At 34.5% G+C, this 576,716-nt stretch overlaps 12 protein-coding genes across 14 annotated transcripts; 6 read left to right on the forward strand and 6 right to left on the reverse strand.

The window, feature by feature from the left end:
• The first annotated feature begins 28,731 nt into the window (after window positions 1–28,731).
• LOC106719247 (cytochrome b-c1 complex subunit Rieske, mitochondrial) lies at window positions 28,732–31,140 on the forward strand. Its single transcript, XM_014513533.2, has 4 exons — window positions 28,732–29,024; window positions 29,103–29,246; window positions 29,861–30,038; window positions 30,805–31,140. Exons 1-4 carry the CDS (start codon window positions 28,820–28,822, stop codon window positions 31,091–31,093), a joined length of 816 nt encoding a protein of 271 aa, XP_014369019.2. The 5' UTR covers window positions 28,732–28,819; the 3' UTR covers window positions 31,094–31,140.
• Window positions 31,141–33,852: 2,712 nt separating this feature from the next.
• On the reverse strand, window positions 33,853–146,815 carry LOC106719281 (protein spire). Its single transcript, XM_045686369.1, has 17 exons — window positions 146,064–146,815; window positions 113,282–113,319; window positions 83,092–83,215; window positions 72,057–72,208; window positions 66,475–66,678; window positions 62,764–62,936; window positions 62,571–62,634; window positions 62,247–62,361; window positions 43,135–43,262; window positions 37,907–38,024; window positions 36,507–36,615; window positions 36,093–36,237; window positions 35,569–35,715; window positions 35,293–35,394; window positions 35,067–35,201; window positions 34,729–34,922; window positions 33,853–34,647 (listed from the first exon to the last, which is right to left on the reverse strand). Exons 1-17 carry the CDS (start codon window positions 146,323–146,325, stop codon window positions 34,440–34,442), a joined length of 2,418 nt encoding a protein of 805 aa, XP_045542325.1. The 5' UTR covers window positions 146,326–146,815; the 3' UTR covers window positions 33,853–34,439.
• A 6,492-nt stretch (window positions 146,816–153,307) lies between these two features.
• On the reverse strand, window positions 153,308–167,435 carry LOC106719241 (tyrosine-protein phosphatase non-receptor type 23). The gene is made up of 21 exons (XM_045678187.1): window positions 167,133–167,435; window positions 166,853–167,055; window positions 166,130–166,452; window positions 165,750–165,923; window positions 164,855–165,141; window positions 164,151–164,341; window positions 163,849–163,993; window positions 163,005–163,236; window positions 162,244–162,443; window positions 161,647–161,779; window positions 161,311–161,484; window positions 160,667–160,813; window positions 160,375–160,461; window positions 158,795–160,300; window positions 158,168–158,655; window positions 157,946–158,089; window positions 157,731–157,859; window positions 155,643–155,821; window positions 154,921–155,105; window positions 154,231–154,353; window positions 153,308–153,635 (listed from the first exon to the last, which is right to left on the reverse strand). The coding sequence occupies exons 1-21, from the start codon at window positions 167,217–167,219 to the stop codon at window positions 153,382–153,384; spliced, it is 5,391 nt and encodes a 1,796-aa protein (XP_045534143.1). The 5' UTR covers window positions 167,220–167,435; the 3' UTR covers window positions 153,308–153,381.
• Window positions 167,436–167,638: 203 nt separating this feature from the next.
• On the forward strand, window positions 167,639–178,721 carry LOC106719240. The gene is made up of 20 exons (XM_045680193.1): window positions 167,639–167,789; window positions 167,853–168,121; window positions 168,213–168,319; window positions 168,456–168,620; window positions 168,736–168,900; window positions 169,162–169,371; window positions 169,788–170,188; window positions 170,388–170,716; window positions 171,144–171,288; window positions 171,378–171,518; window positions 171,982–172,236; window positions 172,853–173,059; window positions 173,675–173,854; window positions 174,475–174,607; window positions 175,147–175,238; window positions 175,401–175,537; window positions 175,776–175,933; window positions 176,893–177,035; window positions 177,912–178,019; window positions 178,448–178,721. The coding sequence occupies exons 1-20, from the start codon at window positions 167,757–167,759 to the stop codon at window positions 178,583–178,585; spliced, it is 3,516 nt and encodes a 1,171-aa protein (XP_045536149.1). The 5' UTR covers window positions 167,639–167,756; the 3' UTR covers window positions 178,586–178,721.
• Window positions 178,722–179,179: 458 nt separating this feature from the next.
• On the reverse strand, window positions 179,180–180,356 carry LOC106719260 (U11/U12 small nuclear ribonucleoprotein 25 kDa protein). The gene is made up of 3 exons (XM_014513547.2): window positions 180,147–180,356; window positions 179,919–179,990; window positions 179,180–179,767 (listed from the first exon to the last, which is right to left on the reverse strand). Exons 1-3 carry the CDS (start codon window positions 180,291–180,293, stop codon window positions 179,519–179,521), a joined length of 468 nt encoding a protein of 155 aa, XP_014369033.2. The 5' UTR covers window positions 180,294–180,356; the 3' UTR covers window positions 179,180–179,518.
• A 1,113-nt stretch (window positions 180,357–181,469) lies between these two features.
• LOC106719251 (probable ATP-dependent RNA helicase DDX46) lies at window positions 181,470–183,802 on the forward strand. Its single transcript, XM_014513538.2, has 3 exons — window positions 181,470–181,973; window positions 182,236–182,567; window positions 183,655–183,802. The coding sequence occupies exons 1-3, from the start codon at window positions 181,589–181,591 to the stop codon at window positions 183,739–183,741; spliced, it is 804 nt and encodes a 267-aa protein (XP_014369024.1). The 5' UTR covers window positions 181,470–181,588; the 3' UTR covers window positions 183,742–183,802.
• A 72-nt stretch (window positions 183,803–183,874) lies between these two features.
• Window positions 183,875–184,477, reverse strand: LOC106719261 (mitochondrial import inner membrane translocase subunit Tim13). Its single transcript, XM_014513548.2, has one exon. It carries the CDS (start codon window positions 184,394–184,396, stop codon window positions 184,124–184,126), a length of 273 nt encoding a protein of 90 aa, XP_014369034.1. The 5' UTR covers window positions 184,397–184,477; the 3' UTR covers window positions 183,875–184,123.
• Window positions 184,478–193,180: 8,703 nt separating this feature from the next.
• On the forward strand, window positions 193,181–239,634 carry LOC106719239 (patronin). 2 transcript variants are annotated; one of them, XM_045679168.1, is made up of 26 exons: window positions 193,181–193,473; window positions 210,128–210,223; window positions 220,714–220,929; window positions 222,486–222,668; window positions 222,917–223,161; window positions 223,305–223,396; window positions 224,168–224,302; window positions 225,605–225,772; window positions 226,037–226,291; window positions 226,378–226,704; window positions 227,037–227,156; window positions 227,456–227,649; window positions 229,427–229,486; window positions 229,937–230,010; window positions 230,224–230,509; window positions 230,776–231,000; window positions 231,083–232,006; window positions 232,101–232,337; window positions 232,434–232,635; window positions 232,936–233,010; window positions 233,368–233,457; window positions 234,679–234,786; window positions 236,283–236,474; window positions 237,436–237,718; window positions 237,890–238,065; window positions 238,118–239,634. In XM_045679168.1, the coding sequence occupies exons 1-25, from the start codon at window positions 193,354–193,356 to the stop codon at window positions 238,032–238,034; spliced, it is 5,052 nt and encodes a 1,683-aa protein (XP_045535124.1). In that variant the 5' UTR covers window positions 193,181–193,353; the 3' UTR covers window positions 238,035–238,065; window positions 238,118–239,634. The 2 variants fall into 2 exon arrangements, with proteins under 2 accessions (XP_045535124.1, XP_045535127.1); XM_045679171.1 differs by having other exon boundaries at window positions 237,890–238,060; window positions 238,113–239,634.
• Window positions 239,635–241,769: 2,135 nt separating this feature from the next.
• On the reverse strand, window positions 241,770–250,798 carry LOC106719242 (zinc finger protein 91). The gene is made up of 18 exons (XM_014513528.2): window positions 250,625–250,798; window positions 250,154–250,252; window positions 249,976–250,075; window positions 249,490–249,728; window positions 248,705–248,897; window positions 247,907–248,139; window positions 247,411–247,633; window positions 245,960–246,087; window positions 245,221–245,364; window positions 244,876–245,031; window positions 244,519–244,663; window positions 243,893–244,103; window positions 243,487–243,640; window positions 242,972–243,175; window positions 242,780–242,881; window positions 242,488–242,577; window positions 242,254–242,313; window positions 241,770–241,944 (listed from the first exon to the last, which is right to left on the reverse strand). Exons 1-18 carry the CDS (start codon window positions 250,757–250,759, stop codon window positions 241,843–241,845), a joined length of 2,718 nt encoding a protein of 905 aa, XP_014369014.2. The 5' UTR covers window positions 250,760–250,798; the 3' UTR covers window positions 241,770–241,842.
• A 584-nt stretch (window positions 250,799–251,382) lies between these two features.
• Window positions 251,383–253,439, forward strand: LOC106719244 (translationally-controlled tumor protein homolog). The gene is made up of 3 exons (XM_014513529.2): window positions 251,383–251,502; window positions 251,709–251,967; window positions 253,028–253,439. Exons 1-3 carry the CDS (start codon window positions 251,475–251,477, stop codon window positions 253,257–253,259), a joined length of 519 nt encoding a protein of 172 aa, XP_014369015.1. The 5' UTR covers window positions 251,383–251,474; the 3' UTR covers window positions 253,260–253,439.
• Window positions 253,440–254,578: 1,139 nt separating this feature from the next.
• On the reverse strand, window positions 254,579–466,353 carry LOC106719271 (leucine-rich repeat-containing protein 4B-like). 2 transcript variants are annotated; one of them, XM_045677985.1, is made up of 8 exons: window positions 466,001–466,353; window positions 408,128–408,170; window positions 381,180–381,236; window positions 352,747–352,800; window positions 309,659–309,718; window positions 262,483–262,542; window positions 256,571–258,022; window positions 254,579–256,486 (listed from the first exon to the last, which is right to left on the reverse strand). In XM_045677985.1, exons 4-8 carry the CDS (start codon window positions 352,753–352,755, stop codon window positions 255,995–255,997), a joined length of 2,073 nt encoding a protein of 690 aa, XP_045533941.1. In that variant the 5' UTR covers window positions 352,756–352,800; window positions 381,180–381,236; window positions 408,128–408,170; window positions 466,001–466,353; the 3' UTR covers window positions 254,579–255,994. The 2 variants fall into 2 exon arrangements, with proteins under 2 accessions (XP_045533941.1, XP_045533939.1); XM_045677983.1 differs by lacking the exon at window positions 408,128–408,170 and having other exon boundaries at window positions 256,404–258,022.
• A 56,337-nt stretch (window positions 466,354–522,690) lies between these two features.
• LOC106719268 lies at window positions 522,691–523,455 on the forward strand. Its single transcript, XM_014513556.2, has 2 exons — window positions 522,691–522,778; window positions 523,069–523,455. Exons 1-2 carry the CDS (start codon window positions 522,724–522,726, stop codon window positions 523,452–523,454), a joined length of 441 nt encoding a protein of 146 aa, XP_014369042.2. The 5' UTR covers window positions 522,691–522,723; the 3' UTR covers window position 523,455.
• The last annotated feature ends 53,261 nt before the right edge of the window (window positions 523,456–576,716 follow it).

Genomic DNA, 576,716 nt, shown 5'->3' on the forward strand with positions numbered 1-576,716 from the left:
GTGATACCTACACATAGCTTTTATTCACAATTATGTCCATTAAACATCGTGTATGCTATTAACCAAGGTAGCCAAACCAAGCGTATGTTAAATGTTATAAAAAACTAGCTGTTATCCTCGACTCAGTCCGCGCGGTATTAAAAAAAAACTTAGTGTTCTTACCTACGTCTTCTTCCAGATTAGGTTCTACATCTATGTCAAATATCGGCGAGATCTATGTCATCGTTCTGGAGATACCTTCAAACATCCATCCATCCATCCAAACATATATATATATATATATAGAAGTTCCGAAATAGTTCACGTAAGGTAACGTCTATACATCTACTATTTTCTAACAACACTTACTATTGTTAATCGTAGCTTACTTTTTAAAAGTTAAAAGACCGGCAAACAATTAAAATTCGAATGTTTTGATTTATATTTTGATCTAATTGAACAAAATCATCAAAAATTACGACAAGACACTTAAGAAAAATACATAACATTACATAATTTTCGTAAATAATAAAAAACAATAATTAAGTAAAACGTAAACTACGTCTGCCATTTTGTTAGTAAACATTAATATCAATTAACTAATAAGCGAGGATGACTGCGGGCAAAGCTCCAAACCGAGGGAATAACAAAACTAGTGCGTATTCAACAATATTTTATTTAATACTTTCTTCAAAATATTGTAAACCTACAATAAACAAGTAATTCATAAATATTGAAGAATTTACAACCATAAATAATCAGTCGTACAAAAAGTTTTAGATAATATTCGTTATAGAAATCGACTTTTCTGTTTTATTTACTTAGGACATAATGAGGATTGGAAATGAATGAATGTCTAGGCCAATTACTCTGAAAATAACCTTTTTATTTACAGACTGTATATGTTCTTTTGTCTTTTATTCTTTTAGATTAAAAAAAAACATGTATGCCAAAACATTTATCGCTAGTGTAATTGTGCAAACCACAAGACCGACTAACTTGACGATAAAAAATGTTTTGTAAAATTTAAAATGTGATAATATTAAAACTATATTACACTAATTGTGCCCAACATCCTTGGGTAAAAAATTACTATTCATTATTTAAAATAGCATCATTAAAAACCAAAAAAAAACAACTGACTATACATTACTCTATGACAATCGGAGCAGAATTACGAAACGAATAACATCTCACTCGTTAAAATCGATTCAGTAGTTTAGGATCCAGGCGGTTACATACAAACCTAATAAACACTTACACTGAATCGTTTTTGTTCGTTTGCTTGTAACTCGGAACTGACGGTGAAGGTTGACTTCTGAAGGCGGTGCCTATAGAAAAATTCGTAGTCTAAGTACGCACCTGACAAATGTCTTTTAACATGTATTTGAAGGATCACATAATATGATAGCGGATCATCAGTTCTATAGCGTAGTTTATGTAATGATTGGTTATATATCTGTGTTGTTTTAACTATATATTACATAAACGCATATATAATTAATTGTTGATATTATTAACATTGAGTTAAAGATTGATGACTTCTGTTAAATTTAATTTTTTCAGTCATACATTGAATAAGGTTATTATTTTTTTTTTATTTTGCTATTAACATTTTATATTTACATTTCCTTTAAAATCTTTTCCTCAAGTAAAATGTGAAATAAAAACTGTTATCCATTTTCCCACTAGCTTATCTCACAATAATTTGTCGCGTCTTTATTTATTAAAACGACCATATAATGTATTTTTAGTTGAGCAAACAATTCTTAAAAGTTTAATTAAATTGGAAAGACACGAGCTGTGTATCAAACCCATAAATACATTTATCATAACACACCAACATTTCAATAAAATTATATCAAGGGACAAACACGGGAAAATGCATCAACAAAATACCTACTCGATTGAATTGTAAAAATCACCACAGTAACGACTAACGATGACTTAAATGTGTTTAAATGCGTGCGTGCATGTGTACAAAGCAAGGCTTGTAGGCGAGACGCGTGCGGGGCGGACGGGGGCGAGCGGGCGGCGGGGGAGCGCCAGTGCGCAAATACATGATGCTTGCATACACTGACTGCCAAAGATCGCATCCAGGGGACAAGCGCGGCACGTGTAAGCGCAGAGACGAATCTGAACGGCCCTCTTATCTATGCACTTCGAACGCCGACGTCGTTCCGAAAACACGCATTTTCGACATTAAAACAAATCAAATTTAATGAAATTTTTATACTATTCGGACAACCATGAACCTACCTAATTATTGGAAGCTTTAAAACGACGAAAACGATAGTAATTTCGCGTAAATAATGCAAAAACTAAAAAAACGAATAGTGCGTATTAATAGCATTTTGAATGCGGCCCTGTAATCGCATTGACGATAACGTCATTCACGCACACGCGCGCGCTTTAGCCGAAATTCGTGAATGTATTTTTCTAGGTTGGGCATTAGTGTGCGTAGCGGTGAACGAGATGGGTATACGGGTGGAAGCGGTAGTCAGAGCAGGACATGCATAGCGTTATATAACGCATTATTTTTATAATTAACAGGCAAAATTTGAGAGATACGGCTGTGCGACCCTGGGCGCGGACAGCGACCTTACGGCGCACGAAAAATTTGCACAGATCAAATGTGGCCGACCTCGGGGCGACTGGTTGCACGTTTGTATCGCACAAACACAAACACGCACACAGACACAAGAGATGGGGAAAATTGTTGAGTTTCGCGTGTAGCCGCACGGCGCAGCGCGGGCTCGCACCTCGCACTCGCATGCAACCTCTATCGATCCTCTACCACCTGTGGCCGACACCGACATAGGCGTAAGCGACTTTGCCCCACTAACCAATTCAACATAGAAATCGGTACATTCTAATAGATTCTATAGCGTCCACGTGTAAGCTAGCTAAGGCTAAGGTCAATACCAAAACTAGGCTATTGATATGCAAAAATACATTTTTGAAAGTCGGAATGTGCAATTTTTATTACCTTTACAATAATAAAGGTCACTGCAATTAATTTGCTACCCATGTTATCTAACATTTATTACCTTAATAAAGACAAATTTAATAACATAAAACAAGATACAAAATAATATCTCACAGTACTGTTAACCTATTCCATAGAAGCGGCTAGGTAATTGATAATTCAAAGGGCCTTGTTACGTGTTACAATACCTGACGCTCGCTCACTGAATTTTAAAGCTCAGTCCACTCCTTTCAATCCGGCTACGATAGAATTCATTATATTGAATTTGTAATTTAACAATTTTTTTTAAATAATTATGACAATTATTCTAATAACCAACAGGTTCATAATTTTGTTAATTATTATAAAACTTAGTAATACTTCTACAACCTGTTGACATAAAAATGTTCATCAAGAGAGATTACTTCGAGACTACGAATGTGGCAGTTAATATTATTTTTATAGGCGTAATATTTAAGAAACATAATGAGATTTATCTTATATCTTTATAATTCGTCGTTACAATAAATTTATGATCTTATTAATTAAGAAAACCTATTAGTGTGAGCGTTGTAATAGAACAGCCTAATAGCAATTAAAATAATTTAAGTATAAAAATACCAATTACAACTTGTTTGATATAAGTAGATAATAGACTGGATTGGATAATTTAATTAAAAAAATGACAATTTTAAAAAACAGTCCACTTTTAACTAATTGACTCCTGAATGCATTCATTCATATAATATTTTCATTAGTTTGAGAATTTGCCTCATACAAATAAATCTCCCCTTTTATAAAACACTAGCTTATACATGCGACTACGACCGCGCGAAATTAAAAAAAATAGTAGCCAATTTTTTTAACATTATGTACAGTCCAGACTATGAACTACATCTATGTCAAATTTCAGCGAGATACGTACATACTCGTATGTACGTATATCGCTGTACGTATGTCGTATGTAGTCTTTCGTCAAAACTTTCGCATAAATAATATTATTGATAAATAAGTATCTTTATTCTAATACAAATACAACTTGAAACCAAAATATGGACGTGACATTTGACACGAAACTTATCTACGATCAAGTGCCTTATAATAAGCTTTGTTTTAAAAATAAACAACTGTGTTAATAGTTTCAATTACGTAACATAAACAACTTTTATTTTCTTGCTTCATGTAGATAACAGATAACGAAATTCCATAGCTCAAGAAACGGGATATGTATTGAAATTAAGTTTACACATTATATATACATATTTGTATAGCATGTACACAGATGGCTAAAGCAACAATGAGGAAGCTGACCAGGATATGGCAAAACAGAAATGTGTCAAATGCCACTAAAACCAGGCTAGTGCGTGCTTTAGTCTTCTCGATATTTTTGTACGGATCCGAATCATGGTCAATTCGAGCAGCCGACCGAAAGAAAATCGAGGCTTTTGAAATGTGGTGTTGGCGGAGAATGTTGCGCATACCATGGACAGCAAAAAGAACCAACAAGTCCATTCTCCGTCAACCAAAGATTAGCACGCGCCTATCCACTACCTGCTACCGGCGAGTCCTCAGTTACTTTGGCCATATTTCCCGGAGACAACCAGACAATCTGGACAAACTGGTTGTAGTAGGGAAAGTTGAGGGTAAAAGAGCAAGCGGACGATCGCCTATCCGGTGGTCTGACCAAGTCCAGACAATATTGGGGCTCAACATTCCGACCGCCGTGAGACAAGCCGTGAACAAAGCAGGAAGCAGCTTGTCGACACATCAGTGAAGGCACTTCAAGATGAGCACGACCTTCAGTAATGAAGAGCGCGAAGAAGAAAAAGTATAGGATAAATAAAGGCTAGCTCGTCCCATGTCGTATAAACTAGACATGTTTTTGTTTTAAATTTTTGGTAATGAAAAAACAACATTTTTGGTGACTGCAAATTTTACACAGGGTCAACAAAATTTGCTATCGTTAAAATACATTCGTTGTTTTATTTTGTTACAATCAATATTAAATATGACATGAGTTTTTCCAGCCGGGAACTAGGTCCTACTGACCTTCGTGGTAACACGTGTACGGAATCATATTTCGGGTAAGGCAAGGCTCCTAGCAGGTCCGTACTCACTAAATGAAAACAATTTTGTCAGTTAAATTTTTTTTTAACATTTGCATGTATAAGTTTGATGATATTCAAATATGTTCTACGGTGAATGTAAATGAAAAGTATCAAATTGATAATTAATTTTGAGAATGAATATGCGATTAAATTGTCTCAAACAATATTAACTTTTTACTCAATATTGTTTAGTTAGTTTGAACTTACTCAATAACTAATTAGGTTTTAATACCTTCTTTTGTTATATAGAAGAAAGTTTACATGTTGGTAACCTTGTTTATTCTATTCTTGTTTGTTAACCTGAGTTTTATCACCTAGGTTTACAAGATATGTCTTATTAAATAATTAATTAAGTTTTAAGCTCTAGGAACTAATAGATAAATCAATAATTATTAGGTATCCATCTTTACTTTATTATACAGTAATTAGTTATGCTAAAATATTTGCTATTCCTATTTTTACATTATTTATAATTTTCCTTCTATTATATCTATTTATAGCCTAGTCGTTTCGTATCAAAGTGTTAAATTAAAATAACTCTAATTGGCATAAATGTTCATGACGTTCTGTCATTTTACCGAAGTCATTACAATTAATGAAAACATTCGAGATGTCGCGCGCGATCTCATTGCGCGAGGCGATCTATGAACTTGTTCTACGTCCGTGAACCTGGCGACTAAGTGCTGACGTCATCACGCCCAAACAACCAACCAATTGCATAATACTAAGTAACGCCCAGTACAACATTGTATCTGTAGTAATATCTCGCTAGGCTAATGATGACGAGACAGGAAAACATTCGTGCATTACAAATGTGAGATGTATAACATCTTTAACAGTAGATATCGCAATCTGTAAGATATTTGTATGTAAAATACACCATAACAACAATATAGTCATTACTAGTAAACTCCCTCTTATACTATAATCAACTTTTTTTAATTCTTCGAACGTACGAGATACGAAACCCTTAAGTAGACGGAACGTAAGTAGGCGCTGCTACCTGAGGAATTACACCATGTTTCTGTCACCTCATTCACCTTTGGTTTACTTATAAATGTGTAACCATTGTGCAACCACATCGTTCATATGTTTACTTGCAGTGACGTGATGCAAGAACACCAGATATTAATTACTATCAAATTATCAGTAAACACAGACAAAAATATTGGTTATTTAAAAATACCAATATCGTAATCATTGAACGTGTCCTAAATAAATAAATATATCTTAGATATTGCTTGTTTTATTTTGATAAGTAGGCATTTCATCCTTGTCGGAGCAGTAATGTACGATATACCGGAAGTGTACTTACGTAACGAACTTGATATTCGTTGACGGTCACGGCTGCGAAAGGTCAAGTTAAGTATCGAGGCGATTACTTATCGCATGAATTAGATCCCATATTTATTAAATTTACACGTTCTATAATACTTGTACGGGTAAAGACTAGAATTAATAACGGAGGTCAAGAATGTTTTTATTGTTTTCGTTCTTAAATGAAATTAGAAGTATTACCAAATATTACTAATCCATGGTACCTTTTTGCTGTAATATATTTGTTAAATGTCTAACCAAACCAAAGGTTATTTATCCCCTTCTTCGTTTCTTCGTTCGTAGTAGTAGAAACTATAAACAACGGACTTATAATTAATCATAGGTCATAAATACATAGTATCTATATATATAAAAGAAAGTTGTGTTAGTTACACTATTTATAACTCAAGAACGGCTGAATCGATTTGACTGAAAATTGATGGGCAGGTAGCTTAGAACCAGGAAACGGACATAGGATAATTTTTACCCCGTTTTCTATTTTTTATTCCGCGCGGACGGAGTCGCGGGTAAAAGCTAGTATTAGATAAAAGAACTAAATAGATTTTTATAAAACAAACATTACAATGATATTTACTATCCTAATAACGTATCTAGATACTAAGATAAATACGAGGTAAATATCAATGGAGTGCAGGAAAGATTTACTGCTAATAAAGAGGTATTAAGTGCCATAAATTTTATGGCACCCGTTGCTCGCTCTATAAATTAGTTTTACTCTAAGCTGTAACAAGTGAATCATATAATAATCTGCGTATAGTATTTACTTAAAATATTCACTTCTGATTTCTAAAATGCGTTAAAATAATTTAGTTATTGAAACAAAAAGATAACAGGATACATTATAAAAGAATAAAGTACAATTTGAAATAGAAAATTATGAAGGGACTTTACAAAATGACTGACGGACAAGTCTAGAACCTAATCACCCTGTGTCTCATAAAGTCGCTAAATTTTGATTTTTTATACTAAACTAGCTCTTACCCGCGACTCCGTCCGCGCGGAATAAAAAAAAATGCACACATCAAGATATAAAAAGTTCCTATGTCCGTCTCCTAGTTCTAAGCTACCTCCCTATCAATTTTCAGCTAAATCAGTTCGACCGATCTTGAGTTATAAATAGTGTAACTAACACGACTTTCTTTTATATATATAGATATGTACTGTGGTTACAAAACCGACTCCTCCAGTAACTACTTAACCACTCACTGGGGCAGTTAAAGTATAATGAACATTGTAATCTATTTATATCTGTCTTTCGATGTGATCACTGTTCAAAATTAACGTGAAACATTTATATTTAATAAAGGATAAGTTTGTAGTCGCCTAGAGCCGTGTAAACATACCAACAATGTAATTATAATGATTTGAGTTTGGAACATTTTGATCTATCTAATCAATAAGTCCCTTTAAATTGAGACCTGCCCAAGTCTCGACGTTGCCATGGCAACGAACCCTTTGACAGAATTTCCCAGGGCCGCTACTTGCCTACGTCGATATAAATAGAAGTGTGTCGATTGCGTATTAAATTAAACATTCAACAGAATTTTCGATATAATGAACACTTCGTATAAAGCCAGTAAACAATAACGACACTAACATAAAGAGTAGGCAGGATGAATAAATCTTGATCATATAGTATTTAAATCAGGAATATCGGAAATAACATATTGCTATTTTAAACCTGAAATAAACAAAGAAAAAACCCAAGGTAATTCCCGTCTGTAAATTATGAAAAAGTTATCTATGTTAGAAGTATAAAGTTACCAAAAACAATTTCGGATTATACCATGTTACGAATGCATATTATATGGTATCCAGGAGCTCTTTAAACTAATAGACAATGAGCGTTTGTGTATATTGCGTCGCGTAACACTTCGTAGGCCTGAATACAAATACAAGTGCCGTTTCATATAGCATTGAAAGCTGTCATACCAATGCTCTTTCACGGGTCACGTAACGAACCTGATTTATAAAGGTAAACGCACACTGAAAAACTATAAAAAAACTGACATTTTCTATTACGCCTAAATAAGTGTTCTTGACCTTTTCTTTCAGTTTTTAAATTACCATGTGAGAAGTTTTGTCGAAAAATAAAATGATTTTGTGCACAGTCATTCGAATGTTCAGACAGATCAAGTCATTTCTTTGCTTCAAATACTTGCACAGACTATTTAAAATTTCGTCAAAATGAATAATAAAATTTAGTTATTTATCGATCGCATGAGGTTTTATGAAAGATGTAAATTTTTCACTGCCTTGACTCAAGAAAAAAAAGTCATCTTCTTAAAAAGAGATTATGTGAGATGAACGTATTTAACGAAACAGCTGTTTCGACAATCTCAAACACAAGTGTCAACTCTCGGTTAGAAGATTAGTTGTCTAGTGTGCGTTCGCCTTTACAATAATATATGTTTGTGATTTGAATGCACACTTTGCTACGGACGTTCGGGGCAAGCTTTTGCATATATTTAGTGCGTAGAAACCCAATCACTTGCAGAAAACTAACGTGTGCCCTGTAATAAAGTAGCAGTGAAACGAAAATGGTTGCCGTTCTATTTTGGAAACGCTGATTTCATGCTTAACAGAAAGTCTTTAACATAGTAGGTTTTATTTTTCACTATAATTTCATTAAATCATATATGAATTATCTATATATATAAAAGAAAGTTGTGTTAGTTACACTATTTATAACTCAAGAACGGCTGAATCGATTTGACTGAAAATTGGCGGGTAGGTAGCTTAGAACCAGGAAACGGACATAGGATAATTTTTATCCCGTTTTCTATTTTTTATTCCGCGCGGACGGAGTCGCGGGTAAAAGCTAGTTTTATATAATTAATATTAATTTGAAATAATTAAGTCCTCTCACGACAACAGATGCTTTAAAACGTATCACTATTTCTCTTGACGACTTTCGCGTCGTATCAGATGTAAATTAATTTATATTTTAATGTGAACTATTCGAAAATAGTCTTTATGTAGTTAAGAATAAGAGATAAGTTGCATTTTTCATGTTAATATAATCATTGATTTCAGGTTTTCGTGTTTTCCTACGTTTCTATTGAATCAGTATCAAATGGCAAATGATCTGTAGCTGAAATGATTGTGGAATATATGAATTATCGGAGCGGATTGAGTAGTTCTGGGTGAGGGGGGGCAGAGGTGGGCGAAGAGGGGTGAGGAGGGCTCCCCCCTCCTGCGCCTGTGGAGGCGGAGGTAGGTACGAAGTTCAGAGGCCCGGTGCTCACAAATAGCAAGCTGCGACTTGGCATTACAGTGTACTTCCCGGCCAGGGCCGCATCTGACGTTACATAGACGAAATATTATAATTTTTTTATACTTTAATATTATAATTATATTTATATTATATTTAAAATTTAAGACTAGCCATGAAATAAACCACTACTATTTCTTAATTATGTAAAAAAATTTAACAATAACTGATTTTTTTATTTTTAAAACCTAAGCAATTTTAGTTTCCAGAAGGTAATTGAGTATTCTGAACGAAAAATGGCGTTTCAGAATTTCAAAGGCGCGCCATTTCCAAGTAGTAAAAGAGGACGAGAATCAAACGCTTTTACCCTTCATCCAGTAGATCTGTTTAAAAAACGTCGTTAATATTTTGGGATACACGTGTGGGCCCATGTTAAGCCTCAATCCCTTTTCCCGTTTGAAAATTATATGAGCGAAAATATTATTTACGTATGTATTTGTAAATGTATAAATTTAGACATTACAAGTATTTTAATAATAGTATAATTTTTATAGCTCATTTTAGTGATCGGGTTAAAAATTACGATATTGGTGAAAAAACTTTGTTAATAATATAAAAATTATATATACATGTATAAACGCAAATAACAATAAAAAAGAAAATACCCTAGTACATTAATACGAGTAATACCATTGACAGTTACTGCTTAAAATAATTATTACTTACCAATGGTCACCGATCTATAGAACAAAGCAATAAAATTTTAATATATCTTTCATGTATATGCACAAGTTGTTTCACTAATTACCTAATATACATATAAATAAGCGAGTAAGCATCACTTTATAATCTATTCAATATATTAATATTGAAATAGATTATCACGTTACAATTTTCTGTACGTGATATAGAATTGTACATGATCTAATACGTGTACTTCATCGGCCTTCAGGTAAAGATTCGGCGTCATTGAGGAATTGAAAAGAACTTGAAATAATCGGAGCGTCGGTGGCAGGGCCAGGGGGCTCACAGAGGGCGGCGAGCGGAGGGCGGCGGTGTGCGGGGGGCGCGAGGGGGGCGTCACTATCGCGACGAGCGCGCCCACACGATCGCCATGGCTACGGCCGTTCGGCGTCGAGTGCGGCCCTGGGTGGCCTTGCAATGGAATGGGGAGGGCATTAGCCCCGTCTTGCACGCCGCTATCAACTCCGCGCCTGCCAACATTTTTGGCGACGCGTTTTCCTCTTTAATGTTCATTCTAGCCCAGTTCAGGGTTTTTGTTAGACGCTCCTAAGGTTTTAAAGCCCTTCACAATAGCGGGGCTTACTTCAATGACCTAAAAAAGTGAAAGGCCGTATAAAAAGTTAGGCTTCATGGGAAACGTAATGAAATTAACGTTCTAATAAATCAAACATTTTCGTTTAATTTCCAAATGAAAACGGAAATAATTAAAAAATTGCTAAAATCAATTTTTGAAATTGTTGTAAAATAAACAAAATATTCCGTCGAGAAAATAAGATCTAAATTATAAAATCAAAAAGTTGTTTTACAAAAATACACGTTAAAAAACTTTATAAAAATATTCAAGTGTACCGGAAAACACTAGTAGCCATAGAAACAGAGGCACACAAACAAAAAGCAAACGAAGTCCTAGCTCTGAGCGTATATTCAAGGCCGATGACGAATACCGAAATGCATTTGTTCGAGCATTACGTGAGCAGTTGGTTCAGTACTGGTAATCAAACAATTGCTTTTATGTTTATTGGTGTTTGACTAAATATCGAATTCAAACCAAAAATGAGGCATCATTATTATAGACTAGCTATACTTTTAGTACTCGATACTATTAGTTATATTTTTCAGCATTATTTCTACTTCGAATCTACTATTACAGCAATTAACAAAAATAATAGAAACTGCAGATACGTATAAAGAGGCATACGTAGCTGATTTTCTAAGACTACTCCAATGACGTCACGTTAGAAAACCTAAAACCTTATTTCAATGGAAAAAAGAGATGTCAGTCAATAGTTAGTGTGAGAGTTTCACCAGTAAAAAAAAAACAGTAAATATGGTAACAAATGAAACTGTTTACTTGAAAGTACGTGGACATACCATTTCGTGAATTAGTCATTATTAACAGTGGTAGACGTCAGCAAACACGTCCATTGCACTAATTGCCCGATACAACACCACGACCACACAAGACAGACGTCAAGTCAAAGCAACTCAGCATTTCGTCTCATGAGTGCGCGTGCCAGAGGTCCAAATGTATTCCCCTTTCCCTTCTTTTTACAATGAAAGGATGGGTAGGGCAATTGGATTTGACGCAAGAGGAGTCGCATAGGAAGGGAATATATGCTTTTTCTGTGTGTTCTCCCCTCCGTCAATTAAAGGTAGGCAAAGCAATTGCAATTGCGGATGTCTATAGGCAGCGGTCGTTTCGCTACTACGGCGTATTCCGATAACCGCTTCCTCGTTTGCCACCTAATGCTATTAAAAATAAAAATAAAAGAGGTCGTATATCTTGTGCTTTCTACTATAATAAACTACATGTGTGCTATCTTCGTTAGATCAGTGTCCTGTTTCCCCTAATGTGGTGATTACAGGTGGTTTAGTTCTCTTCACCTGTCATTATGCACCTGCGTCACTTAATTACTGTTGTACAATTTCTTTTCTTTTATCATAATCAACATAATTTGAAAAACCATAGGTAGTATTCTTTTTAAACATTTAAGGTGAGAAATTAGACGTTAGTCGTATTTTGAAGCTGAGCGTCCGGTAACGATTTTGTCTTTGCTCAATCAATTAAAAAATTTCAAATATAAAGTACGTTAAACAAAGTCACAAATGTAAAAATTCGTTTACTGGGTCCTTTACTGTCTAATACATATCATATATACTTTACTATCTAATATTTTCAGAAGTACATTCGTCATCGCCAGCTTCAGAACTCTTGAGATGATACTGAAATCTTTATATTTCTAAGAATCATCAACGGAATCGAATCGAAAAGAAATCATCGTAGAAAATTATTACACTTCTGTGTAGTATAGTTTACAGACTAGTTATTTTATTACTCTATAAAATAAAGTAATAAATTAAATAACTATAAAATTAATAACTTCCATAGAAAACAGAAAAGAGATTAACGTAGACTATTTACGAATCAAAACATTACATCACATACGTGCTCATGGAGCGGATCGGAGCCTATCCTAGTTAGGGTTGAACAGGTCTTAGTCACCCACGCGGGCCCAGTGTGAGTTGGTTGATTTTATGCACATTTTTTAAATTCTGCGTTGATATGTGCAGGTTCCACGATAGGTTTCTTTAACTAAACAAATAATTAGTTACTCAATATTTTAATACCTAAGAATGCATGTAAAATAAAACTACATTTGTACAAATACTACATTATTTAATAATCTGCTGATATTCAAAAAATGTATTTCTTCCTAACATATATAACAAATACGTTTGCTAGACTATTCGCGTGCCTCTCTGTGCGTGCCTGCTGCCAGTTTCCTTTGCAGCCGACTCTGCGGCCTCGTTTTCCAGACCTGAGTCTATAACTTATTCCACCCCTATACTAAGTGTATATAAACAGCGCCTACATTCGCACAATTAAGACTGAGCTTTATTCGATTTAAACGGTAAATATTTCTGCGTTAGCTGTGATGAAACTTTGTAGTTAGTTACTCTTTATATTTGTTTAAAAACATATAAGTACCAAGTTTTGTTATTATTTAAAATAAGCTGTGTAGCCTCCATACCAGTTGATACTGACTACTTCAAGTGGTCCTCTTATTGAAAATTGCGGTCCTTATACATTTGTTGAACCACAATTCCTAATGGCCCTACACATTGCTTAAAATCATCTGTGCATGGCGTTCCTAAAATCTGCATTAAAAATTGTGTATCGAGCTCTCATCAGCCACCAATATTTATTATTTTAAGTCCTGATAAATTAAAATATTTTCGTCGCGACTTTATGGGTACAACGTTTTGCTGTTTTCGTCGATGTGTCGTAAAGGGTCATTCCGCGTCGCGGCACAATCCCGGGCCGGTCCTGAGCACTACTAACCTCATTTCTTACGACTTGTAAGCTGCTATTGAACATTTATTTAGCTTTTTATTTTTAAACTAAACTTGGTTTATTCTACAATATTTCGTCGTGTATTTTAAAACGATTATTACGCACTTTATTGACAATGTTTTGCGTGATATTAAAGTATGTAAAAGCTAATAAGTATCCTCGTATACAGACCGTAAAAACATCGTAGACATACAGCTGTCGTACCTAGATGGAAATATTTAATACAGGGGAACATTTTCTCCAAACACGAGTAAAAAATATAAAGCTTGTAAATCATAGGACGCTTTAATTAAAAATGTAGTCAAGTCAAAGGGATCTTTTTATAAACATTAACTATATAAAAGTCACAGGGGATCTTTTCCTTTTGATCCTAGACGACAGATAATTTTTTTGTTAGGCAGAAATTGTTTGAAATTGAAACACTTGGTATGAGTTTTCCTCCCCCAGGAGACTTCGTGTAGGGGGAGGGGGAGGTAAGGAAACAATCCAGGCCGGGGAGCCTTACTCATTCAGGATCAAAACACGTGTAGACAGATAGTTGAAGGTCGCAACAAATTTAAAATATTAGCTCGCTTTGTACGTGCGTTATCGCGTAAAAAATTTCAGGTTACGAAATTTTTCCTTTAGAAATCTGATTTCTCAATGTTAAAATAATAGCAGCCCATAACCATTATCAGATTCACATAATTAATGTTCAAATTTACAAAATGAACGTCTTTCTAAGCCCACAATTCATATCTATAAAAACAAATACAACAAGTTTGCATTAAAGTCATACGGTCTTTAAAGGAGCGGTTCCACATTGCGTGATTCTGTTGACCGACGAACACGGAAAATGCATTGAGTAAACATTTTCATTGTCAGTTCATCAAGCCTACCATGACTTTAGTTAGAGACGTTAAATTAGTATCCGATGCGTAGCCATGCGTGATCATACGTAGAATCACAGACCATGGAAACGCGTCACATCAGAAACAAAGAGGTCACTGACAACGCATGCGCATAAACATTGTACACTACCGAGAGCTAAAGGCCAAAGGTCAAGCAACGCGATGCTCTTTTTTTTCAGTTACAGCACTGCAAAGATAATCAATATCCGTTCCGTTAATACCGTCAATACCGTGAACGTAGCGCCATTAACTTAAGTTATTAATAAAATTGAAACAACGATGGACATAGCAGAAATTTACACTCCTTCACTTACAGTTGCGTTTTTCTATGAGATTATTAAAATAAATATTATAAAAATATTATTTCTGTTGATCTTGTTGTATATTTTACGCTGACATTACAACTATGAAAGGAATGGAAGAAAAGTCCCTGTAAGGATATTACACATTAAATAATAAAGTGATAATTATCTATTATGCCTTGCTAAGTTATTTAAAATTCTGGCTGTCTAGCACCCTTTAAAAAAGTATTGTAAATTCAAATGATTTCAAGGGGTTTGAAGTTTTAAAGTCGAATTCACTACCGATGTCTGTCACTGCCAAAATCTATTACGTAATCTTTATATCTTACTAATATAGTTATTATAAATGCGATTGTTTAGATATACCTATATTGGAAGGTATCTAGAATTTGTACAGATATCGCTGAAATTTGACTCAGACGTAGAGAATGGTCTGGGAGAGCTCCTAATGAAGTTTCTCTAAATTTCGCGTGGACGGAGACGCGGGTGACAGCTCGTGATAAAATAAAAATGTAAAGTAAGTAAAAACAACATAGGTCTTGCGGCTATGAATAAAAATGTTTGTTGAAAACCGACTTAATTAAAATAAAGCAAGCTACATAGCGTTTTATTCAGTATGTAATGTTTACACTGAGTTATATAAGGTTGTTTGTAAAAAATACATTCTCTCATGTAACATAAATACGAGGCAGACAAAGATTCCATGAATCCTTGAAAATTTGAGCTTTCAAAATTCATGATATAATATGAAAGATGAAAATCTAGAACAAAACTTACGTATGTAGGTTTCATTGCATATGTTGGCGATAGATTATAAACTTTTTTAGTTTATAAACGTGTGATAAATTCATTGATTAGTTACGCTTACTTTTAAGTTCGATTAGTTTGCGTTATTAAAAATTATATGAGATACATAATGATATAGGAATCTTTAGTAAGCATACTTCATACTAATATTATAAATGCGAAAGTTTGGTTGGATGGATGTTTCGTCACTACGAATCTCCAAAAGAGCTTAATGTATTTCGATTAAATTTGGCATAGATTTGGTCTGGAAGAACACATAGGTAACTTACTAAGTTTTTTTTTCCGTGTGGGCGAAGTCGCGGACAAAAACCTAATACTTCGTTAAAAGATGCCCTTCAAAGAGTAACAAAGATCACAATGCCAAGGATTTTAATACTGGTTTTTAATGGATTTGATATTTAACAAATGACATTCAATTTCTCGGTCACTAGGAAAGTAAGGACATATTGACCTCTAAAAAGCTCGTTGTGTAACTGTCACTTTCCATTGCCGAAACAACCTGTAATCCAGGTAAATGAACTAGTAAGTAAAGATGTAGTAATTTTGTAAATAAATAAATAAAAATACTTTTGAAAAACATGCTTTTATTATGTTCTTGTTGATAAAAATAACTAAAAAGAAATAACCGAAAAGTGGATCAAATTTAATTTGTAAGATTTGATAACAAACATGGGGACAGGTGAAACTAAATAATAGCATATAATAATATAATAGACCAGGCACCACATTATTCTCCTAACAAAGAAGATAGTTTAACAAGTTGTCATTTGGACGTGTCCCATATTAGTTCTTTTATATCTCTTTTACCTTTAGGCAAAAATAACGTATCAAATTACAAAAGCATAATTAATATTATATATTATGAAAGTAGACAATTGAGCGAAATATATATGTACCTGTGCTTTTAACAGAATGTTTATTTAATTAAAGTCTAAAATGACCGTACATAAGCTATCAACTTTAGATAGATTAAAACGATGTGGAGTAACAAAAAAGAAAGCTTTTAATCATCTTAGCTTTTAATTCACAACGTTAGTAATTATGATTTTTAAAATTATCAATTTTCTAATATGTTATTCAGCAACGGTATGATTATAAAATCCATTAAATAAAAGCGAACAAAAAATATTTAGGAAAGCAAACTAAGCAGACTATAAAGAAAATGTATAACCGAAGATTCGCATGTTACCGTCACTGTCTAAGAAACGTCTGTGTTCATTCGGGAAACGCTTTCGGGGTCTTTTGTACATCAAAAGCGTTTACTTTATTAGATTAAGCGAAATTCGGTGAAATTCCCCGAATCTTCACACACTTTCGATGAATATCGGTGTGGGGATTTCAAAAATTGTTTGAATTAAAAGAAATTCGATCGACTGTTCTGAATTTCGAGCTTATTTTGTAATAAATGAATTATTATGGACCTCAGAAAGGGTTGGGAGGTGTGGAACCGTCTAGACGACCCAAAAGGACGGATTTTGATAAGGGTGTGTTGTCCGCGCCCTTGAACTTGCAAATTGCTTAAACAAATAAGCGATACTTCGCGCATGTCACGATTTTTTACGATGTAATAAAATTTATATACAAACAAAAACTAAATCACCTTATCTTAGTCTCTAGTAACAACAAATCTAGATGTATCAATAAACTGTTGCCCTTTAAAAAATATTAATAAATTCATAGTTCAATAATAAAAGCTTCAGATTACCGAGCCGTATGTCCAGTCAGAAATCAATACGAAAATATTGTAAAATTTATAATGTTAGAAGAGTTAGTCGAAAGATATCTATTGTTTTAACTTTACCCTTAAAATAATGTTCTTCTAAGACAAAGAGGAACAACGGAAACTAATAACATCTACAAGAATAATAACGATTATCAAAAGTTCAAAGTTCAATTTTTAATTGAATCCCAGTCAGTGCGCTACGTAAGTTTATGACTGCCCATATAACTTTATCGGAGCCAAATTCCAGCTCACCTACAAAAACAAGGCGGCACCCAGGGCCCGGTGCCGAACGAAAATAAGTTCAGCCAGTTCCTAAACAAAAACTGAAATAAACAAGGTCGAGGAATCAACGCCGCCGTCGCCGCCATAAGACCGACGGCCGTCCTTGAAATCGGGAGGGAGGGGGGTCCTTACAAATTGGGTTATTACGACGCGTGGGGCGTGGGGGGTCGCGGCGCCGAGGGATAGAGAGGGAAGTAACCGCCGGGGTAACGTGTCAGGAAGGTCAGAGAGAGAGGGGTATTGCGTGGGCGTGCTCCCGCTGCGCCACCCGCGGCACGCCTCTCCAGGAAGGACTCCCGTCCCTGTCTGGGGTTCCGGCGCCGATCATTATAATTACTCTCCAAGGTGAGCCGGGAGCTGCGCCACCGGCTAATCCAGCGGGAGCCCCGGCCTGCCGGTACCCCGCGCCTGCCACCGTCAACACTCGCACTGCTAACTGGCCACTATTAGAAATGATTAACAACTAATCTGTGATCGCCAGTTACAATTTAAATTATAAAATATCTCCTAACTTCGAAACTTCGAAAACAGGTGATATGACTTAAACTTAGTGACCAATATAGTTCAAGCAAGACCTGCTAAGTATAAGTCAGAAAGTTATCACAACATAACATACAATAATATATGAAGGGGCAGGAGGGCCTTCATCAGAAATCATCTTGTGCGAGTATAAAAGCGGGTATGTCGGCAGGTGGGTGTGAACAGATCACGAGTCCTTGTTGCAATCGCAGTTGTTTAATAAGGGTTAGGTAACCAAAAATACACAGTGGAATGAACACTGTAGTGTCTAACCAACGCGACATTAACTTAATTAAGCGGTAGATTTAATTTGTTAATTAGATGCTAAGCGATTCGTCGCAAGCGTGGTGCGCGGGCGCCGTCTCAAACAACACTGTTCAATGGCCGCCCTCACAACCATCGACAGTGACGCTTCGCTTGGCTGAAAAAGTCAACCAGTCATTTGACTTTGGCGGATACGCCGACACGGCCGGACTGACATTCGACCGTCCTCGGGCGATTCTCTGAAACAATGAACTGCAGTTGTACCTATTCCGTTCGGCATCCTGACGGACTACTCATTACAATCCTCATATGATACTTAAGACTTAAGGCGAGCGTCTCGTAACAATTAAGTCAGATGACACCGCCTTGTCACTCAACAGCATGTAGGTTAACTGTTCACAATCGGTACTATTGGACAGGTCAATCCTTTGGTGGATGTGACCCGGACGACAATATTCGTCTTACCACAATCTGCAAGGCATCCAGAACAAGTCAGCCAACACAAAGGGCTCTGACTCGGACGACAATATTCGTCTTACCACAATCTGCAAGGCATCCAGAACAAGTCATCCAACATAAATGGCTCTGACTCGGACGACAATATTCGTCTTACCACAATCTGCAAGGCATCCAGAACAAGTCATCCAACATAAATGGCTCTGACTCGGACGACAATATTCGTCTTACCACAATCTGCAAGGCATCCAGAACAAGTCATCCAACATAAATGGCTCTGACTCGGACGACAATATTCGTCTTACCACAATCTGCAAGGCATCCAGAACAAGTCATCCAACATAAATGGCTCTGACTCGGATAACGTTTTCGACTATGCACCGAAGATCGTTCACTATCACTATCACTAGATGTAGACGTATCCCTATTACGATCGGCACAACGCCTCCTCTTGCGAGACTCGTTTGTTCGCAGAGGTGGACTACCTTCCGACCTGCTACGCGATCTAAACCGGTTACGCATCCCGAGCAAATTTTAATTAAAAACGCAAGAAATTTGATTAGCGGCCGTTTGTTTTTTTTTTTTCACCCTCTTAAAAAGTAATTTGGAAAGCAGATAGTGGGCTGAAAGGCCTATCCCACTTCTGATGAAGGGGCAGGAGGGCCTTCATCAGAAATCATATTGTGCGAGTATAAAAGCGGGTATGTCGGCAGGTGGGTGTGAACAGATCACGAGTCCTTGTTGCAATCGCAGTTGTTTAATAAGGGTTAGGTAACCAAAAATACACAGTGGAATGAACACTGTAGTGTCTAACCAACGCGACATTAACTTAATTAAGCGGTAGATTTAATTTGTTAATTAGATGCTAAGCGATTCGTCGCAAGCGTGGTGCGCGGGCGCCGTCTCAAACAACACTGTTCAATGGCCGCCCTCACAACCATCGACAGTGACGCTTCGCTTGGCTGAAAAAGTCAACCAGTCATTTGACTTTGGCGGATACGCCGACATATAGAACAAAGAAAACAAAACCTAAAACGACCTATTAAACTAAGCCCACCTACTTTGTGTATCAGCAATCTATACTACTAAAACTAACTACTAGTAATAAACTTCTACTAAAATTGGAACCGCAAAAAGGTTAACTCTATAATAGTCATAGATAACAATGCAAACAAAGTTGAAAGTAAAGAATTTAAATGTTAGTACAGTCTTAATGAACTTATTAACGCTTCATTTAATTTAAGTGGGAATTGTTACGTTATCTAATAAAATCTGCAATAATTGTAACTGCATGTCTATTTTAAGTGAAAAAAGCTTTCGCCCTCGTCTTCGTCAGCTACAGATGGTCACAATTTAATTCATACAAGCTCACATATAAGTATATAAAACATTCATGTGTACATACAAAGTTTCAGCCAGCAAAAACGTGAAAAACAACATCTTGTTTTCCAAATCTCCTAAATACTTAAAACAAAACATTTTAAATTTCGCCCAAAAAATATTTGAACACTGATCGAACAGAAACAGGGCCTTGAAGTTGTATGTATTTGATTTCCACTGAGCCTACATTCCGATCGCAGGATGACGTCAACAAAGCGACCGGATTATGCGTGCGCGCTTAGCAACATAGTGCGTGCTTAGCGCAGTAAAAGGTCACATATAACATGGTCACAACTGATATACTATGCATTATGATAAATATATTAAATTGTGCGATATACAGTCTAACAACGATCTATGTTTTATTTATCTTTGAAGGATAAATTCAAAATACACAAAATGAAAACTTCAGTTCTCTCATACTCTAAACATTAATTTTATATAATACTGATTTCATAGAAAAAACATCAACAATCGTGGAGCTAATTATCTAATTTTTTCCCTACGCAGAAATACTTTAATTATTAATTATAATAAATCTTAAAAGACAGTAAAAACCTGAGCTTTCGATAGGCAGTAATGGAAGTGATGGAATGCCTTTATTGGACCGGTTTGCAGAATTCAAAAGTCGAACGAGAATTGGATAATAAATAACGACCGTTAGTGAATTGAGTCCCAGATGATATGTGTAAATTAATAAAAAATGAGGCTCAAATGCAGAGATAATTGATAGGATTTTGATTACATCCGCTCTTATGTACAGGTTTTTTATTCTTTTGTTCTAGATAGTGACGTAGAGAATTTTATCATCTCTTTAATAAAATAAATATGTCTAGTACAGTGATTCTCAAACTTTTTTTTTGTTGCGGCACATATTTAACGATTTCAAAATTTGGCGGCACACAAAAGTGCCGCGGCACAGTGGTTGAGAATCACTGGTCTAGTAGAAGAAAAAAGAAGTACTTCTGCTTTATGCATAGCAATCTTAGCTTAAGTAGATAAACGAGTCCAAATTTGCCTTTTAATCTTACTAATATTATAAATCTTAATATTTAGATGGATGGATGGATTTTTGTTTTAAGGTATCGCTAGAATAGTTCACCGGATCTTGATGATATTTAGCACAGATGTAGAATATATAGTCTGTAAGAACACATAGGCTACTTATTAAGTTTTTTTAATGCTGTGCGGACGTGGTCGCGGGCGACAGCTAGTACAGTAATAACTCTATGTTATCATTACTTATGATAATTCTAAATTTAAAAGAACGATACTTAAGTATGATAGAAGTGTTCTAAATAATTATATTTTATGTAGAAATTCGAATTGTGCCGTTTCGAGTCGCCGTTGAATTGTGTAAATAAGAAATTAATTCGAAACAGTTGAGCCGTGATCTGTTGGAGGGCACAGATAAAACAACAAGCGTCAGCCCAGCGTTTTGTGTTGCTAATAAACATTTCAATGATAATATTTATTTTTTGAAATACTGACTGAGTAAAAATGTAAAATTCTGTTGTAAACACAAAAAAGATGTGAATTTTGACATGGAATTCTTCACCAGGTTAAAATACCTACTCAAGTAGGGTTGACGACAGGCAGGCAGCCGGCCGTAAAAAATTAAGCCAAAACTTTAAGGTTCGTAAAACCTTGTGTGCCGACCCTAAGTGAGTGGGAAAAGGCCAGAGAGATGATGATGTTATATTACCTACTTATAACATGTTGATTGATGATGGTAACTACGTGTCGACAGTTAAAATAGATATTAGAATTTCATATTAAAATTAGCTGTCGCTATTACAGAAGTAACAAAAATTGTAAACTAATTTTTATAAAAATTAATTAACTAATTCATATAAAATATATTTAAGTATTGATGACCATAAAATTTTAAAACTATATAGGTATGTAGAGATAAAAAAAATATAAAACGACCTATCATAAATAAAAATAAATAATCTTTCTCGTTATACTCGTATATAGGAAATCTATCCTCATTGTTCCGTCAATATTCAAATAGGTATACAAGGAATAATTACTTAATTTTATTATAATTATCAATGCGCACAAATTAACAGAATAAAAACAAGGCCGTATATTAATTTCTACATTTAATGGCATATTAAGTTCGAAACACAAACAAATTATTACCAAGGCATTCCCATATCACCTGCACCATTTATTCACTCTGTTTTACCCAAGGGAATGAGAAGATTCACTTTTTATATGCAGGTGCCTCAAAAATGAAAACTTATGACACTACAACACGTTAGAAGACACAAAGGAAAAACGTGAATCACTTTCTAAAAAACAATTTTTTTTGTTCTTTAACTATATTACAGTACAATTGTTTACAAGATGAAATCATAGTCCATATTTTTTTTTATAAGTGAAGGGGGCAAACGAGCAGCGGGAACACCAAGGTGTTCATCGACGCCCATGGACATCTGCAATACCAGAGGAATCGCAAATGCGTTGCCGGCCTTTGAGATGGTGATACGCTCGCTTCTTGAAGGACCCTAAGTCGTACTGGTTTGGAAATACCGCCGAGGACAGACCATTCCACAACGCGGCCGTGCGCGGCAAGAAATTTCGCGAGAACCGCACTGTTGTGGAATGCCAGCCGTCCAGATGGTATGGATGGTACCTGGCGGTCTGTCGGGTCGTCCGATGACGAAACTCGGCGGCAGGAATCGTTCCAAACAGTTCTTCGGAACACTCCCGAACTCTTCCTCATATTGTCACAAACATAGATAAAAGATAGCTGTGTGCGCCTGCATTTATTACTGATAAGACTATTTTCTCAGTATAGTAATTAGATATTAAGTGATGACTTAGTTAAAAAAAACACCGTTGTTAATCAGTTACTTAATAACTTTATATTCTGTGACAGACAATACATCAATATATATTGTATATCAATATATAAGTAAGTTACGTATTTTTACTTGCTAAAGTTACAATAGACCAGTTTTACTCAAAGTGTGCTCCGCGGATCCCTATGGCTCCGTGAATTTATCTGGGGATCCACAAAAATAGGTCCGGATCATATTAAATAAAATACAGTGGTAGTACCGCTGTGATATTATAAGGTTTTAGAGGAAAAATCCGACAAAAGTTTGATATTACATATCTACAAACAGTTGGACGCAAACTGAACGAGCGACTCCGGAAAAGAAATACAAATAAATCGGGGTTCCATTTTTTCCAACCTAATAATCAAACTTGGAATTTAGGGTTCCGTCAAATATTTCACCCAAAAGAGTTCTTTAGCCAAAAACGTTTATGAACAGCTGCAATAGATTGATGCTAAAATGTGTATATGAAAATATGGAAGAAGTACATACATATAATAATCTCGCTTAGTTCACTCAACCGTCAATTGCAATGCTGTTCTTTGTCCGCTATTTCTAGACAACGATTTAGTCATCATTCAAAAACGTTAGCGTCACATCTACAAAAAAGTCTCAAATCAAACATGTTACAAAGAGCAGTGTACTAACAAAAAAGTACGGAGCACATTTAGTCTGTGGCTTGGGTGTACAGTGATCGTGTTTGTATAGGCTAAAATCTATAGTACCTATTTGTTAGAGCGAGGCACCGGCCAAAACATAGGAATGAAAATAAACTAACAGCGTCGAGGTCGTTTACCCGGCAGTGTTCTCACGCGCATCTTATGTCACGAGGAAGGCGCGCGCAGCAACATGGTGGAACATTTTTTTATATGCACTAATTTATACTACTGCAAAAAAGATTCACTTATAAAAGTCCTTATTTAATATGAGTGACGTACTTTTACAATTGCATATGTAGTCAATCAAATGTTATGATCAAAGAATTGCTTTATTTTAAATTTTAGAAAATATGAATACTTCCCTTTGTGAATAATTTTGCATCTTCATAGCTACGAAGCGCATTCAGTCTACGGACTGCTACGCGTGCATCGATGCATCGTAGATGCAGCTACGATATCTACGATAAATGTAGCAGTGCTACGAAACTGCATGTGCAATTATTATTTGCAACAAATGTTATTATTTGTCGCTACTTTTGAAAGGTTACTTAGTAAAAGTAAAGTCAATTTAAGATAAAATTATATTATAAAAGAATATAAACACATTTGATTACTATTAGGCGGGTTTAAATATTAAATTTGTCCAAAATACATCTTTTAATACCTAGGTTGTAATGGGACAAGTTTAAAAAATTATAAACGTGCACAACAGATGTCCCGATGTTAATGACTCCTAAATTCATGCAAAAAGCCTAACGTTTCTATTTCTCAGCTCACATTGATAAATTTTATAATGTAAATAATTTAAAGATACGCGAAAAAAAAAGAAGTGTTCATGAAAATTAGCCAATATTCGCGTGTGGTATCATTAACTATACCAACACATTCTCAAAAATTAGAATTTTGTATGGATTATTATATAATTTGTACCAACAAACTTCAGCGGGTGTATTCATTTCGATTTGTTCAGAAATTTTTGAATAATTTTAATGAAGTTCATGATGCAATTAAAAAATTATCAAATTAGAGCAAAAAGGCATTGTCAAACTAATAAAATTAATATTTTGGTAGAGACGGCCCTTAGTTGCTCTAACTTCCTTTTACCACTTTCGTTCAATAGCTGTTACTGATAGAGCTTAGAAAGCTTTTATTTTGAGATATAGAATATTTAAAATCAATTGATGCACTTTTAAATGTCATCTTGGTCAATCAAATTCATTATATCGAGTGCTTCTAAACATAAGGAAGTGCTTTTCATTGTAAAGTCTTAGTAGGAAGTAATTTTGAGATAATGAAATTGAATTTAAATAGATGGAATGTTATAAAATCCCTGTGCGGTCCAAAACTCATCGTTTGCGTTGCTATTATGATGTTACCGGTCCTAAAACTGGTTCTTTAGCCTTGGGCATGAAGAGGTTTCCGCATGCGGCCCCACCGCTATGCCACCTCATGTGACACTCAATGAATACAACTTTTTTTCAACAAAAATATTGCAGTATAAAACAAAAACACTCTAGTAAAAAGGTCATTAGAACTTAATTACTGTATATACTTATAAAAATGAACATAAAAGTACTCGTTTAGGATTCAAAACGTATTAATTAATTTTAATAAAGTTATCTTCAATTAGGTAATGAAATTAATATTTATTATCGAATTTATCTTACTCGAAATTTAAAAATTACTCAAGAGGAAACCGTTTTAACTTTAGTAATTGGCACTTTTTGTAAGCGGTATGTTAGAAGTTTATAAAAAGCAAATGTCATTTCTTAAGAAAAAAATATTTAATGTACTAATTTAATTTAATGTATACGGTTATAGCATAAAGGACATATGCTAACATAGAACATAGATATTTGAAAGTAATTAAGATAGTAAAATGTATCATTTTTAATTGTATCAAAATAGTTTTAAATATAAATTACACAGCAATTATTGCCTTACAAAAAATATCAGTAATTATTTATTTACATTTTGACACGAGATACAATACTGTGAACTCTGTAAGAGCCATTATTGACGATTCGTTTCACAAGTCACGTAATATAAAAAACGCAGACTTGAACTTCGCAGACAACTCGATGACGACAGGTGTCGGCGAAATGGAAAAGTTGCCAAATTACATAAAATGACCGATCAATTTGGATGACAGCCAAAAATTTAACAGTGAAAATTCAAGATATCAATGCATTGCAACTAAAACGAATGTGTAATTTTGATACACGGATATATTTAATAGTTTCTAGTCTTGGCTGTATCGTTCATTACTTTTGCCTCTTCTTATAAAACATTTTTGCCACTATAAAAAATGGATATGCTGTGTCTATGCTAATTGTTAAAGAATTCCGGCGCGCACATGACATGCACGCAATATGTGTCAGCCGTATGCGGCAATAAATTCATTGTGTAATGGGCATGCCGCGCTTCAAATTGGGGCGTCCCTCCCAAGAGCGCCCCGCGCATCGCTAGCCGCCATTATCTAAGCCCGCTCTATTCACTTCTGAAACCAGTGACGCGATCGAGATATTTAACTCTCTAAAGTCAACTGGAATTATAAATTAATATGTATTTTAATAACCTTGGAAAATATATTAATTAATTATTAATCTGCCTATGAACCTATTCACAGAAACGTTTAACATTTTACAGAATACATAATGTCAATGTAGACTTATTAATTCTCAATGTCTTCAATATAGATTTAGAGTTAATAATTTTTTATAGAGGTAGGCAACGAACGCATCTGAAATTGACAATGTCTATAGGCAGGGGTCGATTCGCTACTTCGGTGAATTCAGGCGGCCGCTAGCTTGTTTGCCACCTGATGATATAAGAAAAGCATAAAATTATTTTTCTTTTGGTTATTGTACATCACTATTCAATTCAAGTCGCATTTGACGAAAGTCCACATACTAGTGCCATCTAGCGACAAAATGCGCACACAATTAACGCACAAATGGCCGGTACACGTGAATACGAAGAATTCGTATAAAAATGTGCGTGACATGACGACACAGCGTTGGCACCGCGGAAATGACAGGCCATGCAAGTTAAGGTCGTTCCCATATATTATTAATTTATTGGTAGTTTAAACTACAGTGAACTTGTATTTTAAAGTGTTTATTTTAAATTATACCCCAAATATATTTGTTTAAAGTATGATTGAGTTCTTATTACTAATTTTAAAAACAAACCATTTTATTGAAAATATCGATAAAAAAGTTTATGAAATTATTAATAAATGTACAAAATATACTCTAGATACATATTGAGGAAGTTTAATTTTCATCAACATAATATGCAATGTGAGCGGACATAGGTACATACGTAGCCGGCGCACGCAACTGCGTTATTTATTGCCGTTTGCCGCGGCCGAACTACGGGCGTAGTTGTAGTTGTCAAGGATGCCCGTCTCTGTGTGCGTTAGGCACGTGCAGCGGCGCGTCTGTGTGCGCCACGGACACAAAGGTACGAAACGCAACGGTGACCATGAAATTGTTATATAACTATAGTTCGCTTGAGAATATCTCGAGGTCGCATGAATAGGTGGACATTTGAACATTAATTTATGATAATGGCTTTGTTTTATTGATATTTTATTTTTGTTTTGTTTTTATGTACTGTGGAGTGTTAAATTATTGAGATACTAAGTGAATTATCTGTTTTCTGTTTGTGCGTCGGTTATTGAGCTTCCCTAATTTGTAGGCGCATATACACATGCCAAATGTTACTAAAAACTTAGCTATAGCGATATATAACATTATTACATATTATGTATATTTTATAATAGCTTCATTCAAGTATAGATAAAGTTTTTCGTTTGAGATTGCACTAAGGCAAAAACTATGTAATTCAAAGTCATTGGCGTCAAGAAAATTCAACACAGCGCGGCGCCATGACAAACTTCTCAGTTTCACAGCCACAGTGGGCTTAGCACGAATATTTGTGACAATGGCCTTCGTATCTTCATCGTCAATTATTATGAGATTTATGATGTACTTTACGTTCGATCATTTCTTTAATACAATTTTTTTCGATGACAGTACGACAGCGATTGTCACAATTATTCGTGCTAGGCGCACAGTTCAATACGCAAATACGTGTAATCACTACTGAACTGTTTCTTCAAAAGGCAAGGATAGGTATAATATGAGCTGATGACATATTAAATACGGGCGACGACAGAATAGAAATAGTTCTGAATGAGGTAAGCGCCGGCTTGTCGTGTCACGTATGAAGCGCATCCGCGTCCTATTGTCAAATGTTTAATTTAAAATACGTCCATATTTAACTTCGACATCTTCAGTTGGAACATCAATGCCTTGGTAATTTTTGATTGCACACAAATAAAACAAATACTTGATCATAGAGTCCCGTTTTTTTAAATTATAAATCAATTCCTGTACATTTAATAGCTACGTTTAAAAAAGTGTTTTTTTATTACCAACTGTCAAGAGGGTAGTTTAATTAGTCTACTTGTGTGTAGTGTAAGTTGTACGCGTAAACGACGAGCAAGTACCTACTTACACGTAAACATAAAGTTGAAACGTGAGAGGTGTGCCAAATGAAAATTCTAAATCTCTCCTTACTATCAAAAAGGACAGGTAACAAACAAGGCAAACAAGTGATTTGAAGCGCGAGATGACACGCGGTACTTTTAATTTGAGAGTGCCGCAGCGCCATCTACATTAAAAACGGAAACTTTTCAAATCACAAATATTTCCTCCTAACAAAATGTTTTCACTTTACTTTTTAAAAGTAAAATTGTTGACTTCTTAATTACGACAGTAAATTGTTAATAATTTGTTTTAAAAATTCTTTGACAATTAATCTTTTCTTCTTTTTAAAATGTCTATGGTAAAAAAAAATTAATATGATAGCAACACTGCTATTTGACGTTTCATTACGAAACCTGCCAAAACTCGCACTCAGCGAAAAATTTATAGCAATTATATTGCGTAGAATATAAGTGTAGCAAGATGACTTCGGTAGCAAGGGCTGGACATTTAGCCCCATATTTCAAGGCTACATCCCAAGTGGTGGCTAATGGCTTGAAGCCCGTTGTCTCAGTCCTAACTCCCGTTGACAAACTGGTCGTTCAAACTCTCCCCAAGACATCAACTGTCCAATCTTTGCATGGAGCTCTGCCTATTCAGGGTTTGAAAGTTAAGCATACAACTAACCGTAAGTTAATCTTTATATTTTAATACCTTTCGATATTATGGGTGAAAATTAATGTTACATAACACATGTCATTTTCAGTGCCCACTCAGGTTCGTTTCGCGCACTCCGATATCGCATACCCTGACTTCTCAGCGTATCGTCGCAAGGACACCCTAGACCCTAAGTCGAAGGCCAAGGATAATGTTGACACCCGTAACTCTTTCACATACCTTATTGCTGGAGGTTAGTACATATCTAGTTTTAATTACTAATTTCACATAAATCTCTATTACACAACATGTTAGGTTAGTGTTACTTAGTCATGTAACTTCATTGCTATTTAATGAACATTAACTAAAAGTTCATATGACTATTTTTTTGCATAGATAACTAATTGTAAAGCTTTGTTACAGTATTGCAAGACTTGTTAACTTCTAATCAATGATATGTTCATAGAAGTAGTAAATCTATAGCTAATTAAGATTTGATGTCATAATTTCAGCAGAAATTTGTTTTATATTTAGTTTGATTTTTTAGGTACCACTTTATAACAATCTTATCTATGTATTGGTTTAGACACGCATACACAAACATTGATTTTTATTTAATTTATGCAGATCTGTTTAAAATTTTCTAATGGCATATTAGCTTTCAGTTTTTATATGAATATCAAACATAAATAAGCACTGCTATAACGAAGTATACACATATTAAGGGTTAAAAAAAACTTAAACTGTCTTTAGGGTAGGACTGCTATAAGCATTTTACCATATAGTACTTATTGTTGGTCCACTCGAAAACAGCATAATATTATTCATCAATCATAAATAAAATGTTTATTAATTGCTGCTCCTCAGCTGGAGGTGTGGCTGGAGCATATGCTGCGAAATCTGTGGTCACACACTTTGTGTCCTCAATGGCGGCTGCCGCTGACGTGCTCGCCTTAGCCAAGATCGAGATTAACCTCGCTGAGATACCCGAGGGCAAGTCTGTCACTTTCAAGTGGCGTGGCAAACCGCTATTTATTCGTCACAGGTAAATTTATTTACTTTAAATAACACTGTTCTGAAATTAATCTACAGATAACTTTGAAAATGAAATGATCTGGATAGATCCAGGAATCTATATAAAATTAATAAACTGTGATTGTCTGAATAAAAAAAAATCATATCAAACAGTGGTAGGTCTCACAACAACAATATTTGTTGGGTCCATGAATGGGCAGGGTCAACTGGTGCAATACCACCACCACAGAAGACAAGCGTTTCGTTTGATGAGTGTGTGTGCTAATTTTTGTCTGTCTATCTGCAAATCCATGTTTCTTGCGGAAGTACTTAAGCTATTTTTTTATTTCGTGCTGAAGAAGTGGTGGTTGAAGCGTAATAATAGCAAGTTTATCAATTTTTTTTTAATTCATTCCATGTCTTGCTGTCCCATTTGAGAGTTAATTTAAAAATCTCGAATTGATCCGCAGCAGTTGGTCTTGAATCTACTGTTGAAATCTTGCTAATTCTTAGTAATATTATAAATGTAAATCTTCCGATGGATGGATGGATCTTTGTTGGAAGGTACCTTCAGAACCGCTAAATGGAACTCACTTAAATTAGACATAGATGTAGAACAGAGTATAAGAATACATAGTAATTTTTTTTCGGGTTGGAAAATAAATAATGCCTTGATTAAACTCAACTCTACATTTTAATTATTAAAAGTACTACAATAGCCTTAAGTAGCCACAAGATCACATCAATGGATGACCTGAATGAAAGTGTTTCATTAATCTTGTACATTTCTTCCACAGGACAGCAGAAGAGATCAGCACAGAAAAAGCGGTACCACTTGATCAACTTCGTGACCCTGAACCCGACGAGAGTAGAGCCCAGGACCCAGAGTGGCTTGTCGTAATCGGTGTGTGCACTCACTTGGGTTGTGTGCCCATTGCTAACGCTGGAGACTTTGGTGGCTACTACTGCCCCTGCCACGGCTCCCATTACGATGCATCTGGACGTATCCGCAAAGGCCCCGCTCCCCTCAACCTAGAAATTCCCCCTTACAACTTTGTTGAAGGAGGTCTCTTGGTAGTAGGTTAAGCGATATTTATTAGACAATTTATTTAAAAAACATCATCAATAGTGATCGAAAAATAAAATGTAATGTGATATAATTTTGTTGTATTATTTCAGTGACATTTTTTTGTTTTTGTTAAAAAAATAAAAATATGTATGATATATTTAATCTTTTTTCTTAATATTATAATTTTATTACATCACTTCCTGCCTCACTCATAGTTAATTGGTTACTAAGGTTAACTATTTGTGTAGATTTTACATAAATTTACATTGTTGGATTCCCCGAGTGTGGTAGTTTCTAAATGAAAACTTAAGCTCACTTACCTTTTGGTAGGAAACTTAAATAAAACAAGCGAAGAACGATCTGTAATTTGTTTTATTTCCCGTTATTATTTCTTTTATATTCTACATAAAACATCTAATATAGACTACGAAGATTTTATATACATTCAAGATGTTTCTAACTGGGAATTCGATTTTAATAAGGTACAATTTCAATTCGGATACTATGTAAGGAGTGTAAAAAGAAGTTTTGGTAATTTCAAAGAAACATACAATTGAAAGGTTAATATGACTAACTAGGCCTTCTGGGAGTAATATTCAATAATAAGCAGATTTTTTTAGACCTAGGTACCAACCGATTCCACAGATTATATTACAATACTGACAAATAGAGACATTCAATATATTACCAATATTAGTTATACGAACACAAGAATTATTAGGTAGATATTCAATACAAAGATGACACCAAAGAAATCTATATTTACAATTAGGTCTCTGATATTTGGCAAAATAATTTAATTAAAACTAGGTTAATCTTAGAAATTAATGAAGAATAAGCAAACAGTGTAATTTCAATTTACATTAGAGGAGTGAATGCGAGCTGACCGAATTTCAAATTTAAATCATAAAACATTTAGCACCTACATATTTTCCCTTAACAAATACATAAAATAATAAAGGGTATTACTGATAGCAATTACTAATTTTTTTATAGAAAATGGTGGCAATCAAACGGTCACTTAAATTCGCCAAAATAGCGAAGTAGCCATAGACATCTCCGTTTGCAGATGCATTGCCTACCTTTTATCGACGTAGGAGGATATTAAAGCACATAAATTAGTATTTTTCCTTCCTTTGGGATGCTTTGTCTGCCCTGCCTCCACCTCCCCTTCCTATCACTTCTTTGTAAAACATGGTCAGAAAGTGGAAGAGGACTGAATTAGGGCCTACGGCACTTAAATTCATCAAATGAAATGCGGATATCATAAAATAGTGATGAGCATTTAACATTTTTTTTTCAATAGCTTTCATGTTACTGTTTATGGCAAGAATTCGCAAAACTTACTTACTTTTTACCTACTTCAAATAAAAAAAAATATGTGGCACATAAATATTCAATATGAAATATATGGTCAGCTCACAAATAGCACATACAGTTTTACAGTTACCTTATAAAAATAAATACAAATTAAAAAAAATAACCAAGTCTGTTTTTTCTATTTTGATCAATGCGTCGAAAATACGAGCAAGTGACATATTATCACCCGTACATCGACAATGCAACAGTGAATTGTAGTTATGGCACAGTGTTTTGAATTGTTTTATTTTATTTTTATATTAATACAACTAGGTACAATGAGAATAAAATGTTATAGATTAATGCCGAATAAATGCGCTCTCTTATGACGTCAGTTGGCTATCTATATAAGGTTACGGTATGCCTCGTTTAAAATACAAAATGCAATTTTAGCAAAATAAATGAAATTTCAACATTCAGATATATTATACATCTTTTAAACAACATTTATAGTAAGTTACGATTTTTTTGAACACAGAACATCGTGCTATATATTCAAATTGTAGACATATTTTAAATTCTATTATTAAGAAAAATATATAAATGTTTAATACATAATATATATTAAAATCTAGGTGACAAAATACAATCTTAGTAATTTCTTGAATATAATCTATTTTTTAGTTTAATTTATAGGTTTTTTTGTAGTTAAAGTGAGTTTTTTTTAGATGGCTTATTGAAGAAGGTTTATAAGTTTTTTGTGCGATAAATAAAAACAAATGAAGCTACGTATTATCTGTCAATGTCAAAGTCTTGTCAATTTTTTTTTCGTCGACGTGAAAATCAAAATGTACTTGGTACGGTCCGTCTAGAAACACAACATTAATTCTATACAACCTCGGAAGCTCTTTGTTAAAGAATTTTACTTTTTAGTAATGGAAAAATAAATATTTCTTGCTTATAGTCAAATTAATGTCTCTCCGTAAATTTTTACTAAGTGTAATATTTATGAAATCTCATTTAGTTTAAACTATTAAACAAAAATGGATCACATGTTAGTTGATAAAGGTCGCTTATGTTTGACAAAGAAAACGATTTCTTCGCCAGTAGTCAAGTCAAAAGTTAAAAGAAATCATTTTGATCTTAACATTATATGAAAAATAAATAAAACAATTGTACGGTATTGGTAACAAAACAAATCGATGTTTTAAAGCAATGATCAAAAAGCTTCTAGAACACAAAACTAATACCTTAAGTATGCGAAATAAATGTTCATTTGAACGAACAAAAAATCTATACTAAAATACCTCAACTGAATTATTGAAAAAGCTACTTTGTTGTTGTCAGATAACAACCAAGGGCAGTTTCACTGAAAAACAAAATATTATACGTTATCTATAACTATGTATTTGAAAGTTGTCATTTAAGTTTATTAATCATCCACACGACATTGCAAAAAAAAAAAAAGATTTGTCTTCTAAATTCAAACACAATTCTAATTTTAAATATATCCTAAGAAAAATATAAAAAAATACGGAGGGACTCGGGACACACATAATCGTGTCATTATAGGTTGCTGAATGAATGTTGCAGATTTGGCTAGTCAGGTTCAGTCACATTTTAGACTTGCAGTTGCCGATAGCACTACCGACTCGGCTGGAATTAAAAAAAGAAATATGCCATCATCGCGGCCACATCTATACTTCCGAATACGATCGAGTCTGTTCTCCTTATCAACAGTATGGATAGTGTCAATTTGAGATTGAAGTCAGAAAGGTCATTTTCGATGAACATTTTTCGGGCGATCAACCGCGCTTACTAATAAACCCAATTCTACGCCATCATTATAATCTTTCCACAATAAATTGACGCATACTGTCCGTGATACGATACATTAACTGACCAGATCCAACGATGCCACGGATGAGTTTGTTAGTCTCCGCAAAACAACTAACTCTGCAGAACTGGTCTGCGTTTGAATAGTTCCTGTTCGCTCTCCCGCGCGATCGTACCGGGCTCTATAACTAGTGATAATCGCTAACACTATGGGCCAGTAGACGGCGACTAACAGTTGTCGGTGTAGACTGGCGCCAGGTCGAGGGTGAGGTGTCGCAGCGCGCGGTCGCGGGAGGCGGAGCGCGCGGCTCGCGACGACTTGATGATCTGCAGCACCATGGCCTTGCAGTCGTGGCACACCGCCATCTGCACGCCGCGCAGTCGCTCCGCCGCAGACGCGCCGCCCGAACCCCGCCCGCCACGCGACCTGGACAGACTAATGGACGACTATCAGATGTAGTTCTTATAAATCAATAAGTACTCGTCGTATCTTATTCAGAGCGGTAAGTGGACATACCTGCGGTCGTTGATGACGCAGGGCATGCTGCCGGGACCGTCCACGGAGCGCGTCATGGCGCTGGGCGCGTGCACGGCGAGGTCCGCGAAGCCGAGCGCGGAGCCCCCGCGCGAGCCGCCGCGCGACCCCGGCGCAGACTGCGGGCACGCGCGCCGCGACACCGGGCTGCTCGGCGCGCTGCCCACACTGTTGTCCTGTACGCATATTCGTTTATTAACATTGTATACTTTTATTACCGAAGACTAAGCTACAGTTTTGACGTGAAATAAAAAATGATCCTTCGAGTCGGATAGCTATATTCTCGAGTCTAAAGGTATGATAGAGGGAAGAGTACTAACGTGGTGCTCCGGGGAGACGAGGCGCGAGACGAGGCTGCGGGGGAAGGAGGGCGCCTCGTCCTCTGGCGAGGGCAGCAGGGAGGGGCTCAGCAGCACAACCGGGACGTGCGCGAAGTGCTCCGTCGGTATGCGCATCTGTACAACAAGTAAAGATTCAAAAAATTTTTTTTAAGAAATAAGTATAGATACCATACCCAGTTATTATGATGGCATGCTAGAAACTCACCTTTGAACAACACTTTTGACAGACAGTCTTTTTACATAGCTTGCACTTTTGCCCCCAGGGTCCGAATATGCCAAATCTTGTTTTCAAACACAGGAAACACACCTGAAAGTGAAATTTCAAGAAAAAATCAATAAAAATTAATGAACAAGCCTTTTTTGGTCTTTTACTTGTATACTTGTATTTGGTAATTACTTTTGTGAACAACAAATTATAATTTTTGGCAACTGCTAAATTTAAAAATTGGTCAAACTGTTGTCAAAAAAAATGTAAACTCACTCTTCTCTTCTCCACATCTTCTTTGACTCTGCCCTCGGAGGGCAAGAACTCGAGCTCGGCCTTCGTGAGCACAGACCTGATGTGCACGATCTCCTCCAGCGTCAGCGACAGCCGGTCATCCGACATTATCGCCTCCTGCCATTGCTTCTGCACAACAAAAATAAATACAATGTTATACCGATTATAATAGGCACAAAATATTTCCACCGTTAGAAATGTATTGAATACCTTGCTCCATATTTTATTACGATAGCAAATGTATTTTTAATCGTATTATGAAAATATGATATGAGAATTACTTTGAAGTATTTAAAGGATGTAAAGCATGAAAAAAATTAGCTAAATATTTATTTAATGAATAATTAAAATTGGCTCTTTGTGTAAACATATGACGATAAATGCATGATATGTTATTTGCTGAGATACCATGCTAATGATTCTCATACAAACTTACCAAAAATCTTAATAGAACAGATAAATCAGGGTTGGCGATAGAATGTTTAGTTAGGCTAGCGTCTACTCACATGCTTGCTACTAGGGCTGCCACTAACCGACTTGATGAGCTCGTCCTGCAGCGAGGAGCGCGACCACGACAGCTCGCCGAGCTGCGCGTCCAGCTCGCTACTGGCCAGCGACGCTGCGCCCGCGCACGACGCACGCGAGCCAGGCCTGAAATACACTCTAATTAGTCTTGCAAACTTATCAATAGTTAACTACATTCGATCGTTTAATTTAGGTGTACCTTTAGACTCTTTTTTTCTTTAGAATCGATTTGAATTGTTCATTTTTAGAACCAATGATTGATGTATTATTTTTAATCTATATGTAAATTGTAATTTTAAGAAAATTACTTGAGCCTTCGAGCCAGATTTATTTAAACAAAACTGTATTTTCGTAGTATTATTATTAATAGATTTCTTAGTTTTTAAGCAAGTTACCTGGAGTGCGGCAGGGACTGTGCGCCGTCGCTGGGCGGACAGACGTGCGTGACCGTGTGTCGCCGCATGGACGCGCGCCGCGATGGACATTGCGTTGCCAGATCGTATGCTGCGTACCAAATAATCATAAATATACGGTACAGCAAAGATTTATATTAAATATTAGATTCAGACATGTGTATTAACAATACACATGTCATAGAGATTTTATGAATTCTTTTAAAGGCAATATTTTAATATGTAAGTATGCACATTCATTTTAATGATAGACGAAAGCGTGGTACGAAAATCGTTATAATAATTACTGATCTACCTACAAAAAAGTCTAACAGCTGTATTTTAATATGTTAAGAAGCATAGAAATGCAAGTAAAGCAAACATGATTTTAAAAACATTTGAAATATATTAAATCGTCCGTCTCTTTTTAATAGTGTACGTTCATATAAATAAGAGACTGTTTTTTTGGGTTGAAGTGTAGATAATTAAAAATAATGCAAAACATCATTGCTTTTTAAATAAAATTAAATTGCTATACAAGCCAATGTTTGTATAGCAATTTTGCATTTTTGATATTTTGTTTGCAGTTTTGTTTTGCATTAACTGTAAATATGTAAGATTATTCAGCGGATTTTATGTTACAAAGCACAAGAACGTGAATAAATGCGAATGTCGTGTACGGTCAGCGGAATATTTTACAGATTAACATGTATGGTCTTAAAAAACGAACTGTACGGGAAAACATCCAACATGAACAAAATTGTGGAAAAAATTTTACAAATCAGATAAAAACTCGGGGATTGAAAAAACTATAAATTTTAACTGAAAGAATAAGGCGTATGTTTTAAAATAAAAGAGTAAAATTATGGCACGACCCTTATCTATTGGAACCAGCGATATTGCAAGTGACATGTTACATTTTCAAACAACATGGATGCAAAAGAAAGGCAAAAGGCATCGAGTCATGCAGCCAAGTTTAGCAGTCATACACTCGAGCGTCTGGTCGCAGAACTGGTGGTACTCGTCGTGCGAGATGCGAGTGCGCGGCGGCGCGCGCGGGGGCTCGCAAGTGCCCACGCCGGATCCGCCCGGGACAGCGGTGGGAAAGAGCACGTCAATTTAGCCTTCTATTATCTTAATACTCTCCTCTTTAATTAATAACTTAAATAACATTAAATCTGAACCTAAATTTCATAAAAATATGCCTTTAATTTGTTGCAGTTTATTATTTCGGTGTATTGCAGCTTTGTGTCTTGCGTTAGCAGCAAGCGGTTGCACTCGTGTGGCAATTTCAAGCGATTTGCTGCCATTGCTCATAGACAATATAGATTACTTTGCTTTGTGTTGCCATCTCCATACCTAAGTTATAGCGTTACTTTGTTACAGCAAAGACAGTTTAGTACCAGTTCGCTTCCATGGTTTCGGAGCGGGCTGCTGCGGCGCCGTGTGTCGAGGGAAGGGCTGAGGGATGCACGTTTCCGGACTTATGCATGTTTCGGTGTCGTCTTCGTCTTCGTCGTCCTAGAAAAGTGATAAAATGAAGTTATAAAAACATGCATTGAACAAACTAATTTAAAACAGTTCCAACGGTTTAATACGACTAATTCAAGCTCGATACAAGTTAAGCGAAAGACAACAAAGAAGAATAATATTTAAATAAAAAAGGTACATAATAAGGTATGCGAACATTTGTAACTTCAACTTCGTCATAAATTGTGAAAGCGGTTAATGAATTAGTATGCGACGCAATCACTCAAGTAATTGCATTCTGTCTCGAGCAAGGGAAAACCCTTTAAACGAAAATACGGTGAAAGAGAATATCGAACAGTGAACTAGTGAACTTCGCATATCACAAAAGTACTTTCATTCTTTCTTTTATGTTACAAGGTGGCAAACGAGCAAGCGGGCACATGAATTCGCCGAAATGGCGTAGCGACCGCTGCCCATAGACATCCGCAATTGTAGATACGTTGCCTACCCTCAATCAACGAAGAAGACGCACAAAAAGAGAATATTAAACCTTCCTATGCATCTCCTCCTCCATCAAATCCACCTCCCCTTCCCATCCTTTCCTTATAAGAAAAGGGTGGGAAGGGAAAGAGGACTTAAAAATCTCTTTATTCAATTATAAATATATGGCAATATCTCACTGTAAGATTCAATTACGGAGGACAATTTGGTACATCCCTAGTTATCAGATAAATTAGCAAGCTTATTTATCTTTAATGCACCATCTGTTACACTGTTGGTATAACAGAGAAAGTGCATACCAAAACTTGTGAACATGACATCATTCGGTAAACATCCCAATTCGAACATTTGTGGTTATTCCAACGGAACGGTAATTTGCGAGTCTCAACAACCTTTGTGTGACGTCAATATTGCAACTTCAAAAAACTCAGGATTTTCCCAACGAATTAAAAATACGTTTTGAATCTTAAAACTAAAGGAAGAAAGTTAAAAATGTATCGTCACAAAGACGCAGTGTAAGGTAACGTGAGACAAATTGAACCTTGACCTAGAAAGAGTTCTAAGAATATCCGCTCTAGTAGGAAAATTTCTTAGGCAGGTTGTTTTTGATGCTCTACTAAAAGTGCCAATTAAACACTTATTAAAATTAAAGTAACAAAGGAAATAAATAACAATCACCTACTAATTTTTAATTATTCATTTCTTTCATCTTACTGTCTTATAAAATGCCAAAATGCTAAGTGTCAAAATTTCTTTCGGAAAAAATCTAAATCGAATAAACGCATAACGTTAAAAAAAAATAAGTTATTATAAGAAAGTGTAACAGTTCCGGTATCACGGTTAGTGAGTGGCCCTGTAATCCGAGCAACCGTGATGTTTCCTATTTTTTGCCACAGTCCGCCTGCGGCACCTCCATTAATTGAAACCCAATAATTCGCTCTTGTTCTACATAGAAGGGACATAAAGAGGAAGCTACGTTTTCGAATATTTATTAGGATTATACAAATACTTCTGTATTGACTTTAAAAGGAGAGGTTTGTTTCAAAGAAACTCAAAAACTACCAAATCAAAACTAAACGATGTGACACCGAAATGCAATGACTTCATTTTATTCTTGTTCTAATATTTCTAATTGTTTAAATGTCATAAATAAAATCGTTCCACTAAATAGTTAAAATCAAAAAACGTAATTCCGTGCAACAAAATGCGTATCGGCTACACAGTACATTGATTTGAATCATTCAATCGACATAACATGAAAATAATAACTCTACAAACAACACAAACATGAATATAACTGTACAAATTATTAACAAGAACACGCAAACACGATGTTAACGATGCGGCTAACCACGCTTACGAGTACATTGAAAATTAACTTTCGCTTCCAACAAGCAGTGTATCAATATATTTATCAACATACTACCGCAATCAATGGTATTTAATGGTTACTAAGGGAAATAAAAATTGAAAAATGGTAAAAGGTACTGCATAACCAACAAAGCCATAACACAGCTACTTTAGACTTGCCTCGTAAATATTTGTGCTAAAGCTCGTGATTTGAGGGTTGATAAAGTTCAAATTTCTGTCACGTCTGAAAAACTAGGGCACACTAACCTTGCGCGAGTTTGCACAAGTGTACCTAACTGTTTACTGTCAACAGGATATTTATGTGCCGTTAGAAGATGCTGTTCTTAGTCACTTTTAAGTACTTATACACTTGATAACATCCAAAGGTATTTATTTTTACATTCGAAGATAAGAAAAGCAATGAAATTTTAACAGCGTTTATTATTCTGATGATAGAGAGTACTAACTTTTGTTTGAATAATGAAGCAAATAAATTTAAGAACACATCGACGCTGGAAAGCATAAACGCTGTAACCCTTGAAATCGCGAATATGTTTTTCACACGTTAATAATTTTAACCATTATCAAAGGATAATGATTTTGTTATAGGTTAGCACAAACTACACAACATTGCTAAATACCGCATGCTCGTAGGCGTATCAGCTCACGAGTTATGATTTTTTGGCTCTCCTGTAAAGTTCATACTTTCGGGGTTACAGTGTTTACGCTTTCCAGCGTCGACATAAATAAAAAACTTCACAATAAGTATAAGTTTTAGAATTTTAAATAACGGGATTTATAAAAATAGTTTGCTAGGTATTAAAAAACGTCGTAGAAAACTTATGCCAGCATATTAATCTCTATCAGTTGGTTTCTGAGACCAAAATCTCTATTAAACATATCGTCATCCCTGTCATTATCTTTGACAAAACAGAGAGCAACATGTTTTAAAAGGGGGTTTTAGTCTCAGAAACTAACGATAGGTATTTTTTTAAATGCTTCAGTTTCATTGATAGTTATTAACAGGGACGCTGAGGCTGTGACCTCCTTTCGAAAAACCTCAGTACGATCTAGGTATTTAAAGTAAGCTAACTCTGCATTGAAAGTTGAAAAACGACGACCTAATTTCTTTGATTTGCTGCGTTGGTTTGAATTCAAATTCATTGTTGTAGCCGAAAACATCTATGTTGTAATCAAAATGCACAAATTGCGAACAAAATAAAAGAAACCGAACAAATTTATTAAATTTTCTCATAAATTATTCAATATACAGCTTTGAAGTAGTTACAGAAGACAAAAACTGAGATTTTTTAGAAATAAACTAATTAAAAAGCATAAAAATACGAAACGATACATTTCTTGGAAAAAAAAACTAGCCTATAACAAGAGTTGCTAGCTTTCGCTATCCGTTCCGGTTGATTGCTATTAAAAAAATCCTTTTATAAAATTGTATATATGATAACATTACATCATTAACTTTACCGTTATACTTATAAATATTCAATTATTCCCGTCACGCCTGATCGCCAGCACTGAAACGACGAACTTTTCAGACCCGGACAAAGAGGTATATCGCGATTTAGACTTTCAGAAAACGTATAAAAACTATCTATAGTACCAATTTTGCCTACCGGGTCAGATACATTTGTCAATCTATAAGCGCTCGACAAAGTCAACGACACAAACTCGGATCTTTTTCTATACGTCTATTAAAACCTCATTGCTATCGAGAACTAAATGCAATAAGGAACTGTTGAACAATCGACTGAGGAAGATTGTGTTCATCATAACTTGTACGTGATAAATCTAAATCAAAGTATGTAGTTACATTTGAGATGAAAACATTACGATACTGTTCCACTGTGTTACATTAGTGTGATAGGGCTCATTTAGATATAAGCCGGAATCGTACGAACAACGCCCGGCAGTCGCTTCAGGGAGAGACAAACTTATGTATTTCGCATACGTACGTCTCATTCATACGATTCCGGATTATGTCTAAATGAACCTTTATAGAAAAAAAATATTGTGTATTCTATAAGCTTTATGAATATTCCCCAACTTACCGTTTACAGCTCTACAAAAATAAATTATTATCTATGTTTTTTGAAACAGAATTAGATGATGTCAATTTGTTTTGTACAGTTGGTACGGGTACGGGTATTCTACAGTTAGACGATTACAGGGTCCAACCCAAAAATAAAATACGAGAATAAATCGACGTTATAATTAAAAAGCTATATTACTCTGTTTATACGCCATGCGATATTTAATCAAGGCAATGGCTTAACTCTATTTGTAACATAACCTTGTGCTACAAACTGATAAAAGGTTTTAGTATCAGCAATAAGCGTGAGTATCCAGTTATGTAGCGGCCGCATTTATGAATTATAAATTGCCCATAAAAACTATAAAACCATAGTAAAATTCAAGGGATAAGAAAACAACGTTGAACTATACTTTTATCATCCTGACCTCTTTGCATCTGTTTATCAATTTATTGGTGGACTGGGTTTGTTTCAATCAACTCTACATTGTTATATGTAAACAAAAAATGTTTTAACAAGTTACTTAGGATTATTTGACATTCCAATTTAACAAAGAAATAAAGATTTTTAATATAATCTTACTAATATTATAAATGCGAATGTTTAGATGGATGGATTGATGGATGTTTGTTTCTCCAGAACGGCTCTCGATGAGATTTGTCATAGATGTAGATCATAGTCTGGAAGAACACATACTTATTATGTTTTTTTAATTTTGCGCGGACAGAGTCGCGGGCGACAGCTAGTAGTTTATATTACTAAAATGTTCACAATCTCCTGTTTAATTTTCCTGAACTTTTAGTTAACGGAGCAGTTACCGAATCTAATCTATCCGATGTGAATGAAATGAATATCGATTTCGGAGTTCCAGTCCTTAGGAAACTTAATATTGCCAGAAAGTCATTCGAAACGGTAATATCAAGGGAGTATTACCTGTCAAAATGTTAGACGTCTACTCTACGAAAATATTGAGATGAAATATTTAAGTTATGCTTATAAGGCCGTGTAAATAAAGTAAATTCGCATGCACGTAATGTGTGTAAAATTTAGTGTGTTAAATTTGCTTCCACCTTAAGATCGAATATCGTAAAGCAAAGTGTCACCATAAGAGGTAATATCTCATACCTATGTATGTTACTATTACACGTTTTCGACCTAATTGCATTGTCAAATGACATTTCACCGAAATGGGTAGGAAATAAATGTCCCTGACTGTTTAGTGATGTCTTACTCTTGAGAGGAGGAATCATATCGTGTCTTACCTCGAGGTTGTCAAAGTCAACTTTGATGAGTCTGCGCTGCGGCGGCGCATGCGGCGTGACGTCACCGCCACCACCGCCGTTGCGCCGCACCTCAACGCTACCCGGCCCGCTACTCGCGCCGTTCGAAGCTGTTAACAAACACTTCAAGTTAAAAAAGTCTATAACAAAAACTTATCTCGTGTTCCATTCAAAATAATCTCACAATAAATTATTAATGTTTATTTTAATACGTAAATAGTGCCACTGAACGTGTTAATTTCAAGTGAGTGCTCGTTACCCGCCCTCTACAGTTATATTATAGTAAATTATTATATATCATACTTTACAGAGTTCTATCAGCATTCATATTATTAACAAGTTTCTGGTATGTAATCAAGTAAAACGCCACGCGCCCTGACATCTGACAAATGACAGGGTTGCGGCAACGATACAGCGGCCTTTTACTTTCCCTGTCCTTCGTATTCGCAGTCACGACCGTCCTATAGAGTGCGCTTCCACTAAACCGAAGCTAAACAAGTACGAACAGTGGACTTAGCAATAATATTTGTGACAATCGCCTTCGTATCGTCATCTTATGTCAAAATTGGTGTGAGATTTTTGGTGTACTTTATGCCCGCAAATTTTATGTCACAAATATTCCTGCGAGCTCTCAGTGGTTAGACTTATCCCTGCTTCTTTAACCGTTAGTTTACATGTCATAACACCTGTATTAAAGTATAATAATTAGAATATAACCATCTTATAAATGACTATCAGGGTGATGCACATTTGAAGGGAGTAAGGCGATAAAAATGTGACATACATTTTGAACAACAGGACTAAAGTTGATTACAGAATTATAAACAAGATAAAATAGATGAGTTAAATAGAAATTTAATTACATTTTCTAACTTGAGTTAGCTGATAACTACCTCTTGAGAAGATTTTTCTAGATATTCGTAAAAATATTTCATCCCCCTGTATATCAATGGATTGTTTACGCTTCACAACAATGTGGACACGCCCTTATTGTCGCATGCCTTTTTTATCGTTTAGAATAGATTACATAGCATGTATTATTTGTTAAATGTTTATGATGTCATCAACCTGCCCTTATCCCTATGGAGGGTCGGCACAGTATGTACTACTCCTCCATACATCTCAATCAGCTGTCATATCTGAATGTACCCCCTTCTTACGCATATCCTCTTTCGCACAATCCATCCATACTTTCTTTGGTCTTCCTCTACCTTTATAGCCATCCACATTCAATCTCATTACTTTTTTGTTTATATGATTATGATGTAATATTTAATATCTTTTCAACATCGCAATATAGTCAAAACATTAACCGTTTGTGTTACCATCTCGTCACAAATACAAAACCACATGCAAATAGAATTAGTTAAAATGATTTCAAACAGCAAAACCGCATACTTTAATCTAAAATACCACAGTAAATACCAATTACTAGTAGACTGTACCACTTTATATCAGCGGTCACGCGATTATTAATCCGCTGTCCTAATAGAGAGGTCAGTTAAGGCGCTGCAGCTGCAACGGTTAGCTGCACTGCAGTTTAAATGCGATAAAATATAAGTATCCGACAGTTCTGCAATAAAGCAGTTTATAAACCTGTTATGCGATTAATAAAGATATCAAGGATTTTAGATCGTATACTTGATCTGAAACTGATTGAAGTTAATGTTCATATTTAGAGCAGCAAGATTTTTTTAACAAATTAGTGGACATTGCTTTTGTTTTCATATTAATTGTCTACGACTTAAAATTTTCCTGGTACTTTTATATCATACTAGCTTTTGCCCGCGACTTCGTTCCCGCGGAATTAAAAAAAAAAAAGGAAACAGGATAAAAATTATCCTATGTCCTATTCCTGGTTCTAAGCTACCTTCCCACCAATTTTCAGTCAAATTGATTCAGCCGTTCTTGAGTTATAAATGGTGTAACTAACACAAATTTCTTTTATATATATAGATATACATTTTATGTATAGATATATAGATAGAAAGATAATAACATACATCATCAGAGACGAAAGTTTCAATTGTTTCAATTTTATCGCAAACATTATAAGCAACTTTTTGTCAGATTTAAGTGAGGTTTCTGAACCCAACATTTTGCTTCCATTCTTTCTAAATAGTTAATATGTATGTTATAAAATAAAAGTTTAAAATAACATGTTTACATAAAAATATATATAAATATGTTGTTAAATCATATCATAGTAATCATACTAATATTATAAATGCGAAAGTTTGGATGGATGAATGTTTGTTACTACAAATTTGCAAAACGGCTTAACGGATCTCAGTGAAAATGTAGAACATATAGGTATGAACTTAGTTTTATTTTATTTTCGCACGGACGAAGTTGTGGGCGTAAGCTAGTGAAATATTAATATGTGGAGTACTAAGAGTAGGAGAGCATAATACACTATCAGGATCTAATCCCAAGAGAAATAACCTCGAATTATACGAAGCAAAAGAATATAACACACCGTAACAAGGCTATAATAATAAATTGGCTTATTTAGACGATAGTTACATCAATAAGTAATGTGTATACAATAGAATAAAAATAGGGATTTTTAATCTTTAAACAAAGATGAATTAATTTTATTTATCTGTTTTTTTATTGTATTATAGTGTATTCAGCGACGCATGGTTGTTTTTTTTTATCTGTTGCTTTGTTTTAACAGACTGAAGTATAAACAATGGCGGAAACTTCGGACGTTTTACGTCTGCAGCTCTTCGTAGGAAATTAAAAAAGAAGCGATATTAAGTACGCAATTGTACAGTCTTGACAATAGAATGTTGGATGCTTTTTGTTACATTTAAAATTGCTGCTAATTGATTCGGGACAATTGCTGTCATTAGATGAATTTGAAATTTTTATTCCCAGTTGTAAAAGTTAAGTATTCGAACTTTAAAGATTTCTGTGGCATTCTCGGATTATCATCGAAGGCCGTGTGGCTGTAGGACTAAAGAACCGAAGAAAAATGCGAACTAATAGAGCTTGACTATGAACTACTGTGTTCAATTATTTTTATTTAAAAATAATCTGAAAATTATAAGATATTACATAAAATCGTGATCAAAATTTATTTGATCGGGGTCTAAACGAAAGGTCAGGCTTTTCGATTGCTATTGCGAACCTTACCACGAACCATAAACGCTATCAGCTGTAAAGTTTATATTGACATCAAATCAGTATACACATATCACGTTGGCTTCACTGAACCAAACAGTCAACGTGACATGTGCACTACGGTTACGTAAAACATCACGTAGATTTCATCACGTACCGGCACACTGGCACGCGAGTAAGGAACAAAACGTGCTGCAACGAATCCTTATAGTAATATTTGTTTACAATGAGTTTACATTACCGAAACATCTGTAAAAACATATTGTTGTCCCTATTTTTCCAAAGACAATAAAAATAATAACCTAAGTTCGAACATACATAAGCAGTGTTAACTTAGAGTTATAAATAAATAACTCATATGTGTGATATATATCGAACGAATTACACTTGTAAAGTACATTTTGTTGTTTTAAACAGAAACTTTACCTTATAAAGTTTCTTTAAAATAAGAAAAATCACTTCACATCATTTACTAGTTTACTATTAACCATAGACTATACTCTTTGGTAAGTAGCTAGCATGGAAATGCATTGAGAGATTATGATATTAACCTAATTAGTCCTACATGAATCAGTGCGAAATTGCATTGACAAAAGTACATGCATACAAAGACATATCTGTAGCATAGACGGCGCTATTATTTTTGACCCAATTGAGATGTTACTTTATCACAAATTTCATGTTTACAAACACTTATTTAAACAACTTTGTTATTTGCTATACAACACATTATCTATTTATCTATTTATAAGAGAATCCTCATATTAATCATGGTTGTAAAAGTGTGTCAAACATTACATTAATATTCAGTTCTCTATTCAATTCAAATGCAATTATTATATAAGTTTGACTATAGTAATTGAACTTTGCACTTATTATATTATATTTTATTTATTAAAATCGAAAATAATTAAAAAAATGAAGCGCATTCTACAATATTTGTGAAGATTTGTCTTAAAATTCGTAAAAAAATTAAAAAGATAAGTAAGTGTAAAAACCGAAACGCAAGTTAGTTTCTGATAAGGTTGATGTTATTACTTGCGTCAGATAGGGATGAAGGTGGGCGTATATTAAAATGACCCATGACATTTAAATCAAAGGGCGAGGGGTCGACAGGATGCGGGGGTAGAGACGGCTGCGGGAGTTGCTAGGTGCGCGGGAGGATAGGCTGTATTAATTAGTTTGCTGTGCGAAAGACCGCATGTCAAGGTTGGATAAATATTATAATCTAACGTTATATTTAAAAATTATAATTAAATATGCTTGGTGAAGTCTGTTCGCATGATTTTCAAATATAGCAATTTTAGTTATAACCGTGTAAGTCTCGACAGCAAAATTAATAAACTGGCAAAGCAATTAGCAGTATTGATTTTAATTAAATGTAAAAAAAATACAGTAAAAATCAACCAAAATTATTGCATGTTTATTGTAACTATACGCGGAGTGTAAATAATAGAGGCAATTTACATGCAGCAGTAGTATTGAGGCGTACGTTAGAGATTCGAATGTTGACCCGTGAGGTTTTTGTTGCAACAAAACGCGACGCGGCATTTTGACCGACTTCCGACTATTGCTCGGTTTGCGCTCAATTGATTAGATCTATGTAATTTATGGATTTTACGCGAAACTGAACGTGGGAATGAAGTGTAAACTACTAGACCTGATAGAATCACTTTTAGTTTACCAATCCATCTACAATTTATTTCCTGCCTTTGTGTAATTAAAAAAAATAACGGCAATTCATCTTGTCTACCTACATATCTTTCCAACTTAAAATTTTACCTATTTCTCCTAATCTATTGGTCTATTGCCATGTTTTGCAAACTTATGTAATTTTGGCAAAGCTAAGGCTGTTATAAAAGCTCTAATAGTTAGTATCGATCCAAGTATGAAACGTAGGTAATAATTTATTTAAAAGTTATGTATTCCTATCAATTTTAATAACATTTATCATTATTTGAGAGTAAAAAGTCTTTGTGAAATAACTTTCTTAAAATATCCACGTTTCTTTATAGAGTGAAAGTATTTTCATTCACTTTAAATTTATTTCTGTTCACCTTGAAACACTTGCGGCAACATCGTTAAAGTTATAAATGTATGTTTTAAGTGAGAATGTACGGACGGTTTTAATGATAATTGACTTATAAAAAAAGTAATTACATTATACTAATTGCATGGATTAAATGGGCAATCTGAAAACAAGAGCGTGAAATTAAATTGTAAATAAAAAAAAGATTCACCAAATTCTGACACCAGTTTGTGAGAGGTCCGAAACTCGGTATTTTTTAAATTGTATAGAGATTTACAAATTCATTTAAGTTTTTTTTTAACTTTAATAAAATAAAAAACGTACTTTTAGTATGTTTACCATTACCATAATCTGTTATCTATTTCCGTTTCATTAAAATGTCTAATGAATTTATCGAATATTTTTTTATTAGTATAAGTAAGTAAATAACTGTGCATTTGAATAAATAATACTTTTACATATAAAATACCAATGTCGCGATTACACGTGAAATTCTTTTACCTTAAAAATACACGACATATTGTATTTGTGTAGGGGTTCTCAGAACAGTTTCTACCGTTGTTATGGATGACTCATAACAACCATAGGGTTATTTTCCCGTACGTTACTCATGGACGTAAGTGTTATTTTAAATAGACCAATTTTTTTAAATTAATTTTTTTTTTTTAACAAAAATATACGTTTTACTATGATAATAGTTTGAGTACGATAATTACAGGTCATGGTGGCAGCAACGCTCCCCCAGAAGGCCTTGTCCTGTGCGACGTCAAGCGCGGGCTCCTCGGGGCTCCGGACCGGCTCGAGGAGACCCGAGACCGGCCGCGTGCCCAGCAGCAGCGCCGCCGGAGATACCCTCGAGCGACGCAGCTTGGATGATGTATGACACTGGCTGAATTATGTCTATGGTCTTTGTATTTTTCTTAAATAATATTTGCCACTGGCTGGATATCGAGGACCTTTGCCTTTTTTTCTTCGATTATGATTAACACTGGCTGAGCGACTCGCAGATTTTTCCTATTTTATTTTTAACAGTGATTTAAGTTATGTTGTGTCTTAAATTTTTTTCATTGACAAAATCATTGCTTACGGTAAGCTTAATGTTACGTTTTTTATTAGTAAAATTTGCGCGGGAAAATTATGTTTATACAAAAATATGTAAAAGTAAATCTCATTTTACATCGAAAAACAAATATCACTATTTAACAAACTAATTGTGTTAATATTAAGAAATTCGTTAAAAATTAATCACTTAAAATATTTTTTCTACGCTTTTTCTAATTGGTCCATCAAAACAACACAAAATGGCATTGACCTGCAACCGAGCCCTCTAGTAATGTCTCAAAAGCAAACACATATGATTGCACTGCGTCACTTTCGATTTATTACAATTAAAAAAAAGAACACATTTCTAAGCTCCTGTTGTAACTGGCACGTTGAAAAGGTAAATTCAAAAAAATAACAATAGATAAACATTAATTTTGATTTATGTAGAGCGGATGTAAATAGAAAGCGCGTGCTTAACTTGTGGCGATCGGCGCCATATTGGTTAAAACGGTACCCCAAGTTACCGCATGCGCTCTAACTACCCCAGAGACGGGGTGGAATTTCAAATGTCAGCACGACTCGGTGGATATTGTTTTAGAACGATCCGTTTCGTGTTTAGTTGAGAGTGAGCAAAACCGACGTCTTGTTATCTTGCAAAAGTATAGAATAAAAACTTTTTTAAACAATAAATAATAATATTTACATACATAGATAATGTTTGACAATTTTATTGTTAAAAACTGATCCTTTGTTTGACGTGATAGACCATAGATAACTATAATGATAAAGGTGACATTTCAAAAGCTGTAGTTTCTGAAGTATTGCCATATTACGCAAAAATACGAATCATGCGTTGTAGCAATAGTTAATAACATCGTTAAGGCTCTAATAACATAATGGTACACAAGTCCGGTCCGCGAAGCTTAAGGTCATACTAGACATGTAAGGTCAGGGGTTACAAGACATTTGTATAATTATCTGGAATGGTTACCAGGAATATGAGAATTTGTTGTATTCGTGGAAAATGTCTATTAGTGGAAAATGTTGAATTTCTTTTTCTTTAATATTTTTAATAACATGAAATTTCATCGTTTTAACTATTCATCTTCGAATTTTTTATATCTTATCATTGTGATAATTTTTTGTTAACAATAATTCTGGATAAAAATTTACTTGTTTCATGTACTCTCACAACATGGTACTGAAGCTGTATTGATTCGCCGTGCTCCTCTAGCTCATAATATATTTAATTCCTCTACATAATAACCGTGAAATTTCGCTGTCCTGACCATTGTATTGAAAATAGGGACAACAGACATCCCTATTTTTTCCCAAAAAAAAAAGAGAGGGAGGGTGATAAAATTTAAATGTTCGCTCGTTTTTTTTTAAATATCAACTACATTTTGCAATAAAGTTATTCAGGTCGAATGAGTTCACAAGTGAAGTTGAGAAAAAGTTAGTATCTGTAGGAAATATCGTTCTATTTAATAATGCAAGCGAGTTTCCCATCGTTGTTACGTTACAAGTGATGTTGCTATATCACTATGTAACGTGTTATCGCACCTAGTCATTTGATTTATTGATGAAATTCCCTTCTAACTGCCGCTATCAGAGTTTTTTAAGTGGGCACTAAAGGATTACTCTCTTCTCTCTCCTTCTACAACTGGACATATACAATTTTCAACCTGATTTCGTTCTTGGATTATTAAAAAAAAAAAAAATCAGTCGAATTGATAACCTCCTTATTTTTGAAGTCGGCTAAAAAGAGCGACTGATGGCGTAATTTAATAACTAAAAATTAATTTTTCACTACAATATCAAAATTTCTACTGTTATGTAAGGAAAATAAAATTATTTAATTTTTACACATAACGTTTAATAAATAATATAACAAAATTAATTCATAAAACTCACATAACAATAAACTTCATGATTTCTATTAAAAATAACGATATTCGTACATTGAAATTAAACTATTTAATTTAAATTTAAGTCTGTAATCTCATGCAATTACAAATGAACGTAACTTCCGGATAATAGTTAAATAGTTTTTTCAATTTGTTACGTCAATTTAACACAACAACCATATCGATTCCGCGTTACTACTTACTGCTAGTGATGGGATTTATATCGACAGCTAGAAAGTATCAAATAAAAATAAAAACAATAAATTGAGGAAAAAGACATTTATATAAGAATTAATAATTGTTAGATAATATCTTTATCATTATTCTTAAACATATCGTAATAATGTTGATACATTTTAATCGCATTAAGGCCACAGCGTGAAGAATTATAGAAAACAATACAGCGCTGTTACGCACCATGTAATACGAAAGTATATGGAACACACCATAAGTAGAGATAATATCAATGAATTTAATAACCAGTAATCGCAGGCAGAAGTTTCTAATCGGTCTAATTCATGCCTCTATTTTGTGACCTCTTGCTTGCTTTTGTAACTTGTACCATTCAAAATCCAAATTCACATGAAATAAGCAACCAATTCTCCCACAGATACGAGCCAATTTTACTTCATCTTATTTATATAAAAATAACTTTTTCAATAGAAGTGACGAAATATGAGAGATAAAGTAGAAATTCGATAAATCTCTTATCGTATGTCGCAACACTATTCTTCAATGTATCAAGAGAACGCGTTCTCCTTGCCCAAAGTAACTTGGCATTTACCGAGCACGTTCGAAACAAGTTTGTGATTGTAAACATGCTGCTATTTCGTGCACGCGACGAAAAACAATAGGGACGACTTCGAATGTCCCATTTTTTAAGATTTCTGCAGTTATAAAGTTAATCAAATTTAGTAAACATGTAGGTGTGAAACTTCATAATTGAGAAATTTGTGTCGTATAAGTTGAGAAGAAGCATATATAATAGACATAAGAAAGGAGAGCGAGGTCGGTACGAAGGAATATTTTCCTTATTCGATCAAGTAAAGCAGATAAAATGTAACAATTTCGTAAAGTTATTATTACGTATGTTTTTAAATGTTACTATTTTGTGAATTTATTTGATTTTTGATGCTATAAAAAACTTATCGAATCAATCAACGACTACTTTCAAATGACTTTGTCTGGTCGGTTGAAAATTGCTGACATTTGCAACAAGAACAGGTTTCAATGTTATTCGCTGATTTTATCATCAATTAAATTATATTTTTATATCTATAATCGTAAATATAACGAATTACTCTCCATATCTGTATGTACGTAAATCAAAGAAGAATTACGTAAGCAAAATCGTGGATATCATTCCATCAATCATGTAACTTTATTTCGCATTTGAAATTTAGAAATAAAACATCCTGTTAATGAAAATTTACTTATTCGTCAAATCTAAATACGTAATTAAGTCATAAGCTAAGTATAAGTATCCTAAAGGATTTCAATTTCCATTCCTATCTTAGGTTTATTCTTAAGGTAACTTAAAATTATAACAATCGGAAACATCTTGTAGCTGTCATTAACAAATAATACATAATTTATCGTCCAAACGAGACAAGCCATTATGAGCAGCGTTTGGCAACCACCCAGACAACGTCTCCTTGACCTGAGAGCTTTTTGCTTAAAGATGTACTAAGCTTGTATAGATTTGACCATGAAAGTAGAATATTCAGTCGTTTTTATTTATTAATTCGCAACTCCTTTGTTAATTCAGGCGAGACTTAATCGATGAACTAGTTGATTTTTTATATTTTTATCCGACGAATTAACTGTAAATTTATAATCGTGTTACATTAAATATTAGCTTTCTTGAATAACAATGAGATAGTGAGGCTTTTTTCTATATCCTAAAAATTATTAAGTAAAAATTATTAATCAAGGTTTAGTGTGATAAAGGGTAGGTAATATTACAATTAAAGGCTTCAGAAATATAATTAATATGCCTTTTTTATAATTTTTACTAACATAATATGAAAAAAGATATACCCATCGATTGTTAAATGAATTTTCACAAAAATTAGATAAACCAATGTTCATATAATTATCAATACAGATTTTTTATATTAGTCATCGTCCATTGATGCGTGCATTTTTTATTCTGCGGATTTTTTATATAAAAAGATTTATAATTATATCACGAGAAACATTTAGATGTAACTTTTTTGTATTGAAACTGGACCGATTGTGAAAATTCTTTTGTAACGGCAAAAGCTACATTAACACTGAATAACATAGAACACATATTACTAACTTTTTTTCCACGCGAACGAAGTCTCGGGCAAAATCTAATCTATGTATATAAAAGAAAGTCGTGTTAGTTACACTATTTATAACTCAAGATCGGTCGAACTTATTTAGCTGAAAATTGATGGGGAGGTAGCTTAGAACCAGGAAACGGACATAGGATAATTTTTAACCCGTTTTCTATTTTTTATTCCGCGCGGACGGAGTCGCGGGTAAAAGCTATTATCTATAAAGATGAACACTACATAACTTTGTTGAAGAAACAACTTGGTATAACATTAAAAAATATAATGCTTTCTTCTCAAAATTCATATCAAAGTGTAAAATTAAGAATAATTCATCGTCATTTAACAAAATAAACGATTTAATTTAACGTGTACAACACAATGGCCGGTCGCGGTGTTTTGATTCGAGACTGCAATAGTATAAAAGAAACATTGGCATTGTTTTCTCGAGTTTCAAGTGATATAAAAACATTCATTATTTCATAAAAGAGGCATTTTTCAATTTGAAAAATTAAAAAATTATTGTTATTTAAATTTGGATTACTATTTAGTTTCTAAAACAGGGATATAAAATATTTACTTGGAAGTATAAAAATTCAGATATACAAATTGCTACCGTTATAGTTTTTTTTCTAATGTTTTTGTAAATTAGAAACGCACGAACGGCCCAGTTGTATCTAACCGTTATTAGATACGGTTACATCTGCGTACACAGCTTACGTATACGCAGTAACATGTTGTATGACGTCATTTAAAGTAAATCAATACAGCTAACAAAAATATCTCGTAAAAAATTGTAATTACCATTTTATTCACTTAAAGTCATCGACACTGCTTCATCATCAGCTCACTATACGTCCCCACTGAAGGGCTCAGAGCCTACACTAAGTTAAGGGTGACTAGGTCATAGTCAACCACGCTGGCCAAGTGCGGGTTGGTTTACACAGTTTAATTCAATTTAATTGAATGAATAGTGTGGCGATCTTTGTCGATCTATTCCCAGCAGTGGGCAACATATTGCTCGATATTTTTGACGTCACATATTCGTGTAAATTGTTAACTTTATCATAACGATGTACTCGAATGTTTATATCGAATGTACCCGATATCGCGTCGCTTAAAATATAAATCGATAATCCTTCTTTGCGTAACATACGTCTATTTCTGTTCTTTCATAGATAAAGAAAGGGATGATATAATAAAAGTATTTTGTACAGTTGTGTGTAAACTGAGGGTTAAATAGGAAGTATTAAAAGAAGGTCGGTCGATGCTCTAGCTCTCAATGCACCGGGCTTCCGGCGTGTAATCCGCCTGCTGTACCAAGCCTGCCACTAGTTAACCCCATACTAATAGGTTTATAGCAGTAAGGCTTCCTTACTCGGAATGATAGACCTCGATCTAAGTTATCTGAGTGTAACTAAGTTAAATGCAATTAAATGGATTAAAAATTCAAAAGACTATTATCCCAAAGAAAATATGTTGCCTTTTTCATCCTTTTGACTTGAGAACGAATTAGTACGTTTACACTTAAGAAATATATTTTTAAATAATTAAATTACTTCGAAGTTAAAAACGTGTCATTCACGTTTCCACCGCCAAAACATAAAGATAAAATTAAGATTTCAGTTATGGAGATATTAATAGAAAACATATTGTTATGCTTTGATAGCGCGAAATTACAACCGTCAATTTAACTTGACCAAATCTCAGAGAGATTGTACACATTACGTGTGTGATACATACTCGTTCAATAGCTTTATTCCGATGTTATCTCACTACAATTTCCTATCATATCTACGGTGTTGTAATGCCCTACTTTTAAGTACAAATCTTTTTATGCGACGAATTGCTTTCACTATAAAAACAATCTATTTTCCTAGCACTTAAAAGTATTAATGCTGGAATTAGAGTAGCTAAATGGTCATTTAAGCCTTCCTTTAGTATAGATTCTTTTTACAAAATTTACACTAAGACTCTCTAAATTAACTAATAGTCCCAATAAGAAAACTCCGAGTACCTAATGAACTGGTGTAAATTTACTAGTTGTCAGTTTTTTCCAATTAATTTATCTATTGTATAATGTACGCATGATTTAACCCAACCGTCGAAATAAACAGTAACAAATTAACAATTTCATCGAAAGTTTTGCGAAACGATCCATTCTCACTTTTCTGATGAAATTGTTAGATTGTTTGTAAACGTAATGGTCCGCACAGACAAACAACTGGACAGATAAACTACGGATTTTATTATAGTGTCTGTGAAATTATTCTTTTTCTATTAGTTGCCAGTATTACAAGTGATATATTTCTTTCATTAAAAACTTTTTGTGGCCTCCTATAATAATGCAACTCGAGTAACTAATGCTATGGCACATCCGTTTAGAATACGGAATTAATTCAAATTAACGATAGTAGATAAAAATACGTTTATAATATATTTAAGTATAATTATAAATGTTATTACAACATGTGTATTAAATTGGCCAATTAAAGTTTAAATTGTCATTTGTGATATTTTCTAAGTTCATGTCAGTTTACCTTGTTAAGTGGGTCATAGAATGTATGAATATTAAAATATATCAGTTATATTTATTCCGTGGTATGTTTCTGATTTTAAGATGTAGTTTTATACATTATGTATGTTGGCAGTATTACGTGCTCTGCGAAATCGGCAATGTCGTTCTGAAGGTCACAAAACGACTGGATCTAGACCAGTTTCTTTTGAGTAATAATTTTAAAATTCAATATACATATAGAATTTTAAATAATGCTCACGTTTTCGGTGATACTTTCTAAATGTTTTATAGTGGCCTTGATCGTTTCGATTGTTCCAAATTGATTTTGCAGAATAAATTTAACACAAAATAGAGTGATATAATTATGTTTCGAAATTTTACTATTCTGCAAAGTTCTTTTAATCATTTCATGTTTTTAATTAACAACTCTTAGAAATAGCTGTCGATCTAATTTAAAATTACATAAAATATTCTTTTAAATAATTTAGTAAATGACATAACTTTTTCGAGAAAACGTTTTTTGGAGGCATTAATTTTACCTACTTGTGCTACCAAAAAATATATATGAATGAATAACACTAAAATATATGAAAGCGCTCATAATAAATTATGTTTTAGACTGGGAAAAGCCACTCAATATTAACCAATTACTGAAGAGCAAAACAATGTACGAGATAACATTCTAGTTAATACTATGTGCATTGGAAAACAAACTGGTGATTTTATCGCTTGTCAATCTAAAATAAACTTTAATACAACATAGATAAGATTTTTAATAAACAATCAAGTGTTATAAAATGCAATCCCAGAAAACTTCCTCATCTATGAAATTACTCACGGCTTATTTCCATGGCTAAAGTGCTCGTGATGCAGACACCCATTGTCACACGAAAATAGTCTCTATTTGTATAACAAATAAAAATTACACTTCGATAACTGTTTATAAAATTAAAACAGTTTTTTTCCCGAATAGAAAACAACAGAAATGTCCACCGTTATTCTCGCTATAAATCGAGTTCAACATTGATATTTCCAATAAAATCCGATTAGTTTTTTTTTTATCTAAAACCGGTACAATGAAGCCATATAAGTCACTCACTTCCGATAATTTAATTAAAAAAGAAAAAAAATTTAAATCAATAAATTGAAAATTAAATAAAATGACACTGATTCCCACATATTTTATTTGATTTTAAAACTAGTCTTTCACTATTCAGAATCGAATAAAAACCACATCCACTCGATGTGAAAGTCAACAACAGACTGCGGTGAAGGAGGTTGTGCGCTTTGCTTGACGGCCAGCGGCTCTCAAATTATATATTAAATAAATACAATTTGTTTAGAGATATTATGATAATTGAAATAATTAATTACGGTTTTTTTTTTAGGTTATAATCAAAGTCACGATGTTATTAAATTATGCAAAGGTATTATTGTATTTGTATAAAATAAATATAACATTCCAAGAATTGATCATAAGATTACGTTGAATAATTTTTTTAATATTAAACTGAATATTAGCACACTTGGTATATTCAAACATCAAAATTGGTGTAATAGAGTTAGTAATCGTGATGTAACTGAGATACACATAAATTCTCCTTTTTGAATGTGAAGAGTTTGACAAGCACTGACTTTTTCCTACAAATAATTTTCATGTACAATTTTTATAAAAGCTTGTGTTTCGTATAATTTAAATCAGTATTTAATAATCTTTTTTAATATTAATAAACAAGTAATTATAAAGAGTTAATTGACTTTTTTTGGCCTCGTGGCTTTTAAATCCACCATCCTTGTCATATTATATGACTTAATAATAAAAAAGTTAATTTATTTTATAGGCCATATTAAAAAGTTATAGATGGTCACAAAAATTACATTGAAAATTTTCAGCCTTCTCCACTTAGCCTTAAGAACATTGAATGTGTGAATCCAACTAAGGCAACCTTTTATATAATACTAGCTGTCGCCCGAGACCCCTGCCGCGCCCAGTAATAAAAATTAGTAACCTATGTGTTCTTCCAGGCTATGTTATATAGCTGTATCAAAGTTCATCAAGATTTCTTCTGAAGATACCTTCTAACAACCATCCATCCATATATCCATCTGGACATTCAATAGTAAGATTAGAGTGATACCTCCGATCAGATTGTATACGACATAGATAGGTCATCAACCGTCACTTCTTTTCTATAATATGTACTATATTTGAAAATCATTCAATATTTTAATTAAAATGCACGTACAACAAACAATAGCATTATTACTTCCTCTTCAATACATCCAATAACTCATTCTAGACTGTATTATAACAGCTTCTACAATGCTAAAAGGTAGTGACACACAATTACCATTCTTTAATGTTACTGGACAATGACTAGGTGATCTATTTAAAATAATATTGCTGATTATTTATAAAATAAACTTCAAATAAATAAGAACTACATTAAATTTAGTGAGGATCAATACGAGATGTTCGGTACAGTTCAGACGCTGAGGCGCCGCGCGGACCTATATTTTCAACTAAAGTCTATTGCGTAACTCATAACGTGACCTAAATCTAAATGTTATATCAGGAGATAGGAATACTTTCACTGCTTTGTCCACTTCCGTTAACTATATAGCTATATACATTGAACTTAGGGTAACAATGAAATTTTAGCAATCTGTTCTTACTTCCAAAAAGGTTTACAGACTCAAAATTATGTTTTAAAGCTAGCTTATTTACTATTTATAAAATAACTTTATTAAAAAATATTGATATGAAACCACAAAAAATAGTGACGCACTATTATGTCGGAAGTGTAGTCCGATCTTGTCACTGCAAGGTCGTGATGAAGTGAAGCGAATGTGTAAGACAATATTGCAATGTTGTGACGCAAAGAGATTTGCTAAGCGAAATAGTTCCTGCTCAAATACGATTAAGGCCACATAGAAAATATTTTCCTTATTAATTTTATGTGTCGTAAGTTATCACGACTCAAATACCACCTACTGTGTCTAGTCAGTTTTATTGTCCAAAACAACGATCAGAGAAACTCTATTTTCTGTTAATCGTTTATTAATCGGTAGGGGGTTAGATACTAAAGATGGATCGTAAATTAAAATAAATTTAAATAACTTTTCAGAAATCGAGCGTTAGTTTTGTATATCTACAAACTTGTACTGATAGATGTTTGAAGTAATTACTGTCGCCCGCGATTTCTTCAGCGAAGATTAAAAAAAATAGCCTATGTTACTCCAGCTCCAGCAAATGTCTCGTCAAAACCAGTCCAGTCGTTGCGGAACCCGGAACAAATACGGACTTGCACGTAGCACTTATTTGATGAAGATACAAGAAATATGTATGTTGTTAAAAATATTCCGTAATGATAAAGTATGTTTGTTTTTATAAAAAAAAATGACTATTGCTTTTGTTGCATGTTTAAAAAAATACGTTGCGGTTAAAATAATAAAATAGATGCGTTGTCCTGACACCTGTATAAGAAAAACATAAAGCAACCTATGAAGCAATTTTATGAAGTGACAATTGATTCTTTATTCAAATATGGATTTGTAAAAAACCACACTTATTGTTTTTAGCAACGTAAGAATTAAAAACTAGAAGTAAATAACAAAGGACCAACAGTTTTAAACATTCATAAATTGTAGTGAAATAAAAATATTAGATTAATAAATTGAATTAGAATAACTAAAATAAAAACTGTTTATTTGCACTGTGATCTGATGATTGCATCTTATTTAATTAATACATTGTCATCATTCAAGAGCTTTATCTATTCAATAAATTGCTATCAGAAATCGTGCAACCATTTGATAACTATTTAATTAAAATCTGATATAATATTTTCCTACACCTACGCAAATATACTTTGCACAAATACCAATACAAATCATAGAATTGTAGCGTATTATTTTCGTACAATTAATGTTTTAGCGTTGCTTAACGAAAAATCGATTTTTAGTATTTTTGTCTATCTGTCTGTTCGCAAGTCCCCGTTTTTTTCGGGTAATCTCCGAAACGGCTGGATAGATATAGACGGGACTTTGATTGGAAGGTAGCCGATATGTGCGGGAGTAACTTAGGATACATTTTTTAAATTCCGCATTGACAAAGTCACAGGCGACCGTTAGTCTAGAAAAAACGTCGCATAAATATTTGTTCAACATGTATGTATATTCGTGTTTAAATTGTGTATTCAATTAAAACAAAGGACGGCGTACTTTAAGCGTTAATTGTAAACATGTCCATCTTGTAACAAATTTAACAGTTTTATCTTTTTCCGTGCATAATGTTTGCTATTCCAATATTATCTCTAATTACTTTTTTTTGCTACAAGGTCATTATAATACAAGTAGATAAAAAAGGTAAAAGAGGTGAAAGTAGGAATAGAAAGATAAAAAGGTAAAGATCCATCTCATCCACAAGATGAAATATAGTAAAATATTTATAACATAGAGTTTTGTGACTAGTATACGTAATACTTAATAACTAGGCAGTATTTAGTAATAGTTCAGGCTATTTTGGTCCTTAAAGACTAGTGTTACAACACTAGGTATTCAGGCGCAGCACGATCTAGTTTCGAAACACACTCCACAATGGGGTAATAAATCTTATGACTTTTAGAACACCATATCTGTGCCTGCGTAAATAGCCGTAACACGATACATGCCATTTTTCAAGAGGACCATTTTTGTGTATTTTGGTCACGCTATAGTTTCGTATGTTAACATATTCCTTTTAAAATTTTGTGTTTTAAACAAGATATTCAAACCTTGATTTACAAGATAAAAAAGTCTTGTTTAACAGAGTTCGAAAAGTACAAAATCTTTTGACCCAAAAAACGAGTTGCAACATTATGCATAGGGCCCATCAATTATACAATATGTACATATATTTGTACATTAAACAGTTTTACGATTTCATGATTCGCTATTAATATAGTTATAATAAATTAAACTCAGGAGTATTCAGTTTTTATTAGCTGAAAGATCAAAAACATTATTTGCCTTAAACTAGACTGAGTACTGAACTCTTGTAAATATAGAAAACTAACATTATTTTTGATTGAATATTATTTCGAAGACAAAAATACATAATTAAATAAATCATCTACTGAAGTTCTTAGTGGTCTGATAGAAATTTTTGGTTGTATTTTTTGTTAAAAATGGTTAAGTTTTTCTTCTTCACCGCTTCAATATTTCATCATAAATAGTCAATATTCTTATACTACATAAAATAAATTAGCAAAAAGCATATAAACACTGAAGTAAATTCTTCTCAAAGGAAAAGAGGGTACAGGATTGAGGACTCCGGGTAAGGATTAGAATTCTGGAACAAGGGTTATAAAGTTAGTTGAATTCTTATCAAAATTGTAGATCTATGCATTTGGTTTCTATTTATTTAAAATAATCTATGACGCTAAATTGGTAGTTGGAGCGTCGGTGGCTCTGGGAATAGGTATTTGACTTGTAATCTGCAGGTCGTGGGTTCGAATAGCGCCATGTACCAATGTGTTTATCGATTTTAAATTTACATATGTACATTTATCCGTTCTTACGGTGAAGGAAAACATCATGTTGCAACCCGCACATATCTGAGAAGAAATTCAATGATATGTGTGAAGTCAACCCGCACTGTGCCAGCGTGGTTGACTATGGCCTAGTCAGCCTAACTGAGGGTAGGTCTCCGAGCTCCTCAATGGGGACTGGGAGCTGATGGTGTGATGGCGGTAGTATTTGTTAACAATATGCAAACTGTCGATATTAATCCGTATTGTATTTTATTTATACAGATTAATTATTAATTAAAGGAAGCAATAATGAGAAAACTTTCACATATTCTCTACCAAGTTATAAAACGGATATCCACAAATGATATAACAAATTTGTGGGAATTCGAACGCTCTTTAAGTTTAATAATAAGCAAATTCATATAATTTCTATAATAAATATACCGGATGACTACCGGACTAACCTTTACCGGTATTTCATATCGTGGGATAAAAAAATCTAATGAATGACACACGAGTGCCCTCTATACAAACACATTACAACTATTAAACGTATTTTACAAACGATAGATGGCGTTATAATACATTTACGAAGGAGATATGATAGTATCAAGATGGTTCAAGTATCAAGCAATAGTATATAGTACTCACTGTATGTGCGCGAGTACGGCGTGGGCCGGAGCGGGCGGCCGCGCTGGATGGAGGCCAGCAGCTGCTCCCGCGGAGTGCTTTCCCGTCGGGGCGGTGGTAGTTTACGTTCCGAGGCCTGATCACACACAAATTAGATAACATTATAATTAGTCGATATCGGTAAGCATTACGAAGTTAGTAAATCCACCATTCGATGTTGTTATACTCCGCTGAAGCAATATTTTGAAAATTGTATTACGACCGATTGTAAAAATATTTTGTTGTACAACATGTATAATACTATTTCTGTCGTGTTTTTGTAGTACTTAATGACACTTCCCTTACCTTTCTGAGTGGCGGCCTACTTCTAATAAATTCGAGAATCATTGCATGAGCGTCCTTCTTCACGCTGTTGACAAAAATACATCATTAGAAAATTTCTGTTATTAATATTTTATTAAATATTTTTTTTTTCACCGTTTTGCAGTAAGCAAAATGAACATAAATAAGAAATAATTATAGAAATTGTTGGTTTTACCTCTGAGGTATTGATCCGTCCACTTTTCTTAAAGTATACCTTCTTGACCTAATATCATCCATTAGTATTTCGTACGGCGTTAGCTCGTACTCGATGGGGGTTCTAGAATAGTTCACCTTCTTCAGTTTTACACCCATCCGCAACTCTCCAATCACTTGCATCCAGAAACGCGCCTGTAAAAAATAAATAGCAATAATCTGTAACGGATGTTTGCTATAAAATTAAGACAGGCGCTTTCAATGAACAACACAAAAACAACAACAAAAGATATGGTTTCAGCAATTACATTTTAAACGAAACAGTACATGCATCTTAAAAGGCACGATAATAACGAAATATAAAAAAAAAAACAATTAGGATAAATAAAATTGTTTGAAACAATGTTCTTTCCAGCACTGTTAGTACATACTTGCAAAGCTCTCCAAATCCTTCGGTTTGACTATAAACGAGATTAAATTTTGAATTATTCCAAAGTGTAAATTATTTTATCCTTACTTTGATGTTTAGGGAAAATTTTGAAGTGTCAACAAAGTTAAACCAACTTTAATTTCAGTAATAGAGATCATGGTCTGCTGGTTCATAAAATGTCAACTTACTATTTTAGGCCTTTTGCAATGTTCAGTGACATTTTAGTGTCCTATTTTATTTCACACGTGGTTTGTGATACAACGAGATGTCATTATAAAATGCTTTTAAATCATCAGATTACATTTTATAAATTTCATTAAATAGTTAATGATTGGTGATATGTTTATGCTGGCCATTATGTAAATACATTTTTAGTAATCAAACGAAAACTATTTCATTGCTAAAGTCGTAATTTTATAACCAGCCAAGAACAAATTAAAAAAAAAACATTCCATTGAGAAATAATTATTTTCTAAACAATAGAATATATAACATTTTTTAAAACATATTCCACTTTAAGCGTCTTCGTAATCGTCCGGAAAACATCTAAACTAACCTAATATAAATATTGGCGTACAAGGAATGTCCATTAGCGTCCACCAGGTGACTCCTGCGTTCACACGTTTAGCCATTTGAAATTAATTCACCACTGGATTCCTAGATCATTGTCCGCCATTAATACTACATCGTTCATTACAACGCACGCATTCGCGCGCTTTTCATAACCTATTACCTCACTGAATTTAAACAACTTACAACTATTTTTCCTTTGTTTTCGAATAGTATACCGTATGTTAAGGCATTAAAGTTCGTTTTTCCACTGCAATGTCCAAACAATTTGGATAGAAATATGCAGTACGCGTTATATAGTTTAAATTTGCAACATTGTAAAGCGTTTGGTACAAAACGTTTTTTTCGTCCTTGAATACAAATCGATGAGTATTTGCATTGCAGGGCTTTGAACTTGAGACATGTCAATTTGGAATATAAGACAACCCATTGCTACAATAGTTAAATTGCTAAGTGAAAAAATGTAGTATAATTTAATAAATGTATATAATAAACTAGCAATTGACACTGACATCGTCCGAGCTGAAATAAAAAAAATCTAATAATAAATATAGCCTACGTCATCCGGGAATAGTGTAGCTTGACAACCGTGATAAATTTTCAAATCGGTTCAGTAGTTTCGGAGTCAATTCTTATAAATAAGAAACAAACAATCTAATCTTTTATCTTTAAAACATTAACTAGCTGTCATCCGCAACTCCGTCCGCGCGGAATTAAAAAAAAACATAATATATAGCCTATGTGTTCTTTCAGACTATGTTCTACATCTATGCAAAATTTCATCGAGTTTCGTTGAGCCGTTCTGGAGATAACTTCAAACAAACGAACATTCATCCATCTAAACATTCCCATTTATAATATTAGTAAGATGTATAAATATCGGAAAATTTGTACAATTAAAAAACTTGAGAGGTGTCAAGGGACACCCGGATGGAACGAAGTTCCTTTCGATTAATTAGTAAAGGAACCAATGTTTATTCTATGAATAAAAAACTTAAGTCTTCACAAGAAGTACATTTTATTTCTATGAATTTTCGTTATATATTGTCACGTCGTTGCCATGGTGAAGTAGCGCTCATTCGTCTATAGCAAAAAGTGTCGTGACAACTTTTCGTAAGAATTTTTTCCGTCTAGCCCCCTTTCACAACGCGCGATAAGGAACTTCGTTCCAATAATATCACAATGTATAATTTAAATTATGTTAATACAGAATTATTCCATTTCATATTCAATTCCATTGAAACTTTTATTGCAACCACTTATATTACACTTAAGTCAAACTTTAAACATTAATCGACTACATAATTTTCATGAAATTCTCTCTATACAAGAAAGCACTCAAGCTATTTATTTACATCACCTCTTACGACACCAAAACTGGCAGGAAAAGTCGATGTGAACTTATGTCACTGAATTTGTACTAAAGTTAGAATAACTTATGTCTTAGCTTAACTTACACTAAGTTATGTCACAGATGATTAGCGTATTTAATTTCAGTTCCTATATTTATATTTGTTTAAACTATAATCTTTGTGAAACTCAACCACACGATATCTCTACAACTACTCGTACATATCTAAATCCAGTTATTTCATAATCCATAATACTCCATAAGTCAATGTACTCGTATAATAATGTCGTAACTTGTCATCGAACACAGAATTCCTGGGAAGCTAGTTAGCCAGGATAATTCAATCTATAGGGAACGTACCCATACTACGTGACCCGTTTATGGGGGGGGGGGGGCGCGGAGTCTTTAAAATACTACGGTCAGTCAAAGGAGGGGGGGGGGGGGTTCAGCTTTTTGTCACGTAGTCGATTTTAATGAGAGAAATCTCGTATTTTTTCGACCTATATTCGAATATAGCGCGGTGTTTAGCGCTTTGTAAACTCACAGTTGGTGCATGGTGTTGGTACAAGAAGTTTTATGTTTTGGAAGTCGTCTTTATTGCAGTCTTATGCAATAAAGACGAGTATGAGTCAAATTATTTTTTTTTTTCAATTTTTGCCTGTGAAATGATTAAAAATCATAATTATGAATTACTACGTGAAAACTAAAGGGGGAGGGGGGGGGTCTTGGCATATACTACGAATGGTCACCGAGGGGAGGGAGGGGTCGAAAAATCTTAAAAAATAGGTCACGTAGTATGGGTATGTTCCCATAGGTAATAATAAAATTGCAGTGTCAGTATGTAATATCGAAAAAAAACATGTTTCTGTCCGCAAGTCCGCCGTTGTTCCGGGTAATTTCTGGAACAACTGGCCCAATTTTAACGAAACCTTTACGGAAAAGTAGCTGATGCACGCGGGAATTATATAGGCTAGTATTTTAAATTCGGCGCCTGCGAAGTCGAAGGCTACCGCTAGTCTGTCATAAAATCCAATTAATCTATCCCGGTCCACAATCGTTAAATCCAGAACAGTGTTTCTCAGTATTTTTATGTGTCACAAATCTAAAGTAGATATTCTGCATTAAACAGTTTTGGTTTAACATCCTTTAAATCTGAGATAATAGTAGATACCTTTGAATATGAATGTGGATAGGTAGATCGGAAGGCCTAGGAAGAGATAGATGGATTGAGTGAAAGATGATATGAATAAGAAGAAAGTGATTTTTGACATAACGGAAGATAGATCTGGTGGAAGAATAAGCGTCGACCACACATGAGTGGGTTAAGGACAGATATATGGTGACTCCCAGTAACAGTTGTTGTTGTAGGAACCCAAACGTACCCAATCTGAGAACTGCAAAGTATCCAGATGGGTAGCGGAGTCCTCCGCGGCGCCCATGTTGCGCGCGCCGCCGACGCGCACGCGCGTCAAGAACGAGGCCAGCTCGAGCGCCTCGGAGAGCAGCGCGCGGCAAACGGCGCGGTAGTGCGCGCCCGCCGCCTCTCGTGCTCCTCGCCCCACACCGCCGCAGTGCCACACGCAGCGCTGCACACAAACAAAACCAAATTAGGATACTAATGACAAGAGGTAGACACAGAGGAAACAAACTCGATTTACGAGAGCAAAGGTGTATAATGTTCATTATACACCTTTGCTCAGATTATAGTAAGAATGTGAATATTGTGGGAGGTCCAACTATGCATGTGAGGCTGCAGCTTTCCAGGGCAAGACAGCAGATGGATACATCATTTGTTTCTTTTGCTAACCATACCAGAAAAATTACAAACAACGAAATTCACCATACATTGTAGAGAGTTGCTGTCCCTTTCTATAACATCTATACCAATATATAACTTTATAGAATCTAACCTGTACATCGTGAAAAACTACAAAGTGCAATACACTTTCTCAATGAAGACAACACAATTACTTGACATTAACAAGGCACAGATAAGATAATGCTATTTTTAAAATTAACAACGCCCTTTGTATTAAAAATATGCTTATCATGTTTACGCAAATATAATATTGAATCTGCTTGTTTAAGTAAAAATATACTCTACCATAAAGTTGCAATGAATCCGTGATATATTTAAACGAATCTCTTACCGCTAACGATGTGTGAACCCTTAATACAACCAAGTGTAGGCCACATTTCTAGGTTAAGCTGGATTTGCACAATTTTCTATGCAAGCTTTTAAAAGAGTTGGTTTTATATTAAACTAGCTGTGATCTAAATTATATTTACTGAAAAGGTATAACAGAAAGAAATAATACTAAATAGGATAGGACTAGAAATCTTAATTTTTTCTTGTAAATCTCAGTACAAGTGGTTTTAATAGGCGTTACATCAAAATACAACTGTAGCAATGTGCCTGTAAGACAGTGTTAACCTTTAGTTAAATATTAATGCGAACAGCGCGATATGACCCACATCTTGTACGCATATTGCGGTGAAAAGCGGACAAAATCTACCCGACCTTTGAGGCTATTTATATCTGACTGTACAGATAAAATAGGGCACTGATTCCTTTATACGAATAATGCATACGATAATTTTGCAGTCCAATGTATCTAAATACATTTTTCATGATATATCTGTACAAATTTAATGTATATTCAAACACTATCTATACATAATTGTACATAACAAATTGATAATATCCAGCTTTGGACCTACAAATTTAATTTAGGTTGTTATATTTGAATTGTTTGTTACAATCTTTAAAAAAAACTTACATTTGTCAAGGCGTACGTCGAAGTTCTATTGACACACGATCGTAATGCGAAATAGAAACTGAGAGCTTTTTGACGATTACCAGAATCGCTTATAGAAATCCTCTCGAATAAAACACGTAAAACAGTTAAAAATGAAATAAGCGATAGCAAACACAAGAAATAAAACATTTCAACACGAAGAAACATCACAAAACACAGATTAAAAACGAGTACATTGCAATGGACGCATTTAATAAGCGATTTTAGAACCACCCGCATTACGTCTATGTTAAAACATTTCGGCGAACAGATTATTAGAAAACGACAGATTATATTTTATAGATCTAAAATAGCTGCAAAAATTAAAGTGCTTTTTATTTATTTTCAATTACATAAAATCGACGTTATTATAATAATAGTTGTCGCCCGCGATTTTGTACGCGTGGAATTAATAAAAAACTTATGTATTCTTCCAGACTATGTTCTACATCTATACCTAATTTCAGTGAGATCCAAGTAGCCGTTCTGGTGATACCTTCTAACAAACATCCATCCATCCATCCATCCATCTAAACATTCGCATTTATAATATTATTAAGGATTAATAAATAATGACAGAAAATGTTGTATTTAATTAACCATCAAGGGTTGAAAATAAATGATAATAAATTTAAATACTTGAGCAATAAACGCAAATGATAGGCTATAGATAAACAAATTCATTGCGCTTTTAAATACACAAAATATAAGCCGAGTACAATGTCATACAAATGTATCAACATCCACGCATTAAATGCAAATTAAGATAATCGACACCTCACTCTCATTGCCTTAAAAGTGTTGTCTAGTCTGAATGATATAAATGTAACTAGTTTAAATCTTTACAACATACATATAAAATTGTCGACGAAAAGTTCTCAACTAAGTTTAAGAACTAAGTTTAAGAAAACTAGTTTCACTAATAACGATATATTGGTTAGAGATTACAGTACTGCTCATTAGTAAGTCATTAAATTGATTACACTGGTCTGCAAATTTTTTTTTTCTCTCCTTCAAATGTTATGCAGTTATCTTGTCTAATACAACAATACTGAACATAAATATATCATTCAAAGTTTGCTAGCACGTCTATATTCTTTGGGATGGAATTTTTAAGAAAAACAATTTTTTAATATGAAATTTTTATCGTTCATTTAATTACTTAAATAATGTTGGATGTACACTATTACACAACCTTTAAAACGCATATGACAATATCATTACTAGTTGTCAATCCCATTTTACTTAGTCGTTTTTTTTCTTTTTCATATTTTATAATGGATTTTCCTGATAAATCGACCAACAAAAATCTGCAAGTATTGCTTCGGACCATTTCCCGTTGTGTCCTCTCTATGTGCAAAATATCGTGATGAAACCTCTCACAGTCTTCATCAGATACTGTTCTGAGATTTGGTGCGAAAAATTTTAAGTGAGAGTGCAAAAAATGAATTTTAAGAAACATGTTACTTTTTTGAGCCTTGTAGGAAATGAGAAGTTCCTGTTTGATTTCCTGATAGTTCTGATTTTTTTCCAAGAAAATTTTGGCACAATGTTTCTACAAAAGCAGTCTGCGCCCTTTTTTCGAATTGATTTAAATTTATTTTAAAATTTGAGTCCTTCATAAGCTCGAGTATTTGAGGACCTACAAAAATTCCTTCTTCTAATTTCGCCTCATCCGGGGAAACTTTGTTTTCTAGTACTGAAAGTACTGGGCTTTCACAAAGTTTTTCATAAGACCCAGCTTTATATGAAGTGGTGGAATTTTTTCTTCACTAGGAACGAAAGGATATTCCTTTACATTTTTAGATACAGGAGACAAACTCAGAGAGGTTTTGATTTTGAAAAAAAAAAAAAACGTTCTTTGTGGTCAGCTTTTTACTATGTTGTGTTTGTCATTTGCGCGACTGTCCACTCACATAAAAGACCACAAAATTTGGTATTTACCAATTGGTGATTTTAACTGGACTGCAATGAGGACATCCTCCTTGCAGGCCAGTTAAAATTGCTAAAACTTTTAGACCAACACAAATGTTCTATGCGTATTGTGAATTTTTGATTTCTTGCAGTAATAACATAATATTCCCATATAATTTTCTTTCATATTCGCTTAAAAAAGCGTCAGATAATATTTTTTTCTCTCTTTCTATCACTGCACACCGTTTATTTGTGTGCAAATACAATCTCAACCAATTAAAGTTGCTTTAACGCGAGAATAACATAGTATAGTAATATTAGTATAGCAAAAAATCCCATAATTTCTAAAAATCTAAAATCAACTTAAAAAAAAAATTAGACGTGATAGCATAAAACGAAAAGCAGATATAGATTGAGGATGGTAAACTCTTTAAACGGATCATACTTTTATTCAAAGGAGGATTTCGTTGCAGACCAGTGTTATTAAAACAATAAAATAGAAAACATTCCGAAGTCAAAACTGTCCAAGAACGCGTGTGTGGGATGTACCTAATGTTTATTGGAAAGAAAGTGATATTAATGGTTTGTTTGCTGTTCGAGATGGAGTATATTTTACGTGAGCAAACTGAATTTATTTCATTCCCAGATTATATAAGAGAGGAAGTATGTTTAGTTTTATATTCTATTTAAACCTTTAAATAGAACCCATATCTTACAATTAGCAAAATATTTTTTTTACCCTGGCAACAATGGATTAACTATACTATCACAAAGCCCTATTTGAGGATGTTAAAGTATGCATCATCTGTGCACTTACCAGCTACTTTCTAAAGTCGAGATTATTTAAAATGCAGACAACTTTTCAAGATGTTGATTACTTAAAAACATTCTCATTTTAATGTCAAGAATATCTATGATACATTAAATATTTCAAAAGCAACATGGCCACCATAGTAAACGTACAATATTTAAGTCTGGAATTGCGCAAGCGATGAAACGTTGAGAACAAATTGCTTAGCATTAGAGGCCGAAATGCATGGAAATGCACTCTACTGATCTACTATCGTTTCATTTAAATACACATAATAATATGGATTCACTTAACAAGTCCATCGGGAGCGTACGGCCCGCGGCGGCTAATCTGACGCCAGTGAAATTCCACGTCACGGCGGTCGCGTGTGACGCAATGTCACGTCATATTGAAGAGTAATTTAGAGCAAGTTTACATGCACGTTAAAGTAGCTAAAGATATTCAACAATATAAATATAAAATCCTAGTATTTCTAACAAAATAAGTATGAAAATGCAAATTTTCAAAATGGCTTCTTACAGAAAAAACTAAAAGACTATTTTAAACAATTAAACCATTCGAATGAAGCACTCAGAATAAATATCTACTACTGCTACTACTTTCCTTATTATAAAAAAGAACTTATTTTTTACGTAAAAGAGTATGAAAATTTCAACGAATTACTTCTTTTGGTCAATTCCCCTTCTAACTTGATGAGATATTTTTATGACTGAAAAGGTAAGACTATTCACCTACTTTTAGAAATCATCTATATATTCCTAGTCTTCCCAACTTTGCAGGCTGCTGCATTGTGAACCATATTTTCTAACATAGTATTTAAATTAATGCCATGTAAACCTTACTTATAATATTTTAAGTCAACAAGAATGTTTCGAATTGTAAATACAGCCAGAAAAACACCATTCTACACAACATCGACTATAAATAATTGAATAATCAATGTTACACATATCCGGAGATAAGAAGGTGCACAGCATTAGGAAAAGACGGAGTTAATAAAATATTTATCGACCGTAGATATATCTGGCAGTGCCTTTCTTAATACATCTCGTATGCACGTGACCTGATCAATACTATCTGTTTTTTATCAAAGTTGAGTAAGACGATTAAAAATATAAACATGACAAAAAACTTAAAGAATTTTACTGTCTGTCAAATGTGAATCTAGATCATCCTAAGTATTGTAAATGTAGGATTTCCTGTCAATAAGTGCTTCCATTTAGTGTAGATTTAGTTTGAGAAACCAAACCAATACAATACGATTCTGAGTACGACGAATACGCCTCTGAACTTCAAAAAGGTCTTGGTATTATCTTCAAAAAGATTCAAAACATTGGATAACATAATGGTTGAAAGGCATAATTATCTAAATTTTGGAACAAGGGCCCTCCGACCTAACATCGTGCATTCATCCACTGGTCTGGTAGTGCGCGGTACTCACCTCTATAACATCTTTGAGCATGAACCGGCGACAGTGCGTGGTGCGGCGCGGCGCGGGCTCGGCATCTCGCTCGATGCCCTCGTCGTCGGTGTCGGCGCGCCCACTCTCCGACGTCTCCGAACCCTCCGACATGCCGCACTCCTCCTCCTCCTCTGAAACACACAACAAATATAATGGTAATTCACGTAATAAGAAAATAATCACAACTGTCTTAATCCTTATAACAATCCAGGAAATAATATGACTCGACCCTTCTCTTTTCAAAATCCGTCAAACTTTTAGGCTGAGGACGATCGTAATGGTACACCAAACGAGAAAAATACAAGCCAACATAAATTCAAAGCCTTGGAACTGCACTCGATAGACGATGTTTCATCAGTCTACCGCTGTTTTTAAATATCGAACTTTCAAATTAACATTTTTAACAGACAGTAATTTACATGCTAATTTAATTTGTTCATATTTCAGTGGCAAATTAATGAATAGAAACCGAGTGAAATTACCGTTGATATCGTAATATGAATGTTCAAACTGACTAAGACCTTGAGAGCCACGTGTGGACCAGTTCGTATTGCAAAGAGCTTCGATCACGATTCGCCACACTTTATTGACACTACTGTTGTAGGGTTACCATAGTACTGACGTTTCCTAGAACGATTTCCAATTAATCTTAATACATATTGTCTTACTGCTGAAATCAATATTTAATCCTTAAGATCGATCCGAAACTGTACTTTAATTATTTTGTCTATAATAAAGTACAGCTTTAGTAGTAGGAATGCGTGTTTGAAATGTGTTAGTTTTTCTTAATATCTAGGAGGACATTGAATTTGGTACTTAATAAGATTTTGTTTTTTGTGGTAACTCTATTAGTGCACGCAAAATATCGAAATGAGAATACGCAAGCGCACATTTACACGACCTATCAATACGGGGCGTTAACTTCATACTTGACATTGGTCACGCATCACCCTCGAGATGTATGGCGTGTCGATCGCGCAACCATCACACCGCTGCCAATGAACTTTATCATTTTCTCAACAATCCAACTATCCTTATAGGATGTATTCATTATGTTTCAAATTATTCCATTTTACTTATTTTAAGAGGTTCGCACAAATTGCGGAGTGACAGCTGGCCATTTACATCTTAAATAAACATACTTTATTTAAACTTCCCTCACCTGCTAAAACGACATTCACCCTTCCCATCAATTTCTTATAAGAAAATGGTAGGAAGAGGACTAAAATTTGACCTATTCACTTTCATCAGTCTTTCCCACTTCCCTCAAAATCAATAAATGGAAACAATTACTTAATTTGTAATACTGTTCAAGACATTGTAAGAAATATATATACAATGGTCAGAGTTCGTATGTCATACAACAATGGATAAGTGGTAGGCGCCGGCGTCAGCGCGCCGCGCGGCTGTCTTCCTACTGGCTGCAAATTGCCTAATCGACTATGACTAGCTGCACTCTGACTTAGTCATGATCGCCTGGTACTTTGTATTTACAATGTTAATATTTACTAAGTCACACTATTTTGTAAGAACACAACAAATTCAATCGTGACGTTTACGCCTAAAACTGCGAGAAAATATATTTGATAAATTGCTTCTTCAGATTTTCTTTTAAAAGTGCTCGTATGGGGGGAGGATTCCGACTATTAAACGTCATGTATAAAATCATGTCATCCCTCTCATCCTCTGAAGTAAAAAGACAAACAACAACAAGTTTGTCAATATACTTTTTCACTGCAAGATAATTTTATTACAGACAGAGTGTTCTTTCTTTACTCCAGTTAGATAACTGATATATACGTCGTGGGACCTTCAGTACCCGTTGCAAAGTATAAACCGTTGGCCGAGTCGATTGTAGTGGATTCCCAGAGATGTCTCCTAACGGAACGTAATTAGACGTTACGCACTATGTTAATGACTATCGAACAGTTAACGCAAACACATCAACACAACTGCACAAGTGCATTGCACAGTTGTGCGACATGATAACTTATAACTTTAAACATAAATTTTAATATATTAACATATTTTACAAAACTTCAAACATAACGGAGAGTAAGTTAAATTTTTTACATACATTATTATGACTGTTTACCACAGATGTAAAAAAAGGTGTTGAATTAAAGAAGGATAATCTTTAATATTTTGTCCTTACAAAACATATCATCTAATATATAAAATTCTCGTGTCACAGTTTTCATCACCGTACTCCTCCGAAACGGCTTGACCGATTCTCATGAAATTTTGTGAGCATATTCAGTAGGTCTGAGAATCGGCCAACATCTATTTTTCATTTTTTTTTTAACTGCGCGCGGACGGAGTCGCGGGCGACAGCTAATTTCTTTATAAGAGTACATATCAATCGAGCATGTGTGGTCTTCATGTGCATAAAAATACATTTACTTTCTCAATGGGATGAAATCACATAACGAAGAATTTATTGCATGTCGATACAGAAAAGATTTACAATAACTTACTCATGCGCATTTTGGGTTACAGTAAATTTTTCTTACGGCTTAATGCCAAAAAAAATATGATCTCGCAATATAACATATTGAAAGGAACATAAATCAAAATTAACTATACAATAAAATACTCTTATACTACGTGGATGACAATAATTGTGTAAAATTTATTTAAGTGTCCGTTTATTTAAAACTAATCAAAAGGATATTATTCCTCTAACTGTAAAGGCGAGTGTATATTAAACGTAGTTTAAAAGTAATAAAAATATTTATATATATTTTTTTTATAAGAGAAGGGGGCAAACGAGCAGCGGGAACACCAAGATGTTCATCGACGCCCACGGACATCTGCGATACCAGAGAAATCGCAAATGCGTTGCCGACCTTTGAGATGGTGATACGCTCGCTTCTTGAAGGACCCTAAGTCGTAGTGGTTTGGAAATACCGCCGAGGACAGACCATTCCACAACGCGGCCGTGCGCGGCAAGAAATATCGCGAGAACCTAATAATAATAATTATTATTATTATGCTTAATGTTAATACTTTATTACTGTATATTACCGTAATATATTAAAAGTTAATGTTTAATCTTCGGCAGCCGATCATTTCTATCTGCTTGAATAATGACAGCCTCTGAGAGAACCTTTTAAATCGTAACTTTTACTCACGATCAATTTCTATACCTCCCAGTTAATATTGAGTGCAGCGATATCTTGTAACCGTATAGTATACGGTATAGTATATATATAGTATATATACGGAAAGTACATTTGTAAATATCAACATTTAAGTAGACTAGCGTCATATTATGTATAACATATTGGGCATAAAGTATACAAAAAATCTCGTACTAATTTTGACATAATTAACAACGACGACACGAAAGTGATTGTCACAAATATTCGTACTAGGTACACTGTAATACCAACTTCAATTGTTAAGCAAACTAATCTTAATTATTTCAATAATAAGAGTGATACTAAAGATTGTATAAAAGCTAACAACAAATTGTTTTCTCCAACATTTGTTTTGTTACACTATAAAACTCTTATCATAGTAGCCAAAATCTTCTTACTTATTACAAGGCTTCGACAAATAGCATTAATGAAGGCGATAATGATTACAATTAACAATTCAAATCATTAAACCAACCACGTCGACTAGATTTGGGTATCAAATTAATACTTAATCAAGCAGCAGTCGCAACAGACGCCCACGAGCGCAGCCACGCGCCGCATTCTTCACAGTCTATGACACACAATGACACACTGACGTGTGACGAAACGAGCACGACGCAAATACAATGTGTTACAAGCACTGCTAAACTAAAACACTTTACATTCAAACCTTTTCATGCATGCAATCTGATAATAATAAATAAATAAAATTACTACTTAATTTTTGGAACGAAGTTCCTTATCGCGCGTTGTGAAAGGGGGCTAGACGGAAAAAAATCTTACGAAAAGTTGTCACGACACTTTTTGCTATAGTAAGTATGTTAACGACGAATGAGCGCTACTTCACCATGGCAACGACGTGACAATATATAACGAAAATTCATAGAAATAAAATGTACTTCTTGTGAAGACTTAAGTTTTATTCATAGAATAAACATTGGTTCCTTCACTAATTAATCGAAAGGAACTTCGTTCCATCCGGGTGTCCCTAGACACCTCTCAAGTTTTTTTTATAATAGAAGGTGGCAAATGAGCAATCAACCACTTGATGTCGCTAAAATAGTGAAGTGATTACTGCCATTGACATTTACAACAAATGAAAACGTTGCGGTTGTTGCCTGATTCCAGTCTTTGTTCCCAAAAAAATCGAAACTCATTTTAACGATAGATAACGGGAGATACGTAGTGAATATTGCTGTTAATTCAAAGGAATTCCAAAGAAAATAAAGGGGTGGTCGTAAAAGAATAACATGTTGATAATGTTAGTGACAGTGTTGGGTACACGCATTTCCCGCGAATTACGTGCAAATGCATCAATAGTGATGTCGTGATTTATATCGTAAAATACCTTTCTTACGGAGTTTAGATATCGATGCAATACTAAATGTTTGTATAAATCGATTAAATTATTACATACGTGACTTTTATGACTAAGGATACACCTTAGATAGTATCATAAGTAGGTACACAAAGGTAGTGTTAAAATAGTCATTGTAGTAAGCAAGATCGACCGTGAGTTACCGAGACCAAAATCCCCGTTTAAAACATATTATTATCACTGTTCTGTCAAAGATTAAGACAGGGATGACGATATGTTTCATACAGAGATTATGGTCTTAGAAATCCACGGTTAACATTTAATTTTCAAAATTAAACTAGTGATGTAATTGCAAGAGCTATTGAATTTAAAACGATAGATAGTGTATACTGAATCAATAAAGATAGCAAAAAGTTTTTATATACGGAAGAGAGATTAAGATTAATGGCCAGCATACACCGCGACAATGGACTAACATCGGAAATAGTTTAAAAGTCAATTTGTCGTCAGCTGGGCGTTTTCATCAATACATAACACTGCCGGCGATAAAAGGAAGTGGAGAAACTTAGAAAGGCTTTCATTAAATTGTAATCGACAGAGATTAACGAATAAAACCCACAACAAATGTCTTCTGGATAAGCTTTTTCAAAATGTAGTTTAAATAATATCTATATAATACACCATCAATTAATACTTTGAATATTTTTATTTATCATTTCACAATGATAATAATACTTTTCTCAACGTTCCATTTCACGCCTAACACACGTTTTTTTAAAAACTGTAATTCAAAATCTACTTATTTAATGTTACCATATCACGATAAATTCCAAACGTGAAAATACGATTATAATCTACACAAATAAATACAAAACATGCAATCCTAGTAGAAGACTAATAGATTACTTATCTGGACAGATATTTAAACGTACAATGTTATAGTAGACAGTTTGGCGTTTTGTATTTACATCGGTCTTTACAGAATTTACACTCACTCCATAGATAGCGAAGCGTTCACAACTTTATCGCCATACATTCAAATAATTCTGCAATGTTTAATTTAAAGTTGACAATGGTGGAATTTATTTCGCTATTATTTATTTTAGAACGCTTAGGGAAACTAACTCGGAAAATGATTACCTGTATATTTAAAGTGCATAATGCATTAAAGACATTTTGATAGTGTTTCATGAGCTTCACAATTATAATTATAATTATAAATATAATTATAATTAGCAATAAGAGGACGTTAGTAACATATCTAATAACCTTACTTAAAATCTACTAGCCTTCTAGTTAAATAAAAAAAAAAAAACAAAAACGGGACCATCTGCAAGCACTTCCTTTCGATTAAAATATTTTTTATCAAAATCGAACCACCAGGGGCGGCGTTTCGCAATAACACACATAAAAAAAATACAGTCGAATTGATAACCTCCTTCTTTTTGAAGTCGGCTAAAAATGCCCGTTAAATACTGTCGAAGTTAAACGTTAATACGAGGAACCAGTTACATTTAAAACCATAAAAAAGCAGATGATCATTTCTATTTTAGGCACACGTAGATTATGATCTGTGTCAGTATTTCCATACGAATAGCTCAGGGCGAGCGCCAGAGCTTCGGCCAAGAAAGGCGTGGGAACATCGCGGTCACTCTTTAGATCTGCGAATAAAAGCGGCCATGATAAAAGCAACGCACTTTCTTCTCATTTTTTTTCTAAGTTATTGTAATCGTGGCTACAGTTGCATATGATCTTTTTCTTGATTCGATGCAAATAATCTTGAATATTATAATAAATTTCTTTAAAAAATAAGTTAGTGAATAATATATAATAATCATGTATTGTCGAATCTAAGTAGATGATGGCAACAATAGAGATGTAGATGAAATTGTGAGATGAGATATCAAAACTACGTGCAATGCTTTCAATGAAACAACATTTTTTACGTTGACACAGTTCTTAAAATCCTTGAAATAATTTGAAATATTTATGTATCAACGTAAGTCATTGTTACTTAGCACTTGATTTTCAATAGCATTATAATTACTGGTAAACAAAGTCGTAGCACTTCGACATTCATTAGTTTAAAACAGATTTGTAGGAACTACTCACAATTATTAACAAATAGCTGTCACTCGCGACTCCGTCTGCACTGCATTAAAAAAACATAATAAGTAGCCTATGTGTTTTTCCAGACTATGTTCTACATCTGTGCCAAATTTTATCAAGATCCGTTGAGCGGTCTAACAAACAAGATCTAAACTTTCGCATTTATAATATTAGCAGGATTATCTGTTTGGGAACTCAATACCAATCAGTGTTCTCGTGAATTTCATACATTTGTAAAAAACTAATCATGTTACATAATCGAAAAAGTTACACATAGGTATCACACGTAGCAGATGTTTCCTTTCGATGTGTATTAAATCGCTAGAGCTATACAGAACGGCACGTCTTCCGTTGCGGGTCTATTATAAAGCTATAAATCCACCGCACCCGACTGTCTGTTCGTCTGTCGGCATGTTGCATTTCTTCTTGAACGAGGAAACCGTAAACGTGTCGCGAGATTGCAACTCGATTACAAAGCATAACGACTACGATCGATAAAAACTTTATAGAGAAACGTAGAAATCACGATGCGCTTTTAATGGACTATCACACACATAACGGCTAAAAAAATTAAATAGATTAAATGAAAAAATTCGTGATTATAATAAGAGATGCTTCAGGCATATCAAAACTGAATTAGAATTATAAGATACATACAATGACATACTGTATGTACGTTATGTACGAATTTTATTTTGCTTAAAATAAGAGACTGGTCAGGATCGTGTCAATAGTTCCACATCAAATAACTCTTACACATTTTCTTCCTTCTAAAATATTTTTCGCGTGACTGTACATAAGAATGAATATGACAAAGGTGGGAGGTGAAATGCAAGTGTGGAAAATCAACTATTTCATTGTTAAACGATGGGTGGCGCTTGAGTCGGTGTCGGTGCAGAGGTCAGACATAATGTGCCAACAGCTTTACTGCGATATAAACTCGAATAACAACGCCTTTAACTACACAAGTAATACGAATATAAGAGAAAGTGTACATTATGAGAACTTCTAAGTTTATTTATTATATTTCCTTTATTACTAAATTACAAACAAAGGTTCTTAGCTGACACCGCAATGATTTTAGATTTCTAAAACATTTAACCAGAGGACAAAGGTTGATATTGCATTATAAGATTTCTAGTTACGAAGAAATTTTAGCCGAGAAACAAAGAGGATTTTCACCTCATATTGTCGCATACCTGTTGTAGAATTAAATAGATTGTATAAATAAGTAAATTTTAATTAGTAATTAGGATAATATTTTTATCATTTTGATTTAATATTAAATAATTATATTCTCATATTTCGATTATTTTTATATTACAAGGTGGCAAATGAGCCTAAACACCGACCGCTGTCCGTAGACATCCGCAATTGCAGATGCGTTGCCTACCTTTAATCCTTACAGGAGAACGCACAAAAAGATGATATATCCTTTTCCTATGCGTCCCTGCTTCCATCAAATCCACTTTCCCTTCACATCCTTTCTTTATTAGAAAGGGGTGGGAAGGGAACGTGGACTAAAATTAGGCCTCCGGCGCGCACACACGTCAGACGAAACGCGGAATTGCTTCCACTTCACGTCTGTCTTCTATGTGGTCGTGGTATTTGGTACCTTTTGACCCGGCCCATTCATGCACCTAACAAATATTGTTATTGCGGGATCTATCACTGTTAAATGGTTTTACAATGTCGTTTTATGGTTCCTGCAAAAATATTCACACTAATTATTCCAATACAAATATCGAGTACAACTCTGCACAATTTTCACCTTATATTTCAATGTAAAATAGTGAAGTCTGAAAGGTGTACAAGTTGTTTTAAATTTATTCACTACTTTAATATACTGTTAAAGTGTTGGAGAAAGTGAAAATTATTATCCTATCCGCGAGGCATTTAACAATTCTGTCATTAAAGGTAAACGAAGTAGCTTTTGCGACAACTTAACACGTTGAACTTAAACTTAGGTGAGATAACAAGCCTACAATATTTATTAAAAGGATTTACATCACTTTAGATTTATTTACATTTGAAAAAGGAACTAAAACGTATGTTTGATACAGAGAATGCTCAAGAGAATAAAATAGCCGGAAGCTGTGAAAAACACAAATCCGGAGTATAGTTCCATTCAAACATATTGGCGGCTCGAAATATACGTATATTACGAGACTCTAAGCACAACACAATCTGAGGTTACAGAAGGATCAAAAGAAGTGAAGACTAATAACCTGGGCGCTCTTTTTCAATCACAACAATACTTTTTCAACAACAGCAATAAATCCACATGGCATCTCCAGGCATACCCTGGTTAACCAGGAGCAGTCAACAATTTTCAATCTCCTAATAGAAAAAAGGTACGTCTATGAAGATTTCCCGCAATTGTTCTTTCGTGTAGTTTAAATAGTGCTTGGCGATCCGATCTCGTGTAAATTAATTAGCAGTTGTGCGCTGCACGTAGCAATTATAAAACAGTATTTTCTAATAGCATTTGAAATTCGAATTGAAAGGAAACCTTGCACTAGCGTATAAATTTAATGAAGCCAATAAAAATCCTGTAAAAATTGCAATAATCGAATTTATGAAATACATACTTAATATATTATAAATACATAATTATATGTTCCTAAGTATGATTCAACAACTGATATGGAACATAAAAAATAAAAAAATTGTTGGCCAATGTTACGACTATAAACTTAGATCAAAATAGTAATAATGACAATAACTTGTATGACATTAAATTTAATTAAGAAAACATCAGTTCCCAAAGCAAAGATCAAGGGTCAAGACACGAACATCGATGTTTTCACGTCTATCGTAACCCTAACTGTAAACGAAAGTTCTTAGTAACCATCGACGCACGTCTTCCCATTCAGATCTCAGCATGGGACAAAATAAATCCAACATTCCAATTACACGCAATCATCGTTGACCATAACTTACAAAAAAACACTATCAAATCTATAGGGATATCGAAAACATAACTTAAACGTTGAAAGGGCAAAACAGTTAATATTTTAAATTTACCCAATAAATAACACCCATATGAACAAAAGCGCAACGCATCCTTGAATGGATTTTAAATTAATGGATTTAAAACAGGATATAATTAAAATAATTCAAAGACTGTCGTTAGTTAGACATTCGATCTCTGAGTTTTTTCAGCGAACATTGCATTAAATTAATATCTGCGTAAGCATCACAGTTTCTCAATAAGAAAAACGGAAAGAAATAAATCGTAATCGTACCACAAGCATGTACTTAAAAGACATATCTTTATCGCTTTAGATATCAGATTGAGTTTGGACTTTGGAAGTGTAATGACTAAAACATTGTTGATGCGAAGGATTAATTCTATCGAACATTGATAATTTTGACGTATGCTCAATTCTCAATTCCAAAATTCCCAAAAAAAACATTTCGTCGATTCTCGTCACATCTTCTAAGTTCTTCTAAATAAATTTTAAAACGGTAGCTAGTGCAGATTCAAATCCGTCACACAAATGCAGCGTTTGCGACAAATAACGTGATCTGGTGAAAGGTCATCGAGGGGAAAGTTCAAGCGGAGAAACCCGCACTCTCTGTAGGTGCCATATCTCTAACCACAAGGGCTATTCACCGTCCGTTACATTTCTTTCAATTCCCTTTCTATTACTTCAAATTGTCACGAATTTTGTTTTAACAATTTTTCCGGTGTTAAAAGATTCACTTATACAAGGATTTATTTTTTAAAATGGTAGAACGCAATAATAGATTTTTAATACATCAAAATCTAGTTTAGATGCGTAATTCTCCTCTGACTAGGTTTGTAAAAGTCTGCAAATAATAACTTTAAATTTAGAAGCTTACTGTTATGAGACGATTTCGTAATCAGTAAAGGATTAAAAATTAATAAAAATAATCAAATCTTTTATATTTTAAGCAAATTAGAAAACGGACCATGAGAAATATAGAACAAATTAACATGGAACGATATATGCTAAAATAAAAGTGAGCCTATCTTCAAAAATGGTGAAACGCGTCATCTTTGCAACAGTTAATCCGGTTACAGGGAGCACTCGTTATGACAAATCCTACCAACTTTGGACTGGCCAACGTTCGAAAATGGAGGGCTTAAATATTTACAGTATTAATGATGATCTACGATAGTGTGTAATAGCGTTTAGATGTTAGATAACTTTAAGGTAGATCACGTACCGTTTCTACATTGTAAATCGTAAATGTATAAAGCAGATAAAGCACTTTTACTTCACATTCGAGATTCTTCCAACCCAAATTCTTCCAAACCAGATTCTTCCAAATGGACCTACGACCTCGTAATAACGGCAGGAAGTCAAGTATTGCAAAAGGCCTATGTCCAACTATAGACTAATTAAAACAGTATTAGTAACTCGTTAAAAGTCGCTATTACTCCACTTGTTATGTTATTTTCATTTGAACTTACCGGCATCACACGCCGTCATGTCGGTGATGAGGTCTTCGAGATCAGGCGAAATGAGCCGCTCTTCATCCTCCGCGTGCGTGTAGTCCAACGCGTGGTAGATCACCAGCGCCAGGTTCACCACCATCTAAAACAAACCAACAATATTACACTTGACTTCAATTTAAACTTTATTGTTCTAAGTAAAGACTATCCTCGCATGAAAGAGGTGGACTAATTCCGTTTGACATCATCTTTGTCCATCTCTTTCTCTTCTTTTCCGTAGATAGATATTGAACTATTAGACTAGACTGATAAGAAAGTAAGGTTTTTCGCTGTACTATGTCGGTGTCATAGTCATCTTCTACTTAACAGCTAAATCAATTTCGGAATGTGTATTGTCATTCCACTCATAATCTCCGTAAGAAGATTTACATTCAATCGGATTTTGTGTTACTTTGTTTTACCTGATACTTGTTTAAATTCATTTGGTTTTCATTTATTTCAATGCATCTGTAGTCAAAAGAAGCACCCCGCGTGACTATCAGATGAACGAAACAGGGGTCCGGCATTGTATGTTATATGTTGGCCAACCGACCTCGCAACGCGCCCGTACGCCGCGCCACAGCAACGCAACACTGCACACCCCATTACCCGCTTTTGTAACAACTGATACCACCTGATTAATGATGACTGTCGAATATAAAACAAAAAATTAAATAACATCTACAATTCCATCCCCAACACCGTCTACTAATTCTACCTTCTAACCTAATACATAATGAGTTGACGATGACAGATCCATCTGTTACCGAAGTTTAAATGTCTAATCAGGAGTGAAAATTTTTGACGTATATATTACTAGCTATCGCCCGTGTCTCCGTCTGCGCGGCATTAAAAAAACTTAATAGCCTTCCAGACTATGTCCTATATATGTGCCAAATTTCATCAAGATCCGTTGAGCCGTTCCGGATATACCTTCAAAGAAATATACATCCATCCATCTAATCATTCGCATTTATAATATTAGTAAGATATAAATAAATACAAAATAACAGCATTAATAACTTAATACAGTCTTTTCCTATTTCCCAGCTATTCACATGTTTCTAGTAGAACAAAAGACGCCCAAAACATGTTTAGAAAACGGTAATATACGGTCAGAGTTTGCACGGAGCAGTAGGCAGATCAGGATAGAGCTGGCCGATGCTATGGTAACGCAAAAGGGGCATTGTATGCAAATCACGTGAGATATCGAATTCAGTCGTGTTGCAGCGCGTTGCGTAACTGCCACTCAAAGCCATAACAACAACATCCGATATGCAAGGTGTTTATACACCAAAGCTGTGACCAAGCGAAAAAATACTTTTCGTACTAAAATCTTACTAATATTATAAACTAGTTTTTACCCGCGACTCCGTCCGCGCGGAATAAAAAATAGAAAACGGGGTAAAAATTATCCTATGTCCTTTTCCTGGTTCTAAGCTACCTGCCCACCAATTTTCAGTCAAATCGATTCAGCCGTTCTTGAGTTATAAATAGTGTAACTAACACGACTTTCTTTTATATATATAGATTATAAATGTGAAAGTTAAGATGAATGGATGTTTATTAAAAGGTATCTCCGGAATGGCTAAAAGGATATTGCTGAAATTTGGCACAGATGTAGAACATAATCTGAAAGAACATAGAGTCTACTTATTCAGTTTTTTTATAATTCCGCGCGGACGGAGTAGCCGGGGACAGCTAGTTTTAACATAAAGTAAACTACGTAAATTTGAAGGCATACTTTTTAGGTATTCTGTTTACAACCACGCACTAAACTACAATAGAGTAAATGTAATATTCCAATTTTCTAAAATCCTTATTGGTTCTAAGATTGCACTAGTGTATAAACATCCTTAACAAACTTCGACGATAACTGATTATTAGGGTAATGCACGGGTTTTGTTGAGATATTGTTTAAAACACAATCAGATGATATCTAACTATTACAGCTAGGGTTGCCAGGTCGCCAAACCTACTAGCCGGACAGACCAGCCAGTTTGGCAGGACATTTGGGTAGAAGGGTCGGACACCCGTATTATTTAGAATTTTGTCTTAGTATAAATAGGTACACTCTTGTTTGGGAAATGTAAAAAGCCTAACAAAAGCCGGACAAGTCGGACACCGTTTATTTTGGCCGGACACGCAATCAAAAAGCCTACCTATGTCGGCTTTATCCGGACGCCTGGCAACGCTAATTACAGCAAATATTTTTCGATTATACTAGCTCGTTACGATGTTCTCGACTGAAAAAACATACTGACAACGATAAGAATCAACGCCTCTACATTTTCGAAGTTTTTTTTGTTCACCATCTCAAAAGTCTCCCACCTTCGTCTAATTTGAATATAAAAAATAAGATAATATTGCGAGATGCCGGATATTACAGCTTAGAAATAATTTAACATCATCTGCGGGTCCTTACTTTATTTCTTACTGTACTTAAGATGATAGATGCGATACTAATGCTCGTAAAAACATTGCTGTTTAACACTTATTGTGCTTATGATTCTGTCGCGGAAGCTATCTCCCTGAATTACCTCATTTAAAATCCTATCTCGTAGCCAATAGAGTTTAAAATGACTTGACAGTAAGTAAGATGGTCAGCGCATCATAAAGTTGCGGTTGTTGCAATTTATATTTTGCTTTGATGTGATAAAGTTTATTATGCTACATCAATGCCAAAGCTTTGATGATACCAACCGCACGCAAAGCACGTATGTGAAACAAATGGCCGTGGGAAGAAATTATGCTACGCGAATAGATTTGATATTATACGAGAATGTTTACGGAAACGACGACCGGTGAGGTATACTAATTTTAACCGTTATATTATAAAATCTCTTGTCATATTAAGTCTCTATCATCACTTTACGTTTTACAGTAAGTTTAATTACCTGAACTTGATATTAATCATAAATCTATGTCAGAAAAATTTACAAACAAAAAAAAACAATGGGACCCATCTGCAAGCACTTCCTTTCAATTAAAATATTTTTTTATCAAAATCGGACCACCAGGGGCGGAGTTTCGCGGTAACACACATAAAAAAAAATACAGTCGAATTGATAACCTCCTTCTTTTTGAAGTCGGCTAAAAACAAACATCATTGGACCGAAACGCGTTATTTGGTAGGACTGTTATTTAAATACAAAAAAAATACAGTCGAATTGATAACCTCCTTCTTTTTGAAGTCGGCTAAAAAGGATTAACACTCTCGTTCAAACACAATGCGATTAAGAATCTACTCAAATACAAGGTACACAAACAGTTATTTGTTTTACTTACAGAATAGTGTTCAACTAGAACAATCGACTAACGAAATGGTATTGCGTGCTTCACCGCATTCTCAACAGTGTCAAGATGAGGTTGTTGATACCCTCTCTGAGACTGTTAGCTGTTAGGCTAGAGTTATACAAACACGGTGCCCAAATGACCCCTGACACGGTAAGGAGGAGAAAGTTCAGCCTTACATTTGTACAAGTAGTAGTAGTTTACAACCTTAAGATTAATAAGAGAGAAACACAGAAGTTATAGTTAGTGTGTATGTATACAAATTGTATAATTTCTCAGAGCATTGTAAGGGTTCACGTTTTAATATGTGAAACTATAATATCTAAGATACTAAGGCCCTTCATACACAAGGCAGTGTAAATCTTCGAAAACCGGCGATTTTAGTCGCCTGGCGACATACGCAGTAAAACGTCTTGGAGGTTCGTACACAGTGCGCGGCGCTGCCATTTCTATGTGTTATCGCCAAAGACAGTCGCTCGCAATTTGTCAACATTGTCGTGAGAAAAGTCGCTGCAAAATGGCGGAGCAAATCTATACCATTGACATCTAGGCTCGCGTCCACGATTCAAAGTCGTGTGTACGGAACGCTTGCAACGCGATTCTCGCGACGCAACCATACAACATTAGATTCTACGATTTACATTGCCTTGCGTATACGTAGGGCCTAAGAGAAGTTATAATTTCGGTCCAAAAATATACACAAAAGCTTGGAGAACTAGTTTTGAATATAGGTAGAAGCCTAATGAGAATCCCCTTCCTTTGATGTTACCGCATTACAAATTCAAGAATATCGTCTTAGACTAAACAACAGTTTATCAATGCCATCAAAAAATAGCATCGCTTTGAAAAAACAATGAAAATGCTACAAATTTCCTTTGGCGCCACAGATTGTAACATTTATGTATCTTCATTTACTAAAATATCCGAAAACTAGCACAACCGAATGCTTGTTTACGTAACCTATGTTTTGCTGCCAAAATATTGTCCCAAATATTCCAACATTCCTTTGGTCGAATTCTGCCTTAAAGTACGGGATAAAAGTAAAATAGAACATTCAAATATTTCTGTAAAAGAATGTCGACTACTTGAAAAATGGGTACAAAGAATTCTTTCAAACAATTCAACTAAAAGAAAATCAGTATAAGTCGAAAGATGGCACATCTTTGTAATTGGTTTATATTTTAGAAGAGAAGGAGACAGGAAACCAAGATAAACTATGCTTAGTAATTTAATTAAAAAGAACCAATCACTAAATTGGTACCTTCAGGAAAATACTAAAACAACAACAGATCGTATCATCGTAGCCCTCTGGCAAGAAGCTCGCAACAATTAATTTGATTTGTCGCCCGTCCGCCTCAATCAATGAGACCCTTGAAGTACTTATAAAGGATGTTACTGTGTTTTCTATTTTACTTGAATTACTTTGCTCATAAGTGTTAGTATAGATATTTTATTCTTAAGTTACATAGTTTTTTTTTTTTCAATACAGTAAAAGTGTGATAAAAAGTAAAAAGTCTCCGAAAAGAAAAAAAGGTACGTTATTTGCCTTATTGTGTTTTCTTTGTACAGTTTGGTTTGACTTCTTTCTACTGATAGGAATACATGTTTTCTCATCTTAATACTTTTTAATTTTTTTTTTAATCATTACAAAATTTAATATAGTACACTATAGCAGTTCAAACACTCAGTACAGTATCGTTCATGACAATAAAAATAGGATGTACCATTCAACAACAAAAAATACATTTGAATAGCAGATAAATATAACACCATGGAAATCGAATCACGTTGGAAAAAAAAATTAAGTCATATCAATTATTTTCGTTTATCGAACATCCTGTAGTTAAGAATAAGTACTAAAACAATTTAATCGAATTGGCGCTCGCGTCGCCTCAGACAATTATCGTGTAAACATCGTTATGAAGAATTACGACACATTCAATTCCAGTACACAGATGTACAGACAGACAACACTACACTATGGACATGAATGAGACACACAACATTGAAGACAATAATTTGAGTATTTATTACAATCTACGGCATTCATTTTCAATTTATAAATAAAAAAAAATGGAAAAGAAATTGTCATCCCAATTCTTCTTGAGAAAACTCAGAAAAATGTCTTCGTGTCTCTTCCAACAATAGAAACTCACGTATAACATTTTTAAGCTTGCTTTTGTTTTTAAACTTGTGACATCAAACATTGATTCCACTTCAAAATAGTTTTAAATTAAATACGTAACTTTTGTACATCTTGTACTTTTGTATAAAATATTCAAGCAATGGAAATTGAATCGCACTTGAATGGTATTATAGACAGCTTATTGCAGTAACATGCGTAACGCTACGAGGATATAAACTCTATGATCTTTGACAACGCGAGGTCTCGGGACTTCCTAATTGAATAAACTTTGCGATAAAAGTACGAGTATGTTGCAATGTCTCAATATGCAATATATTACTTATAACTGAACTTTCGCTCGAAGTATGAAACTACAAAGGAAAAAAGCCCTTATTTGTCATTAACATCAAATAAAATGGGTTCATAATACAATGGATCTTATATATATAAAAAACATTCCGCTCCTGGGTCAGACGGGTAAAAACGAATATACATATGTACACAATTTTCAAGATCCGCTGCCGCCTATGATTTAAAACAATTAGGAACTAGTTCTCCAATGTGCAAACAACAAAGGCAGATAACGAGAGCTTAGTGCGTGCGACGTCGGCGTATGTCCGTTGTTAATACAAAGGTGAAACGCTCTCTCCGCACTGCAATTCTAGTGACGCAATGGATTATGCGCTTTGCTAATAATCTCAATCATTATATAGCATACATTTATTCGCTTTAATATGGGAAGGAAACTTTTAACAGTGGACGTTATGGGATATCACTCCTTGGAACATATTTGCAATAACATATACGACAGAGGGAACTCTTATAAATTAAATATTACCGACTAACTTTACCCAATCAACTGTACCATATTTCTTTTTTTTTTTTTTTTTTATAAGAGAAGGGGGCAAACGAGCAGCGGGAACACCAAGGTGTTCATCGACGCCCACGGACATCTGCAATACCAGAGGAATCGCAAATGCGTTGCCGGCCTTTAAGATGGTGATACGCTCGCTTCTTGAAGGACCCTAAGTCGTACTGGTTTGGAAATACCGCCGAGGACAGACCATTCCACAACGCGGCCGTGCGCGGCAAGAAATTTCGCGAGAACCGCACTGTTGTGGAATGCCAGCCGTCCAGATGGTATGGATGGTATCTGGCGGTCTGTCGGGTCGTCCGATGACGAAACTCGGCGGCAGGAATCGTTCCAAACAGTTCTTCGGAACACTCCCCGTGGTATAAACGATAAAAAATGCAGAGGGAACTGACGTCCCTCCGCAAGGCCAGAGTATCAAGCCGATCGGTAAGAGCTCGGTCATTGACGATTCGAGTCGCTCTCCGTTGTATGCGGTCAAATGGAAGAAGCTGGTATTGGGGTGCTCCAGCCCAGAGGTGCGAGCAGTATTCCATGTGGGGCCGAACTTGCGCCTTGTACAGTTGTAGGCGGTGGCCCGGCTGGAAATACTGCTTCGCCCTACTGAGCACACCCAGCTTTTTGGAGGACAGCTTGGCCTTGTCTTCCAAGTGACCGCGAAACTGAACGTCACTCGATATGTCAACGCCGAGAATACCGATACTGGCTGAGGCAACCAGGGGAGTGCCCTCAAAACGAAGATTTACGACAAAGGGTTGTTTTTTAGCGGTAATGGCGCACACTTGTGTTTTTTTGGGATTGAATTCAACGAGATTTCGTCGACCCCAATCCGAAACTTCACCCAGTAGGGTCTCCAGTTCAGACACAAGTTTGGTCCGGTTCTCATCGGCAGTAGCCCGAGAAACATTGGCACGGGCCGTGTACAGTGCGTCACACGTGCTATCGTCTGCATAACAATGAATGTTGCTGAATTGCAGCATGTCATTGATATGCAGAAGAAACAATGTGGGCGACAGTACACAGCCCTGTGGGACACCAGCGTTGATTGGTTTCGGGTCAGAGCACGCACCGTCAACAACGACCTTGATGCTCCGACCCTCCAAGAAGCTAGAAATCCAAGCGTCAAATCCAATCATTATCTTTCTAATATTATAAATGCGAAAGCTTAGATCGATGGATGTTTGTTTGAAGGTATCGCCGGCTCAACAGATCTTGATGAAATTCGGCCTAAATGTAGAACGTAGTCCAGAGGATTAATTCAATTTAAATAAGAGATAATCCTATCCGTTCATAAAGGAAGTTAGAAGGAACTGCATTAAGTCATAACAAAAGCCGACGGACAAAAGGAACAATCTCTCAGCGACTTCATTTCAACTGAGATGGGAACTCCCGAGCCGGAGCGAATGATGTAATAGAATTCAAGGGAGTGTGCGGCTGTGATATGAGTGTATTTAGTTAACAAAGAGAATTTACTAGGAGACAGTTACTGCCGCACAATCGGTAAATCGCCACTAAGGGAATCATAACTATCGTTAAATCTACATAATCGTGTAATAATACTGGTTGTAGTAGTATTTTAAAATTTATATTTACAGCCAGTTTGATTTTAAAGTTACAGTAAAACAAAGAGGCATATAAATAGAATCTGAGTGAAAGCAAAGAATTCCTACAACGTGCATAAGAATGGAATTAGTTACGAGAAAGGGCATTTTAATTAAGACATGATTATGAGAACTATTTACTTAGGCGACGAACTAAGCGTGCGAATACAAAACACTATTTCCGACAATGTTACATTTCTTCATTGGGATTCACACGAAGTTAGCTTTTTGGAGGGTAGCCAATTGATAGGTGAATTATAGGACAGTCTTACGACCTTTGAGCTGACATGATATGTATTTCCTAAGCATTGCAACCAGTTAAACTTGCAATGCAGCATGTTTAAGTTATCTATCACAGGACAGGTGGTTGCATAAACGTTGTACATGATACATCATTAGATAGCCTACAAGGAAAAATTATTATAGAAAGCTTGTTTTAATAGAGTGCTTAAGTAGTGATAGTTATACAACGCATAATGATCACTAGCATTTAAGTAGCGGTCAGTTTTCCGGGGTGAAGCCTACAATAAATTTGCATTTTTGCAATAGCTTTGTATGTCATTAAACTATAAATTGTGAATTTTATATTTCTTGACAGTTACGTAGATGTCTACAGCTTTGATCGTGTAAATGTGCGTTACATAAATTACACATAAATCGCTGTTAACATTTTTATTATTTTTTTTTTCAGACCTAATATCTTCCGCTCCTAAAACAATCTAGGCTAAGTATAGAGATTAGATATGTTTAACTAAATAAACGTTTTAACTAACGTAGTTTTAAAATTTTGGTCCAAAGTAATTAATTATTAAAGTTTAATTAACTTAAATGTACATAAATTATTAATTTAATTCCAATAATACAGTCACTTTTAATGTTCACAGACAAAAGCTTTTACTTTGGTAAATTACTTATGGATGTTAATTACGAATAGTATTTTTACTCGCACAAGCGTACACAAAATTTGTTACTGTTCGTTTCCACGATCTAAATGATATAACCATCTATCTCACTCTCTTTATATAAATTGAGACAGCTATATTTGAATGGATGATTCCGCAGTGGAAATTTACACTTAGATGAATTATACTCTTCGTATTTAAATAACTATGACACAGCGTTTTCTCATAAATCTGTTATTTAAATAATCCGATTTCTAAACAAGATAACGATGTTAATTACACGTTTATGTAAAAGTAACACTTTAATTTCATATTTACAATTAATCTTATAATTTTTTAAAAAGACTTTCGAATTACGTGAATTTTTAGAAGAGAGTAATTTTACTTTACAACTAATAAATGTATATTGAATGCAATAACATTTGGCATATCAGCGTAGTAAACATGTAAACTATTATTTTTTACATTTAATAATACTCTATCATAATTTAAGTTATGTAAAGTGTGGTTATTAACTTTTCACATAAACACCTTCTATTCTAACCGAACCTTTTTAACTTACTGTTGTAAAACTGTTGTATAAATAATATAATTTCTTAGATATGAAGTACAAAAAAACCTCTTTCGTTAGTTTTTTTTTTGTTATGGGCGGCGCTACGCCGCCCTCTCGTACTCCCCTGGCGTGTTTGGCCAAAGACATTTTCATTATTTATTTATTTCAAATCGCTTTCGTTAGAGTTACTTAACATAGTTATATCTTGATTAAACCATCGTCCAACTCTGTTGGCGAAAAAAAAACATCGTATTTTACCAACAAAGGATATTCAGCGAACAACGGAATTTCGCAAAGTTCATTCTATCTTTAGAGGCGGATGATACGATAGTTATGCAAATGACAGATCTGTAACGATTACGTAAGTTACCTGAGGAACGGACACCGCAGGGGCCAACTTAGATAATGTACGGGTCATACAGAGTTATCGTAACAAAGAAGGTTATACAAACAAAGGTCGAATTAGATTGCATAGCGATTTAAAACTCTTATTGAAAGATTCAAGTTGGTTGAAACGCTGTCAAATAGATAAATATCACATAATGAGACAAAATACACTGTGTTCAACAGATATTTTTGTATATAGAATGAAATTTATATTCACATTGTATTTATGCTTATGATGGCTATCTCATAGAAAGACATAGATTAGAAGTTGGCTCTTCGAGCTGCAAGTATTATTACATAGGGTGAATAAACAAAAATATGTGAAATAATGGCCCATTTATTGTTTCCTGGCGCAATATCCTAATAAAGATACCTTATTATTTAAGTGAAGCTTGGATAATGGCGTTTTACTATCGTCAAATATGAAAGACGGAGCTCCGGAATCTAACAATAGCCTACTACAATAAAATTATAAGGAGTCATGACATCGTTTTCACAAATCAGTTATAACATTTATATCCGTGGTCCGTGGGCGGTTGACGTTCCCACAGTCGTCGACTTGCGAACCGCCCACTATGTACAACTAATTCGTACCTGATAAACAAATGTCTATCACATTTAAGGTTAGAAAGCGAGAGTTGCCTTTCGCTTATATTGATTAAAAAAAAACAAACACGCGCAAAAAGTTCGCGTCTAATTTGAATTTGGAAGTCGCACGATTGCTTTATATGAACTGAAAACAATCTCTTTACATGAAAGGTAATGAAAAAAATATCATTACATTATAATTAAAAACAAATAGTACAGTTATATTTTTAACAAATTCAAGGAAGTTAATTCATATGTGGGCGAGAATTACGTAATGTAATCAAAACTGAAAAAAAATTGTTGCATTGAGATTTTTTGTTAAACACAAAATCATAACAGATTCTATCCACTTTCTAAAGATATAATAAGATTATTAATATCAACATGTACTTTAAACAATCAATTATTTTGGAAAATATAGTTAAGAAAGACTAAAGTCTACGTCTATCTTGTTAAATATACCATTAGATCTAGTTTTTAAATATTAAATAATCACTCTCTAACGTTACAACAATGACGTGCAGTTAAAAGCTCATTAACATTTCACTTCCGATATCAAGAAGTGAACGTATATCCTGTAATGATAGCCCGTAGGCAAAATTAATTACTTCGCAATATAAATAAAGATGAAGAAAGTTTGTTAATAAAATCCATTTGTTACATTACGCGGCATATTTTCATACTCATAACAAAGCAAGTGACTATAATCGTAACATGTTACATGTATGTATTACATAGTTTGTTTTGAACCTGTATTCCAACAAAAGACCCTCCTTATTACATTTCTAATTAGCAAATGATTTGTATTAGTAAATGAATGATTAGAAATGGTTGTGATAATTAAAAACTTTCGAGTCGTTCATTCAATTTGATATTGGTATCGCGCTATCTACCCGACGAGAAGATATTGGATGAGAAATACTATTAAATACGATACTAACAATTGTAGTGCAACTTTCACTATCTGTTCTCAACTCATTACAATAAAATCGATTTGAAATAATTAAAAATCTTTTGACTTTAAGGATATACATACAAGTTACTATGCAATGTTTAATATAAACATTGCACATTAAATAGTCGAACGTATATTGCGCTTGCGTTGTTTCGCGTGGGCTTCCCATTATGCGGCAAATTGAACAATAAGCTTGTCTCAAAAGCAAATACTAAAGAACCAATGGAAATAGCGTCGTTATAATTTTAAAACGTGAACTTTCAAAACAATTTCGATAAGTAGCGCATCGAGTTGGAGAACTATTGTAATGTTAAAGGCTACCGCACGAGAAATATTTTTATGTGAGAGTCAAAGGTTACAATGCAATATATGTCAAGTTAACTTTTACTTAATAAAGAAATCGAGGCAATACGTACACTTTGTGTTTTTTCTACAATAATCAAAATTTTAGCAAACATAATAAAGTCAAGTGTTACAATTGAAGTTAAACATTTAACTTGAATGACCCGTATTTATTTACTACTAATGTTCTATTAATCTATCTATATATATAAAAGAAAGTCGTGTTAGTTACACTATTTATAACTCAAGAACGGCTGAATCGATTTGACTGAAAATTGGTGGGCAGGTAGCTTAGAACCAGGAAAAGGACATAGGATAATGTTTACCCTGTTTTCTATTTTTTATTCCGCGCGGACGGAGTCGCGGGTAAAAGCTAGTTTAATATAAATCTTTGTAGGATATTCCCACTCATTTATAGATGATGATTGATTTGAAAGTTTACACATCTTATACAAATGAGCAAAGTAAGATTTAAACAATAGTAATGATATTTCACATTCCTTAGTTTGTGTCTAGATCAGACGCATATTGTACACTGTACACAGCATACTGTGGAGGAAGTCAATCACTTTCTTTTCAACCCTACACATTGTACTGCAAAAACGATTGCACCAATCTCTTAGATCGTTCTAACGTTCATTTCAAATCTGAGCACCTTGAAAATAAAATGAGGCTGCGAGCACACAAACAGCTATTTATAGTTTACGATTAAAAATACTAATATGAAATAAAAAAATCAAATGAGTAATAGAGCATCATCTTGCGTATCTTAAAATTTAAATTAGACAAAGATTTTCCAGAATTATCCAATACATTTTTACCATAACAAGCAAATAAAAAAATTCGATTTTTAAAATGATTAGTAACTAAATAATCAGCAAATTAAAATGACTCAATTTTTAGTTGGTCCAATCTCTTAAGCTGTATATAGAATTCAGGATATAGTTTTTATCTATAGTATCAAACATTGTTTATAAATAGCAGTTTGTGTACAACATGCTTTATCATAACCTGTTTTCTCCCGTCACTGGCATCTCCGCAACATCAATCACTCTCCAAATAAAAACACCTGATTTGATTACTCATCATTAAATGTATAGATTGTTCCTTACACTACGCGAGAGTAAAAAGAAAATCAATTTGCCGTTTAGACTATTATCAATTTTACTTTCTTATGTGCTGCTAACACACAACAGGCTAAGCCGAGGAGATGCTCTGAAGAGAATGTTGAATTACAATGCGAGAGAAATTTGTACATACAATAACATTTGATGTTATAGAAATTTAGATAGTACATATCGTAGATTCACTAACAGTGACGATTTGGACAGTGATTTTTTAAGCACAGAAAATAGTACTTTTCTTAGGAAAAGTATAGTAATTCATAAATTAACTTTTTCTAACTATTAATTTAAGGAAGATTTTCTGATACTTTTAAGTACTTTATATTTTAGTTTTTTATACATTCTTATGCATTGTCCAAATTTCTAACAAGGAGCAGGAAATTAAACCTAATTAATAAAGCTACATAGCGTTTAGACAACCTATTACTATCTACGTTTAGTTACAAATCTTACTAATATTATAAATGCGAATGTTTAGATGGATGGATGTTTGTTAGAAGGTATTTCCAGAACGGCTGCATAGATCTCGATGAAATTTGCCATAAAAGTAGAACATAGTCTGGAAGAACACATAGTCTACTCATTAAGTTTTTTTTTAAAACTGCGTGGACGGAGTCGCGGGCAACAGCTAGTAATCTATAAATTGATTTGCTCGTATAGATTCAATAAAATGTTTGTTGTCAGTGCGATCGGTACCTACAACACGGGAATGTGTGAACACTGAAAGGCACGCGTGACAAAACGACGGAAACATGGGAGGGCCGAGCAGTGGATTGTGACCAGTGCACTACTGTCACCCTGACATACATGTATATGTGAAAATTTATTGATTTATGCATCAATTATACTAAAAAAAAACTATATCAACGCAGAATCATTCATAACCTTACAAGGTAAAAACGTTACCAATTTTAAAAATTCTACATTTTAATTTCCACGTATCGTAGGCTTGATTTTTAGTCGCCAAAACGGTTCGAATACACAATTAAGGAAAAAAAACGAAAAGATACAAACATATGTGGACCTAGTACGAATATTTGACACAATCGACATCGTATCGTCATCGATCGTCATTTGTATTAAAATTTGTGAAGCCCGGGCGTTATCGGGCGTAAAGTACACAAAAAATTTCATACTAATTTAGACATAATTGACGATGACGCTACGAAGGCGATTGTCATAAATATTCGTGCTAAGCCCACTGATCAAATATATGGTCGCAAGATAAATAAGGGCATGCTTCGTGCTCCACAGACCTTGCTAGGGCATCAGAATTTCAGAAACTTCAATATTCGCGTGTGCCGCTAACCCAGTTGTTACCGGTCGCGGCGAGAGTTTCGCGCGAGATCAACAATAAATATGGAAAGTAATTTGGTGAAAGAATTCAAATTAGCGAGGCTGAAGAGGGTCGCGACTCCCGCACGTTATGCCGGTAGTGCCGTTATACCCTGACAGGTGGCAGGAGAAGCGATAATTGCACACTTTTACTTTTCTTAAATTTCTTGTTAAGCATTAAATATTGACAGCCTTGACAGTGTACGTTGTGTTAAATAAGTGCAACATACTTAACTGGCCCGATAGGAAAAGTAAATCTAAAACACATAAGCTCACAGGCGTGCAAATGTAAAAAAAGTGCCAAAAGATTTTATCGTACTATAGTGTAGTTGCCTTGTCATGTTTTGTGTTGTGTTATTGTCTATGCTCGAGTAGGTCTTTGGTATTTTAGATTTACAAAGTAATACCGAAGCTTACACGAGTATCTTATAAGTTCGCTTATTTGCTTCATAATCATACACAACAATAGATTAGAAACAATAATGTCGATCATCGCATAATTTACGTACTAAGGTCAATGACATCGGAATGATAATTAAAATATCTACAATTTTGTTTGGACGACTGTCTTGAACACGTGTTGATCAAATTAAAATTTTTGGAGATTCGATACTAGTTACTAGAAAATTCTGAGCGGTATAACCAATTAAAGATATATAAGAAAACATAAAACTGGTCAAGGTTGCGGGAGTATCCTGGATGCGGGTTGCACAGGACTGATCATCGTGGCGATCTTTGGGGGAGGCCTATGCCCAGCAGTGGGCGTGACGAGGCTGAATGGATGGATGGATGGACGGATGGATGAAGAAAACATATAAGAAAGAGAGCAATTGCGATTTTTTTATCTATCGTACGATGGTTAACTTTAGTCCAAGACCATATTTAGATTTGTAGTATTCAAAAATAGCTATGATATCATCGATTGACATACTATTTGCAAGCTTTAGTCAAACATACATTCCTAGATTATTTTAAAGCACGTGTGAATCAATTAGAAATCAACTTCATAAACTTCATATATTGATCATATAAATTCATTATTATTTGGGTCTATAAAAAGCTATCCCAGCGGCTACGTCCTCGCGGAGTTAAAAAAACTAAATTAGCCTATGTATTCTTCCAGACTATGATTTCCGCGAGATCCATGCAGCCGTTCTGGAGATACCTTCTAACAAACATCCATCCATCTAAACATTTGCATTTATAATATTAGTAAGAAGTAAGATATAATTTTAACTACCGCACTCAGAATGTTTAAGTTTATATTCTGTAAAAATCTACTAAGGACTGCCACCATTACAAAGCTCAAAAGCAACAGGTTCTTACCTCTTAAATCTCAAAAGTAACTTCCAGATTATTTTATTACTGCCCATTAGTTTTAGAAGAAATTAATTCAATTTAAAAAACAAATCTAAAATTATTAAAGCATCTTCAATAGACCGAATATAATTACAATTTCCGAATCAAACGTCTCGCTACAGCCTTTAGTCGTATAAAAAAAATTCTCACGTCTTAGTTCATATCTAACAGGTATAATTTAATTTGACACGGGTGTATTCTGTAAGTGTTTTAGGTCAAATATTATCCACGGTTATTATTCTATTAAATTGATGTCTTTTTATACAATTTTAAGAAAGGCCCATATTAACTTTTTTTAACCTCAACAAACGATACATGAAAAATACGGGTCTAAAATAGAAACAAAATCAAATATTTTGTGTTACTATATAGTTACTAGCTGTCGCCAGCGACTCCGTCCGCGCGCAGTAAAAAAAATCTAAATGGGGGGGGGGGGGGTATGAAAAATAGATGTTGGCCGATTCTCAGACCTACTGTATATGCTCACAAAATTTCATGAGAATCGGTCAAGCCGTTTCGGAGGAATTTAACCACAAACACCGCGACACGAGAATTTTATATATTATAAAACGAAGTCCTAATATGGTCAAAAATTATAGTCTACAATTAAAACTTGACTATTCATTTTTTATCAAAAGGTGGCAAACGAGCAAAATGCCACTTGAATTCGACGAAATAGCGAGGCGACCGATGCCCATAGACATCCACAAATGCAGATGCGTTGCCTGCCTTTAATCAATGGAGAAGGGGACGCACAGAAAGAGGATATTTCCTCTTCTTATACGTCCCCTCTCCCGCCAAATCCACTTCCCCTTCCCATCATTTTCTTATTAGAAAAGAGGACTTAAATTAGGCATTTGCATCACAATCACAGTTAAGGAACGTACGTTTCAAAGCCACGAATTCTATAAGATTTTTCCCACATTCCTTAGTATAACACGAACTACATCTTCATATCGATATTTTCAATTATATTGCGAACATTTATAAACCCGTTGTAGAAACAGGTCGATCGAATCGAGTACAATTCGGGTCAATCGATCGCCGACACCACTCCGCGTAGTTTATTTTACGCCATACGCCACTGTGACATACATAGGACGCTTCGGATGCCCAAAAATTGTTCTCTCCAACTGATTGCCTCCGGCGATACATTTGTAACCCCTACTACAAGTATAATCAACTCGAATGTACATCGTTACTGATTGCAGCGCCTGTCAAGGTTCGGAATACTGCTACCATTTTCATTTGAATTTATACAAAACATTTTACACCACTAATAATTCTTGTTTTCAAATAAACACTGCTATAAGTTGAATAGTTAGATCATTAAAAACCATGAGTAAAAAAATGCCACAAATATACCTACAAATTCATCCTTCCAACACAAGCCTTATATTACTTTTCCTAATTAAAACATCAAAATTTATCCACTAAACATTTCTTCATTTCTATAATAGTAATCAGAAAGTAATTGACGAGCGTCTTCAGTTAAACACTCATTTAGAATGTGCGTGCTCGGCGTGGTGTAACAAGCGCACGCGTCAGACTAGCGGGCACCGCTTCATTGCTTGATTTATTGTTTGTTGCTTGACATTAATAACTCATGCTAATACTTAATGAAATTGAAGCGCTTTTTAAAAGATAAGAGCAACCACAGCATTACATGAGAAGAGACAAAAATAAAGAATTGGTTAACTATAAAACATTTGCGAAACGCACCTGCAGATGCAATACATCACAATTAAAATGAAATGAACAGCTGATAACTGACAATGTCACTTAAAGGTCACAAGCATAAAAAAGTTCAGCCTCTTTAAGAGTAACAAATTATTTAACATTCATAGAAGGGCATATATTCGTATAAATGCGTTTGCTATTCAATTAAGCGCTACAAATAGACAAACAGACGGTAATTGAATTGGCGTGTATATGTTGTAATTAGATGAAAAACAGCGGAATGTACCAGGGTATCATCAAAGACGCAGGTGAGCCGAGCCGGCCGCAGTCGACTAGCGCGACATTCCGACGCATCTTGTCTCCTGCACGGGGTTGATATTTTAAAAACTTATATTATACTGAGGCCCATAGAATATTTATATCTAAGAAATTCTTGTGGAAAAAATTCGGTGAAATTATACATGTGCATAATTTTCAATTAAATGTTAAATTAAAATTCTCTAATAATGAAATCCATTTTACGTAACGTTGGATAACAGCGAGACCATATAAAAACATTTATAAATTGAGTAGCTGTCGCCAGCGACTCCGCCGTTAAAAAAACTTTATAAGTAGATTTTGTAATCCTCCAGACTATGTTCTACATCTGTGTCAAATTTCATCAAGATCCATTGGTCCGTTACTACCTCCGTAACAAACATCTATCCATTAATCTAAACTGCCACATTTATAATATTAGTAAGAATTTAGATTTCAGTAAATGTATCAATATAAGTCAGATGTGTTACTTTCTTACTAACATTTTTTTTTAACTTAATGTTATTTAATTACAAACACGTACATGGCAACCCTACGTAGAGTCTGTCATTTAGAACCCACGACACGCGCAAAAACTGTAATAACAACGATTACGCAGAAGGCACGTGATACATTCGATGTTACATTTGGTAATAGAACAAAAAATTATTTACGTAAAGATAAAAATAGGAATGCACCTGACTACAATGCACGTGCACTCTACCACTTATAGCCCTAGTTAACATTTATCCATATAAAATGCAAACAAAAACTGCTTCGTTTCTTACTTTAATATATTACTTGTCTATCAATGAATTAAAGTTATTACCATTAGCCCCCATTCACACGAGCGTTTTTTTTTTCACCGCGCGTTCAAATATAATAAAAGAATTTCCATCTGTGCTTATGGTAACGGTTTCAAAACGCGACGCTTTTTTATCACGCAGTGTTGCATTTTGTGTGCAGGGCGATTGGAACAAGAGTGATTTTAAAGCGTTCGTCGCTGGAGAACCGTCAACATCGAGTTTAAACGCCGCGTTACAAAAGCGCCCGTACAAATGAGCTCATGACCACATATCATTAGTTAACTTCGTTAAGTACACTTTAAAGGATCGTGTTTATTGTTTTAAGCGCGTTTATTTTGAAATTGAAAGCACATAAATGTGTACAGGGATAATATCTGGCTTTAAGTAAGTCTGGACAAGTATACCTATATTATATAAATAAAGTTTTTCATCGATCGCTACAAGACATACGACATAGGCTCGCCAGCATTTCATAGATACTCCGATAGCCGTGGCATAGACAAAAGGAGCGAAAATAGATGTCCGACGCGATACCTGGCGATACCATCGACAAGAGACGACACACAATGACCCGATAGAAAGTGCTTACACTGCCTGCAAATGCCAATACAGCGTAGTAATACCTTATAGAGTATCCATACATGCATAGAAAGTTTACAACACGGCCACAGTTATGGACTGATAAGCAAATTTCATATTTGTCATTGAGTACAGGACCTTTTATATCGTTCGGATCACCAGTATTTTCTTTGATGAAAATAAATTTAGCACAATCACAGTAAATTTCCTTATATCCGGGATCGTTTGTAAGTAATTAAAAAGCTATAAATCATGTTATGAAGAAAAGACCTTAATAAATATGACATGTCGATATGCTACAAGCTGGGAGCTCTCTGTAGATAATTAATTTTCTTCCGACATTTTCACTCAACCTAGAAAATTACCAACAAGCTTAATAATGCTATTTCCCGGGAATTCAATTTTCTATTATTATTACACACTAACGACATCTATATTTTTGTAACGGTCAAATTCAAAACTAATAACTAATTTGTAAACATATTTGACGTAACAAATTTTAATTCAATTCGATTTAAATGATCGTATCTTTAATTACTTAAACGAATGCAAAACAGCTGTAGGATTAAAAGATTAAAATATTTCGGTCAAAAGAAGTCATGCTAAGAACTCCAATATCTATTTTTCCATCAGTAAAAATTTCTTTATTCAGATCTTAAGACCTAGAAACACTATTAATCGATAAACATGGCAATGAATTCCAAATTCCAATAGAAAAACCAAAGGTTATAACAGTAGCTAGTTATCACAGAGACGCGAAAACCGATCGAACATTCAAAATTATCACTCAAACGCCAATAACCGATCGCGAACGAACTTTTAACGGTCATCCGAAAACCGGTTTTGATATTTCCAATCAAATATCGTCAATGGATACGACCGGTTACATCGGCATTTTAACAATATTATTATTACGAACGACGCAAATCACATATGACCACATTTACGTGTGACTACTTCATTCGGACAGGTTCCAAAATCAGAATAAACGGATTGTTTGAAATTGGTCACAGATGCAAAGTCGGTTAGAATGCTATAAACTAGACCGCATATTAAAACATAGCTTTATTACATTTGTTCAACATATTTCTACAATATTTTATTGGGTGGTTTATGAAATATATAGGTAAACAATGTAAGCATTCAAAATAAGAAAGATAAATAAGTTGGCACTAATTGATTATTTCTGCTAATGTTGGTAGCAATTACTTATTACCTTATTATTATAATTATCTTCACGCAAAATACGCGCTTGTCGTGGAGTTGCGGAAAACTGAGCCCCTACTACTAACTAACACTATTATAATTATTAATTTGTCATACTAATAGTTAAAAACAATTGATTATTAAATTTTAATCATTCATTATTAAAACAGTATTTTCTATAAGGTTTTGCCAAATACGTACTCGTACATAAAGCAAAAATTAAGTTGTTTACTTACAAAATAACTTAAAAAATCAGGAAAAAACTTTCACATTTGTCGCAAAAGTTGCCCACAAATGGTAATCAAGATTAGCATTTTTAATTTAAAGTAAAATATAATTTTATTCCTTAGCTATTGGGAAGTCACAAGAAGTGTGGAATACAGGCATCGAGGCGTAAACACAATTTATCTTTTTTTTTTAACTGAAAAGCAATCACGAATCCGGTGAGTTCTAATATATTAAGTGATGTGTAATACTCGTTTTATATATTACAGTGAAATTTCATTCCCAATACACTTGTATACTTGACTCTGTTTCTTCAAAAAGAGTGATAAGGGCGTCAATATGCTTCTTAAACCGTAGAAACCTACATAAAATGTTGCATTTTATTTAGCCCACTTCAAAAAGAAGGAGGTTATCAATTCGACTGTACTTTTTTTTACAATAATAACGAGCTGTTAATCTAGAACGAGCTAGAAGTGACATAAAGGTTTCAAACTCTCTACTCTAAATTTACATTATCATTCTCTCACACTGAATGAAATTTTTACAAGAAATTAATGTTGTTTCCAGATATATAAACTACGGTAAATGAAGTAGGAAACAGACGTTGCGGTTTGTCACTCGATCTGCCATGAGTTTATCCACGTGGACGACTGGCCGCGGAAACCACAGAGAGGCGGTTCCTGCACGTTCGTGATAAAAAAAAACAGTTTTACTTATATACAACTACATATTATATTGTATTAATATCAATAATATTTTACTTTTACAGCAAGGAAGTTAGAATTTTTTTTAACTTTAGGTACACTTAATGTCAACACCTTCTTACGGTTTGTTGTGTTCATTACTTCGACTGAATCATAATAATAAATAATCGAATTTTGATAATTTTGTAATATACCAAAAAACCTGTCGTCAGAATGCATATAAGAGGGCGCGGTGACCGTTATTAACACGATGTTCGAATGCGACCGCGATTTGAGGCTAACTGTGCCGAAGCCAAAGGTCTCCATTATAGAAGTATATTTTAATAAACGACACAATGATGTCGAAGTTTTGTTTCGCAGAAATTGAATGAAATTAATTTAATTAATAAGAATTGATGCTGTGATTATGACATGCATTTAATCCGATTAGAAATTGAGTTCACTTTAAGATTTATATAACACAGTTTTATATTTTTTATCTTTAGTCGATTATAATTGTTGCTTCATTGACAAATGAATAATGCGATGGATACGTTCCGATGTATGTACCATTATTAGACAAACTCTGAGAATGGTGACTAAGGCGACACTGTCTTATAGTTTCGATTCTGGCAATTCCAATTGCTGCAGCAAGAGATTATCGTACTTATTTCAAAAATCAACAGAAAAATAATCTTTATAGATACAGGTGAAAGGTGAAAGATATATCAGGGTTATAGACAATTTAAAATAGTAGGTACATCATACTTCATACTAATATTATAAATGCTAATGTTTAGATCGATGGATGGATGGATGTTTGTTTAAAGGTATCTCCACAACGGCTAAACGAATCTTGATGAAATTTGGCATAGATGTAGAACTGGCATAGATGTCTGGAAGATTACATAGGCTGCTAATTAAGATTTTTTTTATTTGGTCGCGAACGGAGTAGTGGGCGACAGCTAGTTAGTAATAAAACACTTCCATTTAATTGACTAAACGTCCCGCATGTCACCTATCGTTCAACGCTTTCCTTGTATCAGCAAAGTGAAACCTATAAATGCAAACACAATGTACTTATCTAAGCACAAAACGGGAAATTGTTGCCATAATGGGGGCCGCATAATTCTGTACGTTATCTCTTAGTCGGCATCTGAACATCTAACACTTGCGCCCGCCTATCTTTATGACCATGTGTGTCTATTTATTCTGCCTCCCGAGCGCTGAGAATTTTTACCAAATTAATCCGTAAATATGTGCAATCATTAGAAAATCTTTTCGCGCCTTGTATTCGTTGAATGACAAATCATGGAAGAAAACCTAGAAGCCTTTTACTTAAAAAAAAATCCTCCACTATTATTTCAATATATTTTCGTAGTAAAATGAGATAAAAAAATGGCTGTCTACCGATGGAACATTTCAATTGTCGATTTTCTTTCAATATCCGGCCATATTTAATATTAAGTCACTGCACAGGACAGAGGGCGCTGAACTTTTGCGCGCCAATAAAAAGCGAGCGGTTAGCCTTGACCGTGCGCGCGCGCCGCCCCGCGCTTCGGACGCGCACTTCATATTTATTTACTCTGTGCTGTCACATTCGCGTCAATGAGTGGCGGGAAAACGTTGTCTATTCATAACCTAATTCATTCAAAACAAACCAAGTTTTAATTAAAACTTACACAAATACATAAGATTGTTATTACGGAGCAGGTATTTTTTATTTAAATTACTTGAGCTTTAGTATTTACTATTTTAATTTTTTGTTTGACACCGATATCTATTACAAGATGAGTTAATAGATTTATTTGTAGTCAAAAGATTGTCTCTTTTTTCTTGACTCTTTGTTTTAATGATAGCTACAATTAATTAAATAATTTTTATAATTAATCCGGAAACACGTCTTGTAGGCTTATAAATAACGAGTCGTGCAGGTCTGCATTTACGCACGATCATTTTTTTTTAAATTAAACGGTCCAATTATTTATGAAGCTGCACCCAAAACCGAATATAAAATCAGTTTACACACCGCTGTTGTTCTTCTTTAAGATAGATTTTTCACAATAATATGTAATAAGAAATATTCAATTGTTCATATGAAAATATAACTTTAGTTAACACACTAGTTCGTTCAATCTGAATACATTTTAATTACTTAGATAAGTAGATTTTAATAGTGCTTAAATTAAAAAAAAGATTCGAAATCTATCTGAACTTGTAATTTGTAGTTGAAACAGTAAATCCGGAACAAGGTCAAGAACTGTCCCACAACAATTGGTCCGGACAATGTCTCAACATTTGGAGCTCTACATCGTGGGATTATTCTTGAAAAAAACTTATGACAGCATAAGCTAGTTCACATTTATACCGTTACTGGATCGCTGATTTGAATAACATTCGTAATGATGTTCTTGTATTCAACTTCAATTAAAATGACATTATCACTGCCGCCTAGAATATGGTTTCTGGGACAAACACATAGGAAATAGAACATATAAGATATCATTTACCTTCTTATCGTAGATTATATAGTTTAATAGTTAATGGAGTCACAAGGGCGAGGTTAATGTCATTCATTGAAACTAAGTACTCAATTAATTTACTATAAGTATTAAGCAATTGGCCAGCATCGTTAATTACCAGTACCTAGGGAAATGAAAACTGGACTGACCAAATATGCTCGACTACAGTATATATATTGCCATCCACTTTGCCGAGAACCGCACAGAGTAGAGACCCACCCAGCGTGAGAGGGTCGAGAGGAGAGGTCACGACCCTCAGGAGTGATGAAACGATGCGCAGAGAGAGAGAGGGAAATTACCTTTTTATTTATCATAATTCTCTATTAAACGATTCGCTTCACTACAAGCGAATATAAAATAAACCTGATTCAATCTCCTTTAAAGATAAAACAGTAAATAATAATTTACAAATCTAATGCGCTGTACAAGCTTCTACAAAGAAGAAAAACACTAACATTGTATTGTTTGAGCAAAAAAACTAGCAAACAAACCGGAACAAGTTTTTACAATCACAGCATCGCTCGAGCCAATTCAGTTTTGTTTTCTAATTACATGAATTAATGAACAAAACAGAGAATCAGATCGACCGGCGGAATGGTTACGCTTCATAAATCATGGCCGCCAAATGAGACATGACCGCAATGAGAGCCGGCACTCGCATTACTAGCTCCTACCATTGGCCAAATGATATATACGTCCCCGATCATTTCAAGGCTGATTTATCCGTTTTTCTACCACAACCTATCATAAGCACAGGGCAAAGTAACTGGTAACGTTATTATTGCGAACACTTGAGTCCATTAGCTTGGATATCATCTTGCTGCGTTGAATTCTATTATATTCTACCGCCATCTACAGTTTATCGTGTTTGGATTGATTTTGATAAGCGATAAGATTGTAGTTTATAGTTTGACACGAGATGACTGCGCTTATCACGATCGACAGTTTCCTGTATAATCAACAAACATTCCGTTTTAGAAAACCAGATTTTAAGTAGTAAATCTGTCGCATTTAAAAATAATATAAACAAATGGTAGTGGCAGCGAAATAAGCAAGTTCAATAGCGCCCCGATGTCGCGGTGCGTTTTAATTACTGGCCGCAAATAAAACAACTGCTTATTGTAGTAGAAAATCCAACACTATGTAGCAGGATATTAAAAGAAAACTACGTACTTTTTTGATTGATGACTTCTTTTTAAAATATAGAACTTTACATTTAAATCATACTAATATTATAAATGCGAATGTTTAGATGGATGGATGGATAGATGTTTGTTGGAAGGTATATCCGAAACGGCTCAACGGATCTTGATGAAATTTGGCACAGATGTAGAACATAGTCTGGAAGAACACAAAGGCTACTTATTACGCTTTTTTTTTAACGCGTCAGCTAGTATAGAAATAATGGAAGTTATCTATATATATAAAAGAAAGTCGTGTTAGTTACACTATTTATAACTCAAGAACGGCTGAATCGATTTGACTGAAAATTGGTTGGCAGGTAGCTTAGAACCAGGAAACGGACATAGGATAATTTTACCCCGTTTTCTATTTTTTATTCCGCGCGGACGGAGTCGCGGGTAAAAGCTAGTCTCAAATATATTTACTAAGGAATGATGGCACAATCACTGCGACATGACAACCATCGATCGATAGGAAGTTTGACCCGAGTACTGGAATGCGACTATTTTATGTGCAATAAAACTGCCGTATTCGTTTCGGCGAATGCGGAAACGATGCACGTACGAGCTTACGTAAATAAATAAGTCGCAGTATATGAGGAGGCAATCGACAGACGCGCCTTTACAACCTCACAAACCCCCAAAACGGGCCGTGAACATTAATCGAATGAAACGTACTAAACCAACCGTAGTAACAAATATTACACACATCGGAATTGAAGTCATATAAAGGTATAAATTAATGTAAAAAAAACAATATAGATAATTTAACTTTTTGCTATGTGTATTAAGATTATATATCTCCAGTATTTATCCATATTTCAAATGAAAAACTCTAGACAGCAAAATTATCCATAAGATAATGTTTCAATTTTCATTAACTGAACAAATTTTGTTAGCGATTCATTATTCCTTCGTATACGTTACTATAACTACTTTATAGTATACACACAAAACTCTTCGCGAAGAGCTAGTGCTCAGTTGTACCTGAGCACTAGCTCAGTTGTACCAAATTTTAAAGTTGAATACATATAAACTAATATGATTCGAACCCGTGGCCGCATTATAACGGAAGCAATTAAAATCCGGAAGCAATAGGTGTGACGGATGCAATGCGCCGTATTACAACACTAGCTTGCGCACTGTGTCAAAGGTAGAAAATAATGATAATACTGTTCTACAGAATGTTACGTAAAGCAAGGAAATAAATGCATTATTCTATATGTTGCGCTCGTTACCGCAAACTGCAGATCGAAGAGAGCTCAGTGGTATGGCTTCGTATGAATCTGTTGTAATCTTACTAATATCATAAATTCGAATGCGCCTCGTTTGTTAGAAGCTACATATCTCCAGAACGGCTGCATGGATATCACTGAAATTTGACATACATGTAAAACATTGCCTGGAAGAACAAAAAGGCTACTTATTATGTTTTTTTTATTTCGCGCGGATAGAGTATATGGCGGCAACGAGTATACTATAAAAGAAGAAATAATTATTTTAACAGGTTCCATGACAATACGATTGCACGAAAATGAACTCGAAAGACGAGTCAGCAATTCTAAACGTGTTAACAACTCTCCGCGAATTTAACGTAATTAAAACTAGGCAAGACTAGAGTTCCATTTTAAATCTATAGTAAAAATACTAAAGTTAAAAGCGAGTAAAAATATATACTAAGGAAACAACTAATATTACGTTAATGTAAAACAAAAAGCCGTTATCTCTAGCTAATCATATGCAAGCTCAACATCGATGTGTGTAGATTATAAAACAATTTCGCATTCGATTATCCCGTAACTGTGGCTGAGGTGGTCGCGAGCTGATGATTGCACTACAACGTTGAGTTTAACCAACTTATAAGGCTTTCAAACTATTTGATGCATTAGAAATACTAATTTAACGATGAAATGACGCTTGCAAAGCTTTTTTTAAGTTTAATTTACACAATAAGTGAGACATTTGCCCTTTTGATTATTACTATCAGTACCTACCAAGTGTAAGTTAATTTAAGGAAAAATTATGATCGTCTAACAAGAAACGTAAATGTAAAATGTAGTAATTAAAAAATATAGAGTAACTGATAGTTGCGAGCAAACGCCAATGCAGTATTATATGCAAGCATCCGATACTTGGAACACTAAAAGACTGTCAATAACGGTAAGGCGGCATCACTTGACGGTGTAGAATTGACGGCATAAGTTGACGGCATTAGTTGTCGGCATCACTTGGCGCTAATGAAGTGAAACTCGCTCAGTGTATAAGATATCGTTTAATGTGTTATTGAATATGAGTAGGCCGCGATTAATGTTAACATAACCGTTAACTTTAACATCGTAAACACTTTATTACACATCACTAAGAAAAGCTCCACTTTTCCAGAAGTAATCAGTGCTACTGGAGTAATATTAATCAAGCAAAAGCGGCTGACTGGCTGTTAAGATTAGGTTTAGTGTTAAATATCTAATTAATAGCTAGTTTGTTTGATCTAGAATGTTTTTCTATAAAAAATCCTCACAAACTCTGGAAGCAAGATAAGAGAAAAAATTACTATGGGACATGAAATTCTCACAGACCCACCCACATGGACAAAAACTCAATTAGCATATCTCACTTCCTGCATCATTAGGAGATCGTCAGGGCGATAGAGTCGGCCAATCGATTCACTTTCTACCGCATTCGTGCAAAAAGCAGCCCAACTAGTAGAGGCTGCTTCCTCGCATTCCTGTTCCCAGTGAAACCTTAACAATTTACAAAGGACCTCGCTTTCCATGCACATATAAGAAAAGTACATGATTTCAAATCAGCAGGGTTTTATTTCATTCACCGCATTTGATGTGATTGAACCCAGGCCGCCGGTATCCTTGAGCTGGCCACTTGATATTGAATACAAATATTGATATATGTGGTTATAAGTTATAATTACTTCATAATATACTATTTACATGTGCACTAACGCAGAACGTAAGTCGCATAGATTATTTGATATCAAATGATTTTATGCTAAGAGTTTTGGAGTCGATTTTTATTGACTACACTTAAATATTTTAATCGAATCTTTACCCTACAAATATAAAGAACAGAAGACTACTACTTACAAGATTTCAAATAAATAAAATATTACGTTGTCTTCAGAAATTAAATGATTTATATACGTTAAAACTTTGATAAAATAATATTATATAAGAGCAATAAATTGTATCATCCTACGCAAAAGTGTTTAAAAGAGCAAAGGCTGCCGTTGAGACGACTTGTCCAAGCCAAACGACCTTCCCACGACTGATACAAATTTGTCACCGTTTGAGTCAAGCGCACTAAAAGCTTAATGTCCTGCCCACCTTACGATTTAATACCGGAACTTAAGCGACGTTTATAGAATTGCTTCGTGATTTAAAACGTAGGTAAGGACAATTTCACGCGTTAAACATAATTTAGAGAAGAATGAAAGATGAATACAAGTTGTCATTTTACAATTCCATAAGTGTTGGTTTCCACTGAAGTGAAACTTGTATCAATTAACATTGTTGTCTCTTTTTTGTGAAATACAATAGAATAAAAGGGATGAGGAATATGTATTAACAAGTCTTAATGCAGTAGACTTTTAAGGTAACAAATTCTATGAAGACAGAGAAGAACTATTTGCTGTTCGGAATATGACACTTATCTAAATGAAGGCTTGCATATAAAACTTCATGCTACTGACACAGTAAGCCAGTTTAACTACGAGTAGATAAATTACGAATTAACAGTAACTCAGTAGCGGAAGTAGGTTGTAAGAAAGGGCCATCTAAATCTACATAAATAACTTAATGTATGCAAGTATGTGTAAATTTTCAAAAATAACTCAAATAACAAAGTAAAAATTATACAATATTTCTAGGTTTTTACTCTACAAGGTACCGTTGCGAACCATAGTTGAATTAGGCAACAGTCAACATGACAGATGCTGATTCCTTAAACAAAATCTGCGGTATACAAGCACTTATGTATATCAGCAGAACTGATACGTAAGGACGCCATCTAGCCATTAAATTAATCACTAAAGAAAAACCACTTATGTAATAACGAAGCAATAAATACAGCTAGATTACGTAACTTCATCTTATGTCACACAATCAATCATTAAAACCAGTGTCCTATTATATACTGCTAGTAAATAAACAAGTAATAAGTTTTTACCTAATTGTGACTTTAAAATAAATATCTAAGCATCTGAAGAATTATAATTTATTGATAGTCTATTGTTTTGTTTCACGATTTTTTTTCACGTAAGAATATCATCATCATCATCATCGTCATCAGCTCACTATACGTCCCCACCGAGGGGCTCGGAGCCTACCCCAAGTTAGGGGTGACTAGGCCATAGTCAACCACGCTGGCCAAGTGCGGGTTGGTTGACTTCACACATATCATTGAATTTCTTCTCAGATATGTTGCAGGTTGCATCATGATGTTTTCCTTCACCGTAAGAACGTCGGATAAATGTACATATGTAAATCGAAAATCGAACAACACATTGGTACGTGGCGGGATTCGAACCCAGGACCTGCAGATTGCAAGTCAAGTGCTTAACCCCTGAGCCACCGACGTTTTTAGAATATATTAGACGTCAGAATATATTTTCAACAAAAAAAAATTACCGTTTACCGAGCACTTAAATCAAAACTAGAAATAAGTTTTGTTTATAGTCCGAGGAAAAATTATGTTAGGTAATAAATTGTAAATGAATTCGTTTTAAAATAAACACATATCGAAATTAACAAGGAACCGTTTATGTTTACAGCCAACGCAACCGGAGTAATTAACACATGCATTTGGCATTAGCACTGCGAGATCGTTAATTTTGTTTATAGCGGTTTAGATGACTGCACAAACGAAATTAAACTTAACGGCACTACACAGACTCATTTAATGGTAAGTAAAGGCGCCTTTTAGTGCATATCCCCTAAACATACACTATAGAACTGTCAACAGTAATTTAGTTTTCAATATCAATATTATTTTCTCTATTTTAAAGTAATATAATATAGGATTGCACGACACAATACAGTTTATTGAAGGCCATATAAGAAATTATCTCAACTAACAGAACAGTCACACTATCTCCACAAAGCATCAGATAACTCCTTAATTAGGCCAGTGATACGCAGGGCTCGCGATATCTCTGTCCGTATCTAATATGTGGCAAGTACACTGTTGGTATAATTGCATAGCAAACAACGACCGCCCTTAGAACCTTGGATACTCTTCACGGCAGGTTGGGGATAATAAATCAAATGGAAGTGTGCCGCGGTGTTACAATTTTCCTGTTCGTATTTCACGACTGGACAGCTAACCGTTGCTTTGGTCTTGTCTTTATTCAATGTATCTGAATGTAGAGTATTAAATTGTAACAAATATATGCTGCTGTTGTCAAGAAAAAGCAGTAAGTACTAATCACTTTTCAAAGAACAGCCGACAAAGTCCGCGACCACACGTCGCGGCATTAGTGTTATGTTTTTGCACTTTAATAAAGTAATTTAAGTTAATGATAATACGACAAAAACGTGCGTACCTGCTGCTCTGACGTGACTTCCTCTCTGCTGCTGTCATCTGTAACAGAACAGGGTAATAAATTAGATATATGTCACATAATCCACAGATTATAAAAGTACTAATGACATGAAAACTGTTCAAAATATTATAAACTTCTTTCCAATATCTAAAAAATAAGATACATAAACGTGTCTATTTTAGCAGCATAAATAATTGGAAAGTAATACATACGAGTATTTAAGTAAGTAATTCCATAGATACGTTTTATTGAAATAGCAGTAGTAGGCATGACATTTGATTATAGAAGTGACCTCTGTTATTGTTTCCACAAGAGCCGAAACAAAGTGATTCCCAATTATTGTTCGAGATAATTGAATTTGTATAACCTTAAGTGTGAGAGTGAACTGTACTCTCTGTATTGTTTAATACTCTGAGATGATAAAGTTTTTGGATAAAGTTAAAGTCCTCCAATAACAAAAAAATATGTTTCTAAACATAGTCTACAAATCGTGTGGTGAGCATATTACATTATAGTACATTTAATTTGCGAGTACTCTTATCTCACTAGGACGGCCGAATCACAAAGAAAATATAGTTGCTACAAAACACAGTAACTAACTGGTACCCAATTCACTCTCGTTTCGATCTACATGAGAAACACCGGTTGCATCGTTCCAAACGATTGCTCAATCGCGTCATCGCATAGAATAAAAAGATTACATCGCATTTAACAATTTCCTTTAGTCGACGCGACGTCCCATTTCGAATGACATGTAAATAGGCCCCCGACGTCTGAATAAGCATGACACATGTCGCAGACTTGTCAACAAGGATTGTCGTGCGATACCAATAGCAGGGGTACTGAACCTTTTGGGGCACAAAATCAACTTAATAACGATTAATGTGTAAAAATGATAGTGACAAACTATTTTTTTTTAACTTTTAGATATTGATTTTAGTCAAGTTTCAAACTTACAGTAACGTAAAGAACTTCATTACATCGGTGATGTTCTAACAACACTTTAACATCTATATTGGTTTGCCGCCCCTGGCCGTACCTTTCATCGGGTCATTGACCTCGCAATCCCGTGAACAATTTTACGCTTGTACACATGACTACGGTGTAATTTAGCGAGACTGTAGTCATCCGAACTGTCACGCCCGTTACTGCATCGCTTGTGTTTTGTTTTAGTTATTACTGCATTTTAATGCGCGCTCACCGGTATTTTAGACGCCTCATTTTCATCCGACAGTTATGTAAAAAAGAAGAAAACTTTAAACCCTTAAAATTATGCTATAAAATCTTAAAGTCCGCCATACTTAAAAATTTATTTCATTCGTCAAATATTTAGAAGTTACGTAAAGATGCTCAAAGCGTAGGAATGTCCTTTTGTTAAAAAAAACAACTTGGAAATTCCTAGTTAGACGTAATTTCAAAAAAGGAATTCTAAGTCACAACACATAAAGTTCAGTTTAGGATGCATCTTAATGATTTGGATATGCAAATACAGGGATTATTTAACAGGCGACTTTATTTACAAAGTGCATTCACCCCAGCAACTGTCGTGACAGGCTCATCCCATCCCGCTGTTGTTGACATAAAAGACAAATTAGCCCACTAATGCCTTAATTAAGAAACACAATTATCATCTCTTATAAAGTATTAAGATAAATATTACAATGTAATAAATCACACAATATTGCATTCGAATTAGTTCGCTAGGTTTCTTAAATTAAGACTTATTCATAATTTTCAGCGAACAATAAAATTGAATTTTCCGTAAATTGTTAATTAAAATGTTTTACAACAATGCAAATGTATTAACATATAGGTACATACATATTGGCACTTAATTAATGAAAATATTTTATGTGTATATTCGTGACTGTTAACAAGAATTTAAATAATTTTGCAAAACTGACAAACAGTCGTACATCAAACTGTCTTAACGGTTGCGTGTACGGGAATTCAAGATGAAGGTAACTTGTAACTTTGACAGTCAAGTTAACAAGTAACAATATTCGCGTTACAGTCATAAAGTGCGCGGCTAATTCGCAATGTAACGTCTTCGGCGTAACATTTCGCGTGGTTTTGCGAAATATCGCATACCGTTCCGTTAATTTAACCACAGCGGGTCACTGCACCCCATTATCTCGAAACCTTTGCGTGTTAAATATTATATCACGCGTCACATCGTATCTCGATGTGGGTCGTTTCAGAAATAGCTTGGACGCATTAAATAGTGTTTAGAATGTGTTATAAAATGTTAATGTTTGAAAGACTTTAGACTTTGTATAAACTCGTACAAGTTTTCACTGTCAAAACACTAGTACAAATTATTGATGTGACAGTTTTGTTAAGAACAAGCATGACAATAAATGTAAAAATAACTTCAGACTTTCGTGGTTTTTACTAATATACTGTTCGCAAGAAATGGGATTCTTACCACGATTAGGCTGTTTGAGCTCCCGATATTCAGTCAACCCGTGATCATGGCGCATCCAACTGTGCCGAAATATCGGGACCTCAAACAGCCTAATCGTGGTAAGAATCCCGTTTCTTACGAACAGTATATTAGTAAAAGTAGTACATCGATACTTGGATGTAGAAGTCTATACCATTGGTTAGTTTGTTCATATAATATCTGGGAAATATTACTTTAAATCGAGAGAAAAAAACAATTTAAACCTTTAAAACTAAAATGTTGTGCACTTTAACATTGAAAATATATCATAGTATAAAACAAAATGAATTTAATTGACGTAATTATCAGTTGAACGAATTGTTTAAAAGCCCACATGTACACTATTTTATGACGCGATATTTGCGACCAAAACGTCGCTGTATTCGGTTACATTATTTACTATTCATAAGTAACTAATTGAACTGAAACATTTTTATATCTCGTATTTACATTGACATTATCAAAATTTATGACTCACAAAGTTTCGGCCATTTTTTTTAATTAACAAATAAAATAGTGAACAAAAATTTTAATGCAATAAGTGGTCCTAGAGCCAAAAATAACTTAAAAGAATAAGCTAAATATTATTTAATGTACGTTATATAATATAATTTGTATAAAAAGTCCATATTCAATGGAACAAAAACGTATCAGCACATCAACAATGTCACAAAGCACGTGGCCTGCCTTTGTTGGCGGTTTATCCACTTTATATATGTTTCGTCCAGTCTGCGGTCATCAGTATATTTTACACTCACATTTTATCAACAAATGTATGAAATATCATCCAGCACATTCTGCGGAAGTGAGTAAATACAGACATCGATAATATACTATGGGCGTAGCATATTCGTTATTATTTACCAAATACAGTCCTTTGATAAGCTAGAACTGGAACAGAGAAAAACTCTATAAGCGAGAGTCATTGTCCGGTCCCGACGGATGATATCCATATTCGAAAAACTCTGGTAAGAAAGAAACCTTTACAAGTGAAGAAAGATATTACTGTCCCTCGGACTCTCGCTTAACCAGGTTCAATGAAAAAAAAAAAACAAAATGTAAAATATTATAAGTATTTAATTGATGAATCTGTTTTAATTTACTTTTTTCTCTAGTAGTTTAGATACCCATTTATTTATTAGTAAAGGTTAAGTTAATAAGAAAACAAAAGTCAACAACCAATTGGCAATAACGCACGATTCGAATCCGGTTTTAAAATTTATTCAAATGGGGAAGGTTCTTTTTTAGCAACAGAAACAAGTTTTATTGCAAAAACTTGCTATCAAAGAAACATATACATTGTATTTATCAATTACGGAAGTCACAGTGACTAACAGAAAGTCTAAGACAATATATAACTTCGTTTTTAAGCAAGATTACAGTCGGTTGTCATGTACAAAAAACAATCTATCTGTAAAAAAAAAACAGAGAAAAGTGTAGTCAAACTCTTAGAATAACCAACGCGACTTGCATTGAACATATAAGTAAAATATTGATAATTTGATTAATACATTGGTCGACGTAGGACATAAAACATCCAACAGTTTTCTTCTCTCTCCATAGCTAAGGTAAATACAGTCAGCAACAAACACACTATATTTCAAAGCATCGCCTTGGTGATAGCTTATCAAGCTGCCTCGTATCTGCCGTGTACAGTTGTGTGCACAAGCTATTTTGCAACATCAGTTTTGTAAGCTGTGTAATCTTAAACAAAAAGCGTTTGCAATTTGTAACAGTCAAAACATATAATTTCAAATGTAGTAGAAAAGTCAAACAATTAGTTGATTAGTTGTAGAAGTAATCTAGGTATACTGAAACGAATCCCTAATGTAATGTAAAACAGAAAAGTGAAACATTTTGAAGATAAACACTATGAAGTAGATAATATGAGCTTTTACTTATCAATATTTAATCTCTAACGACTAGTTTCCTAATATTTACCATGTGTATTTTCAATTTTTATTCATCAATTTACTTAATATTACACTATTTTTTAAACAATACAAATGGAGAACAATAAATCATTTCATTCTCATATTACATTCTATTACAATACAATTACAGTTTCATATTACAGTTGAATTTGTGGCGGGAAAATATTTACGTTTCCCGCCATCGTAGACGTAAGCAACGATTGTTTGGCGCGCGACGTGAACGTGTCAAAAACAAACTGTATTGTCGTCGGAGTGCAGTCACGTGTCACTGTTTCCTTACTAACGATCAACTTACTGCTGAAGTAAAGTTCACCTAACGAGCTTTAGCTACGAATTTTCAACTAATAGCTAAACTAAAGCTCATCTAACGCGCTTAAGGTGTATTAATTATTTAGAAAAGGGATTTCATTATATATATAGGGGATATATAATACCAGCTTTTTGACCGCGACTTCATCTACGCAGAATTTAAAAAGTGTCCCAAGTGTTACTAAAGACTATGTTCTATATCTGTGTCAAATTTCAAATAGATGTGTTGAACCATTGCGGATTCATCGAGTGAATATATAAATTAACTGAAACTGTACACATTTCCGGGATTATAGGTAGCCTAGATGTTCTTCCAGACCATGCCCTACATCTATGCCAACTTTCATTGATATCCATGCAGCTGTTCTGGAGATACCTTCTAAGAAACATCCATTCTTTCATACATACAAACATTTGCATTAATAGCATTAGTAAGAAGTTAAAGAAGAAGTTACAAGATTCATAAAACTTTTGAATTTTGAGTGCAAAACAAAGAGAACATTAATTAGCTTGACAAAGTTTAGTTTTTCATACAAAAAGGTAAAAACTTAAATATCACAACTGAACAATCCAGTAGATTCAAAACATAACAATGTAAGCTCCAAGTGACATGCTCGTTTGCCGTTTTCCAATTAAAAAAAAATATTTGATATTCTGATATATTCAAAACATTAACCAACTAATTACGGGGACAGTGTTTTGCAAGCCGAAGCCGAAGTGAGCACAGGCTGCGCGATTGTGATAAGATAAGACTGCGCGGGCGCTGACGGGGCAAGGCCGTTCTAACGACCTTCACACTAATCGCACATTGATTTTAGAAAAACACTATGTTCATGCTCATACAACTGTATTATGCAAAAACAGTGGAAAATTTCAAAAAATCATAAGTAAAAAAAACGTTCCTGTGACTACTAGGTTTTTATCTATATTAACGACTATAATAATTAATTAAATGATCAAGTTACGTACAACTTATTACACGTCATAATCATAGTAGATTATTTTGTGAAATTAATGCCTAGAAATGTTATACTAAGGTTTGAAAATTTAATATTTTTTGATAAAAAAGTAAAAGAACGAGGAAATCATTATAAAGAAAGTTCACAATTCCCGCCATTTTGTAGTTGTAGAATTTATAAAGCACAATTTCCCGCCGTTCCGCGACACATTACAACACTTATGACCGACACATTATCACAATTATGACATCTGCCGTTATCAGTTAATTGCTGCTGCATTCTAAGCCACAGATAAAATATAAACCTTTTTTTAATATATTAAATTAACGGTTAGCCTATTGGTATCCGATAACTAAAATGTTGTTTATAACCTAAATATAACAACATAAAAATAGACCAATTTAATTTCGTTATCATAAAACAACGTACTCATAAAATTAGTCGAAACCACGTGTTATCGATTATAATCAACGCATTAACATTAAAAAATACCGCTATTTAAACAAAAATAAAATCTAATCGCACTTAAGTAAGATATTATTCAACTGAGAAAATATTGAACTGTAATAAAGAATCAGATTTTGGAATGCCGAAAATTTTTCGTAAAATCATTTAGAAAATTCTTCAATAAAATAAAGTGAGACAACCCTGATTCATGTACCGTGGAGATCATAATTTCTACAGGCTTCCGCTCTTAGGAGAAGCTTCGAAAGTTAATGGTTATGTGACAGAGCGTCGAGCACTGAATATAGGCCGCCGCGGGGCGAATGCTTTCTAACGTTTTGCAGGAAAGCTCGGTCAGCTAATGTAGTGCTTGAAGTCAGCTGATTGAGAGGTTAGTCCATTTGTAAAATTGTAAGATTTCAGTTAACGTATTATGTTCAGAATCTTAATGCCTTTTGCGTTTGAGCAGTAAAGATAATTACGGACGATTTAACACAAACCGATAGTTAGTGGATCACTGACAAATCTAGTGGCATCAAACCAAAACCAAGAGTTGTCTGCCTTTCAAAATATAGTTTAAAACAATGATTTATTACGTAAAACAGGAAAGAGGTTCACTTCACACTATTCACGGTAACAAAAATAAATCTCTTATACCTCCCTATTCCATATGAGGATGTTTATTGCTTAGTATTGGTTAAGACAATGCAATTTTAATGATGTTACTGAGAAATCTACGACAAGATGAAGAAACTAAGCAATTTAAAGTCTGTTATGATTTAGTAACGGAACGTCCAATTTCAACTGATGTCATTTAGTAATGATTGTGGATCCCACAGCCGGACTGTTCTCGTCGCTTACACAAACTAGGGTCACTTGCTCATGCGAGAGAAGTCACAGATTACAGTCGCCCTGGGCAATCGTGCGCGCCTCATTTTCTAAACGCCGAAAACGAATAATGAAATAGCCATTCTATTGGACTTGTTATTTAAATATTCAGAAGGGAACAACAACGCTAGATATGAAAACCAGAAAGCTTGTTCAAGCAGTTTTATAATGTAGTCTAAATGTTAGACACCCATTAAGACTCATTTCAGGCTACAAAAATGCATTCCGCTATGTCGCTTCATTAATGCATAATGTTGCACAACAAAAGAATAAATGCATAGCGATTCAATCATTGTATTATTTACAAGTATAATACGGTGTACAATTCGTCTAATATATCAAGAGTTGTGCAACCGAAACAGATGTATGTATGATGTATGGACGGTGTTATTCGGCAGAATTACATGCGCGTATCTAATCTGTGATATATTGAGATATAGCAATGATAACGCGGCGTCATTAGTCTAGTGAAAAAATGAATAACACCATCCATTTAACTTTATGCAATAGACACGGTCTGCTTACGATGATAATTCTGCTTTGAGCGTTATTTAGCTTGTAAAAAGTAATCGAACTTCTCATATTTATAATATGTCATGCACAGACCTAATGCAAACCTCAATAGATCAAATCGAACAAGAAAAGACGAATCGATAATTGAATCATAAAACGTCAGAACAAAACACTTTATTGAACACTATTGAGCCGAGGAACGAAATCGAAAACCGAACAATATCGGAACTCTAATAAGGACATATCGTGAAAGTGAGATCGGCCGAGTAAAAGATCGCGTCACGACGATTGAACGTTGTTGATAAAAAATAATATTAAATGAGGTTTAATAAACGTTTAGAAAGTTGCAATTTTATCATTAACTTGGGGTCAGCGCCGTTGTCGAAGGGAGACATGCGCTTCCACGATACCGCTCGATGCAGACAGTTGCAAGTTGCAGACTTCAGTTAACATTTTACGAAAAAAATTTAAGACTTTTATGATTTGTTCATGGCTGTAGCATTACTCAAAGTTGTAGAATTACTCGAGCATAGTTCTGATCCACTAACCTGAATATATTTCAAAACATAGTATCCACACAAGTCATTTGATATATCATGTCAAAAACCATCGATTGATCATCTATGACCACGACTTTTAACCATACTAAAAAATTTAAGACAACATTACTCAGATAAACATGAACACGGAACATGTAATTGAATATAATAAATAACCCGACACTAAGTACTCACGGACGATCACAAAGAGTTGTTTTGAACTTATAGAAAGCAAAATGATTTGGTGTAGTAAATCACACAAACTTGTGTACGTACAGTTTCACCCATTAAGGCGAGATGCGAGCCGTGGGTCATAATTTCAGATGCGATCAATTCAAACATTTTTGGAGCGTACGGACAATAGCGGGGGAATAGATAAAAAATATGTAATTTCACCGAGACGTCCGCTGATCGCACGGTGATTGCTTGCAATGTAATAAACGAGCGGGAGCCAGCCTGCTACGGAATGTAAGCTTTTATTTTTAACTTTACGATGTGGACTTTGTCGCATAAACTACGATATTTACAAGTGCTCACATAGAAATGACATCTACAGTTAACGGTAACAGAAAATTAAAATATATCTCTGCTTCAGAGGTAGGATATACCAACATAATAGCAGATTTTATATAAAAACCATTGGCGTACCCGGGGACGAAGTAAGAAATCATTTCAGTAGCACACAAAACACTGTGGCAAGTTTTGCAGACCAGAAAGATACCTATAAAAATCTTAACTATACGATGTGTATAGGCTTATATTTCATGAAATATATGTGTGACCCAAAAAGTTGAACGCAATAAAAATCACATGAGTAAAGATAGTAATAAATTTTGTAGGTATTACAAGTCGTCTGCCTTATAAAATGTACAAGCTATTAAATAGTGTCAGGTAATCAATACGTAAACAGAAATATTATATTTTTAGAAAGTTGTGATGATGGACATTTTGAGGTGATACCTAATTGAGTTAAGGAGGTTAAAATAAAAATAACCAACAAAAAATGTTTGAATTTTTATAATTAATTGTATTTCTAAATTTAGGAGATGTAGTAGAAATGGATTAGGATTAGTTGACGTAACTACTACTATGGAGTAATGTAGTTCAATGATAGGATTATCGTAGCGTAATCGGCACGTAGAAGGATTTTACATAATCGGATTCAAGTTTCAGCAGGCGCTATGGCATAAATGAGTGCATTGATGGTCTGTTGTATTTCGTATGCCTACGAAAAATATAACTTCCCATGATTTGTATCCATTCTTTTAAAGAACTGGTACATAATTAAACCTTCTTAAATTTTTCATCAAATACCAATATTGAAATAAAATTAATTTTTTTTTCAATGAAAATCAATATTTGAATGCATTGAACTCTCAATAAGATGTTAATGAACTTTGCGACTAACAAGTTCTGTATGACAGGGCTTTGCAATATAAATGTTCCTACAAATGTTCATATACTTGTCGTTATTTACGTTAATGTATGGCTTGAATTTTACAACCGATCAATTAAAGCCGGACCGAGCGTTAAGACAAACATCTCTGTAATTTAATAAGCAACGTCTTACATTGTTGCATCTAACATTCCTCGACATACACCGTATATTTAATAGCTATTTGCAAGATACTATTCGGATAGAAACATTTTAACTATAAATTATTGCAAGCATTTAAATTAACCAAATAAAGTAGTGTAGTTGTGGCAGTTCTGAAGTATAGAAATATTAATAATGAAATTGGAAAGTTGCAAAATTTTTCTGAAGAACGAGAAAAAGCTTATTCGTATTCAGAGCGTCTGAAAAAAAGAAATAAGGAGATGATAAGGAAAATTTTAAATTAAATAATTACGTCGGTATTTAATTAAAATCCCATGAATATCTTTAGAGACTTTATCTCTGGAATCCGGCGTACACGTACCATATATTACATACAAAATACGAAACCCAAAACATACACCGAAAATAAAGATAATTATCGGCGCACTTTCTTCCAAAGTGAGTTCACATTTCTTGTAGTTGGTCAACTTTAATGAACATTCGAATATCAGTACTACCAACATTAAACCAAAACACAGACGACCTCAATGAGAATTAAAAAAACTCAACCGTAGTGCCAAAAAATTATCAGATTTTATAATTGAAGTGTAATTTTTTTGTAGGTGGTGAAAATAAGAAAAGAGATGTGTGCGATGAAAGGCGTCCTGAATACTGTTAGCTCAGTTCCTTTGCTTTAATGAGTCGGAAGCATGTCTAGGAGAAACTCGTTGATAGCGCTTAATTGTAAAAAAAGTACAGACCACCTAATTACAGTCATCTCTGTTCTAGAGAGAAAACGTATAATGCTTATAGTATAATTAAATTTGTCCATTTTTATGCCTGTCGATTTAAATTAATTTATAAGTAGTAGAATCATTGAGGAAGCAAAGACAAAAGAAGCAATTGATAAAAGAAGATATTGTCGGAAATCATTATAATCTGGCCGAATACGAAATTAAGCTGTTGTTAAAACTTAAAAAGTTTATTAATCTAATATCACTCTTTTTAACGTACATCAGTTGTGAAACAGCGCGATAAAATAAAACAGTTACTTTTTATAATTGTAAAATAGCAGATGACATGCGATTCGATAGCGTAGAACGGAACGTGACGTGAATTGGCGGGAAAGGCAATGACATCACTCTTTGATACTTAATTCAAAATCCGCAGGTGGTACGCATTGTCAGTCGAATTTGTTCTACAACAGCAAAAAAACACCGCTCGCATCATCTGAGATAGCTTTTCTGACACTATTATTTATTACCATGCCTTGTATTACATAATTATTATTATTAAGTACAGTTTTACATGGATGATAAACTAAGTTCCTGTGGCCACTTACTCGTTTGCCACCTTGTAATATTAAAAAAAAGTTAACAATTTCATTGCTTTCAAAATGCCTACTAAGCTTGTAGAAAAGTAAATAAATGACGACATAAGAGAAAATACTCATAAATTAAAATCGGCATGTTACCTGCGCGTCCAAACATTAGAGCTAAATAACAATAGTGGAATACATAATGCATCAGAGCGGACACAATGGCACCTGAGTCCCATGGGAACTTTCGCAGGCGAGGGCGTTCCGCGCCACGGGACTGATAGCACCCTGCATCTGCTCGTTAAAATGACTCAAGATACCAGCCACATTGATTAATATCTTGGATTTTTTATTATCTCACAGATACTTTAAAAAAAACCGTATACTAAAACTCCTTAAACATTTTCTCTTCAAACACTTGTGATGCTAAAAGCTTCAGAGTTACGGAAAGGATAGCTGCAAGTTCAGTGCTTACAAGCGTTGATTTGACGTTACTAATCCTTTGTGTCAATAAAAACAATATATCATTCCTATTATAATCTCAAGGTATTCAATAACCTTTATAATGCTATCACATACATAAACGTCATCGTTGACGTAAACAATATACTACTATACTTTAAAATTATCAATCGAGTATCGCAATATCATAAAACAGTGTCAAGTGCAATCCACTCAAGTGTTTTGAACCAGTCGTACTCCTCAAAGACGTGGGTGCAACGCGAGACCCACCGGCTGCCTAACCAGGCCGAGTGGGTTTGAAAGCGTGTCCAAAACGCAACAAACTTAATATCCGTACATTATTTTGACGACCTTAACCTTTTTGGTTTAGAAAAAGTAACGATTTAAATGTACTAGGATAATATAGCTATACTAATACTATTTTGTTAAAAATGTGTTGACAACTTTTAACTGGTTGATTGTAATTGAATAATAACTTGATGGATAAATTGATTTCACTTATTTTAAACGATGGTAGAAGAACATAGTTTTAAGGAAACGAGTAAAACAGAGTAAAAATAATCACTTAAACTTTCACAGATGTAATATGTTTAAACAATCACATCGAAGCGACTAGCATTAATGATTATCCAGCGAAACGATACTAAGCTACGTGAAATCTAATGAACGCAAATTATAGACAGCACAGCACTAAAGATACACTTACGATGCAATCATAAAATAATCATGTAAAACCATATAATCAAAACAAGCAATAAAACGAGAAAATGTATTAGTTTTACACAACCTCTTAATAGAACTATCTCCTTATATATTTATAAAAATCCTTTTAATAATAATAAAAATTTAAGTACAGTACAGTACATAATAAAGGTACAAATAACAAAAGTGCATAGTAAGCCAACTTTTCAGAGCAGAATTTTGTAAAAAAAAAATGTGAAATCAATTTGCTCTAATTTACACTTGGAATCTTTAACCATGATGGCCATGTCTTAATCGCAGAAAAGTCGACATTGACATTGAGGCGATCGGCCGTGGCGATCGCTGTGTAATTATAAAGCTCGCGCAATCTGTCGCGACTTGGCTTATCTGACAGCCGGACTGAAGATCGCCGGCTAATGGAAGACGCATTTACAAATAAATTAAAACAAAATTCTTGGCCGTAAGTGCGATTGCAATGAGACTAACACGTTATTTTTGCTTATTCATATGACATAGCTATATAAAATCTGCAGGGCCTGATATTCTTCGGAGATCCCGGAACCTTCTCTGATTGCACTCGAGGCTGGCCACCGAGGGGGTTTTAGTGGGTCAAATCCCACATAACCCTGTCTTCCCCCCAGAAGGCAGGGTATCTTTCGAAGATTTCCCCCCCGATACCAAAAAAAAAAAAAAAAAGGGCCTGATAGATAATAATGTAACCATAGATTTGTTAATTTATGAGGCTCTTTAACCACTATAAAACTATTAGTAAAAGACCACTACCTAATATCACAGTTCAGACAAGAGGACGTTAATGAAGAAATGCATTTAGTATTAGTGTGGAGACTATAACAAAGATTCTTTACATGCTTTATAAAGTCCTTAACGAAGTTCCGAGACGGATAAACTCAATTGTAAATTATAAGGATGAATTAATGATAAAGTAGTCCGGTGCAGACATGATTTACAGCCCTCTCGAGACGCTGACGCTTCACGAGGGCTCAATTCCGACGGCGGGATGCTCTTGTTTAAGATTTATATGATAACCGTGTGAAACAAACATACGGTTCATTATTCTCAAATGTCATTTTTTTGCATCTTACACTGAAAGCAGTAACCGTCTGAGACAATCTGTCACAATAACAACATTTAAACTGAAGGGAAAAAATTATGCGAAGACTATCATAAATTCCAATTCGATTGCACTGGTGAATAAGAAATCGAATACGAATATAGAATCGATAGCTTAAATAATAAAGAGTTTCATTATCGATACCGTTATGTTTGGCGGGCGGTCGTAATATAACGAAGGGCTGGCTTCGGCGCATCGAGAGCCACGATTTATCTAAAAGACAAAGCGGCTTACCGTTATAGCCTCCACTCGAGGCCTCTTCAATGGAAAGTAACACAAGTGGAACGAGAATTACAACCGCTAATTGAGGCTATCACCCGTTTGGGATATCGAATAATTAACGACTGTCAAAACGTCGTAAACTTTGCGCTTACAATAAGCACAATCTGATATATCTTTGAATTAAAGCACAGTTATAGACGTGTTGCATCAGACTGTGGTCTAGCTTTGAAAACAGTTTACAATCTCGATAAAATGGAAAGAGGTTTTTAAAATACTGTCTCCAATCCAATATTCGTTTTAACCACATTTCCCTACTACTTTTTTATCTATTTTAAAGCATTATCCAAGATTTTATATCCTCCTAAGTCTTTAGATTTATACGACATGTAAAATAACTTATCTGATTTAAAAAAAAAGGTATTTAATGAAACAATTGAAGTTAAACTTCAATAGCGACTCAGTTTTAACTTAAATGTTAACATTTATCATAAATCCATTTTCCTAACTGTACTTTGTGTTCAATCTAATTTTGAATACGATGACATTATCAAGGTTGAATTATCTAATGTTATGTTAAGCTGTTATCAGTGTTGACTTCACAGTTACTGATGCGTTACGACTTACGTAGACAAAATAGTCAAGGTCTCAATCTCAACTCTTTGAATCAATCAGGGCTGTCAAAAATAGAAAACACTGATTAGACAGTAAGTTTATACATTTCGAGAAAATATTACACTGTAAAATAAATAGTTTTGAACTAAACTATTGCAAATTATCATATTAGGGAGTCTTAGAATGTAACCGTGGGTTTCCACTGTTGTAAAAACATTCCTCTCATTCAATTTTAAAAACAGAAGTAAAGATATAAATTTTTGTACATGTATTTCGTCAGTGGAGAGCAAAGCTTTGCATAGACAGCCCGCATGCGTGCCGCTCGAGCGCGGCGTAAATACAGCGCCATGGAGATTTCACGGCCGATTGGTTCGGCGGCAAAAAGCGCCCGAGCGGCGGCGATTGATGTGGCTTCACGACTCGCGACAACAGATGCTACGAGGTGTCGCCACACAAGTTCACTGTCAGATCCGTTGATAGAGATATGGTAAGACATGATAATTGAAACTATGTAACTATGCCTCACTCAAAGCCATTATTGGTCCCATAAGACTTAATAACCATTAAATGGTAATTCTTGGGTAGTAAGTAACATATTCCCGATTATGTCCGTTTCAATATTTTCGTATTTTTCCCCAGAATATTACAAGGGTCCGGTTTCGTATTTAAAGTTAAAAAGTTAAAAAAATATTAAAAACTCTTCACAGATTAAACATAAACGTGCGTGAAATTACGCATAAGTTACATTTATGAAATCCATATCCGTATTACAGGATGTAATAAATTTATTGTATAATCAGCTTTTCTAAGCAACGCTACGGTAACCTGGAATCTAGTTACAAATAAGGAAGTAAAGATTAAGCTTTGAGTTATAACAATAAATCGGTCACTGCCGATAAACATTATTGAAACTGCGTGTATTTTATACAAAATTACCGTATTATCCTTTACGTGGGAATCACTAAGTACGCCTTAACAAAAACTCAAGAAAAAAGCAAAAATTACGAATGCATTAAACACATAAGACAATATTACTCATAAAGTAATCTTAGTTTGAAAAACCAAGGTTTAGCCATAATGATAATCGAAATTAAAGAAGCTTGTATAAAAAGCACATTTACAACAATTTAACCAAGGTTCATTGATTAGCTGAATAAATTCGTATCGTGTAAAGTATTCTACTCATTAAGTTTTTTATTTTAAGCATTAATACAACAAAAATGATGGCTTTAGTTAGTCACTTAAAGAAAATGCCGTTCAATAACTTTTATATTTCCCTTCGTATTATTAAGCAAAAAAAAATTAAGTTACTAAAGTGGCTGCGCGTAACCATCACCGTGCGGTCGGCGGATTGTTAGAACATCGAATTACCACAGTACGCGGCTAGTTTACCGGCCGCACGCTGTAGCTACGCGCCATTCTACCTGCATCTTCTACATGCTGCATACATCGATTGTGATCGAAGGTGATTTGGACAAAAAATTTAATATGTGAAGATAAAAATTAACACTTGAAGCCTTTCATTGGTCACAAAGTAACAAGATCAGTAATGTCCATAATCAACATGTATCTGGTGACTAGAGGCAGATATAATCCCTAATATCAGTAAAGAGTATTCGCTACAAAACAGTTACTACATAACAGTTACCAGTTGGTAACAAGCATTGATCACATGAATTCTACTGTCCACCCACCGCATCCAAGGCCGGCCGACACCCACGACCCACTTACGAGAAAGGAGCCCATTGTGATACTTTATGTTGCTACAGGCGATGCATTGCAGCTAACAACCTCGACAACCTGCCCCATTGTGTGTACTGCTCGCAATTAAGACTTATGGTCGATGCTTAGTGAAGCGATAGCATCTACTAAAACATAGACAAGAAATATTCATAACTTTAAACCACTTATTAAATCAGAAGTCTAACCGGAGCATTGTGTATGAGCTCGGCTTACAAAATTCTACAATAGAATCTTAATGTATCGTAGAAACCTATCCAAAGAAATTAAGAGACCCCAACAACGAACATATTATCTGCCAAAAAAGTACTAATGCTAGAAATTGTGTAGAAGATGGACAGGAACATAAAAGAAGATCCATCTAATCTACTAAGAAACACGCAGGTACGTGTTACGTGTTACGCAGACCTACGGTATAAGGTTAGAACTTAGAAGGAGAAACAAACTAAAAGGTGGGGTTAAAAAACCAATATTCATAAAGTAATAGGAGTACCTGTTCCTAGCTGTACCTTTAAGTCAATACAGTAAGTATTTAATACAATAATCATCACAATTATTCAATTAAATTGTTTTAACTTTCGTGAGACATAATAATAAATTAATTAAGAACGCACTGAGTGCGAGACGCGATGCAACCGCGAAGTTCTCGAAATAAACACTCGCCCTTAAAATGGACTCCCGACAGGTCCGAAACTAGTCGGTGCCGTCACCGGACGATCATACGTGAGCCGTTCTTAATTAATTTATCACAATTATTCAGTTATAATATACTACACATTGTATAGCATTTACGGGCTAAGTAATATAGGGAATGGTCATTGCTTGTTGACTTGTCATATAGGTTGTAGTAACCAAAGTCGTGTGATCCGCGGGGTGCTAATAGCTCTATACGTGTGAGGGGTCAGGGTGCGCGGCCTTGTGAGCACGCTCTGATTGCGTCGCGGCGCGTGTTTATCCGCCCTGTCGTGTATCGACTTGCAATGCATGCTACCAATATGATATGCATTATATTGTAATAAATAAGACAGAATCATTTTAACTAGTGTAAGATAAAAATTTGTTACAACTAACAATTCTTTTAAGTTTAAATTAAAAATGACGTAGAATAATAACAAATGGTGCATTCCAGAAAATTGTCAAAAATACTTTTAAACAAATCTTATAAAAAACTAGCTTTTACCCGCGACTCCGTCCGCGCGGAGTAAAAAATAATAAACGGGGTAAAAATTATCCTATGTCCGTTTCCTGGTTCTAAGCTACCTGCCCACCAATTTTCAGTCAAATCGATTCAGCCGTTCTTGAGTTATAAATGGTGTAACTAACACGACTTTCTTTTATATATATAAGATAATAAAGCTAATGTCAAGATTTTGATCGATTACACTTGGATAAAACACTTCCAAATTATCCCACAAATCTTCTGACAACGGATCAGGTTTGTTTCCATTGAGTTCGGAGACAATCTGTCGTGACGCACGAGATAGTGTGAAAATCAATCGTGATAAAACCAACCGCGGTGTCAGCTCGACGTGTGATTTCCGCATAAAGAACATGCAAAATTGCATTTTAAAACATAGAGCACAATAGCTATTTTGCAGCGTAGCACAATTTGATACTAAATATAAACCACTCATCGCACTACAAAGTACTTTGCAATGTCTTAGTTATTAATGTTCCAAGTTTTCAATCTCTCTTTAGAGATATGGCAGAAGTAAAATTATCCTGAGGCATACAATAAGGAATAATTCCGAAGCCTCTTTATACAAGAAAGATGCCCGGTAGCAAAACTTCGCATATAAACTATAACAATTTTTATATACTTATCTACACATGTTTTTTTTTTATGTCACAACCCAGCACAACCCGGCGCAATTACGAAATCAAACCAATCTCATTAAAATTATCATCGTCCCATGCAGGCAGGTTACGTGTACTTAAATTATTAACAAACGAACCCGGAGGCCTATTTAAATTTCTTACTGATTAAGATATGTACACTCCGCCGCATTGAATGAACAAACGTTCATAACCTTGCAAGCAATACTGACACCAAACAAGATAGATTAGAAACTAAAATAGAATGCCCTGTGTTAATTCATAGAAACGAATTTGTGTTTCACGTTCAGTGGCCGCTACAAAGTCGATAATTCACGAATGAAAACATAATTTGTCGAAGAAATTATGATTGTAATAGCGGCGTTTAAACGAGAAAAACAAATTATGCTCGCTCATATTACAAGATTCAAACTTTATGGAAGCACGGAGGTCAGTTGAGAGTGCATGTCTAAACAGGTGGGTGTTATGCCAGACGGCCATGCGTGCAATTATACGCCTCGTTTGCCAAATCCCAAAAACCTAAAATTAAGTACTACCTAGCATTTCGTGCCAAAATTCCAAGCCATAAAGTTTGAATGGCCCTATACTCAGTTCGGGGATCCGTCAAGTTTACGGTCGAAACATTTTCAGCGGTATCTTATATCCGTTTAGAGAATCATTGTGCAAACGCAACGTGAGACGACGTCTTTCAAAAGAAATAAGACCATTGTGAATTATTTAGGAATAAAATCATTCAGGATTAGGCTAGTTTTATGTACTGGCCAGTAAATTCGATCAACAATCACATCACATGGAAGCGAAATTTGTAGCATGATTTTGATAATGTATTCATAATATCGTTCATTATATTGATTATAAACATCGATGCGTTCCTTGCCATCAATTTGTATAAACTCCTCATTACACGGATAACACGAAAACGTTACCTAAGCACTGCAGTTCGATGCCACCCGTTACTTTATGTTACGAGTACGTGCAATGCCAACAGTTCGAGTGATTAATTTTGACCGATCGATTTATATTAATTGGTGCATCAAAAGATATCACCGGCATTAAATTGTCTTGTATGACGATGCATAAAATACTTCAAATAAAATGTCCATGGCCACAGAAAAAGCGACCATATTGTAAATCAATAAATCATATTTCAGGTTGCTTCTACCAATATCTCTTTAAAAGCTCAACAAAAGCAAACATTTTGAGATTGAAAATGACAGTAGCTATTTCTCACAACCATTGATCAGTGCAAACGGAACTAACCACATTAAGTTCAAATATAACAAGCATTGAATGTCAGCAATAAACAAATATACGAGTGTTTACTCTCAAACAATCATGATATCGTGAAGTCGTGTATTCGGGGTTAGTGTGACGATGAGCCTAGTGGTTTTAGGTTAACAAAACACTACGGACGCATACTACTGGAATAGTTTCCACGGATACTTTCCGTTTTTAAAACTAAAGCAATCAGATTGTTTTGAATTAGTACTTAATTTGTCTAGATTTTATAAACGCAGTAGCATTTGTCGAAATTAAATAATCTTTATTGTACATAAATTTATGATTTGGCTTCATTTCGTAAGAATGAAATCTCTTGTGTTACAGAAGTTAGTTCTCCAATATTCTAATTACATAAATTAGTTTACAAATAACGCATAAATATATATTTGACCCCATATATATTTGATTTGAGGTTATGTAACATTAAACATGTAGGATATAAATGTTATTTCCAAGTGGTTGGATGACTCATCAGAAAAAAAAAATCTGAATAAAATAATTTTTACCAAAAAATAATCTAACTAATATTATAAATGCGAATGTTTAGATGGATGGGATGTTTGACTGTATGTCCAGGACGCCTCAACGGATCTTGATGAAATTTGGCACAGATGTAGAACATAATCTGGAAGAACATTAAGTTTGTGTTTTAAGTGACAGCTAGTATGTAATAAAAAATATTTGTTACTCTCAATAGCAATGATAGGAATTAAATAGTCTATGTTAGAAAAGCATGTGAACTAAACTTTACTTACACTTGGCATCTTGGGACCTACTTCTCCGCCATAAAATTCCTAATTAAACAAGAGATGAATATATTGCGGTCACAAGACAGTTGGTATAAGCTGACTGACCGATAAGATAACTATTTTACGAGAAATGTTTTGCAATAATTAAACACACCTCAGGTTACGACTGGTCGTATATTTTTTTATTATAAACAGATAATGCTTCCAGTTTACTATTGCAAAAATCTAACTTGTACACATAAAAATATCTGATTAAACTATTCGGCTCTATTACGTAAAGTACTAGGCAGACAGAACATAACTTCTATTTACAGTTCACAAATATAATTTTAAATAATCTAGAACATTATATATAACTTAACATAGAAATTAAAAAATGAAAGAAATCGAACAGTGGTAGATCCCGCAACAATATTTTGATGGGTGCATAAATGGGCCGGTTCAACCGATACATTACTACGCCCACACAGAAGACAGGGGTGAAGTCCTAATTTCGGTCTACGTTCCCTTCCCACCCTTTTCTTGTAAGGAAATGATTGGAAGAGGAAGTGAATTTGGCAGTAAAGGGGACGCATAGGATCTGTGCAATCGCAGTTTTCCATGGGCAGCGGTCATTTCGCTATTTCGGCGAATTCAAGTGGCCGCTTTTTCGTTTGCCACCTTATAATATATATAAAAAACATTTATCTTGTAAAGAACAGTAATTACAAATAGCAATAATAAAATAAAACTTACAGTGCACTATCAAAAAATAAACAAAACTAAGATAATTGCAACAAACGTAAATAAAAGCAATCTGTACGATTCCAAGCACGTAAATTAAATTCAAAACGATTGATAAATATCTTGCACCTTTCTTTTCATTCTACTTTCACTTTTGAATGTATTTTTATTATAATTGAGATTTCGAATAGTTCATATAAAAGTCATCCTTTATTATCTACACGGGGCTTATTCCGTTTACTGGTCTTGATTTTATTACTAAATACACCTTTAAGAAACTTTCTTTTAAATAACTTTCATTGGAGCGATTAACCTTAATTAATATATAGTATTTAAATCCAATAATCACAATAAATATTTTAAAAGCACCTGTTTTATTTGTTTACATGTAATTTGATCCTTCTCGATTTATTTTCTTTTGAAACCGCAATTGCTAATTGATGTTAAAAAAAAAACATTTAAATAAATATCTTACCAATATAAGGAGGTATCTCCGGAGCAGCTCAACGGATCTGATGGCTCTTACGAATAAGGGCCAATGTGCAAATTGACAACTTTTCAGGAGAGGCTCTCAAAGTTTCAACCATATAAGAAAAAACGCCGCTTCGCCCTTTTACTTCAGCAAAAAAACACGTTAACACATGTTAATGTGTATTTGTGTTTAGTGCATGTTGTTAACTAAGCTAAGTCGTAGCTTTTAACATACAATGTAAAAATCATTAATTTGTTACTTTGGCCCTTATACATAGAACCCACCGATATAGAACACAGCTTGGAAGAACACATAAGTTACTAATTTAGTTCTTTTTAATTACGCGCGGACGAAGTCGCAGCCAAAAATTAGTATCTCATAATTTAATAAAAATAAAACATATACAATTGTATGATTATATGTGCATTTTACTTGTTACAAGGTAAAATGTAAAACAGTTAATTTTCTACGAGACTTAAAAGATATTTTTCTAGCATATCATGGTGTTCGTACGAAAAAAATTGCCGTATGTTTTCTATAGACGCTTTCACCACTCGTCGAAACGTCAATCAAGCCTAGAAAAAGGTCTAAAGCAAACGTACTTGCAACTAATAAAAGCAGAACACGAAGGCAGTAAAAAACTGTGTATCGTCTTCACATCCAACATGGATTGTTTTATATGGATTCATATTGCAGTTATGGATACTTTAACACCAAATGGATACTCGCTCTGCCCATAGAAATCTACTCTGACTTATAATTTACGGCCATCAATACTTTTTTATAAACATAAAAGGCGAAATAGTTTCAAACGCACGTAGTCTTAATTTCTGTGAGAAAGACTTACAAGAAGAGGTTATGTATGACACTTTTTAATGGCGTCTCTAACCGACACATCTCTCCCATCTTTAATCATAAATGTTCATCTATCTTTCCTAATTCAAACCCCTAAAATATTCAAACCTTGCAAGTTCTCTTTTACAGGTCTTCCTATGAGTTCCTAGTACAAATCTTCTCTGAGGGTATAGTTAATTTACGACTTCTGAAGTAAATCTAAGAAAGTCGAGATCAGCTTCTTGTTTGTTTAGCAAAGAAAGTAATCATCCTTTAATGGAAGATTTTAAAGTAAAAAAACACTAACGCCTTAATTAGAAATATTCCCTCTATTATCAACTATATTTTTCAGAAAAAACACCTTCAACGCATGTGGTCTACTTAATTCGATAGTATTAGAAGAATATTTTGTACATACAATTGCTTCAATCTTTGTTTATTAACTGCAACATGTCCGTCACTATGGCACCGCAATCGATACAGTGCAGTAATTGGCCAGAGTGCAAGGGCGCTAGTCTCGATCGATACTGTATTCTGCAATATGTTAACCTAGTACTATATACCGAAAAACATATTTCTAATTTATTCTTTTTGTGTTGCCACTACCGAAACATTTTTAGAAAAAAATATTGTCATCAACAACAAGTTTTCTCACAGTGGAAACTGATGATTATATAAAACTAGCTTTTACCCGCGACTCCGTCCGCGCGGAATTAAAAAATAGAAAACGGGGTAAAAATTATCTTATGTCCGTTTCCTGGTTCTAAGCTACCTGCCCACCAATTTTCAGTCAAATCGATTCAGCCGTTCTTGAGTTATAAATGGTGTAACTAACACGACTTTCTTTTATATATATAGACTAGCTTTTTCCCGCGACTCCGTCCGCGCGATATAAAAAAAAATAATAGAAAACGGGGTAAAAATTATCCTATGTCCTATTCCTGGTTCTAAGCTATCTGCCCACCAATTTTCAGTCAAATCGATTCAGCCGTTCTTGAGTTATAAGTGGTGTAACTAACACGACTTTCTTTTATATATATAGATATATAGATGAAGACAGTTGTTTAGTGATGTAAGAAATCAAAGGTTCTGGTTGTCGATTCTATTTTCTTGTAATCTTGTTTAATGTAATCTTTGAGACGTTTATACTAGGCTTAATTATAATACTGTTTAATACTATTATTGCGAAGATTTTGTCTCAATGCTTTTTTACTAAAGATTACTGGTACATGTTCCAATAATTTTATACAAATACACTTCCTTTCTAATCTAATCCTAAATCTACTCTCTTTTTTTTAAATGAAGTCGTAGTTGTTATTTATTCTAGTTAACTATTCTTTAAAACCATTGCCGTAAATCCATTTAACGCACTTTTACTTTTACGTCTTTAGAGTTGTTTTAAAGCGATAAAGCATACCTATTGAGTATACATTTTAACTTTTATAATAATACTAGCTGTAGCCCGCAACTACGTCCGGGTAGATAAAAAAAACTTGACATGTAAGCTATGTGTTCTTCCAGACAATGTCCAATATCTATGCCTAATTTTATTAAGATCCTTTGAGCCGTTTTGGAGATACCTTCTTACAAACATCCATCCATCCATCTATCTAAATATTCGCATTTATAATATTAGTAAGATTTATTTCATTCATAAAGAAAAATGTGGACTAATTTGCGATAAAACGAGATAGAATCTATATCTGTAATATATCTATGCATAGGCAAATACACATTTTATTATTACTCTATACAAAGTATGAAACATCGAATTTAATATACACTTTCATTAGCAAGCGGCTCTTCACCATACATCATACAGCTTCAAACTGCAAGGACTGACGTAAGTAAAGTCCCGAGTGCGCGGGATGACGTCACGAGGGGTGTTAAAATGTACGGGATGGGGGCGAGGGCGAGGGAGGTGCGGTATCGATCTGCCGACCTTGAGGGACAAGGACACTCCCCGCTTCAAAGCTCACTGCAAACTCTGCCACGTTCATGTTGTCCTGGTACTTCGCGCGCGGTTGGGGAATAACTATGACGTCATCGTTTCACTCGAAGAACATTATAAAGAGAAGTAAGTTAATTTTGTTTTCAACCGGTTTGAACATTCTTAGAAAAATAGGTAATCCTATTGCCTTAATATAATTATCCTTTCATAGAAATTGAAGTAATGAATTCGTAAAACAATAACAAATTAGTACAATAACTCGTTAGTCTCTCATTCAAGTGCCTCCGATTTAAAAATCCGTTAATAATAATAATCCACTATTAAAGCCTATCCGTATTTGTATGCCTGGTCCAATTTAAAACAACAAGTTAATAATTATTCACGGTTCATACATAAAACATACATTTAAATATCATTTTAAAACAAAAAACCCGTTGATCGAAAAGCTTCGCCCACACACGACCTTCCGCATATCCTATACGTTGCGTAATGTAGGGTGGAAAATGGGTGGAGACCAACTGTTGCTTACAAACGACTATTTATATATGAGCCGTTATGCGTTAAAATAATTTTTAGTAATGCTAAATACCTCATTTAATAGAAAATCATCAATTTTCTACCTAATTGATTAGTAATATTATCATAAAATATTTTATTTACAAGAACATAAATAAAATCTTTTTATTGTTACTTATCAAATCATTGAATAGCCAGGGACTTATCGAGTTGTTAATTTATTAATTCAAAATGTTTCGACTTCTTCAAACACCATCAAAGGTCAGTAATGAACGGTCACAGCTGATTGACGTCCCAATGCAATTAAATTGTGAAATTAAATTACGTTTGCATTGGACAAGCACTTTTATTTGTTAGCATTATCCAAGGGAATGGAATTACATTGATTTGGTTGGCACAGAAATAATAATGACAACTGTTTTCTCAACATTAGATTAGATTTCTATAGAAGATTAATATTTCTTTAAAAGACGCTCAGTTGGCCATGCACGAACCTTGTGACAAACGCCATCGTATCGTCAACAACAAAATTTGTATTTAAATTTATGCAGCGCCTCCTATCGGACGCATTGTACACTAAAAATCTCATACTAATTTTGTTATATTTGGCGTTGACGATACGAACCCACTTGATGGAAAACTATCCCTAGCATATCAGTCAAAATCTTTCATGAATTCACGCGTTCTTATTTTAAAAAATGTGTTTATTACTAATAATAATAACGCTACAAAACATGTTATATCTAATATATAAAATTCTCGTGTCACGGGGTTCGAACTTGAACTCCTCCGAAACGGCTTGACCGATTCTCATGAAATTTTGTGAGCATATTCAGTAGGTCTGAGAATCGGCCAACATCTATTTTTCATAACCCTCCCCCCCCCCCATTTTTTAACTGCGCGCGGACGGAGTCGCGGGTAAAAGCTAGTTACACTGTGTAAATCTATAGGCCTTTTGGCCAAATGCACCAATCCACTCGGCAATACTAAAAAGCTTTTGATGTTTTACATGTCGTTTGTTTCGTAATAAACATCAAGTCGGTTGTTTATTCGTAAACAACCTTCTGTAAGCCTAAAACGTACTGAATCGGGTGATTTATTTTCAATTTGTACGCCTACTATAAATGTTCTGGCATAAGTACTCCAAAAAAACATAGTTATGAACCTATGAATTATTTATTAATTCACAATTTACGTTATATATTTAATTTGTTTAAGTAGGTACTATCTTTAAGTATTCTAACAGTCTGGGGCTTTGGAGCCCAAGACAAGGAAACCATCAGATTTTTTTTATATTTAAACTTTAAAACCTAGTTGAAATAAAAAAAATATAAAGACCTTATAAGCTACTTATAAAACAAATAAGTTTAACAATATTTGAACGTGCAGGGTGTGGGTGGAACGTGAATATGTAAGTAGTGACCAAGAGGCACGGACATTTGCAGGGAAATTATCACTTATCGTCATCTAACAAGCAATAAAAAAGCCAAATGTAACCGTATTAAGGATTAAATTCGTGTGTGTCAGCCATATTCAAATACACAAACAGGCTGTACCAGTAATAAGAAATTATTTGCTTCAACAAAGAACGTGAAACAAAACAAAACTTTTGTAAACAATCGAAGCCTTGGGGGCCATCACTAAGTATATATTGTTTCTATTATAATTTCTGCAATTCACTGGTTGTTGAATTCTTACCACAGAGAATAAAGCATGTGTTATCTACAATTGTTTATTTTGTTGTACCTATTTACATTTATATCTACTGCTAGTATAGTATTGTATTATCTGAAATATATATTTTTTTTAACATACATTTTATGAACATCTCAACAATGAATTCTCTTACAATTTACTTTTTTATCGTTCAAAAGGTGTAAATGAATTAAAAAAAAAACAATCAACTGTAATATTAATCAATTTAGAGACGTAAGTCTGTCAAAAATAAAATATTCTCAGCCAATATTCTGCAAATGAAATATTTATAATTAATTTTTTATTCCCACTCCTTGTAATTTGATCACGTAAATAAATATCAAGATGGGTTTTTTCCTTTCAAGTCATGTCTAAGAAAAAGTATCAAGAAGTTTAATCTTAAAAAGCAATCTACAATGGAGGAAAAGACATCGTGACCGCATCTGCTGAACCACATTCCGAGTACAGGCATAAACAAAGTTTATGCGAATTCAACAAAACATTTGAAGATCTAGATATTTTGTTTCTTTATTTTCTAGGAAAACAAAGAATACATGAATTTTGCAATACCATAAAAAAACCTAGGACTAAACATAATTAAGAAAAAATAAAATGTTAGAATTAACTGTAGTCCAGGAATTTTTAATGTAACTTTCTTCGGAAAGTGTTAAACCAACACAAGCTCTAAAACTATTTTCGTGTACAAAATGATACGTCGCCCGTTACTACATCTACCTGTTTACTTGAATGAAGACCATTCTAGGAAACTGTTCCACAGGTAGTAAAAAGTACATCATAAAAGCAGGGGTTCCAAACTACGGTCTACTAAGGATAATATTATTAGACGGCATACTACGATACGATACCTGTTCTTTGTATTGATGTTTTTAATTTATAACACGTCTAATCTAAAAATGACAAACATTTATATTGTAGTTTTTTAATATCAATAACCATGAGAGGACCAAAATTCTAAAGCAGATTGTGTGGTCTATGAGCCAAAATGTTGATGACCCCTGTCCGTGAACTATAAAAAAAGTTTAAAAAGTCCCAGAAGTTTCGATTCCATTGTTGCCCGCACGGTCCGTTTTTTCAACGATCGGAAACTGCTCACTAGAGCGATTTTATTTATTAGCATGTCGTAAAAAGGATTCCAATGTAAATAAATTTTTACCGCCTCTAACAGAAAGACCGGTATGTATATTTTTGTTACGATTTATATGTAAATGTGATTTAGGGTGTGGAACATGTGCAAATTTGTAGTGAAATGACCCGCATATATCTTTATATTCCGACGTAAAAAATATTGATTTGATTCTGTGGGTGATTTTTATTGTTTTGATATTTATGTTCGTAAATGTTTCTTACATTATCAAGCTTTAGAACACCATTTATAATTAGAATATATAGAACGCATCATAAATAAATCATACTAAACAGACTTCCAGAAAATATAACCTTTAAAAAAAATAATCAATACATACGCGTACGAAGGCCGAAGGCATGTATGTATTTATATGAGGATATTAATTGAGCTATATAGATAGTCGTGAATTTTAAATAAATGTTTTGATTCAAAAGAATTAAAAAAATAAATGTCTAAGCATAAACCTCTAAAAGCTTGTTTCAAATACACGTTCCAATGTCGGAGGACCGGTTAGCTATTTGATAACAGTTAATATTGATACGATTTGCATATTTTTGTCCCATATATCGATTTTATTAGTGTATTAGTTTCCTCGGTGAGATGGGAGACAAAGTCTCGCGGTTTTGTGGAAATAAAAATAGAATAGCAATATTGTTTATTGATCTAAAAATTGAATCGTAAAAATCTTTGAGTGTTTTATTGTATAAATGAAATAAACTTTATCGTTAAAAAGATTTATTTAAGGTTTCATATCAATTTTGTTTCAGTGCCTTATTCTGTATTCATCACAGTAGCCGAAAAGATGTTGGAGAGTAAGATCACATTTATAAACATAAAACGAAACTCGTATGGGACGAATTTAATACAGTATGTTGTATACAACAAGTAAATATATAAATTGAAAACTTATAAATACATAAGATAGTATGGTTTGATTTATATGTGAACTACAATGCGTTAAAGGGTTAAGGATTTAGAAAATTAATAAAGAATCCATCCATTTTTCGGTCGAATCCAATAATAGTAACGAACAAAATTATTGCAAAATACCCATATAGCTTATATTATATACCATCTATAAGTCGTTAACTAAGTTATATCAATATTAAATTGCCGTGAAGATTATTAAAAGTTTATGGCAGATACGTGATACATTTTATTTGTGAAGTCACTCGATTTTGTATAATTCAATTGCAGGGAAATGTCTATAATTGGACTTGCGTATAATTATTTTTATTTAAGACTAAGTACACAAACAAAACTAAAGAGCAAAGCCATATTGACCACTTTCTTGATTAACAATAATCAATCGTAATGATGTGACGTCAGAGATAATAAACTTACTGAATCATGAATATGATAAGTAGATAAATGTAAACCACCAAAAATAGAAATACATTTATCAGACTGGAGTTTCAACTGAGTGATTTTAGAGTTCTAGACTAAGGTCAATTCTTCTCGATTTCAAATTTGTTCAAGTCAAATTGAAAATTAATGAATAAACTTTGAATTTCTTTGGTATAAATTTATTAAAGTTGAACAAAGTTATTTATAGATATAACGGTTTTATTACAAACATCACAAAAATTATCTTTTTTAATCTTCCCAAATTACATTTAAAATTGAATACTGAACGTTTTGCAATCCATAATACAATTCGAAATTCAAATGAGAATTTACGAAAAAAAAATCGGACATTGTAGTCTTCCGGATGAGGGCGAAGCATTTCCCACGCACCAGTCTGTCGGAGAAACCTCTGATACTCTGACAGAACAATAAGCGCTCCCATTCATAACCACTCCGCAACAAGCGCAAAAACTAACCACCAACATGTACGAAACGACGAAACTTTGAAAAGTGGTACTACGTTGAAGTAAAAGCTGTGATTATCAGTAAAAATTTTCGTTATTTTTTTTTTTTATTAAAATAGTTCATATTATTTAATTTAAGTAATTAAACTTTTAGGAAACGCGTGTGGATTTCTATTAAAATTATTTAGAAATCGTCATGTGCAGCAAATGCTATTGTTCTCCGCGAAATGCACTTTGAGTGAGAAAATAATTGAGATAATACAATTTTCTTTAACAAACGAAAACGTCGCGACTTGACCCTAACTTGCAACTGAAAGTAGCGGATACTTTTATTTCATTCGTTGCACAAACAAATTTGCACACTCACTCTTATCGCATTGCTGAAATTAGATAAAAAAAAGAAAAACGCAATAGACCGAACTAGTCCGTTATCTTAAAACGTCAAGAAAGTAAGATTATGTCAACAATTCTGGTTTTGTAGTAAATGTAATAAAGTGGAAAATATAAAAATGTATAATAAATACATTTGAGTATGTATCAAATTAAAGGCAAATTTCTAAAAAAATCACTATTGTATATTAAGACGCTAATCAACACTTAAATCGATTTATGGTTAAAGTCTTCTTAAACTGGTTAATCTTTTATAAGACATTATTTGAAACCGCGAAATAATACCAGTCCCGCTCACTCTATAGAAGAGCTTCTGATGGGTTCAAAAGTCAGTGGCGATACTGGATTAAGTGTGAGCGCAGCCGTTTTAGCTATAATAGTCTCCTTGATATTGTTTACTAATAAAATGTTTTTAAAATGTGTTTATTGGTACAATGTTCCAAACATTTTATTACAATAGGTTATCAATTCAACAAATTTGTAAAGAACACGGACACGACAATTTGTGTTCGATCATCTCGATGTACCGATTCATAAATTTATCACCAATTGACGCTCAGGGGTCTACTGCTTCATATAAATTGACAGGTACTAAATTCACAGAAAATAGGCCAACTGACAATAAATATAGCGCACATGTTGTACATAAATAGTCGCAACGCTACCGTGCGACCACACAACAAATATTAGGAGAAAAAGATCAGATTTCAAAGTAGACTTAAATAGACAATATGGGATCACATTTAGTAGTAATTATGCGTAAGAATTTCGATAATAATCATCACCAACGTAAACTAGTTCAAATACCCAGATCAACTGTATTTCCTTTATATATTGTTATTGGACTGAACATATAACTAGAATTTAGTAGAACTGTGCCAAGCTCTCAATACATAGAAATAGTCGCTGGACATTCATAGTTGCTGGAACTATTTTACAATACGATATTTCTTAGAACGCTTGTTACTAAGTTGAGATTTCGTGAGAACGAAATGTAACTAGGTACATTGAATTTATGGATGTTTTAAAGCACAAACAAAAGTACAAAAGTGCACAATAATGTTGAGAAGAATCTATTAATTTATTACTTGCCAGTGCGACAATATCAAAGGGATGTGTATTTTTTTTAATCTGTGGAAGACAGCCGATGTAGGTTGAGGGCACGTCAAGACACAAGGTCGTTACTGGTGGTTATACTTAACGCTGCAGACCAACCGTGCAGTAATCGCATTTACAACTTCTTTTTAACTCGGTTTGTTATTAATGTTTTATGTATTGCAAAGCTATAAAGCAAAGATTTATACATTAACAAGTAGAGAAATATGTATTAATCACTTTTTGCATTCGCAATATAATGAAGCACTCCTGTCTCCGCAATTTGGGACAGTAAAAAACTACAGCTGTAAGCAGAATAATACAATCTAAGACGAATTTAGAACTGTTCTATTTATTAAGATATTATCTAACATATACAGTACTTTTCCATGCATAACTTTTTACACTTAATTTCCATGTACAAAATAATCAGTACACTCAAAGTTGTGAAGTGATCCTTGTTACATGTCATTTTCTAAGATTAATTATCTAATATGCACACTTATGCTACAATAACGCAGTAAATAATAACTACTTGTGATTTAAACTCATATTACGAGTGTCTTATATAATCGTAAACTTGAGTTAGTACATACATAATTCTTAAGACGGCGCTAACGTAGTGATCAAACGCAATTTAAAGATTTGATTGTCGCTGATTCGATTCAAAGTTTGATTTTTCATGAGTAACACGATAACAAAGTCAGGAAGAAAACTATAAAAGAGAATATGGCGTATACAGATAACTTTTAAAATTTATTTTTAAATGTCTTGTGTATTACGAACGTCATCAACCATTGAAAACTACGGTTGTTAGGTCAACAAAGAATATTCAGAAACTTACTCATTTATCCTGTACATAATATATAACTTTGACTAACCGTGGGTTTCTGAGGTCAATATCCCCTTTTGTTTTCTATATTTTGTTAAAGATAATGACAGGGATGACGGTATGTTTTATACAGAAGTTTTGATCTCAGAAACAAACATTAAATCTATACATCGTGGGTGGCATGTTCAATTTGATAAATTATAAAAAAAAACGTAAATCAACATACAATTTTTATTATCTAAAGGAAAATCATACCATCCTGTAGTCTCTAATCTTAACCAAGTACTTGACCTTAGATACAATAACCTTAAACACCGTTTATGCAAAACAAAGCTATAATTAAATATGACACAATCGCTACTTTGACCATAAACATAATTAATTTTTAGTAAAAGGACAATTTGGAAAACTTGTTAACAAATTTGGCAACAATATAATTTTTCGCAGTCCTAATTTAAAACTTCGTGAAGGCAAAATGTGTTCTTGTCTATATATGATCTCAGAATAACAAGTCTTTTGTTTTTTTTAAGAAAATGGCTAAACGGGCACCGTGAACACCGAGGTGTTCAACGACGCTAATGAACATCTGTAACACCAGAGGAATCGCAGCTTCTTGAAGGACCCTAAGTCGTAGCGGTTTGGAAATTGCGCCGATGTCTTGACAGTGGATAACCAAGATTTATTTTTTGGGCATATTTTTATGAGGGCATAATTCAAAATATAGTCGAATATGGATAAGCGAGAAGCCTCTATAAACGAGAGTTATTTATTGATCCCAGGGAACGACCTCTATAAGTGAGTAACAAGGGTTAGAGAACTTCAATGAGCGAGAAAAATATTGCAGTCTCTTAGACACTCGCTTATCCAGGTTCGACTTTACTTAGATGTAGATCGATCTTTATGACGAAGACCTGATGCACCGACCCCATATGAGTGGTATATCTATAGGGAGGTGATGATTAGATGTATTGAAAATCATCCTTATAACGTAACAATCGAATAAATTTAGAAAATCATATCGCAGATCCTCGCAAAACCAATTAAAATTAAGACAAATATAAAAACAATTAAATTTAATCATAACATGTATTTAAAATGTTGCAATCTGTTGTATAGATACTTACTTATTGTGCAATATACCTGTGTACGTGTATCAGTTTTGCTCAAGTTGATATCGGTGTAGTCGTATGGGCACTTATGTTTATAAAACCGGTGAAATCAAATTTAGATAAACATATTCTGTCATCATTATAATTAAATGCCAAATGGACCACAGGCCATGGTCATTACATTTAAATAAGATAATAAAAAAACATAACTTATTCAAATACATCATACCTATTAATATTCAACGATAAACGTAGTATAGAGAAATGGATGATATCATTCTCATATCGCTAAATTGTTTATAAAAGATTACTTTTGTATAGTTATAGAATAAGTTTCCCGCATTTTTATCCTAAATGATAGTGATATTCGTAAACATATGTTCGCCCACTTCACTAGACATGGAAACTTAAAGGCATTTGGGAACTTGGGTGGTAGATTTTACCAGCAACCTTATTATCACAAGTCACATAACTAAATAATGTTATTTTTAGAAAATACCGATAACATGTATCTTTATAAAACCACATTAAAAACAAATACATTAATAACAATTGGTAAATTTCATTTGTTTGTATCTGCTTACCTCCTGGATGCGTGAGCGTGTTCGGATGAACGAAGCCATCTTTGTGCAGCAACAGATGCCGTGGCTCCGTTGCCAGGTAACAGGTCGAGCCATCAGCGAGACACTTCTGGAAACACTTGGCGGCCTGATAGAACAAGGCCCAAGCGTACTCCTCGCCGATGGTCGAGTTAAAAGCCTGCAGAATCTGCTGGAGATTTAAGCAATCGTAAGCGTCCAGGGAGACATCGGCCCCGGACGCGCCGGCACTCTCCTTGCGCATCATTGCGCTACCCGGCCGATATCGGTGGCATTCTAATGTTTACACACTGCAATATATGCACAACACCGGTCAATTTTGTTCACCATGAATTTGTTCTATTTCACGCGGCACTGTAAATTTGTGATACGGATTATTGAAATTTACGTTTACATCAATACACTACGTGCTGAAATGTCATCGCGTCCACTGAAACGTCACTGTCAAATTGTTTTCGTTTTATAAGTGGGTGGTGTAAAAATTTATTTCTGATTGTTTTGCGTAGTTGAGATCGCGAGAGCGCGTGCGCGACCGCTCGCTTGACGAACGCACACAACGTACATTCACGGCGAAGGCTCGTGCCGGACTGGCGGCCGGCGGCGAACACGGGCTCGCTTCTCCGCAACCTCCCGGCTCCGGATCCAATCCAAGATGCTCTCCGTCCCTACCGCGAGTCCGGAGCGCATTACTTCCTTCATCATTACAGCGCTACACCAACACTGAACCACTGCATTGCTGGTAACCGTAGTAATGCAAAATTTATTTATTATTTTATTGAAAAATGGCAATAGTATGAAGTGCTAAAGACACACTAACACAAAAAATCACTAAACTTAGAACTTCACTTAAATCACAACTTTCCTTCATAAATCACAAGTACGTAACGAAACGTACTGTATCCTTACACTTGAAATTCATAAATGAAAAATGGCAATCGCCTTTCAATGCTGATAAGGTAATTATTGATATTGAACTATTTTATTAGAGTTTATCTTATCAAATTGATTGAAGTCCACTCTTTGATAAACGGACAGTAGCACAGGATTGAAATAAAAAAAAACAACTCATTTATTCGTTTTTTAATTATAATACATGTTAACATTACAACACAATGATCCATTATATAATTTAATTATTACATATAAGTCCAAAAGTCTATACGATGTTATATAAATGATTATATGAATGATAAAAATTTGATTTAATACTGCTGATATCTTTTGAAAACAATCTTACTAGATGCCGAGTACATTGTTATAAAATTAGTTCATTCTCATCTAGCCTTTATGAAATAATATACATAATTATAACCTAGCTAATAATATCTTTATTTTATCAATACGTTTTACATTATAATAATACACTTGATTTTATTATTAGTGAAGAAGAGAACTTAACACATTATTTGTTTCATATAAGCTTAAATAAAGACAGGAATGTTAAAAAAATAGATTCAATAGACAATCCTCGTTGCAATTTAACGACCGTAAACAACAAGAAATTAATGTAGAAGTGTGTCGTGAATGTAACCATGGGTCTATTTTTCAAAGAACTTTTTATGTCGGTTTTTTTATAGAAAACTAGAATGAAAACATATGTATTTGTTTATGTGTTTTAGTGGTGGAAACACACGGTATTACATTTTCATTCCAATGTTTTGTTTACGTAATACTCAAGAAAGTCATACGATAAATTGGAATAAAATAAATATAAAGTTGTGGACTTTGCCATCAAATAAAATTTAGCAACAAGAACTTTTTGTTGAAAATTACGATTTAACGTAACTTATTATTGTTGTAAAAGATAGCAAACATTAGAAATATAATGAGAGTGAAAGAGACAAATACAATTTCATCTTTCAAATCCAATTTCCAAGGATAACTTACATGTTAAGATTTTTTTTGGGAAATGCAAAATTGCAATATTTATTTTAAATCTTTCAATTCACTTGAATTCGAGATAAAATACAAGTATTGATTGAAAATATTACAACAGCATTAAAGATGAGCTGAAACAAAGGATTTATCCTAATACGATGCACTTGATAATTGTTGTATATGTAAGCGCATAATCTATGCGCATTGACGTACGGCTGCTGCGTCTGCCGTCAGTTTGACAAGTACGCGAATAAACCAGTCTGCACCAAGCTAGCGGTCGTGTCATTACTCCCTATATCTAACAGTGGCGACGAGGATTCGAAATACCCACTTATGAAAATTAAAAATGGCAGTGTCGTATTTCGGTGTTTTATCGAGTTTCGATCATAACGTACATACGTGGAAGGTGTACAAAAGTCGCATAACGTTGTGGTTTATTGCAAACGATATAAATCACTTAAATGATGCGGCGGGAGTGAAGCGACGCGCTATACTGCTCAGTGCGCTCAGCGAGGGTACATACAAGCTGGCAACGGATTTGGCGTTGCCGAAAGAGCTGCAAGATTTACCCTATGAAGACATCCTGGCCCTCCTCGACGCGCATTTTACTCCGAGACACATCGGGTTCAGCGCGCGGCATAAGTTTTACTCGGCGGTACAACAACCTGCAGAGTCGCACACACAATGGGCGGCGCGGCTGAGAGGGTTGACGGTGAATTGTGGCTTCAGCAATATGGAGGAAGCTGTAAGGGACCGCTTTGTAATGGGCATGCTGCCCGGCATCGAGAAAGAGGAAATATATGGCAAGGATCTGGCCAGCCTGCCTTTGTCCTTGGCGGTGGAGCTGGCTGAGAACATCAAATGCGCGCGGGCGAGTGTCGCCTGCGCAGCGGCCGCGATCAGCGTCGGCGCCATCGCACCTACGGACGCTGCGGGTGATATCGGACAATACGGAAAGCAAAGTGTCAGTGTAATCAGTAGTAAAAGGACGAAGCGCCCCGCTTGTGGCAACGTTAATCATAAGAGTTCGGAATGTTATTGTTTTGATTCCAGTGGTAATAAGTGCAACCGAAAGGTTAATGTAAAAAGTGTGTGTAGCAAGGTTAACCTGTGTAAGGTGGAATCAGCCGAGACGGACGAGAGCGACGACGGTGAGTTGTATCATATCCGTTCTTTCACGGGGGAGCCCATGGTGGAGTATATTGAGTTGCATGGTGTTAGGTTAAAATTCGAAATCGACAATTATTTCGGAACCCAGTTATAAACGCCATTATAGTAAGGTATCTCTGTGTCCATCGAAAAAGAAATTATTGGGTTACACAGGCGAAAGGATACATTGTTTAGGTGTTATGTCTCAGTTGCCGATATCGTATGGCGGGGTTACTCGCGCTATAGACGTGTACGTAGTACGCGGCGGAGGTCCCGCACTTCTCGGTAGGGATTTTATTTCGAAATTCAATCTGGAACTTGCACCGGTTAAATATTGTGGGTCACCTACTTCAATAGAACAACTTCAGGCTCAGTATTTCAAAACATTTTCCGACACTTTAGGAACTTTTAAAATGTATAAAATTAAGTTATTTCTGAAAGAAAATTCGCAACCGATTTTCTTTAAAGCCCGGCCTATAGCGTTCGCGCTTCGAGATAAAATTACCGAAGAGATTGATAGGTTAGTCGATTTAGGGGTGCTCAAACCGGTAGAACATTCTGACTACGCGTCTCCGATCGTGCCGGTCTTAAAGAAAAACGGTTCCGTTAGGATATGTGCCGACTATGCCGTGACGATAAACAAACAACTCGTCGTCGAGCAATATCCCCTGCCCACGGTTAACGAACTATTTTCGAAGTTGCACGGCGGCGAACAGTTCACCAAGTTAGACTTGTCGAGCGCGTATAACCAACTATGTCTCGATGAGGAGTCACAGAAGTTGACGTGCATCAATACGCATCGGGGTCTTTATCAGTATACGCGTCTCGTTTTTGGGTTGTCCTCCGCGCCAGCTATTTTCCAGCGTGCCATGGAAACTGTACTGTCAGGGTTAGACGGAGTATTGTGTCTCCTCGACGACATACTCGTTACCGGTCGGAATAGGGAGGAACATTTGAGTCGCCTAGGTGCCGTGTTACAGAGGCTCGAGGAAGCCGGCCTTACATTGCAGAAGGAAAAGTGTGAATTTTTTAAAGACGAGATCAGTTACCTGGGTTATGTGATCAACAAAAATGGTTTAAAGAAATCGCCGGAAAAAGTTAAGGCGATAATGGATGCACCTAGGCCGACTAACGTAAGTCAACTTCAGTCATTTTTAGGCCTAGCGAATTACTATCGAAATTTTGTACCGGGCGCGTCAACTATACTAAGTCCCTTGTACGAATTATTGAAAAAAAATAGTAAATGGAAATGGTGCAAGGTCCACTCAGACGCGTTTCTTTCCATAAAAAAAAGTTTAGCATCGGATTCGGTACTAGCTCACTTCGATCAAAAGGCTAAACTTATTTTAACTGTGGATGCGTCCCCCACAGGCCTCGGCGCGATATTATCGCAAGTAGGAGGGGACGGTGCCGAGCGGCCGGTCTCGTTTGCATCGCGCACGCTAACGCAGGCGGAGAAACGATACTCGCAGATTCAAAAAGAGGCAACGGCTATAATCTTCGGAGTGCGCCGCTTCCATCAATATTTGTACGGTCGATCGGATCCTTTTGTTTTGCGAACCGATCACAAGCCTTTAATTAGCATATTTGGCCCGCATAAAGGCATTCCAGAAGTGTCTGCTAATAGGCTCCAAAGATACGCATTATTTCTCAGCGCTTATAACTTCAATATAGAATATGTTCGCAGCGCTGATAATAGCGCGGATTATCTATCGCGCGCGAGTCTGGTGGGGGCGAGCGAGCGCGGCGCGGGGGCCGCGGAAGCAGGGGGCGCGTCGTGCGCAGACGCTGCCGCGGCGCTGTATGATAGGGCCGCGTATGTTTGTTTCGTGGTGGACGGAACGCTACCGATAACCGTTAGCGAGCTGCGACACGAAACATCTAAAGATGTGATATTGTGTCGTGTCGTTAATTACGTTTTAAACGGATGGCCAATTAAAATCGCTGATTTGAAATTAAAAATTTACTTTTTATGTCGCAATCAGCTGTCAGTAGAAAACGGCTGTTTAATGAGAGGACATAAAGTTGTAATTCCTGCTTCCTTACGTAACCGAGTGCTAAGTGAATTACATACGTCTCATTTGGGCATAGTAAAGACCAAGGCTGAAGCTAGGGCTAGGTTTTGGTTTCCGGGAATCGATGATGCAATCGAAAAATTTATAGGATCTTGTGAGGTGTGTAACAAGTTGAGGCCGTCACCGCCACGAGCTAAAATGTCGCCGTGGAAATATCCGCCTCAACCATTCTACAGGGTGCACATTGACTTCCTAGGTCCACTGAATGGTCGTTCATACCTGGTGGTCGTAGATGCGTATACGAAGTGGGTTGAGGTATACGATACGAATACTAGTACAAGTTCCAATGCAGTAATCGAACGGTTATACGATTATTTCGCGCGTTATGGACTTCCTAAAACGGTCGTAAGCGACAACGGGACCTGCTTCGCTTCACAAGAATTTTCGAGCTTCTGTGCAAGTAACGGAATTACCCACCTAACGTCACCAGCTTACCATCCCGCTAGTAATGGCCAAGCGGAAAGTTTGGTTAAGGTGGTAAAGAAGGGAATTAAAAGTAGTGTTTTGAGTAGCCGGACAGCAAAAGAAAGTAAACTACGATTGTTGAAATTTCTGTTTGATTATCGCAACTCAATACACTCGACCACGGGCTTCTCTCCGGCTGAGCTGGTGTACGGGCGGAAACTCAGGTCGCGATTGGATTTATTGGATCCCAGAACACCGCCGTCGTCGTTCGCCGGCCTCACTGATGCTGTAGAACGCAAACAGCGCTCGCAAATAGACGCACATAGGGGGAAAAACATAATTTATTTTTCTCCGGGTGACCAAGTGCTATACAAAATGGTTACGGGTAATAATCAAAAGTCTTCGTGGCTCAGAGGGACTGTTATTAAGAGACTCGGGAAGGTATTATATGTAATACAAGACAATACCTCTTTATGTAAAGTTAAAAAACATAAAAATCAGTTGATGTGTTTCAACGGGTATAATTCGTACACCTGGGATTGCGACGATATAGCCATCGGTAGTCCTGTAGGACAGACTTCCTCGCAACAGCCAGGTGTGGCACAGGACATTACAGTAGGGGCTCAGCTTCAGGGGGAGGGTGAAGAGGCATGTTCGCCTCCGGCCACGCCGCCACTGAACCACCCCAATGTCACACTGACCAGAGGGGTTAGGCGCCCTGTGTTGTTGGATGAGGAAAGTTTTAGTTAATAATGTTTTGTCAAGTTATTGTTATTCCAACCATTTTTAATATTGTGATTTCTTATTTTATGTGTATGTATTGTTTTGTATATGTGTTAAATATTGTATATTACATCCATCTAGGGGGGAGGGATGTTGTATATGTAAGCGCATAATCTATGCGCATTGACGTACGGCTGCTGCGTCTGCCGTCAGTTTGACAAGTACGCGAATAAACCAGTCTGCACCAAGCTAGCGGTCGTGTCATTACTCCCTATATCTAACAATAATGTAGAAAAAGATTTGATTTTTGTGACGATAAACAGAAGTGTCGTTAGTCGTACACATGTTGGCTTATGAATTTTTTTAATCTCGTTATCTCTGTTCTTTTCAAACTGAATAAAAGGGATAACAATACATTTTTGTTGAAGTGTTTCGACAGTGGAAATACACTATTCGAAGTTGATTTAGTATATTTTGATCAGTTTTTTTCTCATATCTATTTATAACTTGAAGACTATAGTTAACGCAATAAATTTGCATACACGCTTTGACCTTTGGTCATGTCTTTGATCAATGTACAATTCCGTAGAGTAATTAGAAATCCAATTACGTACATCAAAGTCTATATTTAATGATAATATCTCATAACAGGTAAAAACTATTATATTTTGCTGTCATTAATACAGATATACTGAAGTACTAAATGTTTGTTTTTAACTCTACCACGTGTTGCGTGAATACGAAAGAAATGTATAGATGTGCTTGTAACATTTGATCCCAAAGAATCACGAACCTTTTATCCCACTCACCTTTAATACATTTAGCTTTTCTTTATTTATATTATCTCTTGGTAATTTATAATTAGCTCATAATAAAGATGAAAAGATATTACGTAAGACGATGTCCATATTAATCTTATGTGTGGATACGTCAAAATTCTGGGATAAAATTCCTTAAATTAAAAATTAAAATACTTTTTTTTTATAGCCACGCAATAAATTTACAAGTGAAATTTTGGCAAAAAAATCTTTATATTTAAAACATTATCACATTTATATGGACAAAAATCATTATCACTTTTTCTTTAGGCTCCAGAGTGGGTCTAGGAAATTGAGAGGGTCCTTCATATCCCCGCTCTTAAGTCCGGGAGACTGTCGCATCTCTTCGAAGGACTCCCGGGAGAATTTCTGCACGCGGGTAGCGGTAGCATCACTAGCTGTAGGGGTAGTGTTCGCGGTAGCCGCGGATATAGCTGCGGTAGGTCCTCGCGGTAGTACACCCGCCCCGCTTTGCAGTGATACCGCTTCCCCGTTGAACATTGTCGTACCTGGTAAATAATAACTTAAATGTGGATTTACACTGATTTAACATATGTTCGGAGACAAATAAATCCGTAGTGAAATTCCACGGTTATCCATCCATCCATGTATTTTATAAACACATCAAAGTCGTATAACAAACAACTATGTATAAACGTAAACTATTCGAATCACGAAATCCGCCGTCAATTTTTAAGTAAACATCAACAGCGAGTTTGTTGTTTTCAAAAACATCAACAATAACACGTTAATTCGGTGATAAGTTAATTCAATCCAACTACTAAAGCAATTAGCAAATCAAACATGTCTTTAATAACTTGTTTTTATTTTAAATAAACAACATCATTTTTATGAGTGTCGTCGGATTAGTGAGAGTCCAAAGGTCCGCGATATTTTTCTCGCTCATAGAGGTTTTCTCTTACCAGAGTTTCTCGCTTATGGAGGTTTCTCACTCATCTAGTGTCCAATTATCCAAGTTCGTTTGTATAGTACCAAAACACAAATTTTGCATGTGTATTAAAAAATATTTTATTCCAGTAATAATTATTTTGTAAAGACGGTTTTAATCAACAAAAAATCGATGTAAATGCAATAATATCTTACCGGAGCAGAGCACACCTTGCGCATAGAAGAGGACAGTTTTGTAGGCGTCCGCCAAGTATTTTGTATCCTCCAGCACATTAGTGCGGTGCTTGTACAGATTTATACACGCACTCTCCAGTATATCTAAGGTGAAATAGAAACATACTCGTACATAACAAATCAGAATATTTCCAATGCATATAGCGGCATTAGCTATAGCAGGACTAGTCCTAATGTCGTAAGAATAAACAATCTATTAAAATTCATGTAAAAGTTAAACAAATATCATTCTTTTAGAAGTAGTAATAACAATGGTAGACGTCAGCAACAATATCAGTTGCACGAATTGGCCTCGCTCTGTGAAATACCACGACCACACAGAAGACAGGCGTCAAGTGGAAGTAATTCCGCGTACAGTCTGATGCGTGTGGTGTTGGAGGCCTAATTTTAGTCCTCTTTCCCTTCCCACCCCTTTTCTTATAAGGAATGGGAAGGGGAAGTGGATTTGATGGAGGAGATGCATAGGAAAGTTAAACATTCTCTTTTTGTGCGTCTCCTTCCTCGATTGAGGGTAGGTAACGCATCTGCAATTGCGATTGTCTATGGGCAGAGGTCGCATCGCCATTTCGGCGTATTCATGTGGCCGCTTGCTCGTTTGCCACCTTGTAATATAAAAAACTAATTTAGAAGTAGTAGTCAAAGCTATGTTACCGCACAGTCTGACGTCACCGGCGCGCACTTGACACATAGCTACAAGTAGTATAGCGAGCAGTGCGCTGCGACCTGCGCCTGCGCCGCACTGCACACACGCGCCGCGCAGCTGGTTGCTCAGCCGGCCAGAGAATGTGCTCGCCAGCACGCGGTCACACAGCAGCACCAGCGGGCTGCATGATATTCTGAACCACAAGTAGAAATAATGTGAGATCAGAAATCAAACTGTAGACCAAATATCTAGAAGGCTCGAGATATACAGGACGTACATTAATGCAGCACGCAGATGACCTTCAGTCACCAAAAATGGATACCCAAAGTACGAAGACTTCATAATATAAATTCAAGTGTAAAATATACTTTAGCTTTTAATCGAATAAGTTTGATATAGGGTTCTTCATCTCTATAAAATACTAGCTGTCGCCCGCGACTCCGTCCGCGCGCAGTTAAAAAATGGGGGGGGGGGGGGGGGGTTATGAAAAATAGATGTTGGCCGATTCTCAGACCTACTAAATATGCTCACAAAATTTCATGAGAATCGGTCAAGCCGTTTCGGAGGAGTACGGTGACAAAAATTGTGACACGAGAATTCATTTGGTCAAAATTCGATAGCTTTCAAATCATAACTTGGATAAATCAACATAGTTAGTAAATAAAATAAAACTTCCTAAGTTAATTTATTGATAAAATTAAACAATCAAGTCTGTTTTAACAACACTTACTTGGCTGGAAACACATTAATCTGATAATGAGTGACATTGAGAACTGTTTTCCCGTTGCTGAGGGCCAGCTTCCTCTCCGTCCAGTGCACGGTGCAAGTCACATCCTCAAGGCTTACCCTCACACCGGCCAGGTCTAGGGATTGGCCCTTTGCTGTTGGCCAGTATGATATGCCTTGCATCTGACACCAAAAGAAAATAATATTAGGTCCTTACATATGAAATTGGCGTTTTGTATGGGAGGAACAAAAAGTCGAATATTTTTTAATATAATATATTTAATTAATCAAAGTATGAACCATTATTTTCTATGCACTTTTGCCATCTCATAGGTAGTTCATTGATCCCTTTACTAAAAAAACCAGTCGGGCGGGAATCAATAAAATCTTTGAAGGCGATTTGGACTGCCCCATCGGAGTTGAATTTTTTCCCTTGCAAGAAGTTATCCAAATTTCGAAAAAAATGGTAATCTGTTGGAGCAAGGTCCGGGGAGTACGGAGGATGTCTTAGACTTTCCAATTGAAGCTCTTCTAATTTAGTAGCCGTCTGTTGCGCAGTGTGTGGTCTAGCGTTGTCGTGAAGCAGCAGTGGCGTGGAGCGATTGACCAGCCTAGGTTGTTTAGCCGCTAGCTTTTCCATCATGGTTTGCAATTGCTGACAATAGACATCAGCCGTAATAGTCTGGCCAGATTTGAGAAAACTGTAATGAACAATACCGGCACTAGTCCACCAAACGCTTACAAGTAACTTTTTTGGGGTTAATTTTCGCTTGGGGCAGGATTTGGCTGGCTGGCCAGAATCCAACCATTGCGCTGAGCGCTTCCGATTATCGTAAAGAACCCATTTTTCATCACAGGTAATGATTCGGTTTAAAATACCTTCATTATTGTGCCGGTTTAGTAATGTAACGCAACAGTCGACGCGCGTTTGCCGGTTTGCTTCAGTCGATTCGTGAGGTACCCACCTTTCAAGCTTTTTACTCTTCCCAATTTGCTTCAAGTGAATTAAAACAGTTTTATCACTAACATCGCAGCCTGCAGCTAACTCGGACGTGGTTTGCGATGGATCCGCTTCCACAATAGCCTTCAACTCTTCATTATCAACTTGAGTCTCAGGCCGTCCACGGGGCTTGTTTTGCAGATCGAAATTTCCAGAACGAAAACGTTGGAACCAAAAACGAACTGTGTTTTCTTTTGCAACACGACCGCCATACACATCATTCACCCTTCGAGTCGTTTCCGCAGCACTAGTGCCACGGCGGAACTCGTACTCGTAAATAATGCGATATTTTAAGTTCTCCATTTTGTAAAATGAGTGACGCAAACAGAAAAAAACAGAAGAAAAAAAACAAATGAATGACGGTCATCGAACCACAAATACATGAGTCTATAGCTGTACAAATTTGAATTTGGAATTCCTTACCAAAGAGGAGAAATTCGTAATTAAAGTGGCCAGTACGAAAAACGCCAATTTCATATGTAAGGACCTAATATTAAAACATCCCAGACTAAATATAACTAACGGTCGACCTAAACTTCGTAAGCGTAGTTATTTAAAAAAAAAGTTGTCTATAATGACAGACCAGCCAGTTTGGCCGGACATTTGGGTAGAAAGGTCGGACACCCTATATTATTTAGAATTTTGTCTCAGTATTAATAGGTACACTTTCGTTTGGGAAAAGTAAAAAGCCTAACAAGAGCCGGACAACCGTTTATTTTGGCCGGACACGCAATCAAAAAGCCTACCTATGTCCGGCTTTATCCGGACGCCTGGCAACGCCATCTATAATGTACGATCTATCTTCCCAGCAAAGTCCCTTCAAAGTCGGTTTAGCCGTTTCGAAGATTACACGTAAAAAATTCGGCCTTGCGAACATATAGACAGACATTTTTTTTTCGTTATTACATTAATATGTACAGTTTTCTTTGATAGGTTTATTAAATTGCAGTAAAAAATAACCACTTAATACATCAGTTCGAACGTCATAAACCGCTCTAGAATACAATATCGTTTACAACGACTGAATATTTGTAAAGATGTTGTTATAACCGGTTATGTTGACAAATGGAGAAGAATTTTAAGTCTACTTACCTCAATCTCACTCAACAAGCAAACTACGCATGCAATCTTGTATTCGAGAATTGCCTTCCAGAATGTTCCGGCATCATTTTCCGTCGGACATTTTGAAATCATTAGAGGTATACACCATGGAGCCAATTGCTGTGAGAAATCATATAATTTTAAAACTCTGTACCTGTTCATATGATTTTAGACTTTATTTATATGATGTATTAAGTTTAAATTACCTTATAATAAGAAGCGTTGATGTACGCATCAGGATCAGACTTCAGTACGACTCTCGAATCGTCAAAAGGTGCAACAACAGACGCGATGTTTCCTTCAGAATATTGCATCGCAACTGTTTTCGTTCGACTCATGTTTTCTTTCATCTAAAAATGTATAAAACATTTAATTTTGCCATTGAAATTACAAAATTTTAAATAAAATATATTAAAAAAAACACTAACTTGAACATCCTGTAACATCTTCCATTTAGCATCCAAAATCGTAACACCCCCAATAGTTTTATTTGTCAATGAATCAGTCATATTATGTAATTGTTTCACTTCCTGAGTGAATTTGTTCAATAAACTTGGATCTGAGAATATATCTTGTTTCGCTGGCCTTTCTATGGTTTCTTCTTTAGGTACTGGTTTTGAGATTGGTTCTGTTTTTGGCACTACAGTAGGTTTTATAACAACTTTATCTGACACTTGAGGCACTTTTATTTCAGGCATCAATGGCTTGTAATCCACATTGAAATCTATATCAGAGAGTAAATCAAATGCAGTCGGTTCAGATTTCACTTCTGGTTTCACTTCAGCCTGTTTCACTTCAGTCGGTTTCACTTCAGTCTGTTTCACTTCAGGTTCCGGTGCAACAGTTTTTACTGTTTCATTCTGTTTGTTCGTCTCAATGTTTTGTTCGATTGGTGCTTTCTCTTTCGGTGGTGAAACTAAAAAGGAAGAAATTTAAATATAAATAAAATGCAATTTATTTTTAACAAATCTTTATTACTATCTATTTTTATGTTACAATAATTTTGGTTAACTTTAATACAAATATACATCCAATACAATGTTACAATATCTTACCTTGATTATCAATGTAAGTGACGTTTGTTCCAGGAACAACTCCTGACTGCATATACGTGGAGTGATTCATTTCTGAAGTGTAATTTGTAACTTCTGGAAAGTTCTGTTGAGGAGCTACATTGAGCTGACTAGCATTAGGCACTTGGGTATTTTGATAGCCGTAAGGATGATTATAATATATCTGAGTATTCATCGGCTGTTCATTAGAGACTTGTATCTGAGGATTGTCTGAAGGTGACTGCACTGTGTTACACACTCCTGCATTAGTGTACATCGTTTGTTGATTCCAATTTGGATCTTTTGCCGTTAACTGAGGGTCCATATTCGTTTGCTCCACACCTCCATAGTTGGAATATGAATTTTGAGATCCATAATTGTATTCGTAGTTGCCGGTGGAATTGTTATAAGTGTAACCCGGATGATTTTGATAATTTTGATCCTGGTAATAGGTACTAGGAGTTTGATAGTTTGGATCGTTCGAGGCATTTAAGCTGGTAGTATAATTCTGATAGCTTGACTGAATGTCCATGGAAGATAATGCTTCTCCAGTGACGTGTGACTTGATTGGTTTGTCCAAAGCGTCGAGTTGTGAGAGCGAGGTGTTGTACTCTGGATTACCCTCAGCGGGGACGTTGTAAGGATTAGAGACGGTGACCGGAGCGGTGACCACACAGGTAGTAGACGTAACAGCGCTCTCCGCGTTAGTATACATGTAATTTTGCGGCATGCTTGCTGTATCTTGATATTGGGTACCATAAGCACTGGATACATTCGGTTGAACAGTTTGTGGATACTGGTTACCCATTTCTGCGGTATAGTTATAATTCAAACTATAATCTGAAGGCAGTTGTGAGGAGACGCTGCTAGTTTGGGAATCCTGAGGCGCGTGGCTGTACGTGGCCATGTTGGCTGAAGGCACATGTTGGTACTGCATGGTGTAAAACGTTTGGGAATATTCGTTGGGCAAATTGCCGGAGGATTCAGATTTGTTCGGTTGATTGACAGGTGGTGTGACTTGCATCTGGGCAAAGTTCGCCGTCAGCTGTTCTTGATTCGCCGAATTATACATTGACATACTATCTGGTATTGGACCAGCTTGGCTCACATACGGATCATACACATTATAAGATTGCACGTTCGCGTTCGCGTTCGTGTTCGTATTCGCTTGATTAATGTTTTGATAGTTAACAGAAGCTTGAGAATCTGTGACGATTGTAGCATTATTGTTAGTGGCGGAGTAATAAGGGTTCGTATAAGTCTGCGGGTCTGCCATTTGACTGGAGTACTGCGGCGGTGTGTAAGAGGTATAGCTATATTTGGAGATATCGTCTATCGGTTTGTCGATGTTTGCTTTGCTAGCCACGGGATATGCGTACGTATGTTGAACGGCGTAAGGGTCAACTTCGCTCGGTGCATACGGAGCGCCGTAACGTCCGTAAGGATTTTGATGCATCGCTGGTGGCATTACTACACCATCTGGTAAACTCATTTGTGTCATATCCGTAGCTGAAACAACGTAAAGAAATTTATTATTTTTGTTTTTTTTTTACTTTTAAATTTTAGACCTTTATAATTAGTACCTTCAGATCCCAAAGGCGCGGGTCTCACAGTAGTGGGATAAATAGTTTCCGGATAATATGTATCAGCTGGTAAAGGTTCAACTTGGGCTATAACATAAAACCAAAGACAGAACACTTTTTACAACTTATCACTTTTAAATAACCAATTTTAAAGCAAAAATAATTTTAAATAAATAATTAAATTTCAAAGTAATTAAATAATAAAGCATGAAATTGTTACGTACAAACAAAATTACTTGTTTATTTCTACTTTCCGTTATTATATATAGAATACCTTTGTGTATTATATTACCTTGAGGAGTACGACTTCTCGCCAGACCACGGTTCTTCATATAAGGCAGATAATCTTTAAGTTTTGGTGTTGCTGTAGTACTCAATGGTACAGGTATCGTATCTGGAATTTTTGCTGAAGCAATACTTGCCGGTGGACCACTGGCAGCTATAACATTCAAATAAATAACAACAGTGCTTTAATTCTATTGGAATTCTAAATGAATGGGAAAGGGGAATAAATTTTTAAGGGAGAGGACATACAGTAAGGGTACATACAGTAATGTTACTGATGTAGATGTCTATGGACTGTTGCCTGTTGCCACCTTTTATTATTTAAAGTTGGCAAACGAGCAAGCGGCTGAAAGCAAAGCAACCGTTGCCCATAGACATGCGCAATTGCAGATACACTTGAATCAACAGAGGAGGGGATGAGAGGAGAAACGCACAGAATGAGAACATTTCCCCCCTACGCGACCTTTCCTCCATAAAACGGGACACACATTCATCAGACTGTACTTGAAATTACTTCCACTTGACGCCTGTCTTCTGTGTGGTTGTGGTATTTCACTGAGCGAGCCGGACCATTCGAGTAACAGATGTTTTCCACCACTGTCAAACCTTCGGTAAAATAATGTAACTTTTTATGTATATATAACTTTATACCTTTATTGTTCTGATTGGCGAGCATCTGCTGGCGCTCCTCCTGGAGCACCTGACAGGTGCTGCGCAGACGAGCCAGCAGCTGCGTAACATTGTGCGACATCTTGCGATAGAACTCCAACCCCTTCTGAGACTTTCCCAACAGTTCCTCATACGCGTCATACGATGTCACCAGAGCTATATAAATCAAACATACATATATACAGTCATAAGAGAATATATAATCAATACTTGACAAGTCTATCCTTTCTTTAACCTTAAAGACCAATTTCAATTTCTAAAATCTGAACTTTCCAAACAAAATGAATGTTTGTTACAGTCAATATTGAAGTCACTGACCATTGATAAGTCCGTCTCTCTTCCGCAGCACGTCAGCGAGCAGGCGACGCGACTCCGCGTACGTAGCGTACAGCGTCGTCAGCTTGTTGATTATGTTCTCCTGCGCAGCTAAGTTCTGTTCTATTATTTTCACCTAAAAACAAGAAAAATTATACTCTAGTAAAATTTACATGTTTCCTATAATATTAAGTAACATGCAAAGTTTTTTGAAGTCGGATCCTAAATATAAACAACCTATAAGTATACAAGTGTATTGATTTAACTAGTTGTGATACGAGAGTATTTAGCTAGAAAGACTTCTACGAAAGGAACATAGATCCCTTAAAAGTATTTATTTTTTTATTAACATCATTATCATCAACCTGTCCTTATGCCTATGGAGGGTCGGCACAGTATGTACTCCTCCATACATCTCTATCAGCCGTCATATCTGAATTTACCCCCTTCTTACGTATATCCTCTTTCAAACAATCTATACATCTTTTTTTTCATGTGTAATATTAAAGAGCTAAAGCAGACGAATACACGAAAATAAATATATTATTGTCTTTTTTTTCTAAAGGGAATAAGAGATGGCAATATGTTGGTACCGGTTACCTTTGGTGCGTGTTTCTCTATCTCCTCGCGGAAGATGTCATCTGCGGAGTCATTGGTGCGCGCGAGCAGCTTGGCGGTGACGTCATCGGCGGTGAGTGCGGCGCGCAGCTGCTGTACCAACGCATCTCGCTGCGTCTGCATCTCGCGCGCCTTGCCCACCACTCGGCGCATCTCCTTCATTGTGTCCCGGTCCAAACCCTCTGCACGAAACATTGTTTAAGTAAAGCTCATCGTACACAAGACAACGTAAATCTTAGAAACCCGACGAGTGTAGTCGTTAAGCGACTTACGCAATACAATTTTATAGAGGTACACGAGTTTCAATATGGCGAAGCAAATCTAGTCGTAGTCGCTATGCTACTGACTAAATAGACGACTCGTGTAAACCATTCAACGTTTAGGGTACAGATCGCGCACAACACAATCCTATAATATTAGTTACGAGGATTTACGTTGCAATGTGTATGAAGGGCCTTACTGTTGCATTGCAAACTTAATTTTCAAAACCATTCAATAGTTTCTAAGTTTATAAGTTAACTTAACATAATGAATGGTATGGGTAGTCCTAGAACTTGATTAAATAAAGATATGATGACAAAAAATAACAAATGAAAAAAATCCATCCGGTGGCCGAAAACTAGTGCGCTAACCTCACATAACTTGAATGAAGACAGGAAGATAACTGAATAATATATTTTAAAAAAACATCAAATATAACGTTGAGCTTAATTAAATAAAGATAAAAAAGTTGCATTACATACCAATATTATCAATACTGGGTATCTTAGCCTGAAGTACATCCAGAGGCTGTGACAACAGTTTCAAATTAGCAATGTGTAGAGTCATCGCCTTGTGCAGCACTTGATTGCTCTCATTTGTCCTCGTATGAGCTTCTTGGTACTTGTGGAACTCTCGGGAAATCTCAGTCTGCACTATCGATGGAGGACGAGGACCCATCACTTTCTGGTATTCTTTTTCTTTTAATGTCTCTTCCTGAAAAAAAAAAAAAGTATACATCTAATACTAAGACATAAATGGACTGGCTATAAGACGTAATATTTTGTGCCTATTTGATTTTCACCATATTGCCGCTGATGGTAGTGGTTTATAGCGGTGGTGTGGGTACCAACTTATAATATAGATAAAATTAACTGTCACGTAACATTAACTGGCGCGTTTAATTCGAAACATAGCAAAAGCTGTTATATCCAAGCAATCGACGTTACTTAAACACAGTGTTGGTATTGATTTCTTTAACTAAATCTACCTTTTTCCTAAATTCTAACTTAATCTTTCTGGATACTAATGACCGAGTGTGATAGTTAAATTTATTTAATAACACACTATATAAAGAAGACATATTAAAGCTATCTTATATCTTATCTATATATATAAAAGAAAGTCGTGTTAGTTACACTATTTATAACTCAAGAACGGCTGAATCGATTTGACTGAAAATTGGTGAGCAGGTAGCTTAGAACCAGGAAACGGACATAGGATAATTTTTACCCCGTTTTCTATTTTTTATTCCGCGCGGACGGAGTCGCGGGTAAAAGCTAGTTTAATATAAAATTTGATAACATTTTTATGTAACAGAATACTTACTTGAATAATTCCTTTTATCTCGGAAAGTGAATGTTCAACATCACTGATCACTTCAGCCAAATTGTTCATTGAGTCAACTAAAGACTGAATGATTTCCGTCTTTGCGTTCATCGCCGCACATCTGTCTACTATTTCTTGAGGTATCCTAATGAAAAAAAAAAATTAGCTATACCCTAAAATAAGTCCTTCAAATTTCCTTATTTAGAAAATATTTGATTATTTATTGTTGCTAAATTAAATTAGCTACTAATGCACATCTCAAACACACAAGTAAATTAGAATTAGTCAGTTTATAAACTTACTTCTGATCAGAATCGAGTACTTCAAGCTGATCTATTTGCAATGAGGACATGAACTCTGTCAGTTCAGTATTCTTGGCGTCAACTTGGCTGACGACCAGTCGGAGAAGTTTGGCCTTTTCTTCAGAGTACAATGAGGCTGCCTCGTGTGCACCCATCGGTACCAACCTACTGAATATGTCCGTACCAGAGATCTGCAAGTGTAAATGTTAATGATGAAAGTGTCAAAGGTTTCTTGTACTGCATAGACCTACAAAGACCTTGGGGCAATTTTTTGATATTGACAGGGCCTATAAGTTTTTAGGGTTACCAGTGAACAAAAATTTCCTAGCTACTTCCAAAATTTGCCAATTTTAAATAAAAAAACAATTTGCAAGTTAATCATTTGCAACTTTAAACCTGTGTGCTTGTAATACTTACTATTTTTTATTTTTTTTATTTATGTATGCAGTACATCAAAATAGATTCCCATTTTAAAACTTTAGATTTAAAATTACATATCTGGCAAACTGGATGATTTATATAATTTGATTTGTGAAGATAGAAACCACAAAAACAGAAGTTTGTGACACAAATTCCTAGGAATCAATTTAATAAAGGAAGATTTTTATGTCAAAAAAAAATAAAAATATGTGGGCGAAAAATAAAAAATGATTATATATACATATACAAAAGTGTGTGCACTAGAATAATTTCAATTTCAGTACCTCAGGGTCATTAAAATTGATAGGCACAGCTTTAACAAGACAAGCCGGCTTCAAATCCATCAGTAAATCTTTTTCAGGCACTTCCTCGTGATAAATAAACTCATTTTCATTCTTAGCAGCCTTTCTCTTCCCCTCGACAACATCATTAGTGAATGTCAATGCTTCTTGTGTCACTTGCACCGGTTCTATGTATTTAGCCAGTTTTCTCGCTTCTGCAAGTTTGTCTACTGACTGTTGGTAATAAGCCACTCTTTCTCCAAACTTCTGTTGTTCTTCTGCATTCAGTCCTTAAAAATATTATATTCATATTTAATAGAGAGAAATAGTAGATCCATGTCCATGCTTCATAGTCTAATACAGTGTTTCCCAAAGTGGGGATAACGCTTGGGGGCGTTTGAAACCTAGGAGGGGGCGATAAGAGGCCCAAAAAATGGGGGGCATTGAAATTAATTAAAGTAATAAAATTGTGGTTTTTAAGTTTTAGGGCTGAATAAATATTAGGGGGCTCTGAAATATAATTGATTTTCAAAGGGGACGGTGAAAGATATAAGTTTGACAATCACTGGTCTATTAGCTTGAAGAAAGTCACATAATAAACAATAATATCTTATCATACTAATATTATAAATGCGAATCTTCAGATCTTAATGTAATTTGGCAAAGATATAACATAATCTGGAAGAATGCATAGGCTATTAATTAATTTTCTTTTTGATAAAATATAAACAAACACAATTTAAAACGGCTAAAATTAAATCCATAATTTATTTTACATCACATTGTGATTTTTAACATGATAAACTTATTCACAACAAAGACAAGACGCTGGCATAAAAGTAGCTTACATTTGACGTTCATATCTTATCAAAACACCTTTGTTATAGATGATTCATACCTCGATATAAACAAACTATGCAGCCAATATATGCTGCTTTAAAAGACAGGTATCGGTGCCACTGGTTGTATAGCTTGGTTCCAATTATTTCATGAATATTGTCCGTACCAGTTGATGGTCCAAGATGAGCCAAGGAATTTTTGTAAAATAATAAAACTTGAGTTGCTACCGCACCTGAAATCATGATTTTAATTATGAAACAACATTATCTAAACTAAAACCTTACAATAATCATAAAAATATATTAAAACAAAATAAAATAATCTTTTGGTAAGATTTTTAAAATTAACTCTGCAAATAATTAGACAAATATTTTTAATCTATGGGAAACTTAAAATGTACCTAATTCAGAAAACATACTTAAATCAAATCTTGCTTACCAATAACACTAGGTTTTCTGGTATCCTGAATACTTTTATTCAAAATACATTCTTGGGCCTGTGCAAAGCATATTTCTTGTAATAGCGACAATATTTCGGATGATACATCAGCACCAGGTGGCTGAGGGAACTGTTCTTTCAGGTGACTGAACGCCCAAGCAGCCTGCTGATAGTGGGTGCAGGCTGCTTTCAAACTATCAGGTGTGGTGCGTGCCTCCGCTGCACCTAACTGAGTATGGAGTGCACCAATGTTGTATAAGATGCTTGCCATCTCAAACCTTATGTCGGCTAAAGAGCAACTCATATTTGCATAAAGGTCCTTCCTAAAATTACATAAGATTCATTAAAACCTTTCGTTAAACATTGATAATTAATTAATTAAGGCTACTCATTCATATTATTTTTTTAACTTAAACATTACTTTATTATTTATTGTAAAAATATTGCCTTTCTTTAACATTTGAATTGAATCTTTGTTTCTTTCAACAATAGTGTTTTGACAACAGCCAAAAAAAGGTTTATTTTAAATGTAATGATGTAGGAAAAGTTTGTTTCATTATATTTACATACTACAATTACAATCTTCTTAGAATCTTAGTTGATTATTTCCCTACATAAAATGTGATGCAACTCATACAAGCATAATTGACAATTCTTAAGTAGGACAACAAAAAAATCAATATAGACATATTAATAATCTAATTAATTTAATTAGTTTATTACCAAGCAAAAGTGCATGCGACTGGTTGACCTTTTGCCATTGGAAATCGGCTCTGCATTGCCCTTAGCTGACAAAAATATCGGTTCAGGGAACTAAGACCCACAGCGTCAATAGTTGCTCTCACAGCGGCCGATCGCAGGCCTTCCAATTGATGTATTTCGTTTGCATAGCTATCAGGATCTTCTCTATACGCTTCTGCTATATACTAAAATATACAATGAATATAAAAACAAAGAACAATGTACTGACACTACACGAAAAATAACAATACTTTCAGTTTACCTGTTTTAGTTTAGGTCCAAAATGAGTATTCTCGGGGCTTACTTTCAATTCAAAACTGATTAAAGGTAATTTCGGGACCGCCTCCATGGTTCACCTTGTATTTAAAACTTGATTTTGCTCTTTAGATTAATTGAACAAATTTCATAAGTCTGGAATTTGTAATACCTAGATTGCTAACATTTTTTGTTTGGGAGAAAATGATAAGTGATTAGAGATGACAAGTCCAAGTTTACAAAGTTATCGAATATCGATAGTCTTTGTTGGACCTTCGTATTCATTGTTGATCCAATGTGAAATGCCTCGATACAAGAAAGTAAAGGAGAATTAATAGATCTTACACAATTTTAGATAACTGTGCGAAAAAAATGTGTTATATTACAATTTTTTAGTTTTTTGAATTTTTAAATAATGAAAATGTCAAAACAGATTATTAATTTCATTCTGGATTTATTTTTGTTCCATCGTAATTTTTTGTCTGTCCTTCCCATACTCTTTGCGCCGGGTTTTTTTGACAAGACGCTTACGAAAGTAAATGTTACAAAATAAATCAAATAGCAGAAATAAAAATTAAAAGCCATACTACTAGAATATATTATTGTTAGAGAAGCGTAACATGCAGTAAAAATGAAGCTTAAAAAGTTAAAAGCTGATAGTGAGGTAAGTCGAGACGTTTGTAAACAAACATGTTATTGTTGTTCTGTAACACTCACGCTTTTATAGGCCCCTGTACAACCGGAGCCTGTAGTGCCGCCTCAAGCAGAAATAATAGAGGCTGATTTATACAAACGATCATACTTCGGTCCCGATGTTCCAACACTGGAACTAGAATGTTGGGAAGAGGAATTGTCGGAAGCGCAACTTCAGGCTTATAAGACTGCTGACGAAGAATATAAGAGTATTCAGAACAAACTTGACGATATAGTTAAGAGTACGGGTGGTGAGATTGTGTACAATGGTGATCAATTCACCGCTTATCAACTTCTGGGAAAGTAAGTATTGTATTTCGTTTCCCTGCTGAAATAGAAGAGTTGAGGATTAATATGGAGCTAACATTACACTGTGTATTTGTTCTCATTTTAGACAACCTGTATTGAAGGATTTGGAACGACAAAGTGCTGAGATTATCAGATCCAGATCTCGTTCCCTTTCTATCAGCAGGGAAACTCTGCCAAAGGGTGGAAAAAGAGGTATGAAATTCAGAAGCTAATATTATAGTAATATTTTATTCATAAGTTATTTCCATTTTTTCTATTGTTATATACTATTCTTCATTTTTAGTTTGATAATATATGTTATCCTAATATTTATATGTATTTGTTGTAGGACGCCCCCGTAAAAACAGAGAGGAGGATCGTGATTATTCACCATCATCCGACAGAGCTAAGTCACCTGAACTTAAACATAAGAAGAAAAAGAAGGACAAAGAGAGGAACAAGGATAGAGAAAAGGACAGCACTAAAACTAAGGACAAGACTCTGGCACCTTCCAGTATGTAGCACAATATTTACATTTATATACAGTACCTATTCCTATACCTATTTTTTTAGGCTTCTGTAATAATATTGTATGAGTTGTTATACAATTTTTTTTTATTTGTTGACAGATGTTCATAGCGTGGTTACAAATGTTAGACCATCGGAAGCGACAGCTATTGGTGGCTTACTAACTGGCAGTGCTACAAAAACAACAGCTATTGTAGATCTCACTAAAGATGATAGTACTAAGAATGTTGCTGATTCACGAGAGGTGTCATTTAATAAACTACAAGGTGAAACATAATTTTATAAAACTTTTGTGTATAACTTAAATTGAACAGTTGTACTATTCAAATGTAACTGACTTGTGAATAATTATTTTAACTATATCATAATCATACCGAAGTATAAATAGTGCGTAAAGTGACGTATGAAGGTTTCATTTTTTACTTGTTCAGATTATGACAATCATTTTTAATAATGCAATATTAAAAATTTTGAGATTTTAGATAACTATGACCTTTTATGATAATTATTAATGTTTATTCTTAAAGGTAAAACATTCCCATCTCTGGTTGTGGTTGCACGACCATACCTACGCGCTAAGGAAGTACCCGCACCAGCTGATCGGGCCCTGCTGGATAGTAAGGTGAAGTCAGTGCTCATTCATACACCTATGAAGTTCACCGAGTGGCTCATACAGCAGGGTTTGGTGCGCTGTGAGCAGTGGTGTGCTATACATCCCGGCAACAAGCTTAAACTCGGTTAGTACACCAAAATTTTGTAAAATAAACTTTTACATATGTCCGAACTTAATATGGCCATGTTGTTATTATTTATGCTTTTGTTGCTACATTTATTTTATTTCCCACAACAAATCTAATAATAAATATAGCCTATAGCACCTGGGGATAGTGTAGCTTCCCAACAGTGAATAATTTTTTCAAATTGGTTAAGTAGTTTCAGAGTCTATTCAATGCAGACAAACAAACAATCAAATCTTACTTCTTCATAATATTAGTTTAGATTGTAACTTTACTACAATTAATTCTTAAAGTATAGCATTAGTGTTTGTTTTAGCATTTTCTTACTGTGGGTTTCCACTGCCTTTGCTCGTTGTTTTAAAAAATCAAAAATAGGAGTATATTTTTGTACATGAAAACTTATTTTTTTTTTTCAGGGATGTACTCGGACGTAACTAAATTTCCTTATTCCGGTGGCTATGTATGGATATCTGAATGTTGTCCAACTAGATTTGTCTCTGTATTTTCAAGTTCTATCTTCGAAGGCGCTACATTCCCACCCAGTGTACTACTAAAATTAATTTACCACTGGGCGTGTCAAACTAACGTACAAAATGTAGTACAATGGGTAAAAGTTGACAATTTGTACGTAAAAGGATTGTTCACGTGGCTACGAGCCGTTTGTACATTGGCTGTACATCAACATATGGGATTATTGGGTGGTGCTGGAAAGAAAGTGGAAGTAGGTGTTATATCACTGGGAACAACGAGCCACGATGGCACTCAGAGGCAGGTCAAAGTTGAAGTGTTGGGTGTATTGGATCCTGTTGATAAATTGGTAAGCTTACTCAAACTTGAATTTCTATTTCCATTCCCACCATTTTCTTATGAAAAAAGGAAGGGATGGTGTAGTTGCCTTGACAGGGGAAAATGCTTGGGAAGGTGAAATGTTCTATTTCTATGTGTGCTATTTCGTCGCATTCAAGGTGGTTGCTAGCTCGTTAGCTACCACATAATATAAAAAAAATCATTTTCAGATCCGTCTCCGTGCAGTAGAACCTTTAGCGGAATATGAGAAGAACTATAAGAAACGTTTCCAGAAGATTCTAGAACCTTTAAGCAATTGGGTGCATCCATCTTCAGTTATACTAACAGATCTGACTGTGGACAAAGGAACTTTAGTTTCCATGGGTTTCAAACATGTTGTGCAATCATCCACACATTCGGACCAGCCAATGAGGAACAGTAACGCAAATATAATGGAATACTTAAGACGTATTGTACCAAGAATGTTCCAGAATACATTGTCACTGTTATCCAGACAAATTATACAACAATTCTTGGATGAACTGGTATGGAGAGAGAGGTATGTTCAGAGTACACGCTTAGGTAAATTAGTTCTAAAAGATTCGAAATTTTATTTTGTAGAAAGCCCATCTTTTATAATTCTTCATAATATCCTAAATATTTTCTTTATCAAATGACTAGCTGTCGCTACCGACTCTGTTTGCGCGGAATTAAAAAAAATTAATAAGTAGCCTATATGTTCTTCCAGACTGTGTTCTATATCTGTGCCAAATTCATCAATATCTGATTAACCGTTCCGGAGATACCTTCAAACATCCATCCATCCATCCATCTAAATATTCGCATTTATAATATTAGTAAGATAATTAATATATTTTATACCTAACCTAGTTATTTAGCTGCTCATAAATTTAAATGAAATTTATTAACCAACTTCAAAAAGGAGGAGGTTCTCAATTTGTATGTACGTTTTTACTTGCTATTAGGTTTGGCATATCACCGGGGCAAGCATTTGACAACATAGTCCTACATATATCGGAACAAACTAAATTGGAGGCGAAGGAGCCTATCACGGTGCGGCTCAACAGGATCGCAGCTAATCCATTTAAAAACTGGAAATTCCTCGGAAAGGTATAACTTATAGTCAAAATAAGAGTCAAAATGTTATGTCTATTGCAACATTTATAACATATTTTTATAATGTCGTATGTCATCTGCAGAAAAAAGACACAGAGCCTGAGCCGGAGACTGGACGAGGAAAACGCGGGAGGAAAAAGAAAGAGCTGTCACCACCACCTCCTCCTTCGAAAAAGAAGAAGAAAGAGAAAACTACATATATAGAGGATGATGATGATGAAGAGGTTTGTTAAATTAGATTTATTAATGAACCAAAAAAAAACTTTGTATTTTGCTTGCTTGTGCTTTATATGAAAATAATCAAATGTAATATGTTGAAATTAAATGCTATAGGTAAATATTATACCATTCAGATCAAAAGCTTCCCAGTAGTTTAAAAACAATTAGATAAATTTTTCAAAAATTCAAAGGGTAACAAACGGTCACCTAAATTCGCCTAAATAACGAGGCTACCATTGCCCATAGACATCCGCAAATGCAGATACATTGACTACCTTTAAACAACGGAGAAGAGGACGCACGGGAAGAGCATATTTCCCCTTCCTATGCGTCCCCTCTTTCGTGAAATTCACTTTCCCTTCCCATCTTTTCCTAATAAGAAAGGAGGGGAAAGGTAAAGATGACTAAAATCAGGCCTCCGGCACCACACTATTCATTTTTTTAGTGTTGTTTATTTTTTTATTTAAGGTGCCTTTAGCCCTTCGACGTACAAAGATCAAACAAGAAAAGAACAAAGACAAAGATAAGGACAGTGAGACGGCGGAGAAACCTCGGTCGCGTCGCAAAACTGCTCGCTCATATGTGGACGATGAACTCGACGATGTACCACTCAAGAGCATCAAGAAAGAGATCAAGCAAGAAGAGACCGTGTCCCTGGAACGATATTACTTTGGACAAACAGGAGGCAATGAGGATATTCCAGAAGTTTCTATCGCTGTAGAGGTGAGATACATTTTTATGATTTATATCAAATCAAAGCAGGCAATTTATAATTAAAGTACCAAAAAATTTGTGTCATGTGAAAGTGAAAATGTTAGTAATTTCTTTAATGTTTCTGCATAAAGTAAACTGTTTTTATGTAACACAATCTAAAATAGACAATAATTTATATCTAGATCGGATTTTACCCGCGACTCCACGTGGAATTAGAAAAAGTTTGTAGTACTTAGTAGCGTTATGTGTTCATCCAGACTATGTTCTACATCTGTGCCAAATAACATCAAGATCCATTGAGCCGTTCTGGAGATACCTTCAAACATCCATCCATCTAAACTTTCTCATCTATATCTATATATATAAAAGAAAGTCGTGTTAGTTACACTATTTATAACTCAAGAACGGTGAATCTATTTGACTGAAAATTGGTGTGCAGGTAGCTTAGAACCAGGAAACGGACATAGGATAATTTTTACCCCATTTTCTATTTTTTATTCCGCGCGGACGGAGTCGCGGGTTAAAGCTATTTTATTATATTTTTATTCTTTACGTAATTTCCTGATTATTATAAGAAAAACGTCATTAAGGTTGCCTTCAATTTGTAATTTTCTATGTATTCCAGTGTCCAGTGTGTCACGTGGAGTTGAACGACGCGCTGTCTCTGACACGTCACATGTTCGAGCACGTGTCTGCGGGCGAGGGCGCGCTCTGTCCGTACTGTCTCACTCGCTTCCCCCACCACGAGGACCTCACAGTACACCTCAAGCACAACCACCCCCTTGACACCAAGTCGCCTGAACTCTTCACATATGCATGTCTCATTTGTGAGGTCAGTTGCTTTTTATTTTTTAAGAGATAGCAAACAAACAATTGAAATAGCAAAATGACTCTTCAGATTGCAATAAGTTAAAATAATTAACAGAAAAAAGATTTCCAAAAGTCCAAGTCTTTTCTTAATAAAGATAAACATGCATGTTACCTTTGTATATTACTTGTACTTGCGTATTTTATTACCATATTATCTATATAATACATTTTATAAAAAAAATAACAAAATATATTATATAATAAACGCTGAAAGCAAAAATATCCCTAATTTTCGCAACACATTTTGAAACTAAATTCAAAATCTACTAGTATTCTAGTTATTTAAAAAAAATGGGGCCCATCTGGCAGCACTTCCTTTCGATTAAAATAATTTTTATCGAAATTGGAGCACCAGGGGTGGAGCATCGCGGTTACACACATAAAAAAAAGAAAAAAATTACAATCGAATTGATAACCTCCTTCTTTTTGAAGTCGGCTAAATAATAGTATACCACCGGCTGCGAAATCCCATAACTCAAGCAACCAGTGAGGGCTACAGAGACAGGAACCTCCTCACTGTGATCTATCAGGTTCCTAATCCAATTAATTATACTAATTGTTAATATTTTTTTGTCAGGTTCGTTTCGCAGCAGTGCTAACACTAGCGGCGCACATGCAGAAGGCGCACGCGCCGCACGAGCTGCCGTACGCATGCGCGGTGTGCGACTACCGCGCGAGTGCACATCGCGCCGCAGTGGACCACTTCGCAGCACGACATGCGCACCACGCGCGTCTGCACTGCCCACACTGTCTCAAGGTTAACTCATCATCATCATCAGCAGCAGCAGCAGCAGCTCATTATACGTACCCAATGAGGGGCTAGGTGCCTACCCCAAGTTAGGGATGACTGAAAAAAGAAATGTTTTCATTATAGATAAATTGAACCAGTTTTTGATTAATTTCGTAAATTCTACTGTAACTATAAGACTTATGAAAAATAGCCGTCGTCCGAAACTTCGTCTGTGCAAAATTTTAAAAAAGACTGTCACTACATCTGTGCCAAATTTCATCGGGATTCGTACAGCCGTTCTGGAGATACCTTCAAACATCCATCTATCTAAACATTCGCATTTATAATATTACACATACTAATTTACTAATAATATCAATACACAGTTCAAGAAAAAGTTATAACAATGAACAGTAGTCGAACCAGGATAAGCGAGAATCCAAGGATATTTCTGTGATATTTTACTCGCTTATAGAGATTTCTCTCTAGTCCGTCCGGACTGGACAATGATTCTCGCTTATATAGGTTCATCTATACTTCTTCTAAACATTCCATTTCATCTCCTAGTCGTACACAGTGATATCCCATGTCGTACTACGTCAGGAGACAAGCAATTAATTATATAACTCAAGTTTATTATCCTGCAGATGATCACAGTGTACGCGGACGGTCACGAGTTATCAGCTAACGTGTTGCTGTACATCGACCACCTGAAGCTGCATCAGAACAAGGATCTAGAGATCAGCTGCAACAGATGTGTGCTCAAGTTTGTTCATCTAGGTAAGTCACTAATATACTTATTAATTTTATGTATAAACTAATTGTTGTCTGCGATTCCGTCCCTGCGGAATTTAAAAAAACTTATTAAGTAGCTTATGTGTTCTTCCAGACTATGATCTACATCTTTACTAAATTTCATCAAGATCTGTTCTGAAGATACTTTCTAACAACCATCTATCCATCCATCCATTGATCCAAACATTCGCATTTATAATATTAGTAAAAGTATTGCAGATGTCCATGGGCGTCGATGAACACCTTGGTGTTCCCGCTGCTCTTTTGCCCCCTTCTCTTATAAAAAAAATTAAGATAAACAATAACATTTACACTCGAAACTGAATTAGTGAGATTCTAAAAGACCGCGTTATTTTTCTCGCTCGTAGAGGTTTCTCTCTTACCAGAGTTTCTCGCTTATGGAGGTTTCTCGCATTTATATTAATCTTGGCCAACAATAATACAAGTGCATTGTGATTATAAAAAAAACGAAAATAAAATCATTTTATCATAGATTATTTTACAAGTTAACATATTATTTGCAGGTCAATTGAAGGAACATCAAGTGAGGGACCACATTACAGTGGAGGATGCGATGCCGCTTTGTTCTGAAGAACATTTGATCAATAAACCGAAAGTAAGAGAAACTTTTTAAGAAATTAAAAGCAATATCCTACTGAAATACATAGAAATAGGAGGTATTAGGTGTGATGGGGCGAAGTGGGGTCACTGGTCAACGCGCCGATGATCTTAATCCGCTAAGATATTTGAAAATAACTATACATTATTTTGTGTACAGAACAAGGCTCGTCCGCCAGTGAAGGATTCAACGAGCCACGCTATCAGTGACACATACGAGCAGCTGACACTGGTCCTGCCCGAGGGTCTGCTCTGTCGCGAGTGTGACATGCCACTCGACAGTGACAAACACTTCTTGTATGTAAACATTGTCTTGTCACGACATTTTTATACTGTCTCTATCCAAAAGCAATTATGTGTGTTGATTGATCAGTAAGATCGGTCCAACGGTATTTTTTCCCGTTTGATTAAGTTCATAGAATCTAGTGTTTACCGTTGGGTCGTTAGGTACCAGCAATTTATGCAGTGGGTTTTTTTACTCAGTAATCACCCTCAATTCTGAAATGATTTTTTAGAATTAATTGTATGTTTGCAGAGGTTATACGAAGTGTAGCAAGTGTCCGTACGCGACATCTTGTTACCGCGCCATGCTGAATCACAGTGGCTGCTGCGCTGGACCACACTCGCTGGAAGATGCACCGCGCGCTGCTCCACACACTACGCACTGTCTCTGCGGATACCATACTCATATTGGTCACTATTATTCCAAATATTTATAATATCACAGTTATATTATTTAAAAACAACATGATATCTTACTTAACAATAGGAAGGATGTGACAAATCTTATGAAATCTTACATAGCGATAGTAAAAAAAATAACAGACGATTGATAACAGCCCATACACACTGGCGCCACTTACTTAGAGCTTTCAGTTTTTCTACCCATTGTTTATGAAATAAGTAAGAAAGAAAAAAACATTTATTGCCACACCAGGAATATAAAATTTAAAAAAAAAAGAAAAAACACATACATCAAGGCACAAAATAGTGTGACAAAAGGGAGCCAGTTCAGCGAAGCAGGGACAGAGTAAACTGCACCTGCTCTGGTTTTGAGCTTTACAGAGAATAATATTAATATACTATATAACTTCAAACTTTCGTGATTTTTTACTAATATACTGTTCGGTAAGATACGGGATTCTTACCACGATTAAGCTGAGGTACCGATATTTCGGCACAGTTGCATTCGCCATGTTCACGTGTTGACTGGTGTTGTGCGGTTGTGTGAAAAATATTAAAGACGTATCGGTCTACCTTCTTTTTGATTCGGTGACCACTACTACTGTCCGCGTTCTCATTGCACATTAAGTCCGCACTCGATGTTATTTATTGTTGTCGACAAACTACACTCAATGTGTCTCAAACAGTCTAATCGTGGTAAGAATCCCGTTTCTTACGAACAGTATACATACTAATAATCTATATATATATATATATATATATATAAAAGAAAGTCGTGTTAGTTACACTATTCATAACTCAAGAACGGCTGAATCGATTTGACTGAAAGTTGATGGGGAGGTAGCTTAGAACTAGGAGACGGACATAGGATAATTTTTACCCCGTTTTCTATTTTTTTTTTCCGCGCGGACGGAGTCGCGGGTAAAAGCTAGTATATAATAAGTGTTATATTTATATGTATTGTTTAGGTACGGACATGTTGACACACTTGTTGATGTGCGAGCGCAAGACCGCGTACAGTTCAGAGGAGGAGGCTCGCGCTAACATCCTCAATGCGGAAGAGATCGCGCAAAAGCCTTCAGCACCCGCTGACAACTCACCTCTTGATACTGTGAGTGCTATCAACAGTATTACATCTATCTCTATTTGGTACTGGAAGCCTAATTTTAGTCCTCTTTCCCTTCCCACTCCTTATAAGGAAAGGAAAGGAAGGGGATGTGGATTTGATGGAGAAGATGCATAAGAAGGTTAAATATTCTCTTTTTGTGCGTCTCCTCCTTCGTTGATTGAGGGTAGGCAACGCATCTACAATTGCGAATGTCTATGGGCAGCGGTCGCTTCGCCATTTCGGATTCATGTGGCCGCTTGCTCGTTTGCCACCTTGTAATATAAAAAAATACTACCTAGTTTATTATAAAAAATTACATAGTGATGTCAAAGTAAAAGTGGCAGTGTCAATTTTGTCCGACAAGGAAGGTCAGATAGATCTAGTGGGAATAAGTCAAACTAAATTATGACAGCTCACTAGCGCCCCTCTGTCAATGTTAAAATATGTTACAAACTTTGTAGTTGCTGTTGCTGTTAGCTTTGTACTGTAGCTGTCATTTTATTAGAACGAAGTTTCTTATCGCGCGTTGTGAAAGGGGGCTAGACGGAAAAAATTCTTACGAAAAGTTGTCACGACACTTTTTGCTATATCACCATGGCAACGACGTTACAATATATAACGAAAATTCATAGAAATAAAATGTACTTCTTGTGAAGACTTAAGTTTTTTATTCATAGAAAAAACATTGGTTCCTTCACTAATTAATCGAAAGGAACTTCGTTCCATCCGGGTGTCCCAACACACCTCTCAAGTTTTTATTTTTATGTCATTTACTATGCCTAAATAGGTTGGTTATTTATTCTGACAAAACCAACTACAGTAGCAACGCTGTGAAACTCGCAGTTTTGATGTTCTAGTCAGTGTGTGTTATGTTGTCAGCCGTTGGAGAGCTTGTCATCGATGTCAGACTACGCGCCGCCTTCAGTACTCAACACCCAGCTCTCGCTTGATGACCTCGCACCACCCTCTGTGCTGCAGCCTGACCAGGTCACACATCATTAAAATAATTGGCAAATAGTCCTCTTGGTTAGGAATGTGTCTAATCTATATATATAAAATGAATCCCTATATCCCTTGGTCACGCCATCATGTGAATGGTTGGACCGATTTCACTTTTTTTTTTCTTTGTTTTTGTCAGGAGAAGGTTCTTGACAGAAAAAATTTAAAAAATTTAGATGAATGATGTTTGTTTGAAGGTATCGCGCAGAAGAAGTCGCTTGCGACAGCTAGTATGCTTTTCTAAATAAAAAATGAAAAGGAAAATTCTAATTTACTCCATTACAATCGCACTCACGAATCGCTAATTCGTCATTAAGGGTACCTCTTAATGTAGAGACTAAATATACAGTAATGGTGACTGTGAAAAATCTCTTTTATAAAATCATAGTTGTATATAAATAAACATTATATTTTAGCATGAGCCTGAACGTTTGGCGGACGCTTACGACCGGCCACTAGCAACACCACGCCGTGAGGAGCCGCACTACTCGCTGGGGGACTTCGAACCACTACCGCAGGAGCCCCCGCCACAGCCGGACTTTGAACAACTGTAAAACATAACATAGAACTACTCTGCTGCACACCCTTTGATAGATTCAGTCCATAGAATACATTTGCCTTTACACTTTAATAATACATATTGGAACGAAGTTCCTTATCGCGTGTTGTGAAAGGGGGCTGGACGGAAAAAATTCTTACGAAAAGTTGTCACGACACTTTTTGCTATAGTAAGTATGTTAACGACGAATGAGCGCTACTTCACCATGGCAACGACGTGACAATATATAACGAAAATTCATAGAAATAAAATGTACTTCTTGTGAAGACTTAAGTTTTTTATTCATAGAATAAACATTGGTTCCTTCACTAATTAATCGAAAGGAACTTCGTTCCATCCGGGTGTCCCAACACACCTCTCAAGTTTTTTTTATTTTACAGTTAAATTTGCATGTTAACTATATTAGATGGTAATGTATTTTGTAGGTCGAATAACTGAAGATATTTAAACAAGTCAGGTGTTAAACAATTTATAATTTTCCTTGAAATTCATAGGAATACAGTCAAATGTGCTAATTGATTTTTTTTTATTTACAATTTTATTTTATATTTTAATATAATTTCTTCCATTGTAACATTATATTGTGAAATAAAATTATAAAAATATTCCTTTGACGACTAAAGGCAAGACATTTAATTTGTAGACTTTTTTTAATGGATAATTGCAATCAACAAATATAAAGTTGCTTGTTACAAGGATAATTTAATCTCATTGAGATACTATTTTACTTATTTGCAAATTGGTTTTAGAAATGCTTCTACAAAGTAGATAAGCAGTAGAATAGGGGGTAGATAGATTTGGGATAAAAAGTGGAAAATATGTTTTTAAGAAATTATAATTTTATTTTAGTTTATTACAAATGTAACAATTTTATAATCACAATGAATTAATCAGCTTCAAGATTGTTTGTACTAACAATAAACATGTTTTAAGAATAAATGGTGTTTTTATTTTTTTTCCGTCTCTTCTTGAATGTTAATGTAGTTTTATTGGTTACACCGTAATCTTCAATAGGGTTTGCATTATTGTCCAATATTATACCATCAAAACTTAAGTTATAAGTCTTCCAAATATATTTCCAAGATATCTTCACTTTGCTGCCAATCCTTTTCTGATGTATCTCAAAGTGTCTGGCAATTGCCTTCTTTAGATCACCAACACTTGCTGTTTGTGGCACCTGTAATAAGAAATATGTTTTATATTCAATTTAAAATAATTTGTAAAAATAAAAAATGTGATCAAAATAAGAACTTTGAATATTTAATCAGTCAAGGTTCTTAATTTTATGTAGTAACAAAGTATGTTATAATCCAAGCTAGAGTACTTACAATGACTTTTAATGCAGGTTCATCTTCTCTAGAAATAAAAATCCTTATTGACTGGCCATGCTCCACTGCTATCTATAAAATAGATTTGGGTACATGTTTTTTTTTTTTATAAATTACTCAACAGTATTCAAAGGCATGTACATTTTTTAAATAAAAAATTAAACATGAAATAAGTTAATATTACGATAATTACAACACTGGCTTAATCTACCAAAAAAATCTTAATACCTGTGACAAAATTTCTTCTATAATAATATCTGAAGGTAAATCACATAATAATGAATCATAATTTAATAGTTTGAAAAGAGAAGATTCGGTAATTTCGAGCAGTTCGTCGTGTGATACGCTGTGTGCAACAGCATCAATTTCATCCATTTCAAAGATTACCTTTTATTAAATACATGACACGTAAACGGCTAGTAATATACGTTCTTTGTAATATTACAAACGACCAAAAAGTAAAAAAAGACATTATAAAAGTAATATAATTAAAACATTAAGTCAGAGAGGTTAAAGAATTAAAGAAGAGGAATTTATGTATAAATGTAATGAATAAAATATTTACTAAAAAGAGGACACGGATTAAAGTACAAAAGTAATATAATAACGCTTCTTCTTTTAATGAATATTGTCTCTAAACCCCAAAGCAGGGTCCGCCAACTTCGAACGAAAAACAAGAAACTTCACACAGAGACAATTTTGTTGTTGTGTTAACTGGGTTCCTTATAATTTCACACATTCCGTCATCGAGGCCGACTATAACTGGTCGCTGCCCTAAGATGTTTTCCATTTAACGCATGTTTGTTTAGTTGTCAATTATGCTTAGGAATTTTCATTTTAAAAGTATTACGAAATTATACATACACACATGTTATTCATCAAATATTGTAAAAATTTAAATAGAATCAGACAAATTACTTAAATAATAAACGTTTGCAGTATATTTTGAGCCATTCATTTTTATGCACTCTGTGCAACCGTCCACACAAATAGCGTCCTTTGTCTTGCCAGCGTACGAGATTTGGCGCCAATTGGGCTACTCGGGATGGGAGAGTGTAACTTAATCTTAAGTGTAACTGGTTCTCATTTATGCTACTTGCGGGACAAGGACAATTAAATAAGACTAAGGACAATAAATATGTGCTGAATCTTCAACAAAAGTAATTAAATGATTAGTTTACTTTACGTGCTGGTAGAAAAATGTACGTGTCAAGCGAAGCTTACTCTAGTACGATTACAGTAGTTGCGGATAGTGTTGACGGTAAAAGTCTTAAGTTTAGTGGATGCTTTGGTGTTTTTATTGTTGACAGCAGATGAAGCAGAATCATGCTAATTAAACACCGGCATATGCTGCTATGATTTTAAAATTACATTTATTTAATCCTAAGACCCGCTTACAAATAGAAATGTTATTAAAAACTACGCTTTTACTTATGAATAGTTTTATTACTACCTTTAGGTTACCTCAGCCATTTGGCTACTCAAGTTGTGAAAAAGAGCGATATAATGTTCAGAGTTTTTGGCAACACTGGCGTCCATTCCATACCATAAACGTCAATACGTCATGCTATTTTAGTTTCATGATTTTATGTAAATGTTGATTTCATTTCAATATTTTATGTTGAATTTGAATTTAAATAGTTGCATATCGTATACAGAAATTTATTATTATGCCACGAGAAAAGAGTCGATATCGGGACAAACGTAGTACGTCCTGTAGTTCTGAAGAGTCATATGAAAGAAAAAAACTTAAATCTAAACATAAAAGACGTTCAAGAGATCGTTCGGAGTCTAGCAGTCATAGAAGAAAACGATCGACTTCACGGTCAAAATATAAACGTCGAAGCTACTCACGTAGTCCTTCCAAGGAACGTTACGAGACAAAGTCTAGAAGACGATCTTCATCGCGATCCAAAGTGAAACGCTCGAAACGATCTCTATCTAGAGAATATTCCCGCTCAAGATCAAGTTCTCGGAGTAGATCTAAGTACAGCAAGAGTAGTAAAAAACATAAAAGATCTCAATCGTCAAGCAGTCGAAGCTCTTATGAACCAGGTAATTTCACACTTTACTGTCAAAAATTAATGTTATTCTATAAGATATAATGTTTTTTCTTTAAATATTAGAAAATTCGCTAGAGGAAAAAGTAGCAATTGCTACATGTTGTAAGCATTATGTGACTAGCAATAGACTTAAGTTTTAAGTCACATTCTTAATGATTTATAAAACAAACTAAATCTCACAACAATTTGCTACAATATATTAAATATATGAATAATTTATCATATCTAAAATTTTCATTTTAAATTATTTCCAGAACATCCAATATCCTCAAGAAGAACAAACCTAGATGACACAGAAATAAAAGTAGAAAAGGCAATTAAAGCTGCAGAAGCTGTTGGTTTAACTATGACAAAGATACCAACTTACGACTTCAAAGACATAGAAATTAAAGAGGACATGCCAACAATACATGACAGAAATTTATTAGCAGAATTAAACAGCGACAGTTTCATTCCAAAGTCATTTACATCAACGAGAAATAAAAAGCAATCCCAGAACATAGTGATAGATTTGAATTCAGAAACAGTTAAAGTCCCAGAATTGGAAATTAAATTGGACAATGATGATTCAATTATAAATTTTAATGTGAGTTTATTTTACATTTATTTTCATCCTTGTATGAATCTGTTGTCAGTTAGTCTACTAACAGTTGTGTTAACAACAGCCATACGTTTACAGTGGTGTAGTGCGTCGGTGGCTCAGGGGTGAAGCACTTGACTTGCAATCTGCAGGTCCTGGGTTCGAATCCCACAAAGTACCAATATGTTTTTCGATTTACATATGTACATTTATCCAACATTCTTACGGTGAAGGAAAACATTGTGATGCTGCACATATCTGAGAAGAAATTCAATGATATGTGTGAAGTCAACCAACCCACACTTGGCCAGCGTGGTTGACTATGGCCTAGTCACCCCTAACTTGGGGTAGGCTCCGAGCCCCTCGGTGGGGACGTACAGTGAGCTGATGATGATACATTTACAGTAATTATCAGATATCTTAGTGGCTCTAAACTCCATACAAGTTGCCGTCCCAAACACAATTTTAAGTGTAACAGAACATAGCATGATGCAGGGAGAGGGTACTGCACAGCATGCTGATTACCTTTGACCGCCAAGATATAAAAATTTACTCTTTTTTTCACCTTTATTTTATTTATATAGTTTTTTCTACATTTTGAAAGTCACCCAAAGAACAATGCTCATTACACAATCTTTGTTTAAGGTCAAAACTAACTTGATCTTACACATACAAAATGTAAAACTGTGCTCATAATCATTAAGATTTCAGATGACATTAAAATTTATTATTCAAATTGTGTTAGCAACCCCAGTTTAACCCTTTCACGCTCAAGGGAATTTTTCTTCACTTCTACAAAAATTATTATAGATTGTTCAATTATTATTTAATCAACATTTTTTTTTACTGAATGTCAAAATAAAACATATTTCCAAAGCAGCAAATGTGTTTGTGAACGAATAAATAAAAAAGAACTGTGCTAAGCTATTGTAGCTAAAATATTGTGTTGTATTGGCATATTTAGTCTTAGAAATCTTGTGGTCCTGAAAGGGTTATTAAGTATTTACACCTAGAAATTAGTCTGTAGACCTGAAGATTGGTTGGATTGTAAAATCTATATAGCTTTATTGTCATACTGAACTTTTTATTTCAGGAAATACCAAATGAAGAAGAACTCAAAGAGATGTGGGTGAAAAAACTTTATCAATATAGGAAAAAAATGTTAAAAGGTGAAATATAGAGTCCATCATGTGTAATCATTTTAAAATAACTATGGACTTCTACATTGAAAATCAATGTGGTGAAAAAAATTACAAACAATATGTAAATAAATAAATTATATTTTTGATTTACAACACTAGTTGTGGTTTATTTTATTAAAAATTTCATTTTTAATGCTCATTCCCCATAAGAAAAAGAAACAAAACTGTAGTGATGTTTAATAGACATGTAAAATTGTCTTCAATAAAAGAATATAGTGAACTCAAACTATATTACTTTATTATATAACACAACAAATAACCAGTTGCATATAACTCACAAGTGAATATTGCCCAGAAACTACTATTCCTCTCTATTTACAGAACTGTTTAGAGTCATCACCATTTAAATGCTTTATAATTTCACATATTGTTTCTTTCTCGTTGAATACGAGTGCTGTAAGTCCGTGAGACAAGGTTCCATGCGTCCATGTACCGGTCCATGCACATCGCAATACATTTTTGCTCCGAGCTATCCAAAGCTGTACCAGGTTTGCCGATACATTTTTTAAAACACTTTTCAGACATTTTCGTAAGAAGCTCTTGAGCATTAGCTATTGCAATTTGTTGCTTGACTTGGTCCATAAGCTCCTCTTTTTGTACTCCACTCAATGATCCAGAAGATAGAGAATCCATATTTAATGGATGATTTTTCTTATTATCAGTTAAATAACTGTTCTTGTTATCTTTGTACTTTATTTAATTTTTAAAACCAGCCCAGTAATTTTTCTAACCTCAATTCAGTTTGTGTCAAAATCAAAATTGACCACAGATAATGAAAATTAAAAAAATATTAGTTGTATATAGATTAAAACCAGTAAAAATACAAGAACAATATAAACCTTATACTAAAAGGTGTAATTTAGAAGTTGATGTTATAAACTTAACTTACTCTCAAGCGAAAATTACAAGACTTTCACATTTACAATATATGGAATTTGATGAATGTAATGTTCAGTACTAGCCTACTATTCTTATTTTTTGTCGTTGCAGTATTTTGGTCGCAATGTATTCGGTGAATCGATTGAAAAGCCCAATCGTCCCTTTTTACCTATAGATGCATGAACATGATGCAAGGAGACGTCCACTTTAGAGTCTTTATCTCCTTATGTTATACATGTAAATTGTATAGTACGATTTTCTTTTATTTAAACCTTGTGAAACGTTTTGAATTGTAAGCTAGTGTTAAATACGACTAGAATTAATTTAAAATCTTATCAAGGTCGTTTTTTAACTTTCAAGTTTTTTTTTTATATATCTGGCCGGCATCGTTATAATCCTTTGCCTATTGCTAACAACAAATGACATTGACAAACAAGTAGCTATTAATGTCAAATGTCAAAGTAAAATTCAAAACATCAACATAAACACCTCCGTGAAGTTGGCCCCCTCACTTTCATTTTTTTAACTTTTTTTTACGCAAATCGTTTGAGAATCGTTTGAGAGGGTTTGAGAGAAAAGAAATATCGTTTGAGAGTTCCTACTTTCTCCGTAAAAACAATTTCAAATTCTAGTGTTAAGTTGGCCCCCTCTCTTTACTTTTTTTTATTTTTTTCAATGCGAATCGTTAGAGAGTCGTTTGAGAGACATTAAGAGAAAAGAAATATCGTTTGAGAGTTTTTACTTTTTCTGTAATAAATATTTTAATTCTGGGCATCGAAAGTTACAAATCGATTTTCTTTTTTTTCCTAATTAAATATGGCAATCATGCACATGGACGTTTCAAATTTATTGTGTAGGTAGAGAATGGTAAGAGAGTGATTGAGAGAAAAGAAAAATCGTTTGAGAGTTAATACTTTTTCTTAAATAAATATTTCAATTTCGGAATCGAAAGTTACAGATCGGTTTTCCTTTACTCCGAAATAAATATGACAGTCATGCACTTGGACGTTTCAAATTTATTATGTAGGTAGAGAATGGTAAGAGAGTGATTGAGAGAAAAGAGAAATCATTTGAGAGTTAATACTTTTTCTGAAATATATATTTCAATGTCGGAATCGAAAGTAACAAATCGATTTTCCTTTTTTCCGAATTAAATATGGCAATCATGCACTTAGACGTTTCAAATTTACTGTGTAGGTAGAGAATGGTAAGAGAGTGATTAAGTGAAAAGAGAAATCGTTTGAGAGTTGATACTTTTTCTGAAGTATATATTTCAATGTCGGAATCGAAAGTTACAAATCGATTTTTCTTTTATTACGAATTAAATATGGCAATCATGCAATAAGACGTTTCAAATTTATTGTGTAGGTAGAGAATGCTTAGGGAGTGATTGAGAGAAAAGAGAAATCGTTTGAGAGTTAATACTTTTTCTGAAATATGTATTTCAATTTCGGAATCGAAAGTTACAGATCGGTTTTCCTTTGCTCCGAAATAAATATGGCAACCATGCACTTGGACGTTTCAAATTTATTGTGTAGGTAGAGAATGGTAAGAGAGTGATTGAGAGAAAAGAGAAATCGTTTGAGAGTTAATACTTTTCCTGAAATAAATATTTCAATTTCGGAATCGTAAGTAACAAATCGATTTTCAAAAACTTACAAATCTCAAAAATTTAAATATTTATTTCAGAAAAAGTATTAACTCTCAAACGATTTCTCTTTTCTCTCAATCACTCTCTTACCATTCTCTACCTACACAATAAATTTGAAACGTCCAAGTGCATGGTTGCCATATTTATTTCGGAGCAAAGGAAAACCGATCTGTAACTTTCGATTCCGAAATTGAAATACATATTTCAGAAAAAGTATTAACTCTCAAACGATTTCTCTTTTCTCTCAATCACTCCCTAAGCATTCTCTACCTACACAATAAATTTGAAACGTCTTAGTGCATGATTGCCATATTTAATTCGTAATAAAAGAAAAATCGATTTGTAACTTTCGATTCCGACATTGAAATATATACTTCAGAAAAAGTATTAACTCTCAAACGATTTCTCTTTTCTCTCAATCACTCTCTTACCATTCTCTACCTACACCATACATTTGAATCGTCTAAGTGCATGATTGCTATGTTTAATTCGGAAAAAAGGAAAATCGATTTGTTACTTTCGATTCCGACATTGAAATATATATTTCAGAAAAAGTATTAACTCTCAAACGATTTCTCTTTTCTCTCAATCACTCTCTTACCATTCTCTACCTACACAATAAATTTGAAACGTCTTATTGCATGATTGCCATATTTAATTCGTAATAAAAGAAAAATCGATTTGTAACTTTCGATTCCGACATTGAAATATATACTTCAGAAAAAGTATCAACTCTCAAACGATTTCTCTTTTCACTTAATCACTCTCTTACCATTCTCTACCTACACAGTAAATTTGAAACGTCTAAGTGCATGATTGCCATATTTAATTCGGAAAAAAGGAAAATCGATTTGTAACTTTCGATTCCGATAGTGAAATATTTATTTTAGGAAAAGTATCAACTCTCAAACGATTTCTCTTTTCACTTAATCACTCTCTTACCATTCTCTACCTACACAGTAAATTTGAAACGTCTAAGTGCATGATTGCCATATTTAATTCGGAAAAAAGGAAAATCGATTTGTTACTTTCGATTCCGACATTGAAATATATATTTCAGAAAAAGTATTAACTCTCAAACGATTTCTCTTTTCTCTCAATCACTCTCTTACCATTCTCTACCTACACAATAAATTTGAAACGTCCAAGTGCATGGTTGCCATATTTATTTCGGAGCAAAGGAAAACCGATCTGTAACTTTCGATTCCGAAATTGAAATACATATTTCAGAAAAAGTATTAACTCTCAAACGATTTCTCTTTTCTCTCAATCACTCCCTAAGCATTCTCTACCTACACAATAAATTTGAAACGTCTTAGTGCATGATTGCCATATTTAATTCGTAATAAAAGAAAAATCGATTTGTAACTTTCGATTCCGACATTGAAATATATACTTCAGAAAAAGTATTAACTCTCAAACGATTTCTCTTTTCTCTCAATCACTCTCTTACCATTCTCTACCTACACCATACATTTGAATCGTCTAAGTGCATGATTGCTATGTTTAATTCGGAAAAAAGGAAAATCGATTTGTTACTTTCGATTCCGACATTGAAATATATATTTCAGAAAAAGTATTAACTCTCAAACGATTTCTCTTTTCTCTCAATCACTCCCTAAGCATTCTCTACCTACACAATAAATTTGAAACGTCTTAGTGCATGATTGCCATATTTAATTCGTAATAAAAGAAAAATCGATTTGTAACTTTCGATTCCGACATTGAAATATATACTTCAGAAAAAGTATCAACTCTCAAACGATTTCTCTTTTCACTTAATCACTCTCTTACCATTCTCTACCTACACAGTAAATTTGAAACGTCTAAGTGCATGATTGCCATATTTAATTCGGAAAAAAGGAAAATCGATTTGTTACTTTCGATTCCGACATTGAAATATATATTTCAGAAAAAGTATTAACTCTCAAACGATTTCTCTTTTCTCTCAATCACTCTCTTACCATTCTCTACCTACACAATAAATTTGAAACGTCCAAGTGCATGATTGCCATATTTAATTCGGAAAAAAAAGAAAATCGATTTGTAACTTTCGATGCCCAGAATTAAAATATTTATTACAGAAAAAGTAAAAACTCTCAAACGATATTTCTTTTCTCTTAATGTCTCTCAAACGACTCTCTAACGATTCGCATTGAAAAAAATAAAAAAAAGTAAAGTGAGGGGGCCAACTTAACACTAGAATTTGAAATTGTTTTTACGGAGAAAGTAGGAACTCTCAAACGATATTTCTTTTCTCTCAAACCCTCTCAAACGATTCTCAAACGATTTGCGTAAAAAAAAGTTAAAAAAATGAAAGTGAGGGGCCAACTTCACGGAGGTACATAAACTACTATTATTTGGGGTCTTTGGGGCAAAGAATATAATACTCTCTATAGAGAGAAGAATGACATGTTACATACTATAGTATTATAACTTTGGTCTATACGTTTATACTACTAGCGCCATAATGGTCGCCCATATGAAAAAATAAAACGCGGGAATTTTGAATATACGTTTAGTATTTTAATTTATTTATAGTTAAAAATTTATATTGGAAATTATGATTATTTTGATAATTTGGCAAATGTAAGATTTTTTTAAAGAAAGAATAATTTTAAAATGAAATAATCATTATTTCCAATATATTGTGTTAGTAAAAGTTATTAACTTAAATTAGTTAAAGGAATAATGAAATGAAACAGAGTAATTTAAAATCATTTATTTAATTAAATTTAGTTCCCGATTTTTTTTAATTAAGAATCGCTTTAAAGATATAAAAATTATTGATTTTATTATGAAATCACAATTTTCATTATAATGCAGCTCATTATTGTGAGGCAAATTTGATGGTGAAGTAACCTGGAAAACATATTTATTATAACTCCATTTACAAAAGTATTTAATTAACCCAGTAAAGGTATATTTCAATTTGTATACATTATATTAGTTTATTTAAAAACATTATTTTATGCCACACTAGTAATTCAGTAAACTTAAAGTTTAGGAATACAGGGATTCCTAGATTTTAGTTAAGACATACAAATCTTTAAAAAAATTATATTGAAGTTATAAGCATTTGTCAGTCGCTCAACTTTAAAAAATGAACAAAATTAAATTATTACAATTATTATATTAAATATTAAAACATTATGGCAATCTGAATTTTAAGATGTTTAGTCAGTTATTGAAAAACTGTTCTTGCAAGTAATTAAATATAGTAAAATAATAACAACAATAATACTATTAAAAGAAGTGAAATACATACAAAGGCATTTTGGTCCATTTCCACTTGTTGTTTCTTCTGTATATGCTCATGTGAAGGTCCTGGTGTAGGTGAAACCTGAAATTTTGTTAATGTGTTAAAATATATAGTATAGTAAAGTTTTATAAGATGGCTTGATTTATATGACATAATGTATTTTTTTATGATTCTGACCTCTTCTCCTAATCACAGTACATTGAATAAGTGGAAGATCTGGCTATTTTTTTTATTATCAATTATTTATTCTATGAAACAAATAAAACCTAATTACATATTATATCTTATGTCACTCCCACAACTGAAGAAATGTGCCGAAAAGTTAGACATAAACTTGAGAAACACAACCCTTCTTTGGCAGTCAGCTAGAAAAATTTTTAAACATACTCAATCCTTCAAAACATTTAAGGTGAGCATTTAAATACAATAATTAAAAATACATAAATATTATTCACAATCATAACATACCTGACTAGAAGAACCTGGTATGATTCTCAGTTTTTCCAATATGGGCTCAGAACCAATAGGTATGGAAAACTTGTTTAAACGTGTTTTAGATATGTTAATAAAAGATTCTTCTGTAAAATGTTTACTGCATAGCATTTTGTGGCTGGTATGTAATTTTTTTTAAAAATCTACATCAGTACAGTTTTCTTCAGGGAAACAGAATTCGGCCCAAATGCGGGATCTGTAATAATAACAGATTATCAGAGACCGAATAAAAGAAATCTTGTTATATCAGATTATTACTTCGAAGCAAAATGTGGATGGATTTTTTAAAAATATTTACCTTAAAACTGTTTCAGGGTTTCCATTCCCAATCTTAGGAAATCGGTGAAAAGTTAAAGTATGATCTTTTGCTAAGGTCACTCCACACTTGACACATTTTCTGTACTGATCAGACATGTTAAAACTTAAAATAATAATGAGGTCAATATTTCACTTATCAGAGTCAATATCTCAAAACTTAAACACTCGCGTTATTAGTTCAAAAATACAATGCAATATCAAAGATTTCGGAACCATACGAGAACACGTTTTGAAACAAATTTGAAAACTTATTTTTTTAACGGTTATGATTTAAAATTGCCATTACTACATTTTTTTGCGATGTAGATATAAGATAACAAGTGATCGTATATCTTGATTTATAAATACAAATGTAAGAAATAAGACAATTAATAATAGGATTTTTTTTAAATCATGTTTTCTTATTTTTAATTATAAATACTTTATTATAATAATAAAAGGATGAAATATTTTTTTTATATGGCAAGTATAGCTTGGACTATCGCGAGCGAAAACGGCATAGATATATGCTCTATCTCGTTCATATTATGATGGTGATGAGCAGTGTTTTCTCAATTGTAGATTAAGTATCAATTATAGGTGCTATAGTTTAATACAGAAATAATCGAAATGCGTCCAACGTTGTGATTGAATAAACGTTAAAAATATATTTTGTGTAGTGCACTTGCAAGTGTTGAGCGTGTTTAGTTGGATCATTGACATTGTTTCTTTAGAAAATTTTGAACTCGTCGCGTTTGATATGTTTATGCTTACATTGTGTACCTTTAGTAGACCCAGCAGATGGATTAAACGTTTCTGATGTTTTCAAATCTATGGAGAGGCAGGAGCGAACATATGCCAACATGGAGGCCACAGATACTGTGGACACCAAACAGGTGAGGCCGATATCATTATAATTGCCGGTTGATCGCAGTTTCCCTTCTCAGCGCACATGTTCTTTTGACAAATATTATATTAATCGTGACTAAAGCTGTTTAATAACATTTACTTCATACTCAAGTTATTTTGATAATCGAAAACAATTTTACATCATTTGGTGACATGTTATGATTACCAAATAATAATCGTTAAAAACGACATTTGGAGAATTTAATCCAAGTAATATTATATTGTCTGAATCATTAAATAAAACCAAGGTGGAGTGTGGGTGAAGTAGACTGCAGCCCACACTGAGGCAGAATAAATTATCAGCATTAGAACATTGTTATGAGCCATACTTGTCAAATGGTATGTGTGGGGCCTCCTTTTGTCCATGCACCTTATGTGGCTGTTCATAATTGGCTTTCTATAAAAAAGATATATATATTATGTCTTGATAAGTTGTCAAGAATTTTTCCTTATTATATACTCTTATCTTGCATTTTTGAAACTTCTGCAACTTGATAAAAAAACTGCATTTGTTTTTTTAACATCACCACATATTATTTTAGTTATTTTTAAATATTCAAAGACTAAATTCACCTGTCAATTTTTTTTTTTTTCCCGTGATCCCCCGACATATTTGGGTCGGAGACTTTGTTAATCCAGTTTTACATTTTTGCCTTAAATTTTACTATTTTGTTAAGTTTATTAATGCTAGTTTGTAATGGTGCAAATGTTGTGTGTGGTGCGGCCTGTCAATTTATTGTGATTGATAAACTATTTTGATTTACACTTATCAAATCGAAAATAAATATAACTGTTCAAACAAGATTAAATAATGTTAGGCGAGCTAGTGCTTGTTTGCTTCCTTATAAAATGAAGGGTAAAAGTCTGAGTTAGTAGAGTTACTAGTTACCTTATGTAAGATAAGTATGTATTTCTAACCTTGCATCATTTCCAAATAAAGGTATGGCTTATCAAGAAAGCTTTGTATAGCTTTTAAGAATTTATTAAATGAAAGATTAGTGTGTTTATTGTAATGTTCTTTTTTTCAATTAAATTTAATAGCTCAATTTAGTTGTAATATCATATTTTCGAAATAATCACTTTTATTTTTTATTAATGCTTTAAAATTTGTTATTGTATTAAGGTATGAATTTAACCCCCAAAAGACTTATGTAAATAAGCCTGATTCTGTCCTATGATAGGGAATTGTGGGAGTTGAAAAATAGGGACATAAATGATTTGCATTTATGAATTCATACTCATGTTTCACATAAACACATTATCCTTTATCAGTTGGAAAAATTATATTGCAGAAGTTTAGAAAAGAATTAGGCTCTAGTTTATCACACAAAGGTAAAACAAATCAATACAGAAATCTCACACAATATTTGGTAAGGTAAGAGGCAAATATGTTTATTTACTTAAACATAAAAATAATTACTTAAATTAGTTCCATGATCAATATAGTTGTATAGTGTGTAGTAATTATATTGACAATTTGTTAAGTAATTTATATATTTACTTAATAACTTAATGCACTGAAATAAGTTATTCCATTCAATGTCTACAAGTCGTGCTTATTATAGGAATAAAAAATAAAATTTGATAATGAGGCTAACTTTAACTTATTACTGATGTTTTTCTTTCAAAAACTTTATTTTTTAACATTATGATCTAAAACATTTTTTATATTAATATGATTTCTTAATTATTTTTTAAATTGACCATGTTGTATAAAAATTATTAAATATCTCTCTAAGGAAACTTCTACAGATAAATAAAATAAATAAAAACAAACATCAAACAGTCCCTTTGGTATTGTCCCATTTAATTACCATGCTTTACGAAACTAATATGACGGAAACGCACGACTAACAAATCTGTATATCATCAAACAGTGGTCTAACGCGTTGGTAGGGGTAGCGGCGACGCCGCAGTTTAACGGCGGGCGCGAGACGGCGCGCGCGCAGCCGAGAACCGCGCGGAGTTATGTGACCGTACCAGTGGTGCTATTCCTCTAGTACCAGTTGTCTATTACTTTTGTGTATCAGTGGTCTTCTACTGCAGTACCAGTGGTCTAGTCCATAATCAATTAGTTAATTGTGTGGTGCTGTGCAAAATATGGTAGCTATGGTGGCCTCCGCGTCTGGATACGGTACGCTGCGCCGTTTCTTGAGCGCGCCCGACGGTCAGGGTGTGGATGTTGGGGAAGTGGCGATAACTACTTCGGTTGCTGTTTCGGTAAGAACCATGTTGCTGATTGGCTATGTTTCAAAACATGTATACGTTCGTAACATTAGAGAATGGCAACTAGCGATGATTGTATGGTTCTGAATTCGATTAAAAAAATATGGTAATTTAAGTTTTTTGAATTATGTGTAGGACCATGAATACGATACAAAACTAGTTTAAGTCTCATGAAATAGTTATTGGATTTTAATTAAATTATCAAGTATTTGTGTGTCGTATTGTATTACTATAGACATAACTTTCATCTACAAGGAATGCCGATAATGATGAAACTTGGTTGTGTTACGAAGCTATGTCGAATATCGATCGATACTTGGCTATTTAAAAATCCGATAACACACCTTAGTTTGCTAACAATCTTGAACTTTGCGATAAATTAATCGACAGCTTTGAAAATAGTCATCGTTTTTTTTTTAATATATGCATAGTTAATCTGTGAACTGTATTTCCTTGATGTTTGTATCTAACGGAATTACTGTTGGTTTCTAATAAAAAACATTCTATGTATAAAACATAGTGTCATCCTTGTCAATATCTTTAACAAAACAGAGATAACAATATGTTTTAAACGATGATTTTAGTCTCAGAAAACCATTCTTAGTACTTTAGTTCATTCAGTACCCTTTTAATAAAGTATAAAATTTGATTAAAGTGACATCTAGTTCCTATTTAACAGGACATGATCGCATGTATTCAGAAAATATGGTCTCAGAACCCCACAATTAGTTAGTTCATTTAGTACCCTTTTAAAAAGGTATAAAATTAGATTAAAGTGTTATCTAGTCCCTATTTAACATAATATGATCACATGTATTCAGAAAGAATAATTTTTGTAAAAGTAAATCTAAAGAATGTATATTTTATCACATTGCCCGTGAGATGAAATCCGCACGCAATTACTGCTGTAAATTGTTAGAAAGTAAGTCGTTATTACATCTAATATAAATAATATTATAATAACTAAATAAGTTACCAACGAAAAGCTCGACCGATGCGAATGCTCTGAAGCCGCTAATAAATTTCTAATTCGGTTAGTCAGATCGTAAAGTAACGTAAAAATCGATTCATTTCTTATTTAACGCTTAGTCCATTGCCGGCGAGGTTTCAGGCGGCCTGTGTCGAGCGATATTTGATTATTAAAAAAAAACTACGGCTATTAGACCGCTGTGACCGGCCAAGACGGGGTCGTTAGCCCGACTTTCCTTTTTAAGTTGGCGCTCAGAAACGTTCCCATCGATTTTTATACGTCCTTGTGTCTCGCGACACATGGTGACCTCCTACATAGTTTTAGTTTTATTGATGATATCACCGTCATCTGGAAACCGGGATCCGCGATGGGGAGGGATTGATTGCCAAGGTTGGCCCAACAGACCGTGGCAACATCTTGTATGCACGGCTCGTTGGTTGCCCGCGAAAGGAGAACATCGCGCCACTGTTTGCCGTACCACATCATAACGCTTTACAGATATTTGCTCATACCAAGTTTGATCGAGTCAACAGGTAAATTAAGTGTTTTAAAAAAATGAAATCTGAGCGAATTTATCAAATATCTTGTATCAAGACAGTAAAAGATCTTTAAGGTTATTTTTAGAGTAGTCAAAATTTTTACGTCAATTCGCATATTTGCTAAAGCTTTGACTTTGTAGGATTTTAACGTAGAGAGAAATTTTAATTATGCCCAAGTTGGCTTCGTTTTCTCAATCAGCTCCAGTACTGCAAGAATAGAGAACTTGGGAAACTTTATAAGAATTGAGGAAATTGGGGTACATGTTATAACTTGCACTGAAATGATACATAATGCGATATACAGATTATTATTGATAAAATATTAAATTTCTTCTAAACAGAGCGATACTAATGATTGTTGCAGATTCTTTAACGGTATTGCGCGGTCTAGACGTTTTTCTGGTTAATAACAGATCAAGACAATTTTAATTTTATTCATATCTTGTAGCCCATTATGGATTCGGAAGTGATTTTACATATAGTATGTAAACTCCAACTTCATAACCATAAAAACATGAAACCCCATGTGCTGTTTTTGTACTAAAAATAACTTTTTTGATTACACGATTGCGTTTAGTAAGTGAGCGACCTTTATTTAACCTTAGTTTGATATATACTCTTTCGCCATTACAACACAAGTTTTTTGTAGGTATTGTGGGGTATTTTATACATGTGTTTAAATCGAAATCTGAACCGAAATTTGGTTCATAGAACTGAAAAAACGGCCCGAGGGAATCATAAAACTAGATATCGTAATAAATTTCGCGTAGTGAAAACTTCGCCGGACCAATACAATTGTTATAATGAAAACGTACAGACTACTCGTGTATAACTATTGTTAGACCACCTTTCCCATTGTTTCTCAACACATTCGATGAAACAGCTCTATTTTGTATTGAACATTTTGAATACTTTCATAATTTATCACGGCCTTATCGAATCCACTTTCAATTTAAGCTGAAATTTAATTATTATTATATCGCGTGCACACAATTATTTTTATACCCATATATATTGTTTCGTAATTAACTAAAAAATGTTGGCTTTGTGATCTCTAAAAACCGCAATTAAAATTTAAAGGAATCGCTATTATTATCAGTTTTCGTTCGTCCATAAATTGACTACTTGAAGTAGGTAATGTACATACACTATTGTTTTTGATTTTCGAACTAAAAGATTTTTTTGAGGTAAACGTACAAAATATATAATATATTTAATGTTTATTCACATACAAAGCCTTGTCATACCATTTTTGTAGTGTATATCCTGTCTGTCCATTTCTCTATTAAGTCAATTTATACTGAACTTCCGGACAAAGTTATAGATAAGTCATATTAAATGCGTGATCGGAATTACGGGAAACGACATTGTTTGCTGTAGGAATTCTAATTATATGGAATGTCATTGAAATTGGAAACTTGTTGATACAAAGACTTAGACTTTATTTTTAGATCAACTTGAGTGAAATTAATAATCCACAAAGAATGTTAATATAAATATAAGTTTAAAAGATATTATTTCATTTACCTTTCGTTTTAATCCAAATAAAATTATGTGGAAATGAGAATAACCCGTCTAATTTTGTCCCCGACAAATTACTTGCGACTGACGAGAGAGCTATTTACTAGTTACTTTTCTAGTCGATATGGTAACAGGTTGGATATTTTAATTACTTTAGTATCCGCACGTTTGCGTACATGAGAAACATTTCTATGTTAGCTCGCTAGCGAAATTATTTGTTACCAATGAAATAAGTATCGATTAAATTGGTACATATTAGAAAGTTCAAAAATATATTGATGCGGAGATGGACTTTAAATTGAAATTTACTTCTGTGTAAGATGTTACAGAGTGCCGTGCCCTGTTAGGGCAATACTTACTTACGACATTGGTATTTTATCTGTACTTCCGCCTACTGTTCCGTACCACTGGCCCATACTATGACGTTATGAATGAGCAAGGTACAAATGCTTTGGTATATTTTACTTGGCCTTGTAATGCGGGTGTTAAATTCGCCGTATCTCCGTCTTCATTCGGAACATCTGATTGTTTTGATGTGTTTTTGATTGGCTCCCGCCTTGGTCTCCTTTTTAGTCCAGCGCTTCGCTAATTTACGATGCCTACGTAATGTGAAAAGGTCTCTGACGACAAAACGAAGAAATAAGTGACGTTATAATAGATAACTTTATAAACGAAACGCCTACATTATTATTGTTATTTTCAAGGTTCGATTTATCTTTTAAACGTGAATGTAAATTTGCAATAAATAACGCGCTCACTGATGAGATAACAAACCGGTTAAGTTTTTTGTGAATATCAATGCTGTTAAAATATTTAAAACGTAAACATATTGATGATTCTAGTTTAAGAATATATCATTTGTAAAATTGCAAAGCACTTATAACTCAGAAATAAAGTCTCTAATAATTGATTTAAACAGCCACAATAACAAAAATTTAGCATCAAAAAATATTTTAGAAGATCTAAAAATCATGGAGCAGTACCATAACATGTTCTAAGAAAGTTGATAGAACATACGAGAACTGATACTTGCAGTTCTACGAATGAAATGAAAGTATCAAAACATGGCGACAGTCAATATTAATGTACGAATAATCATAGAGTACGCAATCGCACCAGCAATCAAAAATTAGCACCGCTTTTAAATCGCACAGAGGGTGTGAAGATTGGTGATAGAAGACATGATTCCTTTAATAATTATATGTGGGATTATCTTCGTATCTTGGGGTACTACTGTTTTTATAACGTCAAAGCTTAATCATTTCGCATGCTTTTTTAAATAGATGCCTTGGTGATGTAATATAGAACCTATCTTGTACTTTTTAAACTTTAAAATCTTATGTAATTAGTTGATGAGTTAAGAGAAAGGCCACATAAGAAGTACATATGGCTTTAACTTTCATTTGTTTTTCTATGTGTTATACATAAATGTATGTAGTATATGTGTACTGAGAATTAATAGTTTTCGTTTCGTGTGTAGCATTCGAGTGATCTGATGTTCGGTGTTGGGAACTGTTATTTCGCATCACTTCTTTTTTATTTTTGATGCCAAATTACTAGCGTCGAGTTCAACGAACTATGTTGCCGTGATTTATGTTACGTACAATTATTTCAAAAATGGAGCATACTTTTATGTGAAATATTCCGTTTGTAAGGTAGCTAAACGGGTTATCGTGATACTGTTTTGAATAACTTTAACCGGAATTGTATATAAAATATTAAAATTAATGTGATTGGATGTAAATTTCTTTGTTGGTTGATAATGAAAAAGTATCTGTAGTATACTTTGTTATGTAATTTGATGTTATTGGTATGTGAAAGTCTTGATTATTTGATAAATGTATATGATAATGTCGATCCATCAATGAAGAGCGATAAGCTTAAACAATGGAATATTTGGCTTTATCAATGTTGTAACTAAATATAAAAATAATATTGCAGATGCTTATTCAATATGGAAATCATAAAGATAAAAATGCGATGATCTTTATATTAAGACGAATGTTTGAATAGTATATTACATACTAAGATACTGTTTGTGACAAACATTTGTGAAATTGTCCAATATTTATCAAACGAATGACCGACTATTAGATTAGTTTTGCCGTGTTAGGGAATGACACGCAATAGTGTTGTAATTACATGCCATGTCAAGGCTTACAGTTGGCTTGACAATCGCATGGGAAGGTTTAGTTGGGACTTTAATAAGTTCATCGTTTCTCATATTTATTTCTCAAATATTATGTCATGTCTGACCTTGACGTGATTTTAAATGTCAGTAAGTCATCGCGATTTGTCGTTTTTTTGTTCTTTTGTTTTTTTTTAAATGTTTGTTATTTGTTCATTTCCATTTTCACTCCACAATAGTTCTAATTTGGTGTTAAGATTATTATAACAGTAGAACGGTGTTATTTTGTATTAAATAAGCTTGTCTCTTTTTACTATCATGTTCAAAGTACGTGCGTGAACGACATTAGTAGGTACCATAAATAAAGTCAGTGGTATCTATGGAATAGTAATTACTTGTTAAGCATTTATAAATTTTCTCAGTGATTTTCCACGGCTTTGATTAATGGAATGCACAGCCTCTTCCTATATCTGAAGAATCTAATATTATTATTAAACGTAATAGTAAAATATGTATATATGTAAAGACCTTATTAAGTTGATTTAAATTCCTTTAAGTTAATTAGCAGTTTTAAAATTACTATGTTTAGATTCTGATGAATAAATTAGTGTCGTTCCAAACCCCTAGTGAGAGTGGATAAGAATCCCTTTATATATCGATTGTCTTTTCTTGACAACGGACCTTGACGTAGGTACTCATCAATACATTGCAACGTATCAAATCTAATTAAAATATACTTCTAATACTAATCTGGTACACTATGTCAGAATTTAATATATCGCAATTCATATAATTAGAGAAAAAAATATTTTATTATAGTTCAACAAACAGCGTAGAATGTAGAGAGTAGATGACTGATACTGACTGTCATTTTTATGTGAAACGAAGACTTATGATCTAGACTACTTAATGTATGTCAGTTTTAACAACTCTCCACAACATGACGAAGAAGTTTTTGTGCGATCATAATGTACTGACCGTCTTTTCTTTTAGATATGAACAGATTTTCTAAAGTATTATCTGCTACAATATTGTATATATGTATGTGAAATAATAAAATGTAGTCTAAATTGCTTAGAAGATGTAAAATTACTTGTGGGACAGGATTACGTGAGTTCAAAAGAATGAAGGAAGGTCGAATTGATATCTTAGGATTATGCGGTGTATCCATAATCTCTGCCTACACACCTTACAACAAGCTTGATATAACAAATGCCACACGCGTTTTAATACAAATGTTATCATTGTTTAGTTCTTCTTTATATAAATTCTTTAAAGTAATAAAAGAGGCATGATTGTTGCTGATTAAAATTTCTAAAGTGTTTTTACTTTCACTCGATACATTTACTTTTTGTAGAGCCTTGTGCGTTGTTATCGGATGTTATTTTTTTTTATCTTGACTGCTTGTTCTGATGGCTGATGTCACTGTCTAAATATTATTGTTCTCAAAATGCAATATTTGTCTAGTTAAAGATATTCTTTGAACAGAAAATGCCTAGTGGACTTTGTTTGTTGAGAACACTATTATACTTCGTTAAGTGCGTATTATTATTATGTTTTTGTATACCAAATATTGTATTTTAACTTCAAAATCAAATTTTTCAGATTGAGACTTTAAAGTTGAGTAAGATTAATGTTATAATAGTAAAGAATTTATAAAACCAATTATATGTTCCCACGAATAAATTTTTCCTTATTTTTGGTCAGATAAAAACTGTTATACCTTTTTGAAATTTTGTATTATTTTGATTATTACTTAAATCTAGGATTAGTCATTACATTTTGATTTTGATAAATGTTCACGTTTCATTAATTAAAGATGGTATTGCATTAAATTTCATACAACAATGTTCTATACAATGATGTCCCGAGTGTCTATGAAATAAAATAATCAGTTATTTTATCAATGGGAAGTTTAGGTATTTATCTTTCTGTACGTTCATTCGCGCACGTTAGTAAGTCAAGTTCAAATTCAAGGTTCCGCGGCATTTTGTCTATTGTTTCGTTTTTTATTTGTAATCTTTGAGAGTATCAAATTGAGTGCAATGTGACGAGAATGAGTTATTTCCACTTGCTTCCTAATTTGGTCTCTTGTTTGTTTTTGTTTGATGATTGGCTTCGGGATGAGTCGATATTGTTTTGTTTGGATGTTTTTAATGTAGCTCGTTTGTTCGTTTGTCTTTCATTTAATACAGCTTGTTAACATATAAATTTCTTTAAAAATCTTGTCACCGAATTCCATTAAGAGCAACTATTAGGGTATATGCAAAACTAAGATATTGTAAGTTAAATATGTATTGATTATGAATGTTTTACTCAGTCGAAGCATTAAGTACTTGCAGAACTGACTCTGTTACAACTTTTTACTAATACACAATCAATGAATTACGAGGAGCTTGTATGTGTGCGTGATCTAAAACAAATTGCAATACAACTAGGTTGTGGGTCGTGTTGTTGATAACAGATGCGATAAGCGAACTATTCTTGCAAGGCACAACGCACTGTTTGTTCGAACATTGAAAGCCTCCTTGCGATAATATGACTTGTAACCTCTGTAAGAAATAACTGGGCAATTTAAAGAATGAATATTTTTAGCGCTGAGTAAAACTATGAATATTATAGTAGAAATACTAGGAATAAGCTTCCTAGCAGTAGCCGGCTTCATTTTCGTAATTAAGCTTTTTTTTTTTAATTAAGAGATGATTTAATTAAAGCAAGTATTATCCGAAATTGCGTTATAAATATTTTTAATAAAAAAAGAAAAAGTTTCCTTCAGTAATATACTTTTAATTGCAATAACAATTTAATTTCAAGTACAAATTGGTCTGCATTTATCATCATCGTTCCCTGGATTCTAAACCGAGTGTAAATGTCGTGTTGTCCTCGTTTCGTATGTCTAGGGCCCGTGGGAAATCTTAGAACCGACCGGCGACCGCCTGTATAAAGGGTACAGAACTCAATGCTTTAGAACTTACACATGAAGGACAAACGGACAGTGTCTTGTAATTATGACAATACAGGAGAAAAAAAATCGATCTACCAAATAATAGAAATGTTAAACATGAAAAAAATAGCATATTTCAACATTGAAAACGTATCTCCTGTAAACTGGTCCTACACATAGTATACCACAAATAAGCGTTTACCTAGTTTTTTACTCGATTCCTGTAAAACCCGATACCTGGAACTGTTTTACGGCATCTGTTATTCGATGTCACTTGCCAGCGTCTTTGTGTACACTTTGATTTAACATAGTAATAAAACCTCCACGGTGGGCAGGTAAATTATTTTGCGTGACTAACCAATTTATTTTTGTTGTTCATCCTTTTCGAGACGTCCTCAGTGAGACAGGAAGTGGTCGGATAGTCGTGGCCATTAAACTCGGCCAAGTTTGAAAGATTTATTTTAGTCTCTCTTACGTTATGTGCATATTTGAGAATATTTTCTTCCCGTAAATCGTATGTGATATCCTTAACGACCTGAAATCATATTTCACAGTTTAAATGGTCTCTTATGGTAGCAAGTATTAAGTCATTGGCTTCTAACTTTGCGTAGTTCAATATAAACAGCATTAGGAATCAACATATATGTAGTAAATGGATTAAGTAACTTGCATACTGCTTTGATACAGACTTAACGGTTAAACATGATACGTTAATATGTTCTTTATTCATGTGAAAATATGTTTAAACCGTTTTGTTTGATTATATTTTTCTTTGCATTTATTATTAAAAGTTGTTATAATGTGTTTTCATCGCCAAAGAATAATGCACTTCAGTAATCAAAGGAATGATTCCCGCAGTTGCTCGATTTTATTTACAGTTCAGTCATTAAGCGTAAAAAGCTTTATAGAAACGTCGTAATTTCTTCAACATTTACATTCTTGTAAAAGCCAAGTTTCGGTTAACCTCAGTAACACAATCGTAATCTTTAAATCATCAGTATTTCTTCTGAGGCATGACGTAATTTGTGTTATGTCTAGCATACGGTAAAATTTCGATTGATCGATCCACCGGTACCCATAACAGATGTTACGAAATGTTTGTACTGGCCGTCCGGTTCCTTAGCGAGGAGAAACATCTCACACTTTCACCATCACGCACCAACTGGGTCATTCAACAACGGTACATCTGAAAGAGAATATGCGCGAGTACTTTCATGAATAATTTCACTAAAACCTTACACCTGTGATAACTCTTGAGAAAAATAACAAAGAGATTTTGTTATCAATAGGATATGTTATCATTCACGATTTAAATATAGGATTGTTTGGCTCTCTGATAAATCTGTTGGTGATGTAATGCGATGATATAGAACTAAATTGTTAATAATTGAATAAACTGTTTGATGTAAAGGTAGACTTCTACAAAAGGCTAAGTAAAAATTCACCGATGTGGGTGCAAATAAGAATGGATATCTTCAATAATAGCAAGTAATTTTCATTTGACGTTGTGCTTACCAAATACTAAGATATGCCTGTGCGTTTTGTCCGCGTGGGCCTAAAGGTCGAATATGATTTCTTGTCGCTCGTATCATCAAATTCTATCCTTGCGACAATCATTTAATTTGTGTCAAGAATAAAACAATTGTTATAATTTTTTGGCCTCGAACTTGAAGACTTATGCGTCCTCGTCTTAAGGAATAATTAAGGAATACCATCGATGCCGTTTTGAGCACTGACTGATCCTTTTACCAGGTATTATGTTGGACGGAGAACAAAGAATAGTAGATATGACATGTGATATATTTACACGAAAATATCTCTATTATGGTCTAACTCTATACCAGATTTATTTTGCGATGTCAAAATGTTGACTAAGTCCTGACTTAAAAAAGTATCAGCTGTTTGAAGACCTCCCAGAGCATGTTCATGTCGTTGTGTGTATAAAATTGCAATGTCGTCTGCTACGCATTACCAAGTCAGTGTCGCATATTTGCCTTACAATAATGTTAATCTTCGTCTGAGGACGCGTGGGCTTTATATTTATAGTTGACGGGCGCTATGACATCATCGAATCGATGCTTTGACGTTTTATTATATGTTACCTCATTGTGTAGTTTGTGAAAATTCATTTTAAGGGATTGATTGGTTCCTTAAAACTATAACTAATTTAGGATTAGCTATCGCGCCTAAAAAAAGCGCTAAAAAGTAACCTTTGATCTATCTTTGAGATATCCATTTTTAGTGAACTAGTAATAATACTTTTTTGATAAGGTGAATCGAAATTAATCACCGAATGATGCAGAGCAGGTCTAATATAATTCCCGACTTCCTTGTCGAGCTAATTGCACTGCAATTAGTTCCGCCAGCCTCGAAAGTTGTGCCCACTTTGCTGTTGCTGCCCTTGACTCGAGCAAGAGATTAACCTGAATAATACTTCCGATATTCATCTGTATGAATCAGTTTTCATGTAACAAAGTCATGAATTGTTGTGAAATGCGTTTTTTTGATAAAGTTGGCAACTAAGTTCTCATGGACGATAGTGATTATTATTTTATATCATTTAAGATTTGAGTGAGAAATATCTTGTTACTAAACACCAGACGCTGATCGGTCTCCATATGGTATTGTGACCATTTTAGGTGCGTGTAATAATGTATTGGACCTGTACCACAGTACTCCAGTAATGTTTTACCTTCGGCCGCTTGTCCGAGTCGTCCTTATTCGGATATGCGTTAATCACTTCTTGTTCCCTTTAAGTTTGTTGCTTTATTGACTTAGGATTTTTTCTCGAGGATGTTATTTGACCTTATCAAAATATACTTGTATTAACAACAAGTTTATCCTCTGGTGATATAATTTGCAAGAAATACAACATCAACAACATAACTCACAGTAACCCAGAGGGGTAAGCAGAGACCACGAACCTCCATTTGGCGCGATCCTGACACATCTGTTTTGCTTCTTCTACATTAAAATATTTAAGCATACATGCACGTCCGAAATGCAAGAAAAGTTCCTTGATAAACGGTCGTGGAGTGCTAATCGCCATTTTTAAACAATCGCAACGGCCAAGGTTCTGCCCCGGTATCAGATACGTTAGAAAGATGGATGGCAGAAAAGACTTTAACCGCATTACTTGTAATATATTTGCTCGTTAGAATAATAAATATAATGTTCCATTCATAAAGAAGAATTGGCAAAGTAACCGTAAGAAATTATGAGATTTCTGTCGTACCTCCGTAATTATGTAGGAATAAAAAGTTTCACATCCCATATCTTCCCAATTAATTCTGACGAGGGCTCACTGGACCACATCTCTGCGTGTCTGACTTAGTTTATTAGTGAGCGTTAAAAGTGTTTACTTCGATACCGTGAAAGTAAACTTTTTTTCTATTTAATTATGTATTTTATTAAATAAATCTAAGGCTTTTGTTATAGTTTGTTATTGTTATAATTTTTTGTATCTTAGTTCAGTGCTTAGATTATGTAATAATAATATTTTGTTCGTTCATTTTTCAATTCTAGCTGCTATCTTTGTTATTGCTGCATAATAACAGTACCCGAGCGAGCCAGCTTAGTGCTAGATAGCTACTAGATAATCATTTACAGTTATCGGATTTGTTATTATTATTACGCTTCAATTTTGCCACTTGGAGTTCTAGTTACTCGAACTGTTTGTAGTTTTGTTACTCACGTGAATTTAACGAATCTGTTGCAAATTATTGTTTGTTGGAAATAAAATCGTAGAGAATAGGTTTAAACAATTTAAGCCAAGTTAGCCAAGTTTATAACTGGTTAAATTTTCGTTGTTAAGTGATTAATGAAAAAAGTTCAGTAAACCAATAGAGCTTAGGCATTTGTTATCAATTTTCTATGGATAACAAGGTCTCATTATAAGTAAAGTTTAATATAAGCAATTCTGAGAAATTAAACTTAAAGACGAGTCATTGAAAGTATGTTTAATTCGTATTTCGATTTAAAAGCGATGATGTGGGCGTCCGCGTGGGCTTGACCTCGCAGCGTGGGCAGGTGCTAACGGGCCACCGTCGAGCCTCACCAATGCCTGTAATCGTCTGGTACTGTTCGTAATCGCCTGTTACCGCTTGTTATCGCTGATAACTTAGTTGCTGACCGTCGACCTTATACATACAGCTATCGGTAGTTGCGATACCTTTGTAGTTAAAGTAGAAACTCTAGTTTCAATAAATTATTTTTGGCTCAACGCTGGAACCAATTTGATCTGTATAGTATAATTTAAGAAGTTTACTGATTATTGTTCAAGTGGTTGTTCTACACTGTGGTCAGAACTCCTTTGTTAAGTTTATCTTGTACTTATTCGCATTTAATTCCTTAACGTCGCTCTAAACTAAGTAATTGCTGTAGTAAAATTGTTTGAATATCCTTCGAGTTGCTCTATACGGAAACTACGGCTCCATTTAATTCATGCCCCGTCTCGCTGGACGCAATGCAGCTCGTTGAATCACCACCGCCCGAGAATTTACAGGGTTACTTTGCAAATCCGATACCATCTAGACCGCACATCGCCTTTTGTTAGGTCACTGCACTCTATCGCTTTTGTTGTTTGCAGTCACATAGTAATTAATATAGTGTCACAAGGAATATGTCGGGAATTGATTTGTAAAAGGAATATCGAGTTTTTAAGGCTTCTTATGACTTCTAAATATTTTATTTTCAGCTTCTCATCAATAAAAATAAATGTTTATTGGTCGTCTCGTCGTCTTTTATATTAATGTCCACAAGACGATAGTAGACAGTTGAAGAAGTGTACTTTTTCCAGTATCATACATTGAACTTTGATAACTTTAACAGCTATTTAAACATATATATGTTATATGTACTTCAGCATTCCACTGTGGCATCTCACGTGTTAATGGGTGTACGGGAGAGAGTGAAATGTTGTGGTCCAACGCCCCGTTAATTGCGTACACTAATTAAACTGTACGAATTCTGTGTAGAGAGTGCCCTGGCCGCTCCACTTGCCATCGGTGCTGCGATTGCAGCTTAGCGCATGAAAGTATGTACTAGGAAATGTGAATGTGTGTGTATGTGAAGGAAACTATTCAGACGATATCAACGCGCGAGCTTGTCTGTGTTAATTTAATTATTTTCTTCTTTCTTAATTGTTAATCACCTTTATCTTTATCAAAATAATGTTCTAAGCTTAATTCTTATCTCATTAGAGTTAACTAGGTAAAAAATGTGGGGATAACAGTTTTCAACGATGTGACAGGTGGTGAAGCCGTAGCTCTTTATAAAAACATTGTCCCGATCCGGAGTTCCCAAATTAAGGCACGTTGGTATCGTGACCCTCAATCGTATATTTTTACGGAAGTTGTATCTTAACATGACTACGGACAAAAAAGTAATGCGTCTCTAATTTTTTAGCGGACAAAATATTATTCAATGTCTTTTATTAAATGGGATTTTATTATTTTATGAAACAACAACTGAATTTAGACTTTTTAAATTTTCATTACCTTTTCATTTAATATTATATATTTTACCGACTGTGAAGAAACATACAGCGAAAAAACGTAGTGAAAAGGATTCTATTCACATGTCTTGAGATGCCTATTCAAGCATCTTTCTAGACACCATTCTTTACAGGAGACGACACTTTGCTTAGATAAGCCTTAAGCTTTGCACAAGGGCTCCGTTTAAAATCCCATTTGAACGGCAGGCTTATGTTTTTTTAATCTAATTCGAATGAAATAATTTTACTATGATAAAAAAAACACTGGAATTTATATCATCCTGTATAATGTTATTCAACAAACTTATACAAACTGTATAAAATTAAACAAGTGTTACTCTCCGTAGTGTTTATATTGTGCGTAATTTTTTTGCTTGGTCAAGCGAAAAATTTAACAGTCGGCTAAAACACTAATCGCCTATTCATTGATGCGTGTTCACACTTATGTTTATTGTTTATGTTTGCGTTCTCACTGATTACACTCGCACGCCTAGCGCCGTTGAGTGAATCAAATTGCTTCGTTGAAATACGTTGCCGATTGCTGAGGTTATCGAGTTGGAGGTCATAGGTTCGCATGCCAACTAATTTGGCTGGTTCAACGATGTTCTTTTTTTTAAAAAAAAAAGTAATACCCTTATTGTAACTGAAGGTCAGAGATAAATTTCTGGTAGAGCAAAAAGTAATATAGGGTAGCTGGTAAAAGCCGGGATGCCGTTTCTGGCTTATCTTGCAGATTAATTGCAATCTTATGAATATTGGCTGTGGATAGTTTTTCCAATGGTACATTTAAAACGAAGATTAATACTTAGTCTTTTCCATTTTGATCTGATTTCATAGATTGTACAACTATAACAGTTTAGTATGATGTAGTGTCGCTGGTGGGTTCATATTCGGTAATGTCTCCGCAGCAGAGTGCCTATTTATAGTCAACGGCATGCGACGGCACGCGGACGACCTTTTTGCCTTATAATTCTTCCGGTACCTTACACTGATATAACGTTATTGATTATTTGTTGTAAGGATATTTCTTAAACAAGAATAATGTCGTTAAGATGTAGTGGAAATTGTCGGTGTAATAAAATATAACTTTAATGTCTTCAATGTCAAATGTAATTAGTTCTTTTACAACAAAAAGCCATCATTTGTATGATTGACGATCGGATCTATATAATATATATAATATATATCATAATAATGTATTATATGGAATTTAATTGAAATTTAATTCCCCGTGTGTAAGTATTTTTCAGCAACTTAATAAATGGTAAGCGCTAGAGAAATGTGAAACCTATTAAGATCTCGATAACAGAGAAATAAAGAAGTGTAATTGAAATCTGTGCTATGGCTTCTTAATCGCTAAAATTAATATGTTAACATGATATATCATGTGCCTATAGGCAGTACTCGTATATTCCTGTAAAATGTGGAAGAAGTGAGAGCGCCAAGTAATCTCTTCTAAAAGAAGGGCTGCGGGCGTGAGTTATGTTGTTGTTATAGTTAGGATGAATAATTGGTCATTTATCATAATGCCTAACTATACGCATTGCAGCAAATATAAGCAATCTTTCCTGTTGTTTATGGACCTTAACCCGTATCGATTATTGTCAATTAAAGTTGAGTGTGCGGGCGATCACAGAATATCGCCTCGTGTCGTGTGTCCTAGCCTAGACTAGCACTACTAAGATTTCTTTGATATTGAACAGACTAATATCAAGGGTATAAAACCAACAATGGTTATGTTCGTCGAAATAGTGAATTTTACAAGCCTCGTTAGTACTACTATCTACTAATCATGATTTTCTTGGTCAAAACACGTACAAATTATTTTGAAAAACAAAGTTAAAGCACTCAATATTTTGTATATTAGGTTTCATGTTATACAATTAATTTACTAAAATTATATTTCCAAAATTAGAAGAGCAATAACACAGCGAAGGGCTCCGCACCTGTTACACTGGTTAAAATTAGCTGTGGTTATTTGTAACATCTTTGGACACCTTCTCTCATAAAATATATCTTTGTATTCACCAAATAAGAGTTTTAATTTAGAAATATAGCATTTTTAGTAATTCAGGAGTGGAAAATTGGACGCTGGCTACAATCGAATACTTTCTCGAAACTATTTTCTTTCACTATAACTTATTTACAATGCATCTTATACGACGTATTAGGATGTAGTTAAGTTTGAAGATGAATGCGTGCACAATGAGCGGACGCGGCCATAACGCCAGTTCACTATAATTGTCAAGCGATGTCGATGTCGTCAGTAGCCATTCCACTGTTGTTTATAATACTGTTATCGGTAACAGATCGTTAAAGGCTCTATACCACAAACAATGCACCAGCTGCTTTAAAAGCAGGTGCAACTGCAACTCATGGAAATATAGTTTAAAGCTCCTTAATCTAAGTGTATAAACATAATTATGTTACTATGAAATGAATAATTTAATGTAATTTAAATATTTCTATGGTGTATATTTCTAATATGAAATATACATAATGTATAATGCTTTGAAATTGTAGTACTAATGTAGGGATAATTTTTAAAATAAAGTTTATATAGAGCAGTCGAGGAGCGTGGTATCGTTTAGAAAAACCAACTAACTTAATAAACTACTTATATGTGTAGTAGAAATCCTAACTATCTTAGAATTTAATATGTGAAGTTGTAGTACCGTAAGTGCGTAATAGCATAGCAGCTGTACTAGACTTGCGGACAACGCACGTGCGTCGTGTGCCCCACTGCGCCAACACACGCAGTCTTATCGTGAATTAATTTATATTTACTCACACAATGTGGTAAATCTACTTACTTAGTGGATTGAATGATTTTTGTTATACATTGTTATCGAACTGACTGTGTTAAAGTTTATGTTTGAAAATAGTTCACGGAAATACTCGAAGTTATTATTAATATAAGAATATATGATCGTATATAACTTAAATATGTTGACGTTATGTATGAGTTCTTACTTTAATGAACAATGTGTGTAACTTGTAGTTGAATATTGAGTATTATCAATAGTCTTAAATGTATGTTTTATTGTTACAGTCGAAGCAGAGGGCATCGATTAAATGGCTGCTGTCCAAGGCCTTCAACAATAGGGTGCCGGAGAATCTGCAGGAACCCTTTTACAGGGATCACGAGGTCAGTTCACTTCACCATAATTAATTAAAAAATTATTAATAGTCTGATTGACTTTTATATCATATAATGTTTCGAAGAACAAGAATCATTCATACTGTTTAGAATGGAACATACATACATAGATATAAACCGGGATATACATATATAAGTATGTGTGTTTTATGAAGTTTTGTGTAAATATTACACGGTAACAAAAATCTTATCGTTATCCTCAGCTAAAAAGTCAACATAGATAAAAGACCATTGCTCTTAAATTCACTAAACTATTTCTTTGTTTTTATTTTTTTACTTTCGCAATTTTGTAACAAAAACCATAAAATGACAAAACTATTGACTTACATAAACTAAATTAAGAACTTTCATTATTGTTGTTTAAGTTTAAGAACAATATTCATTTTTTATATTACACGATGAATACGTTGTACATTTCTGGTTACATATAAAAAAGTAAAAAACATTTTGCTCTTGAATAATAGAAAAGCAGTCGAAGGGACCAGCCGGCTCATTGGATATACACACCTTTTCCTGCGCCCCCTTTGTTTTTGCGATTCTATTTTTGTTCATTGAACTTTCAGCCGGTTTGCGGATCAGCTTGAATAAGACCCTGCGCTAGTGCTATTATTATAAATACAGATCTAGAAAATTTATTATTTCTTATGTTTTTCACTTGATTTAAGGTCGTGACCACAGGTGGGCACAGTTAATCGAAAAGTTAACTTCGTTAATCGTTAATTCGTTAATTAAAAAATTAACTTCGTTAATCGTTAAAGCGTTAAATTTTCGAAAACTTAACGCAAGTTAAAGTTAATCGTTAACAGTTAACCATACCAAAATTGTACATACTAATTTCACACTTATGTAGCGACACATGTTTAAAATAGTAATTTGACTATACATTTATAGAATGTACACATTAGTATTAGAGACAAGTATGAATGCATTATAGTATATTTCATTACGAGTGCGGAAAGCCTGTCATTGCAAAGAGTTCCGACAAATGTCTACCCGAGCCGAGGCGCAGCCGAAGGTGAGGGTTGACAGTAGGAACCAGTTGTAATGACAGTTCCGCACGTGTACTAAACAACTATTTTAATACGGTTGCGAAAAAATTAAGCAATTTATTAGAATAATAAAAAAAAAATACAGTCGAATTGATAACCTCCTTCTTTTTGAAGTCGGCTAAAAACACAATAAACTCAACTAACTAAAATGTTTGAAAAATGGCGCCAACCGTAAAAGATTTTATATTTGTTTTCTTCACCCATTCTGGGAAGGCAAAGGGAACTATGCCCAAACGGCCAAGTCTTCAGAAGATTATTTTTATCAATATGAAATGAAAATGAAATTTAATGAGATTAAATAAAATGAAACCTAACCTAATTCATTGAATCAAGTCATTAAATCTGATATTGTAACAAATTAGGAGCTTCTTTTTTAGAAATATTTGCATGAATCATAAAAACTTCAATGATTTTTTTTTTGTAAAAACTTCGCGGTTGTTTTTTTCTTTTTAAAAGACATTATTTTGACAGTTGGGAAAGAGAACGCACGAGTTTGTGAAAAACTAAAGAAAAAGCACGAGTAAAAAGTGTTTTAATACAGTTGCTCAAAGAGTGGCGTATTGCAGGGACGAAGAGCGTTCGGAATGTGGACTATTACGTACTCGTGCTTTTATATACTCGTAATGAAATATACTATTTCGAACCTTCTTTTGATTTTGTCCTGTTGGTCACGTCTTTCCCGGACGCTCTGATGCATCACACTTGCACGCGAACTTCACATATATCAATTATCAATTCGTTCGTTCACCATTCGAGTCGCCGACAGTCGCCCAACATAGTTGAACTTACGAGCGTGGCGTGGCGCGTAATTTAAACAAAATGACAACACGTCTCCAAGTTTCTAATTTAACGATTAACGGACTTTTATTAACGGAAGTTGAGTTTAACGGAAGTTAACAAAAGCGTTAACACTTTTTGAAGTTAACTTAAAAGTTAATCCGTTAAGCAAAATGTTAACTTCGTTAATTAACGATTAACGGATTAACGAGTTAATGCCCAGCTCTGGTCGTGACATTAGAACAAAGGTCATTAGAACATCATTTTTTTTTCTACATATTTGATTTTGTTTTTTTTAATGTTAAAGAGTAAAAACCCATATTGTGTACACACAAGTTAAAGTATTTAGTTAAATGTTTTTGTATAAGTTGATGAACCTTAATAAACGTTCCCTATTGGCAAAGAACATCTGCTCCCAGTCAACGTCCTTGAAGATTGACCCCGTACTTGTCTCAATTACAAGTATACCATTGTATCGATCTCGCCAGTTATATGGGGTTGGTGCTCACAGAGACACGGGAATTGTGAAGTTAGTGTAATGTTGATAGTGTATACCGGACCTAATGTTTCGTGACCAATGATTTTAGAGTACGCCCTCTTCATGGACAGAACGGTTGGAATTTGCGTGTCCAAGGTATATTAGGTTGTTAAAATAATATTATGTATTTTGTTGTTTTTATGGATTAACCTATTATTTTTTTTAAACCTTGCCCTAATTTAATTAATATTTCGTCTTTATAGTTTTTAATCCTTTACATCGTTCATATCATTCGTTGCTAAGGCTGGTTTTACAGTCACGCGTTTCGGCAGCGCCGTCGGAGCGCGCGCGCTCGGATATGTATTGGGCTGGTTTTACAGTCACGCCGCTAGACGCGCCGTTGGACAGCGCGCTGTTGGACAGCGCGCGTTTGAACAGCGGTGCACCAAAAAACGACATTAGCACGGCGCGTTTCGCTGCTGTGAGACAGTCGTGTACAAACAGATACAAAATGAACGGCAATGCGGTTAGAGTACTGGCTATTTACTTTTTATGGAAAAAAAGGCAACAAAAACGTCGAAGAACAGTAGGTGTTGATCCTTATAACGCTACAAGGTTACTGAGAGGCGAACACGTAACATCTTTCTCTGATTTACGAGAAAATAGTTATAAATTTTATAAATATTTTCGCCTATCAACCAGCAGTTTCGACGAATTACTGTGCAAGTTAGAGTTTTCTTTACGAAGATCTTTATTCTTATCCTTATAAAATTATTCTTATAAAAATCATCGGCCGGGTCCCATAAACATCTTCTAATTCGCACTTCGTCAATTACTCGACCCGTATCGATGTGATTCATTTTGTACACAACAGTACCTAATGGCACGTCTCAACGGCGTGAGACTAAAACGCACAATGGCCGTAGAAGCGCACGAGCGGCGCGCGCTTCGACCGCGCCGCGCGAATAGGACGCGTTCAACGAACGGCGCTGCTCAAGCGCGCGAATTTGAAACGCTACTAATACCCCAATACATATCCGAGCGCGCGCGCTCCGACGGCGCTGCCGAAACGCGTGACTGTAAAACCAGCCTTGGGGTATTAGTAGCGTTTCAAATTCGCGCGCTTGAGCAGCGCCGTTCGTTGAACGCGTCCTATTCGCGCGGCGCGGTCGAAGCGCGCGCCGCTCGTGCGCTTCTACGGCCATTGTGCGTTTTAGTCTCACGCCGTTGAGACGTGCCGTTAGGTACTGTTGTGTACAAAATGAATCACATCGATACGGGTCGAGTAATTGACGAAGTGCGAATTAGAAGATGTTTATGGGACCCGGCCGATGAATTTTTCCACTGGAGCTATGGGGATGCGACGTATGCTGGATCTTCGTAAAGAAAACTCTAACTTGCACAGTAATTCGTCGAAACTGCTGGTTGATAGGCGAAAATATTTATAAAATTTATAACTATTTTCTCGTAAATCAGAGAAAGATGTTACGTGTTCGCCTCTCAGTAACCTTGTAGCGTTATAAGGATCAACACCTACTGTTCTTCGACGTTTTTGTTGCCTTTTTTTCCATAAAAAGTAAATAGCCAGTACCCTAACCGCATTGCCGTTCATTTTGTATCTGTTTGTACACGACTGTCTCACAGCAGCGAAACGCGCCGTACTAATGTCGTTTTTGGTGCACCGCTGTTCAAACGCGCGCTGTCCAACAGCGCGCTGTCCAACGGCGCGTCTAGCGGCGTGACTGTAAAACCAGCCTAAATTATATTAATGTCTGTCCCTATCTGCCCTTTACCTTTTGACACAATGCTCAGAATAAACCCTTTTAATAACTTCTGAAACTGTTGACTGACTGAAAACGGAACTGAAAATTTCAAGGTAAATATAGTTGATAATTGGAATTGCGATAAAAGTTAATTTCAGATCAATCCTTTGATGTTACAAGTTAGTACACAGTTCAGTTTTTTTGGTTTATTTTGATATTTGGAGACCAGATTAAGAACAATCAAAGAAGTTTTATCAATGTCAAAATATTGCCGCTGTATCTCTGTAAAAATGTTGTTAAGTATTCTGTACAAAATTATTAATATTATTTTTTTTATCTTAAAATGTAAAATCCCTGGCTTACACAGGACCAGGATCACGTTTATCATTACCTCTCAACGGCGAATAACCATGTATCATATTAACAATTTAACAAAATCTCTTATTTACTTGGTTTTAAAATTACAATGTTGTTTTTAAATTTAACTACAGCTACTATCAAAAGAGCATCACGAGTAGTAGCGTCTTTATTTTAATTATGCTGTATGCTAAATATGCATAATTCACTTTTTTTTTGTATGGAGTAATTAGTTTTTTTTAGCATCTTTGTAACTACATTACTTTGAATGTTAACTCGTGAAATTGAAAACGAAATATAGTCATGATTTAATTTAAAGAAATCATCAAAATTACTACAAAAATGCTAAATATTGTTATCTCTGCGTTTACCAGTAGAATTGAAATAAAGGTTTTGGACAACAAGGAATTCCATCCGAAAGAAAATCGCGAGCAGACGACTTTTTATCCCATTCATCGATATTTTATATCTTAAAACTCGTAAAATATTTACTTGCTCCTAATTATCTTTCTTGCATACATTGTGTGTGCCTAATTAGTTTACGATTTCTAACCATTATCACGTGTTTACTAAACCCCATAAGCCACGGCGTTATGCATCGTCGCCGCAGCCACGAATCGAAATAGCTCCTAATGAACGTATTTCGTCTGATGCGAGCTGCATACAACTTTTCTCACCGGAAACCTAGATATCGACCATTCCGAATACGGAGTACCAAGACGATAAAGTCGAGAATCGCTTGCATTGTTTCATAGCAAATGCAGAATTAGAGTTTCTTAAAAATAGACCATGCCATTTCCGTCTTGAGGAAATATTGCTCTTTTGTTCCTTTCTGAATTCGATGGTGGTTTTAGGGAATTTATATTCATTTGCAATTATAGATCAAGTTGTTATTTAAATGTGTAAGCATAATAAATAATAGCAGCTATTTAAAACATAAACAAAAGTATAGAGCTTTTAGTACTAAAAATAACCAAATAAAACATGTTAATAAAAGCACAATAAAGTAGGATATGAATCGAAACGTATCATAAAGTTCCGATATGTAAGTAATGGAAGTGTATTTGTTTTTTACGCCTTTAATATGTAAAAACAAACAGATTTATGCAAAACTTTCGTTTTATTAAAGAAGAAATTTTTATGAAAATTTCAAAAGCGACTTTGTAAATATTATGTGACCATGTTAAACGCTAACAATCAAAAAATAGCTATATATGCTATTATACGATTAGTTAAAATATTAACATCATATTTTATATTTACTTTTTCGTGTACCGTTTGCATTGCAGTCATTTGTCATCAGGTTTATTTACCTAACGAAAGGCAATCGATGGGGGACAGCTTTCAAATGACTCGGATATCAATCGGATTACGCATTTGTTGTCAGTGACCCAAAGCACGCCAATGAGTCATTTTTTGACTCACATTAAGTGTCATAAGCATCAAAAAATATTTCCTTAAAGTACTAGAATCAGCATGATAAAACAGGGAGACATCGTGGTTTTATTAATAAAACTCACCCAAAGATGGGTTTTTAAAAACCCATCTTTGGGTGAGTATAATTACTACTGTTAAATTGTTTACCGTATTTTGATTTGCCATTCATTAGTTATTTTGTCACTCTTTATTTTTTGTGTAAATCTGTGACGTGTGTTCTATTATCTGTGTGCGTGTAAATGTGTATTCATTTTTTTTTCTTTATTAAAATTATAATTAAACTTCCATATTTTATTACGAGGCGCCTATACTTATTGCTTTACTCTTAAACTAAATGGATTACCTTTGGATAGTGAAACGATTGTTCGATGAAACAGTAGCAGTATATTTGTCGTTTACTATTAGGAAAGTTACTTGAGTACAAAGGATGGTTTTAATTAGTACAAACAAGTCGTTGCCACTTTACGTCGTATATCTATCAGCGGAACAAAAAAAAGCGGCGTGTGTCGGATGTTACAAAGGCGAGCTCGGCGCCGCGTCTCCTTGACCCGCGCGGCTACACCGCACAACAAATATGCCCTTCTGTTTGTTATTTTTTTACATCTCAGATGCTCCCTTAGGGCTGAACGAAAGTAAATAATGATATCTGAACATTGTCAAACAACAGGGGGAGTGAACTACAGAATCAATATCACTTAATCTAATCGATGGTAAGACAAATTGATAATTTTATTACTATCAGAATGGGTTAAATGTACTGAATAACTAAGTACCTATATTGATTTCACTTAAACAAACAAGAGTTTACACTTACTGAAGCAGTCTGTGGTTTACTGATTAATTGAGATTCAATTGTTCCTTTTTTTTTAAAAACCAAACTGATAAAGTTGAGAAAGCGGTATATTATAGGTGGTTTTCATCAATTGACAAGTCCACATTTTAAAATTACAATACATCATCTCAATGAAACCGGTATTTCTTGTCAACCGCAAATCAATACTGCCAACCCTGACACGACACTCGTCTTAATTATTCTTAGCGGGACACGCGATACATCTGCAGAGATTTATCTAATTGACACGTACTGGTGGCTTTATTACATATGACTTAATCTTAAATGTCGGGATTAGGGCAATAGTTTATAAAGAAGCAACTAAGAACTGTTGTATCCAAATTTAGTAAATGTTTATCCAAATCGTCGTCATTACCTCATATATGCATGAACTCATCTAGGGGTTAGGAGCGTACCCAAAGTTAGGGTAACTAGGACATAGTTATCCACAGTGCGAGTTAGTTGACTGCACATCTTTGAATTTCTTAATTCTAATTTTCCACTATACCATGACACATGTCCAGTTAATTTATACGCGTTCATTGACCTATAGTAACATAAGAAGGCCGAAATTTAGGAAATTCGATAAATTTTCACCGAAATACATTCACGTTTTAACAGTCGGTTGCATAAATTTGACAACGCGACCGATGCCGACCAATTGTTCCAGATTAAAAGTGAGAGTGACTATGAGGTCGTGTGTCGGATAAAGTGGGCCGTGTGTAGGGTGACCAGACGTAAGCTACATCTTTTATACAACTTTGACAACTACACCTATTAGGGGCATAATGAAGAAAGTGTCATCGTTTACACTGGATTACACAATGCACTACTGGATTAAATGTTTAAACGCATTGCGAAAGTGATGGAATATACCGTCAAAAATCATTTGCAAGAAGATTATTTCTTAATATTTAAATTGGTCCCTTTTCTGTATAACGTTTTATAGAAAAGTAATAATTACTGCATTCCTTATCAAGGAAATATTTTGAATGTGAGTAATACTGCAATAAGAGATAAGATTAGAAACAATACAGCGAAATAAAATTGGTCAGAATCTTAATAGATTTCAAGTTATCAGTTTGAAAATTTCTAGCAATGAAGTCACGAGATATCATATGAGGAGGGGATTGTATTACGGTCAAAGACTTTAGTCTTACACAGTAATATGTATGCACGTAGTACTTAGGAAACCTTTTTTAGGATAATGTCCGTGTTTTTCTACAGTAAATATGGTCAACTCAGTCATATATCATCGTTTAGTCTTGTTTAGCACTTCATGGTCAATGAGATGTTAATGTAATGTCATAATGGGCGAGACAAACCTGTTTATTGTTTACAAGCGGCCCACTAATACTTTATTTGAGCTCCTTTTTATATCTGTGACCAATTTTTTTGGTAATTCAAAGTGCATAAGTTAAAATGTGCTTAATTTAACTTTGTTTATGGTCAGTTAAAGATTTATACCTTGTCTGGATATAGCTTGTACAAAAAAAGCGCATCTTACTGTTAATATCCCATCTACTCCTTGTATGGCATAAAATTTTAGTGTAATAATCTAGTATATCTATATTTGTTAAAAGTATGACCGTCCAAATACTACTGTTGTGACGTAACTTGTTGAGTACCAATCTATATAAATATTACTTTGAGATAGGCTTAATTAACTTTCATTGATTACGGAAGTTGGTCGAGCTTTCACAAAGTCTTGCCTAATAATATAACAAAAAATATGAAACCTACGTAAGCTGCTAAAGTAATAGACAAGCGATCAGTCCCGGCATAGATATTTGAGTGGTTTTTTTTTTTACAAGCTTTTGTTTGTCTCGATGTTTGTTATTAATTCTTGCAAATTAAATTTAAACCACATACCAGTTACTGATTGAGCTGATATTTTGCACAGTGTGTAAATCGTGTGGAAATGCAATGTTATGATGATATGGTGCTGATCTGGTGATAGAGCTAGAAGAAGGTGGCCATAGGAATTTCGAAATGAAATGACACAACCACTTTGAGTTTGGACTCGTTTGAATTGTCGACTATCTATTTAAAAATTTTAGTATTTTTATTTTTTAAATATCCTTACAATATAGGCTATATTACTTAGAAATTAGCACTCTAAAGACAAAAGAAAAATGAAACCGGTCCATTAGTTTTCAACATTGCTCGTATGTCTAACTGGGGAATCCAGGCCGACGACACTTGCAAATATTTGAACAATAGCGACGGACACGTTTACGCAAATGTAAGACAAGTCGGGTCACAGTTTACATATGTACTTATGTTCCTTTATTTATTTGTGTTTTTACATAATGTTTGTTGTCACCGGTAATACATGACAATTGACCTCTTGTATTGAATGTGATAATATGCCCATTAGCTTTGCTGATGTCTTACCAATATTATTGTTATTAATTATTTCATCACTTATATTATGTACTATCTATGTTTATTGTTTGCTGTACTTCAAGAAACTATAGTTACGCTCTGTCTTAACATGTAAAAACTAAACTTAAAAGATCAGTTATAACTTACATATGTAGCCGTTAACTTTACAAATATTTGTACAAGTTGGAAGCAAAATTCAACACCATTCGACTTATTGATCTGGTGTTGGCGCAACCACTATAACCGCAGCGCTAATTTATTCCTATAGTAGCTTTATATGTCTAGAATATTTATACTGATATGCGAATCTAAAATAAAAATGTTGACTTTATAGATAACTAGCTGTCGCCTACGACTCCGTGTGCGCGTAATTAAAAAAACTTAATAAGTATTCTACCTATATATACTTCCAGACTATGTTCTACATTTGTGCCGATTTTCATCAAGTTGATTTTCAAGAAGGTGTTCAGCCGTTAGGCATATACCTTCAAACAAACATCCATTCATCCATGTATCGATTTAAAATTTCGCATTTATAATATTAGTATGATTTCAAAGTTTAATAAGTAAAGTTTGCTTTAAGAAGTTCATTATATGTCTAAAAATTCTTATGACTTGACCCAATGAAACGTGACGTCACAGATCTTGATCGACTATTTTTAAATCTAAATTGTGAATGAGCTTTTTGACCGTGGAAACGAATTTGGACAACCATGAATTTACCTATCAGGCTACGATTCAAAACGTCTATCGCTCAATCGTAAGTGCACATACTTAGGCATTAATCATCTGTTCATATCGATATTTACTTCACGTATAAATAAATATGCGATACCAGACGATTACTACGAACTATCGGTACAAAATGAGGCTATGCAAAGTCTGTGTATGCTCGCCACCAGGACGACATAACCACGTGGTGTTAACTGTTACAAGAGTCGAGGTTTGTTTAACAAGTGATGTAACGTCGCCACGCCCTAGGCCGCCGCTCGGCACGCACCTTAGTACCTCAATGACGCAATCTTTGTCACTCCTACTGTACTTACTCGATAAGTGAAACAACTGTTTTTACATACCATTCGCAGAATAGAAAACAAACAAATACAACTAATTGATGAGTAGTAAAAGACGCAAGTCCTCAAACTTTTCAATTTAAAGACATTTTTCTATTAATATATCGACTCAAAGAACTTTATATGTTGGAATGACTTCACCATAAGTCTTACGATCTTTGTCGAATAATAACTGATAACATCTGTCTTACTATTATGCAGTATGCGACTTAGTAGGTATGCCAGTAAAGAAAGCTTAAACACAAAATTGACGACAAAATCAGATCTAAATAAAACTTCACATAACTACTTTGTATAACTATGTTTTTAATTTTTCCCTTTCAGGATCAGGAGCATCTTAAGCCGCCTATAGTTGGGGGTCTGGCGAACGCGGAGCTGTACTGCCTAGCGCTCGCCAACATGTACTCGGACCCTAACTACCACAGCCTGAGTCATTGGAACATCCTGCAGACGCTTGCGAGGAAGGGCGTTCCAGTGCCAGACCCCGCCGACTGCGCGCTCACTGAGACCGTCCTTATACAGACCAACCCCTTGAAAATGGTGAGTGAACATTGACTTGTCCTGAATAGAAAGATTGACTGACATATTTACATGTTAAGCAAGCTGAACAGCCTATCTTTAAATTGGGTCATAGAGTAACAGACATAGCTTTGTGTCTAGCTTTGACCTATACATTTATTCTTTGCTATATTATAAACCTGTAGGTTGCTTGCGACAAACATTCAATGAATCACATAAAAAAAATAATGCATCAGCTATTTTTACACGCAGTTAGTATAATGACCTTTCAGTTATGATAATTTTGCAATTTCTTCTTTGTAAATGATATTTGTTAACTAGAATGACAGTTGTTGCCAAAGTTCCAGAGATCAGATACCCCTTCATTTGCCTCCATGCAGATAACAAAAAATATAGGTTTCGTGAAACTTTTTTCTTATTGTTGGAATGTTTATTTTAAATTTTAGTTGTACAAATAGGTTAAATATTTCTTATAAAGCTGAGAATAAAGAAATCTACAGCCATTCTTTAGTTTACGATCAATTCAAAGGCGGAACCACTTAGCTTTATATGTGAGAGTGTAAAATTACTATTAGAAAGAAATGGCCAACAGTCGGCCATTTCTTTGATATCCACTTCTGCACAATGGACTTTAATTGAGTATCGGTCTCTTTACTTATTTGTATGGTTACTTAAGAAATCCTAAAACAAAAAGAAATATTATTCTGCGTTAAGTAATCCGGTTAGAAATTAAAAATTCTTGTCTAACGTGCAGGATCGTTTCGAAAATATGATACGAGTGGTGATTTATTTTGTAACACTTAAAATCAATACACAATTAAAGATAATTATTTATTGTATTTACAATTTAATCGAGTACAAATAAATCGAGTTTTGTTTATAAGTACATCGATTTTATTTTGTAATTTCCTCAGTCGCCGGTAACAAGGATATCCCTATTTATTTAACTCCCGTTCAATAAATAAAGTGAAAGGCGTGTACTAAACAAAATAAACGCTTATTCTGAATTTATTTGTATTGTTATTGGTTTTAAACAAACTCATCGTAATTTTGCTTGTAGCAAAATGTTCTGTTCGTACCGATAAAAAAATAAATGAGACCTTCGTGAACAACATTTTGTTAATTATATTTTGTTCATTTGTTCATTAATAATATATCTTTGATTAGTTGACATTATAATTTAACAGTTATCTCCAGGTATGTACATATACATACTGCATATATTATGTGTATCGAACGGTGCGAACTGAACAAACTAGTGTGGGCAGAGCCTTATTAGGCGAGCGAAAAGCTGTACCGTTTGAATCAATCCACCTTTATGGTCTCGATTGAAATTTAATATGACATCTATAAATCCGTAACACAAACTTGCCTCCTTAGAACTTTGAAAACCAGAATTCCTTCTTATTATATTCATGGTCCTAATATTGCGGACAATTTTTTTTCTCATGCCATTATGTCCTATGCATTTCATCGGTGTTGAATACATGGGCGTTTGATAAAGAAAATTAGACAACCACTTGCTCAATTATAGCCTTTATAAGTATGTGTTCAAGGTTTGCATTTGTACATTGCAGAGTGCGCACATGTGTGTGATGGAAGCGTTAATGGTGCTGTACGCGCGGGAGGTGGTGACTGGTGACCGGGTGGCAGCCGCCGTGCAGAGGTTCGGTTTCTCCCAGCAGTCAGCTATCACTGGCCACGAAGACGGCCTGCTCACGTGGATCAATGCGGCCTGCGCGGCTCTTAACAATGCTGAGGTAATGTTACTTCGTTAAGAACTTTATAGGTATATTAGCTAGTTGTGTGCTGTAGCCGTCATTTTTTGTGTTTTCAAATAGCAAAACTTATAGCAGTATTTGTTGATTGTTTCTGATTTCTTTACGCTTTCTTACGCTAATGAAAACAGGAGAGATCAATAATATGTCTTTGTAATAACTTTTAAACACACAAGATTAATAAAACGTAATACGGTTTAATTATTGCAAAGTTTTATTGCGTATTCCAGGATGAATCTTCAAGTAAAGTGCCTCCTCTGCGGTCGCTGCAAGAGGCGTGTGACGGCGCGGCGCTGGCCGCACTGATATCGTTCTATTGCCCGGAGGCGCTGCCGAGGTCGGCGGTGCGCGTGGGCCGCATGTCCTCCATACACGACTGTTTGCACAACCTCATGCTGGTGCGCGACTTCTGCCGCGATCGTCTGCCGCATGATGTCTTCCATATGATGCCCGAAGACGTCGCTTATATGCGCGGGTGAGTTTGTTTTGAATTACTGCCGTAGTGGAGGAGATAGACTTACTATTTTAATATTGTATAAGATAAATTTGGGTTCATGAATACAACATGAAACAAACCCTTTTAATTTTGTATTTAATGAAATTATCATCTATTTTCAGATCAATGCGTCAAAACTTAGTAGCGATGCTCGCTGATCTGTTTAATTTGCTAGAAGTGCATCCTGTGAAGTCAGTCAAATATCCGGGTATAGGTAAGAAGTTGTTTTACACTGGCTTCCCTAACATTTTATTTACTGATGTTGCATGCACTAGAACTCTAATGGGAGTATGTGGTCATAATATCAAAGGTCCTATGCCCACTAATTTTGTTTATATACCTTTATAAATAAAAGTGAATAATCGTGGGGTGGTCCAAAACGCTTTTTGTAACGCAGATGTAAACATTAGGCAAATCCGGGCTTTGTGGTATACCATTGATTTTGGAGGAACGTTTTGAATGGACGCAATACTTTTATTTGCAGTATATACTTTAAAGAATAATTATTACTATGTTATATCTGTTTTAAGTTAGATAATATAAGGAGGTAAGTCTCTTTAAGATATTACGAATGACGTAAGAATGTCGCTTTGCTGAATACCTATCTCATTCTATATCAGGTCACCCTGTCTTTTTCAAAAATCCCTAATCACTTCGATAATTCATTCACATTAATATCGATTGTAGTAAAATATCTGTAAATTAGCTAAGTACAAAAATTAAATGTTTGGTATAGTGCTCTGACAAGTTGTCAATATTATCTAAATTGTATTCATGGATCGGTATGCGCTTCGACATTAACATTCTGTCGCTAGTAACTCGCATCGGAACTCTGCTCTGAATGCATATCTCTGTGCGCGGGCGTCGCGTTGGTAAGTGAAGGCAGGGTGACTGCGTGTCAGCGTTTGCCCGTACGTACGTACGTGCGTGCGTGCGTGCGTGCGTGCGTGCGTGCGGCTGAGCGTGCGTGTGCGCGTGTCCGCAGCGCGCGCGGACAGCAACGCCCACGGCGTGCGTCACAAGCGCTGCCTGCCGCCGCCGCCGCCGACGCCAATCCCGGATCTGCGCGCGGACGCCCACGCCCACGCCCACGCCCACGCCGCCAACACGCCCCTGCCAGGTACCGAGTGTCGTGCTCTGTGTGTCCCACTCCCACTTCACATCGCTGCGGTACCAACCGCAACAAATGACAACCTACTGACTTATTACAAAAGAATCAGTCAGTAAACAATATTAAAACTATGTCAAAAAAATTTGTCATTTTATAGAAGAATTAACACATTAAAAAAAAATACAATCACATTACGAAGAATTACAAATGGTTGTCCTTCTACGATTGCAATCACAGGTCAGTTGACACCCCGAAGGTTTTTTTATATTTTGATCGTATGCTTTCTGTTTAGAATTAGCCTATTTGTATCGCCATTTAATTTAACAATGTCACAAATTCGACAGCGCTTCGCTTATTCTACACAACATTAATGCTTCACTGATCAATGCTGTGCATGTGTAACGGCTTTCTTAATGTTTTAACTTAAATTCATCATCAGACGAGGCATATCGGAGTTCTGACATTATGCCCTCAGGACTCCCAGGAATTTGTGATTTAATATGTATTGAAGTCCAATAATTTTGTACATTACGCTCAAACGAAGTAACATTTTAGAATTCATTAGACGTAACATGAATCATTACTATTTAATATAGTGCGACCATTATTTTTTGTCTATTTTGTATCAATTCTTTTAAGTGTGAATTGTTAACTTGTCTTATTATTTTTTCTAGTATCATGACTACAAAATTAGAATTATTACATTCATATAGAAAGTCTTAGTATCCCCTTTTTACATATTTAGACACTATATACATTTTAATGTAATTGCTAAATTGTTTTACTATTCTTGTTGTTAGGTACATATTTATTTATATTCATTGATCATAATAGAGTAGCCTCATTATGTATTAATTATATTGAACCTTATTCAGCTGTTGCTAGAGTTGAGTTTACAGTGCCGCGGAACATGCTTTAAGCGCACGTTTTTTATACAATTGATTTTAAACACATTATCGAAGTTAGTTTTGTGTCGAGCATTTTGCTAGTTGACGTGTTTTTAAACGAAGTACACACGCTTCAGTTGCTCCAAAATTACATTTATCATTAGCAGAGCGCATTTGATTTTGGTCAAAGTGCATTGCACTTATATTCGCCGCAATTTGAACATGAAATTTGTATTCAGTGTGAAAGTTAAGTATTAAGAGCACAGATATCGTTGCAAAATAATAGATGAGTGTGGCAACTCCAAATGCAATATATTACATATTAATCGAAGAAATGACTATAATCGTTTGTCATTTTAGCAGTTACAAGTTACTGTTATTGAATTTTGAACTGTATCGTAACTTAATATGATCGTGTTTGCAGTGTCACGGTCGCCGTCAGCGAGCGGTGTGCGGGGCCGCGCTGCGGGCAGGTCCGCGTGCTCGACGCCCGAACGTCGCAGTATGAGTCCACAGCGCGAGGAGTTTGTGGTACACAGGGGCCGCGCTATCACCACACTCTCGGCACTCGTACGACGTGAAGACGAAAACGGTAATATGCAAAAAGATTACTGCCGCTCTTAGAGGTGCTAGTTGGATCGGCTAGCGTTAGGGAATTTAGGTTTTCATGCAAATTCTTCCCACAGTTTACTTCCTATATATTCTATTTTATAAAGGTTTCAGACATGCTCTTTATTCACAGTCAGTATGAAAAACTTCAAAAGATAACAAAATTTCAACTGTAGTTTAGTAGTTTTATGTATATAAAAGTATATTTTTAATTGATTGAATTTAGTTTTAATTGAATTGTATACAGCCTACAGTCCGTACCCGGGTGTGGGGGTTGGGGGGGTGGCTGCAGGGCGGCCGTCATCCCGCGGGCCGCGCGAGTCGTTCGCGGGGCGGCGCTCGCGGCGCTCCTCCATCTCTGACGACAGCCAACTCACAGTGGAGAACTTCGGCGGCTCTCAGGACCGCCTGCACTTCGCTGGACGCAACCCGGAGAAGGAGCTCGCCACTGTCACCTCCGCGGCCGCCATGACGCACCAACGCAAGATATCCGCGCCCGCTGGTAACTTACTAATTTTATTTTCATATCTTAGCTAACACCTTTGATAGTCCTAGATTGGATTATTTTTTTGTATGTTTCGATTCCAGGTCCTATAGACTACAATCCTCCTCTCCGGTCATCGAGACAGGACATCCGAGGTTCAATACAGTTCTTCCACGAGGACTATCAGAATGGTCAAGAGGAGCGAAATAAAATGGAGCGGCAGCACTCCCAGCCGCAGACCACGGAGCAGTACCATCCTATAAGAAGACAACTCAGTAGTGACACGATAACAGTCAATCAAACCCACGGCATGAGTTACAAAGGAGGAGGGGATGGGTATTACCTCAATGATAGGGATTCCACTGATGGAGATGGATCAAAAACAAGCTTTGCAGATCTCAACAAGATTAGGAGCAACGGTGACCAGCAAGGTTTGTGTGATCTATATGGTGATGGTTTTTGTGATAACATATTTGTCAATGGTGATTTATATAATGTAAAATCCACAGAGTCTCAATTAAAACCAGAGATGATTGATGTCCAGTTTATTTTCAGTTAATTGTTTATCTTTACTCTGAGATCTATTTCTTATGACGTGTTAACGTTTATCACAATATTTCTATGTGCAGTAATAACACGCTTCATAGATAACAAATGTGCTTTGTGCTTTTAACTGTGACCACATATTCCCATTAGAAAATCAACTCACCGACTAACATTCTTGTTCTCCAATGGTGATTAACCCTTGAGTTGTGGTCGCCAGGGCTGGTGAAGATGAAGGGCGAGGGTGAACCGGAGCGGCGCAAGACTACCACGTTCTCGACACCACCACCAAACACCACAACTTGGCAGCAGCACTTCATGCAGCAGGAACACCAGCCCAGTCAGTTCTCATTTGTGTCTATGTCATTTGGTGTATTATTTGTTGGTTATGGCAAAAAACAAGCATTTTCGTTTTTTAATGTAATGTTTTTTTATGTGTTTAAATTTTGGGTAAAGCAGAAACGCTTTATGGGACCTCACTGGTATGTTGACCACATGCTCCATTTTCTTAGCTTTTTTTGAATAAACAAAACCTTCGCTTGATGACCAAATATACGATAGTCAGAACAGACTTTCATCAGAAAAGAGAAGGCTTAATATCATGGATACATTTGTAATATATGTTTGTGAACATTTCAGATGGGGACGAGGTGTTAGATGAGGCGACGTCGCCGAGCGGCGGTCAGGCAATGGCGGCGCAACTGAACAACATCCGGCTGAAGCTGGAGGAGAAGAGACGCCGCATCGAGCAGGAGAAGCTGCGTATGGAGGTGGCCGTCACACGTCGCAGCCAGCAGCTCGGACAGCAGGCATTCCTGCAGGCTGTCACCAGGGTACGTACACGTACTCCGACATATACGTACTCCAACGTACACGCACACGTAACTTCACATATATGTACGCACACTTTAACGAACGTATAGGTAAATTAAGATAATAGCCCGCTGAGGGAGCCGCTACTATCAGAAAATACAACACCTAAAGTACAAAAACAATCTAATGACACTTTTTGACATTGACAGGCTGGCATTAGAAAGCTTTCAGAATATAATTTCACTTATGCCCCCCTGTTGTTGACTGGCAAATCTGAACTTAGTTTTGAAGGTCTAGTCCCATATGCAAAGTATAAGCGTCTACACCGATTTCATCGTTTTTACGCGATAAACACAAATAACACAATATTAGTTAACTTTGGAAATACAGTATGCAAGCGTGAGTTGTGTGTGTCGTAGTTAGAAAGTTGTATTTTGTCTAAGGGCACAAATTTTACTTTGCAATATTATCTTTTTGGCCTTTGTTATAATTGTTTTATGTATTTGTGTGTATGTTTTTGGGTTATATGTTTTATGCATTATTATTACAGAATAAAGATGTCACATATTTAATATTTTTATTATATTTTCCACAAAATTTTTCTATTTTAATATTATTTAAATGTTTATGTCTATGTTCACACTTTAACAAATTACACACCAAAATGAAACCCACTTTTATAAAATAATTTTATAATAGTGGGTTATTAATTGTAACTAACTTTCACACTAACATATTTGTCGCAAAACGTAAAATATTTTTTTTTCTATTCAATAGGATGCATTTTTGCAATACCAGTTGGCCTCTTTGGTGAGTGGCCGGTACAGACAGTATATCGTCCTATTTTATTTGCCATAGCTCTTTACAGATCCGTTTTATTTTTTTCGTAAAATTTGAATTCCAGATCAAATTCGCTTACACAGCTTTCATCAGAGTATTTAGAATATCAATTATATTAATTTTAATATGAGCAATATTTAGTTTAAATCATTATTTCGTCGTCGTCGCAATTTCATGTGAATTTTTTGACAGCAATTGCAGATTATAAAAACTATATGCTTAATTTATGTAGGATAAGATAGCTTAAACATTCTAAGATACATTTATTAATATCTAATAGGCCTTTAGTGATTCATTTCATTGTCATATCAATATTAAAAAATAAAAAAAATTTAATAATTCTTCACATTACAAATTTATTTTGTAATTTTTAGCATGAAAATAGTCTTTTTTTTTTGAAGTTTTTCTCTTTTAAAAAGTTAATTGTATCGTTAATTCAGTAACGATGAAAAACGCTAATAAATAGCTTTGTATTTTTTTCGTCTTTTTTAGTCGTAAAACGTGATAAATACTTTATTGTTCAAAACTAAACACTCATTGCAACAGTATACATTACGTTATTTTCACTCGCGACATCTAGATTCACCCGCGGCACTACGTTACAAGCTTGAACGGTTATTAATTGTATATTATTGTACTATCGCCTTATAATTTATAAGTAAAATCACAAACAAGCAATGCTATAATAAATCTGCTATACAATACTGCTTTTAAATAGCTAATAGGATTGTCTATATTTGAACAGATGTAAAACGGAGTACTATTAATAACCGCTCATAGCTAGCGACACACTCGGTAACATATTACACTAATAGCATGTTTTACGCGGCACACGTACGTTGCGTGCGCGCACAGAGCACGGGCGTGCGCACACGCGTGCGCGGGTGGCTGAGTGCGTGCGCGTGCGCTCCGTACGCGTCATGTTTGTTACGGTGGAGGTGCACGGGCGTGTTGCAGGGCAAGGGAGCGCGCACGCCCGCTGATGATGACGGCAAGGACGAACATCACAATAGACAGGTAAATACGTCACGCTTTCACATCTCTTGCATTGTTTTTGACAAAAAAAAGAGAACAATATGTAATAAAAGTGTCACATCAGTTGAGTTCTTAACGTTTTTTTTTTAATATATTAAGTATACAGTTATTAATGTATTTTTTTGGTAATTCCAAATTATATCAAAAAATTCTGTATGTGCATGTTGTGATAAAAATGCATGTTTGAACATTTCGTAAATAATTTTGTTCTGTATTTTTGTTTGGGTATTTATTAGTTCTTGTGTTATGTTTTGTTTAATGTATATTCGTTGATGACAGCTGAAACCATCCAATTCGTTATAATTTTGTTAACTTGTGATTCAATTTTATTCATGTACAAATTGATGTCATTTAGATTTTTGTTACTTAATGTTCTGTACTTCAGAATGAGGTATAAACTTCAAGCAAATAATATCAATTATTTATTTCCAGGACATGGTTGTGGAACCCCCCGGCCAGTCAGCTGAGAATGTGGCCCTGGAGCAATACCAGCAGTCGATAGCTAAGTAAGATACAATTATACTGATCGAATATAATGGAGGAATTTGACTATAAACAATTATAGCTCTAAAGCATCGTAACTGTTGACGGTAAAATTGAAGAGGCAGGAATATGACATGTTAAAACAAGTCTTAAGACTTTATATAGCTCTATTGTTCATACAACTCTAGTATATGTGTGTAACAACAATCGCCACAATAAGTATCTAACCATTGCAGAATGAACTCTAGCCTGCAGGATATACAGAGTGACATCGCCCGGCTGGCCAGTCAGCAGAGCCAGTTGCAGCAGCAGCAGCAACAACAGCACCAGCAGCAGCAACAGCAACAGCTGCAGCAGCAACAGCAGCAACTGCAACAACAGCAGCAACAGCAGCTGCAGCAGCAGCAGCAACACCTGCAGCAACAGCTACAGCTGCACCAGCAGCAAGCTAAACAGCTGTTCCAGCAGCCGCCGCCTCAGTCGCCCTACCAGCAACAGTTCCAACAAAACATTCCACAATTGGTGAGTAAACATCGCTCAAAGTTATGAAATTTTATGTAAATTATTAAATTTGTATTTTGCTTCGACTTTAGGCAAACCTAAAGCACTAATATCCAACCACGGCAAGCTCTCTACGCTTTCTATGAAAAGAAATATTGAAATGGCTTTTACTAAATCCTGGCATTACAATAAATACCTATTCAATAAAAATGTAATAAACAAACAACTACCACACATGTGTCTTTGCATTGTATCTACGGCGCACACTAACCCTTGCGGTATTACAGCACAGTCAGTTCAGCTCGGCGCACAACGTGTCGCGCGCCAACACCACGCCCGGCTTCGGCTCCACACCTCACATAGCGCGCGACCTCTACACCTTCGAGCCTGACGACCAGCCCCAGTTCTACCTGCACGACACTCCCGCACACCCGCCGCGTCGCACCTGGGCGCAGCACGCGCAGCACGCGCAGCACGCGCACCACGACAACACAGAGCTGCGCGGCTGGCAGGTATTCCTTACTCCCCGCTCGTCATAACAATTTAAGGTGACAAGCGCTATATTGTTTAAAATCTTAAAATTGATTATTCCAGCTCCATCAACAGCAACAGCAGCAACAGCAGCAGCAGTACCCGCCGCACGAGGTGTCGCAGCGCACGTGGCGGTCGCCCTCCCCGCAGCCGCCGCCCGAGCGCACCTGGCACCCGCAGGGCTTCGTGCTGCACGACCGCACCAACCAGCCCTTCCCCGTTCATTACAACAACGACCGGTACCAGAACGGCACCGAGAACATTCGAGAAACGCAAAACCATTTAAGCTACACTGTGATAAACCCCAGCCACTACGTGTCCCAGTCGCCCCCCCCGGCGGCCAGCCCGCAGCGGCGCTCCAACACCCCGCAGCGGCAGGGCTCGCTGCCCGAGGTCTCCCGCAGGCCCGAGCCCGTCAGTCTGCAGCAGCTGCAGGCCCCCGCCCCCGCCCCCGCCCCCGTGCCCGTGCAGCCGCCCGACGACATGGAGCCGCAGAACATATCGTTCATCGGCAACGCGGAGGACGACGCGCTGCGCCAGGGGATAAACAGGCTGAACATATCGTCGGGCACGCGGACGTACCGCATACCGTCCCCCACGCGACCCTCGCTCAACAGGACCTCCTTCCAGCACATGGAGCAGGAGGAGAGCGAACAAAACGAGAAAGGCTTCTACATATCGTTCGATAACGAGCAGCCGAAGCGACCGAAGCCGCCGCTGCGGGCGAAGCGGGGCTCACCGCGCAAGGAGCGCTCCGCCGCCGAGCTGAGCCCCGAGCGCAGCCCCGAGGACACGTGGGACGAGCGAGAGGAGCTCGCGCCTCCCCCGGCTCAGGCCCCGGCGCAGGCCCCGGCGCCGGCGCACAGGAAGACGGGCGCGGCTAGCGACGTTTCGCAGCGAATGGAAACGCCGCCTAGAGAGCGCCCGCAGCGCACCGCCAACGCCGAGCCCGCCGCGCTGCTCATCGGCGAGCTCAACCCAGACCCCGTGCGTATATATTGTTACTTTGCAGACATTTTAAACCGTTTGTAGTGAAATGTTTAACTACGAAAATAACATCTTATCAAATTGTGTCTGTTAGAACTCAGCGGAGGAGATGGAGCGCAAAAAGGAGCGTATAATGCTGCTGTCGCTGCAGCGGCGGCAGCGCGCGGATGAGGCGCGCGCGCGGGCCGAAGCCGCGGCGGCGGCGCGGCGAGCGCGCGAGGAGGCCGCGCAGGAGCAGAAGTTGGCGCGCAAGGAGGAGCAGGCGCGCCGGCGCGAGGCCATCCTGCAGCAGTATAAGCTCAAGAAGGCCATCGAGGAGGCCGAGCGGGAAGTACGTCTCTATGACCACTTGCATATGATCAATACCTCGTACTTGGAAAAATGTTGCTCAATTATTAATAATCGTTTTCACTATTGTAAATTGTAGGGTAAAGTATTAGACAAGAGCGAGTTCATGGAGACGCTGAAGGGCGGGCACTCGCAGGCGGGTGTTGGGGGCGCGGGTGGTGGTACACGGCTGCGTGGCAAGGCGGCGCGCGCGAGGCCGAAGACCATACACGTGGACTCCGGCGCGCTGCACGCAGCTGAGGGCATGCTAGCCAAGCAGCCCTCCGCCACCAACCTCTCGGGTATACCATAATTTTTATGACATTTCCTCATACTTATTGATGTCGCTCTTTTATCTTTGTCTAATGAAATGTACATTATATTGCACTAGATGTTTTACTTTATTGCTGACATTAAAAAGTAACATAACCTAAAACTCGCAATAACTGGCAATTAATAATATTTACTAGTAGATGTTTTTATTGTTGTTTTTGGTATGTGTGTAAATAAATAACAAATTGACAACCTATATTAAACCATGCCCCTCCCTCTATGCGCATGCGTGTGCGTGTGCGGTGCGTGTGCGGTGCGTGTGCGTGCAGCGGGCGGCACGATGCGGCGCGACTACTACCGCGGCTCGCAGGACAGCCTCGCCGAGCGCGCTGGCCTCTATAGAGGTAACTAATACCGCTATAATCTTACTAATATTATAAATGCGAAAGCTTAGATGGATGTATGGATCGATGGATGTTTATTTGAAGGTATCTCCGGAACGGCTCAACGGATCATTATAAAATTTTGCACGGATGTAGAACAAAGTGTGGAAGAACACATAGGCTACTATTAAGTTTTTCTTTATTCGGGCGACGCCTAGTATTTAGAATAACCTAATTTAGTAATGGATAAAATATATTATGACTAATTGTGAAAATCCACTGAAGGAACAATGTATTAAACACGATATATTTGTAACATGTGTCAGTAATTGTAGCTTCTTTCATTTAATTCTAAAAGTTAGTAAAAAACATTTTCAGAGTCTCCAGTTGAAGATCGGGGCGGAGTCTCTCCGGGGAGTGCGTCTAGCGGCGCCCTGGGCAGGCGGGGCTCCTGCAAGACCTCACGAGGTCAGTATTTCTACAGATTTAACAACCCTCCGGCCCTTTGCAACCCTCGTACCTTAAGACTATATACTTGCAGTTCTCTCAACTCCCTAAGGTTTGATCGTTATTATTTTATATATTGTTATTTAAAAATAAAAAGGAAAAGTAAAAAAAAAAATTTTATATAACTAGATAATGCTAGTCTAAAAATTACAACAACACTTACGTAAAACTTTGTAAGTTAATTTAGATTTTAAAACAAAAAAAAAGTCGTAATAGGCTATAAAAATTTATGTTCGCGGAATATGATTTTTTTTCGATATTATATAGTGACTACAATTTTATTAATTGTATGGATTAATTGGATGGAGCTGGAAGTATTGGTCTGTGCAAAAATAACACAGTGTTCGCTTGTCTACCCCCTTTCTCTTTTATTTAAGATTTGATCAGAAAAATTGCTTTTGAAGTGGACATTGATATTAACTAAGATACTTGATTGATGATATATAATTTCAACAAACTTATTTTTAATTATTTAATTTCAACAAACTTATTTTTAATTGTTTAATTTCAACAAACTTATTTTCATCAAACAAGTTTCTTAGTTCAATTTGTTTTGATCTTTAAATATTTTGAATCCAATAAGAAATTTTCCAATTTGAGTCATATTCTTAGACTTTTTGGATTCGGAATATTTATCTTTTTTTTTTTAAATATGATAAACTTTTTGTAAAGTTGTACAAAAAGTTTTTTAATTACATAGATATGTTTGTTCACGTGTGTTTTGAAGTGAGGTCGCACTGTACGAACACACGGCTCGATATCCCGCAGTCGATATAGAGCGCTTCTTTAATTTTATTTGTAGACGCTTCGGTTATATTTATTATTTGAATTGGTTTATTATATTTCAGCAACGCATAGAATTTGGTATAGAAACACTGAAAAAAAAAAATTACGCTTTTATACCTATTTTATTGGCCATATATTTATGTAGTTTGCAATTTCAACTAAAATCAATTCGGATGGTTTATTTTCTTAGCTTTATCCAAAATTTTCGAACTGCCTTCGCCCCTAGACCTTCCGCGCATTCGGTTCCCGTATTGTTATTGGAATGAGAGAATGCCTTATGGATTGTATTACGCCATAGAATTAATTTTTTTTTGCGACTCCGATACACCGGAGCATGTTGGTACTGGACGCGACGCCTGCATGCGACTGCGCTCACATTTATAGGAAACATTTCAGAGCGAGTCAATGACGAGGCTCAGTCGGCACGTGGAAGGTCTAAATATTCCACTTACCAGAGTAACTTTAAGGCGGGGAGGAAATCTAGCTCTCTTATGAACTTGTGCGGTAAGACATATTGTATGACACAGTACGGCTTCTCTCACGGCCGCGCCGCTGTCGGCCACTCGCCTTGCTGCAAAGGGTTCTCATTATGTTGCTGACCTCGCAGGGGACCTTCCTATTTATTGAAAACAACACTTCTCTAATATGCAACGAAAAAAATCTTTAGAAATATTGAAATCTAAATGTCTTATATACATTTATTTAAAGTATTGTAATATTATGTACTGTTTAATACTGAGTACATAGTTTGAATAGAGAAGATCTCCTAAGAGCGTACTTTCTTGTCTTGTGCACATCTGGTTATTTTGGGTTACAGGCGATTTTGTTATCTATATCTAAGGTTGCGGTATATTATGTAAAAGATTATGTTATATATTATATGCATGTTATATATATATATATCTTTGGTGTTGGTGTGGCATCGTTACACAATAATAAAGTCCGTATTCGCGTTTATAAATTACACAAGTATTTGCACATGTAGTACGAAATATCCTTTACGAAGCGTTTTTTTTAATGTTTCGATTGTTAAAGAACTTTACTATGTACAGCCAAAAATCTTTATGCATTATGTAGGTAAAATAGTTTTTTTTTTAATGTCTTTTATCGTTCTTCAATAATCAATATATCCACGGTATACATTGCATTATATTTTGGATTAATATTTTATCTTATGTAGAATTGTCGAAATTTCTATTTTATGTAAAGGATATTTATTTATTATAAATTTAATTAATAAACATTGATTATGTAGCATTAAAATTAGTTTAAAAATTAAAACGAAATTGTTCAACTGTTTCGTGATACTGTGGCAATAAGTTGATGGCTTGTTATGTTCAGTTCGCCATTTTGAATTTATTTTGCGTTACCCGCTAAGTAGTCGCTTTGCTCGACTAGAAAATTTCAGTCAATAAATCTTGTATTTAATTTTAGATTTCGATTGTTTATGATAAAGAGGAATATTTGATTTTTTTTACAAAAAAAAAAAAGATTTTTGGTTAATATTTTTTTTTTAAATATAAATTTAGATAAAAAAGTAGTAAATTATATTTATAAATAACTTGTAAATATATAATTTTCTTCTACTAATTCTAACTTTATGCTAGTTTCTAGTATAATCTAATTATTTACAAACATACAATATTAACTGGGTACACGTTATGTTATTAATATGCATAATTTTCTACAGCAAATGTATTAAAACAAAGTGCTAAAAAAAACTATTCTTAGAATATGTTAATTTAAAACTGAAAAGATTGACAGAGTTGTCTATTATAGAAAGAAAATGATTTTTTTTAAATAACCATCTTTAGGCCATTTAAAGTAGTGGTGGTGGGCGGAATTTATTGACAATATCAACTCTACAACAAGACATAGAATATAAGTATAGAGTAAACAGAGATCGATGAGAGATAGCATAGACAAGGATGTGTCGTATGTGAGAGTAGGGCGGAGGGCGTAGGGCGGTTACCGGTTAGATAACGTGGGAGGTTTCCCAGACTCGGGGCTGGGACGTGCGACTCCGCCGCGCAGGGCCGCGTCCCCGGCGCTGCGGGCGCGCGGCGCGGGCTCCCCGGCCTCGGGCCCCGGCTCCCTGCCCGCGCCCCCCACTGCCATAGGCCGCCGTCGTGCGCCTCCAGACGACGCCTCAGATGTCTCCTCCACGCACTCCTCCATCATGGACTACTCGGGTAAGTTTCTTGTATGGTGAGTTTACTTTGCAATTAAATTCAAGTTCATACTTTTGATATGTAAGAAATAGTTGTTAGCTAGCTAGTTAGTGTGTAGAGGTGATCATTTTGTGTATGATGTTTTGATGATTGTAAAGACATTAGTAGCGTTTGTTCTGAATTATATTGCTCTCGATACTGAGCTAGATCGAAACTTATTTTACAACATTATTCTCAATAAAAAATGTGTACTTTTTAAGGTTCGCTATTGCAATTTAGCAGATAGATTATAAATAAAACTTACAATTTATCAACTAGAAGACTTAAAAATCACTTTTTAATAAGTAAACGTGCACAATAAATATGATCAATGCTACTCCTAGTTACTTTGTTTAAGATCCTTTTGTACATTTTGTTCTAGAAGCATCCAATCGGGAACGGCGTAAAGGTTCTTTGAATTTCTTAGTTTATAAAGTAGGCCCTCACGACACGCGCACGTTACGCGCACGTCACGAGACCGCAACGATGTCATGCCAAACACCACAGACTAGATGTATACTATAAGGCATGGTTTTGTGATTGTCAGCTAACCAGTTTGCGTTTGACTACGGCTTACGACATCCGCTTGTTCACAGATATTATTGTTTTATTGTTAACACATCGCAGTATCATCAACATCATGCGATCATATCTCTCAATACATCAAATGTGTAGAATTAAGTTATTTTAGTGTTTAAAATTGAAGTAATTTAACAAATCATTTTAGCAGGCACCGTTTTCATTATGTCAATTCACTTTTTAGTAGGTATTTTTTTTTAGTTGATACACAAATGTTTTTAAAAGCACTCAAAATTAAATTTACAACAATACAAACGATATCTCGAATAGATCACAACACATTTTTGTAGATAAACTATCATTGATATAGTTTTACAAACATAAAATAACGGCCACACGAGGTAAGGAATGCCGATGTGCGCAGGTCCGAAGCTGTACAAGCAGCCGACGACGAAGTCAAACCGCGGCATAATGCTGAACGCGGTGGAGTACTGCGTGTTCCCCGGCGCGGTCAACGCGGAGGCGAAGCGGCGCGTGCTGGAGGAGGTGGCGCGCTCAGAGAGCAAGCACTTCCTGGTGCTGTTCCGCGACGCCGGATGTCAGTTCCGCGCGCTCTACTCGTACTGCCCCGACACAGAGCTCGTCGCCAAACTCTACGGCACCGGCCCCAAACACGTCAACGACAGGATGTTCGACAAGTTCTTCAAGTTAGTATCCTTATTGACCTCCTCCCAATATAGTGTAAATTTATAATCACATCAATAGGTAGCGCTGTTGTCAAGTTCTAGGTAATGAAGAACAGTAGCAGTTTATATTTTATGCATGGTAACATTTGGTGGACTGCGAATGAAAATTTACTGTGATATTTTTTTGTACAGATACAATTCGGGCAGCAAGTGCTTCTCGCAGGTGCACACGAAGCACCTGACGGTGACCATCGACGCGTTCACGATACACAACTCGCTGTGGCAGGGCAAGAAGGTGCAGCTGCCCAGCAAGAAGGACATGGCGCTGGTCATCTAGGCCGCTCCGTCCACACGCCCCGCGCCCCGCGCCCCGGACCCGGCCCCGGCCCCGGCCCCGGCCCCGCGGCCCCGCGCTCCGCGGCCGCACGCACGCTTTACGAGACAAACGCTTTTATTAATAAGGTTATCTAGTCGCCGGCGGCACTCGAGTCAAGCCTTCAGTCCTCGGCTAACGCTTCGTAGGACAACACTGCCAGGGGCCGGCATCGATCACGCGAATCCTCGGAAGGGACCCGCGTTTATGTCGATCAGCTCTCCCCAATGGTGTTTATGGTTCTGGATAATTGTTATAAATGGTGATGTGTATGGATCGAAAATGTTAGGGATTGTATGAGAATGTATGGTGTGATAGCTTTACCGGTGCGCGCAGCTCGCGACGGAGCGGCCGCGCGGCGCCCGAGCCCTGCGCCAAACAAATGTTTACTTTGTATACAAATTATATTACATCATATTGTATACATGACAGAATTACTAATTTTAGTTTATATTTTAATTAAGCCTAGCGATTGAACTGTAGCTAACTCGAGCAATAATTCGATTTCTAGCTGAGGCTAAATATTTGTATTATTTCAAAGAATCACAATACTTTTAAGTTTTGCGTCACGGTCACAAACTGGACCTGATTAAGTGGAAAATGTATAGTGTTTGTTGTTAGTCTTTCCCGTTTGGGAAAAAGCGAGATGGTTCATTTTAAACTGTTTACGCGAACATTTGACATTTACTTTATTGAATTTGTGTTGTGATTGTTTAGTGGCATTTCTGTCTGTTTTCTTCACTCTACGATCTCTTATTCGTCACACAGTCGTTTATTTTAGGTACTAAGCGAAGTTGATTGTTAAATTTTTATTTTACCTTGTTAGGTAAATCGCTTCGCGCTATAAGCTCATTTATTTCTTAAATCATGGCCTAAAACCATATAGTTTAAGGAGTACCGTGTCTCAAAAGTCAAATTATTTTAAAAATTTTACTTGGTCAGGTTGTATTTTATTACTTTTTTTTTGTTTATATTTTCATTTTTTTTTTCATAATTGTTTTAATAAATCAGACATTGAAGCAGAAATGTATGCATTAAAAAAGACATTCTTGTGAATAAAATAAATTGTCATCGAGAGATTGTTAAGGCAAGTGAGACATGTGGGAGTGTTTGCCATACGCGCCGCTCGCGAGGGGGGCGCTGCTGGCGGCCGTTCCGTCGCCCCTTAGTTAATCTTATCCCGTTAAGTAACAACTTCACAAAACTAATCGTGCTTACTTGTTATAATATTTAACTCGTTAGTGATAATTTCGATTGACTGGAGCTGATTTTAGCAATTGCGTATATTATTGTTTAGAAACATTCATTTAACGTTACTGGAATCCCATTTTTTACCGCTTGTATAGCTAAAATAAGACGAGGCACATTTTACTTGGTAATTGTCCTGCCTTACTCTGTACATAATTGTTTTTTGTATACAGCTATTTATTAAAAGAATGTTAAAAGAAAATTGATGAATATCATTATTTCATTGTTCAATGATCGGTCATCAATATACTATCGATAGTGTACGCTATGCAAATATATTGTATTCATAAAAAGCATAACGAAATAATATTGAATTTCATATTATTATTGGGTTTTTATTTCATACCATTGAACTAATGCTTAAAGCCCGGTTTACATTATCCCAGTCCAGCGATTGAATGCATTGTGCTGTATTCATCGCTGGAATGGAATTAAAAGCCTGTCATTGCAACGAGACATATGTCTACTGTTGACAGTCGGAACAAGTTGTAATGACGGTTCCGCACGTGTACTGAACAACTATTTTTAAAACAGTTGCGAAAAAATTAATCAGATCACAAACTTGTTTTTCTTTGAGTAAACTCGCAAAGAAAGTTTTTGGAAAATGGCGCCAACCATAAAAGAATATAAGCAGGGATTTTTTTTCTTCACCCATTCTGAGTAGGCAAAGGGAACTATCCCCATACAGCCAAGTCTACAGTAGATTATTTTATTGATATGAAATGAAATCTAACCTAATTGAATCAAATTATTAAATCTGATATTTAAACAAATCAGTAGCTTCTTTTTAGAAATATTTTGCATTAATCATAAAAACTTATGTTTTTTTTTGTAAAAACTTCGTGGTTGGTTTTTTCTTTTTAATAGACATTATTTTGACAGTTGGAAAAAAGAACTCACGAGTTCGGAAAAGGTAAAGAGCTCGAGTATGTAATAGCCCACATACCGAAAGCTATACGTCCCTGCAATACACCACTTCTTGAGCAATTGTTAAAAGAACTATTTTGCTTTTACGAGGGAGTTATAATAAAAACAAATTCATTTTTTAAAATCATATAATTTAATCTTTTTCACTTGTAAGTATGCTTTAAAACATACAACAGCCATTGATTTTAATTTAAAATAGCAAATAATTATTGAAATTAAATTAAATGGACATCCGTTTAATTATAATTAAAATCAGTGTTAAAAATAATCATATTATGCGGCAGATATTTTTTTTTTATTGTTTAAATTATTTAAAACTATTAAATGCTTAAAGATACGTAGTTTAGATGGTAACTATCATAATATCTCTTGTTTTAATTGTATTACAATTATTTTCATCATTTATTTAAAAACGTATTTTCAAATCAGCATATTATATAAAAAAAAACATTAATAGCCAATACAACAAAAATATGACAAATTACAAAAAATATCCATTTCAAGATGTAATTATTCACTTATCAGTTATCAAAGCGATAATAATCTTACGAAAACAAAATTTTAGGACATTTGTAATTAGATATTTATTGGTATATTGTATTGTGGTTGTTGATGGCGCTAATGTTTTTTTTATTTCAGTTAAAAAAAATTCAAAATGAGTCACTTAAAATCGGATTAATTATTTTCTGTGTTGCCAATAATAAATATTGGTAGGACTAAGTCTGCGACCAGGAAATTTGCGAACGGTCGGAAAGAGGCGATGCAATCAAAAGTATATATAAAAATTTGTTATTTTTTTTCAACTTCGTTTTCAAAATGATATATAATTTTATTACTTTTGTCACTAAATGTAAAGTCAATTTGTGATAGAGGGAAGGGATTGGGTCCTGAAACACAGAGCTTTGTCCTATTTCAGGAACTAAGACTCCCACAATTGTGTTTTAGTGTTAAAATAAAGCAGATATTTTTATCCTCGTTCTGCTTATTCGCTAATTTCATGGCCGCGGTCTAAGTTTAGTCATTGACACATTTAAAAAAACATAAAAAATGTACAATCTAGCTAACTAGTATCTTAATATATCTAAATTCTTTACACATACAAATTGCAGATGCGTGTTATTACGAAACATTAAATAATCATTTACATTCATGTTTTAATGATAAAAAAAAGTATAAACTTTGCGACTATGCGAAAGCTTATTTGAGCAAATAATACCAGATAGGTAAAAGGAAAAAATAATGTCAAAGTCAAACCAATATCTTTTTGTCTTAAATTTTAGATATTAGATCACTAATGACTAGTTTATTTTTTTATATAAAAATACTGACTTAGCTTATTTTGGCCGATTTAAGGTTTTGATTAACTTGGTGTTTGAAAACTGCAATTTGAGTAGACTGTAACAATTTTGAATTTAATTTATGAAAAGTTGTATTTAAATTACAACAATCGAGATGAAATATCTCAAATTATATAAAACTGCTATCATAAATATTTGAAATGTAATCTTAATGTTAGAGATTGGTTTGACAGCGACTTTTATATGAACTTAAAGTAAATTTTTAAACAAAATAGTGACATTTATGTGGTTGTATTAGTTTACACGAGGGTGTAGTACTGAGCGAGATTTGGCGCTGCCTTACTGTTGACGCTCTTCTGCAGGTTCAGTTGATGCACCACCGTCTCCGGGCCCAGCAGCTCCTGTACAATCAAAAATATATTTATAACTATCAGTAAATAAAGGAAACAGCAATTGCTTCACTCAAACGTCGATAAATGATCTCTAAGGAAGCCTCTTAGTGTAGTTTTCTCATAATAAACATCCACTAAGGGAGACAACAGCAAGTCTGAATAGGAAAGTTGTAAAAGGAAAATACTAGTACAGATAAATTTTGACTGCAATACGATATGTTAAAAATGTATTTAATTCGATAATTACTAAATAATCTGGAGTTAAATATTTATTTTTAGTGACTTCGGCCGTTAGATTTTAAAGAAAATCATACAAACCTCTTCATCATCGAAACCATTGATCTCTACAGGTATAGTTTGTCCGTCCTGCGTAACAACCTGGAACAATAAAATAAATATGAATGTAACAAATAAATGACATCCAATGATCCCAGGTATAGAGCTTGTCAAACATCTTGGCAGCTCGGGACATCGTACAACTGTACAGAACACAATGTTACGTATATTTTGAGCTGCCATGATATTCGAAAACACCTAAAAGACGTAAGTTACCTGCAAAGACTTGCCGTCGGCGGATGTGATGGCGAGGCGAGTGCCGTCCTGCATCGTGAAGTGAAGCTGATTGCCGTGCTCGTCCGTTACCTGTCACAAATATACATAAAAGAGTTCATACATCAAAAACATTGTTTTTCATATATCAATCAATATTTTTCAGATAAACAGATTTGAATCCTGAACTTTTCAAGTGGAAACCTATTGTTATGTAAACATTCCTTTATCTTCCCTTAGTGAAGGTTTCTATAGTAAATCAACATTATGTAATGAACATGAGTGTAGTACTAACGGGTAAATGTTCCCTGTGCTCATTGTCTATGTCGGGCTGCAGGTCCAAGGATTGAGTCAACTCGCTCTGCGTACCCAACAGCGGCGTCCCTGAGTACAGCTCCTAAACAAAAACACAATAATTATAAGTTGTTATTACAAACTAATAATACTCCATTATTCAGTTTACTGATCAGTGATCACATCTTGTTACCTCTGGTAAATGCAGCGAGGTGGAGGGTTCGTCCACGTCGTAAGCTATGTACACGACGCCATCGCTATCACCACCCAGCTCGGTGTCCAGCTGCACACCCAGCTCTGCGTTCAGTTCCGCGTCCAACTCGGTCTGGACGCCAACTCCAGGAGACACCGGCTCGCTCTCAGACACCAGCAGACTTATTTGCTTCGATGTCTGTATCTGAAAATAATATGAAAACTATTCTATAGTCTTAGCTTAATGGCTGAGGAATACAATAAAAAATCACACTCACAAAGTTGGGAGAAAGGTTTAATTTATTACGAAGCAATATATTTATCTATATATATAAAAGAAAGTCGTGTTAGTTACACTATTTATAACTCAAGAACGGCTGAATCGATTTGACTGAAAATTGGTGGGCAGGTAGCTTAGAACCAGGAAATGGACATAGGATAATTTTTATCCCGTTATCTATTTTTATTATGCGCTGACGGAGTCGCGGGTAAAGGCTAGTTTATTATATAACATACCGGTGGTTTTTCAGATGCGGGGATGATCTTACGCAGGGGGCGCTGTGGGGGGCGTTGTGGGGGGCGCTCGGTGGGTACACGACCACACACCACACACCGCGAGCCCCCGCCAGCCTCACGCACTGAGCCGCTCACTAGCCCGCGCGATGGCATCCTGAACACAATAACATATGACTAAACAATCACATATAAACCTGTCATTAAAATTTTGATTGCCAATTTAATAATTTCTACATTCAGACACCTTTAATGGACGTAAGTAGATTTTTTGCGGCTCAAGGTCACATATCTGTTATTTTGGGTTTGTAGACGTCACCCTTAACGCCTATAGAAACAGTTCCGAATAGCCAAATTGTGTCACCTAAAAATGGTTATGCTCATGTTTTCTTGAGTAAATCGCAGGTACCTGTAGGAGCAGTGTGTACATTGCGCAGTGCGGTCGCGGTCAGGTCCATGTCGGCGCAGATGCAGGCGATGCTGTGACGAGGTGGTAAAGCGACGTGAGCAAAGCGCACACTGGTACGGCTTCTCACCAGTGTGTATGCGCTCGTGCTCCGACAGGTTGCCCTTTTGACTAAAGCTCTTACCGCACACGCTGCACTCGTATGGCTTCACACCTGACAACATAGTTACGACTGACCGTGAAATTAACCTTTTCTGACATATTTCCCTATAATGAAACAATATTACTATCTCTGTTCATTTTTAACGCAATGAAAGTGATGTCAAATATAAATTGACTGTTAAATTATTCAAACTTTCGTTAGACGTTACCATTAATCAAAATAGTAAACGGCTAAAACACGTACATTTGTCCGGTGTCGGCACCGACTAATTTCGAACCCATCAGGGGCCCTAAATCAGAGTGAGTGGGACTGGTATTATTTTGCGGACGTGACCCGTCGCTCTCTGACTCACCCTGATGAAAGGCCCCAGATGGGCTCGAAACTAGTCGGTGCCGACTTCGGACATATGTACGTGTTTTAGCCGTTTTCTATTTTAGTTAATAAATCGACTAATTTGTTCTTGTACCGGTGTGCCAGCGCATGTGCAGAGTGAGGCTCGTCCTGTGCGAGAACTTCTGCTTGCAGATCTCACACGAATACTTCTTGATGCCCGAGTGAAGCATTTGGTGATTCGCCATATTCGCCTTCGTTTTGAACGATGCATTACACAACTGAAAAAAGAAAACTATCATAAATTTGAAAGAAAAAAAATAAAGTTTGACTGACTGTGATTTTCATGTTAGCTCTAGACTTTAACAGGAGAGGGGATCTCATGTGTAACCAGTCGGAAAAAAAATTGCATTGGTTCGACAGACAGTAGTTATGTTAGAGATCCAGGGTTCAGTTTCTCTAGTGCCCGATGTGGTGTAGTGGGTGTTCTGACCTTGCACCTGAAGGGTCTGAGCTGCGAGTGCACAAGCTGGTGCCGCTGCAGCAGCTGCTTGTGCCGGAAGTGTTTGCCGCAGGTGCCGCACACGTAGCGTTGCTCTGCATGCGCCGCCTGCTTGTGGTACACCACTGAGGATGGATGACTCAGCACCTACAAACATGAAACATAACTTAGACTACATTCCAAAATTTTAGTACTACTTGTTCAAATAATAAATAACAAAATGTTTATAGAAAACGTGTATTAATTTTTGGCAGAGAAATGTACGTTAATTGAACCGTTCCCAGTTCAAGTAACCGGAGTTAATTAGCTAAATGAAAGTTTAGTTAGTATACGTACCTTCCCGCAGAGATCGCAGGCGTATCCCTTGCCGGAGAGCTTGTGACGACGATGAGAGATGCGGTGAAGTGACAGAGAGCGCGGGTAACCGAATGCTGCACCACACTCCGCACACTTGTACGGCTTCTCACCCTGATGCACCGCCTGTACATTCAAATATATCAACTGTTAAATAAAGCTTTTCATTAATTCTTTAAGTGAATTTAAAAATAACATTTTAACAGTGGTAGATACCGCAAAAATATTTGTTGGGTGTACGAGTGGTTCGGGTCTACCGGTGAAATACCACGAACACACAGAAGACAGGCGTGAAATGGAAGCAATTCCGCGTTTCATCTGATGAGTGTGGTGCGGAAGGTTAATTTTAGTCCACTGGGAAGTTCACATGGGAAGGGCAAGTGGATTTGACAGAGGGGACGCGTAAGAAAAGTACATATCCTCTGTCTATGCGTCTCCTCCTCTGTCAATCAAAGGTAGTCAACGCATTTGCAATTGCGGACTTAGCCGGTTTCAGGTGACTGCTTGCTCATTTGCCACCTTATGATATATAAAAAAAAATTCAGTCGAATTGATAACCTCCTTCTTTTTGAAGTCAGATAAAAAAAATATAAAAAAAGATACAAATCTTAATATGTACTAATAAAATATGTACTTTTTGTGAATTTAATTATGTTTCAAAAACATTTTATTTAAATAACTTATTAAACTAAAAATATAGTAATCAATCATATGTTATCACCTTATTATGCATCGACTTTGCCTGTCTACTGCTGAACTCCTTGTTGCAATGATTGCATTTCAGTTTGGTCTTCACGTCCCCCGCTGACACTTCCTCATCTCCATTATCTGCTACTGGACTACTTTCCTCTGTAAAGTTTACAAAAATAATATAATATTGAATGGTTTAAACCAACAAAATTAATTTCTTCTAATATGTTTTACTATGTTATTTATAGTCGTAACATAAAACTGAAATGAATTTATTTATCTTACTAATATTCTAAATGCAAATATTTAGTTAAATGGATGGATGGATGTTTGTTACAAGAAATCTCCAGAATAGCTGCATGAATCTCGATAAAATTTGGTATAGATGTAGAACATAGTCAAGACTTTTTTTAATCCCATTCAGACAGACTTGCTTGCGACAGCTATGTTTTATAAAATACTAGCTTTTACCCGCGACTCCGTCAGCGCGGAATAAAAAATAGAAAATGGGGTAAAAATTATCCTATGTCCGTTTCCTGGTTCTAAGCTACCTTCCCACCAATTTTCAGTCAAATCGATTCAGCCGTTCCTGAGTTATAAATAGTGTAACTAACACGACTTTATTATCCTTACTAATATTATAAATGCGAAAGTAACTCTGTCTGTCTGTCTGTCTGTCTGTCTGTCTGTCTGTCTTGCTTTCACGTCAAAACTACTGAACCGATTTAAATGAAATTTGGTACACAGATAGTCTAGAGCCTGAGAAAGGACATAGGCTATATTTTCACGCGAAAAAGGGGTTGCAAGGGGTTGAAAGTGGGGGTGAAAGTTTGTATGGAATTATCGTCATTATTGCAGTTAGAAGCTTGAAATTTATTTTTAAGGCAGCTAATTTGATATAAATAAATATGAAATAATTTTTTTGTAAAAATTTTACCCCCAAGGGTCTAAATAACAATAGGGGATGAAATTTTGTTTGGCAATATGTGAGGTTTTGGTGAATGTTTTGTTTAATATGTTTTGCTATTACCCTTACCAATATTTAGTCAAGAGCCTGAGGAAGGACACAAGGCACATTTTAACGCGATAAAGGGTTTGTAAGGGGTTGAAAGTGGTGGTGGAAATTTGTATGGAAGTATCGTCAGTTTTACAGTTACAAGTTTAAAACTTATTTTTGTGGCTGCTAATTTGATATAAATAAATATGAAATTCAACGTTTGAAAAACTGTTACCCTCAAGGGTGCTAAATAAAAAAGGGGATGAAATTTTGTTTGGGAATATTTTAGACATTTGGCGCGGTCCTGGCACACCTCTCTCTATGTTCTTCTACATCCATACATCAAATTATAGCACGTCGGTTAAGTAAAATAATTAGCCTTAAAAAAATTCTATCCGAAGACAGAATTTCACGCGGACGAAGTCGCGGGCACAGCTAGTATATATATAATTATATAAGATGACTGAAAATGAGTGAAAACTCACCAACTTTAGTTTCTTCAACTTTAACAATATCCTCATTATCTTTTTTCTTTGTCGCTTCACTAGTGACCGCTGTGGTTGTGTTTAAATCTGGTAACACTTCAGGTGCTTGTGTCTGTGTATCGCCTGTTACAATACTGTCTACATTCACTATGGATACTGTGTTACTCACAGGTTGAGTTGTTTCATCAACATTTTCCACAGTTTTTTCATTATTTCCAGATTTCTATAGATAAAATAAAAAGATTATAAAACCAATAATGATTGTTAAACTATATAATATTTATAACTAGCTTTTACCCGCGACTCCGTCCGCGCGGAATAAAAAAAAATGCACATAAGATAAAAAAAAGTTCCTATGTCTGTCTCCTAGTTCTAAGCTACCTCCCCATCTATTTTCAGCTAAATCAGTTCGACCGATCTTGAGTTATAAATAGTGTAACTAACACGGCTTTCTTTTATATATATAAATAAGAATGTAAAAAAACATAAAACTCACTAAGCACTTCTCACTAGATTTAGAAACATCTTTACACTGCACTATATTCTGTCCGACATGCTTGGTCTCAGTCTGGTGATCACAGAAGCGCAGTCGAGTTGCAAAGGTCTCGGAGCACTGCGTGCACTGGTAGAGCACGGGACCGTGTTGTGCAATGTGTGACATATAGCGACCATTGCTGGAGAACATCATGCCACAGATCATGCATTGTTCACGCGTCTGACGATGACGACCTGGAAATACATATACATTGATTTTATAATGTAAAGTACATTAAATATGAATTTTAATTATGAATGTTGAAGGGTATCTAACAAGATTTGGCAGAGAAGATAGGAAGGGCAAATATATATTTCTGTTCCTCCTCTATTGAATAAAGGTAGGCAAAGCATTTGCGGTGGCTCCGCTTTTTCGAATTCGCTTGTTCATTTGCCACCTTATAATATGAAAAAGGTGGATTGCGTTAAAGGTTTCATGTTTAAATACAGAATGATTAATGTAATGACAAATGATAGATTAATCTGAAGAACAAAAACTTTGTTTTTGTTGATAAACTAGTCTAAAAATAGACTAGTCAATGTACTAACATGTGTTACATGAAGGGACATTAATGAAAACCCAGAGACTAAGGACATATTATAAAACTAAATGCCACACAGCTCTGTCTGTGCATTAAATTAGTCTTAATAAATACCTAATTTTCATTAAATTTGTTGACAAATTGTTTGTCCAAGGGACATTTAGGTTTGTGAAACTCATATATAAATATATCAATACATCCAGTATTATTAAACTTACCTTTGGGGCGTCCTCTGCCCTTTCCTTTCAACACAACAACTAACTCTCCAGACTGTTCCAAGTGTCCTATCACTTGAGGTTCTTTAGTCTCTGGTACTGTGGGTGACTGCTCTACACTTACTTTCTTTTCACTATCACTGTCTTCACCATCAGTCATCCCTTCTTCTTTAAATATTCTCTCCAATTCTTTACCCTATAAGTCAAATGTTTATAATGTTATTTACTAATCTTATTGTACTATTATAAATGCGAAAGTTTAGATGGATGGATGTTTGTTAGATTTTATATCCGGAACAGTATAATGGATCTTAATGAAATTTGGCACAGATGTAGAAAATAGTTTGGAAGAAAAGATATGCTACTTATTAAGTTTCTTTTAATCACAGAGTAGGTGGCGACAGCTAGTATACAATATGTTAACTATTACATACAAAATACAAAGGTTCACCATTCTAAAGATAACAAGGCAACCTCAACAATGATAGAATGCAACATACTTTATAAAAAAAAATATTTTTGTAAACTTGAGGTCACCCATTGTTTTATAAAAGAAGGGGGGCAAAGGAGCTGCAGGAACACCAAGATGATCAATGACCCTCATGGACATCCGCAACACCAGAGGTACTGCAGATGCCTTGCTATCCTTTAAGGAAATGGTATGCTCGCTTCTTGAAGGTTCCTAAGTGGTATTGGTTTGTAAATACCGCCGAGGACAGATTAAACATTAAAATCAAAGATATCAGATTACTATTCAATGTATATTTATATATTTACCAAAATCTTACCTGAACCACTTCCTTGAATCTTGTAGGTGTCTTCCTTCTTCTCTTTCCAGCTGTTCCATCACTATCATTACCCTCATTTTTGGACTTCTCTTGCTCCTTGAGAGCATCTTTCTCTGCCAACTCTTCAGGGCTCTTTTGTGTTTTTGGAGGCCTGCCCCTTTTTCTTTTAGGCTTTTCCAAACCAGCCACTTGAAGAGATATAGGATGCTCTAACTGGTACACTCCATTACCAGTGTTTACTGTAAATTGATTTTGACTATTGCATAATACTAAATAGCATCTTACATTAATACATTGTGTATATGAAAATGTAACCTAAATAACTGTTTAAAAGTACTGTTTATAACAATAGTAACTATTTAAGTTTATAAAAAAAATCAAGGTAAATTTTTTAAACCACCTTAAATGAAGAATTAAATATTTTAGGAGTTGAAAGTTAATATAGGAAAAGCAAGTTTGGCTTTTTTGACATTTAAGTACACTTACTTTCATAAATTATTTTTTCAGTTATAATATCAGGTTCATTGGAGGAAGTATAGGACTTCTTGTATTCTTTCTCCCTTTGGTAAAGTTCTCTTATAACTTTCTGTAAACAAAGTCACCTCTCTATATATGTCTGAAAATGTGTTATTTAAAATATAAGAAACAAGTATAAAAGCTTTACCTGGCCATTTATTATCAAATTCAGAAATTCCACCGAGGCTTCCAGCTGTATTGTACATCCAGGGCAAATCGTTCGTGGTAAATGGCCATCATCTGAGACCTGTATTATGCATAAAAATAATTAATGATGGATGGTTCAATTCAAATTCAAATGGAAAATAAATTATCGTAAATAGTAAACAAATTATGTCAAATCAAATTTAGCGGATATGGCGAGATGTACAAAATGACATTTTAATCCTCTCTTAAAACAAATTCTCTTGTATATGTCTAAATTAGAATATTACGGCTTAAAACAGAAACAAATTCTAAAATATAAAATTATAGCTTACCAATTTACAACTATTTAGTGAGAAAATAAGACGAAATAAATCATAATAAAGATATGAAAATGTTAACTTCAAGTGAAAAGGCAGCCATCTTAAGAAATTCAAAGTCAACACAATTCCAAATTAATTAAAGTGCTGCTTACCTTAATGGGTAAATATGTGTTAATAATTTCACTGAGATTTTGGCCATTTTCTTCATTTGAATATAAAAGATTTCCATTATCATTTTCTTCTCCGCACAATCTGCAAACTGTGGAATTGTATAGAAATACTTCCATTTTTCTTAGGTTACATGTCACGCCATCTATGTCCGTAAAAATTTATTAAACCTCTCTAGTATTCCTTTCAAACAGAGTGAACTGTATACGTATACATAGGTACAATAGTTTCCATACTTTACTGACTTCATAAAAAATCGTAAAAATGTTAAAGTGACTTAATTTGTGCTAGGCTATTTTTTAGTTACACTTAAAACTGTAGGGTGCCATCGGGACGTATGACTGTAAAAAAACCAAAATGAGAACTATGCTACACATAGTAGTATATTAAAGTATTGGAATTTGAAGTTGTAAATGAATTCTTTGAGTATTCGTCTCGCACTATTTCTAAGCGGACTAGGCCAAAACATACTTTTCAATTCAACGCCAACGTTGTATATTTTTCAAAGGATGAAACATATTTTTTTTTATTATTCTTTATAGAAAACAAAAAGTTAGCATGTAGAAATTACGGAAGTGGCGTGCTTGTAAATATATATTTTTTAAAGAACTGAAATGTTTTTTAAAAAGTTGAATTTTCTTGCATTTTACCAATATCTGATTTCGTTTTTTTTAATCAGTGTTTATTATTTTTAATCTGTAAACTGATATAGATGGCAACATTGGTCCTTTTTAAAAATCCTCTCTTTCTTTTTAAGCCCTTTCCGGTGAAGTTCTTGGGGCTGGGAGCCGTAGTTTCGGTTTTTATTATTTCAATCGCCTTTAATCCACAAATATGAGAATTTATAAGGACATTATTACCGGTAAATATGGTTTAATTGATGCGGTGAATATATTGTGCATATTATTTTAGTGATAAATGATAAAAATGTCAAAGTGATTGTTTTGTGACATCTTGATCAGTGATGTATCTCACAATTTTATGTGTAATTCTGCCACATAGGCAGTTAAGACAAATGCTTTGTTGTATTAATAAACATTTTGTAACATGTAATTGTGATTGTTTTAGGTGACGAGATGTTCTCGGACACGTATAAAATAAAATTAGTTGACGAAGTGATCTATGAAGTCACCGGTAGATTAGTGACAAGATCACAAGGCGACATCAAACTTGAGGGCTTCAACCCCTCTGCTGAGGAAGCAGATGAGGGCACCGACAGCGCCGTAGAGAGCGGTGTCGATATCGTACTGAATCATAGGCTAGTGGAAACATATGCCTTCGGAGACAAGAAGTCCTACACATTATATCTTAAAGACTATATGAAAAAGTGAGTGTTGTTATATTAATATGCTTAATAAGGAGAAAACTGCAATGTAAAATACAGTGTCAGAGTGAATGAAGTAAAAGTTAGTGCACTTTCTAGAGGGCTTAAAAATCTCTGTACAAACTACATTTCAGTGCAATTTTTATGAAGATGCTAATACTGAAAAGGGTACTAATATTGTTACTGGATTTTTTACTTTGCTTTTGTACTAAAAATGTCGTTTTAGGAACCACAATGTACAATTCAATTTTATTATGACGTAAATTGTTAAGGTTTCTTATAAAGTTCTTAGACAGAATTAATGATTGAGTTATTAATATAAACGCAAAACAAATGTAATTTCAAAGTGTTGTCAGATGTACACTTTGGTGAAGTTAGGCTTAGTCATGGCCAGACAGATTTGTCGTGGCATGTTTGCTTCTCAGTCATGTGTTAATTAGTAAATGTGATAGTAGATTTTTCATTTCTTGTCTATCTTTTTTTCTCTTAATTATAACTTTTTTTTGTGCTTAGTTATGAAATAAGATGTCCCAGGCAGGTTTTCAGTAACTTTTAATTTATATGTAATTGAGAATGGCCTTCAGCTGTCAGACATTGATGTTCTAGTTCTCGGGCATTGAAAATATCCTTGCACTTGGTGATTTTGATTTAACACTATTCAGTTTTTTAAATGTATTGTTTTTGATTTTTCTTTGTAAGTGCATCATCTAATACCACTGTGTGATTTATATATCACTCTATTGGAGCTTTTGATGCTATATCAAATAACTTTAGTGAAAAAACATTCATTTCTATAATGTTTGTTCATGAAATAGAGATGACATACAAATTTAGTTTCATAACATATGGTGTTTTAAAATAATCTAAAACTGGTACTTTCATAATATGTTTCTATTATGCGGGCAAGGTATTACAGTAAAAGTATAAAATCTTATATTTTTTATTTTATATAAATACTTCAAATGTAACTGGTTTTGAAATGCCACATCACCATAAAGATTGGTAAATGCTTGTTGTAGGCTATGTGTATTACTTATAAATTTTTTGTTTCTTTAATTTTCAGATTAGTTGCAAAATTGGAAGAGAAATCTCCTGACCAAGTAGATGTATTCAAGACCAACATGAACAAAGTGATGAAAGACATCCTAGGCAGGTTTAAAGAGCTCCAGTTCTTCACTGGTGAATCAATGGATTGTGATGGCATGGTCGCCATGATGGAATACAGGGATATTGATGGAGTGTCAACACCTATCATGATGTTCTTCAAACATGGCTTAGAGGAGGAGAAGTTCTAACCGCGGCTCTAATATCACTTAGGCAAAACTACTCATATTCCAATTTTACAACACCGACGCCTAAACTCATTTTTATTTATTTTTTGTGATCATGTCTGCATTCTGCTGCTCCCTATCACAAGGCTGAACAATTTTGTAAAAATAAATGTTGCATACTATAAATAAATTAATCTACATTTACTTTGATAGTTTTATTGACCATTTTATGTTTTAGACTCATTAGTAGAAGTTACTGACGTGTTCGTATGTGTTGTCTAAAAATTAATAATTGCAAATACCTCTTCTTTTGGTGCTATTTGAAATGGTATTCGGTACCGCCAAAATGTTGAAAATTTTATATCTACTAAGAGGAATTGGATGGCCGAATTTGACAATAGATGGCGCTGTTATGTAGAGATTGAAGTAGTTAGTTACTCTTGGCAATAGATGGCGTTGATCTCATTAGTATAATATATTTTTTCTTGCTCCTTGTAAAGGGTTCTTAAACCAAAAACCATAATTAGTTCATTTGATGTAGTTTTTGTAACAAGACCCGTTACTAAATACTACTACTATTAATAATTTATATCAAGTTATGTTTTATTCGTTGGCTGTGTACCGCATCTGGTTCCCATACCACAGAACATCTGGCAATGCAAATGAAATAAAACAAAGGGTAAAATTTGAGGTATGTTATATTTATCAAGTTTGTATGTATGTAGGTAATAACTACAATAAAGTACAGAAATGATTGATGCCCTATTACAAATGTGAGTACACTAACCACAATTTTCCATATGTATTTATTACTTGTATACTTCGTTCAGCATCCACTAATGCATGCCTTAATTAATTTAGTCTTTAATTTCTCCGTCTTCACATTAAAGTAAAAATTTCTTTTAAATATGTTTTATACAGAGATTTTTTTATATTGAGGTTAACAAAAATTGCCCATTAAATTTGACCGTTCCCCAATAATAATAAAAAAAACTAGTTGTAAAAAGTATTGATATTAAGGAAACATTATCGTAGAATTAGTAATGATTCGAGTTCGGCATAAAATTAAGATTTTTTTTAATTCTCACAGTTTGAGTGTGTTTCAAATTATATACATAAATTTATATGTCACACTGAAACACAAGAACTTAATACCAAAGTTGGTAAAAAATACTTTATAAAATGAATAAAAAATTATTTTATGTACGGGCATTAACTTTTACAACTTTATTTATTGGTGAACGATCAAAGATAAATCACATATTGAAATTGTTTTGATACATTGAAAGTAATTTTATCGTCATGTTACAATAAAAGTTGGTAAATGTAGTTCTTACCGCGGTACAATACATTTAAAAATTAAATATAAAATTGTGCTTAATGCATGAACTTACAATTTATTAAGTAGAATTAACAATGCGTTCATGAGGTCAATAACAGAGTGTAAAATACTACTAGAGTTAACCTACTATCAAACAAATATACATTATATTACTAGTGTATACAAAGTCCTAATTTGTTTAATTCGACAGTACTGGTATCTAATTGGCAAAATTAAAATATATTTATTTTATTCTGTATGTATCTATGATTTTAAATATTTTTTACATCTGGCAATACTTTAATAAAGGCTTTCCCCTAGCAGTACACCATTACACTCTAAGGATTAAATGACAAAGGTTAATAAGTGTTGACAAGTGAAAGTTTAAAAAAATACTCTATATTAATATTGAGCATTACGAAGTGATCGAGACGTGACAAGATTGCAAAGTGGTGCTAAGTTCATAGCTAATCAATATGACCGGGGTTGCCACTGCCCAATGTTTCATACATGTCTGACTTCTCTCTCATTCTCTCAGGAATAAATGAGATAACAACATGTTTCGCAGTGGAAACTCACAGTCGGCTTAGTGTGGACAATAACAATAGATGGTAACAGAGTCGCGACATCTTATAAGTTTGTCAGTCCGAATAGCAAACAATACAATATTGGAAAAAAGTATTTTACGATTACTTTAGAAGAACAAGATCGTATTAAATTTTATAAATATCTCAATATAAATATATTTACATTCGTTAATTTCTAATATACTTTTTATATTGGTGTCTTATTTAATGCTTATCAAGTCAACTATAAATAAAACGTTACATTAATAGGTTTTTCTTATGGAATGGTTTTGTACAAAATCAAATACAATAAATCCACCATTGTGGGGAAAAAACAAAATCTAAGATCACATGATTAAAAGACGAAGAAAAAAAAATAGGGGAGGTGCTTACTTACTGCCACAACCTCCTTTATCTATGCTTATATCGACTAGCCTGTACATTGTACGATCTCGGTAGGGTCGGCAGAGCACAGCCGCTGCGGGCGCGTCGCACGAGGTAGAGGTCCCCGTACGAGGCAAGCGCATAGTGACAGACCTGCACACGCCCTGCTTCTTACCCGAACCATTTCGTCTCCTGTGAAAGTCAAACTTTCAAACGCCTTCTCGCTCCCCTTACATTTCATTGAAAAATAGATCCCTCCCTACTTAATTATAATTTACAAATAAGGTACTCTCTTATTAAAATCAAATACGATTCAGGATAGTCCTCACTGGTCATACGTACACCGGACCCGTCACACTAGTCACTAACCGCTCTAGAGCTCTACGTCCCATCACGACTTAGTTCATCCATAGAAAAACATAATGGAATGAAGATTTATTGCTAGAATTACAAGATCACAAACGGTTAAAAAAGTTCTGTACGCGCACTCAGCAGTTAAAGGTGTTGGAGTGTGTGCAGGCGCGCGCGTACTCTCCTGCGCGCCCGTAGCCTTCCGAGATGACGGAATACTCCGGCTCGCTGTAATCGGGCACCTCTCGCTCGTACTCCCGCTCTCGCTCTCTGTCGCGGTCCCGCGGGAACCCGATGATGGTCTCAGAGTTGCGCAGGTACCCGTTCTCCTGCTTCCTGGAGTAGCGGGTGTCGAGGTTCCGCTGAAAGTTCTCCGGATGGCAGACGACACCGTTGCGGTTGTTCTTCTTATCCGGCAAGGAGCGGAGGGAGCCGTTGTTGAGATGGTGTGCCGGCGCGCCATTGTTGAGCGTCATGGGCTGGTGCGGCGTGTGTGCGCGGCCGTCGCCGCCGATGTAGGTGAACCCATTGGCGGGCATAGTGCCGCCGCCCCCCGAGCGCGGCGGCCGGCGCGCGGAGCCCTGGCCGCCAGACATAAAGAACACGCTCGGGGAGGCGTAAAGCTCTAGCTACAGTTCCGTCACCGGTATAGTCCTGAGGCTGGGGGTGTGCGGGGGCGGTGCGGGGTACTGCGAGGGGTGGATACCGCGCACTATACAGTCCTCCTCAGTCGATATCGGCTTGTGATATTCGAGGTTTTTGCGCCCCTTGCTCCATTTGTAATCCTTCAGTTTCTCTTGCATGCTCTTCCGGTATCGGTACATTATGAGGACAAGGGTCGCGATGGTCGCGACGCAGGCCACAACGACCACACAGATGATGGTCTGTTGCCGGGTATCATGCACGATGCAGCCCAAGTCTTCGGCGTTTAACGTCTTCAAGTATTTGTCCTTCAAGTTATCGGGGCTCGCGCACTGGATTTGGGTGAAGTTACTCTTGTCGTTTAAAAGCTCTTGTAGCCATCGCATGTGGCAGTCGCACACTATGGGATTATCATTCAAGTCTAGTTGTCTTAATTCTTTACCTATAAATACGGTTTCACTTAGCGTTACTATAGCATTGTCTCTTAAAGAAACGTGCTTAAGCTTCGGCAAACCTAATAGTGTACAATCGTCGATAACCGATAATTTCTTGTTATTGGCTATTATGACGGTTTCCAAATTTACATTATCTTCGAAGGCGCCTTTTTGAACGCGTTCCAGTAGTGTAGCGCCGGTTATGTCCAAAAGTTTCAAGTTCTTGAGACCTTTAAATGAATGGCTTTCTAATTCTACGAAATCGTTCTGTCCTATGTATAATTCTTCCAATCTCGTGAGACCGCACAACTGCTGCGTGGGCACCACATTCAATCTATTCCCTAGGAGATTAAGGCTTCTTAATCCCGGTAGACCTCTGAACGCGTTCTCACTAATATTTGAGAGTCCAGCTCCGTTCAAATCTAGTACCGTTAATCTGTTGAGACCGGCAAAAGCGTCATCGGGTAGGGAGGAGAACGCGTTCAAGCCGACGTGCAGCTCGGCGAGACTGCCCAGCAGGCTGAAGGAGGGCGTCGGCACCGAACTCAGCTGATTGTCGTCCAAGTAGAGTATCCTCAAGGCGGTCAATCCGGCGAACGCTCTCGGCTCTATTCTAGATATACTATTCTGGCCTAAGTTTAGTTCTTCTAATCTCGGCAGCGTCGTGAACACTCCGTTATTGAGCTCCTCCAAGTAGTTTCTTTTTACATTAAGAACTGTCAAAGAGTTGAGCCCTCGGAAGGTGGTGTTGGTGATAGATGAAATTTTATTGTTGTTCAAATGCAACTCCTGGAGCTTGCGCTGGTAGGCAAAGCTATTTGTGGGGATGTTGACGAGATGGTTGTGCGAGAGGTCGAGGTGTTGCAGCTCCGCGTAGAACTGCATGGAGCTGTCGATCGTTTTGATCTTGTTGTTGCGGATGATGAGCCGCTGTATGGAGGGGTTCAGGGCAATAGGCAGGACATCCAGCCGGCTCTCCTCGCAGACCACCACTAGAGTGTCGTCGTTGCAGCTGCAGCCGGCGGGGCAGTTGGCGAGCGCTGTCGCCCCGCTGCGCCATGACAGCAGCACTAGCGATACTAACACCACCTGGAACGTGATCACAAAATACGTTAAAACGTGACAAGCACACAATGCTACTAATAAGAATGTTGCAATGTAGAATACACTACAGAAATGTTGTAAAGGCAAGGAAGATTAAAAGTTACTCTGCGCATCGAGTACAGCTTCTTTCCAGTTCCTATTTGTTCGTTACTTCACGAGTTGGAACATATAGGTAAATAAATCGGTTCTACTTTTGAGCCACATGTAATCTAAAGTTAAAAAAAAGAAAACATTAACTGTGCATTGAAATATTTTGTACAGATTGTAAAATATCTATTACAGTCACGTTGTCATTAAATCCGGAACAACAGCGATGTATTAAATAAATTGATGACCTCTCCATTATAAAATAGTAGGAACGTAATGTAAGTAAGGCGAAGGAAGTACGCCGGGGCGGAAGCAAAAAAGATAAATAGAGTGATATTGGAATGAGAATTTTGCGCAGTTTTAATTTATTAAAATGTACTCCGGCGAGGCGGCCGCGGTAGCTTCTTTCCTTCAAAGACTCGGTACTTTTATTACGTTTTCCGCTTTCAGCAATTAGTGCTGAGACGCGAGCGCCGACTTGATTTGACTACGGAGTTGTAGAAAGCTCTTAATGCTGTTAAAGCGCGACTGTAGATGGATGCAACACCAACAATCTCTTGCTTTACAAAGAAGCGACTTTGCAGCGTAAATAAGTTTACAACAATCGCACAGAGCAGCTAAACGTAAACTCAATTGCAAATCCTAGAAGACATCGACCATCTAGGTAGAGCTGGTACTTAAAACTAGCCAATACTCGTCTTTTGAAGACTCTTTACTTTTAATGAATCTTACATTTTTTATTTATGATTTCAGTACTTTTAGTTTAAAAAGAATAAATGTCCGATAAATATACTACGAAGAACGGGAGCTTTGACTAAAGATGTATTGATGTTTGGGCAATGATTAATAAAAGATATACACAAAATTGCACAAAATGTAATTGTAAAACAAAATATATTATAAAAGCATGCGTCTGACAATTGGCCGCCAACCGCCAGACACGTAAGTCGCGTATGTCAGACTCCCTCGTCATGCGTCAAGCACGATCGTTGGCTTTACGGATATTTTTCGACGCGTTACTGTGCGCATATCCATTGTGTCTACGAGCTGATAGTTTGGTCTGGCACAAATCATAATCAAAATCCTATATGCAGGTCATTCGCAAACAGCGGTGCGCTCGTTTCGCCCCCTGTCCCGGCGAAATTTCCGCTAAAATCCAATAAAGTGACCGGTCGGGACGCTCGCTCGATTCCGACGTTGTTTTATGAACGTTGCAATGTTTTTTTAGGATTAATCCGGATCCTATATCCGTTACTACGAGGCTGTGGGGCGTCGGGGAACTATTCCATTGGTTATTGGATTTCTATTCGTAAATTATTGAATTACTGACACTTTGTTTGCTTTGTCGTTAATCTACGTCCATAGAAAAATATGGGATATACAATAACATAATGCACAAAGGATTCTTTAGTCATATTTTCTTCATTCCTGTAATAGATTTTATGAACAAGGATAATTTAGCTTTAAGAGGTCGATGAATTTAATAGTTTTACCTATTCTTGACAAACTAAGCAGGAATCAAATTTTACGTCAAATTGACTAAGATTAAAATAAAAAATAAAAAAAATTACTGATTTATCACATGATTCCTCGACATTACTGATGAGTTTCGATGCCCTAAGGAATTATTATAAGAAGATATATATTGTATAGTATGCGGTGTTCAGTCACGAGGCGCCCGGGGCCGGCACAAAGCACCAAAGCTCACAAAGAGGCGTAAAAACGTGATAGGGCGCTCGTCGACGGCGGCAGCGGATAGCTATGCAAATCATTCAATTGCGGCCATGAAGAGCGAACAACAAAATGTCCACGCCACACATACCTCCGAGCTGTTTCACTTAATAAAAATGTTCAGATAGTTTATCAATTAGATATATTTATAATAGAAAGAATAATTTTAAAGTTAAATTATAGAATCGTCAAACTAAAGCAACTTACACCTATCTGACTGGAGGGAGCTATTTTGAACTCCATGTGAAGCAGTTACTGTGCAAAAATATTCCCCGCTCTTCTATAGTTAAAATACTAACAATTAGAAAATTCAAACAATTTGTACGATCGTCAAATTTAACCCGTTCGTGTCGGAAATCGTAGGCTCTTTATTCAAATTTTCGAATGAATTCTAGGGGATGTTGATTAAAAATGCGAGCGTCGGACGCGACTAGCGGATGGACGCCTGAATTACAAATTGCGTTCGGAAATTGGGTCGGCAGACATTTAGAGTAATGTCATATTGTTATTAAAATCGTGTGCCGCTCAAGGGACCCGGTTTTTGGTTGAGATAATTAAACGACTCGACTGAATAATTAATGAAATTTCAAGTTGTACCAGTACAAACTTCTAGTTACGTCTAAATCTAAAGTACCTAAGTTGACAGACCATTAAAAACACAGATTAATCTTAGTTAGTCCAACCGTAAGGACACGTAAGTGCTATTATGTGTCATTTTAGTCCATTTTTCCATCAATTTTTTTCCTTGTATAGTTTGCAATTGCGTAATTGGTTTGTAGGTACGCATAGTAATTCAACTTGTGTACTAACTAAGGTACATTTGCATGGCTACATTTACTTGACCCAGTTAGTGGGGCGTACACTCAGGTGTTCAGAAGTGGGCCGTCTGTCCGCACATCTCTACGTCACTACCCATCAATCATATAGTTAATTAATCGAAGAACTCTTGAGCGTGCAGCGCAGCTCAACTAAGACACACTTCATGAATATACCAAGTGTGTAATCATTAGTATTGTGTACTATAATTACACAACTTATTTTAACGAGTGTGTAATTTTTCTGAAGATTTAAAATTCGATTTTTAAAGTTACTACTGTAAGTCCGAATAAATCATACTGTAGTTTTCAAAAATAATACACTAAACAATATAATTTTTTACACCGTAAAAGGTGAGTATTGTAACCAGTGACTAGACTAGATCGTTCGTGGGTTCCGCTGGCACGAGCCGGTGCGGCCGAAAAACAATTTTAAACAATTCCGCCTCGAGCTTTCGATGCGGCAAATAAAAGTGCTCGCCGCTCGCACTGACGGTTTCACGCGCTATTAGATGCCGCGTTAGGGTTGCAACGTATGGAATATTGGCACGAAATCATTCAAAAAAAATTTTTAATATTTGATAATCAGTTTGTAAACCGGAAAATTAAACTAGCAAATGATCAAGTTTATATAAGCCATACACTTTTCATCGCTACTGGAACTTTGATGTTTTCTGTAGATGTCAAGAATTTTGATGAAAACGATGCGACAGCATTTAAGGAAAATATTATTATGCCTCTGTAAAATCTAATTTTTTTTACGATGAAAGATAAAAATTTTTAATAATTTTATTAGGAAGCAGTGAACTTTTTGATATTAGGAAATATATGTATGTTTGTTTAACTAATGTGAGTGGTTAAACTATCCGTTTTTTTATTTCTTGTAGTGTTTCCGATCATCGTTGATGCAGCAGCCCTGTGATTATCGAAACGCTTCATTTGTGCGCGACAAACGTCCGCCAAATGAGTGGCATTATGTAGATTCTGTACCTGTGCGCATTCGCGCGGCAAACGTCCCGCAATCCGCCTCTTAATTGCTGTTCGCGCGTAAATACGCGAATAATTCGAGTGCAGCTTTCGTTACGCCAATTATATCGACAGATTCCACATCCGATTACGTTCGTATTGTCATCCGATGTGTAACTGTTATTAGCGCAATGTATCGATGTTGATATCGATATTTATTATCGATATTTAGTAAAGATGTAACCTTACTTTGAAAATTGAATCATTAAATTAAACGATAGTATGAAATACGTTCGTTTTAAGTACGAATAATTTATTACCGCTGTTAAAATGCGATTCCCTAAATTCTAAATAACACTTTTGAAATCAAATTAATAATTTGAATTGAGAAAAGTTAAATATTTGTATATTGTATACGTAAACATAAATAATGGGAAAGTTTACGATTTGCCAAAACGGTGCTTATAAATTTTGCTAAACGTTTAATGTAAATTAAATGGCAGAGTAGGTATTTTGTTCCCTGGAAAAGGATTAAAAAAAAAACTGATAGTCTGAACAAAAGAGCGAAGCGGGTTCGTTACTAATTAATAGAATCGATAGGCTATTTCTATTTTAAATAGCATTTGCAATTTATTTATTCTGAGAATAGTGAATAAGCGTTTAAAATGCAAATTATGCAAGATGTGAAGCTCTAGCATTGTTTATTTTGCTGCTATCGAAGTTATCTGATTTTATTACAAGAAAAGATAATTTCATTCGATAAAACACGATAAAAAATAACTATCTTATGATTTGGCTCTTTTGTTTTTTATTTTGTGGCATTGAAAGTTAATATGAAAAGCTTACCATGCATGAATTTGATGTGACGAGCTGAGCGATTTGTCGTACTAAGCGCAGTGGTGCCATCTGTTGAAGAAAGAAACGCACTCGTTATATATTTGCTCGAAATTACATTATGAAAGAGCTTTAGCGGTAAAGATTTTTTTTTTTAATTGAATCCATAATTCAGATGTCTTTAATAGAATCAATCACGCATCGCACTTGCATAAATATAATAAGGCATTCGTAAAAAAAAAAACAAATTTCATAAAAAAAAACGAAAACAAACGTCAATCACATGATGAAGTCGATTACGTGACGATGAAAAGTCTGTCAGTGAATAAAGAATTTAATAATAGTTGGTTGTTTCACGAAAGGCAATCACCAGTGGTCAGGTAACGGTAGGAACTTTACATATTATATGTAATCTATTATACGGAATGTTAAGAAGACAATTATCATGTTACATTATTGATTCTTAATTTTACTCTTTAATTAGGGATATAGGATTTGAATGACTGTTCCACAATTATGTACACTTCTGTATGCTTGTCGGTTAGATTTATTCTTTAATATATCAATTATCTTTTTAATTTATGTTTCTTTGAACTTGAAAACTCGTCTCAATTTTCCGAGACAAATCTTTATCATTAAAATCAAAGTCTAAAAATAGGAAGCCTAGAATATGAATTTAAAATTAGCCACTCGTAATGTTAAGAAGTAATAACTTATTTTTTATTTGAACATATAATTCCCATTTCCCTCACTGACAAGCTTCGAAAGGCTCAAATGGTCGAAACGAACAAACAATGGTCCTATTAATAGAATCCAAAGTAAGGAAATATGAGCGCACATGTCGGCTTCCCACAAGGCGTGCGATTACGCTATTAATGCGGGAGCCGTGTTTATAACGATTTCATTATAGTGCGCACAATTTGACATAATTGCGGAGGGTCGATGCGCGGGGTCGGGGAGCATTTGTAGTAGATTATAACATGGGTTAGTCATAGCTTGCAATTGCACAGATGGTGCATTGTCTTCATTACGTGTGCAAAGCTGTATTTTAACAAAACGTGATCGTGGTCATAATTTTATCCAGTAATACGTTAATATTTTCACTGAATTTGACTATAACAGTGACTAACATTGATGACAATTTGATTCAATGAATAGAACACGACCACTAACATCTAGTGACGTATTTGTTTGTAGAAGGTGACGGAGATCAGACCTTAAGTATACAAACTATTGAGCAACCTTTTAAGGATTTACAAGGTTGTTTTGTTCAATAGCGTTATAATGCCGGTCATTTGAAGCATCTTGAAGTGAACATCAAACAGTCATTAAGCGGCCTGAAGTATCAGTGGAACGAGATGACGGCGCCGCAGCCTTTTGTTTTTAGATAGCTCGCCCCAGCGCCGCAGCTAGCCGACTGAACGGCAACACTGCCGAGTTGTCAGCAACTTTCAGTTGGCTCCAGTTTGCGGTCGCGTCGCCGCCCATTAGGACAGTGAGCCGGCGGTATTCTACGCTAAAAGTAATTTGCGACGTCACTGACCGCTTCCCCGACCCGCTATTTAGAAATGCGAAACAAAATGCGGCGGTAATGACGGCGCTAGTTTCGCTAAAAACTAAATGCTTCTCGCCATTTCCCCGAGTTCGAGCTTAGTGTGGGCGTGAGACGATTTTATTTCCATCCTCTTCCCTTTTAAATGCGACATCAGTGTGCTTTTGTACTTTCTATTTAATGGAAGTGTAAGTTGTTTAAATTACACCTTTGCTCTCAAACAGAGATTAGTGTGATTTCATTTAATTGTTTAAAAAATCTGATTTTCTTACACTAGTATTTCCACCGATTTTCGAAAATATTAAGATCACAGGAGGACAACATAGTTATAGTACGCAATACTTTTTTTTATACCATTTTGTATTCATACGCAATGAATGCAGCTTCAAGGAAAAAGTACAAAACATAGGGCGTTACGACGTATCAAGATCCATTCACGTTCATTGGCCCAGAAGACGACGTTAGGGCAGATAAGAAGAGGAAATACAACATTCTATTTGCCACCCCTACATTCCAATTTATTTTGCTACTTCGCCCCGCGATGCCTGATTAAAGCCACATGCCTTTAGAATTTGATATTCGGCGAACAACTCGGGATTCAATTTCGGCTGTCGGTTCAGAGGAGTCAAATTTTTAGCTCGGATTTCTGCTCAACGAACAATTTCGAGTCGTTCTCAGACGTCGAGAACACTTTATGGAAAGCCTTTATAGGCTTCTATGCTGCGAGTAATTAACAAACAATATATGACCAATTTAATTAAAACTAAACTCTACAACTTGAAGTTTGTGGCGTCATAGTGTAGAAATGCACGCTCTTTATTAACACAAACATACATCTATTTTTTCTACAATAACCATTAAGTGTATTCATGTAGTTGTGAAAAGAAATGCAAGTAAAATTGTCAGTCAAATTACATTACATAAAATAACAAAAGTCAGGAAGTTCTTACTCGTAATGTACCAAATATAACTGTATCGATGATAAGAATAAAGCTTTTCCTTTGCGATATCCGAAGTAAAAGGATCTCTTGTATCAGTTAAGTGGCGCCTTGTAGCCGCTGCCGGGTCATCGGCCACGGCATGACAAAGGTTACGGAGTGACAAAGGTTACGGCCTCAGAAGCCCGTCGCTGAGAGCCTATTGTTTTGCTTCTCACACGCTTTAGGTACCAGATAAAGTTACTGATGTTGAATTTCCTTCGTTGTTTGCGATGGTTTGGTTATTAAGAGCGTGTGACCTATAAAAAGGCTTTAATTAGATAAATAAAAAATGATGCGACGATATTTATTCATTACCTTATTATGTATATTATTGTATATGTAAAGAGTTTGAAATTCAATAATAAGTTGTGTTAAAGAAAAGTCAAAAACACCAGTTACATGTGAAACTGAGGTTAAAAGCAGACGTCTCCTTCATTATGGTACACACACGACACGCTTTGAAATTAGCACTCCAGGCAATTCAACGAAATTGCATTTCCTTGTTTTAAATGTCGGTAAACAATTTATGTAAAACGGTAAAAGAACGCGCAAACTTTAACGCTACTTCCCCTTGGATTTTCAACCAGTGCTGCGAGAACGATTTTTTTCTTTTTCGGTTAAAAAACGTTAATTGCGCTCCTTCTCGTTACGGCAAAACTCTTTTGAGCGAAATGGGAAAAGGAAAATCCGGTGTAGTAAATGAAGTTTGTTTAGCGGGGGCCATTCCGAATGCCGCTACAAAAGTAGTTTGCCTAAATGATATGTTAAACTTTAAATGTTTTGTTTTCAACCCTAACGTGCGTCTGAAATTGAAGTTCGGAAATAAAATCCAAATAATTAAGATATTTAAAGGTCTCAAAGAAATAAACCTGTTAATCCACTATATGCATAATATATGTCGTTATATTTAGATAAACCGATCACCACACCGCTCCATATATAGGAATGAAACGTTTTATTCGACGATTAGAACTGAAGCGTGAAAAGCAGAAAATACCTGAGCGAATTGAGCATAAACTTAGCATTTTGTAGTTATTTTATCACGCCAGTCGCGTTTAATGCGTGCTGGGACAATTCCGCAAATTAACCCTCCCTGGGACCTTGGATGTGATCCCTAATTTTCAGATACATCTGGAGGAATAAATAGAGAGGATTAGGGACGACGTGGGGCGCGTAAATAACTCGCGTCGACTCGAGGGTACCAGGATAGCATGAGATAAGGAAAGTGTAGAATTGCCCGCGCGCCGCTATTGTCCCGTATATCTAGTTTCCCTTTTGAGACTTTAATACTTTTTCTTTAATACATTTTTAAGGTCTGTAGAAGTGTGCATAAAATTATTCTATTTGTCTACTATGATTAATATTTAAGTTGATATTAAAAAATATAATATAATAATTTAAGTTTTTAATAACGTATTAAAAGAAAAATTTTACATAATAAATATAAAAGTGTTTAAATTAAATTTTAATACTCATCTGTAAAAATGTTGTAAACTGTAATAAGTTATTTTTATGCTATATAAAAATAAATAAAAAATTTATCTAGCTAAACTAAGATTGAGTAAAACAAATGTTTTCGCGTAAACTACGAAAGTTAAAAGTTTTATGATTTTTATACGACTTAGAGAGCGTCGCAACAACTAATACATCTCTTGATCAAGTCTCAAGATGACCGTAAAGTCTGATCAAAGATAAACATATGTTTGAGATCGCTTCGAATAGTTTGAAATGGCGTTTTCATACTCGTATAGAACGGTTTGAAATAACCCTCCAATAATATTATCAGTAGTCATACCTATACAATGTGTTTTGTAACTCAAGTTTTTTTTTTAGGTTTGTTAATTTTTTTTTTAGTAATTTTATCAAGTTTGTTCCAAACATTAATGCATGCACGCATTTTGTACAATGTCCGCAAACTTTACAGTAAAGCTCACTTGGGGGATGACATGAAAATGTACAAGTTGGAGATAATGTTATGCCTCCCCCATTATAACTACCGCGCATATTCCGCTACTAAAAGAGGACTATTTTAATATGTAATTTTGGTCCTTGGAGTATAATGTTTTTAAAAGCTTCTTACTTTAAGTGCGGCTTGTGGACCAAAGGACGAGCTTTCTAAATTATGTGTCGTAATTTTTTTAATATTTCTAAATTTTCATCTTCACTCTAATATTAATCCTTTTTAATTTTTTAATTAAAAATATTCCAAGATTTCAACATTAAACAATAAGTTACACGGCATTTTTTTTTAATAATTATATTAAGGTTATCTTTTTGTGACGTTTTATAAAAACATTATCAGAGAATAAAACTTACTACCTTGTTATTGTATCTCCGATGTGTATCGAGAGCGTTGAAGTATCATCCGGGATCCGAACCCAAGATAGTTTCCAGTGTGGGCGATAAGCCCCCGTTCTGACGGATCCCTCAATATAACTTGTTACTTCAAGATTCCAATTAGAGCGGATTCTAATGAAACGTAAAACTTTTATAGTAGAACTTTCTCGAAGATAATTTGCAATTTCGAAAGAAACTTTCGACCGCGTCGGAAAGTTATTCCCCATTCCATATATTGGATTTTATTAAAAATCTTTGTTTAAACTTTAAGATTTTAAAATTTTACTCAAGATTTGATTCATTTTAAGTAAGCATATCAAGAGACGAATAAAACCTCATGTAAAAATTACAGTGCAATTATGAGTAAACATGTGACCAACCCGCACTTGGCCAGCGTGGTTGACTATGGCCTAGTCACCTCTAACTTGGGGTAGCCTCCGAGCTCCTCGGTGGGGACGTATAGTGAGCTGATGATGATGATGTGACATCATTAAAAAATGGAATATCAGCTTTTAGAGTTTTACCTTTAACAAGTAACTCAGTGTCTTTTAGTTGTCAGTGTGGGGCTAGGATATTTTTAATTTCATTTTACCTTGTTGTTAAAAATAAATAGGATATAGCATTAACAATAGAACTCTGGAATTTAGCCGTAATTTTGTACACATTCGATTAGAAATTCCAAGGCCAAGTTCGTAAAAGATCAACAAAAGACGAAGCACTTCGGGAGCCCACTTTAAACAGCCGGAACTTTTAATTGTGTTCTACCTTCCCTTTCCATTGCCGCCTTAATTATGCCGCGTGTCGATTGTAAGGGGGACTTGTAACTTAGTTGTGCGGAGTTCAATTTGGTACTTTCTTTTGAGAATAGTTGCCAAGTGTTTCTGTTAGGTGCTTCGGACCGGGGGTTATGGAGTAAGAATATAAGGGAAGGGTATAGATTTTTAGACACATATGTAAGTAACAGTAAGTTCCTTAAATAATAATATCAATAGATAATATTACAAGGGTACTTTTGTATTCAACGTATAAACTCAAAACTTAATGGACCGATTTAAAAAATTCCTTTGCCATTAGATAAATAAACAATTACTGTGTTACCATTTAGGCTATAACATCATCACTAGATTTTTTTTAATTCCGCGCGATCACGAAAAGGTCAAATGCCAGTGTTATATATAAGATGTACATTTTGTGGAATTCTTTTTAAGAATTAAAAAGCTACACCATACAATTCATTTTCATTCTTAAAAAAAAAGAAATATTTGTCCAAAACATAATCCAAAGATTTACAGAAGATTTAAAATAATTTCGTTTTTTACGCTAAATTTATAACATAGGTACTACGTCAAAATGCTTATGTTTTATTTCATTTCAACTTCATTCTTGTTCAGTGGGGAGCGCCATATCTCTACCCTTTAGGTTCAGTAAAACCCCCATCGCATACATAATACAGGCGGGAGTAGAAATACTGTCTACGACACGGTCGTGTCATTTCTAAGCCACAGGTTTATGTCGGGGACCCGCGGCTCTCTTGGGACAACCCTACCTCACTATACGGGGATCAAAGTTTCTTTTATTTATAAATGCGTTAATTTTTCGAATGTCACAGACAGGGTCCCATCTTACCCCATATAAAGGTTCGCTCTATTGTTTTCATTTTTATTGTATATTTCTGAGCGGAGATTATGAAATGTACTGGAATATTGGGGTATATATTGCACACATTACGCAATACAGTTACTTTTTCGTAGTTCATTAATTATTTAACATTTACATTCTTTTGTATAAAAATTATTATTACTTGAAGTACAATTATTTCTAAATCGATAATATGTTGTTTTCATTAAAAAATAATGAGACAATGCCTTCAAAAATAAATATCTGTACATCATTTGTAATTCGTTTGACAACAAAATCATTATTTTTATTAAACAGAATCATTATTTCTATTAAAGAAATCATTATTTTTATTAAAGAAATCATTATTTTTATTAAAATAATTCTTGTCATTCACAAGTATCTGATTACAAGGTAAATGGGTTGTAATATTATCAAGTTTAAGCGTTTTTTTGACCACAATATCGAAGGCATATTTCATTTAGACGTATCATAATACCGTGTCGGTATTTGACCCGTTATATTTGATGGCGGGTTCAAGGGAAAGGTCTATAATTGTGATAAATTACCTTTTATCCGTATTCTGAATTAGCGGCAGCCTGCTCTAATGGTCGTCTATAGTTCACAGAGTGAAGGAAAATCGTATTGAAGGATTCCTTTTATTCCTTGAATGAATGAGCCAATTCACCTGGACTCTAATTTAGGGATTGATGTAAGAGAAAATATTTTTAATAAATAAGAATCGGTTATATTACTTTAATCTTTTATGTTTTTTATATAATACTAATGGTTGTACCGTAGCTAAAGGTTGTGTTCGAATTCTCAGCTTTTATTAAAAACAATTCAATCAATTACATATTGTTTACGTTACAAATAATGTTATTTTGTAACAACACAGATATTATTTAGGAATTTTTTTTTTTTGCATTTTTTTATTACTTTGTGTCTACTTCTACTTAGTGGCACCTTTACAAGAAGCTTAAGTTGTTAGTTTGATATTGCATTTAAAGATGTTCAGATCTCGGCCTGTTTTTAGACGACTTCAAAAAGAAGGAGGTTAATCAGTTATCAATTTGACTATTTTTATTTTTATGTGTGTTACCGCGTAACTCCGCCCCTGGTGTTCCGATTTTAATATTTTTTTTAATCGAAAGGTAGTGCTTGCAGGTTAGTCCCGTTTTTTAATTAATTTTTATAATAGTAAATTGTTCTTAATATGTAGGTGAATTCATTAGTGTTGTAAGACTTCACTGCCATTCTATAGTAGCATTTACGTAACAGACGCTGCGTCTTGTATCCGTGTGAGACTGGAAAATTCGTTACAAGCAATCCTCTTAAATTGTATTATAACTAACTAGCTGTCACCCGCGACTCCGTCCGCGCAGAATAAAAAAAAACTTAATTAGTAGCCTATGTGTTCTTCTAGACTACGTTCTAAATTTATGCCATATTTCAACAAAATCCATATAACTGTTTTGGAGATACTTTCTAACAAACATCCATCCATCTAAACATTCGTATTTATAATATTAGTGATACACTATCAACTTATAATTTGTTTTATTTAATTGTTAAAAAAAACTGTTATTTTATACTTTTTTACTGAAACTGTTCTAATGGTCACAATGTGTACTAAGTTAAACAATTGTTCTTATTTTTGAAAAATGTACTATTTAACTTGAATTAGATTGTCACCATGTGATAATCTATATATTTAAAAGAAAGTCGTGTTAGTTACACTATTTATAACTCAAGAACGGCTGAATCGATTAGACTGAAAATTGGTGGGCAGGTAGCTTAGAACCAGGAAAAGGACATAGGATAATTTTTACCCCGTTTTCTATTTTTTATTCCGCGAGGACGGAGTCGCGGGTAAAAGCTAGTAAGTTATATAATACATGTTATATTAGTTATTATCATTTTAAATATATAATTAACATCTTTTGTTAATTGTGATTGTAATCATTTCATAATATACAAACGCAATTAAATTAAATTAATGTTATTTTGCATAATTTGACAAATTATTGTTTGTTTTGTCAATTAATTTCCATAATTGTGTTCAATTATTAATGTATTTGCCACAACGGGGTCAATATGGACTTTGTGTGAACGTCTATTGTAGAAATTGGATCTTAATAACTTGGACATAGACATTAATTATGTGTCAAAAACACTCCTGTTATCCACTAAAAAAAAAAAACAGATGGTAAATATGTTTTTGTACAAGTCTTATTGTTATCTATGTTTTGTCAAAAATACAGAGATTTTGGTCTTAGAAACCTACGGTAAGTCAAGTAAATTGATTCTGTATGTTTTTCCCACATCTTGGACACTAGAAAATAAATTACATATTTTGTTTTGTGTAATTAAATAATGGAAACGCTGCATACAAAGTATAACTTTATAAATATCAAATTAAACAATAATTTAGTTTCAAAAACTCAAAAGACTATTCGATATACTTCATAAAAGTAACCCTTGTTACCATTTGTAATAAACTATGGTAATAATAGTTGCTCTCTTAAAATAAGTGCATATCGAAGTTGTGTTTGCTATTGAAATGTGAACCCCATTTAATGTTTCCGATTCGGGTCAACTATGTTGTTTTAACGCGATTGTGTTTTGCAATTGTTTTTGCGAGTATACTGAGTGGTATATTTAAATATGTGTTTAGTAAACATGTGTTTGAATTTATTTTAACGATTTAGCTAATATTAAATAGTAGAGTAATCGCTGATTAAAACTTAAATTTTAAAGTTGAAGATCTTTCTAGAATCTTTTTAGTACAAGTCATAAGAAATGATTTTTAATAGAACGAAATAAGAGCAATAAATGTCGATTAGTTGTTTAATTTGAACCCCAAAGGATATTGTTACTTTAAAATACAAATTTTTCTTATGAAAAATAAGTAACGGGAACTGGGGAGCCTGGAGGGTCGTCTACAACTCGAGTCTCGAGTTCGGGTGCGGATTATATATTTTTTTACAACCGCGGAGTCGGATTTTTTTAAAATATTTGATGTCGACCTTAGGGAAATCAGATGTACAGTACAACTCTCAGCTCTGTCTGTCTAAATGAATAACTTCTATGTAAAAAGGAAATATAATCTTTGTTTTTAAGAGACTTGGGGCAGCGCAAGAAACCTCATGTACAATACAAGAACGTATTCTTTTAATTCGGCAGTAAGACATAAAGTTTAGAATGTCGTAGCTCTAAGAAGTTTGAAATTAGTATTCTAACCATAAAAAATAATTTGTGAACTGTTTATTACTTAACGTAGTTTAAAATTTCAATTACAACTGCTAAAAAAAACTATAAGCGGTAGCAATGAATTAATACTACGTCCAAGTCTCATTGAAATGTAGAGGAAAATGTGTGAACAAAAACTGTTTGCAAGAAATGATATTGTCAAGATGACCAAAGGTAATAAAAAATCTAGAAGTTTATAGTAAAATGTACATTCTTATTTTGTCCTTTCCATTTACTATCCGTAGCCCAACTTTCAAGGTTTGTGGGACAAATCGTGACCGACCGCGTCGTCTCTTACAATATAAATGAAACAGAAAAACTGTCATCTCGTTTGTTTTCTTGTTACGTCTGCGGCCAATTTCGATGAATCGTTGTTATATTGCCAAGAAAAAGTCATATCATATCGAAAAACTACAACGAGACGACGCCATATTGACGCGTTGGAAACTTTTTTTGTCTCGTCCAACAAATGCGTTGGATAAAATCATTCAGTGGTCAATGTTATGTTAGGATATTCATTTTTTTAAGCACAATTGTCATAAAAGGGTTGCACGAGAATTTTCTATAATAATAAAAAATAAAATCTCTATTTTATATCGAGATTTGTATGATATATTTAAATGTTTATAGTAAGTTGTTTATGTTTTTAATGGAAATAGACGTTTAGAAATTCATTAGACAAAGCTTTAAATAAACAATTAGTTAGCGTTTAATTACAACTAGTGGAGCAAAACATTGTTTATGTTATTAATGGATGAATACCACGAAGACAATGCGCCCTAGCGTCACTAGAAAGCAACGCGGTTCCGGAATTCGGTTGCTTAACAACTGGCTTTTAATTAATTTGATTGCTTCTATATATTCTACACTCAGTAAGGATACGTGGCTTCATTGTCAATTAGAAAGTAGTAAAGAAAAATTTATATTGAGTTGGTTAAAAACAAATAGATAAAGGAGTAGTACAAATTTAAATTTGACATCAGTTTTTTCTAATGAAATAAAACAATTCCAATTTTAAAAATAAAAAATAATAAACAAACGCATCATGTATGTTCATAAAAAAAAATGTAATTTCAAAAATCGAACGGAACGCGTTCGTAAATCTCGAAAATTCAATAAACGCATTCGTTCCGGTGCCGACGCGGACGTGTGATAGTGATTTTAATGTAGCTCATGAATAAATTTGACGGGCAACAGCCGAAGTGATTTTAATTCAATATTGATGATCTGTTGGGCCGTCTAGACGCTGTGTCTGTTAAATTAGCTGCTCGTTGTTGATCTGTGAGACAATACGTCGTCTAGTGATCTTTGTGAAACCGTTGCGTATCACTGTGACAGATTAAAAATACATTTGACACTTCTAAATAAACGAAATTCTAAATAAATGAACGTCTAAATAAAAAAGTAAAAAACATAAGTAAGTCGGGGACAGAAAATATATTTTTTTTTTCGATTGTCATATTTTTATGAAAAACTTCAAGTATAAAGCATTCCTAGAATTACCCGTCGTGGCCCAAATATTATTTCTAAAGTTAAACTACGCACAGTTCCTAGAACAAGAATTTATATACTGTACGTATGCAACAATGGCCATACCTCCCGTATATTTCTCAGTACATACATTAGTGTAAATATGTAAAACACAAACAAACACACACACAGCTCAGTTATAATTAATTCAATATACGGCGCGGGATATGCGCTTGCATCGTATACATGAATATTAAATTGCTTAAGAGATAAAATGCTAATTCCTAGATGCATATTTATTGGTGGAGTGAATTAGAGGGCAGATAGCGCCTCTGCGGGACCTCAGCCGCTCGATTTGATCGCAGATTTACATTCTCACATGAAATGTTTTAATTGAATGAGTGGAGATAAGCGACTCTGGTACGGGATCGCTTCAATAATTAAATGTTTCAACTAAATTACATCCGATTTCTATTTCGTAATACGATTATTCTCAAAGGTTTAAGACCATTAATTGTTAAGATTAGTAATGTTAATGAAAAAAGATTTCATACTAACCCAACATTCATTAATCTCTTTCGTTTTCTAGAATCTAAAAGTACTTTTTCATAGGCAGCTTTGTTCATTGTTTCTAACAAAAACAACTGATTCCTAAAATGAAATGTTCTTTCTTCATTGTTTATTTATTTTCGAAAGTAATATCTTTACTGTCTATAATATGACATCAGTATGCAAAACAACAAAACCGCACCTCATCGATAGGTTAATTTGCAAAATTATCGACAACCCAGCGCACGTCGGACTCGCCGCTTAAGTGCGGACTCCGTTTAATTATTGTAAATGTTCGAGTTAGGCCGCTTATTTCATACATATAATAGTGCCGTTTATAGATTGAAGTTAAATTATTATGTTGAGTTTTTCGTACAATGATAACATCGAAATTTAATCATAAGTTTATCAATAGCAGAATAGGTGCAATACTTTTTTGTTGAGAATTTGAATGTCTTCGAAAGTTTTTTTGGAAGTTGATCCTTCGCGAAAATGTCGATGCTGTAAAGAAAACTCCAAGATTGTGCAATCAAATGTTCCACTATTAAAATCAAAACCAGTAGAAATGGTGTTGAACTTACGAGACCGGAAGCGGGTAGCGGTTCGCACGACCGCCGCGTCTTGAAAGATTTCAATCTTTCATTTAATTTTAAACCTTTCTGCAATAGGCATAAGGTGTAATAGTTTTATTCGTTATAATCGTTAGAACCTTTGCCGCCTTCCAATGCTATCCGCTAACGAGTCTGCCAATTAAAGAGACGTATTTAACGGTCTTCCATAATATCTCCCGGCAATTCTAAACTGCAGCCAATTTCAAATTAAACGTGCTACATTTGTCATTGATAGAGTTTTTTTAATATTATTTTTCTTGGTTGAAATATTTAAACTGCCAAAACTAACAACCATATTGACAATGTATAATTTTACTAAGTAAGATTGCATGTTTTTTTCACTCTAAAAATATGCTATCTAAAAATTTTGATTCAAAATTTAGTAAGCAGAAGTAGATTTGCCGACCTGTGATTTTTCTTAAAAAGTCTTCGCTGTAAGCCTTTTTCAGTTCTGAAACACTTTAATAAATTTTACTTAAAAGCAGGCTTTTTCGCACCTGAACCGGGCTCTGTTTTAAAACGAATTTACCGCCTCTTTGTTAGTGAGCTACGTGTCTGTTAATTCGTTTACTCTTTGCAAGAAGGGAGGAGGGCTAATGGGAGGGCTTTCCTCGCAATTAGCCGCAATTAAGATACTTCGCGGAGCATCTTAGGGATTCACTTCTTGTATCGAAGTTGAATCAATTCTAGCGAATTAATAGATTGTAAATTCTCTAGAGTCGGACGATCGAATTGTTTTAATAAACTTCTCTTTGCCAAACTTAGCTTTAGTAATTCGATACGGGTTGAAATTCAGTCCGAGCTTTAACAGAAATTTTAATGTTTGTTTTGTTTTGTTAGCCGCTCCTAAAGTGTCAGTTTAAGGAGTAGGTATCAAGTTTAAAGAAATACTGCAATTAATTTAATTAAAGCTGCGATAATATTTCATCTAGTGCTGGCTAATACACTTAGTAAAGATGTAAAAATTAAGCGGATTATAATTGCAGTGGTTGTTTAAATTTTTATACAATGCGTTTGAAAAGCAATTGAAATTGTAAAATAAATTAACAACCCACGCTATACGACTTTGCCGCGGTAACTTTATCACAATGTTACATTAAGCTTCCTTGTCCGTATTATCGACTATCGACATCCCTAGTCGATCGATAAAGACGACTTATTATAATTATGTTTGATAAAATCGACATATACCGCGCCGCCTATCGCTAGGGCTGAGCTTTATCGATAAACTCATGGGTGGCCGGACCACCCGAGCGATGTCAAATGTTTCATTTTCAAGATCACCACTTCAATAGAATGACAGTTGACGTGTTAGTTTGTAACAATAGGCTCATCTCAGATTGAGATACTTTATGGTTCATCAAATTGTCGGATACAGTGTTTAGAGGTGAGTCAGAGAATTTGAGTTTTACGAAGATAAGAGTACAGTTGTTATATTTTATCTAAAGTATGTTATAAATTGATTTTAAGAGATTTGAAATCTATATTCTATGACATAAAATGTGTTTTTCTAGAAGTTTAATGCGTTGTTCCAAAGGTTATTTTTCGTACATATTGACTTTATTAGGGGTAATTTGGTATATTTTGTTTAATAGTTGTAACTTGTCAGGAAGTAATTAAATAAGTTAATCTTATCTTAATCTCTTATACAATAATACCAACTACAAGCTGCATGTAGAGTACATTCAACTTTCTCTAACTTCCTAATAGAGCACGAAAGGGCGCTTAATTTACTTGAAATTGAAGCAACCCGCTGCAAGTTTGAATCTGTTTTGATTCCTAAGAACATAGCGTCTAAAACTAGGTCAAGTAAGTCGCCATTGAATTGCAAATACTATAACTTGCTATGTTAGGAAGAGCTTAATGCGCTGTGACGTAACATACTATGTTACACTTACTAGTCCGCTTTACGAGTATAGCTTAATTAATGTCTTTCTACTATATTATCTTTAGAGCTTATTTTACCAAAATAACAAATGTTATCTCATAAATGATATGTTAATTGAAATTATTTTATAATCTACAATTTTACTGTCCTTTTCCTATACTTCTAAACTTTATTTCTATTGTTTTTCGTTATATTTAATTCCGACAAATGCCTTTTATTTTGAGTTAAATATGATAAGGGTTGAGTTAAGCGATAAGGTTATTGATATGAATCAGGATCTATTATAGATCCACAGCTAGTCAAAACAAACGAATGGAACAGCTTCGAAACTCTATAACGCATTATCTTAGATTTCTCGAAGGCGCTCCTTGTGGAATAAGTTGTGGTACAAGTGATAAACGCGATTTAAAATATACAAAACATAATAGAATGTACCTATAAAATGTTGTGAAAGTTTTTGTTCAATGAAACAATTTTTTTTAAAAATTAAAACGGCGAAATCGTTGACGACTAAGATTTCCAATTACAAGAATCGTTCACAGCGGTATTGCTTGTCTAGTTCTTAATTCAGTGCCAGGGGTCAAGCATGCAATTTAAAAAAAAATTATACTTTAAATTTAAACAGACTTAGCAAAGTACATGCTGGAATTAATCGATGAAAATATTATCGCTAACGCTTATGAGTTGAGGCAAGGGGTAAAAGGCGTGATTTATGCAGGTGCAGGCCGCAATCACGCGGCATTGTGTTGTGGCCGCGGTGAGGTATGGGGCTAGATGCCGCGACGCCGAGGCTACCATCAGCTTATTATACGCTGCGGATTTATTGCCCGCCGCCTCACCGAATGAGAAGCTTACGGCGATTTGCCATACTATTGTTAGAGTTATATATTGCTTGGATAATTCTGGATGAGATAATTTCCTTTTGTACGTTGAACTGATCCGAAAGCTTAGTAAGCGTTTATATTCAACTCGGAATTTACTGAAAAAATTTGACGGTTTGACTTTTAAGGAAGTTGAATTGAAACTCGGCTTCTTAGGTTAAAGAATGATCCGAGATATTCACTATAAAATAATCCAATAAATTCTGAGAGCAAAAATTCGATTGAAATAAATTTAAAAATATCTGCTATATTTAGTATAATAACGTTATATATCTGTTAGTCATTACGTATTCTGTGGCGGACCAACATATGGCTTTGGCACTAGAAGCACGATAGGCACGAGGGTTCCGGGGGTCAAGGAGGCTCGGGAGGCGGCGCGGCCACGCATGGCATAGCTCGTGCGGAATACCTCAAATCGCAGTGGGATATCCTTCGCATGCATACCTCTCCGACCAAAACATAATCTGCTGACATCGAATACGATTGTGTCTAATATAGAATATCAAGGTGTTAAAATTTGACAAACGGTAATGTAACGCTTTGTGGTTATTACGCATTAGGGTATCAAAATATATATGTTTCTCTATTTAACAAAAATTTGTAAGGATTTTTGAAAAGACAGTTGACAGTTGTTTCGACTTTCAGATTTATCATTAGATTTCATTTTAGTCATCACATTTCTTAATTCGATTACGCTTACGATCGATACATCGTCTTCCAAACCATTGTATATTTTATTGCCAACGTTTAGACTAAAATATGTAAGAGCTTACGTCATCGGTATTTGTCTGAGTGAAATGTACCGTTAATGTAGTCAGATTACCGGGTTGTGTGATAGCTTAATGTTGGTAGTGCTTTCACAGAAGCTGGCAAATGTGTCTGGGATTGGTGGTGATTAGCGAACGAAAACATATTGAAGTGACTGACGGGGTGTCTGTGAATTATTCAGGAAGTATATTCATCTAGAGTTGCAGCATTTACATAAAGTTTTAGTGTAATGAGTAAACACTTAGGATGAAGCGAATTCGTCTCTGGCGAGTTTCAGCTAGAATCCTCGGTGTTGTTTTTACGGGATTTTATATTTTTGTTGGATCTGGATCTGGTCTGGTAGGTACTATTTCCTAATATAAATGGGTTACATAAGCTATATGAAACAAAAGTACAAAAGCTCACATTACCTTTGTTAATGTAAAAAGTACCTATTTTAATGAGCCAGATATATTTGTCCAACTATACTAATTTTGCGCTGACTTGCAATGAAGGTCATATAAATAATTAAAATTGTGTTAAAGATTTACACATTGAATAACGTTTTTGTCAATTTTCAATTCGACGAACAATCAATTAGACATCTCAGGGTTTAATGGATCCGGATGTCGCTGAGCGGTGATCGATCACGTTCTAAGTACATTAAGCACCACTGCTTGGAAGATCTACTGCTGGTGACTGGCCTCCTGATCGATTGCTACGAATATGTTACCTTTTTTAGTTTTTAGGGGAAACGAAAGTCCCCCACGTTTACACGGAGGGGACATTTATTGTATAATGTGAAAATAAAATTGTTTTTTTGCGTAAATTAAAGATTCGTTTGATTTTCATTTTGGTATTAAATAAATCTAAAAACAAGTCTGTATTGCAAATCATTCGGAGTTTATTTTAAGTTTTTGAATAAAGTATTAATAGTTACGCTTTCAATGGTGTAGATAAAAGCAGTTGGATTTTATAATGCATTTTGCTAATAAAATTTTAAACCGCAGTCTAGACTAATATTTTTTTTTTATGTAAAGCCTAACGAGACATTTATTATTACTATAAAATCGGTTAGGCTTTGTTACTATCTATAATGTAGTCATAAAAAGAAGGGCTTTTATGGCCGTGGGATTTATGTACAAATTACGATAAATAGTAATCTATTTTCTTTGTTAATAACAAAGTACTTTGTTAAAAACAAAAACAAAAAATAGGCGGAATCAACTTTGAAACAATTATCCATCGTTATTTTAATAAAGTTTTTTTTAAATTTTTATACTGTGAGAAATTGAGCCAAGTAATAAAAACAAATGACTAAACAATATCGCGAGGAAACAAAAAAAACCCAGAATTAAATAGAGACAATTTTCAAATTTCGAATTCATTTCGCGCACAATACAGCCCGTTCAATGTAATTCGTTCGAGCCCATTTTTCCACCAGTTACTTTGCGCAACCATTTTAACAATCAATGTTGCCAGCTCGTTAAACGAAAATTCGTTTAACAAGAATCGATATAATACAATTCATAAAATATAGATGATGTTATTTCGATAGCGAATGGCGGCGATTAAAATAAATTTTAAGTAGCGAAAAACAATCGTTATAAAACTACAATAAAATGTTCGATTTGCAACATAGTGCGTCAAACAGAACGCGTAAGTGACGTTGTCACAGAAACGTCACTGTGACATAACGAATGTCAATTCATGCTCACAAAAAAGTTTTTATATGATAGAGCCACACATGGCAACTTGTTGTAAGCTATCTGTAAAATAAAAACGTTTCGTACAATTTTGCATTCATCAGTGTAACGTTTCTTATTATCTTGGATTGTTATCTTACGCATTAAGCTACTTACCGTGAATGTCCACTGTCATAACACTAATAAAATATATGTCTGTTTCATCAATATGTAATATGTTTCTATACATGTCTTTCGTTTGTGGAAATGCACGATATACGTAAACATATGCGTAACAATGCTTATTGTAGGCGTACAGCGTAAGAGGTGTTCACGTAATGGCTGATACATGGCCGTTAGCGTGAGCGTTTGTTTATTCCGTCTCATCAATTTGGTAAATAATTCAAGATTAACACGAGTGGAGCCCGTTCCGTTTCCGTCGTCACATGCGGGCGCGTAAATAACTCAGTGCAGACGTGGCCGGGGTGCTCCGACGAATTTTAGGCGCTTGTATTGTGTTGGCTAAATATTTGGAACGCGTCTAACTTACACTAGCACGTTTGCCTATTTACATTAACGCTCGTAAATTACACAATGAAGGATAATAGGTAATTAGCTTGTGAGTATATAATGATAATTTTTAAATACATACAAATTTCAGTGACTACATTGATGGGAACTGCAATGTTCAGTCTTAATAACAATAGTCTTAGTAACGGAAATTGCATTGTTTTCAGCCAGTTTTATAGCGTTCAGCGGGTTTCGGGATGTTGTGCCTATGTGGTTACGTGCGTATCGTGTTTACATACAAGTTGTCTTAAACTTGCTGGTTTTCGTGACGTTTAAATTCTTTGAGATAATATTATATCCATGTATGATCACTCAATATATGACGTAACATCAATATTACGATGTAATGTGACGTTACCGCATAAAAGGAAAATGCGTTTGACTGAGATGGATTAATCGCTAATGGAGCAAAGAGAAGTCGCTTTACGTAATTCCCTTTAGTGCGAAAATATGTTAAACGAAAAACGATTACATTAGTAAAGATTTTTATTTTTTTTAAAAACAATCAATTCTATGCGGTATTTTAATGATAATGAAAAGTATTCAACGTGCTGTTTAATTAGATAAATCAAAAGCTAGCAAAACAAAAAGGTTGATCTTATAAAAAAACTAGCTGTCGCCCGCGACTCCGTCCGCGCGCAGTTAAAAAAAAAATGAAAAATAGATGTTGGCCGATTCTCAGACCTATTGAATATGCTCACAAAATTTCATGAGAATCGGTCAAGCCGTTTCGGAGGAGTACGGGAACGAACATTGTGACACGAGAATTTTATATACAGTGAAACCTGGTTAAGTGAGACATCAAGGGACCTGCAATGTCGTTTCACTTATAGAGGTATTCCACTTACCCAGTGTCTCAGATATATAGGTATAAATAAATATCTGTCTCATTTACAGAGGGTTTCATTAATAGAGGTGAGAATACAGGTTATTTCAGTTATACATAAAATAACGTGTTATGTATGTAAATGAGTTTTAATAAAAAAAAATATAGTATTGGAATTACGTGTGGAATTTGTGGGTAGAATAAGAATGAGTAAACAAACAATGTTATCTCAGTTACAGAGGTTTATGCATATAAAATTTACTCGCTGTCTCAGTTATAGAGGTAACTATGATGACAAATCGAAAGAACGAATCCCAGATATAGAGGTTTACCTCGTCCCACTAACAGAGGTAATTCAGTGCCAAAGTGTTGGGACCTCAGCATGAGTTCCAGTTATGGAGGTTTCTCACTTATCCAGGTCCCACTTAACCAAGTTTCACTGTATTAGATGTTTAGATTATGAATTACTGGAGTTCATTCTTAATTTAAAAACTTTATATTTATTTTATTAATACTCGTACTTAATTGATAACTATTACGTGTTTTCTAAATAACAATTTTCAGTTATTAGCCGAGTTTAATAGAGCATAGAGTATTTATTATGAACGAGCGACATCGGCGGTGTTTTATCTGACGTTAATTTATTGGCAGGGACAAGTTGTAACTGCCGTTTAGATGTTATACATTATTAACTACTAGTAATTTATATTGAAATTATAATGAAACAAATTAGAAGACAGTTGATTATTATTTTAATTTATTAATTTAAGCAATTGATACAAAATAATTTTATCTACATAATTTGACGTAGCAAGAGTTTTTTTTGTACCTACTTTGACTAGGGATTTTAAGATTTTTTACTGGTGTATATGAAAAATGTGTGAATTTATTTCGTTTATTTAAAAGTTTAACTATTTATTTTTTAGACAGAAGTTTTGAGAGTAAGCAAAGGTCGTAAGGGTAGTTGTGTGTGGGCAGGGCAGATCAACTCTAGTAATGAAGGGCGAGTTGGGCCCGTATCGCAAACTAATGCCCCAACACTTATAAAGATAAATTGCCACTCCCATTTACGGTGTTGCGTTTTGTATTTGAAATGGGGTTAAAAGGGTTTTTAGTTGGGTAATAATTAATTGGGGTGTTGTTAATATTCGTAGCAAATGTGGTAGTGTACTTGTATTACGTTAATGCATATGACTGTTGTGTGGTTGGATTTAATATGTGTCAGAGATTATCTCGTTCTTTATGTATATATATATATATTATGACGTAAGCTGCTCTGTTGCAAAAAACTCATACAAACGAAAGAAAACAAATGATTTTTTTGGCGTAAGCATTTTGCGCGATATTTCTTTCACCAGTGGTCCGAGATTTTAAAACTATATTTTGTATGATAAATAAAAAATAACCTTTCCTAATGGATGCCATATTTTATGTATTTGTGCTGTTCTCCCTCGAGTTCGTCAGATGTTTGTCTGTTAGTTTATTTATGCAAATTATTCAAATCAATTCCAATGCCTATATCATTACTAGCAGAATAGCTGAACTAATGTTTACTTTTCACTAGAGTAGCGGTATCGATAAATGTTTGTTCTTCAGCTTCTCGAAAATCCGATTGCATGAATCCATTCGGTTCAGTTCGAATCCGATATCCGATAATTTGAACTGGATTCGAATACAGATTAAATTTATTTTTGTTCCCACATGTGTGTCGAGTCTGTTGCATGCCAGTAACGATTTCTTTTACTCTAACTTTCTTAAAAGATTACTTAGGTACGAACAAAGGTATAACCCGAATGTACTTCTATTTTGCTAAGACACGAAAAGGACTTTCGGACACTGTGAAATTGATTGTGTTATTTCCTTACGTGAAATGGTCTTTTGTCTTAGCCCTGTAATTGATTTCAGAGTTTAATATTTTTGTGGATTAAATTGTTATCAATCGAAGCAAAGTTTATCCGGAAGCTACTCAAAAATACCACTCAGGAGAGTACACTCGACCAATAATATAAATAATAAAAAGTTCCATGATAAAACTTTTCAATACAGTTATTGAAAGTTCTATATTATTTATGAATTGATTCAGAAATAATAAATAATAATAATAAATAATTTTAAAACGTCCAGAGAACGTTATCATTAACAACAATCTCCCAGATCTATCATCTGTTGAAGTTATATCCTCATACACACTGCGGCGGAGGATTATTGCTCCGTTATCGGGAGCTATCGGGAGTGGATAAATTACTTTATTACATCCCCCGGGAACCCTTTCCCGCCATTGCCGCCGCGGCGTGATGGAATTTCGTCGCGCTTATAAGGTATTTCTTTTTACTGCGCCATTATTTTCAGCAAACTCCCGTTGGTATGCAAAATAGATAAACAAGTTGATGTAAACGGATTCGCGATAGCTTCACGTGAAATGTGAAGGTATCGATGCTCTGTGGGCTTATTTTCTTCGCCTTGGTTTTATAGGACGTGCGATATTGGAAATTTAGTAACCTAACCGTGGATTTCTAAGAACAAAATCTTTGTTTAAAACATTTTGTTATCTTCGTTTTGTCAAATATTTTGACGATACGTTTTATAAAGAAATTTTGGCCTCAAAAACCCACGGTAAGGTATCAGAATATATATGGCGGTTAGCTTTTTTTGATATATTTAAAAAGTAAAAAATTGTACTACATATTTGATAATTATTTTTTAAGTTTAAATATGTCCTAACAAAGAATAGTAAAGAATTGCTTTGCACCAGTCGATTCCGAGAGTGTTTCCTTGTTTTATATACCTATTTAATATTGAGTAGATATATGTTCATCTGCAGTGTTAAAGTACCTACGGCAATTGTATAATCAAATCATAAGGACGTTATCAAAAGTCCACAGAAGCGAACTAACCGACTTAATTTGAGTTTGCCCCCGTCTTGTAATATCCTCGAGTAGCCCATTGTCGAAACTCACAAACTCTTTAAACTAATCATTTCCCTTATGTATAAGTACGAATTGAACTATATTTGCCTGCCACAACAGTTCATTGTTCGTGGAACCACAATGGCAATTGGGGTGTTGATGTGTTGTAATCTAAGCTTTGTGTACTGGACTTAAGGTGTAATACCGTTTGTGTTATCCCGACTAAAACGTTCTCGGGGTGCGCTAACGATAATTCGCATCGCCATTAATACTATGGTGAGCATTGAGCGAGAATTGTATAGGAAATGTTGCCGGCGTCGGAATCCGCTCCATGGTCACCACACTCATCAGGACGGCTGTTAATCAAGACTGAAGTGGCTTTATACTGTTAGAGCAGTCCCACACCAACACTACACAACGCTTTATATTGTGAATACCTTTAACGTCAACTGATCTCAGTAGTTTAATAGATTTAGACAATTATCACTTTAAGTTTTAAAGCATTATTATGAATGAAAACGAACGTTTTATTTAGTTATATGAAATTGAAAATAACTGACCAAATCCCAAAAATATATTACAAATTATCATTCTCTTTTCTACAATTCCGTTCTAACTCATATTTGCAAATTTAGATAAAACAACAATAGTACAACCATTGTAATAAGATATCTTACAAATTGCACCGGCCAACAACTAATGCATTTATCCCATTTACTGTCGCCCGGTGCAGTGTGGCACAGTCCTTACATTCGAGAGCCACAGTTAGTGTTGGGCCGTAACTCCGGCAAAGTTCTCTAGTGAACAATATTCGCGGTAACGATTATTGCCTCGTGAATATCTCAAGAAGTTGCAGCGTTATTGTAAATTAGCATCCAATTTTACGACGTAATTCTTAAGAAATTATCGCGCCGTTGTCTCGTATTGTGGCAATGCCCTAGTCGTAACGATTTCCTTTCAATGTTTGCACTAAAGTATGAGATCGGCTCTTTTAATATATATGTAAGTATTTGAATACTCTTGCGAGTATTGAAATTTTACTTTTTCTGGTATGTACGTGTTTAGTAAAAAAGTGTAAAAAAACATGCGACAGAATTAATTTTTGGGCACAGTTTAACTTGTTTCCTTTGTTAGCACTCGACGCAGAGACAATCTATATATTCTGTTAACATTTCCCTGGTATTTATTTTACCAATAAAAAAGTAACAATTTTGCTGCCAGTCAAAAAATATACATCGAACGTTAGCCATACGTGTGTTTTATTTGTTAGCGAAATTAAACGTTTGCATTTCAATGCTTCGAAAAAAAAAGAGCACCAATTTTGCTATTTTTTTTTAAATCAAAAACGTAATAACTGAATAACTATCGCGTCGAATTCCGTTATCAAATTGTTTATAAAAATTTCTTTTGCAAAGTTTTTCGAATTTTTTCCGAACTATCGATTCAATTTATGAATAAAAAAATAACGTAAAAGCAACGGTAACGAGACAAAAAATCCAATTAGGCTAAAAAAAATTCATAGCTCGTCATTGGACGTCGAGCTGAGTGAATGGGAAAGCTTTGTGCTTTTAGTTTACAGAATGTAAGAAAATGTCTGCAGCGTTTTGTATCGCCCCGTTTCCTGAGGCTTCCTTTCAGCGCCAACAGTTGGCGGCATTTAAATTAAGGAGATTTCAACTCCACAGAGTGGAATTTTATTTTTACATTGTTACATTTTTTCGTTTGTGAAAACATCTTTCTTATTAAATTTCAAAGAAATTTCTAGATACAATCCACAATAATAATATACTTGTATATAAACAAAACTGTTTAATGTTTAGAAACGATTATTTCGAGTATATTTTTTATGAAATATTATTTCATTACTAAATAAAAAAAGTATTAAAAATCAACACTAAATTTGAACTTTAACATTTAATCTTCAATTTTACATTTAATAATCTTTTAGAGAAACATTTTGGAAGCAAAATTAATTACCCGTCGTATATGTAAGTGATAACGTCTCGCTTCGCTTCGTTTCGTTTGCCTCGTCGCTGACGGAGGGCGCTGGGAGTAACGTAATGCTAATTAATCCGGCAAAAATCTGCGATTCAAATCAACGGACCAAGGGATTAGTTATGGGGAATGGTTGCGGATGTGCTGTGTAGGCGAATTGTTGATATTATCTTAATAGGATGGGCAAGATTTGTGGTCGTAACAGGGGAAATGACGGGTCACTGCAACTAAACGACTTTTATATCGATCCTTTGAAACATTGATCGCTTTTATGAGCATTATAAGCTAATTCTTTACAGTGCGATTGAAGAATATTCCTTAGAGAGTAGATTTAAAAATCCGTTACTTTGGTATGCTTAGCGTTTAATTAAACTTATTAAAAATTACTGGATATAAGCAGAAAATTATTAAGAATCTTGATGAATGACAAAATAAAGTCGAAAGTCTAGATTACTGCTGACATTGTAAATACAACAATCAACAAATTGATAGCAATAAAGTGTAACTATTTATGACCAATACAAACTGTATACGACCAACATTAGTTTGACACGGGTGTAAGCAATGGTGGTCGTGACAAGGGGGCACGATACCTTTCTCAGCGCGTTGGCTTGAACTTTGACCCATTTACAAGGTTCGAACGTGCTCCGATGACGTCATTGTAAATGTACGTATGACAGTAAGGTAGCGAATTTTCTTTCACACGACTAGCACAGCTACTTCAAATCTTTTCTATTAAGGTGTTAATATCTTAGGACCTTTTTCAATAATCTTACTAATATTATAAATGCGAAAGTTTAGATGGATGTTTATTCGAAGGTATCTCTGGAACGGATCAACGGATCTTGATGAAATTTGGCATAGATGTAGATCATAGTATTGAAGAACACATAGGTTACTTATTAAGTTTTAAGGCGACAGATAGAACTATTCATGTAATCGTAATTCTATGGTCGAAACATTTCTCATGTAGTAATCTGTCTATTGGTAAATTGTTTTATAACTCTTTAATATTTTATACTGCTGTAGTTGAGGTAAAGAGCTTCATTTTATAATAGTTAACGATATGTACGTGAGTAACACTAGCATTCGCGTTCCGCACTCAGCAACCATGTCCGTCGATTGGAATTCCTAAAATGATTGCGTTGAAATTATTCAGATTCATATTTGATAACATGTTTAATCGTGTGAACGTTCCGTACGGTACACGTGTAGAGACCGGACGGGTAGCGATTTATTGCCTACATCCGATTACAGGTCGGCTTTTCTGAATGCACTTGCATCTAAATAAATGCAACGAATTGTACACTTTACTTAAGTTGACAATAGAGGTTATTTTCGCTTATAGTTGTTACATGATTTGTCAACCTGGCAACATTAATAGATTTGACACATAAATAGTTAAAGTATCCGATATTTCCCACAGTCTGTAGACATTCCGTCTGAGATATATTAGCGAGTTTCATTCGATTACATTTATGCTATACATTGATGCTTTTAGAATTAATTAAGCCGAGGCTCCGCTAATGGTTGTTACGGTGTTATACACTCCGCTGTATATCATGTAGAGACACCAAAAATGTTATGTATCGAATATGTCTTGTTTATGGTAATTTTGATGTTATGCTACCTTGTTTTTAATGGATTTAATGTGTTCAAAGTTTACTATACTCTCAAATTGTCGTACAGGGAAATATCAATGACATTTATAATTTAAATGATAAAAGCCTATATGCTGTTGATATTTTTAATGACCTTGAGTTGACAATTATATCAATTAACGAAAGGATAATTTGCCAGATTTTTTAAACGATCGTCTCTTAACCGTAGTGTGAGCGTAGACTGTAAACCAAGATAGGTTTCCGTTGAAGCGGTCGTAGATCAAATTGCGAGCGTACGGAAGTATCGACAACAGACCACAATCTATTTAATATTATAGTCTGTGGTTCTTGATTCGATTTGTTGTAGATTTGTCAGAAGTTTTATGTATTTATTTTGTTAATGTTAATTCCTTAAATTATTATGTATTGTGACGTGATACTTGTTTACATTCGTTAAAACGTATCGAATAATCTCTAATGCAATAAATCGATATAAATTTTGTCCGTAATCGTAACATCTCTAGCAATCAATAATTCGCAAACCGATGTTCATTCAGGCTCACATCGATTATCTTTGCGTACATTACCTCGTTGTAATTAACGTCCTCTACGAGCGTCGATGTCGACACAGACGTCGGGCGAGGGCCCAATGTTGGCATAATTGGTGCGCACGGCCCTCGAGATATCGACTCGAATAGAGGGCCCGATTGATTAATCGGACGCTTGTCCGCTCAGGATCGGCCGACTTAATTGAAAAGTCAACGTCTCGATGCCCCGTCCGATCGATTATTCGATACGAGCTGTCCTGCTAATTTATTATTTTCTTTGTATTGTGTAAGGCTGATTAACATAATGGATACAGGTCGCAGGCTTTTGTAGCATCAGAATACTGTATATCAGTTAATTGGAAAACTTAATGTTTTTATTTTTATTTCTGTCTGTTTTTTGTAGCTAAATAAAATTTTAACATTATTAAATTTTTGTGATGGGATATCGTACCAAGAAGTTAAACCACTAAACTGTTCCTAAGTAACAAATGTTGATAATTTGCTTCTAGATAGGTGTGCAGTCTCATTCGCCGGTTCAGATGGTTAACTATAATAACGATTCTTAATTGAAACAAATGATTGTTTTGATTTATGAGCTGATGCGCGGGAATTCCTTTCGGTGTTCGGCTTGCGTCGGTGTCGAGCGCAATACGCCATTGAACGGCGAAGAAGGGAAGATTAAAGCGATAAATTTAACACATTACAACAATAAAACAAGGTATCGTGTTTAATGAAATATGCATAAAATTATTAACGTCGATTATACAACAAGAGAGTGTTGGAATGTACGAAAGTTGTATGAGGTACGTCGCAAAAAGCGTGCATTTTACGAGTGCAATTAGCGGTTAGATGACGGCGCCGGTACAGCAGTTCCTGCGCGGACAATGCACAAGTGACCACAGCCGCCATTTTGTGAGAATAATTCAACAAGATTCGCGCGTAATGGCCGAAACTTCCGTCCGCTCAGAACCAACAAAGGATGATAGTTTAAATATTAAAATAAATTACATACATCGAACCGTGTTGACTCTGTTCTTTGTGGACACTGTTTGCTTTTAAACTTTAACATGAAATTCGCGAGAATTGCATTAGTTTTTATATAAATTGTAGCTTATTGAATATCATTTTTTAAAAAGAGAGAAATAATCTAAAAAAAATCGATGAACTTGTACCCTAACATCACTTGAGAGTTCTAAAAAATTGTACTAGTAAAATAGTATTTTAGGAATTATTGATACACTAGCATTATGTCTGCACAGAACTAAAAAAGGGCAAAAAGTATATCTTGTGATTTTTTTTTTTTTTTTTTTTTTTTTTTTTTTTTTTTTTTTTTTGTGACTGACGAGCCACTGTTTGCCTTGAAGAGGCATTTACAGTTCCACCGGGCTTGAGGTGGCCGAACGCAGATGGCGCTTAGCCTTAACCTCGTTAATTAGCAACTAAGCTCGAGGGCTCCCTCAGGAGCCTCGGCTCGGGCCGTTACTTCAGAATTATAACCGGATTGGGAGGTCACCGAGCTCTTAGGTCGCTTCGGTGGACGCTCCATGGAGTGACTGGGCTCAAGGGCCCCCGAGAGGGGACCTCGGCTTGGGCTGTCACTCATTACGCGTTTAGCATTCCGACTCAAGGGTGCCTGAGAAGGCCGAACCTCGGCTTGATCGGTTGCTATTATCTGATTACTATTATTATTATCATTAATATATTTAACATTACTACCACTTCGAAAAGCGTTAGCGCTGGGAGAAGAAGTGGCGGAAGAAACTCCAGCAACGCTTCTATCATTAACAGGAGAAAACCTGCCTGCTATGAGGCCGTAGCGCGAAAATGATTTCCGCAGTCGACAGCGACTGCGGCGTGTGGTCTGACTGCGAATTTGTTTTACCCTAGCCTGAGCGACAGTGGTTGCATCGTCTTGAAAGTCAAGAACGTGCCTAGGTCTACGATGATCATGTTTAAATTTACCGAGCGGGATTGGTTTATAGGTGGTCGCACCTACAACTAACGGATTGGGATGACCGACGGCGGAGTCAAAATAACGACGCGACGCCAACTTCAGGTGTTGGGCTATGGTAGGCAAGTCCAAGTCTATGTGTAGATCGCTGTTGCGTACGTACCACGGGGCCCCCGTGGCTCTACGCATGAACTTATTCTGAATCACCTGAAGTCGATGTATTTGTTTCGGGGATATGTGCGCGAATACCGGACTAGCGTACGTCATGACGGGACGAACTACTGATTTATAAAGTGTCACCTTATTCCGAAGGGACATTTTGCTCTTTTTATTAAATAGCACGTAGAGACGACCTAAGATGAAAGCCGCGCGGTTCCTTACCCGGGTCACGTGAGCGGAGAAGTTGAGTTTATAGTCAAGGATGACACCTAGGTACTTAACTTGGACTTCCCAAGGTATTGGACTGTCCATGAGTTTAACGGGTGGGAGATTACTCTCTTTTTGGCGTGAAAAGTAGAGAGCCGCGCTTTTGGTAGGATTAATTTCGATTCTCCATTTCCGAAACCAGGCACCAAGGATGGTAGCTGCGGACTGGAGGCGTCGACAAACAACATCAGGCTTGCGACCTGATGTGTAAATGCAGGTGTCATCGGCGAATAAAGCTAGTTCTACACCGCGTACGCGCGGGATATCGTTGGTGTAAAGAGTAAAGAGCACTGGCCCTAACACCGAACCTTGAGGCACCCCGGCTCGAACGGGGTGCGCTTGGGAGCATACTCCCTCGACGCGGTAGCGAAACGTACGATTACTAAGGAAGTCTCGTATTATGCACACGAGACGGTCAGGTACTCCGTACTCGTATAGCTTGTATACAAGCCCGTTGTGCCATACTTTATCGAACGCTTTTGCTACATCGAGAAAGATAGCTCCGGTGTTAAGGCCGTGTTGACGTTTGGCAAGTATGTGCTCCGTGATGCGGTGCACTTGATGAGTACATGAATGTTTGGTACGGAAGCCAAACTGTTCAGCGATGGGCATGCCTTTCGTGACCATGAAGGTACGTAGACGGGCTAGATATCTTGTGATACTCGACACTATGTTATATGTCTCTGCCAAATTTCAATAAGATGTAAAGACACATTTGTTCCAAAGCTTTATTTACATATATATACATAACATCACCTTACTAGCTAGCTGTCGAGTTCCCACTGATTGACATATTATCCGCCTATCATCGGACATGCGCAGTTAGCCTGCGCAGTGGGGAAACGCCACAGTACCCCCCACGGTGTAAAATGACCCCTACTTAAAGAATGTTGCGGAAAGAGAAAAAGATAACGTAACTTCTTAATTCAAAGAGGGAACATGATAGATGTTATGTCTTAATGGGCAATTTAAACCGCACCTTGCGACCTGAACGTGATATGTAATCGTGAGTGTCGCTCATCGGTGATGGTTGAGATGTATGTGAACTTGATTGTGGAATACATGTAATTAATTTTGAGGGGGAATTGACAGCCGAAGGACAATGAAAAGAGGAAAAAGATAAAGAGTCTGGTGTCAAAGGCTCTTCAACATACGCCGGTTTGACTCGGTCTAGACTAACTTTTGTGTTCTTGTTTCCGATTGTAATGACAATATTCTTATCGTCCCTGCTTACAACTGGATGTGGACCGGTATATGGTGGCTTCAATGATGTCCTCACTGCATCATCTCTCAAAAAAACGTGAGTTGCCTTGTCAAGATCTTTAAAAATGAATGGTCGTCTTTCTGAATGATGCTTCGCCGGAACAGGATTTATGTTGGCCATGTGACTTCTCAGCTCTGACGCAAAATCAGTGACTGAAGGAGTGTGTGTGTTAGGTGAAGGAGAAATGAACTCGCCGGGCAGACGAAGAGGTTCTCCATAAACGAGGTCTGCTGTGGAGACTCCAAGATCTTCTTTTAATGCTGCTCTCATTCCAAGAAGAACCAAGGGCAGCGCGCCATACCACGTACCTCCATGACACATAAGGGCTGCTTTGAGCTGGCGGTGAAACCTTTCTACCATTCCGTTCGCACAAGGGTGATAGCTAGTGGTACGGGTTCGGCTGACCGAGCAATATCTCAGCAAGGCGTTGAATAAAGACGATTCAAACTGACGACCCTGATCCGTAGTAACAGTTGCAGGAACCCCAAAACGAGCAACCCATCCAGCCATAAATGTTTCAGCAACCTCCTCCGCAGTAATGCTTTTCATTGGCCACGCCTCTGGCCACCGAGTAAATCTGTCAACTGCGGTGAGGCAGTATCGATAGTCCTTGTTGCTCGGCATGGGGCCAATTATGTCCACATGGACATGACGAAAACGGTTTGTAGGAGTTGTAAATCCTCCTGTTGGTGTCCAGGTATGCCTGGACACTTTGCTGCGCTGGCATGCTATGCATTCCTTGGCCCATTTCCTACAGTCTTTCCTCATAGCTGGCCAAACGAAACGGTCAGCAACTAAACGTGCTGATATTTGCGCGCCTGGATGACTAAGATTATGGATCTTATTGAAATACTCACGACGGAAAGAGGGCGTAACAAAGGGACGTGGTTTGCCAGTGGACATGTCGCAAAAAAGAAATAAATCGGAATTTGGTATGGAAAATTTTTGTAATCGTAACGACGAATTATCGATGGCATTTTTGATCTCTTCATCCGATTCTTGTTCTTTAGCTAGAGCACGATAACTATCATCGAATGAAATAGACTCGATGCGTGATAGTGTATCGGCCACTATGTTTTCGGCTCCTTTAACATGAACGACATCTGTCGTGAATTGTGAAATGAAGGACAATTGATTCAGTTGAATCGGCGGAAGCTTTTCTCTTTTCTGTTTGAAAGCGTACACCAGCGGCTTATGATCGGTATAAATGGTGACATGATGAGCTTCCAAAAAATGCCGGAAATGTTGAACACTCTCATACACTGCAAGAAGTTCACGGTAATACGCAGGCCATTGAGTTTGCTTCGCGGTCAATTTCTTACTGAAGAAAGATAGAGGCTCCCAGTGATCATTAACTCTTTGTTGAAGACATGAACCAACTTGCATTGCAGAGGCGTCGGTAAATAATCCAAGAGTGGGATTAGCGACAGGGTGAGCCAAAAGGGTAGCCTTGCTAAGGCTATCCTTACAGTTTTGAAACGCCAGTTCTAGCTCTGGAGTCCACGGTACCGGTTTGGTTCCAGTGAGCTTCGAGTCCGTCAGAACATTAATGAGTGGCACTTGCAGCTCTGCAGCATTTGGGAGGAATTTTCGGTAAAAGTTTATCATGCCTAAAAATCTCCGGAGACCCTGTACAGTTTTCGGTAAGGGATAATTTTGAAGAGCTTCGATGCGCTCCGGAGGTGGAAATGTACCATACCTGTTGATTCGATAGCCCAAGAAGGTCACTTCCTTAGCTCCGAAGGAACATTTCGCTGCATTAATTACAACGCCGTAAGCGGTTAGCCGCTGGAATAAAGTTCTTAAGTGTTCTAAGTGCTGTTCTGGGGACTTAGAGAAGACCAACACGTCATCGACATATGGGTAGCAAAAATCGAGTTCCCTCACGACCTCATCGATAAAACGCTGGAATGTTTGCCCTGCATTTCGAAGGCCAAATGTCATGAAGGGAAACTCGAATAGTCCAAAGGGCGTAGTGATAGCTGTCTTGCAAATATCAGCCTCATTCACCGGCACCTGTTGATATGCCTTCACTAGATCTATTGTGCTGAAAATATTGGACCCAGCTAAGCTATGGGAGAAATCAGCTATATGCCTAACAGGGTACCGGTCTGGGATAGTCCTAGCGTTAAGCGCTCTATAGTCTCCACAGGGTCTCCATCCGTTCTCTCCTTTTCTGGCCATATGTAAAGGTGAGGCCCAAGGACTTTTCGATGGCCTAGCAGTCCCACACCTTACCATATCTTCAAATTCTTTCTTAGCCGCGATCAGTCTGCGAGGAGCCAATCTTCGTGGACGACATGAAATCGGTGGACCATCTGTTGTTATTATATGATGTACAGTATTGTGTTTAACTAGTCGTGGAAACCCAGGAGGTCGGGTTAAGTCTGGAAACTCTAGAAGAAGCCTGGAAAAGGGTGAGCTATTATCCAGGGATACTGATCTGACACTAACCTGATTGACATGGGCGACTAATGCAGCGGTTGACAGACTAGTGTTGCCATCGATGAGCCGTTTTTGACGAAGATCGGGAAGAAGATTATAGTAACTTAGAAAGTCTGACCCTATTATAGGTGATTCAACATCGGCAACAGTAAAATCCCAAAGGAAACTACGGCGTAATCCAAAGTCAAGACGCAAGGTGATACTACCAAAAGTTTTAATAACGCTGCCATTCGCAGCAGATAGCTGGTAGCTGGATGTTGAGCGGTTTGTAGATTGACCGGGCTGGCGGGAAGACATCGTTAGATGGCCCGCAGCATTCAGGTGTAGGCAATGCAGGAAGGCTTCTTGAGAATTTGCCTGACCTTGAGTAGCCTCGGTCGCACCTCGATGTATTCGTTAGCGCTGACTCCTTTTTCAGACAAAAAAATCGGTTCAGTCGTTTAGAAGATCACGTCGGGGTCACCACTAAAGACACATTTGTTCCAAAGCTTTATTTACATATATATACATAACATCACCTTACTAGCTAGCTGTCGAGTTCCCACTGATTGACATATTATCCGCCTATCATCGGACATGCGCAGTTAGCCTGCGCAGTGGGGAAACGCCACAGATGTTTTGAACAGTCGCAGAGTTTTCAAGTAAACATGTAAATCAAAATTATTCCACGGCAACCGTACACATTTCCGATGTTCTACATCAGTACCGAATTTCGTCAAGATCCATTAAAACATCCTAACATTCGCATTTATAATATTAGTGAGACATAGTGCCTTAATATATACATATATCACACTCGCCAAGAAAAAATATCAACTTATGCTGTAAATAACGAACAGTGTTAGTAAAAGACATTAAAAAAACGTTAAACAAGCATTTCATAGTGGAGTGAAATTAAATTTGATCAATAATTACACATTGTTTGTTCAGCAAACCCCAAGGGTTCGTGCGCGTTGATAGGCTGCCGCGGGGCGGACGTTTTCTTTTTCGATTTTGAGGCCGTAAATTACACGCACACACGCGAACACGGCAATAAAGGGTTCTTTACGGGGCACGAAACGGAACGGAGCAGCGTGTCCGATGCGGCAAGAGCTCTCAACAATACGTTAGTACACAGAGCAATACTTCGGACAGGGCTGCTGCTTGCACTTTATATAATAATTATAGCAGGAAAGAGCAGTAAACAAGAGAGGCTATAGCTAGTTAAGTAAGATTGATACCAGAGAGAAGAGAAGAAAGACTAGTTAATACTGTGCATGCCATTAACTTTAGCACGATTTCAAATTGATTGTAGTAAATAAAAAAAAAACATTTAACTTTTTAAATTTAAATTTCAAATTGCGAGTTAGAGGCACTCAAATAGTTTAAATGAATTAACCTGTAGTTGATTTATCAATTCAAATTGAAAAACAAAAAGTGATTATTTCGTGCCAACCCTACGTGCGCGGCAAATAACTTGGGTAAATTCGCGGGCAAATGCATCAGGCACGTTTCCAGACGACGACGCGACACGACGCTACAGACTCTATATTTTAATGTCGTCTGGAATTTGTGTTGCGGTACGCACGCCGAGTAATCCAATAAACGGACATCGCATATCATTATGTTAAAAACATATCTAAATTTGAAGCGGAGGGTTAGCCGGACGCCATCATGGAATTCTGAACGTTTTTAATCATAAAGACATTATTTTGTATATAGACTTTGTTTTTTTATTTTAAGGTTACATACATTCTAATAAGATAAATCTGACACTAAGGGTTATGTCTCCTTTTACGACACCTAAAATATATATTCAACCTTCTCGGTATCAACCTGTTGAGTCAGTATTAAAAGATCGATAAAAATACTGTAAGAACAATTACCGAAGAAAACAGAATTAATCCTAAATTACGGGCTAATTTGGCATCAGCAAAAAATGTTGGCTCAGTGGGGCAAAGGTGGCGGCACTGGCGCAGTGCCACGGCCCGTTACGGTCACTTTCTAAGACCTTTGCCGGCCCAGCTCGTGTGGGGGTGCCAATTAATATTAATATCCTACTGGCACACGTCCGAACACGTAATTACCCCGTGGAAACGATCCACGCTGCACGAATTTACTATTAAAAGCCATTAAATGATTACTTGTGTTTTTATTTGCTTTTAGATTTTGAGGGAAGCTATTTGTTTGTGTTTATAAAAATGGGTTCACTTTATGTTAGGTCAAGAGACTCTATAATTGTCCGAATTTTAATCTCTTTTTAACTCTACCACGATATATACAAAGGAGGATGTATATTGGCAAGTAATTTGTTCCCTTTTTATTATTTTTCCATGCTAAGTAGACATCTTAAATTCATTCGGGCCTCGCAACCGTAAAATATCAAGTTATTTCATTGGAAAGCGTTTTTTTTCTTCCGTTCTACTAATATGTTTTTTATTATAATATAAAACGAAGCGTTCTGTGTTCCCTTAAGTGCTTTTGGCACGGCTGAATTATTCAGTACTCAGTAGGTCGTGTGGTCAAACTGGGTCGAATCTATTTGTTTTGTACAACCTAACGTTTTCTATAGTATGGATAGTGCGAAGGACACATTGACCGAGCATCAGTTCTATAATGCTTTCAATACGTGCACACTTTATGTAACACAAGTGATAAGTACAATAGCAACAAAGACATTTAGGAATATTTAATTAGATATTATTTTTGAATCATTTTGAATGGCCATTTGTCTTAGTAAAATTAGAATATATTTAGTGGTCAATTTAGATTGTTAGTGTAAACGAAAAATAAAGGATCCGATTTCCATCGATTAAAGGTAGACAACGCATCTGAAATTGTAGATGTTCATGGGCAGCGTTCGATTCCACCACAAATATAAAAAAATAAAATGTGCAGATATTCGAATTTTGTTCCAATATTATAAATTCAAGCTTTTATTTTCATAAAGTTTTCGTTCTTACAGCAAAGGAAACATCGCATTAAAAAATCTTAAGTATCATTCGTTGGAGAGTGCTGCCTCAAGATACTGGCTGATATTTCTTTTTTTCAAGAATACAGATTATCGCCGTATTCTTTGGCGTAAAAGATTGAAGTGCTCGTGAATGTACTTCCTTTTCAAGGTAAAATCTTGATTTTAAAATGTAGTTTCCAAAAAAATAAACAAATTTTCATTAGGTTACATGTTAGAAAGGGGTTTTATTTAGATGCTAAATTTAAAGTGTATTTATTCCTATCTAATGATAGTTCAAGCGCATCATGTCGAGTGTACGAGACCGTGAAAAGGGTAAATTTGGATTGGACAATAAAAAGTTATTAAGCAATTAAGTTAAATAAATAACCTAAAATAACATCGAAGTTAAATGTTGGCTTCAATTTAATTCTTAAAAAATAATTCAAAATTTGTTATAGTCGAATTCACGACCAAATGCTATTGTATATAGTAGAGGACGTTTATTTACTACCTTAATGAAATGTTATTTAACGCTTACAATGCGATGAGGTCGAAAATTTTGTTACAACAATATACATTAGGGAGACAGTTTAATTCTTTGACTATATACTCGTAGGTAAATGGTATACAGCGAGTAGCATCGGACACGTACGTGATATGTGAAGCTCGCCGTCAGAATTTAAGAGCTGGGAGGAGGTAGCGCCGGCATGACCTTATCGGATCGGCTCTTTATGGCTCATATATCAAACTAATGACCTAGGAACAGATAAGCATTTTATGACCTCACCGCGGCAGACAGCGCGGCGGCCGTGTGAACACGTCATCGCCTAATTATATCAGTTTACAGCTAGTTCCTGTCAGGATTTATAGCGTAGGGAATACGTTTAGTAACCCGAGTAAGATCTAGGCAATTATTTTTAACGAGAGGCTCTTCTAAGAGCTGTGAGTAACTGTGATTGGAGCAGAGTGTAATGATTTGGTTTTATTGCAATTATTCAAATCGAAAAGAGTACGAGTATAATCACAAAACTAGCTATTTTTTATTATTATTATTTTTTTTTATAAGAGAAGGGGGCAAACGAGCAGCGGGAACACCAAGGTGTTCATCGACGCCCATGGACATCTGCAATACCAGAGGAATCGCAGATGCGTTGCCGGCCTTTGAGATGGTATAATAAATGCGAATGTTTGGATGAATAGATGTTTGTTTAAAGATTTTGTTAAAGATGTAGAGTAGTCTGGAAAAACACATAGGTTACTAATAAAGTTTTCTTTTAATTCCTTGCGGGCGTCAGCTAGTTTGATAATAGTCTTAAAAAGTAAGCTAATTTATTGTTTTTTTTTAATATTCTGTACTAGTTAGCCAAATGAAATGAAATCTATTAATTCAGGATGTTTCTTGCAATAATATCACTTTGAATAGTGTCAGTATTTTCTGAAGAAATCTTTTGTTACAAAATAAATTCGTCGCGGTATCTAGCTAATTAAGCGTGGTTATATTTTGAATAATTTATGCAAAAACATAAAGACGTTGGGCTCAACATTTGCATTGCTAATTCACGATGGCGTGTCGCACTGGACACAGGCTGATGTGCCGGAGGCGGGCCCCGGGAAAATATTCAGACCGCATTGTGTCATCTCTTGAAACATATCATATTATTAAAATTAAATTTCGATTTCGTTTAAACGATTGATTAAATAAATTCTGCTTGACGTTAATAACATTCGAATCGTATTAAAATGATCTGTCTGTGATGAGAAATTCAGTTTGATTGCATTTTCGTGTATTAATATTTTTAATTTAAATATGAGATATTATTTTTTCTTTGTACAACATTTAATAATTTCGAATCCGTTACCATGATAATAATCCGAAAACGGATAATAAATTGTTGGTGTCTGAGACTAAAATCCCTATATAAAACATATCATCCTTACTCTCATTATCTTTGACAACAGTGATATATTAACTACATGTTATATAGAGGAATTACAGTCTCAGAAACCATTGATGAATCTCGTATTATTTTTCCATAAACTGTAAATTAAATAAAAAAATAGTTAAATGATGAATAAAATGTTTCAGCTTACATTAAACCATTAAATAATTTATGATATCTAAGATCTCAAATAAAAATTATGTTAAATTAAGTTTTCATTTGAAAAGTTGTGAAAGCACAAATATATGTATTCCGTTTATTGTGTGTTCAAGTTGTGCAAATAAATTCATAATGCAGAAAAACTGTACACAACTAAAAAAACTGTACTTTAGACAGTAAAAGGGGATTTGTTTCATTAGAAAAACAGACATAGTGTAAAGAGTATCGTCACTGGAGTCCATTAGTTTTTGTGCTCACTTTGTTGTTCTCTTGCTGTTAATTTTCGCCGGAGATTGCATGAAAAACGTCGAGTCCGGGCTAATCGAGTAACGATTCTTTGTTTGATTTGTTGTCGATAGGGAAACGAGCGATTTAGGTCACTTCCTACGTTACAAGAATTACATTTTTTTAAGATAAAACTTTAAAGAAATTTTAAACGACTCAATATTATTACCATTTGATTACAATTCACATAATGTATTTATTTAAAAACAAGGTTATACAAATTATAGATGTAAATATCTATCTATAAATTGGATTTAAGGTAAAAAAATATTTATTTACGGAGGCCATAAATTCAATTACAAATCATGTCAAAGTAGAAGATAATATGAATTGATATCATGAAATAATGACCGAAATTGTGAAAGGTACAATTACATTGTATCGAATAAACGCCATAATTATAAAGCGACCCCGAAGCAAACGAACCCTAAAGAATTAATAATTTGGATAAAAACAAATAGGGAATTACGTGATATTATCGTCGTCCCTTAAAAATAAACGGAAATTTAATTGGGGTCTCACTTGCGTGAGTTGGAGTGAAATTAACTGTTAAAATAGAACAAATATTGTGATTCCATGTTTATAAATTAACAGTTATTTTAAATCACTATTTATATAAAATGGACTAGTGTCGATGTTTATAATTACTTTTACCTACTTTTAATAAAGTTTATCTTGTCACATCACAGAAATATACGTACACCGTTAATTAGCATGAGATGGGGTGGAGCGATAGTCTTTAATACTGACGTGAAAAATGTCATACAAATGATGTAATAAAACCAGTATCTAGACGGTTATTAAAACTCTATTTCAAATTTTATGACATACATTCTTCTTCTTCGACTTTTTTAAGTTGTTTTTTACGATAACCAAACTTAATACGTGGTTTCTGTTCAAGCAACCGCTTCAGGTCTACAAATGCGCCGGAATGAAATTGCAAAATTTTAAACGACGAAACGTACCGAAAACTTAGTCCGCAGCACAATGAATGTTTGTTGCAAAATAAAGCAAATAAGCGACGCGCACTAAGCAGCCATTTTGTTCACGCTCAACGCACACAGCCGTGCACAAAGGGGTGTATTCTAGACACCGCGTGCTCGGCGATCGCACTGTTTACTCTATCTAAACAAGACTAGTGTTGAAATTTTCGTTGTAGTTTTATAAAATAATCAAATGAATTCAACAAAACAATGAGTTCTAAAAGAAAACAGTTGCCGAATAAAGGACAAGTATTTAACGTTGTTTTTCGCTTGAAATGATTTAATAATTTGCCTCACTAATATTAATATATTTTATAACTTGAAGTGAATAAATTTTCGAATATTGTAAGTTCAAACGAGTTTATTATTTAATAAAAAAATGCAAAATTTTAAGATTGTTTGTTTCAAAGTCCCCAACATTAGATAGGCCTTGCATCAAAAATACATAGGCCTAAGTTACATAATTTCATAACATTTAATAAAATTAAATTTATCCATTTAATACCGTGCGTAACACATAGGGTCGGGGTCCCATCTGCAATTAACAAGCTACACGAGCTAGCGTGAGACAAGGGATTTATAAAGAATGTCGCACGATACACCAGAATACACTCCCGTGGTTTCATAGTTTATGAAATAGCCGCCCCGAACAAAGCGGATAGAACACTCGGTTCAACGTTAAAATAATTATTAGTAAAACGGTTTGTTAATATAAATAATTTTATTTCAATTGGGAAGTTTTTATAACTAGTTCAGGGTTTATAAATACATAATTAAAAGTAAAAACCATAGGCAATAGACTGGCCTTTAACATTTTTAAGATTTTTTTAAGACGTTCAGCTTTAATTATCCTGTTAAAGAGTTAAGTTCTCAGAAATTTCGATACACGTTTTCATAAAATTCTTTGGAAATTAAACTAATAATGGATGTAATAACTAAAAGCTAAAAAGGTACAAAATAACAACCCTTTCAACAAAAAAAGCACACGCTTACAATCCTCGTAACTACAAAACTTTGTAAAAAAAGCGCATGTAAAGTTTAAATTGTTACGGGTCGTGTTTTTACAAACGACAACAGGACGGGCCAAGCCTAGCAGTGCTTATCGTGGATTATACATGAACATAGCTTAATTTAATTTGCGATATGCGGCAACGGGACGTGCAAAATAAACGGATATAACTGCGTTTGTTACATCCATAACTCGATTTGCTTTTGTGAAACACAGGATAGGAGCATGGGGACGTTTGTGAAAATTTATAGCGAAATCAGCTTTGCATTTAAGACACTGTAAGAAAGATGGCTGTTAATAGTCACTAAGGAACAAATTAAGTGTTGAATTAGTTTGGAAAATCTACCATTAAATCGGTCGCCTGTGACTTCATCAGTGCAGGATGTAACTTACAAATATACCGTCAGCTACCTTCACGTCAAAGGACCGTAAAAATCGGTCCAGCCGTTCCTGAGATATGCAGACCACATTGTATTTTTGTATGATTCTGGTTCCTGACTTTCACAAATAAAGAAATAAACATAATAAGGTCCTTAGAAATAAATATTATGTATTACATAATAAGGAACATACATGTGTGAATAAAACTGGAGTATATGAGGGTATTGCAAATAAGACGACACGACAGACGAAAGGTAAATTCAAATTACAAGTGTCATAATGACATTAACGCTTTCACAATAACTTTGCAAAAGCATGGGGAAGTCTTTGTTATGTGGCGACGATTTACTTGAATAAACATGCATCAATATTTTAGTTGTTTCTTTTTGTTTTAATATAACTTAGAGATACTTTTATTAAAACAAATTGTTGTATCTCTTTCTGAAGAGAATGAAGGGCATGGCATTATAAAAATTGTCTATTTCATGTTTAGAAATCTACATCTAATATATAAAATTCTCGTGTCACAGTTTTCGTTGCCATACTCCTCCGAAAGGGCTTGACCGATTCTCATGAAATTTTGTGAGCATATTCAGTAGGTCTGAGAATCGGCCGACATCGATTTTTCATTTTTATTTTTAACTGCACGCGGATGATGATTTCCGATTTGTAACTAGCGTAAAATTCAATTTACTTTCTTGTACCCAAAAAATGACTGTGTTTTTTTATCAGTTATAGAATCTTTAGAAGGCGGGCGCGGGCGACGTATAGTCGAGCGCGATGTTTGCTGAGCTGTCGCAGGATAAATACAATCATGTTTATATTTATCGTGTTCTGTAATAAATAAGGAAGTAATGCTTGTTTGTAACTTTGAAAATGGCTACAGTAAAATGCCTTTTGCATAGTATCATTATAATTAAATGAACAAATATTCGTTGTTAACAAAAGCTAGAAAAATGTTACGGGATCATGTCAATTAAAAGTGGTTGTCTTATTTTCTAGTATTATTATTAAACGTTAGTGCGTACGAATTTAAAATTTGAACGTGATATTTTTTTGGAATGCTAGGCGTCATATAATTTTATTACAATCTCTATGAAAAAAACAAGAACGGAACTCTTTTCGCACAAATAAGCATAAAATGTAAAAAGTTTAAGTGAGTCATAAATCTCCTTACCTATCAAACGTTCAGATATTTGCAATTCCCACAAATGACCTGTGTAAAGCGATCCACGGGAGGTGCAATAACTCGATTTGCGAATAAATGGCTTGGAAGTTGATCTACAGCGTTCGTTCTTCTAACGCCTGCGAGAAAAGTGAGAAAATACTATCGGTATCTACATTGCTACATTACGTTCACTATTCAAATTTACTTTACTATTTTAAATCAGCAATGTATTTATGTAAATTTTAAAATATATCGTTTTCTCAAAAATTACTGGATGGTTTTAATTTTTGGAACGAAGTTCCTTATCGCGTGTTGTGAAAGGGGGCTAGACGGAAAAAATTCTTACGAAAAGTTGTCACGACACTTTTTGCTATAGTAAGTATGTTAACGACGAATGAGCGCTACTTCACCATGGCAACGACGTGACAATATATAACGAAAATTCATAGAAATAAAATGTACTTCTTGTGAAGACTTAAGTTTTTAATTCATAGAATAAACATTGGTTCCTTCACTAATTAATCGAAAGGAACTTCGGTCCATCCGGGTGTCCCTTGACACCTCTCAAGTTTTTTTTTCTAACACATTCTTTTACATTTTGATTTTCGAACGTAACTCGCACACAAATGAAAATGGTGGCTTAACTGTCAGAAAGATTATTAATGTGCGCACCAAAAGTTTTTCACGTGTCAGATTAACGATGGGAATTGTGATTCCGCTTTATTCTGCGACAATTTTGTATCAACGTGACTCAGATAAGAATAAATAACAGAATGTTTTTGGAAAAACTTTAGGCCATAAATCTTAATAATCATTATACGTCTTTATATGTCCGAGTTTCCTCCTTTTTTAATTATAATATTTATGGTTGTCTATAGTCGGAGTTTTCATACTTTTATTTTAATCTTAATACGTGCTGTTTGAATTTTGGCAATTATCATGATTTATTACTTATTGAAAATAACTTAGTGTTTTTTTTTTTGCTATGAGTAAAATAATTTAGGTCGAAGAAATTGTAAACACGTGTGTAAGTGTGGCAACATTGCGCAGTTGCAAACAAATAATTAATAGCCGTTTGTTGGGCGCGAGAAAGTTTAGAACATCTATCAAACACTCGTCTGTTGGCTGCCGGCACAAGCGGACGGATTTTATTACGAGACGTGCTTTATTAAGAGATGTAAGTTTGGTTCAACTATTAACCTCGCACTTGAGGCATAGATTTCATAGTCATATAATTTTTATAGACATTTAATTTGTTTTAAACATAATTATTACATTGTTTAAAGTGCCAAAAATATATATATCTGTGTGAAAAAGTTTCAATATTATATCCAAAGTTATGTTTGTCAGAATGATTTTTTTGCTAAAATAAGGATTCCTAAATATTGGTACATTTCGTAAAAAGCGGTTTTATCTTTGTCCGCGTCTGTTGCAGCGTATGCGTGGTATTTGCTTTAAATTCTATTCGTGCATTCTTTTGTCCATACAACTGTACAGTCTCTGAAAAGCGTAACGGTGTCGGGCTTAACTTAACTTTAAAAGAAACAAACATGCATTGAAATAGGTTTTGCCATTTTAAAAGCCTTAGCATTGTTGTACCGACAAAAATAATTTGTTATACTTTCCATTTTGCTCTATGATACGAATATAAAACCTAAAGATGTCAAACCCGACGCAGTGCCAACCCTATGTATTTTGCGAAAACATTAGAAAAGATAAGATTAAAAAGGTACGTTCATTTAAATCTTATCTTTTAAAACTTCAAGATCCTTAACACTAAGAATCTAAGCACGTTTTAATTTGTAAGTTTTGGGGCTTGATGACTGCACCCCCTGGATGCAGGGACGCCGGCGTGTGGAGGTTGTTGGGGAGACTCCCTTCGTGACCGGAATCCAGATCGGGGCCATAAAATCTGAAGGCGGGGCGTTGCCTTCAGGAAATTAGCTGTCACACTTGGTGCCTATTAACACTTCGTTTATATTCGGGTGCTGATTAACCGCGCCTTGAACGATGCGGTCGAATGTCCGCCTGTCTTTTTTAATTGACACCTGAAACCTGATAGGTGTACTAGTGGAAATGAGCTTTTATGTTAAAATGAAAGGATTTATTTCAAAATTTATATTTCGTTTTAATTTAAAATTAAAAACCAAAACAGGTCTAAATAAGGCTTAGGCCAAGAAAAATCTAAAGAAGTGTGTTGTGTAATACATTACATCTATGCTTACTCTATAAACCTTGGTTATTAATTTGATAAAATAACAGATGCGGAAAGTAGAACAAATTAACAAAACTGTGTCACTGAATTGATACAAAATAAATGTTTGATATTTCAATTCGATAACCAACCATAATTGTACGAATTGTACTCATTTTTTATTCATGTAAATAGCGGTTTGACAAAGAGCATTATTATCAACTATACGTTGAATTTTGTTTTTCAATTTTGAACAACATATTAACATCATAATTTGACTAAGCCCTCACGCCTTTTTTGATAATTTGACCCGTTCAAATATATAGGTATATTATACCGCGGATGTTTTTCACTATTTCATTATGAAAGTAAGTGAAGATTTTAGTACTTCTTAAATTATTTATTTTATTTACCGTAGAAATGTTTGCATTTCAAAACATCTCCATCAATTTTTACGGTCTGAACGAATGAGCCAATGATTCGAAATCGACATTTTATTGCTAACTTTATGATATACGAGCAGTGACCCAGATTATTTTATAGTATACGCCGGTAAAACTGTCCAATTGTCTAATAGCTTTTATATTAACAAATTGAAATATTTTACCGTTTAAAATCTGTTAAAAACTTTTACCTTTCCTTCAACTTTTATATTTACTTCTTCAAGTAAAATATATTTATTCATATCTAGCGTTTGACAGATACAGAATACTCTGACAGGTATTTTCTATTGTGTAAAATGATCTTTTTATGATTTAAATATTATTATGGCCGCTCCAGACCCTTGGTGTTAGCTACAAACAGCCACAATCATCAAACACGTGCCAGAACCGAACACAAACAGGCATCCCCACGTTTGTCGAACATCCTTTGATTTGTGGCGAAAAACCGCACGCCGATCATTGGCACAAACAGCGAACACCAAACAAAAACGGGCAAACACCAATATACACGTCCATGTTTGTTGTTTGTTATTCGCTGTTTGCCAAGCGTGCGTATTGGACTATACATTCATCAGTCTTATAAGATGGATTACTAAATTACAAGCACTATTATTTATTGTGATTTTTTTTACTTTTTCTTTGTGTATCATTCTCAGAACTCGTCAACTTCGCGCAAGCTGTCGTCAACGATAGTGATCTTAGTTTACGAGGAACTGAGAAAACTTCGAGAACAACGTGACGAATTCTCGGTTCCAGAGGGAGATTACAATAGTAACTGCCGATGCGGGCGCTACTAAAGTGAAGGGATGAAACTAAATCCGAAAAGACATAATCCTTTTGTGTGATTCTACGAATTAAGTTTATTAACACAAATTTTCTGAGAATAGATGTATTTTTTACTATTTAAGTTTCTTTGACGACAAATTAACATTATTAAATCCTTAACTTAACTTAAACTTAACGATGGCACAAATGGTCGTATTGTTTTCAATAAATATTTTGGAAGTAGTTTTTTTATAAAAAGGCGTTTGCTTTAAATATCCTATCATAAAAATAACGACAAACACTTAAGTTTCTTCAAATGTACCTGAATTTTTGAGGAGACGGAAAATGCAGAAAACAACTTCTCAAGCTGTATTACTCGTTACGGTGGTAAATTAAGTTTGCGCGAGCTAATTATGAGTAATGAGTTGTTTTTTAGTGCCACGAGCGATTCCAGATAGTGATGTACGTTCTTAGAAAAATGGTTTCGACGACTTTTTGGTACGAAAAAATATTATTAATTAAGTGATATGACGCATGAACTTAAGTCCAACATGGCGGACTCTGAGGAGTTAATTTTAAACGGTGTAGAGATAAAGACTTAAAAGGTCCTAGGTTAGGATCAAGTCTAGATATACACAATGATGAACTTTTTGCTCTCTATATTATTCAGCAAGAAATGTATAAAGAACATTATTTCATTCAAAAGTAATTTTTAAAATTCGTCAGCCGAACAATCGTTATTAATTTTTTGTCTGTGTCCCATCACTAGACTCGTTTAACTGCCGCTGAAGGCTGTAGTTAATTTTTACTTCAGTTTCGAGTTCTAGCGTTTCGTTTCGCGATCTCGTTCTGAATCTAACTTCTGTTTCAATTAGTTTCCTCGCAATTTACAGAAACGCCACTCATATTTTCCTATATAAAACGTTGGTAACTAGATGTACTAGGGGTTTTATAACATTTTATGCATAATTATTACTTAATTATTTCCAATTTCAAATTGTAGACAGCGAAGTTGGTAATCAGATTTATATGGTTTCTTAACTTCTTTTTAAATTTGTTTTATTACAACGAGGAATGACCATGGAATGGTAATAGGTAGCCTACCCCAAGTTAGGGGTGACTAGGTCATAGTCAACCTCGCTGGCCCAGTGCGGGTTAGTTGACTTCGCACATATCATTGAATTTCACGATGCATCACGATGTTTTCCCTCACCGTAAGAACGTCCGATAAATATAGGAGTACATATGTAAATCGAAAATCGAAAAATACATTTGTACATGGCGGGATTCGAACCCAGGACCTGCAGACGCTTAACCACTGAGCCAGCGACGCTCTCTTTGCGTAATAGTTGTACCTAATTTTGAACATTACTGACTCTAGATCTACAAAGCAATCACTTAGTACGCAATACTTAAAGAATCTATTTATTACGCACGTATTCAACTACCAATGCATTCAAGAATTTTAAGTGCTCGTTAATCTGCTTTGTAACTAACAATTCTCGAAGCAAAATAAAACGTGGCTAACTTTAAACTTTGTTGAAAAATATTCAACATACACGGAGCGCGACAGCTAGCGGAGTTGGTGAACTTTTTAGAGAATAAAATAAAAATAAAAGTAGAACAAAATAGCGTTTTGGAAGTTCGTTAGAGGGCGCGGACACCGCATGGAGGCATGGAGGTTCAATTAGAACAAAGAGTCGAAAGGAAGAGTTACAAGTGACCGCTCCGGGCAATGGCGACCCGACCAATTGTGGTGCGCAGTTTTTCACGTTCCCATCGGCCGTTTTATGGAGATGCATTTCCGAAGTTCGACTTTTACTGGTCGATGTTTGACTTGGCTTTTTTGTTGGTACGCCCGAGGTGGTGTTGAACAAGAAGTTATGGTCACGAATGCACTGTAGTATACATCGTTATGTAAGTCAGTTTTACAGTTGATAATTTTTTATCGCAATCGAAAGAATTGTTTGAAATGCAGAATAGAATTTATAATTACAAAAACAATTAAATTAGTCTGTGGCAGAAAGATATAATGTTTATAAATTCCAGTGTAGTTTAATTAGGCTATACTTGGTATACCTTTTTTTTGGTATCCTGGGGGGGATGCTTGGTATACCTATGAATTATTTGGTGAAAAGGTGACTAAATCATCATAACATTGTTCGAAGTACACACGTGACTAAAGTCCGTTACAGTAAGTTCTAAAGGCAGCTATCTCAGGCTTACGTATAATATGTTAACACATGTCACATGTACATGAAATTCAGTTTACATGATGTTCGGTAATTAAACGTGCTTGTAACTATAAGTACGTCGGCACAGAGCAATTAAGCTACAGACTCTGCAGGGAGCTTTCCACGCACTGCAACCAGCTATATGTGTATTTATTATTAGTTTGCTCTGTACATTGAAGAGCTGTTATGGTTCTTACTACACGTTTACGTTTGTTTCACGCGAGTTTACTTCGAGATTCTTTGAAATGAGCGTATACAACAATGGTAATTTGTTTAACAGAAGCAAAACGTTTAATGCATTTTAAAATTTGGGTAAGATATTTTGAGTTTACTTATTTTTTTTTTACCAACTACACTTTTAAGATAAAACAATCATCTTTATAAATGTATATTGAGCAATAAAATAAGTGTAGGAATATTATCACATTGTGGGATTATCTCGAATGAAACTCGCACGATAAGCGCAAACAAATAGTAAAGGGCGCAGTCCTGTCTCTCACACATCCTAGAGCCTAATTAGTGCAGTTAGTTAGTGAGCTGGTAATTTTAACGAGTACGCACGGCTGTAGAGTTCTTAGCGAATCAGACACTTACCGTCGATATTCTAAAGGCTGTGCTTTGCGAGCAGGAACCGTGCGAGCCTCTCACTGCGCCCTGTGAACAAACATACAGATGTTCTGAATTAATTACATCACGTTTTGTTTTTAAATAAAATAAGTAATATGGAATTTTTATGTAGGATACGGGAGCAAACAAGCAGTGGGTTCGTTCGCTGTTCATGAACATTCGTAACATCAGAGGATCTAAAAAAGTATTAAGATGGTGTGAAAATACAGCAGAGAAAAATTAAAATAAAATAGATATTTTTTTCCAAAATTATAATAGAATCTAATAAAGACTCTTTTTTGTTGTCAATAACATGCATTCAAGTTTTATTAGTAACTTGAAACTGACAGGTATTTTTTCCTATTTTAACCTCTGATCAAGAGGTTAAGTACAGAAATACAGTAGAATCATTCAAATATATAAAATAAAATTTTATTGAATGCAATAATATTATTCTCTGTTATTTATTGAATACATAAAAGTTAAGTAGACGATATAGAAATTTTTAATTGGAATATTTAAGCTATTGAATGTTAGGGCGTGGGTATTATGATTGGTTTTGACAATTCTTGGTTAGACGGTGACGCGGCGGGGTGTGCAATTGCTTCATAAATTCAAAGGAGAATTGGCTAAAAGTGCTTTAGAATTTCTAGATGTAACTCGAAGTAAGTCTAGTATTTTTTTTATCTTGTTAAAATAACAAAATTATAAATCTAAATTTTTTACTATCTAATAAACTTTTTATTTCATTTTCTTAAATTAATTTTTATGATATTTGTTACGTTTTAAAAACATTTCTCGAATGGTTTGATTTCACGACAGGACAATTTCGTTTACTTACCTCCCAAGGCTGCGATGTATAACAACAGATTTCTGTACAGAGAGTGTTTAATTGTTTAAAACATTCGCATTTATAATATTCGTATGAAGTAGGATTATCTTACTAATATTATAAATGGGGATGTTTATATGGATGGATGGGTGTTTGTTTGAAGGTATCTCCGGAACGACTCTACGGATCTTGATGAAATTTGGCAAAGATGTAGAACATAGTCTGGGAGAACACATAGGTAAGTTTTAAATATCAGGCAAAAGCTAGTTGATAATATAAAACAATATTCGAATTATTAAATGTGTGTCATTTAAATATAATTAATAAATACTGATTATGATATCAAAATAACAGAATGTTGAAATTAAAACACATTATTGGAAATAATGAAATTTTATTAATTCAAATACGCAGTTATATCGTTAAAGTGATTGGACAATGGGCAATTAGTTAGTGAATTATATTCCATGATTGTCTTTCATGTTATATGGATTAAAATATTTTATTTTAATAGCTTCATATGAAGCACACGTGTGTTCTTATAGTTTTATTACAATTGAAAAATAATTAGATACCAAAATACGAATAAGTATTAATGTACACAGTTCGTAGTTATTAAGCAGTTAAATTAATTATTAGTGGGAGGTATTTACCATTTACTTCTTTTTTTACCAATCGTTCATACAAAAACACATTATCTATGTCCCTCTCATTCTCTCTGAAAGACTGACACTTGAAATCCGCAGTAAAGATATGAAAACTTTAGGACCGCATTTGGCACTTTCACTATCTATGGTTCACCATAATGTATAAAACTAATTAGTGAAAGTTTTTAATTAAAAGCAAAACTATAGAAATGCAATAAAGTATAAAAGTGTTTTGTACTAAATGTTTACGTGTGAGTGTACCTCTTGTTGGGATGCTGCAGGAGGTAACGCAATTTGTAGTAAATAGGATATCGGTTCGTCGCCATTATCTCGGTGCAATGTGCTTCTACGAAATGACATTAATGAGTTAGTTTAGGCTGCCGATACACGGACGTTTTTGACGTAGCTCTTCGGTGCGACGTGAACAAACCACGTACAAGATGGCCTAACGATATGTACATGATATGAACTGTCCACCAGATGACGCTGTGGAAACAATCTTAATGACCGAATCAACATATTAAAGCGAGCGCAGTGCTCTAGAATGGTTAGAATTAATGAGAAGTAAAAAAAAGAACCTATAATAACGGAATCTTCCGACTGCCTACAGTAGGTCTGTTTACATTTTTTAATGATAATCGGATAAGTTTAAACACCAAAATAGTCGTACGACTTTGTCGTATCGTGAACGCAGCTAGCTTATATGTGAGTAGTTGTTATTTTGCGCACTATTGTGTTGCATACCGCGATATCGTTAGTGGTCTAATTAATTGGATCGATATTGACTACGCGACCCGCGCCTGCAGCGCCAGCGCTCCGTGCTGGCACACTTGAGGTGAACGAAATTAATTTCGGCAATGTCAGTTTATCTTCCTTATAATGCGACCAAATATAATGTCGTTAGTACAATGTAAATTTTTTAAGAAAATACAACGGACAAGTGCGTGAGTGTTAAGCCGTTTATATTAGTTTACAATTAGTTTGTACGCAGCAGTCTATGTCGTTAGCTGCTCTGTGTTTGTTCCAGAAATTGATTTATAGCAGTCTATGTGTTTACAGGTGCTCTGTGCGGCAACAGCTTTGCAATATCTATAGTTGAATTGTTTGCCTTGTGCTTTGTAACCGAACAAGGATAACGGGCGATGCAGACTTAACGGTCTCGTTCGTACAATGTAGAATTTATTAGAACCAGTCTGCAGGCGTTTACATGAATTGGAAAGTCACATTTTTTAAGAAAAAGATGAGTCGAATAATGCTTCATTTAAAACCGTTTCTTTACATTTTCATAAGTTACAAAGGAACTAGTTCTACTTAAAAGTGTAACAATGAGTCCTGAAGAATAGCAGCCGTACAAACTGCGACGTCGCTCCGAGCAAATGTAATTACGCGTTGTTCGGCCCAGCGGATAGCGGGTGGAAGTTAGCGAGGAGGGGCTAGCGGCTAGTGACAACGCTTGTCTGCACCAACAATATACGTTTTGTTTTAATTCCGATTATACCAGACCTGTGAGTATAAATACAAGGCGTTGAACACTGCTGCAAAGACTTGACGCGACAAAGGAGGCACCGAGATGGTTTCTAATTACGAGCGAGGCCGTTATGCAAATCGGGGGTCGGCGGCGAGGTCCATGTCTCTAATAAACATGCACAGCACTTGCGGTCAGACCGCCAAATTGCTTTCCCGCCGTCCCGCCGCCGTTCCGCCGTGCAATAAAACCGCTCCAATTGTACTACCTACTCTGGACAATTAGCGCTCTTTGATCGAGCTTCCAGTTTTTTTCAGTCATTTTGCTTTAAAATCGACTAATTGTTTTTTTAAATTTTAGAACGGCAGCAAAGGATAAAAGGCTCGCTGCGTAATGCGGTAGGAGTTTGAAGTACGGCTTATAGATTCTTCGTTTTATTTTTTAAACACTCAAAAAGCAATCGAAATAAGACCCGTTGAGACCCTTTTCATAGGTTTTATGGGGTAATTTGATTACGACCTTTTATAGCGAATAGTTGAAAAAAAAACCGAAGAGAGCTTATTTAGCTTCACGGGAAATAACGAAAGTTTGAAGTAGTTTATGAGATTGTTATTTTGTTGATATAAATTTATTGGTTAAGACGTTTCATTCAAAACATAGTCGGAAACGTGGATGCTGCGGCGGGCCTGTCGAGCTATTACGCCGTCGGAAGCATTTCGAAAAATTGTGCTTGTGTCGTGATGTGACCGCATCCGAATCTAGGCTAAAAGCTTCGCTTAGTCGCCGCTGGCTCTAATATTTCTATGAAAATCCAGACCGAGGACGAGCTGCGAACTAGGTTACGATCTCACTTCAAAAAATCCTGTGAAAATTTTGAAATGTACGAATGTTTTTTTTGTTACTTTTTTACTCCGTTTTTAACAGCGGCTCGTAAATTGTGAGCGCTCAATTTTTATGGCGTCAAAATAGTCGGGACGGGGGACGAACGTTGGAGCGGAAAAACGTTCGTTTTTCACTTGCATTGGAATTTTTCCGTTTGTATTGGAACAATTTGTGGTGAGTTTTGTTGTTGTCTTCACTGTTCACAAAGGTTGCGAGGGCGTTGAGGTCCTCAATACAAAAATACATTTGTAGCGCGTTTGTCATGAAGTCGTTACCGGTATTGAAATCACGAGTAAAAAGTATCGGTATTCTGTCTTTACAAAAAACTTTACAAATTCACTTTTCGATTCCCACTATTACCCGATACATTTTGAATCGTTTATTTCTCAACTTAAAAATTATTATTTTCACATGAAGACGAACATGTAATCTTACTAATATGATAAATGGGAATGTTTGGATGGATGGATGTTTGAAGGTATCTCCAGAACGACTCAACGGATCTCGATGAAATTTGCCATAGATGTAAGAGAACACATAGGCTTCTTATTTTTTTTTAATTTAGCGCGGACGGAGACGCGGGCGACAGCTGATATAAAATTTATTTCATTGCAATAAATGTATTCACTTAATGTCCATCATGCGTCAGCGATTTATGTATGTAAAAAAATGTTCTTGGTAAATCAGTCACCATCATCTAAATATCCATATATTCACGTATCATACCAACATTTTAGTGAGAAACATAAAAATTGTTGGATTTTGGATTGGAAATTTTAGTATTTATAAAAGAGCACTGTCATAAAGCATTTAATCAGATTATTTTCTTCTGAACTAACTGGGCTTTTCCAAAACACAAACAAATATAACTGTGACACAAAATAATAGAAAATAATTTGAATGGACATTGTTCTTTGTTGGCGATGCGGTGACGTTTGAAATAATATCAAATTCATACGTAATTATACGAAAAGGAATATTAAAGATGCGGCAATAAACAGCTAACAATAAAGTCGCTAATTTGCTGGTGTATTTAACATTTTCACTTGGAATTATTTATGAAATTGAAACTCGTTTCATTAAGCTACAATGAGCTTATGAAATGCTATATGAATAATTAAAGCTTCCTTTATATTTATGAGGTAATTTTATGTAAAATTAGACTGTGTGTTATTATAATATCGTTCCCTTGCGGCACGAGAGAGCGCGGGTCTTTTGGTTTTGTCTTTTTATAAAAAAAACCTAGCTGTCGTCCGCGACTCCGTTCGTACATATTTAAAAAAAAACTTAATTAGTACCCTATATGTTCTTCTAGACTATGCTCTATATCTATGCCAAATTTTATCTAGATTCGTAGAGCCGTGTACTTTTAAACAAACATCCATCTATCCATCTGAACATTCGCATTTATAACATTAGTAATATTCTATAATTGTTCTAAATTCAATTTTTGCATATAACAAATGAGTAAAGACTCACATTTGAGAAAAAGCTAAAGTTTTTGTTTTTATAAAATATTAGAAAAGCAATTATTTTACAGTAGTCAGTAAATTATAAGTTTTTATTAGTCGCGGTGTAGTTTAAACGGTTAACCGTCTGGTAGCTAATTGTTATATTGTTTAAGAGCTCCGTTACAACCACTTTATTGTTCTAGTGTTAAGATATTAGAGTTTAATATTACAAAGTTTATAGCAACGATGTTAAATAGGGTTTTTCAAGCGTCGCCTGTCGCGTGCTCTTTATAGGAAGGTTCCGTTCAGTAATATTCTTTGAGGTCGCTTTTCATAATTAAATTATGATATTGTTGTATTAACAGTTTTAATAAAACTTTGTTAGTATTACCCAAGTTTTTTTAAAGGTCTCGGGAGTACGATGTTTACAGTTATAATCGAAATGTATAAAAAGTTATAACATAAGAAACTTTTCCAACATATCGTTACGAACAGCAGTAGAAAAAACCTTTCAAATCCTTGAAAGAAATTACACAATTCGTACGTTTTGTGCGACTACTTCCTCGAGAGCTCATTCGAAATTAGCTAAAAGCTGTGCAATTGTAATGTATGGAAAAGGTGAGTGTAAAAGCACCTTTATACAAGAGTGTCAAAAAAACAAACGCAGTTCACCCCAAGGCGCGTTTCGAGAGGTGCCTGCGATTGCAGCTGAAGTGTCGCTCGCGAGCCTCCGACGTCTGAAAAGCCATTAGAGCCCTCTTCTTTTAGAACAACCATGCACTTTGTCTACATCGCCCCTCGCCCACCCCCAAGTCGGAAGGCTTTATATGTATTGAGAGCGATAATTATTTCTTTATACTCTATATCACTTATCTTCCAAACATTAAAAAATATATCTAAGGCATCAAATACATTGCGTTTATTTGTCTTATGATTGTCTAAGTCATGCTAAGTTTTGTTCATTATAAATTACACAAGTAAAGTATTTTATTTGTACAAATAAAACAGTATCTTATGTATGTTTTGTACATAATAAACTTTTCATCACGTTCCAATCACCTGACATGTGGTCAAACACCAGTCCCTGTCCAGTTCATCTGTGGGCCTAGCAAAAATATTTGTGACAATCGCCTTTGTCATCATTGTTGTCGTCATTGTCAATTATGTCAAAATTTGTATGAGATTTTTGGGTGTACTTTACACCCGATAGAGGCGCTGCACAAATTTTGTCGATGACGTCACGGTGGCGATTGTCACAAACATTTGTGCTAGGCCTGCTGTTGACGTTGAAATAAAGAAGCGTTGAATTTTGTTTCATCATTCCCATCATAGGTCCATATACAAAAAATAAACAATACGTCACGTCCGATAAAACAATTGACTGCGTTGATGAATCGCCTCCAACCATGAAATCCCACTGCCCTAATATTTGTATCACAACATATTGTTGTTTCTATTTTTTTAAAGGTATGAGAACATGTTATACCAGTGGAAACCAACAGACATTCATATGAAGGAGCGAAATTGTAATTCCAGCCTCGAATTAAGTACTCACGTCCTAATATTTTCTCTCTCATCGCCATATTAAATTGGTCTCATTACGGTCCTACATGTTCTGCGCATGAAGGAATGAAAAGGCGAATTTATTATAACTCTATGTTTTAATAAACGAATTTAACGCTTGTGTTATTTAGATTTTATATAAAGTAAAGTAAAGTGAGCTGGTAAAGTGGATAATAATATCGTCTATAATTATTTAGCTCCTCTGCTAAAATTATTAAAATCTTGTAAATTACTAGTAGCCACGTTTCAGTAAATTATTAAATGATTTTAGCTAGTCCTTAATACCTGTTCATTTAAATTAAAGTTTAAGTTTATTTTTTAAATAATCAATTAAATTCAAAAACCAATCACCAAGCGAGAACGTTGACTTGAATATTTTCCATTTCGCATCTGGGTCGGACATGGTCTAAAATCTTAAACATTTTAGAACACAAGGGGCCTATGTTAACAGCACATATATGAGAGACGATGCGGCGTAGCGTTCTAAGATCATGAATAATTATTTATTTTTAAGGCTTAACATATAATATGTTTCGATAAGGTAATAATAAGAGTGTACGAGTAGTAATAATTCTTTGTCCGGAAGTAAGATCAGATCTGTATTTAGGTCACCTGCGAAGCCTCATTAGGAAGGCTGCGACGTGAGTGCAAAGGGTATATTTGGGTTGATTAATTTATATGTTATCTTACTAATCCAACTAATATTGTAAATTCGAATGTTTGTATGTATGGATAGATGGATGAATGTATGTTTTATAAAAGTTACCTGCAGAACGGCTCAGCAGATGTCGTTGAAATTAGGCATAGATGTAGAAAATAGTCTGAAAGATACATAGACTACTAATTAAATTTATTTGTTTACCATTAAACAGCAATTTATCTAATTATTTTGCATATTAGTGTCATGTATCAAACAGGTATATTTTTAACTGAAGTTTAGGTTTTGTACATATAAACTAGTCCGTTAAATTTACGAAAAAAACTAGCACTTTTTTTTCTTGTGAATTATAAAAAATGGAATATAGCAGTCCTTTAACGTAAAGACAAAATAATTTATGTAACAAGATTATTTTTAAATCCGTTTAAATGAGGATTATTCAAAATCGTATCAAAGAGGCGGCCATTTTGCGATAAAATACTGATAAGGCGCGGTAATTGAAGCAGTAAAGAAGATCAAGAAACCATACAAAACGTAGGGGCTTCGATTGCGAGACGTCTTTTTTCGGTCGTCGGCTAAAGTGGAGGTTTAAATTTAAAGGAGAGCTCACACTATGTACAATTTGACACGATAAAAACATTTAGCAGCACAATCACTGCAAACATCCTGAAAAAAACCACTCTTAACTGTGCAGTGGTTGTAGGTTATAGACATACCCTAAAGTAGAAATTAAATGTCTTATTTTATTCTCTTGTCGTTATAACTAAAATTTCATCACACCTTAATGTAGGAAAAGTCGAGGGGCGTTCGTGTACAACACGCGCGGAGTTGGCTACGGTTCAGAATAGATCTGAGCCAAGTGGACCGAGCTGGGGAGTTATGGCCCAGTAACATGGAGTTAATCGAATGTGCATGTTTGATGTTATTTAGATACAACAGTTTTATTCTTAAGGTTGTATGGACATGTAAAATCATGTTTATATCGTGTTCTAGAGATTTTTCATAAAAGAGACAAAAACAACATGATGACGTTAAATTTTAATATAAATATTACTAATATTATAAATGGTAATGTTTGGATGTACGGATGAATGGACTTTTGTTTGAAGGTATCTCCGGAACGGCTCATCGGATATTGATGATATGTGGCATAGATGTAGAGCATGGTCTGGAAGAACACATAGGCTACTAATAAAGTTTCTTTTAATTCTGCGAGGACGGAGTCGCAGGCGATAGATAGTATAATATAATAAATGCGAACATATAGACGGATGGATGTTTGTTTGAAGGTATCCAGAACGGATGTATGGATCTCCATGAAATTTGCCATAGACGTAGAACAGTCTCGAAGAACACATAGGAAACTCATTAAGTTTTTTTAATTACGCGCAGACAAAGTCGTGTGCGACCAGCTAGTCTTAAATAAATTGCTCTTATGTAAACCACCAAAGTACGTCATAATGAATACTATAGTATATTTGTCTCGTTCTAGCCCTTGTGAGATAGTGAGGCATAAATCACGAGCAGCGCTGGGCTGGACAGACGCGGGCCGATCTATTGAACGCAACAATGGTCTAATGGCCCCTTACATCAGGGAAGGCTCACTAAATCATAGGTCACTGGGGCATTATTGTCTTGTTGACTTCACTTAATAAATTTTCTTTAGACATTAGCGCAGATTTCTCTAGCGTTTGATTCTATTATATTTGTGGACATCGCAATATTATGTAATTAAATAATAACATTAAATCGTTAGTTATAGAGGAACTAAAGGCACGAGTGGTAATTTAAGATAATTTAAGGCGAAAAGGAACAAAGGCACACACTAGAAGGAATATACATTTTAGAACAATAAAAAGAAGAAAAATATAAAATGTTCTAAGTTTAAAAATATAAAATTATGAATAAAAACGTATACAAAGAGGTCCGTTTGTATCGGCATTATTAGTTAAAAAAAAAACAAGATTATCTTGTTATTTATACTGTCCGTTAATCATTCTTTCTGTTAATTTCCTAGTACAATTTAAAATTTGTGATAAAATAGCAACATCAATAGCATAGAGAATAAATCGATCAAAGTCGGGGTCGTAGTCGATTGACTGGGAATGTCCGAGTACCGAATGTATTGGTATATCGAGCTATACTAGTACGCTCACAGTAGTTGATAGAATAAACCTTATCTAGAAAAGATACAGATGTTCCCGATATACTAAATTAGGTCATATACAAAGAAAAATAAAAATAAAATTTTCTGCTAAAATTTATATACTACAGGTTCTATCTCAGTCAAATTTGACATGATGGATCGTGTCCCTGTATTGTATGAAGGAAAGTGCTACTAATGTTCTCTTTATTACACACTAGCTATCGCCCGCGACTTCGTCATCAAAGGAAAAAAGTAGCCTTTAATTTGCCCGCATGCACCAGTTAAATTTAAGCGATAATTACCAATAGTCTAAGAGCCCGTGAACCCCAGACCTTCGTTATTTTATAAAAGCTGAAAGTTTGTCAGCGCATGCTCCCAACACAGGTAAGAACGATGGACTATTATGAAGTTTGGGTTACCGTGGCTTTGGCAGGTAAACGGTACTAAAGGTGTGTAAAATACCGATCTAAATTCGTCAAATTATAAAGTGTGATTTTTTGGTATTACCTTCAGAATATTATTAAAAATCACGTTATTGATTGCCAGACACTTAACATCGTGGCAACCCCTTGCCAGACACCCCTAATGTTCATGAAATTATAATTCTACTTATGTTATAGTATAAAAGCTGATTTTTATATATAATACTTAGGTAATAATTAGATGATGTTTCCTCATCAGCCAGACATTTTTGATAGTTCCAACCCCTTGCCAGACAATGATGTAGGGTCGCTGTAGGAGCGAGCGCGAGACAGTATATGTATGGTGGGTGCGAGTGAGATGGCGAGATAGGTCTATCGCGATCCCTCAATAACAGATTATAAAAAAAAAACCAAATAAATAATACTCAAAAATTTAATTAAAAATATATTAATAACATTACAAGTTATTATAGAGCAAGAGCCCGTGAACCCCAGACCTTCATTATTAGTATAGTCCGGTCGCGGAGCACGAAGAATTTCGTACATTGAACTCGCATTACCTGTCTCTGTCACTCCCGCGTAAATACAATTAGTCTCGCTCGCACAGAAAGAAAGGCCGCCGTCCTCAGGGATTGTAAACTTTTAGTTTGTTTGTTTGCATAATAAAAATTTTATGGGCTCCGTTAGAAGGATTACCGAAAAGGTTAATTATTGGATAGTTCGAAATGAACAATCGAAACGAATATTTGAAAGACGAAAGTGCAGGCATTCATCTATTTTATTGCCGGCTTTCCGATAGTTACTTTTTGGTTTTAAAATATTATGCAAATGAATTCTTCACTTCTCGAAATTGAACAATAGAGCAAAGTAACAGTTACTCCGAAACAGAGGAATCGGATTCTGATTTTTGATTTTTTATTATTAGATACTTGTCTAGATTTTTATTACTTGTATTATTAAATCTAAATAAATGATTTATATAATAATATTAACTATATTTTATAAGTTGGTAATTTTTCTTTCTCCTTCAAATAATTCATGTAAACCGCACTAAATACAAAATAGTTTGTAACCTCTGTCAGTAGGTAAAGAGGTCATTGTACGAAATTCTTCCTGCTCCGCGACCGGACTATAGTAGTAAAAGTAGTATCCATTTCAATGGAATTCTCTGCATATATTCTCTCCAATGAATCAGTATATAATTCATGTAAATGGAATTATATACTGATGACAGCGGCCATTGTTGATAATATCTTCTTCTATGATGCTACAAATTTCATTGAAAGATTCTTGGTGGTACTCTCGATAATGATGCCAATCACTTTTAACAGATATTTTCGCCAATGAAGATATTTTATTATTAAACTGAATCCTACAGTCAGTGTGATAGTACATTTTCGGATTTGCAATACTTTCCAATCTACTTAACAACTCATTATACTCTTTTTGATTTTCAATGCTAGACATTATACGAGACTGAAATTGGTTTTTATCACCTTCATGGAGTGGAAGCATTTTTGATCTCTCTTGTCTCTTTTTTTTATTACAAAATAAACAATTTTTTTTTACTTATACTGATTAAAATGACTAATGACTTATGACTGATGAAAAAATATTTTACCCCAGAACCTAAAAATTCTAAAAAGACTGTTGAAACAGAGCAAGAAAAAGAGCCATCTAAAGACGTAAATATATCAACAGACGATTCAATACCAGGTTCATCGCATTTGTCTGAGTTAACTGTATCACACCCACCTTCAGCTTCTCAATCAACAGAACTTCAACCTTCCCAGGCAGCTGTGGACATTCGCGGACTTGAAGAAGTGAGTGAAAATGCTAATGCAACCACAGAAGTAAATAGTTCGATTCAAGTGATACCAGTGTTGATATAAGTAAAAAAAATTGTTTATTTTGCAATAAAAAAAAGAGACAAGTGAGATCAAAAATGCTTCCACTCCATGAAGGTGATAAAAACCAATTTCAGTCTCGTATAATGTCTAGCATTGAAAATCAAAAAGAGTATAATGAGTTGTTAAGTAGATTGGAAAGTATTGCAAATCCGAAAATATACTATCACACTGACTGTAGGATTCAGTTTAATAATAAAATATCTTCATTGGCGAAAATATCTGTTAAAAGTGATTGGCATCATTATCGAGAGTACCACCAAGAATCTTTCAATGAAATTTGTAGCATCATAGAAGAAGATATTATCAACAATGGCCGCTGTCATTTATTGATTCATTTACATGAATTATATACTGATTCATTGGAGAGAATATATGCAGAGAATTCCATTGAAATGGATACTACTTTTACTACTACTAATAATGAAGGTCTGGGGTTCACGGGCTCTTGCTCTATAATAACTTGTAATGTTATTAATATATTTTTAATTAAATTTTTGAGTATTATTTATTTGGTTTTTTTTTTTATAATCTGTTATTGAGGGATCGCGATAGACCTATCTCGCCATCTCACTCGCACCCACCATACATATACTGTCTCGCGCTCGCTCCTACAGCGACCCTACATCATTGTCTGGCAAGGGGTTGGAACTATCAAAAATGTCTGGCTGATGAGGAAACATCATCTAATTATTACCTAAGTATTATATATAAAAATCAGCTTTTATACTATAACATAAGTAGAATTATAATTTCATGAACATTAGGGGTGTCTGGCAAGGGGTTGCCACGATGTTAAGTGTCTGGCAATCAATAACGTGATTTTTAATAATATTCTGAAGGTAATACCAAAAAATCACACTTTATAATTTGACGAATTTAGATCGGTATTTTACACACCTTTAGTACCGTTTACCTGCCAAAGCCACGGTAACCCAAACTTCATAATAGTCCATCGTTCTTACCTGTGTTGGGAGCATGCGCTGACAAACTTTCAGCTTTTATAAAATAACGAAGGTCTGGGGTTCACGGGCTCTTGCTCTACAAGAAAGACAGACAATTTCGCAAGTGCTACAACAAAATTATATTCCTATTTAGGAAAATACGAAGTGTCGTAGTTAGGTTAGAGACACCCGGCCTTTATTGATATTTATTCTTATCACAAAGATGATTTTGAGAATAGCACTCACAGAGTGCTGAAACAAAATCTTACAACACGGTCTTTTCAACAATACACTTTCATAAAAGTAACTATTTAATAATGTCAAATGGTTTCTCCTGGTTTAATTTATAAAGTAAAATGTCATGCAATTAAAAAGTGTATGAACTTGTTCTACCGAAAATCTATTTCATATCTATCTAATACTAGCTTTTACCCGCGACTCCGTCCGCGCGGAATAAAAAATAAAAAACGCGGTAAAAATTATCCTATGTCCGTTTCCTGGTTCTAAGCAACCTGCCCACCAATTTTCAGTCAAATCGATTCAGCCGTTCTTGAGTTATAAATAGTGTAACTAACACAACTTTCTTTTATATATATAGATATGACATCGAATAATGTACCAGTATTTATATTGAAGAAAAAAATGGAATTGAAATAAATTACTCTAGTACCTATTATGTAACATTTATCGAATTTCCTCAAACTCTAAATCCACTAATAGCCAATATAAAATACAAGGAAAAGAACTGTGGAGAATTGCTTTCGAATCCTTAGCAGTTTAGGATACGTCTATTAAAGGAAGAGAGTATTATAGAGCGGTGAGAAGACGATTCTTCGGGTATCCCCTTATAATTTCTTTTTGATACCGGAATAAATCCGGACTCGAGAAGTTAAATTACATGTGGCTAGAGCGGGATATCGAGATCGTATCGAGTGGAGAATAAATCCCGGAGTCTTCGGCGGCCATATTGGATTGTGGAGAAAGTGTTCTCTTAAGTTTCATTAAACGATCGCGCCGATACCAGCGCGGGTGCGGCGGACAACTATCGCATAAATCGGTAAAGTCCCGGAAAAGTTTGAGCACACTTGATTTAGTAGCGGATGGGGCTGGCTTTAAGGAGATTTACTTATAATTTCAGCTCAGTCTTAACTTGGTGGTGATTTATATTGGTGTTGTCAAATTAGAAACGTGCAGTAAACCAATATGTAGCTATTTAAATTTTCATATCAAATAAGTTCGGCCTTTCGTACAAAGCAAAGTAAATCTTCGAAACCCAGCGATTTTAGTTGTTAAGCAACTCATACAATACTACTACATAAATGTTCGTATTCAACGCGCGTCGCCGACTTTCCTATCTGTGATCGTCAATACAGTCCCTTGTAACCTGTTTGTCAAGATCGTTGTCGAAGTTGCTGTGATGTTCATGATGGCAGAGAAAATCTATGACCGAATCGACGACTGATGTCGACGATTCAACGTTGTGTGTACAGAGCGCGCGCAACGCGATACTCGCGACACAACCATATAGTATTAGTTTCCACGATTTACGTTGCCTTGTGTACGAAGGGCCTTATATACGTTTAATTTTTGCGATTGTTTTAATTATTTAATCGGTAAGTAAACGAGAGGATTTAAACAGTTCCACAGTTCTACGAAATACAACTAACTTAATCAAATTCCTAACCGCACAAATCCTGCATAGTTAGAAACAAGTAAGCTCATAGAATATAATAGTGCCCCATATTAGACGTTTGATCCCAACTCACTAATAACAGCTAAGCCCGTCTTATAACGGATTTCTGTTATCTACGATATACAAATACCGGTTCCGAATATTCCGAAGTACGTCAGAATTGCGTCTTGGTTGAAATCTCCCGGCGTCAGATCCCTCATTAGAGCAACCCTGCGCCTTACTGCTATCGTGTGACGATCCGGTACGAGCCTACGTCTCAGTTGTAAACCCAACGCTTTTGCCTACGGAGATATTACACGAGCGGAGCGTGTAAGCGTTTATGATTTTAAATGTCCTTTACAAAAATTTCGTAGTGGGAGAATCTCAATTACAAATTATTTATTTTGTAAAAGTGATAAATAAAGAGCGAAAATCAAAATGATGCATAGACAAGAAAGAACGAGTAGTTTATTTCAACACATCTAAAGTAAAAGAAACGAAGGTAAAGTAAAACAGCGAGGAAATAAACCACGATTACAGCACTTGTAAAGTTTCATTCAGATCCAATAGGACTCTTATTTTTGAATTTTGAATCTTATCAATGGCTATAAGTCTACTTATAAAGTATTAGCTTTTGTCTGCTACTTAAAGCGTCAAGAATTAAAATAGTATAAATCTATTGTAATAAATATAGCGTACGTTACTCATTGATAATGTAGTTTGATAATGACAAAAAAAATTTTTGAAATCGATCCAGAAGTTTTTGAGTTTATTCTTTACATTCAAATATACAAAACTTGCCGCTTTATAATGTTAGTATAGATGTTTCATATTTACTGTCTGTATCAAATTTTTGTGGACGAAATCGTGACTTACCTGAAATAAAAAAAAAATTACATTACTGTAAGTACAGAATGGTTTATTGAAACGTAGCTTTTAATACTAAATTATTATATAATCACTAATAGTAATTTGGCAAACTCTTGGGATTTGTAACCTTACTTATGAGAGAAATGCGATGAAATTCCCGTGCACACGAGAAATGTAATTATATTTAAGTTGAAATGCGAAACGTTTCCCGAATCCTTTGCCTTAAAGTTGATTACTGAACGTATTAGTGCTACATGTTAATCAAATTGAGAGCGAAATCTGTATTAAAATCTATTGGAATATTGCATTTTAATAGATTTTGCTTAATATAACATATTTTGCAAAAAATAATTATGTCGAATTATTTATAATATTATTATTAAAATTTCTAAAAAAATGGAAGACTTAAGAATAATGTCTCTAGTTTGCGCGTTTAAAGATGCTGAAATTTAGCATTTTTATGGAGCATGTGTTTATTTTATTATCTGAATAATTTGACAGTGGTGGCAAGCAGTCTGTTGCACGAATGAACTGGCTCACGACGTATACCACGACCACACATAAGACAGGCGTGAATTGGAAGCAATTCTGCATTTCGTCTGATTAGTGTGTGCTGGATGCCTAATTTTCGTTCCCTTGGCCTTTCCACACTTTCATTTAAAAGGAAGAATGGGAAGGGAAAGCGGATTTATGACGGAGGAATGGACGCCTAGGGAGGGAAAATATCCTCTTTCTATGTGTCCTCTTCTTCGCCGATTAAGGGTAGGCAACGCATCGCAATTGCGAATGTCTTTGGGCAGCGGTCGCTTCGCTATTTCGGCGAATTTAGGTGGCCGCTTGCTGGTTTGCGATATTATGATAAAAAATACTAATTGAATCAGATTGACTTTACAGATGTATCTATTAAACAGTTCGTGCAAAAAGAATTCGAAATGAGTTGTAGCAGTAAAAGCACTCATTAAACGTTTAGCACGAATCAAATTGCAAAAGAGGTTACGACCGATTCCGGAGTACTATAAAATTTTATTCGTAGGTAAACGTTTTCCTCACCGGGTTTGATACGATGTTAGAGTTAATTGAAGCGAATGAGACTTCACGAATTGATTTCGACGTGAATATTGGATCTTGATTAAAAAGGTCTAAAGGGTTATTTATAACTTTATACAGGAACGTTGATGGATTTAATCAATGTTCCTCAAAGGAATTATTATTACATCTTTTCGCAAATCATTTCAATTGTAGATTTATTTAGTACTAGTTGTCGCCCGCGTCTCCGTCCGCGCGGAATTAAAAACGTAATTAATAGCCTATGTGTTCTTCCAGACTAATTTCTACATCTGTGCCAAATTTCATCAAGATTCGTTGAGCCGTTTCGGAGATACCTTCAAACAAACGTCCATCCATCCATACATCTTAACATTCGCATTTATAATATTAGTAAGATCTACATATACTCGTAAGTTAAATGGAATTTGAGTTTCTTTCATCCCACCGATTATGACTCATATGGAAGGTCTAAGGGTGGTAATAATAATACAATAGGAAAAGACATCAGTGTTTTAGATAACAGGAAACTAAAAGTAACTTTGTCATATATTAAATTTACAACCATCTCATTATGTACGTCGTGAACAAACAAAGCAAATTCCATCATTGATTAAGCGTTGCTCCGTCTAAGTAAGGATCCTAAGTCATCAATGTACCCACAAGCTGCAACTTTGAGCGAAGTTTGTTGGGCAAACACTTGTATGTGCGATGTACACCTAACTTTGTGCTTGACGAAGAAGTTAAGAACTTTGGCTTTGTGGTTAGTTATGAAGAGACTAAAAGACAATATGAGACTATAGTGCTCTAAGGGATTTAGCTTTTATTTATATTCCTCTTTCGTTCATGTTTGTCCTCCAAGGTATAAAGAAGTTAGGAGAAGTAAATATTTCTAAATAAGAAATATTTTCCTCTACATTATTTGTCTATTTATTATCCTAAAAGTTTTGTCAAAATCTTTTTGTGAAGAATGTTTAACTGAATGAATTTCGTGTTTAGTAAATGTGTAACCCGTAACATATCGCCGAATTAAAAATCAGATGAACTTTGGTTAGAATTTCGATCTGGAGAATTTGTTTCATATCGTTAAATCTACTAAAACAATATAGTACGCACATTACACATGATTTTTAGTTAATTCTGCTTCTTCTCAGCCACGTAACGCCCACAGCTGGGCATAGGCCTCCCCCAAGGATCGCTAGACGATCGATCCTGTACAACCCGCATCCAGGATACTGCCGCAACCTTGACCAAATCATCGGTCCATCTTGCTGGAGACATGCCCACGCTGCGTCGACCTGTCCGTGGCCGCCATTCCAGTACTTTGTACAATTCTTATTACTTAATTGAATAATAATAATTAATATCGCGTCGGCAATTTATTTGTTCAAATGTTTGTTTTGCGCCGTGACTAATCTGGTGATGCATTTGACTTATATCGTATACAGAATTAGTGTCGCGTCCGCGCAAATGTATGCACCTATTGGTATTAAATTGTTTGTCGCGCTTCGGCTAACATTTGTAAAACGTTGTTTATTAATACGACATCGTGTTAAACATATTAATGTTAATTCATTTTAAAGCCATTGTGATAGAGACATGCAAATGTTTGTTTCCAAACACACTGAGGAAATTAAATTGTATTTAAGTCGGTGTCTGTATTACTCGATATGAACTAAATAGGAATTTATGTCACAGTTTGAGACTAAATATTATAAATTTGTAATATATCTGGCCATTTAACTATCGGAAAATTGAGAGTTGAATTATCGATGTTTTGATGTTTCATAATCAAATTCCGACTTTATACATTATTTCTGCAAACGTTATTAAAATACACTTAAATGTTTGTGAACAAGTAAATCGTATGATCTCATATAATGAAGAGCTATGTAACAGTATCTCCTTGTTCGTCATGAAATATTCATGAAGACGAGTGTGAGATTGCTTTAAAGACGTTGAAATAAATAAAACACTACTCGGGAATCAATTACGTAAACACCCAGAAAGCTTTTTATCTCTAACTCTAACTGGGTCGTATGGAATATACTTTATAATGTATAAACAAGTCTTTTACGAGTAAATAATGTAAAAAGAATAAATAACATGATAAAGCTCAAAGAAAATTACAAATATACTATTTATTAAATTTTGATATAAGAACGCGAAAAAGAAACAAAAAAAATTACACAGGACATCTAAACAAAAAAAAAAAAGTAAAATAAATGTCAATAGAACTGAGAAAAAAATAATAATATTTGAACATATAAGACATGACCATAATATCATGGAAGTTAACGTAGAACCAACTCATGATATTCATAATAAACCACTAAATAAACAATTAAACATCATAATGTTCACGTTCGTGAACATGGCGCATGCAACTGTGCCGAAATATCGGGAGCTCAAACAGCCTAATCGTGGTAAGAATCCCGTTTCTTACGAACATTATATTAGTAAAAACCACGAAAGTTTGAAGTTATATAATTAAACATCAATAATACGACGGTGTCTCCTAAACAATCCACATGACTGCGATTCTGGGTCCGTAGTTCCCACGGAGGCGCTCTCGAGGAGGTGTGAGGTCAATAATAGGAGGTCAAATATTTGCAGACGCCCAGCCTGCGGGCATTTGCCGCAGTGTTTGCCCTCCATTGAAGATTTACGCGATACATATATTATATATGTACATAAGCTTAGGGAAGACCGATATTTACCACGAAGGGAACATATAATAATTAGGTATATTACATAAAAAAATTAAAAGGATATATTGTTCCGATTTGCGCATTCCAATAAAATTAACTGTCTAGCACAAAATACGTGGTACATTTTGCCGGACGCAAGTTTCGGCAACTCGACACCGTAAGCGGCAGTTCATAATAAAGTGTCGACAGAAAGAGAACTCAGGAGGACGTCCGGAAAAACTGCCGCGCGCAGGTGGCAACTATAAATAACGGGGAACTCGAGAAGAACTGGTGCTTTTTAAATTTCTCTTCGTCCGATCGAATTGTTTTAATGTATGTGATAGAACAAATATTTATTGGAAAAAATAATAATATGAAAACAAAGTTGAAATTAGTTTAGGTAAAAACGAATTAGAACATTTTAACGAGATTACATGCTTCAAATAAGGTTTAATAATGTTAACATTGAAGCTCAAGATTATCTATAGACCCGAGGGTAACTCATTTATTTCAATAGCATTATCAGATAAGGGCATATTTGAGACCTGAAATCTGGGTTGTAAAAGCCGACGCTACGCATAGAATCAAAGTGTAAGATACGGGGATTGTCGAGGGGCTGTTCCCTCGCCGAGCACAAAAGAACGAATTCCCGACTAAATGCCAGGTGCCCGCGCGGATTAAGCGGGATATAATAAGCTGGAACAGAAATCCCCGGATTCGAAACGAACTTTTCCGAACAATAGTCACACTTTCGGGCACTTGTCAACTCGCATAATCTCGCTTTACACTTAAAATTCCAGGATAAAAGCCGCGCCAGTCCGCTTTAATCTGGAAAGAACCGGCCCGAACCAGTCCTAACCGGTTTATTGTAAAGCCGCCGAGAGACAGCCGTTTTTTCCTCGGCTAATAAAGCCAAGCCTTAATTAGAGCAATCCCTGTTGACAAAAATAGTTTTCAGTCTAGGTATTCCTTTTTAATATCTATAAAGGAATGAAAGCCAGGAAATACTTTTTTGCACAGTACAGGAAATTTTTCAGTTTTAATATTTGAAACTACTGCAACGTTCGTTACAAAATCTCCGCAAACATTTGATATCGCTGGTTACTTTATTTAGAAAAAACTCAATTCACTTTGGGTAAAAGAAAATTTCTAGAATGTCAGACATGAAATGAAACTTGAACCAAATATAAATATTAATACGTAGTGTAATACAAACCTAATACTAAGGACGTTTATATTCTAATTAAAGTCGAATAATGAGTAATCGACAATGAAACCCTCGGGCGGTTTTCTGCCAATTTCCTTTGTAAATAATACACAAACGATACTGTATTTTGTGCCGCGGGTTACCGGAATTAACTATTTCGTCGGGTGTTATTGTAGGAATATTAATGCTGTAATATTCCGTTTGTAAGTTCTTAGCGGAGACCAGAAGCGGGGATTCGAGAGGGGCGCCTGTTGCCTGCCTCATTTGCATTTCACTGATTGATTATTCAATCGGACAGCCGCAGCCATCTAACCCCCCCCCCTGCCTCTCCTACTTCCCGCACCCTCTACGTCCCACTGCGCCACTGGACATGCTGAAATTGATTCCTATGCTAATGGAACTTATAATGTCCCTTCCAATTGTTATAAGATGATTAATGCTACTTATTTTAATTTAAAATTCATATCTCTCATAATATTTAATATCTAGGTTAATATTTAAAATGTAACGAAATATAATACAAAAGTCTGTATTCTATTTCGTTACGTTTCAAATATTCCATTTATACGGTTGATAAATTGCTATATTTATTTCCGTTCATTCAAAATATTCGAAAACTGGCAAACATTCGTGCGATTCTAATTTCGAATTCTCGTCTGTCGTTCGCGCGCTCGGCTGGCCATCGTTGAACGCATTGATTCTTGAGGAACTCGGGCCAATCAGCGGCGGGCAATATGGCGGGACGCGCTTTTTCAATCATCCGCCCGTCGTGATGGGTTCATGAAAAATTTATAGGCCAAACGTAAGGTTGCCATCTGTGAAATAGAGCTTTACGCGAGAAGTACTTCAGAGCGCCATCTTAGCTATTACGTCATATGTTATGACTTGTACGAATATATATTATTTAAATTTCAAATGGTTTAATAATTTATAGTATAATACGACGAAACTAAAAAAAAAAATATTTCTTATTGTTAGAAAACATTCATGATTATTCAATACTTAAAAAAATATTGAAATTATAATTTATTATATATAATTTAAAATATTTTTTTTTTCAGCAAATCTTTTAAGTCTCTCGACTTAAGTCTCCTTTTTCGTTCAATTAAAGTTTTGTATTATTGAAAATTCGACATCATTTTTTAATTTGTTCTGTTTATTTTCTTTTTATTAGAAAATAATATAAAACTTTTTCTAGTCAAAATAAGGCAGAAAGCGACAACTTTAATCATATATCAGTCTTAATGGCAGTTGAACGAAGCGAAAATGTTTAATAAAAATAAGGGGTGGTAAACCTTTTCGCAAAATAATGGAGTGTCCGGCCACTCTCTCTGAGCGTCGTTAGCAGACTCAAAACTTCGCGGCTTCGAACAACATTCGGTTTGCGTTCGGAATCCGTAATGATTAACGTTCCACGCTCCTCGCTTATGATTGTTGTTTCTGTTACTTAGGGCTGCCGTGTTTTGTTCCCGCACAGAGTACCCATTTGTTTTCAGATGATACTGAGCTGTGGAAACAGCTCTGTTATTTATGCGACAAAATATTTGTAAAACTCGGGTACGTTTTACGTTTTTAATTAATATTTTCAATATTATTAATATTTTGCTATGGATTGAATTTCAAATGCAGTACTCATAACTTCTGTATGAAGATTTAAATATGTATTTTGGATTAACTAAATTTTATTATTAACTAAACTTCTTCCTGTGTTAAAATAAAGACCTAATAAGTTGTGAAAACATACCATGTTGTCTTATAAAATTAACAGTTTGTTTCATTATAAAAATTAAAGTATACCACTAGGTACGGCGGTAGGTCGCATTTGCAAACAACGGACGAAAGAAAAACAGTATACAATAACAAGTGGACGTTACAAGGTATCAGCGATCGTCGTCGTGGCCACGTTAATGAAGAGTTAATCCGCGCCGTCTCTGCAAACGCGACAACAATCGCGCTGTTTGCCGAAGGCTCCAAAACATTTGCCTTGGAGTATCGTAAGCGTTCCCTCTGTAAATATTGAAGCAGCGTGATTGGAGAATTGTTTACTTGTCTACCGACGAATCTAGACAACGTGCTGTTGAACTTTGACAGTCTAAAAAAGTACACCTTTTGTATTGTCAATATTTCAAAGTTACTTAATAAATTTAACGGATTTATTTAGACATGAAACTAACAGAAAAATGGTGGAAAAACTGTAAGTCACTTCCCTAAAGCTATAAAAGCACCGAATGGAATTTAAAATTAAATAAAAGAAAAGAAAAATTATCCAATCGAATAAAATAAGTCCGTAATTGGAAAAGTTTCTGCAACAATTTCGCTGTACTTTATGTAACTACGCGCAAGTTCTAAATTGAAAAGTTGTAATTAAAAGAGCGGGAACTTAATTCAATAGGGCAGGTGTGCGGAGCAAGGAATAGGAAATTAATCATAAGCGAGTCGATAGAACGCCAGATCCAATCGAAAGGATAATAAAATCAAGCTCTCTAGAAACACTATACCACCTTTTGCGATTCTATTCTGAATTTGAAAAGAAAATTCATATTTTTCCTTTCAAATTTTTGACATCTTGTTAAGGATGTGTTGACTTACATTGAAGCATTTTTGAGCTTTGCATAAAATCATTTTTAAGTTGGTTTAAAATTCTAGAGAACTTTCACGGAACGAGTAAAAATTTACTCATTTGATTTGATGTCTTCTGGAAACATTATTTAAAAAGTATTTAGTCCGTATTAACATGCTGCTAAAATGAAAGAAACAAAACACAAATCTTGGAAAAATGTTACTAAAAAAAATACACAGTTGTAATATATATGAAAGTAAGATTTAAACCGATAGGCCACTATCAAAATTGCCTCTAGCGAATATAACGACAAGCGTTTGGGAGCTACATCAAAAGTCCATTTCGGGGGCAGCAGCAATAAGTCTTGGTCACAGATATACGTGTATTATCAAGGGAAATACAATTTAGCTTGAAGATTTAGTAGATTCGTTAGATGAAATGTAAAACAGGCTACTTTATTTCTGCCATATGTTTAGTGAGATTTTGTCTCAATCGTTTCTAATATAAAACAAGTTTACTCAGTAACTTTATTGCTTTCTTGGTATTCCGTCTTTGAAACATCGTACCATTCAGTATTGTAAAAAAATCTTATTTACTAGAACAAAATATGAAGTTATTTCATTCATTTTTCATTTTTCCAATTCAGAAGTTATTTCTAATAGCGCTAGTTCCTCGGTAGCCGACCTCAAGATTCCAACCTTTTGAAATTCAACGATATTTTAATGGCCACTATTGGGTGCTTCGATTGAATTTTTTTGTCACCTCCAGGTTCCGTTTTGTTGGCTCTCGATATTGCTTCGATTTTACTGTTTTTTTTTCCTTCCTTGAATGATAAACACAGCTCCGTTTACTACCGCCAGTAAAAGTTTTATTCAACTTTTTGCGTTTAATGTTCTTTATTGGAACAGGAAAAACATTTTCTGTTATTGATATCGAATAAAAATAGAAAGGTAATTATGTTTGTATAAGACGTATGTTGTTTAGTCTACGTTACGTAAGAAATTTTAAATAATTCTGCATTTTAGTAAGCAAGTAAATATAAATAATTTGTACGTCACCGGAACACCAGATCTTCTAAAGCGTCAACAATTAATAATAGTCGAAAGGTTACGTAACAATAGAATAAACGAAACATGTGGTAGGCTACATTTTTTTTACATTAATGCATGACGATCGAATCCCAAAAACAGTTGGAAACCTCTGAGCGGTAAGATACAGGTAGGCATTATCGGGTTATCAGTCTTAATCATTAAGCAATGTTTACGTTCAATTTGGTATAATATATAACGGAAACGCGATAAACATACATGTTATCTAAGTTCGGTACTCGCTTACCATATATATGTAAATACGAACAAACATACATCGGAATTAATTACAATCATATCGTGCAACACATTTACATTCCATCACAGGAATCAGAATTTACGCTTAAACATGTTTATTTTGGAATCTATTTTGTGTTTTGGACTAGTGGTTTGATTGGATATGTAAAGCCGTATCTACATTTCTATCATAGGGCGGGCCATTGCCTGTCACTGGCACACGATACCTGCGCCCCCCGCGACGCCCGCGCCCTCTGTGCCTATATTGTTAATTGAACTGACATTTCAAATACAATATACCCCGTATTCTATTTTCAAATTTAAATCAAAGTGGAACGATTTAAACGCTTCAATTCGCAGGGTTTTAACATCAATATAATTTTTTTTACAAGTGGTGGTATTGTTTAATTTTTTTTATTTTATTTTAATAGAATCTATATTTTCACGATAAGTATTTTAGTCAATTTGATTTTTTACTTATGTCAATGAAAATATAACATATTTCAAATATAACACCGCCGTAACAATTTCGCTTCAATCCCTCAAATTAAAAGTATTTCTCATCCATCCTTCTAAATTAATATTAAAACCTTACTAAATTCACCAATGTTTTTCATCTTTTCTTTTGTAAAATATAACGCGTAAAAAACAAAGAGATCTGTGTTATATTATTCAATTACTTTCTATAAATTCACAAACAGAATAATGAAAAATGTTTATTTTATTTTGCAGCAAATGTAGAGTCGAATAAACTCAGAGGTTGCTACTCGACTTTTACTCTGGACTGACAATGTTGCTCGCGGCGTCACATTATGATACTCTTCAGTCGAAACCCTAATTAGAACCTAAAAATGTAGGTCGGAACGTAACTGCATAAAAAATCTGTGATAATTATTCTTTCGCTTCGTACCTATACTTTATCTTCTCTGAATTTAATTACATATTTTTTGAGATGTAAACTTAACTTTATATATCTTATTCCATATATCACTAAGGAAAATACCATTATCTTTATGTTGGCAACATGTTCAAACTATTTGGTCATTAATTAAATTTTAAGGTTAATACAACTTAGACTGTTCTTCTATTGTTTCTTATTAAAAGATCCTTGAATAAACATTTTTTGAATTTAGAATCGAAATATATTGACATATTAAGTGACTTTTCTTATCGAAAAGTGTTTCCAAAAGTTATTCAGACCCGTATCGTAGCGATGTTTTAATAAATATGATTTACATAAGAATAGTCGTTCTCGACTCAGAATACACCCGTCGTATACACCTGCTCTCTTCTCCAGAATATTTCAATAAAATAAAATATTATTGTTTTGTTTTGACATTTGTATCTTTTTACACGAACGTCTACAGATCGATGTATTGATAAGAAGTAAATTAATAGTATTATAAGACGTTGGTATCTGTAGGTATATTTGAATAAAGGTGTAAGAGACATGTATGATTAAAAATAGTATCACTGATATAAATAAAGCCTTTTGTAGATGTATAGTGAGGTTATTATTTTTTTTTTCATAAAAAAATTCAGATGAATTAAGTTCAGATAATATAAAATAGTGTAAGCATTTAATTAGGTATCGCCCGCGACTCTATCTTCATGGAATTTAAAACAACTTGTAGCCTATATGTTCTTTCAGACTATGTTCTACATCTATGACGAACTTCAGCTAGATATGTTTAGCTGTCCATCTATCTAAACATACTCGTTTACATTGTAAGAATTGTTTTATTCTTTCTCAAGCCTAGCTATAAATCAAGATTTCTTTAAAAATTTTTTTTCTTTTTGTTTTTACCTTTTGTTTTATATCTTGCAAGTTTTTGATCAAAACAAAAAGTTATTGTTTTCTTTTAACAATGGAAGTGAATCGATGCGATAAGTTATTTGGGTCGATTAAGATGTTTTGTTGAAATTAAAAAATATAACAGAGATCGTTTTCTATGTTATAATAATGTGAGTGTTTAATAACATTTTCAAAAACAGCTTTCAACAATATAAGTCGACTGTATTAGACATTTGAACGGCATTTATAAGCAACATCACAAAGAACTTCATTTCGTATGCTCAAATTACTCTCACTCTTATCTAAAGACTGTTTAAGAGATAAGATACTAAATTCGACAAAGAAACATTCGGAGAACTGGAATTAATATCGTTTATAATAACATTTAGTATATCTCCTAAAGTCTTTAGCACACCGCACCAAAAGCGAACAGGAAGCGATACGAATTTTGATATAGAACTTAGAAAAAATTGTTTAGTTTTAACGAGGTTAGCAGATACTAATAATGCAACACATAATCTAATATATAGTAAACAGCATTTTGATTTAAATTTTTCTTCCCGTGTGCAGCAGCTTTGTATTCGCTTCGCCTTCGCAGTAGTGTGCTACAGGTTTAAATTAAACGTGGCCGTTGTTTTATTCCGAAGAGAGGGTATAACAGCGTAATCACATATTTGGAGGGCGATTTCATTGTAATATGAAAGCTCTTTGTGGTGATAATCGTATAATAAATATACAGCCAGCATCTAAATAGGGTTACCAATTATTTTTTTTCTTATGATCGCAATTACTTTGTATTATGTTTCATTATTACATCGTGAGTGCCGAAAAATATTTAACCTAATAAATAACTAACGAGAACGTACGAAACTATCATTATATCACGATTTTTTTACAAGCAACTAAAGGAAAATTAGAAATTTTTCGCTGAAAAATAGTAGATAAATAAAGACAAATTTAAGAAAAATAAAGAATATTATAATAAAGAAACTTAGTCGGTTTATAAGTTAGCATTATTGTCGAAAGAGAATAAAATATAATGCGATTAAAACGCGTAAATGATACAATGTTTTTATACAAAAGAATTTAACTTTAAACTTTAAAAACAAAAGCTAATTCCCATTAAAGAATTGAACTCGATAACAAAGCGAGAGAGACCGTTTCTAACTGATAATTTCAGAAAAAAAAGGTTCCATCGCATCCCGGCTTACGGCTTGCGAAATGTTCGCTTATAAAAATAAAATCGCCGTAAACGCCCCGGATAAGATAATAGGCGACAATTAAGTTAAACAGAGGCGGCCAACATAAACGTATCGAATGTGGAACGTATCGGAGCTATTCGCGAAATCGGAACGTATCTTAATTAGAATTTAAACGTATGCCGCTAATTTATAAATTTTACCGTTGGTTTTTTCTGCGTGTTTTGTTTAGCTATTTTTAACAACTAGTGTAAAAAGTGCAAGAAGTTTAAAAATGCTTGTTTTAAATTGACTTAACCATATTGTTGCTATTTTTACGCTTAATCATTATTTATTTATCAATAAAATTATCTAATTGTGTAAATCAATGTTCATAATAATTAAAAAAAAAAATTGTTTTGACAACGAGTAACTTAAAATAGTACACATATTAGATAACGATTAGTTGATAACTTCTTTTATGCTTATAGATATAATATACTAGTTGTCGCCCTCGACTCCGTCCGCGCGGAATCAAAAAAATAAAAAGTAGACTATGTGTTCTTCCAGACTATGTTCTACATCTGTGTCAAATTTTATCAAGATCCATTCAGCCGTTCCATCCATCCATCTAAACTTTCGCGTTTTATAATATTAGTAAGATTTAAGAATATTATCATCTGAATCAAAGCATCTATATCATCTTCTATATATCAATATTATTAGTTTATCTTATTTCCTCTCTGTTCGTCCATCCGTCGATAAACGATATCGTTTCCCCTTCAAATTCAAACGCAGTTTAATTATAAAGTGAATTGGACAATAGATGTATCGCATCAATCTCGATTGAGACAATCGTACGCACAGAATGACGGACGTGTGTGAAGTCCACACACAGCGCACGTGCCGCTGGTCAAAGCTATACAAAGCTATATAAAGCTATATTAGTAGAGGGTCCGCTCTCAAGGGATAGCGTGTGAAATCGAAGCTATTATTACACTGAAAGCTACGTTCTCCTAGTCTGCATGTAATCTAAAATTATCGTTTTAATTGAATTTCGTTGAAACTTTATGTATAAGTTAGCGTAGCAAGGTTTACACTGACTTACTGACAGTAGATTACTAATTATTTCTTCTTCTCAGTAGTTTCAGTTTTTCTAGATTGTTTGTGGTTGTTAAGGAGGTGCCGTGACCCCTTTTAGTAGATGACTACACTCTTCCAAGACTGCAGTTTTTTTGCATATATGTATAACTTCCAAGGGGATGTCAACTGACGGTACCTATGATAACGTACTAGGGTATCGTTACATTTATTACCTGTATTCTTCTATCATGCTAGTATGTTTGATGTCTGCCTTGATGCTAGTAAAACTGCAACTACAAACATCGGTGTGGTTTCATTTTAAAATGCAAATGTACATACATTTGTGTAACATTATCAAACAAATGTTGTCGTACAAAAATAGAAGTTTTGGTATTAAAACTGATTGTATAATTTGGCTATTTCCTTTTATCATAATAATAATAGCTCACTATAAGATGAATATTTCTAGCGAGAACATAAATCTCTTCACTTAGAAACATTTCGTCTTTAAACAGACCGGAGATTAAGTCAAAAGTTGTAATCAGCGTTAAAAACGTTGAACACCTCTGGTCGGCGGGGCAGGGGGCGGAGGCGGGTTGATGCCGGGAACTAAACTTTAATCCATTGTTTAGCGGAGGATTACAGCGTCGCTTATCAACCGCGGCCGGCAGACCTCGTTTTTCCACGTCTAGTTTCAATTAACTGTCGGTTAATTCCGGTGCTAAGTGCGACTTAAGTCTCCTCTTAATTAATACGTTGTATTTAACCTGAGGATTAATGTAAGAGCGACGTCAGGTCTCCTAATTACCACTCTCGATTGTGTTAACCCAAATAAACGACGTTATTTATCATTGTGAAGGGGTTACACCGTTTAGAACTGCCATTAACCAGAAGGTATGCACGAAAGTCGCGCGCCTGTTGAATAGGTGCCTGGCACAGATCAATCTTTTTAATTGGACAGAGAGCAGGTGAAAGTTGCACGCAAATTCGAGATTCCGTCGAACAAAGTTCTTGCCAATTAGGGCAAAATGTTAATAACAAGCTCTCGCAATGTAAATGTTTGGATTAGTATCGGCTATCGTTTGAGTCCAATTGAGGTATTCTTCGAGATAAGCTGAACATTAGCAAAACATCGTCATAAATTTAAGCTCAATTTAAACAAACAAAATGTTTTAACATTCAATTTTAATCTTTATTTGTAACCAAGTATGATTGATTTTGTATTTTCAGAAGAACTTTAACAGATCTGTATTTAATCCTCAAACTGACATTGTTAATTACAACCATACAATTTAGATATTTCAAAAATCTGCGAGTTTCGGAATTCGTATTATCAAGTAGCAAATCAGATAAAAAAAGGTGCAGATAAAATTCCTGAAGAAAACCGCAACGTATCAATATATTTAATTAGAAACGGACTAAAGTAACATTGTAGCTCTTCTGCAGCGTAAAAAGGGCAAAGCATTCGATTAAGAGATGCGATCAGTCGCAATACAATCAGCATTACCCGGGCGCAGCTGCGGAACCCTAAATTACGGCCCGCTTAGCTGTAACGGAGGGTTCCGGTCAGGGTTGCCCTAAAGAACAATCTTCGTAAACACACTATCCGTAAGAAATAGTTTTCAAGTCAATGTTAGGCTGTAACTTTTAGTAACGCGACTTCCTTTACTAGTTATGTGTTAAGTTGCTCGATTGTTTCTTCGGAAACTTATCAATGTTATGTGTTTTGTTGAGATCTGTATTGTTTAATTGTAATATCAAAGAAGTCGTTTGATCGTGATAAAGTTTTAATGTTATTCATTTTTCTTACTACTTAATGATAACTAAAAAGTATGTGAAAGTTTCAACAAACTCTGTAATAGACATTTATCTATATAACTTAAGTTTGACGAAATTCTTAATACAAAATCTACTAGTCTTCTAGTTATTAAAAAAAAAAAAAAAAAATGGGACCCACCTGCAAGCATTTCCTTTCGATTAAAATATTTTTCACCAAAATCGGACCACCAGGGGCGGAGTTTCGCGGTAACACACATAAAAAAAAATACAGTCGAATTGATAACCTCCTTCTTTTTGAAGTCGGCTAAAAAAAAATAATATACTAAATTTTTATAGTAACGTAATTCTCGACAAAAAATATAAAAATCATCCCAAATTATTGGATAATAAATAATCTAGCAACCCTATTTAGACACCAGTGAAAAAAAAGAAATGCGAATTGACAATTTAATCTAGAGAATTGTTGGTGCGGCTGAGCGGGCGTGCACCGCGCCTGCATCAACGGTTAGATAGGTACCATTCAGACTGCACTAGCGGGTGCGGTGGCGGGCGCGGGCGCTCGGGTCTTGGCGTCTGCGTATTCACAGTGGCGATCGAGCTACGAGTGTCATTGCACATGTGATAGGTCGTTCTCAAACTTTGCTACGTATTTAGAAGACATGGATGAAGATTTGTTTTTATTAATGGAAAATTCATACTTGAAATGGAAATTTCAATATATGAAGTTTGGCACACTCGATTTAAATAAAGGAAGAGAAAATTTTGGAGAATTTTATGTATTATACGCTGATTTACGGACGTATCCGGATAAATTCTTTGAATACACGAGACGACGCTTCGGCGGGTGAATCAAAATGGTTTAGAACCACACGCGTAGTCGCCTAACAGACGCTATATCACTGTGAACGATACGGGCGGACTGAGCCATTAGAAACTCCCGCGCCATGCGCGCCCGCGCCCGCCTCATGAAGACGCGCAGCTCGCGGGAGCACTGTGAACGCAAATGGCGTCTGCATACATTTTGATTTACACGCGCCCGCGCTAGCACCCGCGCCCGCCGGCACTCTGAAAGAGTACATACAATATATACGTATGTGTCTTTGTTAAGTTTATTCGAGCGTAAATTCATCATAATACACGAAGATAAGTGCATCTTTCAAATACCGACAAAGAGAAAGATGTGTTTCTTTTGTTCTTTACAAATTATATATTACTAGCTGTCGCCCGCAACTCCGTCCGCGCATAGTTAAAAAAACTCCATAAATAGCCTGTGTGTTCTTTCAGACTATGTTCTACATCTGTGACGAATATTATCAAGATCTGTTTAGCAGATCCGGAGACACCTTCAAAGAAACATCCCTCCATCCATCTATCCATCTAAACTTTCGCATTTATAATATTCGTAAGATTAATAAATAAATAAATTATAATACAATAAGAGAGAGTTTTGAAGTAGTTTTGTAAATTTTCTTCGAAAAATATTGATTTTTCCCCTTGAACCTCATGACATGACCTTTTATAAAAAAAAAACAAAAAAAATATTTATTTCAGACCATTATCAGTCCATACATTGTTAGTAAAGTAATATTTTATACTGTTTTATTAAGTACTTATGTACGTAAAACTTTGGTTATTCATATTAAAATTACAACAATTTTAAGACAGGTCACAGTGGTACTATGTATAGTATACAAATATACTTAACACTTTAACCTGCGAAATAAATTCCACCATAAAAACAGTACGTTATGGTACAAAATTTAAAAACAGCAATGTTTAGTATCTCTGATATTCTTCAGTCGCACGCATAAAGTTAATAAATAAGTAATAAAGATAGGAGTGACTAACGAGTCTTCTAAGTAACGGTTGATCAAGCGACGGTAAGCCACGCATTAATGCGTGGTTACCGTCGCTTACATGCCTTCTTTCCCACGATATATACTTAGTAAATTATACCGTAAACGTCAAATAATTATTATATCAGTATGATCTGAGTTAATAAGTTATTCCATTATTTTATTCACAATCGACAGAAATTAAAAAAATATGTCTAAAAATTTAATTCAACTACATTTTTAGAATCATAATATTAAACATCGTTAATAACAACTCGTTGTTATATCACTTTCACCATTTTCTACAAACAAGTAACAAAAAAATTTGTCAAACTAAGAAATTATTGTATTTTAGATCCGGTTCAAAGATAATTTTTTTTAAAAGATACAGTGAATGGATAACAAAAACTTTAAAAAACAAACAAGGAGAGATGGGCAAAGCAAATCATCAATAGATAGCCTTGATTTTAAGCATCGGTAACGCCTTTCGCTTTTTTGTTAAAAGAACAATACAAATAAGATCTCATTTCCACTAGCACGACTAACTACACGCGACATAAGCGAATATGCAACTTTTATGATCAATCTTCTTACTATCCACTGGTGCGACGGATATAGATCTCTATATGCTAATCACGAACAGGTATAAACGTACGGCTATTGGCTTAGTGGAAAAACTGCATTACATTGTCGTGATAAAATAATCAGCTAGAATCTTTATATTTTGAGAAAGTCGACCTAAATTTTATTCATTGTTCCTAATGTTGCCAAGGTACAAAATAAATATTGAACTTAACGAATGCTGTAGATAACATCAGTAATTATTAGTTACTAAATTAGTTTATCGAATCAGATTTCTAAAGCGAAGATATTTAAAAAGAATGAAACCGTAGTCATGTGAATGTAAAAACATTTTCGACACAGAATCTTAATTTATTACGATCCAAATATGGAAAAGTTGTAAGTGCGTTTGATGTAACACAGAACATTTCGTCTTTATAATGTAACAAATGTTTATATTTGAGGGATGTACGGCGGAGCACACGTGTTTCACAATAACACCGCGATCAAAGACCCCGCCTGTCTAAACTTATGATTAAATAATAATATGTCGGTTGCGGCCGCGTTATTTGCGGTCCGTAACTCGATTTTAATGGAATATTTCATTGTGAAGTACATTGTGAATGCGGTTTGCAAAACGTTGCGAGATATACGCGCCGTCGCTGTTTTCCATAAATCTGAATTATTACGTTCAATTTTCCGTGTGTCAACAAAAATATAATTTCATTTGGTGAAGGGGAAATTGGGATGAAAATTGGTTATTTACTCTATTATTAAAGCTTTTAGTGAAATTAAGTATAAACAAAATGTAGCGAATGGAACTATATGTAGGTGAGTGCACGCCGCGCCGAGAGATGACAATATTTACTTTTTACATTTAGTTCTCTATGGTTGAGTACACTGTGTTCAGAAGACGCCTACAAACTTTTTTAAAGATAATATGTTTTATACAATCAAAATTAATAAACGATTCTCGCGGTTGATCTTGGTGAAATTTGGCATGGATGTAGATGCCTAGGATAGAAGAAAACATAGGCTACTACTTAAGCTTTTTTAATTCGGATAGTCATTAATATATTAAATGTACACTCATGATTGAGAAAGCTATGGCAAAGGTTCTAATCCTGTACAGAAGTCCGATCAAATATGGGTCCTGTGAGACTACTATGTAACTGCTCATGTTAACTTACTGCGTCAATATTGAATCTACAACACGTACACAGCTGTCTGTGTAAGTAGAAGTGTAATGCACATCTGTGCAATGCGAGAAATGTACAATCAATATAACGATTGTTGTGAGTAACGCAATAAAGGAAGCGTTACGCTTCAGGGATAGCAGAAGGGTTCGTAAGGATCCCCTTTCTTAGCGCCCCTTGCAGACAGTAGCATGTAAACAAGCGCAAATTATCTAAATATTACATGTATTGTATTGGAAATAGCAGTTTTAGGTACAGACCACCCTCGGGGTGAGTATTTGGTATTGTATGATTTAAATTTGCACAAGTTTAACTTTTCAAAATTATAATATTTTGGTTTTTAATACTTATATGACAATAGTAAAATAAACATAACTTCGTACAACTGTTTAAATAATACAGTTTTAATAATACATAATTAATAGTTTATCTTTTTTTAAAGTAAGAAACAAACAATCAAAAGAATAAATCAAAACATATATTTTTTTTTTTTACAAAATAGTAATATAAAACCAAACATTTTAGTACACTATTCTGACACATATAACCCTCAGGCATTTTCTTGGGAAAAAGGGATGTTTTTAAGTAAATACATGCAGTCAGCGCCCTTATTTTTTCCTTTAGGGCCAGGAAGTATTCGTTATCGAGCACGCGGGTTGACGGAGGGTCAGAGCTCAGAGCCGCCGCGGTCGCTGTGAGGGGCGCTACTGCGACAGATGCGTGATCCCTTGAGTATCCCACACAGGGTATTAAACAACAGATATATTTTACAGAATTTCAACCACTTTGAATTAAATTAGTTACCAGTCTCAAGGTTTTATGTGACAGTTAAAGTAAATGTCCGTAATATTTGGTGACAAATCTAAAAACGAGTTTAAAAAGTAAGTTGTTATGTATGAGACGATTATATAGAGGTTATTGTATGAATGTAAAACATTGGAAGAGTTGTTAAACTAAATAGAAACCATTTAATTTTTACCAGTAATAAAGCTTTGCATGATAGAGTATATAATTATAATTGAAACAACGATCATAAATAAAAAAAATGTTAAGTAAAGAGACAAAACGATGTGCGAAATCTCTGCTGGATTATTGATCTGTGTCAATGCAAACAAGCAGAGAGAGCTTCATTTGAGAACGATTCGTTTGACGCTAGTTGCACTGTGACTGCACGAGGGGAGACATGGCCGTGGGTCCGGACACAATTTGGGACTTGCAGAACGATACTTTACGACGATTAAATATATTTATGGTAATCTTTACGCTCTCGAGTGGCAAATCGAAGATTTCTGTCGAGATTTATCTTCTTAGGGTGACTTAAATTACTGTTTTACTCGTTGGTAACTATTTTATGGTATTTTATGCCTAATTCTTCAGTCAGATTTTTTTTCTGGTATTTAAACATGTCGAAGCTAGTTAGAATAAGACCAACTTAATTTAAGCGTCCGTTTGTAAATACTTTATTATGAATTATTATCAACTTATGAATCGAAACAAACTTTTCACAATTGTAGAATGCTTTGCGTGTTTTTTCAATGTATTCGAGAATATGTTATCGGCTTGATGAATGAAGCAGCGTTGTGAGGGTTAACAAAAATGTTAAGATAGTGATGCTATCACCGTCAAGCAATTTGTCTGAGTAATTTATAGGCAGCGGCTTATAATTAGAGATATCTCTGCGGTGAGGAAAAACGGCGTGTCAGCGTAGTTATCTTGACTACTGACCCGCCCCGTCTTCCGTTCATGCAGGGTTGGCCGAACATAGCTAGATATTTACATAATAACGGACTGTATCAATCAAATATACGCCTGCTGTATTATTAAAAATGTGTAAAAGTAATGTGAATGTAAATTAATCGGAGAACATAGAGTCACATTCTATTATTTAAGTTTTAAAAATTCTTGGTATTACTACGTATTTGATAAAGTCTGTCTACAAAAAAAGATTACTAGTTCAATAACTATGTACGGATTAAGCTTAGCAAATCATACCTAATTTAATTTAATTGTAAAATTCAATTTTGTCCTAATAGTTGGTAACCCTGTTTAATCCTAAACACGTATCTGATTAATTAATAACCTGCACGTTTTTCGTGCAGTGGGACAGTTAATTAGGCAGGCTGCATGACATCGGCCGACGCCTACCGAACGATGGACTGATATGGCTACTTTTTAATTAATTACTGCTGCGTCAAAACTAAAGGAAAGTGTAGAAGGTAAAATAGTTAACGTATATGCAGATTGCAGCGGTATTATATTTAAAGGGTTTTACTTGTACCTAATGATACAGCTTTTGCTATTGACACATTTGAAATATAATATTTTTTTTTAGTTATTTACTTTGTTAAACAGCAAAGAAGTAAATTTAAACCGGCCAATGTTATCCTTAATTCACGTCTTGTCCTTGGACAAAAGCCTCCTCTAAAGATTTCCATTTCTGTCTGTCTCTTTATTTGCTTTCCTTAGTTCCTCTTTCCTTGTCGTGAGTACCATTCTGTAACCACTCTAGATAATTTTTCATTCTTATTTCTTGGCGGAATTTGGGAAATTTGAAATAATTATCTGTAATAGGTAAAATTCAATCACATTACTAAGGTGGTGTGTTTACATTAAACATAATACCCATATAAACTGGCCGGATAGAAAAACTTTTGTTTTTAAGAGACGTAATATTATATTAATAAAGTTTAAAGTAGCAAAATATACCGCTATCTGACTCATGCATGTGTGCGCTAACAAAAAATGAAGGAGCGTTCACACTACTTGCATGTGCTGATTACGTATACATGTCAGGTACGGAGCATAGTGATGCAATATAAACAATCCTTTATAAGAGTTAGATTGTCTTATTCTAAGAATACGAGTAGTATCATAAAGTTGTTATACGTGGGTGAGGCTCTGTACAGGTGTACACGGAATGAGTCAATTTGAGTCGTGACAACGAATCGAATAATGATTCAATAAAATATGAAACATATAAATTAAATTAGTTAATTACCTCAATGAAACTATGAAATTATATGAAATCATGGGATCGGTCAGAGACGTTTCCGAGACGAAAACTGTGTACTTGAAATACAATCCGAAATAAAGTATTCTATGAGGTTTTTTGTTCGTAACAAAATATCTGGTAGGGAAACACTCGCAAATCGTTTTTAGCGACGCACCCCCTTACCCGCTACTTCGCTGTTTACCTCTCTCGGATTACTCGTCTCAGTTGCGACGTAACTCTGCACATGACAAATAAAACTAGTTTAGAATCTACTCCGTATCAATTTAGTAGCAACATTTTGTTTGTGTTTACTTTTGAAGAAGATTTTTAAAAGCGCTTTCTCGTTGTTTTTTTTTTTGTAAGAAACATTTTAAAGTGCTATTCGTTTGAAGCGTGAATGCTTTTAGTGTTCAATTTTTTTAAGATGTTAATTATTATTCTAATCACATTATAACGCTTAATTTTAGTTAAATATTACATCATAAAAGTTCCTATGATGTAGTCATAATCTATCGTCTAAATAAAGCAAACAATAATTTGTCCCCTTATGCTTTCTTAAATCATTGGGCAGATTGATGAAGTTTTTGTAAGCAGCACAAATAAAATTTGTACCCTAAGAAATGGAAAAAATACATTCTTTTCTTTTTATATAAAACGTTTTCCATATTTTAAAATATTGTTTGATATTTTCATCAAAAATCATGTATAAGTTATAAATTTTTAAAATCACTCACATGTTTTAAATAATTCAAATATTAAAACTGTGCCAGTGAACAATTTTATATTTGCATTCATTGCTATATAAATGAAAGAGAACATACAGAAACAAAAAGCAAACATTCACTATTCTTCCATCTGTATCGAGGAACTAATTACGATGAAACCTCTGCCAATGTACCTTTTTCTTGGATTCTCTGAAACGTAGAGGCCACCTTTTATTTCCGGAAATGAATAGTTTCCACTAAAATGTCGGCAAATACGAAAGTGATTGCCTTTTCTAAATAAATATGTTGGTCGAAAATATAAATTTAGTTTCTATTTATGTAATAATTAACCATTACATTTGTTAATTATTTGGAGGACAATATAAATCGAATGACATGTCAAAAAAAAGTCAACTTTCGTTAAACTTTAAATAAAGTAGCAATATTCTTTCATTCTATTTCTGAGCTGGATTCTAGTAATATTTTAAAGTAATTCCTCTTCATAGTAAACTTGAAAGCTTTATTAGATCCGGTATTTTCTTTCCTTTAGATATAGAAAAGATAGTTCATAAAACCGATGATCGATGGGAAAATATTTTTAGAACGATACTAAGAAATATAGTAAAAATAATTTTTAAACGCAATACCTTGCGCAGGCTAGCTTACAGGACTTTGATAATCTAAAATTAAAATTCGTGGAAAAGAGCTCATCTCTTTTGCGTTGTTCAAAGGAAAAAAGTTACCAAACGAGCGTGCGGCCATCTCAAAACTGCAGTCACTTCGTTATTTTAGCGAAGAAGCAATACAGCGACATCTGCACAAAATTAGAAAGATGCGCTGTATACATTTAATTGACAAGTTGTCAACTAGAATTTAAAAGTCTATAATATATGCTAGCTGTTGCCCTCGACTCTGTCCACGTGGAATTAAAAAACACTGTTCTTCCAGACTATGTTCTACATCTGTGCCAAATTTAATCAAGATTCGTTGAGCCGTTCCGAAGATATCTTCAAACAAACATCCATCCATCCAAACATTCGCATTTACAATATTAGTAAGATTTAATAGTAACAAAATAAATAATGATACAATATTACTTCGAACAACAAGTTACCAGCAGATCAAATTTGCGTCCGTTGGATTACTAAACCAAAAAATATAACTAATCGATTAACGATTACACAATTTCGCACGAAGATTTTTTATTAAAGTGCAAAAAGTTATTGTGTAAACAATACAATGTTTTTGTTATCTTGACCTTCACAGCAATACTAAGAGCAATAGACCCAAATAGACATCTTAATTTGCCCGTGCTAATTGCCCGCCCCTTGCCCGACCGTGTCCGCAATATCCGCCTGACGCCGGGCGCACGATGACCTGCACTTGACATTCGGAGCCCATCGCCGCATAGATATTGCGAATTAACGCCTAACTGCCTTTTAACAGGCTCTCTTGTGTTAATTGTTGGAAATCAAACGATTGTTAATTACTGATTAAATGTTATTATCAATTGCTATGCACAAATATCAAGATTGAAGTAAATATAAAAATTTAAATTGAAAAACTTATTCATATTGCAATATAATATTTTAACGAGTGACGATTTTTATAATAGAAGGAACAATCTGCGAACCCCTACTTTCATAAAAACGTTAGTCATACGAAGAAGGCTTTATTAATACTTAATATCAATTTATACGCTTGTTTAACTTTTAAGAAATAAGAGCATTTTGTACAACAGAGTTTTAGGATGATTCTCGTTATTGTGCGCGATTCTTGTGAAATTTGAATTTTTAGCCGACTTCAAAAAGAAGGAGGTTATCAATTCGTCTGTATTTTTTTTTTTTTTTTATGTGTGTTACCGCGATACTCCGCCCCTGGTGGTCCGATTTTGATGAAAAATATTTTAATCGAAAGGAAGTGCTTGCAGGTGGGTCCCATTTTTTTGTTTTTTTTTTTAAATAACTAGAAGACTAGTAGATTTTGAATATAGCTTCAAAATTTGTTGCGAAGATTAGGGACATTTTTGCTTTCAGCGCTTACGTAGGCTAAACTATAGGACCTACATAAAAATGATGTATGGCGAATTGTAGCTCTTTAAGTGTGCTAAATAAAAGTCAGCGATAGCATATATCTATCTTTTATAGTTTTCTCACAATAACCATTTTTTTCTTCAGAAACATCAATTAAATTCATGCCCTATTTCCGACGCTATTATTCGAGTTCAGTATTAACCCTTATGTAAATAAACATGTTCATTATCAAGAGAATTTAATGTAGATTATATTTGCAATTGAAACTATATCATTCTGTCTAATAGTTTAGGAGATATCGTAAGAATAAAATTACGCGGAAACGAAAAATGCTACATGAAAAGCACAATTTTGCTTTCTGGACTTACGTAGGTCAAACTATATGACTTACATAAAAATGATGTCTGGAGTAATTATAGATCCTTAAATTTGCTAAATAAAAGTCTTCGGTGGCATATATCTATCATCTATGGATGTCTCACAAAAACCATGTTATTGTGAACAAACTTCGATTAAAATGGACACGAAAAACAGCGCCGTAAGCTTACGGCACTATTATATTATATTCGATATGAATCCTTATCCAAATAAATATGTTTTATGGCAAGAGTATTAAATGCAGATTACATTAGCCTTTAAACTATGTAATTCTGATCAATAGTTTGGGAGATATTAAATAATTAAAAACTACGCGCATTCGAAAAATGCTAGTGCGGCGCGCGGCTGGACCAAATTAAAGGTACGCTACGATGTATTAGTTCGGTAATTTTCAATTTGTATACCGATTTTGATAATTATTTCATTGTTTAAAGGATAAGTGGTTATCTGCTGCATTCTAAATTAGTTTTTGAATTGAAATACACACATATCAAATAGGAAAGTCCTTTTCTTTATTTGTCTTATTTATGTCTTTATACGTATTAACGAAATTTGTAATTGAACTTCAAATTCACTAAAAATTGTGAAATAAAACAAAAATTTTAAGAAAAAAAAATAGCCGACTTCAAAAAAAAACAATCTCAAACAAAATGCACTGAAAAGTAACCTAGAAAAACCAATTTCAAACAAAATACACTCAAAAGTAACATAAAAAAACAATTTCAAACAAAATGCACTCAAAAGTAACCTAAAAAAACCAATTCAAACAAAATGCATTCAAAAGTAACATAAAAAAACAATTTCAAACAAAATTCACTAAAAAGAAACAAAATAATGTCATGAAAACTCTCTAAACTCTAGTAGTTGCTCTCGTTGCGCTCTCTAATAGTAGGGGCTCAGTTTTCCGCAACTCCACGACAAGCGCGTATTTTGCGTGTCTCTAAACTCTAAAGAAAGTTCTCTTCTTTCTTGTAACATGTCTATATTGTATAATTATTGTTATTTTGGAGTCGGTTTCGGCCTAAGTAGGGACATAAACGTAAGTATGTCTAATACATCTCAAATATAAAATGTCATCTATTTACTTCGGCCGACACCGACTGCGAAATAACAATAATTATACAATATAGACATGTTACAAGAAAGAAGAGAACTTTCTTTAGAGTTTAGAGACACGCAAAATACGCGCTTGTCGTGGAGTTGCGGAAAACTGAGCCCCTACTATTAGAGAGCGCAACGAGAGCAACTACTAGAGTTTAGAGAGTTTTCATGACATTATTTTGTTTCTTTTTAGTGAATTTTGTTTGAAATTGTTTTTTTATGTTACTTTTGAATGCATTTTGTTTGAATTGGTTTTTTTAGGTTACTTTTGAGTGCATTTTGTTTGAAATTGTTTTTTTATGTTACTTTTGAGTGTATTTTGTTTGAAATTGGTTTTGTAATCCACGTAAGCGTTAACAGCGGGAGGCGAGCGTTTTAAATATTAACCAGTTCCCGCCAAATAGCGCCTCGACGTTTATTTTCGTAAAACAATAAGCAGATGGCACAATAAACGGATGACGCAGGCTTGTCCTCTCGTAACATTTTTCTAAACATAAACATTAAATAAGAATTTTTAATTGTTAACAGCAACTATTGTAGATTAGGAATTGTGTTGGCGCCATTTTGTCGAGTTGCGCGGGAAATATTGCAATGTATAATGTTGCTAGAGAAAAATATCTTGTATATATTAATTAATTTTATGGCAGAGATTTTTAGCTAAATAATTTATAAAATATATAGTTTTATATTCACAATGTATGATGTCGTTGTTCTTTATTTCTCTTGCGAGAAAAGAATATTTACTATTGCCAAAGTATTTGCTTTAAATATATCCACATTCGCATAAGTTACAATAGACTGGCCCCTAAAAATAAAATCAAGCAATAGAAAATTTCTTAAAACATTAAAAAATGTAATTCTTACAAGCCTACATTACAATTTGTAAACAGAATATTTATTGTGGATATTAAAAAGTTTTAATAGTAAAAGTTCCATTACTGTCCTAAAAGTTTTATTCAAAATTGGCTCTTTCGTGTTTTATATTTTTAGCATGTGTGGCCAAAGTAATATTTAGAGAATTAGAAGCGAGAATATTTGTGTAAATTCATGTCACCTCTTCGTTTATAAGCCGCTCGGGAATTTATTATAATAAATTTAAATAAAATAGCAACGGAAAACCGTGCCGAGAACTTAACGGCATAGTCCGAGAGCGTCGGCAAGTCAGGAAGGAAAGGTTTCCAAAAGTTGTACCAAAAAACCCGAAAATTAAAGCCGAACATTGTGTTTCCGTCGGTCGAGGGTCCGCGGGGTAAATATTATTCAGGCTCCGTCTTTTATTCCCTTTGTTTTACACTTTATTATTTGCGGTCCGAGCCCACCTTAGACGAGGCGTGACCGCCGACGTCCAAATTAAAAGAACCAGCACCCGGAACGAGCCGCTCCGGACACGGGGACGCGAAATACGTACTCTGTAATAATTCCCGACGAGATATTAAGCTTCCACTTTTCAATACGAAGAAACAAAGACTTTAATGTATCAGATGCGGGCTTTACGCAGTTCTAATTGACGAAATTCGACAAACACAAAAAGTTTTTGCACGCTTCGTGGAGTGGAATTGTACGTAATTAGTAGGACCGATTCGGGCAGGGGAAGTAGCTATCCGTTTCGTCGGCATCGTAAAGACGGAATTTTATTCGAGAGAATGCGTTGCCTCGGGCCTTTATGAAAACTGTCCCCTCCTTCAGCGCGGATTCTGTAATTTGTGCTCCTCAAGTGATTCCTAAGGACAGTTCACCAGATGGTGCGATATTGGACATTCGAATTTTATGCGTCAACCCTCGCCGGCGACGTTTCATTCTGACGGATCGTAAAACGAGGAATTCGTCAACGAGGGAATATAGACTACGTGCAGGTCTGGCAGGCCGCAGAGAACGACGGGAATGAATTCCAGATGAGCCTTTATTTATATTACGACGGCCTCTTGTGACCTTTGTCGGGCAAGAGATGTCAGCCGAGCCTACTGTTTTGTTTTGTTTTTATTAAGCCATAAAAGTTACTACAGTAAAATTACTTGCAAAAGACGAAAAGATTCATGTTCTTAGACTTAAATATGTAAACGTTTGGATCAATTCAACTAACACTCGTATTAATTGAACCAATTCAAATACCAGAAATATTTTAAAGTTAACGACTGCCTTAATTTAGGTAAACTCACCGTTAACATGTTGAAATCCTTTTTATTCGAATGTAGTTTGTCAGCATAGACGTTCTGAAACAATACAAGTTATTGTATTAGACAAGTTAAAACAATCACATATTTTCCAGGAGGTATCTTAGAAATAGCCATTTAGGAACTGATCTAAAGCAGATAGACAAACTGCTACAGTTAAAGGCACTTTGTACTTAGTGTGTAAATTGTTTAACCCTTCTTTCATACTTATTTTAAGGAGACATCTAGACAAAGATCAAACTTTATCAGTCGAAGTAAGTTATTGAAAGGAAAGTATTTTATTAGGTCAACCCTTTCTTCCCAATCAAGGCAGGAATTTGTCAATAGGAGTGGGGAGATGTAGGGGTGGAATCGGGTCGCTTTGTCAGAGCAATTGCCTGCGACGCCGGCACCTGAGCCTTTGTACAAATGTTGCGAACACATGCCTGTAATATATTAACCCGCTTCAGACACGAACGAGCCTCGCTCGGGGAAAACGAAAGGAATAATGCGAAAAAGTATGTTATTGTACGTGAGTATGTTATACTCTATAATCTTGCACGAAACATGGTGCTGTTCTAAAAATGTTTACTTCCTACTTGAATTTAACAAGGTAGGTATTAAAAAACGATAGACGTGACAATTTTGATTGTATACGATTGAAGACGTTGCATTTGATGAGTAAGGTGCTTTAAAATTTTGGTTCTCTCTTTCGTACAAAAATTCTGGTAAAGGGATGTTATTTTGTTTTTGAGTTTTCGTTTGTCTTCTGTATCACATCCTGTAATTGTCATATATGTGTAGGTATAAAATTATTGTGTTTGAGCTTTAAAATGTTTTAATTTCTTCTGCCTAATACTTATTTAAAAATATACAAAAAAGAGTATATTTTGGACCGTGTACCACAATAAATAAATACGGTCCGTCCACGAGTGCTGGCGGTGGACGCCATAATTCATGGTCCCCCGCGTCGAGCGAGGTCCGGACGTTTTGTACATTTTGCGATGCAGCGTGGACACCCGAGTGTGTCGTGTCCGCGGTTTTAGACGATTTTAATATTAAATTCTATTTGCTCCTAAAACTGGGGAACGAATTTTGTGATAATATAATCGCATCTTTATGTCAGTTCCTTGTTCAAATATGCTGAACCTTTTTGAAAAATTATTAGGATGTTAACCAAAGTATTAGTATTCAAATTAAAAAATCTACATTTCTATTTATGTCTATGAAATACCCAGGAAGATAAAGTTTGTAGGTACATAGTAATGTAGCAAGTAATGTGTCGTCTGCAATATTTCGTTATAACAAATAAATTTAAATACAAAATGGACCATCAAAGAGAAAACGCTTTGCGTTACAATTTGAGTACTTCAATCTACATACGAAAAGTACGACTCAAGCCTCCTATAAGCCAGTTGAGTAAAGTCGACGTTGAGTAAATTATTCGTTGAGCATTCTGCTCAGGTATTAGCAACTGACAGCGCTTGTTAGATACTATTAGCGCAACACGGGGTATTTGCATGACAAAGGCTCCGACGGACAGGTTTACTTGAGTGTTGGTTTTCAGGGTATCGCGCATTAACTCGTATGTGTAAGTAAATGAGATGAGAATGTAAAGGCTTTGTTAAACTTCGCCTTGTCAGGAATATATAGTTACTTATTTAAATTATAATAATAATATATTTTTAACCTAAAATTCGGAGTTTTACAGATGAATTTCAATCGCAACATGTTAGAAATCTTTTATAAAAAAATGAACACATACATAAAACTATGTGTTTAAAGTTGTGTAGTTTTAATAACAAAGAGAAAAAATGAATAAATGTCAAGCATTTCTTATCTAGCAATAATGAAACAAACCACGTCAATACACTAGTAAGCAACAATAAAAATTGTTTTTATTTACCTGACCCAAATTGTTACTTTATGAATTTGAAGAAATTCGTCGCTTCGACATGTTACTTTGTGTGTGTATTATTTCAGTGGACAATTCAATGGAACAAATTAATGAATTGAATATTTTTATTGAAGTACGGCTGGGATATTTTATAGTACCTTAAAGCAGTTTTAATTTTATTTATATAGATGGTGATTACGTGGCTGAGAAGAAGAAGAAGATGCTTATTTATAGATTCAGAGGTAGATAAATTTACTTTGTCACAATTTTGACACACGCTTTCTCCATTTTTCTATCGGCGAATTTTATGCATCACATGCAGTGGCTATTCACGGTATAGCTCTACTTACTAATTAATTACTGTTCAAGCTAAAAAGTTGAGTAAACTTTTTGAAACCAAACCATTCGTAGTAATAGGTTAAAAGAATAAGGCTCCCATTACCATAATGCAGTAACGCATTAAGGTTGAGGTCGTTATTTAATGTCTATCCAATAACATGTGAAAGATATCTTCGTATTCATGGAGATCGCCGCCACAGGCTCTTACGTGATTGGTCCTGCCCTTTTCCCTTCCGCTGTATGCATCAAACGCCTCTCACACCCTCGTCAGCTAAGAATCTTGACCCTCTTTAACCAAATGTCGATTTTAGATATAAATATATTGGGTATTAGCATATCTTATGATCAGATTTTCTTACGTCTGATATTTTTCTAATCTGTTAAACTTTAGTGTGCAAAACTGCTTTATAAATCTTTTTAAATTAATACATTACATAAGTTATTAATCGTTTAATTATCCTTAATACATAAAAGATACTATTGCCCGTCTTTTTATTTCAACTCAACATTCAACAATGCGTCACTGCGTCACAAAAGCTTTGTCCCTAAAAATAAACACGCTTCAGTTATTCATTGCTTCAACCTTTACTATTTCCAAACTAATTGCCTTAGACGTAGCGAAGTCTAATGTAACTTGGAACAGACCTTTAATGCTTTCATACTTGACTGATTTATATTTGTCTCCGTCACCGCAAACAAATACATCTTCAGCCGGGTGAAAAATGATGCGCCGCAGAGACAGTGCCGCTAAAATTGTTTCTTGTCCGCTGCAGGACTACGGACCCTTGTGATAATAAACAGAAACTAAGAAACGTTAATGGTAATGGAAGAATTAATAGTGAAGCTGGAGTTTTTCTCGCCGTAAATAAGAAATATAATCAAATTAGTTTAGTTGTTAAACAAAACAATGCTGTCGGAAGATCTGCTACTGTTTAAGCTTTTCGTACAGGAGGTAACGTAAATTTTCAAAACTCAGATTATAAACTTGCGTCGTGACTATCGCTCCAAACCCACAACGTTGAATCGTCGACTCAAGTGGTCTATTTGGTCAGTACAGGCATGGTGATGAAATGTATACCCTGCCATCTTTAAAATCGCTGCCACTTTTCTCAAGAAAATTTTGACAAAATTTTAAGCCCTTCTTATACAAAGCATCGTAAAATATTCGATATTTACACACCCGGCGATTCTAGTCGTTAAGCGATTTACGCGATATATTGTTATGGACACACACATACACAGGCTCACGTTGTCAATATTTTGTTCTTAGTTCCCCAAAGCCAGTCGCGGGCTACCTGTTTGTCAAGATTGTAATACACCCGTTGTAAGACAGAAAACATTTCTATATTCCGAGATATTAAAATAAAATCTTTAAATAAAACAGTATAAAAGATAAACTAGAAACGGAACTCGGAGCGACATCGCCGGACCGAGAACATATTTTAAACGGGAAACATTCCATCTTTCCATTTCCGACCAACCTTAGGAAATTCTGTAAATTGCGGTGATATTCAGATATAACGGCGCTAGTAGCGAGACAAAGGAGTGGGCTAAGCGAAGTAGGTAAGCCATAATCTATTAAGCAATAATAGGGATATAGCGGGGAGAAACGCGGGGTGTAGCCTAGCTCGCGACTAATTGGCGGCGAACAAAGGAGCTCACACAAAGCTGGATGGAACCCGACTAAAGGAGTCGAAGACATCTTTATACGAAACGGTTTATAGCACGGTACGGTATATAATCGTACATAAACGGCCTTCGTTCCTTGCTAAGGATAATGGTAAATCTGAGGCGTTCGCTTGCTTACCTCGACTACCTACAAAGATATCAATATTGTAAAAGATAACATTATTTTAGAATATAAATTGTTGAACTGAGAATTATATTAAATTGTATTAAAATGTTACCACAAAAATAACGAACGAAATTCAGACCGCCCACTCGCAAATTGTTGTTTAGTTAAAGAAATCAGGTTACCAATTACCAAGAATTTGAATATTTGTCGAGAGACGAAGATTGTTTTGCATCTTTATAACATTTCTTATATTCTAACAGTAAATTATGAAATATTATTGAAGACTTACAATTTAGTATACAAAGAAATATACATTATTTTGATAGAACGATTGTCCACCATTGCGGGCTCTCATAAACTTTGCAGAAATATCTATACATATATATAAAAGAAAGTCGTGTTAGTTACACTATTCATAACTCAAGAACGGCTGAATCGATTTGACTGAAAATTGGTGGGCAGGTAGCTTAGAACCAGGAAACGGACATAGGATAATTTTTACCCCGTTTTCTATTTTTTATTCCGCGCGGACGGAGTCGCGGGTAAAAGCTAGTAGGTTAATAATCAGAATTCGGTGAGTTCCATTAAGTGTGCATAAATTATATACAACAATCAGTATGAACCACTACAGGAAACGGTATGATTATAGTATAATCTAGTTATAAATCATGGAATTGCTTTTAGCATATCGCAGCAGGCTTGAAGATTACACGCCTCTGTTAGCGGTGTGTCGGTAGTGAGGAGTGCAGTGGATTTGCAATCGAACTATAAATACGGTACTGATGCGAGTGAGTCAGAAATATGGGTATGGGCATCGAGCGCAATTTTATCATCCGACTAAGATTGCATCGCACCTAAACTAACTATAATACATGCAGGTTAATGTTAATGTTTTTAAAATAAAAAATATAGTGATTAAGTATTTCTGCTCTGCAGTTCACTAAAATTAAAACTAAAGTTTTTTATTGAAAACAAACGTTCCTTTAGTCTTTGCAAATATTTTATAATTTACCAAGTTTTGGATAAAAGAGTTTTAAAATTAATGTATTGATGTAAATAAAGTAATCATTTAAGTATTTATTTAATACATTTACATGATACACAGAAACAAGAATTACGTTGTATAAGAATGTATGACAAATAAATAACATTAACGAAGGAAATGCAAGGCAAAAGGCATTTGATTTACACACAGCTATATAACATTTTACTATACATACTAAGAAAGCCTTTCCACATGCTCGTTCATTACAAAGGTAGCTCCATCTGGCGGAATGCAAGTAGACCGCAGGTGTTCTCTGGGAGTGCCCATTCCATCGGCACATTCAAATATCTCCGTAGCTTTACTGCGCGGGGATTCGAAGCGCATTCCGCCTGTGTTTTTACTGAACCGTTAGGAACATTGAACATTTTATGCACCGTTCTATCGACTTTATTGAGTTGGAATTAATGAGATTGACAAGAAAATAATTGGAGAACGTTACAATTTAATACTTAAAATGTTACAACCAGATAATGCAATGAAATAATGATATATCAGATCCAGTGTATAGCAAGAAGGTATAGTTACGATAATGAAACGAAGTGTACGATAAGAATCTATTTCATGCTTTGAATGAAACATATCTATCGTTTAAGGTAATCCAGAAGAACGAAGCGAGAAATTAAAAAATTAGAGACAGTAACAAAAACTAAATTTTATATCTATCCAATTGAGTTGAATTGAAACAGTGATCTGATGCGTATTAAGGAGCTAGGTTGTGGGAGGGTTTAACCCGCGTGATGCGTAACAACTTCATTTGCTCATGTGTATGCCGGATCCGTCTCTAGCTGGACATAAAACGTCCGTGTTCGCGGCAATCCACTCACCGAGTCGCCGTCGGCAACTTGCCAAACGTGGAATTGTCGTGGACCATTAAAATGTTGCCGTTCGTTCTCCGCACTCTCTATTGTTGTTTAGTGCGCATGCAGCTTTATTTTCGTGATTAGTCTGACTACAACTTATGGAGTGCCAAAAATTATTTTCTTACTTTGAATTTAGATTCAGTTATGGGTAGATTTTTAGTTGAATTCTTTTGGGGTTTGAATTGACTAGAAAAGACGAAGATTTAGTTTAGCTATACTTGAACAAAATAAATATAGCAATGAATTCAAAACTACTACATGCATTGTGTAACGTTACAGCCACATATGAATTTCTCAAGAGATTTATCGAAATAAGATGCACAGGTTGGTTTACAAGAAATATTATATACATTTTAACGTCAAATGCATCCTCAATTCTAGCGAGAAATATTTCATATCGACGCATTTTAAATGTTATCTACTTTTAAAATTCTTTCTTAATATTTTAAAAAGTTTACTAAATGTTTTTTTTTATATTTATTAAAATTGTTGGTAAATTAATGTTTGAGAAAAATAGAAGATAGTAATATCAAATCTAATGAGAAACATGCAACAAAACAAGATGTAATATAATTACGAAAATTGCATTGAAAAAAAAAAGCTAATTTTTATTTTAATATTCATAAGGTGTCTGGAAGAAAGTTCAATTTGTCTACAATGCTATGAATACATTTAGTTAGCTTTTATAATCTCTAATGAGATGGCTAAGATACCTTGTTTTAATGATAATAACAAAGAACTTGCATTCTACATTTACATGAAACCAGACTTGACAAAACTAATTTCGTTGATCAGTAAGCTAGCCAAGCAAGACAAATTAGACATGGACTGGTTTACAATTTGTTTTAGTTCTGCTCAATTCATTTGATAAACGACATGGAGAATGTATTTCTAAAAATCAAGTTCAGCTATAGTTTATTTCTAGAGCTGTCTATCAGAAGTTATTATCATTTATTGCTGTTATTTATTGAATAAGCATTTCCATTAAATTATTTCGAAGACAATTCTATAGAAATTGAAATAGCATGTTCCAATAGCAAACAACAAATCGCATGCTTAATGGAACACTGACCCATTAGTAGATAGGTCAAAATTGAGTTACGTACAGATTTAGGCTTCTTTTAGTCCCATCTAACGTATCCCGTATAAATTACGCCGAAATTAGGCGTTTTTGAGGCTCCAGAAATATATAGGTCTGTTTCACTCTTGAGAGATCTCACATCAAGTATTCGTCGTACAGCGACTCATGCCAGATTGTGTCAAACGCCTAGTGCAGTGAGATTAATATTTTATTTTTAACAAAGACCCAATCGTTATTGAGACTGTTTACAACAAAATTCTAAGGTAAGTTTTATCAAATTGTGTAATCTTATATAGACAAATTAAATTTAAGGTCAGTTTACTACAAATTTTATAATAAATTACGTGAAACATTCAGTTATAAGCCAGTTTTCGATTGAACAATATCATATTTTTCGAGACCTCTTACAAGTTAAATCAGTTTACTTTCAAAACGTATTCACTATTAAAGATAACAGTTTGACATATTTAAATATGAGTCTATTTACTACAAAAAACATTGTTGTTTAGAAGCCGCAATAACAGTTGAGTCTTTGTTTTATCAAAATTAATGTATTATAATACATTAAATTTTCATTGCCTGTAATTAATTTCTTTGAAGTCACTGATTTTTTATTTTTTTAAATTTTTGATGTGTATTGGAATCTCGGCCAGATTGATCTACAAAGATATTATATTTGTTAGTTACAAAGATCTTTTATTTTGTCGTGTATGACCAATATAAGCTCAAAGTATAAATATTCAAATATTAGCAACCCCAGAAATTGTAACCAAGTGTTCCATTTAGAAATAGAAGGGCAAACTGTAAGAGTATGCAAACCTTTTTTCATGAAAGTATTAAATATATTAGATCGTGTTATACGTACTGTCAAGAGCAATATAAATGAACATGGAATTTTAGCGCAAGATCTGAGAGGACAGCACGGCACTCATGTCAGGGTTGACGAACAACTACTAAACGATATTAAACAATTCATCGACGCAATTCTAAGAATGGAATTCGATTATATTAGGCAATATTCTACTCGTGAATACATTGATGGTGGCAAAACAATTACAGATCTTTTCAGAAACTTTAAAGAAAATCAAAACAGAAATAACAAAGCAGCTGGAAGATATTGCACGTTTTATAAAGTATTTACACAAGATTATAACATATCATTTTTTCGTCCCAGAAAAGATCAATGCGATCTATGTGTTCAATACTTGAACTCGACGCCTGAACAAAAAATATTGCTACAAGAATCCTACGATGCCCATTTAGAAGAAAAAACGTTGAGCCGCCAAGAAAAATACAATGATCGCTGCAAAATAGACCATAAAAATAAAGGTCTTGTGTTTGATCTGCAAGCAGTTTTGCAATCTCCTAGGGGAGATACCTCAGCATTTTATTACAAATCTAAATTAAATAGTTACAATTTGATAGAAACGATTTTAAACAAAAAACTTGATGACCACAATATAAAAAAATCATATGTCGATGAGTTTCTTCTGGAATGAAACGGATGGTAAACGCGGGGCCAACGAAGTCGGGTCCTGCTTACTAGAAATTTTTAAAAACCTCTCAGCGGAGACATCAATTAATGACGATGGATGTAATTTGATTCTCTATTCAGATAACTGTGTTGGGCAAAATAAAAATAAATTTATAGTGTCACTGTATCTTTATGCAATTACTCATTTAAATATTAAGTCCATTACTCATAAATTTTTAGTAAAAGGCCAAAACGAAGGAGATAACATTCATAGCCTAATAGAAAAGGAGATTAAAAAAAATTAAAGTCTGGTCCAATATATACCCCTCATCAGTATATACCCATTATTAAAAATGCGAAGAAGTCTGGCAAGAAATTCTCAGTTAATGAATTTGAGTCAAAGTTTGAGTTTTTAAACTTAAAGAAACTTCAAGAAGATTGGGGTGTTAATTTTAATAAAACTAAAGACGGATGAACTGTATTTTGGAATGAAATAAAGGCGATAAGAGTGACCAAAGATATCCCTTTTTCATTTTTTATTAAAACTTCGTATAAAGATAACGAATACCAGGAAGTGAGCATCAGAAATAGAAGGAAGAAAATGCTTCCTCTGTGTGACATCATGCCAATTAATGTCTACACTCAACGGCAAGAACTAAGCGACAATGAAAAAAAATATATCTGAGAGATCTATTGTCAAAAAATTTGATTCCAAATTTTTATTCGGATTTTCATAACGCAATTATTTAATTTATTACTAATCATTACGAAATTAATTAAAAGACAAAGTACCTTAAGTTTAAATATACGAGTAACAGCACTACTAGTATTACATTTCCTCTAGAATTTAGATTCAAGTTTTTGTTTTATTTTTTATAGAGATTTAACTAAAATATAACCGAAGTAAATTTAATTTTAAGAACAAGTTAAACTGTTTTTCCTTGCTCTTCTGAAAGATTCTGTAATAAAAAAATAATTATTAATAAATTATAAAGAAAAATCAATATTAAGTTTATTTATGGTCGGCTAATTTGAATAAAATGACCCAATCACAAAATTTGTTTTTCTAAGTTAATCAAATACAGACTAAATACTGAATTAGTCATAAAAAATAATAACTTGTTCAATCTAAGACAGACTTAAAACTTATTGGAACGTTGGAATTTTAAAGTTTTGCTTTACTTTTTTATAAAAAACTGACTTAACTTTTAATGTACTTTTTAGATTTTTTTTTTAAATAGATAGTAATTATTTTCGGTGTTTTTTTTAATCATATCTCATGAATAGTAAATTATACTTTAACCAAACAATGATTCATAAATTATTCATGGCAAGTTTTCATTTTATCAGTTATAATGTATGATGAATCCTTATATCAAAACCTTTTTTTGCGATTTCCCAACAATCGTGTTTTTTGAGTTAGGTCAGTATTCCATTAAGCATGCGAAATGTCTCCCCGAAGAGAATAAATCGTAATATGGGATAATGAATCGTTACGAGCCGTCCCTTGCAATTTGGACGCTTAGTTGAATAAGAACTAGTATTCGAATCCACATTATTGATGGCTCAAACAAAGTGGACGAGCTATGTTAGTCTTTTGCGTTTTCAGCGATTTATTATAATAAAAGTCGATTATAACATCGCGTCCGCTGCGGGCCCGGATATTAAAGCTATCGGGCCGTAAATTAAAAAATCCGGAAACGGGTGTTATTCTTTTGTATTTATCGCATTAGGCCGCCTTTTAGGGGAGTTCCCGAACGTCCGGCGCAATTTGTTCATTAGCGAGTGTTGAAAACATTCAAAGGAATTAATTGCATTTCGAATGACCAATGATTTTTCGTACAGTAATAACATTAATTAATAAAATTTTCATGTAATGGATTGGATGGATTATAATTAATTATTATTATATAATTAAGCATTAAAGCGGTACATATGAATCTATATATAGAATTTTAATCAAAAAACTATTAATCTGTTCTGAATTATTGATTTAAAATGTTTTAATTAATCTTATAGGTAACATTGTAATATTATTTTATGCGATTTGATATTGTCGGGTTTAATTTAATGTTTTGAAATTGATATTTAATATATAATTCATTGCAATGTGATAAAACAATTTGTTCGCATCGCGAGTTACGAGCATGTCCACCCCCCGCACTCCAGTGAGCGAATGCCACATTATAGCGAGGAAATGCAGACGGCACTCAAAATGGTCGGGGCGCGTCGGTCGCGGCACGAACTATGAAATTTTATGCATTACCCATCTCCCGCGGCTGCTGTCGGCTGTCTGGTGCATGCCGGGGAGTGGGGACAGGGCTGACAACATTTAAAATTTTATTATAAAATGTAATACGTAATCATCTTACATTGTATTCGAAAGTAAACAAAATATACAATTTAATTTGTGTAAACCAAATACGAAAGAATTTAGTTAAAAGTATGACTACAACTGATAATTACCAACAATGAATTATTGTATATTGTGCATTATAATTTCTTTAACTTTTAACTATTATAAAGTGGGAACATTTCATAAAAACCTACATTTGCTTTCTCAAAAAGATATCTGTATTTTGCAGATTTATCAACCCTACGCGATACTGGCATGTCAAAATAGAGTTTGCATTCGGAGACAAGCGGTTTCGACAAGCAACGGCGGAATGGTGTTATATTTGGGCCCGTTTCGGTGACAGCCAAAGTCGAATGGTTGTGCCGGGCCGGGGGATGTTTAACCTTTTGATGGTCTGTGGGGGACGCGTCTCCTATTTTGTCATCTATTCGCTTCGAAAATGAGTAAGGCTTTTGTGTATTTGTTTTCGTTTTCCCAGATTTCCAAAATAGTTAAATTTTGAAAATTAAATAATACATTTTAGAGCCTGTCAGTAAAAGTTTTTTTTAGGTCAACTATTCACTGGAAATAAAGACAAATACCATATAAATCTTAACATATCTTACTATTATAAACGCGAAAGTATAGATGGATGGATGGATGTTTGAAGGTATCTCCGGAACGGTTAATCGGATATTAATTTGGCACAGATGTAGAACATAGTCTGGAAGAACACATAGGTTACAATTAAGTTTTTTTTTAAATTCCGCGCGGACGGAGTCGCGGGCGAGAGCTAGTAAAAAAAAAAAAGGAATTGTTATACACATCAATAGAACATAGTAATAGTTACGTACATATTATTCGAAGCACATTGTTATCACACGACACATTATTATATTGTGGTACTTTATGGAAATAAAACAGTTACGAATTGCTCAGACACAATATATTGAAGCCTTTTACATTCATGTGACAATTTAAATAATAACATTTTACGAGTCTAACTGACGGCGATATATTTAAACATTCAATAATAAAACGTACATTTTGCGAATGATTCTGAACAAGTTTATTTTGAATATAGAGGAGTCTAAAGTTTAATGTGTCTAGACATCTAGATGAATCAGTTTATCGTTTCACTTATGTAATTAGTGAAATCATTGAAATAAATAAAAGGAAAGGGAAATAAATAGACATCTATTACTGTTGAATTTACTCAGCGTACTCATCGCAAAGTTATATTCATATATCTGTTAAGAAATTATAAAACAAATTGCATTTCAATTGTTTTCAAAGACAAATCGTAATAACATGTAATGCTTTTAAAATCAAATGTTCAAAGCCTCTTCCCCCACCCTAAGTCTTCTTTTCAATTATTAATTTCACAACAGAATTTGACGACATTATGGTGATGCGATGTATTAAATAAAATAGACGGGGTAAGGGTGAGTCGATTTGCCCGCCTTCGCCGATATTGCGTCGCGTCGCTTCCAAAGTATTATTTTATTAAAAATCGTCGTAGCAGGTGAAAGACAGGGTCACAGTCTCTGCCGAAGAATCATAATAACTGAATACCAATGGATTGTATTGAGATTTTTCTCACCGCACTCGTTATATCCTCGTCTTATAGAGTCCTCTTTATTGATCAATTCTGTCGTTCGAATGAAATTATTTTTTCACAGTCTTGTCTCGATTGTTACGAGAACGCTTCATTGTATGCGAATAATATCAATATTTTTATTCTATAATGGTCCCTTTTGACGTAAAGCGTTTTATCACCCCCTGAGAGATACTTTCAAAGACGATTTCACATTACTTTATTCCTGAACGAACACTTCGCTAATGTTTTTACGGTTGCTAAGAGAATCGTAAATCGGTCTTTCGACCAAATAACAAAGTAAAATCTATTGTTAAACAAGAATATATCAATTCAATGAAATTGTAAATGCCTCGTCAAGCCTATATTTGGATGTCAACAAAATAAAAAGTTATCGTAGAAAACACAAAGTTGTTTCACCATTGACTGCCAAATGTGAATATTTTATCAGATTGAGAGCATACGAACGCACTAGAGAACCCCCATACATTTCCTTACATACCAATGTAGCGTAAATTCGCAGTCAACGTACAAACTACACAAAACGCACAGTTTATGGCCTACAAGCCAACAGCTTAATATACGGTAAATTGTATCTAATGTTGCACGCATTGTGGGAACGTAGACTGGATTCACACGTTTATATAGCTCGCAATTCACACCTGCGCTGCGTCCACAGACCCAAGTCATGTGACATACGACGTTACCGCCATCTTGCGATGTACCTTCAAAGGTCTGTGTTTGTTGTAAATAGACTTAAAGTTATGTATTATGTACAACATTAGACTTTCGTCGTTTTACTATAATTAAATCAGAAGTATGTGACTCAAGTTATTCAGATGTATGTAATATTTTTAACGTATGATCGGGAACATATAAAAGCAACTATCTGTCGCCCGCGACTCTGTCCGCGCGCAGTTAAAAAATGGGGGGGGGGGTATGAAAAATAGATGTTGGCCGATTCTCAGACCTACTGAATATGCTCACAAAATTTCATGAGAATCGGTCAAGCCGTTTCGGAGGAGTACGGTGACGAAAACTGTGACACGAGAATTTTATATATTAGGTAATCGTAAGCATATGATAAATGATGTGTTAATGGTAAAAATCATTGGTACGTCACGTTTTATATATGTTGTACTAAATTATGAAAGACCATATTTTGTCTTATAGGTTTTTTATTGATATATAATTTTATAATAATTTTAGTTATTGTTAAATATTTTTGATATTGTCAATAAAATTTTATTAGGAACACTTTGTCTGTCACAAATTTTTCATTTCAACTTTTCAATAGGAACTGCCAAAAATATACAGAACATAAACTATATGCAAAATTCGGACATACTGGTATCTAATCTCACTTTTAGTGGCAGAATCCGATTGGCGGAATAAAATATGACGACAAAACCTGCTGCGCAGTAACATTCCGCTCGATATCGATAACTCACGCCGTACGTCACTATAAATCAACTAGACCTTCTACGATAGTGATGCCCACGTCCACTAACAAGATACTCGATAAATATTCTAATCTTGCACGGTTCGTTTGCAATCCATAAAGTGAAAGGTAGGGTCCGGTGAGCATTTTTAGACACGGTAATATATTTTTATCTAAGTAGATAAATTGTTGTTGATTTAAATCAGTAGGTTTCTTGATAGCGACCATTTTAAGTTGTCGTAATGCAATTTCACTTTCCAAGCTCCTACTATTTTAGACACCACACTTTTAAAAATAAATCCATTCATATATAATTTAATTCATAATAAAACATATCTAAATTGGCAAGGATATCTTCAATATAAGGTATGACAGAAGTCAACAAGGCATAAATATTTCCCCTACCCTCAATAACATGGCCGAATAAAGTTGAAACATAAAATACAGAAAAGATAGACATGATGTTGCATGCATTGGAGAAGGGAAGTGACGAAGTTCGGCAATAAACGGAAAGCACCCACATAAATATGAAGCAACGGTTATAAAATGAAATACTCTCGCGCGCAGCCAGTCTCGAAAGTGAATGTCTGTTTATGATAATGTTTTCTTCGACGACGGCACAGAAACGACGGTATATATTTTAATGGTGCATTGTAAAATATAGAAATATGGGCATTTTCGATATTTCCTTTCTATATGCTGATTTTCTATTTGTTATTTGGTCGTATCTGCGGAGGATGGTACATTTTTCGGATTCGCCCGCGTCTGTGTTGTACGAACGTCAAACGCATGTACGTTTCATTCAAGATACATGTTAGACTTCTATCTATAAACTAGCATACATTTCTATTTTGTTAAGACTTATTTACAATTCTTTACCGGAATTTTCGCTCTTACTGTATAATTATAGTAATTTCATTTGATATTAATATGCAACAGCAGAATTATTTTTCAGATTGATGCAATATGATGAATGTGTTGAACTGGATTTGCAACATGTAATGAAGCAAGCATAACTTAGAAGTGTTACTTTGAGACATAATTAGCATCTCTATGAAGTACTAGAGACATCAAAGAAAATAATTTAACTATTCACAAACCTTATACAACAGATAGTTGTGAATATAAGAAATGTTTAAAATATAATTGCAAATATTAAGAACTGACATTACTTGATCCAGTTGAATTTTTATAACATCGTGTGACCTGATTTGAAGAATTTTGAATGGAAATGGTTGATTAAACCGATATATTGCAAATAAGACTTTAATAGCAACGCCTTAAGACGTATCGTATCTATTTGCGATAACTTTTTAAAATACTAGAGCACAGTAATTGTAAGTAAAACGTGTATTCGTCCTCTTCATATTATATGATCAAATTTCATAAAGTTGTTGTAATTTGTGGATCTTGGTAATACAATTCTTTGGAAAATGTGTTATGAAAAGTAAAAATATAAACGAATTTTACTCTCATTTCTAAGACTTCTATGAAACATATAGAATTACCATTTATTATATTACCTCAATATTGTGTAGAGAAGAATAAAAATAATATCATATTTCAATACATAATGTTTTTTGTTTCTTTTTACATCAGCCAGTTCTAAATGTAAAGAGCCTAACTCTTAACTTCATAAGCAATCGCGAGGAATAACTGGTCATGATATTTAAATACTTGTTATATTTTTGCAAAAAAAAATGTATATTTTTTATATTATAAGGTGGTAAACGAGCAAGCAGCCACCTGATTCGTGACTGGTTAAATAATTATTGATATTTTATCGTAGTGATTATTGCTATTGGAAGAGAAATAGCAGAGGTACAGAAATTTACAACGTTTGGCGAAATTCCCAGTCGTGAAAACAATGCGTAGACTACACAGTTCGAAGAATTATGCAAATATGCGACAGATACTCGACACAGTAATTATTTTCATGTTTATTCAGAACTTGATAATAGCAAAATGGCGACAACTATTATATCTTTATCAAGATATCGTTAACCGTAATTATTGTCAATGTAATTGTAAACAAAGTTGGTTTGAAAAAAAAAGGTTTTTCAATAATATTGCTTCGTATAGCTTCAAATAGCGAAAAGCCATCGTAAAATTTTAAAATCATGTCTATTGCAAAAATTTACCAAATTTTTGAATCGTCGGCAAAATGTTATCTTTAAAAATCTAAATCATGTTTTTCTTTTTCTAGTCATACGTCCCATGTTAGTAAATTACTTGGGAATTCATAATTAATTGACAATATATTAAAATATGAAAGCCTCTCTGAGTTGCTTCTGTACAAACGCTGTAAGCTAAGCATTATCGCGATTAAACTACGATTGATTTACATCCATAGTTTGCCAGAGAGGGATAAGTTTGTGGTAAACACAATCAAATTAAATTCAGAACTCCGCTTTGGGCAAGAATAACAATCCGCTAAGAATGCTCCAGACTTGATACTTGCCAACTCCTTGCCTAACGGAAAAGTCAATTTGCTATCCAATAATATGAAATTCTCATTTTGCAAGAACTTTGTATTTTAATTAGAGCGATATTCCCAGATTTCCTTCTAACATTAAAGCAGATTACACAATGCAGACAATGTTATTAAAGGCGCTAATAAATCTTTCTAATATTATAAATGCGAATGTTTAGGTGGATGGATGTTTGTTTGAAGGTATCTGCGGAAACGGCTCAACAGATCTCGATGAAATTTTTGGCATAGTTGCAGATCATAGTCTACTTGTCTCTAGAGTAGGTTGTGGTCAGCATGAGGGTTAGTTCTGGAGTAGACGATTTGTTTCCACCGAGTGCGGTCCACCGCGTCCTTCACGACCGCTGATCAGATCGGTGAGAGGACGTGTGATCTCTTGCCGTTAGCGTTCCCGACCACTATAAGCTTCTCTAGGCTTTCGTCTCCTCTGGGCATTGTGTGAGAGTCTCTGCGAATTGTGATAGTCTACTTAGGCCATGCTAATATATAGGCTACTTATTAAGTTTATTTTTAATTTCGGGCGGTCGGAGTCGCGGACGACAACTAGGTACAAATTAAATATATTTTGTAGTTTATGTCACAACAAAACAAACATTAAATATGAATAATTTTCTTTGAAATATCGTTTACTTTAATGAGCTGCTTTGAGACTTAACGAGCGATTTCAGATATCTATGTGGGGCATCGAGAACTTTCCAGTTATGAAACTAAACAGCGACGTTAAATTTATAACGACTAAATTACAAAAGCGGGACCACAAATTATGTTATTCTGCAAACAACATACGAAGGTATTGTATAGAAATAAAATATGAAAGGAATTGTTTCAGTACTTAAAAGTACTGTAAAGTAAAGTAAAGTATCACAAATGATGCAAAATTTTACAACATAAACGCTTATCTCATTTTTACAAAACAATAGTTAAAGAATCAATTCATTGATCTTCGATTAGTAAAATGCATGTCACTCATATAAATGAAGAAGCTTAAATATAATCATGTTAGTGAAAAAACAGCAATCAGTAGTCTAATATCAAAACAGAAGTAAAACATTTATGAGCATACAGCTTTATCAATAAGTGCAAAAGTTTCCGAACCACGATATCGCAAATATTAAAAAACATGAAAAATTGGAGGCAAGCCAGTTCAGTACGTCGCGTATTGCATACGTACAGACTTTTATAGTTTTTACAGAATCGCAAGAGTAATTTAATACGGTCCCGACGGAACGTGCCTAACAATGTGCATTTGTTCGTGGACAATATTAGGTCCTTACATATGAAATTGGCGTTTTTCGTACTGGCCACTTTAATCACGAATTTCTCCTCTTTGGTTAGGAATTCCAAATTCAAATTTGTACAGCTATAGACTCATGTATTTGTGGTTCGATAACCGTCATTCATTTGTTTTTTTTCTTCTGTTTTTTTCTGTTTGCGTCACTCATTTTACAAAATGGAAAACTTAAAATATCGCATTATTTACGAGTACGAGTTCCGCCGTGGCACTAGTGCTGCGGAAACGACTCGAAGGGTGAATGATGTGTAAGGCGGTCGTGTTGCAAAAGAAAACACAGTTCGTTTTTGGTTCCAACGTTTTCGTTCTGGAAATTTCGATCTGCAGAACAAGGCCCGTGGACGGCCTGAGACTCAAGTTGATAATGAAGAGTTGAAGGCTATTGTGGAAGCGGATCCATCGCAAACCACGTCCGAGTTAGCTGCAGGCTGCGATGTTAGTGATAAAACTGTTTTAATTCACTTGAAGCAAATTGGGAAGATTAAAAAGCTTGAAAGGTGGGTACCTCACGAATTGACTGAAGCAAACCGGCAAACGCGCGTCGACTGTTGCGTTACATTACTAAACCGGCACAATAATGAAGGTATTTTAAACCGAATCATTACCTGTGATAAAAAATGGGTTCTTTACGATAATCGGAAGCGCTCAGCGCAATGGTTGGATCCTGGCCAGCCAGCCAAATCTTGCCCCAAGCGAAAATTAACCCCAAAAAAGTTACTTGAAAGCGTTTGGTGGACTAGTGCCGGTATTGTTCATTACAGTTTTCTCAAATCTGGCCAGACTATTACGGCTGATGTCTATTGTCAGCAATTGCAAACCATGATGGAAAAGCTAGCGGCTAAACAACCTAGGCTGGTCAATCGCTCCACGCCACTGCTGCTTCACGACAACGCTAGACCACACACTGCGCAACAGACGGCTACTAAATTAGAAGAGCTTCAATTGGAAAGTCTAAGACATCCTCCGTACTCCCCGGACCTTGCTCCAACAGATTACCATTTTTTTCGAAATTTGGATAACTTCTTGCTAGGGAAAAAATTCAACTCCGATGGGGCAGTCCAAATCGCCTTCAAAGATTTTATTGATTCCCGTCCGACTGGTTTTTTTAGTAAAGGGATCAATGAACTACCTATGAGGTGGCAAAAGTGCATAGAAAATAATGGTTCATACTTTGATTAATTAAATGTATTATATTAAAAAATATTCGACTTTTTGTTCCTCCCATACAAAACGCCAATTTCATATGTAAGGACCTAATATTTTCTGTTGATCGGGACGTTGCAATTATTGTCGCTCGGCCTGACTTCCTAAAATACGTTACGTCCTTTTTATTATTTTATAGATATGTTGTTTGTAGTTTTTTTTTAAATAATTTATTGTTTGTTAGCGGTCGCCAGCCACTTCGTCAGTGCAAAAAAAAGTAGTATACCCGCGTGCATCTAATTTCCAGTCTAAATCGCTTCAGCCGTTCCGGAGAGTAACCGGAACTAACGCGGCCTTGCGGACATACATATAGATTCTTTCTATCGACGATTGCAAAATTTGGTTTATCGTGACACGGTACACTCCAATAGATGTATAGATTGGTCAATTGTCAATTTGTATTGTTTTACCGTAATTTTATATTTTACAATATTTGAAACATTGTGATAGAAAAACTTAAACTTTTAAAGCATTTCTTTTTCTTGATAATGTTTATATATTACATACTTCTGTTATTCACTAATTTCAATTGTTAATAATAATAATGAACACTAATCATTATAGAAATCAATCCATCCTTATGTTCTTTTCTTTTAAAATAGCTCTATTAAAATGAATTGAAATCAAAACTGTTGCATGATAGTTTGTAACATTTTGTTAAATAAAAAGTGTTTCTAATTGATCTGTATGGAGGCAGGTTGTATAAGTGAACCATTGATTTTATTGGCGCGGTGTTTTAAGCTCCGCGGCAGCTAATGGGCCAATAAGCCAATTGCATTTGGAGCTCGCTGTCGCCGCCGATGTTGCACAGTTTAGGTCGTGACAAAATTGCTTGTTTACTTAGTGTTTATATTTATCAGATATGATTTTTTTTCTTAGTTGTTGCTATTAAGTACTTGTGGATTTGGTTTGTTTAATGAATTAATAAATAATTGGAAGTTAGGCATGTTAACTTTTAAAAGTCAACAATGAAGTCACTCTTCATCTACAAAAATCAGCGGTGTGTATGTCTCTGATGTCGTTTACAACATCGTGCTATCATAAAAGGAAATTCATAGATAACTGCACGAGAGAACTATGAAAATTGCTTTATAATTCCCATACATGGTGCATGCATGTTAAAGCAAATGATGTTGTAGGAAACATTCCTTAGGCATAAAGGAGTAAAACGTTCCATGCGACCATTATCAAGGCTATTGTACACTCACCAACACAAATCTGTACACACTTTTGCCAAGTTACAATCCTTATGCTACGACGATAAGGTTTAAAAGTTTTTGTCGTAACACTTGTGTAAGTGAGTGTACGATACAAAAACTTAGCTTGAACAAGGGGCGCACGTCACTGCAGACTTAATCGCGCCATCGGTGCAATAATCGCATTTACAGCATTTTCCGTTTTATAGAAAAGACGTTTATAACCGATGTTCTATGCATTAAAAAAAGTTTTCAACGTTTATTTAAGGATTTAAGTTGTTTGATTTTATAATCAAAAATTTTACTTCGTACTTTGTTGTAAGTTATCGTTGCGATTTACCGGATAATATATTTTTCTTTATGACACTATATCGTCTTATGAATTTAGGCGATTAGAAATTGTTTAATATTAATATAATTGCTGATTATTAAAAATTTATTATGATTAATACTTTTTTTTTTGGAAAGAAAAGACAAACGTGTAAGGAATTCGAACTTTAAAGAAAGAAAAAAAATAGATCAGAGAAAAAAGAAGAATACTAAAAACAAATAAATGATTTCATACAGGTCTTTAAAATTATACGTTAAAATGCGTTTATTTCATTTTATGAAAAAAAGATGTAAAAAGACATAAAATTTAACAATATTATGAAATGGAAATGTCATTTCCGTTGTGAGTGAGAAAATAAATTGGACGCATCGTCATTATCCCAACGTCCGCTTTATTATTCACACTCTCCATAAACAGATTACTCGTAAATATAAATCACATTGTAATATGTTTGTAAATTTTCAAATAAACATTCATAAATGTACTCCCAATAATAAATTTCTTTATTAACACAATAATATTAATAATCTGAATGAAGCAACTTTATAATGTTTATTTATTTTATTTAATATTTACTATATTTCGTAGCTTTATTTGTGCAGGTATTCAATTTAAGAAAAGAAAAGAATAACTTTGTTGTCTCAATTTTTTTTATTATTTTTATATATATCTTCTTAAGCAAATATCCTTTATTATTGACTCTTAATACAGTGTAGTTATAATTTAGTAATTTTATAATTCGGAGGGGCTTAAAGTAAAGCTAAATAAATACTTTGATTCTAGTGCATCAAATAAAACAAGCGTAAAATGCAATGCAAATCTGTTATCGCTACTGTTTGAGAGAATAATGGAGCTAAAAATTATCCAAGTTTTGTATTAAGGCCGCCATTAGAGCTCTCGTATCCTGCTTGAAACAATATGTAAGCAAGTCCTAGTTTCGGAAAATTTTGCTGCGAAAAACTTTTCCCCGCTCAAGTTTTCAACCCAATTGCGCTGAAATACCGCGTTCTAAAGTACTGTTTGAAGCGTCAGCAGATTTAAGATACGAAATAAGAAAAGAACTCATATGTTTTATTTAAAGAAGTAAAGTAACTAAAAGTTATCCAACTTATTAACATTTTTACAACAAGTTTTCAACATCTTTTTCATACTAATGAACTGCTTTTGCAACCATTAAATGTACCTGTGCATGTTAAAACTGATGGTCCAATGTACCAGTTGAATTTGAAACACATTGATTATATTCCTGACAAGTCGGCACATCAAAAGTAAGCCTGTACATTTAGGAGCATATTACTGGAATATGTTCTTAACTGGTTAATCATCCTATGTGACCGTATTCTTGGTAAAAGGTAATTTCGTAATGGGTGCCTGATTAGACTGCGAGCTGAACTATCGGCTCAATCGATTCCTGCGGAACTGGGTCGTTCACATCCGTGACGACTGGCTTAAGCCAAATTAAATTGTTATGTAAGTCAAATTTTGACACTACTTGTAATATTCTACAAGTTACAATTTTACATATACATTTATTTTATTTAGAAATGTATACAGAAATTAAAAGAATTTTTGGTTTAAACACTTTTTGGTAACTTAAAGGCGTATAAATTTCGTAACTCATTTTGGATACACATACATAAAAAGGTTCTTTTATCAACACCGTCTCACATCATGTAGGTGATTACTACATCAATTATTTTTAGCTAAAAACCTATATTTCTCACATTTTATAATCTATGTCTCTTTATAATAATTAAATTTTCAATTTCGATCGACGATAAAAACTTGGCAAACATAATTCAAATGCGGTTTGACAGTAATTTAATACATTCACAATTGTTTAATTGTACTTGATTGTTTGCCAAGCAAGTATGGAGATTGAAATTTCATATTCAATTTATGAATGCAATTTGATCACCGTCACGAGGAGGAATTAATTTCTCATAAGCGTTTATTAAATTATTGGCTCTTGCAATTCTAACATTCATACGACTTTCTTACCATTATGATGACTTTGTTACGTTTCCCACGTATTAATTGCATTGTAATTTAAAGAACAGTTCCAGTACACCGTAAAAATTAAAACATTATGTTAAGAGTGGCAGAGCCCGCAATATTCTTTGCCGAAAGGGCTATTCGACCGGAGAAATACCACGGCTTAATAGAAGACAGGTGTGACAGGAGTATGTTGTCTGTAACTAATCCAGTGCCTTAAATATAAATATTTTTTTTTGTAAAGAGTGTTTTTAAATGTACGTTATTTCATCCAAAGTTTCTTTACAAAAGCCGTGATCCAGTAAAATGTGGTCTTTTACAAGAAATGCAACAGGTGAAATGAGAAAGCTGGCAAGACAATATCTTTCTATGCTATCATTATTGAACAATTCCGATATTCAGACCGATGTTTATGAGTGAAAGGCGAACGGAACCGGCTGTGAGTATTAGTTAAATTACAGTAATAACTCGCAGTTCACGTTTATGTAATAATGGGTCATTTTCCCTTTAGGTATACGATTAATATGGTTTTAATGATTTTGACATTATTAAGATAGAATGTAAGGTATGCTTGCAATTGTTTCTTTTCCCAGGCATACTATCAAATTACTAATTGTCTTAGGCCCTTCGATGTAATTTTTGAAACCTGGCGACTTCAGTCACTAAGCGATTTACGCAATACAATGTTCTAAGGGTTCGTTACCATGGCAACCATCCATCTTTGCTGCTATTGGCTTGTAATTTTTCTCCTTTTCTCGCATAACAATTTGTTTTAATTTACTCATCCTCTTAAGTTAAATGACTTAAAATATATAGCCTAAAGCGTATCGTAAGTATAGGGCTTTTTATTACAAAAGCGCGCGTAGCCGACATTTTTATCTATCATTGCCAAAGACAGTCGCTCGCATATGTATGTCAAGATTGTCGTAATTTGCTGCAATTTTCAAGATGGCGGATCAAATCTATACAGTTGAAATGTAGTCGCTATACCTGTACCGACTGCATAGACGACTCGCGTCGACGATTTAACTTTGTGTGTACGAAGTGCGTGCAGCGCTATTATCGCGACGCAACCATACAATATTAGTTTCGACGATTTAATTTGCCTTATATACGAAGGACTTTAAAGATGTGTTGTCTGTAAATTCTAGAGTAATTAGAATACAGTCGAACCTGGATAAGCGAGAGTTCAAAGGGCCGCGATATTTTCTCGCTTAGAGAGATTTCTCTATTATGAAGGTTATACTGTAATAGCTTACTAAATATTCCTTGTAATTGCGGAATCATCAGGGACCTTACAAAGCCCTAAAACTAAATTTACAACATTAATACGAATTTAAACAATAGAAGTCTTAAATACGTAAAGCTTAAAGTTCAATTTAATTTGAACCTTTGAAATTATAGGTACCTATTTTGTAAATAAATGTATTTAAATTTACTGAATGATAAAAGTAATGTACATAAATATTAGAAATAATTTTCTATACAATGGTTAAGTGCAAATATATTTCGTTCGTAATATAAAGTCAATTATTTTTACGAAACAAAATCTTGTTAAATCTAATATATAAAATTCTCGTGTCACAGTTTTCGTTCCCGTACTCCTCCGAAACGGCTTGAGCGATTCTCATGAAATTTTGTGAGCTAATTCAGTAGGTCTGAGAATCGGTTACTATCTACTTTTCATACCCCTATCAAGTATTTTTTTACCTGCACGCGAACGGAGTCGCGGGCGACAGCTAGTATCATATATGTTACTAATATTATAAATGCGACTGTTTGATGAATGAATTTTGATGAAATTTGGCACTGTTGTAGAACATAGTCTGGAAAAACACATAGGCTACTTATAAAGCTTTTTTTAATGCCGCGCGGACAGAGTCGCAGGCGACAGCTAGTATTATAATAAAGTCAAATGTTATGTTGTGTGCCCAATTTTATATACAAGCAAACAATAAATTTTAATATACTTTTTATAAAGATGTATTCGAATATAAAGAAAACTTTCCAGAAAACTGTTATATTCAAGTTTAGATTTATATATCCAGTAAGTATTGTAGTAAATATATTTTCATTGCATTATATGTATGATGTATGGTCAGAGTACGTAAATGCCCGGACCCTTAGTACTGTAAATCTTATTAAGATGACAGCAGTCGAAATAAGGCCAAGAATGGGTACAATCACGAACGGTTTAGAATCAAACTGTTACAACTTAGATTACCTCTTTTATCTTGCCAAATTGATCTTAAGCTATTGGTTTTTTAGCTTGCAAACATTTTAGTTAACTGTTAAATGTAATTTCTACGAAGAAACTTACGACTTTCGAAATAAGATACAGTCGAGTTCACAGACAGATCTAATACATTGATATTTATTTAATACTAGCTGTCGCCCGCGACTCCGTCCACGCGTAGTTAAAAAATGGGGGGGGGGTTATGAGAAATAGATGTTGGCCGATTCTCAGACCTACTGAATATGCTCACAAAATTTCATGAGAATCGGTCAAGCCGTTTCGGAGGAGTACGGGAACGAAAACTGTGACACGAGAATTTTATATATTAGAAGATTTACGCAAAAAAAAAAAATATCTAGCTATTTTTATCGCAATCTTTTATCATGAAATTATGACACAGAATTTTATAAAATCATAGTAATCTTTAAGAAATCAGATTAAACAATAAAATTAATTGTATAATCAATGGTATAACGCAAGAGTAAACACGACTTTTTGATTGTGATCAAAAATCGTGAACGATTAAAATGGAATGATAATAAACAATTTAATTCATGAACCGTTTGAATCAAAGTCGATATTAAGAGCGGTAAAGTTCTTGCTGTTTCAGATTAATGAGCGCGCGTACGATTTGCGTTATCGTTATTATTGGAGAATAGGGATGGGGCAGATAATATCGAGTCTGCGGTTATCGACGAAATTTATCGATGGGAAGGAACGCTTCGTTAATTCTGGTCGAGCTGTAAAATTATATAAAATGAAGCATTATGTCCGAAATCGAATTTTCGCGTTTAATAGGTGCTGTGGAATTGAGCGTTTATTTTAAACGATTCGATTTTCACTGATTTATAGGAATGTTGATTTTCAACATTACATATTCAGTTTTTTTTTTGTTTTACGCTAGAATTGTGTGTATTATATAATGGGAATTTCTGAGGTATTAGGCGACTTTGAGTACCGTTAACTGTCGGACCCATAGAAATTAAGTTTCATTAACTTAAAATTGTTTATAACTGTTCAAAAAATGGTTACAATATTCTAAAACATTCTAAGCTTCAATACAAACATTTCGTTCATGTCAAAAATATAACTTCAAAACTTAATTTTCTCTGCTGAACAAAACCAACTAATTATTGATTTCATACTAAGCGAAGCGTTATTTCTGTATAAAGTAAGCTTCTAAAAGCAGTCGCCGTATTAAATACATACAAGGATAAACAATTTGACGTTCCGACATCTGCAAACAGAGAGCAAGTTGACGCCTAAGTATAATATTTATTCGATTAATAGAACGATATGTCAACACATGCTCGATATCGATGCGTGGGAATTTCTTATACACATACTACACTAGTTATTGCCTATCACTTTGTTATGAAGGTTAAGAACTTAAAATTATTTCAAATATAATTTAGTCTGTTCTAAGCAGCAGCACAGCTTTTTAATTTATCAACGCACAAGCTCATATTTGTTTTACGACAATTTATCACAAAATTTCATCCGATAAAGTTATATTTGAGTGTTAGTATTGTGGATTCTATTAAAGTACTTGAAAATAAAATGGCGAGCAGATAAATATTAATATATTTATGATTATGGAAAAACATAAGCTGAATTGTAAACATATAAAGCGGTTATTCAAATGACGCCAGGCCAAGCAAAATCTCTGAAGCGTACCACAATGTAGCTCTTGTATGAATATTTGAACAAATTTCTAACTATATGTATAAAGGATCCTAATGAAAGGAATTTCCTTTTTAAATTGTGACCTTTATTGTTTTAAAATGATATTGTAGCATTGCTTGTTATAGACCTCCAAGTCCCCTAATTAGAATTTAAAAAACTTGCTATTAATACATCAAAGAGCTGTAAAACCTAAAAGGCGAATAAAATGAACATCTCAGCCGTCCATTTAGCGACAACTCAAGAAGGTATGGAGAGCAATAAGCCAAACAAAACATCAGAGGACTGTGTAGACTCGACAGCGCCGCAGCGATTGAATTTCAAATTAAAATTTGAGTTCATGAAATATTAACCAGATAAAGCTGCGGTCACACCGGGAGATATTCAAATGGTATACAGCACGAGTGTGCACGCGGTCTTGTGTTATGTTAAGCTAGGACTAGGCTAACGTATGTTAAAGCTAAAGTATGCAGCGGAATGTAAACATGAATTAATTATAATAATTATTCTTCACACCTCTGATTGTTGGGTATTAAACATGGACCGAGACTATGTTTTTTTACATAAGAGAAGATAGCAAACAAGCGGCGATTCAATTAAGTAATATATACATCTGTCATGTTTAAAAGAAAGATTTTCTTATAATATTGTATACTTTAAATTGTTTAACATAAAAAAAAAACCTATGTATCAATCTCATAAAAATAAATCAATCAAAAAATCTTAACATCTGTTTACCAAGTTACAAACAACCACGTGCTTCGCCACAAAAGAACTCAATTAAAAGCTCACCAGTTGTAAACAAAAAGCTTAATCTCTCAATTGGATTCAAGTCTCGTGGCGTAAGAACGAGTGTTGAATGTTGAATGCGCAGGCGCATGCCATTAGCACTGCCCGTGGCTGCGACCAATGCGATGAGGTACCGCAAGAACACGTACATATTTACATAAGACTTTGAAGGAGTAACATAACTTTATAATGATGCATATATTCACAGCGGCAAAACATTTATTATTCTTAAATTTTATGTGAAAATATTTTTAGCAGTGTGACGTCGCTAAATTTCTTAAGGACAAAATAACCTTATCCTTTTTTTCCTATTTAGCTTCTTTGTTTTTTACATTGCTTTCAACTTATATCTGAAATTATTCGCATTTTTCATTTTTTTGTTTGCTTTCTGAATGGATTCAATGAATTTATTATTATTATTATTATTATTTGCAAGTCAACTACTATGAAGGAAAGTAATTTAAATAAATGTAAATTTCACACAATCTTTATATATATGAAAGTTGTGTTAGTTACACTATTTATAACTTAAGAACGACTGAATCGATTTGACTGAAAATTGGTGGGCAGGTAGCTTAGAACCAGGAAACGGACATAGGATAATTTTTTTTTATTCCGCGCGGACGGAGTCACGGGTAAAAGCTAGTTATTGATATAAGAAATACTTCTAATATATTTTGTAAAAATTAAAATGTTTATCTCTGATATTAGTAAGTAGATTACATTTAATTATCTAAATAAATGTCGAATGAATATGAAAATGTATTAAAAATATATCAGACTAAGACCTAGAAAAAATCTGTTACATTTGTATTTTATATAGACTTTGATGTAAAAAAAATATTTAGGACAGTATTGTTTTTACGAACCACTTAGCTTGTCTGTATTTATTTCGGCATCTACAATATTCATGTTCGTTATTTTTTTAAACAAGTCTGTATATTTTTATTTTCAACAAAACGATCGTTCAGTAGGCACAGTATATTCAATGTATATCAGTGGAGCTGAATAAATGTGGTATCGCATTATGCGAAGTGTTCTTGGAAGGGATTTCGTATCATTGAATGGACCTTTTCGATTTTAAGTCCGACCGTCCTCATTTTATCTTACGTGTTGCCTTCAGAATAAACATGTTTAAATAAAATTCTTATTAGACTGTAAATATTTTTTTAAATGAGATACAATTACATGAGATAGAGTACAAAAAATCTTTACACATATTCAGAGCTTATTTTTTTTATTTGTAATATTAAATTTTAATTTATTCCAATTTCACATTCATAAACGGCAATAAAAAGATTTATTTATATTAAAATTGAATTAATAATGTTTTCATTTATATGCAATTAACTGAACTCACCTCATGAAGCCATCAGCTCTAAGTCTCATGTAACATAGACTGTTAATTTGTAAAGATCTGTAACAATTTAAAAATAGAACATTAATAAAAAAAATCAGATTGCATCAAAAATTGCACATAAATTATTAAAACAATTTTAATTAAATCAAACAAATATATCATTTAAGCATCGTGCATTGTTCCACGTAGGTAATTAGTCTAGGAGTCAGTAACGCGGAGTCATTCTTTTATATTGCTTACTTTATTTCGCTCCGACGCTAATGAGATCCAGTACTGGCTAACCCTTTCGATGGGGTGGCGTGCCGTTTGTAAATTATGAAGTCAGTGTGAAAATTATGCCCGTACACTCGGCAGTGCAGTTAATTACATCTGTTCCTATAAAACATACCATCTACAACTTTACGCTAATAACTTTAAGGGCGGATTCAGTTTAACAAGTCGCCAGATGGCGCGATAAGCTACATCGGTGATTTCATGCAAGCATAAATAATGTAGTGAGCTATTCTATTTAATTATTTAATGAAATTGGACTCCTGTATCATCGTAAACCAGTGCGTGGTGTCCCTCGGTTAATATTCTCTTTGTAAGTGCGCCTGCGGCTACATAATATGTTTGGTCAACAAAATTAATTAAAACCAAAGATGGGCGGTTAGTTTTGAGGCCGGTTTATTTTTTTTTTTGTAAATTAAAATATACTGTTATAAGATAATTAAAAACTAGACAGTCATTGATAACTCTTTATACTAACAATGATAAAAACGAAGTAATGTTAATTAATGTAAAACTTAATATGTACAGCAATTCATTGATTATTTTTTTACAGTAGCTACTAACAAACAAACGCAATTATTGAAATCTTACTAATATTATAAATAAATGGTTGGATGTATGGATGGATGGATGTTTGTTAGAAGATATCTCCAGAACGTTTGCACAGCTGAAATTGACATAGATATAGTTTATAGAACATAGTCTGGAAGAAAACATAGGGTACTAATTAAGGTTTTAATCCTACGCAGACAGAGTTGTGGGCGAAAGCTAGTAAGTACTTTTATAAAAACAAAAAGAGAAACGAGAAAATGTATAAACTTGAGGTAAACAAAGAGCAGCGGACATTATCGGGGTCAGAGAGCTCACCGCCCATACTTATCAAGTGTATTAAGTTTCTATTCGCACGCAAAAGGCCGGACCTTTAGCCCGACTTTTAAAAAACTTTGCCTAACCTAAGTTTGGGTGTCAATCCGGGTAATTATGGAATAACCGCATGTCATTTGTATATAGCATTGTTTAAACTTCTGGAGATGTTTTTACTTCTACAAAATTCTTTCAGCTTGCTTTTCCTTTCCTCCCTTTATCCTTTAAAGAATAGGTAAGGTTGATAATGTTATTGGATATCGCTGGTTTGAATGACTTTTTTTGCTGTAAAATCACACCTTACAGCATAAATCTAGTGTAAAATTAAAGCAAAATAAATAAACGTGGAAAATAATACAAGTGCGGTTTCTTACAAAACATATCCCAGTTGATGCAAGCTAAATATTTTCTCGTTATAGATAAGCTAACGTGAGTCAAAGCGTAAGACTCAAAAGCTTGGCTGAGTTAGATAACGTTCACACTGCAGACCTGAATTGTATAGCTCGCACGCCGTGTAATGGTTTATGTATAAACATAAATTGTTCTGTACACCGCCCGATCGTGTGGCGAGTACTTTACTTTCTGAAAGTGTTGATATTGAACGTTACCTTAGAATTGTATAAAATTTTGTTACAGCATTTCGTTTAAAAATACTTAATACACATTTTAAATATTGTAGTCTAAATCACTGCCAATTTAAATTGTAAAAATGTGAAGTAATTTTTTTTTGTTCGACAACATTCATTTGTTTTCATTATCTACCTTTACAAGTAAACAATTAAACAATATTGATGTTATTCTGTTTAGAAACTTGAGTTTCCGTTAGATGTCAATACGTCAGCAATTGAACATTGTTTACCCCACTTTCGAATAAATAGTTAAATGAATAGCGACAGGCGTCAAGCAGGCCGTAGCCGTCGATTCGTTCAGCATTCTAGGTCAGCAACGGGTGTTGGAGTACACAGAGTAGCCACTCTCAGCAGGCCAACTACTCGGTAGAGTATTAATTACACAGCTTGTGCGAAGTAGAACGCGTATAGGCCTCAGGCAGATTTAGGTTAATGAAAAAAAAAATTTATATTACACAACAGTTTTTCTCTACTCCGCTTCAACTATTGTAATCAACTGCTCTGTGATTGATTTGTAGCAACTCTTTGACTAGTTGTTACAATAATAGAACTCTTATTTAAAATAGTACAAATAATGAATATAAAGACACTAGACCTAGAACTACAAAGTATCAACAATAATACTTATATGACTTTACCAGAATAATACTAAAATATGCAAAAGGAGAAGAAACAGATTTTCTTAACGTAAACTAGATTTTCCATACCAACTATAAATGTACTGGCAGCGTAATAAAAAGAAATAAAAATTTGAATTTTAAAAATGGAAAACGTTACATTTACATTTTAAGATTTGAGTCAAATGCACTTGAGATGAAGAACATCGATGGTATCGAAAGGCTTGCATTTTGTGCTAGCCCGAAGCCAATCGACAGACAGCCAGACTCGTCTTCGCCCACGGCGTCAACCGCATCCCTGTCTGCGGTACAGATGCGCACGACTACATCGTAGTAGATTTTTTGTGGCTGCGGTTTTGAATATTTTTTGCACGAATACATTTTTTCACCGATTCAATGAAAATGTGTATTTCAAATATTCGTGGTTAATGTGAAAAAGTTAAATGTTTTAATGAAGTGAAATTTAAATCAACGTAAAAAAGTCTTTAAAAAATCATGTTCTCAACACGTTTACTATCACTGACTGTGACACAAAACGCATTAAAGGACAGTGCAATCTTTTAATTTGTCATTATAAACACCTGTGATAGTAGAGGAAACAATATGAGGCTTTCTTCACAATTTCTTTATCAAGATATTATCGCATCCATTTTTAAACAAAATTAAATTTAACGAAGTCAGATTATCTTCAAAGTAATGAAATGTAATAGCACCACATTATAGAGGTCTATAAAGTCATATCTATATGTGCTATTAAGAGAAATGTAACATCTAAAGAACCTTTTCCTAATCGTCTACTAACAAATGAATGTATTGTATATTACCATTAAGGTTTAAAACTTTAAGAACCCTTTTCCAACAGTGCGACTAAACACGCCTGCTGCTTGTCATTTCTATGAACAATATATGTACCATTTACACTGGTTCAGTTGCGACTTATCATAGATATAAAAGTGGTATGGCTAGTCGAAAAGTGATTTAACAAACAAGTCGCGGGGATCGCTTACGTCTGTAACGCGAGAGCACAAAATCAACAAATCATTCTGTCTTTTTATCTCGATCCTCGCTCGTTGACAACTTGACGTTGTGCGTTGGTGGAAATGACAGGAGTTAGATGTCATACCTTCAAATAGATATCGAATTGTTGAGTGACGCTTAATTAGTACGATTACCTGTGTGATATGCTCCAGTTATTGAGCAACAGTTATTTGAATGATAAGATGTTAATGGATTTTTTGTACAAATACTTATGATTATTTGGCATTTATGATGAATTTGGCTCACAATCCCGCACTGTTCGCATTTTTTGGGTTAGTTACTTCTTTTGTTTTGATGAATATGAACACTTTCTAAATTAACCCCATTTACCACATACCAACAAAAACAGCTACTGCCAGTATCTTTTGTTTAACTCCTCATAAATTAATAATTCTAGCTGTATTAAAAACGCTTCATCTGTTTACTTGAATCTCTGTCCATACCGGTCCGAAGGCAGCGCTCACCTGCCGACTGATTCATGGAGCTCTTACTACTAAATTATGCGGCCGGCGCGCTCGCCGCTTTTTATATCCCCCTACAAGTAAGTGTTTAAATTAAACGCCATTCATGCGCACCGACATGTAATACTCGTACCTCTCTCGTATGTTTCTTTTCATTGAATGTTTCAATCGAGATTTCGATTTGGAAGCGATTTAATTGAATACTCTTTTTTTTGGGAATCACTTCGTGTTGTGGACGATAAGAAATAAACGTTAATGATATATAGTTTTTCATAATTAAAACTTAAAAAAACTTAAACAAGTGCAATTCAAAATATCATCATCTTTAATTAAAAAAAAAGTACTTACTCGAATTAAAGCATTGTGAGAAAAAGCTACACGTAATTCCGTTAGTATGATTCATCGCACCAATGGAAAACCGTTACATTGCTCTTGCAATTAGTAAACTAGAAAATAATACGATTAGGAATCTCGATTAGCACTGAATCATCGGCGTAATCGAATTATCGCGAATGCTCGATACATTGAATCAATCATGGTAATGCGGTGCGCGGGCCAAGCTCGCGAAATATTCAATTTTAGTCATGTCATCGCTCAAAATTGACGCTAAGCCAAACATTCTGAAATGATAATAATACGATCGTTGCAGCTAATTTAGTGTGTTCTAGACTAATTGGTGGCTTCCATGCTTGTACAATCTCGATGTTTACATGCCAAGGGTACAGTTAGCGTAGTTGTTAAAGTTTATCTTTGCTTAGCTTTTTAATTGGAAGGATTTCGATTACTGAAAATCGATGCAGGCTTGAAATGTTATTAATCTTACCGTAAAACGACTAGGGTAATGATTTCATTAGGTTATTTTATTTAAACAAATTATTCAGGTTTCTAGAAATTAAAGCGAACTTTTTAGCCCAAGACAAAACATTATTTTTTAGGTTTTGCAAACTAAAAAAGACCGTCTAATATAGTTTCATATCAAAGATAATTTGTGATGTACATTTAAAAAAAAATTTCGACAACAAGTTTCAAAAAGAAACTTCCTGTAAGGATAAATATTTTATTGTTGAATACTATAGTCGTAAATATAAAGATAGCTTGCGAAGGTATCTGGGCAATTTCCGCCGCATCGACAAGGAAGAGATTGCATCACAGAAAAAAAACATCGTATCTCGGGTGGAATAAGTCGGGACCTGGCAACAGTCTCTGGTGTATTCCGGTATAATTCTGAGAGCTAGATACTGGTTTGCATTCTAAATAAGATCGATCAATAGGACTCGATTTCGAATTGTTGCGTTTTGTATTTTGTTAAAATGTAGAAAATACAATACAGTTTCTGTATTTCTATAAAATTTTAAGATCTTTGCAGTTTTGGGTTTGTTCTTGTTGTATAAAATACGTTACAAATATGATTTTACTGCTTCTTTTCTATAGTAAATTTCTTTATTATGCTTTTTGATCACGTAAAAGTTATCACAATAAAACTCCGTGCATATGTTTTACATATTAATCCCCTTGGTGTTAAATACTAATGTTTATTATAACACCAAATATGTTTGGACATGTTACAGTTTCAGTACGCACACTTCACTCTAACTTTAAGTAACTAGTTTTCTTTTATTAACGAAACTTTCTTTTTGGCGAGATACTAACAGTCGAATATGGAACTTTATGATAATGATTTTATTCTTGTAGTAGCAATGTGACATCGTGGTATTTACAAACTTTTTACGGTAACTATGAAGTTTGGAACTTCGTATTAAATATATTATATTTACACAGGTTGTTAAGGAAATTGCATCCACGTATTATTTAATAAGGAAACTTCACGTGGAACGAATTAAAGTGTTTAAAAAATGTGTAATTATTGTAATAAATTATATCAGCGTTTGCCAAACATAATAAATAGTAAAAAGGAATTTAAGTCAAAATTGGATACTAACAATTCGGAAACCCCCTTTATTGCTTCATATAATAAAATTGTCTAGGCCTAGTCACCCCTAACTTAGGGTAGGCTTCGAGCCCCTCAGTTTACTGTTGATGATGATAATAAAATTGTCACATAGTTTTTTTTTTTTCAAAAATAGTTTGCATATAAAGCTAAAACAGAAAATGGAATCCTCGATAAATTGTAAGCTATAAAAATTTCAGTTTAACAAATCAATGGTTATAAATTGTTTGTTACTTCCGCGTCAATCAAGTCGCGTGCGTCGACCTCTCGGCGTCACCCGTTCGGTTCCCAGAGGACTGTCACTTTTTTTATCACGTCGCTTGCAACCGTTCCCAGGAGCTATTCCAGAAATCTCCGTGAAGAATGTAATAGAGAATACGAATGAAAGATGGGCGTGAAAGGAAAAAAAATAAACAATAATTCGAGACGATGCGAATCGTCGTTACCGTGGAAAATATTAGGAAATCATGGCCGAAGAGAGGCATCAATCTGAGAGCATGCCTTGTTCCAAATTACCTTTCTCGTGTATTGTATTCGACAGTCGTTTATTATGTAGCGAATTCATTCAAAAATTATGTGACAAAATTTAAAAATGAATAGAATATATTTTCCTTTATTCATTTGTTTTATTAAAATGTAATCTAAAATCAACTAACCACACATGGGGGATCGATTTTGTTTAGATGCCAGCATATCAAGCCAGAATTTATATTCACATATGTAGTCGAGAAAGTTTTAATTTTTATTTGGCCAAGAGCCCGGTAGTTTATTTTTGGTAGAACTTAATTTTCTCTTGACACGAAATATGCGGGTATCATATTTCACTAATATTATAAATGCGAAAGTTTAGATGTATGGATGGATGTTTATTTGATGATGTTTCCAGAACATAGTCTGGAAGAACATAGGCACCTAATAATTTTTTTTTAATTCCGCGCCGACAGTTCTTTATATTTGTAAAGCATTTAAATTCAAAATAATAATGTTGCAAGTTTTTCTTGCATTTGTTTTTTACGTTGAAACATCAACGATGAGAAGACAAGGGACTACAAAAATGGGAGCGCTTTTATACCTCATATTACAATGGAGGTCGAAATATAGCGACAGAATGTTGATGTTTACTTACAAAATAAAAATACCCATACAATAATGAAAAATTGTAAAAATGTTAACAAACTTTCTTACCTAGCCACTTAAATTAACTTAGTAAGACCTTACCTTAGCTTAATTCAATTTGTCACCTTTTTACTCTATTATCTTTTATTGATTTAATAAAGTTATTAGGTAAAGTAATAAAAAGTTAGTACGAAAGTAGAAAAAATATGCTCGGACAATATTTTATTGGAATACAGGGACTGCAACGATTGTTAGGGGTATTCAACTTGCTGTCTAGACCTAGAAATGTACCTGTTGGTAGAAATGACAGGAACTCACAGGAATAACAAGACCTTAATAAAACAAAAAACAATAAACCCGACTGACATAAGCTCTAATAAATGAAATAGCGCCATCTGTTGGTTGCGTTTTAAAACAAAGATGTTATAAGAATATCTTTGTTATCTTAGAATACAAAACTCGGAAACATGATAAAAAATCTGTCATTCTCGTAGAAAATAAAAGTTGTTTTGGACATGTGTTTCGGCAGTGCGAAAAAACATGTAACTTTAGAACCTATCGCTGTAAAATATTAATTTGTTAACTTCATTTCTATCAAGACGATTTTATATAAGATAAACTAAAGTCACTCGCTTAATTTTATTAGACACAAGTTATGTCTGCTTAATACAATTTGTCAAGTTTTTACACTATTATGTTTTATGGCGTCTCTTAACTTTGTAAGTGGACGTACCGAGTTAACGATTCTAGTGTTTTACAACCAGTCTGCTTGTGAAATACAAGCGATATACAAGTTTTTAACCTTATGGTAGGTAAGTTTCACCCAGACATAGATACAAAATTATTAGTTAAATACGTAATACGGTTTATTGGTTTCAAAGTTTACATACAAAAAACAAACATTATAATGTATTATAGTTAAAAGAAATTAACTTTATGTTTTCTATATACTAACCACTTTCCAGTGGTTTCCAAACATTTAATATAAATGAAATAGAAATTTCGCAATCCGCAATTTTAAAAGAGCATTTGCGGTTGAGTCGGTTTCTTTGAATCCGGCGTCACCGCAAGCTCTTAATAAATTGGAACAATATTATTATACTATACTGCTTTAGTACAGAAATAGAACTTCATGACGTGATAACATTTGAAAAGTGTTTAAATTACATTTAACTACATTTTTTTTCAGTTTAATTACATCATTATTCCTTTTGTATTGTAACTTCATGACAGAGAGCAATGTTAAAATAATATTCATTAACAAGAAAACTTCGCTAAGTTCCGTAAGTTTGCTGTAACAAGACGTGTCAGTAAAAAGTTCGAGCGCTCCGAGCAAATTACGAGTGTGTTCATTATGAAGAGAAAATAAAGAGAAAAATAATTTTTCATACAATATTTATGATGGTACAAACTGGATGTTATTTCTCTTTAATACTAGCCTTTCTTATTTATGGATATTGCTAACGATTTATGTATAATTCTATTCAGTTAAGATTTGTTTCCATTGTTTGAATAAATACAATATCGTTGGATAAAAATATATATTTTCAAACTATCCGTACAAAGCTCCAATAATACGATTATATAAATCCGTAGTGTAAGCATGCGTAATCGTAATAATAATGCGAAAAGCGCAATACCGTTAACAGCGATAATTCATAAAAAAGGTGACCACGCGATTGAGGAGCGCTGGATAATTACCGCTAATGTCTTGCGGCTGCGGCCTCGGTCGGTAAGCGGATTATTATCCCTCCTGTCCACGGAACAAGGGTTAGGGTGACTATAAATTATGACCTAACACAGATCTGACATTAAAACGCTCTTATTCTATATCTATATATTATATTAAGTCATTTTGTCTCAAATTGTGCTGGAAACGTAATGAAAACTTAATGAAGAAAAAACTAAAATAAATAAAAATTATTAATTTGCACAACAACCAGGTCACCCTAAGCAGGTGCAGTGGGGTGTAAATCCGTCATGAATATATCAGACTTGACACTTACAAATTACCTCAATAAAAATTAAACGGGCACCAGTAGTGTAATTACAAAATCAGATTGAATTTTAAATACACGGTAATATTAATACATCAATTATATCGACATCGGATATAAAAGTAATTAACGATTCCAGGTTTTACTAAGTTTGATTATGTTAATAAAATAATTTTACTTGTATTTGGTACATAGTCATAAAAGTCACTTTTAAATACGTCGATACAAAAGCGGTCTATACGAGCGTAAAATAAAACAATCAGACCTTAACGAAACTAATTAACGCTTCAACAAAAGATTAATTGCTCCGGCCTCAGCGCTCATTATAAGTTTAAAATTAAAAATAACATCCTGGATATAACAGGCCGCGGCGACATCTGGTAATGACAATTGAAAACTCGTTACCTGCGAAACAATTTGTGTGTTTTAACGAGTCGGGAAGACGGGACGCGACGTCGAACAATAGCTGCACGCTCCAACTGACCTATATACCGGAATCAGGTTAACTGTTTGTATTTTTCGCGTTTCACCGCGGGAGCATGTGGATCTTCTTATTCCCGAGCGTAATAGCCTATTTGCCGATAAATTATTCGAGTTAAACAACGCGCGGCGACGTAGAAAAGCCGAGAGGGACCTTTATAGGGTAAGGTTTTGTCGTAACATTGAGTGTTCTGACTTCTGAACATTCGGCTGATGTCCCACGAGGTAATAAGCAAACTTGGTTAACTAAAGACATCTTCGTTTATATTTTGATGTCTAGGGAAAAGTGTGCGAGTGAAAGTCAACATTTAGGTTTCCTATCCATTAAATAAATAAAATGTACATATCATTATTAGTATTTCGGCTAAAACAGCTTCAAAATAAAAGGTCTTAATATAACCACTACATATACGAGAAATGTATGAAACGAATTTAATAAAGTAATACATTTGATTTATTAGATAAAGGTTCAATGGACTCAGAAACTTGCGTTCAGTAATAATGGTAACTAAGTTTAGAGCGCAGTTTGTTCACACCCGAAGGAAATTTCTTAGAAAACCGTCCGCCACATCTGTTGTACGCCGACTCGCAACTTTAGCTCGCAGCGCTCAGTTACCGCTTTAGATTTTCCCCATGGATTCCGCCATTAATCAACCCTTCTATGGGTCGCAGAGACCCAATCGTAGTCTGCATGAACAACCAATCCCAAGTGATTAATTGATTAACTAGGAGGTTCGTTTGCAAGTAATTTTCATGATTTATTGCATAAACTAAGCGAAACAGTCGGTTAAAACAGTTACAAATGGTACAAAGGGCCTAAAACACTTTTAGAATACGAACGATTATACCTTGGTCGCTCACTCAGATGAATGGTCGAGCGCTGTTGGCGATCGTACCCGAGATATAGGCTGTGAAGCAAATTAATTATCAGTCCCAAAGCATGCAAGAGTTGGCACAACGCGTGTGAGAATTATGCTACGCTGTTCAGATCAATCTGGATCTGAATAGCGTAGCATAATTGTAGCTAAATAGGTTTTGGCATGTTTACTCTAAGCAATTAAATGTTTACGTCTCCTGCATCATATGACATAAAGGATTTTCATTAAATGCATTGTCGATGAATGAATAAAATACGATATAAATTAATACAGTCATATCTTATTCAGTGAATATCAATTCTGTATGATTTATTAAAAGGCAATCTCAAAGTAATACTCGAATTAAACATTCCATCGAATGTCCGAAAGGAATAATTCCTTCTTAAAAATGTGGAAAACCGAGAGGGAGTGGAGACATCAAACGTCGATCGGCATCGATGCTCTAATGTCAATAACATCGTTTACAAAGACTCGATGAAATTCGGTGAATCAATTCCAAAACCTTTAATTGGCCCTTTTGCGAGTGGGGCAGGGGAAAGGCAGAGCTTTTTGATGTCCCTCCACCCACCCCACTGACTTAAGAAAATACTAGCGACGAGAGGTACGACAAAAGAATTTAATTGATTTCAACAAAGAACGTCTTTCGGAGTTGGAATCTATTGCTTTTTCTACATCTTTCATATTGAAATACTTGAGATTTGCTTGTAAATAAAACATCTTTTGAAATAACTTGTATTCTAATGATTCAGATGAAGGGACTCACGTTTTTGAAAGATTAAAAATATTGGAATATTTCTTTGAATTCATAATAACTTACCATAAAGTAAATTAGGAAATAACAGAAAATCTAATAAAAAAAGAGTGAAATAAATATGATGGAAGATTTAAATAGAATTGGATGATGAGTCGCATATGGCAATGATAACTGCTAGCTTTGATGAACATGTGAGTGTTGAGTGAATTTTAGAAAACATAGCGTTAAAATGTTAAAGAAAGGAGCACCTTCCGTCGCTTTAAGTAGTTCCTTCGAAACGGATGAAGCTATTTTGAAGGGATGAGTGATACTAATGGTACAATAAATTATCTCCATACCAGCGTCTATCATTTGTTTTAGTTTCCGTCCCAAAATTTATCATCATTTATTGACAGGAAGGATAAAATAGTAGGATAATATAGTAAGAAGAAAGTGACAAAATGCTTGACGATATTGAAAATATGAATGAAAATTCTAAATTGCAATTTACTTCCGCAGATGGAATTAAGTATGGAATCGTTCTTAAAACAGAAGATAGCTAATAACGACGCCATTTTTTTGAGGAGAATCCAATCGAATTGGTCTGAAGGAAACACGGGTACAGGACAAAAGCCTCCCAATGCGGACTCTCAACAAAGCCGAGCGCAAGGGCGGAGTAAAATAGCTTTTACAAAGAAAACGAGTTCACAATAGCTAAAGTATAGCTGTGGCAAAAAGTTCTATATAATTATTTTTAAACTAATGAACCACTATTTAAATAATTTAGAATTGATAATATGTTAATTTGGCTTTTCATAATAAATGTTAATTTGATTCTATATTTAAATTATTTCATTAAAGTTAGTTGCTATTACTGTTTAGAATTTCTGAACTCTGTATACAAAGATGGCAAGGAAGCGTTGAATATAAGTAACTGATGTGTTCAGTAGATCCAATTCAATTTAACTGGTGTCTTCGTATCTATTGAACCTGTATCGACTGAACGGCAACATTCATATAAAACTTCGAGCTACGGCGAAAGGACACGTTTAAGGGACGTAATCAAATTTCACTCGAGTCTTTAAGGGTTGAAACCGACAACTTTGAGTCACCCTAATAAATTATATCGTCGACAAAACTGCTACCGAGTGCGACACACTTCGTTGGCTCATCTAATTGGTCCAAATTTGAGTCAACCCGGCTTATAATTGGGGCGAATTTAGGGGATCGTATGCGCCTCGAAATTAGTACAAATTCGAACGTTGGCCGGATTAAGTGAATGCCGCGGAACCGCAGCACTAATGCGGCACACTCGTATGGATAATAAGTTTAAATTATTAAAACCAACACTTTGAAGTCGAAAGCTTTCAATATCGCTACACCAAAAATATTTTTTTTAACATATTTTTAATAGAGTTAATAAGAACGATATGATGTTGAGGGTGGATTTGATTTTCCTAGGAATTTATGTTTTATGTCCGAAATATCTTTATAGTTCCACCAACCTGAACTGGGCCAGCGTGGTTAACTATGACCTAGCCGCCCCTGACTTGGGGTAGGTTCCTAGCGCCTCAATGTGGAAATATATGGGGCTGATGATGTTGATGATGATTTAGTAATTTTCGATTTAAATGAACTTAAGGTTAGTTAAGAAAAGGCGATTTATCATAAGTAATTACTAACAACAAAAATACTAACTTACAATCAATACTTATAAATAAATAGAAATCAATTACTTAGTTAAAATAAAACATCACACAACATTGTGGCCAGTACTAAACCTAGTCTGTGGTTTTTTGGTTGAAGTCAATTCGTTGTTAAAACAAATGAATACCGCTGTCCTATTTGCCCGGCTGTTAATCAGGCTTTGACAAAGGTTGCAACAAGAATCACCACTGTGATACATCCAGGTTACATGTCAATCAAGACACGCTCGTTAAGCCTTCAATCCTACAGAAATATTAGTATACCGTACACCAAATCGCACTGGTGTTTTCAATATTTGTAACTTATTGAAGCAAGATGCTATCTTATTAACAGAATTAAAAAAAGCCGAAAATACGAAGTACAAAACCAACGAGTATGTATGCATGTACAGATTTATATAGAAGATGCGAGATAAGTTGGCCAGAATTGCGCTAAATAAAAATTTGTAATCTTTGCCTACCATTCTAGATGTGCGATATCAGTGTGAGTGTTATGTTACGCAATTTTTATATGTAAATTGCATACCGTTTATCATTTAAAATAAAGTATAAATTTCTTTATAACATTGTAAATTTCTGGAATGGTCAATAAAGAATCGCAGTCGGCGAAGTAGCAAGTTACACGGACATAAAACTATACAACGTATTAACGTCCGATTCTCCGAAGTAACAATTTACAAATGGATTTTAAAGTAATGTTACAGTTTGTTTATAGAAATAGAGACTTGCTATCGGTGTCTTATAGCGTTTGTACACAATAACAGATTTATACACTTTACACTGATACTTCGTAGAGTAATGTACACTTTTTAACGATATATTGTTGTGTAATAAGCCTTTTTTTTCTGTATAAATTATTAATAAATGAAAGATATTATAATAAGAGGCGGTATAAAAGACATGATGAAACATCATTTTATGTAACGCTAGGCTATTATTCACTTAAATTGACATCCTGTTTTCTTTATTATATTTTTATAATTCAATACATTTAGTATATTAGTAGACGAGAAACACGAAAGAAACATTTACTGACTAAATTTTTTTCGACTAAAACATTTCATTAAGCGCTTCAAAGTTCAATGAATGTTTGAATTGAAATAAGTTAAACTCGTAAAAGCAAATTAAGTCCGCGCTAAAATGTATTCGTAGAAGCGCAGATAAAACGCGGCGATGGCGCTCGGGCGACGTGTACCAACTTACACAATCACGGTTTGTTCGACGCGGAAACGTATTTTCACGACAAAGCGTATTCCGCCAACATTCCCAATTAAAGCTGCGACAGTGTCGTCGAAGTTTTCCCAGAGACTTCCAAATCTTTGAGGCGAAAGAATTTCTCGGTAATTAGTGTAAGTTTATGCAAGTCTAGGTACATCGCCAAGTTTTAATTGCACCTACATTTCGATGTCAATCAAGCTTGGGGCAAAACATTTTTCTAACGCTCCCTCGATAAATCTTCGCGGCCATTATTCTCAGATTAACGAGCCGCTGTTGAGGTTGTGTTTTTGTTTAGCTTTCGTAATGAATTTATCCATTGAAGAAAACCGACATTTAAAATTTTGCTTTAAGATATTTCGTTTGTTGGAATCTTTGTTATTAAACATGTATCAAAGCAAGGTATAAAATAAATAAGTAATGTGATATTAATATATAAAGTAAAAGAAACAAATATAAAAAGAAACTGAACAATAGAAAGAAGGTTTCTTTTCATTCCCCTGTTGAATGGACATGAAAACCGCTGTGTTTTATTAAAATGTACTTTAAATTGAACAAGTTTATTTTTCATCTTTTTTAATATTAAAACCATTTTTATCTTACATCTAACATCTTATCTTATCTAACATTATACATATGTCTTCAGTAATTAAAAATTAACAAGAGATACGAATTTTGAAGTTGCTATTTCTATGCTAAATTTTGTTTAAAATTAATGATTTATTATTTTATCTAACTTAAAATGAATTTACATAAGCAGGTAATATCAACAAAATTATTTGAACACTGTTTTGTTTTAAAATCAAACTAACATTATAAATGCGAATGTTTAGATGGATGGATGTTTGTTTGAAGGTATCTCCGGAACGGCAGAACGGATCTTGATGAAATTTGGCACAGATGTAGAACATAGTCTGGAAGAACACATAGGCTATTTTTTTATTTTTTTAAATTTCTCGCGGACGGAGTCGAGGGCGACAGCTAGTTACAATAAATTTATTTTAAGTCGACTCTACAATACTTCTACGTAGTCGCTGTTCTACTTTAATATTCACAGTAGGATCGTGTCTCGAGACAGACACACAACTTTCCGCTGTTATACGATATAATATTACGATTAAAAGTTCTTTGCTAGTACTAACGTATACCAATTGTACTTTGAAAAGGTCGGTTTCGATGAATCAAATTCAAATACAATATACAGTGAAAGAATTATATTTACTCCAAACTAAAAGACAAATATTTTCTTACAATTAAAACTATAATTTAAAACGTATTTTTTTTTTGTAATAACATTCTGAGCGTCAATTGGCATTTTATTGATATGGATAGGAAATTAATATCCTCACCTGTATATCTATATTTTCTAACCTAAGTAAATTTACAACAGAATATACGAGTAGGTTAAGTTGATATCAATTTAAGTAAGGCGTTGAAGCTGTTCATGGATTAACTTATTTAATTCCTACCCTCACAAGACTTAGCCAGTATCTAATAAGTGCTCCAGATAAACAGTAGGTCAGGGGCGTGTTAACCCTATCAGTGCAAAATGAGAGCAATCTTGAGATATAAGTATGACATTAAAAATAATTAGAACTATAGAAGTGGGATTTTGTTGACGTTAGTGTTTGCAGGGTGAAGAGTTCGTAGCTTTTCCCACAGAAGGTTGGCGCAGTATGTACAAATCTTTCATACATCTATCTCATGGTATCCGAATTAAAATCACATATTTCACATTTAAGATAAGAATGTAGCCAACTTTCCTGCGTATTTGAGTCACTAAACTCTTCGAATTCTCTATACTAATATTGTGAATGTATTTACGTCACTTTTCAATGACTATTCAAATGTCAAATTTCTCTAGTTAAAGTTTTTGTTATGGCCGCAATGAAAGACCAATTGATTTACATTTAGTCAGCTATTTCTAGTTTATACTTCGTGCGCACTTTCTTTACATTGGGTAAATATCCTTTTCATTCGGTTGTTTTCTTTTGTGTCATCGTGATACAACCGAATCAAAGATCAAACGAACAAAAACGTGCAGATTATTCTGCTTTCCTTTCGTTAACTCGAGTAGTACAATTTGTGTTTATTATCAAGTGTATGTAGAAAGTGTTATCCGAATTTTTGTCAATAACTGGCCGCACTTAGAATTGTTTTTCTTGGTAAATCTGCAATAAGATTCTCTCTTTTTTATATGATCAGGTGGCAAACTAGCAAGTAGCCAGGTGGCTACTGCTAGTGACTGACTCAGGTGAGTTATCCGAAATAGAGAAGCGATATAAATCCGCAATTGCAGATGCCTACTTTTATTTCCCCTTCCTATGTGTTCCCACCTATGTTAAATTCGGTTATGAAAGAAAAAAACATCTTTCAAATAAATTTATTTTGCTAGCTATCATCTCAAGTCAAACAGATTAAATATAAAGTTTGCCCGCGATCGCGCAGACTGGCTGTGATATCCACAGGGAGGTAACTTCGTAGACGACGATTTGTCAGTTTCCCTCAGCAATATATTCGACACTTAATTTTTGAGGAAACTAACACGGCTTTGTTTCGGACACCCTTGAGAGCTACAATGTGTAAATAACATTTCGTTTGAGATTATTTATGAAATATAGTAATACATTTATCGTTATATTCCATAAGATATTTATGTCCATATCTGATAGTTATAAGTTTAACCTTTTTACTAATATCTTATATCTTTATATCTATAAAAGAAAGTCGTGTTAGTTATACTATTTATAACTCAAGATCGGTCGAACGGATTTAGATGAAAATTGATTGGGAGGTAGCTTAGACCTAAGAGACGGACATTTTTTCTCCTGTGTGCTTTCTTTTTTCCGCGCGGACGGAGTCGCGGGTAAAAGCTAGTATATTATAAATGTGAATGTTCAGATGGATGGATGTTTTTAGACGGTACCTCCAGAAAAGCTCAACGAATATTAATGAAATTAGGTACAGATCTAAAACATAGTCTGGAAGAACACATAGGTTACTTCTTAAGTTTTTATTTTATTTCGCGAGGATGGAGTCGTAGGTGAAAGCTACTAAATTTATGAATGTAAACCATTTATAAGTATTAGAATAAGTTTTATTAGATTCAAAGTGTTTTATATTCCATTTTGTTTAGTACCATAACAATAGCGTAAAGATTTTTGTATAAAAGTTGTAAGTTTTCATCATAAACATGGCTCGTTATATTCGTAATACCACGGCCGCGCAGGGCTGCACAAAGGAACGCAGCGGATCGCAGGCAAATGGAGGCCAGGGGCGGCGTCGGCGAGTCCGCACAAGAAATATTATTTATTTCTTTTAGTCGACGATGCGGTAATCACATTTGCTTTTGTTCGTTTCTTCCCTTTCATTCGCTTAATCGTGTTATTTCGGGACCTTGGTGAAGTAATCTTGTTCGTCCAAGAAACGAAAGTGGAGCGGAAAATCAATGGAATAAAATTTTTTTTCCAAATTTTTTTTTGCAAGACAGTAACAGTGGCTAATTAGGTCTATAATTTTTTACGTTTACTGATGAAAAATTAACATGATACTAATAAAGATCAAATCTTTAGATAAATCTTGTGTCCCTTTAGAAACGCACAGTGATCTATTTATACCGTCGTTATCCTAAAATTGTGTCAATATTTCCTTTTGAAACGTGCAAATTTCTTATATTTTTGACCAACACTAAGGAGTTCGGCTACATTACTGTTCTCTATCAATTTGATTTGAGCCCGCGCGGTGTGGCCCTGTAAGCCTCGACACAACTTGTTACCAACTTTCCAGTCTGTGGTTCCCAGTATTAGAGCTTTGTGCACTCAATTAATTTCTTTCTCGGCAACTCTTAACATGTCTTACACTGTTTCCTTTGTTTATCTTATCTTTTCTAAGCTATGAACACGCGAGACTATATTTAATGCGAGATTCGGACTAAAATTAAGTATTTAAAATAAGATCTTTCAAATTACTAAAAGTAAGTGGAAATCTTTATTTTTCAGAATCCAAAAGTTCAAAAAAAAGATTATTATGTTAAAGAAAGTTAACATAATAATCTAATCTACTATATAAAAAACATCTATGAGATGTTTTTTTATATAGTATTTTTTTTTCGATTTGTATATTAACACTAAGAATAAAAAAGCTAATTTTATTATTTATTGCTCGTGAGTTTTTTTCTTGGTCCACACAAATAAGGGTCGAGCGCACCGGATGTGGAAGGAAGGAACTGTCGGGACAATCATAGTACGTCGAGATAGTTGTACGATGTTAAACTGCGTTTACGAAACATTGGAAGTTGAATACGATGTTTTATAGTGGAAAGACATATGGCCAATATCATGATATGTAGAAAAATACGCATGAAAATGGACAAACTTATCACCAAAATTAAACACATAACAAATAACCTCCTATTTCATATAAAATAAAGCTTAGTAGTGACTATACCAACGACGCGGCGGTCGGATGTGATGATGATTAGTACACAATACAGCTAAAGTAAGCAACAAGTCATTTAAAGCGCAAACAAAAGGCAGGTGCAGTGCGTGTCTCAAATGACATCAGCGTTTTAGTCGACCGTTTGTTTTGCTCGGAGCCAGCCGACCGGACTAAGGACACGTTTTCATAATACCTACCCACTGAGAAACTTTTTATTTGTGCTCAAGCATGTGTATGCGTATTCTTTATGCGCAAGGAACGTGCTCGAGTCGCTTTATGTTCAGTGATCATAACGGTGTATGTACACATTTAACCTTACTTGTTAAAGATATAAACTTAAAGATTTTCTATTAAAAATGAGTAAGCAAATGAATGATGAGTGATGTACCACATCATCAACTGGTATAAGTCCATTGCAGTCAACAAACCTTCCTCTAAGTCAGGGGTGTCGAACCTTTACGTATTAACGACCGATTTTTCTAAAGAAATGTTTAATGAGGTCATAGATGTGCAATCAGTTCAGTGATGTGCCTAAAATATTGTGTGGCGTTCCATTAGTTCGCCATCCCAGTCCTAAGCCTTAAAAAAGATAAACCCTAAAGTATACAATATAACGTCTAACATCCAAGTCCATAGTAATCCAAATTTTCACACCGTGTAACTAACGACACTATCCAAACATTAATATGGTTTTCAAACGAGTTTACCGACGATCACTTAATACTTTGGTAAATCTTGCGCAATAATTGCTGTTCAAATATTTTGTACAAGACCCTTCATTTGTACTTCGGTGAGGCTACAAGATGTTTTAATATCTCTTGCGTAATCGACACTGACATCCGGCGAGAGATTTGACGTCTCAATAGAATGAAGTGATTACATAAGCTATATGTTTGATGTATTCGCTTTTTGATCTTTTACATAATCCCTAGTGTGAGAGATTTCTTTCAAAATTTGTTTACAGTTTAAGTCTATGTTAACTGGAATTATTGCTTTATATAAAAAGTAGCCAATTAAATATACTACATTATTTCTCAGGGTTTGCTTTCTCAGACCTACTTTTATAAATATAACTCATCGTAAATTGACATGCGGAAGAAATCAAAACGTATCTTTTGACGTGTAAAAATTTGTTCCTAACTAATCAAGTACTCCCACTTATTACATGGAACTAATTCACCCAGTTTATTAAACTCGATCATAGGCTGCAGGTGAAATCGATTCGATCCAATGTTTAGCGACTGTTCGCGTGTTTAATGAACACAATTCATAATGAATTATGTGACTTTGTCTCATTCCGGTTTGTTTATGGAAGTTCGTGTCGCTGCCGACGCTTTATTGTATACATATTTTATCTTGTCACAGTTGATTAACGTCATTATTAGCTGGATGCAAAAATAATCAAATGTCATGATCTTTGACATGATTATCGAGTGTACTTCCCGTAAAAATATCGCTTTAATAGATGAGATTGTACGACCAGTAATAAAAAAAAAGTTTTGGTTGATTTCTAAATTTCTCAGGAAAACATAACGTCATCTCTTTTGTCACACCTTTGTATAAATCTCTACATTTGTATTCTTTGGTAGGGTTACTGATTGTATATATAGAAATATGATATCATCCGCAGACCATTTTTTGCCGTCTGACTCGATCTGAACTGTCATTAAATTGCAATGAGTCGATAACTATGTTGTGCTACTGATGTATTCAGATTTGAACTCTATGGTCAAGGCAAGAAAACATACGGAATCTGCAAAAATTAATGCGTTAATCCAAACGTGATATGACTAATCGAATCAAAATTAGCGAATGGTTAACGAGTTAAATTAAAATCAATCCTTTCCACATTGAGGTAAAGTTCAAAACTAGTTTCGAATTTGTGAATATGTTTTCGTGATAAAAACACAAGCTATGTTTGGATAGTTTTATTGAAAATTTCGTAATAAAGCGTAGCTTCCTGTTTCGGAAAAGCAGCTATCTCGGGATGTTTTACGAAGCTGCAAACTCTAAATTGAGTAACTTTTAAAACACACAACATCAGCTTACATTATTGCGATTTAATTTTGAATAAAACTTTGTTGCATTTGAAGCGGAATTACAAAAATACGATCAATTCTATTGTTGAATACCACTTCTTCTGTATTTAATACTTGACAGATGCGTTGCTATATTTTGTATACGGAAGGAAGCATGTGGGATAGATTGTGCGTGTCATTTGCAAGATGTTAATATAAAACCATGTACTCGTATATAGTATTATTTAACAAAAATATTTATATAGTATTATATTCTCCGCCACATTCATATGAAACAGGTGAAGTCAGATAAGTGATACTTGCATATTACTATAGCCATTGTAAATATTTTCAACGTATTATTTTCGTCTTATCTTTGTTTATTTAAGGCAGTCTTTTGAGTTTACAAAGTTAACTAGGTGAACTAGCTTAGTTTAAGCACATTTCCAGCGCGCCATTAAATATTTTTACCAGCAGAAGTAGGGTAAATTCATGCACATTGTTTAAGAGGTTAAATCCAAGCTGGCTCAGTTAATACCTTTGCCTTAAATGTAGTTTACAATACGCAAGAGTGTTAAGAATTTATATTATCCTATCCTAAGGATGACAAATACTTTTGTGATTTTTTTTTATAAAAGAGTAAAGATTTTTTACCACTTTAGTCACACTACACTAAAAAGAATTGTGATTTTTAGCTTTTTCTTTTTAAATAAATTAAGATCAGACAAATTAAGTTTACGAGTATATTAATAGATGTTTGACGACATAAATTAAATGCCGGGTTTGAATCTACGTTCTTTCACCAATCCATACACAACCATTACACTAAAATCACTTTTGCGTATGTCAATCTGCTACATGGGTGTATTGCTTCGGAAGCTCAGCGAAGAGTGGAAACAGCGTTGACTTTTAGCTGGGTTAATTAAAATGTCAACGGCATTTATTAATCAAAGCAACGCGCATTTAACATTCGACTGTCTACGGTGCGTGCTAGAATTAAATAAATACACTCATATTATATAGTAAATGTTTCAAATAATGACACATATTCCTTAATTAGGCTACAATAAAAGAACATAGATATTTTGAGTAACCTTAAAAATATCTTAAATTACCCCCAGCACCAGGCACCAGTATGATACCAAATAAATATTTAAAGAAATGCTCGCACCGTTATCGGCCGTATGTCATAGGGTAGTGACGTCACATCAATCACGGGAGGGGTTAGAATACTGGAAAACTATAGCTACCTATCCAATATGATAGTTTCTAACGCATTAAGATGTTATACATCTAATTAGCATGTATATACAGCTACAAAAGTACGATCTTGTATAAATTATCATTAACTATGTTAATTATTCTAATAGAGATTCCTATGTGTTCATTCTAAATCTCTAATTGTAATGAGCACTAATACATAAGCGAACAAATTATTCATAAAGTAATATAAATGAGAATTGAATCCTTAACTTTATCGTTATTAGATGTTACTCATGCAAAGTAATTTTTATATTTAGTAAGTCTGTCTGTTGGTGCTTTATCTGCTTGAAAAACTGCGCATATTTATGTTTCCTTTGTTATATGCATTTTTAAATTAGACCTCCTTTTATGAAGTGCCTTAACAAACAGACGTTTAACTTTGTGAATGTCTGAAGATTGTTAAAAAAAAACTTGTACACGTAGAAAAAAATGATAAATAAACTAACCTTATTTTGAATAGATTTAACATAATTTGATAAGAGTTGTAGTTGGTGATAACAACATTTTATAATAATTACATTTGGTGACTGCAGCAAGGTTTTTTGTGCTAAAAATGTATCTATAACTAGCTGTCGCCAACAACTCGGTCCGCGCGCAGTTAAAAAACTTAATAGCAAAATGAAAAATAAATAGTAGCCGATTCTCAGACCTACTGAATACGCATATAAAATTTGGTAAAAATCGGTAAAGCCGTTTCGGAGGAGTACGTTAACTAACATTGTGACATGGAAATTTTATACATTAGATAATTGTGACATTGGGTATTTCGTAATTACTCCTTAATGCTTATTTTCACTGTATAGGATGCTGATAATCAAGCATGGGGGTTACATCTTACTATGACCGTACGTGTCGTCGCCTCCATAATGACTTGCGCAGGTCGAGCAATAAATCAACTTGATTGGAAACACACGCTAGATTTGAGTACATTAATCATATAATATGAGCTACGCGTTATATCGCAGAACTTATAACGTAAAATGACGTTTTTATCCACTGTGAATCCTAAAGGATTAGTTTCAATATTTGTAAATAAAAATATTAACAGATTACGTATTTATTTATTGCTGGCTGAATCTCAATGACATTTGTTTCTTAATTCATCACGGATTAAAAAAAAGAATGACTACTATATCTGTCTAATGGCAGTGGACCAACAAAGATGCAAGAGCTGACTTTGACATGAAGCTTTAAATACACAGCCTACCTTCTAATGAGTTCCGTGCATGAAATCTTGATGCAAATACGTCTGTACCTTTTGGAATTTTGTACGGACAAATACACAGTTGGAAACTAATACGTGCGGATTACGTATACATGCTTTCTTTTCTGTCGCTAATTGCCTTCCAACGTAAGTGCCTCGCCGAGTCGCCTCCTGCCGACTACGCCTTGCTTTGTGTCACGCATCTTTATGACACGAGTGTCAAATGAGTGTCACACGGGCTAATGAGCAAAAAACTGAAGAAGGGGTTACGTAATGAGGCCTCCCGCTTAAGGCGAGCGAAGAAATGTATTTTTTTTAAATGTTTTATGATACCTTCCCATTAAATGTGTCTCATTGTATTATTACTTTATTAATGTAACTAAATGATACAAAAAAATGTGAGCCGTCAAAAAGGGACGCCTGGCAGATGTGAAACATAAAAATATGCATAAAATATTAAATATTATAATTAAATAAATAATAATAATAACGATAATGATAATGATACCTCAGTATAGCGTCGCCACGGCAAGCGTCGCCACGCCAACAATTCGGTTTACAAGTGATCCTATAGATGTTTCACATCAAAATCAAAAAGTCTAATCGGGTTTTTAAAGTTTAAAAATTTAAAACGAAACTTTAAATGTTATAATCAGTGTTATACACGTTCGTATAATAAAACGAGTATTTGAAATGCTAAAATAATCCTGGAAACCTGCACTCTTCTTTGAATGTAGCAAAGCTATAACACATCGGCGCTAACCGAAAAGGTGCTTAGACGTAGTTTTCCACTGAATTGTACATTTGAATCGCGTTTAACGACACTCCGCTGGAGCAATGTTCCGATAGTTCTCAACTTTCGACGCGATACGAAAAGAAGTTTCATGTACGTGAGAAGACTGCAGCGAGATACCGAATTATTTATTTTACGGATCATGTTCTTTGGACTAAAAGTGTTCATATATTTTATGTTTAAGTAAAATTTTTCTACTGAGTCTTTGTTTAAAGATTTTGTTCTTGCTTCTACGAATAGTGAGCAGTCTGTTTTTATTGATATTTGGGATTTTGAATCTAACATTTGCGAAATGTATATATTATGGTAAGTGGAATCAGTGCTAGCTGTATTTTAAATCATCAATTAAATAAAAGAGACACTAGTTTTTATTTTAGAATAGAAACAAAAGACAGTCCACATAAGACGATTTCCAAAGTGTTTTGTTTCATAACAATGTTCAAATATCTTTTAACATTATCAGGTAGAAACGGATATAGTAAATCCAGGTAGGTCGTTACTGCAGCATACAGCGTAGATTCTCACGAGTATAGACTCATTGTGAGCGGTAACACGTTACTGTTATAGCTAAACTAAGCGAGCTGGTATGGACAGGTCATGAGTTTTTAATAGCTTAGAATACAGTGCGACGCTTTTAGTATATAGAATACAGCTCCATGGTCAGCAAATTTGAGCATTTTATTCTATTGAATGGTTAAAAAAAGAGCTTAATTTTGCATTATTAATATTAATCCTTGTACCTTCTAAAGATACTTTGTCTGTATTCTTTTTTAATCTACATTTTCTTTCCGTATTAGGATATTAAATTTTTTTACAGTCATTATTGGACTGATATACAGATACCGAGTTGTTACCATCCTTTGACGTATTAGAAACTATTTTACCTATTAGGTGATGTCTTCTAGACATTAGAAACAACACTGTGCGGAGTTCACTTTCAAAATGTCGTCAACACAATGAGGCGGAACTTGCGTGAGTCAATATATAGACGCGATTTAGTCTTGTGATAAGTTGCACGCAAGTTCACTAGTTCTTAGTTATGACAATTTATAACGTCACATATTTATATACTAACGTAAATTATTACTTGTATTCTACTGTGATATACGACATAAAGTAGTAAAAAATATTTAGTACGTTAAATCAAACATATTAGCATTTTGATATTAGGTAAAACTGTGTTGAAAGTTTAATTGTTATATAAAACAAAATCCATACCAAACGTTAGTTTAACAGATTATTAAGTAAAGCAGCTACATGAATAAATTGCAAAAGAAAATTAATGAAATTAATAAGTCGACATTTGTGCCAAAGTAGCGTATGAATGATGTATTGAATTACACAATGTAGCATATAATTCTTGCGCTGGAAATAAACACGTCCAATTAAGTAGAACATGCTTATCGACCATCGAGTTCACGATTTTTTATGCCACAATAATGAAGGAACTGAATCATAACAACAATTATTTTTAGTCGTGTATTGTGTGATTTCTTGGCTATTACTTTTGTTTGGTCTTTTAATTTTCTGCTACTAAATTTGTAAATAAGTTACGAGTACGTTTATCAAAAGAAGGTAGTTTAAATATTTTATCGAATGTAAGGCAATGCATATGATAGACGATGGGAGATTCGGCATTCGAGGTTTTCCCGAATTCTAATTCAGTAACTGCTTTCTTATAAGTACGCTCCATACAAAAACTGGTGGTTACCGAAGATTATGTTGCACTTAATTCGGTCGTTGTCCTTCCAAACTTTACAGAAATCAAATCATTACACGTAAGTTAACTGGCAGCTTAATGTCACTGCCAATTAAACTTCAAGCGCGAGAAATTTTTTCCCGCCATGAATTGCCGCGCATTTTTGATCGAGATTTTGAATGAAAAGAAATAAATAAGAAAAAGTTAACGTATTATAAACTTCAAGATAACATATAAGCTTTTATTCTGATATTGAAATTTATGTTATTGCAAACGAGATGTTGAGATTAAACGTTTTGAATACGTTTTTTAGAATTTATTTTGTATTCTTGAAGTACGAATAATATTTTTTTTGTGAAAATGCTAACTATAGTAATAAATCCGAAGAATCTCAAAATTAAGGCTCTTCTATTATCTTTTCCAAAAAGAAAAAAGAACACGTAAAAAATAGAACAAGGGGACGCATCCCCGCGTATTGGCTGCGGACAAATTCAATTCAATATTTTCTGGTTGAAATATCACAAACAATGCCTCCACCAACTTCCTTCCGGCGGAAGCAATACAGATAGACATCACAAATATCGCGACATTGGCGGTCCAATATGAAATATTTGAATGTTTTAGTAATAAACAGAAACATATAGTACAGTAACTTATTTTAGGAACAGTTTTATGAAATTACTAGTAGTAGCCAGCGACTAAGTTCGCGTGAAATTAATAAAAATATAAGGTTCAGTAGTTTCGGAGCCTATTTAATGTATACAAACAGTCAAACCTTTCCTCGTTATATTATAAGTCTAGACGAAGTATGCATGCAATTTCCTATATTCAAAGTCCTACTCACTCGTCATGTTGTGACGTCAGGCAATAAGCAAAGGTACTCCTGGAGGTTGGCCTATAATAACTGGTATTTTCGACCACTGAGAGTGATTGGGAGAGTGGTATACGCTGGCATATCTATACAATCGATCTATGAAGCTTTTGAGTATGTGGGATTCGTTTTTTGAATCAAAGCACCCCAGAATTGAATGGAGTAAGATGCTGTCAACTTAGGAAATAAATAAAAAATACCCGAAACTGCATTGAACTGTCAGGCAAGCGATATAGATCGCTGAGCGAACGCTCAATACTCTAATACCGGTAATGGACGCCGGTACGCTCCGGCTCAGTTCGATTTTCCGAATCGTTTGCGCCACACGCCGCGGCTAGATAACGAGAAATGTCGCGACTATCGTTTTATATGCATCGAAGATTGCCAGAGCCTCGCCAACGCCTTCTAACCTCCCGCTGATATCGACAACCGAACCGCTTACAGCATTTCCTTAATATCATTCTAACATTTAAGCGAATAAAACCAATTTTATGAATTTTATTCCACTTTATTTAAAACTTTACTGTCTTTGGAAAGTATAGTCTATTGCAGTGAATAGTATAAGTTCCGAGGAACGTAAAGACTCTCCTAAAACTTAACAATCGATAGCACGTTATATTTTGTGACTCATACATTATAATGGAATTCTAGATTAATGTATACTAACAGAGATTTTATCAGTATATCAACAAAAATAATTTGTATACATACCAGGAACGTATCATCGGGAAATAGACTGTCATTCCTAAAGTATCTGAAACAAAACAAAATAAATTGAAACTATCATGTTTTTTTTTAATTGAATTAATTGTTATTAAAAAGTGAACCTTTTCAATTTTAATTTGTTTACGGAAAATTTCATTTCACCTTTATGCAATATTCTCTAAAAAATATACAAATATTTTGCATTTTTTAACCGATAATTGTCCGAAATACATCAATTAAGATTAGATAAATATTGTTCGTGCTCTATAAGATGATCTCACGACTTCGTTTATAGTCGTTACCCACGCGAACAACTTCCAATGTCTATACAAGAACAGGACTGAACAAATCAAAGCCATAGAATAATCGAGAAGCAGATTACCGTGACTAATATACATCAAGACAACAACTAATAAAACTAGTGAAGGCATACAAGGACAAATGATATCATGTATATGTTATAGGCCAATCGTAAATTTAGACTTTTTAGGTTCTGACCGGAAATAAAAAAAGTGTCAGACAATTGTATACCGAATGACCATAGATGACATATACATTTTTAATACACCCAAGAAGGTAAATTTTTAGTAAATCGTCATTTAACGATGTTATTTTATCTATTTCATATCAGTTTAAAATATAACTAGTGAGGTTATAAATAGACCACTTTCACAATTGAACTGTAACGTAATATGTTCACAAAGTATAAGATATAACGAAGAAGGTTTATAATTAGTGATGCAACGGATGTCTGTTTCCGTTTCCGCAACTGCGGAAGTTCCGCATGCTTTTCAACATCCGTTTCTGCTTCTGTTTCCGCAACTTTTATAACGGAGATAAAACGGAACTTTACGACGGCTGAGAGATCCAAATGCGCGGCGCGAGGCGCGCAGTCCGTGCGCTGCCTTTCGGCACTTGTCGCATTTGTTTGTTTACGTACTTTTTAATCGTACGTAATATTTTCTGCTGCTGTTTGAAACAATCAGTTTCTCTTGCTGGAGTAAACTGTCTAGTTGTTGTCCATATAAAATTTGACAACTGGCAAAATGTGACTATTTCATACTTACGAGTTATTAAATGTACTTTTGAATAAGTGATAACCATGTAATATATCATCATCATTATTATCATCAGGTCACTATACATCCCCACTGAGGGTCTTGGAGCCTACCCCAAATTAGGGGTGACTAGGCCATAGTCAACCACACTGGCCCAGAGCGGGTTGACTTCACACATATCATTGAATTTTTTCTCAGATATGTGCAGGTAGCATCACTATGTTTTCCTTCACCGTAAGAACGTCGGATAAATGTACATATGTAAACCGAAAAACACATTGGTACATGGCGGGATTCGAACCCAGGCCCTGCAGATTGCAAGTCAAGTGCCACGAGCCAACGACGCCTAATAATTATATCTTTTTCTAATCTAGATTTGGTGTATTTGATACTTAACACATTCACTGTTTACAAAATAAAAAAAGGTAACAGCTGGGAGCCAAAACTTTTTATGGAGAATTTTTATTTAGTATCTGGGAATGTTTGAACATATAATTATTTCAATAAAAAAAAACACATTTTTTGCAATTGAGCGCTAGGGATGGCAATGGTTTAGTTCACTAATATGTAGATATTTGTTCCACGATCGCATTTCTGTGTACTAATATGTTACAAGATTTTGACAAAGTCCAGTTTTTCATCAAATTCCAGAATATTGAGTAAAACATGTAAGGATACTAATCAAAACAAGCTTTTATCTTCTTGGTTTAAGATCTTGTAACATTTCATACACACCCACACATACACACACGTATACACACACATACAGGACATACATATATTTAAAAAATATACATACATAACATGAAGTTCAGACTTAGCTTCATGTGATACAAGATATTTGTATGTTTGCCTCCGTACGAACGTGGTACTAATGACTATAACACTGTAAGAATTAAACTAATACTCATTTTCGTTAGTTGACTATATTGCCAGAGTGGCTACACAAAGCAACATGGACTCGCTTCAAACGCCGGCGGCTTACTGGCTACTACAAAGTGAACGGGCCCCTCGCTCGGATCCGAGGGGGAGGCGCTGCTACTAATAGCTCTGCCAACTCGGATCCGAGTGGTCAGCAGTTAATGTGTTAATAAAGAAATATATTAGTAAAATGGTTTTAATATTTAAAAGCCTCCGTTTGTCAACACGTATTTTAACTTATTGCAGCACAGTAAAAATACATACATTGAAGGCTAACGGACACCGATATCCAATGCCTTAATAAATTAAAAACAAATACAAACTGTTTTTACCAAAAAAAAATGTAAATATGTTTTTTTTCATATTATTTACACTTCCGTTTCCGCATCCGCTTCCGTTTCCGTTTCTGCTAAAATTTATTTTTGACATCTGTTTCCGTTTCTGGTTCCGCTAAGACACTTCCGTTGCATCACTATTTATAATGCATGTTTCTGATGAGATCTGCCGCGAGCGATGCACGGACAGACAAAAGATTTTGATTAATCACGTCGCTGAATACAAGCGGGGAAAAGTGTTGTGAAATGTTTTCTACGTGTTTATAATTTGAATATTTTGTACGTGTACAATGTCTATCGTAACATCGAATATATTTTTAATCGTGATAACTTACTAACATAATGTAGTTAATGAAAAACTTAATATTCTTTCTTGTATTTGAAGCTCGTACAAATTTTAATTCTATTGTAACTTTGTTTAAACGACTGATTTAAAATTTTAGGTATTATTCAAAAACGAAGAGCAAACAAAATTAACATAAAAGTATATATACACAAAAACGCACCTACAAAGATGCAAATCTCTTAACAATACAAAGACATTTTTACGTAACTTATGTCAAATGTTTTGGAAAACTTCTCCAAGTTATTCGAAGAGTGTACTACGGACGCGTGGGAATGCGACGATGCTTAATATCTACAATACATACATTAAACTATACACTGACTGTTGCAATAGAGTAGTTTCAGTATCGCAACTATATGAAGCGACAATACTCTGTGAATTTACCGTGTTATGTAGCATAGCTATGTATGTTAGGATCGTTCTTATTTGTCACAATTAAATGACTCATAGTACGATTCTGAGTACTGTAAATAAATATAGCACGTTAATCAGAGACGACTTATCTATCTGATTATTAAGCCTCGATATAAAAATTAATGTTACCTTAACCGTTTAACTGAACGCATTGAAAGTTCTGTTAGATGTTTATAAAATAACTAGCTGTCGACCGCGACTCCGTCCGCGCGCCGTAAAAAAATTGGGGGGGGGGGGGGGGGGTATGAAAATAGATGATGGCCGATTCTCAGACCTACTCAATATGCTCACAAAATTTCATGAGAATCGGTCAAGCCGTTTCGGAGGAGTATGGCAACGAAAACTGTGACACGAGAATTTTATATATTAGAAAAAACCCGCAAACCATATTGTTACTGACCATCGACCTGTTTTTATTCCACAAAAGAAATAACGTATCAATTTTTTTACCCTCGACAAACATAAATGGCGTCCAGTATCTTTTCCGTGTTCCGAAACAATTTGATTTTATTATCCGTCGAGCGGGAGTGTTTCATGTTGCCCTCGGGACTTTTTCTAATTTGCCCTACCTGTAGTGATTCACCGGTGGCTCATCCGTTTGCGGTAATTGCAACGATTTAACATTCAGATGGCAACACTAATTTCTGAACGAAGCGAAGTGGGTGCGATGCGCTTTAGAATTATGGGCAGCGAGATTAACTTTGCGAATGGACATTTAATTAAATTGTATTTAGTGTGTGATGTATATTTACAGATTATACTCGTATAATTGTTTAATAAAAAACAAAAGGAATAGACACTAACAGAAAGAAAAATTGTCTTTGGTTATAATACATATTGCATTGGGATATTCTTGGTCTTAATTGGGTTCTTTAGGTCAGCAGTTATGGATGGAAATGCATTACGTAGCTAGTACTGGAAGCATAAGTGTATTCTACATAAGTTTTCCTTAACAATTACATGTACGCAAATACAAAGTCTAAGCGTAAGAAACTAACATAATATCCCTTTTACTGCTAAAGTCTTAGCGTAATAATAGGTACGCAAAGGACGTCAAGATCCGTTCCGCCCAGTTAATTGCAGGTGTACGGCCGTGTGCGGTCCACATCAGCAAACTATTATTAAACTGAAAACCTATTACTAGCTCGCTGCGTAAGATATTTATTAGAAAGCGACGCCGCGCCGGCTTCCTTTGACTCATTCATCTGTTACATGTTAGCGGATATTCTTCAAAATATAATTTTGAGGAAGTTATCCTTCTATCGTTGGTTATGGCAATAAAATGGATTTTTTTTTAATAAAAAATATCTAATATTTACTGACGTTATTTCTCAACCAGTACTTCAAGTCTTTTTCGATTAGGATTTATTTATAATAGTATAATCTCTTACCGTTGGTTTCTGAGACCAAAATCTCTGTATAAAATATATCTTCTTCCCTGTCATCTTGTCATCTTTGCTAAAACAGAGATAACAATATGTTTTAAAGGATTTTGTTAGAAACTCACGGTTAGTTGTAACTTAAAGTATTAGACTTTTAATATAGCATGTTACTTGTATTCTTGTAAATTTACACTCATTTAAAAGAAAAAAAAAAAGGTAAAATGGTTTCGGGCGCGAAATTTTTCCCTAACTTAAATTAAACCGAGTTTTGTCTGTTTGTGAAACAATAAAAAATAAGAGAAACATTTTTAAAAGAAGATACTCGGCAGCCGTCGTAACTGTTTTTACTAACAAATTAAGGAAGTGTCCCGCCCGCGCCGGCCGAGTCGCAGATGAAATTAAGTAGGTTTGTAATCTTGGCGTCGACTTTTAGAGGACAAAAGTTTGGGAAATTACATTTTCTGATGCTGTATACATGCGTCACTGTTATTTTATGGTATCATAGTAGAATTTCAGCAGACCATTCTTATAAAATAGAGCTAATCAAAAACTGCGTATCAATTTGAAATTATTTTAAGTGCATTTTTTATTTCACATTTCATGCTTATAGAGAACGTTCTGGAGTTTTCTAAATTGTTAGTTCAGTCAGTATTCTATTGATAAACCTACATTGTTTTTTTAGTTATAAAATAGTAGCTGACGCCCGCAACTCCATCCGCCCGGAATGAAAAAAAAAAAACGTAGCAAGTAGGCTATGAGTTCTTCCCGATTAACTTCTACATCTATGCCAAATTTCATCAACATCCTATGAGCCCTTTCAGAGATACCTTCAAACAAACATCCATCCATCTAAAGGTTCGAATTTATAAGTAAGATATCATTTAACAAATTTTCTATAAAAGTTGCAACAGTAAGTTTGTTACAAGTAGGTCAGATAGTCTTGCATCGGACATCAGGAAGCGAATTCTGCAGCCGGATATAAGCCGGTCAATCCCGGTCATCCCGGTCAAACCCGGTCATCCGGGAGCCGGGCTTGGGACTAATGTCGCGGCGGTAAGGACAAATAGTCCTTTGGATTAGCGTCGCCTTGATTAACTTTGTTAAGTGATGTTCGCTGCCTACTTTGTTATGCACCCCTGGTACGTTGCTTCAGGGATTACAAGAACTTGTTAGTAACAGAAATAAATGTTTGGCACATACAAATAGATATACAAAATGTTAATTATGTTTGATCAAATTACGACAGCAAGTAATCGGAAATTATTGACAACTTATGTTCTATCTAATATATAAAATTCTCGTGTCACAGTTTTCGTTCCCGTACTCCTCCGAAACGGCTTGACCGATTCAGTAGGTCTGAGAATCGGCCAACATCTATTTTTCATTTTTTTTTAACTACGCGCGGACGGAGTCGCGGGCGACAGCTAGTTATGTATTTAAATTAACGTTACAAAGATATACTGTTAATTGAGTCGTATAATAAGTTTAAGTTCAAAATTTTCGCTAACATAAAGACGTTTTTACGTAACATATATCGTTGGATTAGTTAAAGTCGAACGCCTCCACTGCGGATGTGTATAATCAGTTATACGGGCGGTTTAATGGGACAAATTAAATGAACCGGGCGTTTGTCGGCAACCGATAGTGGGTAACTGACTTTGCCGCTGAAAAGTGGCCGGGCTAACGCAAATCTATCAACTGAGAGATTACGAATTGTTAGGTGAAATGGTTCTTATTTTTTTAATGTAGTTAATTATCTAACATTGAAATAAGTAACAACAATTAATTCTTCGTGGCTTATATTTACTATGAATTGTTTATAACTGCGTGGTAGTCCACATGTACCTATGTATAAATAATTACGATCGAATCTATTATTTCAATATATTTGAGCGAACTTCAAGTTAATAACAATGGAAAGTTGTCCGCTGCTAAGAATGCAAGTCTTGCTCGAGAATTGAACCCAGGAAATCCGCCGTGAGGCGCATTGTCGGTACCGTTGCACCACTGCCCCTAACGGTACTCCGCGGCACATTCATACAGATGTTCAATTATACCGCCAGCGGAACTCTGATATTGCTTTAATTCTGTAATGATTGTAGGTATGGCGTAAGATTGACCAATGATATAGAGCTCACATTACATTAAAAATCATCAACTTCCGGGACCATATTACGATGGCTCTTATCGGAGTCACCACAATGTACGAGAAGGACCAGCCATGTAAACCCCCTAATTGGTAATCGCTCCAAAATAACCGGTGTCTCGTTACGCTGGCAACAATTTTGTATGTAGCCTTATATCAAAGTCATCATTCATACTCTTTGCGGCGTCACGACTCGCTCGGGGCGTAATCCAATTTAAAATTCACCCGGCTGGCTTAAGAAGTGTGGTTAATTTGACGGGGCAAAAGGGAAGAGAAGCACTTGTGATTTTCGTCGGGTAACGTCTTGAAAACGCGTGAGGGCGCATTGACCGCCCTATTTAAGTATTCACCTCTTTGAATTTATTTTTAGCCGCGCCTCAGTCGGGAAACGCCTTTAATAAGCCGCTTGCATAAAATGTGGTAATTGAAAATTTACTTGAAACAGTTTTTACGAAATTTATGTTTGCAGTAGGTCACGTGTAACGTGAATGACGCTTAAGAGAAATGTTTTTGTTTTTTGCGTGTAGTGGGCCTACCACGAACATTTGTGACAATGGCCATCGTATCATCGATAAAATTTGTGCAGTATCGGGCGTAAAATACACCAAAAATCTTGTACTAATTTTGACATCATTGACGATGACCATTGTCACTTATATTTGTGTTAGGCCCACAGGTGCTAGAATTCGGTCGACATTAAACTGATTGATGTACGGGTGGAGTTCCACTTAGCGTAATTAAAACCGTTAAAGATTTTCCGGTGAACATTCCCCGTACGACGCAATTTCAAAGTGTACAAGGCTTATAAGTGTTCTTCTAAATTTCAAATTAATATACGTTAAAAAACAAATTAAATGTAGCCTGTATGATTATTTTAAAAATTAACGTTTTCCATAAATTTAAGTTAAACGGCTATTGGCCTTTGGCGTGTTTTTGTCGTTTAACGTAAACGCCACTTTATGGCAGCGCCTTAAAACGTTTTAAACTAAACAAGGATCATTTACAGTAAATTTAACTCAAATGAAACGTCTATTTGGTTACTTGTAGTTATATTTTGATGCTAGTCGCTATCAAAGGAGAGTCGTGTCTGATTCATTGCCGCATTAATCTTTGACACGGCCACAGCTCACAAATTGTCGCCTTAATAATAGCGGGTAATAAGTTGTACTTTCGTCGGGAATTACCTCGTTGGAAGCATTTGAACGTGTTTACACGGACCTCGACCATTACACTATTACGAACGTTGAATTGCGGTAATATTTCTTAAAAGAATCGTTTTGTTAACGTCTCTATTCTTTTATTTTACAAACGTTCTTACAACGTTATCAAATGTTTGCTTCATTGATCTTGTAATGGTTACGATAATTTGCGTATACGTAAAGGAATTGTGAGTTCCATTTACATTTCGTTTAATATTTATTTCACTGTATCTTAAATGTTTTTTGGTAGATTTTGGACACATAAATCTTATGGGGAAATCGAGTTTCATACATTATATTGTACAAGTTATCCATAATTCTTATTTTAGAATTCAATCAATGATCCAAATTATATTTCGTGGTAGTACTTTAGTAGAATTTAACTTAAGTTTTTGGTTTAGTTTAAACAATTATTGTCTACCATTAAAGTCAGTTTTTATTATCAAAATTATCTTGAGTAATAAGTAAACTTAAAACGTTTATGTCATTAAGTAACAACAATACTCTTATTATTTTAATACACTCTCTGCCAACTATGTAGTGGGCATACGAACGACTCAACACGCACGCTTCACAATATCCGAGTCACGCTCGCAGCGCATTAGTGCTATTTTTCCTCTCAAACGAACCGAAAATGATCACAAACTAGATTTACCTCATTATGACACTCTCCCCCTTGACATCAGTTCGATGAACTTTAAGTGAATAAAAAATGAGCGGCCATTTGTCGTGCATGTGTCACGCATTCGTCTCCACTTGATAGCTGGTATTAAGTCGGACTATTTTCTGATTATTTCACAAAACACTTTTGGTTATATGGTATTGAAGTTAACCTCTACATTGAAAACGAGTTATTTAATAAAATTTATCAAGAATTTTAGTGTACACATGCCCTTATCCTCTAATGTACAGGTTAAGAATAAAAGCGATATAAGGCATAAAGTATACAAGTAGAAATATAAAATAACAATGCTAATTTCTCGATAGAAGGAAGTCGTTTCGCCTCCCGACTGTTGTCGGAATTCTTTCCGGCATGATTTGCCCTCGAACAAAGCAAATTCCAAAAGTAATTAATCTACTTACTAATTGACAGATTATCCGATTAAGGGCAAAGCCTGATTTCACCCTTTTCAAGAGTTAAAATCTAAGCCACCATTTTTCATTCCCATTTACTTATCGCAGAAGCTCCGTTTCATAATGTATACTAATTAATGAACTCATGAATTAGATAAGATTCAATCTTCATATCAAAGTGAAAATATTCGTTAGAAGTTGAAAATATTATTTTTGCAATGACTGGTATTAAATTTGAATTTATCTATAAGATATTAACTTTCAGATCTTGTTACTTCAATATAATAATTTAATGTAATTTACACAGTTACTTTGTTTATCTATCTACCACCAATGATTACCATTTTACTAGCTACAAATAATATTTATATCTTACTTATCTTATTTAGATGGATGGATGGATGGATGTTTGTTTAAAGGTATCTCCGGAACGTCTGAACGGATCTCGATGAAATATGGCACACTGAATAGTCTGGAAGAACACATAGGCTACTTAGTACTTTTTTCCGCGCTGACGGAGTCGCAGGCGACAACTAGTACTATTAAAAATGTGAATGTTTGGATGGATGGATGTTTGTTTGAACTTATGTCCAGAACGGCTGCATAGATCTCGCTGAAAATTAGCATAGATGTAGAACATAGTCTGGAAGAACACGAACACATAGGTTATTTATGAAGTTTTTTTTTTAATTCCAAGCGGACGGAACAGCTGACAGCTAATATCCTATAAACTTACTACTTCGATGAATTATTTGCTACGATTTTAAAACAGTTTTGTAGCAAATTATACAACAAAACATTGTAGTAAGTGACTGAAGTCCTATCACGAATTTTTGCTATATGTGTTTTCGTAACGTCATCAACAAACAAAACTTGTATGATATTTGTCGTAGTATTTCATACCAGATAGGTTCGCTGGACAAATATAATAATTTATCAATGACTTTACGAATACTTTCTTGCAAGTTTTCGTGCTTGTCCTTATGTAGTAAAAAATATGTTCGTTCTTCTTAAATTTCAGAAAATGTAATTTAAAAAGTGCATGTTTTATCGTAGAGCTAAGAATGTCTGGCGGCTTGCCTCACATCCCATGAAATTGCACGTCACCGCCAACTCTCTGAATTCAACGTTTCAGTCTTAAGAATAAAAGCACTAAATTGTAGAGATAAGTTCTTAAATTTATACATACACAAACGAGACAATGGTTTTAAGAACAGTAGATATAGTATTTGGTAATAAGGGCATTATTTTTGTACACATTAATATAATAATATTTCCTACTATTTAATTATGTTCTAAAAATAGTAACAATTATTTTGCGCATTTTAATGCCTTGAGCTAACAAATAATTCTTACTAATTTTATAAATGCGAATGTTTAGATGGATGGATAAATGGATGGATGTTTATTTGAAGTTATTTCCAGAACGGCTCAACGAATTTTATTTAAATTTGGCATAGATGTAGATCATAGTCTGGAAGAACACATAGGCTTCTTATTAGATTTTTTTAATTTCGCGCGGACGGAGTCACAGACGACAGCTAGTACACAATAAGTATAACCAGTTTTTACTAATATTATCAAGAAAAACATGTAATAAATAGATAACAACGATCAAAAAATGTTTTCACTAAACTTTATTCTATTCTTGCATTGTTGTCCCCACGGATCCCTTGAGCCCTTGGGGCAAACCAGGTCGTTGTGACCTGTGGAGTGAAATGCTATGTATCCAGGTCAGGCGAGGGTTTGGCGACACTTTTATATTTGTACAAAGAGGCGTGACTCACGTAAACGGAACCTTTTTATAAGTCGATCGTTATCGTTATTTATTTGTGTATGATGTTGGTGAAGTAATTTATATTACAGGCTACTATTTAAAAAAAAAATTGTGGATTTTTTCGGATCCAAAATCTTTATTAACAAGTAACTTAGAGGTTATAATTTTTCATTTGAATATCTTAAGTACATGAGAAATTGAAGTGGATTGCTAGTTACATATAAAGAGACGTTACAATAAAATTTAGTATTAGTAACAAAATTAGAGCTCATAGTCAAAGTCGCGTGATCTGCAAAGTTTTGAATCGCACAACTTGTCGAAAGCACACAGCAATATATGTTATTGGAGAGCATATCGAAAAGTTACATAGCGAAAGTAATGTAATAATATTTTTCCTTATTTAATTTAGAAACTGTGACCACCTGATGCCAAGAATTCTATAGACTTAGTGACGTCATACAATCTTACTAATATTTTAAATGGGAATGTTTAGGATTTAGATGATGGATGGATGGATATCTGTTAGAAGGTATCTATATAACGGCTTAACGGATCTCGGTGTTTGGCATATATGTAGAACATATTTAGAAGAACTAACTCTAACATCAAAAAAATTTTTTTATTCCAATTGGACAAAGTCGCGGGCAAATGCTAGTATGCTATAAACTCATAAGCTGTTAGACAACCCTAAGATTTGAATAGGAATGTTTGCAAGAAAGCAATTACTTTGAGAGTGCGGAGAAACGAGCAACCTTTGTCTGCTTCGTATTAGGGTCAAACATTACCTACTTGCATATTACTTTTTTGTAATTTATATTATCAAAGAGATTTCATATAAAGGTTTATTTGCTAGTAGGTATATCACAAATGTTGGACTGTTTTCTAAACTAAAAAACTAAATGTGAGTAAATTATATTCCTTTAATCTGCACTCAGAGACGTTAATTGATCATTAATGCAGATCTTTAGTGTAGATTTGACAGACTAAAATTACACTATATACAGTTATGTGGGAACATCTAATATCTTAACTGTCACACGGGTACCGTTTAATGCTAGTTTATAATTAGTACGTTCCATTGTAAAATGTAACCTCAATTCAACCAGATAGCATCGCTACACGGATGACAAAGGGAAATGCAATTAACACGATCCCTCATTCAATAAAGCGCATTTAAATTGAGTAATCTGTGATATTATCTCGTTAAACCTGATCTTTGTAAAGCCACGTCCACAGTGGAGCGCTTTGAGAACGTAAAGTGCTTTGTGAGAGAACGATAAGAATTTAAGCTTGTGAAACTAAAATGGAGACATTTCGAATATATTTTCTTATTAAAAGTTACAATAATGGTATTTAAATGATAACTAAGTAGCCTGATAACATTGTAACACCCTAGGATGAATATCTTACTAATATTATAAATGCGAATGTTTAGATGGATGTTTGTTTGAAGGTATCTCCGGGACGGCTGCATGAATCTTTATGAAATTTGGTCCAGTTGTAGAAAATAGTCTAGAAGAACACATAGGCTTTATTAAGTTCTCTTTCTAATATTACCCGGACAGAGTGGTGGGCGACAGCTAGTGTTTATAAAAAAGTAATAATTTCCGTAACATTTAAACATTAATGGAAATGTACACCAGTAGAATTTTACGGTTGCATAACATTTTTTATACAGTGTGCTTGCATCCTTAGTGTTAATTTGTTCATGAGATGCATCCGTTGCTCGCCGTTGACTGGAAATTGTTATTAAGAACAAAGACTTTTGATGAACAACTGCAATGAATTAGGAAGTGGCGCTGGCGTCGGTGCGGCCGTGGGCGGAATTACGGGGGATCGAGCACAGATTCATGGAATCATTGTTTAACTCAAAACTTTGCGAATTAACTTTTATTAGCTTAAAAGGGTTTTAAGTTTGAAGATTTTTTTAGTGTAACAATGTAATTAATGTTTCAATTAAACATTCAACTACATTTATTCCAGAATTGCAATATTAATGAATAAGGCGATAGGAAAAAATTGTGTATTTATAAACTTTTTTTAATTTTAAGTATTTACCATGATTTTGAAAGTTTTTTTTTATAAATAAAAGCATTTTTATTCACACTTCAACAGCGATATAATCTTTGTGAAAGTTATAAAACAGCTGTTATTTTAAAGCGACAGTACTCAAGCTTTCGATAATGAAATTACAGAAAGCGGTCGTAAGCTCTGATGCCTAGAACTTGTGAATTATCATCAAAATCACGTGCTAAAACATTTCATTGCTAACAGCTGTATGTAGGGAAAACATTCAGGACTCGTTTATGGTAACTTCATATCAAACTTAATATTTAAATGTTAGCAATGTACAAGTACAATAGGATATTATAATATAATTCCGGTTCCCTCGCAGTCGCACTTAAGGATGGCCACTAAGGGATTTTTAGTTAGTAGAAATCTCATAGCCCTGTCTTTGTCCCGAAAAGGCAAGGTACCTTTAAGAATTCCCCCTCGATAATTAAAGGGTATTGTAATGTTTTTTTTTTCTAATATTTATTAACTCTTTTAATAATTCTTGCAGTGAATATTGGTTTTTGGTTGAAATATCAAATGACTTCAATGTATTTAAATAGTAATAAGTAAATAATATCTGCAACAAAATCATTTGTGATACAGAATGATTCGTTAGAAATGATATAGTTTGATGTATATATAATATTTACTACTCTTGATTTTAAAACTTATTTAATATGTTTCATACTAATTTATTGTCTAGTCTAGTTAGTCTAGATCTTTGCTATTCCAACATATATTTAATTGCATTATGTTAGTACTTCAGAAGTATAATAATTAATTTCCGCTTTAATTAAAGTCGCTGCCTAAGATATGACTAGTTTAGCATTTAATCTACGTCATCCGTCCCCAGCGCATCCCTCCCCCTTCCCCTACCTCCTCGGTTTAATGCACTTAAAATATTCCATAGTATCATAAAAGCATTGCGAGTTACGAGCCCCGGCGGATTCAAATGTTACTCTGCAGTATATTATTGGAACAGAGACTTGTTTTAGAATATGTCATATGGGCTTAAGGGATTCAAAAACTAACTGACGTTATAAGATGGAACAATCACAATTTCAAAAGTTATAATCGAGTCGGCAGTATGTGCAGGGTGAGAAAAACATAGGCAACATACATCTTATATATATAAAAGAAAGTCGTGTTAGTTACACTATTTATAACTCAAGAACGGCTGAATCGATTTGACTGAAAATTGGTGGGCAGGTAGCTTAGAACCAGAAAACGGACATAGGATAATTTTTACCCCGTTTTCTATTTTTTATTCCGCGCGGACGGAGTCGCGGGAAAAAGCTAGTAGATAATAAATGACATTCAAGTGCCTATAGTTTCACAACATTTTCTGTGTGTTCCTGAGACCAAACTCTGTGTATAAAACATATGGTAATCTCTGTCATCTTTGACAAAACAGAGATAACAGTATGTTTTAAACGAAGGTTTTAGTCTCAGAAACCTACGGTTAATATGTCAATATTAATATTAAGTAATCGAATACAATACAGCTACAAATGTTTAATAAAATACAAATAAAATATAAACGAAAATGAATCGACAGTTAATTTGCGTAGGCTAAAATAAAATGGTTTGATGAAAATAGACGACAATTTTTTGGAGTCGCTTAAATCGTGGAATGAAACAAATTCAAAATCGATTCGGACAGTTCGCTGATTCCGAGTCGAGTTGATAATCGATTTAGCCGTGTTTGATTACTCGTGTTTGCTCGTTTGCGTCCGCTGATTGCGCGACGTCAAATTGAATAATCACACGGCAATTGAGATGGTGTTTGCTCCCTGTTAGCGGTCGTGAAGGTATACATAAGTCATTGTAAAAAGGGAAATTGTGGCAAACAGCCGCAGATTTTTTGCATACGTTTGTTAAATTTGACCTATATTTTTTTCATTTGTGTCGTGCGGATTTTTAATGACTTCCATGAGCCGCGTCGTGTTAGCTCGTTTTTATTTTTAAATTATGATCATTTTATTAACAGCAGTTAGAAGGTTAAAACGTAACATGAGGTGTTATAAATTACTTCATACATTTTTATAAAACAACGCGTCAGAACATGAAATGAACGTTTTTTTCGTATGGATTTAGAAAGGAAAGAATTTGAAAATATTTTGTAACATTCCCACAGCTATAACAATATTTACAACAATTAATTCGATACTAAAACAACAAACCAACCCCTGACCAGCATCGTAGGGGTGAGAGGGGGTTAGGCTACTAATTCTAATCACGGTTTCATTAAGCGTAGCTATTTATTATTCCCGATGCGAAATGTATATATCAAAACGGATCGTCCGTCTGTGTTTGACGAAATTAAGCTGGGTCGAGTTTGTACTGTTTATATCGGCTACTTCCCCGTCTATTACTACAAATTTCACAGATTTCATTTAGACACAATCCCGTCTTGATTGGCTCATTCATTGTGCAAAACAATGAACGAAAGATCGATTGTAAGCAATCTTTATTTGTCACTAGCTGTCGCCCGCGACTCTGTCCGCGCGGAATTACAAAAAAACTTAATCAGTAGTGTTCTTTCAGACTATGTTCTACTTCTATGCCAAATTTAATCGAGATGCAGCCGTTCTGGATATGCTTTCAAACAAACATCCATCCATCCATCCATATTAACTTTCGCATTTATAATATTAGTAAGATCTTGACATTTTGGAAACGCATATTATGAACTAAACTTAAAGTTCGTTATATATACGAAGATAGTTTAACAGAATTAATTAAACTAAAATGTTCGTGCACATTCAAAGACCGTATTTTAAAAGTAAACCCGTAGTATCGTATCGAGTGATACTAAATTTTTTTACCACCACGTTTTCCTATCTGCGAAATGGGTCCGACTTTTATGTTCTAAAATATTTTTCAGCATAAAATACCTGCAATACATAGGTACCATTCAAAGCAGACAATTTTTTTTCTAATCTAGAAATATATAAAAAAATTGTAGTATTCACTAACTTCTAGTCAGATATAAAAGGTGTTAAAAATGGTAAATGTATACACAACTATTACTTCAACTAAAACTAATTTGATGGTTTTGTAATTGTGGGGTGTTCATCTTTACAACTTTTGAATTTTCATTTGAGAAGGAACACATAGTAAATCAAACGTGGGAAATATGACTTACAAATGAATAAAAACTTCATAGTACATATGACATTGTTTACAATATCATTACATTTAAAGTAAAATAGAACACTCCAATATTTGTAAGACTTCGTATCGAAAAACAATGGACGCAAAGGCCTAAATTTCACATTTTGGCCATTCAGCATTCAACACCAAATAGCTGCGTTCAGCTGAGCTTTTGAATGAAGAATATAACCTCATCTCACGCAATCAACTGTACAAACGCGAAAATATCTTTCTTAAATAAGCGATCGCTACGCGCAACGAATTCCGCTGAGTGCCGCGATCGAGGCGGTAGCCAACGAACCATCCAATTAGGGACGTACCGATAATGACTTGTCAAAACATGGATTTCGACAAACCAAAATATTAAAATCCGCAACCAAGACCCTTTTGATGGGCACGAAGGTCGAAGTTCGGATAAAAGAGGGTGCGATTAAAATTGTAAATTTAATGCCAAAGTTGGTTGGTGAAAGTTTGGTTTGCACTGCGTAGGATTTTAAAGTTTTACGCAAATCCGATAATTTGTGTACGTTGTTCCGACGTTTTCTTGTTTCTTGTGTATTCTGTTTGTAGCTATTTGTTGTATTATTGCCTGTTTAACTCTGAGAGAATACTTAATTACGATAAAGAAACTTTGTAAATTCTGTACAGATAAATAAATGTTAATTCAGTTATACCTATATTATGTAATTGTATGTACATTTTATAAATATGAGACTTCAAAATTTCACATTTATGTGATACTCCTCGTAATTCAATGTAGTAAACTAAATGTGAGTAATCTAACTTTTGCTTAGTTTTAATAACGAAAGCTTGACATTTCTTACTTGTGAGAGTAGTTCTGATATTTACGCTCACAACTTTTTCTATCTTCATGTCCTTCACTTAAGGGTTTAATAAGTTAATTTCGATCAAACTTAATAACTTCTCCATGTTTATTTTACTCCTAGTGAGATTGCATTATTATTTTCCTTACTCATATTTTTATTAGTCTGTTAAAATAATGAAATTCAAAACCTTTAAACCGTGGTTTACAACGTAAATACAGTGCCATCTATTGTTGATATGTGAAAATTATAATATTTACTGATCAAACACCGCTTTTGTGGCTTTGATGCTATACTAAACCACAATAGCGTCGTAGAAGGTATTCGATAGCATCATTATTAATCTAATAATAATGCTCCCAGATGATTTATGAAGGAACGAAGTTCAACATTAAGTGAAGTTAACTTTGTTGCACGCCTTGGAATCGACGATTTGTCACTTCAACTTTTTAGGCAGTGCTATTAATTAGATTAATTTGCCAAATAAATCCAATTAACCAGAAACTATGTTAACCACTTTGTTATAATGACAAATAGGTCAAAGTAAAAAATCTTGACTTGCAAATTCGACAGTTCTACATCAGAATTTATTGATAAAATGTTTAAATAAAATACTCAGATAGAACTAAACAACAGTTCTTATCGAATTTGGTTAAAAATGATGCGTACATTGTGAAGTTAAAAGCGTTTCTGAGTACACAAAACCTATCAATGTTTACGACTGATAGATATGGGTGAAACAAATCGCTTTTATCGTCACTATTATGAGATGTTCAAAGAAACATTTACCGAATACTTGGCCATCCAACTATCGTAATAGTATTCCATGTTATTTTTTATCGTAACAGCTCAAATCTACTAAGTTTTAAAAGCTTTCATTTGGTAGGATATTTAGTAAAGATATTATAAATTTGTAGAACCTTTAAATAGAAATGTTATATTTTTGGCAATTACTATCTTAATAATAAATATGAGCTTATAGATATGTTGATGTTTGTTAGAAGGTATTCCCAGAACGGCTAAAGGGATATCGCTGAAATTTGGCACAGATGTAGAACATAGTCTGGATAACACATAGGTTACCTACTAAAAAAAAATTTAAGTCAGCGCTGACGGCTTTGCGGGTAACAGCTTGTATGGTATGTAATCTTTTTGTAAATAAGTTAAATTGTTTTACAATACTTGTAACTGTTAACATGGCTTCTACTGTAAAAACAATAGCATAATTTTATTTTACTTTTGCTAAAGAGAGGTTCACGTTTTAGCAATGGAAATCGACAGTGAGAACAAAAAAATTCCAATAAATAAGTCACTTACGTAATTGAAGACCAGCCCACGTAATATCAAAAGAGCTTTACCTGTAAACAACAAATATTCGTACATTAGAAGCGAATACGGTCTTTGCTTAAGACGCAATAAGTGAGTTTGCTATTGAATTCTCGTTTCTTTATGTATACCAAAAAAGTTGTAGAGCCCTCTCATTCATAAAAGCAGCGGCTTTGAATCGCCACACAACGAAGAGTGGTACAAGCGATGAGAAAAGTGTAAAGGTACATTAGCATATGAATAGGTAATAATGATGAAGCGGATAAGCCTGTTTTTCCGTTACTTTTCGCCAGACTTCTAACAAAATTTTGATGCATTGTTGTGATAAATCCTATAAATAATGTTGAATCAAACGTTATTTTCTTCATGGTTTGATGGAACAAAAATTCTATTTGTCCTGTTTGTATGAGATATCAAGAGAAACGCAAAAAAGTTGTGTCAAAAGAAGAGTAACTAAGTTTTTGTCATAAAAAGACAAACATTTTTCTTTGTTCATTAAGTAAAAATTTAACATATGTTCTAAGCAAAGCTAAGCATTAATAGCGTAAAACTGAGTTGTAACTAAAATAGGTCTCCTTTTAAACGAAAGCGCTAGGTAAGTGTTCCATCGGACTAAGTCGGAGCGTCGCTCGCTTTTACGACCAAAGCCTATTCAACCGGCTCTTAATGAGGTACGCATTTAAAACAGTAATGTGTTCCATTATTTTCTGTTAAATCTCGCCAAAAATTTGCGCTGTAACGAAATAGAGCAATTTTTTTTTTCAAAATATTAATGTTCTGAGTCTTCCTCGAATACTTGAATTGTAAAATAAATGTCGTAATTTTGTTAGAAGCATATTTCTTATAAGGAAAATGACAGTGAATTTCAAATGTAGTAAAGTATATTACTCGTATTAACCTATCCATAAAAATACTCGATACCGAAATAAAAGTTATTACGGTAACATGTCAAAGGAAGTATAAAAAATATTATTCCGGCGACGAATAAATCCTTCGATCAAAGTGTTCCGTGCACGACTGTACCGATGTTCAGCTGTCGACACCAATGAAAGCGTTATAACTATCGATCGTCCAATACGAAGCGATGCCGACACGTCGGCACTTCAGCGAGTAATGGATGTGCGGAGTGCGTTCTGTGTCGGCGCACGACGTGAGTGCAGTTAGTCGGGGTTAAAAGTGTAATGCGCCTTAAGATTAAGCGCACGAGGTGAGAGGACTTACAAAAGGCTTCTATTTAATGTATTTTTGTAGGGTTTCCTTCAACGAAGTTATGGCAAATAATTTAAAGGATAATAGACCTTACAACTGTTCAGATTAAATTCTAAGTTGAAAAGAACACAGCAAAATAAATGAAAGAAAATTATACACCTTATTTAATACAAAACAACAAAGGACCAACAAAAATTCACTCAAAAGTAACATAAAAAAACAATTTCAAACAAAATGCATTCAAAAGTACCATAAAAAACAATCTCAAACAAAATACACTAAAAAGAAACAAAATAATGTCATGAAAACTTCTTTCTTTCTTTCTTCTCTCTTTCAAAAACCCTCTAAACTCTAAAGAAAGTTCTCTTCTTTCTTGTAACATGTCTATATTGTATAATTATTGTTATTTCGCAGTCGGTGTCGGCCGAAGTAAATAGGTGACATTTTATATTTGAGATGTATTAGACATACTTACGTTTATGTCCCTACTTAGGCCGAAACCGACTCCAAAATAACAATAATTATACAATATAGACATGTTACAAGAAAGAAGAGAACTTTCTTTAGAGTTTAGAGGGTTTTTGAAAGAGAGAAGAAAGAAAGAAAGAAGTTTTCATGACATTATTTTGTTTCTTTTTAGTGTATTTTGTTTGAGATTGTTTTTTATGGTACTTTTGAATGCATTTTGTTTGAAATTGTTTTTTTATGTTACTTTTGAGTGAATTTTGTTTGAAATTGTTTTTTTACGTTACTTTTGAGTGCATTTTGTTTGAAATTGTTTTTTTTAAGTTACTTTTGAGCGCATTTTGTTTGAGATAGTTTTTTTTGTTTTGAAGTCGGCTATTTTTTTTTCTTAAAATGTTTGTTTTATTTCTCAATTTTTAGTGAATTTGAAGTTTAATTACAAATTTCCTTAATACGTATAAGGACATAAATAAGACAAATAAAGAAAAGGACTTTCCTATTTAATATGTGTGTACTTCAATTCAAAAACTAATTTAGAATACACCAGATAACCACTTATCCTTTAAACAATGAAATAATTATCAAAATCGGTATACAAATTGAAAATTAACGAACTAATACATCGTAGCGTGCCTTTAGTTTTGTCCAGCCGCGCGCCGCAGTAGCATTTTTCGAATGCGCGTAGTTTTTAATAATTTAATATCTTCCAAACTATTGATCAGAATTACATAGTTTAAAGGCTAATGTAATCTGCATTTAATACTCTAGCCATCAAACATATTTATTTGGATAAGGATTCATATCGAATATAATATAATAGCGCCGTAAGCTTACGACGCTGTTTTTCGTGTGCAATTTAATCGAAGTTTGTTCATAATAAAATGGTTTTTGTGAGACATCCATAGATGATAGATATATGCCACCTGAGACTTTTATTTAGCAAATTTAAGGATCTATATTTACTCGATACATCATTTTAATGTAGGTCATATAGTTTGACCTACGTAAGCCCAGAAAGCAAATTTGTGCTATTCATTGTAACGCGATGTAGCATTTTTCGTTTCCGCGTAATTTTATTCTTACGATATCTCCTAAACTATTAGACAGAATGATATAGTTTCAATTGCAAATATAATCTACATTTAATTCTCTTGATAATGAACATATTTATTTACATAAGGGTTAATACTGAACTTGAATAATAGCGTCGGAAATAGGGCATGAATTTAATTAATGTTTCTAAAGAAAAAAATGGTTATTGTGAGAAAACTATAAAAGATAGATATATGCTATCGCGGACTTTTATTTAGCACATTTAAAGAGCTACAATTCGCCATACATCATTTTTATGTAGGTCCTATAGTTTAGCCTACGTAAGCGCTGAAAGCAAAAATGTCCCTAATTTCCGCAACAAATTTTGAAGCTATATTCAAAATCTACTAGTCTTCTAGTTATTTTAAAAAAAAAAACAAAAAAATGGGACCCACCTGCAAGCACTTCCTTTCGATTAAAATAATTTTTATCAAAATCGGACCACCAGGGGCCGAGTTTCGCGGTAACACACATAAAAAAAAAAAAAAAAAAAATACAGTCGAATTGATAACCTCCTTCTTTTTGAAGTCGGCTAAAAAGCCAGAGGTTAATAAACAACAAAATAATCTTTTTTATTATTACTATAAGGATCAAATGTCATAAGCAATCAGAAAAAAATCAACGTCAAAAACCTTAAGCCTTGGCCGCCCACGGTGTGACTAAGTTTAACGCCCAAAAGTTAAACTTCAATTTTACGGAATAAATTCGTTATAAATGTTACAAGTTCGAAGAATACACGTTATATTTCATTCAGTATACAAAACGCTGCCATAATTGAATCTACATTGATGCGTAATAGGAATATAATAGTGGCCCCCGTTCGCGCCCATCTCGAAATATAATATAGGCGCGATGGGACGGATTGGGTGTTGTGTGCGGCGACCGCGCGGCGCCGAGAATCGCTTTCACGCCACTCCTGACAAAGATTAATTCTGAATTATCGTAGACGGGTCATATCTTTGATCATATAACATTAACAACAATGCATTTCAGTGTCATAGAAACGTTTTTACATAACTTACACAGAAACTATAACAAACTAGCAACCTATAAAGATCAGTGTATTTTGGAAGTTTGGGCTCGTTTAATTACCACCTGAAATAATGGAGTAGGTACAAATTCCTATTTTTAAACCATGTGTCCACTCGGCGACTGTCTCATCTTTGACACAGTGTAATATTACAACCGACACCACAGATTTCATACGGTCCACGGAGAGATCCGCACAGCGGCGCGGCGAGGCGTCGGGTTACTTTCGTAGTCAATAAAGACCGACCCTGGGGTGTAAGGAGCGTGGCCCGAATGAAAAACCTTGTTTTGATGCTAACCGCAGAAATGGAAAGTTCTTTCGCGTTACGTTTTTCTGGTACGTGTTTGTGATTTGAGATCCACGGCATCGCAAGCCATATTGTTTGAGATCGTCGAGCGCCACTCGAGGCTTGTGAAGGGTTATTTCGTGATATAATTTTTTATATGAGAAGGAACATTGTACGAGATTTTTGGTGTTTATTTTTTTTAAACTCGGTTGATAAAACTTACCTTAGTAAAACAAACTGATCAAATTTTCGCTATTATTTATTATTTCCTAATGGATAATTATTCAATAACACCAAGCGGAAACTACACGGTTTTTGATTTGTAATTTCTACGGCATTGGAAGTTAAACCAAAATCAGAATTAATTTCGTCTCAATAAACAATTTAGTTCTCAAATATAAACAAGGCACCTGTATAATTTAAAAATAAGTAAATAAGGCGACAAAAAGCAATTATCGTTATTCACGGTCTCAAAACTGCATCGCCAAAGTTGTGCCGTTCAATCACCTATATTTTAAGGATTAAATTGAATAACAATTTGGAAGCGCGATAGTGACGCGTCAAATAAACAAGCTATCATTGCTCACGGTCCATTCAGAAATGGTTTAATCTGAGCATTGTGTTGGGATTAGAATGAGCCGTCGCCTTTATCGACAATGTATCCATGATAAATTTATAGCCTATTGCTTGGAAATGTTATGGATAAAGCGGGTAGTACGTGATTTTGCTTTAGTACGACCGTGATGAATTATTAAACAGTTATAAACATAGAAACCATTTTAATTGATACTGTGTTCAAACCATTGGTCGAAATTCGATCATAATTCTTAATCGATTTTTTTTTTTTAGAAATTAGCTGTCGCCCGCGACTCCGTCTGTGCACTATTAAAAACCGAGATCTGTTAAAACGTTCTGGAGATACCTAACAAACATCCACCCATCTTGACATTCGCATTTATAATATTAGTAACATAGCTTTACGCACTTCTCCGTATTAATTGAGTCAAATTTCCCATTCATCCGTTCGCGAAATTTCCTTTAAAAGGGGTACAAACTTTTCGCTTCACGTATTTAATATAATTAAATAACTCGTACATTTACGAAATATGACTTCATAACTTAGGTAACCAAGTTAACACTTTTTATGCCCCAACGATTTTTTTATAAGAAATAGAACTCGCTTTAATTGGCGTCATTGAACGTGTTAACGATTAAAATTATCTGAATTAAATATTAAAAAAATAAGAATGCTGAAATTAACACTTAAGAGAGTTTTTAATAAGACCTAACCAGATCTCATTTGCGCGGAAAATTCTGTATTAAAATTACATGGAATTTATATCGGCAATTTGAAATATTAATTCTTTGGCTGTAGCGAGAGAGTACGTGATACACGCAGGCAACGTGTTCAATTGAGATTGAAAATTTAATGAGTATAATTTTATTCACAGCGAACTAAGAGTTACTGGAATGTGCTTAAAATGTATATAAATACAGTCAAAATCTGTTATAACGACATCGAAGGGACTACTCATATTGAGTCGTAAAAACCGATAGTTGTAACAACCGGTGACAGGTATTAATAGGAAAGATATGTATATAACATACAGCCAGGACCTTTGATTTTGGTCAATTTAACCGGTATGTTGTTCTAAACGATGTCGCAATAAACGGTTTTGACTGTATTATTAACTATTTAATTCAAAGTAACGTGCGTGTAGGTAATAATATCGTATGAACGTTAATCAATATGGCGGAATTAAAGTAACCTGGATAATACTGTGACTTATCGAACAAATATCCCACAAAAAAAGACCGTGAAGACTTTCAAGCCAAAGGACACAATGGAACACATATACATACATACATAATACAAAGCTGTGACAAATATTACTCATGCAAAAAAATATTCAGTGTAAATTACACGTAAAGCACAGATTTTATTACACTTTTTAATAGGCATGCAGGAAATGTGTAGGCACTGCCAGTTTGAGAGGTGTCAGCGGTTTTTAGGTGTGCAGGCTGCCATAAAACAATAAGTGGCCATTGTTCCTTGGCGGGTAATCATCGTAAAGCGCCTACATCTGCGCTTTTGCCGCTTTTTACTGATTTGTAATAGGGTGGCTCGACCAAGTGCTATGTTACTGCGGAGGGTGATTTATTATAGTATAAAGCACTACATGTCATACGTGTTTATACGACAAAATAGTTATGTTCTTCCGCCTAGGCCTTCCATCCCCTCCATTCAACATCTTATAATTCTTTTTTCGCTTCAAATTAAAAAAATCAATGTTTTTTTGTCCTTTTTCAGGCTCTAGAATACCTATCTGTGTTCAGGTTAATCGCTACAGTAGTTTTGGCGTGAAAGCGCGACAAGTAGACTGACAGACTTACTTTCGTATTTATAAAATATAGTAAGGATAAATTTTGTTATAGCTTGAATTAAACACAGGAATATTAATGAATTAAGTCGATGAATTATAAAAAAAACAATCGAATTAGCACAGAATTTTACTAGAATAGTTCAAAACTAGTAAAAAAATTACAACGTCAATTTAGGAAGAAATTCAAGTCTATTTCAAATTTCGAATAACAAATCAGAACGACGCTTTTGAATTGGCAAATCGCACTTGAATAGTTGAAGAGATGTGCTCTCAGCAACCTGCTAAGAACACTCGCCTCTGTAAAATTCTCTATTTTAATATTAACAAATAAGTAATTTTAACCTTTTCTAACATAGGAACCGTAGAAATTTGCTTGAAGCAGCAGACTTACCGTGGGTTTCTGAGAACAAAATCGGATAAAACATATCGTCATCTCAGTGATTATCTTTGACAAAAAAGAGATAACAATGTTTAAAACGGAGATTTTCGTCTCATTAACCCACGGTTACATAAATGAATTGAGTTTGATTTCTAATCACATTAAATCAGATTCTTTAAATTATGTTTATCCCGTTTTTTATTCATAGTAAACAAATATCTCTTACTTTAAGAAAGAAAGAAAGAAAGAAAATATTCTTTCATAATTTTACCCATGAAGTTTTTGATATGAAATCAAAAAAACTTGTAATATAGGAGTTGGAAACTATTGGAAAAGTAATTTTGGGAAAGAGGTATGATTGAAACTTACATTTATATCACTTTTCGATTGAAACGTGGAAAATATTCAAAAGGGAACAAACCGAGGAATCCGCGAAAACTTTTTGTGTCGCAGAGTTTCAACCCTACTTACAGTCTATTCAGTTACTTTAAATTTCTCCTCCGTATTGCCTTGCAAATAACGTTGTTTTCTTATTCCTTCTTAGAAAACTGGGTTCTTTTGAGTTAACAATAAAGGTATAAGTAACGTTTTTAAATAGTAAATTCTATTATAAGGACATCGTTATTAGAAGTCATAGAAATCGATATAAGACAATAACATCTACATATATAAAAGCACGGAAGTCCCAGCAGTATCATATTCTATGCCACCTGTAAGCCGCCAAAATTTAAATTATTATTTATATTATTTTTCCACACCTGACACCATGATAACTTACAGCGATTTAACGCCACGAACTTCACATTAATAAAGCTCTGTTTATAAAATGCGTGTCGCATACGACTTTCCCTTTTAGCATAGTTCTCATGCCCAAGGCGACATAAATTATCGTAGACTTTGAGAATAGAGGCATGAATTTTGTATTCGTATCGTTGTTAATATGAACGTGTCACTGAATAGTAGTTCTGTTCAGATGAACAAAGACGTTAAACGCCTACGTTATTCGAATACGGATTATGCACGTGTCCGTTTAAATATACGTTTTGTTTTGTTTTTATATTGTTTTTAAATGTGTCGTATTTTTAATTTTATTGCGTTTTTATTTATATCGGTAGTTGTGGATTTAGTTAATAAAGAAACCCGTTGAACAACTTCATAGTAAAACATTGTTTCGGCTTAGATTAAGCAATACTTATAAGGTAATTTGTGACAATAAGTCAGAGATGCACAGTTTTAATTCTTGATTTTTACACATAGGTTAGAAAATTGTGCTCTTAATATCAGGAAAAAATATTCTCGTGACAGACTTATAACTTCCCAGACAAAATTGAGTTCCAAGTGTCCTTTTACTACGTTCGTTATGAATTTTCTTTTCACTAACATTATGAGTCTAAATAAAACTCTGCCGGGATAGTGAGTCGGCCATTTTCAAGCTTTTGAATACTGAGACGGCACTTTATTTTTTTTTTCTCTTTTTGCATGTTTACTGAAGGAAAAAAAGCCATACGTATAGACTCGAAGTAGTTATTCGTGGTGATGCGTTTCTTCTGTTTTTCGAATTATCCTTTTTTCCTGTTTTTCATAATTTTTTTAAAAATTTTTTTGATAGTGTTAACAATTATGATATTCCATTATTCCGATGATATATTTAAATTAATTGTGTTACCCAATACTATGTTCAGAGGGCCTATCATGAATATTTGTGACAATCACCATCGTATCGTCATCGTGAATTATTTCAAAATTAGTATGAAATTTTTGGTGTAATTTATGCTCACTGCATAAATTGTCGTTGATGATATGATGGCGAGTGTGATAAACATTCGTAGTAGACCATTACTAAATTAATCTTAGTATGTATTGAAAGCAATAAAGGCAGGTAGAGCTAAATGCATTATAACATTATTTAAGGCAACAAACATATATTTCGTCATAGATACCGGTGTTTTAAATCCATTTGAAATACATTTAATGACTAGCAAAGACTATAAAATACATTTAAGTTTAATAGTTAATTAATAATCAAAGATATAAATAATCAGATTTGTAAAGCCTATATATTCTACAGAGCAATCTTTAAAAAAAATTGTGTTGATTTTGAGTTCATGTATGAGCTCTTTTATGTACCTTTTATGTGTATATTTTAATAGTACGTGACACTACTTAATGCACAAATCATGTATCTAAAGCTATCTAAGAGATAATTAAAAAAAAAAGAAAATCGAATTACGTATTAAAAAGTCAATCGCATATGAAGACCGTGGGTGGTCGACAGAAGCCATTACGCTGCTTGGACATCAACAAAATAAACTGGATATCTGGATATCGTAAAACATGTAAAAAAAGGCGACCTTTTCCCAAGGTTCAACGAGTTACCAATATATTTTCACGTGTCACAGTCGATTTCATGGGCCGACTATAAATTTGTACACGGCGGTGTGTCGCTGGCGCATTGTATCGTCGATGAGCCTATTAATTTGATAGAAAACCCACTAATTGGAGAAACTTCTTGCTTTAATGCACCGGAACCCACCGCACCTCTCCGCTTCTTGTTCATTTTATCTTTACGACGAGATATAAATTCTACACGTGATCGATAATAAGATGCTTCAGTGTTTAATTTAAGTTGACCTAAACGCTTTTAGATGGTTTCGAAAGAGCCATGCCGTCTCACATTATCCGTAAAATTTGTTACTTCATAATTATAGTAAAGTATGTTTAAAGCATTAATCAAAAGAAGTATGGATGGATTGTGTGAAAAAGGATTGTTGATAAATATGTATAGAGGAGTAGTACATACTTAGCTGACCCCTTGTAGGGACAAGGGCAGATCCACGAAACATTCATCTTATTGCGTATTACCCACTTAAAGTAAAGCTTTTATGGGAAGTCTTATGAAAGTGCAATTCATTTTTATCTGCTTGTTCTCTATTATAATATTTGGCCTTAGACCAATAAACACTAATGAGGTATTATTCAAAGCTTAGTTGTTAAGCAGTTAATGATTTCAGTCACATGTAAACATAGTCAATTACTGTAACGCATGTCCGGAATAATCCAGTTTAATCCAGAAACTGTGATTGATTAGGTCAAATTGTTATATTAATTTATTAAACGAACGTAATTGCTAAATGGCCACATAATATTCTGTACCGTTACTAAAATACGATAGAAAATATACACCGATTTTAAACGTAATTAAACTAATAAATACAATGTCTTTTAACAAAAAAAAAAAATCTATATTTCCAACTTTGAGAATACATTATTATAACTTTGGAAAGGAAAATAAACTTTAATCGTTTCGCGTCAAGAGCAATATTCGTATAAATAAATAAACATCTCAGCTAAACTTACAAACAACAATATCATATCTAGACCTATGAATAATTAGCGAGAGTCGTTTCTATTCATTAGTCTTATAGCGGGATTGTGGAAGTTCTTGCGAAGTAAATTATCCACTTTAATACACCTACTAGGTCGTTAAAGGGATACGAAAGCGTCTGGCACTTTGAACGTAAACGTAATTTGCTAGAGTCCTCAATGCTTAACGTAACGTATGCTTTTTGTTAGAGAATAAAGTGCTAACGCAAACTAATTTGTTTCAGTTATTGTTTGAGTTGATATAAAATGTTGAAACATTATGACTGTTATTGAACTTGTTAAGCTTGACAAAAAGATCGTAACATAAAAGGTTTATTCATTTGGCGTCTATTTGAAGATAACGAAGCGTATTTTAAAAGCTAATCTGTAAAGTCTTTATAGAAATTAAACTTCTGTTTATAATTAAAGTAAACTAAAGTAAAAATGTTTATATACGTAAACCAAGCCGTTAGGGTCAAATACCTAAAATATCCAGGAGAGAGATTAAGAAAATCCTGGTTCCAGCACTGATTATCTGTAAATGAATTATTTGTGAGAGATCGTTCGTGAAATAATACCAGTTCTACTCAACCTGATGAAGGGCCCCCGATGGGCTTGAAACTAGTTGGTGCCGACACAGGACAAATAAGTGAGTGTTTAGCCGTTTATATATTAGTTTATGAATTAAGTTACCAACAAGTAATATTTACCTTTACTGATCTCGAACATATCAAATAAACGACTTTATCAATTATCCGTTGTGACAATAAATTATTCATGGATATTATAATATGGGTTTCAAGTTGAGGTTGGATTATTGAGAATATTGCTAATTGGATTAACTCGAGCAATAACACGAATTAACGTCCATTCTATTGTAACTATACGATATTTGATTGTACGCACAATTCATGTACATATTTCAAAATAATAAATGGTAATAAGAAGATTTATTTTCATTTAAATATTATCTTAAACTAGCTTTTACCCGCGACTCCGGCCGCGCGGAATAAAAAAATAGAAAACGGGGTAAAAATTATCCTATGTCCGTTTCCTGGTTCTAAGCTACCTGCCCACCAATTTTCAGTCAAATCGATTCAGCCGTTCTCGAGTTACAAATAGTGTAACTAACACGACTTTCTTTTATATAGATAGATAAGATAGATACTTACTTACTTACTCCGCTGGCGCAGCGACCCAAAGTGGGTCTTGGCCTCCGACACAAGAGATCGCCAGACTTGTCTGTCCTGTGCCTTCTCCTGCCAGTCCAAGAGAAGAAATAAGATAGATAGATAAGATAATTAATTCTATCTAAAGCAATATTAATTGAATTAAGAATAATGTTTTATAATAAAGAAAATCCATTCGTAATATCTTATAACAGAGATGTTCTTAGAAATAAGTTATTAAAATTTTCTAGAAAATAAAGATTTATATCTTTAAAAGTCGTCTACAATAAGAAAAAAAAAACTGAACAATTGGTTATAAATTAAGTAGTAAAATTACAATGAGACTTTTAAAAGGCATTGAATATTTTTTTAAAGTCTATTATAAAAAAAAAGAAATCCCATTGGTCCGATCGATCTTTTCGATTAAATGGATTTCACCCTAAAAAGCTAAACTATGAATGTTATGAAAAATATTAACAAAATGTACTTAAAGCTAATTTAAAGTAAAATAGCATGAATTTAAGGCGATAGTTACACTGTCGGCGAAGCTCAAAGCGTTATCGGTGAGATAGCCGATTGTGTGCACACCGGCTAACACGTAACACGGTACGGTAACAGTGGCCCCATTCTAACTTTTTTATACGCATCGTCAGCCAGACGGGTTTTTGCTAGTTTTATGACTAACATATGACTGGCAAACTGGCTTGAATTTTTATCCTGCGTTTATCATGCTTTGTGAATGTGTGATTTTTTTGTCGCTTCTGTTTATTTCAGTACGCTTCATTTCGGCAGTTTTTCATTTTTACGAGATCATGTTTATCTAACTTGGTTTTTTAGTATTGTGAGGAATATTTAGAAATAAAAAAGCGATAATATCAATAATAAAATTTATTGACAACGGAATAACTAACTATTTATAGCAAATTAAAATGTTTAAACTTTCGTGAGACATCATAATTAATTAATTAAGAAACGGCTTAAGTTACGTTTGATCATCCGGTGACGACACCTACTAGTTTCGGACCTATCGGGGGTCCATCTTCAGGGCGAGTGTTTACTCAGAGGACTTCGCGGTCGCGTTGCGTCTCGCACTGTGACTGTCAACTAGTCGGTGCCGTCACCGGACGATCAAACGTGAGTTAAGCCGTTTCTTAATTAATTATTTATAGCAAAGGTCATAATTTTATTATACTTGAAAGCATGCTTATAAGTTATAAATATAATATAGTTAGAATAGAAACTATTTCTCGCAGAATAAAACATCATTTCTTCAAAAAAACTTGTCGGCATCTACGTTTGAGACGCGACTTGCAATTCGAAACTCAGTTGGGGTTAGCAATCCCTTTGAAGGGATTCTTTGGTGTTAGTTGTTCAATAACGTATTCTGTGACTTGAATACTAAATAACTTTTGAGTTTATCCAATAATATTATGATTGAATGTTGAATTCAAGCGCGAAATTCTATTTACCGATATAAATATCGTACGTAAAGTAACATATCAATTTACAAGACAAGTAAAGGTGACAAGACACAAAATATTTTTTTAAATAATTATTAAATGCGTCGACATTGGTTTAATATAACCAAGCTATCCGTGATAATTTTCTTAAAACAAACGTAAAAAAAAAATAACATACTGTATACTTAATTGGTCTTTTTCATTTAATTAAATCACACATATAAATTATACACTTAAATAAATACCAATTTGTATAAAGTATTAAACAAATGATACGAACCAATAATAATTAATAATCGATTGACGTATTATTATATTTCTCACGTTCCGATGGCCTCAATGACAACTATCCTCACCGCTTATTAATATACTACGAAATAAACATAATAGCTCAATTGAACTCTATTTTACAAGTTAATAACGTTTAAAATTGTATGCAACAAGCTTAGCTGTGAATGGGCTGATAAAAGTGTGAAACAATATTATTCTAACATGCAATTTTAACACATATGAATAAGAAAATATGTTCGATAATTAAATGCATTGGGCAGGTGTGGAAAAGATATCACGCTTGGTGGCGCATAAAATCTAGTTAAATAGCATTGGGAAGTATTCTTTTAACTATGTAGTTATTCTCTTTGGAGTTTAGCGATGTGTTTTGTTTTTTAATGTAATTAAATTTCTGGTGTTATTTGATGATACATTCAGAACATGCATATGCGTAGATTTACCTAGATTAGTTAACTAGATCTATCTGTATCGGAATTCTACAACTAAAAAAAAAAAAAAACATTTCTATTTACACCTATATGTATATGACGGCGTATCCGCCAAAGTCAAACGTCAGGTTGACTTTTAGCTGTCAAAAGTCAGCCTAGCGAAGCGTCATGTCGATGGTTGTGAGGGCGGCCATCTTTACACAGTGTTGTTCGAGACGGCGCCCGCGCACCACGCTTGCGACGAATCGCTTAGCATCTAATTAACAAATTAAATCTACCGCTTAATTAAGTTGATGTCGCGTTGGTTAGACACTACAGTGTTCATTCCACTGTGTATTTTTGGTTACTTAACCCTTATTAAACAACTGCGATTGCAACAAGGACTCGTAATCTGTTCACGCCCACCTGCCGACATACCCGCTTTTATACTCGCACAATATGATTTCTGATGAAGGCCCTCCTGCCCCTTCATCAGAAGTGGGATATAACCTTTTGTAATTGTGATAAAATAGCAACTGAACTTGAAACGACGCTCCTGTCATGTAAGTCTCCTTAATAAGCAGGAAAACAGAAAGCATGTTGATGACTATCAGACGATGACTATAACATAGGAAACATGGTGAGCTCAATCCATTTTATACCTATAACTACTTATTAGGAAATCATAGCCTTAAAGTACAAATGAATATCTTTAACCAATTTGTAACCATACAGGTCACAGTTTAATGTACATGTCTAATGAGTATAGTCACCTAATGATGATGATTTAGTTTGTGTTTAAAAGAAATATCTTTTGCTGGTATTTAATCCAGATTACCCATTGATACCTCTGGCACTTTCTCACTGAACCAAAACTGTTGCATAATGTGTTCAAGTTTTTCAGTATTACAAATAGGAAAATTTGAAACTAAACTTTCATTTTTACTTGATGAGTTATTAGAGACAGTGTCTCCCACAACTACAACATATCCAAACAGTGTATTTTGTAAGACAGGACCATTATACAATTAATATTACCATTCAAAAGTATGTTAAAATATAAATCAGCTCCTAAAAGTAATGAAAGCTCATCAGGTACATTGAAATTATCATCAGACAAAATTACATTCTTTGGTAATTTGTACTGCTTTATATCAATCTGTTGTTAAGTCAACTGTGTGGTTATAGAATAAACTACATTACATTTAATGTGCAGTTGCACATCTTGCACTGGAGAATAAATATCAAGATTTACAGAATTATTAATGTTGTTACACTTGTTGCCAATACTCATAATATTGGTGACTTGATAAAAGGGTTGCAGGGATAACCTTGCCATTATTATGACTATCAAGATGCTTCCAAGAAATATGTTTTTAACCTAATATTCTGTTTCTTTATCATTTGATAATTTTAGTTGATATTGAAAAGCATGTTTACCAGGCCCGTAGATTTAACACAAATGTAAAATCTAATAAATCCATTAAGGTGTCAGAACAATAATGTGGAATATCTGTTTGTTCAAAAATGTTAGACAAGAATTCAAAGTTCAAAGGTCAAATCTTGACAAGTGTTGGATAATTCAAGACATGGGGCGGCAGTGTCGCGAACGCACGCGAATTAGTTCGGTAAGAAACTAAGTATTTGAACTAGCAACGTTCTTCTCCTGTCAACATTAGAATATTTTCATTATGGAGGGTAATGTTTTATTCACTTTGGCTGAATATTACAAAACAAGGCAGACAGAGATTGCGATTCAGCAGTTGGTAAGCGATTATACAATTTTTGTTAATATTGTGAGTACAGTTTATATGCGATGTTACTGTGTCATTTGTGTATCACTGCGGTGAGTTGTTTGTTGATATTTAACAGAGAAATTCAGACCGTGTGGATAGGGATGGCTATAAGTGATGGTGGAGGCTATTCGCGGGGTTCAAAACCCTTACTTCAGCATGTTCATTTTACATAATAATCGACGGTGTACGTAGGTACCTCGATTAAGTGACGGGTGCAGCCGATTGGCTGATTAGCAGCAGCAGCAAATCGGATGCAGAAAAATTTGCTATATAGTCAGACAAAAAATGTTGTCCGAGTCAGTATCAGATTGACTTGTCTCTGTGCTTTTGTTTTATACGACGAAAATTGTCGTCCAAGTCAGAGCCATTTATGTTGGATGACTTGTTCTGGATGCCTTGCAGATTGTGGTAAGACGAATATTGTCGTCCGAGTCAGAGCCATTTATGTTGGATGACTTGTTCTGGATGCCTTGCAGATTGTGGTAAGACGAATATTGTCGTCCGAGTCAGAGCCATTTATGTTGGATGACTTGTTCTGGATGCCTTGCAGATTGTGGTAAGACGAATATTGTCGTCCGAGTCAGAGCCATTTATGTTGGATGACTTGTTCTGGATGCCTTGCAGATTGTGTTAAGACGAATATTGTCGTCCGGGTCACATCAACCAAAGGATTGACCTGTCCAGTAGTACCGATTGTGAACAGTTAACCTACATGCTGTTTAGTGACAAGGCAGTGTCATCTGACTTAATTGTTACGAGACGCCCGCCTTCAGTCTTAAGTATCATAGCGCATTTTGATGATTGTAATGAGTCGTCCGTCAGGATGCCGAACGGAATAGGTACAACTGCAGTTCATTGTTTCAGAGAATCGCCCGAGGACGGTCGAATGTCAGTCCGGCCGTGACGGCGTATCCGCCAAAGTCAAACGTCAGGTTGACTTTTAGCTGTCAAAAGTCAGCCTAGCGAAGCGTCATGTCGATGGTTGTGAGGGCGGCCATCTTTACACAGTGTTGTTCGAGACGGCGCCCGCGCACCACGCTTGCGACGAATCGCTTAGCATCTAATTAACAAATTAAATCTACCGCTTAATTAAGTTGATGTCGCGTTGGTTAGACACTACAGTGTTCATTCCACTGTGTATTTTTGGTTACTTAACCCTTATTAAACAACTGCGATTGCAACAAGGACTCGTAATCTGTTCACGCCCACCTGCCGACATACCCGCTTTTATACTCGCACAATATGATTTCTGATGAAGGCCCTCCTGCCCCTTCATATATAATTACCACATATGTGATCTGTAAACAAAATATATCATCAAAGTAGGAAACTCCAGTGATCTGGAAAATGCTTTCAAGTTATACATTGCCTGCATCGTTGTGCGTCCTTACTCATTTTCAATCGACAGATGAACAAAGCGAGTAATGTATATTGCTCAACTTTGGTGAGTATTGTACAATGCTCCCTTGTTTATCCATAGATCAGGTTACATACTCTATTACCTAGTGTGTTAGTGTCAACACTTTTACCGGCACATGTCACCTTCCTGTTTCGCAATACAATGAATCTTTGTGACAACACACGTGTACGTCTCTTATCGGTAATATCGGCTCTTTATCGGTCGTCGACGTGTTACGATTTCTGTTCCAGATACGATATTTATGATACACTATTTGTTATACAAATATTGTCAACGCGACGCCATTTCGATGTTTTAATATTTACTGTTGAGTACCGTCGAGTGGACAATTGAGGGCTTATTGGGGACGAATGCACGCAAAGGGTTAATTGGATTTGAAAGCGCATTTTCTGTGCAATAAGCATTATATACAAAATCTTTGTTTTCTGGGCAGATAAAATTGTTTAATAAAAAAATTGAGAGAAATGCCTTTACTGGAATAATTATGTATACATTTATTTATTTATACGATATGGTAAAGGTATATTATTGTATTTAAATACATATTTCCTAATACCAAAACATCTGTCCAGTGTGGTGGTTCAATCGTGTATAAAAGTCGCCGTATACTCATCATATTAAATGAATACCTTTTGTAGTAGCAATTTCGAAAGCAAACAAATAAAATCAGGAGCGAGTTCAGCATAAACGGGTTTGCTCGAGTAAAGATTTATGCATGTATCCTGGTGGCGTGGTGCATGGTGCATGCATGCATGCGTACAATGGGACACAAAGCCGGCTGTAAGGCTGCATTATCGCTGTTCCATAAAGAATACAGCCTTTGAGCGTAAAGCGAATGTAGACTTTATTCAACGTTATTCTGAATTTCTGATATAGCTTTTCAAAAGGAAATCCTGTAAAGGTTTTTTTCGGTTTACGAACAAGATCCTTGTGGGAATTTTATTTAAGAAGTACATAAAATGATCGGTCTCGTTTAATGACTCTTTTATTTTCGATTCTTTTTAAAAATCCACATCTTTCCATGTTTTTTTACCAACAAACTTGGGTTTTAATGATAATATCATACCATCGATGTTGACATTTTTTTTAAAAATCACGAGTATGAAAACTTGAAAAAACAACAAATAGTTTATAAGTATACCATCAGACTCTACTATAGTTCTTCACGGAAACAAAAGGTGAATCTTTTAGCTTTACTATTTCTGATAGAAATAATTTCAATGGCATATCGTCAAAAGTGTAGTCGAGGTTTACTCAAATCAGAAACTAATATACTCCAAATATTTATAGCTATTGTTTGCCAAGATATCTGAGCCTATCTAGGATATAGACTACAAAGAAATAGCAAACAATATATAGTTTTCTGTACAACGAATACTTTTTTAGTACGAGGACACTTGCATTAAACTATCGTATTTACGACGTGGAACAAAAATAACTTGGACTTTATACACGAGAATACATTCATGTAATAACATTTTGTATTCTGTTTATCCGGTAAATGCGTTTGTATCAGCGGGAATAATGGAACGGCTTTTTTTAACCATTTTTATTTTTTCCAACACGAACTATTGACAACGCTATATCTTTCGAGGGATTTTCACAGGATCTATTTTGTAATACCAAGAGGTCTTACAATTTTTTTTTTAATCTCCGTGTCTTTAATACATTTAACAATAGAATATCAGCAAGCGATTTTAATATTTAGCTAATGATAGTTGATTTTTTAAAATAAAACAAGACGAAAGGAAATAAAATCTAGAAAGTACAACCTTTACGAGAAAAACGTACCATAATTCCGTAGTCATGTTACAAAATTACATTATTTGTTGTCTTCATAAACTGTAAAAAAATATCTTATTTTCGCGTTTTACGATTAACATTCACGTCACGTAAATATTTTATTACTGTATTACAAAACGTATGAGCGGAGTCACGAGCGCCTGAAAATTACCTTAGCGAAGTAAGCGTTTCGTATATTTACTGAAACGTGTCTGAAAGGACCATTATTAACATTTTTATACGGCTAAATAGCAAGGAGTTCTTATTATATTGAATGACCGCTACTTATGTGAATCGTTATGCTAACCCGCACATCTGCGCAGAAATTCAAAGATGTGTAAAGTCAACCAATCCGCATTGAGCCAGCGTGATTGACAAAGGCCTAGTCACCCCTAATTTAGAGTAGCATTGAGCAGATGTCAGGTGGGAAAGTATGAACTGACGATAACATAGCCAGTCGCTATCTAAATTATGATTGATAGTCATTGCTTCATAAGATAAATTAAAACTTAATTTTAAGACCGATTTTAGTCTAAAATTCTACGTTTAAGAATTGTTAAATACTTTAGGCACAGACTAAGTTTGTCGCCAGCTACAAGTTATTTTATCAAATGTTCTCGAGTCAAGGTTACATTATGTTTTTGTTCTGTGCCGTCTGTTTTCTACGCCGTCTGCTCGCTTTGATAAATTCTTGATTTTATTCATGTCAGTAGACGTATTTGTTACACAAAATGAAGTGAGTTATTATTCTGAGAAACTTTTACTATTCCATGTCAACGTACATTTATTATACAATAATATATATAAGTTTTTTATACTACAAGATTGTAAATGAGCAAACGGCTATCTGAGAGCTTTGCCTATAGACATCCGCAATTGAAGATACGATGTCCCCTTCTTCATCAATCCACTTCCCCTTCCCATCCCATTCTTATAAGAAAATAAACACGTTTGTTTTTATAGGTATATAATTCGAATCTCTCTCTCTCTCTGTCTCTGTCTAGCTCGTATCCCACATGGTGGTGGGGTCAACTTTCCCAATTAGTTTCTTCCACATCGCTCTGTACTCGACATCTTCATCTGAGACTTGGCACTCACTCATGTCTTACAATCCGAATATTTTACATTATATTTCATTATGTTTTACAATCCGAATCAAAAACATTAATTTATTTGTAAAGTAATTTGAAAAAATAATACTAGTTAGTATATATAGATAATGTTCATGATGACACTTTCGGGAGGGCCAATCCATAAACGTCAGGCCATTTGTCGTCAATAAGCAGACCCGGGCGCGTCGCGGGCACACAATGCCGGCATCGCATTACCGCTGATTGCCGCCGCCACGCCATCTGTGTGTGTCGTGAGGAACTAGTCAATCAAACCGAACAACCGATTGAAATCATTTGATATCATCATACCAACTTATTGTCTTGATGGATTTACATATTACTTTGTTACACCTAGAGAATAGTCTGTGAATATACCTCTCTCTCACTATCTTCTGCGCATTCGTTTTTTATTCCTGAGGGTCGTGGCCTCTCGTTTTGACCATCTCTCATAGGGTGTTTTTCCACTCTGTGCGGGTTTCCGTACCTATGACAATATAGCTTTTGGCCTTTATTTAATAAAATAATCTAATTTAAATACATATTTCATGGAATTAACTAGTTACGGTAGATAAAGATACCTTTAGAAAAAATATCTACTACTTAGAAATTCCAATACCTACTCAAACGAAACCTAACTAGCTACTAATATTTTATCTAGGTAAATACCGTACATTACAAGCAATTGATATAAAAGTTGGTCGGTTATTGTGTTTGTTTTTTCCTACGGAATATTAAGAATTGCGGAACGCTACATTAATCTTAGTGATTGATTCTTGCCTTCTAAACAAAGGTTAATCCGGCAGTCTAAAGGAATTCCTTTCATTTATATTGCGCTGAAAACAAAAGCTGCAAAAGCAATCAGGGCTATTTTTTATTCGTTAATTTATTAGTCTTATAAAAATTATAAAACGTCTCCAACAAATTTTGGATTAAAGTGTAATCAAAATATAAATTTGATATGTTAACAAAATATCTATGTTATCACTGCGATTCTGTTCACCTTGCTTTCTCATCTAACCGTGGATAAATACTGCTAACTGTAGGTTTCTGAGGCCAAAATCTCTATTTAAAACATATTGTTATCTCTGTGTTGTTAAAGATTGTACGATTTTCACCTTTATTATTAACCTTAAAATAGTACAATATAATTTTGCATTGCTACCTACTATAGGTATATTTATAACAGTTTTTTATTCTTGCATAACGCGTCAGGTCCTGCGATCGTGGCCGATTTTTTTCCCGCCTTTTGCCGGTCAGCGGACAAACATTTTTCACGGCGGGTCGTTTGATCGACACCCCGTATCGTCGTAATTGGCCTTTGTAGGTGAAAATTGTTGTTTAAACGTGGTCAGCCGCAATGTTATCGGAACAATGCAGATGCCATAGTTACAATTTTGATATTTAAAAAATTCCAATAAAATGAACTGTGTATAGAAAATAACCACAAAATGTATATTAAAGTTAAATTATCCTCAAGTAGTTAATTTTTAAGAGCTTTTAAGGGAATTTTTTATAGTCGACATTCGATTGAAAGTTGGAAAATATTTCATGATTAGAATCGGTAATACTACGGAGTTTTCAATTCAAAAGATAGAAAAAATAACAAAATAGTGAAGTGAACACAGCTGGAACAGTTTATCGTTTTTTTTACCCTTGATATTTGGCCTTCAAGCGCACCCGAAGAGAAAGCGAAACGAATAATATTAAAAATTAATCACAATTACGTATCAACATGGTAACTCATTTCATTCTCAATATCAAATGCGAGCCATCGATCACGCAACAAAATTGATTCCGTGTCCGAATGATATCTGATTTGTTTTGAAAGGTCGCCATTGTCTTCGCTTTTGATTTCGTTACCGAACAATACAAAACATCAGATTTAACATCTGGAATCGTGCGAGTGTTGCGTTGTTCTTATATCTAAACGATTTATAATTGCGCTACGAGTCTGACAAATAACTAACGATTGTTAAAACATATTGAAAATATTAGAACAATAATCAAAAGTTATTGACAGTGACAGCGATACTATATTTCTTTTGTTATCGCAATAAAACAGCTGATTAACAATCTAGCAAGTAATAAATACTGTGTTCACTTTAACAGATTCTTCAATAGAACTCCTAAATAAAAATATGGTTTGATATAACATCTAAAGTCATAATAATAAAGTATAATATGACGTTTATAAAATGTGCAACTAAAACTCGTAAAACTTTCATGTCGACAAGAAGTCCAATTTAAGCGTGCGTCAAATTTTCAACGGGCGACAATATTACGACCACAATCGTCTACCCCCATTCCGCTCACCCTCCGACAAGCGCACAATAACAATTCACACAACGAGATAAGTAAAAATACGAGCTTATTAAACCGTAAAATGTAATAATGGGGAGTCGAAAGTCAACAATGGTCGATTCCAAACGGCATTATGCGCTGCTGTTATGAACGGCCGCCATTTTGCGAACGCACCGGTCTAATCTCACCCTAACTTATTTTTTTTTTTCATTAACAATGACACGCAAGCCATGTGTTAGTTCGTATGACGTCATTTAAAAAGTATAAATCGAAGGTAATAAAAATCTGTCACGTATTTTAACTCTTGTGAAAAAGATTGACAAGGAACTTATTAGATTCCACTAAATAAAAAAATTAAATAATGAATATTATAAATTATTAATCTAGGTCACGGTCTTAGAAATATTTATCTATAAGTATCAAAACGTGTAGTTCCGTCTTCTCTAGTTCTCTGTGGGATTTTCAAGCAAAGATATGTCATCCATGACCCAAGAAATTATTCCAGAACATTCTTTTGTTATGATTGTATTATTAAAGTGTGACAACTGATATTAGACTTTTCTGAATGTAAATAACTCACCCTGCGTCAAACTAACGAGCTTGTGTATTTACAACAAATGATTTTTTTGCTTAGCATTCTGATCGACTGAACTAAAAGCACTGCTTTATTATGGAGAATTCTATGTTGTACAATTCTATGTTGGGAGTATAGAGAACGTTCCTCATTCTGTTAGCTGCCACGCTCGCGTAAATTCCTAAATCCCCCATTCGCCTCGTATACCATAATAAAAGTTTTCTATAACCCTAATTACCTACTTACCGCATCATCCAGCATCAAATATAAAGAACCATATTGTTTTTTATTTAATTTTAATTATAAACCTTTATCTTACGAAAGTTTGGATAGATGGATGGATGGATTTTGATGTAATGTAGCACAAATGTAGAATATAGTCTGGAAAAACACATAGGCTGAAATTAAGTTTTTTTTTTTAATTCACGCGAACGGAATCGCGGGTGACAGCTAGTTTTATTATAAATAGGTTTCTATATTCAGAAATGTAAACTGGTAACATGCAAACTCGCGAACGGTATAAATAAATAACTACGTTCTGGTCAGTTGCTGTCAGATATTCACTAGAATATGGAGGAGACCGAAATTGACAAGGACCAGCGTACATGTCTGAGTGAATATGAACATTCATGAGCAATCTACATTGAAAAAGCAATGAAATTGACCTGTAGTTTTGGTCACATCGATGACGAGACATCGTGATGCACTCGAGACGAAGTCCCTTAACACGTTCAATGCCACTAGGATTGTTTCGTATTAAAATGAACAAAGGTGAATCGGTAGCACTGAAAGTGTTACAACTGACTGAACAATATGTGATTTCCCTATTAATTCTTATATGTAATTACAATTTAAGAAATAAAGAAATAAACTCATTTAGTACCACACAGATACAAGAGAAAAAACACACAGCACAGATTTATGAAAATAAATTAAAGAGAAATGTGGTAAAAGGGACCAAATCAGCGTGTTCAACTTTTACGTGTTTTGCCATTTGTAATGTATAAAAAATATCATATTATATTATGTTGCAAGACTGGTGCAATTATAAGATTGCAATTTTGATACGTCCACAACTTTATTACCAAGAATAGGATTAGAAATTATAATTACTGACTCAGTAATTAAAAGTAATTAAACAAGATATGGAATAATTCAGAATGTATGACGCATAAAATGCAACAACCGTTGAACACAGCCCACATCTGAGTTACCGTTATCTTAGTTATGGTTAATCATATCAATGCTATTGATAGGTCAACAAACATTGGTTCGTGGTGCTATTTGTGCGTAAAACGTGTCCGATATAAATTTAGTAAATCCGATATTTGATTTCTGAAAACAAACTATTTCATTTCAATTTATTTCTAAACAATATGTATCTAAAAAAAAATTACGGTCGTAAGAAGGGGCTTCTCTGACATAGTAGTCAAACATGCACTTTAAATAATAAAAAATTAAAATAAAAAAAAATAAAAATTATTTTCACATTATAGAGGGTTAATCACAAGATCTGTCCTAGGGTTGAATCCCGCCATGTACCAATTTTTTTTTAATTTTCCAATTTACATATGTACATTTATCCGACATACTTACGGTGAAGGAAAACATCATGATTTCAATCTGCACATATCTGAGAATAAATTCAAAGATATGTGTGAAGTCAACCCGCACTAGGCCAGCGTGGTTGACAATGGCCTAGTCACCCCTGACTTAGGGTAGGCTCCGAGCCCCTCAGTAGGACGGTATAGTGAAATGATGATGAATTATTTTTTAACAAGCATTCGTAGATCCACGCGCCAAACCGATGTAAACTAAGTATACGTCTTATTACCACTTGCCAATACAAAGCTGATAAGAAATAACTTGCAAGCAAGGAGTTGTACGGACTATCGACTACTGACTTAAATCGTAATTATAATCTATTTTCATTCAAAATATGTTATATGAAAGAAACAAATTTATTAATTTCGCTTTTTCACAAATAAGTTACTATGTGGGCTGATACAAATTTGATTCTGAAATAAATTACTTCGAAAAAATTGACAACGTTGTAAGCGTTGTCGATCTCTAGGGAAAAAAAAAAAAATAACGGCCGACATTCAAATTAAGAAATATTAATATCTGAGTACTGGCGATGTTTCGGCTTTAGATTAAGGTCAGTGACCTCCCCGTGTGGGCTCCATATTCAATTAAACATTGAATGGCGAGACTCCAGAGCCGATGCGGACGCGCGGCTAACATTATATAACATCGCAATTAATTTCTGTTCACAGACTACAAATAACACAATGCCTCAACTTGTTTCACATAGATTACTATATGAATAGAGGCTGATGTTGGATTACAATGAATGCTGATCGATTTTTGAAAAAAGTGGTCACCTATTTTGCAACTAACAGAATGATATTGTAAATACAAACGTTCTAAATAAATATGAATCATATGCAACGATTTTTAAATAGTTTTTTCCAAAACTGGGTGCAACATTTATTGTTTTACTAGCGTCGCCCGCTACTCCTTCCGCACGGAATTAAAAAAACCTAATAAATAGCCTATGTGTTCTTCCAGACTATGTTCTACATCTGTGCCAAAATACATCAAAATCCGTTGAACCGTTCCGGAGATATCTTCAAACAAACAACATCTAAACATTCGAATTTATAATATTAGTAAGATTAACCTATATTAAAAGTTATAGATAGTCTACTAGAATATTATACTACGCGTAGCATATTTAAGGATCTAATTAGCTCACAGTATTTTTTGAATAAGTCTAGGTAAAAATAAACATTAATCTATATATATAAAAGAAAGTTGTGTTAGTTACACCATTTATAACTCAAGAACGGCTGAATCGATTTGACTGAAAATTGGTGGGCAGGTAGCTTAGAACCAGGAATAGGACATAGGATAAATTTTTACCCCGTTTTCTATTTTTTATTCCGCGCGGACGGAGTCGCGGGTAAAAGCTAGTTAATTATAATATCAAAAGATACTATAAGTACAATGTCAAAAAGATTTTATTTACCTTTAATCCCTTCCGTGACGTTATAAATTTCGTAACCCTTATCTTACCTTATAACCTTATATTTAAATTCAGTGTCCACGAAAATGTAAATCATCCTTTGTGCCTATTTTAATTAAAGTAGGCAAAGGTAGCGTGTAATGTTGCAAGGAAGGCGAACGGACGTCTAATATCTTGGGATTAAAAATCTCCTTTGCCTTTTACGGTCCGCAACATACTAAATTACGCTATTAAAATGTATAAAGTCGCCATAACTATCAATATTCTAGTAGTAGGTATCTGTAGTTAGAGTTTTTTTATTAATAAAATATAACACAAATCCAAGTAATAAGAATTCTTCACTTTTAAATAAGGTTAATTTTGCATAATTATAAAAATGAATAATAGCGTCTACCTCTGTGTATTACTCTGTGGCGAACGTATACTTGTCCTGTCATTAGTCAGCGAGATCGACTAAAGAATTATACGTAATTGCGTACCGGATCTCAAATGTCGGCCACGTAGAAACCAGATTTAATACTCGTGTATCCTTACACCCTTATTACGAGTTTCCACTGGTAAAACACCTAAATAAAATTGTAATTTTATTCTATTTATAAGAAAAAGTGAAAGAAATAACTATGTTAACTCTGGAATCGGTCGTAATAAAGAAAATTATGTCGTGAAAACATTAGCATATTATTTCCTATTACGGTAAGAGTTGTAGTTACTTTACAGAACATCTGCTCTTTAATATGTTTACTATATTATTGAGTTTGGTAACATCGTAATATGAGTGAATTCAGAAATTTTTATTAAATTATTTTACGGCCATAAAGTCACCCGTTTTATTGATATTGTTGAATATAACCGAGTTCAGGCCCGTTCCCAACGAGTTTTTATGACTTACGTTAAATTTAATTTCGTTACTTGGAATTTTTTTCTAAAATGATTACTTCTTTAATTCTCCACGAATAAGGATGTGAATTAGCCTTAATAGTTTCTTTTTCAATTGAACTAATTAAATATTTTCAACACGTCTCGATGTTTTATTGTTTTGAGATAAGTAACAGAGTGCTTCTTCATTAATAAAATTGTTAGTAGCCGCACCGGAAAGTGACCAATCGGGATATTTCGAAACACATTCGATTCACATACGGCTACTACGACAGCGTAAGCGAGAGCGGGAGCGATAACGACCCAAGCTTGAAAATAAATTAAAATTTTACAATTTTTCATAATTTTTCAACATTATTTTATTTATTTCTATTGCTAGTATGTTGCATTAAATGTTGAAAAAATTATCCTTTTAACAGCAAAAATAAAGTATAGAAGCAAAATCAGTAGTTGTATAATACGAGCTCACTTTGTTATACTCTATATTCCGCTACCCGCCCGGCACTATGCGCGCGCCCTATACAGTTTAATTCACGCAATCAAACACGCCATCAAGCGGGCTATAATTAAGACTTTTAATAACGCCGGAGCAGTAAGACTATAAAAATCATTATGCTAATTATTGTTGGAGGGACCTCTATTATTTTGGAGCAATCATTCTTCCCGTTGGACGATTTATGGGAGCTATTAAATTATTCAAACTTTCGTGAGACATTATCACTAACTTATATAGAAACGGCTAAAACACTCACGTATATATATCCGGTGTCGTCACCGACTAGTTTCGAGCCCTACGGGGGCTCTTCATCAGGGTGAGTGGGATTGGTATTATTTCGCGGACAGACACGGAGAGTGAGCGACGGGCCGCGTCCGCGAAATAATACCAATCCCACTCACCCTGATGAAGAGCCCCCGTAGGGCTCGAAACTAGTCGGTGACGACACCGGATATATATACGTGAGTGTTTTAGCCGTTTCTATATAAGTTAGATTTATGGGAGAATTAAACTGTACGTTTTTAGTTGTACAGTTCAGTGGTTAATAGTCTATAGGTATTCTTGGAATCGAATTTTATTTCTTAGAAATATTTATCATACAGTTTACCGTGATCTTTAGTATTTTTTATTATTAGGCAATATTAAGATTTTTAACATAAATTTTAATATTTTGAGTCTCAGAGATTTTAGTTTTTTACTGTACAATATTTTTGATATATTGATAGCATAATGAGCTTTTTAAGTTCTTACTTTCATCAATGAATGCTTTGATTGTTGCACTAACATCTGTTACGCTTCACTTGCAATCATGTCATAAGCCTTGTGTTATGAGATATTATTACATAACTAAAACATAAGTTAAAGATTTATTAATCGACCTTTACTTAGCACTAAACAGACAAACATTAAATGACACAAAAATAATACGAGGCAACTATAGTTTCATTAACCCTACATTATTTTTTGATATACTAATTTTGAGTTCATATATTCTGGATATTATAGGATAAGAATGTCAAACGTTTTATTAGAGCTATATAGAATAGTATGTGAAATATTACACTCATCTTCAATCTGTCCTTATCCCTATGGAGGGTCGGCACAGTATGTACTACTCCTCCATACATCTCTATCAGCCGTCATATCTGATATTACCCCCCTTCTTACGCATATTTATATGCTCTTTCACACAATTCAATCTGAAATATTACACTAATACATGTTATCTCTTTTAATTTTAAAACTTAGTCTAACTTTAGATGTATGCCAATAAGTTATATAACATACAAAAGCCGGTGTTCCTGATGAAGTAACATTTTTAATTAAGAGCTAAGATGAATCAAATTAAGAGGAATATCTTTGTACTTGAAACATTCTTCTTAATTACGCGACAACCGCGACTCGGGTGCGACCGGTACTTTGTGAACTTGCCTAATGAATATTTAATATACCACCATCCTTATGTAAATCATACTCGCATTCACTTGTACCTCAATCCTTGGTACTATTTAGTTAGGTTTTTGATACGATAACATTTGTAGATATGCACTACACGAATTGAATGTTTGTTAATACATTTGTAACTGACTTAATACCGAAAGAAAAAAACAAAACAAACATGAAATCATTAAATGAGATACATTGTAAATGCAGATTATTTTATTTATTACTAGCTGGTCCGCGACTGCGTCTGCGCGGAATTAAGAAAAAAATCTTAATAAGTAGCCTTTGTGTTCTTCCAGACTATGTCCAATTTTTATCGAGCTCCGTAGAGCCGTTCTGGAGATACTATCAAACAAACATCCATCCATCCGTCTCAACATTAGCATTTATAATATTAATAAGACTAGTCAATAGCGGGAAAATAATACTGAAAAACAAATGAGAGAAAACTAAACAAATAAGTAATACATTCTATACTTGAATTAAATAGAGCTCTTGATAGTGCATATCGCTTCTCAACACATGGAGGTCAAGTGACGCTATCTTATCTGAGATAAAGAACTAGTCCGTTTTTGTATACTTAATACTAATTAGGAATATAAGAAAAACTTTCCTGGTTTATCGGGAAATGTTGTTAAAGTATTTGTTTTAAATTTCACAGAAAATGATGCGTCTTACCTGGAACAGAAAAATTAAACATTTTACATATTTTAAAATACTGCATACGAAGTTCTCCGTCCTACATAAAAATAGTGGAACTAAGAAAACAAGTTTTTCGCGAACGTAGCATTTTCAATAACGTATTGCTCGAATAAATAATTATTACGTTTAATAGAATATTCAAGTTGCAATATTTCATTACATTTTGAAATGACGCTTCAATGTTTGTTATTGATTCAACGGTGACACAGATTCGCTTTTTACACCAATGACAACGTATGGTAAATTATCGCATATTCGATACTTCGCAACTGGGTCTTTGAGACCTTCGAAAGCAATTGAAAGAGCCCGAACACAAAATATTTTCTAACTCCTATTGCTTATAAGAGCCCGTTTCGTTTGTGACCCCCGTCACGTGTGTTATGTTGATAAGTAGGCGCGACGTGAGTGCGTGTGATTGCATTCTCGACCTTACGTCTTTGACGATTGGCACACAGCTGCTAGTAGGAATTGATATGGAAGTATGAACCTTAGAAACATTGCGTTAGAATTAAATTTTGTTTGATTTAATTGGATTATACAAAGCAAGAATTGCATACGTATACATTCAATTTGGCAAGGTTCGAGAATCGTTAGGAGACACTTGTAATTTAAAACTAAAGTTTAATCTTTTACTCGATATGTTTTTACAAGCATTATTGTCATTACGTAATGATAAATATCCATATCAAAATGAGGTACTAATTTTTGTATAACACAATGTTTTTTAGGTTATCGTTGTCGTTATACGTTCCTAGGCCGTAGTCAACCACGCTGGCCCAATGCGAGTTGGTTGACTTCATACGTATCTTTAAATTTCTTCGGTGAAATCTGCATGTTGCATCCTGATGTTTACGAAAATCAAACACATTGGTACGTGGCGGGGATCGAACCTGTACAGTTTAGATACAAGGTCCGGACCAGTCAAGAGCTTATAGATCGCCATGTTAAAATAATGATTGTTTACTTATTTAATACATAGTTGCCAATTATAAATAATAATCCTAACAATTCGCAGAAATAATGTTTGCAATCAGATTCAATTTCTGCGAAATGTCTCGCAAAGTTATTTACTAAATTTGTCTACAAGTAATTTATTTAACACTATTTTCAATTCGGGAGATAACACTAATTTCAACTTAAAATCTATTTCACTTGCCGTGGGTTTTCGAGAGCAAAATCTCCGTTTCAAACATATTGCCATCTCTTTTTTGCCAATGACGATTGCGGGTATGACGATATCTTTTATACCGAGATTTAGGTCTCAGAAACCAACGTTTAGTTATAAAATCGCAATAGTTCCTCTGGGATATAAAGCTTTTGAGAGAAGAGGTTCTAAGCAGCTATATACATACAAGAGTTACTTCTGTAGAGCTATACATAACAGCCGACGTAAAGACTAAGTAATGAAACATAGTCAAAATTTAGTAGATTAATTAAAATTATTATAATTTTTACTTGAACAAGTTTTTTTATTTATTTAAAAGTAACTATAATGGCTACTGTACGCGGATAATTTCATTGAACATTGATATTTAAACGATATTAGATCCGTCTAACTGCTGTAGTTTACTAGGTCCGTGTACGGCGGCCCTTAAATCCAATCCTAGTGTTAGATAAAGAAGTACGGTAAACAAAGTAACCTAATGGGAGGTATTAATATAAGCAAATTGCGTTCGTAACTCGTTGCTAGTAGGCTGGTCCCCGCACAGCTTCACACAGCCGTGCTTATTGTTTGTCTGCGGGACACGGAGCGTGTTGGAAATTATTGCACCACAACGCTTATTATTTCGTTTTAAATATAAGACATAAGCGGAAGCGTTTTTGCCCAATTAATTTATATTGGTTTTTTCAAATATCAGAGGTCATCGGCGCGCTACGCAGTGCCCTCCTTCCGATTCTCGAAACGCCGAGTTACAACTAAAATTGTGACCAGCGAAGCGATTCTCGTGAAGTTAAGAGTCGCCAAGATATTTGAAAACAATTATACCAAATGCTTTTTAATGCAAAGACTGGGATGTCTTTGAAATGTGAAAATCGAGAAAGTTAAAAGTCTTAGAATAATTACAGAGTGGCAAAGATATAATAATATTTGCCCATAATATAATAAGAGTAGGTACTTTTTTAATGATTAATATATTTTTTCTATCGTCTCTTAATAATACTTTAATTTATTTAAAATATTTTTTATTACAAATTTATTTTATTAAAAATACCGCTCTTAACTTATAACTTACGTAACACAAGTTAGTACACAGGTAACAAAAGGACCTAACCACAAACAAATACAAATGGAAGAGTTTTAACAGTACTGCACTTCTATGAATTAACACCTACGTGCAATATCTGAGTAAACATCCGTCCCTTTCAGCACTAAGCTGTCTGACAAGAACAGAACATTATTGGAGAGTCAGTGCAGGTGCGTCTAAAAGCCCTATCCCGGTAACTAAAATTACTGCATCGTGTAACACAACTGACATGGTATTCTGACACTTATCTCCTTACGTTATGGCTCATATTAGCATGTACAATTCAAAGTTTTGGAGGAACTTGTGCCTAGGGTACAGTTTCGAGGTGTGACTTATAACGATTCCGTTATACGATATTAGATAAGCATATTAAATGTAAAATTCAATGTAAGTTGATCATAAACACATTGTATATTTTATTTCATTGTTTTATATTTTTATGTTAGAGTGAAAAGGAAAAATTATGATCAGCTTCGAAACTGTCATTGGACTATTGTAGTAAATTATTTTTATATACTAGCATTAGATTCTAAAAACCTACCAATCATATCGTTTGCATTATCGGTTAGGTGAAAATGACAAAGACAAGTAGTAATAATTGTAACCTCCAATTATAAAATGCAACTATCGCTTATTTTCAATATTTGTTTTTCTTAATTGCTTTATGACTGTCGTATTTCGTGTAATTCATGTCAAACAGAGTTCATTTAAGCGTATAATAATAACGTAAAACTTTTAAACACGTGACCGCAAACAACTGCGCTCCAAAGCGCACGACCAATAAATGCAAACGAAAAAATGAATGTATATTTTTAAATTTAGTTCTGACAGCAGCGTGACAGCTGTCTGGCGGCCATTACGCGGCCCAAAGCCGCGGAAGAGCAAATGAACCGTTAAAAATAACAATTTAGCCGTGTTTTACACCCGTGTTGTGTTTACTAGACATTTTTTTATCTGTCCAACTGGTTACGGTCGATTGAATGGCGGGAATCTTGTTATTACTGGTAATGTAACAGTAGCGGATAGCTGAATGAGTCATCAATTATCTTGTTTTATTGACGTTTTTTTATTAAACAAACCAATGACTACACGAGTACATCTGTGGAAACGTTTATAATTTCAAAAGGTTGAGCAAGTCTATAAAAATTGTAAAGTTTCAAGGTTATCATAAGAAATCTGCTAGAAAAATCAGGTCTCTTTATTACTTCTTGTGCATCATTAAAAACTAAATACCCTTTCTAAATGATTTTGAAATAAAGCGCGCGCAAAAATAAAAAAAGTTTACATTTTTTTTTAATTTCAAATCTGCGAGACCGTCGCCACTTTAGTAACACCTGCTCCCGACCGTTTCCAGTAATCTATAAAACACGCCGTAACATTTCCTCTGAAGAAGAATCCCATTAACAAAAACATTAAAACAACTTAACTGCGTAAACAGAACGCCATCACACAGCGCCCGGGGCTTACATCACTTCAAAACGACCCTGAAGCCATTTTGGTTAGACACGCCTTTTAAAATTCGATTTACGACAGTTTTTATTCTATGATATTGAAAGGCTACGCATGAATTATCACCCGCTTTGCCAAAAAGATAGGAACGTTTTCACACTATTGTTAGTCGAAAACAGGTTTAAAAAAGACATCATCATAGGCTCTAAGTCAATACGCAGATGATTTGACTCATCTGAAATTTATCAATCTTTAAATCCAGATTTCAAACCGACTACCAAGTCCAATATGTGATTTCTTTTAAGCGTTAAAAGACAATAACCTGCAATTAAAACTCGTTTGTTTTAATACCAATATTTCCAAATAGAAGTATATAATTATAATACAGGGACAACATAACATGGCCGTCAAATAGAGAATTGGTTACGAAAGTAAACCGTACCAGCCACATTAATATTCTAGTCTTTATCCAAACTTGTAACTTAGTAAGCTATTAAATTTAATAGGATTATTTGTTGGAAGTTGTATGTACTTAAGCTTTATTTAATAAATAATAACAATTATTTGGATAACATAGTTTCAAAATGTCAAGCTAACGTCCAACGTTAACGTAAAAAAAAACGTTTTTTTAGTATTGAATAAGCTAGCGTTTGACCACGATCCTACCTTAGATTAATGACTACTAACAACGACAGAATCATCATATATATGCGTTGCCTAACTTTAATCAAGGAAGGGGATGCACAGAACGAGAATATTTCTCCTATGCGTCCCCTCCTCCGACAAATCCCCATTCCATTCCCATTCTTTCCTTTATAAGAAAAGTGTGGGAAGAGGACTAAAATTTGGCTAGTTAGCGATGAAGAGATCGAGATTGAAAAAGCCTCTTATTATAACCTAATTAGTCTTACAGTATAATAAAAGATAGAGCTTTATTTTCAAAACAAACGCGCACATGAGTATTATCGTACACAAACGTAACGTTAAATCTTCTAGCTCACTTTGTAAAACTATCCTCAAAGGACATCGCAAATACAACGTATCAAAATATTAAAGGTAATGCAAGAAACAAAAGAGAGTAGCTCTGGCAAATAATTTAAATGGAAGTAATTTATTATTACCCATCAGAAATATTTATAAAGAAGAGGGGGAAACAAAGAAATCCAGCGAGATTCAGCTCGTAAATAGCGGAGGCATAAAGCATGTCGCCGAGCGGGCCGGCAATTATAGTACCCGACGAGATTGCTACGCAGGATATTATCCAATGTTCCGTATTAGTATCTGGTGTAATACTTGTACTTAATGGTACAACGTGTAATAATTGCCTTCGATTTGTTTAATCTACGAACCCGGCTTACTGACCTATCAACTGTAATATCGAATTTGAAATCAAAGAGAAGATTTTCTGAAAATATTGTATTTGAGATTGCTGATCTAAGGTATTTTTAATCCATTTCTTTGAAATAAAATTTAACCAATCTTTAGATCGTAATAGCATTCGAATAACATCTATTTTTGTAAGGCTATTATTTAATTTTCGAACTCCGTTTCATTTAAAGTAATCTTACTAATATTATAAATGCGAATGTTTAGATAGATGGATGGATGTTTGTTTGAAGTTATCTCCGGGACGGTTTAAAGGACCTTGATGAAATTTGGCACAGATGTAGAACATATAGTCTGGAAGAACACAAGGCTATATTAAGTTCTTTTTTAATTCCGCGCGGACGGAGTCGCGGGCGACAGCTAGTTCGTCTATAAAAGAGTAAAACTTGTTCATTGGACGGTTTCTAACACGTCTATATACGAGATGGTATTTTGTAGTTAAGTTATTGTTACCTAATAATATAACGACGCCACACAACATGAATACATAATGATAATGGCCGTCCTCCTGACCAATTTCAATCACGGCCACTACTTCCGCTTGCAAAGTAGCGAAGTGTTCATTGCCTAGTTAACGGAAATAAGAAAAATTCGGGGCTCTGCTAATTTTTCTTTAGTAGAGTTTAATTGACTCATTAATTTAGTTATATTATATTTCTGACTTGACTATTCATAATGAAATGAAGAAGAGTAGTTTTATTTTATCCGGTCTATTATTTTTATGTTTTATTTTGCTGAAAATGCATTTAGTTCCAAGACCACATAAATAATGAGGTGGTTATTGAAATAGCATTGCGTTGTAAAATCTCAATAGTCGGATGAACAATACTGACTCTTAATAGGGCAAATCTCTCACCGCGAGATACGCAATTGAACCTTTCGACCGCGGTCACAACATCCGTTAATATCCTATTACATTCTGTGAAATAGAACCATTGAAATTAAAAAGAAAATCGTTTGTATATATTTTATTACGTATGAAATAAAATCTAAAATCTAACTTACATAAATACGTGATTCAGTTTATGTTTTTAAACTCACCTTATTGCTAAAAACAACCACAAAATATGCTAACATCTCACTTTAAAGTTTGTGTAACCCCTTTCTGTAACGTTTACATATAATAAGAAAACTGATTGTTTCTATTTCTAAGAAATAACTATTAACTATAAACGATAATTTATTATAGTAATAAAACTAAATAGCATCACCATTTTAACGTTTGCTAAATAAAATTTATACGTGAACGAAGTACCAGGGCCACATAAATATCAAAGAGATATGACTATAGCATCGCGGTTGGTCTCAATAGTGAATACGACACGGGCTTGGCTTGCATATCGCAAGATATTCAGTTGTTACCTTGACTTCACTGAGTCGGAATACTTGTGTTTGAACTATTATCGCACGGGGTTATCGCACATTTGTTGTAAATGTTTTGCCTTTAACTAAATAAGAAATCACTCCGTGAATGTTTATAATTTAATCGGAATAATTTTAAATAAAGGAATGAGATTTTGTAAGTGATTTAAGATTTAGATTACTTCTCTATTCTGATGAAAGACACTTAATCTGATGACAAACACCAGGTGCAAAATATTCTTAAATGAACACACAAATCGCAACATTCGTAGGGACAGTACAACCGGGTCGGTCCTTTATCGTCGTATAAATGCTAGGTAAAATTTTACCTGCTTACCGTCTTTCTCATAATAGTGAGAGTTTTTTTTTTTTGTAATATGTAGTGCATGATTCTAAACATTATTAATACTAAATAAACAGTTTCACTAATTCATTCCACATAATATAGTTTATATTAGAGTAAGTATTTAATTCATGTATCAAATTCGATAATTCTTAACGATCTTAAATACAAGCATCTGTGAATCTGTATTTATTTTAGGAACAAACATTCAGAGAGGAAGCACGTATGAAAAAGATAGTTGACGACAAAATGTTATATAAATAAATCTCTTCAGTATCCAGTCAAATAAATTATTGCTATAGAAATGTACACATCCAATTAATATGAAATAATACTGTATGAAATTCAAATAGTTTCAGAGGCAACGAAGCAATCTACGCGACAATGCACCATCTCTCCCCTGAGATTATATCCCGTGGGAACACTAAATTACGGAACTATTAGAAGTAGCTTTTGTTATTACTCCCACTGAATAGCTATTGTTTAATAATGCATGTACACGTTCTATTCATTTTCAGTTATTAACAATCAATAGTAAAATATTTGTTAATTTAATAAATATAGAATTCAGACACAATGACACTACGCGGAAAAATACGAATCGAATCACACCTCACTTGCCAAACTTGGTTCAGCCGTTTATGTTATTGAAGGTCACAATCGAATTGATATACCTATATACAAATCAACTTCCCTATAAAAATAAGAAAAAGAATTAAATACCCGTGATACGTAATAGGGAAGTAATGCATATGGAATATAAATATTTATAAGTATCCATAGCTAAAGTTGAACTTTATGAAAATCTAATAGTTAAAGAGAATCCGTTTTGAATGTGTACACTTCTGCGGTACGTTAGTGATTAAGGCTAAAGGTCTTTACGAAGCATAAAATTAATCTAAGAGCTGTTTTATACCTCACACCGCTGACTCCAGTCGGTAATAAACAGTATTTGTTCGCTCGGAAAACACAGGGGGTGTACAATTCATTTAGCGTCTTCAAATTAAAAGGGTGGCGCGGATTAGCTTCCGTTCAAAATTCCGGCGTGAATATTGAAAAGTCGCCACTTTATCTTAATTTAAAATAACTTAGTACAAGTAATAATATTTTATACAAAGATGAATGAAGTTTTCATTTTTTGTTTTGGAATATTTTGAATTTTGTAGAAACTTTGTGTGAGGTTTAGTTTGCAACAAAATATTAATGGTTACACACATAATTTCAAGGTTACTCTTAAGTAGCTCATTAAATATATTACGAAACTTTTTATCATAGTGTGATACGTTTTTATTAGTTAAGTCTATTTTATAAACTTTATGAATGGTCCTTATAAAATGAATGAGAAGTGAAAATATCACAAACATAACTTGACAGTAGAAGTTGTAGCAACACAATAAAACATGTACAAGGCGCACATTTGCGTATTCGAGAAGTCGTTACGAAACGTTGTGCATGTCGGTGAATATTTTTAACACAAATTTCTTCCTCGGCGATGCACCGAACAACGTTTTTAGCTGCCGATATTATCATAATAAGATATACAGTTCTATTTAAACGTACTGGCATTTTTATGCCAAAGTTTTCTTTGGGGCAGCAAAAAGTTTTACATGAGAAACAAATGATTCGTTAAAAATGTTTTCCAATTTTAAATTTGTATGAATTTTACGGTTGCTTTAGTCATATTCCCTCAAAATCGTCATTTTGGGGACACAAAACAGTTTTTTGAAAATATAATGCTGTCACAAAACACAATAGCCTGTCTCAAATAATTGTTACTCGTCTAATATACTCGTTTAAATTAGTATCATAATAGTTATTAAGTTAGATAACGAATTCATCTCAGCAAAATTAGATGTCTGGGCCGTGACAAATTGTCTACCTAAGATATATCTAATTGGGTTAGTGCTTTACTATTCAGGTCTCGCATGTCACAATTACGAGTAATGTATACTGCTTAGGAAAACATTGACTCATTATTATTTATATACTTTTACATCGAGTTCATTTTGTTTTTTATTAAAACAAAACGCGATAACGTAAATTTTACGCGTAAGAAATTTTCCCTTTTTGAAGTGACAACACAATAAAAGCTTACTTTTTTATCGGACTCACATTTGAAAGATATATTTGAATTTGAACATAGGGGAGGTAACGTAATAATTTGTTATGCTTCCCGAATTTCAGCGGTAATTCCCCGGGCATTAAAGAAGAGGTGGTTCGGGATTTAAGTCACGATATCGAATAGTGATGGCGGCACAGAGCTCGTAAAGTAGACGGATAATTTATTCCTCTCCAAGACGTAATATTATATGATTTTTAGTAACTACTACATTTATGAATATGTAGAAAATGATATAAAGAGATTCTGAACGACATAATTTTTCTTTGCGTTCCGATAATAATTTATGAATATGTTCCTGCAAATTTTGAAGTGGTGTTTAGTTCCGCTTTTCAATTTTATTTTATGACTTTCTTGGTACATAGAGTAATCTAATTAATATTAACGAACATTACATAATTCAATTGTATGAGTACATAAATATAGAGACTTATTCTATCTAAATATACCTATTATTTAGTCAAGAATAACGGTTGCGAACATCATTCTTCCAGAAAAATAAGCGAAACCAACTCTTTTTTTCTTGTAAAAGTCTTAATACAATGGTCATTGTAGTAAAATGTATTGTTTGCATTTTTAACCATAAAATAATATTTACCTTTAGTTAAGAATAGAACGTTGACATTGTACTTCTAGAAATTAGTTTCATAAACAAATATACCAATGAGTTCAATTTTGTTTCCACGTAACAGCAATGAATAAAACCTCACAATATATAAACAACACACATTGTAATGAAGGAATTCATTCTCAATTGATAATAAAGCACTTCAAATAAATAAAACGTAACTATTGGTTTCTGCTGACGAAAAATTTGATTTCAATAAATCAGTAAAGGATATATAATAAAGTGATTTAAAATAAAAGCAGAAATATTTTAAATAAAATATTTATGTTTTTACGAATCTAATAAATATTCTTTATGCTGATATAAACAATGAAATGAATTAAAACCATTTGAGGAACACTAGAAAAACATTTAAGACATTTGTCAATAGCAAACGATGTCAATGTCGCAATAAACTTTAAGAAGAAAAAAATCCTCAAATTGATGACATCATATTACAATATGTTTGTTGAAAATATCATATCGTTGTTGTTTTGTTAAATAGTTTAAAAACCCGAGTCTTTGGACATCGGCCAAATAATCGAATAACGGAAAGACCAAATTTCGTTTGATATTATTTACTTTCATGCTCTTGACTTGACTTTTTCGTCGAGTGATTCGCGATACATTGACCTTGAATTTAAAATTAATTCGTGATCGAGCACACTGTCATAATTATTTATTTTTGGACGACATTCTTTACTGATTGTTTATGAAAAAAACTGCCTTATTCATGTAATTTTTTGAACATAAGATTTAACTTTTTTATCGTTTTATTACGAAACTGTTTAATATTTCATTACACCAATTAACCTTAAAACTTGATTAGATATAAAAATGTTGCAAGCTTATAAATTTGCTTGATCAAAAGAAATTAATGGCTGGATTTGTTTATTGAAATGTTGTGTAATAGCTCGCGGGCAATAATAAGCAATGTTTATTCCGACTTCGATGTTTGCTCATTGCGGTGGCCTCTTTGACTCGATTCATGTTTATTTTTGTAGGTGCTAAATTATTCTTAAGACAATTAAATACACTAATTTGAAAATATTATCAAACTTAAAAGTAAAGGAAATTAGTATAAAAGTTAATTGTGATTTTTTCCTTATTGGAAGTTTTTTAGCTCCGCAAGTATTTTTCAAACTAATATACTTAAACTAAAAAAAAGTAAGTAGTGACAATCATGACTCAAATAATAAGGCATTATTTGATAAAGTTGATACCTAACCGTGTTATCAAAGTTTGCAAACACAGATGACACACGTGATATATCAAGAATTCGCACTAACCTTTTTTACAGTTCGCGTCTTTGAGTCACCAAAGGAGATTAACGTTTCCAATTTAAAACCACATTACATCCATTGAGTTCACTTTGCAGTAACGTAACACAGGACGGAACGCTCGTTGAGCACATAACATCACATTTTGCACTTGCCGGCGAAAAACAATAAAAAAAACCAGAGCGGATCCAGTTAGCGGGAGCCGTTGTACCCTTTGGGACGATGTTACACGTGAACACAAAAACGAGTCCGAGTTTATTTCAAAAATTGCGTGCGTCGATGACTACGCGCCAAGGCAGCGTCTCTCAACCCGACACGACCGTACTCGACGCGAACGGCCGAACGACTGAGTGAGCCAGGGGATCGAATGAACGGATGGAAGGAGTGAACGCATTCAGCGCATCGTGCCGCGTGCGTGCGTAAACTTGCGAACCCCAGTATAAGAAATGTAAGTATTTTTTAACAAATACGGTGTCATGGCATAGAAAATTATGACAGTAGTATGTAAACAGACTTGTTTACTTTGTTGAAACATGGCATTATTTAATATTTCGTAAGCAGTAGCGGATTACTTGGAACTTGCTAAATTATTCTTTGCCTTTTTTAGGTGTATTCACAAGTAAACTGAAAATTTGCTTTTACAGTTTATCACATTTGGTAATTTGCCACGGAGCTGGAAATAATTCTATTTTTGATGTAACAGCGATCATTTTTCTTTAGCGGTAGGTTGCGAGCGATCGTACAATTTTGTTATTCACGTCCCAGTTAAAGCGTCGGCAATATGTCCTTAACCTTCCTATACCCGCGCAAATGTCTGTGAGACCGACGAAACAGTTTTTCGTAAATATTTTTTTTTCCAAGAACTTTGAGAGTTCGCGCTTTCTGTTAGCTGCACGATTTGGGGCTCGCTTTTGATTAGTACGTGGCACGAAGTAGTGCGAGCAGCATTCCTAGGCCTAATACGGTCTGATCGGTCTGTGACACCGACGCGGGTACACGATCAACTTTTTACGTAAGTCATATTTTTTTGTTTATGTGTATATACATGTTATTTATTTGTTTTTATGTAATGATTTGTCTTGCATTTTACTTGTTTACAACTACTATTTCGATTTATGAATTTTTAGGTTATAAATGCTTCAAAAATGAATGAAGAACGTATTCGATAGTCGTTGGAGGAAGAAAGTTCAGACTCTAATTATGATGATGAATTTGATAGCGAAGTTGAAGATGGTAGTCCAGCCCAAGAAGAAAAACGTAATTTTGAAGATAAAATTCAGTCTTCGGACTGAGAGAATGATTCTCAGAGTCAGAAGATTGATGATGGCACAAAAGATATTACCATAGGCCACCTAGGCCTATGGTTATATTTTACAGTTTGATGAACGTGGCAAGAATAAATTCGTTTGTTTTATATCTTTTGAATAATGCTAACAAGAAGATTAGCCGCAGAATGTTTTTGGAAACACTGTCTTACGAATTACTAATTCCTCGGCGACGAGCTCTCACTCTTTCTCTGCCAAGGACACTGAGGTTGAGGCTCAATGAAATATGCAAATTAGATGGCCCTGAATCTGCAGCTGCATCTAACAATAATAAAATTGGTCGATGTGGATATTGCGAATCAAAAAAAAAATAGAAAAACACGGTACAACTGCGCCGCTTGTACCAAATATTTTTGTTTAGAACATGCTGTTATGGTATGTTCTGACTGCTTTGAAAACTGTAATATGTAACTAATTTTATTTTACATTAATCTCAAAATATGTGATTTTTAAAGAATTATAAGGTATTTTATGTTTGTTTTTAGAATAAAGAGTTTTATGTTTGTTTTTCAAGACTATACGAAAAAATGTGACTTTTTTAAGGCTGTTATGGAAAGACTGATAGTCATTACAGTATTACATAGTTTATGCTAACAAATGATATTTTTTGTTTTATTACATCCTATAGTTCCTGTAAAGTAAAAAAAATATAAACAGTTTAATAGAAAAATAACCAGATAATAGGAGTCAAAGTTACGGTCTGTCACACCGTGCGCGGGTATAGGTGTTAAAACATTTGGCGCGGGTATAGGAAGGTTAACCGTGAAATTGGCCACGTGCGCTTTCATTGCATTTCTGTAATGAAAATTGAAGTGACCAGAGATTATTCATAGAATTTTTAAAAATAAATCGTTAATATTTTTATATTCTAAATTAAAAATTCATCTCCGTTTCAAGTTTCCTGGAACTGAATTTAAATTAAGATAGGATGAAGCAATTGTGATTAAAGTCAATATTCGTCAATTCTTTTAATAAAATAGAAAAGAGATTTCCCAATATAAATTAACAGAATTAAAACTTCGAATCAGTAACCTTAAAAATATAATAATTTTCGCCGTTCCTTTTTATTACCGAGGTGTCAATTATTGGAAATTAGCAATTAGATTACGATACTTTGGGTTTTTTTATCGGGAAAGAGGAAAAATAGTTAATCTTTTTATTTTACTTTTGATTTTTTTTATTGGAAACAGCATAATTGAGAGATTATTATAGGTAAATAAATTAATATATATACAGTATTATATATAACTTATTTACTATAACTATAGCTATGTGAAAATGTTTAGAGCGTTTAAAGTATAAAAATAATTTCTAAATTCTTAGGTGTCATGTCTATATGATATTATGTACTATTGTTTTATAATTAAACTTATTCAATGTGTTAAAAAAAAGATTTTATGTAAAATAAAGTTTTTTGAATCTTCTATAGTAAACACTCAAGTACTTATCCGTATTATTTGTTTTTTACTGATCTTTTTGTACATTATGTTATGTGTGATGATTGTTCATTCGTTATTTTTTATACAAGTAATAAATAAAAAACGAGAAAATGTAAGATAAATCTCTCAGTCCGAGATCATATTTCGGCACAATGGGATCTGTGGACGAAATTCGGAGGACTTCCGGCGACCGCATATTGTTCACTTTTGTGATTGATTTATTACTATTGAGTTACCTATCCGGCTCCTGTGAAGCTTTGTTTACCTCAAATGTTACTTGAGTTCATCTGACTGATATTTGTGTTACATTCATGGGTCATGAACATATCGACGCTGGAAAGCATAAACGCTGTAACCCTTGAAATCGCGAATATGTTTTTCACACGTTAATAATTTCAACCATTATCAAACGATAATGATTTTATTATAGGTTAGCACAAACTACACAACATTGCTAAATACCGCATGCTTGTAGGCGTATCAACTCACGAGTTATCATTTTTTGGCTCTCCTGTAAAGTTCATACTTTCGGGGTTACAGCGTTTACGCTTTCCAGCGTCGATATACTAAGTTTACTACTAAGTTTTCACTTTTGAAATACATGTATTAATAGAATTGAACACGATTTTTGATTAAGTAAAACCAAAACATCTGACTGACTATAGTCCTATACTCCTGGGAAGAAGACGAATTGAATGACAACTCACTCGTCAAAATCGGTATAGTGGGCCTAGCACGAATATTTATGATAAACGCCATCGTATCGTCATCGACAAAAATTATATTAAAATTGTTGTAAAGTAACATCAAAATCTCATTCTCGATATCCATGTAGTCGTTCTGGAGATACCTTCTTACAAACATCCATCCATACATTTGAATTTATTGTATTAGTAAGATTTATTACATCTAATATTATTAAATAAAATCTAAATTTATTCGCTTAATGGCATGGTTATTAACCTTTATGCCGGAACTTTCATAGCACTAATGCCGTTCATAACCGGACACGAAAGTGCACCGTTTAAAAAGATTTTATTTTTAAAATCTGCATGGATAGCGGGCGGTCGTAAAGTTTTTTGTGTTGCTTAAATATCTTTCAGCGCTTAAAAGCACTCGTCGTTTCATATGCGGCATATTACATTTCCTTTGTACGAAACGTTGTTGTGCCGCGGTTATTTTTAATGAAAGAATTTCTGAACATTAATTGTTATAAGCTACTCGTAAACATTTAAATTTAAACTCTTTTAATGTTTACCTGTATTAAAGGACTTAATTAATGTATTTCTGTCTTTTATGCTCATTTCTTTAAATTGTAAAGACGTAATTTGTTGACTGTACTTTTGAATTAATTTGATTCTTTAATTTTGCAGTTTGCAGTATTGATTCATGTATCAAGACGCGACATGTTATATACAATCGAACATTTTTTTTTCAAAGGGCATTTTATTTGTATTTTGCGGCCCGGGGTGGACGCGGTAGTGCTGTGTGATTTTCTCTCCGATAGGAAGTATGCCCACTAAAGCTTCCTGTTTCTCCTACGCATGGTGGCGAGGCCACGGGCACGCTTGCTATTTGGCCACGACCCCGCGTACGTCAGCTGCGTCAGCAGCTCCTACTGTAGGGGAACTGTAGGGGTCTAAACTTAGCTTCAGGAGGGCACCGAGAATATACGAGTGTAGTCAAACCTAGATAAGCAAGAACTGAATAGGTGAGAGACTTCTTTAAGCGAGAGTCATTGTCCGGTCCCAACAGACGACCTCCTTAAGATACTCAGGGAAGAGAGAAACTTCTATAATCGCTTTCCCTTTGATTCTCGCTTATCGCGGGTTTGACTATACAACATGAAATATGAATTCTATCAAAAAACCGAAAAATGCTTAGAACTTTTTACTATGCCTTAAGAAATCTATCCTATTTGGATTAAAGACTTGGTTTTTTATTTTAAAGTAAATATATACTTTAATGCGTAATGAGATTTTCCAGCCATGCTTCTGTTTTAAATTTCCATTAGAAGGTGTTCTTTCTATCAAAGTGGGCGTTGTATAAATATTACCCGCACTTTATTTTTGTTTTATACGATGTATAATATTCCAATAAATATGCGGGTAAAGTTATAATGAAAATTTGATCTCACTTGTATGAGAAAAGAAGTTTCGTTCATAAATCACTCGTCTGTTTCAATGTAAAGGTTACGCGGGTTCGGATGTACTGAAATGAGTACAAACACTTACTGCCATACTAAACGTTAATACGTCACTAAGGAGGAACTTAGTCTAGGTTTAGTATTAACTTCACTATTGAATTTCTTACGTAACGATTAAATTATTTAAGTTGTGCAGTAAGTTCTTTTGTTGATTTATAATTGTTTTAATAATTTGTCGATAAAAAATTTAGGCTGATTTGTTTTTTTTTAACATGAGTAGATTCAAGTAACACAGATTTTTATTATAATCTTGTTTACGAAAGAATATAATTTCGCTTATAGTTGCTAATGAATTGTTAACTCTAATGCGTTTACTGTAAAATTCAATACTCAAGAACAATAATATTAAAAAAGTATTGTTATATTTGTTTCCTTTTTATCGAGAGTTTCTTCAGCGGAAACTAATAGTTACGTGCGTTTAAACCGGGATAGTAAATCTGCCTCCATATTCCTGTTCTTTATCTACTAGCGAATCTAAGACATTACGCTACCTCCCCTATTAAAACTACTTTGTTAAAATTAAAATGTTGTGCTCATTGTTGCGGAGAATATACGTATAATAATATATAATAATACTGGTTGTATTAAGAAAGTAGAGCGTCGATGGCTCAGGGGTTACGCAGTTAACCTGTAATCTGCAGTTACTGGGTTCGAATCCCGCCATATACCAATGTCTATTTCGATTGACATATGTACATTTAACTCAAATATATACGAAGAACACATATTTGCGAAGAAATTTAAAGAAATTTCTGGTTTAAATAGTGATATAATATAATAAATTGAATTAAATTAACCTACTTATATCTTCATTGGATTCGATTTGGAATGGAGAAGAAGAGAGATCTGTGTTCTTAACCATTATTTTAGCACTTTTGACGACGAAATAAAACAAGTCACCGGTCAAACTAATCATTTGAAATTGCTATCGGTCATAAGTCCAGAATAACATCGTACATTTCACGTATAACATTGGAGATGCTGGCTTAGAAATTGTACTGGCAATTTTTTATAAACTATTTTTTCATACTAAGGTTAAGAACATTGTCGGCTTATGTGTGTTTGGCTTCTTGACACTGTTCTACCGCACTTGACCACATGCGGGTGGGTTATTCATAAAACAGCACAGGATCTATATTAATATATTGCTATAAGAATTATCGATCATGTATAATACATTTTTTTTAATGTATTAATACCCGATGAAAAAAAAATCTATGGATAAGATTTTTTTTTCATTACATGACTTTGCTTACCTTATTAATTTTTGACCAGTTACACTCTGAGATACATAGAGAATGATTCTTGAATTTTGTATTTCAATTTAAAAAAATGCATACTATTACATGTTCTAGTTTTCAGAATAGTTCTTGCATAAAAATTCTAACTTTATTTGTTACGTATACCCGCTGCTGACGTCATCTGATTTCGTGTGATATTCAGAGCTTCGACTTTGGCAGTTTTAAATATTTTTTTCAAAAACTGGTAACAAATATTGCTAATAGATACCATATTACAATCAATTGTCACAGACTTTCCAACGTCATTTAACTCAATTTAATTTGATCAAGTCAATCATGATAGTCGTGAAATGGACAAATTTAAAATAACAAGTTTATAACGAATTGGATGGGATACCCGTATCAGTTAATCGAGCCACATTTCGGGGTACATTACTAACTCGGCTTCGAGATATGTTTACACGATAGCGAGGAAAGCGACGTATAGTGCTGTTTTGTCATTAATAAAACAATTTCTCACTTTTAGTAAAATAACCCGTATCGGCTTTTGTTAGAGGTGATTTTACGTTGTCATGAATTGTTTGAGAATTGTTGTATATTGGTTTTATTTGGTTTCAATGAGTGTGCTCCCCTTAGAGTATAAATAATGCATGTCGAATTTAACACAGCGTCCTGCGAGCCGCGATAAAGATCGATAATAATGGTACAGTTAAGTTTCGCCGACCGCTTCCTTGTATCTACATGAGCTCACTTCTATGTTTATTATAATTATACCATTCATAATGCTATTTATAATAACTAGAGAACCATAAAGTATTACAGAAATTACTGAACGATAGATAACAATTAAAAAAGTTAAGGATTTAGTTTTAAAAATTGAATTTAGGAATGAACATGAAAAATATAAATGCCTTATATCATTTATTTAAACATTTTAAAAACGATTCTAATAAATATTGAAATGATAGTACGATTAATGTGAAAAAAGCAATGGAGAATGGACGCAAAAAATCCTGTAATGAATTAGAAACCGCTAACAATGTCTCGCCAGACGATATCAATCGCGCTCCCTTCGAATGAGATTATAAATGTTCAATGCCGTAGGACGTCCAAAGAAATCATCTGTTCACGTGTGCCGGATGTTGAAACAAATGGCACAAAAGCCTTAAGCGATCCTTTTGAGTCAAACTCGCGTATACACAAGTTATTGTGCAAGGTTTGATTGTAAATCGTTCTCGAACATAAAACATATACGCATAGAGTATAAAATCGTATCGCAATAAACTTTGATAGATTTCAGCCGGTTTATACAGCTCTCATTGACGCACTGCCGTCTAGAAAGGAGCTCGTAAAATCGAAACAGAACGGCGATATAAAGGAGTGGCAGATGAATATCGAGATGACGAAACCGCTGTTGTAGGACACACAGATACAGAGAATTGCAAGCCTCTAACAATTGTTCAAATAAACACTGATTTTATAAAGTGGAAAGCGTTGGGAAAGATCTATGCCCAGCAGTGGGTAGATTGATGATGCAAACAAGTGGGCGGATTTTGTACTACATATTTCAAGTGTAAAGATGCTAAACACAATTTGAAAATGAAGCCTATGATTACTGAAACTTAAATAAAATTCTTAAAAGTGTATTCTCGTGTAATCGACATCGATTTAACTCTACTTGAAGTTTCCTGAAAGCCTAAAGAAATATTAAACATAAGTGCCATTTGCGTGCTTAATAAATAAAACTAAATGAACAAATTTAAACAGCCGTAAGTCACGCGAGTTTCGGAAGAAATGAAAAGAAACAAGACAATTTTATTAAAAGAAAAGAATGAATGCAAATCCATTCTATCGTCTTGTCTTGCAAAATTTCTTTCAACAATCCGTAGACTGAAGGCAACTTTGGATCGGTGCGCTAAGTTTCAACGTCTTCTGTGCTATTAATTTGTCTGACTCGGACTGAGACACGGAAAGTCGTCAAGCGAAGAGTCGTAGACAGTTTTTAAACAATAAGCATTAAAGACTAGCTTAAAGTTATGTAATTGTTCGATGTCTTTAATGAATTTAAAATACGGTACTGTTGGCAATTTGTCTTGTACAATTAATTTCGAGATTATTTTTGCAGTCTATATACAGGCGTTTTTAAAATTAATTCTTCTCTTTTATTAGGAAATATTAATTGAACATTCCATCTTGTTTTCTTGTGCGAATCGACAAAAGCACGAGCGGATTTAATGATTTATATTGTATTTTTATCAGATGTCTTTAAATACTCGAACAATCACAAAAGATTAGTTGGTACCGAAACCGGATAAATGGATGAGTGTTTACAATTTCACATTTAGTTTACAATACTCGTAAAAGTGAGAGTGTAAGTTTAAGAACGCTGATTAATACAACCAAAGATTTAAAATTTTCACTTTCTACATCGTCATTTCCTCGATTGATTGTAACAATAGTAACAACACTATCTCATCTATTTGTTGGTAATCAAAGTACAACATGACGATTGGTTTTTGCTCCGTCGCACGTCCGACCGCAAATGCATCCATCGCAGCCAAAACTGGCGCATTATCAACTAAAGTGATTTTAGACCGCATTGTTTGCGAATACAAATTCCCCGCTCAAAATTGGACGGATTGAAAGACGTAATTTCAACGAGAATTTCGTCCACATTCAGAATTTCTCTGTTGTCGTTGTCCTAGTTTTGATTTCACGTAGTCAACACATCAAGTCAGATGAATAAAAAAAGCTTTATGTACCTGTTGAAATGAAACGTGAAAAACGTTTTCTTTTAAAACGTACAATTAATATCCTACAAATAGAGTAATATATAACTAAAGTAAGTAATTCATAAGAACTTATAACAGAGGAAATATTTAATCCCAAATCTCAAACAAACTGTTTTATTTTCTGCAATCTGTGTACACTAACTACCATCGCTTAATCAAATAAATTAATAAGCCTACACAAGAGAATAATCCCTAAAACCGCAAAACTTGTTCTGCACAAAACTTCTCGTTAGTGAATTTACATGCAACAGTGCAAAGTAACCGAGTTAACTGGCAACCAATGGCGATACCGCAAAGTAGATTGAACAAAGTGCGTCGCTTAACGAGCACCGACAGACTTGCAAACAACACCTCAACTGTGTCCGTTTTCATTAAAACTACGGATTCCAATTCCTGACCAACTCTCAGTGATACTACATTATTGTCCACATGGCATCTTATTGTATCTACATCAATACAATTTATAGATCAATAATAACTTTTAACATTTACCTTGGGTTTCTGAGTCCGAAATTTCTGTACAAAACATATCATCAACCTTGTCTGTCATTACCTTTGACAAAACAACGATAAAAATATGTTTTAAACGGAGACTTTGATCTCAGAAATCCACGGTCAGTCGTCCTTCTCATCGTCATTACAGATCTTTTCTCTCTTATCTCCACATTATGCACATAGTGAGATGGCAGCAAAAATCCTGTTTCTTCAATTGTGATGGAAGGTCTTTTCTTAAAAATTTTAAATTGCTTCTCATCAGCTTGTGATAACTAATGTTGTTTATCAGACTTCTGACTGATTAATGTTGGTTTAACAGGTTTACTGATAATGTTTTCGGAGACAAGAAGTCATTTCGGCTTCGAAAGTTCCCCCTTTTCATCTTCGTATCTCGTATATCGAATTAGGTAAATTAGCCTGACGCGTTGGGCATTGTGCAAGCCACCAATCAATACCGGTGCTAACAGGATAAAGTAGGAAATGGATTCTTTTGTTCACTTCTCAGGTATAGAGAGTCGGTAGACAAAATGCCTTGGCGGAGCACTTAAGCGTTCATGCTAATTTGTCTCTTAAACGTAATTCTTACAGTGTATATTCGCTTGATATGTTTGCTTTCTATTCCCTACGTAAATAACAGGTATCGTCCCTTTGATTTGTTCCTTAAAGAATTGTAAAATCGGATGGGTATTGCCGGATTGTAAACTTTTTATTTTGTTCACTTAGTAGCCGTCTTTGTTGTCGAGGTTAAATTGAGGGTGAGATATATTGTTCTCTAGAAAATGTGTTTAAGTTTAGTTCAGATAGTAGTTATCTTATAAAAACATTTTAACATTATGTTTATCTTTAATTTTACATTAAAAACTTTGGCTTAAAGGATAAGTTTTTTTTATATTATAAGATGGCAAACGAGCCACCTGTATACTACTAAATAGCGAAGCTATCGCGGCCCATAGACATCGACGATTACAGATGCGTTGCCTAAATTAATCGACCGAGAAGGAGATACACAGAAAATTTCTACTTATTATTCTCCCCTTTTTCCGCCAAATCCACTTCCCCTTCCATCATTTTCTTATAAGAATGGTGTGAAGGGAACGTGGACTAAAATTAATCCAGCACGCACACTCGTCAGACGAAACGCGCAATTGCTTCCGATTCACGCCTGTTTTCTGTGTGGTCGTAGTATTTCACAGGTCGAGCCGACCAATTCGGGCATCCAACAAATATTGTTATTGCTGGCTCTAACACTGTTGAATAAATGAAGTTAATGTCACTAGAACTTAAGGATGCAAGCTCAATATTAATCTATCTATATATATATAAAAGAAAGTTGTGTTAGTTACACCATTTATAACTCAAGAACGGCTGAATCGATTTGACTGAAAATTGGTGGGCAGGTAGCTTAGGACCAGGAAAAGGACATAGGATAATTTTTACCCCGTTTTCTATTTTTTTTTCCGCGCGGACGGAGTCGCGGGTAAAAGCTAGTATATATATAAAATAAAGTCGTGTTAGTTACACTATTTATAACTCAAGATCGGTCGAACTGATTTAGCTGAAAATTGATGGGGAGGTAGCTTAGAACCAGGAAACGGACATAGGATAATTTTTACCCCGTTTTCTATTGTTTATTCCGTGCGGACGGAGTCGCGGGTAAAAGCTAGTTTCCTATATAAATTTGTTGGCTACAGTCAAATTAGTTTTTAATTAGTAATTTTGAACTGCTACTAACTTATTTTAGAGATCAAGAACTAACATATAGGCGCTGTATACACCAGCAAAAAAACCAGCCTACATTGTTTGTAAAAAAAGAATAAATGTTGTTTTTTTAACACCAAAAGCGATTCATTATACATGTAAATACTTGAGTAGATTTTTTATACGAAAAAGGTGAAGGTATTAAAATTGCTTGTAAATTATTTCCAAGGGAATCATGATAACCTATGACCTTTGACCTTTGACAGTCTACACCGCCATTACTCAAGTTTGTCACGTCCCCGGAGCTAAAGGCTAACATGAAAGCTAATGAGGCTCAAGTTAGCTAAATCGTCGAATATTATTATTAGTCAACAGTGACACGTCAATTTTATAATATAATAATTCTTTTAAAACAAACATTAAAGGGTACGAGTTTGTTTATAATGGTTTAATTTATTTAATATTATAGTCAAACACGGATATTTGACCCGGTGAGGCGCTGCTATCGCGATAATCAGTTAACAACAATATTTAACACTGACTTTACGCTGTTTTTTCTACAAACTACCGATCTTTTCGATGATAATGATTCATCTGACAACCAAATAAAAACTTAAAGACTTATTTAAAATCCTAAAAAATATTAGTACATGTTATAAAAATGCATCTTTCTACTAGAGTCATTTACCACTAGCTAAATGCGATTGTATATTTAAATTCAATAAGGCGTATATAAACAATTAGAGATGGAAACCTAGCGACGGTTTTCTACGCGAAGTATCCGTTGGGAATAGATGATAGTCAATTTGAGAGGTCGCGTATTTGCATAGGGCAGGCGTGCCGGCCGGGACAGAAGAACCCGATCGCCGCCGGCGTCGGGTCGTTTTGATCCCCCCTTATATGGAACCAGTAACAGTATCCAATGTACATCGAGCTTTATAAATTGTATGTAAATATGTAAATTTGCTTTAAATATAAATGCTCTATGTCTAGACTTAACTTTTATTATAGTCAAGATACTTAATTTCTTTTTGTCTTCATGAAACAAAAACACTACGAAATTTCTGACTATTTTCATCTTAAGTTTAGTAAATCGTCGATATAATTTAGCTAAATTAAATAAAACATTATCTAATTAACCAAATAACCAAACCTGCAGTTATGCGCCAATCCACACACATAAATATATATATATATACATATATATATATATATATATATATATATATATATATATATTGTATATATATATATATATATAATATATATTGTTAGGACTGTTGAGGGTAGTCTCACAAAAGGTTTTATAAGGAAGCGTGCGCTGCTGCTTTAGGCAGTCTCTTTCCATCGGTCATTGCGGAACGTCTGACATTTTTGTTTATTTACGTTCGGTTTGAGTCTATACTACAGCGAGGATTATTATGAAGTAGAGTTAAATTCATTATTTCGCTGTTAGTTTAATTCTTTTAAAATACTTTTGCATAAAATATCTTACATCAGAAGTGGGATAGGATCCGCGTGATTCTATCCACTTTGCTCACTCTGTTTGTGTTTGCATTTTCGTGAAAATAAATGCAAAGAGAAAAATGTCAGATCGTTACCGTGATAATTGTTGTAGTCGTAGCAAGTTGAGTCGATATCAAAGTCGTACCAGTGTTTGCGAAACAAGGGTAGCGTGGACCAAGCCGTTTATTCTGCATGGGAATATGTGGGCAGTGAGGCTCACGCGCTGTCTGTGTATTTCACAGCAGACAGGATTGTGGACGCAATCTATTCAATTTGTACTGCGGTAAGATCGAACCAATATTTTTATATTTCAAGTTTTGATACCAAATAAGTCAACATTAGACTTTTCAATTAATTTAAAGATGTGTTCTTTACTAAAGACTGAAATTGAATACCTTGATCATTTTATTAGTGAGGGTCAGGTAAAGCCGAGTCGTGGCAAGATTTAACACGTTACATGCCAACATGATTTTTTCATTTTAAAGTAAACTTGTAAGGCTAGTCGGTTGCGCTGAGCGTGTTAAGCCATTACCTGAGTCAGACGTATGTCATTATGTCGTAATAGTCATTGATGCCCTTTATTAGTTCAGTTTGTTTTGTCCATGTATTGTCGAGATGCTCTGCGTTGCGTAGACTGCGGGATACCCAACTGCAGAAGTGAGATTGTGAACGGAATGTAAGACGTTCTGTATCAGGAGATGCTTCTAGGGTATTTTCAGGACTGACAAACTGCGGGTTGCCATTAATATCATGTAGAGGACGGACTGCGGGACGCTTGCCCTACATGGTGCCACGGTGAGGGGAGTGGACTCCCGAGACATGCTCTGCTTTTTTTTTTTAACGGTGAGACATCTTATGTTCGTATGACACGCAAACGTCGTGCCTATGTTATACGAACGATTGTGTGATACTACTTGCGTATAATAAGCGAACGTCGTGCCTATGTTATACGAGTAGTTATGTATCTGACATGTGTGTAATAAGCGAACGTCGTGCCTATGTTATGCACATGTAGATGACACATGATATGCGAACGTCGTGCCTATGTCATGTGCTGAAGTCATTTGTGTAGATGAACTATGCAAACGTCGTGCCTATGGTTCACTATGTTGTTGTAAACGAACTATGCAAACGTTGTGCCTATGGTTCACTATGTTGTTGTAAACGAACTATGCAAACGTCGTGCCTATGGTTCACTATGTTGTTGAAAACGAACTATGCAAACGTCGTGCCTATGGTTCGCAAAGTTGCAAAGAAGTACAGGAGGACGAGGACGTCCTCCAGTCAGGAGAGGCCGTGTTAGGACTGTTGAGGGTAGTCTCACAAAAGGTTTTATAAGGAAGCGTGCGCTGCTGCTTTAGGCAGTCTTTTTCCATCGGTCATTGCGGAACGTCTGACATTTTTGTTTATTTACGTTCGGTTTCAGTTTATACTACAGCGAGGATTATTATGAAGTAGAGTTAAATTCATTATTTCGCTGTTAGTTTAATTCTTTTAAAATACTTTTGCATAAAATATCTTACAATATATATATATAATATATATATATATATATATATATATATATATATATATTATAACTTTACTAGTTCTATTGTTTTAGTTTATATACATCATCATCATCAGATCACTATACGTCCCCACTGAGGAGCTCGGAGCGTACCCCCAGTTAGGGGTGATTAGGCCATAGTCAACCACGCTGGCCAAGTGCGGGTTGGTTGACTTTGCACATATCTTTTAATTTCTTCTCAGATATGTGCAGGTTGCATCACGATGTTTTCCTTCACCGTACGAACGCCGAATAAATGTACATATGTAAATCGAAACTCGAAAAACACATTGGTAATTGGCGAGATACGAACCCAGGACCTGCAGATTTTAAGTCATGACCTTAACCCCTGAGCCACCGACGCTCTTATTTTAGTTAGTTTATATACTAAAACAAAAAAAAACTCAAACTGAATCATTATCATCATAATCACTTTAATAAAGAGATTAAATTTAAACTTGTATTGTAGTTTCTTCACCCATTAAACAACACAAATTCGGCTGACCCGTTCTGAACTATAATCAATACAGCCCAAATTATTAAAGTTTGTTTGAAAAGTTTCAAAGGGCCAATTCACTTCAATTAATATTTTCAAATCTCTTGTTATTACACAGTTCAGTTTATGAATCACGCAGGTCATTAATCCGATTTTTTTAATGTTAAAATCCCTGCTCTACCTTCGTATATTGTGCAGTTCACGTCAGGATGACTATTTCGCCTTATCTTGAAAATACGTATGACTCTTTAAATTTGTTAATTTTCTTTTAAGAATCGTGTGTCACCTTCTCAAAAGCCGGCAACGCATCTGCAGAATTGAGAATGTCCTTAGGCGTCGATGTCACCTCAGTGTTCTCGTTGCTCGTTTGTTTCGCTCTTTCTTTAAAAAAACATAATTGAACCAACAATATCTTGATATGAAAACAAGAATCAATATGTAATGGGAAATCTAAGTCTGTAATAAATTCTTACTGTAAAAATTTTATCTATCATAATCGATTTTTTTTTGTACATTTTAGTTTTGACAAAGTTCAACAAATAATAGCTATTGTTACCCCTATCCGAATCGAATTTAACAACATGACTTCAAAGTAAAGGTCCTTATCGAATCATTACCAGAAAAGGGCATTTGAAAAACTTAGAAGGTTATTTACTCTACGCAAATTTTCGTGAATTTTTCGTCGAGTTTATGATTTTGTAAATGAAGTGCAATTACTAACTTATTTTAAGCTTTTATAAATTTAACAAACGATCCAAATATAATTCATCAAAAACAAGGTTCAAAGACCTGAAAACCTTTAGTTTTTTCTTTTAGCCAACAAATGCTATTAAAAATAAACTCTACTATCGCTACGCTTCATGTCTATATCGTTTTGATTATAATGAAATGTAATAAAGCATGTTTCAGATGTTCATGGGCGTTGATGATCACCACGTTGTTCCACAGCAAAAGCAAGGAAAGATACATATCCCATCCCTCCGTCTGTTAATTATAAGGTATGTTAATAACATTAGACAGGGAAACGGAAACAAATTAGTTTGATAGTTATGTCAATGTGTTTCAAACACATTCGACTGCTTTTTATTGAAAAATTTCCTTATCTTTAATATTTTTATTGTAGTGTAGTGGAAACGTGCCGGGAATCGTCTTAAGCTTGGATTGCAACGTCGATCGTGTCACTGCAAACCCGACGATCTCGCGTAACACGTCACGACGTCTCGCCGATTTTGTTCACTAAATTAAACAAACATTGCACTAAAACGCATATAAATGCATTTATCAAATGAACAAATAAAGCGTAGACATTGTTATTTATTAAATAACTAGCTGTCACCCGCAACTCAATTAAAAGATAATTTTGAATTTAGAAGAAGAAAAATTTAGAAGCTTCTGTGTTCTTCCAGACTATGTCCTACATCTATGCCGAATTTCAGCGAGGTTCATGCAGCGGTTCTGGAGATACTTTATAACAAACATCCATTCATCCATACCTTCAAACATTCGAATTTGTAATAGTAGTAATTTTAAGATTGTAATTATTCAAGTTGAAATATGTATTGAACTGTCTAATATTCTACGGTGTTTTGTTCTGGAAGAATTTAATATTTAAGGATAATACCAAAATAGTAATTTACATTACATTACTCATATTTCATCTCTGCTTACTCATAAATACGCCCGTATTATATATGTTTTGAGAAGACAAAAGTTCGTCATAAACGTTTGCCTTTTCGTGTCGTTTCTTAGGCTATTACTATTCGTGAGCTTGCGGTTTGACTGAAGTTTCCAAAAGTATAAATATAATTCCTGTTATGGCATCCATATTGTTTTATGAGAGAATTCTTCGCAGTATTTGGAATTGTACCTTAGATGGAGTTTTATTACGCTATATATAAGAAGATATAAGTAAGTTGAGTTTACTAAAAAATAAAAGACGCAACGTTGCATTTTAAAACAAAAAAAATAATCCAGCTACTTTGTATCTTGCATCTTTAAACATAAATAAGAAAAAACTCCAAAGATATGTTTAAAAATACTGTGAAAATAAACGTAAATTCAATTGAGGTTTTCATTTAAGCGCAACCAAATATTTGCTGTAATTGAAGTAAATGTAATTTTGATATACCAGTCTAATGTTGGGGTTAAGCCTCTCGTGGGGTTCATATGAAGTCAGGCGTTTACTTTTCATCATCCGACCGTGTGGGAGTTTATTGCTCGGATGCAAATTGCAGATTGAAAGATTTCAAGACTTCGAAGAGTTGTTTGCATTGAATCTACTGATTTAAATTGAAATTACGGTTGAAATTACTGTAGTTTATAACGTTTTTAAAGCTAAGAAATTATATTGAATTATTAATGTCATATTGCGCGATATTGTTGAATTACATAAAATATTTTGAATTATATAAAGCATGTTTTGAAAGAAACTTATTCTCAAGAATAAATTTGGATTTTTTTCCTTGGAAAACAGCTAAAGAACATCATTATTTCGCTTACTACCCCGTAAATTCTTTATGAGATGGGACTTTGTTAAATTAACAGGAACGTAAGCCGAGGAATAATAAATAATTCTAATATTTCCTTTTATTTTACTAATTTATCTTTGAATTATTATGTCAATAACAAATGAAGGTTAAGTTTAAGGGGGATCATAAAATAATAAACTCAACTTTTGTAATAATAGTAAGTTTGAATAGCTATAAAATAAACTCTATTTAAGTAAATACCTATATATTAGATCATGCTGTATACTGAAATTGATGTTTAATAGGAGTACATTGTGTACGATCGGCGACACAAGTGCATTCGACCCAGTTAAGAGACGTAGCCGCTCATAAATCGAGATTCATATCTGTTTTATATTCTCCAATGTATTGCGTTATTTGTTGCCAGAGTTATTTATATTATGATATGTACTAGTTTTTAGAGTAATCGATCGAGTTCGAATCGAGTTTCAATGATATTTTTTAATTGCAATGAAAGGGTTTATTCCGGGGTATTCAATAGTAAAAGAATTGTGAAACAAATAAACTTGTGTACGAACGTTTTAGTTTATCGGCTTTTCAAATGAGAAACATGTTTGATCTTATTAATTTGTCATGACGTATGTAAGTCGCTTCTTCATTATCAATTTTATAGTATTATAGCTGTCGCCTGCGACTCGGTCCGCGCGGAATTAAAAAAGTTAATTTGTAGCCTATATGTGTTCTTCGAGGCTATGTTCTACATCTATGCCATATTTTAGCAAGATCCATTCAGCCGTTCTGGAGATATCTTCAAACAAATATCCATCCATCCAAACATTCGAATTTATAATGTATATATATATATATATATATATTAGGGTGGGTCAAAAAAATCAAATATTTTTTTTTTACAATTAATACGGAAAAATGGGTTACTAGGCACCTTAAAAAAATTCTCACCAAATATGAACTCTTAATTTTAATAGGAAGATCCTCCGCGTCGCAGTTTTTCATTTTTTTCTCAGTCCAATAGAAAAAAATTCATTCCTCATCATTAATTGGTCGTACAGAAAAAAATTTTTTTAGAATTTTGTAGGAAATTTAATGCTCTACAAAAAAGGTATCTTATGTTTTTTCCGTAAACCTCACCATTTCACTAATATTGAAGATTTAAGATTGATTATTTTAAGTCAAATGTCACTTTTGTTTATGAATTTTATAACTCGACAAGAAATGGCTATTATTGAATGGGCAATAGAAATTTTTGTAGCAAATTAACTGCTCTATAAAAATGGTATCATATGTTTTGGCGATTAAATTAAGCGTTCAAAAGATATTCATCATCAAACTTTCATGTATACCGATTTTAAGAGTTTTTGATCAAATAATCGAAAAATTTCAATTTAATCTATCAGTTTTGAGAAAATTTCATTTTTTGTCTTTAATGTAAGTATTATTTGAATTTTGTTTTCAAAATTTTTATTCAATAATTCCAAACTTTTTATTTTTCATCATTAGAAATCACGATCATGTTGTTTTTTTATAACGTCTTCAAAACGTCTTAAATTTTTTTTCCACTACAGCTGTATATTGTCCTTGGGAAAATTTCTTCTGTAGAGAATTTTTGTTTTGTATTCTATTTACTCTGTTTCCCTTGTGAACTAGCGCCACCTACATTTTTTTCTCTAAAACTGAAATCATAATATATTTATAATGAAAACTTTGCTTTTTTTATTGATAAATGATTAACTAAGCGATAAATAATGTACAATTTATTTTTTTAAATGTAGATAAAAATACTTACACATAAAAAAAGCTTGAAAAACATTTTGAAGTTTCTCAGTTGATAAAAAAAAAATTTTTTCGTGTAAATTTTCTCAAAACTGATAGATTAAATTGAAATTTTTCGATTATTTGATCAAAAACTCTTAAAATCGGTATACATGAAAGTTTGATGATGAATATCTTTTGAACGCTTAATTTAATCGCCAAAACATATGATACCATTTTTATAGAGCAGTTAATTTGCTACAAAAATTTCTATTGCCCATTCAATAATAGCCATTTCTTGTCGAGTTATAAAATTCATAAACAAAAGTGACATTTGACTTAAAATAATCAATCTTAAATCTTCAATATTAGTGAAATGGTGAGGTTTACGGAAAAAACATAAGATACCTTTTTTGTAGAGCATTAAATTTCCTACAAAATTCTTAAAAAAAAAATTTCTGTACGACCAATTAATGATGAGGAATGAATTTTTTTCTATTGGACTGAGAAAAAAATGAAAAACTGCGACGCGGAGGATCTTCCTATTAAAATTAAGAGTTCATATTTGGTGAGAATTTTTTTAAGGTGCCTAGTAACCCATTTTTCCGTATTAATTGTAAAAAAAAAATAGTTGATTTTTTTGACCCACCCTAATATATATATATATATATACATGAATCCCTATATCCCTTCGTCACGCCATCACGCGTGAACGGCTGGACCGATTTAACTTTTTTTTTGTTGTGTTTGTTATTGTCAAGATAAAGTCCTTATGACAGAAAAAAATTAAAAATTGCGCGGAAAATTTGAAAATTTAAGAATACTTATTTTCTTAGTTTTCTTAAAACTTAACCATATAATATGGATGGATGCATGTTCGAAGATATCTCCGGAACGGGTCAATAGATCTTGATGAAATTTGACACAGATGTAGAGCATAGTTTGGAAGAACACAAACATAGGGCTAATAATAGTTTTTTTCTTAAATTTCACGGTGACGGAGTCGCGGGGGACAGCTAGTATTAGTAATAAGTAAGATAGAACTACTATCTACATATGAACAGTAATAATAAATGGACTATTATTATGTTGAATTTGAAAAAAACTTAATATGAAAATTTCCATAGATTAATTTCCACAGAGAGTGCAGCGACGCGACGTAAGGATGAATATTTGAGGAGATTCGCAGTCGCAGTCGTGGTCGGTATTAGACGCTGATAATGAGGCGGCGTTTGCCTTTCATCTCGCCACCGACGGCGCATATGAAAAATTTATCGCATAGATGAAAGTTTGAAATGAAATATTTGCACTGTTACGATTATCCACCACTCAGAGATGGATGAAGTATTTTATAAGTTGAGTTTATATTTGTTATGACGCCGCGCTAAGGTATCTATAGTACAACAAGAATCGTTATCAAAAAAAAAATTCAACGAATAAAACATTTAAAAGTAGGTACTTAAGGTTACTTTAGAATATGTTCATTCATTTATTCATTTATTCATTCCTTTATTGCATGTTACAGTACAGTTTTTTGTTACTAAACAAAAGATTAAAAAATTAACAAAGCTAACAATTGTAATACATTGTATATACTATATGGCGTAAAAAAATCGTAATTTAATTTGATATTTGCAGTCTGTCAACAAAACTTAATAACAAGCTCATGTTATGTAACACCTCGCCACATTGCCGTTGCAATTAATTCCTCGCGTACAAAATGAATATAATATAATTTTGACAATTTAAACAGACTATATTGCGGTCGGATGGACCGACACGACATCCGCGGATTTATAACAATCAACTTGTGAAACAGTTTTGAATTTGTCCCCGACGTGTGTTGCCGCCATGTTCTCTTTTGCACATTTATACTAATTATATCTTTTAAATTTATTTTGATTTTACTGATGAAACTTTGCAACCAGCATTTTATGTAAAACGACAAGAAGAAGATATTTTTCAGGATTTTTTACCACTGCACATAAACATCCAAAATAGCAAATGCGTTGCCTAAATTTTATCGAAGAAGGAGAGGACGTACAGATAAAGAATAATTCCCCTTGATCCTATCAAGTAGTTTAAAAGCTCCTATTTTTGTAACTAATGAGTCCTAAGTAGATTAACATAAGGTAACTAGAATACACTACGTATACGAGGCATGCCTTTTAAGTTTTGTCGTTTGAAGAAAAAAACACAACTAGAATCTTATAGTACTTTTTATTGTTTTTAAAGGTATTCATCACGTAGCTTAATACACTTCTCCATTCGCTCAAACCAGTTATTATAACATTTATTCCACTCTAAAGTGGGGGTGTTGAAAATGGCTCACTTGAAAGCGTCGACTGCTTCTTCACCGGGCTGGAACCTTTGACCACGAAGACTTTTCTTAATTTTAGGAAATGTAAAGAAATCGTTAGATAATGCGTCGCTTTGAGTTAGATTTTCGCATTTCGGCGATGACTCGTGGTAAACAAACTATGGTATACCACTCTGCATTCACCGTTCAATGTGCAATAGTCGCAACATGGCCTTTTTTTCCAACGAAGGTGGCCCACCATCTTCTTTAAAGTGCTTCGCGAACGAACAACTTTAGTCGGCTTTGGCCTGTCTTGAAAGACCCAGATTGTAGATTGTTGTTTGGAATCAGGATCGTAGGCATAGATCCAAGATTCGTCACCATTGATGATGTCGTAGACGTGGTTTGACTCTCCTCGGTCCAACCTTTGCAGAGTTTTCTTACACCATCTGACGCGGGCCGCCTTGTGATCGTCTGAAAGCAGATGCGGTATCCAACGGCAAACTAGCTTTCTCACACCAAGTGCTTGATGCAAGATCTTCTGAATGGTTGTCCCTGAGATGCCTAATAGAACCTCTATCTATACGTCACATGAGGATATTCGAGAATTAGTTGTCTCACAGCAATGATGTTATCTTCGGTGAAGGCGGATTTTGGACGTCCTTCGCGAGATTTTTCACTAAGACTAGTATGTCCACGCTGGAATTCTAAATACCAGCGTTCTACAGTCCGCAGACATGGGGCTTCATCACTGAACACAGATGTTAGCTCTTCAAAACACTGAAGCCGTGTCAGGCGTCTTTTAAAGTTGTAGAAAATTATTGCACTTAGAAAGATTCATTTTCGTAGGTTACCTGGCAGATTCAAATCGACGCTGTGACTAAACAATAGCATTAATCTTAATACTTTCAACTGTTTTAAGATTCAAAATGTAAACACTCTCGAATATAAAACAGTTCAAAATTCAAAATTGCCGGGAAATATTGAAACGACAGAACTTAAAAGGCATACCTTGTATTTCTAGGAAGGAAACGCAATAATGGAATATGAGAAGTATGATCTTTAATTCCTAAAATGTGAGGTTGTGGTAAAGTCCATACATGAATTTATAATGTCATTATTTAGTTCGTACATAAAACAGTATTTCTAGGATTGTTTACAATGTAGAAAGTAGACAACAACAATAGTTAACGACGCAGAAATTGTTAAAATACAATAGAAGCTTGCAACAAAGTGAATCTTGTGCAGATTAACGTCTTATGTCAACGCTTTATGTTTTGACGAACAATGTTACACAAGAAACACTGTACAAAATAGACCTTGAAAGTAGATACATATTAAGTTATTCGTACTACAAGTCAACAGTGCGAATGGAGAATTATCGTAAAAGTTCCATCATCATCAGCTCACTTTACGTCCCCACCGAGGGGCTCGGAGCCTACCCCAAGTTAGGGGTGACAAGACCATAGTCAACCACGCTGGCCCAGTGCGGGTTGGTTGACTTCACACATATCATTGAATTTCTTCTCAGATATGTGCAGGTTGCATCACGATGTTTCCCTGTCCTTCATCGTAAGAACATCGGATAAATGTACATATGTAAATCGAAATCGAAAAACACAAAGGCACATGGCGGCATTTGAACCTACGACCTGCAGATTGCAATTCAAGTGCTTAACCCTTGAGCCACTGACGCTAATATTTAATGCACTGTTCATAGTTTAATGGGTTATTATTGATATATATGCGTTTGGATTTATCAAATTTGATTGATTTTTCCCTTTTATATTTTGTAATATATCGAGTTATCATTATCATCATCTCCCTAGCCTTATCCCACTCACGTGGTGTCGGACACAGGGTTTTAAAAACCTTAAAGTTTTGGTTAATTTTTTACGACGTCGTCACCCTACTTGAGAGGAATATTTTAAAATTAAATATAACATATAATAGCTAAATACTTCAAAACTTATCGTAATATATATGTCGCAATTAGAAGAAGAAAACTTTGATAAATCGAAATAAGAACACGAGCAGCGTTTGAAGAGACTTCTTGTACGATGGACGTCTGACATTGGTCCTTATGGAAATAGGGATTGTAGCCAAAGCATTGTCTGTGAATCAATTATAACCAGTTGAGAAGTGATAACCAGTGTATTCCTTGAATTCGATATTACCCACTACCGCCCACAAGTTGTCTCAATCAATATAATTCTGATAGCGAGCCATAAAAACCATAGTTATTCTTTTGTACAATTTCCGAGACGTAGAGTTATATAAAAAAAAAGAAAAAAGCCAGAATTATCCGAATGTTTTCATCGCCATCGAGTTTAACGATATGGGAGGTAATTTTGACTTACTCATTTCTAGGTCACAGCCCCGATAATATTTTGATGGAAAATAAAAATCTTGCGACGGAGGTGCCATTTCTGTTTTATTGTCTATATTATTATTATTTTACGATATGATAAAATCAATTTCTTTTGAATTTCTAATATATCATTCATTGTGTGTTTCTTTCGTTAAATTTACTTGTCATTACATTTCTGTCTCACATTTTAATGGAAGATGAAAATGAACATGTTAAGAAACTGCTTTTCAGAATCATTATACATTTTTTAACCGTTTTAACTATTTAATGAAGTTAAACAAGTTTTTATACAAGTGTTTTGAGAATGGAAACGAACAGTTAGTTAAGACAGGCGGCTATGCAATCAGGATAAAAGCCGGAGACCAGAGAGCACAATATATTTTATAGATGCACATCAATGAATGTTAGAGAAAGTCGTTGAATAACGATGCTTTTTAATGTTTTAAAGAAAAAAAAAATACATAAAAATATTTAAAAAAAACTTTTCTTTATATTTATATTTATAATTTAGTTAAAATTTAGTAACCAATAAAACCAAAAATAAAACATTTTAGCACCAAAAACACAAGTAAATAATAACAAATGATTATAAAAGAAAAATTAACAGGGCCTTAGCTCTAAGTACCAAAACCTCTAATGCTTTTATAGTCATTCAATCAACAGCAAGGTCTTAGTAATTACACGTTTATAGAAGTTGTCAACATTAGAGTGCTTGTAATTAAAATAGTAAAGTGAGTGCTCCTGTAGGATGAAAATGTTTTAGTCTGGACCTCATTACAGCTCACAATCACATAGGACTTACTGCTCGTTAAAAAACTTTTTACTAACAGGCCCTGGAACATCCTTACCCTTTACACTAAGAGAAAGAGTACTTGAAGCTGTGATATCCAATGTAAGGGCTTTTTCATTTTTATAACTAAATTTAATTTCTATATTCGAACAAATAATATTGCGTCACGCTTTATATAAAATAATAGATTATTAACTCGGTTAATATCACACACAGAAGACAGACGTGAAGTGGAAGCAATTCCGCGTTTCGGCTGATGATCGTGGTTCCGGAGGCGTAATTTTAGTCCTCTTTTCTTTCCCTTATAAGTAAAGGACGGAAAGGGGATTTGGTGGAGTAGGGGTCGCATAGGAAGGGGAAATATTCTCCTTGTTGGTTACCTCCTTCGTTGATTAAAGGTCGGCAACGCATATGCAATTACGGATTTGTATGGACAGCGGTGTCTTCGCGTTTCGACGAATTTAGGTGTCCTCTTGCTTTTTTGCCACCTTTTAATATTAAAAGGTAACATTATATCGGATTACAGTTTGGTTCATGTTGTCTAGGTTCAAAAAACATCTATAATTACATAAACATTCGTTACGAAAGGCGTTTTTTTAGATTGTTTCTATCTGGTCAATTTTATATTGTTGAATGTCGTTTATCAATTATTTGAGTTTTCTAAAATATCTATAAGTACGATGTGCTGCAGTGCACTATCACGGAATTGACACTGCAGCAATATCCGAGGTGTAAAAAATCAATTTCTTTTATCGCATCGTAAAACAACAATTCTAAAACTATAAAGCCCGTGTTCCACCTCCAGCGACGGCTTTTATCACCGATAATAACTCACATCTATATAATTTATGATCACGAATCGAAGTATGTCAGTGATATTATCTTATTTCATATCTACGAATATTTTTGATGTAATACTTAGTGATGTTCTTACAAGTAACTGGCACCATCGTCTGCATTATTCTACACACGTGGCTTGGCGCACAATTTAAAAAAAAAAACAAAAGTCTTGTTTTAGTTTTCACACAGATAAATGTATCCATGTCAATTTTATTTATAACTAGCTGAACACCGCATATTACATATTGACAAATACAACCAAAATAATATCAAATAAATTCACAGTCCAAGCGAGAAAGGAACGTTAAAGGTTTCTATTTAATTTATTCAGAATTTTTAGGCTGCATACCTTTTATGAAATCCTCAAAATATCAATGGTACTTTGTCCAATAGTTTAGAAACGCACTGAAGAAAATATTGGTTTTCATTTTTTCTTTTTGTATTATCATATTTATCTTTAACTATTACTAGATAAATTATTTACTATTATTTTTAACGACAAAATATTTAAGGTCTAATATCAATGGTGTTAGTATTTTTGAACTGGAGTAATTTGAACACTTTTTAATCTATTATATATTAATGAATATATTATATTTAAAGATTTTATGTGATTTTATCTGCATAAAAAGTGTGCTAATTACTAAATATTTTTTTTTTATTAAGAAAATGTATATATGACCAAATGAAAGCATTTTTTGGCGATTATACCTATATTAATAAGTCATTATGAGCAGAAATGTACTTATCTTTGTCTGATCTATGACCACTGATATATTTGTTAAGAATTTTCATCTATAAATTTTGGAATTTTCGATAGTTTTAACTGGTGACTTAACTGTTCAAATAGATGCCAAATCCAATAGTCTCTCTGAGGTTCCAGAAGTAAGTTGGCAAATTTACGGCCCTAGGTGAAGTGAAGTAGCGTATTCCGGCGAAAAACTTAAATTGCCTTACAGTTTCTTTTGTGTCAAAGAAATTTAAACTGACCTCAGTGTTCAGTTTCACAAGGAACCAAGTTTTAAATGTTCCATAGTTTTTTTGTAGTAAAAATTGTTTTTACTAACTTTAGAGCAATTCCTACCTCTTATGTACGAGAACGAGTTTATATTTTATGATGTTTTAGGGAATAAATTATTTTGTCTTGAATATTTTGAATATTCAATATTTTGAAAGAAAAATATTATTCTTAAAAAAATTATTCTCCACTTTGTAATTAGAGTTTCAATTTTTTTAGTTAATTTTTACTTTTTTACGTTACTCAACGGTAAAAAATATAATCGTTTAAAGAAACCAACCACACATGTGACATAGTTATAATAGGAATTTTTAAACTTAATGCGTCAATTTTGTACTCAGTTTTATTTCAGGTCATATAGTTTTATGCGCGCCGCCTTTTGTGTCGTGTCATAAGGTAAACATAATTTATGAAAAGAAATAAAAACTACCATTAGCTGTAGCACGCAAAGTTTATACATTTGTCTATTATTAGAACTTTTTACAACTCCTAGAAAGAATAAGTGTGCGTCGTATGAGATTGACATACATAAATATTGTTATAAAGAATTTTCAAGATTGCTTCGTCTTGTCTTCATTTGTGAAGCGCCCGTACAAAGTACTACTATCTGAGTTAAAACAAACATAACTGAAATGTACTTCAAATACCATGGAAAAATACAAATTCAATGTCGCCTCATTCGCCAAATGCAGCCGTTTGGACTATAGGAAATTAAAATTAAATAGACAAGCATAAATTCATAAAACTACAATAAAATGTTTTATTATTTAAATAATGAATGAATTAAATTGCAAGTGACAATTTTTTATTATATTGCAGAAATGTAATATCATTGTTATTAGCTCCTAAGTAGTCTAGACATAAAATTAGTAAAAGGTGACTTTAAAAATAAGAGCTTAGATGGTTTCTAAGTTGAGACACCATTTTTTTACCTTTGATCTTTAAATTTAAAATGTTTTTCTTATTTTGTTAATTGAAACTTTTTAATTTTATTAGAAATTTCTCACTTGCCTCCCATATAGTGCGGACTAAAATGAACTCAGATCACATAAACAAAAATTGAAAAAATATTAGGTTTCAATGTTAACATCAACTCTTAAAAGAACAGTTGTACTTACCAGATAATAATATAGAATTTCTTTCTATATATTTCTCTTTTCTTAATAATACTAAATAGAAGGTTCTTAATTGTAAAATTCAAATTTGTAGTTACATGTTGAGGTTGTAGGGACATGCAGTAACTTGGCCAAAATGTCGGTACCGCTCGCAAACAATGTGTATGACCTGATTAAATGCACCGAGTGAGGGTCAACCGGACATCTATACCTAAAATGTTATGTGTTAAAACACATCGCACAATGTGGGTATATTACTCTTACTATCATTATAAATTCGAATGTTTAGATGGATGGATGGATATTTGTTTGAAGGTATCTTTGTAACAGCTCTATGGATCTTGATGAAATATTGCGCAGATGTAGAACATAGTCTGGAAGAACACATAAGGTGTTATGAAGTGTTTTTTTAATTCCACGCGGACGGAGTCATATTTATATTAAAATTTACATTTATGTAAGGTAGAGTAAGCTGTATAAAAATATGAATATTTTCAAAGCTTCATAAACTTGGATATGCTTTTGGTTTTAAAAATATAAATGCTCTAATCTGTCCCTCTGTTTCCATCCATTAGTACATGTTCTTCATGAATACGTGCATAAATATTTTGAAACCTACGGCCTGTACAAGTTTCTACATTGACTTTACACATTTGCAGCTGGCTGTACGCTTTTTTTACATTCAAAGAATCTTTTAATATGAATTCGAAGGTTGAACGAAAGTTTATTAGCATATAAATCTGGAAAAGCTAAAAAGAATTCAAATGAAATCTGGTTAAGAAATAAAATTTAGTCTGGAAGAACAATTAGTCATCATTTTATTCCGGAAAATGTGCAGAAGAGATAGATAGATCTGGCCAGTATCATTATTCTTCAATTTTAGTCACCTTCGATAAAACGGTTATTTCCATGGGTTAATACGTCATTTACTAAGTAAGCTATTTTACGTGTAATTTATTTTTGTGGCCTGTCATTTAATTAATGACTATGGTTACTATAGGGTATGGTCGGCATTTCATTGAACTAGTAAAGGATAATGTACTGATATATCATTGAGTTTAATAGTGTATTGGGAGGAAACTGGAAAAGAGCACATATGGAAGAGAAAAAAAAGGATATGGGGTACCGGAGGCGTAATTTTAGTCCTCTTTCCCTTCCCACCCTTTTCTTATTAGGAAAGGATGGGAAGGGGAAGTGGATTTGGTGGAAGAGGGGACGCATAGGAAGGAGAAATATTCTCTTTCTGTGCGTCCCCTTCTCCGTGGATTAAAGGTAGGCAACTCATCTGCGTTTGCGGATGTCTATGGGCAACAGTCGCCTCGCTATTACGGCGAATCCAGGTGGCCGTTTGCTCGTTTGCCACCTTATGATCTAAAAAAAATGTCACATATTTTGATACTTTCCAGATCAGAAATTTAAAACAGTAGAGGTTGCTAACTATATTGGGTTCTACTATAACTTCATCAAGTTTTTTTTTTGGGTCGTGATATTATTGTAATTTTATTCAAAACAAAATATTTTACAAGTTCAACGAAATGTCACAACAAAAGTGAAATAACAAGAATTCAATTACGGCGAGCAAAAATTCGACGTCGAACAATTCACCAACTATGATTTATTGGGTATAAGCGTCTCGTAAATCCCTGAATTGGCTTCGTTTAGAGCTCTTTGAATAGATATAAATTGTGCTCTAACTAAAAATACGAGTTAGAGAATAAATTTATAGAAAATATTACTAATAGAAAAAAAAAAGTATTTATACATTCCTATGAGTGATTATATTTTAATCCACCAAAATAACACAATACATAAAATGTGTATGTATTAGAAAGTAATAATTTTCATCTTTAATGTAAAATGTAAGGGCACAAAAATAACTTGACATACTCGTAGATAATGAGTTTTTGCCGTCGCATACTCATCCTTTAACGCCCCTACTTTTAGGGATGTTACAACCCTTCTAAGTATGTTTACACGATTTTTTCCTAACTCTGAGCATGAAAAGTTTGATATCAACCCTTGCAAATTAACACAAACAGCTGTGAACATTGAAGGCTTTTGGATGTGTAAAAAATACCAACCGACTAGAGAGTACTAGTAATATAGACTGGTTGTTGAGATGTGACTGGTTAACTTTTTCCTTATTCTACTGGATTAGACGTAACTTTTAAGTTTAAAGCAATATATTATATTTATTCAAGAAATTATGAGAAAAAATGATATTCTTTTATTTATATATTTTACTAGCTGTCGCCCGCGACTCCGTCCGCACGGAATAAAAAATTGAAAACGGGGTAAAAAATTATCCTATGTCCGTTTCCTGGTTCTAAGCTACCTGCCCACCAATTTTCAGTCAAATCGATTCAGCCGTTCTTGAGTTATAAATGGTGTAACTAACACAACTTTCTTTTATATATATAGATTACAATAAATTACACCTACAGACTCTTAGTCCATCCTTTCCTAATAAGAAAAGGGTGGGAAGGGTAAGAGGACTAAAATTAGGCCTCCGGTACCACACTCATCAGACGAAACGCGGAATTGCTTCCACTTCACGCCTGTCTTCTGTGTGGTCGTGGTATTTCACCGGTCGACCCGGCCAATTCGTGCACCCAAAAAATATTGTTCTTGCGGGATCTACCACTGTTAAAAACTTATATACAGGCTGTAAAAGTAGAAATTGTTTATCGTTATAAAAGTTAAATAAACTACACTCTTAAGTGAACTAGTTCATCTGTAGCTGAGCTCGAGATTTCCCGTGCTCTCAGCGTTAGGTTTTGTGACAAGCGCTGTCCGAAACTTCTCGCAACCGTTGCCTTATTGCTTAGTAATTTACTTAGCGCATAAAGCGCTAAAGCTTTTATACCAACTTTCAGACAATGCCTTACGTTATAACATAAATTAAATTTCAGAAATTTTTAAAATATTATAAATCATAGAGAATGTTGCCATAAAAAGAAGTGTGAATAGCAAGATGTTTGTAATATTTTTACAAAAAAGACATTTCAGTTCAGTGTTCGTTTGGCACACTTTTTTTTAAATAGCTACCATACCTTATCCATAGAAAAAGAGTAGCGTAAAGCTATTATTTTCATTTACCTACATACCTAATAAAATCTAGGGAAATGCAGGTTGATGCATTATTTAATTTTCGCGGGTAAAGTCATAGACAAATTCTAGTTTGTATGTATTTGGATAACACGCGAGGGGCTACAGAATGATATAATGGGGATAATTTTACAGCCAATTATAAACTTTGTATTAAAGGTCTCAAGTTACTTAACTTTACCTCGAAGGTTGCACACATACAAGCTACTAAACTAAATGGAAATGACCTATAAATCATTCCTCTCACCCCTACTTCAATATAACGTGAGACCGAAATACGCCATTTACGACCTTATTCCATACTAATCAATATGGAGTAACTAAAAGTTTTACGTGCCATAATTGATGTTACAAGAAATTAACACCAGATGGAGTACCAAACTTTATTCAAAGATTAAGAAAATCAAAATTGGCGACAACCACAGACAATTGATAAGAGAATTATTTTACGTGAAATTGGTAAAAAAAATTGACCAACATTATGATTTTTTAATTTTACACTCTGATAAATTTTACACTTCAATCGTTTTAAGCATACTCCACTCTGAATTGACCGAGATGTCAGAAACCTAATAAAAACGAATGTATTATTTTTTACACCTTTATACGCAATAGGTAAATTTAAAATTTTACAATTATGGGAACTCATGTCTTTCATGACCCCATTTTGTACGACAAATCTATAAAGATTGTCCAGAAATCTTAGACCAACCCATATACCACTCTGCTATCGTACTTTACTCTTGTTTGTTATTCGTGCTGTCTGATGTTAAGTTAAAGAAAAGCTGGAAAATTTAGCAACAAAGTAAAGAGAAAGCTTTCAGTTTAAACACAAAATCAGTTTCACGCGAAGAGAAAAGCTGCACCATTAAATTGAAACGTGCTACATCAAAGAACAATCGGTGGAAACTTTGTGTCCGTATGTGTTATGTTTTAAGAACACGTTTGTTTAAAGTAGAGCAATGGAGCTGTATTCAAAAGGAATAGTTGTCTTAAGGACCAAATTATACAATTTTATAAAACCTACGTGTACTTTTCGTTACACAACTTTACTTTGAATAGTAGAGTTGCCTGTAGGACTGGTTGTTTTGCAATTTTTATTTTTTTCTTCGCGAGAAGAGCTAAGATGTTTATTAATACCTATTCATAATACTACTGTTAATTTAATTAATAAACATACAGAAGTATGAATAAAAAATATAAATTGTTACATCTGAAAATGAAGTCAATATTGTAAGTACATTTAACTATTATTCAAGTCATAAAGTCAAGACGTCTGTCCTCCGCCGCTGTCGGTGACAAATTGACAAGTTTATTATCAGTTGCGTTGTTCGAGCGCGTTGTTATGTTTGCAATTATTCGCAAAAACTTTGGCGAGAGCTCGACTTATTTACAACTTGTATCTTACGGGACACTTTAAAAGACTTTCCTTCTTATCTTTATTACTCTAACTTTGGCGTTTGCAATGTGCCTTATGAACAAAGGTAAAAAATAAAATCACATATTAAGAGTTTAAAAAATACAAATAATCAAGATTAAATAGGGTTTAATCAACATGCGTTTTTATAACTATGAAACATAGGTATTACAGTCTCTTAATTGGCTTTGTGGTCAAAATTTACAACTGTACCTGGTTTAGGTCAGCTCGAACCCTTGGCCCTTTTATAACTTAAATGTTTTATGTGTCATTGGGCATTTAATATCTGTCATTAAGCTCGGAACGGTTATAGCTGGCCTTACACAATGTTTTAATGTTATAGATACGGTTATAGTAAAGGTAATGTAGGGAAAATAAGGTCCCTAAATGTACAAAATTTGTGACTTAGAATCGAACCGACAAAGAATTTGATACATAAAAGATTTACGGTTTTGGTAAAATAAAATAAAAATTTGCATCTATTGCAATTGGTCGTACGTGCGTACAAAGAAACGTGTAGGTCAACAGCAAAATGAAGAATGTATGCCACTGATTGTCAAACTTATTTCTTTCACCGCCCCCTTTGAAAATCAATTATATTTCAGAGCGCCCCTAATTTTTATTCAGCTCTAAAACTTAAAAACCACAATTTCATTACTTTAATTAATTTCAATGTCCCCCATTTTTTGGGCCTCTTATTGCCCCCTCATAGGTTTCAAACGCCTCCAAGGGGGCGTTATCGCCCACTTTGGGAACCACTGATCTATGGTTTATTTTATCTATAATTATTTAATTATTATAAAAACTATGTGATTGATGTAAATTTCTAATAATCCACTTTTTTATCGTTTCATTTTTTTTTATTTTACATATCTAAAAAAACTTTCTACGTAACGTATATAAGTTTTTTATATTTCTTTTCATCGGTAGAATTTTTCGTTTCATACTCCCTTACCAAAATTACTGATAATGGAGCGAATTCAGAAGTTTAATGACGTCATTTTTCCTCAGCCACGCGACGGTTTTATCGCCTTATTAAAGCGGTACGCAGCTGTTAAATAAATATGACGCTATTGGTTCATATTTCACTGTTTTTCATACAGGCGTATTCTAGATGGTACGCGTACATTGCGTAATAATTATTTTATATAATTTATTGCGTATGTTAATTTTTTTATATTATTAGGTGGCAAACGAATAAGCTGCCTGAATTTATCGAAATAGCAAAGCAACCACTGACCACAGAGAACTGCAATTGCAGATGCATTGCCTGCTTTTAATGAACGTAGGAAGGGACGACGAAACAGGATATTTTCCTTTCCTATGCATCCCCTTCTGTGCCAAATCCACTTTCTCTTCCCATCATTTCCTTATAAGAAAAGAGTGGGAAGGGAGCGTGGACTTTTTAGTCAGTTTTGTTGTTTTAACAATAAATGAAAAGTAAAACTCGGAACAGGATTTTTGTGACAAATACTTGATAAAATAAAAAAATAATTACCAATTTTGGGTAGATAATTTCCATACATAAAAATACATCATGTAGAGTTTAATTTTATTCATATAACCATTAGTTTCCACGGCTAAAACCTATGTACAAAAATATGTTGTTATCTCTATGTTTTCAAGGATAATGAAAGGGATGAAGAACATGTTTTTGTACGAGTGTTGCCAGTGGAAATCCACACATAAAAGAAATACGAAATGAACATTCGCATAATGTAATTTAAAACGATACGTTATTCCCGTGTTCTGTCAAATCCAGCGTTTGTCTCGTATCCCGAAACCTTATCTCGATCAAAGGGAAATTATTCCATCGAGCCGAAAAATAAGACTTTATTTGTACATTGGAATGGAAGACGTTTTCTTTTAGAGATCCTCCGCGGTCTCTTAATAAATTATAAATCAACAAGTTTTATATTGTTTAATTTCCGCTGTGTTTATTCTTTCTTAGATTTAGTACCAGCAATAATTTCATAAGATTTTACATTTTCATCTTCATTTATGGTATATCTTCTTACTTTTCATTACATCTCTCATATGAATAAGGCTACTTATAAATATAATGTAACTAGCTTTTACCCGCGACTCCGTCCGCGCGGAATAAAAAATAGAAAACGGGGTAAAAATTATCCTATGTCCGTTTCCTGGTTCTAAGCTACCTGCCCACCAATTTTCAGTAAAATCGATTCAGCCGTTCTTGAGTTATAAATAGTGTAACTAACACGACTTTCTTTTATATTTATAGATTATTTTAGTACTCATTAACACTCTTATCGGAAATTCGTTGAAAGCAGTTATCATTTTTTCTATTCGTTTCATCTATGTGTTTTTTTATGTTTATTAAAATAAATTTTAATATTATGTACGGAACCCGTATTCAATAATTTCACCTCAATGGCTATCTAAAGCGAAGCCCATTGTTTTGTAAAAGTTCAATCCATAATTTGTAAGCTTCAAGCCGATTCTGAAATAAATATTGTGGTTCCTTTTTATTACATTTTCTGTTCAAGTGGCTTCAAATTTACAAAACGCTGAGACTGTATCATATTATCCAAAACAATTATTACATTTTTAAATTCAGAAATATTAATAGGGATTTTTTAGTTTTAGTATTGGTAGTGTAACACGGTTAATAACCTTAAGGGATCTGGTATTACTTTCCACTCAAAACCCAATGATTGGAAAGTTCACGGAACACATAGACTATAGAAGTACAAGTAGATTTCTTTCGTACATCAACTGGAATTTATACTCAGTACTGTTTCAGCATTTATTACAAGTACAGATTACTGTGTTTACATGCATTGTAGCTTCAACTAAGCTGACAGCAACTGCTTCTAAGTTTCATTTGCAGCAACGTAGTCAGCTACTCTTGTTTTGTACGAGACACTATGGAAATTATTTATAACTTTACACTGCATTTATTAAATAACGAAGGAAAAAGGGCAAAATCATTTTACCTATACTACATTAAAGGGAAAGACGAAAAGAGAGAGAGGAGCTCTAAAACAATAGTCTTTGTTGATAAAATATTAAATTTAGAATGAGAAATGTGGACGAAATTTAAATAGCCGAGACTAACAAGCAGCTAGCAGCCAACAAAATCTTGAAAAGTGTAGATTGTAAAGCAGATGTTCGTAGCAGCTGTTGACAGGAATTAAGCTACGAGCGCGCGGAGCTCTTACATAACACGGCGTAGGCGAAAACTTACTATTCGATATTTTAAAAGCTCCTTTATATGTAATACAAAAAAAAGAGAATAAAATGCAGAAAGTAGGACCTTAATTAACTTTATCCAAGTTTAAAATTTATCCACAATTTTTTTTTAAGTTTGGGAATAAAATATTTATTTCTAACCTATAAATATTATGGATATGAATTTAGAATATTTTTCACGTTTCTATTAAAAGGTAACCTCGGGTTAAAATAAAGTAACAAATATCGGATTCAAAGTACTACACAAATTAAAGCTGCATTTTCATATTTAAATTTGCGATTTATCTTCTAATATCAGGTAAGAGAGCGTAGAGTCGCCATCTATTGGCGCTTATAAGGTTCATTATCACGTTCTTACAACGAGATCGCTCCTACCGGGAAAATTAACAAATTTAATGACGTCATTTTTTGCCAAACTCTCTTACTTTATCGCCTTATTAAAGCAAACCTTATTAAACACAGTGTTATTTGTTAAACATACTATGATTTTTATCTATTATATCACTTACATTAATACAACGCTATACCTTTCTTTTCTAAATGTATGAGAGTGATCATATTTATGTTTTTATACTTATTTAATACTAAAATTTTTAACCATTAGCGGTCTTTCATGACTTTGTCATCGTTGAATTAAAAAATTGCAAGTACTATCCTATAATATTCCAACATACATCATCTATTCCCCATAAAGCTCCATTAAACTCAATCCAGACGTTTCAGAGATTACACGGAACAAACGCTGACTTGACAGACAGGCATGCAGACAGACAAAAATGTTCAAATTTGGTTTTTAGTTATAAGTAAAAGGAAATACATCATGTTCACGAAATATGATTTTTTTTCGATATTCCATACAGACACTTCAATTTTGCAATTCGACTGTTTTTTTATGTGTGTTACCGCGAAAATCCGACTGGTGGTCAGATTTTGATACAAATTATTTTAATCGAATGGAAGTGCTCGCAAATGGGTCCCATTTTTTTTAATAACTAGAAGACTAGTAGATTTTATAATCTGTATAGATTTGTGTTGAATCCAATTCGTTTAAGAGTCAACGGTACAGTGATATTAAAATTTTGTGTTCACTTAAATTTTATTACATGCAGCAATGTAATGAAAGCGTTTTAAGGAGTCCAGTCTGTGGAAGGCACGCGGCGCATCCCTGCGGCGGACTCAAAGGCTGCGTTACTGACACGCCCACTGTTTATTGCTGTTACCATCAGTTTAAAATATTATGGGATAAAGTATAGTAAGAGATGTAAAAAAATTGAGAATAGAAGAATTGGGACATCTGATAAGACTGGTGATTCATAATCATAGTAACGAATTAGAAGGAATAAAAAAATTATTTTGGGAGAGCAAAGTCGATCATTACAGCTTTTATAAGACATGATTATTTTTCAACGCTTGAGTAATCTTGCTAAATGGACAATGAATTTCAACTTAAAAAAATTCAAATCATCGTATTACTTTTCCTTTACGTTCCTGTAAGTTCCTGAAAAAAATCTTGAGTTTTCCTACATCATTGTCACTCTAGCGTTGAAGGAATCTAGTGCTTAATGACTGGGCATCGCTGCGGGAGCACCGGCTAAGCGGATTTGCTGCTAGACTTAATCCTTAGACGAGTGCCCACTTTCCTGTCCCTGGACCGTGAATTCTCCCCAAACGGGATTCCACAGTTAATTTTGATTGGCAATGTACCTGTAAGTGTTTACAGTCTGATTGCTTCGGTTTATTTGATTGAATTTTTAGGATAGGTCAGAGTTATCTGGTTACTACAATATGTCAGACATAATCTAAAGTACTCAGTGCTTTTCTTTATTGGCTAGGTTGTTTTTTGATCATATAAATATATTAAAGCCATCCAAAGATATATTGTCGTTGTGTTAAATAAAAATCATGGATTGACACTATATTAAAACTTGTAGTTGTTTAAGTTTCGATAAAAGAATTGGCACCGTCGGCGCGGCTTGGCACCGCGCGCCGAGCCATGCCAGCTGCGAAATTGGCAACAAAACGTCATCTTGATGTCGCAATTCAGTTATACAATGTGTTTATTTTATAAACCTCCCCTAGTATTGGATGTGTTATCCTTATAAAAATAGTTTTGGTTAATATCTCGGTTTTTTTTATAAACGTAACGTAAGAATGTAAAATTTTTCAATTTAAACTAAAACTATATTCTTATTTATTTAAAAAAAAACAAACGAGAGTCGATACTCCTTTACTTAGGCTTTGGAAGGTTTGATTTCTTAATTGCAATGTATTATTAACAAGGTAGATATAAGCTTCGTATGATGGGTACCAGGCTAACATAAATAAGTAGGAAAAATTGAGAACGATTTTCTGTCATAATAATTTCCTTCTCGCGGTTCACAATTAATTAGGTTCATTATAGTCAAAGAGCCCGTAGCACGGGCCTCGCATCAAAGCACAATTGCGGAAATTCGAATGACTGCCGTATCCTATCTGATGCTGTTACACAGTTCTAACATTAAGATCATGGTTATAGAACTAATAGAAAGTTAAACCAAACAACATTAAAAACACAGATATGTACAAGTACCATTTGACACAACATACATCGGTATATTAATTTTTTTTTCAGTTAGATTTGAGGAATTTGTTACTAATCTGCCAAGACAAGCTTTACTTCAGTTAAAGAGACAATAACACTAATGAAAAGTAGTCTCTCCTTACATTACATTCTATAGTACATTTATTTGAACCCAGTCTAGCGTCTGGCGAACATGTTCGTTCGTAAAGTCAGAAACAATTGCTTTGTGGCGACGTATCTAACAGACTGTAGGATAACAGCGGGCGCACACTAGATATTTTTTAAAGCGTATTCGTAACGCGGTTTAACCATCGAATCTATACGATTTTATAGTGCTGAGTGGGTTCCCATTGTCTAAGCACTCATACACAGTTTTTGTCACCGTTCTTATCCTCTTTGAAGAAAAAATCAGACTACAATTATTTAATAAAGTGTTCTAACAGTAGATTTTAACAATTACATGTTAAGTTTCTACTCAATTTGAACGTGCATTAGAATGTGCAGAATTATTGCATAGGCATGTGCATCCCCATGAGTATATAGCGTAGTAGGTAAAAACGCTTTACCACAGTGCCTCAAAACGCCTAGTCTTAACCAGCTTAAATTGAATTAAAAATTCACCGCGTAACTGTCACGAGCAGTTGTTTCTCGTATCTGATTCCATTTTCAAATCTTACACATTATTTTTAATTGTATTTTTTTTCAGCGCATGCCTCGTATTCTAGAAGCAAGGCCCTGACATAGCGTGCATTTAAAATTGTGTAAAAGTTTGTGTACAATGTGCATGATCGTAATTGTCCATGTCTACAGTACGCTTTCCTGTTTATCTTGCCATTTCCTTTAACCGTGAGCTTTCACTGGCGTAACATCTGTACAAAAACATATCGTGGTCCCTCTTACTTTTTATGAAGAAAAGAGAGACAACAAATACTTAATGGAAATAAAATTGAAACCTCAATTGTGTGTGGAATCGGTCTTTTACTTTTTTTAAAAGAGCCTGCGCCAATTATTTTGTTTTCTTTTTACATGAAAACTGTTAAAACAATGTTCTATACGAAAACAGTTTTTGTAACCGCAAAAGCGGAAAATTGGTTGCCATTAAAAGGCTTAAAGTTTTTTCCCCTTTCTTTCCAGAGCCGGTAATTAAATGACAATTACCAGCAATCTCAAGGAAAAAACTTTTATTTGTGCTTACCAAATATTCAAAAATACATTTTAAATTTTTAGACTGTTAAACGTTTATTTTTAAATATTTCTAGTAAAACTTTCCTCTTTTGCTCTAAGGCTTCATTCAAGTTAATTTCTATAATTTTTTGGAGAAATTTGCTTAGAGAATCACTTTCTAGAAGTACCTATTAAGATATTCTTAAGATAAAATTTATAAATAAACACCAACAACATAACTCACGACCGCATCCCAGAAGGGTCGCCTCCGACGACCTCCATTTGGTGCAGTTTTGACACACCTTCTTTCTTGAAGATTTCATCAATCTGGACGTAAGTTAGTCTGGGATTACCACGACCGAGGCTGCCACTTACTTTAACGTCATAAATTTCCTTTGTTTATCTTCTTATATTCAACTTGTTCAAACCATTTATAAAAAGTATGATTAATTTAATATATATAAAGACAAAGGTTTTATAATATACAAAACAACGTAAAATACATCGTATAATTTTCCTTTACAACACGGCGCTTTGTATGCAAGGCACAAAAATAGACGCAACTACTTCAGTAACATAGCATTGTACTGGCAACAAATAAGGTCCCGTATTATTCTAGACAACCTGTGATTTACATTTACTACCGCCCATAGAATCGTTTGCACACGATGTGTTTAGAACGAAGCATCCTTTAATAATACAGTGCTTTAGGGAAAGAGATTGATTTACGAGAAGTATATGATAACTGAAGTCATTGAAAAACAAAAGCGTATCGTTTCATTAAAGTTCTAAATAGGTCGTTTTTGGCAGATTTTTACTGTCTGTTTCCATTGTCTTTCTTTAATTGGTTTCTTTGTTTTAAAAAGAATCACAATTAGATCTTTTTGTAGCGGTGAGGGAGTGAAAACCCATGTTTATAATTGTTGGAGAATCGATAATGTTTTTCGAAATGTGCGTTATGTTATATGACTCCCGCTAGCTGTATTGAGCACAAATTAATACTAGTTGGATTCTCAGGTTAGTCATTGTATCGACATGCGAATTTCGCCGGAAACCATTAAGTAGTCAGTGTTGCCAAAGGATTTATTGCTGGTAATATATCTTTGAAACTTTTACAGCATTTTTAGTCTCTTCTTCGAACATAGATCACTGAAGCTTGTTGATTAAATATTAATAAGAATTTGTGGTCTTCATTCTAAGAAAAATGTAGTCGAGTTGTTGGACCCTATGAGAATTAAACAGTATAAATCTTAAAAGTGATAAATTTCAAACATTAATTCTAAACGAATGACTCAGATTGTCTTGAGTTCAAATATGAATAAGCTGAAATAAGTGATATTGAGGGTTCGATTCTAAAAAAGCCGAGAACTTTGTGACCTCACATAGCTAAATGTTCACTTTCTTAAAATGTACCAATACTGTTTCAAACATCATCATCTCTCCAGCCTTCCAAGAAGAGGAGTGTAAATAGAAAGTATTAAAGCAGTTGATTTTTAGGGTTCCGTACCTCGAAAGGAAAAATAGGATCCTTATAGGATCACATAGTTATCTGTCCATCTGTTTATCTGTCAAAACCCTATCAAATAATCAGGTCTAAAGTCACTTGGAGCTGTAAAAATATAAACTCCTAAGCCAACACAATCATCTCCTACGATACAGCCGTTTATGCTCCAAATTTTCGACTATCGCAGGGGAATCAAAACGTACAGGGTACTCCTCGTGAATTCAGAATCTTGAAATTTGGTACAAAGCACCGTTAATTTTTAGTTACGACATATAATTTCTTATATACTGACAAGTTCGAATGGAAAACTCGGTGCACGAGTCCAACTCGTACTTGGCCGGTTTTTTAGTCTGTTTCTATGGAAATTCAAGTTCCCAAAGCTCATAATTATTTAAATGATACAAGGGACATCAGGATTTAAGTGAATCACATCGTTATGGTACATTACTAATGAACATTAGTGGCTCTAAATTGATCACATTTTTCTAAAGCGCTTTAAAGCGTAGACGCGTTCATAGGAAGTTTATCGTGTCAGAGTATCAGCGATAACTTCACTTTAATTACATTCTATGAGCTTAATTAAATTCTCGTGTCCGTGGAAATGTCGAAATTACACAATCTAGCTTGTGACCGACGATTCTATTTAATAACCCGATTACATAAAAATATGAAAGCGGGACGGATTGGAATTGCGCCCGCCGTTGCGCTTTTTTTTTTATAAGATAAGGGCAAACGAGCGGCGGTGCCGGCCTTTGAGCTTTTTCATAGTGAGCCTGTGTGAAGGGTTTGGCATAAATAGTCTAATAACCAAACAGCATGATGGATAATTGCAAGCATAAATGAAAAAGCAGAATAATTACGTTTAAAATTACGTAAATATCGAACTTATCGCAAAACAAAAGCGGATTCGCTTTCGCTTCGTTTTTGTTACGTTTGCTGGTTTACGTTATACCTACTTGGTTTTCGTATATCAGTGTGATCGGGGCGTAAGTCGTGCCTTAATTGTAGGAAGTCTGGTGACGTAATAAATTTGTTAATTATTGGTACAAGTGAGGTTTCCTCTTAACATCTTCATTTGTAAACTTAACCGTATGTGAGCTTTCTCTTTAAAAGTAAGACATCTTTTATCAATTCAAATGGTAATTTTATCCTTAATTATAATACCGTATGAGGCTTTACGTAAGATAAAAACCTTTGAAGAAGAATTTTAAAATGGCTTTTAACAGTTTTATTTTTTTAAAGATATACATAATTCCAATGTTAATTAATGTTTTTTTAACATTGGAAATGTATTAATTAATTTCAGTATAGACTTTTAAAGAATTCCGAGTAAATAAAATAACTCACAAGCGAAAAAAATTACATCGATTTTAAAAATGAAAAATCTATTTAATATTTATTAGTTATCTAGATAATTTACTAGCGATTCATAAATATCGACATTTTTAAAACCAAGTGATTATCAAGACTATATATTAGAAACATTCTTTATTGACTGGCAAATAAATATCCGATGCGTAATACATAAAGTAAACGGGAATTAGCATAAACGCTTTATCGGCCGGACCGCACATAAAACACGAAGCCCACTTACACGGCACGATACGATCGCTACACGACACAAGCAACAAATCACGTGTGACATTTTATTATTAAATGTTGCTTTAATTCGTTTATTTTATGACGTAAAGGATGAAATGAAATACTTTTCGAACAAATAATACACTAATCAATACATATTTGCGTCGTAAATATTTCAGCAATTTGCTTGAACCATTTAATATCCACGTAAAGTTGCAATAGTAATGAGATGAAAAATGAAGCAATATAAAACACGCAATTATATAAAAGAGGTATATGAGATTTAATAAAAAAAATACTTATTAAATTTGAATGACCGCTTAGGAGGTTAAAGTTTAGAAAAAAAAATTAATGCAAATATTCACAACTTCAATTTTTGCGATATGTTTGGTGTAAAAGTCCTTCAGCTATGAGGCGTTGTATTCCGAATTGCCTCGTCAGTATATCTATTTATTGGAGGCCTCGTTATTTCCTGAAAAGAGAGCGCTGTTCTGTCAGAGTAAAATTTTATCGCCCTTTGGCTTTTTTACAATATTTTTGGTTAGCTATCTCGAAAGTACACCTTTGACCACACAAAAGTGTGGTTTCGAAAAAATTTAATGACTCGAAACTTAAAAAAAAAAATAGAGTTTTGAGTGATTTAATTTCTAATTGACTTATCATTAATATGGTTCTTTGAAGTCCTTAAATTTTAAAACTTGGGAAATTTGAAGACGCCAAGAAGAGAAATATAAATTTAACTAAATCTAGCTAACTGATTAAAAAGAAATAACAAACAAAAAATAATAATAATAAAATAAATAAAAAAGGTAAGGCGTAGAGCTTGACCTTGATAAAAATTGTACGTTCCGAAATTATTTTTTGCTAAGCAAAAGTTTATTGGACGTCGCGAAATCCCTAAAGTCGGCTAACGAGTCGATTCAGACCTGACAAAAGTCAGAGTAATAGGGGACCCGTGTACAGTCGCCGAGGAAATTGTAAATGCTTTCATATGTTCAACAAGGTGTAACATGTTTTCGTTGCCAGGTTGCCGGCGTCTGGGGACAGTACTAACGAGCGTTCCGGATTCAAACAAGAGACTGTTTCAAATCTGTTTTTGTTTTCAATAAAATTTATGGAAAAAAAATTCTAAATCTCACAGTGCAACAGTTTGCTAGTTTTTGAAATGATTCGTACATACATAGGAAGTGTAAATTTAACTTACACAATACTTATTTTCCTACGGTTATAGATTACTATATCTTAAATATTCACAAAATTGGAGTGTCTGTATGTAATATCGAAAAAATTGTCATATTAAAATGTCATATTTAGTAATCAAGATGTATTAGCGTTGCTAATAAAGAAAAATTTATTTTTAAAATTTCTGTCTGTAAGAGCGCGTTTGTTCGGGTAATCTCCGAAACGGCTGGACCGATTTTGACGGGATTTTGACGGTAAGGTAAGTAAGTTTGACGGTAATGCACGCGGCCATATTAGACTTAGGCATATTTTGATTCTGCGCTGTCAAAGTCATGGCCGACTGCTACTGTTTAATAAAAATTTGTAACAAATGTACAGTAAATTATGCAGACCACAATAGTCAAAGAGAATGTTAAGTAAATATAAGATGCTGGAATAGCTGGCGGGTATAAGGTTATCTACATACTCGGATATTCCCAGCGCGGCCGGGTATATCCGGCTGAGAGTGGCGTTCCGTGTAAACACGGCTGTTCCAGTGGCCCGCGGCGATCGTGCCGGATTAACCGGCTCCACGATTTTTTCACCCGGCTAACGAGGGACGTGAATGGGGTGGACGTGTCGGAATGCTTCGGGTTTAGGATCAATAATAGGTGCGTTGGTAATATGATAGTTGGTATTTGAGATCTGCATGTTGTCATTGAAAACCGCGCATTTGTTTTTTGTTCGTCAATTTTCCGATGTACATTTTCTAGTGTCAATTTTTGTGTTCGAGATTTGACGCACTTTTGTCAACGCCCAATAATTTAAAATGCTGGTTATAAAACATTTGCACTAGGTCAGAAAACAAAAGAATCAAGTAGCTTATTGTGATGATAAATGTAAGCAACGGCATTGATATAAAATAATAGTAATTCTGTAAAAGGAATTATACTATTCTTTAGTAAACTATCCCATTCGTGATAATCATACCCGCTGCGATTTTAAAAGCAAATGAATACATTCAAGTATGGGCACGGGAGGAAAAAATCCGTAGGGCACATGATTGTGTTATTGGGGGAACTACTACTTATATTAGAAGTATAAAACAGCACGAGTAATATGGGCTGTCAAATAAATCATTAATTTAAATCGCTTTCGGGGGTTACGCCCTTAATTCGAAAATTACCATTCTGTTAAAACGCACGTGCGTTTTGTACGAGAATAGTTTAAGAGTGTTTGGACTTTACCCTCATTCTAAGAGAGCGAACTGTTAATGGGGATAATTTGAATAGTCATATATAGAAGAAGAAGAAGAAGAAAGTTTATTAACACAAAAAAGATTAAACCAAAAAACAATAACCTTATACTAATATAAAATTACACATAATTAATCTGGAATATTAAGTTACCATTTATGGTATTTAGGGTAATCTTGTGATGCCCACACTAGGCATAGCCTGTATCGTGGGCACCGATATTCAATAAAGAAATACAATATTCAGAACACAAAATAACAAAAACCCTCATTCACGGCATTTTAGCATTTAACAATTATAAGTTACTCCAGTATACAATTGAAAAATAAATAAATAAATTTAAGTAAATGGAAAAATAACAAAATAAAATTAATATAGATACTATAAATATGTATGTATGGTACGGATTTATAAATAGATAAGATATAAATATATTAAAGGATCTAGGATTGTATCTTCAAAAGGTACTCAGTATCTTTATAATCTAAGGTAAGCAGCCACTTCAGTAAGGTGGATTTGGCTTGTGGCAACGATTTCTTTAATAAATCGCAACGCTTTACTACAGAGTTATAAATATGAAATTTCATAAAGGAGCCCGTGCGTTGTGCAAAGTAGCATTTAACTGATGGCACGGGTAAAAGGTAGACTCTGCGAGACAGCCTACTTTTGTGTTCAGCGGATCCAAGCACACTTTTATGCACCATCATCACAGTTTTGTATATGTATAATTGCCTTACGGTAAGAGTGCCAGAATCTCTGTATAGATCCGTCGTGGGGTACCGATAAGGTTTTTGCATCATGACTTTTAAGACGGAACGTTGAGCTCTTTCAATTCGAATCATAGTGGTGGCACTCGCAGCGCCCCAGCAAGATATGCAATAAGTCAGAAGAGATTGGCACAACGCAAAGTATATGCTTTTTAAAATATCTAAGCTGGTCACATCTCGTAATTTTCTCATGATACCAATTACTCTTTGCACCCGAGAGGTAAGCGATTCAATGTGGTCTTTAAAAGTCAATTTTTCGTCTATGAGGACTCCCAGATATTTTACTACACTTGTTCTTCTCAAGGATTCGCAGTCGCAGACGACGGTGTTACAAAGAGAATGATGTAATTTAATAACAGTACTTTGATCGGGTGCAGAAGCTGCTGTTTTGTGGAAGCAGATATAGTTGGTCTTTTTTACATTAAGGGTCAAGAGGTTATTTTGGAGCCAGACACTAACTCGAGACATACCTAGCTGAGAATTTTGAAGAGCTTCTTGCCAAGTCAAACCATCAAATATGATTGCAGTATCATCCGCGTAGCATATAATATCTGCATTACCTATTGATAAATCATGGATATCATTTATGTAAATGGTGAACAGCGTAGGACCTATAATACTGCCCTGCGGGACCCCAAAACTGATGGACTGCGGGCTGCTCATGACTTGGCCAATCCTAACACATTGCATGCGGTCTGAAAGGTAGCTTCTGAACCAGTCAAGGGCAATGCCTCTTACACCAATATTAAATAGTTTTTGTAAAAGGATAGGAGCAGACACTGTGTCGAAAGCCTTGGCCAAGTCTAAAAAGACAGCAACACAACATTTTTTGTCACCAAGTTTTGAAGAAACGGTGGAAATTAGAAGGGAAACTGCATCTTCAGTGCTCCTACCCTTTTGAAAACCAAATTGTCTCGGAGCAATAACATTTTGAGATCTCAGATAGTTAGCCAAACGGTTGTTAACAAGTTTTTCAAGCAATTTCGAAAAAGAACTTAGCAAGGAGATTGGCCTGTAATTCTCAATTTGTGTCTTGGGACCACTTTTATAAACAGGGATTACAGCAGCTAGTTTCCAGAGAGAGGGGAAAGTGCCACTTGTCATGCTCAAATTAAGAATAAAAGTTAATGGCATTAAGATAGCATCCTTAACGTGTTTTATTAAGAGGTTTGACCAGCCATCAATGCCTGTAGCTTTTCCACTTTGAAGAGATAAGATTAATGAGTTCACTTCTTCGCAATCTGTAGGGTACATGTAAAATGAATTTGGCGGTGTTGTTTTGGGTTGGACTTTTTTAGCAAGATCCGTTTCCGTCATATTGATCAAAGGTATACCACTGTTATTTTTAACATAACTCTCAATGGAAGATAGAAAATTATCAATGTTATGACATGACGGAGAGCGGTAAATGGCGAATATGGTGGCTATATTTTGTATATTAACAGCTAGACAATTAACATCGTTGATGGTTGGCTCTATAATTGACGGGTTCCAGACATCACTAACGTAGACTACAACTCCACTGTTTTGAAAGAAGTGTATCCTGGTATTTGTGGGACAATCACAGTCTCGTTTAGCCAGCATTCTGTCAGGATGAGTACATCGAAACTTAAATCCGAACGTGTTAGTGCAATGAGGAACGTATCAAAGTTTTTTTGTATGCTTCTAATGTTAAGGGCAAGTAGTTTGAAATTATGGCTTGATGTAAAACATTCTTTACATGATTCAATTTCATGAACAACACGGCAGTCAACCTTTAATGAGTCCAAATTATCTACCAATTCTTCTAGGATTTGATTGAATTTAATACTAAAATTATCCACAACTGTGTATTAAAAGAAACATACGTGTGTGTTTTGAGAAAGCTGCGCAAATTAATTGTAAGTGAATGTTTTAAATAGTACTTACAAGTGAAATATAAATAGGTTTGATAATGAAGATATGAATTTAATTTATAAAAAAAGGACATTATTTATTGGTAAATAAGCGAATAGTAAATTGTAAACCATACACTATTCCAATGTGATAATGTATTCAACTTCTTTTACATCAACTTAGTTAGGATTTAATTTACTTATCTACACAAAATGAATTATTAATATTAGGTCCTTACATATGAAATTGACGTTTTTCGTACTGGCCACTTTAATCACGAATTTCTCCTCTTTGGTAAGGAATTCCAAATTCAAATTTGTACAGCTATAGACTCATGTATTTGTGGTTCGATGACCGTCATTCATTTGTTTTTTTTCTTCTGTTTTTTTCTGTTTGCGTCACTCATTTTACAAAATGGAAAACTTAAAATATCGCATTATTTGCGAGTACGAGTTCCGCCGTGGCACTAGTGCTGCGGAAACGACTCGAAGGGTGAATAATGTGTATGGCGGTCGTGTTGCAAAAGAAAACACAGTTCGTTTTTGGTTCCAACGTTTTCGTTCTGGAAATTTCGATCTGCAGAACAAGCCCCGTGGACGGCCTGAGACTCAAGTTGATAATGAAGAGTTGAAGGCTATTGTGGAAGCGGATCCATCGCAAACCACGTCCGAGTTAGCTGCAGGCTGCGATGTTAGTGATAAAACTGTTTTAATTCACTTGAAGCATATTGGGAAGATTAAAAAGCTTGAAAGGTGGGTACCTCACGAATTGACTGAAGCAAACCGGCAAACGCGCGTCGACCGTTGCGTTACATTACTAAACCGGCACAATAATGAAGGTATTTTAAACCGAATCATTACCTGTGATGAAAAATGGGTTCTTTACGATAATCGGAAGCGCTCAGCGCAATGGTTGGATCCTGGCCAGCCAGCCAAATCCTGCCCCAAGCGAAAATTAACCCCAAAAAAGTTACTTGTAAGCGTTTGGTGGACTAGTGCCGGTATTGTTCATTACAGTTTTCTCAAATTTGGCCAGACTATTACGGCTGATGTCTATTGTCAGCAATTGCAAACCATGATGGAAAAGCTAGCGGCTAAACAACCTAGGCTGGTCAATCGCTCCACGCCACTGCTGCTTCACGACAACGCTAGACCACACACTGCGCAACAGACGGCTACTAAATTAGAAGAGCTTCAATTGGAAAGTCTAAGACATCCTCCGTACTCCCCGGACCTTGCTCCAACAGATTACCATTTTTTTCGAAATTTGGATAACTTCTTGCAAGGGAAAAAATTCAACTCCGATGGGGCAGTCCATATCGCCTTCAAAGATTTTATTGATTCCCGTCCGACTGGTTTTTTTAGTAAGGGGATCAATGAACTACCTATGAGATGGCAAAAGTGCATAGAAAATAATGGTTCATACTTTGATTAATTAAATATATTATATTAAAAAATATTCGACTTTTTGTTCCTCCCATACAAAACGCCAATTTCATATGTAAGGACCTAATATTAGGTCCTTACATATGAAATTGGCGTTTTTCGTACTGGCTACTTTAATCACGAATTTCTCCTCTTTGGTAAGGAATTCCAAATTCAAATTTGTACAGCTATAGACTCATGTATTTGTGGTTCGATGACCGTCATTCATTTGTTTTTTTTCTTCTGTTTTTTTCTGTTTGCGTCACTCATTTTACAAAATGGAAAACTTAAAATAGCGCATTATTTACGAGTACGAGTTCCACCGTGGCACTAGTGCTGCGGAAACGACTCGAAGGGTGAATGATGTGTATGGCGGTCGTGTTGCAATAGAAAACACAGTTCGTTTTTGGTTCCAACGTTTTCGTTCTGGAAATTTCGATCTGCAGAACAAGCCCCGTGGACGGCCTGAGACTCAAGTTTATAATGAAGAGTTGAAGGCTATTGTGGAAGCGGATCCATCGCAAACCACGTCCGAGTTAACTGCAGGCTGCGATGTTAGTGATAAAACTGTTTTAATTCACTTGAAGCAAATTGGGAAGATTAAAAAGCTTGAAAGGTGGGTACCTCACGAATTGACTGAAGCAAACCGGCAAACGCGCGTCGACTGTTGCGTTACATTACTAAACCGCCACAATAATGAAGGTATTTTAAACCGAATCATTACCTGTGATGAAAAATGGGTTCTTTACGATAATCGGGAGCGCTCAGCGCAATGGTTGGATCCTGGCCAGCCAGCCAAATCCTGCCCCAAGCGAAAATTAACCCCAAAAAAGTTACTTGTAAGCGTTTGGTGGACTAGTGCCGGTATTGTTCATTACAGTTTTCTCAAATCTGGCCAGACTATTACGGCTGATGTCTATTGTCAGCAATTGCAAACCATGATGGAAAAGCTAGCGGCTAAACAACCTAGGCTGGTCAATCGCTCCACGCCACTGCTGCTTCACGACAACGCTAGACCACACACTGCGCAACAGACGGCTACTAAATTAGAAGAGCTTCAATTGGAAAGTCTAAGACATCCTCCGTACTCCCCGGACCTTGCTCCAACAGATTACCATTTTTTTCGAAATTTGGATAACTTCTTGCAAGGGAAAAAATTCAACTCCGATGGGGCAGTCCAAATCGCCTTCAAAGATTTTATTGATTCCCGTCCGACTGGTTTTTTTAGTAAAGGGATCAATGAACTACCTATGAGATGGCAAAAGTGCATAGAAAATAATGGTTCATACTTTGATTAATTAAATATATTATATTAAAAAATATTCGACTTTTGTTCCTCCCATACAAAACGCCAATTTCATATGTAAGGACCTAATATCACAAACAATAAAATTGTAATCTATAGAACAACACTATTTATCACTTTTTTTTACAACATTTATGACACTTTATTATTCATTTGTTTTTTACTATTTCTTCTACTATCACGCACGGCTACACGTTACCGGCCAGTAGGACCTCCTTAGCAGCATACAACTTCTACCGTGCTACCAAGGAGGTTCGATGAGTATATGCGTTAAACAATTACGATTTAAAAAAAAACAAAGCTTTGTAACATTGAAATGAATAAGCTAGAGGGTTAATTTAGATAGCGTAGAGAATTGAACATAAGATAGATTGAGCAATTTTACTAGTCCATCATATACTGACAATATGATATAACGCCACTACACGTTGTGGTCCTTCGTAAGTTACTATTACTCAAATAGTTTCCAGTTCCTGTCTTTAGAAATCCGTTAATCGCTTTCAGGATGGTCATCAAAAGGATGGTGTGTGGTACAAGTTATAGATATATCGCGAAAATACTCGAATTGTTTTTTCGTAAGCTTAATAATGATGCCTTCAAAATAAATGTATAAAGGGAAAATACGAAGCCAAATTTTGAAGAAACTTGAAGATACACTTCGCACCAATAGCATTATCCTAGTTGGGCTTTGAGTAATACCCTAAATATTCTAGACTTTCTAGAATCCAAATTCTTGAATGAAATGTTAAAAATATTTTATATCTTCATTTTCCGATCTCCTTCTATTACTTGTACCGTTTCGTTACAACGCTGAACCACTTCGCCGAGTGTACATTGTGCCCGACAATAGCGGCCTCAGTCAATCGACGTTGGTACAACATCGGCTTAAGTCATTCAGCTCTGTACAATCAATGTTAGTGAAACAGCTATCATGTGAATCGCCATCAATAATGTAACAAGATCTACATCTAAAATCGCTTTGAAGGAAGTGATAGTTTTACAATAACAACAAATGACAACAGAGCCGAAGGACCTGAATTTGGCGTATCCATTTTTCAGGTTTTATAAACTCTTAATCTTTGATTTAATTAACTATGAATCTATTACAATATTATAGATCAAATTGTAAGTATTTATGAATTAATAACATAATACGAGTATGTAAACGATGTCAAAGACGTTCTTTTTAACAATACTTGTTAGTTAATTCGAAGGGGTCTTCCAAACTATTATGATAAGCCAATTCGTGTTTGTATTGCTAAATGTATTTGAACTCAAACCTCGATAACAACTTCGTTATTCATTTCATACGAACGATTCAAAATTGACCCTAGCGACCTTTTTGAAAAATTGTTCTATGAAATATTAGGGTTATAGGTTACAACAACCTCTGCGAGGTGAAATAAGGGCGCGATCCGTCAGGCCTCGGCTGACCTAAGCTGACCCTTGTCAAAGCCCAGATGCTACTGAAGCCACTTTATGAAACAATGTACACAGAAATTTTAATCTTCCTGCCTTTCAAGAAACATGACGAGTCACGAACTGCTAGCGGCTTTTCTTAAGAAATCTATTACATAACGCTGAAGAGTTTGCAACCAGAGTTTAACTTCAGAGGTATTATAGTCTATAATTCTAAATTCTTTTTGTATTCGAATTAATATGAATATGAAGATGTGGAACAAAAACCAAAAAAATTACCAACCACCGATAGAGACGGTCTATTGGGATTTTACGCAGCAATACATGTAACCACATAACTCGTACAAGCTTGTAATTTGATACAAATTCCGGAGTTAATTCGCAACTGATCGCAAATTAATGACAAAGCTTCAACAACTATTGGTAAAATGGAGCGCCCGGCATAGTTCCGGACTGTATCAGTTTCTTGGACCATTAAATTTAATCGCCGGCTAAGGTATGATACCGAGATTTTGCTATATTATGATTGAGTATTTTGACTTTCCGGTTCGTAAAATCTTATTTGACAAAAAAGTTTGAAATTCCAAATTCAAGTCTGTCTTTGTCTCCACATCCGCTCTACTACCGCTACACCAACACACAGAGTAAATCCGTAGCAATATCTGCATTTACATTCTCATCAGCACACCAGCTGCATACACATTTACTACTCTGCACTACGTCCACCTTCTTCGCCACTACTTTTACATGAACCGTTGCTTCATCTTCCTGCAACAATTTCCAACAACCCATCTGCTTTCTAGCGGCAAACGTCTGACTAAAGTTTAAAGTTTATATAGTAGGTAAATGGGGATTCAAAAATTTATATTTTATCATTGTGAACAAACGAATTACTCGCGGAGCTGCATTGTCTAATACGGATATACTTCAGCTTGTGCAAGTGCACTACATAGAACATCCTCTCCCCGCACCACCCCGCTACCCGCGAAACTGCCGGATGTACTGACAAATGGATATAGACGCGCGACTTTATAAAGATTTACGGTTATCTAGAACGATTTACGGTGAGCCGGTTAATACGGATATTTTTGTGTATCGTATTTCGTGTATTACGATTATAAGATTTTTCTAGAAAAAAAAAGTCACGTATAGAAGAACTTTCGGTATTTTTTTTTTTTAGCAAATGGGCAGAATGTTTTTTGGAAACGACTAACATGAGCAATAACAATTTAAAAAAAATAAATTCGAAGGTTCGTTATTGTTAAAAAATCAGTGACTTGTCAGTTGTAATGTTGAAAGCGGATAAAAAACTTATGAATACATAAATGAGGTAAAATGATAGCTAATAAAAAGTACATCTGTAATGCGCTATGGAAGAAATATGCCGTAAATAATTAATAATTGGCAGACGAGATTGTCATTACGAATTATGATCGCGTCTTGGGTGCAATAAAAAACATAACGTAATTGAGAAACTGTATATTAATATTCATAAATCCAATAACAATGATAATAAATCATAACATAATGAGCTATGGAAATTTTACGTTAATAAAAAATATGCCGCATAACGACCAAATAAACGTTATGCAACATTGATTTCATTCGTAATAAAAAATTACCTAAAATTGCTTCGAAAAACTCATTAAGAGATTGTCACAACACATAATAACAGAGCATTCGATGCATTTCTCGGTAATTGGTTAATAACAAGGGATTAATTCGATTCGTTCGCGGTGGACGCGGATTTTAAAATGAAATTTCATAAAGAGATGGAGGTGCGCGGGGAGCTGCGGTGTGATGCGGGGGACATTTTGAAATTTTAATACGCGATTGTGCACCTGTCGCGGTCTGCAGGAATGTTCATTTGTTTTCGATTAAAAATATTTTGTCGAATAAATAATAATTGTATTACATTGTTTTATTTCAATTTCTGAAAAATTAAGTGCAATTTTATTCTGTGAGAATTTTTATGTAATACATAAGAATTGCACAGGACCGATCATTGTGGCGAAACGAGGCTGAATGGATGGATGGATGGACATAAGATATAGGTCTTTGAAAATCTTCTGGTTCAAGTTACTACTTCCAAAAGCTAAAACCAATCAAAATACGATTTCATTTCGTTTTAGAGAACACAAATAAAAAAGACCAAAACTTGCAAAAGCTTTAAGGAAATATGTCAGTGGAACTCAAATTGGAGGAGCGCTATCTAAAGGTCGTCGCTCCACCTTTTCGGAGGCGATTGCTCAACACGATATTTGCCCGCGACCTGATATTTTCCGTAAGCTTTGCAATTTAAATATCAATGTCGTTAATTACACCAGTTATTGATTTATTTTGTTCGTCGTGTGAACCGTTTATTAACTCACCTTTGTGACTTGGGCGATAATTCTTACGAAAATGTAATTATTGGAGCAATTAATTTAATAATGATTGTATGAAAAGTTCACGATTCATGGCGATGATAAGAATTTAAACGAGGTTATCACATTTCGAGATTTTTTAGGTTAAGATTTTTCGCAATCGCAATAAAAAAAAAACTTCATCGTCAGCTCGTTCGCCGAGTCTCCACCGAGGAGCTGTAGCCTATTCAAATTAGGAGTGACTTATATTTTCGTCAACAACGCTAGCCTAGTGCGGATTCGTTAAATTCTTTTAACCACTTCTTGACACACACATATTTTAATCCCTTTGGAGATATGTGCTCATTATATTTACAGCAGTTAGAATTATGTTTTTAATTACAAATGATTTTGCTTTTTATCGTTCCGACTTAAAAAGCTAACAATAGCTAACCGCACAGCATTAGTTTTACCCTCAAAATTTTAACAACTAAAACTGGACTAATAAATCGCACTCAGTGTGGAGTGGGTGCTGAAATTTGTCCGCAATAGAAAGCGGCCACGGTGCTGCTCCCTGCCGGAGCGGACAGAACAATGGAAACTTTCCGGACCGACTAATAAGCGGCACCGCGATGCCGAATTAACTGTAGTTAGCGTTTTAGTTTGCGGCGAATGCACGCTCTAAGGCCTAATGGGTGGGTGTCATCTATTGTCAATGGATATGGGAACAATGACTGTTTCATATTTTGAAGAATACAGGCGACAAATAACCGATACACAAATCGCCTCTTTCTTTTAACCTTTACTTAACACTTGAGAAAGTTGTTATTCAATTACTGATAATCACTCAATAGTAGATTGCGGAGGTTCGTTTGGCCATTCCAAATTTAGGTCCGTGTTCTCTGCCTGCCCTTTTGGGTTACAGGCGTGAGTTGTGTGTGTGTGATAATCACTTTTAAAAGAAAAAAAAATGTTGCGAAACTTTAGAACCTTTGTAGTCATTCATTCCAATCATTGTTCATTCCAGCAATAGAAGAGCAGTCTTTTTAATCTGTTATTGTAATTATCGGAAACCGATTGAAAGCTGCATCTGTATTGATAGACGTACGCCGAAGCCATCTCCTGTTCCGTAATTAAATATTCTAATCGAAGAGCGACTCAATAAGATTAAAAACCAATTATCCATACGTACGGGGAGCAAGCGCCCCGCAGTGAAAAAGATTGGGATTGCATTGCTTAAGTAAGTGGAATCGAGTGCAATTATCCGTAAGCATTCGCTCTTTGCATGCATAGCCTTCTATTATAAGTGGAGTTCGGGATAAAGAGATCGTCCCAACGATTGTAAGATTGCACTCGATAAAGTTTTTCATTCTACGTAATTCTATTTTTAGAATGATGTCAAAAACATTTTAAATATTTGTAGTTTATACCTAAAATTACATAATTAACTTAAAAATTATTATTAATGTAAAACCATTAGAAAATGATAGATAAATAGATAAAGAACTCTTGCTTTCTTTTCCTTTCACCTACATATTTATAGCTTACGTAGTTTCGTAGCATTTGTCGAGTATAAAAATTCTCACGGGCGCCCATAAAAGCGTTTCCGACGGCCGGCGAGGCAATAAAGTTTTTCCTCTGGGACGAGCATCACTCATACATGTTCATGCAGTATATCGCACTATTTCAAGACTCGAGCCAATCTTGATAATGTGGGACGAAATTATGTAACATTTGTAGGCGTTATTTTAATAGTTTTTTTTCCACCCTCGTTCGCTTTTCTATTTTACGAGCGTTTTATTTGAGATGAAGGAAACATTTTGTGTAAACTTCTATGCGGTAAATAAAAATGAGATAGAAATTATCGTTATTTTATTGGGGTAGTTTTCATTGATTTCTTGGACATTTATTGTGTTTATATTTTTCCCATTGGTCAAAGAAATAGTGATTGTCTTACATAATTTTATTTAAATTATTTCTTATACTTATATACATCTATCTATATATATAAAAGAAAGTTGTGTTAGTTACACCATTTATAACTCAAGAACGGCTGAATCGATTTGACTGAAAATTGGTGGGCAGGTAGCTTAGAACCAGGAAACGGACATAGGATAATTTTTACCCCGTTTTCTACTTTTTTATTCCGCGCGGACGGAGTCGCGGGTAAAAGCTAGTATACCTATATATAAAAGAAAGTCGTGTTAGTTACACTATTAATAACTCAAGAACGGTCGTACTTATTTAGCTGAAAATTGATGGGGAGGTTGCTTAGAACTAGGAGACGGACATAGGAACTTTTTTATCTTGTGTGCATTTTTTTATTCCGCGCGAACGGAGTCGCGGGTAAAAGCTAGTCACTTATAACACTTACGTAGAAATATCTAGATTTTAATAATACAAACTAACAGCAATAGTAATACTCGAGTCAATGCTCTATTTCCTTCAGCCACGTAGATTGCATTTGTAAGGATGATTACAACCGGCGTGCTAGATTACATTATCCCTGGTAGGATAATTAACTTGATAAACTATAGCATTCAACCGCGAGTTAATTAGTTAATTTAACCTATGCTTAGCGTTACTGACCTAAATGATATTAAGTATATTAATGTTAAGAAAGCTTAGCATACTTATAATTCGATTTTCTGGAAAACACAGATATTACATGATTAAGTTCGTCCATCACTTTGTTTTAATGTTGCAAGATTAAAGGAAAACGACATTGAGTGAAAAGCACATTTCTCGATTAAAGAAAATTTTCCAATTAAGTTAGATGGCAACATGCATTTTAAAAACCTTTAACTTTATTCTCTGGTGAGAACAATGAAATCAGCATTCGAAAATTAAACTCTGAAATGTACATAACGCAAGTAAAACAACGAAATACGTTAGCGCAGAACGGTGTGGCCATTATAACGGAATAGCGCAAGATAACGCGAACTATGTAGCTGTTATAATTGCCGCGGCTGCTCACAATGGTCAAAAACGTTGTGTTTATGACACAATATTATAGTGACGTATCTTACCATACAGCCACCTCTAACTGTCGTGGAATTGTTTATATTACAACCACTACTAAAATATAATCACGTCATATAAGTTTTACTACGGCCAACAGTAATTTCGGTCTTATCTTAATGAATTTGTACGCAATTAAATCTCAATTATCGACGTTGTCGCCATTTTCATCGACCCTCTCGTTACCGAGATGTTTTTTGAGCTTGTTTTGTTTTTTCTCGGATATTTTCCAAGGAATGAAGCGGGTATGTTGTTTAATTTTTTACGGACCTTTGCTTCAAACTATAATGCACAATCATAAAATAACATAAAAGTAGATAGAATAATAAATCAGTTTATACTGTTGTAATACAATTTGTGGTAAACCAAAATGAAAAGATTTCTAAATTCGGTTAAAGGGAAATTTAATAATTATCAAGACGTCCTCAAAAATTTAATTCATAACTACAATTGCAGTATTTTTAAAACCGCACATTATACATTAAAATCTTGGTGCTTCATTAAATGTATTCAAACTATGCAATCACATTCTCAGTACCTCCAGAGGCGTGTTTCGCCAACTTTCGCCACGACGATTGTGGCATGTCGCCAGTTCCCGTCATCTACTACTGGAAGCCGGGCTCTCGATGCGAGGTGGGCTTTTGGCGCGGCTGCTTGCCCAATATGAACATGTTCCACGATGAATACGAATGTGTCGCCACCTGCATCTTCAGCGCTAGAGCCGCCGATGAAGACTATCACAATTTGAACGCTATCGTCGAAAGCGAAGAATCAACTGAAGAAAGCACAATTTCTAATGATGACAACTCTACGGTGTCAGACACTAATAACACTACCACTGATGTTACAGGTGATGGTAATAGTGGGACTGTAACTGTTACTGGAGAAACTGGTAATCCAACACCATCTGCTACTACTTGAAATCCCTAAGATTTATAATTCAGTAAAGAAGTATGTTTTCTATCTATTCTAATATAAAGCTATGATTTTTGTTTATTACGGATAAAGATTAATATAGCGTAGATTAAATTTTGCATCCTTATCATTCACTAGTTGTCGCCCGCGAATCCGTCCGCGCGGAATTAAAAAAAAAACATACGAAAAGAAGTCTATATGTTCTTACAGACTATTTTCTACATAAGTGCCAAATTTAATCAAGGTCCGTTGAACCTTACCGGAGATACCTTTAAACAAACATCCATCCATCCATCTCAACTTTCGCATTTATAACATTAGTAAGATCTATGGACTTGATCAAAGTCGAGAGCGGTTGCTTAAATAGTAAATATGTTGCATTTGAATCTGTAATTGCATACGATTGTATGAATTAATGTGGATATGAATTAGCAAGCCGATAATGTATTGTTTTAATGTACATAGCTAACGTAATGTATGTATTATTTGTGCATCTCGTTGTGGTTCGGATGCGCCTAACACGTTTTAGATACTATTATCGATGATAATAACAACTAATGACGTAATAGTTCCATTCAATAGAACGACCTTTAGTGTACACATGTTCATATAAATACAGGCATAATATTTGTAATTCCTGGCGATGTAATTTTATTAAAAAATAACTATAGAAAAACTAAAATTATAGTGATCTCTTTTGTTCAGAATTTTTGCTCATTGGTATCTTTCTTTTATCATCATCATAATAAGCCTGGATTCGTCCACTGTTGAACGCACTCCGATCATTTGCCACATTGCCCGCTTTAGTTTATCACCAATTTATAATACTTCATCCATACTTTCAAGGCATGCAATGGCGTTGTACGATCGTTGTTCATTTGATAGGGTATGAAAGGCGGTTCGCAGGTTGCACCACAAAGGCTAGCTGCGCCGTAGGGCGATGTAGTGTCGTAATAAATTCGTAATAAATATCGTGCATTGTGCCCGCGATAGATTAATTTAGCGGACGGTCGGTATCGCGCGGAAGCGCGATTTATTTGTATAGCGGTATTGAGGCTGCAGTGAAAAATGTTTCCACTATACTTTAATACAAAATCGAACGATATCAGATAACCTTATTTACTATGTCGTATATAGTACAATCTTAAGTATATATATTTTAGAAAGAAGATTTCAAATTGTATGGTTGTTTGTAAAAACCATTTTATTGGGCTCTCAAAAAACGGAATCAAGTCTGATAGATACAGTGGAGAAATGTTTATGGACAGTTAATGATCTGCATGAGATGGTTGAATGTTTAGATGAATATTTGAAAGAATTCTGTGTTATGTCCAAACACCTGAATAATACTACAAGTGAAGTAGCTAGGTTTATGCATCGAGTATGGCACTGCCAAAGGATTCTGTTTAAATGGTACCGGAATGCAATTACTAACATCTTATTCGAAACTGAAGAACCATATTATGAACGTAGTATGTTACTTAGTAGAAATACTTGAAGGCAAATCACTTCTATTTAGACTTTAGAATCACCTCTAAGACTAATGAAAGAATTTAATAGGTACATTAAAATTTAACCAGTCATAAGAAATTCTTCTAAGTAAATATATAATATGTCCTTTTTGTAGTAAAATAATTTTAGGACTTTGGAGAAAAGAAGACAAAAAAAATTTTTAGTTATTATATACCTTAAAAGATTATATAAATATTCTTAAGCGTTATATATAACATACATTATATCAAAACCACTGCGATATAGAACACATAAGTCTTTATAAACACGTCTCAGTACATGAAAAATGGTTTAGCGTCGTGAAAATGTCCATACTGCGCTCACCTCGCTTATGATTTATTGCTGTAAAAAGAGCTCTACTTTATATTTGTCGAATGTTATTTATTTAAACATATATTTACTACATAGATTTATGTTACAGATAAATAAGTTTCTGAGCCAACGTTATACTTTGAGCGTCTTTAATTGTATTAAAATAACAAAAGAAAGCGTATATTAAATAGCATACACTACTCTACCTCTATAGTATGAACGTTCTGTGGTAACGACTATGCTATAAAGAGTATTAATATTACAGAAAGATACTAAAATGTGGGTTCCACAGCCTAAATACTCTTCCAAAAACATATTACCAACCGAATCGTTCTAATTGATAAAACAAAAGAAAACAATATAATTTATACGTGTGTTTTAGCAGTGAAAGCTCACGGTAATAAAAATTTTCATGTTAGAATATTACCGAATTATCCTATGCCTTTTGTCGGAACCAACAAAGCAACATTGTCGGTTTACACAGATGATAAATTGTAGCAGCATGCGCATGACTCTCCGTACAATAGCCCTCTGAGCGATTTAGCAACAATGTACACTTCCATTAAAATCCACGTAACTTACGTAGCTGAAACAAACTTTACGCTTTACTACCTTAAGCTTAAGTTTAAGCTCGTATTTTAACGACTTCCTTTAAGTTTTGATAGTTCCAGCTTCGTGTTTTTAGTGCCCCATCAAAGTCAACATTAATTAAAATTATCGAACTCTATTCTTTAAATTACTTTTCTTTATTTACTAATCAATGCTAAAACAAGTGAAAACTACGAATATTTTGGCTTACGATAATTTGTACTTCCGCCAAATATAGCTTTACTTATATGAAAAGGCGCAAATGTACTGTGACAGTCTTTGCTTGACACTAAACTGATCACCGATGCCGTTGGACATTCACAACTGTAGATGCGGTCTATGATTAAAACATACCGTCAATTCTTAAACGGCTTTCTTTTCAAAAATTCTTACGGATAATTTAATTCAAATTTAATGGCCTAAAGTCTTACTCATCTAGTATTAATATTTCAAAATGTAAGTCGATAACATCTTTATTTTGATTCCAACTCCCTGTAGCGATCGCTAGATCATTGTTCACTTTCCTCAGCTGTCTCTTTGATATATTGTTACAGTATCAAAATGTAAACTTGTCCACTTGGACATGATATATTCATACAAGGTTTTTCTATCTTAATGATTATTGGTATAAAAATTATAAAGATGAATGTTTCAATTTATGCCAGTTCTTTGTATCGGAACACATTTCTTCTAGTTGATGAGACTGTGACACGATGTTGGAGTTATCTCTTAAAATGCGCACAAGTAATGACCAATAAGAAATACGTTTATATTAATTTATAACAGATTTAATTGTAACTCAAGTGTGTTATAAAATGGCACAAAAGCACATCGTTCTTTATTCTTTTCCCCACCATCGGACGTGAGTGATTATGGTACTTTGGAACAAAGTTAGTAGGAAGTGTTTCACTTTGGAAATTAAAAGCAAACTTTAAACACTGATTGAGAAGTTCTTAAAGCGATCAACTTGTGTGAGCAAGTTTCGATTTTAACTTAATGAACGAGTCGTTAAGTAAGGTTTAGTTCCTGAAGATATTTTTTTTTATTTAATAAAAGTAGTACTAAAATACAAAGAGTCTACATTTATAAATTTTATTTTTAATCTTAACGTCTATTTGTTCACGTTGAATACGTGTTAAAAAATAAATGTGAAAATATATCCGTTACCGCGCACCGTAAACACAACTTTCCATTAAATTTTTCGAAGGCCGTAAAAGAATAAAACGGAGTCGCATCAGGATATGGAAAATAAATTGTCGCGTCAGAATATTAAAGGCGCATCGCGAAATGGTAATGCAAATATTGATCTGTCTGCTTGCCTCAATACAATTTGTCTGGGGTTTGAATAGGACTTAATTTTTTAAAGAGATTTTATAAAATGAACTTGGGTAAGTACTATAAATTGCAATAGTTGTAGACTTGTTTACTCAATTCTAGTAAAATGTTACAAATATATAGCAAACTCCATACAAAATAGTCTTTTTTTATGATGATATGAACACTAGCTGTTACCCGCGACTCCGTCCGCGCACAGTTAAAAAAAAATAACTTAATAGCGTTATGAAAAATAGATGTTGTCCGATTCTCAGACCTACCCAATATGCACACAAAATTTCATGAGAATCGGGAAAGCTGTTTCGGAGGAGTTTAACCACAAACACCGCGACACGAGAATTTTATATATTAGATTTCTTATTTCACGCTCATTAACTATAATACGAACATAACGTCCACCTAACACATACACACATCACACTGTAACTCTTAATAGCAAAGTTCTGTAGAAAAATCTTAACACTGTTATCACAATTAATTAAAATCATAACCACTTTGTAAAATTCGATTGTACTATGTTTAATTTCAATTGTATATTTTGTGGTCTGTGGGGCGTGGGCCTGGTGATCCATCACACAGGGTATCACCATAGTTTGGACACCATTCACTTAACCATAGTGAAAACAATAAAATTATTTTTATTTTGTATTTTATTTATTTTGAAGTATGTACACGAAATTTCATACTACAATTCATCCTATATACCTTAACCACTTTTTAAATATAATATTTTATTAACAGTATTCTTACGTATATAATAGTATAAATACTACTAGAAATAAGACATTGTTTTATACGAATGAGTAAACTAGTAGAGTCGAGCAAATATTTTATCGAGTAAAAGCTCTCATGTAAGCCGTTCGAACGATTGTCTGTTGTCTGTTTACTGATAGGAATTGGCTGCGTATTGGAAGTGTTTTGCAACTTCTGGAGACGCTTTGTGCTCTGCGGTTTGCTTTGCCCAGACATTCCTTCCTGCAGGGAACGTTGGTACATTCCGTATTGTTTGATTCGAGAAATATAGTTCTATGGCTGTTGTACACTTTAATAGACATAAAACTCAAGTATATGACGCAGAGAAATAAGTAGCGTCGCTTTCGGAATTGTATACGACACTCAGTAGTAGTAACGAGCTGTCTTAATGCCTTATTTTAATTTATTACTAATCTGGTTGACATATGTTTCACCATCTAGTATATTAGAATAAGAAAAAAAAAATAAACATTTTTACGGCTAAGTTTTTCAACGTACGAATTATACGTAGGTTTGAAAAATAAACCACATGCAAGGTAATGTTTACGACAGGGCCGGCTGAACCGCAGCGGCCGCGGTCTCCTACACACACCTCGCGATGTTTGGTGGTAATTTAATATAGAAAATTAATATCATTTACCTATACAATTAGCTTTGGAAAAATAAATCTATTAATAACATGTTCACCGTATTCCATACAAATAATACATTGAAAATTACACTTGATTTTAAGTGAACGTGTGAATGTGAGAGTATTTTATATATAACTAGCTTTTACCCGCGACTCCGTCCGCGCGGAATAAAAAAAAAAAAAAAAAGAAAGAAAGAAAACGGGGTAAAAATTATCCTATGTCCGTTTCCTGGTTCTAAGCTATCTGCCCACCAATTTTCAGTCAAATCGATTCAGCCGTTCTTGAGTTATAAATGGTGTAACTAACACGACTTTCTTTTATATATATGAGAGGGATAAAATATTAAAATTATGATAGTGTAAGCTATGATGCTCTGGGTAAGCTATGATGTCCTATGTAAGCTATATAAAAATTGGTAATGGATCTATTTAGAGGTATAAATATCTCTGTTTTAGAAAAATGTGTAGCCGAAAACGTTACGTACATTATTCGTGGCGCTGTATCACACTTCGCCGGCAATAAAAGTGATACATGTACAGCCTTGTACACTCACTGAATTCTGCCGCGTTTTACCCGGATTGCTGAGAAATATAACGGGTACTCAGATAAGAATATTAAATAGATTTTTATGAAGGTAGACACGGTGAAAGAAACCATTTGTATTTTTGGAACGAAGTTCCTTATCGCGCGTTGTGAAAGGGGGCTAGACGGAAAAAGTTCTTACGAAAAGTTGTCACGACACTTTTTGCTATAGTAAGTATGTTAACGACGAATGAGCGCTACTTCACCATGGCAACGACGTGACAATATATAACGAAAATTCATAGAAATAAAATGTACTTCTTGTGAAGACTTAAGTTTTTTATTCATAGAATAAACATTGGTTCCTTCACTAATTAATTGAAAGGAACTTCGTTCCATCCGGGTGTCCCTTGACACCTCTCAAGTTTTTTTTTTAATATAATCCTCACTAGTATCTGCTTTTGATAGAAAAGTTTTCGATATTAAAATATAGATGGCGCTAAAAATTTAATTTGAAGCAAAGTATTATATTACATTTTATTATGTCAAAAATCTTTTTGTATGAAAAAGATTGAACATTAAAATAAATTGCGTTCTATACATTCAGGTACATAGCAAATATTTTATCCGTTAAAAGCTCAGAGCATATGTAAGCTAAGCAAACATTGTTTGTTTGTCCGCAGAGATTGGCTGCATGTGGGAATACTTTAAACTCTCCAGACGGTGCCGCGCTACCCTTTCTTTTGAGAAAAATTAAATTTTTGCACAATATCACCGCAAAAAATAAAAGCAAAAAGGAAATTTTTCGCTTATGAGTTTTTCTTTTTTTTTTAGTAAATAATATGGTTTACAAATGTGGTTGTTTTCTAGAAAATATACAGTATGTTATTTTTTATAAAAATATTCTTTGTATACATTTACATGTTTCGACTCTGGGGAGAATTAAAACTTTTCCGCTTTATTTCAGTAAGGCTTGTGTAAAGGTTTCCGGGTAAAGATTTATTAAAAATGTATGAGTTTCATTAAACGATTTGAAAGCTTAATCGCATGTACGTAGCAATTAAGTCCTGGGTTCAAATCCTAGTACCTAGTAGTAGATAGGAAAGCGGTAAGTCCTGTACAGTAGGGGACTTAGGTAGGAATGTGTTTTTCGACTTTCGAGCTACATATGTACATTTAACCGACCTTCTTACGGTGAAGGAAAACATCTTGACGCAGCATATCTAGGAAGAAATTCAAAGATATGTGTGAAGTCAACCAGTCCGAGCCCCTCAGTGGAGAAGTATAGTGAGCTGATGACGAACCATTTTTAAATGTATATTCCTGACGTTTTGAGTACTTTATACTTACTAAGTTAATCACTGCAATTTAAAGTTTACATCGTAATAGACACAAAAAGGTACTATAATAATGCTTTTAAAGTTAACATAGCTCGTTTTAGTTTGATACCGCTGCAGTCGAGTGCAGAAGCCTCGCTTAATAAATTGTGGAGCGAACCTTGAAAGGTGTATTTGAAAATCTTTATACGATCGTAGAGCTTTGCTTGCGGTCGGTATAGCTTTGGATATTTTACAAGCTTTTATATTAAGTATTTTATTTAAATGTCTAAGTAATTTAATTTATATTAAAAACACTAAGCAATAGTGAAAAAGGGAATGATTATTTCTAGGTATCAGATTTTGATTCCATCGCAAGAGACAAACATTTTTTCCTTGTGATTTGCCATTAATTTGTCTTGCCATTGAAAAATTAAGCTTAAACTTCAATGATAATTATATATGTGTTTTTGGTGCAAAAGATTCATTAATATATGTTCTTTTGAAATAAGATAAATAATTTTGAATTCTATCAATTTCTGAACCAAATACCAATGGTATTTATATCTCATGAGGATCGCTTCGTTATGATAATTTCTCCGTAGCCGCTGTGGGCGTCGGAGTTCACCAATCATAAAAATTAAACTGCAGATCGAATTAGTAAATCAAATTTACACGAGGATTTCGTTTACTCCTTAAATCGATGATTAAGCTGTACTGGAATAAACCTTAAAATTACTATAGATTATTAAAGTTTTTAGATATTAAATATTTGTCAACATCGAACTAAATATTTTTTTTTTAATTAATTTAATTCGGTGTCGGTGTCCTTTAGCCTTCAATGTATTTTTATTGTATTTTTTATTTATTTATTACATAAAAAGAACAAACTTAGCCTAGGATTACATGTTTCTAATTCTATACTAACTAAAGGTAGGTATGTAATTTATATTAACTGATCATACATAAAATGAAACAATGATGTAGGCAAATTTGTTACATAGCAAATTATTCAGCTGCCCTCCGTACTAATATAAAACTGTATTTTTTTTAAAGGAAACAATTGTAATGTAAGTAAAACTTTCGCCCAAATATTTTTTTTTCATCTTAAAAATTCTGAGGACTGACTGTCATTTACTTTTTTGACAAATTAAGGTGCAGTAGGTATTTGTTGCTGATCTAATTAGATCCTTGAAGTTTGAAAAAGACTAAATAACAATAGCATATTGAAATTTTTTAAATGGGAAATAAAATCTTGTTCACGGTCGTTGAGCGTAGTTTTTAAACTGAAAGTTTAATCTTCATCACTTCTAGTAACAACGATTAATTTAAATCGTTATTCTGCAGACAAAGTGTACAAATTCGAATCTTTGCGCTACTCAGCAGGACCCGATTTTCATTTCTTAATTTTCGATTTACTTCGTTCAATTTAGAAAAAAAATGAAGTTTTGCTTAGGTAAAAAAAAATCTTTTTAAATATAGTACATAATCACATTTTTTTTAGTTATTCTTGTTTATTTTATTTTTTCTTGAAATATTTAACATATATAGAATGGATCGAGGGGGAAATACACTTTATCTTTACAGTCATACTTTTTGAAAATATCTTTTCGTTCGTTATATCTTTTTAAAAATGTCTATAAAATATATCAATTCAATTTTTTTCAATAAATCAGATTTTTTGTCATTTAGACAATATTTATGAAACAGGACACTAAAGAATAGCAAAAAAAGATCGCCGACTCACGCAATATTGACCTGTCTGTCGTGTAATTTGTCGTATACTTCTGCAATTTTTAATTACTCTCAAATTTATTATAACAGTCAGCTGATAGTGTTTGATTTACAAAAGAATAAAATAGTCCGTGAGTTTTTTCTCTATCTGTCTCTTAAACTAAATGGTTAGTAACATTACGAAATTTGTATAACGATTAATAAACGTCCATAAATTACAGTAATCTAATATAATCTGGGAAGTTGAAATATTTTACTATCTCAAATTGATCGATAGAATGTTCGAGAATAATTTCTAGTAGCCGTTCTGTTTGACTTCGATTAACTTCCCTTCGTTATGCTGCAGACAAAGTGAACAAATTTGAATTAGACTTAGTGTCAACATTCTGATTCGATTCCTTCCATTTTGATTTAAATATTAAATAATCATTTAATTGCATGAGAAATTTCAACGTTAATCTTATTTCGATTGTACATATTCGTGACGTCAGTTGTAAGGTTTATTAGGGTTTCAAATGTATCTTCTAATGAAGATTGAATTGGGAGAAATCTTGTATTTTTCTATCTTCACGTGTATTTACACAACTATTCTTAACGTAAACGAATTAACTGAATTTTGAAGAGTAAGATGTCATTGCATTTGTACACTAATTTAAGTTATCATACCATAGATCGTGTTTATTGTTTTTTCTTAATCAAGTCTGCTAAAAATAATTTAAATTGTTTATGCATTAAATTTTATTGAAATAATCCAGATTGAGGGTATAAATTAATCAGAGGGGCAAGTCCTGGTCTTGTGGTCAATCTAAAATCTAGATATAAGTCTCAACTCGGTCTGTGTGGAGCCTTTGAGCGTCGTCTACTGCGGCCGTGTATTTAGTTTAACTTAGCTTGGTAGTTAGTTTCCCAGCACTCAGTTTGTTTGACTCTAACACAACTAGTGACAGAGTTATGTTGTAATTATGAATGCAGATTGTAAATGCGCTATTTGATGCTAGTGCCAAATATTATCGTTATGAAGAGTACCTTAGAAGTTATTTTTATTTTACGATAATGATGGATTTAAATCAGCTCACAAACTGTTACATATGAAATAAAATCAACGTTTACAAAACATTAAATCCGTAATTATTTTTACATTTGACTTTATTAAGCTAGAAGGTCGTACACAATATTTTTTTTAACTTATCGTCATTATCAGCTTACTATACGTCTCCAACCTTAAGTAGGGGTGACTAGGCCATAACAAACTAAAACTAGCTATGTTAACTTTTACATATGTAAATCGAAAATCAAAAAAACACATTGGTACATGGCGGGATTCGACCACAGGACCAGGATTGTATGTCAAGTGCTTAACCCCTGAACCACCGACGCTGTTTTTTTTTTCCATTTTTATATTTATTAATTGTGTCTAAAAATTTATATTCAACCATTACGTGTGAATCTTAACTTTGTACGTTATCTGTCTGTTTCAAAGTGTATAAAAAAATAAAAATAAAAACACTACTAACTAGGACTATTACTGCCAATAGATCCGATATAGTAATAATAGACCGATCTGAGGGTTGTGTAATGTTAGTCGATGTCACTATTCCACATGACGAGAATCTCGTGAAAGCTGAAAAAGAAAAATTACTAAAATACTTAGACTTGGCTCACGAGATTACCGCCATGTGGCGTATGAAATCGACTACCATTATTCCGATAGTCGTATCGGCGAATGGACTGATAGCGAAGAGCTTCGACCAACATCTTAAGAAGCTCTCGCTAAACAGTTGGATTAAGGGCCTGATACAAAAGGCAGTTATTCTAGAAACCGCGCGCATAGTTAGGAGGTTCCTGTCTCTGTAGCCCTCACCACTGGTTGTTTGAGTAATGGGATTCCGCAGCCGGTGGTATACTATTTTTTATATAATATATTTTGTTAATTTTTTTTTTTTTTATAAAATGTATTATATAAATAATAAGATAATAAATAGATAAATAAAAAAAACACTACTATAAAGTACTAAACCGAACCACGTAATTGTAACTTTAAAGTCAATTATAAATGAGGGCCCAGTTTCAAGAAACATATCCTTTGTTTCTATACAGTGGGACCAGCAATGAATCATGTTCTGCGACAGGATTTTATTGAAACTGGGGGAGATAGGGACGTATTAACATAACGAAGTGGTCAGTCATGCGTGCGAGCTTATCTGGACTCAGGTCTTTTACATTCGTGCTGATGTCGCTTGCCTTAATTAATTTTTTTTTAATTGTGTCTAATACATAGAGCAGAAATTTAGATCAAGATCGATTTATTAAAAAATTATTTGATCAAAATTAAGCTCATTATGTTAGAAACTTTTTACACTAGAGTATTTATTATTTTCGAAGACATAATCCTTTGGTTGTAGAATATGTGTAAGACTTTCTCAAACTAAATACATATTATGCTGTTGAGTGGACTATTGGATTTATATTGAAGCGCTCTGTTGGACCAAAAACGTCAAAAAATTTAAATAGAATATAACTACTAACACTATATTTCTGATCTCTCACATCCTAGGTCAGGGACAAAGGTATTTATTTTTATCTAATACGAAATGAACTAATAAACAAACAGAGCGGACACTGCACATGGCTACATCAACACGCACGGTCGGTCAACCGTCCTTGTCTGGGCATAGGGGTGGACTGGGGATGTATGGCCTTTGGATTTATTTTCACTCTGCACCTAACATGTTATAAAACGCTTCAACAAAGCTTTGTTAACTAGTATTATGTTTACAACAGATGATAAAAACATTAAATTATCTTACAAACACCACAAATTCACCAACTGATAAGAATTGGCCGAAAATATTCGAGCCAAGATTCGAACTCTTCATTTTTTATATTTACTATTTGACATTTTTTTAATATGTCCAATGTATTCAACATTAAAATCTGAATAGTGGGTATTAGAAAAGATTTCATTTTTATTGTAATACTCAGTACATTCCTTAACATTAACCTTGATATTAACGACCTATAAAAATATTGTAATACGTATTATGCCTTTCGTTAACTTAAGTAAACGAAGATTTTAATACGTTTATTAAAATTGTTTTCAAAATATTACCAATCGTAAATTCTTATCTCTTCATTCCGTTGATTTATTACATGGACAAATTAATTAAGACCTCGCTGTAATGTATTTAAAAAATGTATCAACAAAATAATTTAATCCGTGATATCGGGCAGCCGATCTACATCTCGCTGCACGGCGTCCGTTTGTTTGTCCCTTTAATTAACTCGTAATAAGGAATATAATTAATTAACCGTGTCAAACTCTACGGGGTGTATTGAATTATAACTCAAACCCTGTATTCAAATTAGAGCTGTAATGAGTTTCTATGTTTAAAAAACTTATTGCACAAGCAGTGTGGTTTAATGATCGCTAAGTTACTAAAGAGACTAAGAGAAATCCACACGAACTATTTAAATTACTAATACACAATTGTGTATATTTGATAATATGTATATGAGTGGACCTGTTTAAAGAATTCTTCGGTTGCTCATTTATTTCGGTTAAACAATGGAACAAAAGATATTTAGTTGTACCGTTAATGTGAGCCTAAAACGTCGTTGTGTTCAACATAACTAGCTCATTTACTAAAAACATATAGCTCTTTGTGCTAAGAACCCTTTGACACTACCCGAGTAGAACGTGTCTAATCTTTCAACCGTAGTAACAACACGACTGCTTTCCTACGCTGCTTAGATAAATATGTGCTCGGACATATTTTGTTATTTTTATTTCAACCTTTTGTGTCTCGTAAAAGAGTTGGTATTCTTTACGTATTTTTCTTTTAGATTAAATTAGGTTTGTGTTGCACGTCAGCGTTGTCTCTGGGGTGTAACTGAGGTTCATTGCTTGGGACCGCTGCGTTGACTGCTCAAATTAATATCACTCCGCTCTACCTGGGAATAAATGTAGCTCCACATAGAACTATAAAAGACTGTGGAACTACGAGAAAAAAATGAGCTGTGAAAAATTATTATTATATGCCTCAGGAAAACATACAGCATTGCTTATGAAGACGCATTGTATACTTAGCTTAAATTTCGCGGTCTTTCGCCGTTGACAGTTGGTATCAGCTACGGTTGGTACTACCTGTTCTGTTGCTATTTCACTCGCCAGCCAGGACGAGGCAGCCGATGTCATTTGCGGAGCTCATAGCGTTGTGTACTTTCGTACAAGGCGGTCGTCACTGTACTCAGTAATAACAAATGTTTAATAGCTAAACATTTACTAGTGTCGAAGTTCATAATTCGAATAAAGCATTCTAAAAGCTCTTTCTATTGCTTAAGAGAGTTTAAAATTTCGAAATAGTCCAAAAAGGTAGTAATGGAGCCGTAGAAGAAACCACCGCCGAGATGTCGGGTAAATATTTTACGCCCGCATACAGCATAAGAAGATTCTTCGTGGCAGAGCAGCTCATCTAACAGCGATATAAAAGAAGAGGGGGGCCGACACACAAAACGCAACCAATCGGACCACCCTCACATCGATGTATCTAAACCCAGGTTAGTGGGTAGTCTTTATATGAATATAATGCTCTAATAATTTGCACGTAACAAGGGCGCAAATAGCACTAACGTTTTCTAATAAACACAGCCTCAGTCCTAAAAGAACTCTTAGATATTTTGGATTAAATTAAGCGTGAATCGGCAGACGAGGAACGCTTCGATAGATTTAAATTTATTGAAATTTAATTTGTTTACCTAGTAGGTAACTAGTACGTCACTTCTTCCTTAGTACAACGTAATTACCACATTAATGAATATGTTAACTGTCCGGGACCTTTTTGTACCTAAAAAGTAAAAGAGTAATACTATTTTGTTCCTTTCATCCTTATGTTTTGGCAGAACTTACGTTCATATCGCTCGGACAACAATAACAAAGAAACAAGACGCACACGTAGGTCGTTACATTAGAATTTACATTACTAACTAATTAAAAATGGCTTTACTCAGGTAGGATTATTTACATTTACATTGAATTCGTCAATAGCACATCCAAAATGGTTAAACAATACCACAAATAAATCTAAGTACCTACGAAAACTTTAAAAAAAAAAAATAGCGGACCGTGGGCCGTGAGTCACTGCTGTATATGTTGGCTGAACTATTTTAACAATTTGTTTTCAATTAAATTCAAGCGAACCTTGACCAAGGTGCAAAACACTAAATTCCGTAACATGCTTGGTCGCGGAGACCTAGCGTGAGTAGGTATGTCGTGCTAGTCTACCTAGACGACTTCCTTCCGGCCTGTAACGTAGGTGCATCACACCAGCTTTGCGGAGTATTAACTACTAATCGCCGAATTGGCGCAGCCGGGTTGGCGCCAGCGCCTGATCTGTTCTTTCCTGTAACACGCTTTTTCGCGGAGACCTAGCGTGAGTAGGAATGTCGTGCTAGTCTACCTAGACGACTTCTTTCCGGCCTATCTGTTCTTTTCCGTAACATGCTTGGTCGCGGAGACCTTGCATGAGGAGGTATATCGTGCTAGTCTAACTAGACGACTACCTTCTGGTCTATAACGACCCATACAAGTTATGTCTCAGACCGCGGAGGTTGTGTGGCACTTGTATCACCTCAACTGGCGCAGCAACCATCAAATCGGTAACTAACATCGAAAAAACACTTATCAAGAAGCAAGAGACAAAGATAAACTATCGCTGCTAATGAACAGTAACCTAGAAGAGATGCAGATATGTTTTACCTGCTTAATTGTTACCTGAGGTCAATTAAACCTTAATAGAGAAGATTATTTTACGAGAAAAAGACATAGATAAGTCAAATGGCTGTTAGCAATAGTTGCAAAATTATTTTGGAGCCTATCTACTACAAAAGCGTTGGATATTTCATGCTACTTTGTGAGCACTCCTTTGGAACACTCAGCACCTCTTTTTCGCAGTCTTCTAACAACATACACATCGTAACAAGTTCAAATTCTCAATACATAACCTGTAATTGCCCAACAACGGATATTTATGATTATTGAAAAAGTTATTCATGACTTAAAGCAATCTTTCCGTCAGTCAAAATAATAATAATAAATGAGTCATCATTACATACTAACCAGACTTGGATAATTTTTAAGCCGCAAAATCGTCTGTATTCCTTTGACATTGTATACCGTCCAAGCATTATTAACGTTATTGTTTTTCTAAGAAAGAAAGCTATAACTATGATAATCATCGAATCTTTTCTTTTAATACCTATGGTACATTGCATATTGCACATTTTATTATATACTAGCTTTTTCCCGCGACTCCGTCCGCACGGAGTAAAAAATAGAAAACGGGGTAAAAATTATCCTATGTCCTTTTCCTGGTTCTAAGCTACCTGCCCAACAATTTTCAGTCAAATCGATTCAGCCGTTCTTGAGTTATAAATGGTGTAACTAACACGACTTTCTTTTATATATATAGATATATAGATAGATATAAGGTATAGATTAAAGTTTAAAGTGACATAATATATTGAATCCAATTATACAAAACCTAATTACACTTAATTTAAATAAAATATGAAAACTAAAATATGTCATTAAAAGGTGTCCCTTCAGGCAAGATTCCAAAGATACTGGCATACATATATATTACATTGGACATAGCTTTTAAGGTATAAAGTTATTGGATTATAGAAGTAGTTGTCATTTCTTGAGAACTAATATCACATAATACATCATAATTCAATGATAATACTTTATAATTAACCAAAAGAGGCTTTGGTCATTATGGAAGATATTGAACATAGCAGTTATGAAAAGTATGAATTGAAGTGAAAATAAAATAGATGATAGAGGATGATAAAGGAAGCAAATGACTAGAACATGCTAACCAACATTTCTCAATTTATTATAAAAAGAGTTCAGAAAACAGATTGCCGTTAAATGCACTTAGTAGCGTACCAATTCAAGCTTAAGATTTTTTTTATATGAGAAGATTCCACAAATAAGGTATACCTTATAGTGATGAAGGAGCATCTTGCTACATATAACCATTCTTAATGAAAAATAAATGTTTTCCATAAAAATCCTTATAGTGCCTTACCTCAAAAGATTACAATTGAAATATATACTGTTACACTATAGTAAACATGGAGGATATGTAAAAATGTATGAAGAAGAAAGATATGTAGTGAAGAGAGATAAGAAAGACAACAATATGTATGAACAAAGAGAATAATAAAGTTAAAAAAAGGGAAGTTTTGTTTTGGAAAGCTTAAATCAATTCAGATATAAATCAAGTATGGAATAAATGAAGTTGACGTGCACTCTTCTTTATAAGTTGTATGTATATATATTTACAATACTTTACAGCAGCAGCAGCAGCAGGGGCCCGAACCCTAACGCACTGAAACCCATTTCAGTGACTGGATTCATTTGACTCCAACGGTATTTTCTTATTTACAACATACTATCATCTTCTTGCCACATCCAGGATGGTATGAGGAGGCCTCAACTAACGAATATATTCAACCATGTGCTGCGACTGTCATAAACAGGCAATGACAATACCAATACCTTGGAGAATACAGCGTTTCACCTGCTTCGGGAGATGAGTTCAGTTTAACACTAACAAAAACATTTTGTTACTTATTGACATTCGATGTTCTGCTGACAACGGAGAGAACATTTTGCTGTTATAAACTATCAGCCTTCGAATTAAACACTGATATTGACGTCAACAGCAAGCTGTATGAAATCTTTCTTTACACTGTGCTAAAAGTATATTATGTCACTCCATGTCAAATTCTGATAGGGCCATAATGAATCATTCAAACAAGTTTTTAAAGCCATTCTAGTTAGATTAGTCTATTTATTTGAATTTGGATCCAATCTAATAATTTGAATCGCATTCTTGCACTGACCATCTATCTAGATTCGAATCTAGAATTTAGAACTGATACTTGGTTCTGACCACTATAAGACATTGTTCAAGGTTTGTTGTATGATTATCTTATTTTTTTTTCTTGTGTGTTTCTGAATGAATTTTTTACCACCGTGCAACACGAATAAAGACGCATCACATAGTCAATCAATGGGTCTTCAGAAACATCATTTCAAACGACAGTTTAACAATTGAAATTCTATCTAGGACTTCCTCAGTCACAATAGTCTTTAAAGAGAAATCCATCAGGAAAATAGTAACTTGACAAGACCCGACCTTAATGGTTAGGTTCTAAACGATTATAACAATATAGACTTAAGCTATCTGACCCGGTGGTCATAAGTAAAACTGGAATGGGATGGTTCACTAGCTCCCTTACTTTGTACCATTTCCTGTATCTGTGTCGTGGCTCGATGTAGGTTTTACATATATTAGTTTCCAATCAAGACTTTAAGTTATGTAGGTGGTATTTTTTATGTATAAATTAATTTTAACTCTTACTCAGATGTGTAACTTTTTTTTTTCAGTTGTAACGTGTTCATTAAGCTGTTTTTTTTAGAAAAACAACCATGCAATTAATCATCATAGCGTTGTGTTTTACATGTATTTCACCAGCAGATAACAAACACATCGTCTTCATAAGCAATGCTGTATGTTTTCCTGAGGCATATAATATGACGGTTTTACATTACAATAAAACCGATATTATGTGCCGAGAAAACATACAGCATTGCCAGAAGTTCTTCCTGGTGAAGACGACTATGAGCTCCGCAAATGACATCGGCTGCCTCGTCCTGGCTGGCGAGTGAAATAGCAACAGAACAGGTAGTACCAACCGTAGCTGATACCAACTGTCAACGGCGAAAGACCGCGAAATTTAAGCTAAGTATACAATGCGTCTTCATAAGCAATGCTGTATGTTTTCTCGGCACATAATATCGGTTTTATTGTAATGTAAAACCGTCATATTTTGTATTTAACATAAATTTATTTCATATCTTTGCTAAACTCCGTGGTGGTTGCTACCTCATTTATTTCGCAACTTTATAACATGGTACGGTCAATACACTATAAAAAATTTCAGTATTATCGGTATGGGTCGGACCAACGGAAAACACCATTTAAAAAAGAAAGTGTCTTATTTAAAGTGAATATTTGCTGATAAAACTATACGTTCATACAAATGAAATCGTAGCAGTTTGTTAAGTGTGTCGAACGGAACAGATGGACACATTTGCCGTATGCTCTGAGCAGACAGTCGCGTGCAAACATGGAAGCGGACAAGAGTGGTGTCGTCGTACGGAACGATTTACCTAAGACAACACTACGTCGTTATGACGCGTATCCATTATCATTGTTCGTTATAATTTTTTTTCTTCAATTTAATCGTGTTTGGAAATCAATTTGCCATAATATAAATCTACGCTTATTTTACATTGCAGTTATTTAGACCCAATTGATAATGTCGCGTTTACATAACATCTCAAAACATTTATACCTAGTTGTAAATTATTTTAATTATTACCTACTTTGATATTTATTTAACGGCCGCGTTCTTCCTCCGCGTTGGTCCTTCAAGAAGTTAGTCTATCTCTTTCCTAAAGGCTGGCAACGCATCTGCAGTTCCTCTGGTGTTAAATTGGCTTTAATGATCACCTCGGTATTCCTGCCGCTTGTTTGCCCCTTTCTCTTACCATTTTTTTTTTCATTATAATATCTTTAACATTCAAGTCAATCCCCATCTCTCTTATGGCGAAACTCCTTTGTAGGTATAATACAAAAATTAATACTGGTATACTAAAACATTTTAAATTTAGTGAAATATGTAAAAAATAATCAACTTTCATCGTTTTATCAAACTAGTAGTTGGCCGCGACTTCGTCAGAGCAGATTTAAAAAAAAAAAAAAAAGTAAAATTTGTGACTCCCGCAAATAGAAACTACCTTCCTATGAAGTCCCGCTAAAATCGGATCAGCCATTCTGGAGATTACCATGAACAAACTCGGATGTGCGGACAGACAAAAATTAAAAAAGAATTGGATTTTCGTTGTAAGCAACGAAAATATATTTTTAGTGAAAAATGTTTTTCTTTCAATATTACATACAGACACTCCAACTTTATTAAATAGATATAGATTAGTAAAATTTTAACATTAACAATGGAAACACGCTTGCAGAAATGTTGTGATCGCAGTCGCGTGTTTGCCGGCTCCGGAAACAAACGCCTCGCACACACGATTATATTATTATCACAGTCATGCATATTCTAACGCTAATTACTCTCGGATTTGCTCTTGTCTTGTCCAAACGATGCATAGATAATGTATTATTATGATAGAGCACAACGGACACCGCGAAATGCAAATCGGGATAACTAGTGGAAAATGTTTTGGTATCAAATTTGGACGCTTTTGTACTACATTGCTCTGTGTTATTCTAAGAAGCAGTATAATTATAAAGGTTCCATTCAAACTAAGAAATGAAAACATTGTCATATTTTTTTTTATTCTCTATGCTCATACATTGGTTGATTGGTTTTCTAAAAATTTCACTACTTTTTAAGATGCCTTTGTAATCTGGTATAATAAATATTAATGAATGTTTTCCGCTTTGATTAATACAGACGAACAATATTATGTAAATTGAATATAGCTATTTTCCATGTACATAGTAAAATTATAGAATTATTCAAACTTCTGCGTCTAATGAATAGTTGAGTAAGTTAGCCGGGGCTATGTCGTAATCAACTAGTCGCGTAGTTGCAGTGTAGTCGATTCCTTGAATTGCGAGGCGCTATATGTGGGGAGGAGGGCAAGTTTGGGGATAGTTGGCACACAAGTTGGCGTTGCTTAGAGTTATCGACTAGAATTGTTCTTAGCGTCTTTTGGAATGCTCACATCGCCTTAGGAATTAATGTTGGCTTAGTTGTCGTTGTTGTAAGATCACTTTTAGGCTTGTTCTCTACTGATTTTAGTTATTTAATGTTTTACATGCGGTTGGTAAATTTTGACTTTGTTAAATATTGAATTTTAATAATGTCAGATCTTTGATAAAATTTAGCGCTATAATTCATTTCCATGAAAACCCCGCAGTGTCTCGAAACTGCATGTTATTTCTATAAAATTATGTGCCCAGTTTTATTAAACAAGCCGTTTTAACGCTCCTAACGAAGCGCTCATAAAGTAGTTATTATCTACCTTTAAATAATTTTTATACGCCCGCATCGCACTAAGGAGTTTATTCCGTCGTTTTGCTTGCCGGGACGTTGGGTAATTTTAACCGGGTTATTATTTTAGCGGCAACAATGGTGCACCTTCAGCGGTAATGGGCAGGTTCCCTGCAACTGCTAAATGGTTATCTTGGCCTCGACGACTACTCTTGTATGGTACAAGTCATGAAAAATGACGAGTTAAAATATTTATTTTTTGTATTATGAACTTTATTTTAATTATCATATCTTAAAATACTTCCACACTGTCAAAGTAGTTTAGTTTAGTTTATCTAGTTATTAAAAAATTATCTAGTTTTATATTTTTAATACCTAAAACTTAACTTTAACCTTTGATCTTTTACACAATGCATTTAAAATGAACCTAACTTTTTTATCTGAAAAATCCTTAAAGTTACATTAGAAAAAATGCTAATATTATTTAAGATACGTTGTTGGAAAACATTTGAATGAAAAAAGTAATACTATTTATAAAGTAAGATTTTGTATTTTCGACTAGTTGATAATTTTAATCCATCAACACATCGACATTTATTTTAACATGCATAAGGTAGAAAAACTTACTGTCAGTCGGATAAAAGGATAGCAATGTTGTTAATAACTTGAATTATACAGAAAATTTGAATATAAAAAATAAGTTCATGACTTGTACCAACATAATTGTTGCGCACCTCTGCTACTTTCCGCAGCCATTGTCGGCCGCGGCTCGGTCGCTACGCGAAATCTTCTGCGAACAATCAAACTTCGTGATACAGTTGCCCATTGAATATTTATGCGGGGAATAACATCCAATACAAGCCGTGCTCGCGACTCCGCTCGCGTGCACTGTATAATTTACATTAATGTACTCCTTTTGTGATTTCATGATAATGTGACTCGTTTTGCCAGCGACATCTCTGCTTCCTTACAAAATGTATTTCTTGTTGTTGAAATCGAATAACATTTAAGATTTCTTACGAACAACTAGCGAAGTATTCACGACTTATGTTCTTTTGACATTTGAATTTGTATCACAAAATCTAGCGCAAATTCTACATTCGTTGAACAATAAAATTACCTTTGAAATTTATGGTTGGATTAAATTTCAGAGAATAAGGTAAATTACATATAAAGCGGTAATGAAGAGTTTTGTGCACCCGCAGCTCTGCGTAAAATGAACGTCGGATAATACGCTTACTATGTTTACTTGTCCCAGGTAAGGTTGACATCACGGCATTACTATCCATAATGAGTAGTTATATGTTATAGATTTATACAAATTTATATCTAGAATAACATTATAAAGAGGAAAAATTTTCTTGTAAGTTTGCATTGAATAGGCCCCGAAACTACTGCACCGATTTGAAAAAGTCTTTCACTGTTGAGAAAATATACTATTAGCGGATGCGGATATTTTTAAATTCCACGCAAATGACGGTAACAGCTAATCAATAATAAGAGACTAGATTTTAAAATGGCTTTTAGCCGACTTCAAAAAGAAGGAGGTTATCAATTCGACTGTATTTTTTTTTTTTTTATGAGAAAAAGTTAACGACATCTGTGACGAAATGTTTGTCTAGAAGAAGAGCGTACTTATAAAATATCCACCAAGTTATCAACAATCGTGAAAATCCAAAATAGCTGCTTACTTTTATATTCAAACAAACATGACTTGAAAATCTCTTAAGAGCCTATTTTCGTACTGTCAAAGCGAAGTTGCGGAACTATCTACACTCGAATGCGTCTCCGAACGAAACCTAATTTTGGTTTGCGATTTTAACATTTCCCTTTGGCGAGACGTTTAACTTCGCAATACAAAAACGTTTATTATCACCCTTATCACATTCAAAATTAAGTTGGTAATCATTTGGCAGGACTGTAAAAGTAGTTATGTAAAGATTTGAACAAATAGTCGCATAACAGTCGACATTGGTGGTTAACAAACTGGAATAGGTGTTTGTGGAGTTATCACGTCTCGGAGTGTCGCGGAAATAAAACAATGTGTTGCAGGCGTTTAATTATTTGTACTAGCAACTCTTAATTAAATCAAACAAGACGTACTGAGACTTCGTTAGATACTTCAAGTAAATTTCCTGATGAATCTGAAACTTTAGTTGTCGCAAAAGCCTCTATGTACAAATATGTGTAAGATAGAAAAGTCCCTAGGAAGGGGAAATATAATCTTTTTGTAAGTTTCTCCGTCGATTAAAGGTGAAAAAGCATCTGCAAGTGCGGATGTCTATAGGCATCGGTTGCTTCGCTATTTCAGCGTATTCAAGTGGCTCGTTTGCCACCTTATTATGTAAAAAAAAATATTATTTATATAATATACAGATTTAAATTGTACGTAGATTAATCATTTCTATTGCATTACATCTATTCTCTGTTTATTGATTGTATGACATTAAACATGACAAAGTATTTCGAAACCTTTTTAAATTCGGATAAATATTCATATAAAAACACGTAGTTGTTTATTTGTAAGTAAGAGCTTAATAAAATAAATGCAGATTTCATTTAAATAAAAATTTGAAATCATGGAAATCTGCTGGACCAATATCAAATTTGCTAAACAAGGAAACTAAGAAAATCGTTGTGCTGTTTATTTCAAAATAGCGCCGAGGAAATTCCGTATGATCACAATAACATCGTTGGCAAGTTAAAGCTATTGTTTGCTCCGGGAGCTTCCTGATTCGACCTACTTACATCCGAATACCATTTTGTTATCACAAGATAATCTTACGATAGTAACACCCTCTTTATACTACGCTTCCAGTAATAAACTGTGTTCTTCTTTTATGTATTCTCATTTATAATTAAGAATTTATATATAACCGTCCTAAAATAAGCGCCACTTAGTGATAAAAATAAACTAAAGTCATTTACTACCAGAAATTGCGTTAAGTTGGATGTATCCTTAAGAGTAAATACAGATTATAATGACTGTGGACCTCATTTGTTTCACAAACTAATAAGTCGTGTGTGTTTACAAAAAGGGTAAATTTTATATTATAGAAATAAACGCAACATTACTGCAATCTCAATTAATAAATGAATGAAATGTTACATTTAAATGGATACAAACAATTCCAGATAATTTAGAACTCACTATTCTTGATGGAACATGTTTGGGGAAACTCTGTTATTGTTCCCGCTGGAATAGTTGTATCAACGCAGTATATCCGCCAACGTACGTACAATGCGCCAAGTTTTAGATAACAATATTGTACAATAAAAACTGCACACATTAGTTTATCCATTATACGAGATAATTAACCACACAATAGATTTCGAAATAATTCACCATCAATAAGATAATTTCAGATATTTTTCTAGATTTAGATATTAATTTAAGAGTGGTTTTAAGTCGATTGCATATCTCTATATACAATTATCAATATAAAAGTGTGCACAAAAAGTGATAAGGTAAAGTATCTTCATTGTATATAAGTAGACTGTAAGTGGATAGAATCACCGCATACTTACATATGCGAGCGTGAAACAATAAATCAAAGCGCAGGCTGCGATCACCGCCACGCCGCGCGCAGCGACGACAAAGTTCCAACAACTTGGAACAGTTTATCCCGAAAGCGTTCGGGAAATTCGGTATCATTACAATGGCGTAGTTTGCATGCCAAATCCAATGTCGAATTTGTTACCGACACTTGTTATGCATTTCAAATACGCGAAATGGTAATGTTATTTCAAATTGTATTGTTATAATATACAAATTTTGTTACGTTAATATGTTTACATATTTTACTCCGAATACATTAGCAGTATATTTATGAGGTGAATGTGAGTAGTGTTAGTAGTGAGAGTATTAAGAGAGTCCAAATGCGACTAACATGCAAGATTTATACGGAAGAACCGAGAGCGATGTGTCAAGACATCAAGTGAACTTTTGTAATTTCTGTCTACCCCTCTTAAATGCTTCAGTTGTATTGTTATTCGTAAAAGATATCTCATTACCCATCGTACATAGAATTCTGTAAATAGAAAAAGCAATATATTAATTCACGCACATAACCCAGAGGGGTAGGTAGAGACCACCTCTCTCATTACATTATACATCTACGTGTACATGCACTAAATTTTTGTAAATAGATTTAAAGAATATAATTATTTACATTAAGTACGAAATGTAGAGAATAATTTAAAACCAAATAAAATCATTTAAATGGTAATTAGAGCGGGCCAGCAAGGATTTGCAGTGATCCAGCGCTCCTCGGGGATTTAGTCTGGAAAAGAGTAATGCCTGAAATTAATGGCCAATGTAAGTGAATATAAGGTACCGCTGTGAATCGTTTTAGTATAAACTGAACTTTAAAAAGAAAAAGAGATTTTAATAAGGTTATGAGTATTTAATTAATAGAAGTTTTGAATAACAGCTTTTAAACAAATGTTTAGCAAAATTAGCTATTTCTTTTTAGTTAACGCTTTTTACAATATATAATTACGTAGTTAAAAGCAGTGTATTTTACTAATTTCTCTACAGCAGCTGTAGATATTTATAAATATTAATATAAATGAATTAACTTTGTATTTTAATTAATATCATTAAAATAATAATAATAATATAAATAACTTTGTATTTAATAAATATTATTAAAAATAATTACAAAGAAAGGGTAATGACCTCCTTAACAAAGGTTAAATTTCGAATTAAAATAAAAGAAAATCATTCATTCGTGAAATTGTAGTCGGGACGGTATATAAACGGATTTCAAATGCCGTTTGCTTTTTCAAACAAAATGTAATCGTCTATATGCTAATTAGAGATGAAACTATAAATCTGCTCTACTATAATCTACTCCATTGGGCTTAGTGTAACCAACTGAAAGTGAACGTTGAATTCTACCGCCGTGATACTTATATTGAAATACGTGACTATCTTCAAAGAGTATGCGAGAGATGGTAATGTAAATGTTTTCATTACTGCAAACCCTTAGTAAATATCGTATGTAAGTGAATAAAATTCATAGACATTAATTGAATTAAACACGTTGAAAGAAGACCTAATTAAAAGTAAAATTTATTTCTAACGTTACCATTTACTAAGAAACTATAGATGTTTAAAAATGTAATATGATTTATTTTACATAAGCTTTACAAATGTATGTATTACTTATGTATTTATCCAATTGTTGAAAGCATTTTATTTAATTTCGTAAACGTATTTTAATTTCGTTGTTTAGTTTAAAATAAAACGATGAAATTGAAGTCTATTATAAATGTGAATGAATTATTTATAAAAAAAATAATTAAATTCGTACTGTTCAAGTATCGTGTTGTCAGATTTTCGTGTTTGTATGTAAATTAATCTATTATTTAATATGAGTTGTCCGTCCCTTTATAGGATATGGGGGTTTTCCGTTATTTCGGTTCGACATCGGAACGGCTTTCGTATGTTTTGATAATTAGAACGTTGTTTCGATCCCTTTTATTTAAATTTTTTGGGGTTGAGTTGAGTGGTGTTTCAGCTTTGTTTTAAAACATCAATCTGATTTCGGGGACAAAGATAAATTAACATAGGAAAGTGTCATTAAAAATATTGTGCAAATCAAGTTATTTTACTAAATTGATTAGAACTTATTTTTCACATCGGATTTATATACAAACACGACACAAATAATGCTTATGTATTGAAAAGAGAATCAATGTACGTGGGAAATTGTTTCGACTCACGATCAATTTGGTATATAATTCTAGTATGTCATATGAAATACATAATCAGTAAGTCGTAAAGTGCACATAAACAAAAAAGAGAGCAATATTATACCAGCTTCGTAGCGATATCTACACTGTAGCTACGAAATGCCTACGCCTACGCATCAAATCTACTCAAAAAGGTCACACTCACACGGTCAACAATCGTTAATATTTAACTCGGTAAGAAAAAGTACATTAAACTGAGTAAAAATGAAACATAAATTAGACATATATCTATTTTTTATTTTATTTATTAACATAGACATGAAACATGTATGAAATTTTCAAACTATAAAGAGTACCTGCATTAATTTAATTACTATAACTTAAGTGAAATATTCTAAGGTTAATTACTCAATATTTTAAAATGGTTATGGTTATTTTCTCATATTTATTCATCGTAAATGTACGTATATGAATTTGTTATTGCCCGCGGACGGTTGAGTCGTTAAACTTTACCATAAAGTTTAAATTCGTACCAATTTGTTGGGTAACTTTAATAGCCACTGAGGGAGATTATAATTTATAGTATCCATGATAGTTAAATTAAAAACGAAAGATTATATTTGCACAAATCGAATCTTTTATATGGTCCAAGAGTAAAAAAGAAGTAAATATGTGCATAAAAGCCTGTAGACCTAACTAAAATAAATTTGAGTTCAAAATATCAACCAGAATTACTACCATAATTATAAATTTATTCTTTGGAAGATTCTTAGATAGTTATCTAGGTCCTTTTCAATCGTACATCAATAAATATCTGACGTAATAGGCAATAAAATCCTAGTTTCATATTATGAGGTCAGAATATTCCGTACATTCGAGGCGAGTGGCCATACAATAAAATTTCACAAGTATGCGGAGAGTCGCGGCGAGCACGCAAGTCCTCCTTCAATGCACTTTGCATTCTTTGACCGCTCTCTGAGATTTAGTATTACTGGATTCATTTAATTTACTGATGATGTAATCCCGGCCGATATCGGCCACGGCGACTGACTTCAGCTCCGGTTTTGACGTTGGTGTGCTCGCATGTGGCTTATGTAGCCAATTTTGTTTGCGAAAATCCTCGCACATTGCGGACATGAGAGCACACCGTTCACGTAATTATTTAATTTACTATTTTATAACGATAAAATGTAAGGACGGATTTGAATAGTAAGTGAAGACAAATGTTCTAAAACTACATCTAAACGTAATACAGGAATCTAAATAAAGTTGTTTATCTTTAACTTATCATCTTTTAGGACTAGGAAAACATAAAGGAAAGTATAGTCGGTGATAATCCTTATGGTCTCTGATATTTCCCTCTTCTCCTACAAATTAAATCTTCTGATTAAAAATAATTATAAATCGCTGCATTAAATATAAATATTTTAGAGATTTTATAAATAACACTGTGCACATTTGTTCCTTTTAGAACCTGATAGGTGTTGGAATTTAAAAAAAAAATTGCTATTTTTTTATAAATCGTAAACTGTCCAACAACTCGGGACCACTTTTTATTCGCGTCACATATCAAAATTGACGCGTGTCAGCGGCGGCAGCCAACGTGTAGCTTGTTGTAGATAACCGCGCATTTTTACCATCCTGGACAAACCGAATGTTTTATTGCTTTCAGACTTTTTTGTAAACACGATTCGAATTGTGTCATATACTCGTATGTTAGTAATTATGAGGCCTTGAAATATATTCAACACTTCATTGAATGTTAACAACGATTTTAGTAGACTGGACTTGATCTTTCATTACCACACCTGCTTTAATATGAAACTGTAACATTTTTAACATGAAAAAAAATTGAACTTAAATAAGATTTAGTTTGGAAGCAAGCAAATATTTCTAGGTTATATAGTGATGTCATTTATAATAATGGCATTAAATTTTTTGGCCATCCGCTTATTATATTTTGCTTACGTTAAAATTTTAAACAGGTAGTTAATAACGTATACTACAAAGAATCTAGTTTTCGATTAAAGTTTTCACTAAAACCTAAATCTTATCTTCAAAGACTTCATATCTTCTATATCTATTCAAAGATTATATATCTTCAAAGACAGAATCTAGTCTTAAATAACATTGTCTTTAGTAAGATTTCATATTAAATATTTTATAACCCCCATTTAGTTCGCTATTGATCCAGACTTTTTCGTACTAATTTTACAAAGAACAAATATGGGAAAGAATTTTATAAACAAAATAACTGATATTGAAATTTTTAGCGGGCGTTTGAATTATGCATGCAAAATTAAAATTTAACTGAATTTTTTTTTACAATATCTGTTATGCAGTATTCGTTCCAGATGAAATGATAACACAAATTAGTGTTCCAAAATCCATTACAAAACTGGACGGCGTTCTGTCCGCATGTCCATAACTGTGTAACCCAATTACAGGAGCCATTGGTCCGAAGATTGGTCCCTCGAGCGCTCTTCGCACTTTCAATGCCACCACAAATCCATTTCCGGTCCGAGTTTCTAAAGGCCATGTGAGAATTTAGAATGCTATTACTATTTCTTAGTGAAAGTTATGTAAATATTACTAGGAGTACTACTTAACTTTTTTGTTAACAAAAAAGCAAAGTAATGATTAACTTTTTAAATTTCTTTATTTTCTACCGTTGAACCTAATGATCGATCTCGATCCACTTTTGTTTATCTAAGGTAGCAGTTTATTTTAATATTAACTTAGTATCGTAAATAGAAATTTTATTCGGATAGATCTCAGGAATTCATTACTGGATGTTATATATTTTATACTATTATAGAAGCTATATTAAGAGCTCTAAAATGTTAAAATTTATTTTCCAAATATATTTTAACATTTGTGAAAGTGAAGCTACATTTTAATTTAAGGCCGGTCGGTATACAAGAACAGTACCTATACAATTTAATAAAGTCTAATAAATACGGAATCTAATTAAGCTGCAAACGGCTTTACAAAGTTTTGATTAAACTCAAGGCTGTTGTTGTCCTCCAAAAATACAATCTCTTTATACATTTTATGTTACTGATTAAAGTTAAAATAGTGTTTTTTCGAAAACGTCCAATCGATTAAATTGTGTAAGTACCTGTGTACTCTTCTCTTCAAAAGGGGCTTTAGTATGTAAAAAAAATAATAGCAACAAATTTTAATCAATAAAAAACAAAATCCAATTAACCTAACTAAGTGTACAAATATTTTAGTTATGTATTTTACATTTTAATATTTTTTTAGCCACCTCAAATAAAACCTAAACAATAGAGTTAGAAGAAGAACATAATAATAAAATATCAATATAAAAGTTGTATCAAAACTTGTATTTTTCTACAAAACTTCTTCACTACAGTAATAACTTCATATATTTTCAATTGGCTGCTGCAATTTTCTGTATCCAATTTATTTATCTAGTTTTCTAAGTTAGTCTATTTCGTAATTTCACTCAGTTATCACGGTGCGCTGCCCTCGCCATCTTTTGAACTCCATTGTGATACTTTAGCAGATATAATGCTTTGAAGATAAGCTAGTTCCAGAGCGGACGCAATATTGCTAATGTGAACTTAACCCACGCGAGTGTTGAAAACCCGAGGTGTTATGCACAAAGTTTCTTAAATTATTATACAAAGTTGTGAGTTATTACGTGTTCTGTGCATTATTCAATGCATACATTTATGCGGATCTTGGTATGCTGCTCAGTTGAGGTCTTTATTGCTCGGATATACAGTTGGACAGTTGGACAGAAACAGTTTAATAAGATGAGATTAGATTAGATTATTTTAATTATTTGCAGTCTCAGATATTTCCTTTAAAACAAGCGCGATTTAATATTAAATACAATGAGTAGTAAATTAAATTAAAATTGATTAAACGGTGATATTGTTAATTGAAACCCATTTAAGATAAATTATAACATTTCGTTATACGTCATTGTATAAAGATTACCAAAGCAAGTCACCTATTCGTATTGTTATACGTCATTACAATCAAGCTAATATTATAAACCGACATACATGTATGCATAGATGTATGAATGTAGAAGAAGCGAGAGAGTTGTGTCAGGACAACACCAAGTGGAGGTCCGTGGGCTCAGCCTGCCCTTTTGGGTTACGGCGTGAGTTATGTTTTAATATTATAAATACGAATGTTTGGATTGATGGATGGATGGATAGTATCTCCAGAACGGATCTCGATGAAAGGCACAGGTGTAGATAATCTGTAGTCTGGAAGAACACATAGGCTACTTATTATGTTTTTTTTTTAATCGTGCGCGGACGGAGTCGCGGGCGACAGCTGGTATAACAATATTTGCAGAATTACATTAATTTATAAATCAATGTTTCAATTGTAACGCGCCCGATGTGTTCGGTTCGACGAGACTCAATCAGCGATCAAATCGAATGAGTTTACAACAAATGGATTTAATTACGATGGTTGTCGACTCATTATAATTACCGTGAGCTGTTACAGAATTTATATTGTATAAAGTATAGGCTTGGTATTTATAGACACAGTGAAAAACATAACGACCTCGTCTTGACAGGTTCACTGTGTGTGGTGCGTATAAAAATATTTAAAGCATGCATTTCAATTAAATCTAAGAACTTTGTTTGTCTTTGTTTAGTAATTAGCGCCATCTAGTCTTAAAATGTAACATTAGAATATATAAGGAAAGAGCAACATAACCCATTCACTCATTCATGTTATATATATCATGTTATATTATTTCATTTCTCGTATATCGCAGAAGAAAGCGAACGTTTCACGGTGACGTTCCATTAGCGACCTGTCAACCGCGTACTACTCGTGACGCGGAGAATGAATGAATGGAAAAAGAATGAACGAAACAATCGTGAAAAAGTTTGAAGTACGATATCCATCAGTGGACGTTAACGTGACGTCACAAACGTCAGAACTTTGTGTATTCTACTAATTTTGATTACTTAACATCCGTCTCAATCTAAAAGGCAAATTAACAATTTGAAACTAATGCGTTTATCATGAAGATGAAAACTTAAATTATGAATGAAGTAATCGTGAAAATAGTACGATGATAAATAATATTCCCACCATATTAATAATGAGAAAATCCTATTGTATTAGTAGTCTTTTCACTATGGATACTACGACTGGACCTAATGCACTAATTCTTTATGGATGGATAGGTCATTGCTTGGAAATGACAGCTTTTGCCTCGTTCCGATTTCAATGCTCCTGTTGATGTTGATTAGTTCAAATCCTCACCACTACTATCGACCGCAACCATCAGCGCCAAAATGGCGAAAATCAAAGGAGCACAAAATAACACGATTTATAACCTGTTCATATATAGATGTTGGTAGCCTAATGTTTGACGAGAGTGGCAACGTAGTGTAGATATACTCGTATAAGTACCTCATTAAACGCAGATGATTAGAAGTATTCAATACAATTATCATAGTTTATAAATAAATAAAATGCATCAAATATTTCCAATAAGAACGTCTTTCATATATTTCAGCGATCCTTAAATTGCGACCAAGACAGTACCTGAGGCGCTCACATTGCAGCAATGCGTCTTGCACCCGCAAACCATTTATGAGAGCCGAGAGTGATATGAACGCCGACGTCAACCAGGAATTTAATATCGGAGATTTGAAACGCCCATGGTTTGCTGGAAATCTGTTTCAAAATATGAAAAGCATTGGGTAATAATTTTAGTAGCTGAAAAATAAACGATATTGCTTAAGTGTATAAATTTATACAGATGCATTCGTCTTACTAATATTATAAATGCGAAAGTTTAGATGGATGGATAGATGTTTGTCACAAGATATCTCCAGAACGGCTGCATGGATCTTGCTGAAATTTGGCATAGATGTAGACCACATAGGCTAATATTTAAGTTTTTTTTAATACCGCGCGAACGGAGTCGCGGGCGACAGCTGGCTTACTAATATAATGATTTGATTTGAAGTCTAGCTTGTTAAATTTGTAAATATTAGACCTAATTCCATCCAAGATGAAAATAATATCTTTAATAAATTACCCGAATAAAACTAATTTCCGTCCAAAAGTCTAGAACAAACAGAGCCAGAGGTGTTCAACTTTTGATTAATCCGCGACGTGGAAATATTACTTAGACGCGTGCCTGTCCTAGATGTCTGGCCAGAAATATAGCGAACAATCTCATTTTGCGCCCCTGAATACATAACTCTCGGCGAAAATAGTTGACGTTAAAGTCATTTGAGCCAACCCCAAGGCGTCCACGCAATCTGTCCTGTGTCACTTGAGAACTAACTTGGAAGCTTTGCATGAAAACTTAACTCATACGTTATATTTATAACTTTTGGGTCTTAAAATTAAAAAAAAAAGAAACTCGGTATCTTTTGTAAAATTTATGACAACTTTAACTTAGGACTTTTCTAATTGGATATATATTTATAAGCAGTCACCCGCGTCTTCGTCCGCGAGAAATTAAAAAAAAATACTTAATTAGTAGTCTATACTACATCTATATTAAATTTTTCTTCGACATCCGTTTAGCCGCTTTGAAGATACCTTCTAACAAACATTCATCCATCCAAACAATCCCATTTAACATTAGTAAGATTATTTAGCGAATTTCATTACTTACGTTCAAAGGTATAATATTTTTCATTAAATATCATACATGTTGGGAGACATAGAACAGTTTCGTATAGAGATACGTTTATAACAAGGGAACGACGTGCTTGGTACGAGACGGTACACGGCCCGGGGCGACAGACTTACGTTGATAAGGTATGAATAGACCAGGAGCTTGACAATTTTAAATGTTCCAACATTTTATGAAAAGTGCTAGGATCTGTATGATATTAAAACTAGCTTTTACCCGCGACTTCGTCCGCGCGGAATAAAAAAATGCACACAAGATAAGAAAGTTCCTATGTCCGTCTCCTAGTTCTAAGCTACCTCCCCATCAATTTTCAGCTAAATCAATTCGACCTATCTTGAGTTATAAATAGTGTAACTAACACGACTTTCTTTTATATATATAGATGTGATTTTAATGTAAAAAAGAATTTGATTTGGGGGGGAGGGACAATTGATAAATTTTTTATCAATTTTTTTAATCAACATCAATTTTTTTTTTATTAATATTTTTAACAGGTATAGTTCTATTGGTAGTATTTATTAATTTCGATTAAGGCACATACTAATGACATACAGAATTATTTTTTTATAAGTGTTATGAATGCTATTTTACTGGCTGCTAATAAAAACTGCTAGCGAATTTAAGTAGATATTGTGAGAAGTTTAAAACTATTGTCAATATCATTCTTCGAATTACTTGCAAAGCTCCTAGTCTATGTTGGTGTCAGAGACGAAAACGTACAGGGCAAACATGCGACTCCCTTTTATCTCTATCCGTCACTCCACTATGACATTCATCCGTCTCTATCTAGCGCACAGATTATGTAGAGTTATTTAGCCCGTGTCCCGAGCAGCCGCGCGTCGCTCAAGGCGATTAGAGCACTGGCATAAATAATGTCCCCGTTTGTAATTAGTACATACGTTACGGATGACTTCAAAGAAAAATGCCAACTTTAAACAACGCACTGGTCACATAGAAAGAAAATAAATAATTTTGATTTCAAAACATAAACAAAAAGATGAAAGAGTAATTTTTTTGATTCTCGGAACTAATCCGAATGTGCATCGTCTTAAATCACGTATACGATACGATAGTTAGCTGATAACTTTTTTTTAAACGAGTATGTGAAAATTAAGACTCGTTCAAAGTTTACTTTAAATAATAAATATGCATTAAATTTCTAATGTCGTTAGTCGTTACGCTAGCAAATGATGTGGATGATGGTATTTGTGTAAACTGATGCTCGGATATAAGTAAACAGCGGCTCTTCAATGTTCAGTATAATTTAGTGAGCGGCGTTCAGTGAGCTTCAATCTGGTTGCTCAGAGAGTTGGATAAACTGTTTAATATATCGTCAGATAACTTATTTATGTTTACTTTGTGGTTTTATAAACTCAGTTGCTCACTTTACTAGTTATATATGGTATCTTGTTTAAATTAAATCAATGGGATGTGGAAATCCAAATACTTCTTCTCAATATATATATAATATATATATATATATATATATATATATATATATATATATATATATATAAATATATTTTCATTTCATTATATATATATATATATATATATATATATATATAATATAATGAAATGAAAATATATTTTTAGTGGTAATTTTACTTGCCTTAGTTAACCTTACTGTATTTAATATATTAAAGGGCAACGTAAAATTTGAGTTCCTTTCCTTTGAACTGCAATCGTTTGATGTTTAATAAATCTTTTAAATTACAAATAGTCATATTAGTGTGAGAAATATTTAGCCGCAAGAAATAAGACATTATAAGCTAAGCTCCTCCATTTACAAAGACAGTGGCGACCAAAATAGGATTAGAGATGTCACGGAAGCCCGTTACAATTCTATAAATGTGTTGGAAGTGTAATTTAGTGATGGTGTTAAGTAACTTAAATAAGTATTTAAGTGATCCTGTAAGTCAAACAGTATAGAGTACTTAATGTTTCAGAGGGAGCAACTTTGTAATCTTTGTTAGTTAATTCCATTGAAAATTTAATGGGTGACTTGGAATTGTGGAATTTACATGTCTGTTTTATAAAATTTTAGAATGTTTTTTATAAGAGAAGGGGGCAAACTAGTGGCGGTAACTCCGAAGTAATCAACACCCATGGACATCCACACCAGAGGAACTGCAGATCCGTTGCCGGCCTTTAAGGAAATGGTGTGCTCGCTTTTTGAAGGTCCCTAAGTCGTATTGCTTTGGAAATACTGTCGAGGACAAACCGTTCCACAACGCGGCTGTGCGTGTCAGGAAATTGCACGAGAATTGCACCTTTGCGGAACTAGTTACCTCGATGATTTTAAGAAGTTATCTTGATAGATGTGGTGCAAACTTGGTGTAAGAATATTACTGTCAAATATTTGTTAAAATAAATTGAGTTTAAAAACCGTTGTGAGTTAATTTTGAAGTGTTTCTGATTGGCTTACGTATAGAATAATAGACGAGTCGAATAATATCTTAATTATATCTAATATTTTTTTTCAACTATCAAGAGAAAAATATTTAAATCAAGAAAATGTTATGCAACTGTTCACTCTACATTTAGCCGTCTATGTAGTCCCTAATACTCAGCTGTGATTAATTGTGTGCCATAAGACGAGGGTCTCGAGTGACTCCGACGCCTTTATTGGCTCAGGCGACAGCTTTACTGAGTCAACTCTTTTGTTTATGCCCATTTGAAGTACTCAGTTGCTCATTTGTAAAGTCCCCCCCTTCTTCCCCTAAATAGGTAAACGACGAACGTCGGTAACACTTAATTGCAATACGTTACACTGAAAACTAAACGACTTAACTTAGAACTTGTCAAACTCTTTTCAAATATCTTGGCAGCCCAAGGTCGTCGACATCCCGCTGCGCTCCGCCACACCAAAAATTTTGTTCTAAGCAGCCAGTTGCGCGAAGTTAAGAGCCGCCAAGATATCTGAAAACATTTATAAGAACTTTCTTCGACGACGCAAAGAATAATGTTCATGATAAGCAATAAATCCATAACCTCATTACTCTAGGAGTTTTGTTATAAACCTTATAAAGACACTGTTAATTTCACAGTGACCGATCTTCTTTGTAAAATGTTCCTAATAAGAATATTGGGCGGTGAAAAAATTAAAATTTCCCTGTAGCACACTGAAGACACGATTTTTATTAAAGCAAAAAATGCCGAAAAGCGCTTCGCAGAAGGCTATGCGGCCCTGCGGGAGGCTTTTATAAGGCGAACAATAAATCAAGGGCGGGAAAATATTTAAAAGCTTGCCGCACCAAGATTCTTAGGTTCGTTCTACTTTGCACTTATGGTACTTACAGTATAACTATTACCTTTTGTTTCAAAATAAATTTGATGATCAATAAATGAGTCTGAAAGTAGACAAATCAGAGCCTTTGTTAATATTTCATAGAAACAAAACTGTTAAGCTTACGTGGTACTTCTTTTATTTAGTAAGCTAGTGTTGTCGAGTTTTAAACTAATTGTATCGTGAAAAACTAAAACCGTACCAAGACACAAAAGAAATTCTCAAACCTTCTACCAATCTTACTAATATTATAAATGCCACTGTTTGGATGTATGGATGGATAGATGTATGTTTGTTTGAAGGTATCTCCAGAAAATCTCAACAGATCTCGAATAAATTTGGCATAAATGTAGATCATAGTCTGGAAGAACACATAGGCTACTTATTATGTTTTTTTTTTTTAATTCCGCGCGGAGTTGTGGGCGGCAGCTAGTCAAACTTATTTTGCATTTGGCCATGTGAAATCAAATACGACAGATATATTAAATTGCAACTACGCTTGAAAATAATACTTTAATCAGTTAATTTTGGAAACCTATTATCCAATTTATTGTTTAATTAAGATGCTGCCTGAAAAGTTTGCGTTAAACCAATTAACAAAGTATCTAGTTACTTATTTGTTAATCAAATATTTGTTTACAAAATAACTTGTTAACCTTTCTTACGTAATAATTTTAACTCTTTTAGAAATGTTTAATATCTGCGATTAGTATTTGCCTTTTTTGGAACGAAGTTCCTTATCGCGCGTTGTGAAAGGGGGCTAGACGGAAAAAATTCTTACGAAAAGTTGTCACGACACTTTTTGCTATAGTGAGTATGTTAACGACGAATGAGCGCTACTTCACCATGGCAACGACGTGACAATATATAACGAAAATTCATAGAAATAAAATGTACTTCTTGTGAAGACTTAAGTTTTTTATTCATAGAATAAACATTGGTTCCTTCACTAATTAATAGAAAGGAACTTCGTTCCATCCGGGTGTCCCTTGACACCTCTCAAGTTTTTTTTTTTTTATTTCAATTGTAAAGTATATAATTGTTCAAATAGACTTTGAAATAGCTGTTAAAAACATTATTTATATTACTTATTTTGTTAGTAAAAAAAATTCTCGTCTATAAAATTGTAATAACTTATTAAAGCAATGGACTTTAGTATTAATTTATAAAATTTTCATAACTTCTGCTGCAGCCCAAAGTAGCTTCGATAGACTCGATGTGGACGTCACTATATTAGTTAAGGACATTGAATAATATTCCCAAAATGGGTTTACTCGCGAGTTACAAGGGGAACGCAGCATATCTTGTGGGCGGCCGTGGTATGGCAGGAACATTGTACATTTCCTGCTGCATAAAATATATTCACGCTACGCTACCTCCTATATAACTATCGCGTACACGAAAAGACTATTCTCATTGAAAAATAACAAAAATTTCTATGCCTTGAAAATGTTTTCGCCACATTCATGTCTTATATATTTTTGTATTAAGTGAAAATGTTTAGAAGTTTGTTATATAAATGTCGTATCGTAGGTTTCTGACACCAAAATCCTCGTTTACAACATGCTATTATCTCTGTGTTGTCAAAGATAATTAGAAGGATTACGATATGTTTTATACAGACATTATGGTCTAAGAAACCAACGATCAGTTATGTATTTTTGATGTTTAACTGCTTATAAATAAATCACTTGAGAGCGTCGATGGCTCAGGGGTTAAGCACTTGACTTGCAATCTGCACGTCCAGGGTTCGGATCCCGCCATGTACCAATGTGTTTTTCGATTTTCGATTTACATATGTACATTTATCCGACGTTCTTACGGTGATGCAACCTGCACATATCTAAGAAGAAATTCAATGATATGTGTGAATTCAACCAACCCGCACTTAGCCAGCGTGGTTGACTATGTCCTAGTCACCCCTAACTTGAGGTAGGCTCCGAGCCCCTCGGTGGGGACGTATAGTGAGCTGATGATGATGATGAAATTAATCACAAAGAAAAGACGTATAAAAAGTAACATTAAGTATCTGAACTAAACAATTTCATTCAACATAAAATAAAGTAGCAATATAGAAACAAGGCACGAGTTGCAACTGTTTGAGCGGAGATGTAACCGGGAGGAAAATTCGCATTACAAAAGTTTTGTTTGTGATTTCCTTTCTGGCTACCAATAGAAGCGGATTCTTTGTAAATAAGTTCGGATTCTGAAATTGAATCTAAACTTTGTAACATATCTATAGTCAATTTTTGTTGCCAAATCAAGTTAATTATAGCTATTTAACTTGAAATCGATTGATAAATTTTCGTCAGACATTTTAAAAATTGACAACAAGTTTTATATTGAACAATGCGTCAAATTGTTAAGAATTAGTCAACTGTATAGATTTGCTATGCCATCTTGTAAATCACGGCGACTTTTAAACAATGATCTTGACAAGCAGGCGATGTAAGAACAAAATGTCAGCGACGCGTGTCTGTGATAGTATTTCTTAAGACGCTTAACGACTAAAATCGTTGACTTTTGAAGATTTTTGTACGAAGGGTCTTAGTCGACAACGAATGACAAATTTTAACAAAACACGATCGCAATCTGATATTTTCGTAGTAATCAAAAATCACTGTACAGCATTACACTTGAATCATAAACGCAAACTTCTGTTAATCCGTATTAACCAACAAGCAAGCATCCACGTTGTCCATTATTTATTAAAACCCAAAAATGTATTCGCTAAGCCTCGAAAGCGCGCAATCGATTCAAAGAAGTAATTCGAACGAAATAGTCGAATGGATGAACTGACGAGTTTCGAAGCTCTCTTTGCCGCTTTGCGAATTGTCGAGTGAACAAATAATTAACACAGGTTTTTGTTTTGTCGTAACCTAGTTTTCCATCATACACATGACATATATTCTGAAAATTCTGTCTAACCAATGAAAATAGGAATTTATTTTATTATCAAATTTAAACCTGTTTACAACTATTCAAAGAATGTCTATTTGCTACTTCAAGGGAAAATACCACATTCTTAAAAGATAAAAAGCAATATCCTTTTCTCCAGTTCTAGTTTAAACCATTATCTAAAAGACATAAATTACGAAAGAATTAAGTAAAGAGGAACAGAGAATAAAATAAATCGTTCCAATAATACGTACCGACGCGGCTGTATTGATATTGCTGACGTCACAGCCTTAAACGACCCGTTCCCGTTGCAATCAGCATTGCAGACATAATCCAATGTGCCGTCCGACGAAACAGCTATAAGCATATTTCCAATCAAACCGCACAGAGGAATCGAGATATATATTCACGATTCTTAATAAAATGCGTTGGTAAATTCAACCTTTGTTACATTGCCTGCTCTATGTCTTTACATGAAATCAATCGAATTTGAATTGTAAGTAAGTGCAATTGAGTTGAATGTCATTTGAAACGGTGAACCTTTAGGACTTTTACACACGATCGGGAGAAAACAGAATCGTAGCGTCTACCGGGCACACTAGAGTATAAATAACGTTGCACAATATACTTGAGCTAAATCAAGGAGCATTGTTGAAGGGGCCTTGTTAGTGTTCCGTGTGCGACCGCTGATTTTTTTTATTTGATATCTCAATAAACCCCTTACTCCGAGGGTTCCGAACTGGTTTTTCGGTGGCTGTTTTATACAATTTTTTTCTTTACACGTGGAATTTGTTTCTTCAACCGGTGTCGGGGTGTGTTTGATTTATAATTTTATTTAGAGAACTGTTTGGTTAGGTCGGTTGTAATAAAGTTTATTGTGAAGCTGGAATTTTTTATCGACCCCCGAAGTCTCCAAGGGGTTACCCGCTGTGTTTGAATCAATGATATTTTTTAAACGTTGGAATTTAATAGCTTAATTTGGGTTTACCTCATTTATAGTATTTTTATCGTTTAATAAGCGAGACGTTCTCCTCATCGTATGATACGATCAACCTTAACATTTTATCATTAAATTTAGAGTTTTATCATTAAATAATGGTTAATCCGGCAACAGTAATATCTATTGGGTGCACGAATACACGGAGCCAACCGGTGAAATACCACGACCACACAGAAGACAGGCGTGAAGTTCTGCGTAAAGAATTTCCGCGTTTCGTCTGATGAGTGTTCGTACTGGAAGCCTATTTTAGTCTACGTTCCCTTCCCATTCTTTTCTTATAAGGATGGGAAAGGGAAGTGGATTTGTAGGTGGAGGGGACACATAGGAAAGGGAAATTTCCTATTCTTATGTGTCTCCTCTTTCGTCGATTAAAGATAGGCAATGCATCTTCAATCTACATTTGCGTATTAAATATAAAAAAACAGAATAGAAGTGAACACACAATACAAATAATCCATAGTACTGGAGTAATATCTTTTAATCGACCAAAATAAGTAAGTGAAAACGATATTTCTTTCACGTAGACTTCGCCATCCCTTGCTCGTGCAACTAACCGTAAACATGACATATGAAACAAATAGATAGGACAAATTTATTTGCACCGGTGCGATCCACCGGAGATCCCGGAGCCTTGTCGGAGGCACTAGGGGGCCATCCTCTGGGGGGTTTTAGTGGGTAAAACCAAACATAACCTTGCTTTCCCTCACGAGCAGGATATCTTTTTAAGATCCCCCCCCCCCCCTCGATACCAAAGAAAATATATATATAATTCTACTCTACCTAATAAGCCTCTCAAGATTAATGAATATAGTCTAAACACCACTGTCTTAAAAATCTCAATAAAACTGAAACGAAAAAAAAAATATGACTTTGAAAAAAAAATTTAAAAGTAATCAGAATGAAACTGTCATTGATTACTTAAATAAAAAAATAAATTAGTATCTGATAAAAGTAGCTATTACAATATAAAATTTACGGTCGCCAGCCATATCTATATCATACCTAGCTCTGTACAACTTCTCGCGATCATCCCTGCGAATAGATTCCGTGCAGGAGGTCTGAGTTTAGTGCGCCATTGAGAGCGGTCTCGAAGTCTCGCAGAGCGGGCACATGCGCCGCGCACCGACCATCTCTCAGTTACGAGTACGTGACGCACTAGCGAGCTCTGGTGCAATTCCCGTGAATTCGAGAATTATTCGCACGCCCGGAGATCCTCTACGTTATTTTGCCCGGCTATGCTTCGCTGCTTCGTATTTTTTTTTTCTTGTAACTTAGCCAGTAGAATATTTTATTCGAAGTTACAAGAAATAATGGGTAGAACATCTTTGTTCTATGTTAATGAATTAAAGGCATTTAGATTGTATGAAAGTTCAAGATAGTGAATTAGATATGACGTCTGATAGTAAGGTATGGTAGAGAAGCACATACTGTGCAGACCCTTTGTAGGAAAAACCAAGACGATGATGATGATGAAATTAAAGCTTCTGACAAGTTACCAAATTTTTTTACAAATAAGAATATTTTTAAGTTAAATTTCAAAAACAGAATCAATCAAAACTGGCACTCTAACACAGACTAATGGCAGGTCATAATTCCAATTTCAAACGCTCCTAAAAAAAGGTAAAATGGCCGTGTTCCGCGCTCTCGCGGCATTTATTAACCCGCTCAGTAATCCCTCGGTCCGACATGATAAATACAGAGCGCTCTTAACTTTTACTCATGACTCATTATGGCATTTAAATAATTCGCAACGGGTGATTTACTTCTGCGATATGATAATGTGACGCGGGGTGATATACGCCCTCAGAAATGTCACAAGACCATGTCCAGATTGGCAGATAAGGTATTTTAAAATATGGAAAATATGATAAGAATTCAGATTATTGTTGTCAGTATTTACTCTTGAATTTGATGGTGACTGGTTGTGAAGATAGATTACGGACAGAAGACGGATAAGCGTCAGAGACATATAAGTTAATTGGATTTTGAATCCCTTCATTACCAAAACGCACATTAAACGAAGATTTAAATCATCACTTCCTTCGAAAAGAGGTTAATTATGAAATGAACATATGAAGAAGAAATTAAAAAAGTTGTATTATGAAAGCAAAGTCGAAAACATCCAGTTTTGAAATCATTTTTATACATATGAAGTCCGCAAATTGACAAAGGTTTCAAGCAAACTAACACTGAATATGAAACTCTTAAAACCCGTCTGTATCTTTCTTAATTGTACGCCAGAGAGTAAACAATATAGGTTGTTAAAAGGGTATTTGTGTAGAGGACGGGAAAGTTTCGCACTTAGTGTGTGAAGTACAAAATAGTAGGTAATATTACCGTAGATTAGAGATTACATTATTTTACGCTGATTTATTTCAATTTTCTTCCTATTTTTTAATTTCCGTTCAGATTCCGTTCTGGCACAGATCCCTTCCGCTGAAATCGTGGTACTAGGCGACTTCAACGCCCACCATGCCGATTGGCTTGGCTCTCGTACCACCGATCATGCGGGGAGATCTGTCCACGACTTTGCCTTGTCTTATGATCTGACGCAGCTGGTCACATCGCCCACGCGAATCCCAGATGTCGAAGATCATACACCTTCCCTGTTGGACCTTCTGCTGACCTCACATCCGGACAGCTATAAGGTTTCCGTTGAAGCCCCTTTAGGCTCGTCGGACCACTGCCTGATCCGGACCACAGTGCCAATCTCGCGTCGCCCACGGTTTAAACCGAATGGCTTTCGCCGAGTATGGCACTATAGGTCAGCAGACTGGGATGAGATGCGGTCCTTTTTTGCATCCTACCCATGGGAGAGAGTTTGCTTCAGGCTGGATGATCCCGACGCTGTTGCTGATTCTGTCGCTGATGTGGTGCTTCAGGGGATGGATCTTTTCATTCCGTCTTCAGTTGTGCCCATCGGGGGCAGTTCTCGGCCCTGGTTTGGTAAATCCTGCAAATTAGCCGCGCGCTACAAGCAGGATTGTTATCGAGCCTGGGCTGAGGCGTCAGCAGCTAGGGATGTAAATACCAGCCAGTTAAAAAAGAAGTATAACTCTGCCTCCAGGTCCTTCAAAAGAGTGATTGCCAAGGCAAAGTCCGAACACGTGGCCAGCATTGGTGAGAGGCTAGTGCACCTTCCTTCGGGAACTCGTGCTTTCTGGTCTCTTGCCAAGGCTGTGCAGGGGAACTTCTGTATGCCGTCCTTACCATCCCTGCGCAGGGGGGATGACTCGTTGGCCCACACCGCAAAAGAGAAAGCCGATCTTCTGGGCTCTGTTTTCGCGGCCTACTCGACTCTGGATGACAAAGGTAACTCGCCGCCGAAAATCCCATGCGGCGAGACCTCTATGTCCGAAATCCAGTTTATCCAGAGATCAGTGCGGAAATCGCTGCAATCTCTGGATATCCACAAGTCGAGTGGGCCTGACGGGATACCCCCCATCGTGCTTAAGACTTGCGCTCCTGAGTTGGCACCGGTTTTAACGCGCCTGTTCCGGTTCTCCTACTCCTTAGGCGTTGTCCCGAAATCATGGAAGACTGCCATAATCCACCCGATCCCAAAAAAAGGCGATGGCTCATATCCGTCCAACTACAGGCCGATCGCCATTACCACCTTGCTCTCGAAGGTCATGGAAACGACCATCAATTGCCAACTTATGAGGTACCTTGAGGAGCATCAGCTGATTAGCGATCGTCAGTACGGTTTCCGACAACGTCGCTCAGCTGGTGATCTTCTTGCGTACCTCACGCATCGATGGTCGGAGGCTATCGAGGGCAAGGGGGAGGCCCTGGCGGTTAGTTTGGACGTGGCCAAAGCCTTTGATCCGGTGTGGCACAAAGCACTTCTTGCGAAGTTGCCTTCCTACGGGCTGCCCGAGAAACTATGCGCCTGGATTTCTAGCTTCTTGGAGGGTCGCAGCATCAAGGTCGTTGTTGACGGTGCGTGCTCTGACCCGAAACCAATCAACGCTGGTGTCCCACAGGGCTGTGTACTGTCGCCCACCTTGTTTCTTCTGCATATCAATGACATGCTGCAATTTAGCAACATTCATTGTTATGCAGACGATAGCACGTGTGACGCACTGTATACGGCCCGTGCCAATGTTTCTCGGGCTACTGCCGATGAGAACCGGACCAAACTTGTGTCTGAACTGGAGACCCTACTGGGTGAAGTTTCGGATTGGGGTCGACGAAATCTCGTTGAATTCAATCCCAAAAAGACACAAGTGTGCGCCATTACCGCTAAAAAACAACCCTTTGTCGTAGATCTTCGTTTTGAGGGCACTCCCCTGGTTGCCTCAGCCAGTATCGGTATTCTCGGCGTTGACATATCGAGTGACGTTCAGTTTCGCGGTCACTTGGAAGACAAGGCCAAGCTGGCCTCCAAAAAGCTGGGTGTGCTCAGTAGGGCGAAGCAGTATTTCCAGCCGGGCCACCGCCTACAACCGTACAAGGCGCAAGTTCGGCCCCACATGGAATACTGCTCGCACCTCTGGGCGGGAGCACCTCAATACCAGCTTCTTCCATTTGACCGCATACAACGGAGAGCGACTCGAATCGTCAACGACCGAGCTCTTACCGATCGGCTTGATACTCTGGCCTTGCGGAGGGACGTCAGTTCCCTCTGCATCTTTTATCGTTTGTACCACGGGGAGTGTTCCGAAGAACTGTTTGGAACGATTCCTGCCGCCGAGTTTCGTCATCGGACGACCCGACAGACCGCCAGGTACCATCCATACCATCTGGATGGCTGGCATTCCACAACAGTGCGGTTCTCGCGAAATTTCTTGCCGCGCACGGCCGCGTTGTGGAATGGTCTGTCCTCGGCGGTATTTCCAAACCACTACGACTTAGGGTCCTTCAAGAAGCGAGCGTATCACCATCTCAAAGGTCGGCAACGCATTTGCGATTCCTCTGGTATTGCAGATGTCCATGGGCGTCGATGAACACCTTGGTGTTCCCGCTGCTCGTTTGCCCCCTTCTCTTATAAAAAAAAAAAATAATAATTATAGTTAACTAGCTGTTGCCCGCAACTCCGTCCGCGCGCAATTAAAAAAGAACATAATAAGTAGACTATGTGTTCTTCCAGACTATGATCTACATCTATACCAAATTTTATCGGGATTCGTTAAGCCGTTCTGGAGATACCTTCAAACAAACATTCATCCATCCAAACATTCACATCTATATATATAAAAGAAAGTCGTGTTAGTTACACTATTTATAACTCAAGAAAGGCTGAATCGATTTGACTGAAAATTGGTGGACAGGGAGCTTAGAACCAGGAAACGGACATAGGATAATTTTTACCCCGTTTTCTATTTTTTATTCCGCGCGGACGGAGTCGCGGGTAAAAGCTAGTTTGTAATATTTCTAAGATTATAGTTAATGTCTAAATTAATACTATAAATATATATACTAGTCTTCTTTTCACAAAGTATAATAAATAAATATATATTCAGAATGAAATACTGGATATAGGATCTAGAAAAATCTTAATTATGTTCAGCAATGGTATCGAACCGAGCATGTGCATAGTCGTTGCTACAATATTGAACTTCACTTTAATTTCAACAGATTACAGTTTACAGAGTAAATAGAAATTGTTCGGACTCTCTTAGGACTTGGAGAAATAAAAAGTCAGTACAAACCACCGTCAGGATGAGATCTTTGGCAGCCAAATAAAGCATTGCCCATTAGAGAGGGCCCGCATCCGGGAACGAACGGGCAAATTGTAACAAATGGCCAGACCTCCCCCCGACTCCCTTCACCTCTTTTTACCTCCCCCCGGGCCCCTCATCCCGGGGACTTTAGGCCAGTGAAATAAACAAGGCTATACGCCAATATCACTCGCGTCGATTCCTCGCAAGCCGAATTGATTTATTTTTTCGGAAGTTTGTTATTTTTTTTTATAATATTGTTCCGGTGAATTTGAAAATTAGGAAAGGTCGTTTTACTCAATTGTGAACAATTATTGACAATGGTTGATTGGTTAATTTTATTCAGGATCTGTTATCTAGGCATTTTACATATAGCAGCGAAGAATTAACATCAAATCAAATAAATTAAACATACAATACATATAAAACATATGTAATGTGATATTTATATACATACAAAACATATAATGTATATTTAAATTGAATCTTCTTTATACAAACATCCTCATTTACTTTTAAGTGGAGTAACAACAGAATTTATTACAACGATCATTAAAGGCATTAAAGAGAATTGCAAAAAAAAATACTTAAAAAGAATGGAGCATAAGAGCCGCGTCACAATTTGCGGTTAGGAGGGCAACTGGGGAACGTCATTAGTACAATTATAGTGGGCTTGTCAAAGTCCTTCGTATGCTTAAGGCGAAGTTATCTCTGCGGAAGAAAATTTTTTTCTCAAACCTCACTTGGTATTGGTTGGTTAACATCTACGTTGAACACATTTAGATATACATAATGAATTGAAAATCTGAAATCTACTGATTTTTCCGCGAATCGAATATCTAACCCTCAGATCAGAGGTTTAATTACTAAGCTATAGATGATGTACTTTACTCGAAATAATAAATTGTGGTCGAAAATTTTATAAAGCGAATAGCTTCCCCTTAACAGTTGCGGTTATCCCTAAAGGCACGCCCAAGGTTTGTCCTTTCCGTCTTGTAGACTGAATGCAAAAATAGCCATGTTTAGGAGCAGGTATCAACCCATCATTACACTTTGAATAAAGACTTGTTTTTAGCGAATACTTTATTCTGTTAATAGAGGTGTTTCACTGTCTTTTACTCTATAATCAACTCAAAGTGATGTTTTTCATTCGAAATATTGTTTTTACTAAGTTTTAAACATGAAAAGCTTCATCTTATATATATAAAAGAAAGTCGTGTTAGTTACACTATTTATAACTCAAGAACGGCTGAATCGATTTGTCTGAAAATTGATGTGCAGGTAGCTTAGAACCAGGAAACGGACATAGGATAATTTTTACCCCATTTTCTATTTTTTATTCCGCGCGGACGGAGTCGCGGGTAAAAGCTAGTTGGAAATGAAGAAATGAAACAGAAATATTTAGTACACCTACATTTGATTATTAATGAACCAGAAATCTTTATCATCTAGGTTTTGACATTGTAATTGTCAGCCCATGGAAAACTTGTATGATTATGGTCCGACTAACCCAAATACGGTACAATAGTATACAGCACGGTTAAAAGCTCTTGAAGTATTTAACAACATTTTATTTGTATAATAATTTACCGATCTCTAACGTAACTGACAACATAATACTAAGCTAGTCATAGACGAAGTGGACCCAAAACTTATATAGGCAGGAGACGTGCTACTAAATCACTGCAAACCTTTAAAGTCCTCCCAGACGTGTTATGTGAGCGAAATGAGGTCGAGCCAAACTGTTTATACCGTTATGCCCTTTTGAAACAACCACGACCTTGGGTATGGCCACAATGTTAGCGGGATATAAGCAGAGAGAGAAAGTTATACCATACTATTTTAATGATAGAGTTAGTCAGCTTATGTTTTATATAAGCATTAAGTAAGAGTAATAAATAAAATTAGTTGTGTTATTTAACAGTATAAACTTAGGATTGTAAGTTTGCACTTTCTAAAAACTTTTTTTAAAAACGCCCCTTCTTTTTGAGAAAGTTGACATAACAATTTTTTTCCACAGATATCTAGAGTGTAATTAAGTAATTTACTTACAATTATCAATAAACTGGTGTGATGTCATTGCATTACGAAATCACTACGGTAATAATTTGAACTGAGACCGCTTTACGATCCCGCCGTCACACCGCCGCGCAACAATGCTCGGACAAATTGTACTCCACGGCCCCATTTAACTGAATAGATTTAGGTTTTAACGAACGCAAAACCGTACTATTTCAATATTATACAACATACTTTAACCACACGCATAAATAAAACGACCTAAATGCGAATCTTGCCTATATAATTTCCAAATATTTTCCACTATTACCACAGACACGAATATAAAGGCAAAGACAGGACTTGTTTAAAATTTTCTTACAATTGGAACCAAACCTTTTTTCTGTTTCTTGATAACCTAATAAAACCTTCTTAAGTTCTAAAGTTTGAATTCGAAAATTTAAATTAATTTGAAAAAAGAAGCTTTTAATTTTTTTTAAACCGCATTTAAAACGGCGTTATTGCAAAAGGATTTTGAAACTGGCTGGTTAGCATATGAAGTGAACGTCAGCATATGATGCAGATTTTAATTTTGAATTCTTTCGCCAACCATATGCTCCGCTCGAGTGTATCCTCAGCTTTATAGTGCGTTCTTTATTGTCAGTGTCATATAATTGCTTCGGAACTGTGTTATTACGGATTTCAGTTGAAAAGATTTCAAGAGAGTTTTAAAAAGTTAAATGGATTCGCAAAAAAAAGTTTTACTCGAATATTAAAAATTAAGTAGAGCTAATTATGCGTTCATTATGAAGTGTATTATATTTCATTATGAAGTGTAGTATATTTCACTTTGCTAACTTTCGATTTTAGCTTCAAGTTTTTTTAATCATTCAGTTTTAATGTATAAAATTTTGTTAATATACACATTTCATTATACTTTTATAATAAGTTGCGATATTTGGGGAAGAACCCAACAGTGGGCGTTACGTGGCTGAGAAGAAGAAGAATATGAGTCACTTAGTAAACCACTAGTGTACTGTAAGTAGTTTAAAACGTCTTTGATTCCAAAGTATAACGTAGTGTTTACTCCGAGGAGAGTAAAAATTTTTGCGGCGAACCTCATCTCGATATTAAAAGCAGGTGCGTGATAATGGCAGATGTTTCGTCTCGGATGATTTAAAACCGCAAATTATAACGCTTACATCCGCCGCTTGTGGAAACTTTGAATTTTAGTCAAGGAAACATTTTTAATCGCTCTATTTTAAGTGTCATGTATCTTGTAATATTATGTTTGTACTCCTTTAAATGTAGTAGTTAAGGAAAGTCTTTACAATAATAAGGAATAAAAATAGTAACAAGTAAATTTCCATATATTAAGATTTCTCTAAGAACTGGAAGAAACCTTACTAAATTAACAAGTTTAATTGGATGACTTCTTGCGTACGATAATTTAGTAATACGATTCTTTTATCATCTTCCAATAAAAAAATCAGTTGTAAATAGAATCTTGTGACGTTTAAAAGGCGATAAAACAGCTCAACAAAAATAGCATCAATTAAAACCCTTCGTCTGCGCTCCGGGGTCAGAAAGTCCCCGGCAATTAAATAAAATAGATGTCTTACAAACAAGAGGAAACAAAAGCACACAGGATGCGACTGTCAGTGGTCGCATTGGGTTTAATTCATTTAATTACCGACACCCGTATATTGCTTCTGCGCTTTTATTTGTCATCTAATCCTTTCCTTTCTTCTTTCCTCTCCTTTCTTTTACTTACTCCAGTAAACTATACCACCTATCGTACAAAAGGCAATGTAAATTGTTGAAACTAATATTATATGGTTGCGTCGCGAGAATCGCGTTGTGCGCACTCCTTACGCACAACGTTGAATCGTCGACGCGAGTCGTCTATTCGGTGATCACAGGCATAGCGACTTCATGTCAACTGTATAGATTAGCTCCGCCATCTTGAAAATTGCAGCGACGTTTCTCACAGCGATCTTCACAAACAAATGACAGATAGAAATGTCGGCGATGCTCTGTCCGAACCAATATGACGTTGTATTGCGTAAGTCGCTTAGCGACTAAAATCACCACTTTTTGAAGATCTATCTCGCCTTGTGTACAAAAGTATTGCACTTTTTGTCAGACTTCGAAAAGACATGGAAAAAGTTTATTGACCAAATTTTCTTCATGTGAATAGTCATTGAAATAATATTTATCACATTCAGGTCACTGCTTTAACATTAGTAGCATTGCATTAACCTTGTTCTTAGACGCAATTAATGAGAAGTCACGAGCAACGTGCCTTAGCATTCCAATGTATGTTTATTTTAAAATAAATATTAATTAAGCTTTTAAAATTAGCCTTTTATGTCCAGTTTGAATATCAAGCTTGCTCAAATCAACAAATTATATGGGATTATCCATTATAAGCAAAGAAATCTAGGCTAATACGCTTAATTATTTAAAGGATTTGATGTCAAATTTTGAACTAAAACTAATCTCATAAAATCCATAAAAAAATTAAACATTACAATTTAATTCGAAAGACGATGGCCGGTTTATGTGGTCGCTTATTCTTCAATACAAAGAAAAGCAACAAAGTTTCATTGAAAGCCTCGTCTTAAGTGCACTGTGAAGATAAAAGCAATTGTCAGTGCTCGGGTGTAGTGCCGCAAAAAGTTTAATTGCAGGACCGTTGTAGTGACGTACAATTACACAGTTTTTGCACTAAAGTTTTAGTACTGTCCAATAGCAAAGAATGGTCGAGTACTCAAGTATAAATACGGTATAGAAAGAACGGACGATCAAAAGAAATGCAATATAACGCTTGGAGACCCTTTATGATCTAAGTAAATACTGCTTGAATGGAAATAATACGACAAGTTGTCAAAAAGTATACAACTAATTATTCGTTAATTAGATCATATTGTTACAAAAAAAAAAAATAATGAACTGTTTCTTATAAAAACAGCTCTTGAATTTTACGAGATCCTCATGAGATGAAATGTGGAAGCACAAAATATCTTTAAGCAAACATACAGTCAGGTTTTTATGCTTCAGTAGTTCTCTCGGTACTATTGTGAAAGCATTCGCTGCCGAGCAGCCACACTTTGTTAATTTTTTTTAAATGTGTGTTTTTCCAGTTATTAATATTTTTAAAATAAAATATAAAGTATTGCGAAACGTAGAGATAATTGAAATTGTACGTGATTCCCTTGAAGATGAGATTCGAATAAATTGCAAGAGAATAATTGCGTATGTGCCTGAAGGGAGGTATAAAATGCTCGAGAGTTTCGAGCGCCCAATCTGAGTACTGCATCATAGAAGGCCGTTTAATATTCCGCCTGCGAACATCCGCGATAACTCCCTATAGCTTTCCGAACAAGGAATTTCTTTCTCACTTGTATTACGATGTTTTTGAGAAATTGTTTGTTTGTATTTACTCTTTTTCACTTTTTTTATAATGTAGATAATTCTAAAACAGGTCAATCTTTCTTTTCATATTAAAAACAGGAGAACTACCCTTTCGCCTGTATATTCAAGAAGTTTAAATGTAAACCTAACCTAACAGTCGTTTGAAAACATTATCATAACATTATTTGATAGCGGGTGCCCGCTGCTTCGACAGCGCGGAATTTAAAAAAAATAGGAGCCTATAACATGACCGCATCAGCTACCTTCCCGTCCCAGTCCCATGAAAATCGGTCCAGTCGTTCCAAAGACTACCCGGAACAAATGCGGCCTTGCGGACAGAAAGACACACAGACTAAAAAATTTAAAATTGGTATTTCATTATCAGTTTTGCAAATACATTATGTATATATATATGTATATTGACATTACAAACAGACACTTCAATTTTTTTCTTTTACGTATAGACTTAAATTGATATTCTTTTCTGCAGAAAGTAAATGTACTTTTTAATAAGGTATTAAAGGTATAAGGGGAGCGTATCGACGTGACGCAGCTTTTCCAGAAATTACGGGAGCCAATAAAATAATAATTCTTCACTTCCTGACTTCTACGTGAGCTCATTAAATTATAAAGCCACCTCCTACAATAATAATTTAAGAAATATTATTCCTTCATAATTTCTTATAATTTTTCATCCTTCAACATTTATGAATGCGTCTATTCTTTGTCACATTTCAAGATACAAGGAATCATAATAGTATTATGAAGTAATCTTACTTAAATTATAAATGGATGGATTTTTGTTAGAAGGTATCTCTGGACCAACTCAACGAATCTTGATGAAATTTGACTCAGATGTAGAACATATTCTGGAAAAAGCACAGGCTACTTATTATTTTTTTTTTAATTCCGCGCGGACGGAGTCTACATCTAGTAACAAATAAAATGTACGTATTATGTTTTTTAATGATATGAGAGAATTTAATTCGATATTGGACTGAACTGAAATGAATTCCATTTATTTTAATACCATGATATAAAAGACATCAATTTAATTATATTTTTAATGATGAAACAGATAACGTACAAAGAAGTAGCTGTACCATTTAGAGTTACGTAGATTAATATAAATTGCAATAAATTTAAATACAGTTATAAAACCGAATTAATTCGCTTTGTTCCGACAAACAAATTTAATTGACTGTTATTAGCTTAATTAATAACAATACGATATGTTAATAATCAAATTTTATAATTTAGTATCGTATCTTTTACGTTTAGTTAATTTTTCCGTCTCTTGCTGTCATTATTTACTAGGCTATCGCAAAAACAATATTTGAAAAGGAAATAAATTAAGCATCAACTTTGTAAGTAAAACTCTAAGCTATGAAAACATTTACTAGAAAGGATTACAATTACAAAAAAAAGCAAAAATAAAAAATGCGCCACTCTATCGACAAAAAAAAAAACAACCCTTTGCTAAAAATTTTCTTTACAACGTTATATGTTAATCTTATTAATCAATCAATTCACGTCGGCGTGTAAACGTGTTCGGGGCTTTTGTATGAAATCGGAATGAATACAGACCCTTACATAAATAAACAGCATTTCATTGAGTGCTACAAAACGTATAAAAAAACATTACGTTTTGTCGCGACGGCTAAAAAATTAATTGCGGCCGAGTTAATGTCTATGGGAACACTTAATTTAGGATCGTATTCCACTGAGTTAATAACTGATTTCATTGTCTACGCAATTGTATAAATATATATTTACATCCCTTTCATTGTCTTAGAAAAAAACAGTGATAGCAATATGTTTAAAACAAGTGTTTGAGTAATGGTATCTCATAACTATATCGAAGATAATAATCGTGATCTATGATATATTTTTTGGGTATGAGTTTTTTAACTTAGATAACTAACCATAGTCGCATTTTTACACCTATTAGATGTAAATGGAAATAAGCTTTTTGCTGGTAAATTTGAAATGGAAAAAACACAAAATGTCTTTTGTTGGGCACCCTTAATTTGGGCACGTACAAAATATTATATTAATAAATACAAAACATTATGTTACTAATATATATATCTGATAAATCACTTAATCCAATGATGAAAAGAACTCATTTTAATTTCCTTTAATATTAAATTAGATTAAAATATTTTCGAATGCCAAAATTTAAATGTGTAATCTGTCAGTAAGTAATGCTACGCTCGATATCTGGTTACAGTTTTATTGCTTCCAGGAGCCGTTACTTCGTCGTCACGGCCTTTTGATGGCACCACACTACAAAGTAATCGAGTTCAGTCCGACATAGACATGTCCACAGAGTATCATGCCTATAGAGATTTCATAATGGTTTTATTTTTCACGATTGTTTAGATAAAATTAAAGATTTTTTATTTCACATTGCAAGCTTAAGTTTTTAACTTAAAAGGTGACTGAAAAAAGGTATCATCAATCCGCTTGTCTTTTGTTTTATAAGTAATTTAGATTTATCTAACCTCAGTTAATCTAAAGCTCAGTGCTTTATATTTTGACGTCGAGTTAAAGTGTTTTTTTTTTTTTTTGTAATTTAATTCTTGGCTAGTTTATTATGTTTAGTACTTTGTTGTAACTTATTTTTAAATAATTCAATTTATTAAAGTATTATATACTCGTACAATACTCTATGGAGTTTCCTTAGTACCGCTTAACGACCATGTCGAGCAGGTCATAATATACACAAATATGGGACCATTTTATGACGGAGCTAGAAGACAATTAGCCTGTAAAATTCCCTTTGTCTATTACTATATTTATACTACCGCACTAAAAATTTAAGTACGAGTAGTA

The sequence above is a fragment of the Papilio machaon genome, chromosome 1, assembly GCF_912999745.1.
Source record: "Papilio machaon chromosome 1, ilPapMach1.1, whole genome shotgun sequence".
NCBI lineage: Eukaryota > Metazoa > Arthropoda > Insecta > Lepidoptera > Papilionidae > Papilio > Papilio machaon.

Coding starts and splice junctions, on each gene's coding strand:
- LOC106719260 (XM_014513547.2), bottom strand. CDS start 180,293: ATGGATGAAATTGATGCTGTTGCACACAGCGTATCACACGACGAACTG. Junction 179,991..180,146: donor TAGAAGAAATTTTGTCACAG/GTATTAAGATTT, acceptor TCTATTTTATAG/ATAGCAGTGGAGCATGGCCA. Junction 179,768..179,918: donor AACCTGCATTAAAAGTCATT/GTAAGTACTCTA, acceptor TTCTTATTACAG/GTGCCACAAACAGCAAGTGT.
- LOC106719240 (XM_045680193.1), top strand. CDS start 167,757: ATGAAGCTTAAAAAGTTAAAAGCTGATAGTGAG. Junction 174,608..175,146: donor GCTCAAGTTTGTTCATCTAG/GTAAGTCACTAA, acceptor TATTATTTGCAG/GTCAATTGAAGGAACATCAA. Junction 175,538..175,775: donor GACAGTGACAAACACTTCTT/GTATGTAAACAT, acceptor GTATGTTTGCAG/AGGTTATACGAAGTGTAGCA.
- LOC106719247 (XM_014513533.2), top strand. CDS start 28,820: ATGACTTCGGTAGCAAGGGCTGGACATTTAGCCCCATATTTCAAGGCT. Junction 29,025..29,102: donor AGTTAAGCATACAACTAACC/GTAAGTTAATCT, acceptor TGTCATTTTCAG/TGCCCACTCAGGTTCGTTTC. Junction 30,039..30,804: donor CCGCTATTTATTCGTCACAG/GTAAATTTATTT, acceptor TTTCTTCCACAG/GACAGCAGAAGAGATCAGCA.
- LOC106719271 (XM_045677985.1), bottom strand. Junction 262,543..309,658: donor CAGCCTTTAGAATATCGACG/GTAAGTGTCTGA, acceptor TTTCTTCAACAG/ATGGCACCACTGCGCTTAGT. Junction 258,023..262,482: donor TCACATCAAATTCATGCATG/GTAAGCTTTTCA, acceptor ATCACGTTCCAG/GTGGTGTTAGTATCGCTAGT.
- LOC106719239 (XM_045679168.1), top strand. CDS start 193,354: ATGGTAGCTATGGTGGCCTCCGCGTCTGGATACGGTACGCTGCGCCGT. Junction 223,397..224,167: donor AGTCAAATATCCGGGTATAG/GTAAGAAGTTGT, acceptor GCGTGTCCGCAG/CGCGCGCGGACAGCAACGCC. Junction 236,475..237,435: donor CTCCATCATGGACTACTCGG/GTAAGTTTCTTG, acceptor CGATGTGCGCAG/GTCCGAAGCTGTACAAGCAG.
- LOC106719281 (XM_045686369.1), bottom strand. CDS start 146,325: ATGATGCGCAAGGAGAGTGCCGGCGCGTCCGGGGCCGATGTCTCCCTG. Junction 66,679..72,056: donor TGCTCAAAGATGTTATAGAG/GTGAGTACCGCG, acceptor GTTTGTGTGCAG/CGCTGCGTGTGGCACTGCGG. Junction 35,202..35,292: donor GTCAAAAGTGTTGTTCAAAG/GTGAGTTTCTAG, acceptor CTTGTTGTACAG/ATGCGCATACCGACGGAGCA.
- LOC106719261 (XM_014513548.2), bottom strand. CDS start 184,396: ATGGATTCTCTATCTTCTGGATCATTGAGTGGAGTACAAAAAGAGGAG.
- LOC106719242 (XM_014513528.2), bottom strand. CDS start 250,759: ATGGAAGTATTTCTATACAATTCCACAGTTTGCAGATTGTGCGGAGAA. Junction 248,140..248,704: donor GGGCAGAGGACGCCCCAAAG/GTAAGTTTAATA, acceptor ATGTATTTCCAG/GTCGTCATCGTCAGACGCGT. Junction 243,641..243,892: donor TGTACACACTGCTCCTACAG/GTACCTGCGATT, acceptor TATTGTGTTCAG/GATGCCATCGCGCGGGCTAG.
- LOC106719244 (XM_014513529.2), top strand. CDS start 251,475: ATGAGAATTTATAAGGACATTATTACCG. Junction 251,503..251,708: donor TTATAAGGACATTATTACCG/GTAAATATGGTT, acceptor TGATTGTTTTAG/GTGACGAGATGTTCTCGGAC. Junction 251,968..253,027: donor CTTAAAGACTATATGAAAAA/GTGAGTGTTGTT, acceptor TTTAATTTTCAG/ATTAGTTGCAAAATTGGAAG.
- LOC106719241 (XM_045678187.1), bottom strand. CDS start 167,219: ATGGAGGCGGTCCCGAAATTACCTTTAATCAGTTTTGAATTGAAAGTA. Junction 166,453..166,852: donor GTCGCATGCACTTTTGCTTG/GTAATAAACTAA, acceptor ATGTAATTTTAG/GAAGGACCTTTATGCAAATA. Junction 160,814..161,310: donor CGCCAATCAGAACAATAAAG/GTATAAAGTTAT, acceptor TGAATGTTATAG/CTGCCAGTGGTCCACCGGCA.
- LOC106719251 (XM_014513538.2), top strand. CDS start 181,589: ATGCCACGAGAAAAGAGTCGATATCGGGACAAACGTAGTACGTCCTGT. Junction 181,974..182,235: donor TCGAAGCTCTTATGAACCAG/GTAATTTCACAC, acceptor AATTATTTCCAG/AACATCCAATATCCTCAAGA. Junction 182,568..183,654: donor ATTCAATTATAAATTTTAAT/GTGAGTTTATTT, acceptor TTTTTATTTCAG/GAAATACCAAATGAAGAAGA.
- LOC106719268 (XM_014513556.2), top strand. CDS start 522,724: ATGTTTTTTGAGCTTGTTTTGTTTTTTCTCGGATATTTTCCAAGGAAT. Junction 522,779..523,068: donor TTTTCCAAGGAATGAAGCGG/GTATGTTGTTTA, acceptor TCACATTCTCAG/TACCTCCAGAGGCGTGTTTC.